The sequence below is a fragment of the Ammodytes marinus genome (genome assembly GCF_949987685.1).
Source record: "Ammodytes marinus genome assembly, chromosome: 6".
Lineage (NCBI taxonomy): Eukaryota > Metazoa > Chordata > Actinopteri > Uranoscopiformes > Ammodytidae > Ammodytes > Ammodytes marinus.
The window spans coordinates 12,142,775-12,719,490 of record NC_137235.1 but is presented as its reverse complement, the minus strand read 5'-3'; the positions used below and the strand labels follow the sequence as shown (position 1 = coordinate 12,719,490).

The window sequence follows — 576,716 nt, the reverse complement described above, 5'->3', positions numbered from 1 at the left end:
TTATTCCTGCAGAACCTCCTTACTACAACTTTGGACTGAGGGACAATGCACTAACACACAAACCAGCCATGCCAGAAACACCTTAGCAGCCTGTAAAATATGTTTTAACCCTTGTCACACCAACTGCATTTTCATATACAGTATTAGGCTTTGCTTTTGAATGCCAGGACAGAGATTGCCTGAAACCCCATGTAAGCTGTTAAGTCTGTCATTTGATTCTTCAAGCCTTGACAAAGAGAGGTGTCTGACACCTGAAAATGAAGTTACATGCAGGAAAAGAGCTACTTAAAGTCATATATTTGCAGCGATTGGTATGGAGGTAGAGTGATGAGTGCTGCAGATATTGGAAAGCCAAGAGTGGACATCTATTTTTTTAAATTTACTCTGAATGGGGCCAATTCTGAATGGCGTGCCATGATGTTTCATCTCTTAGTTTTTGCAGTTTCATCCCTCTCAAGGAGAAAAACCCTTGCAATTGTGATCTTTTGTGAACAAGTACTGAAGAAGTTTGCGAGAGGCTTTGTGAGGCTTAACTAAAGTTTCATTGAAAATGCATTTACCTGGCTGCTGGCAGTGGGTGCCAGGGGCTGAATACCTTTTTGGATACACCTAAATTAAACAAAAAAAAAGTCACTGCACAACTTCAAATTAAAAGAAGTTGTGCATGTAAACATGACATTATTTCACTGAATGCAATATGTAACTAACTTGGCCTCATATACCCTTTCCCACCAAGGCAGTTCAAAATCACAAACCAGTTCTTTGCATTTTGTCTGCAAAAGAACTGGTTCTCGAAAAGAAAAACTTTTGTTTGCTCTTAGCTGACCAAGAACTGCTTACGACAGGGGCTGGGGGCAGGATCATTCTGACTGCCATTTTTACAGCGCTAAAATTTAATCGTCAATCGCCTTCCGTAGAACATGCAACGCACAGCACAGTTATGCTACATTGGACTGCATTGCAAACATACGATATGGTTGGTAATTTTAGTTGTTTTGGTTTAAGTTAGCGCTTGTGTTAGGTGGGAGAGCAGAGAGCCACTTTAACAGTGATGTAATGACGTGGCTTTCTAGCCTGTGGAAAATGAAAATTGGTTCTAGAAGGTTGTTAAAGCGGCAACGAGTAACTTTTAAATATCTTTTAAACAGCCTCATGTTTCCTCTCATAATCATAAATTACCTTTAACAGCAAACGAGACCATCAGTGCAAAGAAAGACGTTTTTATATAGTTTTTATTACTGCATTTGATCTGGTCGTACACCCAGTCCGATTTTCGGTTCACGCGTGCATGCTCTATGGTCACATATCCGTATTGGTCACAGATTTCAGTGAGGCGCAGGAACGCGATTTGAGAAGCCTATCCCTCCAGGTGAGGGAAGGGGAGCGGGAGCCTTGTTTGAGACAGTTGTTTGTCGTCATAATGACTGATAACGGGGCTGAACCATAAAAGAAGAAAAAAAGAAAATGCAATGAAGAAAAGCTAAAAGGGAGAGTGATAGTCGGGCGGGAGGGCGTTGCCAAGCAACGTATACACAATTTCACGCAGCGAAACTAGACTGCAGTGTTTACTCCTAAATGAATGAGCGGTAGCCTACTAAAACAAAGTTTACTTTGCCTCACCAGCATCATCAGATGACCATTATTCATCGGAAATAGTCATTATTTACAACATACACACATTACCTCATCGTGATCCATACTAACTAACTGCCATCTCTCGTTCATTCGCTTTGTGTGAGGACACGGGGACTCGTTCAGCTCCGTGAGAGGTGACAATGCATTAACTCATTGCAATCAGGTGTGTTTAGCACTTACTTGCATTAGTTGATGCTGTGTCACCCATAGACTCACGGAGCCGAAAAGAGTCCGGTGCCCTCACACTTTCAACACACGGACACGCACCATATTGCTTCCTGATTATTTGAATCTTGCACGCCTGCACGAGCTACAAAACAGCTTCACGACAGCTGGCGTCGTAATAATACTACCGCTTTTGTTCAAAGGTGTCGCCAACGTGCCGACTTACTCGTAGTAGCTTTAAGTGGAACCAACTTCAAATTGACACTAGTACGTATTTCTACCAGGAGAGACTTCATGAACAAACGGTTTTAGAAAAAACAATTGTAAGTGAAGAGCTGAAGGTCTGGATGATGCTGCTGCTGATGTGATGATGACTGGAGGTGAATGGGGTAGAGGAGGGTTCCAACCACCATTGAAATTGCATCAATCACTGAAATGACAACTGACAGCAAGTTGAGGACGGTTTTAAATGTTTGACGGGAACAAGGTTATTGGCTCACAGATGTTAAGTTGAATATGATAGGTTTAAGCTAATCGAGGGAACATAGTCAGCTGATTTAGGTGAAGCAGCACTAGGCGAGAGGGTGAATGAAACTGAGGGATGAATCTGAAATAAGAACACGTTGCAGATAGTCAGTCTTCCTGTCTTAAATTTAGCTAAACTTCATTAGTCCAGAACTAGAAGTAGGTTCACATTGGTGGAACAGGGGTAGTAGAGATAGTCCAGGCATTATATAACCTGACCTTAACAAAATTGCAACAGAAACCATTCCAACTGTTTTTGACTCATGAATATGTAATAAATAACATACTAAAAGTCTTAAGGAATCCATGTGGTGGAAAGTTATTTTCTAAGGGTTTTCTTAATCATGCCAATTTTAGGCTTCCTAAAGTACTGTTTTATGGTAGAGGGGATATGTGCCAAATTGTTAACCTTTTCAGAAAAGCATGGAACTTGGTACACTTATACAGTTCGGGGCCCTGAACATTTTCTGATATTTAGCTATTGCAAAATCGAATCATGGTTGCCGTGGCGACCATTTTACTTTCCGCCATAGCTTAATTATGCATTTTTTTATGCATCATAACTCCTGGACCAAACATAATAACACATAACTAGTGATGTCTGCCCCTATGTTTTCATGGTCAGGGATTACTATGATACCACATACAACATCAGAAAAAGTGAAGGTCAGTAGTTAAGGGTGAATCTAATGTGTTTCCGAAAATGAAAGCCCAATATCTGAAAACCTTGCTGTGACTTTAAAATTTGGGTTTATGTTGCATAAACATTGTGTAGCATTTTATGAGTTTTAATTGTGTTCTCTAACGAAGACATAGGCTTAAATGTTTGTAAAATACTATAACAATATAAGAAAACACTAATATTTATGAATGCTAAACTGGCACAAATTGATAAATTGTTAAACTGATGATAATTTTAATATGAAAATAGTTTGGGTCACAGACGTACTACTAATTCAAAGTGCAGCCAGAGCAGCACTAATGCAATGTAAAAGGGGTACATCAATGCATACCATGAGTATGCATTACCCTCTGACCCGCTCTGGGGGTGTGGTAACTTGAGAGGGGAGATGAGAAAAGACAAATTTCAATGTAGCCTTGTGTAATTGACTAATAAAAAAAAACTCAACTTAGTATTCACATTGACTTCTCGTTTATTTAATAGTTGTATAAAGCCTCAGAGCGAGTTTTCTTAAACATAGTGTGGTTTTTCTCATAGTCTTCCTCATCATCACCCCCAACCTGAGATGATTTTGCACCCCCAGATTATTTGCAGGTACCACATGCAACAGAGCACTCAATGCCATGCTTCTTGCATGTGCACTTTCAGTTGTTACAGTCCGTCTTGCATGTGCACCAGAGACCCATAAGAGTATCTGTGGAGCTGTTGGTAAGGCAGTTTTGATATGGACAAGCACCCCACCATCACTCTTTCAATCCCCATTTGTGAGGCGGCATGGTACGTCCGACAGTTCCTTTTCTGTTGGTGACCACTGAGCATGTTGATGCTGCTTGTTTATTTTGTTAGAAAGGAACTTGTTTTTCAACCAGCATGTCCTCACCTATGATGACGGCTGCTTTGGTCCTCCCAGCTGCTCACATACAGTTTGCCATGTCTTTGGAGGATCTGCCCGGTTGAACATGAAAACTTCCTCTCCATACCTTTTGACATATTCGCATTCGCATATTCGTACTGTTTACTAATGTCTTTGTATGTATATCCACGTGTCCACTGGACACGTGGATATACATACAAAGACATCAGTGTTTCCCCCAGGAAATGTCTTAGTCAAGGTGGTCACTGTCTAGCCGTACAGGAGGCGCGGCGCAAAGCGCCGCGGCGAAAATTTTGGGGGTATTTTGCTCAAAGATGCCAATGCGCCCTAAAGAAATAGTTCTGTTTATTTGAATGACACTGACCTTACAGTTGTGCAATTTTGTTTGCTATGTGCACATTTTGTGCAAACATGCAGACGGTACAAAATACAATTAAAGAAAAGTTCTACTGTTTTGGTGCAATACCATGCAGACACACTAAATACAAATAATGGACCATACACTTAACATGTGTATCAAAGTGCTTTTTAAAGTTCCTTTTTGGATGGGGGGCTGTTGTGAGATTATTGTGGAATAGGCATACTGTGATGCGATTAATTCATATATGGTTATTATTAGCCTACTTGCTTGATTTCTTTTTAAATACAGAGGTTATTGGTTGTTTTGGAACATGTATTTCCAAATTTAAAACATAAAAATAAAGCAGCATTTAAAATTCAGAAAAATAAATCTTGTATGGCTACACTAGCATGCTGTTTGAAAAATAATTCAATAATTGAAATAATACAATGTGTTTTCCCCTTAAAATTACTAAATGCATTTCAAAGACAGTTACAGTGTGCACTTCTGTAAACTTACTGAAAGGTGCCTGGGCCATCACTCTCATGCATGTATCAGACTTTTCTCTGCGCTGTATGAGCCGATAAGTTGTGTTGCCACGGTGATGTGGAGTGTTAAACTAGTCTAGCTTTGCAGAGCACTTCTTTCTGTTCAGCTAAATATCCCCATAGAACCGCACTGCGTTTATTATCGCCACAGGTTAAATGTCGGTTTGCTGCTGCTCGTTTCCCGCGTACATGCCGTAGTCGCGCGCAGCGCGGGACGGTCGCGCGCGCAGAGCCCCCGACACAGAGCAGCTGATAGTCTGAGCAGAGAGAAACGCTTGGAGACATATGTGCACATTTATTTACCGCAAATCACGGCCTTTCGCGCATTTCTGACCATGAAAAATCAGACATCGCGCTTGCTAGTACATTAATTGTGCAGCACTAAAAATAAAAAAAATAAAGATTTAATTTTTTTTTTTTTTTTGGTCGGTCAGTAGTCAAGGCGGGGGGCTGGTTTTGCTAAGGCGGCCGCCTTAACTATAAAGCGCTGGGGGAAACACTGGACATTGTCCAGGCGAAGCACTGAACAAGTGCTCCACCATCCAGCACATACTAAATATGACCTGTGCCTCCTGGAAGGTGAGGTGTGTGGAGCGCCAAAATGGCATCTGTTAATACTTGCCTCTGTGGCTGTCAAAGCAGCAAGAAGGTCTCAAACAGAGCTGGAGAAGGACTGCACAGTTCACATGGATCCCAGTTCTTGTGAACCTTTTGCAGCAATTATGTGTCGCTTGAAAAGTAGGTGAGGTTCACCTGCACTGCTTCACAATCGATCTTCACTGAGTATCTTTGTACTGATGGTGATCACTCGATCCCTCTTCTTGAATGTGTTCTCAGCAGTAATTTGTCCATCCATGCTAACCACAATGGTGTTTACGATGGCCTTTGACCTAGCAACATTCAAAGATAGGTGTGAGACACTGCACAAGCTTGGATCCAAGCAGTAATTGTGTCTTTCTAAGATTTTTTTCAATTAGATTTGGAGAGACAGAATAGAAATGGGGCAAAGAGGGGAATGAAATGCAGAGAACTGAACCAGGCCGGATTCTAACCTGGGTCCTCTGTGGGCCCCCTAGAGGCCTAGCGGCCTGGGCCTCTAGGGCAGGGGTTCTCAACCTTCTGCAAGCTGGGCCCCCCCAAAGCTGGGTCATTGCAGTTGGGCCCCCCCACCGACCCTGACAACCCCCCCCCCCCCCCCCCCCCACACACACACACACACCACCCTACACAGATAGATAGATAGATAGATAGATAGATAGATAGATAGATAGATAGATAGATAGATAGATAGATAGATAGATAGATAGATAGATAGATAGATAGATAGATAGATAGATAGATAGATAGATAGATAGATAGATAATCTATCAATTATTGTTATTATCACAAGGGCTAGGCCAGTGGCGCACCTTTGAGTTGAACATTGGGTTTAGGGTTGGGGTCCGGAAATTTCTTATATTTTAACGTTAAATTCTGGTGCACTTTAAAAGCTAATTATGAGATTGTATCAATGTTTTTTTTAATCTCCTTAGAAGAGAAGAAAATAGTAGCCTAAATAGAACATACACAGAATAAATTCTACAATAGGTATACCTGTTATGAAAAAGCTTCACAAAACAAAGTCTATGATCAATGGGAAACACTGCTGTCTGACAACCCAGTTCAGAGAATGTTTCAACTATTGAGTCTTGGATTTGGAAAGTGGCCAGATTTAGCTCAAAATGCTACCTGCGATTAATGTGCTGTGCAGCCTGAACGCGGAGTTGTGTGTGTCTCAGTGGCGATTCCAGGAAATTTTGACTGGGGGTGGCCAAGGTGGGCCACAGAGCTAGAGTGGGGTGGCCATCGCACCCCTGAATGAATAGCATGTGATATGCTGTACAACCAATTCAAAGATGATTTATAATCCCAAATGCCCAAATCATGTTAGTATCCATTGTAATGTTTGTCAGAAAACTAAACCCCTGAAGGGGGGTCTGGGGGCATCCCCCCCAGAAGATTTTTTGTGTTTTTAACATGTAATCTAAGCATTCTGGTGCATTCTGGCGAAGATAATAAAGGAAAAAGTCAATATTTATTTCAGTCCAGATGAATAGTAAAATTAGCAAGACAACATAACTTGCTAGCAGCCAGATGCCTAACAACTGGACAGAGGGACGGACGACAACTGGCTTTTGACAAAATATCTTGCTAAAAAAATAAACCTTTATTTATGAAATTCTGCCCTAAGAACATGTTACACTTGCTAACTACAAACTTAAATTTTTTTATTCAGATTTCAAAAATCTGCTGGGACACGTGCCCATACACGTGCATGGGTGGCACGCATGTCACAAGCACACTTATGCTGTTTTCAAGACCTTTGCTGACCAGAGACCAGTTCTAGTGGCCACAGTCCTACCATTAATTCAGTACTTGAAAATTGCAAACTGATCTCATATCAGTGGATTGGAGTGTTTGTGTGATGAACTTGGCAAATACCTATCAAAAAAAGTTAAGAAAGAAAAAAAAAATACATATCATCTCTGAACTAGGCTACATATCAGGAAAAAAATTGAAATTACAAAAAAAAAAAAAAAAAAAAATAAAAAAAAAAAATTTCATCCCCCTCGCGCCCCCCCGGCAGAGTGTCCGCGCCCCCCCGGGGGGCCATGTCATATGTTGCAGCTATGTCATCCCTTGCACTCTTGTGAGGCCAGCACTGGTTTTCTTACTGTCATTAGAACCTGCTCAAGATCTATAGACATGCCAGCCCATAGGCGATCACTCTGTCTGACCACATGGAATCCCTCTACAAATCTCTGGTTCAAATCTGGATGTTCCAAATGGACCTTGCACATCCACTGCACATACTGTAGATGTGGGCTGATTGTGTGTAGAGATTATGCCCTGATACTGCCATGAAAGGAAGCATTTCTGATATTGTTTCATAGTGAAGTTCCCAATTCTCAGTACGTTCAGCTCTCAGAAACTTGCAGAATATGTTTACCAATGGATTTTAAGGATTCAGTTTAGCCTTTGAGAAGTCATCTTATTCTGAGATTCACATCAGAAAGGCAAGACTTCTCTGCAGACATCAGCTTTGCATAGATTGCCAGAGTCTTTTAATATATCTCCAGCAGGTATCATCCGCTGATGACATCTCTGCATAACAATATTTTGTATCTCCTTGCAGCTGAAGGGGAGTCACAGCAAGTGCATCAGACAGAATCAGGCCATTGAGGACTCCATCAATGCAAAGTCAATCTTATCCTCTTCCCTGTCATAATTTGCACAACGGCATTGGCTGCATAGAAAGTCTCCATCACTTCCTCTTCCCAGCACCAGCCATAACATGCCCAATGGACCCCAAAAAACAAATATCGGTGTGGAAGCCGCCAAGTCAATAACCTCTGGCTCAGTTTCTTTCATAAGAAAGGCCTTCCACCAGTGGTTGATTGAATGTGATGATTGGGGTGGAATTGTGGCAGTGGGCATGTTCACATAGGCACTTACATGTGGAGTAGATGCACTTGGTGTCACTATGTCTCATATCGACCGATGGGGTAAACACAAAGGATGTTTTCCCCGAGTGATTGCCATGCTGTGCATCATACTAGACCATGCTGGCCTTTGTGAGACAAAAGAGGGAGTCTGTTTCAAATATATACATCAATCAAAGAAGAATAAATTATATAAAGAAAGCTGAGCTGTGCAGAGCTGTCGCAACTGCAGCCTTAAAAAAAATGAATTCCACGGTGTTAATGTCCACACCAAGCAGTAAGAAAATACTATCACACTGTCACCTGTATTTTTTCATGAAATATGTAAGGGCACACAGAACTCCATCAAAAAATGTATTTGCTTTGGAGTCCAATCTTGGTCATCCCTCTACCAAATAATGTAAAGAGAATGACATGACTGAGTGCTGCTATCGAAAGGACGTGCAGTAGCAACTCAATGAGATTTTTCTTTTCAATCTTAGAATGAATAAAGTCAGCTTAATCTAAAACACAAATCAATTATTTTCTCAGAGCACCATATCCGTGTTGACTTGAATCAGTATGCTAAAAAGTCATTATCCCAGAAGAGCTAGCAAATACATTAACATGTTATTGTGGCACAGATCTTTGAACCATTGCATTGTTTCTTTCACAATCAAACAATGTGAAACTTTTTATTTTCAAATCACAACCATGTAGAGTTTTATTTGTCAGATAAACAGACTGACAGACAGGCAGGTAGAATTGAGACATACTCTGTTTTCCTTACAAGGATCTTGTATTACAATTATCATTAATGACTCTTTAAGGCTATATTATCAACTGTGCGTCACTGATTTTTTTTTTAATTAAGTCTTCCAACCATGCTACAAAGGTTTTCTCCATGGCTCCATGCACCCAAGCCCAATGTCACATTCAAGTTGGGATCCATTGAGCTTCTCAAAGTGTATATGTGTTGGCTTTCATCTTCAGCAGGGTGGCAGCATGAAGCCCTGGAACAAGATATTTCTATAGCAAGGACAATAATTCAAGTGATGAATACTTCAAAGCAATACTATGTGGAGCAGAAGAGCCTTTCATAAATACAATCCCAGCGCATACAATATGTGTGAAGGAACCAATGTGACCTTCTGAATCAATTGTTAAGTTTGTGGACTTTCCTATTATATGAAGGTAATACAACTAGGTCAGTTCAATTATTGAGTTGGTGAGAGGATTCCATCTAGCGGCAATTTTTTATCCTCGCTCAGCGTGACGGTGCATTCCCGGCGTCAGCCTAAAGCCAATATGAATGCTCTTGGACTCCACTTATATAATGCTTTTCCCTAACTATCTGAGGCAATTTGGGGTTCAGTGTCTTTCCCAGGGACACTTCGAGATGTGGCGGGGATTCCTCTGCAATCCAGTGGACAACCTTCCTACCCGCTTTGCCACAGTCTAGTGGTCTGTCTAGATCAATTCCAAAGTGTTCAGTGGACTGTTACCTGAACCGGACCACATGTAGGACAGAACATTCACCCCAAACACTTCGCTTTCATTTTTGTGTAGTACAAAAAACATTACACTTTGGACTGGCAAATGACTCCACGGAGCAAAATGCATTCAGCAATATACTGTAACATAAATTTTTAAGAGAAAGGGTTGACAACACCCATCTGCTGCCAGACATAGACATACAGAGTCAGCACCCTCATACATATTCTATGCAGCATCAGCAGCACCAGATAGACAAAACAACACAGCCTCGGTCTATTAACCAGTTCAGTCATCCAACTATCTTTCTACTACTTCACCCTTGAGGGAATGGAAGAATTGGCATTAAATTAACCACCAACCCAATTCATTTTAAACACTCCCTGTGCCTCACTCAGGCCAAAACTTCATCTGACATCTTACCATTTCTCATTGCCTCCTAGTCTTCCCCCGAGAACAGCTCTCTAATGTCCAGAAAGGCGAAACCGATGAGGTCAACATGAGCCCGGCAACACTGTGGACGATACCACATTTAAACTTACTCTTAAAGTGTCACTTGGTTTGAGGAATACAATAGCAGAGCAACTGAGTCCTATACCTAAAATCAGCTCAGACTCCATTCATAAAACTGTTAAAGGGAATGAGATAAAACGTGAAGGAGTCACTCTTGCTCTTTTTATTGAAAGACTGACAAAGGCTTGGTTGCCTACAAACTCTTCTCTGCTGAGGCATGTAATGGCATTTGCTCAACAAGATTTTTCAATGCTCTCTGGGATTGTACAATGTTAAATTCCAGTTGTCGACCCATCCATCCTGCACAACCATCTTTCAGCATCAACTCGTCACTCTAGAATAACATCCCCCCACCATACTCCGTTGTTCATAATTGTTTCAGCTCCTATAGGGCTTTGTGGAATGTAAACATAAACTAGAAAATCCCGGAGATTTTAAAAGTTCGGCCCGCCCGGCACCACCCGGCAGCCCCGTCGGCCCGGCTCAAACGCTTCTCCAAACCGCCGCTGCGCTTTTTCCAAACTCGACTCCCTAGTTGGGGCAGATTGAAGGTTGCAGTCGTGGCAAATCAGCAGAAACGGCGGCCATGTTTTTTTTAGCTATCTCGCTAAAACTGTATACACGTGTGTATGTCAGTCCCCTAAGGCTGTGTATATAATTTGGTGATGATAGTAGATGTCACTTGACTGTATTTCCGGTCATGCTAATAAGAGAAGGAAAAAAAATCATGGCTGACCCCTATGGTCCAAGATGCTTTATTGTGGAGCACATTCTGTGAACATTTTGAATGTCTGAGTGCAATGCGTGGGAGGAGATAGAGCTAGAAAATGTGGCGGAAGAAATTATAAGAAGAAGAAGAAGAAGAAGAAGGAAAAGTATGGTGGATAACAATAAGTTACGGGCCCTCAATACTCGAGGGCTCGTACTTAGTAATTGTGGAGCCCCTTCCCAAAGCATCTTTTGGTGTCTGACATAAAGGTAGTTGATTATATTTAACATGACACACTTTGATTCAATGGAAATTTCTTGTACAAAAGGCTCTCTCCTCCAACACAGAGTGCAAGTCAACCTGGCCCTTCACTGTTGTCTGTAGGACTGCTGTCACCCTGCAGCTATTCGTTGTGTCAATGCTTGGTCATTATCTTCTTCACACGCAATCACAATTTTCTTAGGACTGCGAGTGTCCCTAGAGACCAGTCTTCTCACCACAATGTTCGCTGTGTTAGATAAGCATTCTCCCTCTGGGCTTTCCTACTGAATTAAGACAAAATAAATGTAAGAATGTTACACAACGCAATAGCTCTGAGTTAGAAGTTAAGTTAAGTTACTTTATTAGTCAATGGTGACATTAAGATGTGTCTTTCCGCATATCCCCTGTCAAGCTACCACAATCATTTCTGCTATAGAGTCCCCTCTGCTCTTAGGGCCCACTCACACTAGTGCCGTTTGCCTGTTCCGTGCTGCAGGAAGATTCAGCACGATTCCCCCCTCCCCAATCCCCCCGCTGGCCCGTGGTCACACTGCTCGTAGCCTGGGCACGATTGCACCTTGCCTACATCACCGTGCGCGTTTAGGATATGGAGCGTAGTCTACTTGTAGGCTACACGACTGTTTGTGAATATTTTCATCCGGCCAAATTTGCATCATATATTCCACTTCCACATTTTTTTTAAATGTAGCCTTGACGTAATAGATCGCAGTGGACAGTCTCATATTTGTGCAGCACGCTGTTTATTATTACTATAACGGCCCGTCATCAGACCATACGTACCGGATGCTTTTATATACATCGATCGCTCCATCAAGTAATCCAAGTCAGAACTTTTTGTATGGGCAGAGATCGTTTTTTTAAGTGTCTTTATAAAGTTTCTTGTTAAACCTTAGTGTAGGCTACTGTTTCCTTATCACCGGGCCGCGGAGTCCCGCTGTGGGTTCGTCTCCACCGCCATGCGTAAAGGCAGTAGCCTATTATGACAGCTGACGGGAGGAAAAAGAAAAAAAATAATCATCTGACGAACGTGAGTAATCACGAAAACCTTTTTGCTTTGCTTTCTGCGCTCACCTATTTAGCTCTCCCCCTCTTTTATTAGCCCACACCTAGGCCTACACACACGTTAATTCTCACACATTTTATGTAGCTACCGTACTTTCCGCACTATAAGCCGCACTGGACTATAAGCCGCAGGTGTTATAATGTTTAATTACCATATGTAAGAATTCGTGCACAGAGAGGATTGTCGGAAAAGAGATGGCTGCTTGAGGAAGCTCCCATTTATTAACATTTCAACAAACAAGTTGCATATTTGCATAACGTATTCAAGTGTTACCATTTAGTGCAATAGCTACTAGGGATGGACACGAGTGTTTTCACTACTCGTGTGATCGCTTGCATTCCTCGAGGATCAATCGATTCCTCGTTAAACTTTTTTCAATTTTTAGAACGCAGCGCATCTGTCTGCAGAATAACGGTGCATCGCAATAAAGCCAATAACCTGCACTTAATGCTTCTTGTCAAACAGTCACAGTTACCATATGATTGTAAGGATTTATTTTCCACAAGTTTAAAACACATTTTCCTAACTGAAAGTAATTAAATAAGCGGGCCACAATTTAAACCGATCAAGTAGGTCTGCGGTGGAGAGAAAAAAAAGAGAGAGAAAAAAAGCATGGGCTGTAGTTGGCTAACAATCAAAATAGACACCATTTAAAATAAGAAGGGTAGCAAATACAATAAAATTATTGTCCTACAATTTAAACACATAGATAGGCTAAATAACTCACCAAAGCAGTAGAAGTAGCCTAGTAGTTGTTGTATATCCAACCGCGTAATGCTCACTCCGTGTCCGTGACTAATTACCGCGACTAATTCCTTGATAACGGAACGTTACACCGGTTGGCTTTTGAATCTCAATCCTATATTCCATAATAAGGGCTTCTTAACTGTCGTTTGCTTGAATGTGCCTGAAGTCAGCCTGGCTTCTTTACGTGACTTTCCAAGTTTTCCAGCACCGCATTCAGCTCCGCGGTGCTGTGGAGACCACACACAGGCTGCGCTGCACGGAGGTGGCAGTTATTTGCGGTTGCTGTTTGACACAACGCTTAGTTTATTTAACTTGGATCAAAATATTTAATTTTGTTAAACTTTATTATATTCGTTTTGTGCCGTTTTGTACACGTATATAACATTTTAAAATAGGGGCGGCCCGCCGGCCGGCCTAAGGGCTACAAACACTAAAAAAAACAAAAAACGATTTTCCTCATCCACCAATCGAGATCATTTGAAACGAGGAGTACTCAAGTACTCGATTACTAACGCCCATCCCTAGTAGCTACAGAACATATACTGTGCTGTGTAATAACAGGGTCGAAAAACGGGGAAAAAGTCGCGGCTTGTAGTCCGAAAAGTACGGTACAAGTCCAAGTGGTGGGCAATTCTGGTGCCGACTAGTAAGGCAGCGGACGTTAATGGACTATGCATCCTTAATAAATTCACGAACGCCGCCCGTCTGCTTGCTTGTGCGCGTGTCATCTCATTAGCATCTGTACTTTGGCCACGGTGCCGTGGCCAAGGGGCTGTTCCGTGCTGGAATACGGATGCCGTGGTCACACTAGCCAAACGTTCTAGACTTTAGTATGCAAATGAGCTCGGGCACGGGGCCGCGGCCCTAGTGTGAGTGGCCCCTTATTTAAAGCTGCTGTAAGCGGAATGGTTCTTTTAGCTAACTTCCTGTCAGTTACTGCAGTTAGCAGTCCCCTCGCTTGACCCTACGTTACCACATTAATGCACTGCGGTCTTCAAGCAGCGAGTTATCTAGCATCATCTCGGATCCATAAGTGTGATAAAACATGATAAAAACCATCAAAACAGACATTGGCTCTGCCATTGTAGGCGCATAAACATTCACGCATCTGTTGCTCTGGCGTGCACCGGCACTGAGACCATGAGTGAGACGGGTGTCGGTTTGTAGCATTCTCTCTTGTGATTGGATAACAATTTCGAGATCCTCCAATAAGTTTATTTGCCGATTACATGCAGAGCAGCTGACTGAGAGATCGGCGTTATGAAACGTGCACATGATGTAAGTGATCACTGTATGAATAAAGAGCGATTTAACACTTATATTAACATAAATAAACCGCTTACTTCACCTTTAACTAATAACTCTCTAAACTGCCCATCGGAGCAATCAATCATAACCGTTGACAACAATGGACCCACATTGTCTATACATATTTCTCTATTTCCTTTATGTCATTATGACCTCCAGTATCTAGTATTCCGTATCACATTAGCCTATGCATTCAAAAAACATTCTGAGCCGTCATTACCAGATTATATCAAATCATTAAAAATGCACACCCTTCACGTTCCCTTGGATGGTAAGTTTCAGTCCACCCATATTTAACACCATTAGCTCATAACCCATAAGAACCCGCACCCAGTTCTACTTATAGGAAAAATATGAGGGATGGAACACATTTCTGATGTTTTTTTATTATTATTATTATTTTTTTAATCCAAAATATTATCCAAACTTTTTTTTTAACCCTAATATTAGAATGTGTTGTCATTCATTTGTTTAAATTTGTTCAAATGTACTTTGAATTTAGCAAAAGAACATATATTAATTCAAAATAAATGAAACACTAAAATTAATTGATTAGCTTATTACCATTTTTGTTATTGTGACAAATAAGTCACTCCAAATGTTTTTGACTATTTTGAGGCTCACGGCCCGATGTGACGTATACGTCACAGCGATATTTACCTAACTTGTTCTATATAAAGTTAATTAAATATGGTCAGACTAGGATAAATGTAATACAGGACAACCTATTAAAGCATTAGAAGTGTTAAATGGGTTTTAACTCACCTTTAGTAACAAAAAGCAAGCTTTTGAAATTTGCTAATTTCTCCAATTGTGTGCAGCTGTCACAATGCAATGTTTGGGAAGTCACTTCCTGACACAGTCACATGGCTGTCACATGACAACCACACCAGGATGTTGAGTATATGTCACTAAGGGACTTAATGAGTAAAAATTTAGTATAAACCTGTATGAGGAAAATTTTGGGACATTCAAAGTGTGTGTGACCTGGATGTCACCGTGGGTCCTTATAGCTTTGATATTATTTAGCTGGGTTACCCATGTCAGATTTCTAATGCCTAATGTATTGTGGTACTCACAGCATTGTGATGTTGTAATGTTTGTCATTTTGATAAACAGAACCCCTTAAGGCGAGTCTTTCCATCATTGAGCTCATCTGTTAAAAAGAAAATCGATATTGGCACTGCTTTGCATGTGAGCTTGACACAGGAAAGACGGGCAATATTTAAATGATTCTTTAGTTCAGCAATCATTCTCTTAATAAGAAAGGGCTGACCCCATTTCCTATACAACATGATCACCGGATCCGATGGGAAAGCAGTTGTGGTCTCATGGAGCTGTCACAAACCTAATCACTGAAACACAAATGAGCCACTTTTCTCAAACAAGTGCACCTAGTGCCTAATGAACAGGAATGTTGTGCCATAGAGGTTGATTGCTTTGACATTAGGAGTAACATATCCATAGAAATAGCATTTATCTCCACTGATCCATCCACAAGATCCTAACATTATACGTCCAACTTTCATGGACTGATACCACCTAAATTGTAATAGGAACATAAACATATACTGTATAATCTATTTGGTTGTTAAAATGTGTAATGCTAATTTTGAAGTTTAAATTGTAATTTGGGTTTCTACTAGAAACTGTTTTCATGGTGTAGTGTCCAAAACATTGTTTTTAAATGTCATTTTCTTAATGCTAGCAGCATTCATTTCATTCATCATCATATCACAGTGCCATTTCTAAATCTCCTCTTTTCGGACTCTGAAATGCTCCATTTTAGAGCATGTTCTAAGCCCGGCCTTCCTAAAAGGCCCTGGCTGCTCTGGTTGGCCCTGAATCTAACTGTAACTGCAGGTTTGAATCTAACTGCAAGTTGTCATGTCTGAGCCCCACCTGTTTTTACATCTAGTAACGCCACTGCAAGTTTGTATGTGACATCCACACCTCTGTGCGTGTTGTTTGCACCAAGGTGTGGATACAAGCAGGAGCCTGGCTGACCAGTGAGGTGATGGATCACCAGATTGTGCCAGGCAATGTGGCAATGTATATGCGATTCTAAGATGACATTTTTGGTTCTTACCCCAATCTTGTGTTTGTGTCATGCCCTTGCTCATATGTACACTCAGAATACACTGGAGATTACAGTAGGGTGAAATTTTTTCAAGATTAAACAGGATTGTACCTGTTTTTGCTTCACAGTATAATGAATGTTGTCTGATGAATGATGAATACTGTAGCCCACACTGAAAGTGGAAAACCCACAGAGGACTCATTTTAACAGTGTCAACCACAAATCATTTCAGTCTGTTAAATATGTATTTTTTTTACATAATTTCTCATTGTTAAACCGGCTGATTATTATAATGGCGCTAACAATTGTTAAACTGTTGACCTGTTTAAAAAAAAATCACACCAGAATGTTTTCATATGGAAAATGTAATTATGTTTTAACAGTTTTCAACGCGGTCCAAATTTCTTCATATTTTGTTAAAATATGTATTTATTTATAAATATGTTTTCAGTAAGTAAACAGTGTTTGCAACAACATCGTTTCTGACTAGAACATGTTTGTAATTCGTTGCAACAGTAATTCTTTTGTTGGATGGTGCAGAAATACTCCCCGTTTTTATCAAAATCAAATCAAGTTTATTTGTATAGCTTTTCTTCCACAGCAAATGCAACACAAACTGCTTCACAGAACAAAATGAAATCAAAAAGAAAAGAAAAGGAAAAAGAGCAAGTGAGGGAACACTATCCCAGAGACATTGAGGAAACATCAGAGGAAGAACACAGAGCGGTTGTATTAAAATAAATGTTAAAGGAGTAAACTAAATCATGCTGAGTGTAAAATAAATATTCATCCCATCAAAGGTCAAATAAATAAATAACAATGCTTGATAAATATAGACGAGTAAGTTAAAAAAGTAGCTCAATACTGTAGTAAAGTAAATATCAACGCCTAAGTTAATAATAAAGAAATATGTACATAAAAAAATAAAGTTAAATATATAGAATTAAATAAAATTATTGTAAAACAACTTAAAGGTCAATACATAGGATTCAATTAAAGGCCAAACAAAGTATTGAGTCTTCTCTTTGAAATTAGGTCTTCCTCACTGAAATGTGCTGCAGTTATCTGTAGCTCCATTATTTACTCAAACTGTCTGGTATCACAACGGTTGGAGGCTCCTGATACGTCATCCTAGATTCAACCCATGGCTGGAGTCTTTACTTTACATTCCTACAGTCAAGAGGATGCAGCTGGGGTGAAACATGCTTTTCAGGACTATAACTCATGAAAATCTGCTTGAGTACATGAGACACAGTTGAAATGTATAGCTTTTAGAGCTCGAACTACACATATACACACTTAAAATTCCCTGCCTTTCCTGCAGTCTTGTTGTAGCAGGAAATACTGTAAGTAACTAATAACACTGAGCATGGCTCTGCTCATATTAGTCGATGGCTATGGCTATGGCTCCGGAACTGGAATATATAAATGGAACAGAGCCATTATTTATGTATATACACCTGTGTTTGACAAGTTAAAATGTTCTGTTATGATAAACATCTATTTTTTCTGCACTTACATCTCTGCCTGCATTGTCTTATCCACACAGTTCCGTCTTTGTCGGAAAAGTCCAGAAACTGTAAACATCTCAGGCGCGACCACAGGAGAACACACACAGATTTATCAAGATAACCTTTTCACTCATAAACACAAAGGAAAATGCTAGACCCACCTGCTGGTAACATTCCTTCAAAACAACACTTTATCAGGCCCGTCAAACGCTTCTATCAGTACGGCTCTACTCAAGACATGCTCCCGTGAATGTTTTTTTTGGGCATTTTTATGCTTTATTTGATAGTGCAGAGAGACAGAGGTGAAATGGGGCAGAGAGAGGAGTGACATGCAGAGAACGACTGCGGGCGGGAATCGAACCCGGGTCTGCTGCTGGGCCCGGCCCGGGGGGGACGCCCTACCAACTGAGCTAAGGGCGCCCCACTCCTGTGAATGTTTGCCAGTATCAGTCTGGTTCAGCTTTGCAGACTTCAATGGACCAACACAAGTCTATGTGTGTAGAATGGTAAATGGACAAAGTGTGCCAGCTGAGCTGAAGCAGATAAATGGAATCTATCAATCTAAACATCTGTGTGTTAGCTACTGTGACATGTCAAAATGTCTTACATATAAAAGATCTAACTGTATGTGGCAACCCCATAAAAGAACCTGTCACGATGACGTCCTTCTTCACTTTCAAGTGATTGTCACTGTTTATGGGACTGAGGCAGATGTTATATGACATCTGCTTTGCATGTGCGTCAGCTCTTCAGATTTATTTTTTCAAAACCAGTTATTATCAAAGGTACTCATGAAGCTTAGCGAAAGTTCGGACAGGAATACAGACTATCTACACCAGGGGTGTCCAAACTACGGCCCGCGGGCCAACTGCGGCCCGCGGCCCGCTTTTTATTGGCCCGCGGCCGATTTTAAAGATATAATGTAATATGGCCCTTTGAAAAAAAAAAAAAAAAAAAAAACATTTTTTTTTTTTTTTTTTTTTGCATTTCTTAGTTAACCCACTAGTGCAGGGTTGTCAAAACTGATTGATTGGCCCGTGGCACATTTTAAAAATATAATGTAATATGGCCCTTTTAATTTTTAAATAATTTAAATGCACTCATTATATTACAGAGAAATATGTCCCAAAAAAGAAAAATAGCTCCAAGTCCATCCCAGAGGACCCTGCATAACATTTTATTTTAAATTAATATTATTATGGAAAATCCATGTGTCCTTCTCCAATAGCTTCTAATTCATCTGACACAGTGTCTCCATTTTTTTTCATACAAAATTCTTCAGCTTTAGCCTCTTAATTTCCCTCTCAAAGTGCACCAGATTCATGCATTTCACTTTAAAAACTTAAAAAAATTCTCCCGGGGGGGCATACCCCCGGACCCCCCTAGGAGGGTCGGGATCTCAGCTGGCTACTATTTTCACCCAGCTGGACATTGGACGCAAAAGCAGAAAACACTGGGTGTATCAATGGCATTTAGCAAGAGGGGAAATGTATCTGTTTAATGTGCAAGTAAAATGTTGCCGTGAAGAAGGATTACAATTTATGAAAACACTATGAAACATCAGAGCAGCTACATGTCCTGATAAATGTGTTATTTTTGCAAAGTGGCCCGGCCCTTCGTAGATTTTTCTGTATGTGGCCCTCAGTGAAAAAAGTTTGGACACCCCTGATCTACACCGTGTTCTTTATTTCAGATTCATCCCTCATTTTCATTCAAGCTCTTGCCTAGTGCTGCTTCAACTAAATCAGCTCATTATGGGAGGTTCCCTCTAGTAGCACAAACCTATCATATTCCCCTTAACATCTGAGACAATCACCTTGTTTCCGTCAATGTTTAAACCCGTCCTCAGCTTGTTGTCAGTTGTCAATGATGGATGCAACCCTCCTCCACCCCATTCACCTCCAGTCCTCATCACATCATCATCAGCATCATCCAGACCTTCAGCTCTTCACCAACACCGGTGTCTAGGCTCCATCAGGGGGGTATATTCTGCTCAGCCCAGGATTTCGCTGCCCTGTCTACTCGCCAAAGACTCTTCTAATATCGTCAGTATATTTTAATAAATTAATTGTTCATTCTTAAACATTAAGTCTCTCATGATTGAACTTGGATTGGCATCCTGGCTTCCGTACCTTTGCAGCTATCTGAATGATGCATTCAGTGTGTGTGATGCACCAATTGAACCCAGATGACACATTGTTCCATGATGGTGCTGATATGTGCTGCCCTCGAGGCTCCAGCTGACAGGCCACTTTAAAGCCACATTTTTAGAAATTGGATCTGCTGCATTGCGTAGCGGCTTAGTGCAGGATTCACACAAGGTTTTTGATATGAACATGTGCAAAAGAGTTGTAACCAAGCTTTGGCATGTGTCAGGCATATGCAGAAGTTAACAAATTAACTGTAGACTATGTATTATGGCAACATGTATAACATAATTTGCACTCTGTGTTATTGCGAATTAAACCCTGGCTGTAAAATCACAAAACGTTAAAATGAGGAGAAAGAAAATATGAAAGAGATCTTGGAGGAGTGGTGGGACTGTCGCATGGATTGACAGAAACAGAACTCACCAACAATGTCACAACTATCTGCCAGTCAGTGGGAAAAGTCACACGTTGGATTTCATGTCACTGATGAGCAGTGGTGGGCGAAAAAATTAAAAGGGCACATTCTGGACAGCACAGGCCCCACCAGCGCACACAGTGGCTTTTCTAACTGATGGGGTTTTAGCAAGTGCTGCCGTGAAGGCCCCATTCAGGGCACTTGTTACATCTCCATGTAGCACTTACATGTGTCACTTTGTAGTTTGGTTTATTTGAAGCTATAGTACTTACGTGATTCTTGTTGTTCTGAGTTTTGGCACTTTCTCTCGTTTTCACCACCATAAAGGGCACTTTAGCAACACTTTTTCAACTATGGGGGCACCAGACGGGCAGAAGGGCACTAGAAGGGCACTCATGAAGGCATGTCATCGAATGTTCTTGTTCTAGAGGGCACATCATCATAACTTAATGTATGAAGGGGTACCCTAGATGGTCACCCGATCATGTTTTGCACGTGAAAAGGGCAGTCAATAAGGCATTTCCTCTCATTTTCACCACTCTTGAGGGCACTTTAGCACACTTTTTCAACCATTGAGGCACGAGGGGGGGGGGGGGGGGGGTGGCCCCCCTGAGTCCGCCACTGCTGATGAGAGCGTGTGCCATAAATCAGACCATATTTCAGGCCACATTGTGGTTTAAATCACAAGGTAACATGTCAAAATTCAGATCAAACATCTTCAATCATTCATCTTGATGCCGTTCAGCAGTTGACAGGTACCTATTTCCTACACACAATTCCACAGGCATCCAATTAACTTGTCACTTTTCCTAAATGACAAGCGGTTTTCAATGAAGCTCAGTGAAGAGTTGAAGAACTCAAATACATGTTTTATTGGATCACAAAGCTACAAAGCCTGAAAAAAAAATACGAACAGAAAGTTCAGACAAACCATCCACTCTATTCAAATATTCATGGAATGAATCCTTTGAATCAGTTATTGAATACCTCTTTTACATAATGTGCAAAATAGCAACAAAAAAATAGAATGTTTAAACTAGCATGGAGTTCACAGTTAATTTGGTCTACAATGTATATTAAGCATTATGGTCTGATCTCATAGTGTGATTGAATCATTGCAAATCTGGAGTATAAGCAACATGTTTTGAATTATGGACTTTTGTGCTGGTGTGGGGGAAGGGTTGAAGAAACCATAATGTACTTTCATCAGCGAGGCAATGAATTCTTCAACAGTGGCAGATATCAAGATATGTAAATGGTTATGATTGGATCAGAGGAGAAGTGAAGGTCTGCAGTTTTACCACAGCCACTGGAAGCAATCTATATGCAGACTGTGCGAGGCTAAAGGAGCAAAAGGTTTCAAATATTCTTCTCTGAATTTAGATGGATTTTCAAAGATTACGTGCAATGGCTGAAACAAATCAATGCAGTTTTCTCCTAATGTTTAAATCAGTGGCAATGACAATGAAAAGTGTTTACCCTCGAGAGGGGCTGGAGCCGTAGATCATTTTAACCACCATGACAAGAAGTTTGTACTTTGGAAGCGGGGCGAATTGACAGTTTTATGCATCTTTCCCGCTCGGCCACTGTGGTGGATAAGAGGCTGTTCTAAAAATGGCTGAGCTGCCAAGTGGCCTGACACAGACCAGTAGACCGGCACTTCTCAGCCATAAAGACGTGGTCTGCTGTGTAACAATTGCCTTATTTAGTGGTGCAGATCCATGCTTCCTTCAAGAGTAAAATAGCACATCTTCCCTAGAAACACTGCTATTTTGCAGGATATGTTGTCAAAGACTGTTTTCACCTAATTTTTAGGTACATTCAGTAATTATTTGGCCTTTTAACACGGATGCGATCATTCAAAATAATAACAATGAGTGCAACTAAGTCACTTCTCTAACAATGTATTTTGTTATTTTAGTTCTTGATACACACATTCATATACTGATATAATTAAATAAAACATATTTAACATATAAAAACATTCATGACCAATGCATTTTAACAGTCCATTAGATTGTACCATAAAGCAATGTGAAGCAGAGACAAATGGCTGCACGCATATTGCCCTTTTTAACTGCGCTCACTGTAGAGTAAAATAATAGTTTTATACCATTATGAATAATTGACGCGTATAATTGGGTTATACGCGTTGAGAAATTGATGTTCCAGCCCAATATGCTAAAATCTGCTATTAGTTTCACAAGTATGATCTGAGAGGGTGAGGTCTAAACATCCCCGCTTTTTCTGTTATTTTACAATTTAAAAACTAATTGTGTGTGGTTTCAGATAAGGAATGTTAGTTTTGAATTTCAGAATATCAATAGACTTCAAAAGCAACAACATTTTCAGGACATCTTCCGGCAGATCTTTCTTGTCAAGTTATTCTCAAATAATAGAACAATACCCCCACAGATATTTACATGCTGTGCTATTTTCAGTCATTAGTGGTATACGCATTCCACTGAATGCTGATGGTAATTAATGTTTTGATCTTTTGTTGCATCCTCTCTCTCTCTCTCTCTCTCTCTCTCTCTATCATCCTTTGTCATCTACATCAGCTTTTGATTTTCCTTGCATTTCCCATTAAGCTTAGTCTATCTAATTTTGAGTTGTTTTACTGTATAAGAACATGGACAGATCAGTGTGACACTATTGCAACTGTTTGCTGCCAAACAAAACATCTTATAGATGAGTACAATGGAACAAGTTACCAAGTACTCTCAAAGGCTGGGTTTTGACAAATGTCAACTGTTAGATGCATCTATTTATAACTCTGAGGACATAGAGCATCTGGAAGCTCAAGTCTCCTTCTAAGCACAAAACAATGCAACTCTTCCATTCGGTAAGCAATGTCGAATCAAAGAGTTACACCAGAGAGGGGCAAACGTGACAGAAGGTCGGTGATTCAGATAGAACAGCAACAAAAGGAGGGTAGCCTCACTGTGAAATTCAGCGTCCTCGATAAATAAGCCATTTTGACTTTTTGTGCTGTAAGTCAAGTGAAATTGCTTCCCGATACTTATATTGTTTCCCCTTCGTTCATGCTCATATGACTTTTGGCTGCACTGTCCACACATTGAATCAAATATAATCAAGACATTTTTATTTGTCCTTAAAAAAACAAAAAGAAAACAGCTTGTTCATCTTGCACTTCTGCTGCCATGAGTGGGGGAGGACAAGATATTTATTTTGGTTTCATGTAGCAGTAATAGGTCAGATGTTGGACTTCCGGGTTAGACGATGTAGTGAACAGACGCGCGAGAAGAGGCTCCCGACTAATTTGCATTATTTACCTTCAACACAGTCCTGTTGTTACACTTTTTGCCTCACAACGAGCCGCCGAATGCGCATTGGAAATGGAATAAATAAGATATGCCATCAAAACGCCGCAAACAACAAGGAATTCAAGCTTACATAACTCGTGCTAATTCGCAACCTGAACAGCTAGCCAACATGGCGACGAGCGCAGGGTCCGCTAAAGACAACACTCAACCTGCTACCGAGGTTAACGAGCCCGCTACGGTTCAACAACTCTCAGCCATGCTTGAAAACCAACGAGCCAGTATGAAGGAGGATATGGCGAAGCTAATACAAACCACGCAGGGCCGCCGCTCCCTATACGCAGAGTACGCAGACTGCGTAGGGCACCAAGTTCCTGGGGGGGCACCCCAAAAAATAATTTTTTTTTTTATTTATTTTTATTAAAAAGGAAAAAGAGATGGTCCGGGGGCCCCCCAAAATAGTTTTTTTTTTAAAAGTTCATGATAATCATTACATTACAAAAAATATATAAATTAGTTATGAACAGGCCCATCGTTGTTTTTTCTTAATTGTGTAACCTATCCAGGGGTGGATTACTGCACAGGCACACCGGGCACAGGCCCAGGGGCCCAAGGGCTCAGGGGGGCCCTCAGCCAGAGATACTGATAGTAACTTTTCATGTTCCATAGTCAAAGAGCTCAGACAATGATGTCAATAACAGGGTCCAAAAAGGAATAGCCTAAATATAAGTACTCATTAAAATGTAACAAGATAGAAATCATCATGGGCCCCTCAACTAGTAGGGGAGAAATACAAAAGCAAGTTAAAAACAACAGCATTAGTAGCTCTGTCTAAGGGGGTTGAAGCCCCCCTCACACATACACAAATAAGCTTTATATGTGTGAATTCTAAATTGTTCATATCCACCCTTTATCTGTTGAAATGGGCCCCTCCATCATAGAACATGGGTCTGCAGACCAATCTACTGTTTTTACAGTTGCAGAGTAAAGAGTGCTGTTTAAGAAAAATCTGAAAAATAATGTTCCTTCTGCATCTCAGGATTTGATATCTCTCTAGCCTCTAAAATGTCCTCTCAAAGTGCACCAGATTGATGCATTTTACTTTAAAAAGGTAAAAAAAATTCTGGGGGGGCATACCCCCGGACCACCCAACATAGTACAGGGTCCCTCCAACAATATCCCAAAATCCTGTGGGAAACACTGACTTCCTTAATATGTTTTTGCCATTAATTGTATGTATCCGTGTAGAAAATTCAGTGTACCTGACTGGATAGGGGCAAGTGGGGGGCCCTTTAAGAGTGTGTGCCCAGGGGCCCATTATCTCATAATCACTCAATTCCTTTGCAAAGGCAGTTAGTAGGATACTAGGCAACTTTTTTCTTTTTTCACAAGTTAAGCTGTTCTTTCTGTTAGTAAATGCTGTTCGCAAAAACTCATCACTACAGCAAATGTGCCAAAAAGCAGTCGCAGAGATCTTGCAAGGGCAAAAAAAATTCGCTCACACCCTACGGACGCAAGCTTCTTGGTGTTTATTTATTTTTTTTGGGGGGGGGGGGGGCATCACTGACAATTTCAGCTTAGGGCACCCAAAAGCTTAGCAGCGGCCCTGAAACCACGTCACAGTCATTGAAAGCCTCTGTTGACGCGCTGCGAGGGGATGTGAACTCATTTAATAAACTTCTCACCGAAATCGAAACGAGAGTGGGAGAAAACTTTGAAAGGATCTCTTCGACCGAAGCAACGGTAAAATCCCTGGAGTCCCATCCGTTATGTTAGAAACCACACCCCAAGCCAGAAATCTTGGTGTTGTCGTAGACTCCGACTTGAATTTCAGGAAACACATTAAATCAATTAATAAATCAGCCTACTACCACCTAAAAAACATATCAAGAATTAAAGGGCTTATGTCACAGCAAGATTTAGAAAAACTTGTCCATGCATTTATCTTTAGTAGACTTGACTACTGCAGGCCTTCCAAAAAAATCTATCAGGCAGCTTCAGCTAATTCAGAACGCTGCTGCTCCAGTCCTCACTAGGACCAAAAAAGTGGATCACATTACCCCAGTTCTGAGGTCTTTACACTGGCTTCCAGTCACCAAAGAATTGATTTCAAAATACTGATGTTGGTTTATAAAGCACTAAATGGTTTAGGGCCAAAATACATTACTGATCTGCTGATACGTTATGAACCGTCCAGAGCCCTTATGTCGTCTGGGACAGGTCTACTTACAGTCCCTAGAGTTAGGACTAAACAAGGAGAAGCAGCTTTTAGTTATTATGCACCAAAAATCTGGAACAAACTCCCAGAGAACTTGAAGTCTGCTGCAACTCTCAGTTCTTTTAAATCGAGTCTGAAGACTTTTTTGTTTCCATTTTAACCTGCAATTTTTATTTTATTTGCTTCTTTTATTCGCTTTTAAATGTTTTATAATATGTTTTATGTATTCTAATCTTGCCCCTGTAAAGCACTTTGAGTGGCCTTGTGTCTGAATTGTGCTATATAAATAAACTTGCCTTGCCTTGCCAAAACAAACACCTCCTAGACCGAGTAGAAGACCTGGAAAATAGATCGCGCCGATCCAATCTCCGCATTGTGAATATACCGGAGGGCAGCGAGACTGGCAAGGAGCCGAAGCAGTTCATAGCCGACTTTCTGATGGAGGCTCTCGGGGAGATATTCACGTCACCCCCGACCATCGACCGTGCGCACCGCACCGGCCCGCTACCAGATCGAGAATCCCCAAAGCCGAGGCCTTTCATTGTGTGCTTCCATAACTTCTCTGACAAGGAAAAAACATTAAGGTGGGCAATGAAACACGAACTGAAACACCACAATGTGACTTTGAGAGTGTACCAAGACATGAGCAATACAGATAATTTGTTTTCTTTTATTTTGAATTTTTTGTGAAAACATAATTTTTGTTTATTGTATTTCCATGCTTTTCATTTTGTTTTGTATGTTGATATGTCTGAAATAAATTGAATCAAATCAAAAATCAAATCAAATGAGTGCTAACCTGGCCAAAAAGAGAGCTACTTTTAATGGCATCAAGCTGGAGCTGTACAAAAAAGGCATCCGCTTCGGACTGTTACACCCGGCACGTCTGCGTGTCACCTTTGATGGAGAATCGTTCTACTTCGACACCCCTGAAGAAGCGAGGGCCTTCTATGAGCGGCGCGTTGCAGGCTAATTTGGATAAGGCAATGTAAGAGCTGAACTGTGTGAGCAGGTGCACACACTTCTCATGTCCCGAGGCAGATATTGGTAACTGCTATTCACACTAATTGTTAATGAGGCGACTACTCATCTTTACTCATTTTTGGCTCAGATGTAAGCTTTTATGCAGTTGGTTTGTACTTGTTGTGGGAAATTATACACTAAATTTAATATAGGATTTGAATAAGTTGGGTTTTCTCTCTCAAAGTAGGAGAAATATAGGACATGTCTCTCGGGGGACAAGATAAGGGAATCCTGCGGCTAGCCCCTGTTAGGGAGACCAGCATAGGAATGGAACGTGTTAAAGTTGTTCCTTTTTGTTTTGTTTTTGTTCTCTTTTGTTTTTTTTGTTTTTTTCTCAGGGTGTTCAGAGTTTTTCGGGTTACACACTACCTCTACCTTTCACAAATGGAATATAATAATAAACCCAGAGTAAAGTAATGTTAAGTGGAGTAATAACAGGAGGAGACACTGCCAGATTTGTCAGTTGGAATGTTAAGGGGTTAAATGGCCCTGTTAAAAGAGCTCAAATTTTTGCTCACCTTAAAAAACTCAAATCTGAAATAATTTTTTTACAGGAGACACATTTAATAATAGAGGATCATGGGTCGGTCAAATATTCCACTACAATTTCAATAGCAAATCAAGGGGAGTGGCAATTATTTTCCATAAAAAGGTTCAGTTTACCGCAGCAGATGTTATTTCTGATCTGAATACCGCTATTATAATCTCTGGATCACTTTTTCATACACCAGTGATACTTGTTAATGTATACGCACCCAATTGGGATGATGAAGATTTTATAAAGAAAATTATATCCAATATTCCTTCTCTAAATTCTTATTACTTGGAGGTGATTTAAAGTGTCTAATAAACCCCAATCTAGATAGATCCAACCCTGCTTTAATACCTCCGTTAAAAATGGCTAGGGCCTTATCAGCCTTTATGGATCAGGTTGGATGCATTGATCCCTGGAGGTTCCAGAACCCCAACAAGAAAACGTTTTCTTTCTATTCACATGTACACCATTCATACTCCCGTATAGATTTTTTTATATATATATATATAAAACTCTTCTCCCATCAGTGGCCAATACCTAATATTCTGCAATTGTGGAATCAGACCATGCGCCATTAATCCTAGATCTGTCATTTAATCTCTTGCAGAAACCCCGCCCTCTGTGGAGGCTCAACTCTCTCCTGCTAGGTGATAAAAGCTTTTGTGATTTGATAAATAAGGTTATCGATGAGTTTCTCATAAACAACCAGTAAGACAATGTAAGTCCTACTCTTCTTTGGGAGACTCTCAAAGCTGTCATCAGGGGAGAAATTATAGCTTTTTCTTCCTTACAAAATAAGGTACGCAGAGAGAAACAAGACACACTTTTAAAATCAATAAGAGAGTTAGACTCACAAAATTCAATGACACCATCACCAGACCTTTCCAAGCAGAGATTGAATTTACTGAAGGAATATGACTTATTGTCAACCGGTAAAGTAGAGAGGCATCTTCTGCGGGCACGTGGACTCAATTATGAAAGTGGTGAGAAGGCGGGAAGATTACTGGCACACCATTTTAAAATGAAGGCCAATTCACAGCATATATCCCAAATTAAAAAATATCTTAAATCAATTAACAATAATCCCATCTGAAATTAATAATGTTTTTAAAGAATTCTACTCTACTTTATATCAATCTGAAAGCCCACCTAATGATACAGACATGGAAATGTTCTTTGAGGGTATCATTTTTCCTAAAATTGGAAACGATCAAGCCGGGAATCTAGAACAGCCATGGAACATAAGTGAAATAACAAAATCAATCAAAGCCATGCAAAGTGGGAAGACACCTGGGCCAGATGGTTTTCCAATTGAATTCTTTAAGAAATGTTCAGACAAACTATCACCACTTTTGCTTAACATGTTTAATGAGTCATTGGCCCAAGGAACCCTACCTCAAACCCTTACAATGGCATCAGTTACTCTGCTGTTAAAACCTGGGAAGGACGCAGATGCATGTGGATCTTATCGACCAATATCTCTTCTAAATGCAGATTATAAAATATTGGCGAAGGCCTTGGCTATGCGACTGGAAACAGTTATACACCAGATCATCTCCGATGATCAAACTGGTTTTATTAGCAATCGCCACTCATTCAGTAATATCCACCGCCTGCTAAATGTTATTTATTCACCTGCATCTGAAGAGGTTCCAGGGATGGTTATCTCCTTAGATGCAGAGAAAGCATTCGATAGGGTGGAATGGCCATATTTGTTTAGGGTCTTGGAAAACTTTGGTTTTGGTCACCAATTTGTGTCATGGGTTAAACTTTTGTATTCTTCTCCCAAAGCTTCAGTCATTACAAATAGATTCAATTCAGAATATTTTAATTTACATAGAGGTACCCGCCAAGGCTGCCCTTTAAGCCCGTTACTTTTTGCTTTGGCGATTGAACCGTTGTCAATTGCTCTTAAAACCTCACCAAACATTAGTGGTATTCTTAGATGGGGCACTGAGCATAAAGCTTCTATTTATGCTGATGATTTATTGGTTTATATTTCTGACCCAGCTAAGTCTGCCCCGGCATTAATAGAAATTCTTAGACAATTTGGGCCATTTTCAGTATATAAATAGAATTTTGCCCTTTAAACAATTTGGCTACTGAAACCCCAGAAATGCAACTGCCATTTCATAAATGTAATTCTGAATTTAAATACCTGGGTATTTATATCACTCGGAAATATGAACATTTGTATGATAGGAACTTTTCTCCATAATTGATTAAGATTAAGGAAGACTTTGACAAATGGAAAACTATATATTTCTCACTAGCAGGCAGGGTTAACGCTATTAAGATGAACATTCTACCACGCTTTTTGTATTTGTTCCAATGTCTGCCACTCTTCTTGCCTAAACCCTTTTTTACTACTTTAGATAAGCTCATTACAGGCTTTTTGTGGGGCAATAAACTACAGAGGATAAATAAAGTGATGTTGCAAAGACATCACACTCAAGGAGGTCTCTCTCTTCCCAATTTAGATTTTACTACTGGGCTGCAAATATACAGAAAATAATGTACTGGATTAAATTCCCTCAAATTAAATGGTGTCTAATTGAAGCTAATTCGTGCCCCTCTTGCTCCCTTGTATCGTTGGTGACCTCTAGTCTCCCCCTTTCCCCAAGACAATACTCATCCAGCCCTATAGTAATTACAACACTGAAAATCTTATCCCAGTTCCGCAAAAGATTTAACCTCTCAGCTGCGTCTAGTCTAACTCCTGTTCATAATAGTCACCTCTTTCTTCCCTTTAGACTGGATCATGCATTCAATTTATGGCTTAAAAACGGCATTATTAACATTGGTCAATTATATATAGGTGGGGTTTTTGGAAGCTCCGGAGATGTATTTGTGAAATATAATATCCCTCGAAACCACCTGTTCCGTTATTTCCAGGTACGGCAAATTCTCTAAACCCTAGTTTTCCTAACTTACCCCAGGAATCATTATATGAAACAATCTTGGATTCACCACCAAAGCTTAAAGGTTGTATATCCAGAATATATCAAATTATTAACTCAGCTGCTGAGACTAATATTGTCAAGATTAAGGGAGATTGGGAAAAAGAGTTGGGAGTGAGTTTATCAGAATCATTTTGGAATCAAGCTTTAATCAGAGTGAATAAGAGTTCATCATGCTCACGCTTAAAGAGGACCTATGATACTTTTCGACTTTTATGACCTATAAACGTTGTTATAATGATTTATAGTCATGTTTAACCATACTAGAGTATCAAATAATTACGTACATGCATTTCGACGTATTCCCTGCTGACCGTCTGGGGTGGCTATGCAGAGCACTAAACACTATGGCAGCCGGTCGAGCCGAACTCGTTCAAATTTCCGGATAGTTTCTGTCACGCTCGGGTCGTTTCTGTCATGTTTCCATGTATGGTAATGCTGCCGCTCAGGCAAGCTCCGGCTGCATGCCCCCACCTTCCTGAAAATTTCCCGCTGCTGGACGGAAGGTAACCAATCACAACGGAGTGGGGTTTGCAGCAGGGGGGAAGGGGCGGAGAAGCTCAAAGCAGTGTGTAGAGAGAGACTGCTGTGCTCGCTAGGGTAAGAGGAAGAGTGTCCCGAAAATCTACATAGTTTTTTGTGATGTGATTCGTGTCAGGTTGCTCTATAGCAGTTTTTAACAAGAAATGAAGACCAGAAAAGTAGTATAATAGGATCTCTTTAAGCATAATACAGTTTAAGGTACTGCATCGCTTACACAACTGTAATTCCAAACTCTCAAAGATTTACCCAAATGTACCCCAAATGTACCCCAATGTATTTGTCAACCTGACAAATGTGGTTCTACTTGGGGCCCAATAATACAACACTTCGACAAATTGAAAAATCTCTCGGCACACTTGTAGCTCAGGACCTTTCCCATCCAGCCTTCTTCCCTTCACTGTTATTATTATTTTTTATTTATTTTATTTTGACTTTATTCTTAAATTATCTTTTATTATTATTTATTAACTGACATGTCCTCCTGTACTCTATTGCTTTTTTATTTTTTGCTTTGTTTGTGCTCTGTACTTGGGTCACTGTCTGTCATCTGGGGTAGTGTGTATGTCCACCAGTGGGGGGTTGGGGGGGGGGGGGGGTTGGGGTGTAAAAAACAAAAATGTAATTCATTTGTACTCTGCAGGTGTTACATGCACATCGTGTGATATACATTGTATTGTATATGCTCCCTTTGGCCCCAATGTTCATACTTGGTATCACAGTATGAATGGTTTATTTTCCTGTTCCGTTTAGCAAATCAACGTAATGTTATAATCTTTAACATTTCTGTTTATCTCAATGTTGGTGTGTGGGTGGTCATTGTACTGCATTTCAATGGTCAGCTTGTTAAATCAATATGGAAGTAGGCTACATGACAATAACAAGGTAATGATTTCGTAATATGAGAAAATTATGATACAATGATAGGCCTACAAAAAACAAAATGTTCCGATGTATTTATTAGATGTGGTGGTTAAAAAATGCTCGAAAACATACATTTTTCATTAATGTAGTTTACTTCAATGTGGTCGAATATATGCTAAACATTTGAGACTTACAATAAAAATGTATACATTTTAAAAGTTGCAGATAATCACGATAGCCTGTATTTACAGAAGCCATAAACGGACATGTTTTCATTTATTTTATTTCCTATTTGTTTTCCCACGTTAAAGGCTTATTTGGATTTTTATCTCGAGATCACTATATTGTTAACTCGTTATTATGAGATAACCAAGGCTGGTTTACTGTAATCACTTATAATATTATATGCTGTTGTCTCGTAATAATGAGATAATCCCCCTATTACAACCAAAATGTTGTATTCTCTTGTTCATTATCTTGTGATTTCGAGAAAACAAAGCTTGTTTTCTCACAATAACGACTTAAATTAACTTGTGATATTGAGATCACGGGAAATAAGTAAATAACATGTCCGTTTAGGGCTTCCTTATTTATTATATTATATTTATTGTTCATCCCAATGTTCCCAGGGCTCAATGTTCTCACAAAATAGGATGTTCCTGAAATTGGCTATTATCAGGCATCACAGCTGGGTGGTTAGGGTTAGGGTAAGGGGACAGGGAGAGGTGGAGTGAGACCGACACACAAACATACAGACATACCCTAACATTTTCCCCCATTGAGTCTTGGAAAATTGAGACATGGGACTATTGAACCCAGAGAACATTGATACGCTCCTGTTTCAGACACCCAACATCAAACAAAACTATTTTTTTTCCTCATTAAAATTTGACCGAGTCACAGCTACATTTCATCATAAGCATGTCACGTCACCTGTAAACCAGGGCTGGACTGGCCATCGGGCGTACCGGGCAAATGCCCGGTGGGCCGGCAGGCATTTTGGGCCGGGCCGGGTCCATTTATAAAATTAAAATTAAAATTAAAAATCTTTTTTTTTTAAATTTTTTTATGGACCTTCGGCTGTGTGACTCGGCCCGGCCCGGCCAAGTCACACAGCCGAGGGCCCTTCCCTCTTGGGAGTGCCATGGACATATATTTGTGCGTGCAGGCTGTCAACTTCACCTGAAAGTTAAATAAAACTTTGTCCCAGGCCATTATTCATTATGATTGGTTCTAGGCTGGGCCTGGCCCAATCACACACACAGCAGAGGGCCGCCCATTCAGAGGCTGCATTGAATTGTATTATCATGCATTCAACTTTTACTCGGTAATTATGAGCATCTGACGATGGTCAGGGCCGTCGGACTGCGGACAGGCTTGGGGGGCCCAAGGCAGAGGGGGGCTGCACCCAAAAAAATATATATATATATTTTTTTTTTACTGGCCAAATATAGGCCCCTGATCTTTGAAGGCCCAGAAAAACGTTATTTAGGGAAAAAATAGATTTCATGGGCCTTTCATTCGTCAGTACATTTTTGTTATTTTTTAAATAACATTGTTCGTGGCTACGAAGATCAGGGGCCTATATTGGGCCATTAAAAAATACAAACGAAGGGAAAAAAATCCCGAAGCTGACTGGATTTTTTAAACATGTACATTTCTTCTTTCTGCTTTTTGGTCATTCTGTGTCTATAAATTATTCCAGCAAATAGTACTAAATAGCTTACATAGGAAACAGTTGATTTAGCCTTAGTTTTCTCCTGAAAGTGCACCAGATTGATGCATTTTACTTTAACATTTGAAAAAAAATCTTCCGGGGGAGACCCCCGGACCCCCCTAGAAGGTCGAGGGTCCACGACACAGTCTCCCAAATTCCTGTGAGAAACACTGTGTGTGTGCATGGTTATTAAGAGTCATTAGACCAGGGGTTGTGTTCAAGTACGCGTAATGATTTGGTCATTCATCAATAGAAACATTGTGTTGTTATCTGGCTCAGAGAGGGACCAGTCACTCATACGTTTTGGACTATAGACAAACATAGCTTTTACATGTTTGTATTGTAAGACTGCCTCTCAGAGGGCCCATCAGGACTTCCTGTATAGGGGCCCAGAATTTGGAGCAACGCCCCTGCCTCCACATATCGTATAAATAATCATGGTGGGCTGCCATGGCCAAAAATGCCAGGGCCGATTTTTTGTTCCAGTCCAGCCCTGCTGTAAACACTCATAAGCCTGTTAGGAAGACTCTTGCAGTGAAACTACTTTATGCAACCACATCAGTAACAACCAATGCAGAGCAATTAAACACCGTTCGAAGGTATGGTTAAGTCACTAAGTTGAGTCAATAACAGAGACAATTCAAATAACTTATATAATTTGTCAGCAATAATACAATTATAATCATTTGTTTAAAGGATAATACGAACGTCATTTTCAACCTGAGACCTTTTTTTAGTAAGAGTGGAGAAAAGCAGAGTCTACTACAAAGGTTAGGTGGACACAATATGTAGTGAATTAACCAGAATTGAATATATGGTGATCAGAACAACCAAACAGGACTCAGGATGAAATTAACTATACATTATGCTTGAAAGACACAACAACTAATATTGTCACAACTTGATAGAGATATAGGCACACATTGTACTGTACATTAATACAAAACATACATTTATACAAAAAAACTTTACAAAATAAAACTTGATTAAAATACAAATATCTAGCCAAAATTCTATATAATAATTAGACAGCAGCTTGAAATTACTTGACACTGAAACAAACAACACTTTTTTTCACATTCTTATGAGTGAATACTTTCATGAAGTCTAAACATTCAGAACTGTTGGTAGAGAATAAGGGACAATTACATGTATATCTATATTCTATTGTTACAATTTCTGGTCAATGTATACAATATCTAAACCTATTTTTTGAATGAATGTCTTTATTTTATTTTCAAATTCAGCTTTGACTTCAAAACCATTTTTTTATTTTTGTTTCATAATTATAAAGAAAACTTTACTGATGAGAATACAAAACTAATCATACTTAAAGCTTAAAGGTGTGTTATTATACCAAGTACAGTAACAGATTCTCGCCCTTAGCAGGGGTCATGTCTGTGTGTACAGAGTACAGAGGGGACATACTGTTTTCCTATAGTTTATATAATCCTACTTGTCACGGTATGTTTCACTCTGTCATATTGTAAACAAATCATAGCATAGGATAGCCAGCATGTTAGTGCTTTTTCCACACTCACAAGCAGTGAGTGACAATAAATCAGGATGCAACACAGGATAACAGCATGATGAGAGAGAAACCACTGGAACAAACACAAACAAACCAGGCAAACACTGTCATGCTTTCTGGTGACACATTGTACGAAGGCATTATAGAAAAAATAAAACAAAGGTTAGCTGCACTGCGACATGCAGCTGCCTTTATTTTTTCTTCACTTCTGTTGAACAATGATATACAGTGAAACACTAGCCCCCTAGTAAGTTAGTTAGTTAGTTTGCATCTCTCTGCTCATTCTACAGCTGACCGTTTATTGACGTGCTACAAATTGGATTTCGCCTCTGGTCCATTTACCAGGAAACATTTTCCTAACAGTTACATAACATAGGTTGTTTCAGAGCCAAACTCATAGCTACATATAGAGCTAAACAGAGTTCAATCAACACCACTGGCTAGTACTATCTGTAACCCCTTATTTGTGACTTTATGTCACATATAGTTCACATGTAACACTTACAAATGGAAATTAAAAGTGTGACATACTGTAATAAGATTTAAGTTTGTAGATGATCTCCAAAGGGAGAAGGTCTCACCATCATCCTAGCATATTTTTATAGTTTGCATGCTATCCTGTCTCCCTCTCCCTTTGTGTGTGTGTGTGTGTGTGTGTGTGTGTGTGTGTGTGTGTGTGTGTGTGTTGGATTGTCTCTCTATCTGTATGAATGTTGTGCTTGTCTAAGTGGTTGTCTGTCTGTCCTCTAACCAAGGTCGTGTTCACACTAGCTTTGTTTAGTGCAGTTGAAACCAACCCTAGAGCGTAAAAGCCCTTGGTGCGGTTCATTTGGGTTGGTTTGAACGCAGTCCGAGACTCTGCTCCGCTTGAATAGGTGGTCTCTCGGGCCGTTTGCAAGTATACTCTGGAGCGAATCATCTCTGGTGTGAACCCCTTCCGCACTAATCACAGGAAGCAGAGTATTATGCATTATTTCCCCATATTTTGCATTATGTCTTTCATTAAATGCATGTTATTTAGCGCACATTGTCAGAGCATACGCCCATATACTCCGCCTACTCCAGTTTGCTGCTATTGTAACGGTGGCTGACAAAAAGAAAAGTAGCACTACATTTAATAGATTCTGGCTGTTACAATATGCGCTCCACATTAAGCATGAAAATAACTGGCTGATGCTCTGTGATGTAGGCAATGGTAGAAATTGCAAGCGATTTAAATTTTTACACGCCGGACTGTCCGACAGCATTTCCGTGCACGTGAACGTGCCTTTGTGAACGCAAAACGAAAATCTAAAGTATTAAACAATGTAGGCTATCTGCTCTCGACTGGTGCGCAGCAAGGAAGCGAACTACTGGTGTGAACACGACCAAAGTCTCCATGGCGGAGAGGAGGTCATGTGGCTCAGGTGCTACCTATTTGGCATCACCTAACCTATTATTTACATGTGTTTAACAATCTAACTTTGTCATGAAAACCAGTTATGTGATTTTTTGTTGGTCCATTCTGCACACACAACATGTGCATTGCATGCCAATCTGTCCTGGGAGGGCGACCCCTTGTTCTTCTCCAAATTGATGGCCTAAGGACACTGGATGTAAGCTGACGCACAAGCCTCCTGAGGCAATTTTTGTTTTGTTTTGTTGGGCTGCATAATTACAATTGACTTAAAAAAATTACTTGAATCTCAGTCAGAACTGATTGATTTCATCATCATTCATGTGCATTGTGTGGACAACGAAACAACAGTGCGCTGACTGTGTTTAAAAGTGAATCTCAATCAAAGCTGGCTGTTTGGCTGAAGAAGAAAGAACAGCTATTTAAGGTTTTTCATTAATGCAGATTGACCCTGATAGGATTGGGGGCAACCTGAATGCCGAGCCTATTAATGCTGTTGGACACATTAATCGATTGCAACTGATGTTAGTAGGATAAAATAGCTTAGGTGTCTGGAAAACACCTACTTGCAAACTTGAAAATTGTGTCGACAGGTATTTAATTGCCAACTCTCATTTACACTCGAATTTGGTGAAAGAGACTTCAGTCCGAACAGACACGGATGTGATCAGCCAACATGATGTCTTATGTAGGTTAATCTTTAATCTTGATGTATTTTCTTTGTTTTTACTATTTCTTAAATGCAATTTCTAATGTTTTTCATGCCCCTGCACTTTGAATGGCCTTTATAAATAAACTTGCCTAAATCGTCAATAGTAAATTAACTATTTACATATAGCACATAGCGCTTTTCCCTGTTTTTTTCACATATCCTAAGTGCTTTACATTGTTTTGTACACATTCACCCATTCACACACACATTTAAACACCGACAACAGCAGCTATCACGCAGGGTGCAAGCTAACTATCGGGAGCAATTTAGGGTTTCGTGGCTTGCCCAAGGGCACTTCAACATGTGGCGGGGAGGTGGTGGGCAAGTCACACATTTGGGTGGGATGAGCTGACTCCTCTGGCTGCCGCCGGCCTTGGGCAGAACCCTTCAGGAGAACTCCTCGGGTTCAGCGTTTGGAGCAGATCCATTCTGTGCTTTTGGGCTGCCACCGTTGCATCCAGTGATCTCAACGTGGCGAGCTGGGATGTAGCTCCTCTTCCTTGTCGACAGGGAGCCCTTCCTTCCAGAGCCGCCACCACCCTCCACAGTGTCACAAACCACCACCATGCTGGTGTCCATTCGTGACAGTGTGTACATGCTGCTCTGGCGTGTTTGTTGCCGCTGCGTAGAGCGCAGTTCCAGCTCGTCGTAGCTGGACACCTTGATGAACGGGCACCAACGAAATGCCCGCTTGAAGCCGGCTCGAAACCTGGTGCCACATCAAGAAAGGAGAGGGTAAGATTTGGCCAACACGTGGTAGGGAGTTGTTTAGAAAGTTGAAAGAGTATATCAAATGGGAAATTAATACATTTAAATCTGCCTTTTGTGTATTTTTTAATTGACAGTCCTTTGATAACCGGAAGGGGCATAATACTGTACACCAGGGGTTTTCAAAGTGTGAGAGAGTGAGCCCCCCCTCAGAGAACAAATTTCAGCGGAGCCCCCCCCCCTCCCAATTTTTTTTTTCTAAATCCCTGTGTTTTGAAAAATATTTTAATTATTTTACAAATTTAAACATATTTTTGAAACATTCTAAACATTTTTGTATACATTTTAACATCTAAATCCAGTGTTTTAATCCTGCTTCCTTTAAGCATGGATAGTAGTAACTGAGTGTGCAGTGGAGTGAGAAAGATAGACAGACAGACTTGCCCAAATTATTGACTAGTAAAATGTCATTCACACATCCAGTGTTTTTTCGCTAGTGCCTCCAATGTCCTGCTGGAGGAAAATAGTAGCCAGTGGAGAACCAGACCCTCCTAGCGGGGTCCGGGGGTATGCCCCCCCGGGAGATTTTTTTTCACCTTTTTAAAGTGAAATGCATGAACCTGGTGCATTTTGAGAGGAAAATTAAGAGGCTAAATATGAGGAATTTTGTGTGAACAAATAATTTGGAGACACTGGGTCTGATGAATTAGAAGCTATTGAAGAAGGACACATGGATTTTCCATAAAAATATTAATTTAAAATTAAAAAAATTGTGCAGGGTCCTCTGGGTTGGGCTTGGCGGTCTTTTTCTTTAACAAGACCTATTTCTCTGTAATATAATGAATGCATTTAAATGCAGTAAGAGGAACGAAGCAGAAGAACTCTTGTCCAGCTATGCCATGATCTTAATATAAAAACACAAACTCAAAAAAAAAATGTTTGATTTTTTTTTTTTTCACATATTCATCCGCGCCCCCCCCTGCCATAACCCCGCGACCCCCAAGGGGGGCGCGCCCCACAGTTTGAAAACCACTGCTGTACACGATGCTGTTCCAAAGGTTGGCCCTTTGGCTGAGGAAGAATTGTATCCAGGTGTCCCTGAAGCTTATAAAAAGGCTTAGTGATGCTCATCTAAATGTGTGTGCACTGATGACAATAGGGGGATGGATGATTTTTTTGTAAGGTTAGAGTACTCAGTAGAAAGAAGACAGCATGGCTATGGCTCCTTTTCTGAATTGAGGCTTCAAAAGAGCTTAAGGGAATAAATATGTTTTAACCATGTAGTGGATTCCCTATTCACTACAAAAGACTAATTTTCCACCATAACGTTCTCAAAAATGGTAATTTATAAAAACATATTTTTAACTGTCATATCAACGAATGATTAAAAAAGCATCTCATCACGTGATAGACATAATGATAGATTTTGGTTCTAACAGACGAAACGACGTGACGAAACATGCATTTGGTATTGATAAATTGATCTGTTTTCCATTGCCATCTCATAACATTTGATCTTTAAATTGTTTATTTCTACTGGGATTAAACACAGACCAGATAATTTAAGATGACATAATAAACTCATCTTGTTCTCGTTCTCTTGTCATTAGGAGATAATAATAAAAGCATTCTTTCTCCAGAGACCAATGAATCCATGCCTAACTTTTATCTCCTAGTTCATAATATGGTACTTGATTACAGTCAGCGATGCCGATGGGATCTTACAACACAATCAACTCCACTTTTGTTGTCTCATTTGCTAGTAGTTTAAAGTAGTAACATTGAGTCTTTAAGATCGTCAACACTACTGTGCTATTACCCACCTGCTGTTGAGGCAGCAGTAGATGATGGGGTTGTACATGGTGGAGCTCATCGCCAGCCACAGCACCGACAGGTAAACTTGCTGGATGTACTTCCACTTGCTCAGACGCTTGTTGAGACCCGTCACAATGAAGTAGACGTGATAAGGCAGCCAGCAGAGGGCAAAGGTCACCACCACAATAATCATCATTTTCACCACCTGCAAGAGAACAGAGAGAGAGTTAACAAGATGAGCAACATCCGCAAGCTGTCACCGTTCCGGGACTAATAAACTGTGGTAGCACAGAGAGAGACAGAGTGAAAGACAGCAGTTTGAACATCGGAGGAAATTAGATAGGAATAAAATTCACAGCCATCCCACTGTCCCTCTCTGTTAAAGAGATGAATATTTAGTCTTTTCAGTGCATTCCTGAATTACAGACATTTTGTAGCACCTGGTAGGCAACAGACAGACAATGCAGACAGCTGTGAGATGGTAAAGGAAACCTGGACAAGATACTCGCTCCTCTGATCTTATAGCAAGCCCACATCTCATTTAGTACAATTCCAGGGCTTTGACGCATGGACATGTATGCCATGAAACTTCACAGCACCACTGTATGACAATAAAGTCCACACTCAAATTGAATGAAACGCATTTGGTCTTGTTTTCAAGTAGCTCAAATACAACAAAACAACTACACAAAGCATAAGGCACAATACATAGCACAACAACAATATAAAGGAAAAAACAAGACAATTTACTCAATATAATAAGGACGGAAAACAGTAACAACCCTAGGATAGAAACTATCATAAGAAAAATAATAGTATTACTAGAAACGGATGTTATTTTATTGTACTATATTATAAGACAATTTAACAATGAGTCAAACAAAGACAGAGAACAAATATACCGTATGCAGGTTAATTATTCCGATCGGAAGGAGCCCCAATCATAAAATATTTTTTCTATATAATAGAGACAAATGGGAGTAAAGTGGGGTGGATTAAACAGTGATTTTGAAGATAATGACTTTATACCAATGCACTTGTCATCTTGTTTCATGAGAGGGCCATCCGAGTGCACCAAGTATTGTCTGTTAGTGCATTAAAATAATAAATAAAGAACATCCCAAAAGCAAGCTGCACAGCCAATTATGTGTGACATTGAGTGGAAGAAGATTGGTTTTAGAGGCATTTTGATAGTGTCAGTACAGTCCACTACAGCCTGGTCTGGAGCGATGAAACAAGCCAGTACCCAGTGCTTCTTTTGTGATGTCCTCGATGTGCGGTTTAAGATTAAATTCAATCCACAAAACTAAATACAACATTTCTATCAACCTTCTAAAACCAGAGAGTTCGATTTAGTGTTTCCGTCTTTTACCGAACACCACTTTTTTGATTTTTGGTTAATTGATGGTAAATTGTGTGACAACAGGGCCCCAAGAACAGACAATCTAATACTAATCTGCAATGATATGATTGATTGATCCACCGTTCTGGCTCTATACTCATTCCATTAATAATGAGTGTTGTATGCCATGAACAAAGTTAGAATTGCCAGAAGGTTTCTATTAATGAAAATGATTTGAGAACACGTCCTTGTGTGCCTAATGGGTTTAGAATATTTTGATCCTCACTTTCTCTCTCTAGGTCGTCCTCGGACGAGTCCTCCAGCGGTGCTTCCAATCCTCACGATCCTCCATGCATCTGGCTAGTTCGCCAGTGTTTTCTGTTCCCACATCTTTCCGAAGTATGTCCACGTACGTTGGCGTGGGACGTCCTCTGGATCGATGCCCGTGTGTAGGTTCCCAGAGCACCAGCCTGCTGGCTGGGAGCTTGCGGTGTCTCTGGCAATGACCGGCTAGCCTCATTCTCCTGGCTGCTACCTTCTCGCTCAGCCCCGGCAGCCCACCATACAAATGCTTGTTGGTAACATGCTCATTCTTGTCGATGTTAAGGACTGCACGGAGCATCCTGGTGTAGCACCCATCCAGAGACTTCGGTAGGGTGGGTTTCAGGGTCCAGGTTTCACAGCCATATAGAAGCACAGACTCCACGGTCGCGTAAATGAAGCTGAGCTTGACGCTTCTGGGGAGGTTGGATTTCCATACACAGGCCATGCCATTCAGGGCCCTCCAAGCGAGTGCCTTCCTCACTTTCAGGTCTTGTTCCGATGAGTTTACCCATGAGCCCAGGTACTTGAAGTCATTTACTTCCTTCAGAGCACTGCCCGCTGCTGTCATTAGGGGTGGATGGTCCGGGAGGATGTTGTAGGTGATTACCTCGGTTTTCTTGGCATTCAGCCTAAGACCAACCTTGGAAAATTCCATCTCCACTCTGGTCAAGAGCTCCTGTGCCTGCTCTACACTGTCCGATATCAGGCTGATGTCATCTGCATAGCCCAGGTCTGTTAGGACTACGGCAGGGAATCTCCTGGTGTGATGGTGAACCCGAGTTCCAGTTCTCGACCTCTGATGGCTTGCCTGAGTGCGTAGTCCAGCACTATAATGAAGAGGAAGGGGGCGAGGGTGTCTCCTTGTAACACCCCTGCTAGGATGTCAAACTCCTCACTGTCTCCATCTGGGGTTACCACCCTTGCTCTTGTGCCCTCATACATGGCACCTATTGCCCGGAGTAGGTTAGGTGGGACACCGTAAGCCTTAAGAATGGTCATCATCACTCCTCGGTGTATTGAGTCAAAAGCTTTTTTGAAATCAATAAAACACAGCACTGCTGTCAGGTTGTTCTTTTTTACCTCTTCAATGATTCTCCTTAAGGCTAGGATCTGGGATACGGTGGCTCTTCCCTCTCTAAAGCCATTTTGGTTCTCCCTCAGGTGAGGGTCGATGGCACCCCGTATCCGGTTCAGTATCATACGGTTGTACATCTTTGCAATGATACATGTCAGACTGATGCCGGTCACTTTGAAGGTAACAATTCCACCATTAACTCTAATGTAATGCCATTTAAACCAAAATATTATTAGAGAAATTAAAGTGATGACCCTAATATTCAAATTTCAAGAGCCCTACACCCTTACTTTTCACCTGGCAGTATTAGAACACTCTACAACCTGTGTTGATATTGGATGTAAATTGTAGGATTTGTACTTGTCCAATATGGTTCTAATTCCTAGAATACTGACTGCATTTTACTGAAAATATGAGGCAAATTAGAGAGAACAGTCAAAATGGAAATTTGCTTATTACTCTGGTATGATAATAACTAAAAGGCTGACTGTGAATGAAACTTAGAAATACAGAATGCAGTGAAAAATACAACCTAGTGTTACGATCCTGACTGGGCCTCAAGCCCTTTGTGGTTTTGTTCTCCCCTTTCCCTTGTCTGATTGCAGGGTTGGAATCTGGTGTGCAGGAGCCAGGCACCAGCATCCACAGCTGCCACCAATCTTCTAATCTACTGCTCTATTTATTCCCGGTTCAACCTTCCAGACACTGCCAGATTGTAAACTCTGTTACCCAGTCAGTAACTCTCCAGCCACCTAGACTCTTTGTAGTTCTGCCTGCATTTAGCTTGTTGCTAATACTGTTCTTTTTTTGCCACAGTCCTCCAGCCTGACTCCTGCCACCAGCTCCAGCCCTCGTCAGCCAGCTCTCCCTCCCTGGACCACCCTGCCTGCCTGCTCTTGCCTGCCTCAGCTCGTCTCCCCGGATTCTCCCCTTGGCACTTCTCCCTGGACCCCCATGCCTGCCAGCCCCCCAAAACCCCAGATTCCTTCTAAATAAACCCTCTTAAACTGGTACTGTCTCTGCGCCTGTGTCCTCCCTGTCCAGCCGTTACACCTAGTCATTTATCCTTGAATGTATACTAGCTCAGGCTGGTTTTTGTATCTTATTCCTTAGCAGCTTCAGCGTCACCCAGATTCCTCTGGGTGCAGGCAAACTATAAAATCAATGTGCAACAATTTACTCTTGGTCAGTCATGTACAGGCTTTGCTCTCTGTGATTGAACCCCTTTGCCAAGGTTTATAAAAAAACTCTCAAATAACAGTGATGTTTCTTTCCACAATCTTTATTTCATATTTTCACCACCGGTATTGGTGTTTACAGTATTATCAATACTGGCATTAATGGCATTGTATGATTTACCAGTAAGCCAAAGTCTAGCCATTCAGCTTTCTTACAAAGTCTAGTAAGTGAACTGAATCCACTGCTGTGGTTGATACACAATCTATAGTACTGTGTGTCTCCCCAGAGGGAGGCTGGAGAAACAAGCTACCAGAGACAAAACAGACATCGAGTGCCTCCTGAAATCCAAACAGAAGTCCTGGCACCCCTTGTATTGACTGAATGTTTCAAAGAAATGTACAACAACACGCTGTAAACTCTCTAGGTGGCTACTAAACAGTGGTGAAGCAGGCAGGCATCAGTATTATGACAGTCGGGTCGTTGAATTGAGGCTCTAGTTCGCCCAAGAAGATACAATTTGGGCTTGAAGTAGATGTGAGAAGACTAATGATGTAAAGCCCAAAGTAGTTGTCGCTGGTGCAGTGTAAATGTTTGACAGCCTATTGTGTTGAGGAAAGCTCCCACAGTGCGTTGCAGCAATAGGGGGGAAGAAGAGGGGGGAGGTGAAGAGTCCAGTGTTGAGTTTACTTTAAAGTACATACTGCTTCAGTAATCTATCTACGCTTCTGTAACAGTGAAAGGGAATTAATATTATACTTTTTTTTTATCATAATTTCTTTAAACTGTATTTTTAGCAGATGTTACTCAAGCAGGAGAAAACAATAGCTTTTGGGGGGACTACTTTCAGCAGTTACATGTTTGTGGTAATAAAAAAACATGCTATTTTTGGAAAACAATGGAATTCAGAAATATAATATACGACGCACACACACTCAACACATTTATGTTAGTGTTATCAATTCATGTAAATTGGGCCAGGTTTAGGTAATCTTGCTCTGTGGTCTCTAATCTCTTCCATCTTTATGAAAGACGTCTAGGGTAAATAAACTTGAGGCAGAGAAACACATTTGGTAAGTGTTCTTGGCTCTTGTTTAAACAGTCCATATTTGGTTTGAACTCAATAGCATTCATACAATTTATTATGTGTATACACACTCGTTTACATTGACAAAAACCAGTGCAAAGAAACATTGGGATATAATGATAACTCTAAATTCTTGTTTACAAGCCTTGTAACAAGTGCACCTTCTTTTCAGGTAAATGAGGAAATTAAGGATTGTATATAAACTCCTTTTTATAGACAAAGCTCTGAATGTTCTGGAACAATACACAAAGTTTTGGACATAGTCATTGGTTATATGATTCTGATAAGTTGGTGCTGGCTTGTCAAAATGTTATAGACAGTATGAGTCAGCTATTATTATTCAGCGCTTTCAATTTGCCCTTCAAGTCTTGTACAGCTGCCAACTATTGATAAAAGACCAAAAGCATAATTGGTTTATGAAGCACTTTTCAAAAATAGGGGGAACCCCAAAATGCTTTATATAAAAGTTAAAGAAGAAAGAAAATGAATTAATGCTGCATCAGCCATAATTTTGATTAAAACATTGTCGTTAAAAAAAGGCATAACAGAACGAGGCCCACAATTTAATCAAGTTTTATGAAAATTTGTCACAGTACATTTTTGTGTGAGACCCTGTTAAGAGTCCCTTTGATGGTTTCATTCTTGGATTAAACTTGTAAAAATCCAACACAAAATTGTCTCAGAAAGAGCAAAGAGAAAAAGAGATGAGTGAAGATCAAATAAAGCACATTTACATACAATACAGCGGAGCAGACCTCAAAGGCAGGTTGTCTTACCCCTTTTTTCCCTTTTTACCACTTTGATGTTTCATGATTGCTGTACTACAAAACCAGACGGGACAAAAACATACAAAGCAAATAATAATAATAATGGTAATTACACTGAAGAGTTCTGATGAGCAGGATATCTGGCGCTGTTGTGCTAAAATACAGGCTGTTTATAACAGAACATGTAATGTATCCCGTGACATTTATGAGGAGAATATCGCACTGTACGGTTCTAACTAGCTAACAAGCTAACCTCAAACTTAGATCAGATTAGCTTTATCAGGAAGACAGGAAGTGAATTGTGTTACCTTTGGACAGAGCCAAGCTACCTGTCTCTGCATTTCCACTCTTTGTGCTTAGCTACACCAACTGGCAGCTTGAGTGGCTTCATTCTAAGCTATTGTACATGATATTCATTTTGATAGCCTAATTTGAATATTGTCAAGAAAACGTATTTTCAAAATTGGGGAATAATTTATTTACACCGGCAGAACATTTAGCTAATTTTGCAAATAATCAAGCAGTGGCGTACCTTTTAGAAACACGACATTACAAAGTCTATGCTATATTCTTATTCATACGCTTTCTTATAAACAGAACGAAAGGGGGAAAATAGTCTGTTAGTTGTTAGTCTGGAGTAATGTGGTTAAAACTAACATTACTATGAGAAAAAACTATAGTCTAAGAATAATTTAAGAAAATGAGTGGCGAAATGAAGCGACATCCTTGTACCTTTGTGAGTAACAAGCCACAAATGTAACCTAGCCACTGGGAGATGACAATGCAGAAAGGCACCCTCTGTCTCTGTATTTCGAAGAACTGGCTGATGCTGACATTATTCAGTTTGGATTTAGTTTACGCACTCGCAGGAAAAAAAAAATCAAAGTTGAATTCTTCTTGAATAGGCAGAGTAACTGACGGCATTGGCATTCATGCAAGTGGTTCAAGGCAAAATCCACTCAATGCTAAAAGAAGAAAAAGAGAACCTCTCAATAACTGTAGGGCAATTTTCTTACAACACTATGAGATTTTCCCAGGGTAGAATATCTCTGGAAAAAGGTATCCAATCTATATGTCTCATGATTGGACATGGCAAATGTTCACGGGTCTTTTTTCTTGTGAGAAGATACCGACATTAAACCAGGAGTGCAAGTGCAAGCAATTGGCTGAGGTCCTGCATCTGCTATTGCCTAAGACCTTCCATGAGGTTTTAGAAACGCATTTCAAGAGTCTTTCCAATTCTTTCCAATTACAGATCTGTCAATAGCGTCTGTGCAATCCAAAATATATTTCGTATCTATTCCCAACCATGGAAGAGACCTGGAAAGGGGCATTTTTTCTCACAAAATGTCACAATGAAAATGCTTCACTGACTCATGTGGAGGGTCTACCTGCAAGCAGAATGTCACACCATGAAGAATTCATAGCCGGAGTCAGATAAGGCACCATACATACAGTGTCCTCATGTTCATCTGTAACCCAGTCTATGTTTATACTTTTTCCTAGAAAATTACATTGAGAAACTACTATCTTGTTACGAGGGAAATGTTATTTCTGTCTGCAATATATTCCATTATGTGTGTTTCTATCTGTCTGTTGTACAGATGCAGGATTTTATTTTTTTTTATATTTGTTTGGCATTTTCTTTTAATGCTTTATTGATAGTGTAGAGACAGAGTTGAAATGGGGCAGAGAGGGGAGTGACATGCAGAGAACGACCGCGGGCTGGAATCGAACCCGGGTCCGCTGCTGGCCGAGGCCCATGGGGGGGACGCCCTACCAACTGAGCTAAGGGCGCCCCAGATGCAGGATTTTGACACCAGATATTTCAGGTTTGCATCCTGTGTCCTGCTTGTTATTATTGTTTAGGAAACACAATCACTGTAGTGTTCTCGTGCAGTGTGTTGTAACTCTGATTAAACACCGAGTTAAACCAGTTAGCCAATGAAGACAGAGTCGTAGTAAGGTTGACCATTTACTGTCACACTTCCTCATTAACAGATGCGGTGAAAACTTTAAATAAAAGAATACAAAAATATTGTGTGTCCATATTTGACCAAACATCACGTTTTACATAGTTGAAAATATTCATACAAACTGTCTAACACTGTATGTAGACATGCTAGCAGACTGCATTCAGATGCACATGGCTGCCATTCCTTCTACACAGGTAGGTCTAGCAGGAAGTGTCATCACCGAAAGTGACTACATCACAAAACTAAAATGGTAAAATAATATGAATATATACATTAGCTACTTTGAACTGTAAGTAATTATCCACATCCCGTTTTTACATATACCTATTTAAGAAATAAATGCAAGAAAATTAAATGAATTCAGGCAACACAATCACTTTTGACAAAGTTAGGGAAACATTAAGGTTTTGTCAACTATTAAGGCTGCACAGGAGGATATTCAGTTGTCTTTTAAAAATAATAAATAATAAAAATAAATGTCTCTTTTCATCAATACTGTCTACACATGCCATTTAAAGTCTTGTGTTTCACTTTCTCTTCATTAGCTGTACCCAAACTGATTAATTTAATTGTATTGTTTCATTGTGGTTGTGTGTTGAGCTCTAGATGAAAACCATGGGAACTGAAGCTGCTGCTGCTATCTTACACCTAACCTAATGAGAAAAAAAACATTTGATTTGATTTGATTCAATTTATTTCAGACATATCAAACATACAAAACAAAATGAAAAGCATGGAAATACAATAAACAAATTATGTTTTCACAAAAAAAAATAAAAACAATTATCTGTATTTCTGAGATATGCCTGAAAAGGAGCAGGAAGAAGTATACACTTATTTAATCCTACCCCTTTTCCATAGTAAAAAAAATAAAAAATAAAAATATTTATTAAATTAAAAAAATTAAAATATTTATTATATTCGCTTCTCTTAATCCATATACTCTCTGTACAATTGGCGATACTATATTATATTTGCCATTTACGAACTATACATACATACTACTTAATATACTATGAATTTTTTATATTTTATATATTTATATCATGATCTATATTTATATTTATAAACAATCAATATACCCATATCTACATACATATCTATACAATCAGTAAATATATCCATATAATTATAATTTCCTTCTTACTTCACACCCTCATCCCTCAATTCATGTCAGACTTTCTCTATATAAAACAAAGACCACATTCTCAGCCAATTTTCAGTGCCTAAACATAACAAAAAAAATTGTTTGATTACTATAAGATGACTATTGTCTTGTAATATCAGGTATTATAGGGTACAACTTAAATAAGTTGTTTTGCAATATGTCCTACATGAACAATGCGACTTGCCAGAAGTATTACTGTATGGGAGATTGGTTGTTTAGTTTACAGTGGACTATTTATTGCATTGCTACGAAAGGAACCAAATATTGCCAGCAAATAGTTATTTTACTTCTAACAGCAACAGTAGAGGGAGATCTCTGTACACATCCAGAAAGCCTGAGAAGAAGTGTAGGCTTATCAGCCAAAATAAGTGTCAAATCCTTTAGCTATACTAGATACGCGAGGGACCTTTAATGTGAAAATAGTGTCTCTGTTAGCTAATTAGCTAATTCCTCATGCAGGTCCTGCAGTGGATATTAGTAATGACTTGTGTTCAAGTCAAAGCACAAGTGATGCATTAGAAGCTGTCAAACTGTTTTTAAGGTCAAACTTTTATAACATGCTATCAATGATGCTACAAAGGAACACAATTACAAAGGCAAATTGGCTGGTACAACCTAAGAACCTCCAGTTAATACTTTCTAAACAAATGATCACATTTGCACTCAGAATCTCCATTACCACAGTATTTCACAAATACAATTAAAATGAGCTGTGGAAAATGGGAGTAGATGAGGAAAACAGATTTGTTTGATTCTGAATTGCTTCTGAAAAAAATAATGAAACTCACATACTAATGAACTTTTTAATACATAAAATGGATATTGAGTTAGTTTTAAGCGACAAGAACAGTCTTGGAGCTAAAGCATTGGATTTGCGTTTCTTCATTAATTCATTAAATGACTACCTAGAACTAAAATCCCAGCAACAATTGTACATGTGCTACGATAAGGCCACACCTTGGCAAGCTAAGGGCCGACTGTCACTAAGTTATTAATAATCAGAGAAACAGTAAAATAATGAAAAGTCAAGAAGAACAAAAGCAATGGAAAAATGCTTCACAAACTGTTTTTTACTAATCTCTCAATATGTCCTCTGATAATTACATTTATAAACTACTAATTTGCAACAGAAACATTTTCATTTTGAATATATATTAAAAAAGATTCACTGCTATATCTTATTTGTTTAATTTTTTGTCCCTACAATAGCCACTAGTGTGTAATACAGAATATCTTATTCCTGCTTGGCATGTCTGCCTGCCGCACCTCCTCCGGCGCCCTTCTGGTCAGCTGCAGGGTCGTCAGCTGGAGCCACCGTTCACTGATGTTTCGCCCCCTAGCCAGTACATCTCCCGGTGGGGGGGCAGTGGCCAGATGGGGACGTCTCCCCGCCACTCCCTGCAGCTGACCTTACTGGGGTGTTTTCCCCCACGCACAATCCCTCCTCCGTAGCCACAACAAGTAGCTTGACTTCTCAGCTTCCTCTGCCAGCTCTTTGACTGCCCTCTGTAGCTTTGCTCCAGTCATCCCAACTGCTCACAGAATTTGCACTGTTGATTTCCCTACGAAAACCCAGCATCCAACTTCAACTGGGTGGATGGTTGAAGCCCAGCCAGCCTCCGTGCATTCGGCTGCCAACTCCGAATATTTGAGCCGCTTGCCGGGATCCCTTGCTCCCAAGGAACGGTGAGCTCAATGACAAAGACCTTCTTTACGGCTGCGCTAAGAATACTAAGCGCTTCCCCAGGTCAACCCTCATTTCCCACATATTTCCAGGGGTGAGCAGAGAGGTCTTTCTCTTGGCTGACTTCTGGCATTTCTCCCCTGGCTTGACGAAGGGGATACTGTGTTGATGGTGCCTTGAGGAGTTGTTAGCTGCCACTCTGCTGATCTCCAGCAGCTCTGCAAGCTTCCGTAGCACCTGATTATGCCGCCACGTGTAGCGCCCCTGGGTCAGCGCAACCTTGCACCCTGACAAGATGTGTTGGAGGCCTGCGCTTGTGTTGCTGCACAAAGGGCAATTGTCCTCACTCCCATACCACTGGGAGAGGTTGCGTGGACAAGGGAGTGTGTCGTACGCTGCCCACATCAGGAAGCTCAGCCGTGCCTGAGCGGTCCGCCAGATGTCTGCCCAGCTGATGTTTCTGGTTGTGGTAGCCTCCCACTGTGTCCATGCTGCTTGTTTGCCCTGTGACACTGCCTTGATGTAGCATTGCTCCTTTTCCGTCTGCGTGATCTCCTCAACTACCATGGTCTTCATCTGCTCCTTTGTGGCTTGAGACCAGAACTGCACATGTTCTCCCCAGCCCAATCCTGCCCGGTTGTTTTGCACCTTTCCCAGGACCTCTCTGTGATGCAACCTGCTGATGGCTTGGTCAACCTCTGTGTGTGCCCGCCACTTTCGCCCTGTGCGGACATTCACCTCTGCACTTCTAATCAGCTGGTCCCTGGATTCCTTCAGCTCAAGTACCAAACGGGTTTTCTCCTGCTTGTATCCGAGACTGATAGACTTGAAAGGAAGTTCCAACGCATTCCTGCCAAACATATCTGCGTCAGAGAAGCAGCGAGGGAGGCCAAGCCATTTCCTGATGTAGCTGTTGGAGACGCCATCCATCAATTTTGCAGAGTTTCAGTGGCCACATTAAGCGATGGTAGAGTGTGTGTTGGTAGCACCACACTTTATATAGTGCTACCAACACAACTGCTGAACTAAAGCATGATTAATATTGTATATTGAATGAGGGTGCTGTGCCGTAAGCCCACCATCAACAGTGACTGCATGCCTCAAACTTCTGTGCAAAACAACAATGTAACAATTCTAAAACAAATTACCTGGCAGCATATTAAATTTGTTTTCCTACCATAATATCAATAGTGTTATGGTTTATGTTTAGGCCCCTTAAGCACACGATTGATGATTTTGGTAGAATATTGAAAAAGTCGACTGGAATCAATAATCCAAAGGCAAGATCAGACACTGACTATAATCATGCATTTTCACAAAAGTGTTCATTAATTTGCACTGTCTCTACTTTCAAATAAATAAATCTGAATCTGAATCTCAACCAAAATGTTTTTAGTTCAAAACATCTAACATCAAGTGAACATTCCAAAACCCAATTACATGAAGCTATTGTTTGGCCTATCCCTAGGTATTTCAGCAGGATCCTTTGTAGCAAAAAGGCAGATGTTCAATTTTATTTTTTCAGACAGACACTGGTGTAGAATAAAGAGCACAGGAGGGTATGCGACTTTCGCCACAATAGATATAGTTGTTTTAAAAAGAAAACAGGCCTTTAAAATTTTTGTTGAAAGCACTTGGCAGTGCACACCTACGATTGTGTTCCTCAGGGCAGAGGGAATTATTGACACCTGTCCAGCAGGGATTACAGCAGTTCCATTACAGCTGGATGATAGCATGGACATCTTCACATCCACATACTCACACACACACATGCACACAGCATACTTTGTCTTCAGGCAAAAAGGAAGATAAACATTCAATAGTGCTTGCAGCACAAGTCGAAGACAGGCCGTCATGAGTGTTGCACTTCAGATTGACATTTTGAACGCACAGCCCCAGGCAGTTTAAACTAGAATACCAGTGGCATAGTGATTGAAGCCGAATGGATTAACACAAAACAATTGACTGGACAATGGAATATGTCTTTCAATAAAGAGGAAATCATTAAAAGATTGAGCTTATTCATTGCTTCCTATCACATCACAGACCTTTGATAGCTGTCATCACATACACATCATAGGTTATTTTGTATGAAAAACACTTTCTACTTCATTCTTTCAGTTCATCCATTCATTTAATTTACACACAATACAAATCCAGTCACCAATAGGTTACTGACGTGCCATATCAGGCCAAACAAGGGGAAGTCTGACTACCAACACAGCTCAGTTTGTTATGTAGGTTATGATACTTGCAGAAAAGATCCAATTTGGTGAAAGGGATAAAGGTGAATTGGAAGTTTTGCTATTCTAGCAGCATTTTTCTGCAGTATTGTTCTAGGGATGGCAATGCCGGTTGTCCTGTACACTTCGTATACTGTATATATTTAAAAAAATATATATGATGGATTTTTTTAAATCAGATGTTTTTTGTGTGAGATATGGTGCAAGTATTTAGGGGTCCTAGAATATGCACTGCAATGACTTTGGTGATCCCTTGATATTTACAGTAGCAGCAACACTTTGACAATTCCCTAGATTTGGTTTGCATTCTGACATATGAACTGTGTGTGTTAGAGATGTAGGAAGGGTTAGTAGAAATGTAATTTCGATTACCGTGTGTGACTTACCTTGTGTGACTATGCATGTGTTAATTGACAAATAAAGACTTAACTTAATATTTGAATACACTTAATTTGATCAAATCTCCTGTAGGAAGAAATAATATATTATTAATTTAGTTATTTCTATCAGGGAATACGATCAAAAAATTGCTTTTTTTTAAGATTTTTTTTTTGGCATTTTCAAGCTTTATTGGATAGTACAGAGTTGAAATGGGGAGACAGACAGATGGGGGATGACATGCAGACGCAGTGAAGGTCCACAGGTCGGATTTGAACCCACGACCACTGCAACGAAGGCCGGAGCGAGTATGATACGCGCTCTATCAACTACGCAACAGGAGCGCCCCAAAACATTAGCTTTTGAGCAAGTTAGATTTGTGATGCTTGATAATGTGGCCCTGGGCTGTTTTCTCCTTACTGTAACCTTTTCAGACGAGACCACACAAGCACAAAACTCTCAACCTTCAGAAATTCATCCCCAAGAAACACTGTACCATTTAAAATAGTTATGAAGATAGGATAGAAGGTTGAAAGATAAACATGCTAAACAATTAAGATCTGGTGGTGGTCTGGGATTTCCCCCAGACACAGCAATTAAATTAACAGATACACAGGATTAAATCATAATAAAAAGGGTTGATTTTCAATGCCTACTAATTTTACAAAAATGACTCCCAAATTTATCTTTTACTGAACGGTCAATTTTCAAAAAATATTCTCTTCACAATGTGAAACAGGAACTAGACAATAATTACCTGGGGCCACAGGATTCTCTTTGGCAGACAATTACAAATGAATCTTGGTTCTCTGATTCCTAGCCTTATAGCATTATGTGCATAGTTACTAATTAGGCTGCCTTGGGGCATGCCTGAATTAATGAATGTTGCAATATCTCCCCTCAAGCACGCTTACCTTCCGTTTAGCCCTGAGCTGTCCGTGATAGTTATCAGAGGAGTCTCCTGGGATCTCCCCTCCCCACAGAGTCACTCCTACGATGGTGTAAGCAATGCCCATGACCACCAAGGGCAGCGCGTAGACTAGAAATGTCACTATGATATGATACCTGAAAAGACAAAGGAAAGCATGCTCAAGGGTGTTCACATTTATGAATGTCATATTTACTGTAGTATAATTTAAAGCAGTAGATTTTCAACACTGAGTCACACTAACTACCATATTAAAGCTATCAACAACAACAGCAACAATGTTCATATATCACTGTATCATCTGCTTATGTTTGTGCATCAGATGATACAGTTCCATGTTGAAGGCAGATCATTTGTGAATCATTTGCAAAAGGAGTGGACCTAGAATAGAGCCCTGGGGCAGTCTTCATATACAGTACATGCAAGGGTAAAGCCCTGTACCTTTGGCCCACTGATATCTGTTATCAAGGTAAGAATGTGCATTAATGTGTAATAAGTAGCATTAAGCAACAGAGGAAAAATACATATTCCTTTCCATTGGTGTTAAGAGAATGTTGAGAGGGACTTTAAGCTCTACAGACGAACTGAATGCGGTGTAGAGTGAGAGGACTGTTTTCAAGATGACTGATCAGTCGTTCTGCAAAAATGTTTTCGTCCTTTGACAGAACAGGAAGAATACTTTTAGGCCTGTTATTATTCATGTAGACTGTATAACTTCCTGTTTAAAAATAGGTGTGCCTTAACGATGTAATAATAACTTTACAGGCAGGATAAGAAAAAGAGTCTTTAGGAGACTGGTGTTCAGTCCAAACACATCTGAGGAGTTTCTTACGGATGCTATTGTTTGCTGTCTGACTGCTTCAATGATATTTGTTAAATAAACTGTGTCATTAACCGATGAAAGTAACCTTAGTTGGATAATTGTGAATAACAGATTGTTCTGAATCAACAAAACAGGCACTGAAGGCTTGTTCACTCAAGTTGCCATGCAACTGACTGTAATCTTGACCTCTAAGTCTCCTTTCTAGTCGTGTTGGCAGTTTCCAGATTACTGAAGTATAATATTTTGCTCCACTTACATCAATAAGGATGGTAAGAAGGCCTAGAGGAAAGAGATCAGTAACCATGAGGTCACTGCTTCGATCGCTGGCACCGGACAGGAGGGTGTTATTTGTAAAACTAGAGGTATTACATCTACGGTGCCTACCAAACCATCTTGCGCTCACTATTTATGGAGTTGGCTACAAGACTAAAAAGTTACTTCTTGTAATGGACATGAGGTTGTAACCATCAAGGACTCAGTAGAATTACAGACAATGGTGCAAGAAAAACACTGATTGAACTAACAAGCTATATAATGTGTTAACAAATGAACATAACAGGTGCTGTATTTTTTATATGTTTGCCTATGGACGGAGTCTGTCTAGAGGTTTCCCCATTTCAAGTTTCAGCGCTATAAACGCTACAGAACAAATTAGTAAAATTCCAAAATGTCAAAATCATCCTGTGTCTAATATTATCTTACTAATAATTATCCTAAAATAATTGTTCATGCATTTTCATGCATGTCATTTTTCCTAAAGTTATTATGGCAGTTATACACATTATATGGTCAGACATTTGTAAAAGTAGGCCTATATAGAATTGTAAGTTAAAAGTTATATAATAACATGAATTATATTAATTACCTTTAAATGAACTTGTGAGGAGAAATCGTTAAAATAAGCTACATTTGAACTCAGAAGAGTTAACTGAAGGGGAACGGACTGAACAAAACTGCCTGGTATCAAATTACAGTTTTGTAAAAGGAAGTCAATTAATATTTTTCTCACATGAAGGGGTCATCGGCCATGCGGGGCCAGGCCACGTAACAGAGGGTCCTGCGTGGCAGAGTTCGGATGGTGGAGAAGTAGCAGAGAGGGAAGGCCAGAACCACGGCCAGACTCCAGATACACACGATGACTCCCACAGTGGCCTTCGCCGACAGGCGAGGCTTCAGGGGATGGATGATGGCCATGTACCTGCAGGTCAGAGGTCAATAATTTCAGAAGAAATAATTGTGCTTAAACTTCCTCCTACCTACCAACGTATTTTTACATCCATGGACTACTGACAGGATCACTAGAGACCTCAAGAGATCCCATTTGTATTTATTTTTTAAAGCGAGAATCAGAAAAAAATCATGTTTAGTCATAAACAACAAATTGATTGACAAAGTCATGAAAATTGGAATAATAGAGTAAAACAGTTAGCACAAATTTCCACTCTGACGCAAGGATGTACTGAGTTGATTTTAGAGCATATACTGTAGGTAAAAGTCACTGAAACCTCAAATCATGTCGGCACAATATTTTAAGAAAGCATTTAGGGATTTTTGTCAACTCCTTGCAGAGGCAAATCTGCCAACTCGTAGTTGTAGTTTACTGTACACTTTATGTTAGTTTTAAGTGTTTGACTCTTTAACATTAGGACAACTTGAAGGGATTTGGCTTCACAGTGAATATGACTTGACAGCCATGTCACCTTCTTGGTTTGAACACTATCAACGGAAGGGCTGCTGTATCTAACCTTAAATTCCATGGATGAGTCAGACATACAGAAATAGTACACACTATTTTGTGCAAGACAGCCTGCAGAAGTCCAATTATTGTGTGGTGTTTATGTCTCAGGGACACTGAAGGAAGATTCATTCTAAGACTGAAACACTCAGGCGTGGCAGGAGACCTGCTGTACGTGAACCCAGCTCTGGATGCAAAATTATTTTCATTTGCTGGTGACAAAGGCTCAGAGCAAGATGGTAATGAATGGGCCTTGTCTTGTCATCTCAGTAACGACAACTCTCTGAGGAACAGAAAGACAGTTGCCCCCTATGTTCACCCATAATTGCTTGGCATTTATTGTGCCTCCTTTGGATGGCAGTGTGAGAATAGCTGTCCAATCAATGCAATTTTTGTTTTGTTCAACCTGGGAGTCATGCCGTAAGCTGCACCAATCTTTCGGGAAAGGTATTGTTTTGACAACACCAACTAAACACTCACTGTATCACCGCCTGGTGTTTAGTTTGTAGAAATTACTTGGATGAGACTTCCAATGCAAGTACACAAACACTAAGCTCAAGGCAGAGTGGCAATGTGTAGGCTTAAATGTCTTCAGAGAAGAGTATGTTTAATGTTTCAGCCACACTCACTTCACAGTATCATACAATGAAAACTTCTTAAAAGGATCAGTTCCCCCAAATTACACTTACAATACTACTGATGTTATCCAGCCATGCAGATACATTTGGTTTTATTTTTTTAGATATCCATCTCTGACATTTCTGATTCAGCAGTGAAATATTATTATTCAAATATACAGTGACAACATCTCTTTCCAAGAACAATATTCTGCACACATCCCTGTCAGCAGGGGCAACTCAGTGATTGTCTAGCCTGGTCCGACTCCTACCAGACCATCGTACTTAATTTTATTTGTCTGGAATCGCTCAATTGACAAACGTTAACTCACATGAAGGTGGGTGTCTGTTGAAGTTTAAAACTATTGGATCTGCTTCTGAGCCACTCCCTCTGTGTGCTGATTGGAATGGCAAAAATCTGTCCAAAAAGAGAAAACTTAAGAATATACCGCAGGTCCAGACTGACTACTGAAGGGAAAAAAAATTGTGTGGAAGTACGTAGGCAGGCAGTGCCAGGCTAGTAGTTGTCCACAGTAACAGGAAGACTAGTTATCACGCTTTAAGGCTTTGCCAGTTAGGCCTACCTCACACAGCATCCAATGTTTTGCTGCAGTGCCTAAGGAAACACACTTGGCAACACAGAGGGTCAGCAGGAGGGACAAATTCACAGATGATCACGAACTGTGGCCTCATGCCATTTCAAGATATCAGAGCGAAGACAGCCTCATACTGGGGCTACGAGAAGCATGACCGGAGGTTACATCTACATCATGTAGGTCAAGCCGATGTTCTCTTTCTGAGTACATAGTTGACAGAATCGAACGGACACCGCAGACCAAAAATACAAACCGGTGGAAGTTGCTGTAGAGCAGCCAAAATGAACACACCCTCAGGAAAGAACAAGGCGCTGTCCCCTTTGTGTCAATGAGAAGTACTGGAGGAGGAAAACACCTCACACAATATCATAGTACACTGTGACCCTTCTACACTAGCTGTGAACACACGCAGAATGAAGCTTTTTTCTCATTATGTTCGGCCTGTGGCTGCTTCCTTCATCTGTCAAATCCCTTTATTCAGACATTATGACGTACAAAGGCCCAGTGATTAGTAGCAAAGCCTGGATGTAAATGATAACCCCATCACCTCAATACTGGAAGGAAGCCACCAGGAAAAAGACTAGAGATAAAGGAACAAAGAAAGAGAGAGGTGTGAAAAAGCAAAGGAAACAAATAATGAGTGCATGTGACAGAAAACAAGAGTCAGAGCGCATATAGCATGAAGTAAAGGGGGATCTTTCCTAGTGTGTTGGCACATGAAGAGTCATTCACTGCAGTGCAGACTCTTTGCAAAACAACAGCTTAATTTTATGCTTAAATTGCAGTTTAGTAATAGAAATACAGTACATGTGAGTGGAATGTTCCCATGCTGTGAAAGAAGACTGTCAACCTCCTGGGCAACCGCCTTTCTGAACGCAAATCACAATCAAGTTAATACCTCTACTGGAATGTGAACTAGGCTATAGGGAGCATAAAGTATTCAGATGAAGTGATGTGAGCTCGAAGCCTACACAAGATGCCATCAGTGGAATTTTAATAAAATTGATGAGGACACCAAGTGCCAAGTGCAGTGCGGGTTGTACTACTCATGCAAGAGAAAAAAAAACGCAATTTGAGATTTGTAGGCAACATAATAAATGTTCCCCCAGTTTTTTTTTGATAACCAGATATATATTTTGTATTTGATGTGCTGTGTTGTAAATATGTTTGTTCCCCGGATACAAGGGCGTTATTTTCAAATTCGTTTAATAACATAAAAGCCGCCATCAGCGGAGGAGCAGGACACTGACAGCCTGCTGACTGTGTAGACGGTGCACAGGCAGTACAAACGGCTCACTGAATGATAGCAGCTTCTAACCGTGCACAGGTATCGTGGTTGCAGCAATAAGTGAACATAAAAATGAAACCGCAGCAGCAGATGACATAAATGTTTTGGATTAAAAGAAAGAATGGAGATGTGATTTGGTTGGTTGAATTAGCTCAGGTTAGAATATGTTCACCTGTTGATGATAGGCTAACTAACGTTGACTGAGCTAAAAATACATGTTGCTTATATCCTTTACTCTCTTCTCGGAGTGCACCAGAATTGTATGACTACATGTTAACATCTCAAAATATTTAACCGCAGTTAAATATTGTTCGTGCAGCAATTCATTAGCCCACCTGTCCACGGCGATCGCAGTCATGGAGTAGATGCTTGCAAACACGGATGTAACAGGGAAGAAGTTGTGGAATTTGCAGTACGCTTCCCCGAAGTACCACTCTCCATGGGCAGCGTAGATGAAGTTGATCAAAGTATTAAACGCCGCCATTGACGCGTCCGAAAACGCCAAGTTAAGGAGAAAGTAGTTCGTCACCGTCCTCATCCGCTTGTGGGCTAGGATGATCCAGATCACGATGAGGTTTCCAAAAACAGCCACCGCCAGCACAAAGCTGTAGGCTATGGACCACAGAGCGACGCGCCACGGTGGCTGCACAAACTGGTTGGTGAAGTTCGACGTTATGTTGGATCCGTTATGTGGTGATGCCATCCTCTTCTCCGTTTTCCCATACAGTGAATTATTGGCTGTTTGAAGAGTGTGATCTACCTACTGAGGTGCAAATCTAGACTGCTAGGATTGGATTTGGGTATATGTAGCAACTTAAACCCTTCACATCCCTAAAAAATACACATCCCCTTCCCAGATCTCTACAAACTCCACTTTTCGATCTAAATTGACAAGAAGAAAAACACGGCGAACACTGTAAATGTAACAAGTATCCTACTGTGCCTGTTGAATGTGGTCGTAAGCGCACACTCCGCACAGCATCTCATCCAGCAGCAGCAACAGGCAGGGCGCCGTGCGCACACAGTGACGCGCGAGTTGCACACATGCAGAAGGAGATTGATTGATACTTGTGGCTGCTGTTTTAAACTTCATGAATAACAGATGGGCCAGGCTGCCTCCCTAATCAGTCAGCGCACATTGTGTTCTGTGAACCTTCAGTTGATTATAAAGAAAGAGAGCTGAAAGTGAAAGAAAGAGAGAGAGTGAGAGGGACAAAAACAGGATATTAAAATGTTGCATGCAGTGTGTGTACAATGACACCTTTCCTGTAATGTCAAAATACCTATACAGCACAGTCTCATCTCCTTCAGTCAAGCTTTCCACTGCTGTCAAATTGTATGTGTGTGTGTGTGTGTGTGTGTGTGTGTGTGTGTGTGTGTGTGTGTGTGTGTGTGTGTGTGTGTGTGTGTGTGTGTGTGTGTGTGTGTGAGTGAGTGTGTGAGAGAGAGAGAGAGATGGTCCGTTATACCCTAATGCTTCTCTTATTAGGGTCTTAAATCATCCTCACAGTGCACTGGAGAGTGGAAATGTTCAATGCTGTATCGCAGCGTTGAATGGCGGTGACTCTCCACTTTCTGTCACACCAACATTCAAGACTAACAGGCTGAGGTCCCCTCCAGATATCCAACTGTTCACATCGGATAAACCTCCTTCATCTGCTTCCATAGCCTTTAGTGCCGTGGCAGCCTCCGCTCGGGTGCATTTACTTGTCTTCCATGGCTGAATAAATCCAGCAAATCCCATGAAGCTGTGCCAAGAGTCCTTTAGTTATTTGAATCATCACATTCCTTTAGTCCTAATATCAAGTAAGTATATGGGAAGACTCCAGCTCTCAGTCAATGAGATGTTTTATTCTTCTAAAACCTTATATTTTAATTTAGATTTATTTCAGCCCTCTAAGATAATTTTTTTTAAAGATAAAAAAAGGTAGCCAAATTTAGTTGAATACTGAATCAGCAGAATATGTTGTGAGAGAGCAGTCACATGTCGTTTTCACTTTACTGGTGCAGACCACAATGCAGAAGAATGCAGTGACTGCAGTTTATCTAACTCGTGGTGTCATGTGTAGTGTAGCAGAATGCAGCCTGGCCACTGTATTATTCTGTTTCTCATTTCCTTAAATTAATCTCAAGTCATATTGTTTACAGTGTCCCAGAAATATACTTATCCATAAAACGCTGCAAAAAAATAAGCAGATACATGGAGTATGCAGCCTATTATTACCATACCATTGCCACATAGTCTGATTCACACTGTTTACAAGATGCTCTATGATGCATGATACAGTTAAGATATGGTTATGTAATCGAGAGGGTGTGTGGTGCAGGAACAGAACCTGAGTTACCCCGAAATAGAAAATCACCCAATTCCTACAAGATGTTGTTAAAATGATTGATTCTGGAGTTATTTTCTAATGTATTCAATGTTGCATATTAATGCTGATGGCAATTCATCTGAGACACAGTCAAAAGTATCATGGTAGAGGTTCAGGCAGCAGTATAAGAAAACAGCCTACATATTGAATTAGTATGCATTTATGGATATCTGTGGTATCATAGAGGTCATGTTAGGATTTTAAGTCAGCTTCATTATGAAGTCTTGTGTGGCATTTGGCATGTATAAATATTACATAAACAAAAGGTCCCAGGTTTGAAATAACAAGGCATGACTTGCATGTGCTGCATATTTTCACACTCTTGACCCCTGTCTGTTCTGACTCTCTGTCTGTCTAATGAGCTGGCGTTGGCTTATTCTCGGGCCGGGGCTTTATTTGTGTGTTGCGTAGCACAGACCTCATTTTCCTTAGGTAATACATTTTTTTAACATGAAATGTCATTTTTCCCTTTGTTGCATATTTCTTGTGAAAATATCAGGGCAGCAGTGACTGAGCTTCTGCTGCAGCATTGTCATCAGCTCTTCACAGCTGCCTCTGTGACTAGTGTCAGGACTCAGGGCGATTGGCTTTGATCAATTAAACATGTACCCAGGAACAGCAATTTATCTCCTTGTGAAAGAGCAATGCCCCTGAAAAATAATTAGTCCTTACCTCAGACATTAACAGCTGAAAAAAGTATGTTCCCTAAGAAGAATATAATTTGGAACCTTTCATTTGTTTTGCTTATTGTGCTTTAGTTATTGTTTGCAAAGACCCATTGCGATTGTGTGTTGATCACAAAAAGACTATCACATGCTAATCAATCACAGGTTATCAGAGTAGTCTGTGCTACTAAACATTTTGACACATATTCAGAGTCAGGACAGCTTTTTCAATGTAACTTTGCCTCATATGGGCAGTGTTTGAGGTATTTCACATGCAGATTGACATGTCGATCTAAAAATACACTTTGTGCATGCAAGCAGGGCAGGTATGGAGATTAACTATCATGTAGGGCACAGTATTCATTTATGATGATCAACTACAACTCAGATAAGGATAAAGCACCTTTGCTCCCGAGGATGCCCTAAAGATAATGAAAAGGTGATTTCATACATAAATGATTGCATGTCGGCTGCATATGCAGAACGTAATGTGGTTCTCCTTCCTTCCATCAACGCAGGCATTTTGTAAGACAGTGTCCCTGCTGTTCTCAACATACTTTACTTTCAAACTAACACCAATTAATGGACCTCATTTTCACCACACCATTCTGATACATTAATTTTCAATTGCAACATTAGTGTGTTTTGTGAACTGAGACCTGGGGCAGAGTGCTTAGCAGAGTATTGGCAGTTTATTTCAATAAAAAGCCATTTCATGCATGACAGGAGTGATGCTTGCATGCATTCATTGTTGCTCTGGGTTTTAGGGAACATATGCTTCTAATAAGTAAATCAACGTCCTCAGAGGTAGATAGCCGTGGAAGAAGTATTCAGATAAATCCTTTACTCAAGTTAAAGTGGATATACCAGGAGGCAGGGACCATGCCTATGTTCCAAGGATCCTATGTTCTCCAGCTCTCTATTTTAATATACATAAAAAATATGCTGTGTGGGGATTGTGCGTTGTCTCCTCACTTCTTCCATCTCTGCTTGGTGAAATCGAGCCATGCTCACTATTTTGAACAGTTTAGTCGCTTTACTGTGAGGACCATAGCAATATTCAAGTTTCATCAGTCAATAATTGAGTTTCCCAGCAACTGAGACATAACAACTTGGTCTCAAAGATCAATGTTTGTAGTAGAAAATTAAAAGAGTTTGTAAAAGCATATGTGTGAACATAGAAGTTGAAGAGTTCAGTCACTATCATTAGCATTTCAGGTTTCATGTCAGAGGGCCAGAGTTCACTCCCAGAGGTTATCTGAATCATGAGGAAGAATAGGGGAGAATGGGGTTATATGTCACACGGGTTGGTTGTCACATTCGTTAAATCTTGACACCAGAAGGCGCTGTCTGAAATTTTGGTATGGAAATATCCAGAATTGGAATAAGAGGTTACCTACATAGTACTCCTTGGAGTTAGGGAGCTGAATTTGAGGTGAGAGGACGTTTTGTGTTTTTCATGTCAAATTGAAAATATTTAGCTCCTCAGTATTTTTCTTCTAGGCTTTTACACAATGGGTTTATAACAACACACTTGTTACCCTTAAGTAAGTGTGAAGGGAAAGCTATAGTTTAGATTGTTGTTAGCTAGCTAGTTGTTAGCTGATTGTAAGTCTTGATGCTAGCAAGAAATTCAAGTTGGGGTTGGTCGTCACATTTTTTGGGGGGTTGGTTGTCATGTTATCCAAAGGCTACAGCCAGAAAAGGAACCCGATAACGAAATAAATTGACAAACTGTATCCTCCCTGACACCCCAGACAAGGAAATACAGTAATAGAGCAGGAAAAGGCAGCTATCATGCAAAAGAAAAAAGGGCTACAAAATCAAAACAACCCAGTGCATCCCAAACTAGACCAACTGCCAAGTTGCACTCCACCCTAGCTGGAGAAGAAGAAACAGTAAGTTATGCAGGTCTATTTGTCAACTTGACAATGCAATTAATTAGTTAGTTCTGCTTTCTTGCCTTCTTTTTAAGATTAATCCCATTAAGATAACATTGTGACAAACAACCCCATAGTGTGTGACAACGGACCCCTTGATGGGGTTGGTTGTCACAATGTGTAAGGGTGTCTTTGATGATTAATTTATTCTTTCTTACAATAACTTGGAAACCGAGAGGGACACACATTCCAAGCCAACACATTAAGCTTCAATGCAATGTAGGAATGACTATTGAAATACTTTTTGGTGATGAGCAATTCACACTAGAGTAAAAAGTGTGCCTACCAACCTGGTTCTCTCCTACTGTGTAGGCACACAGTGCCACAAGTTACATTCCTGGCACATGAAATATATTGAACTTAGGGCTCTGAGAAAAGGAGTCCCAATATAAAACTTTTTTAAATGTTAAACTAATATGTTAACAGAATATTGAACTGGGGATCATAGAGCCCTGGGAACATGATAGATAAAAACTAAAATATAAGACAACATGCTATATGTGTTATATGATGTAGTTCCTTTATAAATCATGCAAAATACAGTACAAATACAATATGAATAGCAACCATTCCATAAATGATACTTATCAAGCATAGCGAAATACTGTAGACCACAAAATAAATCTTAACTCTAAAATAAATCCCATACGTCTTGTATGTGAAATCCACGCTAATCGCATGACATGAGCATCTACATTGGAATATTCTGGAAAATGAAAAGATGATGCTTCACAAGTTATTTTAACTATGTTCAAAAAATGAATTTGATGTATGGTATGTTCAGGGAAAGATCAAGGTAAGGGTAAATTAAGTATGGTTAGTAAGAAATGTCCAGGGTAACCTGAGGGATAGGGCAGCAGCCTTGAATCCCAATGTCTGCGGCGGGTGTGCATTTTTATTCCACATTTCTCTCTCTTGCCTTCAAATCCAGAACAAGTTTACGCAAACTTGAATAAATGCATTGAACCAAGACAGGTAAAGACATCTTTATGTAAAATGGTGCCATGGATTGAATAAAACATACTAAACTGTCACTTTCAATTAAGTAGGTTTCAGATGGCAAAATGTAATTGGTTGCCATGGTACCATCTATACTAGTAAGCCCTCCCAGCTAGAATGTGAACATCTCAAATCTGCTTTACTACTTAATGCTATGAAGTTTGCACCTTGAAAATGATTATTAAGCTGCCATTGTCTTTTATGATGGGACTGTGTACCTAGTTTGCTTCTTAATTAAGGGTAACTGTCTGTTTTTTTTGGTTTCTAGTTTGTTTTTCTATATTTCTTTGGCCATGGAAATCACCTTTTAATTTTGACAAATGGTTGGTGGACGATAAAAACACCAAAGACTGCAATGAAAAAAAGTACAGGGATCTGTTGTTCTCTCTCTGATACTGTCTGATATGTTGTATTATTTTAATTATCCTTTGGTTTTCACTAAACCAAATCATGTGCTAAAGAAATTACTTCATCAAATAAATGAAATTGACTTAACTTTTCCCCTGATGAAGTGCAGTAGAGGAATAAGCTGATAATGAAAATAGTCAAGTACAATTCCCTCAAATTGGTACTTGAAAGGAAGGTGGCTTTTGTGTCAATCCCACAGACACAGTCCTTCTATTGTAAATGCTAGAGAAACAAATGTGTAATCAGCAGATGAAAATAGTCCTTGAATCCAAAAATGGTATTAACTTGGGTGTGTTCAAAAAGGACAGTGCCCAGCTGTTTAAGAAAATGTGTCATTCTTAAAGAAGTGCATGCTTATGACATTTTTTTAAAGCTTTACGTCTTTAGGATTGAGGCTGACAACCAAAGAAAATTGGAAAGTTGTCAAAGATTGAAAATGTGTTTTATAATTTTGGAATTTTCATTGGATTTGTTGACGATAACAATATATAGAATAATGGCTGGCTTTAAAACACATACAATAACAATTACGATGCGGTACCAGCTGGGAACGTTTGTCACATCAGCCTGTCTTTCCCCATGTTTCTCTCAGTTTGCTGTATGTTTTCTTTAATGCAGTACTTGTGTAAATTAACTTGTTTTTGTCCTGGAGATAGATGTTCTCAGACAGCTGAAATAATTAATTTATTCCACTTAATGCACTAGAGCAGATTTGTAATTATTTGCATAATGACTTTTACTGAAAGAGAAACCATTGCTTACACAAAAACAGCTTCCGTGCTAGGCTACATGAATTTTCCTCGAGCTAATGCTAATATAACCCTTTTACTCTTCTTTTGATGATTGCCGTGCTGATGCTATTCAATACAGTGAAGACCCTCTGGCTTTGAATCTGGCAGATGAATATCTCCTCTGGGAAATCAGCCTTATTAACAACAATATCCTTAGGGTAAAAGACATGCGCTCCATCACTTCGGTCTGACAAGACATTTTCATTGGCTGTTGTTGAGTTCAGTGTAACAGCGTATGTGACATTAATAATATATATATATATATATATATATATATATATATATATATATATATATATATATATATATATATATATATATATATATACACACAGTCATATGAAAAAGTTTGGGAACCCCTCTCAGCCGGCATTATAATTGACTCTGCTTTCACACAAAAAAAGATAAAAGTGGTATGTCTTTCATTTACCAGGAACAGCTAAGTACTGGGATGTTTTCCAAACAAAGATTTTTTGAAAAGCAGTATTTAGTTTTATGAAATTAAATAAAATGTGAAAAACTAGCTGTGCAAAAATATGGGAACCCTTGTGGTTTTGCTGATTTTAATGCATGTAACAGCATGTAAAACTGAGGACTTTAAACACAACATTGGTTGGATTATGTTGTTAAGCCTTGAACCTCATATAAAGGTCTGTTTAATCATGAGAAAAGGTTATTTAGGTGCCTAAATGCAAGTTGCACTTCTCTTTGACTCTCTGCAGAAGTGAGACAGAATGGGATCATCAAAACAGCTCCCAAAAGATCTTAAAAACAAAGATTATTCATTGTCATGGTTTAGGGGAAGGCTACAAGAAGCTTTCCCAAAGGTTTCAATTGTCAATTTCTACTGTAAGGAATGTTGTCAGGGAATGGAAGGACACAGGCACAGTTGCAGTTAAACCCAGGTCTAGCAGACCAAGAAAAGTACAAGAGCGGCATATGCGGCGGATTGTGAGAATGGTTGCACACAACCCACAGATCACCTCCAAAGACCTGCAAGAACATCTGGCTGCAGATGGTGTATCTGTACATGGTTCAACAATTCAGTGCAATTTGCACCAAAACATCTGTATGGCCGGGTGATGAGAAGGAAGCCCTTTCTGCGCCCACGCTCATTTAGACAAGCCAGATTCATATTGGAAGAAAATGCTTTGGACTGATGAGACAAAAAATAAGTTATTTGGTCATTATAAAAAGTGAAAGGAGAAAACTGCATTCCAAGTAAAACACCTGCTACCTACTTTCAAATTTGGTGGAGGTTCAATCATGCTGTGGCCACTTCAGGGACTGGGGCCCTGGTTAAAGTGGATAGTCGGATGAATTCAACCCAGTTTCAACAGATTATTCAGGATAATGTTCAAGCATCAGTCACAAAGCTGAAGTTGCGCAGGGGTTGGATATTCCAACAAGACAATGACCCTTAACACAGTTCAAATTCCTGCAGAGGGAAAAGTACAATGTTCTGATATGGCCGTCGCAGTCCAATGACTTGAATATCATCGACAATCTATGGGATGATTTGAAGCAGGCTTTCCATGCTCGGCAGCCATCACATTTAACTGAACTGGATCGCTTTAGTATGTAAGAATGTTAAAAATACCTACATCCAGGATCCAGACACTCATCACAGGCTATCAGAGGCGTCTAGAGGCTGTTATTTTTGCAAAAGGAGGCTCAACTAAGTACTGATGACATTTTTCTTTTGGGGTGCCCAAATGTATGCACCAGTCAAATATTGTTATGATGCTTATTGCATATTTTCTATTATTCCAATAAACAAAATGACACTGCTGAATTGCTTCTGTTTACCTAAGGTATGTCATATATGTAAAGGAATTTGCTTCTTTGAAATCCCAGCTAATGATTAACAAAAATCCCCAAAATTAGAAGGGGGTCCCAAACTTTTTCATATGATTGTATATATGTATATATATATATATATATATATATATATATATATATATATATATATATATATATATATATATATATATACATACAGTATATACAGTATACAGTATATATACATATACAGTATATATACATATGTATACAGTATATATATATATATATATATATAGATATATATATATATATACAGACCAGCACAGTCTCACTCCTAGAACGTCAAAGTGCAACTGTGGGCCGGGGCCTCTTACCGTCCGCCACTGAAATCAGACTTTGCCGCCGTCTGAAGATGGATTGGGGGTTCTGTCACTACACGATCTGAGGAGCCTGCACGATATGAGGTGCGCGTGTGCAAAATGGCCGCCATCTTTGACAGCCCGCTTAGCCCAAAGGGTTTTGGAGAGCCACAGACTGCACTAAAACAGACTGTATCTCGCTCAATTTTGAACCGATTTTCATGAAATTTAGTTTGTTATGAAGATTAGTTAATCATGCTACTGATGACCTGTTGGAATTAAATTCAGTTACGGGGCGGCTGACCCACGGACTTTGTGTGTGTGTGTGCTCATGGGGAACTTTAGGAGGGGGCGGGGCGGGGGTGAGGACGCTGACGTGCGTTGCCTAGGCGACTGCAGGCTTTCTAAGATGGCGGCCGTTCTGCGCATGCGGTCCTCATATCGTGCAGGCTCCTCAGATTGTGTAGTGACAGGTTCAATTCACTACAATGTAATGCCACCCCGGGCGCTATTCATTTCTATTGGACAGCGCACATGTCACGTGACTTTCAAGTTTCTCCCGGCGAAAATAAAATCCAAGCTGTGGCCGCCAGTGTCACAGTTTTTATTCAGATTTTTAAAAGATTTACAAGTTATTAAATGGGTTTTTGATAACATTGTTGGCGAGAAATGTGTGTCATACTTTCACAATCTTCACTCAGTGAATGTGTACGATTTAGTTTGATGGTTATCACGAATATTATTCTGGACATCGCAAGGTTTGTTTATCTTTGATCAGCTGCTTGAACAACGTGCATTTGTTGATAGCTGAGATTGCACTCAAAGATGTTATACACACACACAGCTGAGAAGAGCGCTCACTCCAACCATTTTTCCAAAAAACAACTCGCCAGTAAACTTGAGAAAAGGACGAATGGAGTAATATGAAACTATATGAATAGGTTATAGAACCAACAGCGTTTCACAGTTAAAACATGGAAATGGCCTTGTTAACTCAATATTAAGATGGGTTAACCTTTGGACAATCAGTTTTTTACGATTCTGGGAGAGTTTTTTTTCCCAGAGCAAATTTTTGTTGTCAAGGGTTGCAATGGTGACACAAAGACTTCACAAATTTGCTAGTAAGGGCATAAAAATATGTCTTGACAACTTTTCTAGCGAGAAATACATCAGCATATCATAATATTCGTTTATTGGAAGTATCAGATCTCTATTTTGTTTGTTATAAGGATGGTTTGCCGGCGTAAGCCTATTTAGCCCTGTTGCTATGTAATACTCATTACTCATCATCCTTTAGGGCAGGGGTCTCCAAACTTTTTTCACTGAGGGCCACATACAGAAAAATCTACGAAGGGCCGGGCCACTTTGCAAAAATAACACATTTATCAGGACATGTAGCTGCTCTGATGTTTAGTTTCATAGTGTCTTCGTAAATTGTAATCCTTCTTCACGGCAACACTTTCCTTGCACATTAAACAGACACATCCCCCCTCTTGTTTATATGCCAATGATACACCCAGTGTTTTCTGCCTTTGCGTCCAATGTCCAGCAGGGTGAAAATAGTATCCAGCCGAGGTCCCGACCCTCCTAGGGGGGTCCGGGGGTATGCCCCCCCGGGAGATTTTTTAAAGTTTTTAAAGCGAAATGCATGAATCTGGTGCACTTTGAGAGGGAAATTAAGAGGCTAAATCTGAAGAATGTTGTATGAAAAAAATGGAGACACTGTGTCAGATGAATTAGAAGCTATTGGAGAAGGACGCATAGATTTTCCATAATAATATTAAATTAAAATAAAATATTATGCAGGGTCCTCTGGGATGGGCTTGTTGCTCATTTTCTTTTATGGGACATATTTCTCTGTAATATAATGAGTGCATTTAAATTATTTAAAAATTAAAAGCGCCATATTACATTATATTTTTTAAATGTGCCACGGGCCAATCAATCAGTGTTTGACACCCCTGCACTAGTGGGTTAACTAAGAAATGCTAGTTGGTTAACTAAGAAATGCAAATGCGGCCCGCGGGCCGTAGTTTGGGCACCCCTGCTTTAGGGCTAGGTTGCCGCGTTCGACTCCTATCAGACCGACTGTCTGCCGTGAATTCTGGGCGCATTCCATTGCGAATCCAGGTCCTCCGCCTGAAAACCAACAAGTCAGACACATTCACACGGCTGACACCGTTCTGACCCTTCATAATAAAAGCACTTAACAGGAAATAGGTTATACCTCCCCTCCTTCAAAACAAAACGTCCCTGTTTCCACACAGAAACATCATGGGCACTTAAGAATAATGGAACCACTTACAGAAACATGCTGCATAACCAAAAAATAAATAAAATAACTTAAATTGCCCACAATCTTTACACCCTGGCCTAAACCATAAAGCATGGATCATTGTACCCACTATTCTAGGGCCACTATTTCTAGGGCCACTACTAAAGGGTGTTTCATAGTGTGATTGTACATTTTAACATTCTAATCAAATATGTGGCTGACTATCTATGAAATCATAATTAATTGTAGCTTAAAATGTCACTTATAAGCTTTTTAAACTACAATGTGTGTGTTTGTGTGTGTGTGTGTGTGTGTGTGTGTGTGTGTGTGTGTGTGTGTCACATCTTCTACCCTGACATACAGTAGCCTAGGATAGATTTGGTTGTTTTCTTTTAGTTAATGATATGAAATGTTGTTGAAGAAGTAGGCCAGTAATTCAAATGGGAGTAGTTTGAAGATTGCTTAATTCATGCACATGTTAAGAGATGAAGGGCTAATCAGCGTTTATTATTTTCTGCATACGTAGTTGACTCTTTACATTGTCCCCCGTCTTAATATTTAAGTGGTTTTGACGGCGGTTTGTCCACCACACACTTGGCATGATAAGACAAGAGATTTATTCTTGTTCTTTTCATACTGGGAGAGACATTACGCCTGTGTATCGCGCTGGACCTGTGGTGTGGCATTGGGAGAGGAAGCCTTTACAGCGCCCTGATTTAATCTGCATGATAAGGTTAAGATCTCTCTATAACAGTTGGTCCCATGATTCTAGCCTGTTTTGTTCAAAATGCCTTTGTATTTCACATCCCTCAATTAACACCTGTCATTTTCACATGGGCCTATTTTAATAAAATATTCAGATGATCCAGCAGATGTAGGATGTTTCAGTTCTGTAGGCAGCTCAAGGGACAGTGTACAAGGACAGGGAACTGGTGGACAGTTGTGTTAGCTGAATTTCAGGAGGACTAAGCTGAATCTCCATTCTGGGAGAAGAGGTCGAGTTGATGGAAGGCTACAAACACCTGGACCTTCACCTGGACAACAGATTAAAGCAAATGTAACATGCAGACTGTTTACATTATTACTGCTGAGGGGACACTTACATTTCCCTTTGAGGATGAATAAAGTATAGGCCTGTAGGCCATTTAGGCCTACAGTAAATCTATCCATCGTATAGCCTATCCAATTTGGATTTGGATTGTCGATTGCATTATGTTTTATAATCTCTAAAGTTAGCTCATTTTGGTTCCTACTTCAACAAAAACAAAGAAAGAACGAAAGAGAAAAGCTTCATGGGGCCTTCATATAGTGGTATCTGAAAATAGGCTTGAGAAAATAGGCTACATATCCATGACAAAATTATAACTTTGTTGACCAAACAAATACATTGCTGGAAATCTTTTGACATTTAAAGATTCTCATGGTTCCGCCACATGCTTTGAAATAGGCTACTGAAGTAATATAGAATTCTGCTTTGGAAATCTATAGGGTGAGTTGCCCTAATGTGGGACACCTAAGGTCCAGAACATTTATCTCTCATTTCTGACTGACAGGGGTTCCCTGTGATTGAAGTCATAGGCTATGAATTCTCAGTTTTGATTATAAAGAGAATGGAGGGGAAACAGTCAAAAAGGAAGTAAACCATGTGAAGTCCAGAAAAAGGACAGTGAAATAGGTTTTAGAGGAAATCAATGCCAAGGCTTTACATTTGTCATTATTAAAACAATGTTAATTTTTTTAATCAAATTGTTATGATACAATTACGAATCAAATTATGCAATACTATTTGGAAAATGTATTTAGGTTTTTTATCTAGCAGGAAGCAAGAACATATTGTTCACATTTAAACCATGAAACCTGAGTAATGCATCTTAGACCATGACTGTTTTTGACTTGCATTTATTAAGGGGATATTGTTTTTTTATGCATAATACAGACTGTCCCAGATTAGAGCAAACATATTTTCGTGAGCTATTTTGCACATGGACCACTAATATATGTGCCATTTCTTTTCTGAGTATGATAGGCCTATCTGAATCATTAATTGTAAAAATGTGAAACGCTGTTGTTTCTATAACCTATTCATATGGTTTCATATTACTTTGTTCGTCTTTCTCTTAAACCTACTGGCGAGTTGGTTTTTATGAAAAACGATTGGAGTGAGCACTCTTCTCAGTTGCTTGTGTAAAACATCTTTCAGTGCAGTTAGAATAGCTATCGAAAATTCCGTGACAACTATCAGGCTTCAGACAGATCATATGAATTTCCTGTATCAAGATTATGAAAGTAAAGGACAAAGTTCTAGCTAGAAATCTTATAAAAACAACACCACACAAGGATTTATGCTCTTTTTAGCTCACAATTCGCACTGAAAAAGGCATTGGTGGCAGCCATTACAAGTCCACAAGGGCTGCCGTTATAGGCTCATCTACTGTCACGTGATATACGCTCAATCTCCGCTGTCAACAAATGCACGTTGTTGAGGCAGCGTCATAAGCGTCATAGCAAGCAGCTGATCAAAGATAAACAAACCCAATCAAAAACCCAATTAATAACTTATAAATCTTTTAAAAATCAGAATAAAAACTGTAGCAATGGCAGCCACAGCTTGGATTTCATTTTCGCCGGGAGAAACTGAGAGGCACCTATTTGCAGACCCATGGGGAAGCGGAGCTCCACCGGAAGCACAAAATGTCTTCTTATTTTTGTTTTACTGCCGGCGTTCACCTAGCGGTGAATAATAACAAGACACAGTTTCCACCAGTTATGGTGCTAGTAGACAGTAAAATAAGTCAGTTTGTTACCGGTCCCAAGTGGCAAGGACGGTGGTAAAAAGTAGATGTTGAGGTAGAAGATGAATGAAGCAACAAAGGTTTGTCTACATCTTCCGAAATCCGTCTCTTTAATTCACAATTATCACAAGTAGGTCAATCACATACAAATATAAACTCTTATTAATAAAACACAAAGTGCCACCACATTTAAATAAACAGCTCATTTTAAAAAGTGGGGTGAAAGACATTAACGTCTGACACATAAGGTGACAGTTTCCATTCTAGATCCTGATTGATTTATTATCAGATCCCTTGTCCTCTAGTGATCACAGTTTTAATTATTATATAATTTCTATATTCCATACTATTGAACGATCGATGTTCGTCTGTGACTTTGTGATCACGCAAGTGAACAGTAATGATCGCGTGCAGCCGCAGAATTACATTTCAACCAGACATAAATAGCCTATGTTCAGACGTTAAAAAACTCCAGTTAATAAATAAATAAATAATGAGATACATACAATACAATAGGTTTATTAATCTGAATGTAGAGCATGTTCACGATGTGTAAGGTGGCCGCATATGAACGCCACTAGGGCTGAGAACTACGCTACTGATCAGATAAATGATCGATCAAACGTAAAATCATCAGGAAATGATAAAAACATCCCAATGGAGATTTCTATGGAGTGATTTTGCTTTAAACTGTACAGGGTCGCGTTGTGGCAGTGACACTCTTTCTTCAGTCAGAGCCCTTTTTATGGTGCTCAGGGGCAGACGTAACCGGATGACGACAGTGACGTGCATGCAGCGTCAAAGCCGTGATAGTAAACATCAAAGATGGCTGCGGATATGTTGTTTGAGTTTGAGACGGCTTTGGCCTCAACCCTTTACGATTTGGAAGACAGCACTCAAATCTTTTATTAGCAAGTAAGTGGAATGTTCTGTTTTGCCGACCGACCACGGCAAAAGATTAATTTAACAGTTAATCCCGCTGTTCGCTAAACGAACTGGGTTTATACGCCACCTTGTTCATTGCTCTGATTGGTTGAAGTCCAATTGCGTACAGTGGCATTTGAAATGCACGCGTAGGAGCCGCCCCTTGATTTGGGAATTACTATTGATCGTGGCCAGACCGTCTATCGTTTAGATATGGCTCTGGATTTCAAGGCTAGGCAGTCACACAAATGTTCGGAATATTCTCTCACTCTTACTGCTGCTGTAGTAGCCGAATGTTCCCCATGGCTTGACAAAGACAGAGGCATCAGACTGGACTCTTTAAATCAGTGTTCCAAGTTTATTGCAGGAGTTTCCAGAAGACATACAGAGGATTTCATGGTAGCATGATAGTAGCAGGCTGAGAGCCGCATGGCACCTCTCGAATAAATTACAGAACTGTGTCTTATATCTCATGTGTGGGGGGGTATCAAGTGTATAATTATCTGCAAATAGACAGATGGTCTCATCACAACAAGTCAAACACATGTCCTTACATAGATTGTTTTCGTCTCTCACCCAGTGACCCCAACCTTGAAGACATACACGCTCAGCAAACTCTGGTGTATCCAGGCCATTTAAATCCACTTCACTGCCTCAGGTTCTTATGCATGGTCTCTGTCCAGGAACCTTTTTTTTTGCCAACCGTGTAACATCACCGTTGCTGTGGGCTATAATACTTTTCTCTGTGTATTATCTGTGGGATGCGTGTCAAATCCCCTTGACAGCCTCTCATTTGAGGGATTGCCGGCTCTGCTTTAGACATTTTTAGCGTCTAACTTCATGTCAGACTTTCCCTTCTAATGTCACATTTCAGTGCTGCTCTGATTAAATTCTGTTGGCAGTTCTCTTTCAAATGTTTAGTGATTCAGGTATTCTGCTTCTCACATAAGCTCTGCAGAGTGAAAGCCTTTCTTTTGAATTTGGTGACATTTTTGTGGATAAAATGTTAGGGACGTTAATTATGCAAATAATGAAATCTAAATACGCTCTCCTCCTCATGAACAGATGGCGTTCATTAGGCTGAAACAAGGCATTTATGACAGGTTTGTCCAATGAATGATGATTCTAATTTGAAGGTACGATCATAATTGATGAAAAGAAAGTAAATTAATACAGAAGTCCAAAGTTGCTTAAAGGAGAAGTAAGTGATTGTCCTTTTAGCTAACTTCCTGTCAGTGACTGCAATAAGCAGTCCCCTCCCTCGTCCCTACGTCACCACCACATGAACACACAGCCGTCTTTGTCAGATAGTGCTGCGATGGAGAGCAGCGAGTCATTGTTCATGAGCACAGAGACCCGCCTCTTTATAGCACTCTGTCTCCTGATTGGATGAACAGAGCGGGATACTCGAAATTTTATCTGGCAATTACTGCAAAGCTGAATGACTGGGATACCTGTGTTATGAACTGTGCATATACTGCTGTATAAATATAGAGTGATTTAACACTTATATTAACAAAAAACAAAACAATTACTTCTCCTATAAATACTTAATTTGCGTCCATCTGCAGGAGTGTAAAAGAACAACAACAATTAAAAAGCATTTGTTAACCCTAACACAAAGACTTTGTTCTATTCTCAGAACATACCACATTGAAAATTATAAAGCCACAGAAAATTATTAAAGAAAACAGACAAGGTGCCGAATGCAGCTCCACTAAGGCTGGCAACCAATCACAGATATCTGTCTTACTTCATTCATGTGTGCCTGTAATCTGAAATTGGTTTATTTTCTCCCTAGTTCGGGGTTATCAATGAATTGATTGATGCATTAAGCTTTGGAAAGTGACTCTGTGCTGGTGCCACCAAGTTATCAGGGCTGAGAGACCAAAAGAAGATCAATAGTCACATGCTTTGCCACTCTTGCATTGTTATTGAGAGGAGTTAGTGCTCTGAGCGTAGTGAAGTGATACACAGCAATGTGTCATAGGTACACAATTAACAAGTAGCACACATATTTTAATGGGAAATGTCCAGTAGTTTCATTCTCTTCACTGCATCAAAGCCTCTGCCTCCAAGAATAAATGATTTTCAATTTAACAAATGTTGCTCAAAACAAGAAATCCAGACGAGCATGCAATCTACCAACAACTATTTTCCCTTTTCTGCTAATGAATAAACATTGATTTTTTTTGTTTCAGTTGGTAGGAGACATTTTCTCCCTTCTAGGTTCCCCGGAAGAGAAAACAATCCCACTAAGAAAGCCACTCGAGCTGCAGTAATAGCCTCAATATCCCCTGCATCTGTAATCTAGTTTAGTGAGAATAGACTGAAACAGGGAATGAGATCATTGCCCCGAAAGTACTGTTTGCCTTCCTTAGCTAACCTTCCTAAGGTAAAAAATGAATTTGTGATAAAGATTATATTGTAGCCATAAGAAGGGGCTGGTTTTTTAGAAACTTTTGATTTATTTTTCCTCCACAGTTTTATCATCTTCTAAACCTTTTCTTTTGTCTCTTCATCCATTGCATCTTTATCTTTTTTCTCCTCTCCTTGTTCCTCATCTTGTTCCATTCTCTCCCCATCTCCTTCCCTCTCTTCACATTTTTCATCTTTCTTTTTCTCCCCTTCCAGATCTTTCTCTTCCGTTTTAACCTCTTTTTCCTCCTCATCCCCGTCCTCTACATCCTCTCCAGTTAGATGTTCCAGATCTACGATGCGATGTCTGAGAGTCTCGTCTCTTTTCTTGTGATTTCCCAGAATCTTCTTCAGCTTGGTCTGCATCAGCTCCATCGTATTGTACAAATTGTTGACCTTCTCCTCCAGCTCCTTGGCCTCAGGCATGATGTTAGCTGGGTCTAAGTCTATCAGACCATCTTTCATCAGGATCTGCCGTCCTTTCTCCTCTAGCATGCCTTTGGCATCGGGATACTCTGTCAGTGACTCCATCAGGTCATCCTTGGACAGGCAGAAGAGGTCTGAGTATCCAATGCTGCGGATGTTGGCTGTTCGCCGGTTGCCTGCTTTGCTGCCTTTGATGTTGAGGATACTGATCTCACCAAAATAGCTGCCGCTTCCTAGCACAACAAACTGTTTGACACCATCATCGGCAACAACTGCAAGTTTTCCATCTTTGATGATGTACATCTCACGGCCAATGTCGCCCTTTTTGCAAATATAGTCTCCTGGGCTGAAAACCTGTGGCCGGAGCTTTAACACCAGCTCAATAAGCAGGCCTGCCTCGCAGTCTGCAAAAATACGAACTTTCTTCAGTGTTTCCATGTGGACTTGGATGGCAATTTCAGCCTTTAATTTGTCTGGAAGATACCTCAGCACCTCTCTTTCATTCTGTGCCTTGCCATTATTCCACAGATAATCAAACCACTTGATGACTCGCAACTCGAGTTCCTTGCTGACCTTTCGGGCCTATGAATGAAAGTAAAACACAAACATTAAAAATATGAACAAAGAAACGATTACTGCATTAATTATTGTTGCATATACCTGCATGTAATGCTTGATGTTGTCAATCTGGGACTGAAACTGAGCTTGGGTGGCATTCATATTGGAGATCATGGTGGCGATGTTTCCTACAATGGTGGCAAAGATCAAGACCCCAACTAAAAAGTCCACCACATGAAAAACAAATTCTGAGTCGAGGGCTGGTGGTGGAGTTTCTCCAATGGTAGTCAGGGTCAGTGTGGACCAGTAGAGGCTGAAGGCATACTTCCTCATGGGCTGCCCAAATGCAGGCTGCTCAGGATCATCCAGAGCCGGGTAAACCCAGTCGTCAGCACCAAAACCAATGGATTTGGAGAAAGAGAAATAGAAACAAGCGTTCCAGTGGATGATAATTAGAATATACAGGATCAAGTTTCCAATGCGGAAGATGTTGGGGTAGTTGGTTTTAGTCTCCGTCTTTGTGAAGAACTCCATCAAGCGGCCAATTCTCAGCAGCTTGTTAAGGCGGATCTCTGGGTAATCGAGACCGAGGTATAAATAGAGGACGTCAGTGGGCAGCATGGAGAGAAAATCAAGACGAAACTGGAAGCTGGAGATGTAGCGATCCCTCAGCAACTTCTCATCTTTCACCATCAGGCCTTGCTCAAGGTAACCTGTATTCAAACCGTTTGAAAGTTCATAGACATTTATTGTTCAAAGTTTTATCTTCTGAAAAGTTGGCATGACTATTAAGAGTATTCCCTTTATTGCAAAAATAACCAATCGATTACACACACGGATGAATGCCATACTCATTGGTAATGATTTAGGCATCACATGGTAAAGGAGAGCCAATCTCGTGCAATTTAGGTCTTTATATGTGTTAACAACAAGCCCCAACCTCAGCGATTTTTACCAGCATCCAATAAGGAAGTGACCACAACTGTAGTAACCCGGAAGTGCCACGGTGACGTGGTACCAAGACTGAGCAATTTTTCTTTGACTCACTTGTTAGACAGGCCGTTTTCAAAGTCTTATTAAACCTATTTACAGCCTGGTCCACAAAACCATTTTAGTCTGTATGTTTAGGTCATATCTCCATGACAACACTGAGGGGTGAATTTTTTTGGACCACGCTATTTTTTATGCTTTTGGAGGTAAAAATGTATTGGCGCGATCTCTTGAGTGACAGCTCTCCGCTCTCCAAAAGTCCTATTCCTAAAAATAAGTCCGAGATGGCAACACACATTTTTGCACTGTAACAAGATGTTTGAAATGGATGCTTAACTATATGAAGTCCCCCTTTATACACCATTCCTTTTCCCACATGTTGATAAAAACAGTTCTTGGTCGCTGTTATTTTTTTGTGTTAATAGTGACTATCGTAATTTCGGTGTTAGTGAAATGCATTTTCAAATTTGATGGAATCTAATGTAAGGTTTCAGTAGTCCTATTTATTTATCTTTTAAGCATTTATAAGTATAGTATTAAAATGTCCTCTTTCTGTTTCCCCAGACATGCTTTCCTTATAAAGTTGCAGGGGAAGGAATGGAACACAAAGGAGGGTTTTGTTTAAAACACATTGGAAAGACCACTTACAATTTTTATCTTAGACTGCTGAAGCCTAATATTAACTTCAGTTTAGCTTTACAAAGCATTTTGGAAAGCAACAAGACCCATTTACTTTGATCCCCATCATTTGAAATTCAAATCATAAGGAAGGGACGTATGAACAAGAATGGAAAAGGCAGCTGCACATGATTTCATTACTCTACATGTGGGTATGCGGAATGTGAATTTTTAAAAAGCCTTTCTGCTGATTTGGAGTCTCAGGTCAGTTATTCACCTGTTCTGATCCTGAAAAGCATATCAACCAGGTAGATTAAGTCTGAGGTGTAGTCCAAAATAATCCAGTACATGATGAAGTTATGCTGCAGCTCCTCGAAGCAAGCCCTGTTTGCAAGAGGAGAGATTGTGTAAATAAATTGTTGATCACTTTCACCACTATGTCCTTTTCTGTTAGTGCAGCCAATGTGGTGCCAGTTCCCTTCTATTAACTTACTATATAAAATGTAGCATTCATCGTTGAAGTATTTTTCGAATTCAATCAAATAACTTTTCACCACTTTTTGAAGGAAAAAATATGGCTATTTCTGATATTTGGCTATTTGAAGGTCAGACTGCTACTAAAATGACAATGGTTTGTGAAAGGTCCTGAAAGGACTGTGATATGAAAACATTTATTGGAGCTGAATGGAATCATATAGACAAGTCACCTGGCTATAATCAGAGTCCAGTTGTACATGACTGGCAGGGTGATGATGAACAGCCAGTTGTAATACAACGCCCCAGCAGGATTTATGACAAATAATTCTTTGGGTCTGTGAAAGCAGAGAAAGAAAGAAAAATTAAATACCTGGAAGTTTTTTTTTTGTAAACATGCTTTGATGATGTCCCTCTGAATGATACACTTACTTATATCCATCCTTTTCTCTTTTTTTCTCTTTTTCTTTCTCTCTTTCCTTTGCCTCCCTTTCTTCTCTTTCCTTCTTTTCATTCTCCTTCTTCCTGTATAAATATGCAGCAATACATTGCAGAGTTCTGGACATCAAATATTTTTGTGAAGCAACATTTACTAATGTGCCTTGTACTGTAACATAATTATTACTCTTTCTTCTCTTTCCCACTTTTCCTTTGTTTCTTCCCCTCCCCTAGAATAGGATTAATTGACACATTTAATAGGTGTAACTTAAATGAGTTTTACAATACATCAAAAGGAAACTGTGTTTAACAAAGACTTCACTTATCTCCTAATGACCCCTTTTTCATACTCACTCTTCACTATTATTGCTGTTATTCATATTAAGCAGACAATGAAGATTGGATTGAGGTGCATTCCTGGGACAAAGAGAGAATGTCACATACGAGTGAATGAAGTCTTACTTATTATTTCTTCTTAATACATTGTTAGCACTCTGTTTGAATTTGTTTCACTTACTGCTCATCCTCGCTGTGCTCTCCACTGTCTCTACCAAGTTGTGATGCAGTGTGCGCTGGCACAGTGAGATGGGAAAGGGTGGTTGAAGTGGTCATAGCAGCAGATCTGCGAAAATAAGGGTGACAGCTTTGGATGTGACTAGAGATGAAATACTCTTGCATACTTAATCGGTCTATTCCAGTTGTATAGGAATATGATTATAATATGATTGGTTGCCTGACAGAAACATCCAGTTTAAAGCAAAACATCTCAAATGTGAACATTTCTATTCTACTGAGTGAACCTTGCTGTCACTTAAGTCTCTGGGAACTTGTGAGGGACCGTTTTTACAATTTTCTGACATTTAAAAGAGGAAACTTGTTTTTTTTTTTAAAGAAAGAATTAAAGATATACAGGAGACCCATAATGAAATTAAATCATTAGTTGCAGCCACAGATACATGTCTTTTTGTTATTTTTAGTGTTTTGATGCCCTTTTTTCAGAGACGATGGCAAGCATCAAGAGGTATTATGTTCTCAAAATTCAAACAATTGTACCGTGCTATCTTCAATAAATATCCTTATTGAAGATAGCAAGAAGAGAGAAAAAAATACCTTTTTTATCACACCAACTGTATTATATCTCAAAGAGAGCAGAAACCGGAAAGCATTATAAGGGAATCAATCTAAACTCAATCATTTGTAGTCAGAACCCACAGGTAGCAAAATTAAATCAAATTCAATGAGAAAAATTGTATAATGTAAGATGTTAGATCGCACCAAAAGTGATGCTTCAAAGAGAGTTTCCAAAGGGTAGTCATGATCCATTCGGTTTAAGGGAACTTACCTTTTCCACCTATTATTTAAATGTAAAGTCCATTTGCTTTTGGTCCTTTCGTACTTCTTTAAGTTCTAGAAGCCACTCCCAGAAGCAACAGCAGTAAGTCTATTGCTTCAAACATTAGATGATACCATTATATTAGAATGTAGCTAGACAAGTATTACCTAGATTGCATTGAGTCTAACTAACTGTGTCATAGAGTCCCAGTGACCCTGATAAGGATTTGTGGATTAGAGATAACTGAGAAGAGGGGGGCCATTGTCACTCATACACCTTACTTGTCTACTCTGGTGGGAGATGAGATATTATAAAGTGAAGTTTGGAAAACCTCGAGTTATACTGTTGGCGAGAAATCATAACACTGAAAACCATTTGGTGTTACTGTATCTTTTCTTCTGTGACAGGCTATCATTTTCCTAACCAGCAGAGCATTGAGTCTGCTTGCATGCACGTACGTACACACACACACTCGTACACACACACACACACACACACACACACACACACACACACACACTGACATTGCCTGCACAGTCAGCACCTTGGGTCACATCCAGCACTGATCCTATTAAATCGAGGCGGGTATTACAGATCTCAGATCAGTCAGTTCATCTTCCAGTTTACTATCATGTGGTTCAGTGGCACTCCCTGTTGGTGGATGTGGTGTTTGCATTTTTATGACAAAACAATTCACAGAATGACCTGAGGAGTATCTCTGGCTGGCAGCACGATGCATTTTATTTTGTGTTGACTCAATTTGGAAGAAATATACATTTTATTTGTGTTTATGGTTAGCAGATGGCAAAATAGTGGACTACTGTATACATTAGGTACAGAGTCCTTCATTTGATAATATAGGCCTACGCGTTTTTCAATGTCACAGTAGGAAAAAGCGCAGAAGTAAAGAAAAAAAAAGAAAGATTGAAGGCTTACATTTTTTAATTTATATTTTTATGGTAGAACAATATATTGATCTTATGTGTACAATGACAAGCTCATTTCAGCTGCAATGAACCATTTAAAATAAGGACTTAAAGAGACACAATAAACATTTTATTTGTCTGAATCTGAAATCTGAATTGAGAACACACTTGTTTACTTGTTTTGCTTAAGATAAAAATATTTTTGGTTCAGTCTCACAGCTTTCAATCAAACATCACTGTTGCCAGCGAATTTCCCAAACTGAGAACAACAGATGAGCACTTGTGGGCCAGTGATAAGAGGAAAATAACTACAGTGCAGCGGGATCTGCCGCCACTCCAGTTGTGTCAATCTCGGCAGGGACGTCGGCTGCGGCAGGGGCGGCCACATCCACGGCAGCGACCTCAGGGGCTGCCGGGGCAACGTCAACAGGAACAACATCAACAGCAGGAGACACATCCGCAGCTGCAGCATCAACTGGTGCGGCGTCTACGGGGACATCAACCACAGCGGGCTCAGCAGCGGCTGCAGGGTCCGCTGCCGGCTCTGCTTCAACCACAGCTGGTTCTGGTTCCGCTGCTGCCTCCACCTCCTCCACTTCTTCCTCCTCCTCATCAGAGTTTAGAGGGGCACCGGGGGCTGCAGCTTTCGAGGCAGGACCGCCATCCTGTGTCAAAGAGATTGAAAAAAGAAAATTACTTGCATGTGGATATACATTGTAGGAAAAAAATGTTCATTTTACTTTTGGAAAGAGTAATACACAGCCTGATAGCAGATGTTTTTATGTGTGTTTTGATAATGTGTGAGAAAGTGTCTTAAATTACACACATTATTCTAGGCTTGTGTGTTGCCAGTGTAGCTACAAACTGGTGCCATGGAGTTTGTAGGACATGGACATTCACCAGGAAATTAGGCCGGTTTCATGAAATAAAATTGCTTTATATATAAATATATAAAGTTTGCTTTATGTGAAATGTGTAGCAGCCAATGTTTTATCCATTCAACTCACTACAGGTCAGAATATCTTCATCTCTGCTGTTTCAATTTGTCTCTAACTTGTCTTCCAATTGAAGTACGATACTTCCCTAACTTAGCATACATATTATCTCTTTGGAGTGCCCCTTTAAAATCAAAAAGAATATGTGAATGTGATAAGTTCCCCTTTTTAAAGGACACATTGTGCAAACAACGTGAATACAAGCACAGGTGTATATCCGCTTCGGTTTCAGGCTCCTGTACATGGCAGGACCATTATCTCAGTAACCTTTTTTTTACTACGATAATAAAATTCAACACACAAATTGTAATGTTGTGCTTTCTTTGCCACTGGAGTGAGGCTTCCCCCCTGAATTCGTTTTGAATTCAGCTTTTTTATTGGAGGGAGAACTGAACTCCAAACTGAAAGTTCAGAAGAAGGGCACAAGTTTCCTTTTATGAATATGTCAGTGCTACATTGTTGTTTATGAACTGTTTAATTGATGTCTACAGGTATCCTCCAAGCGTGTGTTCTCAACTCAGGGCAAATCGAATGGGGATATTCAAAATATCTCTGTTACACTCTTCTCACCTCTGACTCCTCCTCTGATGCTTCCTCTTCCACAGCAACAGGAGCTGGAGGGGGAACATCAGCCGGCTGGGCTGGTGCAGCATCCACCTGCATAGAAACAAACAAACTTATTTAGTTTTAACAGCATGTTGAATTTGTAAAAGCTTTTAAGGTTCCAGTGCTGCTGTATGTGCACTTACCACTGCTGCAGCAGCTGGATCGGCCTGAGCAAAAAAGAATATTTGTGAATAAGTAAAACAAAAACTGCGGTGATTAGGCCAGCCTTTAGTTTATGTTAAAAGTTTTTATTTGAAGCTTGAACTAAAGTCATGTCATCTAACAATATATTAACTTACAGGAGTATCAGCAGCAGGAAGGAAGGGGTTCCCAACTATTCCCTGAAAAAATACATATTAATGATTATAATTAAGGATTGGTGCCAATCTTTAGTTTAAACTACAATTTCCCCTCGCTACCTGCTGCTGGTACAGCCTGTGCAACTCCATCCACCTCAGGGCCTCATTAGCATGTGCCGCGACCTGGTGAAAAAATACTAGACATCTTCAGACATGCGCTGCAATTAAGCCCCTCTCCTTGTCACACATCCATCATACTATGTATTTGATGAAATGACAAAAAAAACATGCTAAAGCAGATGGACACAAAAATTAAGCCAATTATCCCTTCTCCATGTACAATCTCATAGAAAGCAAAGGTCTTACTCTTACCTCAGTCTCTTTGACCTGCAAACCAAGCAAGACAAATGAGGTTTCAACAGTGGCTCTATCCTTTCAATTTTGATTACATTTTTTAAATAGATCAGTAGTAGTTTAAAAACTTACTGGAGCAGCCAAGGTAGTGGCCACGAGGCACATCATGAACACCAATATCTTCATCATGGTTGCTCCTAGAGATAAACATTTAGCATTAAAGAAAGATGTTTTTCTTAATTTCCTTTACTGAATAAGATCAAGCTTCTTTTTTTTATTAAATCGTAGAGAAGATAAGTGGAAACAATTCTGTAATATCAGCAGGACTATCTCCCTGAAACAGTGTGAAATTGTTTCCATATGAAAAATCCCTCTCACCTTTTTTTTTCTTGGTGCCGAGCGGAAATGAAGACGTTTTCACCTCAGGGATAGAACGTAATCTAGTTCATCTCTAACATGGATTCCATTTATATGCTGAAACATCCTGTGACAGCCAATCACATCCAGTGAAACACACACAGATATGTGTTTGAAGAAAATCTCCTTACAGGGGGAAAAATAGAAGGCATGTAGGGTGAAGGCCCCTCTTATATACTTAATTATATGCTATGCAAGTTTGCTTAGTACACATTACCTTCTCTTTATAGCCCTAAAAGTAAACTTAAGACGAAGAAGAAAAACAGACAGCATGAATCTGGAAGGATAATGACTGAAAGACACTATTCAGTTTGACTTGAACTTTTCATGGGTAAAAATAAAGGAATTAAGGAAGAGTCAACATTGTAATGCAAGTAGTATTTAGTCTTCAAATGAAACAACATCCAGTCGCCTATACTACAATGTATTTCCACTACTACAGACACACCCATGCATACCACATTGGTTGAAAGTACATTTATAGTTCAAGTTGTGTTTTTAGGGTACTTTCCCTTTATGAGTATTTTCATTTTGAAGCTTTTTCTACTTTTACTCCATTTCCTTTCTGAGGGAACTACTGTACTTTGTAAAAATAAAAATCATGGTTTGACATGGTTTAAGATTAAATGCTGGTTTACTTTTGGCAGATATTTTCCCTTGTGACTTGTATACTCGGCTGTTTCAGATACTAAGCCGATTTGACCTCCAACTTCTTTATTTAACTGTTTCATGACAGATTTCAAATGATCCATAATGTAATTGAACAGAAAAGAGACGAGAAAGAGCCAAACAACGAATATTGACTTGAGTAGCAGATTATTGTTTTTCTCCTTTCTCGCCCCATTAATCATCTCACAAGCCTACAGTTTAATCTTTTGACCCGTGGAAAGGGAACCACTAGACTGTATAGTAAATCAATTAGATTAAACTAACTCAACCTCAAAATGCTTCAACAATAAAATACTGCTTACATTTTATTGCATCACTATTAATGATCTAATAATGCCACATATAATATTAGGCCAGGGCTTCTCAAATGGTGGGGCGCCGTGAGTTGTCAGGGGGGGGGGTGCGGGTGGCCTTGATTTCCAACTTTGTGTTAGCGAGCGCGATAAGTCCTTGTGTATGGTCATAACCGCGCGAAAGGCCGCGATTTGCAGTAAATATATGTCCACATGTGTCTCCAAGTGTCTCTGTAGGCTATATTTAAAAAGAAATCAAGCAAGTAGACTAATAATAACATTAATGAATTATAGGTTATCGCATCACAGAAGGCATATTGGCCTATAATAATAAAAAAACACCACCTTAACTATGTTTACAGTTTAAAAATGTTTTGAATGAAATGCAAACCTCGGTTAATCATTTGCTCTTGTTTCTCTGTCCTGAGATTCACACAGACTGAGCAGTCTTGTTTAAATGTTACAAATTGAGCTAATAAACTGAACTTACATTTTTTTTAAGTTGCTGCAGAAGTTATCTCAGCTAATTGTATAATCTAACATCTAATTTGATAATAAGGTGATTGTATGCAGTTTGCTCGTGCCAGAAACGCATACAGTGGTTTTGTACAGATACATAAATAAATATTAGCAGGTTCTCAACAGTATTTCAATTTAGAGGGGGCGCGAAAACATTTCTGTCCCCTAGGGGGGGCATGACAGAAAATAATTGAGAACCACTGTATTAGGCTATATCACTTACGAGGCCCGGATATAGAGTTAATACTTCTACTTTGGATACATGAAGTTAATTTAGCTGATCTTCTTTACTTTTACATTAGTGAGATCGTATATTTCTAATGTTGTCCCTTTATTGCATCAAAAGCTGAATCTAGTTTTATTTCTAAGTATGAGTTTAGCCGCTCTGAGCCGCTCCTATTTTCAGTACTCCTCCATTGGGGTACCGTCTGAAAGGGTGCCAAAAAGGTGGAGCTACACACTGCTTATGACACACATCATTGTGATTTGTATAGAAATGTTGGGTGTTTTTATTTATAAAGCCCTGACCGGGAAGCTCCCCCATTATTTGACTACCATGATGCAAATTTCAGATGGGCCTCATCAGACCCGCTCCACTGACATGCTCATGTTATATGTTCCTTACGCCAGGTCTGAGCTTGGTAAAACAGTTTTTAGCTTAAGTGCCCCCGACTCCTGGAACAATTTACAACTTAAAATTAAAATGAATGCATTAATATCTTAAGTTTAGACATATTATTTTTAATCTGCCCCACATACACTGTAACTGTTTTGGCTAAGCAATGTTCTTCTTCCCCATTTTCGGAATGTTTTAATTGAAAAAAAAAAAGAGACACGGTTGGCTTGACCGCAGTCGCCAGACGGCACACGGCATCCAGCCTAAATCCCGCCTACCTTAAGGATAGGGTCAGTGGTGGAAACACTTGCCAGATCCAGCGTAAGCGAGCTGTCCCGCTCTGAGGCACACTGACCCGAGCCGCTCTGGTTGATGGAAATGAGGCATAACTTCAAACAGTGTTCCAGGGATCCAATTTTACTTCGAGCAAAGTTTGTTCATTTCTCTGACACACCCAAAGTTACATAGGGTCACCTTTAAATTGAAAATAGAAGAAGCACAGCACAGTTTGTGAACTAAAATATATGAATATTTTTATTTTCATGTTTCTAATACACACGTTTTCCAGACACCTACTTAAACACTGGCATCAACAGTGTGTCCACATTGCCGAGGGGTGGTTATTATTCTGTGGTGTCTGTTTAAGCTGGTGTGGTTGAACATCACACCAATTTCGAACATTGTAGGTTTCTTGTGTTTATTTTTCTGTGGTTTCTAATCAGATAATGAAGGACTTACTCATCTGCAAAACTGAGTTCTAGACATTCCTGCCTCTAACCTGCTGAGCTAATGTGTTTCCCTATAATACCACATTATGACATTTGCACAGAAATGAAGATTGACTGAAGATTCATATAAATCCATAGGAAGCCAGCAGTAGAAGTGAATGAAACAAATAAAACAGTAGTGTCTGCCACAGTGTCTTACTCACTTCAACTGTGAATTATTAGTTTTACTATTCATTCGTCAAACGGCCTGGGGGCACTGCTTATCATCTCACTGTCAGATCAAGTGATTCTTTATTACAGACTCGCTCACTGTGTGTTTGTGTATTTAAGCATGGCTTCATTCCTTCACAGAAGAACTCCACAGTGTTGTAGAGGCCATCGTACTGTAGTCGTCACATGTCAAATTAAGGCTATTCATTCTGCTGTCAACATCTCCTCTGTCGTGGCTGATAGAAGTTGTGATCAAAAGTTCGAGGAAAGAGAGTTTTTTCGGGGGGAAGAGACAGTAATAGCGTGAGAGGATGGCGCCAGTATTTTTTTTAAGTGTCTTTGAAGATTAAGGTGTTAAGTCATGTTGTGACTGGATTTTGTCCCCAGGGGTAGCGATGAGCAGAAACATCTTTCCCTTACCCTTTCACTATGGGAAAATGTGTGCCCTGTGTAATAGTAAGATACATAAATTGTAACTTCAACTTTTAACTTATGTTATAGGTGCAGTGATCAGTTTTATTTCACTGAACAGAGATGTGTGTGGACTTGACACTCAGACTTCCAAAACTCATTCATAAGAATGAACCTGTTGCCCTCTCCACCACTTCAAGTCATTTTTGATTTAGGAAGCTACCTTTCTTCCCTTGCCCTTGAAGGTGTCAACTTGGGCAATTGATCAAATAATCAGCTGGTACATCGCTACTGAAAATTATCATTCATACTTTGCAGCCCCATGAATATGTGTTTTTTTTTATAATAGGTCATATTCTGAAACTCTGAACAAAAACTGAAAAACAATAGTTGCTTGAAAACTTAGACTTTAATTTTTAGGAAACATTGAATTCAAGGAACTTATGCAGCATATGTGTTACATACTAGGGACTTTTAAAGTGCTCAATAAAGACAATAATTGTGCAATACATATTGACAATCTATGAAGACTAAAAAGCATAGCAGGAAATTCTTCAGAATTTTTTCTATTCAATGCAGATGACTTTCTCATAAATTAGTTTACTACAGCAACATTGTTCTTGGCAAAAAAGATAATTATTATTATTATATTAATTATCATCATATCATTTTGTTTTAAATTTAGTTAACACATCTATAAGTTGCAAAAACAATCCAAATTACAGGAGCAAAAAGACTTGTGTTTCCTTGTCATTCACTTCTCTTCACATTTTTGCGGGAATCTGAAATAAGAAAAGATATTCAAAACAATTATTTTTCATTTCACACACACTCTCCCTGTAGATCACAGCTGCATTTCAAAATGTGAATGAATATGTACAGCTTTTATCAAACTTCTATACATTCAAAGTAATACATAGACTGGTAAGTACCTGGCTTGTCTGAATGGGCTGATCCTGCTGCATAGGTTGCAAGGGATCCTGGGATGGAAGAGTATTGGCATCAAATGGGGAAATCTGAAAGATGAAACGTAGTACACCATGAGAGAGAAGTCAGGAGAAACACTCTGAATCAATCAAATAAATGTACTCATGACACACAAAGATGATAGAAACACAAACATATATATGTATATATTTCTCACATTTTGGGGTTGCTGGGGAATATTTTGAGGGGGAAATTCAAATGGGAGCATCTGTGAGGAGACAAATGCAAGTGGTGAGTGAAGATGAAAGTAAACAGAAAAAGGCATAATTCAGAATAAATAATGTCTCACATTTGGCATCTGGTGGACGTTTGTCATGGGAGGGAAGTTTGTCATTATCTGGAACAAAAAGCAAATACTCAAATGTAGTACTGTACCATATATATGTATGATATTCAATTGATTTCATATTTACATAATGCATTATAAGATAGCTCAAAGTTGAAAAAGTTTACCATTTGCTTGGAAAAGTCATAGGGGTAGTACTGAAAAAAAATAAAAAATAAAAGCACATAAACATCATCACATTACATCTTGATCCAGAACATTGTACGGTAACATGCTTTTATAGGCATTTATATTGTTCAGTCCCAATACTGTATGTTATCGGAAAAGGGAAAAAACAGCAACACTTACGACTTCCACACTCTGTCTGCCCGGTGGCTGAGGAATGGAGTATTTGATGAGACCATGAGTAGGAAAGGACTGCAGAAAGAGAGAGAAGATTCATCAGTTAGGTGATGTTTTAAACACTTTTTGTTAAGAGAAGATGCCTCTGTAAAATGTGCATGTGCTAACCTGTGCAGGGTTTGTCCCACCTGCACCACCAGCAAATCTGTGCGGATAAATCTGGAAAGGAAGAGAAGGAAAACATAAGTGTAATGCAAGCATATCACATAATCGCAGCAAGAACAATATTTCATATACAAAAAATGGCAGTGAAATGAAAGAGTCTGACATACCAGTTCCACGCTGTAAGCGCCCGCTACTCCAGGTTGTGGTGGAGACAGACCAGCTGCGAAGGAATTTTTCACCTGAATGTAAAGTCGACAGAATTGTCAGAAAGTGAATTCCGCATTGCAATATTATTGCTGTGCTACAAATATGTATCTCATGGAGCTTTTTCATCGTAGTGTACTAACTGTATATCATTCGTTTTTGCAAAGTAAATTCAACAAACTTTTTCGGGGTTGTATTTGGTCAGGTTGTTACAGGTTGCTGTAAATACAAGTTTCCTTGAGGGAGAACAAAGAACTGAACTGAACTGAACTGAACAATCATTGAACAGCACACAGAATTCATTTTTACCTGTGGGGGCAGAGCCTGTTGTCTGGAACTTCCATAGTGAGGCAGGTAATGAAAGAAGGACTTAAAATAAAGACAAAGACAGAACAGCATACACAGTTACATCCAAGAAACAACAGAACTTTGCCTGGAGTGAGAAAATAGTCATTATACCAACATTTGTCCATCTTTTTTTTAAACTCACAGGTGCAGCGGAGGCTGTGCTAGCCAGACAGAGGCAGAGAATGGCAAATTTCATTTTTGCAGATGATCCAAGTCCTACAGACACAATCATACATCATTACATTAACAAAAAAATCCAGTCAGAGTCATACTGGGTGGCAGTGGCCTCATTAGAAGAGAATGCATGAAATGTATGTTGAAGTTCTTCATAACTCACCTTCAGTGATATGGGGAGAATGATGAATGTTGATGTTGGAGATGATGCCAGTCGATGGTACCTTCCACGGGCTAACTAAGTCTTTTATAGGGTGCCAGTTCACCTGAGAGCCTATCACAGTCTATTGTAGTGATGAGTGGGTACAGCATAGGCGTCTAGCCCAAGCTTTACTAAATGACCAGTGGTCAAATCCACTTTCTGCATAATAGCAGACTGTTGGATTAGACTGTCTAGAGCAGTGCACACCTTCACTCCTCACTCTGCATTTATGACAGTTTAATTGTGTTGTGCATCTGCAGCAGTGTGTCATTAATATCTGGAACTGTATTATTCATTATTCATTAACTTGTTAAGTAATACAATTGTTATATGTTGTTTGTTTTTGTTGAACACTTAGGTCTTTGCAGAGACAAGTATGTCTAGGGAACTAAAGGGGGATTAAAGCCCTGAATGTGTACACAGAAAATAGAGTAAAACTTTCATCAGGTTTTAACTTAAATTATCGTATTGTGCTTTTATCTGCCTTTGTTTAAAATCTAAACTATTCAACTTGTAGATAATTAGTCAAGAATCTTAATTACAGAATAGCATTAGGAACTTATAATAATCTTTTTACATTAAACCTAATGTGATTGACTTTACTTTCCTTTACTGGTTTACTTCTGATGGCACTGGATTTTTAAAGTGAGTTGAGCATAAATGTATGGTTTTATAAATCCCAATATTCAATATGTGTAATTATTTGAAGAATAGAACGGGAGAGTAATGGAGGATTTATTATGAAGTATCATACTGTATATAGATCATTTGATTGAGTACATCAACGTTTCGTTCCCTTAAAATTGAAAAAAATAACAAAACTTTTCATTGCATAGCACCATTTTTTATTTCAAGACACAAGACTTTTTCACATTTTTTTAATAGAAAAGCATAACACTACTTATAGAACACAATTTTCCCCCAAAAGATACATAGCACCCTTAATTTTTATTTTGTTTTTATTTATTTTTCAAAAGCATGGCAATATATTGAGGTCATCTTTCACCGGGGAAGGCTGCTTGTGCATTGTCACCTAAAGTGGAAAGGGAAATGAACACATCTTAACCATGAAAGTTTTGTGATGGCAAAACTCTCATGTGTTCAAAGAACATCAGTCACCCTGAAATAAAAAACATGGTCATCAGATTCATCATAAATAACTTCTAAACTGAAGTCTTCATTTTGTAGTAGAACAATTCCCTCTTTGTGTGTATAAGTACCTGTCTTTTCAAAAACATGAGCATATCCTGCTGGCTGGGTTTTTTTTAGTCGTCCTCTTCCTCATCTTCACTATCTTCTCCCTTTTTACGTTTGGCAGCCTGAAATGACAGATATATCTTATGAGCCAATCAGGAGTGAGGATTCTCAACACCTCAGCAGAAATAGTTCTCTGACAAAACGCTCATTTATCAGAGTGAACCTGTTGCCCTCGCTGCAACTGCAATTCAGTCTGCTTTATGCAGCACTCATTTAAGGCTGTAAGTGTAAATAAACATCTTTAAATATCTATCAAAACATCCACTTGTCCGACAGGGAAGTCGGCCAAGTGGATGGTGAGAAGGACCATGACAACATTCAGGACTTTAATATTTCGTTCCCTAGATACACTTTGGTTGTGTCAGAGAAGGGAACATGTTCTAGAGTATATTCTCATTACTGAAAAAAAAATACTTTCCTCACAGGGAAATGTGATCCCTGGAACACTGTTTAAGTTAGAAAGCTTCCTGAAAAGATACTGTTTCACTTTGGTTGTTGTTTACAGCAGCAGGGCCTACAGTTTGGTTTACAAACATATTCTAGTCTTACGTTTGGTTCCATGTTCCTCAAAAATAATTTAGTCTTGAATGTAAGCAAATTCCCCTCCTCTGAAACTGCATAGTGCACCTTTAAACAAGCTCAAAATCGTTTCCATATAATGTATTCTTACTGGGGCCTTGGCAGGTACGGCAGGGGCCGCGGGAGCAGCTGGGGCGACTGGGGCTGCTGGCACAACGGGAGCAACAGGGGCAGGAGCTGGTGGTGCAGGGGGAGCAGGGGGAGCAGGGGGGGCTGGCACGCACAAACCGAAAGGGTAGTACTGGAGCACAAAAGCAAGATACCATTAGATCAATAAATTCTCCCATACCTTGTGCCAGAGAAAATGAACATCTTTGGGCACCTACCACATCCTTTGTCCCTCCATTTGGTTTGACGATTTCCTGCTTGATGAGGCCACGGATCTATAAAAACACACACAGGCATGCACAATATAAAACAAAAAAATACAACACAGAGTATAATGGAAATCTATGTGGGGTCTGAAAGTGCAAATTGGACTGGACTGTACATGCCATTGATTATCTATCAATCAGCCTGTTGCGTATAGGCTTTCCAACAATCTTACATTATTTAAATTAAGAGCCTACAAAGTATTACATGCCCACATGAATCAAATTGTGTCACTCACAGGCCCTCCAGCAGGCAGACCCATCTCGTTAACAGGCAGCAGCTGGAAATGAGAACAGTCAATAATATGAGCCAAAAGAATGATAACTAGATAATATTAATAAAAAGGGAGGTTTGAAAAAAATATCAGCTCTTACAACTTCCAGTTTTCCAGCAGCGGCTCCACCAGGAATAGCCTTGAGTGCCTATAATTATCATATAATTTAAACCTTTCAATCAGTGTACAGTTTTTAGAGAAAAGCAGCAATCTATAAGTAAAAGAGCCACAAACAGGCTCAGCTATACATGGAGACATAAGCATCAGTGGTGAAACCATAATAGCAGACCTCAGTGCGGAGCACATTCAGAAATGGCTAAACATACGTATTCAACAGTGGTTTTTTGTGTGTATGTTATGATGTGCGCCAGTTGACATGAGCTGTGTCTAATTGTACCTCGGGTGGAGCGAAAAGGATGTCAAACTCCATGAACATCTGCTTCTTTAACTGTTGATGGAGAGAAAATACTGCAGAAGGGATGGAATGCGGGCCAGCGTAAAATCAATCATTCAGACAGTAAATATTACTCACTGATTGATTCACTGATCATTAACTAACATGCATGAGAACAGCTTAAGGTGTTTCAATTAAATTCTTAGGACAATTGAGCAGATATAAACTATGCTATTTGACTGACAGAGCCAAAACAGGACCATGGACATTGACATAATACTTATTTTATCAAATATTTAAAGTATGAAGTAGTAATATATATATATAAACTGCATATAAGAAAACAATTGAAGAGGATCAATATTTTAGAGGGTGCTCTCCTTACAGGGGCACAGACAGCCATCCCAAGGAGGCAGGCAGCCAGCACGATGAATTTCATTTTGATTGATGCTGTAAAAAACATATATGTTTTAGTTATATTCATGCATCCTGCAAAACAACTGTTATATAGATTATTGTTTTAAAGGGTCCTTCACCATGTCATGCAATAAGAGTTGTCTACATTACCTTTCCTTTCTGGCAGCAAACGAGCAGTGAGGGATTTTTGAGGACTAGTGGGATTGCTGGGGAGAGATTTGCCCCTATATATATATATCCTAAAGGGGCGAGCAAACATTATGACATGGTTTTGGGAACATGCCAAGAATTTCCTTTTTTTTATGATTTCTAACTTGGCAGCTATGTCTCCAGGAAAGAATCTCCTTATACATACAGTATTTTGGCTTGAAATTCACATCATCAGTTATCATTAATCACTGATCTGGTTCATCAAGTGAGTCCCCCATGCAACTTTGTCTTCACCCTTAAACTAGGGGTTAGCACAGGAATGTATGCAGAAGTTGTAAAGTGAAGCTATTCAAACCATCATCATAGTATAATAGCTATAAACTATATTTTAGTTTTTATTTAGGCGACCATCGCATCTTATCACAGACCTCTTGTATACCTGCTATAATACAGTGGTACAATTCAGTTTTGGAGCTGATTATGATTTGATGATGAATACTAGGAATATAATTACAGCTGTACCATTTCTGCACTCCTTCATTACAATCAAAACATGTTTGAGAAGCTCTCCAGACTTTTTCGATTGGACTCCAACTCACTCACCTCTTGTCATAGGCTGATTTATCGGCTTTTGGTGCAGCAAATTGGTGACAGCTTGAGAAATACAGAACTCAACAGTCACCTGCATGTGAGCCTGTGGGGATGCCTAAGTGCTGCACTTGGACCAAATCCATAAGCTGTCAAGGCAAGGCAAGGCAAGGCAAGGCAAGTTTATTTATATAGCACAATTCAGACACAAGGCCACTCAAAGTGCTTTACAGGGGCAAGATTAGAATACATAAAACACATTATAAAACATTTAAAAGCGAATAAAAGAAGCAAATAAAAAAAAATAATAATTAAAACTCGATTTAAAAACATAATAAAAGAAGCAAATAAAATGAAAATTGCAATAAAATGAAAATTTTATTTTTTTTAAGAAAAAGGTCTCAGCATGATCATTAGACAAACTCTTACACAATGGTGTTACTGGGCAGAAAATCACTTCACCATTCAATGCATTTGAATGGAGCACAAATGTAATTCCTTAACTGGAGAAGTCACAACAGGTCCGTACATTCAGTATTCAAGATGTACACTATTAAAATGTAAAGACCAATAAAGGACAGTGTGTGCTTCCTTTCATGTTCATAGCAAAAACAGCTGTAAGGCATATTTGAACATGCCCCCAGTATATGAACATCATGAGCTTGTTTCTGAGAAATCCAGTGCAAAACAATGCCAATTCAATTTGCATTAAAGTGAGTATTTAAGCTGCTACATATTTGATTATTATTGTTTTATTAACTATGGACCATGATGTTGCTTGTAGTGACTAACCCACAGACATGTATCCTCTAATTTAACCATTCCTCTCACCTCAACAGAGAGTTTTTAGCATTTTTTTTCTTTTGGTTCTACAGCCCACAAGTTCACAGTTTTGGTCCAGTCTTACCAGCCACAAACAGCAGGCTGACAGAGTTAGCACCTAGATGGTAGACATAGTGGTTAGCAGCTGAAGAGACAGATACTTCCATTTCGTAGTTGGAAGTATCTATAAGTTAAATCTGTAAGTGAAAGAGCCACAAACAGGCTCAGCTATACATAGAGACATAAACATCAGTGGTGAAACCATAATAGCAGACCTCAGTGCAGAGCATATTCAGAGATGGCTAAACATCTAAGCAAAACACTCAACTAAAAGAGAGTGGATATTAGAATTGTATTGAGGCAAAAATGAGTCTATAAATGAAAGCTAACACATTATCTTAAATGGTGATTATATATCAGTGTGATCACAGATTGTTTTCGGTGCTCTCAAGTTGCCAAAAAATAATAATTTAATGTTGGGTTCAAAGATAAGAATATACAGTATTTAATTCTTGAAAACAAGAAATGGATACACATTTTTTGAGGGACACATTTCAGCTTAATCAGATTGTTGCTAACTTTAATCGGGTTTAAAATAAAAAAGGGTTTGTTTTACAATCAATAACATATTTACAGTTACTTAATTGCTATGGTAAACAAAATGCAAACTTCATTGACTAATTGTTAGTCTACAGATTTCAGCAATAATGTCTTTTAATTGTTTCATCATTGTGTTATTAGTACTCTCTGATGCCGGCTCAAGTCTCAGACAAGGTTTCCTGGTGTGGGTTGGACTTCCGTTTGGACAGGTGTTGGGACAGTGGTCGCCTCCTTCACTGATCTCTCCAAACCTACAGGGGCCGCGATGGTGTTCGGCTGTGGCCCAGAGTCTTTTAGCCCGTGTGTCTGAGGGACCCCAGTGGACAAGGCCCCCGCAGTTGGCACAATGTCTTGCTGTTCTGGGTTTGTGAGGCCAGCAGCCTGGTTCACATGCTGGATGGCTCCTGAAGGTGGGTGTGTGAGTAGAGTGGGCAGGTACACACCCAACTGGCCCATTGTAGCTGCCAACTGCAACAGAGAAGAGAGGAAAGATAGTGGTGAGGGAAAGCCAACAATTGGTTAATGTAGAAAGAATCACTGAGTAGATTGTTTGAACAAGCTGAGAGACGGATTAATATCCTGGCTGTGTTACCTCCAGTTCTTCTGAGCTAAGACTGCCAACTGGTAGAGAGTTCTAGTGAAGAATGACAGCACATGTTCAATTAAACATAATCACAAAGAAAATCAGGAAACCAAACCGAACATTAATCATGATTGTATCTCAGTTTCCAGAGCGTAGAATGCAATTACCATGGGTTGCTGGAGCATGTATACAATTTGGGGATTCTGTTGATGAAAATAAGACATGAGTGTGAGTGTACTGCAACTTTTGCTTTGCCCCAAGTTTTGACACATTTTGAAGTAGAATATTTGTTTTTCTTTGGATTGTATACTGTAAGGACTGCTGTCGGATATGTGTTTATAATGGGAGGGACACCTGTTGTTGCATTGGCTGAGGTGCATTTCCTAAAGGAGCAACTCCAGAAAGTGTTTCTGACGGTGACACTGGACTGTTGAGAGGTTGATCTGCCAAGGTTTGCGGAAGAGGAGATTCAGGAATCATCTGGAATCCATTTTGGGAAAGCTGCAGGAGAGGAAAGATGGACAAATTACCTACTGCAAACATCAGAAAATTACATTGTAAAATGATAATATCACTTGTGACAGAAAAACATGTCCAAGGCAAAACAGTGTTTCCATCTCAGAGTCATAAATCATGTCAATTGACAGCTCTGCTTGTCATGGCAGTTTCAGTTATTTAATACAGTACAGTACATGTTGACAGCACGTGTATGGAAAAGAAAACATGCTCTGCTGAAGTATGTTAAATACCCCTCATCCCCATCCCCACCCCCAGGTGAAAACGCCCAAGTGTTCAGTGTACACTACAGCACAGAACTGTACATGCAGTACTGTTTGCAAAGGTGTGTCCCTGAAAAGAGAGTGTTCTTATTATTAATTTCTTACCAGCTGATTCATGTAAGGTGATGAGAAAAGAGGAACGTATCTGTAAGAAGGGAACATCTGAAAAGTACAGTAACAAAACAAACTTAAAAAATGTGTATTCTTTATTCAAGTCAGAAAATAACAGAAAGTAAAAGCTTCAAGAGTAAAATTATTAATTATAAAAGATTGTTTTTTTTCTGCACATTTATCTACAGATGTTTTTGTCTCTTTCTGTCCTACCAGAGGATTCTGTGGGAATGTGGGCTGATTAGCAGGCTGAGACCCGTGTGCACTGGGCTGCAGAGGGATGGTCATAGGACTGCCACCCAGTGGATACCAGGCGTAGTGTTGAGTGGGAGGCAGGAACTGGAGATCTGGCTGCTGGGGGACCTCAGGCTGTGGTTGCTCCAGCTCAGGGGAAAGAGGGGCTGGCGTCTGGCTGTCAGGTGAAAGGAGCAGAGGCAGGACATTGGGACAGACCTGAAAATATAAAAGAAAGCAAATTTAAAACTGATCATTGCTACATCAAAGGGTGAAATACAGGTATTTTAAAATAACATTTTTGGATTTTATATTTAACATAGTGAATAAATGAGTGTACTTACTGGTACTGCAGCCACCATAATGGTAAAACATGACACTAGGATTGCAATAATCATTTCCCAAAAATAAAAATAAAATGTCTATATGGTCTTGAATTTAGTTTCCACAGGATCAATAACAGCTGAGAGGAATGTCCGCTCAGAGTGATTTCAATGAAAAACTGTGAGCGAGGGGCCTTGACTTATGCGCTGCTGAAAGAGGGAAACAACCAATGAAAGAACAGACATTACAGACACAACAGAAGAAAAAACAAAACAAAGTCAACCTAATCTTCTGGTGTGAATGAGGAAAATCCGCAGAATGACATAAACTGCCTGTTTACATTCAATTATAATGCCGTAATGTCTGCAGAAATGAATGAACAAGCACATGTTAACCCAAGACTTGTGGGTTTCCTGTTTCCCAGAGCACCCATGGGTGCGGCTGATGTGTCAGTGTCTCTCTGTTGTAATTATGGTCAAATCAAATAGGTGAAATAGGAAATGGTATAAAGGTGGGTTGTCTCTCCCACCAGGAAGTTTGACAGGGATCATATTACACAAACGCCGCAAACAATGCTCTTTAAATGGTGGGAAATTTAGAAAACATAAATGACAGTTGAGCATGGGCCTTGACCTTAAGGTGCTAAAGTAATATAAAAGGTAAATAGATGAATGTAACACATTTTATCATCAAAAGAGTGTTTGCGTTTGAACATTTACTGTATGTCTGTAGCTGGATTTAGTCAGAGATGATAGACACAAGTGCAACTGTTATGTTCTTGTTTTGATGTATTTATTATTTTAAGACCATATTCAGAATGTAACTCTGAATTTTAATCTAAAAAATGTATATATGAAATTATTTAATCTTCAATTTATTATTTGTGATCACCAAATTTACAATCAATTAAGTGACACCACATAAAAATAGGCTTATTTGATTATTACTATAAATGGAATGTTTTAGTTGCATTAGGTTCACTCGTAAAAAAGTAAAAAAAATCAGCAGACCAGCTGACGGCAGAAGATGCCACTATAGACCAAAATAAATGCTACCACGACATCTTTGTCTTTCCAAACTTTATTTTTCAAAACCATCATCAAATACAAACAATAAAAAAAGGAAACGGCATTACTCATTGCAAAGTTCAAAAGATTCTTATCAGCCTGTTGTTCGAGTTTACATTATTTAAAAAAGTTAAAAAAGTCACCTCACAACAAACTGGGAAATACAGTAAGTTACATTCATAATAGGTATCTGTGCAAAATCCACAGTTTTGACACAAACATTCAGAAATCTCTGATCAAGATTTACATTAAGACAGAGTTGTACATTTGTGATAACTTTAATAACGTTGTACATCTCTTTGTCAAAAGTTTCCATGGAAAAATGCAGCAAAGAGTTGGCAGTCAATACGCTGAGTCATGATAAAAAAGCGCTATGTGACAGACTTATAAAGCTGATGAAGCACAGAGCTGGGGTATTACAGGCTCAACACTCATCCCTTTCTTAAGCTGTGTTGATCCAGAGATGGTGGTGTGTGATGGGTGTCTCCACCGCCAACCCAGAGACCAGCCACCAACAGAACCCATAATTACCACCTAACAAAGTGCTTTTCTAAGTTGGACGTGTGCCAAATCACGATAAATCACTACTTTCTATAGGTTGTTAGATGGAGTGTGGCATAGAAAAATACATAAGAAGCTGTAAAGTTTGCGGAACCAATACTGAAAAGTGACACGAACGAAAACAATTTATTCTTTTGTACAAGTCCATAATATCTTGGCCCCAACATGATCAAATACGACCAACATACTGTATATACAGAAAAATTCCAACAAACAAAAAAACACTATCATTTACCAAATCATTGAATACCGTTTCTGTTGTGGGAGAATGAAAGAAAAGTCTTCCAATCTTCTATTCTTGCTCAGTGCATTTCATCCACTGTCACCTCGGCCTGTAGTTGTTGTTGGGGTTGTGGTTGGGTTTGTTCTCTGTGTAGTAGCTGAAGATGGGGGTGGGGTGGTAGTAGTGGGTGGTGGCGGCGGCCAAAGACCAGGAAATAGAGGCCAGAGAGGGAAGGAAGGCCATGGGAAACGAATGCCTCTCTGCAGAAAGACAAAACAATTACAATGAAATATTACCAAATCAAAGCGTTTTTGCTGTAGTCTCACTGTTATTGATCAATGATAGGATTAATTCATTACTCACCTCATTACTGTCAGACTCACTGCTAGAGTGACGAGAATGCATTCTAACCTCATCACTATCTGAATCACTACCATGATAGCGATGACAATTCTGCAACAACATGAACAAAAATATTAAAGAAATACTGGTTTCTTTCTCATATCAGCTGAAAATAATTTAGGCCTATAGGTGAAGTCATGCAAGCACCAAAGCAAAAACAAATGTTTTGTTCTGTACTTACAGCAATGGGGGAACTGATCAGGTAGAATATCATCAGGAGAAAAAACTTCATCTTGCTCGTCAAACTGTAATTCAAATCCCTTCGGGTAGTTGTAGCAGCTTATCAATGTATCAAATTAAATAGCTGTGTTTGCAACCTTCCAGCTGTGCCCTGCAGGAGACTCCATTAGCTTTTAAACAGGCTTCGTGTGCCCACATCCCTCTCAGAAACTTAAAGGTGTGTTACTTCATGTCAGATGTGGTCGGTCTCCGGAGACAAAGCCCAAAATAGGCGTGAACGCAATTTTGTTAGCCGACCAGACTTAAGTGTTTTTGTAACATTAAAGGACCACATCCCGTTTGTAATCCTAGAAAGACTTAAAGTATTATCTGACACATGCTGAGCTGAATTAACCACTAAAGCCCAATTTGTACAGCTGATGACTCAAACACACACATCCACACACACACACACACACACACACACACACACACACACACACACACACACACACACACACACACACACACACACACACACACACACACAATTCCTGTTGTTTACAATAAAAGAAGAATATAAATTCTGAGTAAAATGCAGAATGTTACAAGACCCTTTGACACATTAAAGTCATATTTGGAAAATAATTTAAAATGTTTGCGAAGTCTAAGAAGATCGTTAGGTTGTTGAACTGCTCCATACTGTACTTGTGAAATATTAATACCTGTTGCCTAGAGCTGTGTTTCCACCTGCAATACCATACTTGCTCAATCCTTTCCAAATACTATAATCATGTTGTCTACCCATGGCGAAACTTTTATTTCCTTTATAGCAACCATTCCATTTTACGACATGTTGCGAACGTCATCCAGACGTTGTATCCCTCATTATCTAGAGATTCAAAATGTGTTTATATCCCAATGATGTGCAGGAGTGTGATGACTAGAAACCGATACAACAGTAAAGCTCGGATAAACACAGATAAGCATAATGGTTTAAACGGGATAAATTTGCGAGAATTAGAGATCAACATTTCCAGTATTTGTTGATATGTAAATTTCGGAATCAGAACCAGAACAGAAAACTGGTTCTACCATCATGCTCTGATTTCGTTTTTGCAACAAACTAAACATTAGTTCCTAACTATTTGCAAGTTTTATAAACTCTTATCCTCAGTATTTAAAAGGTTCAAATCTGAAAATGTTTAACATTTATCAGATTACTATTCAAAATCTTTCAGTGCTTCTGCAAATCTGGAGGAGGCATTTTCTATATATGATCTCGATTTGATATTGCGTCGATACATTCAGAAACACTCATTTATCCTCCTTGTTCAGTCTTACAAGCCTAAGGTCAAAGTTCACCAAATTGGAACTTTTGGGACACCAAAATCTTCATAGCATACAACATACGGTACACAATAATGGCTCAGGCACATGCAAAAAGCTGTTACTTTACAATATATATGCGGCCTAACAGCATCTCAAGGATTTTGTTTAATAGATGAAGCAGGAGAAGATAATATAACGAAAAATGGAAAATGCATGATAACATTTTTGTTTTATGATTTAACATTGGAAAAAGATTACAACAAAATCGTAGCCTCTGACAACTAACAAGAGGTAGTTCAGAATAAATGTCGTAATTCAGAGAAGTTTGCCTTTGGGGCCAAAGCAAAATTAATCAGGGGAAATATGATTACTTTAACACACCATTAACAAGCAGCTCATAAAAACATCATCATTGCAACATTTTTAATAGCTTCCTGGCACGCTACATGTTGAGCATTGCAGGGGACCAACGATCATAAAACTAGGAATTTCTCTTTATCATCATAATGCACAGCCAAGCTTTGCACAAGCTAACTGGGAAATCCCAAATATTTCAAAGATCTAATATAGATATAATGATAATGATTTTTCCATTATGTGTGACTGCGCGGTAATGTGCGCATTACATGTTTATATTTGTTGCGGTAAAAGTTTTATCAACAGTAATATATAGAAAATGAATTGTGGGGGAAATAAGATACTTTATATATATATATATATATATATATATATATATATATATATATATATATATATATATATATATATATATATTAGGGCTGTCAAAATTAACGCGTTATATATATAGGGGAGAACGGGGTAATCTGAGCCACTTTTTACATTTGCTCCCCTCTAAGCAAGCTAAAATTATTTATCACTCAAATTTACACATTTTCCATTAATTCAGGATGTTTCCTAGAAATGGGCATTAGCAAAAATGTTTCAAGACAAAGGGCAGTGAAAATATGATTGTTTTAAAAAAAGTTGTCATGTGGCTCACTTTACCCCAGCTGTGGGGTAAACTGATCCACTTACTTTTTCCACTCTGAAACTACCATAACAACACATATTGTAACAGTAAGAATCCTGAAAGCTAACCACACATTCCAGAACTAATGTCAGACTAGTAAAAGAATGATGGGGTTTGGTCAATTAAGCAAAGCAAATTTTCTAAACACTTGAAAGTAACTCTGAACAAAATCAAATACAACATATTATAATTCAAAGGGTTTTAATAAGATTCAAATGAAAGATAGAACCAGTTAGATTAGAACACAGTCTGGGGGTCAGAACACAGGACCCTTAGAGCCAGCTAGTGTCTGGGGGTCAAAGCATAGGAAAATCAGAACCAGCGAGAACAGCCTGGGACTCAGAACACAGGAGAAGACCCAACTGGATTATAACATCAGCCTGTCATACTCTACAACTAGGCCTACTCTACATTCTAGCCCTGAAGGTTACAGGGAAAGATGAGAAGGTGCTCTTTTCGTTGTGGTTGCCCTGGGTCGTCTTCCTGGTGTATTTCCTTGGCATGATGGCTTTTCTACAATGTGTATGACAAAACATAAAACATATGTCATGTAATATTACATTAAAATGTGTTTAAGACTAAACTTAACTTGTGCCTCATGGTGGGGGAAAGTGAGACAGTGGCTCACTTTCCCCCACAGCATTTGGCTCACTTTCCCCCACCACCACAATTTGAGAAAATACTACCTCTCTTAGCATTTCAGGCTAATCTTCAGTTATCAGCATCACATGGTTTCATATGTTGGTAGTTCATCAACACGTATGATAGAAGTTTTTCTACGTGAATACATTTGCTTTGGCACAACAGATGATTAAGATAAGATTAATTAAAATTTACTTTTACATGCAAACTACCTATTTTGGTGAAAAAAACATGCACCATGAGGTCCTCTCTTTCAGGGCCATGGGGAAATGAGAGGGTCTTGAAAACATATATCTCACATGACCACAAATGTTTTCCGTTGCCTAGATACAGGGGGTGGCTCATATTACCCGATGCCTCAGATTCCCCCGTTCTCCCCTATATATATATACATCTTGATCAAAATAATTTTCAGGGAAAATCTGGGTTCAGAGGTTTTAATCTATGCTGGAGGATTTTAACAATGACAATTAAAAGTTGTGCTCCTGGTAATATAAAATATAAGGAAATTACTTCTCTCATGAAATAGGCCTACTGGTACAGTGTGCAGCTTCACATTGCCTGTAAAGCCATTTTGAGATCAAATTATATTAAAATAATCACCCTTTATTTTCTTTGGAAGACAAAGTGAGATTTTTAGAAGAGTAAACATCATGAAGTGGGAGACAAGGCAGTCACAACAGCAAACCTGAGTTATTGTGGCTTAACACATTGGTGAATTTTCCCGCAGTAGAGTTAAAATGGCAATTCTTGGCTGGGCTTGAACCATGGTGTAGTAGCAGCTGCTTGGTGGCAGTATTAAGTCCCTTGTGCAGATACTACCGTGCATGGTGATCAGACCAACATACACAGATAGAATACCAAAACATTACATCCATGGTTTGTAAAATAACAATTTCTTTTTTTCTGGTATAACAGCTGTAGCTACAAGAAAGTTTGACACATTTAACTGCAACAACACTGTGCTAATCTTGACTTAATGGTTAATGTATAGTGCCACACTGTGGGACAGTCAGGTGTTTGGAAATGTTGAATCTAGATTAAACAGAGGGGAGTCTCCTCATGGGTGTCAGAATGTAGCTGTCAAAATGGTTTCCTGAGCTTGTCTCTTGATATATAAATGAAGCTAACATATTTCAAAGAACGATGATGATGTTTATTCAGAGATGCATAATAGCCATAGAAGACAATCTTACTATACATTTCTTAAGTGGTGGTGGAAAGCTTTGGAATGATTCCTTTAACCTGCACAATCTCCATTAAACAGCTATCAAAATGGTTGAAATCTTTGTATTTATATTAATGGTGTAAAAATGTGATTAAACTATGTATGTGTGCTTTCTTTAATGTTTCTGCAACAAATGGATACAAAAAACAATCCACCTTTTCCATTCAAGAAGTTTATTCAGCAGATATACAGAAAACAGTTTTGATGACAAACACTAAATCAAAGCTTGCCAAAAAACAATGTCATCATTGCTGGTTTTCATTCACTTATCCAGCAGTAAGTTGTGCGCGAAGTAAGGCAATTAAGGCTTGCAAGAAATCTGGTGTAGCAGCCACGGTGGTGGTAGTAGTAGTCTGGGTGGTGGTAGCCTTCAGGGAGATCAGAAATATTCATAGTCAAACATACAGCAGAGGAGTTTCAAAAAAGTTGATTAATTGTAGAGGAGAGAGAAGGCACTCACCTCATTGGAATTTGAACCGGAGTTAGAGCCAGAACTTGACCGAACAAGTCGTTTCTGTGCTGTGTCCATCTGTGGAAAATCCACAAGTTTCATGTTTGATATTGCCTGCATTATACTATGACAATAATACTAATGGTACCAACACCCATGGCCATAACAACATATAAGAACACTGGAACTGATATTGAATAGTATATAATTAAATAATTTGACTCGACGTCAATGATCTGTCGAGTATAAATAAAGGTTAAATGAAAACAAAAAATAATATGACACTGTTACACTTACAGGTTGAGCCAGAACCAGGCTCAGGAGGAGTCCAAGCACAAATGCTACCTTCAGCATGGTTACAGTGATACAAACTGTAAAGAAGAAAATAATAAAGACTTTTTTGGATGAAACATTTCTCTAAAATATCAACAGAAAATACAGAAACTAAATATCCATATAAATACCTTCAAGATTTCACAACTTCAGCAGACTGTCTCACAGATGGTCAAGCGTGTTGTTTTGATGTTGCTCTGAATGTTGAGCTCTTCTTATATACAGTTACAGGAGCAGATGTCATTTCATCAACGTACACCGTTGTTGGGAAATGGCCATTATTAGGAAATCTTCTACTTCCTCATTTCAAGGTGGAGGAAAAAGTAGGTTGGCAAATGAACAAACTGACACACCTGGACAGTATGAAGCTTACAATGTATTGAATAATTCATGGCAGAATGAATGTATTATATTCAATTTTAGTCTTGGCTTTTAATCTCAGCTGTCAAAGCATTATCTATTTTGTCCTAATATTTAAATGATTCATTTAGAGCAGGGGTGTCCAAACTTTTTTCACTGAGGGCCACATACAGAAAAATCTACGAAGGGCCGGGCCACTTTGCAAAAATAACACATTTATCAGGACATGTAGCTGCTCTGATGTTTAGTTTCATAGTGTCTTCGTAAATTGTAATCCTTCTTCACGGCAACACTTTACTTGCACATTAAAAATATACATCCCCCCTCTTGTTAAATGCCATTGATACACCCAGTGTTTTCTGCTTTTACGTCTAATGTCCAGCTTGGTGAAAATAGTAGCCAGCTGAGATACCGCCCCTCCAAGGGGGGTCCGGGGGCATGCCCCCCCGGGAGATTTTTTAAAGTTTTTAAAGTGAAATGCATGAATCTGGTGCACTTTGAGAGGGAAATTAAGAGGCTAAAGCTGAAGAATTTTGTATGAAAAAAAATGTAAACACTGTGTCAGATGATTTAGAAGCTATTGGAGAAGGACACAGATTTTCCATAATAATATTAATTTAAATTTAAATATTATGCAGGGTCCTCTGGGATGGCCTTGATGCTCTTTTTCTTTTATGGGACATATTTCTCTGCAATATAATGAGTGCATTTAGATTATTTAAAAATTAAAAGGGCCATATTACATTATATTTTTAAAATGTGCCAAGGGCAAATCAATCAGTTTTGACACCCCTGCACTAGTGGGTTAACTAAGAAATGCAAAAAAAAATAATAATAATATATATATTTTTTTTAAAGGGCCATATTGCATTATATTTTTAAAATCGGCCGCGGGCCAATAAAAAGCGGGCCGCGGGCCGTAGTTTGGACACCCCTGATTTAGAGGGATAATCATTAAATGGTATGTTCTCCTGTCAATGCAAGACAACAACTAATTGCATAGCTGTTGAGAAACAGCGATGTGGGATTCACTAGGCATGATTCTTGATGTTGTTTGTGCACGCAACTGCAAAAATAGAACATTCTACATTTTAAAAAAAACAGTATACCATCTTTAAGAAAATTGTTCCAACTCAAGTCCTTTGTCTGTCTTTTGATGTTGTCGATCAAATAAACAGAGTATTTTATTTCAATATTTTTTTGTAAAATGTTCTAAGATTTAAATTTTAGTAATAAATGAAAACTGGCATGCTGGATTACGACAATAACTTCCTGTAAGTGATCAGAAATGACCTGATCTCCACAGTGTCCAAGAAAACAAATGGGAATGAAACCCAAATATAACACAAAGTACAAAACACCTCAGTTGCTTTGGATGTCATTGTAGTCTGCAAGAACTCCAGATTGGGCCCAACCTGTTGTGGGGCTGTATAATAATCTGATTATACTCAACATTGTAAAGCTGTACTTTTTTAGTACAGTATGCTTCAGAAACATACAATAAAATAGAGAGAAATAGAAAAGGCAATAGCACTGAAATAAAAGCCACAGGGAATTAGTAATTAAAGCTTTAGGATACACTCCCTGATTTTGTTTTAAGCCTCTAAATCCCAACATTTCAGACAGTGACTTGCAGAAATACGACAACTCCCTTTGAATGCTATTGTACAAAAATGACACAACCATCAGCTGTGAGCGAACACGTGAGTTTATCTTAGTGATTCCCTGTGAGACAATAGTGGTGCAGAGTGACCCCTTGAACTTGGCCAATGATCGGAGATGGTGGTGGGCTGGTGGCATACAGTGGATAAACCAGAACTTTGTTAGGTGTGGAATGTCAGCAGAGCGTTTATGCATTGACATTAAATTTGATTTATAAGCTTTTCAAAGCAAAATGTATGTACATTTTTTATTTCTAATTTAGAAAAAGGGAGGACACATTATCATCTCTATAATGTCATTACATTGTTTTCCAGAAAGTTATACTACATTTAATGATGGAAATATTCTTAGAAAAGCATTAATGCCCGTATGCAGATGTCTTCTCTGTCTGCGGCTGCAGGAACATCCTTGATACTTTTTAAATGGTAAAGCTGTCTAGACACTTGGACAGCTTAGTTTGGGTAATCATTGCTCATGTGATGTAGAAAGATCCTTTGATTGTTTTATCATGTCTGCATCCCCATCAGATATGGAGTAAAACTAGTAAAGCAGAGTCCTCAGAAGCTTTTCAAGAATAAAAGGGGACAAGGGGCGGCAGTGGCGAAGTGGGTAGGGAGTCTGCCTCTGGAGTGCAGGGTCGGAGGTTCGATTCCCCGCCTACCCACATGTCGAAGTGTCCCTGGGCAAGACACTGAACCCCAAATTGCTCCCGATGGTTCAGACAGCGCCTTGCTTGGCAGCTACTGCCATCGGTGTTTGAGTGTATGTATAAAAAATGTGTATTGTGAAGCGCCTTGTGACCCTGGTCTGTGAAGGGCGCTATATAAATAAAGCTTACTTACTTACAAATTAGAAATGTTGTACATCTTGATACTTTCCATATTGAAATTTTAGTAACTGAAGGAGAAATGCTGCATGGAAATCATGGATCAAGAATTAATCTTTTCTCTTTTTGCCAGTTTGTTTCCCTTGCAATAGCAAGACTCACCAAAATAAGATAAAAATATATAACTTTAGTAACATTATGATCTTCTGAACTCAATACTGACCCTTTGTTTATTCTAGGAAATACGCCCTACCAACTGAGGTAAGGGCGCCCCCATACTTTCAAAACAGAATTAAGAAACTGAAAATAAATAAATGTATTTAACAGATAATTCACCCAGTTATTAGAAGAAATTACATAAAATTTGCTTCTGCCACTCTCAGTAATACAGCAGAATCCCCATATTCCATTTGTATACAGGAGGTCAATGAGGCAAAAATTGCAGATGTTATCACAAAATTATCAAATATTGAAGACAATAGACATTTATTAGGATGCTAGTTTCATTGAAAAATAGAGTTCCATTTTGATATGACCTACGAGTAATCTCTTCAATCTATCAATGAATATCTGAAAAGGACAGATAGCTGGTAAAGGGCAGGTCAATACGCCAGTCTTCAAAGCAGGAGATGGTTAATTTTATTTTATTTTATTTTATTTTATTTTATTTTATTTTATTTTATTTTATTTTATTTTATTTTATTTTATTTTATTTTATTTTATTTTATTTTATTTTATTTTATTTTATTTTAGTTTAGTTTAGTTTAGTTTAGTTTAGTTTAGTTTAGTTGAAACACAAAATACACAACATGACATATACAGTATAGGGGAGGACGGGGTAATGTGAGACACTTTTTACATTTGCTTCCCTCTAAGGGAGCTAAAATGATTCACACATTTCCCATTAATTCAGGATGTTTCCTAGAAAAGGGCATCAGCAGAATTTTTTCATGACAAAGGACAGTGAAAATAGGATTGTTTTAAAATAAGTTGTCTTGTGTCTCACTTTACCCCAGCTAACTGAGACAGACCAGTTAAATCAAGGGGGTAAACTGATCCACTTACTTTTTCAACTCTGAAACTAGAATAATAACAAATGTTGTAACAGTTAGGGGAGAGTGGCCTAAGTTGTGCCACTTTTTACTCAAAGTGATTTTAAAGTGAGGCCTTGAAAGTTATGTCTCCAACTCAAATATGTACGTGTATTTCAGGATGTTGTGCATCCCTGTCAATAAAAACTTTGGATCTGGAATAAACTGTTTAAGAAATATAGCTTTCGGAAAAAAAGTTGTCTTGTGGCACAACTTGCCCCCGGTGTGGTGTAAGTTGTGCCACAAGAGAGAATACCATGAGGTAAATTGTGCCATTGATATATATCTCATAAACTGTAATGCAAGACAAATCCATAAGACAATTACTTATTTAAGGTTTATTTAAAGTAAATAAAGTAATTTTTTTACAAAGATTGAAAGTACATTTTCTTAAACAAGGCCTAGCAGATCTAGGTGGTTTTGCCTGCAAAGCTCACAATGACAAAGTCACCATTATCATCTTTCTGGCCATCTAAACTCTCATCACTGGTGTCGTTAAGTGGAATGGAGATGTCAGTCTCTTCTGAGCTACTGTAGACAATCACTTTCTTTTTGGTGACCAGCGTATACAGCCATGCCACTGGCACAACTCTCAGAAATGTACTTCACACTAGTTGCGCCGTGCTTATGACTGCCACCTGATAAATGTGATTCCCCCTCCATTTCTGCCTTTAAATCAAGGCTCAAAACCCATCTGTACACCCTGGTTTTTCCTCCCCATTAACTATCTTACCTCTGCACTACTATCTTTGTTTATATTTGTGGATGTATGGGCTTTATGTCTTTTATTTTTGTTATTGTTATTTTACCTTCATTGTTTACCTACTGAATGCACTATGTACAGCACTTTGGACAATGCAAACTGTCATAAATGTACTTTACTTACTTACTTACTTATAACTCACCTAGGCCCTTTTCCACAAATCACCCCAACCCCAGAATTTTGGATAATAGGCATGATGCAGAAGTTTAGGGCTGACATCGTGCTAACTGTATAGACTCAAAGTGTAGCATACTAAAGCACTAAAACATGTGTCAAACTTGTCTATAATTGTTCGGACACAATAATCAAAAAACCTTGATCATGGAAATTTTACTTTGAAAGGCAAAAAAATATTTTTTTAGCTTAAATGTGCTTTAATCTTATTCATTGTGTCTCCCTTCTTAACAGGATGAGTCAAATGGATGGCTCTTCTTAAATATGTGGCACAACTTCCCCACCGGCACAACTTAGACAACTCTCCCCTACAATCCTGACAGCTAGCTTGAAAACCAAATATTCCAAAACTAATGTCGGACAAGTAACAGAATCATGGGGTTTGGTCAATTAAGAAAAACATTTTCTAAACACTTGAAAGTAACTCTGATAAAATACACCATATAATTCATATTCAATAATTAACATTCAAATGACAGATAGGACCAGTTAGATTAAAACACAGTCTGGGGGTCAAAACACAGGACCCTTAAAGCCAGTTAGTGTCTGGGGGTCAGGGCAAAGGACAATCAGAACCAGCTAGAACAGCCTGGGACTCAGAACACAGGACTAGACCCAGCTGTCATTTTCCATCTTTTGAGTCTTTGATTAATATTTTTCTGCATTTGTTTTATTGGGATCATTCATTGAATAAAGACATATTACTTATTGGTATTAAAGGTCACTCTCCTGTCCCCCACATATGTGCCAAACCATGCCCTTGCTGACACCCCTTCAACCATCAACCCCCACCTCCAGCCCACATTTTCTTTTGTCTTATTCAAACTAGTCTCCTTGCTACCTCAAATATAATGGATTCATTAAAAGAGGGCACAGACACTGTCTCACTTTACCCCACAGCATTTGTCTCACTTTACCCCACTGCCACAATTTGAGAAAAAACTACCTCTCTCAGCAAATCAGGCTAATCTTCAGTTATCATCATCACATGGTTTCATATGTTGGTAGTTCATCAACATGTATGATAGAAGTTTTCTACCTGAATCAATTTGCTTTGGCACAACAATCGATTAAGTTGACAGCAAGAAAATGTACTTTTACATGCAAAAAATTAATTTTTGTGAAAAAAACATGCTTACAACATCACTATGAGGTCCTCTCTTTCATGGCCAAGCGAAAATGAGAGGGGCTTGAAAACATATATCTCACATGACAAAAATGTGATCCATTGCCTAGATACAGGGGGTGTCTCACATTACCCGATGGCTCACATTCCCCCGTTCTCCCCTACCATAAGTTAAAAACACAAATAAACAAAAAATAAAAACAAATTTGTCATCTTAATTTATACACACACATCATTTATACTCAATAGTACTGATCGAAAAGGTGAAGGTTGAAGCACTTGATTATTTGACCTACCCTTTTTACATTATATTTTTTTTTAAATTCCGTAGGTCCGTCAGTATCTTATTCAAATTTTAAATTTTATTTTTGTAAGTATTATTGTGATCCTACAGGCAACCGTTGAATGATGTCTATCTATTTCATGTTAAAGGTACCTGAAAGTGTTGTCACAGCTAGTCAAGCATCCAGAGACCAATCAACTCCTTCACCTGCAACAATTTTGTTTTAGACCATCCTATTCCACAATCTGCTTTCCCCATAGACACCTGTCTACTCTGGAACACATTACCAAACAAAATCAAGTTAAGTCCAAATATAAATAATTTATAACAAAGATTACTTGCTGGCCTTGTAAAAAAAACAGAAGCTTTAATACGGTGGGCATGGCACTTTCAGGAAAGGTTTAAATTAAGGCTTTGAAGCACAGAACAAGGGCCGTCAATTTTCCCAGCTGGAAAACACAACAGCCCTTAGTCGAACCAAAACAGAAGGGTCAAAACTAAATTGTAAATTCAGCTGTAGGAGCTGCAGGGTGCACTGGCAATTTATGTCCACATTGATGAAAGTCTTTCCTTCAAAGTCAAGGGTGATGTTAACAGCAAAGGCCAACTTCAAAGTCCAACTGTGAATTTGCGTCTGGCCTACTTTTAGGTCCTTGTTTGCTTTTTAAAGGGTTAGGGGTTCAAATTAGCCTCCACTCAGACTATCTGCTGTCAAAAATGATTGATTAAATTGTGATGAAATTATATGTTTGGATGGCATAATCTTATGACCTTGTGTTATACTGTCCATGCAAGATTTACAACCAATCTCATCCAAACTGTATATACTGAAACATCCTATACCAAAAGATGGGGAATGAGTTTTTTTCTGCCATGCATTCAGGACTATTGCATTGCCTCCCAACCAAGACTGCTGGTATCTAAGTGGAAATATTTTCTATGATACACACCTTTCTACAAAGTGTCAGTATTGTGGCCCCAACAAATGGATAAAAAAAGAAAAACACAAGTCCAAGTTTCAATTCAAGAAGTTTATTAAGCAGATATACTGTAGTGATGAAATGATTTTGATCCGCATTTTAATTCAACTCCAATGAGACATAATTTACAGTTGCGACAAGAAAATCAGTTCTCATGACAAACTGTTACAAAGCAAAGCTTATGTCATAAAACAATGTCATCATTGCTGGTTTTCATTCACTTATCCAGCAGTAAGTTGTGCGCGAAGTAAGGCGATTAAGGTCTGCAAGAAATCTGGTGTAACAGCTGCTGTGGTGGTAGTAGTAGTCTGGGTGGTGGTAGCCTTCAGGGAGATCAGAAATAATCTTGGTCAAACATACAGCAGAGGAGTTTCAAAAAGCTTCCATTGTCATTGACTTTCAAGTGTATTGAATTTTGAATTGTAGAGGAGACAGAAGGCACTCACCTCATTGGAATTCGAATTGGAGTTAGAGTCTGAGCTTGACCGGACAAGTCGTTTTTGCGCCGTGTCCATCTGTAGAAAAACCGCAAGTTGTATGTTTGATGTGAATCGAACATTATACTATGCACTTAATAACAATAATATAAACAGATACGAACAATGGTACTGATATTGAATATGAGAGTGATATACTTACAGGTTGAGCCAGAGCCAGGCTCAGGAGGAGTCCGAGCACAAATGCTACCTTCAGCATGGTTACAGTGATCACAACTGTTGAGAAGCAAATGGAAAAGACTTGCTCACATTGACAGCTCTTTCAAAATATCACCAATCCACCAACCTCAAATAAATACAGAAACCAGAGATCCATTTTATTACCTTCAAGGCCTCACAACTTCAGCTGACTGTCTCGCAGATGATCAGGTAGGTTGTTTTGGTGTTGCTCTGAATATGGAGCTTTACTTATATACAGTTACAGGAGCAGATCTAATCAGCATACAGCATTGTTGGGAAATGGTAATTATTAGGAAATCTTTCACCCCCACACAAAGTGAGGAAATACTTAGGTCAGGAAATGATCAGAGACACACCTGGACAGTATGATAGGTAAAGTGTATTTAATGATTACTTTCAGAAATGATGTACTTGTATTGGAATTGTGTCAAATTATTATCAGTTTATGAAGTATTTTGTTTAGCACCTTCTAAACTGTCCTCACCCTACTTACCCCAAGAAAAAGTCTGCAATACGTCCCCCAATCAGATGTTTCAAGCTGTTTTATTTTTTGTATTTGTTAAATAGTTCCAACTTAAATCCTTCATTGGTCTTTGACTTTGATGGTTGAGTCATCTTTGTAGAGTCAAAGGGAGGTGTCGTATTTCTGCAAGTCAGTGTCTTACATTTGGGGATTTAGAGGCTCTATAACGAAATCAGGGAGTGTATCGTAAGCTTTAATTTCTAATTCCCTGACGATTGTAATAATTGTTATTGCTATTTCTATTCCTGCTTGTATTTCATTGTATATTTCTGAATAATACTGTAATAACTATTGTCAGATTGGTAACACTTTACAATAAGGTACACACCATTGTAGTTAGTTACTGAGGAACGAATGAAAAATTAATCAGTTACTAATAAATAGTTATTGAAAAGCACCTGAGTGACTGGGATTCAGTCACTATTGATACTGATACACAGACTGTTACCGTTTTGGTGAATTATTAGATAATGGTAGTTACTGAGGAGAGAATGAGTAACTACTAGTTATTGAGTAACTACTTGAAAGTTATTGAGTTACTATATAGTTGTTGAGTTTCGCACCACATACAGAACGTTATTGTTGTATTCGAGTAGATTAGCTGTCATTTATCATATCACTGAAATGTGTGGTATGCTGATGAAAAGCTGTAACAAAGCGAAAATACATTTGCATCTGTAAAAAGTTATTGTATTGTTTTCAAAATAGTTATCCTGTTTCCTGTCTGCGGCTGCAGGAAAATCCTTGATTATTTTTCAAATGTAAACCAGTCTAGACAATGTTTGCTGAGTGCTAGGTGGACAGCTTTGTTGGGTAATCAAATGCTCATGTGGGACGGCGAGAGATCCCTTGATTGTTGTATAATCTCAGCATCCCTGTCAGAATAAATCTGTATCGTAGAGTTAAATACAGTATGATACAGATTCTATCCAAATTACTTTAAAAGTGGATTGTTTGGTGTAAGATGTGAGCAGGGACAAGTAGAAACCGTAAACTCCCATTCTTAGAGGGTGGACAGGAGGACCTGGTGGTTCACCATGATTATTGAGGACAGGGCAAATCTGATGGTCTTTAGTCCCTTAATAGGAGAGTGCATAGGTGTATATACTGTACATTGTTCAATAAGGAGGGGCTTAATTGCAAAATTGGTTGAAGTTGAAGACAAATAAAGAGTCTTTGGCGGTTAGACCTGTAATGTTATAGCCTACTCTGAGGAGGTAGTGACACCTTGAAATGCACAATATCCCAAACAATGGTGTCTAGATGCACGTGATGGTGAAGGTGGGAAAAAATGTTTTGAAGATCTGATGAGCTCACTTGGAGGACCAACTGGGAACACTGGTTGTGAGTGAGAATGGAGGTGGATGGGTAAACTTTAATGGCAACAAAACGATGGGTTTACAGACACATGTCATAATCCAACCCGACAGCAACAGAGAGAAGTAATAAATAGAAGAAGCATGAATATTGTCAGTCTTTCTGACTGAACTAGTACTACAATTTTAGTAGATGGCAAGAAAGATACTGTTTTATATACTGCATATGTTGCTGTTCTATCTATCTATCTATCTATCTATCTATCTATCTATCTATCTATCTATCTATCTATCTGTCTTATATATATATATATATATATATATATATATATATATATATATATATATATATATATATATATTTATATATATATATTTTTTTTTACATAAAATAGATTTTACTTGAAATAGTTAAAGAACATAAATATCTGGATAGACATAGACATCTAGATAACATAAAAAATCGTGAATGTCTACTGCGACAAAAAAAAGATGTAGGTATAGGAATAAAACCACCTTCCCTTTAATTAGTAGGAAAAGGATTATTGAGGCAGTTCTCATGCCTGTCATTGATGACGGTGATGTGATTTACCGGAATGCATCACATTCCTGTCTTTCACTCTTGTACCCTGTTTTTCACTCTGCTTTAAGGTTCATCACAGGAGATGCTTATGACACACACCATTTTGTTCTAAATGGAAAAGGTGGGGGGTTGCTCTCAAGATGTGACTCACATTTGCATACATTTTCCCTTATCGGGAAGCTACCACATTATTTGACTGCAATGCTGCAAATTTCAGATGGGCTTTATCAGACCTGCTCTACTGACATGCTCATGTTATAGGTTCCACAAGCCCGGTCTGAGCTTGGAAAGACAGCTTTAAGCTTCAGTGCACCTGACTCCTGGAAAAATGTACGGCAACAAATTTAAATAAATACCTTCATATCCTTTAACATGTGTAGACATATTTTCTTAAAACTGCCCAACTCTACCTGTCTTAATTAGGCTACATTGTACTTTGAACCATTTAATTTTAATTGTAGCCATTCTACATTGCTGTCTAAATGTTTCAATTGTTTTGTCTCTTCATCAGCTTGTTGTGTATTTGATGTATTTCCATTGTGTATGTATTGTTGTTTTTTGCTTTGCATTTGTTTGACTCGTCATCATTGCAAATGAGGGTCACCCCTCAATGGATCTCTCAAGTATAAATAAAGGTTAAATGAAATGAAATGGAAAAAATATATCTATCTTTTAAGAAACACAAACATATTTGGGCCAAGTTTTTATTTAGGAGATAATACAAAGATTTATTTTCCATATGTTGGAATAGCATGGGAGTCGGGACACACCTGAAAAAACAAACTGACACAAAACTCATGTTGATCAGTGCTAGTTTTCATTCATTTATTCATCTGTTTACATTTCAGATTTTATTATCCAGCAGCCGCAACTGTAGTAGTTGTTGTAGCTGCAGTCGTGGTAGTAGCTGCAGTCGTTGTAGTTGTCAATTGTTGGAACAATTGAAAAAGCTGGAACAGCTGCAACAACTGTTGGGTGTTGATTCCAGACTGAACCTGAAAGAAAAAATGAATAATTCAATGCCCGACATACAGCAGAAAGGTCAGAGGAGACATTTTACAGTAATTTACAGTGTGTTGAATGTTGAATAGTAGAGGAGAGTAAAGGCACCCACCTCATTGGAATTGGAATTTGAGTTAGAGCTTGACCGAGCAAGTCTTTCAAGCACCTTGTCCATCTGTAGAAAATCAACAAGTCGCATGTTTGATATAGCATAATTGCCTACTATGAGAATAATGATAATGGTATTAACATATAAGAACAATGGTACTAATATTGAGTATTCAAATTAAGCACTTACAGGTTGAGCCAGAGCCAGGCTCAGGAGGAGTCCAAGCACAAATGCTACCTTCAGCATGGTTAAAGATTACAACTGTTGAGAAGAAAAAAAAAAGACTTGCTCAGCTTTTCCAAAATATCAGCAACATAATCATTCCACCAACCTCAAACGTAAAAAATACAGAAACAAAAATTGAATTCATATAATTACCGGTAACTCTTCACAAATTCAGCAAACTGTCTCACAGATGGTGCAGGAAGTTGTTGTAGTTCTGAATGTTGAGCTCTTCTTATATACAGTTACAGGAGCCAGACAGGATGTCATCATATCAGCATACAGCGTTGTTGGGAAATTAAAAATATTAGGACATTGTCCACCTCCACATTTCATGGTGAGGAAATAGGTAGGTTAGACAATTATCAGAGCCACACCTTGATAACATGCACTAAACTTGCTACAACGTATATCAGTGATTCTTGAGAAGTGGGACAAAACAGGGTGCAATGTTGAAAAAATACAAACCCTATGTTTAGGCAAATTAAATTACATGTATGTATCCAACATATACTAAGCTACTGAGCTAAGGTTTTACACAACCTCCCAGCTTTAGTCCTTTTTATCAAAATGGGCTTTTTACTTTGCCATTCCTTATCAAAATGGGCTTTTTAGCTTGCCATTCCTTATTTTGTGTCAACACCGTCAGACACCAAAAAAAAAACAAATAAATGTTCCCTCATTTTATGCTAGACCCATGAGATGTATAGTGATCACAAATATTCACCAAAACTGATAGAGGCCACAAAGAATATTTTCAAAATGTATATGAATATACATGTTTTTGATATCTGACGGTGTTGACATATTTAACGTTTCTTAAACAGAACAAATAGAGTTTTTCTAGTAGCAGTTTGGTTTTTCTGTTGATGATAGGTGCTAGTATGAACTACTTCAGGAAAATAAAATGATCAAAACAGTTCAAATTACTACTTCAGAAATTGTAAGTCGGTGTTGACGTATCATGGCATGACTTTCAAGATTTGGAATGTAAAATATTCTAAAACTACAACACTAATCAGAGCCTGTCTTGACTCTAATGTACTCTGCAGAGGTAGAATGTGACAAGAGGTCCTTCATGGTGACAGCAGCCCCTTATTTTGGCTGATTTTATTACATTTTAATGGATTGTCTGACGGTGGTGACCAAAAGTGTCCCACCACTTTGAAACCATATAAAACATGAATGTGTTGAAGAAAAGTTTTTATTGTTATGAGAGATTATTTAGTGTTGCTTTTGATGAAAAAATAACTTTTTAATTATTAAAGTAAATTTTTAATAGGTTTTATTGCATATGAAAGATTGAAACCCTCTCTGTGGACACACTGTTTTGGACGTCGTGAGCAGATAACAAGTGTCATATATTTGACATAAACATGATTGAATTTAATTTAAGGGGATAATTGTGCTCCAGACATTATATTCTTAATCCCTAATAACATCTACAATTTTAAATATTTTTATTTTTGGAGATAACAGCAGTTACATAATGGAAGACGGCCTTTTGTCCCGGTTCTCAAGAATCACTGATATATTTGTTTATTAATATCAGAAATAATGTATTATACCCTCGTAGATGTTTCTCAAATTCTAATACTTTTATTCTTTTTTATCTTTGTTTTTAAACTGTCCTCTCCACTAACCCTAACCTATCCTAAGTGGAAATGTGTCCGAGTAACCCAAACCACCGTCAAAGCTGTTTTGTTTTTTATAAAATGTGATGAAATCATGTATTGGGATGGATAATCCTAAACACTTGTTGTACACTGTCCCAATCTTAAAACTAATCTAGCTGTTGAGAAACAGTGAAGTGTTGTTCACCCAAGATGATTCATGTACAAAGCTACACGTTGTTTTTTCATGCGTCCTAAAAATAATTGACTGCATATTTACAATAATTCCATGCCTTATCAACATTAAGTGTATATTATTTTTTAAACTGTTTTAAATAATACCTCATATACCCAGCAGTGCTGTTTAAATCACACTCTGTTTAAATTGGAGTGCTCCTGACAATGACAGTGTTGATTACAAAACAACAGGCTGATCCTTTGCTGGGCACATGAAAGGTAAATGCTCTAATCAAGCTGCTTATTTGACACATAATTTTAAAAGATCCACAATTCAGAAAATAATTGTACTTTAAGTCACCATGCAGTGGATCTAATGGCAATTTATCAATTTCTAGTAATGGTGTGAACTGTGTGAAAAATCTATTTATCCTTCTGTCTATCTATCGATCTATCTATCTATCTATCTATCTATCTATCTATCTATCTATCTATCTATCTATCTATCTATCTATCTATCTAGATAGAGATAGATAGATAGATAGATAGATAGATAGATAGATAGATAGATAGATAGATAGATAGATAGATAGATAGATAGATAGATAGATATATATATATATATATATATATATATTACAAAAATATATATTTTACTTGAAATAGTTAGAGAATATAAATATCTGGATAGACATAGACATCTAGATAACGTAAAAAATTGTGAATGTCTACTGCGACAAAAAAAAGATTTATAGGAATAAAACCACCTTACCTTTAATTAGTAGGAAAAGGATTATTGAGGCAGTTCTCATGTCTGTCCTTGATGACGGTGATGTGGTTTACCGGAATGCATCACATTCCTGTCTTTCACTCTTGTACCCTGTTTTTTACTCTGCTTTAAGGTTCATCACAGGAGATGCTTATGACTAGGGCTGTCAAATTAACGCGTTCATTTCGATTAATTAATCACAGAAAAATAACGCGATTAAAAAAATTAATGCAGATTAATCGCACTTCTATATTGCCCTTTGACCCGGTGCAAAAGAGGTGAGGCGATAGCGGAGCTGCAATGTAGCTTGCGGACACGGCCCGCACGGGATTAAAGAGTAAAGAAAGAAGCAGGGGAAAGGGGCCGAGGGCTCTATGGATGTGTTATGGGCTGCTCCGGGCAAATAAGCATGAAGGTAGGAATACGTCTTATGTTATTCTCCGCACTGTCTGTGCATTATTGATTTAGTGGGTGCCTAATTAACAATGTAGGTTCAAAACAGTATCTCTCAATCTTCCTCCGTGTCTCACTTTTGTTTGCTAGCTGCAAACGGACACCCGCCCCCTCTCACTCTTCCTAGCATATGCCTGTCTTTTTTCCTCCTTTGTGTGTGTGTGTGTGTGTGTGTGTGTGTGTGTGTGTGTGTGTGTGTGTGTGTGTGTGTGTGTGTGTGTGTCTGTCAATATCTTTGGCTATGAGTAGGACGGTGAATGAGTCGGCATAGTAGGCTATGCGCACCGCACCTGTGGCAGCGCAGCGCTGTCTGTTGTGGGAGATAGACAGTCGTCATTTAGCCTGCTTATTTTTTTGTGGGGTTTTTTCTGCGCTAGTAGTTCCTAAATTTATTTCATGTAGAAACCTGGCTGAGAGGAGGAGACAGAGGTTACGAGAGACGGGGGAGAGAGAGATAGAGAGAGAGAGAGAGAGAGACGAACGGTAGCCTATAGGCCTACAGTTGTCTATAAACAGGCATAAAAGTGTCATATAAGTATGCGATTCATTTAGATTAATTAATCACAGAGACTGTAATTAATTAGATTAATTTTTGTAATCGCTTGACAGCCCTACTTATGACACACACCATTTTGTTCTAAATGGAAAAGGTGGGGGGTTCCTCTCAAGATGTGACTCACATTTGCATACATTTTCCCTTATCGGGAAGCTACCACATTATTTGACTGCAATGCTGCAAATTTCAGATGGGCTTTATCAGACCTGCTCTACTGACATGCTCATGTTATAAGTTCCACAAGCCCGGTCTGAGCTTGGAAAGACAGCTTTAAGCTTCAGTGCACCTGACTCCTGGAAAAATGCACAGCAACAAATTTAAATAAATACCTTCATATCCTTTAACATGTGTAGACATATTTTCTTAAATCTGCCCAACTCTACCTGTAACTGTCTTAATTATGCTACATTGTACTTTCACCCATTTCATTTTAATGGTAGCCATTCTACATTGCTGTCTAAATGTTTCAATTGTTTTGTCTCTTCATCAGCTTGTTGTGTATTTGATGTATTTCCATTGTGTATGTATTGTTGTTTTTTGCTTTGCATTTGTTTGACTCGTCATCATTGCAAATGAGGGTCACCCCTCAATGGATCTCTCAAGTATAAATAAAGGTTAAATGAAATGAAATGGAAAAAATATATCTATCTTTTAAGAAACACAAACATATTTGGGCCAAGTTTTTATTTAGGAGATAATACAAAGATTTATTTTCCATATGTTGGAATAGCATGGGAGTCGGGACACACCTGAAAAAACAAACTGACACAAAACTCATGTTGATCAGTGCTAGTTTTCATTCATTTATTCATCTGTTTACATTTCAGATTTTATTATCCAGCAGCCGCAACTGTAGTAGTTGTTGTAGCTGCAGTCGTGGTAGTAGCTGCAGTCGTTGTAGTTGTCAATTGTTGGAACAATTGAAAAAGCTGGAACAGCTGCAACAACTGTTGGGTGTTGATTCCAGACTGAACCTGAAAGAAAAAATGAATAATTCAATGCCCGACATACAGCAGAAAGGTCAGAGGAGACATTTTACAGTAATTTACAGTGTGTTGAATGTTGAATAGTAGAGGAGAGTAAAGGCACCCACCTCATTGGAATTGGAATTTGAGTTAGAGCTTGACCGAGCAAGTCTTTCAAGCACCTTGTCCATCTGTAGAAAATCAACAAGTCGCATGTTTGATATAGCATAATTGCCTACTATGAGAATAATGATAATGGTATTAACATATAAGAACAATGGTACTAATATTGAGTATTCAAATTAAGCACTTACAGGTTGAGCCAGAGCCAGGCTCAGGAGGAGTCCAAGCACAAATGCTACCTTCAGCATGGTTAAAGATTACAACTGTTGAGAAGAAAAAAAAAAGACTTGCTCAGCTTTTCCAAAATATCAGCAACATAATCATTCCACCAACCTCAAACGTAAAAAATACAGAAACAAAAATTGAATTCATATAATTACCGGTAACTCTTCACAAATTCAGCAAACTGTCTCACAGATGGTGCAGGAAGTTGTTGTAGTTCTGAATGTTGAGCTCTTCTTATATACAGTTACAGGAGCCAGACAGGATGTCATCATATCAGCATACAGCGTTGTTGGGAAATTAAAAATATTAGGACATTGTCCACCTCCACATTTCATGGTGAGGAAATAGGTAGGTTAGACAATTATCAGAGCCACACCTTGATAACATGCACTAAACTTGCTACAACGTATATCAGTGATTCTTGAGAAGTGGGACAAAACAGGGTGCAATGTTGAAAAAATACAAACCCTATGTTTAGGCAAATTAAATTACATGTATGTATCCAACATATACTAAGCTACTGAGCTAAGGTTTTACACAACCTCCCAGCTTTAGTCCTTTTTATCAAAATGGGCTTTTTACTTTGCCATTCCTTATCAAAATGGGCTTTTTAGCTTGCCATTCCTTATTTTGTGTCAACACCGTCAGACACCAAAAAAAAAACAAATAAATGTTCCCTCATTTTATGCTAGACCCATGAGATGTATAGTGATCACAAATATTCACCAAAACTGATAGAGGCCACAAAGAATATTTTCAAAATGTATATGAATATACATGTTTTTGATATCTGACGGTGTTGACATATTTAACGTTTCTTAAACAGAACAAATAGAGTTTTTCTAGTAGCAGTTTGGTTTTTCTGTTGATGCATAGGTGCTAGTATGAACTACTTCAGGAAAATAAAATGATCAAAACAGTTCAAATTACTACTTCAGAAATTGTAAGTCGGTGTTGACGTATCATGGCATGACTTTCAAGATTTGGAATGTAAAATATTCTAAAACTACAACACTAATCAGAGCCTGTCTTGACTCTAATGTACTCTGCAGAGGTAGAATGTGACAAGAGGTCCTTCATGGTGACAGCAGCCCCTTATTTTGGCTGATTTTATTACATTTTAATGGATTGTCTGACGGTGGTGACCAAAAGTGTCCCACCACTTTGAAACCATATAAAACATGAATGTGTTGAAGAAAAGTTTTTATTGTTATGAGAGATTATTTAGTGTTGCTTTTGATGAAAAAATAACTTTTTAATTATTAAAGTAAATTTTTAATAGGTTTTATTGCATATGAAAGATTGAAACCCTCTCTGTGGACACACTGTTTTGGACGTCGTGAGCAGATAACAAGTGTCATATATTTGACATAAACATGATTGAATTTAATTTAAGGGGATAATTGTGCTCCAGACATTATATTCTTAATCCCTAATAACATCTACAATTTTAAATATTTTTATTTTTGGAGATAACAGCAGTTACATAATGGAAGACGGCCTTTTGTCCCGGTTCTCAAGAATCACTGATATATTTGTTTATTAATATCAGAAATAATGTATTATACCCTCGTAGATGTTTCTCAAATTCTAATACTTTTATTCTTTTTTATCTTTGTTTTTAAACTGTCCTCTCCACTAACCCTAACCTATCCTAAGTGGAAATGTGTCCGAGTAACCCAAACCACCGTCAAAGCTGTTTTGTTTTTTATAAAATGTGATGAAATCATGTATTGGGATGGATAATCCTAATTACTTGTTGTACACTGTCCCAATCTTAAAACTAATCTAGCTGTTGAGAAACAGTGAAGTGGTGTTCACCCAAGATGATTCATGTACAAAGCTACACGTTGTTTTTTCATGCGTCCTAAAAATAATTGACTGCATATTTACAATAATTCCATGCCTTATCAACATTAAGTGTATATTATTTTTTAAACTGTTTTAAATAATACCTCATATACCCAGCAGTGCTGTTTAAATCACACTCTGTTTAAATTGGAGTGCTCCTGACAATGACAGTGTTGATTACAAAACAACAGGCTGATCCTTTGCTGGGCACATGAAAGGTAAATGCTCTAATCAAGCTGCTTATTTGACACATAATTTTAAAAGATCCACAATTCAGAAAATAATTGTACTTTAAGTCACCATGCAGTGGATCTAATGGCAATTTATCAATTTCTAGTAATGGTGTGAACTGTGTGAAAAATCTATTTATCCTTCTGTCTATCTATCTATCGATCGATCGATCGATCTATCTATCTATCTATCTATCTATCTATCTATCTATCTATCTATCTATCTATCTATCTATCTATCTATCTATCTATCTATCTATCTATCTATCTATCTATCTATCTATCTATCTATCTATCTATCTATCTATCTATCTATCTATCTATCTATCTATCTATCTATCTATCTATCTATCTATCTATCTATCTATCTATCTATCTATCTAGATAGATAGATAGATAGATAGATAGATAGATAGATAGATAGATAGATAGATAGATAGATATATTACAAAAATATATATTTTACTTGAAATAGTTAGAGAATATAAATATCTGGATAGACATAGACATCTAGATAACGTAAAAAATTGTGAATGTCTACTGCGACAAAAAAAAGATTTATAGGAATAAAACCACCTTACCTTTAATTAGTAGGAAAAGGATTATTGAGGCAGTTCTCATGTCTGTCCTTGATGACGGTGATGTGGTTTACCGGAATGCATCACATTCCTGTCTTTCACTCTTGTACCCTGTTTTTTACTCTGCTTTAAGGTTCATCACAGGAGATGCTTATGACTAGGGCTGTCAAATTAACGCGTTCATTTCGATTAATTAATCACAGAAAAATAACGCGATTAAAAAAATTAATGCAGATTAATCGCACTTCTATATTGCCCTTTGACCCGGTGCAAAAGAGGTGAGGCGATAGCGGAGCTGCAATGTAGCTTGCGGACACGGCCCGCACGGGATTAAAGAGTAAAGAAAGAAGCAGGGGAAAGGGGCCGAGGGCTCTATGGATGTGTTATGGGCTGCTCCGGGCAAATAAGCATGAAGGTAGGAATACGTCTTATGTTATTCTCCGCACTGTCTGTGCATTATTGATTTAGTGGGTGCCTAATTAACAATGTAGGTTCAAAACAGTATCTCTCAATCTTCCTCCGTGTCTCACTTTTGTTTGCTAGCTGCAAACGGACACCCGCCCCCTCTCACTCTTCCTAGCATATGCCTGTCTTTTTTCCTCCTTTGTGTGTGTGTGTGTGTGTGTGTGTGTGTGTGTGTGTGTGTGTGTGTGTGTGTGTGTGTGTGTGTGTCTGTCAATATGTTTGGCTATGAGTAGGACGGTGAATGAGTCGGCATAGTAGGCTATGCGCACCGCACCTGTGGCAGCGCAGCGCTGTCTGTTGTGGGAGATAGACAGTCGTCATTTAGCCTGCTTATTTTTTTGTGGGGTTTTTTCTGCGCTAGTAGTTCCTAAATTTATTTCATGTAGAAACCTGGCTGAGAGGAGGAGACAGAGGTTACGAGAGACGGGGGAGAGAGAGATAGAGAGAGAGAGAGAGAGACGAACGGTAGCCTATAGGCCTACAGTTGTCTATAAACAGGCATAAAAGTGTCATATAAGTATGCGATTCATTTAGATTAATTAATCACAGAGACTGTAATTAATTAGATTAATTTTTGTAATCGCTTGACAGCCCTACTTATGACACACACCATTTTGTTCTAAATGGAAAAGGTGGGGGGTTCCTCTCAAGATGTGACTCACATTTGCATACATTTTCCCTTATTGGGAAGCTACCACATTATTTGACTGCAATGCTGCAAATTTCAGATGGGCTTTATCAGACCTGCTCTACTGACATGCTCATGTTATAAGTTCCACAAGCCCGGTCTGAGCTTGGAAAGACAGCTTTAAGCTTCAGTGCACCTGACTCCTGGAAAAATGCACAGCAACAAATTTAAATAAATACCTTCATATCCTTTAACATGTGTAGACATATTTTCTTAAATCTGCCCAACTCTACCTGTAACTGTCTTAATTATGCTACATTGTACTTTCACCCATTTCATTTTAATGGTAGCCATTCTACATTGCTGTCTAAATGTTTCAATTGTTTTGTCTCTTCATCAGCTTGTTGTGTATTTGATGTATTTCCATTGTGTATGTATTGTTGTTTTTTGCTTTGCATTTGTTTGACTCGTCATCATTGCAAATGAGGGTCACCCCTCAATGGATCTCTCAAGTATAAATAAAGGTTAAATGAAATGAAATGGAAAAAATATATCTATCTTTTAAGAAACACAAACATATTTGGGCCAAGTTTTTATTTAGGAGATAATACAGAGAATTAAGTGATTTATTTTCCATATGTTGAAATAGCATAGAGGACACACGTGAAAAAACTAACTGACACAAAGCCATTGTTGATCAGTGCTAGTTTTCATTCATTTATTCATCTGTTTACATTTCAGATTTTATTATCCAGCAGCCGCAACTGTAGTAGTTGTTGTAGCTGCAGTCGTGGTAGTAGCTGCAGTCGTTGTAGTTGTCAATTGTTGGAACAATTGAAAAAGCTGGAACAGCTGCAACAACTGTTGGGTGTTGATTCCAGACTGAACCTGAAAGAAAAAATGAATAATTCAATGCCCGACATACAGCAGAGAGGTCAGAGGAGACATTTTACAGTAATTTACAGTGTGTTGAATGTTGAATAGTAGAGGAGAGTAAAGGCACCCACCTCATTGGAATTGGAATTTGAGTTAGAGCTTGACCGAGCAAGTCTTTCAAGCACCTTGTCCATCTGTAGAAAATCAACAAGTCGCATGTTTGATATAGCATAATTGCCTACTATGAGAATAATGATAATGGTATTAACATATAAGAACAATGGTACTAATATTGAGTATTCAAATTAAGCACTTACAGGTTGAGCCAGAGCCAGGCTCAGGAGGAGTCCAAGCACAAATGCTACCTTCAGCATGGTTAAAGATTACAACTGTTGAGAAGAAAAAAAAAAGACTTGCTCAGCTTTTCCAAAATATCAGCAACATAATCATTCCACCAACCTCAAACGTAAAAAATACAGAAACAAAAATTGAATTCATATAATTACCGGTAACTCTTCACAAATTCAGCAAACTGTCTCACAGATGGTGCAGGAAGTTGTTGTAGTTCTGAATGTTGAGCTCCTCTTATATACAGTTACAGGAGCCAGACAGGATGTCATCATATCAGCATACAGCGTTGTTGGGAAATTAAAAATATTAGGACATTGTCCACCTCCACATTTCATGGTGAGGAAATAGGTAGGTTAGACAATTATCAGAGCCACACCTTGATAACATGCACTAAACTTGCTACAACGTATATCAGTGATTCTTGAGAAGTGGGACAAAACAGGGTGCAATGTTGAAAAAATACAAACCCTATGTTTAGGCAAATTAAATTACATGTATGTATCCAACATATACTAAGCTACTGAGCTAAGGTTTTACACAACCTCCCAGCTTAAGTCCTTTTTATCAAAATGGGCTTTTTACCTTGCCATTCCTTATCAAAATGGGCTTTTTAGCTTGCTATTCCTTATTTTGTGTCAACACCGTCAGACACAAAAAAAAACAAATAAATGTTGCCTCATTTTATGCTAGACCCATGAGATGTATAGTGATCACAAATATTCACCAAAACTGATAGAGGCCACAAAGAATATTTTCAAAATGTATATGAATATACATGTTTTTGATATCTGACGGTGTTGACATATTTAACGTTTCTTAAACAGAACAAATAGAGTTTTTCTAGTAGCAGTTTGGTTTTTCTGTTGATGATAGGTGCTAGTATGAACTACTTCAGGAAAGTAAAATGATCAAAACATTTCAAATAACTTCTTCAGAAATTATAAGTCGGTGTTGATGTATCATGGTTGTGACGCATGACTTTCAAGATTTGGAATGTAAAATATTCTAAAACTACAACACTAATCAGAGCCTGTCTGACTCGAATGTACTCTGCAGAGGTAGAATGTGACAAGAGGTCCTTCATGGTGACAGCTGCCCCTTATTTTGGCTGATTTTATTACATTTTAATGGATTGTCTGACGGTGGTGACAAAAAGTGTCCCACCACTTTGAAACCATATAAAACATGAATGTGTTGAAGAAAAACAGTTTTTATCGATATGAGAGATTATTTAGTGTTGCTTTTGATGAAAAAACAACTTTTTAATTATTAAAGCATTTTTAATAGATTTTATTGCATATGAAAGATTGAAACCCTCTCTGTGGACACACTGTTTTGGACATCGTGAGCAGATAACAAGTGTCATATATTTGACATAAAAATTATTAAATTAAATTTAAGGGGATAATTGTGCTCTATTCTTAATCTTAACATCTACAATTTTAAATATTTTTATTTTTGGAGATAACAGCAGTTACATAATGGAAGACGGCCTATTGTCCCTGTTCTCAAGAATCACTGATATATTTGTTTATTAATATCAGAAATAATGTATTATACCCTCGTAGATGTTTCTCAAATTCTAATACTTTTATTCTTTTTTATCTTTGTTTTTAAACTGTCCTCTCCACTAACCCTAACCTATCCTAAGTGGAAATGTGTCCGAGTAACCCAAACCACCGTCAAAGCTGTTTTGTTTTTTATAAAATGTGATGAAATCATGTATTGGGATGGATAATCCTAAACACTTGTTGTACACTGTCCCAATCTTAAAACTAATCTAGCTGTTGAGAAACAGTGAAGTGGTGTTCACCCAAGATGATTCATGTACAAAGCTACACGTTGTTTTTTCATGCGTCCTGAAAATAATTGACTGCATATTTACAATAATTCCATGCCAACATTAAGTGTATTTTATTTTTTTAAATATTTTAAATAATACCTCATATACCCAGCAGTGCTGTTTAAATCACACTCTGTTTAAATTGGAGTGCTCCTGACAATGACAGTGTTGATTACAAAACAACAGGCTGATCCTTTGCTGGGCACATGAAAGGTAAATGCTCTAATCAAGCTGCTTATTTGACACATCATTTTAAAAGATCCACAATCCAGAAAATGCATTTATATTAATGGTGTGAACTGTGTGAAAAATCTATCTATCTATCTATCTATCTATCTATCTATCTATCTATCTATCTATCTATCTATCTATCTATCTATCTATCTATCTATCTATCTATCTATCTATCTTTCTATCTATCTATCTATCTATCCATCTATCGATCTATCTATCTATCTATCTATCTATCTGTCTGTCTGTCTGTCTGTCTGTCTGTCTGTCTGTCTGTCTGTCTGTCTGTCTGTCTGTCTGTCTGTCTGTCTGTCTGTCTGTCTGTCTGTCTGTCTGTCTGTCTGTCTGTCTGTCTGTCTGTCTATCTATCTATCTATCTATCTATCTATCTATCTATCTATTTAACTATCAATCTATCTAAATAAATAAATGGATGAGCATTCATTTCTTGAAGTTAAAAAACTGAAATCCTACTCGACAGCCCTAAAACAAAAAACAGAAATGCTTTTTAGTTGTCTGGCGAAAATAAATCCCTGTATTAAATGTATTAAGTGTTGGCGTTATCATCACATATTGATATCTAAGATTCAAGTCTCACATTACGTAACAACATTACAAAGACATCATTTTTCCACCTCAGAAATATAGCTAATGAATCAGGGAGATGCTATAAAACCTGTCAATGCCTTCATTTGAGGTCCAATTGATTATTGTAATGCACTGGGGGGGGGGGGGGACTGAGAGACTTCAGCTCATTTAAGACTCTCCAGCTCAGAGGAGGTTATTTATATCTTTTGTTGAGCATTTTATCTCAGTAAAAAGACCCTCCTGGGCAGCTCTGAGTTGTTCTGGCATTGTCCGAAAGGGGCTTATCTTGTTAAATCAAGCCCGGTGGTGAATCTGTGTCCACTGGGAAAATGAGTTATGCTATTACGGTTATGCTGATAACTTCAGAGGCCAAGGCGCGTATTTTAGATTGTACACTAGGCAAAGATCGTTCTGAGTTTTCGCTTATTTATTTGTAAATTGCCATCACTGAAGTTAAACGAAAAACAAAAGTGTCGAGACTTTTTTACTTTATTTGATCCTACTCTGACTGTCTGTATCAATGGGGTTTTCTTACTTTATTTTGTCTTATTTTTGCTTCCTTTGTCAAGTGTATTCCTTTTTCCTTATTTATTTATTTTATGGCATTCCAGCCCTGTTTTTTACGTTTGTTCTGTTTCTACTTATATATAGCATTGATGTAATGCATGCATGTAATTCCTCTATTGTAAAGCACTTTGAGCTGCAATTCTTAAATCTGTTTCTTCACCTTATACATAGCATTATTAATGTTTCTAAGACATACAGATTCTTAGAAACACAAACATATTCGGGACACCTTTATAAGGTTTATTTAACAGATACTAAAGAGAATTAAATGATTTTCAACCACATGTTTAATTGAACTTGAAATGGGACACTGTTAAAGATAAAAACTGAGAAAAAAAACATTGCCATGACAAACTGAGACAAAAAAAAGCTCATGTTTTAAAATAGTTTTTATTCACTTAGTGATCAGTGGTTACAATTCAGATGTTATTATCCAGCAGGGGCAGGGGTAGCGGCAACGGTAGTAGTTGTAGCTGCAGTCGTAGTAGCTGCAGTTGTAGTCGTCAATTGTTGCAATAATTGAAAAAGTTGGAACAGCTGGAGCACTTGTTGGGTAGTGAGTGCAGACTGGGAGGTAACCTACGAGAAGGGTAGAAACAGTCATTGTCAAACATACAGTAGCGTAGTACAGTTTCCAAGGAAATGTAATGGTTATTGAACGTCAGGTGTGTTTAACGTTGAATAGTAGAGGGACAATGCATTCACCTCATTGGAATTAGAGTCAGAGCTTGACCGAGCAAGTCTTTTGAGCATCAGGTCCAACTGCAAAAATAAATGTATGTAAAAGTTGTATGTTTGATTTTGACTGCATTACACTATGACAATAATAATGGTATCAACAAATAAGAACACTTGTACTGATGTTGAATATGAGAGTGTTATACTTACAGGTTGAGCCAGAGCCAGGCTCAGGAGGAGTCCGAGCACAAATGCTACCTTCAGCATGGTTACAGTGATCGCAACTGTTGGGAAGAAAATAATTAAGACTTGCTCAGATGTTCTAAAATATCATGATTCCACCAACCTCACACAGATAATACAGACACAGAAGATCCGTATAAATACCTTCAAGTCTTCACAGCTGTGTGTCTAAAAGATGGCCGAGAAGGTAGTTGTTGTGTAGCTCTGAATGTTGAGCTCTTCTTATACAGTAACAGGAGGGGATGTCATCTCATGAGCACATAATATTGTTGGGAAATTTCAATTATTAGGAAATCTCCCTCCTCCACATTTCAAGTTGTTGCTAAGCTCTTTCGAAATAATAAATTTGTCTGAAAATCAAAGTTAATTATTAGTTTTAGTATGGTTAGGCAACATTTTATATTACCACTGATGTGGATTTAGTTTGTTTGTTCTCTACCTTGAGTATTGGCAAATTAGAAAAGAGGTGCCAAACACGGGAAACAATTGTCTTATGATTACAAATCCAGTGACTTAGTGGCTTATGCAGGTAACAGGCAACACCCAATGAGGTGTGCATTTTTCTTTGTAACTCCTCTTGTTTGAGGAAACTACTTCCTATTACCTCCACAACCCAAAAACCTATGTATAATACAATCATGTAAAATTATATAAAAGTTGTACTTACAATGTTTTAATATTATTAATCATTGATACCAGTCATGATTATTGTCGTCATGTCCTGTTGCTAGGAACAGGCCTCAAAGCCCAATTAGGTCATTAAAAAACAGTGTGAAGTAATTGCTGTTTCGCAATTTAATTAAGTGTGACTAATGTGTTGTTTTTTAAACTTTTGTGGTGTGTCTCAATGTCTGATGTCTGATATAAGTATCCATGCACGACAGGCCACATACATACTTGCTCAGCACAGTTGAATGTTACATTCGATTCAGTGTTTGCTTTACAGTAAGTGACTTGTTATGTGAAATGTTTGTCATCTATTTTCAGGTATTTTCAGAGTTCAATATAATTATCATGATGTCGTCTTGCAGGTTCATCAGACACCATGCATCTCTGGTGTATTGCAGCTTTAATTTTGTCGGCAGTTGCTGCTCGAGTGAGTATCACTTTTTTAAAATGAAACAAGAAAACCTCTGCTCGATGTTTTGAACTGATAATTTCTAATTATTTTGTTGATTCTCTTTTCAGCCCGATTCTCGGAGGCCATGGCAGAAACTGCCTGCACATGGACCCAAATTGGAAGAAGAGTTTAAGGTAACTGTGAACAAATATGAATGGTCACACAGGTCCAGTGTTAATTCTGAATAACCTATTTGTAACATGTGGTGATGATTTTTCTTTTTCAAACGTTTGTTTTGACAATTTGCAAATTAAGCTAGTAACATTTAACGTAACAATTTCAAGAGCCAGTTAGCTGGAAACTGCAGACAGATATTGTGATAGACTACTGGGAGAACATAAAAATATATAACCTACTTTAGATTGTGATTAAAAATAATTAGACAAAAAAGGAAATAGCTGCCACTGAGGGAGAACTTTTGACTAGGCTGCATTTTGACTGACTTTGTGAAATTATTTGAAGAAGGGGTTTTTGACCAAGTTACCCTATGCTATATGTCCTATAGGCTATAGCATTGTGTATCTACTAAATTTCCATTCTAATTTTAACATTTGCATTATAGTAGGCTATAATATTGGCTAATGATTATCAAGACCTGCTGCAACATAGTCTAGTCTACTGAATCATCACTCGACAGAACCTTATCTGTGCTTCAAACAGGGTCCTGGTTTCATGACTAATGAGCCTGGAGTCACTAGTCCTGGACTCTCAAGGCATTCTGGGAGACCCGGAGGACCTCCAAGAGGCAGGTTGCCTGACAGGAGGAACCCTGGTGCACTGGTAAGCTCCCAAACAGTGCAATACTGTAGGCCTACTGAAACCTACTGAAAACACAAAAGTCCTTCATCGAACTGTTCACACTGTGGGACACAGGAATGGGATTCGAGTATAGTGTTCTCAAACTATGCCCTACTCATTATATTACATCAAGAAAAAACAATGAAAATGTTGCACAAAATTTTTTTTTCTTCTCATTAGTCTGGATAACTATAGCTATTTTTTATGTACATCTTTTAAGGAATATTAATACATGTTTATATATTTCACATAGGCCTATCTCCAAATGTGATTTTTAGAAAGTATAGAAGCTCTATTTGGTGGAATTTCATTTCCATGTACTCCTAAACACACATTTTGAAAAGCAAATTTTGACCAATATTTCATGTATGTTGTACTACTTGATGCTGCTTTCAAAATGTGCGATTAAATTGGCTAACTTACCTACTTTTCTTTAGGTGTTTACCCCTTCTTTCAAGGTAGGCCTAACTGTCATCTCACAATATAACCAAACTTAATAATACCCAGAACAATTTGCAAAAAGTTGTTTTTCCTTGTGTTTATAATTTATTTTTAGGTTGACAACGTGACATTTCAGGTAAGATTATAAGTGAGAATATGTTAAATCCAGTATACTGTTTGTTATGACACTCTTCACTGATTTTTACAAATGTTCACTTAAATGTCTGGCTTTCACCCATAGAACGTCAGTGGTGTAACCCTGAAGGAGGTAAAAAAAAAGATTTAACTTTTATTAAGGAAATAAAATAATCAAGTTGTGTTGTAAATTACACCATCTTGTGTATTTATTCCACTGACCCTTGTTGCAAAAATCTTGCAGGGGGAGAACATATTTCTGACCCCGAGGGTAGGATTTTTCACAATTAAAGAATCATAAGAAATACTATAAATAGTATTTTCATTATCAATAATTACTTATGACTGATCCATCCAGGGAGGAAGAGGAAGAGGACATCACCATCACCGACACCATCACAAGGTATAATAAGTTATATAACTTTGTGTAGAAATGATCACAGTATCATTGAACAAGTTGGATTTAAACTTTACCTCAACTTTACTTGTTTTACAGGGAGGACAACAAGGGCCTCCGATGATTGGGGTATACTGGCTGTCTGTCAAATTTAAATTTTCCAGTCAAATGTATAAACTTAAAAAAAATCTGCCTTCATTCAAATGGTAACACTGCATTGTGATATTTGTTTCTGTTCATCTCAATTTCAGCAATACGTGAAGATCATCTACAATGCCACAGAACCGGTAAACTGCTTGCCCACTACATAATGAAGATGATGTCTCTATTTACTGTACACTATATGGGATGCTTATATATATCATTAATAACTATTTCTTGTTTTCCATTTGTAGAATAAAGTCTCCATCGAGTATGGGGTTTTGAAATATGTAAGTACAGAGAGTTTATAAGCATATGGCACCAGTATACTGTATGTCTGAATATGTTTTCTATATAATAGTTCTCAGTACAATGGGAAATCCTCACTGACATGCAACCTTTACTTAAGCATTTTGTTGGTATGTGGCACATTCACTGGTGGAACAGCAGAAGCCACAGAGCTTCTGTTTTCTTTTTATCTTAACTGGGATATTATGCACATTGTTTGAAATTAGCCTAATATCAATAAGGGATTTTCAGTAATCTGTACACATCTGTAATTTGAGATTGGGCTTGTATGGTCAATTTGAACAACATGCTTACTTTTAAGATGGACCTCGGTAAACTTGTTGGAGGGGAATACAACTCAGTGGATGAGTACTGGTAACTCTAAAAGGTGAGGGTGCTGTTGGATTGATACCTTGATTAATTTAAGTTTCCTTATCATGTATTTGCTAACCATTCTTCTTTTATATCTATCACTTTTCTTAGAAAGAAACAGCTTCCAGCTTGATTCAACTCTGAAGAAAATTATGTATATCTTTCCTGTGATATATTTTGGGAAATCAATCATGTAATTTGACCATTTATTGTAAAAGCATAACTTCTGTACACCACAATAAAATTCTTACGCAAATTGCCTTGGCAAAGTTATTTATTTGACATGTTTTGAAAGCAAGCATTTTTAGTGCAATATAAAAAGAATTGAGTAGATATACATTGCAGTTGAAAGAATGGCTCACTGCAGTACATTTGGCAGAAGGAAGAGTGACTGTAGCCAAACACATGGAAGTAAATATGAGTTCATTCTCAGGTGATCGTTAAGGCTCAAACAGGAAGGGGAAGTTGGAGTGACCCTGTAGAAACATCAAGCAAAAAAAATAACACTCAGAATCAAAATGCACAATTAAAAGACACATGAAAAGAGTAACCAAGGTTTTATGTATGTGCATGTGCATGTTTATTTGAAAGCTTTGTGACATTGTACAATACCATACCTCGTCAATTCCAGGGCCAGTTGTGTCGCCACGAGGATCAGGAGGATTTGTAGTAGACTCTTTCTGTGTCCCGGTCAGTGGCCATGTCTGATAAAGTTACAAAAACACAGCAGTTAGATTTAACGGGTGCATACGTGTGTCTTTTCTTGTCATATTGGTGAAATTAAAGAAATACTTACTTTGTCTGTTTGCACCTTAGTCTGAGAGCCCTGCTAAAATAGAAACAAATGCAGGAAAAATATATTAGACAAATGTGAAAAGGAACAAGTATATTTATTAAGTTATCATGTTTCCTTCTGTTTATTTTAAACTTTAGGAAGAATCCCTTTAGATGCCAAATCTTGTGTTAATGGTATCCTTGAACAAAGAAAATCTAATAAATAAAAACTAAAAGCTGCTAAAGATATCATTAAGCAGGGCGGATGTTTTATTGTAAATATTTGTTCAACACTAAAATGGGACTTCATAAGTCCACTGCTAAGACAGAAAGACAATATGCCAGACAAAATACATTGCCTCACAGCAGCTGTGCATGACTCAATATCTGCAGCCATGTTATTATAATTGGGTCCCCTCTATGGTCATAATAGTCTGCTGCTCTGGTTTTTGACTTTAGTTAAAAGTGGCAAAGGAAGGTTGCCGCTTTTTTAAATGGATATTGATTTTATTCTATTATTATCCTCATTCTCCATATATAAATATACTGTATATATATATATATATATATATATAAAATATATATATATATATATATATATATATATATATATATATAAATATAGGATAACACTATAACACATTGAGTTTGTTTTTGGTTAAAAAGCACAGAGAAACCGGTACCCCCTTTTCTTTCCTTAGTGTCATGTTTCACCTGCAGAGGGAGCTGTGGTCTCTGTGTGGATCTCTCCAGGGTTTGCTGACCATTGTTGGGCTGCACCAAAGTGTTCCTCTGCTGGGGATAGCCGTATGGAGACATGAAATACGGGTAGCCCTTGGGATGATAGGATACATTTCAAATATGCAATGATCACCCCAAATAAAGATGTGCAGGTTTGCATACAAGTCAATATGTTTAACTTAATACCTGTTGTCTGGGAAGCTGGGGAAATCCATAAAATGGGTACTGGAATTGTGGAAACATCTGAAGGAAGTTTTAAAAATTATTAATTTCTCCCTTCGAACACAAAGTATTAAGATGATACTATCACTGTCTAACTCACTGCTTTATTGTACCTGAACAGGGTTTTGGGGCTGATGTGGGACAACAGGAGTGTTGGGGTCCTGTGGAGGCCCAAGCTGATCTTGCTGCCCATTGGGTACAATCACAGGAGTGAGCTGGTTGCCCTGGGAGGGCAGAAACATCTGGGGCCCCTGGGGACCGAAGGGACTGGCAAATTGAGGGTTGAAGTTCACAAACTGTGGCGTGAGCAGCACCTCAGGCTGCTGTAGCTGCTGCTGCTGCTGCAGCACATACTGGGGGAATATTGAAGATGCCTGGAGAAGGAGGGGTTTGCTTCAGTTTCCAAGATGTTTTATTTCATTTTATTTTATTTCACAATGTTATTTTTTTGGTCCGCTCATGTAAAGATTTTTAAGTCTGACAAAGGAATGCATGCACATAATGTTAGTGTTAAATAACTTCCACTACCTGTGTTTGTCCAAGAGTTGCAAGAGTTAGTCCATTCAGTCTAAGAATCTGAACAAGAAAGGAGTTGTATCAAATTTGGTTATATTGTTCCTGAATGACAATATAGCCATAAACATTATGAAAGCTATAGTTACCTCATTGCTGTTGCTTGCAAGAATTCCAATCTGCAACTGTAAAAAAAAATAGCATTAAAAATTAGACTTCATCTTTGCCATTTTAGAGGATAAGATAAATATACACTTTAGCAGGACTTAGATTTCACTCACTGGAAGACCAAAGCTCGTCCTGAAAAGACAGACCAAAAGAAAGGTAGTCTGAAGCTTCATGATATCCTAGAGTCTGTAAAAACACAAGGCATGTTTGAAAAAGAAAATTCGATAAATAAATACTCATAATCAAGAATCATAATTCCTGTGATTTTTTTCAAGCTTTGTAAAATGAAACCATACATTTCATCATGACAGAAATACAACTTTAAAGAAACATCATATGTCTTACCGTTTATCTGGTTTGCCTTCGGTTTCTGTGCTTCTGCCTTCTCGTAGTCTCCTTATCCCTTTTAAACTGTGCTCATGGGAGGCGTTATAGTCTACCTACCGCCAGACCATCCAGACAATGTGTGGTCAGTGTGACAGACATTTGTCATGGCATCAAACTCAGACACTTGCAACACAAGACAGGTAAGTATGTTATTAGGCCTAAGTCACATCTCTAAACGCCATGACTCAGTCTACATCAAGTTTTTAACAGGCCTCATAATACTTTGAAACTGTAGATGTTTTCCACAGACATTTTAATCACTGTTTGGTTTTTTCAGGCCAGAACTCAATGACTTTGAGTTTAGCTAACCTGTGTACTGTAGTACTACATCATGCACTTCTTACATGTTCTCTTACCTCAAGTTCATGTTTGTTAAATGTTAAATTGTGGACATTTCAGGGTGCAATTATAGATGTTAAGAAAGACGTGCTGTTTGGCTTGTCATGAGAAAACAAATGGAAAACAGCAGCTGGGAGCTTATAATGAGACATTTGTCACAAGTTGTTTATCTGGACTGACTGATGTCGGCATCTATTGGCAAATCACTTGAAAGGCTGGAATTCATGTTGAGGATTGGCAGCAAAAAACTGGGAAAGCTGTGTGTTTCTATGATTTGTCTTGAGAATTTTGACTGCCTGCCAAAGCTAGAGCATTTTATTTGAATGCCATGCCCTGCACTTTTGATTTTTTTCGTGTGTTATGTTCTTGTTAGTGCTCCTTTTTGTGTGTGTGTGTGTGTGTGTGTGTGTGTGTGTGTGTGTGTGTGTGTGTGTGTGTGTGTGTGTGTGTGTGTGTGTGTGTGTGTGTGTGTGTGTGTGTGTGTGTGTGTGTGTGTGTGTGTGTGTGTGTCAACATTAGAACCTTTTTCACTGCATATATGTTGGCTTGTTGTAGCAGGAAAAGCACAACCGTTACTTGTAACATTAACAACAGTTCCATAATGTTCAAGTGTCCCAGTCATGACATTTATTTACAGATTTACACAGTTGACATTTTTATTAGCTACTGTGAGTCCTAGTCCTGGTGAATGAATCCGGATTACTTATGAATATACTTCCTCACAGCAAAGCTCTATTTAGTAATTGTTTGTTTTTGTTTTTGTATAATTATTCAGCAGACCCTCCTTCATTCTATTCTTAATGAGACAGTGTGCTTTCAAGCTGTCTTTATTATCTGTGTTTTTATACTCCTTACCCTTTAGATGGCAGCAGAGATCCATCATGAAATGATGACAGCAATCAAATTATACTTTAGTGTCAAATCAGAGGGTTCCACAAAACACTTTGATTTGTAAATTATTTTTATTGGAAAGTTAGCATGTGCAGTTAAAAACAAGTACAGTTTCCATGATGATCAGTGATAGACACAATCATAATTCTGGTTTTATTATTAAAGGTTTGCTGATTCTTGCATTATTGAGTAAAAATTAATTGTTAACATTGTTATCTTAATAATCTTCATGATGACCTTCTTTGTCACAGGGAGTTGTTGTCATGGTTTCAGTAGGAGCTGGAATCTGAGGGGGGAGAGAGAATAGTAGCTGACAGTGTTGATAATATTGGCAACCCTATCCAATTTACCGATAGTCTGTTTCTTTACTTGTGATCACACAATCGTACCTGAGTGTCGGCAGTGGTCTTCAAGGTGTTGTCCTGTTTCACAATCTGACGCTGGAGAGAGTCAACAACAATAAGTACAGTACAGCTTCCATTAGTAGTTCCATATTTAAATAAAGTGTACTTGGTTCCTACCCTGAATCTTCTGAGGGGAGCGGGTTGAAAAGGAAGCTGCTGTTGCATGACACCACCCGGGATACCCTAAACAAAGACAGCATTACTGACTCAAGTGTTTCAAACCATTGTGTAACTTGTAGCAACAGTTGCTGACTGAAAATCAGTGATTTGGGATGTTACCATCAGAGGCTGCTGAGGAGGGTTCATCTGTGCCATTTGAGGGACTCCCATGAAAGGAACCTGCCAATAGACATGAAAGACATAAATCAGTGCTTTTTATGTGGATCTCTAAAGTATGATTTGTGTTATGTGACTTGACACACAACTACAGTATGCGCAGTGCGCACCACTAACCGAATTGACTGCAGGGCCAGTGTATACATTGGGAACAGGGGCCGGAACAGCAAAAGCAGGAACTCTGGGAAAAAACTTTGAGAGAAAGGGTGCACATGTGTGTTAATCTCAAGGTTATTGTGGTTTGATATTACTGTCAAAATGAATATATGAAAGATCATATCATATATTGAGTGCACATTGTTGTATAACTGCCAGGACTATATCATATTGCGTATGACCTAAACAGAAAATACATTTCTAAGATTAATGAGATTGTTATCTGCTGATATATCAGGAACCGACAACTCAGAAAACAGGACAGTAAGGTCTTATGGTGCAGAGCAAGAACAATCTTCACCAAAGTCAAGCATAAATTCCATATTGTGTGGATTATTACTTTTTTTTCACAATGTGATAATGTTTTTGGTTTTGTTTACCGCACACACATTTTTAATCTTAGTTCACTACTCTAACCTTCAATTAATGCATATACATGTCAAGAAGTTTACCTAGAATGTAAGACTCCAACTCCCCTCAGTTCATTTTAAACACTTTTTTGAATATTGTGTAAGAGAGACTGACCTGAGCAAACTGCGGCTGCCCGACAAAACCAGCCCCACCTCCAGCTCCCATCATGGGTGGATTCAGGCCTCCACCAGCTATCATCCCTGGGATCGCTCCATTTGCCAATCCTCCGTTCATAGCCAGAGCTGCCAACAGCCTCTGTGTCTGAATGAATGGGGAGAAAGAGCATTCGTTACCAACCATGATCTAGATTATTGAACTACTGGCACACTGTTAAATTTCATTATTGGTATACATGTTTCTTACCTTGCCTGCATTGACAACTGACGTATATTTATAATGATGACATTTTAAAGTCTCAATTGCACAATACAGAGCTTGTATTTTTTGTTCTTCCTTCAAATGTTATGTGCCAAAAAGGACTGTAGTTGCTCTCTGAATTTAGAGCACCTTTTATCAGTCCCAGAGATTATTATGAGCCAATTAGAGAGAAGAATGTTGACTTGATCATAAACTATATTTGTCACGTGTGTCATGAAATAGTGATTTTCTTTTTATGTTGTACACATTTTAAAGAAATGTAAACCTGTGTCACAATGTCAAAACGTTTTTGGTTTTGTTTACCACACACACTTTTTTAATCTTAGTTCACTACTCCAACCTCCAATTAAAGCATACATATGTCAAGAAGTTTACCTAGAATGTAAGACTCCAACTCCCCTTGGTTCATTTTACTGTAAACACTTTTTTGAATATTGTGTAAGAGAGACTGACCTGAGCAAACTGCGGCTGCCTGACGAAACCAGTCCCACCTACAGCTCCCATCATGGGTGGATTCAGGCCTCCACCAGCTATCATCCCTGGGATCGCTCCATTTGCCAATCCTCCGTTCATAGCCAGAGCTGCCAACAGCCTCTGTGTCTGAATGAATGGGGAGAAAGAGCATTCGTTACCAACCATGATCTAGATTATTGAACTACTGGCACACTGTTAAATTGAATTATTGGTATACATGTTTCTTACCTTGCCTGCATTGACCTGCAATAAGTAAAGAGACCGGAAGTTACATGCTCTGCTGTCTATGATAGATAGATAGATAGATAGATAGATAGATAGATAGATAGATAGATAGATAGATAGATAGATAGATAGATAGATAGATAGATAGATAGATAGATAGATAGATAGATAGATAGATAGATAGATAGATAGATAGATAGATAGATAGATAGATAGATAGATAGATAGATAGATAGATAGATAGATAGATAGATAGATAGATAGATAGATAGATAGATAGATAGATAGATAAACTGTACTCACATAGCAGACTGTTGCTATAAATGTTGTGAGGAGGAGAAGCTTCATTTTGCAAAGTGATATCTGTAAAAATTAAAAATTAAAAAAGATAAAAAGAAGAGAGACCAGAATAAATGCATTTCACTCAACTCAGTCCGTGAAACTGACATATATTTATAATGATGACATTTTAAAGTCTCAATTGCACAATACAGACCTTGTATTTTTTGTTCTTCCTTCAAATGGTATGTGCCAAAAAGGACTGTAGTTGCTCTCTGAATTTAGAGCACCTTTTATCAGTCCCAGAGATTATTATGAGCCAATTAGAGAGAAGAACGTTGACTTGATCATAAACTATATTTGTCACATGTGTGTCATGGGAAATACTGATCTTCTTTTTACGTTGTACACGTTTTAAAGAAATGTAAACCCGTGAGCTGCAGTTTTCAAAGACACTTCACCCCATTTAACCATCGAATATTGTTGTCAATACAGCTTAGTGACCACGAACAATAACAGTGAGTGATTCAGGGTCTTGGAAAGGGTTTCTGGAGGTTTCTGGAAGCTACGGTCTAAAAACCATCATGAAACACCTTAATGTTGAGGGTTGTGGTCACAGGAGGCAAACAACTGACATCATCATCAAGTGCTTAAATGGAGAAGCCAAAAACACCTGTTTGCCCTTAAAATGTATTAAACATTCACCAAGCGAGCAGCAAACTGTTTATGATCATTTGTATTATATTTCTATTTAACCTTTATTTCAACAAGCCAGTCATTAAGAACAACTTATTATTTACCATGGCGGGGCTGACCAGTGACAAGAGCTACTTTAGGGAAGCAAGAGATAACTTACAATTGACATGAATTTAATTAATCAATTAATTCAAATGACATAAAACACAATTGAGAAGTTGGCTGTGGCTTCAAGAAAAACCGCATAGTAAACACATCTTCTGAACTGTTTCACGCTTATAATTGAAAATGTCATGTTTCCTGCTGCTAATGCAAAGTTTAAAAACGTGTCACGTCTAGAGGCCTGACAGAACTTTGTGATGAGTTTATATTTGTCTCAAGCTGATTTTTCCCCCTGACCAGCCTTATAATAACAACTCATATTACACATAAACAAAATGTTTAAACTCTTATGTGACTAGCAGGAACAGACATTTGTATCATCCCTATGTTCCAATACCAATACTTTCTACTATTTAGTATGGCAGAAAAAAGATTTAGGATGTCCCAATTCTTTTGGTCAGATTTAGTATGCTTAAAAATACCTACATCCGGCCAAGATTTTTTGTGTTGTAAGCTATTTAGCCAATTCCTTTTTTTTTTAAAGATATTTTTGGGGCATTTTTATGCTTTATTGATTGTCAGTGGTGAAATGGGGCAGAGAGGGGAGTGACATGCAGAGAACGAGGAATTGAACCCGGGTCTGCTGCTGGACCTGGCCCGGGGGTGGGGGGGCGCCCTACCAACTGAGCTAAGGGCACCCCTATTTGGCCAATTCTGACCCAAAATCCAGTGCTCAGCTGAAATGATGTCACATCGACGGAGCCTCCATATGAAATACAACGGATATAAAAGCAAGAGGCAAGATCAAAGGTTGCAAGATCAAAGGTGCAATGGTATGATGAAATAAATATGTAAAAGTGTGTCCCAATTGTATGCCTACTGCATGCTTACTAGATTCTATTTATGGTCAGATGTAGTATGGAGAATAGAAAAAAGAAAGGGTATGCGATTTGGAATGCAGCCCACGTTTCATCAGCACATTTTCTCAAGATTGTTTGGAGCCATTACATTCATCCCAAGTGGCTGGCTTGGTATGCTGTCTCATACTGAGACTGTCTGGCACTCCTAATGGAGCAGACCACAGCAGACCAGGTAAACACCCTTTGTGAAAGTCTGGTCGGGAGCTTTATACTGATTACACACTGTCATTCAGTTCAGATTAGGTAACGTTTTTTCTTGCTGTTTGCAGTTAAATCTTGTGGCAAATATTGTTGGTCGTTCCACCTGATTCTGCTACTCCAGGAATGCCAGTAATGTGGTTCAGTATGTAGGACATATTTTGAGACCTACATCACCATGTTGCAAGGAGTAGCAAGCAGTGTACTACTTTAAGTGGACATTTGTACATTTTTGTCCTGTCTCTTACACAAAAATTAGTACCATAGGAGGAGCCATACCCAGGATGCGGGTTTGTCTTCAAGTCAAGTCAATTCGACTTTATTTATAAAGTGCTTTTATAAGACCAAGAACGTGTTGCGGTCAGACTAAAGTTCTGACACACTTTGACATATTTTGAGCTCCAGATGATGTCAAATCTTGCATGCACTGTGTTGATATATTGTAATTAAGACTCAACAAAGATTGACATTTGACTTCCATCATTTATTGATCATAAAGCTTTATTATAGTGATTTACAATGGGTAACATTGGAACATGAACAGCTAGTTGTAGATAGGATCAGGACGTAAGAACATTCAGGAGATATCTGTGATGACTGACAGTTGTGTTCTCTCATTTCGCTTTCTTCTCTTCCGACTCCATCCCGGAGCATTCTTCCTCATCTTCGGTTGCCATCACCTCCATCACTGGAGACTGTGTCCTCCTGAGGCGAGCTGCCACTGAGCGCTGAAATCTCACTCTGCCGGATGCATGTCCACCAATGCCTGGCTGTTGCTGGTTGTTCAGCCCAGCCACTGGGATCAGCTGCACTTGGCTGGGGGTCAACAGGGCTCTCTGTGGGTCTCCTCCAGCAAATAGTATGACCGGCCCACCCCTGGCACCCTGAGTCCCCTGCCCCTGTGGATTCACATTGACTCCGCCTGCCTGCCCCACAAGAAATAGCCCACCTTGTTGAGGAGTTCCAATGGGAAGAAGTTGCTGCAAGGGAGCCTGCTGCTGACCCACTTGGTTGCTGACTGGCTGCATAAAGAAAGAGCCACCGAGTTGGACTATGCGTGCCACAAAGGGTTCACCGTTGAGTGGGACCCCATTTTGAGCCCCAGCATTGGCATTGTTGCCAGCTGCTGCTCCATTATTATTATTATTATTCACTCCCACGTTAGCAAGAGCCTCAGCACTTCCTGAGGACACACCCCCCTCTACTACAAGCGCCAAGGTCTGAAAGATGACCCACAGTATACAGAACATGTTTTTTTTATCTCAGTCACAGCAGACCGTCGACAGGTGAAGAGCTGCTTCTGTCTTTGTTTTTATAGAGAAGGAAAGAGTCGGTGATCACAGGGAGAGGTCCAATCAGTGTACAGCGGTTTATCTCAAAACAACTGGTCACTGTTATCATCATGACCATGCTACTGGCTATTTTTAGTTTTGTTACCTGACAGAGCAGCCATTATTTAGGATTATGTGGCAAACCTAAACCAGGTATCAGTGACTTGCATTCTCAAAATCATTGTTGCATTGTCTTATTTTTACATCATGGCATCAGGATAACTCACAAACAAATAAAAAACAATATTTAAGCAGGAACCGATCCTTGTGGGGTTGACAGAAATCCACCAAAATTATGCAATTACTTTATTTTAGGACTGTAAAGAAACTGTATAATCAGTATTAACAACAGGGAGCACAGAGGTCATAATATTGTGAAGTCCATTGCTGTCCACAAAGCTTTAATAAGAGATACAATGAAACAAACAAAGACCAACATTTACAGCATTTTCAAGCAAAGTAATAAGCAAAGTAATTGTTTTACATTTCCTACGAGGTCTGAAATCATCTATCTAACCTTTATTTAAAGAGTAATTGTGCCCTAAATCACTCTAACATACAAACTTTTGAAGCCTGGTACTATATACAACACCATTTCCTCTCATGAGCTGATGTAAACTTTTCCCCAACTTGGAATGCATTAGAAAACAGTTACTGGATAAACACAGCTTAATAAAATCCTTCTTATATTCTACTATGAACCCTTCTATCAGCTTAGTCTAAATTACAAACAAAGAAAAAAGATCAAAATGTCCAAGCTTTAGCCTGACACAAAATAACAGCAAATGACAACCCAACACTTGCCCTCTATAGCAGGAGGTAACATGCGTATCTTTCATCTGTATGTGTTCCTTATATTGCAGAGGTTCATGAAGGCTTCTGTCTCAAGCTGAGCTGTTGCAGCAGCTTCAGCAAGCTTGTGTAGTAGATGAAGTAAAATAAAAAATGTAAAAGCTCAGAATAACTGGTTGACATCCATATCCTCTGTGGAGATAGAAATAGAAATAGATAGGAGGCATTAATAGTAAGAAAAATACAGTTCGGGTTAAAAAATCCACATTAAATTAAATGATCCACATTATCATTTTGGTATTTGGTCAAAATAATCACATTGAAAAATAACTTGCTGTTGCTCTTACCATTCTTGATACCAAAACAGGATGTCCACTCTTTAAGGGACACCTGCTTGTCCTTGTCTGCATCACACTCTCGGAAGAAGCGGGAGGTGCAGTGCTCCATTGGCACCAGAGGGACTCGAAGTGGGGCAAGCTCTGAGTGGGACAAGACTCTGTACAGGACGGATGAACATCACATTTTAATTCATATACAGTACAGCATGTTTTCATTATAAATAGACTCATGAATTAATTTTTATGATATACATGCTGCCAGTACAAGCTGGGGCTTTGATACATATTCAACATTATAAACCGGTGTGATGCCAACAATATGATGGAGTTTTTTTTTCCAGGATCACAGCATTTAAAAAACAGTGATAAATTCACTTTCTGTGCACAGATAAGGATTCAGCATGACTTTGAGGAAAATTATGGATATTTAACATTTTGACATGTAATTTGTTTAAAAAAACAAGATAAGTAAAAAAACATTTGCAATCAGTGACTTTACTCTATAGCATAGAGTAGTAAGTAATGGCATCCAAACCCATACTGTAGTGAAACCCTGGCCTGCAGCATGAATTCTAAGAGCACTGTTGATTGTAATCTTAATGTTGGGGATGATAAAAGTATAATATAAGCACAGAAGAATAACATTTACCTGTCAGAAGGGTGTTGGTCCAGTTGAGCAAACTGCCAGTGCACTGGGTAGATGTACATGTTGTAGTTCTTCTCAAAGTCCTGCGCGAGCAGCTCGACTGAGTGATCACCAGCATGAAGACGCCTCTCACTCTCAAAGATTTTCTTCACCTACAGATCACAACATACCAATTGGATTGATAACCTAAAACCTGGACTGTTAACAACATACATTTTGTGTTCCTTTTGTTTAGACTGATTGGCTAATACATTGGTCACAAAAAAACTCACATTCCTAATAATCAACATGTACAAAGTAGTTGTATTTTTGAAGTTAGGATGTTGTGCATTTGAGCAGGGCTTATTACTCTAAAACGCTGTTTAGGAGTGAGGAAGCCAGGAGACATCGAGTCATGTTCATAGAGCTGCAGAAGCACATTTTTCAGCCAATCCCTCATTCGTAGAGGAAACTGGATCAACTCAGTGTCCACACATGAAGGGATCACTGAAAAAGAAACAGTGAGAAAGACCAGGATCAAATAAATGTTTGTTTGAACCATACTTGTGTTGTTGTTTTTGTTGTTGTTGTTTTTAACACTGTACTCGCACATTTGCATTGCCCAGTGTAGTCCATATGAAGTCTGTGTCCTTTCTTAGTGCCCTCTAGGTTGCATTTAGTAGCAAAGAGTTCACATGAGGTGTCATACGTTTTGTTATCTGTTCCACAAACCTACAGAAATTGAACAACAGCAAACAGTGCATCAATCAAATGCAACTCAACAGCTATTAACAAGACATTCTTGTTTAGCTTTCAGCAGATCATTTATACTTACATGATCAAACTCATTCACACTGGGAGAACATTCTGAGGGCTCTTGACACACACAACCTGGCTTATTGTCCGCATCAAGTTTACATGTCTTGCCACGCTTGCAGGGATAGTTGTCACATGGATCTAGGAGAATAAAACAAGCACTATAGAACTTAAACTTATACTTAAAACCAAGGAATGAAAGTCATTTTCAGGTCTGGTTTTGGTTTTATTTCATGTGCAATAACTGGAGACCAAAGGGCTGTAACAACTAGACACCATCCCCCTACATTCCTCTGCCATTTGAGTTGGCACAGTGATTAACTTCAACTTGATCTCTATCATTCACTGCTTAAGCCCACAGAGCTGTGTTTTGGTAGGGCCCGTCAAGCACAGTGACACTATTCATGCGGAAGTTTTAACAAAATGATCCAGTCAGCAGATTCCCCTGTGAGGCTGTTTGGATAGTGCATTAGTCAGTGATGTGACCAACCCGCAGGGACATCTGGGTGATGTACGTCTCGTCCAAGAGAGGGCCTGGAACCGGGATAGAGATCCACTGTGGCTCTTATCTGCACTGGATTCATTCCTACTAAAGGGCCCTGGAAAAGTACACAGGAAAAATTAAAACACATTGTCTTGTTTTACTTATGCATGGCCACATCAGATTGCAGCTTCACAGCAAAAGTTAATGTCATGTTTCTCGACTTAAAACTTGCAATAACAGATGTTTTGGCCACTTGGGGGCAGTGAAAACATGCTATTTTACATGGAAATAGTATAACCTTGTCCTTTAGTTGATATGGCAAATGGGTTAGCAACAGATGCCTAGTTACACATACAAGAGGAGCAACATTGTAGTTTTGCTCCTGGCCAATATTCCCACCTGCGCCTTTTTTAGCTCTGTTTTTGGTCTCCACCACTTCCTGAGAACATTGGATCTGCTTCTTGAGTTGCTAAATATTCACTTGTCAATCTTTTAAGAGTTTTTTCAATCTGAAAACAATTATATGAGGGTGAAGCAACATTTAAGTTGTAGGCAGTAAAACCAAAAACGGGAACTGAAAGACACTAAAATACTCCACAAAGGTGAACCATGAGCTACCTGTTTTCGGGCAAATAGTCATGTGATACATTGTTAAGTTACAGATATTGTGTGTAGGATGTAAAGTAAATATACAGTTTATGTACACATTACCCATTTCCCTGCCCTTCTTCTCTTTCCCTTGTTGACTGTGTTGTCGATGCTGCCGCCCTCGGACTCCTGAGGACCCTGCTGGCTCTGTTCCGGTCCAGACTGTGTTTCCTCACTCTGCGGGGAGTGCTTCCTTGCCCTCTGGTTCTTCCTCTGCTTCCTTGTCTTTCCCTTGGTGTTACTCCCGCTGTCATTCTTTCCTTTCTCTTCCTCCTTTCCAGCCATTAGGGACCCTGGTCCAAACTCTGCACTGCTCTTTGGTTCTTGAGGATCCACATTTGCTGGGGGTTCTTTCTTATCGACACTTGTGTCTTTAGATTTGGCCTGTGAATCTTTGTCCTGTTCCGACCCTTTGTCACTGTCCACTGGCTCAGTGTTCTGTACGTCATGTTCATAATCATCTGCAATTGTGGGCAGTTCTTCCTCGCTGCTGGTTTCTTTTTCTTTAACATCTATTTTTGAAGGTGGCTGGGTGTCGTCAGTGTGGGGTTTCATTTTAGCTGATAGAACCTGTAGAGGTTGTAACATGCCACTATCAGCAGCATAGTCAAGATCAACTGGTATCTCGGCCTCTGTGCTACCATCTATTTCCTCCAGCATTGGCTCTAGGTCCTTTTCCTTTGGAGACATCTTTTTCACCTGCTCCTCTTCTTCTTCTTCTTCTTCTTCTTCTTCTTCTTCTTCTTCTTCTTCTTCTTGATCTTCTTCTTCTTTCTCCAGCATTTGCTCCTCTTCCACACTCTCCTCTACTTCTTCTCCCTCATCTGCCACCTCTGTAGAGTCTTCCTCCATTTCTAGTTTGTCGTACGACTCTGTTTCCTCAGCTTCACTCTTCTCCATGGCCTCGTCAGACTCAACATTGCTTACGTCTGTCTCCACTCGGTCTTCTTCCTCCTCCAGCACTCTTTCTTCTGCTTCCTGCTCTTCCTCTGCTTCTTTCTTCAGGAGGTCAACCAGTTCCTCCTCACTCAACAGGACTGCAGTGCTTTTGTCACTCCTTTCAGTCACCTCAAGCTCTCCCTCTCCCTTGTTAGCATTAGCGTTGTCTTCAGAGCTCAATTCTTCATCTTCCTGCTCCTGGCTGTCAGCCTCAAACGTGACCAGAGTGGGTAAGATCTGCGGCTTGTTGGCCTCCTCTGTGATCATGTCCTAATTTGAGAGAAAGGAAATAGATTTTTTCTCCAACGTGTTATCATCTTAAGTTTAAAATACAATAGGCTGAGAGAGTCCTGCTTCTCGTCATACCTTTTCTTTGGATGTATGTGAAGTCTTATGCAATCCATGATGTTTTCCATGAGGTTTACCTTTTACCTATGATATATAAGGGGGATAATTAACAATGAACATCCATTCAGGTAATGCCAAAACTGCATACATCTATCTATCTATCTATCTATCTATCTATCTATCTATCTATCTATCTATCTATCTATCTATCTATCTATCTATCTATCTATCTATCTATCTATCTATCTATCTATCTATCTATCTATCTATCTATCTATCTATCTATCTATCTATATCTATCTATATCTATCTATCTATCTATCTATCTATCTATCTATCTATCTATCTATCTATCTATCTATCTATCTATCTATCTATCTATCTATCTATCTATCTATCTATCTATCTATCTATCTATCTATCTATCTATCTATCTATCTATCTATCTATCATTTTACACTGGCTTCCAGTCACTCAAAGAATTGATTTCAAAATACTGATGTTGGTTTATAAAGCACTAAATGGTTTAGGGCCAAAATACATTACTGATATGCTGATAAGTTATGAACCGTCCAGAGCCCTTAGGTCGTCTGGGACAGGTCTACTTACAGTCCCTAGAGTTAGGACTAAACGAGGAGAAGCAGCTTTTAGTTTTTATGCACCAACAATCTGGAACAAACTCCCAGAGAACTTGAGGTGTGCTGCAACTCTCAGTTCTTTTAAATCGAGTCTGAAGACTTTTTTGTTTCCATTTTAACCTGCAATTTTCATTCTATTTGCTTCTTTTATTAAATCCAGTTTTCATGTTTTTATTTTTTATTTTTATTTTTATTTGCTTCTTTTAATCGCTTTTAAAGGTTTTATAATGTGTTTTATGTATTCTAATCTTGCCCCTGTAAAGCACTTTGAGTGGCCTTGTGTCTGAATTGTGCTATATAAATAAACTTGCCTTGCCTTGCCTTGCCTTGCCTATCTATATCTATCTATCTATCTATCTATCTATCTATCTATCTATCTATCTATCTATCTATCTATCTATCTATCTATCTATCTATCTATCTATCTATCTATCTATCTATCTATATATACAGTATATATATATATATCTATCTATATATCTATCTATTTTTTGGATGTTCTGTCAATATAACGTTTATTCGAACTGAAAAATATATGAATATCTACTCACAGACAAGGCAAATGTTGCTGCCAGTAAGCAAAGGAATGCTAAGCAGGCCCTCATACCTGAAACATTGAAGTGAAAAGTTTAAACATCAAATTCCAAAACAAAGACTGATATCGTGGTGATAACGGAAACCCGATTAACTTATTTATCAAAAGGATACAACTCATTCTAAAAACAATCAATACATTATAATCTGAGAACAGAGACATAGGCCTATACTTGGCAAAAAAAAAGAAGAGTGCTTCTGTCTGCTGCCAACACTTTCATGACCAGCAGAGCTGCAGGATTGGCCTCCGCTGTTGCCAAGGTTACAGGCCTCTGAGATGTGCCGCTCTCTAAAAAGTCACATTCAGAGCTAAAGTAAACATCAGAAGCTACCAGACTGGAAAAAGTTGACAAAGTCCACAAACTTTTTGTTCCTCTGGACGGAAACAAAACAGACACTACTGGGCCTGTCCAGTGGAACAATAGCTTGCTGGTTCAGTCCAGTAAACCTTAAATAGGTGGAGACAGCCGGGGGGGGGGGTAATGAAATTTCACTAAATTCACCTCAATAAATCACACCATTTAATTTGATCTTCCCAATATTGAGACAATGTTACAAAGGACACTTATAAACATTTCATATTTGATGAAACACCCATTTTACACAATAGTAGATATTGTATCGTTCACACATTTCATTTGAATTATTTGACCTCTTTGAAATTTTAGAATAAAGTTTATTTGGATATATACAACAGACTATGTACAGCCTTTAGTAAGCAACATTTAAACATCTATTATTGACAGTATATTGGTAATCATAGTATAGCCAGTATACTAATAGTGACTATCTCCTGATATGTACAAAAATAATTAAGGCATTAAAATCGAACATTGAGCATTCAAGTTGCAACAATAGTCTCTAGGCAATCTGAAAAGGAGCTACAGCATAAGTAGGTCCAAACCAGTAGTCGATGAATAAACCAAAAACATTCAATTGCCAACTATTGTTAAAAAGATGTCACATACATCTCTTCTTGATCATTTACAAATTACCTTGCGAATAAATGGTAAAGTCTGAATAGTTAGGATTTTACCTGAGGATGGCTGTTGCAAGAAATATGAGAAATCCCACACAAATACCAGTTCGTGCCTGTTTTGGACCTGTGAAGATGTCCTTTTTGTATTCGAGGCAGCACACACTGTCCACACATTCTGGCATGCAGCACAAACACACACACGCACGCTCGCGCACACACATACTTTTTTTCTTTTCTGGGTCCATGGTGTTAACGCCTTTTCTGACTTTGGACGGTCTTTAGGCTACAGAGATAAAAAGATAGATCATGCACTGAACTTCAGTTGGGTGCTTTGCCTCAATTACAGTTTTTCTCAGTCGCTTTGGTGCTTTTCTCACATCACTATTAACATTTGCACAGCAGTTAGTGCATTTCTCAAAACAATTAGTGCAAACTGCAAAACCTAGTAGATAACCTGCAAAAGTATGTCACTTGCTCAAAATGGATAGTCTATTCCTCAAAAGCAAGTATTCATGTCAATGAAACTGCCAGTGTCATCAAAATGAGAAGTCTTGACACCATCGTTTGTGAACAAGATAGTCAAATGGCTTTGTCATCTTTTCATTATGACAGTTTATTCTCTCAGTGTTTTCCAATGCAAAAAAAGGTCAGTGAAAAATGCTCAAGACAGCACTATACACTACTTGTACAGCCATTTGAAAACTACAGTAAAGTTACACATTGCTGTAGTTAGGGGAGTAAGTGAGTACAAGACACTGAATACGTATGTTTCACATTTTTACTGTATATGCTCTATGCAATTCTACAGCATTGTGCAAAAGAAAAATACACTTCAGTCACTTATTTAGAACAAACATAAATAAACACCCTTTTCGTAGAGCTGTGCACAAATGTGAACAATGTAACAGGACATATTGTAACTGAACATTATATGCTTAAATCATTCTGGCACATCCAGACGTTCCTGTCTGTCTGGCCACATATTTTCATCTACATCACAACAGATATTATCCCTTGCAATGCAGCGAGGAAAGTCATTGGTTACAACTAATACTTCACACACCTCCTCTTGAGTGAAAGCTGAAGTCCATCTGAGAGCAATTGTTCAATTTAGGAGAAATTTCCAGGAAAAAATTATAAAGAAAGGTATAAAATTTGCTTGACAGAATTTGATAACTAGTTCAACAATTTTGTATGTAATGACTCAAGCAATGAAATGAAGACTATTAGTTTTATTGGGAACGACTATTCAGCATCCATAAGTATAGTTCATTTTGACTGACATGACATAAGCAAATGACAATGTTATAAGAATTGTATGAAAGCAACTGATACATGTCCAAAAGCATTTGCAATTTGTTCAGAGGAAGGAGAAATTGCTACTATGATGTGCTCAAATGACTACATGTTGTGGAGGTTGAACTAATAGTTATGAGAATTTTCATTCTGATCTGAGAAAAGCACCAAAGCAACAGAGAAAAACTGTAATATCCAATTTCCCTATTTCCCCCAAAACAAAATAAATGTACTCTTCAGAGGACAAGAGTCACCTAATGCTTTGATCTTATGTAGTTACATTTTATACACTTATTTTATCATGTTATTTCTGTTTTTTGACAAACTCATGCTGAAAGAGAGAAAGAGAATTGCAACAAGTGTGAACAAATAAACAAACAAAAAACTATTTCAAGTATGGAAATATCAAGCTTTATTGCTGTCTACCTTCTCTTTGAACAAGTGCATTATGTGTAGGGCGTTTATGACCCAACCATAAACACCTTGTCGAACTTGTCAGGACATACTGCATATTTTAGGACAGAAATCATGCATTATTTTAACCACTAGATGTCGCTCTGATACAAGCCTGTGTTCAATGCCACTAATGGTAGGTGTTAATATCTTCGGTGGGAAACATGATGAGTAGGCTAATTAACACTTGAATGATAGGCCTACATACAGCTGGTAATTATATCTAGCTGTGTAACAATCTGTAGGCCTAATAATACATCAGAATGTATTTTGTAGGCTATGTAAATCTGCAAAGTAATATTAGCGTGCGCTGTCAGTGTAAAGTACAATATTTTCCTCAGAAGTGGAGTAGAAATATAAAGTAGCATAAAAGAGAAATAGTAAGTAAATTAGGCCTACCTTTAAAATTATACTTAAGTGCAGAAGGCTACTTCAGTTAATGTGCTTAGCCTGCAGCTGAGACACTAGGCCTATCTTGAAGTGCCAGTGTTCCACAGGTCTCTGTTCCTCCTTGATTAACAAATTGTCATCAAACGCAATGGAGCAAAAAAAATAAAAAATCTGCATCACACTGGCCTTTGAGGATCCGTCCTTGGGAATAAAGAACATTGATTATATGGCCCGTTTCAATCATTGATCCAGCACGCATTTCAATTTAGATAAACGATTGGGTAGATGAACTTGCATCGAAGAAAATATGTCATTTTTCTGAGGGCTGTAAATAGGCCAATATGTGTGGCTAAATAACATCATATTGATGATTGATTGCGTCAAGTGTCTATAAGGATGAATGCTTAGGCTACATTAGGCTATCTGGTTTCTAACTTTTGCCTTAAATTAGGCCTACAATTTAGCTAACAAACGTTAGCTGCTACCGTTGCTACTGTATTCATTTCTAATGGTGGCTTGGTATTTCATTACCAATGTAAAGTGTCATAAATAGTTAACAGTAGTGCTGTGTCATGATTCCTAAAGGAAAAACAAAACATGTGATGTGTTTTGAATGTGTAGAACATTTTAAACAATCCATGAGAATAAATATTGTGGCTCAATAGGCCTACAGAATGCCTGGGAGCCTTACTGTATAGGCTATTATATTCCATTATATTTGTATCACCAGGAATCTGAATGTTGTCTTTCCCTTTACTGAAATAAAGACATTTCCACCATAAATTGATGCAGAAAATACGGAATGCAGGAAATGAAGTGCTTACGCTCCAAATGTCCCACCTATAATTTGTCCCCCCAAATGTTGAAACGAAACCTAGGTTATGCCACTGTATGTAGCCTACGCAAGAGAGATATAAACTATGTCTGGCCCTTAGTGCGATTCTCATTTCCTAGAGTGGCCCTTTGTGAAAATTAGTTTGACATGCCTGACCTACATGCATCAGCTGCATGGCTGATAGGGACAATACATCATAAAAACTGAAGTAACCTCAAGGCAGACATTGCTGACTGTCGGTATGTGTGGCAACCCGAGCATCAATCTTCCCCTCCTCACTCCTACCTCTTTCCTAAAGCAGGACCTTACAACAAGTGGTAGCTGTGGTTCTGGCAGACAACTCCAGACTGAACATCGAGTCTATAATTATATGTGTTTTTTTGCAAGGTTGAAATCCAAAGGGAGGTTAAACAAGGCATTCTGTATTCTTATTTTAGGGCCGGACCATACATGGATATCCAGGAAGCAATTATGAGCCTCAGGGAGGAAATATAAAAGTCTTTAATTAGGCTTTCTACTGTACATGCCCCATTTCCAAGAACAAGCGCAATTGCCAAGGACGTCATGCAACACAGAGGTAAACAGGTTACAAAACATGCTTATGGTTCTTTAAATATAGCAAATCATTATCGTATTTATCCTTAATTGTGTGTATGAGTCAGGTTAAGTTTTCACACAAGTAAGCCTTATTAGTAGTTAATTAAAGTTAATTTTAAGTTGAAGTCAATTTTCTCCATTTGTTTTTGTTTTTTGGATACGTGTTCTTAATCTACCCCTTGAGCAAGGCAACTTCTCTCATCTGCCTGTTGTAATTAATTATAACACAATAAAACTCCAAATATTGGAAGGATAGATAGTGAAGAAAACACCCATTTCACCGGAAACAAGCCTGACCCCATCTGGCCCTCCTCTCCAATGTGGGTGGGTGAGTTTGTTTTTTCTACAGGCCACAAACCCTATGGTTAAGTATGCTAAAGTATATTTCACTGAGGACGTGAGAGGGGGTGGAGGATATTTAGTGACTGAATAAAACAACTGTGTGTGTGTGTGTGTGTGTGTGTGTGTGTGTGTGTGTGTGTGTGTGTGTGTGTGTGTGCGTGTGCGTGTGTGTGTGCGTGTGCGTGTGCGTGTGAGTTTGTGCAATAATTTTTGTTTTTGAGCTTGCTTTCCGGATGAAAAAAAATACACCTTGGCTTGCCGACAGTCGGAGACAGCCGGAAGGAAGTGATGCAATCATTTAATTTAAGATGACTTATATACAGTCGTTCTTCAGCATATCCACACGCTACACTTTCACTGCCTTAACTGCCACCTCAGGATAGACTTTGGGATCTCCTGTTTGCTGCAACATACACTGAACAAGGACCACAGACAACATTTCTGACACTAGCTCTGAATCTATCGGACAAAAAAAGGTAATTGATCTTATTTTGACTATGCATTTTGTTCTTTTGTCTTTTGTTATACTTTTTCGTGACAAGCAGAGTTTATTGATGTGCAATCTTAGACAGCAAGTGTGGGTAAAAAAATGCCATTTTTTGTAATTTGAGAGTATATGGTACATTTTCAAACCAGTGCACCTCAAATTACACTTGAGGGTGAAAGTATTTTAAATTTAATTCATTTTAAAAGTATACTGTACTCTCTGTTGCAGGATGAAGGTTTTTATAACAATTTGCCTTGGTGCTATGATTGGAGCTGTTTTTGCCAACCCAGTAAGTATATGAAAAACAGCATGTAAAACTCTTGTTAAATGTAGACGTCGTGCAGTTTTTTATGCTTAATTTTAGAGATACATAATGTCAAATTTACTGGAAAGCTGAGCCTCCGACCTACTCGGAACCAGGTTTTATGTTTACTTAAATTTAATAAATAGAATACTGTAATTGACTTTTAGTGTAAACAACCATCTTCTGCAGTGTTTCTCTTTGTGATACATTTTTGCATGTGATATATATATGATATAAGAATATCACTTGTAAGTTAATCACCTATATTTGAAAAAAAACAGGAAGGCTCAGTATAGGTTAATATCACTAAATATGGATCCGTGTTGATTCGGTGAACATCAAGAAACCACCATAATATTACAATCTAAATTATTCTAGTTTTTTCCTTGTCATAATACTGACCTGTGATTTCTCTCTGACAGATTTCCTACAGCGGCGTCTCTGTATCAAGTGAGCTTGACTCAAACACAGTGAGTGCTACCTGAAATTAGACTATATCACATTTGACGTTTAGTTTTCACAGTGCAGGAATTCACTGCTGTTTACACATAAATCATTTGACTACGGTCAGATTGCGCTCTTTTGTCACAGACAACAGAAAACCCAAACAGTTTAAAGGTGTGGTTGCTCCTACATTATCTAAACCTTAAAACAATTCCCAATTGTTTACTGTACTGTATTTCTACATATATATATACAGTCTGTGGTCTACACACATTTATGCAGCATTATCATGTCTGCCTTGGCAATGGTTGACACGAATGGATCTTAAATGAATGTGATAATTGTTGGTGTTGAACTTCCACTGTGTAATTAAATATACTGTGGTTTGTGCTTGCATTGTTTTTCTCTTCCAGACTGAAAGCGTGTCTGTTTCACAATCATCTGAAAATGACACATCAGAGCTGCAGGTAATGTATCCATTTATCCAGTTAAGACTAAATAAATATTTTCTGATGCAGATGGATTTCTGATTGCTGATTTTCACGTTATCCGTCTGTACTGTTGTTTCTGTTGCAGAGCTCTGAAGAAAATTCCTCCAGTCAAGTTAGTCATTTTTGATTTGTCAATGTTCTGCATCACCCAAGAAGAATCATTTTCATCATTTTCAACTAATGACGTGCTTTGTGTCTGATATCAAATGTATATGTTTTCTTTTCAGAGTCAGAGTTCAGAGTCTGAGTCTGAGTCATTAGAATCCACATCGGAGGACAAGGTGAGATCTATCACCACTCTTTCTTTGACTTTTATTGTTATCATTAAAATTACATTAAGCATGCTCAAAAGTATATTATTTAAGAGCGGTGGATATTATAGCGCATACTGTAATAGTCAAAAATAGTTGCAATGACATATAATTCTTGAATTAGAAATAAAGGAAATAATGAAAACATTTGTGTTCTTAGAGCAGAGGAGCCAAGTAAATACTGTATGTGAACTAAAATGCTTACAACTTTCTTCCTTATGTTTCTTTTTCACAGACTTCAGAGGAGGGTAACAGTCTATCAAATGAGGATGATGAGGTAAGGCCAGTTAAATCAAATAGCTCGTCAAACCTTGTTATTTTTGCCATCTGTTGAACTATACAGGTATGGCACAGCATTCCACCAGTCTCTATTTGGCTCATATTATTCCCCGTATTTCCCACAGACTATGGCTGAAACCAGCGATAACAGCATGGGCAGTGAGGAGAACGTTCGAAAGGTGAGCTAATCTTTTTTTTGCACACTTAACATAAATTGTATATCCTTCTGCTGTTTCCGAGACGAAAGTTGATTAACAACAACACGCACTGCTTTTTCTATCTGCATCAGAATTGGTTTCAAGTGTTTTCAAGTGTTATCAAAGACCTGAGCGCAGAGGACAACAGCAGTGCAGAGGTCAAGGATCAATCGGATCACCTGACTGAGAAACAGCCCATTCATACCTCCAGCACCGGCACCACTATCAGACGGAGGATCAACACCGCTAAGGGTCACATAAACCTGCCACTGGTGAAGAATCCCACAGACAGTAGTGACACTGCCAGCGACAGCGCAGACACAAGCAACTCTGCTGCTCCAGTTGCAACGCCTGTCACCAGTGACAGCAGTGAGAGCTCCAGCAGCGAAAGCAACGAGACCAGCAACAGTAGTGACAGCAGTGAGGTCAGCAAGAGCTCGGAGGAGAGTAATGCCAGTGACAGCACAGAGCTGGAACAGATCAAAACCCAGGACTGTGTGAATGGGACCCAGAGCTGTGAAAGCGAAGAGTATTTCTTCCAGGATATAGGAGACGATGCTCATTACTCAGTAGACAATCTGATGGTGCCGGATGAGGATGAGAGGGAGTTAAGTCTAAGAAGATGATGACATGCAGTGCACTTGTGCAGCTCTTTCCCCCCTCACACACTATGAACAAGACGCCCATTCAATTACCTGCCTGAAGACTTCAAGATGACATGTCTGCTCTTGCCCATCGCTTCTGAATGTTGCCATTTTGTTTGGCCTTATATTTTATATTTTATATTGTATCTTATGTGATAATAATAAACAAATTGTTTGGTAACCTATTGGGTGCTCATGTTTTTTATAAACCTACAATCATTCAGATCTGGAAAGTAGTGGAGTATTCTACTGATATTTTGTGAGCACAATTCTGAAGTTCTTGTAGGCCCTATGCCTATATTAAAAAAAAATCCATTTCAAAGGGAAATATTTTTCTTCATTGCATTTATTTAATACAAAGTTAGCCTTCTACAAGTCATAAACAGTGCCCAGCAAAAGTAACGTAAAGTTATTCTAATAAGCTCTGTGTCGACATATGTAACTAAACAATCTAGTTATTTAGCCTAACAAAAAGAAGGCCTATACCCAGATAGCAGAGGAACATTGATTCAACATTGAATCAAGGTTGATGCGCTGACTATATTGACATTGAAACCTTTATTCTTATCCCACATTTTTGTTTGAAAGCCTACCTGTAATTTTGCAACAACAAATAAAATGTCTTTAACGTGTGCTAGTATTTCAACTTTTACTTACACATGTAGCCGACAATCGAAAGAATAAAAACACTAGTACCCAGGGGGCAAAACCCTCTTTGTTTGGAAAACAGACATGGGCTGTTGTAAAAGGTTGTTCACCAGAAATGATATCCAGGACCTTCAAGGATCACAACCTGGGTGGACAACCTGCTCAACTACCTGCTGGAAAGCTACAGGGGGCCGAAATAGAAAATCGGAACCATGGTTTAATGCGAGGGTAAAACTTTTTTTTTAACTTATAGATATCATCATGAAACTTTGCCAGTTGATTACTGGCATTAAAACAATGATTTTTTGTGTTAAAGTTTTTCTCAAAAATGTTTGAATATATATGCAAATTTGGCATATTTCACAAATTATGCACACATTTGCACATCTTTAAAAACCAAAAATCTAGATATTATAGAGATATATATAGAGTTAAAAAATGTATTGCATTTTAACATTATATAAGTGTGTTAAGTTTCTACATAACAAACTTCCTCTGTGAGAAATGGTGTGACAACTGGTTTGATAGTGGTTAGATTGACATGATTTGATAGTTTTTGTTTATTACTCTGACCCAAAAATCTCAACTTCTAAATCACTTGCATCAACTAAACTTTCCATAATCATTCTTAGCACTATTCTGAATGTTATTAAAGAAGGATTTTTTACACAGCCTTTTTTAATTTTATAAATCAAAAAATACTATGTACGTCTTAAAAATGCATTACGGCATGTTTTGAAGAAGAAAATGTCTCGTAAATCAGACTATGAACAACATACGTATGGAAAAATCCTTCTTCAATAACCTACAGAATAGTGCTAAGAATGATTATGGAATGTTTAGTTGAAGTGATTTAGAAGTTGAGATTTGTTGAGTAATGAAAAAAACTATCAAATCACATTTATTTATACACTATCAAACCAGAATTGTCACACAATTTCTCACAGAGGAAGTTTGTTGTGTAGAAACTTAACACACGTATAAAGTCAAAATGCAATAAAGATTTCAACTCTTGCTTTAGCCAATATCTCAATTTTAGTTTTTTAAAGATATGCAAATTTGTGCATCATTTGTGAAATGTGCAAATTTTGCATATATATTCAACTATTTTAGAAAAAAAACTTCAATACAAAAAAACATTTTTTTAATGCCAGTAATCAACTGGCAATGTTTCATGATGATATCTATACGTTAAAAAAAATCTATTTTACCCACACATTAAACCATGTTTCTGATTTTCTATTTCGGCCCCCTGTACTACTGTAGCTTTCCAGCAGGTGGTTGAGCAGGTTGTCCACCCAGGTTGTGATCCTTGAGGTCCTAGATATAATTTCTGGTGAACAGCTTTTTACAACAAAAAATCACTTTGCCCCCTAGGTAGCCTATAGCGTGTATTTCGGTACACAAGCTAAAGCTAAAGTTGTGCTTGTTCATCCTAAAGCTTCGGCTTAAGTACTAGCACAGGGGTGTCAAACTCTGGCCCGCGGGCCAAATCTGTCCCGTTTCAATATCAAACTGGCCCGCGAACCAATTCGGCAATTCCATTAAATTCGGCAGCAAAAATAAATAAAAATAAAAATCTTCTCGTGCGGAGCCTGTGCCATATCCGCACGTTGCACACGCTCCCAACCGTTAGGACACTTGCATAGCTTAGGCTACCACTAGGAATGTCTGCTGAAAGTTCCACAGCTCAGGATTTTAAGCCATGAATTGATGAACTTGCATTGAAGAAAATATGTCAGTTTTCTAATGGCTGTAAATAGGCCAATGCTAATATTGATGATTGATTGTGTCAAGTGTCTAAGGATGAATGCTAACATTATCTGGTTTCTAACTTTTGCCTCAAGTTACAATATAGCTCACTAGCTAACGTTAGATAGCCGCTGATAGCCCACCCCCTTCGTTTCCAATGGTGGCTTTGCATTTCATTACCAATATAAAGTGCCATAAATAGTTAACACTGGTGCTGGGTCATGATTCCTATAAAAAATAAAATAAAAAAACATGATATATTTTGAATGTGCAGAAAGTTTTGAAAAATCCAAGAGAAAACATAGTGTGGCTCAATCCAGGATGTCTGAGAGCCTTACTGCATTATAGTCCTTTATAATTGTTTCACCAGGAACCTGAATGTTGTCTTTTCCTTTACAAAAATAAAAACATTTCCACAATAAATTGATGCAGAAAAGGCACAGAAAACCGAAACAGAAAAATCCACCAGAATACAGGAAATTAAGTGTTTGACGCACAAAAACGTAAACAAAACCTAGCCTATGCCCCTGTATGCAGGTTATATACCTAGATATGTTGTTTAATTTTTGGAATAAAAAGAAGGCATGTCAGTAAGCGACATGTCTGGCCCTTAGTGTGATTATCATGCCGTAATTCGCCCCTTTGTGAAAATGAGTTTGACACCCCTAGCCTAATATTATCTAGCCTGGCGCTACCAGACCATCGTACTTAATTTCATTTGTACAGAAGGTCTGGAAGTGCTGTAATTGGCAAACGTTCACTCACTTGGAGGCGGGTGTCTGTTGAAGTTTAAAACTATTGGATCTGCGCAGTGCCACTCTGGATTATCCAACCAATCGCATAACGTTTGGTCGTGAGCCGGCTGTTGACGGTGCGTTCAGGGAACTCGGAAATTTCCGACTTCACTACATATTGTAGTCTATGGATCTACCGGTACCTGGCAACGGTAACTTGCTAGAGCCTAACGTTTAGTTATTTGGATGAGAAAGGTTGTAGGCGTCCATACTTTCCCGAGCAGATGCACTGAAACACAGACAGGTCGGAACTCAGAACTAACAAGTCGGAAGTTTCCGAGTTCCGAGCGTAAGGGAACGCAGCAGTCAACTGAAACTGGAGCGTGACTTCGACCCATGGACATATAAAGAAATGGACACCGTATTGAAACATGGCGCCCATTCATTCCTATGAAAGCTGCTCATAGGCGCAGAGAAGCAACAAGGAAGTATAATCCGGAAATTCCATACGGCCCAAAGCATGACGTAGCATCGACGTAGCTGCATTATGGACCTATCAAGAAAGAGGGCGGCAAGCGTAGCGGACTGGAGGCGGGAGTAGAATCATTCTCGTTCTGTAGCATCTAGCCTGGCGAAAACAAACTGAAAGCCGTTAAAAGCCGTTGGGCTAATAAAACGCTTGAGGTGGCGTTTTGAAATGAGAAAACTTCAGTTTTAATAGTATATGGTCTAAAGATAAGTATGAGCCTATGATTGATATCCAGAACATTTTTGCAGAGACACAATCTTGTTCGCCGCTTGTACTGTGTGGACAGGGAAATCTGCCTACGGGCCGTATGAAAATAAGCTCCACCCCTTACCATGCAATACTAATGGGTTGGCCACATGTCCATGCTGGTTGCTCGGAGAAGGCACAGTCCTGGGGGCCTGCTTCGACCCTCATCGTTCTCAGCCACTTCCTCTGTTCGCTGATTGGATACTCAGAAATCTGTTCGGAAAAATCTCACTAATACGCCCCACCACCAGACTGACTACTGAAGGGAAAATGAAATTTTGGCGGAAGTAGGTAGGCGGGCGGAGCCAGGCTAAATATTATCTAAACAAGGCTTTTAAAATGGGGCCTAAATGTTGAAACATTTCAGTCAATGTTAATTAGTATGTAAACGTTAAATAAGAAAAGGATAATGGTATTATGACAAAATTATACGGGTAGTTTTTTTTCTATGTATTATTTTTCATATCACCAACATGGCCGGTTAGCTCAGCTGGTTAGAGCGTCGTGCTAATAACGCGAAGGTCGCGGGTTCGAGACCCGTACTGGCCAGTACATTTTCTTGGTTGTTTGAGAAGTATCGTTACGTGTCCCCCAATGGTAGAAGATGGACCACACTTCATAACATATCATCATACTCTTTATGAAGGAGCTTAATGTTAAAGCCCAAATTCCGGAGCTTTATTTATGTAGCATTTGCAAGTATTAAAACTTTCACTAGATGGCGACAAAGTGGCCAGTTCTTGATGTGGCGTGTTACTGCCCACTGATTAAATGTAGTTTGCCTGCACTGCAAAGAGGAAGATAAAATATATTCACAAAGTTTGTGATGGATGTATCTTTAACTAAGGTAGATTTTGTGGCTTTTCATAATCCTCTCATTGTAAGTGTACAGGTGTTCTTGAAGCTTAATTTAAAACAAACTGTGATTCCCAGTTATATACAGCCATGAAAAAATAAAAATGCAGTCACTACATTATGAAATTATCCATTATCTTTCCATAAAAAGTTCTTAATGATCTTTATAATTTAAAAAATACTATAACTATTGGGTGAAAGGTAGGCCTACTGTACATAGGGACGATGTAAATAACTTGATGTAAAAAAATATGTTATGTCCTGCACTGATTTTCATTGTTGCGCGGTCTCTCATTTTTGGCACTGTTTCTTGTCTATAACTCTGTTTACTTTTTTCTTGTATTTGTTTGCACCTCAAAATTAAGTGGTTTTCAACCGTAAACTCAGTTCATAGGGAAAGACAATAAAGTTGAAGGTGAAATAAAATTGAGCAAATTCAATTGTTGTACAATCAGAGGGTAAAACAAATCAGTAATTTGTTCTTAGAAAATATTTAATGCAACATATTTAAACAATATTAAAACGTGGGAACAAAAAATGCAATATTTCAATTTGGCAAAAAACAGATGAAATCCAACATAATTGACATGCATCTTCACAGTGCCTCTTGACTTAAACCGTCTGACAAATAACAAAAGTTGAAAATGCAACTAAAGATATAAATGTCCCGGTCACATAATTATATTTTTTATTGGAACAAGTTTAACTAAGTTTTATAAAACCATAAATCAACAGGCAAAAATAATGCCCAACACACTACAGTCCTATGTTGAACCCATAAACATCTAACAGCCTCCACACACATCCTACCTCTACTGCGCGTCTGCGTCTGACTTTTTTTCACCGACCTTGTAATCAACCTAGAGCGGCCACACATCCAACCTCAGACGCACTGCTGATGCCCGTCGGAGGCACGTCTGCAGTGACGCTCCCCTTTACCTCAGGAGGCTCGCCTATTTTTTTCTGTCTCTCTGCTGTAACTGATAGAGAAATATTCTGCTGAGAGTCATATTGACATCATACCAGCAGCTTTTGCTGTAGTTTCACCATTTCCTGGTGTGTCCCTTTCAAAATAAAACTTCCAACAAGCGAAAATGTGTCAAAAAAATTAAAAAAGGCAATGGGACGCACGGATTACTGTCCAGACTCAATATTAGACTCAATATAAATCATATGCATCATAAATTACATGAAAGAACTTAATTTTTAAATGGGAATTATCTATGAATGTGTAGAAAAGATAGGGCTTTTAGAAGCAGCGCTGCAGCAGCAGCAGCTGCTGAGACGTTCCATGTGTGGCCGAGAAAAGTCCGAGAGAGGCAGCAGTAACAGAGCGCAACGCGCTCCAGAGGTAGACGCAGGATGTGTGTGGAGGCCGTAAGGCTTTGCCCCCTCTTTGAGCTCACTGCTCAGCTGGAAAAGTGAGACTTTAGGTGTTCCTTCAGAGCTGGTATAGTGGAGAGCTCTTTGCGACACAGGTGACAGCGGAGAGGTAGTTTCAACAACTCAATGGCTCCTTCTTTGACGGTGACCCTTCCATCAGTTTCCAGCATCCCAATGACATCTGCAGATAATAAAAAAGGAAAGGGAGGAATAATTGTACATATACAAATGTGCAGTCATAGACAAAACATTGTACTGTAGAACTTCAATTTAAAAAAAATTATTTGTTCTCACCTTGAGAATCAATAAAATAGTCAGTTGTGAATGAGTTCCAGTGCTTTTTGTTCTTTAAACAAGGAGAGTCGAAGTCTTGGCTGATCACATGGAGGTGTACGTGACTGCGAAAGAGAATATTATAGTATATTATGAAATATTGGCTTTGGATTTCTCTCCAAAAGGAATCATTGATATTTCGCACAGTAGGGGAGAACGGGGTAAGTAGGCACACTTTTTACTCTAGTGAGAATTGTTCATCACCTAAACATCTTTCAATTCCTACATAAAATTGAAGCTTAAGGTGTTGGCTTGAAATGTGTACCCCTCACTTTGTATATCTTATTGTAATAAAGAATAAATTAATTATCAAAGACACCCTTACACATTGTGACAAACAACCCCATCATGGGGTCGGTTGTCACACACTATGGGGTTGTTTGTCACAATGTTATCTTAATGGGAATAATCTTAAAAAGAAGGCAAGAAAGCAGAACTAAATTTGAAAGTTTAATTGCATTGTCAAGTTGACAAATAGGCCTACATAACTTAATGTAGCCTTGGCAGCTGGTCTAGTTTGGGATGCACTGGGTTGTTTTGATCTTGTTGCCCTTTTTTCTTTTGCATGCTAGCTGCCTTTTCCTGCTCTATTCTCTCCTTCGTTGGGGTGTCAGTGAGGATACAGCTTGACAATTTATTTCGTTATTGGGTTCCTTTTATGGCTGCAGCCTTTGGATAACATGTGACAACCAACCCCAACTTGAATTTCTTGCTAGCATCAAGGCCAACAACCATCTGACAACTAATTAGCTTGCTAACCACAATCTAAACTATAGTTTACCCTTCACACTTTTTATGGGTAACAAGTGTTTTGTTATAAACCCATTGTGTAAAAGCCTAGAAGAAGAAAAAACTGAGGAGCTAGATATTTTCAATTTGACATGAAAAAGACAAACAGTCCTCTCACCTCAAATTAAGCAGTCTAACTCCAAGGAAGACTATGTAGGTGACCTCTGATCCCAATTCTGGATATTTACATACCAACATTTCACAGACAGCGCCTTCTGGTTCCCGAGATATAACGATTGTGACAACCAACCCGTGTGACATTTTACCCCGTTCTCCCCTACCTTCTGCACTTTGAGATATATATTGCAAAAAAGGTTACCACTCAACAAAGAAAAAGTATTCATGGATGATGCCTTCCAATGCTTTATTAAGCGTGTACCTCTTACTACGTGGTAGTTAAGTGTAACAAAGAAGTGCTTTCAATCACTGTTTACCCACCTCATACTGGGGATCGCATGGTACCCTGTGCGGAAGCGTAGTGAGCCAGCGTCTGGGCACTGCCGAACCATCTGGTCAGCAACTCGCTGCATGTGTTTCACCAGGTCGCAGTGCTCATCGCGCAAGGCCTTCAGGCTGGAAACGGACTGCCACGGAAGGACCAACCAGTGGTAGCGAGCTTTGGGGTATTTATCTTTAATAACCACAACTTTGTCATCTTTGTACACCTGGATAATTGAAAGCATTAAGACTTACCGATAAAGGATCCGGATCAGACAGCAACACACCAGCCATATTTATTTTTTAACAATATCTACCTGCATCTTTGGGTCTTGCATTGAAGTCTTCAGACCTTGGCTCCAGTGTCCAACACTTTCCTGCAACAAATTAAAAGTAACTGTTTGTATTTGAAATTCTCATACCAGCACTATATAATAACAAATAATATTCCAAATTTATACACACACATATTGCTTTCTTTTCTTACACTGATTTTAGTGGCCTCTCTGTGGCTGACTGGCACAAGGACCTTTTCTGTCTGTTTGGCTGCTTTCATAGTCGGAGCCTCTCTGTGTCCCTCTGAAGCCGACTCTAGTGGTCTCTTGGTGCCACCGGTGGTATCCTCCTTGAACTGAAAAGTGTACGGGTAGAGCTGATTGACGATATGAAGCTGCTGCCCGAGCTTCATTTTGACTTTATTGTCCTTGCCCACCACCACAGAGTCTACGGAGGTGGGGTTCAAGCCCAGCTTTGGAATAAAGATGAGAGATGAGAAACAGAGAGGTAAATAACAGGTGGTGGAACCTTTCATTACTGCAGTCAGACTTTTCAATAGCAGATAATGCTTATCATAGAGTATGTACATTCTTTCTAATTCTTACCTGTTTAACAATGACATAACCTTTGTTGCAGTCTGCTTTCAATTCAACTGGATGAAAAAGATAACATGATAAAAGTCTGTATTTAATACAGTAACATTACACAGCAAACTACAAGGGTATTTAGTAATAAGATCAATTGGCATCATACGCACCGACAGATTGAGTAATGTATTAAGGCATGTTAAAAGATTTGATGGCTCTAATATTATATAAAAATAGAAAATTTGTATCTATGTAAAGAAACCAATATTCAAATTAAAGGAACAATGTAGCCTACATTAAATTGAAGTCCTCACCTGTTCACACAATTGTGTGAATATAAATTACATTGATGGTTTTATTTTTAGCAACAAGCGTGTGTCGAGTCTCTTCTTTTTTCTTCTTGTTTTGAATGTGTGCTACTTGCTAAGGCAGCCAGTGTATCAGAAACCTGTTGGTATTTACCTTGCTCCCGAGAGCACTTTTTGTCTTTAATAGTCGTTTCTGGACCTCGACCCAGGACAACTCTCTGTAGGTGGGGCAGTCGAATGGGTTTATGATTGCCCTCCTCGCTGATAAGCCAGCAAATTGGCATTTTATCATTTTATGTGGCTATTTATATTAGAGCAAACAGGACCATGAACAGGACTGCAGCCACCCACGTTTAGTTTGCTAACTCGTCTCGTCGCGTGAAGTTGACGTCAGACGTTGCCAATGGCAGAGGCGGTTCAGAACATTCTGGAAAGAGTCTCGTGAGCCGAGGTGCGCTCTCAACTTATTAGAATTTAAAATATTGTCTCCATACAAGGTGGGAAACTTATCAGTTAACTGTACGTAATGTGTTTAAAACCGGTGTCAGATTTAATGTGTTACCTTAAATGTTAGAGGCAGTCTAGCTAGGGTGTTAGCATTAGCCAGATTAGCATTCCTTGTGCTAAGTGACGTGAGGCCTGATGGCATTACTACGTAGCCACTACTAGTAGAAAGAAACATAATGTAACCACTGGTTATTTTACAGTGAAAAGGTGATAAGGTATTTGCTTATTTAGTAGCTTTAAATATGCCTTTAAACCTACAATTAACATGTGGTGCTTATTGGTTCGTAGTTAATAGTCCTGAATTTAAGGGGAAGTGAATACAGGTAACCAAAACACGCATGACGATGAAAGTACGACCAATTATATGATGTCGACCACCATTAGGATAATACTACATGCTTCGCATTTACACGATACAACACAAAGTACTCTCACAGTACAGCCACACGATGGCACGCTTTTATTTATCACAATGTTGTCTTGCATTGTTTTGTTTAGAGACTAGAAATTGCTAATTTTTCCTGATAAGACTTTGTTTGTTTTGTTGATAAACTGGAATTGGATATTTATTAAAAAACGTAATGTCTTTTAACTTTCTTTTACCTTACCAGGGTTATCCAATAAAGACAAACATGGTCAAGGAAACGGGCTTCTATGACACGTTGGGTGTGAAACCTAATTCTACTCCTGACGAACTGAAAAAGGCCTATCGCAAACTGGCCTTAAAATATCACCCTGACAAAAATCCGACAGAGGGAGAGAAAGTAAGTTCACATTCAAATGACCAGGTGTTTTGCTTTTTTTAAATTGTTTTATAATGGCTCACAAGATGGGGTGAGTAGTATTTGTTAAATCTATTTGTTTTGCTTGTTGGTAGATTTTTATATGTTGCATTTGTAATTCCATATGAAAGTAGTATTTGAACAGATTGGTTATTCATTTGCACACATCAAATTGCTTAATAGCTTTTGAGCAGCTCTTTATTACAACGTTTTTTTTTTTGTTTTTTTTTACCAATTTCAGAGAAGTATTTATTGTCTTTTATTTGTAGTTCAAACAGATCTCCCAAGCATATGAGGTTTTGTCAGATGCCAAGAAGAGAGACCTTTATGACCGTGGAGGTGAAAAGGCCATAAAGGAAGGAGGGACTGGTGGTGGAGGTGGTGGGAATTTTGCATCGCCCATGGACATCTTTGACTTGTTTTTTGGTGGAGGTAGTAGAATGCACAGAGAGCGAAAAGGTACGGAAATATGAGAGGAACTATTACTGAGCAGAAATGATTAAGGTTTAAGGGTGTAAAAGTGTCTGTATTTATTTTTTGAAAGTTTTAATCTGAATCCATCTCAGCTGTGTTTGTTGCTTTTCAAAGAAAGATCAATTACAAAATACCATTTACATTTGTTTTTTTCATTCCGACATTACCTGTACCAACTTACACAATATAACTGAAAATAAATGAATAAGTAAAATTACTAGTTTTGTCGGCCAGCTATTTTGCTAGCTTGTCTTCTGCTATGCATTTGGGTCATTCACAGGGATTTGGAAATGTACCTCACTAAAACGTGGGCTCACAGCAGAGTCTTTCTCTAATTGTTCAGTATAAAATATTCTGCCTTTTCACTTATTCGGACGAAAAAAATAAGCAATTTTTAGGGAACCTTATCTAAAAGGTTTTTGTTGGGCTGTGGAAAGAAAATGTAATATTGGCTGATATATCGTTATTAGATTACACTATGCGGTTTGGCTTTAAAGGAATAGTATCCTAAGCCTCAAATAAAGCAGCAAACACTTAGGGGCTTTCCCAATCCATAGCCTTGTGTCGTCTTCATCACAGTTTAATTATTTCACATTCACTCAACCTGTGAAATGTTTTGAATATTTTCAAAATGTATTTCTTATTTAAGATTCTAAGCAGATATCCTTGCTCGTTTTTTTAAACAGGTAGATTGTGATATGCAAATAAACTGATATTAAGGAATCAAACATGTGTATTGAATAAAACCTTAATTGCCAACTTTTTCTAATGAAACAGTTTTGCTAATTATATATGTGACTTGTCTTGTCCCAGGCAAGAACATTGTTCATCAGATCACAGTGACGCTGGAAGATCTTTATAATGGAGCTACAAGAAAACTTGCTCTCCAGAAGAATACTATTTGTGAGAGATGTGAAGGTACGTCTATTGCTTTAAGTTATTTCTTGTTAGATTATGTCACTGTATGTGTTAAGTAATCTGAGCAGGCATTACAGAACACACATAAACACCCCATGAGAAGGTGCTTTGTCCAATAACAAACACACAAGTCTAAGAAATATAATCTGGTCTTTTCTTACCGGGTCACAACAGTTTAAACAATAAGCCAAACATACAAAAAAAATGGCTTTCATCTTTGAAATCCAGTGTACTGACGGTTTATTTTTTCTTGGCAGGTCGTGGGAGCCGGAAAGGAGCTGCACAGATGTGCATGTCTTGCCATGGGACAGGCATGCAGGTCCGCATGCACCAACTCATTCCAGGAATGGTCCAGCAGGTGTCCACAGTGTGCCACAACTGTCAGGGCCAAGGACAGAGAATCAGCCACAAGGACCGCTGCAAAGCATGTGGGGGGCGAAAGATCCTGCGCCAGAAGAAGGTTTTGGACATCCACATCGACAAAGGTGAGAGTCAAGAGAGTGTTTACCATAATGCATCTGTAACAGTTTGAAGAGTGAACTACAAAAACACATATTGTACCTGCATCAACGGGTCCCTCCACTGCCACAGGAATGAGAGATGGCCAGAAGATAGTTTTCCATGGGGAAGGAGACCAGGAGCCGGGAATTGAGCCTGGTGACATCGTCATCGTGCTAGACCAGCGAGAACATTCACTTTTCACCAGGTAATACATTCTGTAATATATATAATATTCTGTATTAATATATTCTCTAATATATATAGAGTAACCAACTCCGGTCCCTAGAGGTCGGTAAAAAATATTATTATTATAGCAAATTATTTCTCAAAGTCCCATTTGACTTTGCACACACCTAGTACTACATAGCAGCACACTTTACTTTTTTTGAGAGACAATTTTAATTTTGTTGCTGTTGTCATCAGGAAAGGAGAGGACCTTGTCATGTCGATGGAGTTACAGCTGGTTGAGGCTTTGTGCGGTTTCAAGAAGCCTGTGCAGACACTGGACAACAGAACTCTCCTCATCACCTCACATCCAGGTATTTATTCATTTTAAGGTGCTCAGCTTTAGAGTTAAAACTATTCCTGTTCACCTTGTCAGTTTTATTTCCCGTTTGTTTAACATTATGCCGCTTATTACATGGCTTTGTTTAAATTGGTTTGAATTTATCTAGAAATGCTTTTGTTGCTTACGGTACATCAAATTAGGCTACTCCGGTCTTGACTGAAGTCCTTTCAGACATTAACCTTGACTGCTAAGTTCCCTGACCTCCACATACATCCAAAGTGATGTAGAAAAAGTACTCCATTGTTTTTTGAAGGAGTAGTAGGGTATATAACTGTTTGAAGATGTCTGTCAGTGGATTGATATGACAGGAAGTTTTTTACATGTTATTATTATTATTATTATTATTACACAGCAACAGTCTGTTACCCATAACAAGCGGCGTAGAATGTCGTGATTGACAAATCACGAACACCGCATTTATCAGTGCACTGTAATATATCAATGTCATCACAAGAATCTCAGCTTTCCAAAGATACGTGGTATTATAATCCACTTAAACATAGCAGTCGTGTATACAGCAAAGTTTGTGTTTAACTGCCTGCGGGCGTCTTATCAGATTACTCGATCGAATATTCAATAGAATACTTGACTACTAAAATAATCAATAGCTGCAGCCCTACTCAGCTTCTCAATCAGTTTTGGCCGCTGTCATCATTGCATATATCAGGCATTGTCAAGGGTTTTTTAAATTATAAGAGGATCTTGAATATAATGATCAGTTTTTATGCTTTTGATTTTTCATGACTGACATGATCCATGTTTTTGTTGTGTTTTTTTCACAGGGGAATTGATCAAACCTGGGGACACAAAGTGCATCTTGAATGAAGGGATGCCGATGCATCGCAGACCGTTTGAGAAGGGACGGCTTATAATCAACTTCTCGGTGAGAAATGTTTATATATCCTCTTAAAAATCAGTTTTCTTCTTCTACCTTTTAACTTTTATGTATGTAACTATTTGTATGTATTTTTTACACACAAGCTCTACACCGATATGTTAATGTCTACACCATAGCATTCCTCACTTTGCACTTAAACACTATATATTTTTCTAATATCCCCTGTTATGTGTTGTCTTGTCATCAATAAAATAACATCAATATTAAGCTAACATGACATAGTGCTTAAGAGTTACATGGTTGATGGGATCAAATAGTTTGTGTTTGTTTACATCAGGTGGTATTCCCAAAAGCCAACTTCCTCCCCAAGGACAAGCTGAAGCAGCTGGAGCATTACCTGCCAGAGAAGCTGGACGCGGAGCAGCCGGAGAGTATGGACGACGACCTCTACATCTACGCAGACCTGGAGGACTGTGACCTTGAGAAGAGAAAAAGACACAATCAACAGTACTACTACATGGAAGAAGATGAATACGCCAACACTGGAGGTGTGCAATGCCAGACGTCTTAAATAACAACAGGCTGCTCTTGTTCCAAAAGCCCATTCCCTCATCTCTAAAGCAAAGCACCTTTTTTTGGAAGTTTGTGCACTTTTTATTTAATTATTTCTTTAACCATACCTTTTTTTCACAACTGCTTTCCTGCTGAAGTTTACCTTCAAGAGAATCATAGAACTGTGTCTCAACACCCTCCTGATTTATTTTAATACTTTTTGGATTGAGTAGAGTATTTTAAAGTTCCAGGACTGAACATGGATGTGGGTGAATGAGATTCCTTCTCATCTCTGGGACCTTATTTTCATTGTTTGTTTTTCTTTTTTAAATCACACTGTGATTAGAGACGAGGGCTGTTAGACAGGGGCTTTAGAAGGAAGAAAACGTTCTTTGTCTAAACAAAGACTGCCTGCTTTTTACGCAGTTACACTAAAACTGATGCCAATATTAATATGAAAATTACTGTTTTTATAGTGTTACTAAATCAATTGTTGTGAACCACTTGTTAATGACTTGTTCAATCTTTTGTGTGTGAAGACCCATTTTGTGAGGATTGCCGGAGGGGGATGTGCATTTAGACTTGATTAAAACATTAATAATATTTTACCCTTTTTAAAGGGCTATTTTCTATACATTTCCAAACAATCTTGAAAATGTGACTAGAAGACATGACTAAAAGGGTAAAGTTAATAATGGTTCAGGCGTGGCAGTATGTACATACAAGCCACTAAACTGTAAATTATTCAATATAATATTGTTTTGTTTTTTTTTACTTTTGAGCTTCCTGTGTTCAAATTTTTTTTTTTTTTTTTTTTTTTGGGAACACTGTGTGATAAGAGGATCATCCCGTGTGTAAATACAACACAGTTAGTTACGAGCCAAATATGCCTGCAGTTAATGACTGAGTAAATATCCAGAAAGAAAAGGTCAAAAGACAACTTAAGTCACTTTATCAAATTAATAGATCAGGGGCGTTTCCAAGAATTTAGCTCAAGCTCAGAAAACTCAGAAAGCATTTTAAACATTTGCCTTTTTTTCTAACTCTTTTTTTGGTTCTTGGTTTTACTTAGCAGAAAGTTATCCAGATAACCTGCTTCTTATAAAAGGCATCTAATAACATGATGGCACATTTTTCACAAGATGCTCTCAAGTTCTACATAAGAACAGTCGCTCTGGGCGGTTGTTTTAAATGTTGAATGTTACTTAAATTATTTCAAGTATGTGATTGTAAGATCAGTAAAATATTAAGAACTCAGTTATTTCTCTAGTCTGTCTGAAAACCTAAATCTGGAATTGAGATCACAACATTTTATTAAACTAGCAAGGTAAACGTGTTGATGGCTTTTTGCTGATGTTTGCCAACAAGCTATTAAGTGCGTTTTATTTCATATTTCTAATTCTTATTGTTAATGCCAAATGGGCCAGGGGGATATTTTGGAGGGACTTAAAATTGTCACACCTGATACCTCATTAAAAGTGTCTGCCTGTTTCAAAGCCTTATCATAACTTATTTTGAAGCTACTTGATAATGCAGTTTTTCTTTTCAGTGATGACTTTGCCTTGGATATTGTAAAAACAAAATTAGGCTCAGCAGAGGGGAGACTTCTTTTAATTGTCTCCCAATTCTGAAGCAGATGCAAATTTATGAGTACTCATAATGTCCGAGAAGCTCAAATAAGTGTTGTCAAATTCTTAATGAGACTGTATGCATGTTCAGACCAATGATCACCTTTTTATGTTCATGTTTTCTAATTAAACTGCAGTTTGATGGTCTCTCTAAATGGTGGTATCACTTTGTGTGAGTGAGATTTCATTTTTGTAACGAGGAGATCAACTGATATTGAAAGCTTTTAACACAAGAAAGGCATTTGGGCAGTTCTGAGCTTTTGGTTTTACCTGATCCTGATGATGGGTTCCAAAGGATACACAAAAGCTTGAAACGGCAACAATGCCTTAAGTTATATGGACACAAGCTTATATTGTATTGATTAGTACAACATGTATTGCGAACTACTTTGATTATGTGTTAATCATAAGAGTCATGTTTAATATCCCTGGTTCTTGTCTCTTAATGTGAATATTCACTGGTTTACTTAGTCTTTTGTGACAGTAAAATAAATATCTCTTTGGACTAGCCTTGTTCTACCAGACCATAGTACTTCATTTCATTTGTACAGAAGGGAATATGAAATTTGAGCGGAAGTAGGTAGGTGGGCGGAGCCAGGCTATCTTTGGACTGTTGGTTTGACAAAAATATTTTTAAAATGTCCCTTTGGCTCTGGGGAAATTGTTCAATTAATTTCTGACTCATTATAGACCAAATTGTTAGTTGTTCATTTGAGATGAATCAACAAAATAATTGTAAGTTACAGACGTAGTTTAATAAAGAAAACACAATGCAAAAATATAGAGGGAAAAAAGAAAAGTAAAAACTTCAGAAGATCAATGGTTGTGAACTTCTGACATAGATATCTAAAAAAAATCTTGCCCCAAGTGAAAATATTAATTTGCAATGTAGAGATAAAAATATATATTTTTGTGTTTCAAACTGAGTGTGCTTTTTAAAATGAGTCTTTTTAACAAAAACATGTATTTTGTCCAAAATATGTCCCACAAACACTGAAAAGGTTTTTGAGTTTTATTAATAATTCTTGACATATCTGGCAAAATTATATACAACATAATGAATATAGAAAATACAGTGTAATGACCAAACATTATTTTACAACAGTGATTTATGGATGATGGTACAGACACAGATGATAGATAGTACCAGGACCAATAATAAATACTGGTCAGTGCCGTAGCTCTGTTTCTTGCAGGCATTTGGTCATACCAATGCAGGGGAACACAAGTTTACAATGCAACACTAACAATAATATGACTTCAGATATATACACAGCATACATAATTTGTCACTGGAAATCCACAGAAGTTCATCATAGTCATGCAGATTTTTCAGGAGTCATAAAGTTATTGTAGAGCCACATTTAGACCGAGTACTGAGGTACCATGCAGGGAACACAGAAGACAAAACAAGTAATTTATTCAAAGATATAAAAGTATTATAAACCAAAACTGGCTAATCATATACCTGATATTGTTTGCTTATGCCCAAACAAGAGGCCTTTTTTATTATAAATATTTTCATGACAGTTCACCATCATGCATTTTCATGTCTAATAAAGACAGAAGATGCAAATTGGGATTCAAACTGCAATGTGAAGTGTGCGTGTGTACATTTATGGAGGACCCAGACAGTGCTGCAAAAGTGTATGCGCAAATCCATATTTGTAAGAGCTTCAAAGTATGTTCTTGACCTTGGAAACTGCAGTTCAGGAAATAGTTTAGTAGTTGTTCTGGTGCTTTCAGTCATATCAAATGAGTAACAGGAGTTTGCTCATGTTCCTGAACAGCTACTTGGTGTATCTTGTGATACGATTGTTCTCTAAATCAACAAACTGGTTTATAATTTACCAATGCGTTTATGTATCCATTTGTAGTATTTGCATCCAAGTCTTCCATTAATTCATCTTTAGTTTTACGTATAAATGAATGATTTGCTTTATAACCACATGTAGTATGGCTCTCTGGGTCCTCCATATGACAATGCAGGTCACAGTTTAAGCCTTCCATAGCCTTAGGAGGCCATCCTCGCTGTATGTGGCAATAAGGTTCTCATACGGGTGTTGAGTGATGCCAATTACTTCTTTCTCATGAACCTGTGGATGCAGAGGAACCAAGATCAGCACACATTCTCCATTCCCCACCAGCCTTACTGCTCCTTGTTAGCCCCCAGTAGGATTGCTAACACAGCATCAGTGACATAGTCAGAGTTTAGATTAAGACAAAAACAACTTAAGAAATACTGACAGTCCTTTTTATATATATAAATCACACACCGCATGAGTGTGGATGGACTGCCTCCTCTCACAGACTTTGATAATAAATGAATGCCAGTGGCAGAGCTTACGGTCAGCGTTTTCTGCAGCCTGCCTGTCGTATAGTTGAAGCAGTACAGCACTAAGTCGTCTCCCACACAGTAAATCCACTCCCCACGAGGTGACAGGGTGCAGCACACAAAGTCGCCTCCTTCTTTTATATCTGAGCTGAAGGTCTTCACAGTCTGAGGAGGAACAGAGCAAGAACAGTTTCAGCAAAGATGTGGGTGTTACCTAAATCAAATGCTTATACCTGCAGAATAAAGACAAAAAAGCATTATAGTATTGTAAATACAGTCAATCTTGTCAGAGAGCTCTCACCTGACCGTTCATGTTAATGACAACCACTGTGTTGGAGTGGTCACAGATCACAAAGTGGTCTGGGCTTTGTGGTAGAGGAATCACATTGTTGATGGGGACTACTGATGTTGGAGATTTATAGGTGTGGATGCATTCGCAGGATTTTATGTTCCAAATCTAAAAATATTCACATAATAATAATTAAACAAAGTGAAAAAATTCCACTAGATAACAACACATAATACTGATGCTGCACACACATAAGTCACAAGATGTGCTCAATGTACCTTAACGGTGCAATCAGATGAGGCACTGATGATGTGAAATCCATCCTCAGTGAAAGATGCATCATTCACAAACGATGAATGGCCGTTAAACTCTTTTAGTGTCTTGCCTGACCTCAGCTCATGGATTCTGAAAATTACATTGAAAAATTTACAGAAAGCTGATTAAAAACAAAAAAACAACAACAACTCTGATTCATTAAAAAAATCTATGTTTGTTCAACTCATGACGGGATTTTTCTCGAGAGCAGACAAAACGTGTTGCTGAGCTGCCAATGTTTATTTTTAGCTCCTGTGTGGTGACTGGGTACGGGTCAGCTAAACCATGAAAAGAAAGCCTGATGCTCACTGATTCGCGAAGATTGTGCGTATGTAAACAATTCAGACTCCAAGCTTGTGGAAATGCATGAGGAGAAACACGTTGCAGCTTTCTGCCGAGCACATGGTCTCTCAGTTACACCCACACAGCACATGTGTGTTCCCAGCACAGCAGCAAGGCTCAGCCCACAACCCCCAGGAGTCAGAAATAGATGTTTATCTCCTCAACTATAAAGGGGAAGGGATTAATTGTGTGTGTGTGTGTGTGTGTGTGTGTGTGTGTGTGTGTGTGTGTGTGTGTGTGTGTGTGTGTGTGTGTGTGTGTGTGTGTGTGTGTGTGTGTGTGTGTGTGTCTGTGTCTGTGTGTGTGTCTCAGAGAGAGACAGGAAGTGAAAGACAGACATTCTCTCCTCAGCACATTTACATTCAGGTGCAGGCAACATGTGATATCAGGCATCAGCTGCTGATGTCTGCTATCTGCATGAATAACAGAGCTTTTTGGTTTGAATAAAATATTCAGTTCAAGTCCATTAAAGACATATATGCAGGAATATATTAACCTTTGATTGAATAACTTGCAGGATTTTTAAATAAATGTGCCTTCGACCAAATGGTTGATATGAAGATTTACAGCAAAGACATCACTAGATTATCCTAATAAATCACTGGATGTTAATTTCCCAAATGTATTTAATGTGTCATATTTATATTATAACATTGTATTGCATGGCAATATTTAGTTTTAGTTCAACATTTTTTTTTAAAGATAGATAATTAAAGTCCATCTTACGTATATGAGTTACATTACAAGAGTGATGTTAATATCATGAATATAAAGTCAGTGTGTCGGCCATGATAAACAGGACTTTCTGAATATGCTCTGGTGCATTTCTGGGTAAAACAGCTGCAGCAGTTTGCAGTGTGACATCCCACCTGATGCTGTGGTTAACGGAGGCACTGAGGATCTGGTTGCTGTCCTTGGAGAAGCTCAGACAGGTCACGCCTTTGTTGTGGGCGTGCTCAAACCTGCGCAGGCAAAGGCCACTCTGGATCTTCCACACCTTCCCCAACAAAAACAAGGGAAAGGAGATAATGAGAATACACATTTTTATCTCAGCTGATAAAAACAACATATGTTTTCATTCGATATAATAATTTTTATTTCAAAACAATTATTACAATTATTCTATTCATAAGATCCAACCTTTATTTTGCCGTTCTGAGCTCCAGTTGCCAGTAGATCTGTATCCTGACTGAAGCACATACACAGCACAGCATCATCCATCATCATGAAGCTGTCTTGGGCCTGATACTTTAATTCCTATTGTTAAAACAAAAAATACAAACAACGTCAACATACTGAGACCCCACAGAAAAAAGTAGTTATGTATTTTTAGTTTCCCGAAAAAAACTAAAATACTAACTAAAAAAAGAAGAAGGTTGAAGAGCAATATGAAATTATACTTACTTTACTAATTTTTCCAGTGTTAAAGTTCCAGATCTCAATGAACCCGTCCACCGATCCTGTGAATAAGTACTTTCCGTCGGGAGAGAAACGGGCACACTCCACATGTGACCGTCGTCCAAACTGTAAACAAACAAGTTCAAATCACACACCCAGTAACAATGTTTTCCACTATGCTGCAGTTTGAACTTAACACCTTGGGCAGAGAAAAACTCTGGCTGCTCCATCTGGATGCAAGTGATGAAAGCACAGCCGGAGACCGAGACAAGTGCCTTCGGGTGAGCAAGGCAATTAGTTGTGTGTGGTTGTGTGTGTGTGTGTGTGTGTGTCTACCTTGATGTGGCGGTACAGCTGGGTTGGAAAGCTCTCTTTTCTCTCCTTGCTGCTGGACATTTCGAGGGTTGAGTCGGGGGAGGATTCATTCGAATGTGATCTCAAAGTCTGCGTTGAACAGGCATTACAGAAAACATAAAGTAGTTGTGAATTGTATTCAAATTGATTGTTTTTTTAAACAGTGTTTTTTTCCCCATGATACAATGTTTGATAGGAATGAAGGAATGAATAGCAGCTTAAAATCTATAAAAACAAACTGTGTGTGGGGGTGCAAAAACGTGTTTCCTTTGCACTTTGCCTGTTATCATCTTTCAGCTAAACGTGACTCTTTTTTATTTTTTTTTTATTCTTGATTTCCACTCAGGGCTCTGGCAACATAGGCAAACAATCCTACAAGTGCCATCATTTTTTTTGATTACTATCCATACATGTGTGACATTACCTTTTCCCAGTAGTGAGTAGTGATATAATGATTTATAATGATGTTTTCAGGGCCTTTAACAAGTCAAGGTGTTTTTTATATTGATTCTCAATCAAAGAGAACAGCATGTATGAGATATAGCTTCTCTTGTCATACAGTATAGTGGGAGTGAGCATTGAGAGGGGTAACTGATCAGTAAACTCACACCAACTTCTTCCAGGAGCCCCACGAGGCGAGAAGGTGGCACCACGCTGACCTCGCCCACCATTGTATCTGCTATCGCCCTGCGCCGCTTCTCCTTGCTGCTGCCTTTTGGGTACGCCTGCCCGTGAGACGAAAAAAAGGACGTTACTTTGTGAAGCAGGTAGCAATCCAGATGTTTTAAAAAAAAGTGTTGATTGTCTCACCTCACGAGGGTCAAAGTAGGAACACGTCAGCAGCTTCTCCAAATGCATGTACCTCTCTGGCTGCGTCTGCTTCAGCATGATCATAGGGTCGGTTTGTCTGAGGAGGGAGCGAGCTGCCCCCACCTCCCTCATTTCAATCAGCTCCATCACCACCTGTTGAAAAGAGTGTCCCAGGAAAGTTAATTGAAAACTTTAAAAAAGCCAAGAAAAGTTATTAGCTGATCAGTAGCCTACACAGCTGGGCTTACCTGTTCATACAGGTCAATGAGCGTGCTGTCGGGCAGCTTGAGGGACTCGATAGCCATCAGCACCGAGTCCCAATGGCCGCTCTTGATGTCTGCAATGAAGCTGTCGATGCTCTCCACTGTGTTGAGGGAAACGGTGGTTTCCTCCTGCAGGGTGGTCAGTGTTCGGTAGAGGTTGTTCTCCTTCAGGTACTGCATGATCAGGCGGATCACGCTAGACAAGAAAGGTCAAATGTTACAACCACATGCTGAACGATAAACCAACCTACAATGCCTTTAGTAGTCCTGTGGTGGGGTGCTGGGGGAAATCCTGGTATTGGAATTCTTGCCAGGAGATTTAAATTCCAAAGGTAAAGTGTGTGTTTGCTATGTTCTCTGCGGAAGTCTAAATCTTGAAATGTCAGTGTTTAACTTTCCTGCTAAGTAGACAACTATTTTATTTCCAGCTAGAGAAATTGTCTGTTGTTCCTATCAAAACAATAAGAGAGCTGGGATCCTGCTTCACGTCGACTTTTGTCCCTGCACTCCAGAGCCATCTGCTGCATTTGGCTTTTTTATTCTTTTATTTTTTGTTTGTTTCAACTCTCTGTTGCATCCCATCTTCCCTGAGTCCCTCTCCCCTTTCCCCCAGGAGGTCATTCACCTCCTACCAGGCCATAAGACATTGTTTCTTAGCAATTTTTGCCTGTTTAAATAAAGGTTGATGATGATGATGATTCCCTGCAGTCATCAGTCAATCAGCATCACCCTGCAGATAGTTGAATTACATATAGTTGAATTACTCACATGCACTGTTGTTGTGCTGGGACATGAATGTGTGGCTCTGCCTGGTGATTGATTAACAATAACCTGCTGATGCTTTGCTAAATGTTCTCTTATTTAATCTCCCCACATTAAGAAACCAACAATATCATGAGTTTCAGTTTGGCATCAATGTGTCGGCTACTTTATCCTCAGGTCTCACCAGATGGAGACTAAATAACTAACCAATAAAAACAACACACCCACATCTTTGCCAGGGGGTGGAGAGCATATTAGATCAGCAGGCACATGTGGATGAAACACACACTATATTATAGTGGCTACAAAACAGTCTGGACCCTCCTCCTCCCTCAGAATAAGCGTCAGCAAGAATGATCATATTAACTGGCTCAAAGCGACCATTTGAGCAGCCATAAATGAAGAATACTGACCACATCGTATCAATGATTCTATTAAGAGGCTCCCCAACCGATAAACAAACGCCGCATAGGTGCATAACATGCAGACCAAAAATAAACAGCGTCACAGGAAAAGACAGAAGGCAACGTGTCTGTTTCTTTATAGGCCTAAATGTTTTTATTCAGCGTATTTAAATAAAACATGTAGGCACACGTGCCATGTCCGAAGAAAAACATATTATTAAAGGAATAACCTTTTTAGGACATTCCATTTGTATCAACAATACCATAGGCTACACACGACATTCAAGCTTCATGCGTAATTTAGAATCTAGTATCCATACAGACCCACTCAAGATTTTCTTTTGTACTGTTGGTCACACAGGTGGTCTCAATAATCGTTGCTTTTTTGTTATCATCATCAGAAGAAGAAAAAACTGTCACTAAAACTGGTTATCCGACAATAAAGCACAATAAAATGAAAGTTAAAGCTCACTTACTCTGCGCGCTCCATCTCCGCAGTCATGCTGATGTTTTCTTCTGCTGCTGCCGCACTGGACTAACGGTGTGGCGGATCTGGGATGGGGCTCGGTGCTCGCTAGAGCCACGTGAAAGTCGTCTTCTGAGGACCACCCACTACACGTGCTTCTCTCGCTTCTCTCCATTCTTGCGGAGGTGGGCAGCAGTCCCAAACCTTGTGACTGCCGCTGCAATACAATGTCTTGGAGTTACACTCCCCTCCCCTCCTCCCTGACGCATGCCGATAGATAGAAGGAACACATTGTGGGCACGCTGTGTGCAGGAGACGCTCGGCAGTCAGCAGCATCAGCACCATGGACAGAACCTCGTGGCTCAGAGCGTGCTCGCCTTTAGGAACCATTGTGCTCGACCCAAAAAAAAAAAAAAAAAAAAACGTCTCGTAAACGTCCTCATACGGAAAATGACCTCCGTATAGGCCTATACAATCTATGCTCCGCACTCATCAATATGTAGATCGAGAGCTGGCTGCGTATGTGCCTTAGCATTAGTTGCCCATTATTAGGCCAACTTAATCCTAGTCATTCCTAGCCACTGCTGTCCTTATGTATTTACACATTGCAGGTATAGTCTAATGGTGAGTGAGTGTCAGTCATATACGATGTTTGCCACTTCAGTGAGAGTGTGTATGACTAGCCTACCTGTTGGCCCACACCAGCAAATCCAAACAGAGTTTGATAGCTATGATGTGCTGCTTTCGATCCTGCAGAGCATCAGGTAAACAATATAACATTGCAGAGGCATCATTGTCAATCCAACGTGGTTGCCAAATCCCATGTGGGCCTACAATCATGTACAGGCTACTCTTGAGGCAATCAAAAGACAATTTACTCTTAACCAGACTTAAAATTAAGCATGATAATAGTTTTAATAGGCTACATAGGGCTACCAAAATCTGTCAGTTTCAGTCAGGAGATTGTTAGCTTCCCCTTTTGAGTTTGGTACTGTTGCATTAGTTGTTGTGTTCAAAGCCTTTTGGTTACTGACACTTGAGACATGATTTATCATCGACCAGTCACAGCTGCGTTGACATATCGCGAGAACAGCCGCAGAGCCTATTGAGGTGAGCTCACAGCTGTACGCTAATTGACTACAGGCGCGCCATGAGAGCGGTAGTTTTCCCCTGAAACAAGACTTTGCAAGGTGCGTTTTGTGTTTTCCTTAACTTCATTTTCAGTAGCTATTTAAAGTATTCCAAGAAAATGTCTAAATTTCAGATGTTTCCTCTTCCCATTATTGCTTTTCCCCCTCCATCAAAGTGTAGGCAAGGAGACATGCCGGGAAACAACAACCAGGTGAGTAGCCTAGGCTACCTGTAGACCAACATGTTATAATTAGGTGTAGTATTTCTATTTTGTTTTAACAGTTAGATCCTAAAATGTATTTAGCCAGTTTCGTCGAAAAAAAGGTTTATTAGATGTTCTTCTAAATTGTGTATAGGCTTCCATTTCCAGATTATATTTCAACAACTTTTTATTAACTCGATTTAGTTTTTTTAAAAGAAATGAACAGAAATCACAAACAAATCAAACACCTCGAGTATTGTACTCAGGCTGGAGCGTTTTGTCCCTGCTCTTGTCTTGCAGAAGGTACAGGGTGCAGCTGCCAGACTGGCCAACCTGCCCGTGGTTCAGTCAGCCTGCATCGGACTGTCACTGTTGTACACTGACACTAAATACAGCCATCCCAACCTGAGGGCGGTGTGTGAGGTGCTGGAGAGCAGTGTGACAGCTATTAGCACTTCGGCCTGTGACAGATTTTCTCCTGTCACAGTGAAACTGGAGCCCCAGAGTAAGTATTGTCAGGGCCATAATACATGTTAGGGCTGTAGCTCTAAATATATAGGCCTACACTGTGGATGTGACCCAGAGATTTAAATGGGACTGCCATTGTTTTTAAATAAGTGTTGCAAATTGATGACTATTAACTTTATCAGTTAATTTACTATTTTTGGATGATTTTTATTTCTTTATAAAATGTCAGTCACTAAGTATATTAAACTGCTTGTTTTGTCCAAGCAACCACCAGTTAAAAATATTCAACTTATAATGATTCAAGAGAAAATTTCAGCAAATTATCACTTGACCTTTGAACCAGCATTTATTTGATATGTTTCCAATTCAGAATTACTTGAATCCATTTTTCTCCAATTATCTAGAAGTCAATAAATCAATTTAATTGTTTTAGCTCTGATTTGCATAAAGATGTTTTTGGGACTTTGTCACAAGGCAACCCTTTTCAAAAATCTTTGAGCCATCTGTTAACATAACTTTATTGAATGCAAACTATCATTTTAAAAATGGGCTGTAGATATCTATTCCAGGTATCAGCTAGCCTGGCACCGGCGGGCTAACTACTTCCACTCAATTTTCATTTCACTTCATTAGTCAGTCTGGGGCTGCGCTGCGGCGTATTCATGGGTTCCTGCTCAGGTAGATTTCTGCCGGTCCAATCAGCGAACAGAGCGAGTGGCTGAGAACGGTGACGTCGAAGTCGTGCTCCAGTTTCAGTTGAAGTCAGAAGCCGGCTCATGACATACGTCCCGACCAAACGTTATGCGATTGGTTGGCCGATCCAGAGTTGCACTGGGCAGATCCAATAGTTTTAAACTTCAACAAACACCCGCCTCAAAGTGAGTGAACGTTTGTCAATAGAGCAGTTCCAGACCTTCTGTACAAATGAAATGAAGTACAATGGTCTGGTTAGGACCAGGCTAGGTATCAGCCCCATCACTGACAAAAATAATTTAATCCTTTTAAACAACAAAATAACTAACAGGATATTTACAAAAATAAATGGTTTATATTTACATAAATTGAAGCATTAATGGGTAAGATATTTTTAAACTGGTGATTGGAATGATAGGGGATTTAGATCATACTTAAATAAGCCTTTAGGTCAACATATCTGCTAAATGAAGACTGCAGGTGCCATTGATTGTAGAAAAGAGAGAACTTTTTTAGTTATGGCTTCATTGTCTTTATTATTTCCACCAGTTTCCCTTGCAATGGACATTGCATGTAAAAGTCTTGACTGGCTGGAGACGAAGTTCCCAGTGATTCACGCTCCCACAGAGCAGGTAACCTTTTCCTCATTCAGATCTTAATCATCCACACATGTTCTTAAGAGGCTGAGACAATCTCCCCTGCTATTTGTCTGACCCAGATTGTTGCCACTGCCAAAAACAAGATTCATGACATCCAGAGTGTGGTGAGCATTGCAGCCAACGGAACTGTGGAGCGTGTGCAGTACACAGCCGATTGGCTGCTGGGCAGGAGGCAGCAGGTAGATGACCAGGCTGCTCTGTCAATCATGGAGAGAGCCATCGGCTTGGTCAGCGTGGGACTGGACTCAGCTCTGATCATGTCAGAAGCTCTGATGGACCGAGTGCTTCCTCCCACTGAAGATGATAGAGGTGCGTATAGCGTTATGTGAAAGTTACTGATGTGAAACGGCTAGAAATGTCCTTCAAAACTTAGAATTGCCTCTGGTCTGTCACTCAAAATGTCTTCTTGCTGACTCTTTAGAAGAAGGGGGTCACTTGTTGGAGGGTTTCGAGGTGGCGGCACTCAGGAGGAGTTACCCTGCGAGGCTGGTTTCACTCGTTGCCAAGCTAGGCCACAGGACCTACCAACTAGTTTGGTTCAAGATGCATTCTATTCAGGTGTGCTGTGAGTACCGTTTAAAAGGGATTGTTCAACATAATAGGAAAATTTGCTTTCTTGCTGAAATGAGATTAGGATGGCTACCTCTCTAATTCTGCTTATTGAATATAAAGTTTTAGCCAGTAAGCATAGTTGAGTATAAAGACTGGAAACGGCTAGCATGCCTATGTGCAAAGGCAACAAGATATCTGCTCACCAGGTTCACTATTTAACATATCATATTAATACGTTCAGAAACCAAAGGGTAAAAACAAAGTGTGGTTTTAGGAGGTTATGTTCTATTTCTTGTTTTGACTTGAGTGAGTTTGATGGGAAATAAATGTTTCTTGTGCCTGCCTGGCAAACTCATAGTAAATTGTCAGTACTCATAGTATGTGAATAAGTGCATTTTCCAAAATGTTGAAATGTTCCTTTTAACAAGTGGTTGAGTCTCAAGTGTCAGGGGTTGTAGCAAAAAGACTACATAATGGAGTTGTATCCATATAAATAACATTGTGGTTACGTTAGAGTAAATGTGAGAATGAAATCACAAGAATATTAAGTGTAAGTCACAATTTGTTGTAAGTGCAGTTCTTATGAACTGTATAAAATGTTTACTTTTTTAATAATACCAGGATTGAGACTGAATGTATCATTAATTTGTTACATCTGTTGCTCCTACTGTAATGTGTCAAATTGTCTTTTGTGAAAAGTCCCTTTGCAGCTCGTATAGCTGTTAAAACTTTCTTAAACAAAACCATTTGTTCTTTACTCAACAGTTCATGGAGAATTGGTCCAGGTCTTCAGATCTGGCTCAGGACTTTCAGACCTGCTGGCTGGCCTTGGCCTGCAGCACCCAGGAGCTTCCTCAGTATCTTCAGAATCGGTTCATATCCATGTTCTTCTTTATCTCTCAGATGTACAACTTGAGCTTCCCCACATCCCAACACGGTTCAAATGGATATAGTTGTCTTAATGCTGATACAGCAACTCACAAGAACGCAGTCGAGGTTCACTTAAAAGCTACACCCGGAATCCGAAGAAGGCAGACAAAGATGTCTGTGTTTGACGTGGATGCCCGTCATTGATAAATGTAATGCATACCTGTTTAGATGCTGCATTTGTTAGACAGCACGGAGATGCATCTGAATGTTGACCAACAATAAAAGTTAAGATTCATGATCTTTGTTTCCTTTTGTCCTTTGAACCTGGCAGCTGTTCTGTGCTTACATATTTCCAAAACAAGTGAAATGCAGAGCTTGTGGCATTTAATGTTATAAAATAGCAACACACCCAATAGTTAAAAATAAAGACTTTACCATTATGCTAGGGTTGGGCGGTATGACGGCAAGCTATAGGATATACGTAACTTTAGAAAAAAACTGTTTTTTTTAACATTTTGTTGAAGCAAATTTATTTTTAGTTTTTTGAAAATGAAAGAATATTGCAGGAAATGTCCAAGTCTCTCTCATATACAATATGACAATTATACAAATGAATTTATATTGCACTTGTTTCTCATTCATGGAGACATGAAAATCAAGTTTTGAAAGTACAGGGGTGGTTTTCTTGCGGATACAAAGCTATATAGTCCATATCCCTTATGTTCTCTTTGCATTGTGCTTGTGGAAATGTTTGTATTTTCACAAACAGGGAGTTCTATTGATGACATTTTGATTCTAAATATTTTCAATGATTTCCCATCAGTCAAGTTGTCTTCCTCCAAGATGAAGGTTCACCACTATCCTTCCAGGTTTTAATAATGCGTTGGACAAGTTAATTTTAGCAGTTTTCTTTGTTCGATGCAGGCCAATTATTTCTCCCTTCTGATAGTTAAATCTTCTGACATGGTTGTTAAATAAGCTATACATACTTGTTGCCAAATGAAACCACTGCAGTTTTTGACCAATGGAGGTGAAGTAAGTGATTTATTTATGTTAATATAAGTGTTTATTAGTCTTTATTCATAGTCTTTATTCATACAGTGATCACTTACATAATGTGCACGTTTCATAAAGCCGATCTCTCAGTCAGCTGCTCTGTATGTAATCGGCAAATAAACTTATTGGAGGATCCTAAAATTTTATCACACTTATGGATCTGAGATGCTAGATAACTTGCTGCTTGAAGACCGCAGTGCATTAATGTGGAGACGTAAGGACGAGCGAGGGGACTGCTAACTGCAGTAACTGACAGGAAGTTAGCTAAAAGAACAATTCCGCTTACATCACCTTTAAATATTTGCCTAGTAAAATCCAGGAGGCGACTTTATGTTTGGCCGGGCTGTGTATATCATTACACTGGATTTTGAACATACCGACAAACCGTGCATCAGACCAAATTTTTGTAGGCGACATACCTTTGCAAAGTGATATTTGAGAGTCCTATAATGCAAATACCCTTGAAACAGCATTTGTCAACCCGTTATGCAGAAAGTTTAACTGTATAGTTTGTCTGATTTATTGATCGGAAGGTGCTTTTTTTGGTTCTGGGATAGAACTAATCTGCTGCAGTAGATCTAGGCGTAAGCAGCCAACAGTGATGGCAAATGTGCATGCAAACATTTAAAATATTCATAGTCTTGGGTCTGTAATTAAGGTATTGAAAAATGAGAAGTACATGACAAGCAGTTTTTCTTTCTTTCAGCAAAACATTTTATTTTGGATTTTGATTTCACTTCTGGCTGGACTCTGACTTGGATGTGGAAGCCCTCAGAGAAGAAAGGCGGCGCCTCTTGGCGATCTGTTCCTGTTTCTTCTCCTTTGCCTCCTGTTAGCAAGAATAGATGTGTCGGTAAAATGATTCAACACAAGAATCAGCCAGTTCACTCCCCATATACCATACAGTAACATCACACTGGATTTGTTAACTTACACCATTAGCTCTATATCCAATAACTCATGCTTGCAGAGTTAATTAGTTTGAGAATGCAAGAGAATTGAAAATGAGGTTTCAATCCGTTTTTTTACAGACCCAATAACGGTCATAAAAAAAAACAAGGCTACAGCTATAGTGTCACAACAATACTAAATAAAGCACACAAGAAGCAATGAGGGAGCAATGCAGTACAACCAGCCACTGATTCAGTCTGGTCGTATCTGGTAGATCGCTCCACAGTTACTCTGGCAACACACTGTCCCCCCTTAATGACTACAGATCAGTCAAGAACGGTCTACTGGTGTGCCACATTTGGAAAATACTACATACAGTAACATCACACTGGATTTGTCAACTTGAACCTTTTCACAATTCCACTCATTCCCCTCCATTTATCATTGAGGTAGAAGGGGCTCAGCATGCAATATGAGGCCAGTGAATGGCAGATTATGTAGCGATTCTTCAAAAAAGCATGACCCTATGATTCAGGTTAAACGTTGCATTTGTGTTTTGCCCAAAAAATTGTTGGCAACATGCCAAACTTATGTGACCAATAAATTATTTAACTGTTGGAGGTCAAGTGCAAATGTAACAAAAACCCAAATAATGCTTAGAACCTAAAGGAATAGTTCAACATTTTAAATTGTTTGCATCAATCTCCGGCTCATGAAACTGTTCCTGTAACTGCGTGCATGTTTGATATAGAAATGGGAAAAGGACGCTCATCCAGGTGAGCTTAGCTCAAACACTGGTAGACAAGGGGAGCAGGTCAAAGAATAAACTTATCACTAAATGCCTGTGTGCTTGTTGGGACTTGTTTATTTACCACGTTATGTTTTTAAACGGTATGTCATTTTAAGAATCAAATACATACATGACCGTCAAGGGCGCTTCCTGGTTTCCTTTCAGGTGAAAATGTGCACAAGAACCATTTCATTTTCTCGGGATTAAGATGATAAATTAAGGAAATATTACCTTCATCCTCTTGGCCAGCAGCTTGGCGTACTCGGACGCCTCCTCCTTGTTCTTCTGGGTGCGCTGTCTCTTGAGGGCAATGCGGCGACGCTTGTGCTGCAGCACACGAGGAGTTACCAGTCTCTGGATCCTGGGAGCCTTAGTTCTGGGCTTCTTGCCTACCAGAGAGAAGGGATGCAGTTTATACCCATAACACAAATAAATGCAAGTGTGGTCAAGAGGGTTGGGTGATAGTGTTATTGGTAAAGTGGTGTTATAGATGCAGGTATGGTTCCAACACTAGGCATCATCAACTTTGATGTGGGAAACTCAATGAGAACCAAAGTAAAAAACAAAAGTAAGGAGTCACAGTAAAAACCATTAGCTCTATAGCCAATAACTCATACTTGCAGAGTTAATTAGTTTGAGAATGCAAGAGAATTGAGAATGAGGTTTTAATAATTTTTTTTTACAGACCTAACAATGGTCATAAAAAAACAAGGCAACATCTATAGTGTCCCAACAATACAAGCACACAAGAACTAATGAGGGAGCAATGCAGTACAACCAGCCACTGAGTCAGTCTGGTCGTATCTGGTAGATCGCTCCACAGTTACTCTGGCAACACACTGTCCCCCCTTAATGACTACAGATCAGTCAAGAACGGTCTACTGGTGTGCCACATTTGGAAAATACTACATACAGCTAGGGCTGCTCGATTATGGCAAAAATGATAATCACGATTATTTTGATTGATATTGTAATCACGGTTATTAAAGACGATTATTCATTGTAGGGATGCACCAAAATGAAAATTCAGCCAAATCTTTCAACATGACATAAACAAAACTCCCAATTGTGCTCCTCAAACATAGCCTACATCTAAAAAGCCACACAAAATAAATAATCAGCAAAACCTTTGAATCTAAGAGTAAAAGTCCATACTTGGGTGCTGGTTGTAACTTTTCGTCTGTAGACTGAAACTAACGGAGGGGGTGCGTCTCACTGTATATTTGCTCTTGTCGCGCAGATAGTTTGCCGACATGGCACAATATATTCAGGCTCGAGAAATGCAATCAGAAAGCGGAAGCCTTTCCCCTCAACAATGTTAACGTGCAGGAATCCCCGACTATCATTTTACCCGTAAAGCCACAGAGCTTTTCTGCGCGGTGGCTCACACCGGCAAGTTCTCACAGTGAATGACACCGTTACCCACCGCCATCACAGTGTCTCACTCACACCATGTTTCACCGAGTGAAACGCTGCTTCAAATCGCGCAAGGCTTTTGTGTTTCGGTGTAACATCCTGGACGAGCGTTTTAACTTTATGCTGAATAAACAATTGCACTGGAATCGCTGAAAGTGACAGTGTTCGGGCGGGGGCGGGGCGCAGGTGGAGACAGAAGGGTGCGCTGCATTTACTACACATGACCCGGCGTGCCGCACAATAACCGTTTTATTACGATTATCTTGTTTTCATGATCGAGGGAAGCCAAAATTGTAACTGAAATCGAAATTCAATTAATCGCCCAGCCCTACATACAGCCACATGGCTCTAAGCTTCAGTGGAAGCCAATAATAAAAAGATAAAAAAAATGTAAAGAGAAACTTAATACAGAGATCAAGAACTCTTGCAGACTGAGGAGAAAGCGGTTCTAGTCTTACCTTCTTTAGTCACGGGTCTCCTCACAACATACTGCCTAACATCATCCTCCTTAGCAAGGTTGAAGAGCTTGCGGATCTTGCTGGCCCTCTTGGGACCAAGACGGCGAGGGACAGTGCTGTCGGTCAGGCCGGGAATTTCCTTCTCACCTTAAAATGACCAGAGCAGGAGAAGATGTCAATGTCAAATTCAAATAAAAATACCAAAATATGGCCACACTTTAGCGTTTCCCATGAGTGCATTGCTCACATTCAACAGGTTAGTGAATCAATGCCAGTGTCACCAATGCATTGATAGTGAAAAAAGCCAACAATGTAGTGTCCTATAGTGCAGAGACTCAATGAGGGAGCAATGCAGTACAACCAGCCACTGATTCAGTCTGGTCGTATCTGGTAAGCCGCTCCACAGTTACCCTGGCAACACACTGTCCCCCCTTAAAGACTACAGATCAGCCAAGAACGGTCTACTGGTGTGCCATTAACATAATATTCAGGTAATATTCAGTCATTTCTAAATATTAGTTTCAGTAATAAAACCACATAACTAACTATCTGTATCTGTTTGTTGGCAGGGTTATAATTTGTTTCAATAGCCAATTTTCTATTTCCACAAGAACAGCCTCATAAGAAAGGCTGAACAGTACCTTTCTTCACAATGACCAAGCTGAGTACGCTGAGATTGGCATCAACGATGCAACCACGGACAGACTTGCGCTTGCGCTCGCCAGTCCTGCGGGGACGGTAGCAGGAGTGGCCCTTGCTGAGCAGAAGACGCACACGTCCCTGGGTCAGCACACCCTGCTTCATGGGGAAGCCCTGCTTGTCATTGCCTCCGCTGATGCGAACCACGTAACCCTAAAGAGGAGAAGACTGGTTAACTTCACTGCTTTTCCATTTGGTGTACCTGGTACGCAGTGTGTAAAAGAAAGTTGTCTGCGACATACAAAATCAGACTCTTGCTAAAATATGTTTTTACTATATAGAATAATTTTCTCACAGATGGGGCATTTAAGTTTCTGGTGTGTGACAGTGTGGTTGGAAACAGTTGACTTTATTAATGATGTGGCCATAATACAGATGGAGGAAACCGTTAATAAAAATGTATAATAGCCCACAAATTGTTGGCAGAATTGGCTATTTAATTCCCAGCACTTCTGTCCACTTAAGTGTCCGTGAGCAAACACTGAATCCCCAATCACTGTTCCAAATGGCCTGTCCTGCACATTTGAATCCTGAACAAAATTCAGGGTTTGCATATGCACCATTGCCAATTTGGGTTTTATAACTTAATTTTACAACATCTTGAACAACTTTATTTCACACATTTAGACTCATACTTGCCGAGTTCAGTTGTTGCGAATTGAAAGAGATGCTGTTTCAGTTTCTTAACAGACCTCATAACCATGGACGGTCATACAATAAGGCAACAGATAGTGTCACTCCAACACACAAGAACTAATGAGGGAGCAATGCAGTACAACCAGCCACTGAGTCAGTCTGGTCGTATCTGGTAGATCGCTCCACAGTTACTCTGGCAACACACTGTCCCCCCTTAATGACTACAGATCAGTCAAGAACGGTCTACTGGTGTGCCACATTTGGCAAATAGTACATACAGCTAGGGCTGCTCGATTATGGCAAAAATGATAATCACGATTATTTTGATTGATATTGTAATCACGGTTATTAAAGACGATTATTCATTGTAGGGATGCACCAAAATGAAAATTCAGCCAAATCTTTCAACATTACATAAACAAAACTCCCAATTGTGCTCCTCAAACATAGCCTACAACTAAAAAGCCACACAAAATAAATAATCAGTAAAACCTTCGAATATAAGAGTAAAATTAATATTTTAGCATATATTATGACAACTTTACACATCACACTCTGCATCTGATTTACTGATAAGGCGACATGAGGTCGAGAGAGAGGGTAAACTTCACAACATTACCTTCCACTCATCTCCCAGAGGGTCAGCAGGCACCTCAGTGGCCATACGCTTCTCATAGAAAGTACGAAGCTTGCGTTCATCATCAACTTCGATCAGCTTCTGGCAGCCAGTAGCGGGGAATGAGATGTTCAGCTGAAAGAAAAAGATACGTAGGAATGCAATCGTTACAGCAGGTACTTCATTATGTCGGGTGGCACACACGTCACCAAATAGATACAGCACAATTGTAAGTTACTAGTTCACGTCTGAGATCGGACATTTAAGTAATAATGATCCGTTAACATAACTGATACAAATGAGAGTAGCTCATGGGCCTGTTAGCTTCTCTACCGGCTAACATTAGCCCTGTGTACTCAACTACAAGCAATAACACGAGTACATGTACCTCTATTATAAACATTAAAACGTGTACGACGGCAAAGTAAATGCACCACTAACTGCACAAGCTTTAAAACTGACAGTCATCTTAGACTCGTGCACATTTCCCTCAGTACCCCGCCATATTGCTACAGCTCACTTGCCGACAAGATCGTCAGCGCTGGTTTATTTATAAGAATCAACGCTCATCCTGAGTTTCAGAGCTACAACTGGGACAGCAAACTAGACCGCTTTAAAGTTCAGAAACAGCGCATCAACCATACAGGAATATTTAAAAGAAACTGGCTTTCCACATAGATTTATATTTAGGGAAACATTGTACCTTCATTTTGCTAAACCGGCCCAACGATGGTCCGCCACGGAAAAGAGACCGGATATCCTCTCCGAGGTCTCACATAGGCCTGAAATATTATCGCGAGAACTGGCTTTACGTAGCCTAGTTTTCTAATTAGACTCAAGCTGAAGATTATAAAACAATTGTTGAAAAAGTAACGCAAACTAACGAAACTGCATCAAACCAATTTACAGAATAGGACATCTATATGGTATAAGTGTAGCCTATATATAGGCCTATATGTATCGTTTATGTAAGACGAATCAAACAACTATATTTGTGTACAAATATAGGTCAAAATAATACGAAAGCCTAGCCTATATTTTAAATGTTATACTTTTTCAACTTAAAATAATAAATGTTTACTTAAATTAATCTAATAGGCTAATCCTACTATAATTATGATAGGTTATCCCTGCACAAGAAATGGAAAGCTGGTGACTTTGCCTATGCAAAGTAGCCTATTTGCCAAAAACTAAAAGCAAGAAAAATTAATATCTCTTCTTAATTTCTTAATAAAACAGTTTACATAAACATCAACACAATAACGGCACTATTGAGTCACGGAGCATGCGTTGGCCAGAGGGTGCCAAAGAGTAGGCTATAAGGAGCAGTGATGTATAAAGATGTTTTCATCCCACTCCAGACAGAAAAAGAATCATATTTGTACGCAAGGAATGTCAACTTGAATGTACTCTTCACCTTGAATATTTAAAAAAGGCACCAGGAAGAGCAAATCAAATGCAAAAAGGTGCAGATGTAGGTAATAAAATGGATAAATACATAAAAATCAAAGCTGAAACAAACAAAAAAAAGAGAAAAGATGATGGGTTTTCAGATAACTTACAGATTCCACAGTAGGCATATTTTCTTTATAAAATGAAATGTAGACCTTTGCTGTGAATAAGGTCTAATTCATGAAAAGTGAGGAGAGAAGTTCCTCCAACTAAAAGTAGATAACCACAATGTAAAAATACTGTCACTTGTAAAACTTGTACACATTTTGACTTATATGGGGTAAAAACATAGACGGATATTCATTTTCACATGCAATATATTTTTGTTTGGAGGCCCATTTCCACCAGAAAAAGATAAAAATAAGATGAAAATGAGCCTTGATCAGAAAGGATTCCCATACCAAGTACTATTAATGATAGGCCTATAAAATGTCATAATTATGAAATAAGTAAAACATATTTGCTGATCTCATAGTTTTGAATTTGATCGGCAATATAAAATTGTTATCTATTTATTTTTAACCCTGTGTTTTAAATTCAGTATCCGTTTCACATTAGAAAATAAAATAAGTTGGGGCTTCCGGACTCAAGGTCACGTTTCACCAAAAGAAGGAAGCAGACGGGGGTGAGTCCTCTTGCAGCGCTGCAACACTCTTTGGCTACAGAGAGAACAGCTGTCAATGCACAGCAGCAACGAGCGTCACGGTCACGACAAGCAGGAGGCTTTGTGGAAGGACAGAGGCTTTAAAATGCTGCTCGGCGGCGACTTCGGTACCATATCACACTATCGCATGTGCAGTAGGAGTCGGGAGTCAAACGTTAAAATCTAGAGCGTGAATAACGAGCCCGGAGGCAGTGACTTTCCTCCTTTTTTTCTCTTTTTTCTCTCTCCAATCTCCGGATTGTTTGTCTGCTGTACAGTGCACTGTCCATCCGACAGAACTAGTCCAGACATGAGCAACGTTAATCTGATTTTTTGGGACCAGTTGCAGGCGGGCAGCTCCGAGGTGGACTGGTGTGAAGGCAATTACATGATTTACCCCAGCATCGCTGAGTTTTACAACACGGTCGGTTTGGACTTGTTTCGGAACGATGTGCTTTTTATTTTTTGCATTATACGGTTTTGTTTACAGTCGCTGCTAGACTGCAGCTATTTCTGCCTTTGTTTTTTACTTTTGTATTGCACTGCTTTCCTATAGCTTTGTATTGTTATCCTCCGGTTAGCTTAAGCTAGCTGTAAGTACAACTGACTTTAAACATTTGGCTGCTCTTCAGCTTCAGCATCATGATGTTTACTGTTAGCATCGGGTTACAAATGTTCCCTTTCTTAATTCCCACTGCCTGACAGGCCCGATCAACCTTTGACAAGCATGTTATCGAGCTACGCGATTAGTTCAACTGTAATGTTTTCTTTTGTCTTGTTTTGCTCATAGCTTTCCTTTTGTTTATCATTTCAGATCAGCAACATTTTGTTTTTTGTTTTGCCGCCCATATTAATGTGCTTGTTCCGCCAATATGCAACACATTTCAACAGTGGGATTTACCTCATATGGAGTCTACTAGTTGTAGTTGGTAAGTTGGCTGGTTGACATTTATGTCTGTACTGTGTGTGATGACCCCTTGACCTATGGGGTTTCTGCTCAGCTGTCCTTAAGTTGGCCTCAAATTCACTAAGTTCATTATAGTAGCCTAATACCAAATGATACATAGGCCTATCTAAAAATCACAAGTGTGAGGCTAGTTTTTCACAAGACAGCGTGTAGTAGCCTATATATCATGTAAAAACATGCAATTTGCATGATTCAACAGTGCTTAACAATCCAAATCTGTTATATGAGAAAATGCACTCATTTAGACAGGAAATTAATTGCCAGCAATTGTTCAATAATCAAATCGTTTGTTTAAGCCATTTTATAATCAAGAAGTCACTGGTTCAAGCTTCTCAAAAGTGAGTATTTGGGTTTTTCTATGATGGTATATTGAATATTTGGGGATTTTGGATGTTGGTCAAACAAGCATTTAAAGTAGATACACTTGGGTTATTTTTATACTAGTGTCCTTCATTATTAATTATCATTGACTGAAAACTGAAAATGTGGGGGGTTTCGAATTGTTAGTTGGACAAATCATCTTACATTAATTTTTCTTTTTTACATCGTTTTCCAACATTTTAAACCAAAAGATTGACCAACTTTTATTGAGAAAATAACTTGCAGGTTAATCAATAGCGAAATAATTTGTAATCGCAGCCCTGAACACCACATATAATATGAGTTATTTGTATCCTTAGGTTATCCTGAATCATGTCTCCCTCTTTATTGTGAATGGGTTTATTCATTGGTTATGATATAAGCCCACTGCCCTCAGACTTTCTCAATTTGACACAGTGTTTAAAGTCTTAAATGGTGCTCCTGTATGTAAATGACTGCAGCATCCTGAAGAGATTACAGTTCCTTGTTCCCATGAAAACACTGTGTCTGCAGTGTCAGCAAAGATAACCCGACAGGCCTTGCTCTGTTTCTGACAGGTGACCTTACTGGATGATAGAAAACAGCTGGAGCTGCTTGAGAAGAGATTTACATAACTGACTTGGACACAAGAACTTGGGACATTAGGTCAGATATAAAAGAGGTCATTTGTTCCCATTATGGACTGTGTGACTTTGTATTTTCATGTCAAAGTAGTCCAATGTCTCCAATTATCAAACATATTATAAATAACTTGCATTCATACTTTCGCTGGATGCTTATGTACTGTATGCGGCGCAAGAGCTGTGACTGTGTCCATTGCTCTGAATCTTTAAGGCAGTTAAAAGTTTACAGAGATAGCTGATGAGGAGGTTACATGGGTTCATCCGTCTTCCACTGTCTCTGTTGGAGGGATGACCTTTGACCCAGCAGAAAGACAACCCTATGGGTTTTAGTACAAAAACAACATTCAGCTGCTTTTCTTTTGCCTTTGCCTTGAGCTGTCTATAACCTGCCAAAACCACTAAGTACACTGTGATTCAGGGCGCAGTTAAACATTCTCTAATGTGTCATCTTCAAATGTCTTGTTTTGTTGATAACAGTCATAAACCCCAACATATTTAGCTTAGCCTAATACTTAAGCAGAAGGGAGAAAATGGCTAATATTTAACACTTGAAAAGCTGGAACCAATAAATGTTTGGCATTTTTAGTAAAAAATAAAAATTACTTAAGTTACTAAATTATTTAAATAGTTGCAGTTTAATTTTCTGTAAATCTGATCCACTAAAGGATTGATACAATAAGTGTTTCCGTTGAGGAAGTGAAGGCGTCGTCTCTTTGTGTATTTTTGTGTGACTTATAGTGGGCACACACACCATCAGGTTGCCACGATTAGTAAAATATGACCCTGAGCATCAAGTCTACCCCCCCCCCCCCCCGCCCTCTTTTTTTGCATAAGAAATTGGTTGAGATGTAGGAATCTCCTAGCCTGCAAATCCAGACCCTGATATCTTGAACGATAGAGGGTCTGGCCACGATCAATAGTAATTTCCAACTCAAGGGGCGGCTCCTACTCGTGCATTTCAAATGCCACTGCACGCAGTTGGATAGCACTACAACCAATCGGAGCGATGCACAAGGCGACGTAAGCCCCTTTCGTTTAGCGAACAGCTGTTAAACTGTTAAATTAAACGTTTGCCGTTGTCGGTCGGCAAAATAGAACATTCCACTTACTTGCTAATGAAAGATTTGAGTGCCGTCTTCCAAATCGTTAAGGGTCGAGGCCAAAGCAGTCTCAAACTCACACAACATATCCGCAGCCATCTTTGATGTTTACTATCACGGCTTCGACGTCGCATGCACGTCACTGTCGTCATCCGGTTACGTCCTCCCCAGAGCACCATGTAAAGGGCTCTGGCGCGCCCATATTAGATAGAACCAATTGAAACCACCAGCCAGATTTCTGGCTTTCTTGATAAAGCTTCAACGGAGCGTGTCCAGACCAACACGCGCAGCAAATTTAATTTGCCAGCGCCTAGTGGCAGGTCTGGGAATGCCAGGCTAGGAATGTCCTGCAGCGCCTGCTAATATAAAATATGGTACTGCTGATAATAGCAGGTCTGTAGGAGCGTGATAACAAACAGGCACAGACTGATCCGTCCACAGCATATTAAAAACTCCCATTAACGGCAACACTGATCTCTAAATAATCAACTTGTTAATTCCATTGTGGTTCTCTGCCTAACGCAGCAAACATTTGGTGTTTACTCGCTGTGCTGCTGTTGCTTTTTGGCACAAAGGGAGTCACAATTTAGATGATTGATGGCCAGTCCTGTCCTCCACATCCCTGACGTCTGTGATCAATTTGATATTCTCTTTAACACATGTAATCTGTTTGAAATAATTTGTCTCATTAAGTGGGGACATTTGCAACTTTCCATTAGCCTTTTCACATTTAGGTTACTTTTCCCATTTGATGGATGGGAATAGGAACATGTCGGACCTCTCAGTCCTGACTCCTTACATTATATCATTTTAAGACATATTTTGAATATGTCTTTTTGACTTTAATTTTTCTTTAAAACGGGAACACTTTCGGATGCCATCTCTCAATTGAAAATCACTTGTGTTCGCCTGCGTCTCTTTCTTCCAGGTATCGGGTCAACGTATTTCCATGCCACCCTCAGCTTCCTGGGCCAGATGCTGGATGAGTTGGCCATCTTGTGGGTGCTTATGTGTGCCATTGCCATGTGGTTTCCCAAGAGATACCTACCCAGGATGTTCAGAAAGGACCGGTACGTTTGAGCAGTGTCAACGCTGCATCAGAATGACTGACTTTAGAAGCTTTAGTGTGGCTGCATTGTGTGTCCTCTGAGCTGTATGATAGCAAGGTTTTCATCCCAGCAGCTAATGGGCAATGCCTTTTGACTGACCGGCTAATTCAGAGGAGGAACTTTCCATGCATTTAGCTTAGTGTTTGGAAGAACTGGAACACAGCTAGAGGTGTGTGATCTGTTTAACAAACTAACAAACAAAAGATACTTTCCTTCTACCAGTTTCACAACAAGGTCAAACGTCACCTTTATCCAGCATTTCAGGTAGACCCACAATGTTAGTGTGGAGCAGGCTTCTGTGTTCAACTCGCTCTTTTGTCATGTGATGTGCCCACTGCTATGCCTCCCCGTTTAATAATAGGCCTGTCCAAGATAGCTGACACCAGAAAAAGCTGCATCACATGTCTTTACTTCTCTTAGTTTCCAATCCACTGTCACCGAGGGGAGACTTGTAGCTGTTACACTTCAGACTGTCACTCAAAAGGGTTTTCTTGTAGCCATGTGACTTTTTGTTGTCTTATTGTCAGTGTGTTATTGCATTCTGCTTCTCTCCCTGTGGTCCTTCTGAATTTCACAATCCTGTTCACTGAGTACAAAACATGCTGCAAATTCTGCCCCTCTGACTTGTTTTGCTCTTCCGATCTAGGTCAAGGTTCAAAGTGGTCATTGGTATCTTGTCAGGGATTACCACCGGACTAGCCTTTGTCAAACCTGTCGTCAACTCGTTGTCACTGATGACCCTGGGCATCCCCTGCACTGCGCTGCTCATTACTGAGCTTAAAAGGTGAGTGGACAGACGTGACTGTGGGCAGGTGTTACCCCTTTCCAGGACCATCATACCCTGGATACAAAGTCATACTCCTGGTGTTTCAGTTGCTATTAATATTTGTAATTATGACAATAGTTTATTAAAATATATTTTCAGTATTTGAACAGTTGTAAAACTAAGCTGCAGACATGAAACAAGTAAAAAGAGATGGGGGAATGACCAGAAAGATCACGGGTTGGAACTGATGTTGCGTTTATGTAGCATAGGCAGTAACCCCTCGGTCAACAAGGTAACAGGGTTGACAATATGGACTCACCTGATGGCAGATAGCCTGGCACCGCCCGCCTACGTACTTCCGCTCAATTTTCATTTCCCTTGAGTATCAGTCTGGGTCTGCGGTATATTCATGGGTTTTCTCTGCCGTATTTTTTGGCGGTCCAATCAGCGAACAGAGGGAGTGGCTGAGGACAATGACGTTGAGTTTCAGTTGTAGTCAGAAGCCGGCGCATGACATACGTCACGACCAAATATTATGCGACGGTAGATCCAGAGTGGCACTGGGTAGATCCAATAGTTTTAAACTTCAACAGACACCCGCCTTCAAATGAGTTAACGTTTGTCAATTGAGCGATTCCAGACCCTGTGTACAACTGAAATGAAGTACGATGGTCTGGTAGGACCAAGCTGGATGGCAGACACACTGTAAGGGTAAATTGATATGTCAGACGGTCGCAAAGTAAGAAGAAATCATGGACCTCCTCCAACAAAGAAAGTTCTCTTACATTAAAAGTCTTGGTTTTCCTTTTTCTTAGAAATGTAATTTAAAATCATAGCAGCTACACCTGGCAGTCAGTAGGTGTAAATATTTATTAACAACTAAACTCTACTTAAGAATGCAACTCGTGTTATTTTAGCGATGTGTACATCTCCACCTTGTTATAATTTTTCCTAGGATAGGAGTAGGAAGTTTGAAACTTGTCTCTGGTTCAGTTGTTTGCTCAGTTATATCAGTTACTGTTCTGTACAGGACATAAGAAAGAACAGTGTGGAGATGAAATTTTTGTAGTCTGCCTAAGTCGTCTAATGACATGTTGTCTGGTCCGGGCTAATTATAGGACGGAATGATGTGAAAGAATGTTCCTGAAAACGCTCAACAAGCCATGCATTCTCATTTGTTTCCGTCCTTAAAGCTTTCCTCTGTCACACTAATGTGTTGTTTCCGTTTCCCCACATCCCTTACTCACCACCATCAGTCTTCCTAAACTTCAGTCATCCATTGTTCAACCTGTTAGTGATTCTTGACATTACTGCGAGTGCCAGTCATTTACTTAGGCAGCTTGTTTTTGTTCTGCTAAGTGGGAGAGAGTGTCCCGTTGCTCTGGCTGAACAACTTTAAGATACTGTATCACAGATATAACTCAATTGATAGTGTTGAGGCATACCAGTCATAGTTATGCGGTGATAGCTGAGTAATTCATAAAAGACGAATATGCTAGAACAATAGGAAGTGATTATGTCAGAAAAATTAGTTTGTGAATGTGAGAGCAAAGTTAAATTATGGATGGATCCCACCCCTTGACTGTATTATACTAGTTATTTATTATTTAGAACTTTGTTTGAAACAGCACATAGTCCCTGACTTGAAAACTCAGTTATTTTTAAGCGGCTTCTTCATAAAGAAAGCAAAAAATAACATTCAGGAGAAAAAAAAACATGCATACCCTAACCCATATTCATATACACACAACTTCATACCTATAGAAAATATATAATGTGAATGTAAAATATCAGTCCAAGTCTCATGTTTTTTTTTCAGTATACAGTTTATTACAACTTATTTTTCTAAAACTTCTTAATTTGTAAATTGTCTTACCTACTCTGAGGTTCGCCACTGTCTGTTCAATTCTGCCAAAGATAAATGGCAAAATTATTACCCAAACCGACTGTTGTAAACATGCCTCGTAGTTCAACACTGACCCCCTGGACTTAATCTACCATACAGATGTTTCATGTGCTGGAGGGATTATTACCAAAGCAGCTGGACCGCTCACTTTCAGTTTTACCTCATTCATAAAGTGGTTTAGAAAATCTGCTTTGTTTATAAGCAGGCTGACAACTTGTTTCCTGTCTGCCAGACTTATGTAAGTCGCCCTCTTCCCAGATATGTGTGAAACCAGGAAAACAGAATTCAAATGGGTATACACTTAATTAAAAGTAAAGTCTCTTTCAGCTTATTAGCTTTGTATATCCTCACCAAAAGTAGCTTAGTCAAGATCATTCCAATTATAATATCCACCGTGTGGTGTGTTTTTATGTATTAATCCTGTTTGATAATGAGTAGAGTATTCAAATTTAGCATACAAGGTATGTCTTTATATCAATAAAATGAATGCATGAAGACATGTCTCCAGTGTCAAAGTGACAGGCTTTCTTTTACTGATCCTACAGAGCCTCTTCCTTTCTGTTCCCTATAGTTAGAGAAGCCTCTCATCAGCACTTCACACAGATAGACAGATCGGCCTTTTTCTTCACTTATCTCCAACAGTCCAACCAACCAGGAGAATTCCTGGTTTCATGTCATGTTTGTTATCTAACATGCTTCTGTTTGAGCTGATACGCACAGTATCGCAGATATCCGGCTGTGCCATGATGGTTTTGTTAGTGTATGTTTGTCAGCAGGAAGGGGTGTTTGCTGGCATATGGCAGTTTTACTTTATGTGTATGTATGCATGTAAAGACAGTTACTGAGCCAGTAGCTGGCTTAGTACTGAACCTGATGCACGGTCAGGATTTGTTCCCAGGTGAATACAATCGATTGAAACACTTTACAGTACAATACAATATTTATGACAACTGAATGGCCTATTTCCCTGTGGGAATAGCTATCATTGGCCATCTATTCTTGTACTTCCTGTTTCTGATGAGCAGCCATAACACAATTATTTTCTTCTCCGTCTCTTGACCATCTGTATAAGAAATTGATATTGGCCAGTTCAGTTCATTACTTGCCTTACCACTTTTAAATCCAAAAAGTTTAATCCATAGCATAGCATTCAAACGCACCCTTTCTCAATGTATTAGAGTTTTTGCTGCTATGACATCGCTTAGTCCTGGATGAGTAAGTGATGTTAATGTAAGTTACACATTTAAATCTAATTTACATTTCCTCACACATTGAGACATTTCACTGACTCAAATATTTTGCTCTATCTGTACTCCTGTTCATCTACATTGTTTTAAGTTGAACCATTATCCTGCAATTTCTCCAGGTGGCCACAGTGTGCACTGTTAAGCACGACTTACATTAGCTAACTTTAAAATCACAAAATGTCTTCCCTTCTCTTTACGTTGTCACAGAGCCAATTGTTGTTTATCTAAAATCTTATCGTGTTGTTGTGCTTTCTGGAGAGTTTCATCCAACATTCCCGTATCCTCGAAACAATGGACGACCAAAGAACAGCTTGTACAATTGTTTAACGTGCTTATCAGGGGAAGGTGACCAACTGTGTCAAAGTTACTAAATGGTTGCTTCATCAACACAGTTTAGTCAGGCTCCCTGGTCCCTGTCTTAGTTTTGGCACCCAGCACTGGCCTCTGCCAGCAGCTGGGCAGTGTCTGGAGCGTTGACAAGACTAAGAATAGTTTATCAGCAACAATCTGGATTAGCACATGTCTCTGTAGGTCATAGGTGTGTCCACTAGGACATATTTGTGCAGAGCAGAATACTTGGTACTTGGGTGTCGACTCATTAAAAAAAAATAGGAAATAATCCCCTTATTTGAAAATACATGTGCAAACATACAATTTAACATCCTTGTAGGAACATCATAGTTGTAAATAGAAAAGCGCCCTTGTTGTAGTCAGAAACGCAGAAGTCGGATGTAAAATCATTATAAAACTTCAAAATTAGTTGGGGTTGGTTGTACGCCACCAGAACTAAACTTGTTCTGATTTTGATCATTAGAAAACACAAAATTTTAATGAATCACGATTTCTCTGTCTTTATTTTCTAATTCTAAACTAAAATTTGAAATGTGGAATTTTAGTTTTGTTTCTACTCATTTAAAAAAATAATTATTTCCTTCAACTGATCCTATTGTTGGAAGGCAATCATATGGTTATTGGTCTTGTATGTACTCAAATGTTTATTTCATGTCTTAATTTTATATTCTGCTGGTTTCTGGTTGAGTGTTTATAACAATCATCACCTGGCACATTCATGATACATTTACAAAATATCATAGTCCTCAAGCTACTATTTCAACAGTCAGGGATTAAATTACTGTGTGCATGTGAAAGGACTCTGAAAGTCTGACATCTTTCAGCTCACTGTCCGGCCCATAATTTAAATGTTTTCGAGTAATTATTAGCTGTAGCAGGGTGCTGTTTTCAACATCAAACTCTAAAAACCTACTTTATACGACCTGAACAGGAGGGGAAAAATTACAAACGCCAAAAGCTAAATGTTAGTTTACAGGGTATTTGGGGAGAAAACACTTAAAGTGTCAAGGAGAGTGACTGCTAGTGTTTGTAAAGAGGCATCTGATTTTGTGTTAACAAGTTTGTGGGTCAGTGTTTACTTCTTGTTTGCATCGTGGCCACAAAATGAATACATTATTATTTACAGATGCATTAACAGGTAATGAATGATATAAATAAAATTAGTCTTCCCCCCCTCCCAAAAAAGAAATTGATATCAAAAAGTCTAAAACAAACCTTTGTTAAAGCAGATGTAATTTACAATGTGTTTTAGCATATTTGATTATTGGAAGTATTTTACTTTTCAAGTCACATATCTTTGTCTCCATAAATGGCTTTGCGTTTTTGCACAGATACACGCTGACACTAGGCAACATTCAATGAAATCAGACATTCGGATATTAAGTTTAAGTTTGCTTTTGGTAATATTTGAGCTGCCCAAGCGTTGTAGTTGTGTGAATTTTCACAGTTGCACCCATTTTCTCAGTGCTCTGTTTGGTCACTGCAGGTGTGAAAACCCACGCGTGTTCAAGCTGGGCCTGATCTCAGGGATGTGGTGGGCACTGGCTCTGACCTGCTGGATCAGTGACAGGATATTCTGTGAAATGTGGTCATCTGTCAACTTCCCCTACTTACACTGTGCATGGTAAGTGAATATTGCATGGACTGTTATTAAATGTATAATTTATTAAATAAATTATAAATAAATTCCAAAATGATGTCACATTACAAAAAACAAAAAACAAAATCAAGTCCTAAAAATCATACTTCAACTTGTTTCCCATAGAAATCAACTGGTTTTAAAAGGATAAACCAGAAATTGGAGTTTGGTTCTTGAAACATGAGATCAAGGAACATTTAAAATGATCAGTATACCATAAATAAGGTGATTTGCGTTGAAACAAGTAGAAATACTGGGAGGCTGTTTTATACTTGCTTTACGAAAATACAATTTTAAATAATTGAATTTACAGAATAAATGTCTTGAGAAAGCCCTGTAGTCGTAGACTTTCACCTCTCACTGCTTGATGATCTTATTGTTACTACCCTGCTCCTGCAAACACCTTACATATGTATATTAAGCGAGCCATTTCTCAGGCAGCTGCTCTCTCTCTCTCTCTTACAGGCACATCCTCATTTGTCTGGCTTCCTACCTGGGTTGCGTTTGCTTTGCCTACTTTGACGTAGCGACAGAGGCCCCAGAGCGTGGACCCGTCATCATGTTCTGGCCCAGCGAGAAATGGGCCTTCATCGGTGTGCCCTACGTGTCCTTCCTCTGTGTCCACAAGAAACCTGCCATCAAGGTAACATAAGGTTGACCTGGGCCTGCTGCTCTGCTAGTCGTGCCTCAACAGATTCTCACCTGGATGTATTCAAACGACAAGGCAATGAGATACACCACTGCTGCATTTGTGAGTGGGGACGTGTCCGCTGGTGCTCTCTTGTGGCCGGGTGACGTAGGTTTGACGCACATTTTTGCAGTGTTTTATGCAACTGTTAAAGAACAGACAGGGTCAAAAAGTAGTCCGACCTGACACTGGGTGACATTTCCAAACACAGCCTCAGGCATTTGCATAGGTTGATCATGTCATTAAAAGTCAAATAATCAGTATTATCCATTTCAGGCTTTTTTTTTTTAAGAGAAATTGCCGTATATTTTACAGTAACTCAGAAAACCTCCTTCCTAAAGCGTTGTGTTGCCTTTATAAACATGAATATAGCATCTCATAGGCGCAGTGTGGCCATTAAGAAACCATGAAGCACTGGATTCATTAACTGTGAATAATGTATTAAGTATTAAGCCTTCATATTAAATTGTATAGCTAATCTTACCCAGCTCGACAAATCAACAAGCTGGTCCAGAAGATGTTACAGAAGTGTTATGAGAAGATATTTCACACAAAGCCTGTGTTTGAAATACATAATGGATTCAGGCTGTTTCATCTGTTGTTGTTGTCAACAAGCCATTTTACTTTAAAATGTCAGAAACGCTATATGCTTCTTTCTCCTATGGTGTGCTATTTTAAACTCCCCGCATGCAATTGTGATTGTTCAAGATAGTTTTTTTGTTTTTTTTGTATGTGATTTCATACAAACCTGTATCAATTTTGTTAACTTACAAAATGCAGTAATTTTTTCGCATCATTCTTATATTACTGAATGAAAAAGGTACCCGTTGTTATTGGTCAAAACCCAAAGGATAAAAAGGAGAAGAAAACGAATGTGGAATTAAAATGTATTGAACTTGACTGTGATTGACTATTCATGGAAATGATTACATATTTTGCACAAAATAAAGAATGGTTCTCAAAGCCTTTGGCTAGATACATACTTGGTAGCATTTCAGCATGATAATGATAATAACAATTATTTACTCAAAGCTTTCTTGCTAAATGTACAGCTTCTAATGCAGAAGTTTTCTCCGCAGATCTCCAACTTTTAAACTTATCTTCAGGGTTATTTATTCCAGAATCAGTATTTTTGACTTTGTGCTAATATGAAATTGCAAAAAAAAAGCCACAATCAAACAGGATAATGGACTGCAAAAGCAAAATTAAGTGAATTAAGTCCTTGTATGATGTATGTTCTAAAAGGGAAAATGCAGTGTAACAATTGCATTGAATAACAAGAGTAAATGAGGTTAAGGTTTCATTTATTGGACAGATTAGATTTTATTTGTGTAATTCATCAGTGTGGAATTTCAAAGGGAAGCATGTTGGGTGTTGCAAAGCTACAAAGATCACCAAAGTTGTTGTTTTTTTCACCACCGCAAAACCATTGTTTCAGATGTTGTTCTTGAAAACTGCCTCAAGCTGTTCAACTCATATTATTTTACACCCGTCGTCCTACAGAGGCTTCTGGGAACTCAAACAGCTAAACTAATGTGCACACATTAAGGATTGCTATTTACACAGAAAAAAAAGAAACAAAACATTTGCTAGAATTTTGAAGTGATGTTTTTTAACATGAAGTATTTTGTTAAATCCAAAACAATTTATATTTTATAGTAAAGTGCAGCCAAAATTGTAGGTTGAATGATTTTTGCTGTTGCATGATTACTACCTTTTGTATTGCCAAACATTATTTACAACTTATTTTTTTAATGTTGTCTTCAGGAGAAACAGTATCGATAATGTGAACAAAGCTGTCGTAGTGCCCAGGAAATATTATATTACCACAGTGTAGAAAATAACATTGAGTCATTTGTTCTTTGATGGTGGATTGTTTGTAAGTTAGTGACTCAGCCTCAGAAAAAGGAGTTTGTGTGAACAGGACAACCGGTAAAATGCTGCCCTCTGCATCGTGATATTTGTCTTGGCAAGAAAAGTTATGACCTCATAACAATGTATTTTTTATTTGTGTAAAAGACTTTCACGTGTTTATACATTTGTTTTTGTTTTCTGCCTGCAATGACAATACAGACTAACTGCACATAAATATTTATTTTCATAATTTATCCTGTTTTTGTATAAAAAAAACTATTTGTATTAGATTAGAACATTAGTACTTCCTTTTATTTTATGCAATAAACCAAGCCAATATTCAAAATGATTACCGGTGTTTTTATTTTACAAATCATTTTGCAAATATACATGCAACAAAAATGTTAACATATACAAAAATTATAACATATATTTTATTTTAGCTCTTTATGTGTCTCTTACATTTATCCAGTGCTCTAAGACTGAGACTCGTATTGAAGCAGATTACACTTTTTGCCACCAGGGGGCGACGTTTTCCCCATTTAAAAACATGACCTACATTGTTGCTGTTCGAAACTAATTGTTTTTACATGTTATTTTGGTTATTTTATTTTACTTATTTATTACAATTCATTATTGCAACAAAAAAATTAGTATCTACATTTTTTCTTTGCAAGTCTTTGTCAATAATCTCAAATAGTTGAAAAGGACTGCAATGAAAAGTGGCACAATAAAAAAAAAAAAAAAATGTAAATTAATAACATTTTGAGACAAAAACAAATGTGTCTTGCATTTATTGGCAAGATTATTCATTCTACAAAGTCTAATTTATTAATTATTATTATATATATTTTTGTATTTAATATTTAACTTTGTATGTCTCCGTGGCCCAGACTGTCAAATAAGGTTTAATGTTATAGTCGTATTTTGCTAATACAAAACACATTGATTTCATTTATGATTAATGAATAAATTACACTCGAGGCAATTAAACATCATTGTATTTCATCCATCATGGTCATACAGTCAAACTCCCTCTGCTGCAGGAAGTCCCGCCTCCTGTGGCCACTAAAAGCCCTCATTGGCTTTCCACTTATGTCTATCAAAACAACAGTCATGTCTACATAATGGGGCAGATAGAAAACCATCGGCTTAAAATCTGGTCGATTTTCTGTGGATGTATTTCACCGTTACAGCTCTCAGGAAATCCTTATCATCTTCACAGGCAGTGACGGACTGAACGCGCCGCTGCGGCTTAAACAGCGTAAATAACACGATGATGTTTATAATCAGACGCTGAAAAAACTAAGGTCGCCTTTGTCGAGCTGTGGACAAAAAAAGAATATCAATAAAAGGTGTTTCCACAATCCGGGCTGTCAAACATATGAGCACCGCAGATGTGATTCCTTTTCTCGCTACGGGCGACGTTTAAGAATATAAATCCATCCAGATGATGTCAGGAAAGCATTTCAAGGCTCATGAAGTGAGCTGCTGCATCAAGTATTTCATCTTCGGATTCAACATAATATTCTGGGTAAGTCCCCTGTTTGCATTCTATGGACTTCAGGCCTTGTGTATTCTCTAGTCTAATGCCCTGACATGACATTTGTTTGTTTGTTCTCCGTCAACACCAGCTTTGCTTTTATAGTTCTGAGAGAGCTGTGGTGATTCCTATTTTTATTATTTTATTAGTTTCTTTCTCTCCGTTGGTTTTCACTGGAGATATGGGTGATTTCATCCCTATGAGGATCAGGCTCTGTGCACTTGTTCCCCACTGTCACCTTATTAGCAGGCTTTTGTTTTTGTGAAGACAGTATCAATGTGCGGGAGCTCGCGGTGCAGGGCTTTAATGCCTAGATGTGAACACAGGGATGGCAGGCTATTTAATGCCATTGTATTGTCTGTATCATTTTGGGCATTTTTGTACATTTTGGGCATTTTTGCTTCAAACTGTACAGGGACGCGTGTGACAGTGACACTATTGTAATCAGAGTAGTTATCTTTAGACCGGATTCTCCTATAGTTGAGTGAAATCACAGGGGAAACAAACACAATATTCCAGCAAAGGACCCAATGTGGTGTGGATCATCCCCCCCTCCCCACCCAGTGACCAGTTTAAAACAATGCCAGGTTGTTTCATTGTGGAGAAGAAAAAAGGTAAGGTAGGATTTATGACAGAGTTTTAAAGGGATAACACATAGCCTAGTTTCAGTTATGTCATTCAATAGGTCTTATTTAAAAGGAGGGGTAGGTGAGTATTAGTGCTGAAATGATTAGTTGACTCACTGTTTAGTTGACAGAAACTTAAATCAATTAGTTGTTTGAGCCATTTTTAAAGGGAAACAAGAAAATATTTGAAAATTCCAGGTCCTTAAAGGTTATGGTAAAGGTAACAAGGTCTGTCATCCTTGTAAATGGAACATTTGGGTTTTTTGTTTAAAAATACACACTTAATTGACTTAATTGACCCTGATTAATCGACAGGGGAAATAATAGTGTAATTCACCCTAATATGGATAAGGAAGCAGCCGGTCTTTTTTTTTTTTCGTCAAAGTGCTTTTTGTCTATTAAGAGGGGGGAATTCTAAACAGGGTTCAGCCTGTAATAAAAAGTCATGATTTGACAGCAGTTATTTAAAGAGCATAATTATTTCACCAAGCATTCATAGTTGTTAAGGTGGGCAACTGGATTTTTATTCTTGTTATTAAGCTTATTTGGAATGACAAGTTACAAGTTTGACAGAATTCTATTGGCACAAGGTCGATTTATGAGCTAATCCTGGAGCTTTTAACCACACCCTGTGATGTTCCTCTGCTGATAAATCTTGCTCAGATGTTACGGAGAGTTTTAAATGTCTAAATATGTTAGAGAAGAATCTCCCGCACACTGTCTTGTCTTCTTGCGTGTATTATTTATTCCTTGAGAAGCAACGTTTTGGTCATTAGACCTTCATCAGGCACGTCTGTTATGTCGCACCCTTCTCAGACGCACCTGTCAAGTACTCAGGTGTGCAGGGATCATTTTCAACATTTCTAAATATTTATTTTCATCATCCTACAGTTTTGGATCAAGAATAAAGCACCATTTCAACTGCAGTAGGCTAATACATTTCTCAATAACCCCCAAGTGATACAAACTGACAGTAAAAGTTGAAGGTTTTTGAAAAAGCCTCTGCTTTTTTCATCAAATCTTGATCGACCGACGTTCACAACTCATTCACTGCCCGAAATAAAAAATGTTCATCACAAGTATCCACAGCCCAAAGTTAAGTCTTAAAGTTGCTGCTTTAGTCTGACAAGGGGTCCAAAAATAATAAAATAAGCTACAATAATTTCAAATATACTGTAACAAAAATCTTGTGAACGTGAACCATCAAATCCGTGTATAGTAGCTGACTTAAATGACTATGAAGATAAGGTCTAATGTTTGTGCTTTATATCAAAATTCAAGGCATAACAAGTTGCGAAATTCCGTCAATGCCTTGATTCCTTACTTGTTTTGAATGCCTGAAACGTGGCCTTGAACCTTTACACTCGTGGAAACTTCGTCGTAATGCTTTCAAGCTGTTAAAATATGCTTTCTTATGTGGGAGGCTTCTGCTGATACTGAAGACTGCAATGAGAAGTATTTAGTTATGAACCACTGCCAGGAAAATCTCTCTGTGGTTTCTCTACGTGCTCCTGTGTGATGACTATACGTAGTCACAGTAACATAATCCTCTGTCTTCTTCCTCCGTCTGTTAGTTCCTTGGAGTGGCCTTCCTCGCCATTGGGTTGTGGGCATGGAGCGAAAAGGTGAGTTCACTGCTTTCCTCTCTGTTTGTTGTGTGAATCTTTTCACTTATGGACACCTGCAAAAAACATCCATAAAACTAAACACATTGTTTACATTCAGCTCCTGTCACCAGTTCACACTCGTCTGTCTGAACCAAATGCTGTCAGCGGCTTTACTGAGTCAGATAGGAATGTCAGGATTTCCGGTGGGACACCGTTCGGAAACAATGGACAGAAGAAAAAGATCTGATTCCATTCACAGATTCACTCTTTGTGTAATCTTAGTACTCTAGGATGTACAAGGGGGACATAGACTCTAGTGAGTTGACTTTCCCTGGAGAACCTTTTAAAGATGAAAACTATTTTTTAGATTAATGATTCATCCTAGAGCACATGTGGTAGGTCTTCTAGATTAATCTGAAATCCCTTAATTCAATAAAATGTCAGATGATAGCAATAGATGTGCATCAACATTTTCCAAAAGCCATTTAAATGTCTGTATTCTTATAGATCAAGCAAGAAAGATGTAACATGTTAATCAGTGAGCCTAAAATGTACTGGTAGCCAGATTTTGGACTCTTTGGAATCTTTCCCCGACACTGTAGCCCTCATCTGACTCTCGACAAGTATCTCGAGGAACTCATTTCCCAAAATGTGATACTACTTCTTTAAGTGATTATCAGACTAGATGGAAAGTAACCTGCCGTCAGTGGATATAGCAACTAATTATTTCAGTTATCACTACACTAGAGTGGGGTGGGCGTAGGCTACATTAGCTTAGAATCTTGCTAAAAGTATTACCTAAAATAATATTTAGTAGTTTTACCTGCCATGGTGGAGCTCAGTGGAGACAGTGGACTTCAATCAGTTTTTGATGGATTTTAAGCCTCTGACCCCCTCACTTTGTTTTTTTCCAGGGCGTTCTCTCCAACATCTCGTCCATCACAGACCTGGGGGGTTTTGACCCAGTCTGGCTCTTCATTGTGGTTGGTGGTGTGATGTTCATCCTGGGTTTTGCCGGTTGCATCGGAGCGCTGCGAGAAAACTCTTTCCTGCTCAAATTTGTACGCTCCTCCATCAAACATTAAATATAAAAAGGCTTTTTTTCCTCTAGATTTTTTCAACTATATTTTGATCTCAAAACTGTGTCTGTTATTCTATATTTCAGTTCTCTGTGTTCCTGGGCATCATCTTCTTCCTGGAGCTCACTGCAGGAGTCCTGGCCTTTGTCTTCAAAGATTGGATCAAGGACCAGCTCAACTTCTTCATTAACAACAACATTCGGGCCTACAGAGACGACATTGATCTGCAGAACCTGATCGACTTCACCCAGGAATATGTGAGCGCCATGTTTCTTTATCCACCGTGCAGATTTCACTCCAGTGTTGTTTGTACCTCGGGTGAATCATGGTTGTTCATTTATGTGGGACATTGCTGACATACGTATATATGTTATTTTGTGTGTGTGTGTGTGTGTGCGCGTCTGATCTGATCTGGTAGTGGGAGTGTTGTGGAGCATTCGGTGCTGACGACTGGAATTTGAATATCTACTTCAACTGCACTGATTCCAACCCAAGTCGTGAGAAATGTGGAGTGCCCTTTTCCTGCTGCACCAAAGATCCAGCGGTAGGTCATCACAAAAATAACATTAAAACTCACCACACTTGGGTCTTTCTAATTCACAGCCAATTCATTCCCATTAAGGGTAAAAACATGACAAGGCTAGTGGGTGTTTTTGTGTTTTTAAAGTTGGAGTAGAGCTTGAGTAGGTCACTTTCTGTCCAGTTAGAAACCGTTTGTGGTGCCTGCAGTTGGAGGGGAAATCGTAAAGGTCCTCCCTTTGACAGATAGCTTGGTTATCTGTGTCCTCCAGAAGCCTTGGTGAGCGAATCTGCTATCATGGCGGGCTCCCAACAGGACGTTTGGGCCTCAGCATTTAGTCTTCTCAGTGCTCTGCCAGGAGCACAAAGACTGAAATCGGCTGGGAGGAGCCCTTTTCTTTCTTTTTCTTTTTGCAGAAAAATGCTGCTCTCTGTGCAAAGCCGTGACAGTACTCTGCTTCAGCAAAACAGTCTTGATTCACTGTGATGAAGGTTGCACAAGGCTCTTTTTATTAGCTGACCCAAGGACATGCCGTTCCATCAAGGTCATACTCTTTGAGAGCAATACTTCATGACTATTCGAACAAGTGTAAAATGGAGGTTGAATAACACAACAATAACAATGTTCTCAGAGGTTTCTCCTGCACTGAAGGCTGGATTATTTGCCTCTGAAAACATCAAACGTTTCTGTGTGTAACAAAATGCACACCGACTACACAAAAACATGTTCAGCATGAGCCTTCCAACTTGAAAGCATTTTAGAGTTATATTTATGGAAGGGTTTTTAAATCCTGCTGTGGCACCTGAGCCCATTGATTTGAATCAAAGATGAAAATGTAAAAAAAAAACAGTCACAAAGACTGTTTAATTTGCAATGACCTCTTAGCCAACATTTGATGCTGGCGTGTTTCGAATTTTTTTTGGGAAAACTCTGGGGATCAGGCTTAGGCCATACAAAAATACTTGTTAGAAGGCCAAATGCATTGTCAGTTCTGGTCTTTTCATTGGATTTGAAGAAAAAAACATAGCATATCACCAGTCTTGTCCTTTAAACACCATCCTTTTAAGGTTCATTTAGTAGTTTTTTTTTCAGACATAAGATTAGTCATTGAATATCCAGCCTGCGTGGGAATGAAGTGCCTTTTCTGTGGCTATTTGTTTTTAAATGTCTCACAGAGGTCAAGTTCATGTCATGTATATTCTAAAGCCCCAATTGTTGTGACCAAAATCTGATTCAAGTCTTGGGGGTCTAGTCCAGTTCAGTTAACTGCGAGCACTGCAAGCTAAGGCCGAACACACTCCATTCATAGGCTGGACAGCTGTTTCCCTGGGGATATAAGGGTACAGTATGTTCAAGGCATACTCAGTCATTGCAATCCATCAAAACTCTACTCTTCATAATACATCTCTGTGTTGTGCACTCTGATAAAAAGTCCTGTGTTCAAACACAGCCGAGGCTCTTAAAATGGCTATGTTTACAAAGTGGCTCGTGTGAGTCGTACAGTCTCACCCCCAGCGTGACGGGGGCCGCTGGCGCACGTGCTCTGAGCATCAAATAACTCAGTGGTTAGTTCAAAAAAGTTTAAAAGCCTTGCAAAAAAATATATATATAATAAAGAAAAGAAAACAACAATCTTTCTATATGTGACAATTGTTTTATCTGCTTGACTTTACTGTTGGAAAATTGTAAAAGCATGAACCATCTGCCCTTCACAGGAGGATGTCATCAACACTCAGTGTGGCTACGACATTCGAGCAAAAGCGGTGAGTGGCTCTCAGAAACAAGCATGCACTACAGGATTTAGACCCTCATCCAAAGGTAAAACCAATGCTATAAAGAGAGTAGAAGTTTATTTGGCTGCATGAGGTCATCAGGTACTCCACCCTAGGTAAAATATTCCTCTTTCAGTATATTTCCCAACTCTGCAGTCTTCAAAACACAGCATCTGGCTCCCCATCAGCACTTTGGGCCGTGTGGTATTACTCATGCTGCAGCAATGAAACCCCTCCCCCATGACTTGCCTTGGCCTTACTCCACAGAAGCATAATGTAAGGAAAAGGCCTGTTTGTTTTCTGGACATAAAATGTGAGGAAAAAGCCAGAGGGAGCAACTTTAATAGGGAGTCTGAGCAGAAAAAACATTGGGCTGAGTGTGTGTTTATAGCCTGGGTATATTAGTTCAGAGGGATTTTATTTGGAGGGCTTTTGACAAGACCATTAGACGAAAAGTAGTTTCATGTGCTGCCATCCCAACATGAGTGCCTATAGTAACTCTAAAATGTTCAACTTTTTAAAGCATAATCAAAGTCAAAGCCAACACAAGTGAACTTCCACTTGATGGTAAGGTTATAATACTGTTTTTTCTTAAAATATTTTTTGTCAGGATTCTGAGCAGCGGACCTTCATTTATATCAAAGGGTGCGTTCCACAGTTTGAGAAGTGGCTTCAAGACAACCTGACAGTGGTGGCAGGCATCTTTATTGGGATTGCGTTACTACAGGTGAGGAAGCAACGTGAAACGTTTAGTTTAGTATCATTTGACCTACAGTGTATCAACCTTTAATTATCATAATGTAAAAATATTTGTCTCTTGTTTTAGATTTTCGGCATCTGTTTAGCACAGAATCTTGTGAGCGACATTGAAGCCGTAAGAGAGAGTTGGTAGGTGGCAACCGTTCGTTCAATCAAGCTAAACTGTGCTGTGGCTGGGAACAATGAATTATCAGGGATTAATGTTGTGAAATTTGGAAAATAAAATTACTCAAATATTTTTTCAGAGTGGATAGATGATCTGGCACGGAACTTTTATGAAAGGATTTCTTGTGCCAGATAATCCACCTAAACACAGCCTAATAGAGCCGCCGTTTTATGGTATTGCAATTGTGTTGAATTTATTCCAAATGTTCTTAAATCGTACTCTCTTTTGTGTGCAGTTTGTTTACCTAAGACCCCCGCAATCTCCAAAGGCAAGAAGGATGTACCAGGTATAAGCACTATTAGATTTTGTCATTAACGTGATAGTATATGAATATTTATATTTATATCCATATTGATGGATTCTATTGATTACCTCCATGGATTGTGTTTGCACTGACATGTTTTTTTTTAAATATTGATTTTTTTTGTCTACAGGACTCTTGCAGTTTGGACACCAACAATGAAGGGAATATAAATGAATTAGCTAATGTGTCCAGAGCAACAAATCTCATTCACATGTAAATAATACATTTAGAGTTATTTTTTTCGAGTTATCTGTGGCCCTGTTTTTGAATGAAGCACAACCTCTAGAACATATTGTCACACTCTTACAGTACAAATCAAACAAATAACAAATGCAATGCACAATCTTTACAGTGTGAGCAGCTATAAGGTGCAGTGGCTGAAAGGATAAAATGACTGTTAGTCTGAAGATGGGGACCTGAGGGTGTTGTAGCTGGTAAACAGGAAACAGGGGAGGTAGATTTGATGTTTTGTATCAGAGGTAGTGCTTCAGTCAGAAATGGGCCTTGGTTTTATATGTCTCACAGCTGCAGGTTTTAGCACTGCATGTAAGAGTTGTGTACAAAGACGAAAGTGATTCTGGAAATGCACTGCATGCCTATTGTCTACTGGAAGGACATTGGCTCTCCTAAATGTATTTCATCAATGTTAAGGATTTAAAAATATTTGTAAAATAGTCTTGATTTTAAGAATGAAATGGCTGGTTAGCACTTTGTTGAATGTTTTTAATGGAATCTACTTGGAGAATTAACTTGAGATTTATTTCCATGGTCTGAGACATCATGCTTGCGTAAGCAGCAACTTGTAGGAGGTGGATTTATAGTGACCTGTGGTGTCGCAAAGTCACATAATGGATGTTGTAGGCTTTACAAAGATGCAGTTTGTTCACAGTTTTGGCAGTGACATTAAAGAAATGTGTTTATATATACTTAAAGAAACCAGAAGATCAAAACTCAGCCTTAAGCACTTTAACCTTCATATAAGAGTCATGAAGATCATTGCAGCCATTCTGTCACGACCAGATAGTAAATTTAGTCAAGTAGCAGCCACTGGAGGGGGCACTTTCCTCAACAAAAAAACTTGCAAACTGCATCTGCTCCTTTATGTCTGATCATTTGTCCAAAAGCATCCTGACATTCTAAGTGTCGTGCCGTTCCTTATCTTACTGTCTGTGTTTATTAATTTTTCCCTATTTAAAAAAAAATCGGTTGCCTATATGTTTTATTTGATGAAATCTGCCCAATTGACAAGATTTATTTTCTGGTTGTGTTTAATTTTGTTTCTGTAAGTTTATACTGGGAATTTAGGATACAGGCTATATACAAGGCTCATGATGACTGGCATGCTGGTACTTCTTGGTGGCACTTGACTGAAAGTAGAAATGATTTATAGCCTGAATAATTACATTACTTGAAAGTGGAGCACACGTGCTCTTTCACCAGCATTATTTTTTAATGCAAACTGAGATCCACACATATTCTTCGTATCACACTTTTAATAAGACTTCATAGCACAAAAGAGAGGAGCGTTTTCTTTTAAAGGCACTGCGAACCTGCAGCAGGTTCCACATCTTTGCATTCAAATCTTCCACAGCCTTGACAAACTGAACATCTTGAAATGGTATAAATGATATACAGCAGTGAGGAGGTCAAATATCCTTTTTTTCCACTTAAAGCTTCATATGATTGTTGTTGACTGATCACACTTTTTCTTACCACTCAGTGCCATATTTGTGATTTCTAAATATTCCTTATTATATTGTTGCTTTTGTTTCACGTGTACTCCTGATTCATAATTGGATTGTAAGAAGTTGTAAATATATATATCTAAATAAATGTGATTCTTTGTAAACGTGTGTTTGTGAAGACTTACTGTATACAGATCCGTATCAATACTCTTAAACATTGGAGTATTAATATAATTCACATGTTCTTGTACAGCAAGTTATTATTTGAATTTAACATGTGTCGGTTATTGGAAACAAAAATAGAAAAAATGGCAATAATGAATAGTATTTATAAAGTGTTTTATTGGAGGTCACTCAAAGACACTTATAAGGTCCCTACTGTTTTTTCCTACTGTGTCCATGTATTATAAATTAATCTGTAAATGAGAAGTTAAAGCTGTGACGTCAGTGCAGATGAAATGTGTCACACTGCCACTCAATACCACCATCTAGTGGTAAGTGGTTGTCAGTGTTGAGCACCTATACAAACGGGGGAGTGGGAGGATTATATTAAATTCTATTTGTCCATCCTGTCCAACAGGTGTTAAACTATATGAGAAATTAAATTCTCAAATTCCTAAATCTTATTTAATTCCATTATTTAGCTATTATGAAAGGAGATTCCCAAACGTATAACCTTTAAAAAACTGCCACTATAAAATCCCCACACAGAATGGAATGTGCTGTCCATGTGTAATCTCCGACTCTTTTCAGTTCCCTGATTGTGATTTGTTGATGGTACTTTGGTTGAGTCATTGGAGAGGAAAATTAAGTGAACCTCATTCATAAAGAGAGCATAAAAGATTAGGTTACACACACATACACACACACACACACACACACACACACACACACACACACACACACACACACACACACACACACACACACACACACATACACACACACACACACACATTTCAACGCAACATGGATTATTTGTAATTTAGATAGGCAGCTTTGATAAACTGGATATTGCTGTGTTATCGGAGATTAATTGCTAACCTATGATCTGACCTTTGACCAGATGCCTCTACGTTTCTTGAGGCGCTTTGCCAGGCTGAGAACAACCGGAAAGTTGTTTCTGATGATGTAATCAACCTTCCTCTAAAACGCTGAGTCCGAATGTTTTGACTGTCATTGCTAAATAAGATTTTTTTCCCTTTTCGAATAGAAAATGTGACAGGAATTTGTCAGTGTGTTTCATTCATTTATCTGTGTGAAACTTCTGATCCTTTTTTAAATAATAGGACAGCATTTGTGATTTGTTTGTCCGTTAATGATACTTAAGTTTTCCTTCTAACTAAACACTACAGAATATTATTTCACTGATAAGCACACAGCCTAGGATAATAAGTACCTTGAACTCTGGCCCTCCTGAAGGTCCCTTTAACAGACCCACAGTCATAGACGGATTATGAGATAATGAGCCCCTGGGCACAAACTCTTAGAGGGCCCCCCACTGGTCCCTATCCATTCACGTACACTGACTTTTCCACACAGATACATACAATTGATGGAAAACACATATTAGGGAAGTCAGTTTTTCCCACAGGATTTTGGGATATTGTTGGAGGGACCCTGTACCTTGTTGGGGGGTCCTTTTTAAAGTAAATGCATCAATCTGGTGCACTTTGAGAGGACATTTTCGAGGCTATATCAAATCCTGAGATGCAGAAGGAACATTATTTTTCAGATTTTTCTTAAAGCAGCTACGAGTAACATTTGAATATCTTTAAAACAGCCTTATGTTTCCTCTGATAATCATAAATTACCTTTAACAGCAAACGAGACCATCAGTGCAAAGAAAGACGTTTTTATATAGTTTTTATTACTGCGTTTGGTCTGGTCGCACACCCAGTCCGATTTTCGGTTCGCGCATGCAGGCTCTATGGTCACATATTCGTATTGGTCGCAGATTTCAGTGTAACGCTGCAACGCGATTTGAGAAGCCTAGCCCACCAGGTGAGGGAAGGGGAGCGGGAGCCTTGTTTGAGACAGTTATTTGTCGTCATAATGACTGATAACGGGGCTGAACCATCAAAGAAAAAAAAGAAAATGCAATGAAGAAAAGCTAAAAGGGAGAGTGATAGGCGGGCGGGAGGAGGCGAGGGCATTGCCAAGCAACGTGCATACCATTACACGGGAGTGAACTAGACTGCAGTGTTTACTCCTAAATGAATGAGCGGTACTAACACAAAGTTTACTTTGCTTCACCATCATCAGATGACCATTATTCATCTGAAATAGTCATTATTTACAACAACATAAACACATTACCTCATCGTGATCCATACTAACTGCTGTCTCTCGCTTTCTGTGAGGACACGTAATCTTTCAGCTCCGTGAGAGTAGCCTAGTTATAATACCTTACAAAAGTATTCATACCCCTTGATATTTTCGACATTTAGTCACGTTATAAGCACACACGTACATTTATTTTTATTGGGATTGTATGTGATAGACCAACACAAAGTGGCACATAATTGTGAAGTGGAATGAAAATGAAACATGGTTTTAAATTTTTTTTATAAATAAAAAACTGAAAAGTGTGGCGTGCAAAAGTATTCAGCCCCCTGAGTCAATGCTTTGTAGAACCACCTATTGCTGCAATTTCAGCTGCAAATCTATTTGGGGTATGTCTCCACCAGCTTTGCCCATCTACAGACTGACATTTATTCTTCTTTAAAAAATAGATTGAGCTTCAGATTTAGCATCAGATTGGATGGAGAGCGTCTGTGAACAGCAATTTTCAAGTCTTTCCAGATATTCTCAATTGTATTAAGGTCTGGACTTTGACTGGACCATTTTACACATGACTATGCTTTGATTTAAACCATTCCATAGTAGATCTGGCTGTATTTTTAGTCTAGTTGTCCCTCTGGAAGGTGAACCTTCACCCCAGTCTCAAGTCTTTTGTAGACTGTAACAGGTTTTCTGTCCTGTATTTTGCTCCATCCATCTTCCCATCAACTCTAAACAGCTTCCGTGTCCCTGCTGAAGAAAAACATCCCCATAGCCTGATGCTGCCACCACCATGTTTCACGGTGGGGATGGTGTGTATAGGGTGATGTGCAGTGTTAGTTTCCGCCACACATTGCATTTTGCATTCAGGCCAAAAACTTCAAGTTTGGTCTCATATGAATATGCTTTGTCCCCCGCATGGCTTGTGGCAAGTGTTGGAGGAAGGTGCTCTGGTCAGATGAGACCAAAATTGAAGTTTTTGGCCTTAACGCAAAGTGCAATGTGTGGCAGAAAACTAATACTGCACATCACCCTGAACACACCATCCCCACCGTGAAACATGGTGGTGGCAGCATCAGGCTGTTGGGGTCCTGTTCTTCAGCAGGGACCGGGAAGCTGGTCAGAGTTGATGGGAAGAAGGATCGAGCCAAATACAGGGCAGAAAAACCTGTTAGAGTCTGCAAAAGACTTGAGACTAGGGTGGAGGTTCACCTTCCAGAAGGTTAAATACCCTAAACATACAGCCAGATCTACTATGGAATGGTTCAAATCAAAGCATAGTCATGTGTTAGAATGGCCCAGTCAAAGTCCAGAACTCAATACAATTGAGAATATCTGGAAATACTTGAAAATTACTGTTGACAGATGCTCTCCATCCAATCTGATGCTAAATCTGAAGCTTGAGCTATTTTGCAAAGAAGAATGGGCAAAAATATCAGTCTCTAGATGGGCAAAGCTGGCGGAGACATACCCCAATAGACTTGCAGCTGTTATTGCAGCGATAGGTGGTTCTACAACGTATTGACTCAGGGGGGCTGAATACTTATGCACGCCACGCTTTTCAGTTTTTTATTTAAAAAAAAAATACAAAATGTGCAAAATTCCAAGGGGTATGAATACTTTTGCATGCCACTGTAGGTGACACTGCATCAACTCATTGCAATCAGGTGTGTGTGGCACTGACTGGCATTAGTTGATGCAGAGACCGGACCACTCTCACGGAGCCGAAAAGAGTCCGTGCCCTCACGGCTTTCAACACATGGACATGCACTATATTGCGTCCTAATCAATTGAGACTGGCACGACCGGCATGCGCTAGAAAACAGCTTTCCGACAGCTGGTGTCGTAAAAATGCTACCGCTTTTGTCCAAAGGGGCCGCCAACGGACAAAGTTACTTCTAGTGGCTTTAAACAGGCAGCACTCTTTACTCTGCAACTGTAAAAATAGTACAGTAGATTGGTCTGCAGACCCATGTTCTGTGATAGAGGTGGATAGCTACTTTTTATGAATAATTTAGAATTCACACATAGAAAGCTTATTCCTGTATTTGTGAGGGGGCCTTCAAGGCCCCTCATGAAGCCCCTACTAATGCTGTTGTTTTTAACTTGCTTTTGTATTTCTCCCCTACTAGTTGAGGGGCCCATGATGATTTCTATATTGTTAAATTTTAATGAGTATCCTTATATTTAGGCTATTCCTTTTTGGACCCTGTTATTGACATCAGTGACCGAGCTCTTTGACTATGCAACATGAAAAGTTATTATCAGTATCTCTGGCTAAGGGCCCCCCTGAGCCCTTGGGCTCCTGGGCCTGTGCCCGGTCTGCCTGTGCAGTAATCCACCCCTGCCCACAGTGTAATCATTATGAATGGTGAACATATTCCATAGCTTAGCTTTATTTTGATCCCACTTACTTTACCTGACATAATATTTTATGTTCAAGAGTTCAGTGATGGAGAGTAACAAAGTGCTATTGAAGTTGTGTAGGCCTACTGCAGTACAATTTGGAGATAGTTTACACTACTTTAGTTTTTCCATTTTGTACAACAACTTATTGTACTTCTTTTTTTAAAAGCTTTATTTGATAGTGCAAAGTTGAAATGGGTAGAAAGAGAGAGAGGGGGGATGACATGCAGTAAAGGTCCGCAGGTCAGGCTTTTCTAATATTGAAACTCTATAAACTACACTTGTTATGTAAAGTAGGCTAAATCATGTATTAATGAAGGAGTCTGGACTTCAATAATTGGAAAAAAAAATCAGCAGTGGAGTTTATCTTAAACGTGACACAGAAGCTTAACAGTCCTTGATTTAGGCTACTCAAAACACAGCACTTACATATCAGCTGATTTCTCTCGTAACAAAAAATATCCCCTGTTCAGTTTAACACAGAATGACTGACGGACACAATTTGACACACTTTTGGGTTCCCCTGAGACGCAGTAATATGAGCCTGTGGGCTGTTTCCCTGACCAAGACGCACTGACAAAGCATCGAGTGTCCCCCATCCAAGAAGTGAAGAAATGGAGTGAAAGGGGTCTAACACGAGGACGTCTCTCTCCCACATCTCGGTAATGGTTGTGAATTTGTTTCGTTTTGCTCTAATTTGATGAATGATTCTTTTATAAATAACTTAACCCTACTCAGCCAGGACATGCAGCCATTCAGGAAAGCTAAAGTCTCGCCTTGTACATTGATCAAGTGAATGAATCAGACAATCCAATCTCGCTTGATTAATCGATCACATGGCCGCGCGTAGAGGCAGATACCGCCCCGCTGACCGCGTTATTAAAAAGCGACGCCGGGCTGCATCTGTCCATAGCAGAAGTACCTGTCAAATCTGTGCTCCTCAGGTTAATGATTTGCCGGTTATCTCGTACTTAGTACTAAAGCCTGGAGTTTGGAGTCTGCCCTCCCCTCAGATAAAACATAATAGGAGAAGCTTGGACTTGCTTTGCCTTTCTTTTTGGCCGTTTAGTGCCACTTCATCCACAGCCACTCTCTTTTCCTTCTTTTTTTTGAGTCGTTTCCCTTTTGGCTGCAGAGAGGATACACGATGTTAACTCTGGTTGTGTTCTTGCTTTGTGCGGCCTCCTCTGCCTCAGCTTCTGTCAAAGGTGAGTTGATGGGGTTGTTGTCACTCTTATTTCTAAAGTCATTCATTTGTTTTTGGAAATAATATATCATCGTACTTGATTAGTAGAAATGTGGCTTTATATGAAGCTCAAAATGACACTTTGTTCAGCTCTGGAAGCTTCTTCATACTGGTAAAGTTGGGAAAGTAGGGTGTCATGCTTGATTTTAATGTGCCAATGAAACTCAACAATCCTCAAATGAATGAAACCTGTGAGGAAATCACTGTGGGGGAAGTCACAGATCCCACAAGTCAGTCTCCCATTTGTCAATGGTGTATAGCTTCATATAGTGACAGGCAGCACTTATTGAAAGGAGTGCAGTCAAGAAAGGTTTAAACAATTGAATATATTATTTCAGCTCATGCTATCCTTCTGATGTTCCTAAAATAAATCTTGGCCCATTGTTGACCCAGAAATGGTTGTATTTGTTAAATTCAGCTCACCGCTCCTAAGTGACCGGTGATGAAATCAAAAAGTGACACGTCAGTCTGACCTTCCTCGTGGCCTAATGTCATATCGAACGGTCTAAAGCTTGTCACTAATAGAGCAGAGGAGAGATTTTTATCTCTGTCAAACACACCTTGTTGAGCGGACACTGATTGAATCACCTAAACTATAACCACAGACATTATTCCTGAAAAGGAAATCAAATATAAGAAAAGAAAAGTAGGTAGCAGCATTATCAGTTGAACATTTGTTTTGTGTCAAAACCTGAAATGTATCTGGGAAGCTATAAACACAGTAAAAAAGTGACCAGGAATTACACATCCCCATTTGACACCAAAGAAATCTCAACCTCAGACTGCATTTGTCCATTTGATACAATACTATTTGTGTGACTGTAAGTCCATCTTGTCTTAACATAATCAACACACTTTTAATGTGTTTTTTAATTGTCCTGCCTTATTTAACAGTGGATTTCAATTCACCAGTTTCAGCGTGAGGCTTAATTAAAAATGGCCCAGATTTCCGACATAGACTAAAGCTTTCAAGTCTTCTAGTTTGATGTAATTTGTCACAGTCAACACCAACCAAGTCCTCTTAACTTGTAAAAGTTGTATTATCATTGACGGCAAGACAGTTTAAAAAGTGTGGATTACTATGAAAAGTATCCTGTGGAGTGAACCTAAGTGAGATCTTGAAAAGTGCTGACGTTTGAGATTTGAGAGTGTGCTCCCAGGCAGCAACTTTTTAAATTGTAAGATTCCAAAATCCCCATTGTTTTTCCCAGGATATTCATGTTTGTTTGTTTGTTGTTTGTTTCCCAGGATAACACATCCATTGGTCAAATCTCAAATCTCAAAAGACAGTTTCTAAACCGTTTCTCACAACATGACGATAAAGTGTTGAAGATGATTTCAAAACAGTTGAAGAATATTGAATTTTTAATGCAAATTATTAAGTTTTAATTGTAATTCCAGTTGTTTGTTATAAAAAATGTACACAATGTAAAAATACCGTGTACAGTACAGTATAGTCCCTCTACAATATTACAATAGCCTTCTTTAGAAATCACTCACACTTTCTCCAATCACTCTTTGTTGACCAGCCGTGCTTCCTGTGTTTCTTCAGGTGGTGCTGCTGCTGGGCTTCGGCTCAACAACGACCAGCTGTACAAATTCAGCTACAGCACGGAGGTGCATGTGGACAGGGCCAGGGGGTCAAAAGAGGGCAGTGCTGGCTACAGGATCTCCAGTGATGTGGACATCCACCTAGTTTGGAGAGATCCCAGCAGCAAGGACGATCAGCTGATTCAACTGGCGGTATGTCAGTCAAGTCAAATGTTTAGACATGATATGATGTCATTTCGTATTACATTTATAAAACATTATAATCGGACGGTTGGAACAAGCTCTATACTATTTCTAAAACTGGTAGTAAAAGCCTGCATGCTTTTTCTTCAGAGTCCCTGCTGGTGTGTGACAGTGCACACAAAATGATTTTCCAGAAGGTGTCCAGGCTTTATGCTGACATGAATTAATCTCTCGTTGAGTATAGATCTCAAATGTGAAGATCGACCCCGTGTCTCCTCGATCGGCGAAGAAGAACGTCCTACATGGGTCCACAGCAGAAAGCGTTTTGGGGAAGACCAAACTAGCCGCTCTGACGAAACCTTTCTTGGTGCATCTGAAAAATGGAAAGGTAACAGCATAAGCATTGACAAGGTCTGGACCGGTTTAATAATGTTGCTATTAAACCGTACAATACATTTTTTAAATCCATAACTTGGCATACGTAAGCCAATATATGAACTTTTACGTGTGAGAGGCATTTTGCATCAGTAATGTATGGAAGTCAATGACGTACTTCCAGCACTCCACTGTTGTTGTCGTCACATAAATGAATGAACTTACTTTCGTTGTGCTGTAGGGATGATGCTGGCAGGGGAAATCCCAGACTGATGTGTGTGCGAGCAAAGTTCAGCATGTTCAAAGGGTCAACCAATGAATGAACCAGGCCTAACGCAAAGAATTGGCTGAGGGCTGGTGGATAAGGCTCATGCTGTCTTCTTACTGGCCAGGAGATGTTTGGGTTCAAGCCAAACTCATTCACCGTTATCACATCACTATCTTCTATAGTCCTGTCTAATAATGCATTATTGCCACAAAAATAATAGTAGCAGGCTGATTGCGAGATATCATATTAAGGTACAAGCAGTAAGAGAAAAGGTCATTTACACAATTTTTTTAATGTTTTCGCTTAAAACTTGTTAGACCAGACATACATTAAAGGCTTCGTTATCACTTTATAAAAAAGTCTATATGTTGTAACTTACAAGTCTATTGGAGGTAATTTTTTTTTTTACCAATGCCAATTTTAAATATTATTAATAGGACATCTGATTACTTATTGGACTCTCTGACTGTTTAACATAAAAATAGGGCTGCAGGAGATCTGAAACTCTCAAAATCAATGTATTTACAAGCTATTCAGCATTGATTGATGGATTTCAACTTTTAGAATTTAATCATTTCCAAACTGAATCCTTTCTATTTGAATCCTTTCACAGTTAATTCTACCATTCGAAATAGTCCTGAAAAACTCCCATTTTCTCTGTATATTGTTGTAGGAACGGAAAGATAAATGACAGAAGGAGGATATATACATTTAAATTTTGCTTTTTTATTCATTGAGAATCCAAATGATGTTGTAAATACTGAAAAAATATATTATAATCAACTAAAACATATGCTACCACACCGGGATAGTTCAATTTGGCTGTCTCTTTGCTGTCTTTGAGAAAATATAGGATAAAGACTATATAGAATGACATTTATTTGGTGAATCCATAGGTTTTGCATTCCTGAATACAACTTTATTGCAGTCCGCGGGGTGTGTGTGTGTGTGTGTGTGTGTGTGTGTTTGCACGTGCGCCCACGTTCTAGGCGACTGTTAATTTGTGCCAGAAACCCAACGTTATGTTGATGTTCCGTATTAATCACACCTCTGAAAACTGCAGACGTTTGTGTCCTCCCTTCCTAAAGTTTACCTCAGGACTGATGCTGGTGGAATCAACAATTTGGCAAATTGGTCGTGTAAAACAGGAAATATGAGTGTCTCCAATGGTGTTGATGTAGGTTATTTATACATATGGCAGGCTGTGGAAGGAAAATACACTGACTTGCAGTGAATGATCTATTTATGGTAATCCTAGCTGATATTGTGGCTTAGCACCACAAATAAATGACATACTGTAGGAGAAACTGTAGGATGATGTAACAAGCTGCTTGATTTGGTTGAGCTTTGGTGTCATTATTTCAATATCATAACCTTAATATAGGTAAACATAGGACTGACTCATCGGTCATGCTGATCAGTGCTGTGTGCTGATGTGTATTGAGGATATAGTTAGAAGCGTTACCCAGTATGCCAGGTTGAGATCCAGTCTTTTTTAAATGTTAAATATCTCTTACCCTCCCAAAGTATTCTGGTTTTGTTTATGATCTACCCATCAGAGCATATCTTTTATTTCTGCGTATTATATAAATAGCTGCTGATGTCATGAGCATAGACATGTGTCTGAACACAAGTGTGATAAGGACAACTGACACCCTGAAAGGGTTTGTGAGCTGCAGCACATACAGTATTGTGGGGTCAGTAACTGCTAACCCTAACCGTTTGCAATCCATTGTTCGAAAGCTCTAAGTTCTGTTCAACCTCTTTTTACACTTCTGCTGTAGACAAAAGCCTTTTATTCCTACTGGGCTGAACCTGGAACCATCAGGAACCTAAAAAGGGGTCTGGCAAGCTTACTGCAAGTACAGCACACCACTGGAAAGGTTGTAGAGGTAAATGGTATCATGATACTCCCATCACATTTATTGCTATTTTTCATATTTTATTACGTGTAGCTAACGTGAACAAACTAAATGTCTGGGTACAGAATGACGTGTCTGGAAGGTGCACAGTGGAGTACAGGGCAGTCAAGGATCAAGTGACGAGAACCAAGATCCTGGAGACGTGTAAGACTGCAGAGACCGGATTCACCACACATATTGAGGTATGTCAGCAGCACCCAACTCACCGTGCAAAGATATGAACGTTATTCAATCCCTAATCAATCACGTCTTGTTGTCTCCTCCCCCTTCAGGCTTTGGGCGTGACCAGGAAGTCCACATCCGTTACAACATTCACACTCGAAGATGGTTTAATCCGCTCGGCCGAGGCTGAAGAAACACACAGACTTGTTGTTAACGCGCGCAGAACTGCTGCAGCTAAAGTCGTGTCTAGGTAATAACTTAACAAAGAACATGAATGTGAGCTGACATTTCTAATATGGACACACTTTAAATAGAAAATAATTTCTTGTTTCTCAGGCAAAGCCTCACATTTGTCGGAACAGAGGCTGGACCCTGGGAGGTTGCTGGGAAAGATGTGGGTGGGGTTGTCAAGTCAGTCGATGCCAAACTGGCCGCTGTTGGTATCATCGCAGACAAGGTCAAGTCCCAGTGCAAGGGATGTCCATCAGTGAGTACATGTTCACTTACACACACACACACACACCAATGTTCAATCTTCATACACAAACATATATTAGCCCTTTCTCAACAAGTATTGAATAGATTTCCATAATATTTAATACAGCCGTTCCCAACTGACATTTCCTAAAGACTTTGGTGATCCCATGACTCTCCACTGAAATCACATTGGTGATTAGTCATCATGTCCTCTATTGCCAGCATCAGGTCATTTTTCCCCCTATACTTTAATGGTATGACCAAATAACAAATTAAGAGATATTATTGATCTTTTATGGCACTTCCGAAAGCAATGTTATGAAGTCAATGATATACTGTACTTCCAGCACTCCACTGTTGTTGTCGTCACAGAATGAATTAACTTACTTTCATTGTGCTGGAGGGATGATGCTGGCAGGGGAAATCCCAGACAGATGTGTGTGCGAGCAAAGGTCAGCATGTTCAAAGGGTCAGCCAATAAATGATCAGGCCCGACGCAAAGAATTGGTGGATAAGGGTCAGGCTTTCTCCTTACTGGTCATGTTTGGGTTCAAGCCAAACTCATTCACAGTTATGACATCATTATCGGAGAGTACTATACAGTATACAGTATACTATAAATGTGCTTCGGCTGACTTCCTAGGTCTCTTGCCCTGTCTGAGTTTCTTTAAAGGGATACCGTTGCATCAGATAGTTAGTCAGCATTGTTGAGATTAATAATAGAAAAACTTCACAAAACTACAAAAAAATAAAACGGAATTTGCAACAAACTTGAAGTTTAATTTTGAGTTTAATTTACGTATTCTGGACCATCTGTAACTGCAAATAATCCTGACATTCCATAGAACCATAATTGCATAAAATACATCATTGTATTTGTAATGGGACAACTCCAGGTCCACTTCTTCATACGTGAATGGCAATTTTTTTTAAAGTATACTATAATGTCTTGTTTATGTTTTGGATACATACATTTTCATACAAGATTATGTTTGGCAGGTTAGCAAAAACACTCAAAGATCATCAAGTATTTCTTATGCAAGTGCAGAAATATCCCCACACATAGCTCACATTGTTGCCTTATTTAGTCATTATTACAAAATGACTCATAAATAACCCTATAAGTAAATAATACTGTTTATTTTTGTACCTTTAATTATTGACTGAAGATGATCTGTCTATTAATCCCCTCTGCCGTGTGTGTTCTCCCTCTTAGCTTTTTGAACATTGGCAGACTGAGCAGAAGCAGCTGGAGCCAGCCAGCCTGTCCAAAGCCGCAGCTCCTCGCAGCTTCCTGGCCCTCATCCAGAGCATTAGGAAGTCGTCCAAGGATGAGATTCTCAAAGTGCTGAAGAGTGCCAGCAAGACATCTCTGTAAACAGCCCCCCTGCTTATTTCCTACATCTTAACTTAACTCACTGAATCCATCACTCTGCCATTTCTTTGAATTAGTCTGACTTTGTAAGATGGTGATCTAACCAGATGAACTCACCATTGCTTTACCTTCTTCCTGCTGGTATCAGACCTCAGATGGTGGATGCCGTGACCTCCTCCCAGACCCCTGCATCTCTTGATGCCATGCTTGAATTCCTGAACTTCACTGATACCAAAGGTTTCGTTCTGCAGGAGAGGTTTCTCTACGCATGTGGCTTTGCTTCACATCCCAATGAGAAGATGCTCCAGGCTCTGCTGGTGAGTGTCACGTTGCTTATGAAAGAGTTCCCACTTTTTTGTTTTGATTATCAAAGGAAATAATAAGATTGGTGTTCCTCTATATTAAACACCCTAGTGCTTTATGACAGAAAAAAGGGTGCTTCCCCTGCACCTAATTTCGGTTTGGTGCTCTGCATAAAACAATTTTTTTTTAAAATAAGTAATTTTCTGAGACTTATTAAACAATACATATAAATGATCTCCTCATAAACTTTTTTTTAATATTTCTATGAATAGTGAGGTCAGTAGACAGTATATAACCAAGATACATTTTACTCAAATCATATGCCATCATTGAAAAGAGTTTTCCGTTACAGGAAATTTCAAAGGGAAAAATCGGCAGCACAGACATCAAAGAGTCAGTGGTGATCATAATGGGAGCCCTGGTCCAAAAGCTGTGTGAGAAAGGAGGGTGCAACATACCGGTGAGCAAACAACAATCTAATAACTGACAAGTTATACCAAAAAGTAGTTCTCATTTTAAAGTAAAACTTGTGAGTTGTCAGAAAATGTTTCCTTGGTGGAATAACTCTTGAAACTAAGTCAAACTGGGAAAAATCCATAACTGACTTATGATCTTCTGCTGTACATTTACTTCTCAGGCAGTGGTAGAGGTGAAGAAGCAGATTTTGGAAGGACCTTACAGCACTGTGGTAGATTCCGAGATCCAGATGTATCTCCTGGCTCTAAAGAACTCCATGCTTCCCGAAGCTATTCCCATCTTTACTAAATACGCTGAGTCAGAGGTGGGAGCCTACAGCACCATTTCCCTTACTGCCCTGCAGAGGTACGACTTCAGCCTGATGACAGACGAGGTGAGCCATAGTGTACATAACAACTAATTTTAACTGATGTTTACTTTAACTGCTATCTGGTAATAATACGCTCATAAAAGATATAGAAACCAAATATGTATCCCATTTGTAGGTTAAGAAGACAGTGAACAGAGTTTACCACCAGAATCGACGGATCTATGAGAAAAATGTGAGAGCTGCCGCTGCTGACGTCATCCTAAGTAGCAACCCCTCGTACACAGAGGTGCAGAATCTGCTTCTGTCTATTGGAAACCTGCCTCATGAAATGAACAAGTACATGCTGTCCAAGATCCAGGACATCCTCCGCTTCCAATTGCCTGCCAGGTTTGTTATGGGACACCCAATGGAACAACATAAATGAGAACAATTTGTTCATCTCTAAAGTTGGACACTCACAAAACGTAACGGAAAATAAATAGCAATATTTTACGAAGACATTGGAGTAATTTATTGTATAATATGATAATTTTTTTAATTTTTCAGCAAAGTTATAAGAGAAGCTATGAAGGACATGAATTCCCATAACTACAACCGTTTCGCAAAGGTTGGGTCATCTTCTGCATATTCTGGTTTCATGGCACGTGAGTAATTAAACCACATCTTTAAGCCAAAGACAAATTACACAATTAATGGTTCAAGATTTAAAATTGGAGAAAAAGAATAATATTGTTCAAACATTCAACCAAGTCAACATTAACATTGACCTATACCGTGTCCCTATTTTGTAGCTTTTTAGCAATAAGAGAAATAACATCACAAAAGTTACATGCATGATGAGTGAGCACTTTAAAACTCTCTTCTTACAGGATCTGCCGATGTGACGTCCACGTACAGTTTGGACATCCTGTATTCAGGCTCTGGGGTCCTAAGGAGAAGCAACATGAATATGTACAGTACTTGTAAAGGAGATATGCTACATGGACTGCAGGTAAGGAGTCCCCTTTTTAAAATAATTATGTCAGTGATTCTTGAGAAGTGGGACAAAACAGGGTGCAATGTTGAAAAAATACAAACCCTATGTTTAGGCAAATTAAATGACATGTATGTATCCAACATATACTAAGCTACTGAGCTAAGCTTTGACACAACCTCCCAGCTTTTGTCCTTTTTATCAAAATGGACTTTTTACCTTGCTTCTCCTTTTTAACATGGGCTTTTTAGCTTGCCATTCCTTATTTTGTGTCAACTCCGTCAGACACCAAAAAACACAAATAAATGTTCCCTCATTTTATACTAGACTCATGAGATGTATAGTGATCACAAATATTCACCAAAACTGATAGAGGCCACAAAAAAATATTTTCAAAATGTATATGAATATACATGTTTTTGATATCTGACGGTGTTGACATATTTAACATTTCTTAAACATAACAAATAGAGTTTTTCTAGTAGCAGTTTGTTTTTTCTGTTGATGATAGGTGCTAGTATGAACTACTTCAGGAAAATAAAATTATCGAAACATTTCATATAACTTCTTCAGAAATTGTAAGTCGGTGTTGACGCATCATGGTTGTGACGCAGGACTTTCAATATTTGTAATGTAAAATATTCTAAAACTACAACACTAATCAGAGCCTGTCTGACTCTAATGTACTCTGCACAGATAGATTGTGTCAATAGGTCCTTCACGGAGACAGCTGCCCCTCATATTGCCTGATTTTATTACATTTTAATGAAATGTCTGACGGTGGTGACAAAAAGTGTCCCCCCACAGACACCTTATAATACATGAATGTTTTGTAGAAATTTTTATTTTATTTTGATCTTTTTAATCATTAAAGTACATTTTTAATAGGTTTTATTATGATAGATTGAAACCTTCTCTGTGGACACACTGTTTTTGACGTCATGAGAAGATAACAAGTGTCATAAATATGACATAATAATAATACAATTACATTTAAGGGGATAATTGTGCTCCAGAAATTCTATTCTTAATCCCTAATAACATCTACAATTTTAAATATTTTCATTTTTAAAGATAACAGCAGTTACATTTTGTCCCAGCCTTTTGTCCCGGTTCTCAAGAATCACTCATGTATATATGTATATGTCATATTTTAAGTCTATTTCCTTTGCCTTACTTGAATTATTTGGATTTTCGTCCTGTCCAGGTTGCAATTGAGGCTCAGGGTCTGGAGTCACTGATTGCTGCCACGCCCGACGAGGGAGAGGCAGACCTGGAGTCGTTTGCTGGGATGTCTGCTCTGCTGTTCGGCGTCCAGCTGCGGCCTGTCACTTTCTTTAAGGGTTACAGTGACCTCATGTCCAAAATGTTCTCAATGTCCGGGGAGCCTATGAATGTGGTGAAGGGTCTCATCCTGCTGACAGATCATTCTGAGGTAAATGGTTACTACTGTGCAACCTATCAGTGCCCACAACAACTTAACATAGTGAAACGTTATCTTATTGTTCAAAGTTTACACTTGCTGTGGGAGTGAACGAGAGGGACAACAAGTAGTAACGGGTCATGCTTGCAACATGTAGTGGCAGGTAGGTCGTTGACTCTAGGTCAATGGTAAATGACCCAGTTGTATGAAGTGTTTTGAAGAGAAACAGGACACAACAACATATTTGATACCATGTGATTAGCTTCTTATTTGTAAAACCTGCTTGTAAGGAGCTAGTTTTACCTTCAGCTGTAAACAGAAATAGTGTGTTGCCACATTTTATTACCACAAAAAGAACACCTGATTGATTTGACGTACAACGCATAGACTTTGACACTGGAGGTTGAGGTTTAGACATGAAGCGCTGGTTACTTTCAGTAATCCTTTTAGTCTTTTTAGTTTCCTAAACTAAAAGCAAGACAGTAGCTACTTTGAAGGTGCTTTTTACATAAATATATGCTTGTTGCTAAAAGAAGGCTTTACTTATAATTTCGTCTTGGGATCTCTTTTATTTCCTCCAGGTGATCCAGCTGCAGTCTGGTCTGAAGGCGAGCGCAGAGTTCCAGGGAGGATTAGCCATTGACATCTCTGGAGGCATGGAGATCAGTCTGTGGTACAGGGAGTCCAAGACTAGCGTCAATAACAAGTAAATACAACAGCTGTTGCAGTTGCTTTTGTCCTGTGGCTGAATTGGGGCATCAGAGAAGCTTTTAAATAATGCTATCTGCAATGTATCTATATACATAAGTCACGTCCTCAAGCGCAACCATGGAATGATACATTATCTCTCTGAGTTTGTTTGTGAAGTACTATATGTTCGGTATGATGTAATAAACTTGCAGGGCAAAGGTCTTTTTGACAGACAGGCAATTCTTAGAACAGAACCTTTGTGACCGAAATGAAGGTTGCTTTAGATGTTTGGGCCATTTCTAGTGCTCTGCAAATAGATTTCTGTTGATGTTGGATTCATGTGAACTTGAGATGGTCTATAAGTGTTGTCTGATTCATTTGTTCCACCGGCACATTGGACAGGCTCCAGTATTGTGCTTCACACCTGTCTCATTTCTAGGTTTATGTGGATATGACGTCAGTTCTGTCTGGATCCCTATTTTAAAAACATTACAGTCGGCAGACACAGTAGCTGCTCAAAATGGAGCATATCATCATGCTGGTATAGGTTGGTTCACGGCATCTGGTGATGAAACAGGGCTTAAAGAGCAATGCCACTGAATTTTAGATGTTCCTTTGCAAGACAGGGCTGCATGTGCACCATGAAAGTGACAACCACAAGTGTTGGTTCGATTTTAATCCTGTTCACTTTTTTGAATGCATTTGATGATTCATTTGAGAAATTACAATTATTTTGCATTGGTTTGTTACTGGTACTGCATCAAAACTTTGAACAATACCCTGCCTTTTGCCTTATGATTACCAAACGTTTTCAAAAGTGACCAATTTAATGCAAAGCTCTTTAATGTAAATTTCCACTAAGAAGGCCATACAGAAGGTGGGAAAGAAAAGGCGATTTTAATGAGGGTTCTATGATGATGCTGTGGTATTAATATCTTTATGGAGCAGGAGGAACGAGTCACAACAAAACAGTATTATAAAAAGAGAGCCTGTTACATCTCTGTTTTGGGATTATTTTACTGCTTTTTGGACTACTGTTAAGGGTCACATCTTGGATTTTAACTACAGGATGATGTGGCCCATGTGTATTGGGGAATGGCAGAGGCAGGTGAACGGATCAGCATAGTTGTACCTCTTCCACTCTGATAATAGACTGGCAGGCTATCTATAGAAGCAGAACAAACCACACTGGCATCTTTGCCAAGGCATGTCTCCGCGGGCAAAGTTACAGAGGTTGGATTTTCAACTGGTTGGCACACACTTTTATTTGAAACCTAAGGGGAAGTTGTAACATGGGCTTGTTAAACTCAACTTGTTAGTGTCTGAGCTACACTGTTTTTGTGAGCCACATGGTACAAACTGTCTGATACAAATACAAAAAAGGAACCACAGTGTTAATGACATAATGTTAATGAAATATAATATTCATTTGGGAAAACATAAGTTTCACATACTGTTCATTGTGTATTGTGACACCTTTTCACCTGCTTATTGTTTCAGGGGGGCGTTGGTGCTCACTGGCAACGTTACAGTGGACATGGACTTCATGAGAGCTGGTGTGGAGGTCAGCTTTGAAACAGAGGCTTCCCTGGACTTCATCACCACTGTCCAGTTTTCTGAATACCCCTTCCTGGTTTGCATGCAGATGGACAAAACTACCTTCCCCTTCAGGTATTGTGAGACCTTCCCAGTAAAGAAAATGTTTAAATAATATTGGATTGTGTTTTATTGTTGATCATTCAAATCTTATTGTATATTGTTGGTGATTTCAGTGAATACGCCACCAAGTATGAGAGCGTGTCAACAGGGAAGAGCGTTGTGTCACGCAAGGGCAAGAAGCAGCTGGTCCCTGGCTCTGAATTCCCCCTTCACCAGGAGAACTCAAACATGTGCAAGAAGGTTTTTGACTCCGACTGGTAGAAGAGACTCCATGAACTCTCCCAGGAGCGAGTTTACACTCAAAGAGGGTTTGTTGCATTCAGGGACAGCTATCACACCTCCGCCTCATGCCGTGAAAAAAACGTAAGAGGGAAAAGTGGTTAATGTTTTGTTTTTGTTTTTTAACAACACATGCAATGTTTACATTCCTGTGATTATTTAAGTCATTTTTAATTTGACATTTGGTTTGAAATCGGGAATTCTTGCATTGTCTTTTTATGGATTTCATTGAAAATGTATTTATGATAGGCGCACACACACAAACACACACACACACACAGGGTGTATGTTTTATTTCAATGGACAATACTCAGCATGAATAGTTCTACTGTAATTTTTGTATATACATATAAATATCACACTTGAGACAGTGGATTCACTTTCCCCATTGATAGAAATGCTCCTTTTTCTCAACATTCCTTTGTTTTTTAATCAAATGTTTTCACTAAGGAGGAGCGCTTTATTGTTTTATGTCACTGTATCACTGTTCAAACACTTCAGATAACTTATTTACCAAAGTGATATCAATTAATTCAATTGTTTTTATAATCATATTGATGATTTTTAAATGTTTCTACAGAGACGATGAGTGAGCGTTGTCTTTACTTTATACTTTAAAAACTGAATATCTGGAGCACATTGGTTGCCGAGTAGTTACCGCTCATGCCATAGATCTGCAACTGATTCCAGCCAACCACCATCTCTTTCTCCATCTCCATATTTCCTGTCTGCCTCTTAAGGCTGACCTATCCAATTAAACTCCAAAAATGCCCAAAACAAGAAACAAAACTGAATCTACAAAAAGGGAAAACATCAACACTTGAATATATTTCTTTTTTTTGTACGTGGCTGTAATTGCACTGCTTGTCTGAAAACTTTTTGGTAGATTTAAGACTTTTGGGCTACTCTGAATGCGTGATTCCTTATTGAGGGATCAGTTTGTTGGATCTGTAACTGGCTGACAATAAACATACACTCGAAACACATTGGACTTGTGGCTGGTTGATTTCTATTGAACAAAACAATGTGTATTAACAATTATACAATGTGTTCAACATAGCTTGAGGAAACCTCGTTTAAGCTCCATTGGCAAAATAAAGCAGTTTGTTTCGCCTGTAATGGGGCACCCCACCAATTGTACACGTTCAAGTCAGTTTATCAATCATGAAGTCTCTTAAAGAGTTGTATAACATCTTAACCTTTGTGAAGTCTAAGAAAGACACATATCTTTAAAAATGTATATCAAAGTATGTGCAACGAAGTTGGATCATCAAGTTTAATCATACATCAGCATAATAACCCAAGACATGGCCTCAACATAACGTAAGGTGAAAGTAAAGGAGCAACCTAAGACGAAAGTATTAACCAAATTTTGTCATCCAGTTTTTTATGTACACTGAAAGTCACAGGATATTGCTGAATTTCAGATGAATTGCAATATGACCGATAAAGAGCCTGGATTGGTGATTGGAAATCTCTTTCTCTTTTTGTGAACATTTGAAACAACAGGATGAACCTGTATGATTTTGGCATTAGATTGACATTGCTTCATTTTAAGTAGGAATCTCTTAACGAATGTTTGGTGAACCACAGTGACATTTTCTACGGACATTCATGTCCCTATAAGGATGAGTTATAATAACTTTGGTAATCCCCTGACTATTCATTTAGTGCCATCATCAGGGTTTGGGAAACATTATATCTGCTGATCATCAGTATGATAGATTGCCCTTTTGTCAACATGCTGACATTACATTGATCTAAAAGCATCGCTGAGCCTAAGTAAAGCCTCAGAGAACCAGTAGTGTAGCCATGGATCCTTAGTATCCAAGTTCTTGCCTACGTGATGTTTCAAGTAAGGATCATATCAGATCATTTCAAGATGCCAAACACATAAACTAAACCAGACAGAAGATTTAATAAGATAAGGTTTTCTTTCTAATCAATAGCATGCATTCTTGAAGTAAACAAACAACCCTAATTTTAATTGATTTTGAAGGAAACTGAATGTACCTTAGATGCTTAAATGTAACACACACTTGTAGATGCAGGTGAGGCAATAAATCTTGACTTTTCTTGTGTAACTGCTGTGACATCAGAGCCCCTGCTGGCATCTAAATACAACAACTGGGCCTTAATGTAGATTCTTTAGAAACCACGACGAGAGCAGCTGGGGGCAAACCAGTGTCTGCCAGTCTCTGCGTCCACGGCAACCAAGTAAACACAGCCACAAACTGTCAGGTTAAACTTAAGCCTCTGCCCGGGTGATGTTTCAGTGTCACCAGTAAGCTAACCTTGCACGCAGGCAGATGCCAAATGTGTTCTGTTGGCATAAATCTGTTTGATTCCTTTTTGACCCTTGTCATTTATTTTTTTGTATGTTTTAAAGCTGAAACTTTATCAGCCTTATTGAACAGCAAACAGCCACAGTAATCAGTTAAGGAAGAAAGAAGTAAATCAAATATGTTAGAATATGTAGGCCTACTATCTATCAAAAAGTCACCGTGGTTCATTGCAGCCATACTTTTAGGTTTACTGAGAAGCAGAACAACTTAATGTGTCATTTTCCATTTTCAAATTCAATCATTTTATTAACAATAATTTGGTACCGCTTTGTAATATATCACCATTTATAAATAAATAACAACTTTAGCCTTGTCTTGACCACTAGAGGTGTTTTTAACAGCATGGCTTCCCAAAATTATTCTCATCTGTGCCTTTTAACTAATCCTTGAGGGATTGATGATATTCTTAAATAAATTAAACCATTAGTTACTGCTTAAAACCATTTACAAAGAGTGTCAAACTGGAAAGTATACCTCATTGTACTATTTGACTATTCTGTGTGACACCCCCGTATGTTGATGAAAGTGCTAACACACACACACACACCCACACACACACACACACACACACACACACACACACACACACACACACACACACACACACACACACACACACACACACACACACACACACACACACACACACACACACACACACACACAAATCTCTAACAAAGTATTAATCTGCGTATTTTGAGTGTAGTGACAACAGATACATACAGCATAAATCCATGAGGGGATTCAGATTAAAGGACACACATATGTTCAGCAGCTTAAACTTTGGATTTATTGCATACCTATGTAGGCTTGTCAGTCTATATTACACTCATTCATCATATGCATTTCTTTCAAGCATGTATGTGCAAACACAGCACTCACTTCACATTTGAAGGTATCTCTCTGCTGTCATCCTGACCTCTGTCTTTTTCTGGGGCAGTCACCAAACACAGTTGATATCAGGCATAATGCCACTATATGACAGTACTGCCATTCAGGCATTGAATAAAAAAATGCGCCCTTTTATCTTAGACCTTCATAAATGCACTTATCTCAGACCATCTCACCTTCGGTTATCCGTCTTTCTTTACACAAAAGCAAGCTTCGATGCAGTCAGCTTCTCATTTTTACCTCAAAATCAGCAGGTGTGTTGGAGGACATCTGGACGAATGTTTTAAAAAAAGGATACTATCTATGTTACAGTGCATCTTTGGGCAAATTTCATTTAAACAAATTAGCAAATGTTTAATTTTACACTTAACCATATAGTGTCACTATTATCACCAATGTTTCAGCTATTGTTGAAAGTGTTGGTGATTAAATAGTGACAATCCAAGTGCATTAAGTAGGCTACATTGTTATCACAGATAGAGGTCATACAAGAGACTAAATTGTTTGTGGGAGAAAAGGTTTTTAGGCGTTTTAAGTTTCTTACAACATTAGAATAGCTGGTTTACTGGAGCTTACACATTTGATATGTTCATAATGCGGTCTTCACAGGGTTTCAAAAAGATATGTAAATGTGCTTTTAATACCTAAATTGGTGACATATTTGTATTTACTGTATCTATATTATCTTCCATCTTAGGACCACTTGCTGATCAACACTTATTTAAAACTATCTAGCGGGAGGTAGTATATTATATATTTTGAGATGGACTAACATTTCTAAAAAAATGTGTATGCTTTTTTTCTTCTTTTGATTCTTCAGAACATAATGGCAGAACTTCCTTAAACTGACTTTTTAAGTCATTTCTACGCAACAGTTGTATAATTTCTAAATAAATTACAGTTTATCATGCAAGGCTCTCAACTTCATGGGTGGGACATTCATTTAAAAATATAATTAAAATACCATCATACAACGTGTTATGAAATTCACTGACAAATTTGAGTTACATTTCACCTCAAAATGCATTAAATGTTGCTCTCAAGAGCAAACCATGTCCAATCTACTGTACATTCAACAACAAGTCTTTCAAATCACTGCATGAATTCCTATCAATTATAATGAAATCAACTCATAGGGCAATTTATATAAAGTCTGTTGTCACAGAGGCATAAAAACAAATATTTTACAGAATCAAGGTACATAGACTGTCCAGCAGCTCCAAATACCTTTAATATGTATTTAGATTTGAAACGTGCTAAAAATAGCAATCTACAGTTTGTATCAATTCTACATGGGATGCTGGTTTATCTAAGTCAAGTATAGCATAATGACCTATGAAGCCACATTCATATTCAAAAGGAAACAGGACAGAAAACAGGAAATAACCTCAGAACTTCACTGTACATAAAGCAGTTATGAAAATATGTTTTAATTCTAGTGTGGATATCATCAATTACTTTGTCATTTTAATGAAAACCTTAATTCATGCACATTTAAACTAAAGAGGTCAAGGCGTTTAAACAAAAGAAACAGACATTCCTGTGTCTAAAATGTAAAGATACACCCAACACATGTACAGTATGTACACTCTATCTACAGTGAAGTAACATGACTCCTTGTTGTACACTCACAGAATGCTGAAATGCCATACATAACTCACAGCTACACAGGCACATTCAGATGCACACACACTAACTCCCATCTCATAATACAAAAGTGTAAAATAAACCAACAGCAATAAAGGAAGTTGTCACCTGAATGTCTCACCTGACCTAATTACACTGCAGAGCAACACACTTTGTGGGTTTCTCTTTACTTCTCACTTTAACATGCGAGGAGCAGACTTTAAAATATAAATAAACATCACCTCATACAGCATATCAGTTGTGCATGTATTAGCAGCATTTTGTGAGTCATGGCATAGAGATAACACATACTTCAAGTATAGCAAGAGCCATTGACTCCTAAAAAACATGGAAATGTTAGTGTGAATGTGGAAAATTTGTGTTGGAGACCTATAATTTGAAACATAACAATATAAATACTATTAATTTTCCATCTATAAAATATATTATTATGAAGTAAAATAATTATATTTCCTCCTCTAACTGAACCAAATGGGGCGATTCAACATTACCTCTTAATATGTGTAGTTTATTTTATTCAGCGCAGGCAAATGGTCCCTGTCCTCAGGAAACTTTGTAAAATACACATTCAAAGTGTTGTTCACCATAAGAAATTATTTTACTTTGGAACTGACAGTGTGACTGCATAACATTGCAGCCACTGTGGCCACCAGCAGCAGTTACAGGATTTAGACATATTGCCCATTCATTTCCCAAAATGTGAGAGATGATATTATATGTTTTACAAATAGCCATCCATCCATCCAAACATTTACATCACTGATCTCGGTCTGAGTCAGGCAAGGAAACCTTTATGTCCCTCTTTGCCACATCCTCCATCTTTTGATGGTGACATGCCTGATGCACACCAAGGCCAGAGGGGTTGTACAATCCCTTCAACTTTCATGGATCTCACTTGTGGTGTCCTCCCTGTTCGATGTGTTTGAAATACCTTCACAGGTAGAAACCCAGGAGTGATCTGATGTATGAGATTGTCACCCTCTCTATGGTTGCACTCAGACACCCTGCAAGGAAACTAATGTTTGCCACTTGTGGCCACAATCTAATTCTTTCAGTCATTGCCCATAGATAGTGACAGAAGTTGACGGTTGTATCTTAGATCAACTGGTAAATCAAGTATGATGTCTTCAGGCTCACATATCTCTTCGTTACAGCAGTCCGGTACAGTTTCTGCATTACTGCTGACCGGGCACCAATCTGTCTGTCAATCTCTAACTCTATTTAGCCCAAGATACTCAAAGTCCTTCTCTACAGACAATGACTCACTGAAAACTTGAAAGGAACAATTCACCATTTCCTGCATATTACTGTTACCTCTGCCTCAGCTATGCCTAGAAATTCTCTCCATGGAAATCTCAAACTCAATGGGTGACATAGCACAAATCTGGCAGAGCCCAATGACCACTAAGAAGGTGATTGACTTACTGCTGGGAATGTGGACACAGCTCTCACTCCTGTTATACAAGGAGTGCATGGCTCGTAAAAAAGACTGTGTGACCCCATGCTCCCAAAGTACCCAACACAAGATACAGTACCCCGGCCACAAAGCAGCCTCCTTCTTGCAAGGATAAAAGGCTGGTACACTCTTCCACAACCAGAAAAGTTAGAATCTGCATTACTCCTCATCGACCTAGGATCTGACAATCTCTCTGAGCTTCCATTCATGTATCCTGGTACAAGCTTTCCCAGGGAGGCTAGGCAATGTGGTACCCTCATAGTTTGAGCACACCCTCCAATGTCCTTTAAAAGAAAATTGGAACCACGGTCTGCCAGTTACGCATCCGTGACCAAAGAAGTAACACTCCTTTTGGCCTCCTGATACCTTTCTGCTGCTTTGTGGAATGTTTACCATGGATCTCCACCATTAGGGTGGGCTTCTGCCACAACAATCATGTTACCTTCTTGCCAAAACTCCAAGTAGTGGCTTTTGAAATGAAGGTGTGATTTACCAATGTCTGTTTAATAATAATAATCTATGGGGAACATTATTTTGGGGGTGCAATTGATTCTTTATTTTGCAGTACCATGTTTGCAGCAAGGCTGACTTGCAGTTAACGCACATCCAGCTCTCTTGAAACATCCATACTCAACAAGTGTAATGGGACCACAAACAAGCATGTTTCCTAGTTAGGTATGGTGGGTTTACTTATTGTTTTATATGTGACCTCCTAAAACCAAGTGTAAGTGTTTATCGCTTAAGAGTTAAACGTTTCTTTGTAAAAGATAATGTTTTCCCTTTCAAAATGTACAGTATAGTCTCAAGTTCAAGACATGGTCAATTCATAATAATTGAAAAGTGGCTTGGCTAATGGTGTGACTAACTGTAAACTAAGATCTGCCTTGTTTCCTTTTGAATAGACACGTTGCAGGGCCCAAATAGCATTTTTAAGAGTTCTAGACAGCAGCTACATGGAAAGAATTACAAAGCAGATTCATATAGCAATATGGCAGAGCATCCGCAAGAGGACCTGGCCGCATGTGTTTACCCTACAAAGTGCTGCAATGCATAGAGATTACAGTATCGTCTGCTGAAATGATAAAACAACACAACAAAGTGGGGACAGAAATTGTTGGTGGAAGTTGGAAGTAGACCACAGAAAGGGTTGACAAGGAGGGAACACTGCACTTCTGTTGAATGAAGGCAGATTCTTCAGTGGAGATGTCTAGGGGTGATAGAGAAGACAAAACATGGGTGTTAGGCTCACATAGATGTAAAATATGATTTAGATTTTGTCCAGTTTATAAAAGCTAGAGGTTGGCAGTACTGTCCACCTCCGTTCCCCATTTAGGAAAAAGCAGAGGGGGAGGGGGCTATAAAAAGTTGACCCTATCTCAGCCCAGCCGACTGGCTTTCAAGCTTGAGATGTAGCAGCATCTGATTTCTCTGAGCAGCTGTCCTCTCCCTGCATCAGCACAACAAATACTTTACATTGCATGACCTTTTCCTCCTGCATCACTATCCCAGCCATGCCCACACGCCACAAACACTCCCACCACCACCAGATACACACACACACACACACACACACACACACACACACACACACACACACACACACACACACACACACACACACACACACACACACACACACACACACACACACACACACACACACACACACACACACACACATACACACGCACACACCCCCTGTGTTCCTTTTCACACGACTACTATACCCATGCTAGGCCCCTTCCTGCCACGCACCCAGCTGACATGTATCCCTCATGCTCTTGCAGTTGTGTTATTTCTCTGACACATTAGCTGAGATTGAACTGTGACTAGGTGTAAGTGTGTGTATATGAGTGAAGTTTTTCTTTTTTTAAAGAGTGGGTAAGAGTAGAGAGAGAGAGAGGGGGAATTACTCCATGCATCCATCATTTTGTATTTTTTTCATTCTCCATTTTGCTTGTCCATTTAGAAAAACTCATTCTTGTCTTCACAAAAATGTACACTGAAAATCAAATTAGGAATCAGGGGAACTGAGCACCAAATTCATATCCTTACATGTTTACACTTCCTTGCAATCTCTAAATAAAATATTTTCTTTGAGATGTATTCTTGTCGATTTTGCGGATTTATTTTCTCCACGGCGCTTTCATTTTAATCAATCTTATTTCCCTTGTCATTGTCTTTAAAATGTTTTCATAATGTGTCCTTATTGTTTATGTTAAGGTACATGCATTTCATAACGGATCAGTTACTCATACAATAGCGGGAAAAGCACAAGTGTATAATGTCCCTGGGTCCTTTCACTTTGCCTGCAGTAACTGGGTTACTGCGACACTTACAGTATCTCACAAAAGTGAGTACACCCCTCACATTTCTTCAAATATTTCATAATATCTTTTCATGGGACAACACTGAAGAAATTACACTTTGATACAATGTAAAGTAGTCAGTGTACAGCTTGTATAACTGTGTAAATTTACTTTTGCCAAAAAATGTCAAAATAACTCGACAGGCAGCCATTAATGTCTTAAGTGCTGGCAAATGCAACTTATTCAGACTTATTCAGACACAATAGGAAACTAGCTTGGTAAATGTGATCAATGCAAATGCATTATGCAAATGCCTAATTTCCACCATAAGTATGCTAACGGTAAGCAAAGCATACTAACAAGCTAAAGTTAAGCCCAAATCACTGCGTACGTAGGTCATTATTTTCCATGAGAATTCAAAGCACTGTGAGTTTCATGGGATTGCCTCTATCTTATTAACCTATAAACTACTGGCTAGGCATGTATTTAGTTTAAAAGGCCGATGATACCGCTGTTATTTGTTAGAAATGACCAAAAATAGTACAGTAGCTATACTGTATCCATTTCCATGTAATAATTATCATGTCCTTCAGCTGTAGACCAATCGTACAGGGAAAAGGAATGAACACATTAATGAAGTGTAATGTAATCCCAGTAATTAAAGCATTTATAACACTGATTGAAAATTACTCAATGTAAGGTGTCAGTGGCTGGAATAGTTTCCTGTGACACCTTCTAACCCTGAGAATAAACCATGTAAACAAACTTGTCTCACACTATCAAAATAGCCCGACGATGTGTAATGCAGAGAAAAAGGAACTCGCTGCGGGCCGCGGCTGAAAATCCAATCTCCCAGCATGCCCAGCCGCAGTTTGGTGGAGTCAGGTTACCTGTCATGAAGCTGCTTGCATGTCTATTAACACTGACATGCCACGGCTGCGGGTCAGGACTGCTGCATTACCAACATTTACAACTAAAAAACAATGCAAGGACCCATTGGGTACTTTGAGTTGTACGATGATATAACATGGTTCAGTATCAAGCACTCTTTAAATCTCGCTGTCAATTGAAGGTATGGATTATTATTAGGAGTGAGAACTGACTAATTACAATGATGAAATAAAAAGAAGCCGCCTTGTTTTAGCCATCTAATGAATTGTTGAGAAAATCTTGTTCAAGGTTCATTCACCGTAGCACCATGCCCTGATGAAGATCAATGTATCACCACTAAAAGCTATGGGAAAAGCCAATAGGTGGATCTTAAGTTGTGATTGTTTTGTCAAACTACACTTTCCAACTGTCATTATATATTTTATTTTTTCAATTAATCTCAAAATTTCAAATGACAATTTTTAGAGCTATTTTTACTTTTTAAATAGAGTAAAATATCAATTTCAATAATACTATTTATCATTTTTAAACCACTCTACGCTTTCTGAATCTTGACTAAACTACACTGAACTGCAAACATTACTGGATTCTTTTTTTGACAAAACCCAATTACATTCACTATCAGACACACATAAAACGAGTCGCAGGAGTCAACATCAGGTCTTCAGTTTGGCTGGGAATTGGTCCCGTGTCCATCATTCACACAGAAACAGCCGCTATATCATAACTTACATGTATGATGTGTTGTTTCCTTGGTCACCGATGCTCCACGACAAAGCTCATTGTTGTTCCATCAAAGGAGGGTGGGGCGATGATTCTTGGACCTTGTTGCGTTGTGATGCTGATAACCGGCTTCCTGTCCGAGCCTGTTGCAGCACCTCCTCTGGCGGTCACATGTCCCAAGCTCAGTGGAGCCTCGCCTGTGGCACTGTAGTATGCGCTCTCTGCGCCTGCTGCATTAGTTTCCAGTCTGGGACTTCTGGCGCTTTTCACCTTTTCTCCACCTGCATCCTCCGATTGAAACTGTGACTGTAGTGGCATCAGGGCCTGGGCTGGCAGAGTGGGTGAGGGGATGAAACCTGGGTAGATCATGTAGGTGGGTGCATACGCTCCTGGGCTCAATGCCATCGGGGACAAAGAGAGAGGCACAGGGCTAACAGGGGTGATAGGTGCCGCAGTAGAATGGGGCATTGGTACATCCACATACTGGCCTGTCTCGGGGTCAAACAGTCTCTTTGTTGTTGGCTGTATGGGAGTATCCACCAGGTAATAGTGTCCTGTGGTGGGGTCCAGAAGCATTTTGCGTTGGGTTTGTGGGGCTGCCTCTCCGGCTGGAGGTGTGGGCGATACAGTCGGGATAGGAGAGAAACACAACACCTGCTGCTGTTGTGCTGGGGGCCCTGGGTGATGGTAGATGCTCGAAGCTGGGTACTCCATGATTAACGGAGACCTTGCCTGCTCAGATGTCTTGCCGTAACCTGTTTTGATCTGGCAAATGTTTGAACTAACCTCGGGTTCTCGTTGCAGCAGTTTGATTTCATTTGCATACCCCAGCCCTGGTATGGTTAGATAGTTCTCAGAGTCTGGGCAGGCCTGCGTGACAGTGGGGTTGTTAGTGGGAATGATTTTGACCTTTCCCTGCTCCACCTGGCTGTGTTTGGGGGCCTCTATTTTCACCGACAGTGGAGCCAGCCCTGTGGTGGAGCTTTTCATAGTCAATGGTGTCTGCAGCACAGAGCTTTGTGGAATAGGGTTACTAACTGAACTTATGCTGACACCTGCCTTATTGCCAAAATGCAGGACACTTTTGTTACTGAATGTTTTACCTTGCTGTGGTTGTGTTTGAAACGTGTCATTGTTAAATGGAACATGTATGATATTCGGAGCTCCTTTGTCGTCCTGTAGTTTGCCTGTCTCTGTGGGATTAATAGAAGACTGAGGGATGCCGTCTGTGTTAGCTGTATCAAGTTCTTCTTCCCCCTGCTCCTCTCTAGCAATAAGTGACAAAACATGGCTGCCTGTGATTGGTTGTGGAGCCTGTGTTTTACGCTTCCATTCATTTCTATCGAAAACATAAAGCTGCTCCATTGTTTTGACTGCCGCTTTAAGCTTCTCTAACGCAGCCTGTTTTGGAATTGCAGGCTCATTTCTCCTTTCAGCCGTCTCACCTGCAAACTTTTCCTGCCTCTGTTTTGTCAGTTTGTTTTCATTATTTGGCTGAATATCTGACTGGTCAGGCTGTAGCTGCTTGGACACAACGAATGGCACCCTGCTGATTGCACAATGTGATGGTGTATTGTCACTTTGAGATATTTCACATGGGATGCCTGCCTCTGACTGTCTCTGTGACCCCTCAGCTGTCTGTTGTCTAACATTAGTTTTTACAGAGTGGCATTTAATCACGATAGGAGATGGTGATACATGCTTAATTGGCTCCTTTGTGGTCTTTACCTCAACTTTATCAGCAACTGTGGAACATTTACTGTCAGTATTATCCAAAGAAACGAAGCGATATGAACTCTTGACCAATTTACGGACATCTCTGACATGATATATTGGTGTTTGAAACTTGCATTTTGTGTCTCTAATGTCTCTTACAGTGAAATTTGGGATTTTATCTGAAGCAGAAAAAACTTGGCATTTGGCATCTCCTGCTGCCCTGAAAGTGTTAACATTGTTGATATTAATTTTAGGGGTTAACAAGTTGGCAATGTTCAGTGTACAGTCTTTATTTTCCTTCACGCTCCTGAGGCATATTTTTATCTCAGGGGTTTTAGCCCCCTTCTCACTTTCTTCTTTGGCAACTATGTTTCCATTGTTGCTAGTTTTGAACTCCTTTTCACATTTATGTGGGCCAGCAGGTGTATGTGTGACATGTGCACGACTTGGTAAGTCTTTTGTAAAATGCTTCTCTTTTGAAAGGAGCTGGAAGCTGGGAACAAAAAGCAGTTTGGTCAGCCTGCTGCTGGTGTCTATTCCTTCTTTTGCTGTGGTCTGTGTGTTGCTTGCAGATGTGGCTTCAACGTCCTTAACAGGTTTTGGCTCATCCTCTTTCAATGAATTAAATGCACTACTTTGACTGTGGTTAAGCCGTGCGTTTGGAGGCTTATTTTGTACCTTCTCTGAATCATTTAGTTCTTTGTTGGGTATCTGCTCCTCTGCAGGGTCACAGGAATTAGGCCTGCTGCCCTCCAGGTGTTGATCATCAAGAGAATTCACAGTGTATCCTGAGCCTGATTCTGACGTCTGTCTTTGTAAGCCCCATCCTTGACTCCTGTCTTTCATCCCATCTTGATCTTTGAAATGCACACAGGGTGAATGTGCCTGGTTTGTGCCATAAGTTGCACCCCTCTCCATTTTGCACTCTTGTTCAAACTGCATCTTTTTGGAAATCACATTTTGCAATAGACTTGATGCAAAAACTGCTCTTTTGTGTGTGCCCTCTGTGTTATCTGTGTGGTGATATTGCATCTCACACCCTGACCTTTCCACCAACGTTCCAGTAATCTCATTGGATCGGGCTACCTTGGAGCATTTTGGACGTCTTGCGCCTTTGGGCGCTTCAACATTACAGTGGAAGTTCAGCGTAACTCCACGTTGCTTTGGCTGACAAGGATCTGTCAGTTCGATATTGTTGCTAGAAGATGATGCATGTTGGGGAATTGTTTTCTTATTCAGCGCGTACATTTTGGTTTGTGTAGCTGTCATGCCGGTAAAAGACTTACCATGCGTTTTACTGTCCACGGTTTGATTCATTTCCAAAGTTGCGCTGGAAGTCTTGTGCCCAATTACGCCCCGCTCTTTCCCCCGTGATATGTTTCCATAATTCCAGTCCACATAAGCTGACCAATTATTTATCCCATATTCCGACACAGAGGACTCACTAGAGGCGCTAAGATTAATGGCATCGAAGTATGGACATGCCAAGCTCCGGAAAGACTTGGCTGTCAAATTGCGCACCTCTTTATCAGCGTCGTCCAGCTCGCTGATTGAGCTGGACGCGCCGCTGGAATACTCATTAATATCCTTTCGTCTTAGTTTGCTTGCAAGGTGCTGACGGCCCGGGGCAGGGATGAAATATTGGGCTCTGTCGCACAATGGCCCCGGTCTGGCGCCAGAGCTCACAGACAAGTGGCTTCTGTCTCCGAAGTGTCTAGTGTACCCACAGGTGTTGTTGTCAAAGATGTTGACAGGTTCATTCACGGCCCTGGAGGATGTTTTAATTGATAAACGAATTTTAGCGTCTCTGCTTTGGTTTTTGCACACGCTTTCATCTGAGCTGGCGCATTTGTCCGAGTCACAATTATCACTATCGTCCTGCTCCGTGCTAACAAGTGATCCACCAAGATTAGAACGCACATTCCCCAGGCTCTTACCCTCCAGGATCAAAGTCCCCTCCTGCGTGTCATCACTTTCGAAAGAAGCGTAATCCACAAAGGAATAAACCAAGTTGTTGTCTTCAAAATCCCAGGTGCCTCGCCCTAGGTCGTAATCTACGTCGTGGTCGAGCTCGGTCAGCTGGATCTCATGCGTGGTGATATAGTGAGACTCGTCCTCATAGGTGTCGGAGCCGCAGTGGTCGGACAGCACCGCGCTGGCGCCATCATCAGACTCCGTCTTGCTGTTCAGATACATGTCCGTGTATTGGAGCTCATCGCTCTCACTTCGCCCATGTTCGATACAATCAACCGGGTCCAGCTCATTCTGCTTCTCATTCCCCAAGTCCTGATCGGCGATGGGAAGTTTGGTCAGAGTTTCCAACGAAGGCTCCACCGAGTCAGGCACGAGCGCGGCGGTGCGCTCGTCCTCAAGCTGGTCTTCGACAAAGTCCTCTGAAATGACTTTACCCTCCTTGTCATGCTGCTTTGAACCGTCGCATTTCATAATAGACAGCTGGTTTCCCTCGCCAGTGAAAGTCACTTTGACTGTTTTTGCGCCGTCCGGTTTCATGTCCAGATCCACATAATTGGACTCGGGGCTGTTCGTGTCGATTTCGTGGCCCGGTTTACAGTCCTTATGCTTGTCACCTGGGAGCAGCTTCCTGTGAAGTCCGGTGTCATCTCGGTAAATGAGAGTTTCCTCCGCTGCTTCCATTTAGTCCGGTCTCACCGTCAGGTGGTCCTCGTTTACGATGTTATCACGACACAGGACGGAAAACTCTGCAGGCTGGACACACTGAGAGGACGCAGAGCGAGGAGGTGAGAGAGAGCGAGAGAGAGAGAGAGAGAGAGAGAGAGAGAGAGAGAGTCTCGAGGAAAATCCCATGATGGTTTATATCTGACGTGAGTGTCAGTGTGGAGAGGCAGTGGAGCATATTCAAAAGGTTTACAATCTAACTTTGTACAAGAAGCACGTGGCCTAAAAAGTGCCAGCTTTCAGCACCTTTCAAGAAAGAACAGCTCCCCAAATAGGGTTCTCCCACAATAGTTTAAACACATTGTTGTAGACATTGTGAGAATATTACATTGAGACATTGTGACACTTTTACAGAGCATGTTTATGTGATGTAGCACACCACTTTCTTTAATCCTATAACTTTGTATAATTTTAATATATAAATATAGAGAAATTTGTGAATAATCACTTAAATCTGGTGTAAGTTTTCTTTCAGCTGGCTGTATAAAGAACATTTGACTTGCCATGGGTGACTGTGTAGGACTACTCTAAGTTGCAATGTGTTGTCTTACTGTTATGAGAACTGCAACAGGGTTTCAGAAAATGTGCTTACGATGAGGGGGAATTATTGAAAAATTGCCAAATAATGTTATTTTTGGCTAATATTCTAATCTCAACTAAATATAATTTTAATTGGTCAAATATTTTAAACATAAAGCATATGACTCCTGTTCTTAGTAGCCTTAACTCTGCCAAAGATATATGTGTAGAAATAAACAATTAACATAAAGGTACACAAGGACAACACCAAATCCAAATATAAAGATATAAAATGGACAAACAATGTATATAGATCAAATTGTTACGGCACTAGTGTGTTGGTGTAAGCTCTCAGTTCTTTTAAATCGAGTCTGAAGACTTTTTTGTTTCCATTTTAACCTGCAATTTTTATTTTATTTGCTTCTTTTATTCGCTTTTAAATGTTTTATAATGTGTTTTATGTATTCTAATCTTGCCCCTGTAAAGCACTTTGAGTGGCCTTGTGTCTGAATTGTGCTATATACATAAACTTGCCTTGCCTTGCCTTAAGTGCAGCAAAGAATGCTGGAATAAATATTGTAAATTAAAATGTAAATAACTCAATATTATTTACATTTTCATACTGATGATATTTGTGGACCAGAGAGTGTCATCAGTGCTCGGCCCCCTCACTGAAACAGCTGCCTTTCTTTGATGGAGAAAAATGTTCACCACCAGCAGCTGGTGTCAGTCAGCTCAAAGAATGTACTATAAATTAAATCCATTCATCTGTAGACATAGTTTGTGATTCATGTCTACTCCACTCCCAACACTGGGCCATGCTAGACCTGTGGGAGATTGGACAAAAGTAAAGGAACAAGTTGGCGATTGATAATGTTTGCTCTTAGAGTCTTAGGGCTGAAAAATACTGTCCCGAGTAGTAATAATCCTGTTTTTAGAGCTCTGTCTAACTGTTGAAGACACAAGTGTTGTTTCTGGACAGGGCCCCAGATTGGTGGTATGCAGCAGGGAGGGGTTGGGCCAACAGTTGCTCCATGTGGAGGGCACACTGACAGCAATATCAAGGACAGAGGCCACCAGTATCACCCCTAAATCCCTCTTTCAACCTCAGTGTTATTATTGTGGTGGAGCCTCTCAGACATAATCAGTTTCTGAGCAGCGGTGGAAAGAAAGAGTACATTCACTGACGTACTGTACTCAAGTACTATTCTGAGGCACTTGTTCTTTACATTAGTATTTGCTCTTTTGCTTTTCAGAGGTAATTATAGTAATTCTTACTATTATATTACTATTCATTTGACAGATGTGGTTATGAATTACTTTACTGATTAAGATTTATCATGAAAAATGTGATAAGCTTATCATAGGCTATAAAAAAACAAAACAAATGCCAAGATTAAATTTGTGTTTTTCCTAGCCTTTTTGGCTTGTGGGCCCATAGAAAAAACAAGTGCCTATTGGACGCCTTGTCCAAGTTTCAAATGACTATAAGTTTTGTTTGCAAAGACTTCTCCTCTACATTTCTTAATTGGTATTATTTATGTAATTACTCCAGGTCTGGAATTATCTAATATTTAAATAAAAAAACAAAGACGAGTCCTAAAACAACACATATGTGTCCCTTTAAGGATCAGCTTTTTAAGAACTGATTTTGTCTTTCCTTGCCAAAACATGAACACACACGCAGGTTGAACTGACCTCCACAAAGCTGATAAATTTAGGCAGCTATTTAAAATAGGGACCGCGCTCACGCAAGCATGCTGAGATCAGTTTCTTACAGTGGCTACATTAAAACAGCAGGTGTTAAATCATGAGCTCCATTAATCAATGCCACGAACAGTCTATGTGAGGACCTTCTCAACCCTAGTTCTCTCCCAAACACATCAGATGTTGACTTAGGGCAGAGAATTGATACGCAGCAACATGCACGTACGTTGAACATTGACACAGCAAATCTTACAGTGATAACAAGTGTTGACTTTACAGTGACAGATTTTTTGACAAGTGTTAGTCTGACAGTTTTATCCACACGCAAAGCTGACATGGGCGGCTTGACAGCCCATGTAGTTTTGGTTAACTACCAATGTGCATTTATGGAGCCTGGAGTTTGCCACTTGAACAAATATGTTTGTTTGTTTTTATAATGATTGTAACTGCAGGTTCACACTCGATATGGTCACTAATACAGACAGCAGCACAATAATTTAAAATGCATACAGATGAGCATGATATGATAGTCTATTAGAATTACATTATTTAATCAATTAAACATTTTTATGTTCCCATTATTGATTAATGGGATGGAATTATTATAATCAATTAAATGTTTTATGTTATAAGTTGACTAGGCACAGTAGCTCACTTAGTAATGTAGCTGAGTAAAACAGTGCAATATTGTATTCTTACATGTAGTGTAGTGAAGTATAAGTGACCTGAAATGGAGTTCCTCTAAATTGTAAATACGACATTGTACATAAAGTACCTCAGTAATTCCATCACGTCATTGCAAACTGCACACATTGTTCAAACAAACAAATGTGTGAATAAAAGGTTATTTTCTGGGGGAAAGGTGATAATACACAATCATCTTTTTTATAAGAATGATAACAAAACAGGTTTTGTTTAATATGACAGATGGTTGTGGATTTTGTAATATCCTGTTGAATGTATGCATAATTACCAGTATGATATGTTTGTGCTTCCTGTTGTATCGTTCCATCAAGCGGCGCCAGTGAATTTCTCAGACCGACTTCTGAGTCTTCTGCACCTCTTGAGTTGGAACTGGAGAAGTGTGAGGGTTCGAACACCTGCTGTGAAGCAGTCACTAGCAACCAGTCACCACACTTTTCCAGGTTACCCCCCCCCCCCCAAACCCTTGAGGGGATTTGCGGTTCAAAGGGTAAAAGGGTAAAAGGTCATCTTGGATTTGAAAGTGTCAAATGTGAGCTAGTTTAATGGATGTAGGAAGGATTAGAGCGTTACCTTAAACCACTGATAATGACAAACCACTTAAGGAGGATAAATGATCACTGTGCGTTTTTTGTCTCTTTTAATGTGGTGAAAAGGGGGCAGTAGGTTTACACATTTATAAATATCACTAAAGATGCAACACATTCATATCATAATGTAGCCTCAAGAGTATATTATTAGAAAATGCTGCCATATTATTTCCTTTAAAGTTAGTCCATTTTATTTCAATAACCGTTTCCGTCAGATTATTGGAGCAAATTGGCACTATTAATCATTTATAGATTATTAATTAATACGTGTATCTCCTGTTATTACCAAATGGAAAAGGTTACACAAACTGGCGTAGGGGATCCTTATTAAAGATGTGTAAACTTTTAATTTGTAAGGGTTAAATGTGCAGCATTATTGATACTAACAAATGTCAAATTTAAAATAAATCGTACACAATTAAGAAAATATCTGCACAGTTACTGCATGTTAGCTACATATAAACATTACAATGCCATATACTGTAATAATATATTGAGTTGCTATCACTGAGCCATTAGGTCTAATTATTGGTTTCGTACTATTAGACTTCATATTAAAGTAAAGTAAAACTACTTTTTGGACAGCACAATCAGCTGTAACCAAGTCTTGAAACCAACATTATAGTACTTATTGTTGTGTTTTATCCAGATACTCTTAGGAGTCAATTCAGTTCGTTTTATAACTGTACAGGTAAAAAATATAGTCATCACAGTCAGAGCAGTTACCAAATTAATTTATGCTATTTTCTTCATCACATGGAGTTCTGTTTCATTTGACACAAAGCCAAACACTTGACTGTGAAAACACAAACAAAAGAAGCTACTTTCCAACCTATTCTCTCTGGAATAAGTGTCTCCTATTTTTGCTTGAGCTGTTTTCCCTTTGTGATTATTTTGGACAAGCCTTTTCAAAGTGCCAAAACGCCACCGCTGATAGATGTCACTGTTTGATTTGTGAGTAACCAAAAGAAAACAAAGAAACAAAAAACATCCCAAACATGATTAATATGTTTTAAAAAATGTGGTGTCAAAGGTCATGAGTCATCATGTTCCTGAAAGATGAATGCCTTTGCTTAAAATGAGTCTATTGTATTTAAAGAAACAAAATACTTTAGTACGGATGCGTTTCCAGTTCGGTAATCACATCTTGATGGTTGTCTAGATAGTATGGCACAGAGATGTTTGCTGTGGCGTCATTTGGTTTAGTCTTGCACGTGTCCTAAGTGTTTCAGGGATACTCTAGCCTAAAAACAGCAGTGCTAGATGCAGAGCTGTCATGTATTATGCCAGCAATGGCAGACACGTACGTTTGCTCCCTTCTGGCAATAGGTATTTGGTTTCACTCATGCTCATGAACTTCTGGTCTTCCAGCAAAGGTCAGCACCTTGTTAGGACCTAGAGGGACAACTAACAACCCTATTGTTCAGTGCATACTTCTTTCTAAGAATTATATGGCCTTTAAAGCAACGCTAATGTGGTGGAAATGTTCATTTTAAAACTTTAGGGCAAGATTGACACTGGAGAGTTGTGAACTACACAGGAACACTGAATGTGAGACCATTTTAATGTGAAGAAAAAAATACTAATCACACAAACCAGTAATGTTTGAATTTAAAATTAGATTGCCAGATTACTATCATGTATATGGGGGAAAGAAAGTAAGTATGTGGACAAATCAAAGTATGTCTATTATAAACATAACATGTACCAATGACTACAACACCACCTACTGTTGGCTCAGAGTAATTCCATATTCTCTTCATCATTTGTTTTTACACCAGTTTACACAAAATATTGCAAAATATTGTATTGTAATTTTTTTACTTTACTGACATCAATTTTCTACAATAAGCACTTAATTGCTTGGTTCATAAGTGTGTCACTTATTTACAATTGTACATATATATATATATATATATATATATATATATATATATATATATATATATATAGAAGATGAACAATTAAAAGTCGGTGCTCAGCTTAAATCTGTTATTGAATTTCAAAAAACATATTAAATCAATTACTAAGTCAGCCTAATACCACCTTAAAAACATATCAAGAATTAAAGGGCTGATGTCTCAGCAAGATTTAGAAAAACTTGTCCATGCATTTATTAGTAGACTTGACTACTGTAACAGTGTCCTTGCAGGCCTTCCAAAAAAATCTATTAGACAGCTTCAGCTAATTCAGAACGCTGCTGCTCGAGTCCTCACTAGGACCAAAAAAGTGGATCACATCACCCCAGTTCTGAGGTCTTTACACTGGCTTCCTGTCACTCAAATAATTGATTTCAAAATATTTATATTGCTTTATAAAGCTCTAAATGGTTTAGGGCCAACATACATTACTGATCTGCTGATACGTTATGAACCGTCCAGAGCCCTTAGGTCGTCTGGGACAGGTCTACTTACAGTGCCTAGAGTTAGGACTAAACAAGGAGAAGCAGCTTTTAGTTATTATGCTCCAAATATCTGAAACAAACTCCCAGAAAATCTGAGGTCTGCTGCAACTCTTAGCTCTTTTAAATTAAGTCTGAATCCTTTTCTGTTTCCCCTTTAACCTGTAAATGTTTTATTTTTATTCATTTGCTTTTAAATGTTTTATCATATTTTACATTCGCTTTTCTTTGAAACGTTTTATTTCTATTCATTCGCTTTTCTAATGTGTATTATGTATTTTAATCTTGCCCCTGTAAAGAACTTTGAATGGCCTTCTTGTGTCTGAATTGTGCTATATAAATAAACTTGCCTTGCCTTGTCTTTCGTTGTCAGCAGCTTCCCTCTAGTGTTATATGCATGTAACAGCATTGGTCCAGAGAACAACGATGGCCTACTGTGTGACTATGTAGTTACTGTGTAACCTGTTAATCAATGCATTTTCTGGGACTTTCTTAACTAACTGAATCAAAATGAAGAAACGTGATAAATCGTGAAGCTCTCCATGGTGCTGAAATCATTTTGTTTGTCATTCTGTTGTTGCTTTGATTCGACTCTAAAAATGAGGTTACTTTGGTAATAATCCAAGGAAATTTTAAATATATATTCACACACTAGATTGTAAGTGTTTCTTTTCAATAAACTGCGATTGTGATTTCTGAAGGGTCGAAATGTGTTTCTTTTCTTTTTTCTTTTCGTCCACCATTAAAGCTGAATTAGCCTTCCGGGACGCAGCAGCTGCAGCCGTATCAGCTTGTGTCAGGGCTTTCCTCTGTACTGCTGCATTTTGATGTGTCCCAGGCGGGTGAAAGCCGCTGCCTGCACCGACCACATTCTCTTTTGTCTGATATTAATGATCAAGGAGCAACATGACACTTACTAAGCTTTGGCTACGGGTCGGTGTGGCGCTTCTGTTGTTCTATGGGGCAGTTGAATCTAAAAGGAATTTCAAATGTCCTTCAGGATGCTCCTGCTCCAAGGAGACGATCGTCTGCGTCGGTACTTCACAGATGCCGCGGACAATACCGAATGAGATCAACTCACTGTGAGTAATAACTAACTGTAACCAGCGGACTTGTATTATCGCTTCGTTACAGTAAAGCACTTTAGGCGATCAATCAAGGAGACATTGTGCTTGCTGCACTGTGCTCCCTTGCATAGTTGGTGTGTTTACTGTAAAAATCCGAGTTCGACTTCGATTTGTTTTGCGTTTCTCTCAACAGAAGCATGGTAAATGGATCTATTTCTGAAATTACAGAGGGAATGTTTTCACTCATGCCCTCTCTTCAACTGTTGTAAGTGCAATTTTCAACACACACTACAAAGAGTTGTATTATAAAAAATGCAAACATGTCCCTTCCATATATCATTGAAATGTGTTAGAGTTAGAAAAGAAGCAAAAGTGCCAAAAAGGAGAAGTTTTTAATGATCAATTTACACAGGTTGTTTTTCCTTGACAGACTTCTCAATGCAAATTCTTTGACCACGATCAAAGATGATGCTTTCTCTGGCCTTCCACATCTAGAATATTTGTGAGTATTCTTTGACAAACATGCCTCTTTCTGTATGTAACATGTCAAGTTATAATGTTGGATTCGTAACAATTACCTTGAAAATGCTACATAATAATTAATGACTATGTTAGGGGACTGCATGCTGTAAATACAACTGCAGATCATTTGTCCTATATCTCCATCCTCACCCAATAATCTGTCCATCCCAAACCCTACAGTTTACCCCCCAACATCTACAGAACACAAGATATTATATATCACACTATATTGCACTACATCATTTCATTTAGTGACATTTTGCAATTTTATGACTCATTGAACAGATTCATTGAAGGGAACCAGATTGAAACAATCACCAAAAATGTCTTTCGTGGTCTGCGTGATCTGACTCATCTGTAAGTCTGATGTCATTCCCTGTATACAATGCATTCAGTAAATATTTAACACAACCACATTACTGTTACGAAAAAAACCCTACCAATGTTAAGATTTAAAAAAGACGTAGAAATGACAATGATGTGCATTACTTTGGTCTGTGTTCTGGGTTTAGATCTCTTGCTAATAACAAGATGAGGTTTCTGCCAAGAGATCTCTTCTTTGACTTGGATTCATTACTGGAACTGTGAGTAAGCAGTTGTGGAGTCAGCAGTGTGTGTGTGTGTGTGTGTGTGTGTGTGTGTGTGCCTGTCGTCTCTTTCCACACTGCGTTCCAAAGTGATGCTGACTGTGTGTTTTCTGTTTGGTAGCATAAGGCCCCAAAATAATGATATTGATTGCACAAATCTTAAGCTTATGTCTCTGTCTTGCTTTATAGTGCATCAGGGGCGATTTTTATTCCATGTTAAATAAAATCAATTATAAAATACTGTAGTACATTTTCTTAACACATTGTCCTTACATTAATGCAGTAGGACAAGATGGTCAAATTGTTGTGGTAAACGATGCTGGGCCCAAGAGCAGACAGAGACGGTGTTGAATTGATGAAAAAAGGTTTATTTAAATGAGATGGGGAAGCAGGTAGTGGATGAGGAACCCGGGGGGAGACCAAAGCAGGGAGCTGGAGAGGGAGATCCGGATAACACAGTAACGCATGGGACGATCTGACGCCGACAACAGGGAATCCAAGGGTTATGAAGGGGAGTTGATTGGAGGTGAAGACCAGGTGAGCGTGATTGCAGATGAGGGCCAGGTGTGAAGTGAGACAGACAGGGGGAGTGGCAGACACAGAAGGAGGAAACACAGTGGGCTGCTGTGACCACAACACAAATATAGTTAGGGAACAATCCTAAGAATAATCTCTTTGTATAATATAATAAAATGATTCACCCATCAACCACCCAGTGAAATTCTGCAAGCCTTAGTCATAAAACTAACTAAATGCTTTTTATCATTGTTGTTGTTGTTCTTCTTCTAGAAGAAGCAAGACTTTTATACTGCAACATGCAGTCTTATTATTCAGATTATGATACTGGTAATGTCTTGAATATCATGGAGTATATATGAATTTTACTTTATTTTTATATTTTACTGTAATTTCTATTTTTATAAAATAAACTATTACATTTGTTCAGTAAATGTGTCCTTGCTGATTTTGCAGCTGTTGATGATTCCTTCTGTCACACATTAGGGATCTGCGAGGCAACTCTTTCCAGTGCAATTGTGAGAACAAGTGGCTGATGACGTGGCTGAAAAACACCAATGCCACAGTGTCAGATGTCTTCTGCGCAGGCCCCAGTGATATGAAGGGCAAGCGGCTCAATGACCTCCCTATTCCACCGGGCGAGTGCATCTCCACAGGTCAAATGACAAGTACACTACCAATGTTACAGTTATGTATAGTGGGCGTCAGGCACAGCTAAGGCAAAAAAGACAGAAAGAACGAAATAAGGAAATCAATAAGACTGTCAAATAATTAAACAGGAAACTAACATGCACTATTCTGCCCTCAAAAACAGACTCCGGGTCTGCCTTTATGTGTTCCTCTGAAAACACCTATGTTCACACACACTGTCTGACATATGGACATCCTCAAACAACAAGACAAGGGAACAAGGAGCGTCTACAGCTAGAATGTCAATGCATGTACATACCTAATTTTATTATTTTGTAAAAGTCTGGAAAGATCAAAGGTAGTTCTGTATTTAAAATATGAAAGAGAGAGAATATACATTTACAAGAATAATATTTGAAAGTATGCTGTTACATCACATATTGAATCCAACCTATGGTCACTATCACTGTACTCAGTGTCATCCAGAAGCTTTTCACATCATGAAAAATGTAATTTAAGCAGTCGGGTTCTATGTGTTGACTCTCAGCAGTCTGTTCTTGTCGGAATCTCACAGACTTTCTGCGTCATCAGTCGATTCCCATTCAGTCCATGTCAGCGGACATCTTCTCCTTCAAAGAGGACATCTACGTAGCGATGGCTGCCCCAAGCTCCAACAGCTGTGTGGTCATGGAGTGGGACCACATCGAAATGAATTTCAGAAAGTTGGACAATATAACAGGTTTGACAGCACCCATCCAAAGGCATGAAAAACTCAACAATACATTGTTTATTATAATTCAGCGTTTTCACATACGGGCTGGGGAAGTTGAACATTTTGAGTAATGTACTAAATCATTATGGGTTTTAGCCTTTAATTTCACTTTTTGACAAGAACAAAAAGTTAAACAATTGTGTCAACCTGATATTTTAAGGTTAATTTAAAAGTAACTCCTTGATTTAATATCAGTTAATATTCTACTGTTTGTTTTGTCTTATCATTGATAACTTTTTTTAATCCTTACAGGGAAGTCTGTTGTTGGATGCAAGTCGATTCAAATCGACAACCATGTCTTGATAATTGTTACCCAGCTCTTTGGTGGCTCCCATATTTACAAGTTTGACGATAAGCAAAACAAGTTCACAAAGTTTCAAACAATTGAGGTCTTCAACATCTCAAAGCCAAATGACATTGAGGTCTTCCAAATGGACGGTCACTGGTACTTTGTGATTGTGGACAGCTCCAAGGCAGGTTTGTCTACACTGTACAAGTGGACCGACGAACCAGACCGCAATGAAACTGGTTTCTACTCCTACCAGTTTCTCCATGAGTGGTTTCGTGATACAGATGCTGAGTTTGTCGAGGTGGACGGGAAGTCCTACCTCATCTTAGCCAGTCGCTCTCAGCCTCCTGTCATGTACCTGTGGAACAAAAGCACCTTGAAGTTCATACTTCACGGTGACATCCCGTATGTTGACGATGTGGTGGCGGTCAAAGCTTTCCGGTTGCAGTCTGAGTTGTATTTGGCCTTGGCTTGCTACATCGGTGACTCCAAACTCCTCAAGTGGTCCAGTAAGCAGTTCACTGAGGTGCAGGCTCTGCCTTCTCGAGGAGCAATGATCCTCCAACCGTTCTCCTTCACAGACAGGCACTACCTGGCTCTTGGCAGTGATTATTCCTTCACGCAAATCTACCTCTGGGACGTGGAGACCAAAACGTTTCACAAGTTCAAGGACATTTATGTGCAGTCGCCCCGTTCATTTATAGCAGTGAACACTGACCGCAGGAATTTCATCTTCTCCTCTAGCCTCAAGGGCAAATCGATGGTTTTTGAGCATGTTATTGTAGATTTAAGCTTATAAGGCCTATTAAACAATGATTATTCATAATGTGAGGCGGCCACTCAGATCAGTATTGCTTGTGTGCTACAAAAAAGTTTTAAATAGCTGTGTTATCTTCCTCATGCAACTCGATATATCTTTCTTGGTTTGATACAAACAACTTTGGCAATTTTCAGCAGCTCGTATTCACCTCTAGCAATTATGGAGGTTTATTAATGATATAACCCATGGAGTTAACTTTAAACTGACGGCTGATTTAAATATAAAACAATGGCAACCTTTCAATTGTAAACAGCATGAAGATAATTTTATGGCATATTAGATCTTAAAAAGTGTTGACTTGTGACCCTGTCAAGCATACAATGGCTGAGCCAAAGGGTGTCTAATCTCACCCTTTTGGCAAGCCCACAAAATATGTTAAGGGTCACAAAAATGTAAAGACTATTATATATGATTCTTAACGGTGCACCATTTAGCTGTCACTAAGGTAAAGGTAAGGTAAAATGTCTCACTTCTGTGACAACTTAAAGTGAAAAATCAAGGTGCCAATTCTAAAGGCAAATGTTAATAGCTCCTCAGAACAGCCACACTCGAGGGCAAGTTGAAAGATCAGCTGTCAATGAGAGGGATACAATAATCATTAAGTGGTGTACACTTTCAAACAGTCCTTCCTTCCAACTAAACTTTATCTTTCTGAGTAGCCAGTAGACATTTATGAATCCTGCTCTTCCCAGTATCTGTCACATCAAGACTGTTGACTAAAATGTTCATGAAACAGAGGTGTCTTCAAAATATTTTCACCAAGAATGCAGCTGAATGTACTAACTAAATATTAGAGCTTAAGCCTAACTGCACAACATTTATAACTAGCTATTATGCAAACAGTGTGCCTGGAAAGTGGCAAAGCAAAATGTAACTTACTCCTGATTCCTATGCAAAATGTACTGTATAATACTGAATGTTGCTCTGAAATACAATCGCTAAATGAATTTAAATGACATTCACATGGTCTTAAGACAAGAAATATGTAAAATTTTTCTTTTTTGATATTTTGATAATTTTCTTGTCTTGTACAGATTGAAATACCGTTTGGCTTTGAATATAAATCTTTTTCACATACATATCAATGGCATGGTGTGAAAATAAGGCCACCGTCTTTATGGACTTATAAACTGCTAAAAGTCACAAAATGCAATTGCAATATGTTTTTGTTTGCATTTTAAGACAAATAACTTATTTCCCTTCTATCTATCAACATGTGAGATGTATACATATATATATATATATATGTATACATATTTACCATTACCCTTAAATCTTACCCTGGTCCTACCATTCCATCGTACTTCATTTCATTTGCTCAAAAATCGAGCGGAAGTAGGTATAGGCGGGTGGTGCCAGGCTACTTAAATCTATGATTGAGAACTAAATGCTATGTAGCCTTCAGTCTGATGTAAGAATGAGTTAATGTAAAATGCATTAAAACACATTTAACCACATGTATTGTTTCCCTCTTTTTTGCCCTCTGTCCCCCGTCCTTGGCAGATGCCCAGACTGTGTAATGTGGCCACAGAGCAAAGACAAAGAGCCTCAGACTTCATGTTTGTAATTGATAGTGCTTTCAGAATCTGAGACAGCATTCTCTTTACAGAGAACAAAATCAAATGGTTCATTTAAGAGAAAGAGTCACAATGGTTGGTTTCAGTTTTCCAATGTATTTGTTATTTAGTCGACCAGACAAGATGTTCTTATGTTATTATCTCATCTTGTTTAACTTAACTTAACAAATTTAACTTAATCCACAAAATATGGAGACCCATGTTTTAAATATTAAATCAATATTTAAGCTATCATAAATTGAATAATCATCCTATTAATACAACATGTACGGATATTTGAGAGCTTAGAATAGTCGTAGTTGAAAATATTTTTTTATTGCAGTCAACTCATTGTAACGCTTTCATTAACCTGTTATTATGTTAAACAAAAGGATGCACCAAGGGAGCAAAGTGGTTTTACAGGCATGGAATGTTGCAAAAGGTTGTTCACCAGAAATAATATCTAGGACCTTCAAGGATCACAACCTGGGTATAACCTGGATATACAGTGATGTGTGAAAGTTTGTGAACCCCTTGAACCTTTTGGAACTTTATTTATTTTTACCATTATTTATTCATTTTTATCAATACCAGTATTTTTTATATGAAATAACAGATGTTTGTTTATCAATTCAACATTTTTCTTTTCCAGAAATCAATTGTTAAAAGACATAAAACAAATTATTTGCCAACTGTTGTATGTGCAAAATTTTGTGAACCCTGAGCTGTATTGCTTAAATCGAGCAGGTTAGCACAATCAGGTGGGCCAAATTGATTGATGAAATAGACCAATGTAATGAGAGATCTTTAGGGAGGAAATTGGGTGGCACTAGATAAAACAGAGATAAAACCAGGTCAGTTTAGGCTCACCAAAGTGAACCCATACAGGTCAGACATGCTAAAAGGGAAAAAAATCTCAGAGGATCTCAGGAATTGAGTTTTGATGTTGCACATTTGTCTGGGGACAGCTATACATTCATATACATTTTTTTTAGCTCCATCGGTCCACCATGAGGCAAATCATCTACAAATGGAGAGCTTTAAGAGTGACTTAACATCTGCCTAGAAGTGGACTTCCTTCAAAAACATCCACAAGTGCCACACTAAAAGGGATTTTTCAGGTAAAAGCCAACCCAAACATTACCTCTGGAGATTTGCAGACCATTTGCCACCACCATTCTTCACTTGGGAGAAGGTTCTCTTGGTGGTAGGCAGAGTTGTGTTTTTGCCCAAACATGGTGGCTTTGGTTATGACCAAACAGTTACATTTTGGACTAATCTATCCACAGAATAATTCTTCAGGTATCTCCAGGTGCTCTCTGGCAAAGTTTTGACAAGCAGTTTTGTTCTTTTTTGAGAGCAGAGGCTACTTCAACCCTCCCTTGTAGCCATGTTGACTGAGTTTTCTTCTTATTGTGGAACCATGCACATCTGTCCCAGATGCTGCAAGAGAGGTCTTTTATTGCCACTTTTATTGTGGCGATTGTGGATATTTTTGAAGGAAGTCCACTTCTAGGCAGATGTTCAGTCACTCTTAAAGCTCTCCATTTGTAGATGATTTGCCTCACGGTGGACCGATGGAGCTCAAACTTTTTTTTAAATAATTTATAGCTGTCCCCAGACAAATGTGCAGCATCACAACTCTATTCCTGAGATCCTCAGAGATTTGTTTCCCTTTAAGCATGTCTGACCTGTATGGGTTCACTTTGGTGAGCCTAAAAACCTGTCGCCCAATATCTTCCCAAAAGATCTCTCACTACATTGGTCCATTTCATGACTCAATTTGGCCCATCTGATTGTGTTTACTTGCTCGATTTAAGCAATGCAGCTTAGGGTTCACAAACTTTTGCACATACAACAGTTGTCAAATAATTTGTTGTATCTGTTTTAACAATTGATTTATGGAAAAGAAAAATGTTGAATTGATAAACAAACATCTGTTATTTCATATAAAAATACTGGTATTGATAAAAATGAATTAATAATGGTAAAAATAAATAAAATTCCAAAAGGTTCAAGGGGTTCACAAACTTTCACACAGCACTGTATATCATCATGCAACTTCACTGCCAGTTGATTACTGACATTAAAACAATTGTGTAGGCCTTTGTAAGTTTTTTCAGAAATGTTTGAAAATGTAGCAAATGTGCCATATCTAACTAATTATGCAAAAATCTAGATGTTGTTAAAATTTGTATTTAATTTTGACAACATTTAAGTGTCCAAAGTTATACGCACAAAGTTTATTGCAGTTCGTTTCTGAAATAGCCTAGATGTTTTATTCTGAAAGGTTGATTCAAGTAGGTAACATTGTAAATATTCGTATATTCATTCATACGATACATTTTTTATTTTTTATTCTGTATTCAGTGATGTATTGCATTCAGTGCAAGTTGAACGCCGGGGCTTCACTGTTTTTCGAGGGTTTCCAAATGTGTCGTGACGCTTCTCTGACGTCGTGACGACCGGAAGTGATGCGGAAGGCGTTCCTCGGCCAGTTTATTATCCGTTTGGATGATGTGAAATGTCAGTACACCCGACCAGCAGGAGAAACATGGGGATGCTTGTTTGAAAAACTCACCTTGCGAATTTATTTAATTTTCTTCCGCCGGACAAAGCGAGATGGATCCGTCCCGGAGGAGCGAGAGTGACTGGCAAGGGCTGGTCAACGAGGTGAGACTGGAAAGACGCAGAGAGAAGTCGGAGCATTAACAAATCTACTCAGCAAACTATCACATAAGCAGGACATTTGCTTCATTTTCTACTATTTTAAATCGTCCGTGTCGCCTCCGGTTTGTTGCCGCAGTCAATTTTTATATTAAACGGAGCAAACGGGATTATAGCTGCTTTGGTTTCCCTCGGCCTGTGACTAAAGGAAGTAGATGATTTTCTCTTTCTTTCCTTGTAGCCTACCTGCAGAGCAACCATACTAAGGTGTCTCCGTGTAATGCAACATGCACAACACTGCAGGGGCATTGACCTTTCACTAGTTCTGATAGACAATCAATACATTTTGATGACAGCTCTTGCTGAGTTTATCTTCACCTCTACATGTCCTGAATAATGCTGTATCACTATTGCTATTCTGTTTTGGGATTTTATGGTTAACATATTGCAAAGCATAATCCAAAATGGTTTTGTCTAAATTTAGACAGATTAATTAGTGAAAAATAACAACTAGGCATACTTGCACTCTAAAAAGGATTATGATAAATATCGACACCAGAAACAGGTCTCATTTGGTTTTGGTGATATATTAATTGTTTTCCATATTGGCTGCCAGAATACTTAATTATCTTCATTTAATTAGCAGTTAAAATAACACAAAGTTCTCAGTCTTTATAGGATGAAGCTGCCTGCTATGTATCATTTAATATTTTTCACAACAATCCATCTTACTTCACTTCTAACGTTGGTGTAAAACATTTGTCTTTGTGTGCAGTTCCTCATTTGTAAGCAAAAGCTTGAGAGCAAGACAGAAGCTCTTCTGATTCTGTCTAAAGAGCTGGACTCCTGCCAGCAGGAGAGGGATCAGTACAAGCTGATGGCCAACCAGCTGCGTGAGCGACACCAAGGACTCAAGAAGAAGTACAGAGAGCTCATTGTAAGCCTTCTCTGTGTCAGCCCTCTCTGTGTAATATTGGTCACGGTCAGCGATTCATCTTTCCCCTTTTGTTTTTATCACTAGGATGGCGATATGTCTCTGCCTCCAGAGAAAAGAAATCAGGTGAGTGATTTTAACAAGGGCTGTTTCTGACAGACATTCTGATTTGATTTTTTATATAATTCTCTCAAGTCAAGCTTTCACTCAATATTCACCATGTCACGCTGTTAATAGACACCACGTATTTAGCGAGCCAGTGTGTTATGGCGTTCGTTACCTCATGATGCCTTACAACTGTCATTTGGCTTAACAGTTGTAAGGCCTAACCCTAACCCTTCTGATTTGAGAGCAAGACTCTCATACAAAGAAGACGACATACATTTGTAAAATCATTGACACAGCAGTTTAAATCATGGGTCAAACAAGCTGCATCATTTATATTCTAAATCAAAGCATTTGTGATTCACTATTACCTAATAGGGGATAACAATAGCAGCATACAACTAAAGTGCAGAGAGCAGCTCGGGTCTGCACACAGTTTAGTGACACTAAACTGCTTTTTATTGATCACTGCCCGTGGGTTGCCAGTGTTCACAACAACCCTGTAATCTTATTTGGGGAGAATTGGAGACATACTAAGGGCTAACAGAATCCTCTTCTTCATCGTTTCAGGCTTAACAATTATTTACATAAAACCCTTGTCCTTTGCAGCTTTAAATGTCAACCTGGATATTTTCATTTAACAGCTGGATAAGGTATGACCTAGCTTATGGGACCTCACGCTTGTGTCTCATTCAGGTGAATTTAGCCCAGCTACTGAGAGACTCCAGAGAAAAGAGCAATCAATTTTCTGATGAGGTGAAGGAGCTGAAACAACGGCTGATGGAAGCTCAAGGTGACAACAAGGTACCATGTCATACTAGACGCTTACTGCAATTAAGTCTAATTAGTTTATAATGTATGTCTTTGTTTCCATGCATGCATCTTTTTTCTTTTCTTATTTTAGATAATTTTTTGTTGTAATTTTTTAAGATTTTATTGACAATGTGTTGAGATAAAGACATGCAGATGAGCGACCCGGGCGGGATCCGAACCCGGGTCTGAGCCTCTATGGGGGTGCATTTCTAACCACTACACCATGAGCGAAGGAAGAAAAACATATTGTAAAACTGTGCAGAAAAACTGAACTGGGTGTCTCCATCCCAACAGCTTCTACGAATGACCATAACCAAACAGCGGCTCGGAGACGAGGAGGTTGGCACTCGACACTTCCCTGCACACGAACGAGAGGATCTGGTCAAACAGTTGGAAAGAGCTCGAGAGCAGGTGAGAATGCAAGCTTACTGCCAGCTGCTTGGTTACTGTCTTTTTTAGATTTTAAATGCAATCATTCAGTTAGTTCCAGGTGAGGTCAGCGCAAACCTCTGGAAGACGGTAACATTACATATCAATGAAGCCTAATAAAATAATATAAACAGTCGAATGCACCAAATTTTTCATGATTTCAAATTCAGTTGCATTCAGTTTTATTTTTTTAAACCGTCTTGAAGGAGGATACTCTGCCAGCTTTCAATTAGTTCATTATGCCTCCTGTACAGGCACTTGGCATGTACAGGAGGCTCAAGGGCACAATCTAATGCCCTGCATTATTATTTATGGCAGCGATAAAGAGAAGATTGAAATAGAATGCAATTAGTGTAACAGTTTCCTTGGAATATTCAGAAAAGACATTTTCCACCTATAAGCAAGAAAAAAACTTGAGCTTTAATGGAGGACATTTCAGTGCATGTGTGTACACGTTGTGTCTTTGTGTTGCTGCAGAACGAGGTTCTAGAGAACAGCGTGAAGTCCCTCACAGACGAGCTGCAGGATGTCCGTGCTGAGCGGGACGTGTTCCAGCAGAAAGCTCATCGTCTCAACCTGGAGATGAACCACATAGTGGGCAACAACGAGATACGCATTATAGACATAGATGCTCTCTGCATGGAGAACAGGTTTGTCAAGCAGGCTGACAACCATATTTTGTATATTTACATCAGATAGTATACTATTATTATGGCTGTTGATTTAGCCGTAATTACGAAATTAGTCACAACCTCACTATATAATATGTATGTGAAGGCTTGGCTTGTTAACTGAGAAGGTTCAATAATCTTTCAGGTATTTGCATGAACGGTTCGGTCAACTTCAAGAAGAAATCAATTTGCTTAAATCAAACCTGATGAAGTACAAGGTAGATACATTGCTTTTGGTCATTTTTATTCCTTCAATGTTTTTCTCCTGTTTCTCCATTTAAAATTTCAATATATAAATATTTGTATGTAGTTTTTCGAATTCCGTGAAATCAGAGCCACTTGACACATGTTTAAGAATGTGGATTTATTAAAAATAGGATTTTACGATTCCCTGTTCCTTAAATAATGCTTTTCACTGATTTCAGGGAGCCCTGGAGTGTAGGAAAAACTCTAAAGTGTTTGGGAAAGCCAACAGTAGTGCACTGACTGGAGTGCTCTCTGCTAAAAAAGGTCAGGATGATGTTTATAAAAAAACATAGAAATAAATAGCTCATGCTACAGTATGAACAGTGTCACAAAATGCCATAGACACATTTACATAAGCGGTGAAGAAAACAAATAAGAAACAGCTGATGGTGTTCATACGATTACCGTGGCTTACGATGTACGTGTATGTGTGTGTTTGTTCGTTTGTGCGTGTGTGTGTGCAGTGAAAGAACTTCTGCTATCGGAAGAAAACGGTTGCAGTTTGCCCGTGACTTCTCAGTCCATCTCAGACCTCAAGTCTCTCGCTACAGCTCTACTGGAAACTATTCACGAGAAGAACATGGTGATTCAGCACCAGCGCCAAATCAACAAGTACTTCATCTCAAAGCTCACAATCATAACACATAAAGAGCTCCTAAGCAAAAAAAATGTGTTTGTCATGGCCTTTGTGTCTTTTTTGTTGTTTAGGATTCTTGGAAATCGAGTAGCGGAGCTGGAGAAGAAATTAAAAACATTAGAAATGTCGGGACTATGGAGCCTGCCAGGTGAACGTCTTCACCCACTGTGACTATTGCCTTTGATTGAAGCCTGTATTCTGCATACAATAATTTACATCCCTTATCCTGTCTTCTGTCCTTTTTCTTCTTGCCACCTGGAGGCCTGACTTATAATGTGTCTCTGGGAATATATGGAAGTATGTTACTCTCTAACTATTACATCCACTTTGTCTTCTACAATCACTTGTCGTATCTAATCCAGATTACATTTACTCATTTTCTTTCAATCCAATCCAATTGTTTTCAGCAGTGCCATTCAAGCAAGTACCACATCTTTTATATAGTCTCACTTTGAAAAATGTTTTGTCATTACAGGAGGAAAAGACACCATCATCCTGCATACTCAGCAGGCTGAGTCAACAGAGTCTCCTAGACAGGAAGGTAAATGTGACTATACTTCCTTAACCTATTACTCAAAATTCACTTTTTCACAGTTTTTCAACATTGATATGGGTCCCCAATGTAATAAGAGACTCCAGTCAGACAGAAACCCCAGTCAGATGTCTCTCCCCCTTATGATATCATTAGCAACCTAACTTTCGTAGGACAAATTTGCAGCAAACATTCCACTTCCACATCAGACCAATGTGAATCCTTCGGCAGCATGTTTTTAAATGTCTGTGGTATTGGATTGCCCTAACATGTAGCGTTTCAGACAGATGGTGAAAAGTAGAAATGGCACTGTTTGAAATATACAGTTTTTTGCACCATGAAAACAGTTTCCAGGTGAAACCCAAATTACAATTTGAACTTGAAAATAAGCGTTGTATGTGACCTTTAAATGTGTATTTTTATAGGTGATGAAGGGTCAGAAAAAGTCGCTATCGGTCAGCAGAGCTCCACAGAAGTCCCACACCAAGAGAGTGGACCACCTGCTGTGTATTATGGTCAGGAGGAGCCGTCACCATCCAGCCAGAAAACATGGAGGCAGAATCCCTCATTCGAATCATCTGAGGGAGAGCCGGTCAGCCCTCAAATGGACAAGCCAGCCAGTGAAGAAAGTGTAGATGATGGACAGTCACAGATCGCAGTCGCTCCAACGGCTTTAACGATTCACCAGTCAGAGGAAGACGATTTTCCGAATGGCCCCCCTCTCCTCACGCTGGTGACGGATGCAAACGAACAACGTCTGTCAGACCTTTCCCCCTCACCGCATACTTTACAGAGCCCGGGAGGAACCGAGGATGAGTCAGATGAAGATTCTGCAGGTGTGGAAACTGTCGAAACAGAGGGAATTCTAATAGAGGAAAACATCTGCGATTTAACTACCGCTGTTGCTGCAGGTTCTGCCGAAGAGCAGGAGGACATCATGACAACCCGGGAGATGGAGCCTTCAGATGAGACGTTGTGTTAGTCAGGACATGAAAAAGGCAAGATGAAGGATGCGCTTACATGATGCTGCTTTGTTCATTAGTAGAACAATGAAAAAAATCAATCAATCAGGAGACAGTGACATTATTGAGCTGTAAGGATTGACAGATTGCGTGTTGTACTGACGACAAGGTTACAAACTTATTCCACATCTTCAACATTATTGTTGTATTTGATCACGGATACAGACATCAAAGTTGTAAGAATTTACTGATTAAAAAAAAACCTTGGTGTCTCCTGTCAGTAACTGATTCTTACTTTAAATTGATCTATTTTTGAGAGTTTAAACTGATAAATAGCATAACATGGCCCAAAGTATGTGAAACCAAAGCATACTACACACATGTGATTGTAGAACATCAGTAAGCTGCCAGAGAGTAATAGTGAGGTTAGGCAATGTGGCCCGGTTCGCAGTCGCTGTTCCATTTAATCCGGAAGCTGTTGGATTCGGCTTGGAGTCGTAGGTCTGTGCAGGTTAATCAGCTTCCACTCCAACAATGGGAAAATAAATTCTTTATGAAGCTAACTTTACACGCTGGGCATTGTCGGGTAGAAACAGTAAAGGGTTATTCCCCAAATTGTTGCCACAAAGTGAGAAGTTGTACATTGGGTATGTATCAAAGGTGGAGAAACTGATTCATGTTGAAAGAAGGAAAAAGAGCTCTTGAATGCGTCTGATATGGCGTTACACTAGTGTGAAGAGTTTTAATTTGATCTTTTATTTTATCAGAGGGGATTTCTGTTCTGTTTGAGCGATTGGAATTGAACCCAAAAGAGAAGGAGAATGTAACATGCTATAATGTTTCTGCTGTTAACTCTGGAGTACAACACAGATTCAGGTTGTTTCACATAGAAATTAGTTCAATATGAAGAGGGACAAAGTGCAGTGGCTGCGGACAGTTGACTGAACAAAGATGTGGCGTTACTTACATATGCATATTTTGTCAGAAACATTCCCATTAAAGGAAACCTGTTATTTTATTCATTTAATGTCTTACCCTTCTTTTAGGATTTATATTGTGGGACATTTACTCACGCATTCTGATGCCTTACACCATTTTTTATTTTTAAATCATGAAAACACAATATTATCAAAGCTATATAAAATGAGGCATGACAATATACTATTGATTATTTATTCAAGATTCATAAAAAAAAGTCCATGCTATAATTTCATTCTTTGACAGATGTCTTTAATTTGTCAGTTGACATGAAAAACATCTTAGTGAAGAAGATTTACAGAAAAGTATTAACTGTTACACTTGAGAGCCACAACAAAATGACCAGACAATGGTGTTTTTGTGATGTAAAATATAATTAGCTCACCAGATAGAAATTACATAGAGCCATACGTGTATATGTGTTGTATGTATACAAAATTGATTTATTTCTGCAAAATAAATTATTTTCAATTGGTATTGTTGTGAAAGAAGCTTTTGATTATCGCTGCCCTTAAGGAAAAGCTTTAAACAGCATCTAAAGCAGGTTTTTGAGGCTAAATGCTGAAAACGTCATACAAATGAATGCAAGTTTGATGTTGACTCTGTTCACCATTTAGGTTTTGAATTTCAGCAAGTAAACCGTTGCTAATTATCACTGAATACACAGTGTACAGCTAAGGCTGATGGAAATGTCATTTCTGCAATTATTTGGTCATAATACAAAGTATTGGACAAATGGAATTTTGACTAGATCGTGGCACAAGAGGAACAAATATTAGGATTTATCCTCGTGGAACCATGCATTTCATACATGGACATTTCTACCAAACTGTCCAGTAGCCACCGAGGTATTAAGTCTGGCCTAAATATGCGGACCAACAAACTGCACCCCAAAAAATTGTAATATCTACATTTGTACTGTTTATTTGTAATATTTTGACAACTCTTAAGTTGCTCCAGGTATATTTTTAAAGGCAAGGAATGGATGAATACATGGCCCACATCTGATAAGCCTGCAGTATATGCCACCACTGCAAGATCAATTTCATTTCATTTTGGCATACTGAACATGGTGCTTTTTCCAAAGGTTGGGTGAAGAAATGCCGATAATGCAGCAGCCGATTCTCCGGCCTGCATTTCCATGCAACAGGCTCCCTGCGTCTCCACCGCGCCCCAAATCATCTATCTTCTCATGGACCACCACTGCTCTTCCGATCACAGACAGACCTCCAAACATTGTTGCCTCTGATTCAATCATCGCACTGATCTTTCCTTGCTGGGGCTCAAAGTTTCCAAAGTCGCCGGGGTGGTCGGGGTGATGTGCACCATGTGGGTTGTAGTGGCCTAGGGTGGACTCACAGCCCTGGCTCAGGTCTCCGTACTGATGGATGTGCACCGCTCTGGGCTGGGGATCAGTCTCTGTGGGGAAGCCAGTGACCCGAAGAAGCACTTTGAGTTTTCCCTGAGGATAATCCTGCTTAAACAGCACCTGACCGTATACTTTGGGCAGGCCGTCTGCTAGTGAGGTGCTGGGTCTCATCTTACAGGTTGCATACAGAGTGCCATTGTACAGCATGGCCTCCGGTGGAGCCAAAGTGTCATTGTCGGCTGAGACACATTGTTGAAAGTCTGCCAGCAGAACCATCAGCGCTGCTCCCAATATGCTCATTGGCCTAAAACATATTAAAATCATTTGGAAAGTGCGTTATGTCAAGAAGATCATCTTGCGGTTTTAATGAAAACACTAAGTAACTGTACAGTAGTGAAGGCAGTATTTTGATCCTTTACTTATGTAAAGGTAGCAATAGCACACTACAAAAATGTGTGTTACAGGTTAACATCCTGAAAATGTATCAAATGAACTCAATATGCAGAATAACTTATTTCAGGGTGTTATATTATTAATAAACACATCAAGTGATTATAATAACAAAATGCTAATAAAGGAAAGTATTTTAAAATTGCGTGCATGATCATCCTCTGTACAGTTGATTAATCTAGTATCTGTATGTGCAAAGTGCCTATTGTGAACAAACCTTAGGCTATATAGCCTATAGTAGGCCTTTATGGAATAAACATACACAAAATGTTATGAACGGAACAATACAGCCACATACAATGTAATGAAGAAGTATAGCCTAGAAGTGTGATGCCACATAATAACTATTCAAGTGAAGTACTAGTGACTAGTACGCTAAAATGTAGACTACATCCTTTCCAACATGTTGTTTAGTGAACAAAAGTAGGCAATATTTCCCCAAAGTAAAAGAAAGTGGGCTAGCACATATTATGTAGGCCTACTGTGTTTTTCAAACTCTAATTACCATCTTCTTGTCACATAGGCCTATCTACTCCTTTGTCTGTCTTCTTGTGAAAATGAGAAACATTTATAAATTCTAAATGAACGCAAACACAATAGGCATACGGTGTGTTAGCCCTGAAAGAAAAGAATAATGGGTCTAATAAAAGCGCCCTTAAATGTTCCCATTACTACCACCATAAAACTTGATGTCGCAGTATTTTTCCTGCAAACAAAGTTAATTACACACAGAGGCTGGATAAGCAAACTCTACTTACCCGTGTGGAGGCATGGTCATTACGCACAAACTAAAACTCCACCGTCCGTTTTCACCGCGTTGTTGAAGTAGCTCGAAAAAAGTTTGGTTCAGCAGCTCAGAAGCTCAGATTTTATAGGTGGGTTTCAGATAAGTCATAATGATGACGCGCGAATTTCAAGTGGAGGGCAGGAAGTGAAAAATGTTTTACGCGCAGAGCCAAAGGCCTTAACGGCTGGATATTTTATATATATATTGTATTGTGTTGCATAATCCTATGTTGTACATCAATAGTAGGCCTATCACAAACCATTCTGCACCAAGTCTGCAGTTCCAGCCTTGGCTGTGGCTGATGTAAATGTCAGTCCACATTCCGGACCAGCAGGTGGCAGTAATGTCACGTACAGAGCCGCTGTAAAGTGTAAAACACATTGGAGGAAAACAGAATCACAGGAACCTGGAAACCAACTTGTGTCCGGGTCGATTGCCCGGTAGAATTGTGTTCGCGTTAACAGATCAAAACAAGCCATTTTGTATACTAAATATGTCTAAAAGACATCGCCTTGATTTGGGTGATGACTACTCCAATAAGAAGCGGCCTGAAGGGTAGGTGAAGCTCTGGAGTCAACCTTTCTGCTTTAACCGGTGATGCACGAGCTAACTGTTAGCTGATGCTAGTTAATATGGCTAATATCACCTCAGATGTTTAACAAGAACCGGACAGTTTAACTTAAACTGTCAATGCTGTGGTTTAGGTCTTAGCCACTGCTTCTAGCCTGTTTGTTCCTCGGTAAAAGGTTTATTCACGTACTTTGTTTAGCTGCATCGTGCCAATACGTTATTGTATGAACTGAGGACAGCTAAGCTAACACATGCAGCTAAGATACCTTCACAATCGAGGCACGTGTGTGTGTGGCTATTTCGGTAACTTAGCGGGTTGCGAACAACCTTTGCTAGATAGCGTTCGTTCGCTTAGTTGGGCAACATTGTCTTTAAAACATGAGGAGAGATTTGGCTCTTACAGTTGTAAATAGGAGATATTGTCACGTTAGGACCAATGAATCACATTCGCACAACTGCGCTAGCTTCCATGCTAACCGGAACTTTTATAGGACCGAGCTAAACACAGTTCAATTAAATCACTTTAGCACTCACCTCTGTAATCAGAAAACTTTATACGTAGGTGAACGTATGCTGTCTAAAACATCAGTCCTGCAATAACTCCCACTTCCATGAAGGTTATAACGCATAGCTTTAGTGAAAACTGTTACATTATCTTTTTTTGTTATTTTGTAGTGGTTATGCAGTTTAAATTGTATTTCGTTTTATTGAGATGCATGTCTAATATTTGTTTAACCGTTACTTTCTACAATCACCAAAGGTTGAACAAAAAGTAAAACAGAACAAGCTAATGTCATGCTAAACTTTATAATCTTACAGGATTTGCCGTAATGAACCATTTTTGTTTCGAAAACAATCACAAATCCCATCCAAGTTGTAATTTTTCTGAGTTCATATATTTTTAGTGCTGCTCAATAATGAAACAAAACACAGCCAAAGTCTGTAATTTAAGGTATTTGAAGCCACATTGAGTGGCTATTTTGCTTTGCTTCCAATGCCAAGTATTTTTAACCTGCACATGACCTCCTCTTCAATCATACACCCATTTTTGAGGTATCAGATGTCAAATCATAAACACTTAACGTATCTATCTTACCTATCTCTGCTACTCATCCAACATGATGTGGATGTGGCTAAACTGCTTGTTTTACTCTGCGGTTTTGACAATAGTCAAGGCAGAAAATCACAAAGTAGCTTCATATCTTTTTCTTCTACCTCGGAAATATAATAATGACGCCCTGCACTGATGTTGACAGGAGAGACAGGGAGCGGGACAGAGACCGCGAGGATCGCTCCAGGGACCGAGACAGAGATCGGGACAGGGACAGAGACCGCGACAGAGCGGTGAACTTCGTGAAGTCCTCTATTGCCCCGTCCAACAGCGTGCCCATCCTTCCAAGCTGTATACCCAACAAGGCCACAGCCATGCAACAGAAGATCAACCCATTCACCAACCTGCCACACACGCCGCGCTTCTACGAGATCCTGAAGAAGAGGTTACAACTTCCTGTGTGGGAATACAAGGAAAGATTCAGCGATATCATCACACGTCATCAGAGCTTTGTCCTTGTTGGAGAGACGGGCTCTGGGAAAACAACACAGGTATCAAATACAATAAACCATCAATCTCCCAACTCTCAAAGCTTGTGTAATGCTCATTGAAATTAATTAATGATGCAATGTAACCCTTGCTTTTATCTCCAGATCCCACAGTGGTGTTTGGACATGGTGAGAGGTTTGCCTGGACCTAAGCGGGCGGTGGCCTGTACTCAGCCAAGGAGAGTGGCGGCTATGAGCGTGGCTCAAAGAGTGGCAGACGAAATGGACATCATGCTTGGACAGGAAGTCGGCTACTCCATCCGATTTGAGGACTGTAGCTCTGCCAAGACTATACTCAAGTAAGTGATACAGGCCTGCTAATGCACAGTTACTGCTATTTATAGGCACAGAGCAATCAGTCCTAATCAACAATGTCTCAATCAAACTATTTATGTCTGTAATTTCATTAGGTACATGACAGATGGTATGTTACTAAGAGAGGCTATGAATGACCCGCTGCTGGAGCGTTATGGTGTTATCATTCTGGACGAGGCCCACGAGCGAACTCTGGCCACAGATATCCTGATGGGAGTACTAAAGGAGGTGGTGCGTCAGAGAGCGGATCTAAAGGTATTAGTTCACTTAAAGCAGTTCGGATGGATGTGAGTTTGAGCATTTCAGCACAATCATAATATCCCGCCTTCCTCCAATGCAGCCCCACCCCCTCATTCCTATCCCCGTTTTTTTTGTTTTGTTTTTGAAGAAACTTAATTTAGGCTACACAAGCAGACTTACTTGCTTAATACTGTCTCCGTGCACAAAGTGAGTTATATTGTGGCTGAAGAAACTGGTGGCTGTAGTAGGCTACCGGTACCGCGCTGATCTGCTTGTATCACTGGTTTCACTTCAGATATGTCGGCCAGAACACCACTTATGCTTATAATGACACTAGGAGAGGAGGAGTAGGGTTTTATCTGCTCTTTATTTTCCTTCTTTCACAGGCACAGCCGCATATAGATCGCGGAAAAAGAACAAAGGCTTAAACTCCGCTCGTGAGGAGACGTTTGAACAGCTGTTGCGACTCGCGAATCGCAGCCGCTAATAACATGCACAAACTATAACTTATAACAGCGATCGGGACTACATGTACATACTCGCACACGGGTGATTCACATTTACACTCAGATAAACACGAATGATGGCTTACTGTGGCAACTTGCTCACACACATCTCACCGAGGGAGAAGCGAAAGGAAACTTACTGAACTGGCTCTCTGGCCGACTGACGTCACGGCCCAACACTAAACAAAACACAGCTTAACACACTGTAAGAAATAACAAGAAATAACAACACTGTAACCTTTTCTACAATGGTCGCTACTCGCTAGGCTACTGTCTGCCGTGGAATCAAAACAAACCCTTTCGTTGAGGACGCGCGTGCACGAATGCGCGGTACACAAGCAGACGGCAAACAGACAGGTCTGTCGGCCAATTAAATCGTTCGGTCCGAACGATTTGATTGGTTGTAGTTTTCACCTAATATTATGAGACTGAAATAATTGTTTCTTTTTATTCCTGGTGGGTCTACCATGCATTTTAGAGTGTAAAAACCTTATTTATACCATTTTAAAGTCATTTAAAATAAGTGTAAAAACTCTACAAAGGTAAGAATAGCTTTAATAACCACAATGTATTATTTTCTTGCCTTTAGCATGAAATATGTTGTGTTTTGCTTCAACCACTTGCTTAACTACGTAGGCTAATAAGAAAATGAGTGATAGCGCATGACACACAGGTTTCCAAAAAAGTGATTTGTGCATCCCAAGACTTACCCCGGAATTCCACTGGCTGCGCGTGCGGTGTCCAACGGTTTTGCTCCGTGCGCCCAAGTCCGTCAATACCCACCGGCTCCGTTTTCAAAGCAGGCACGGCCAGCTCCGCTGAACAGCTGGAGTCGCGAGAACGAGGAGTTCCCGCGGTAATAAAAGTGATGGGCGATCGCTCTTGATAATATGATTCTCCTATATGGTATTTACACAACAACGAACGCACGGAAGGTTATTGTTCCCATCCGAACGAGTAAAAGAACAGTGGACATGCTTGCATGTGTCTCTGTTTTGAGAATGTCACCTGCAGTGAACACCGAGTGTCTTATTTTGAAAATTAACCGGAGGTTTTATTGTTTTGTCGGCGCCTGTGTTCCTGTCTATCTCGATGTGTTCTGTGCTAAATTGATGCGGTGAGCTCCGGCATCCGGCAGAAATAGAAGCAGTGCGTATTTCACCGGAGAGCTGGAGCAGCAGCGGAGCAGAGAGACTGTGCAGCGGACGTGGTGGAAACTCACCCACTGACTGCTCTTAATTGTATTACTGTTTCTGCCGTGCTGGAGCGGAGAAGGACCGGAGATGCAGCCGGTGGAATTCGGCCTTTAGTAACGCTCTTCCCCTTAAACTAAAAAACAGGAAGAGATAGTCCATGAGCCAGGGGGGTTGATCGGTATCATTTTGGGGACAATTGCTATCATGGTTTTTTGGCAAGGTATAAACCCCTAGTACTAGAAAAATCACGATAGCAGTGACGGGTTGGTAGCGAAATCACTTTTTTCAGCGTATGAAGTTACTAACCCCCTAAGATAAATTGCGTTTTTGGAATCCAGTGTATATCTGGTTTAGTCTCATGGTAGGGATATTGTTGATATTTCATAATATGATGCTTGGTATCACTGGAAAGGGGACCTTTAAGGCTTTCATTTAAGCCCAGTACTGGGTCTGTCTGACAAACACAGTGGTCACATGACTTCTTTAAACCAGAAATATAACACGTTTTTTCACAAGTTCCGCCGAAACTGTATGCCTTCTTTTATTCCTGTGGCATGAAACAACACCAGGGACACAAAACTCAACAACTTCAGTACTCAAGGCACTCTGATGATTCAGAAAATGTATTATATACCCATACTATTTATTTGTGAGAGGTGATTATGAGCCTTAAATTAGACGTCTTCAAAATAGAATGGAGTGGATAGAATGGACAAATAGGGAGCCCTATTAGTCCAGCAGATATCTGAATGCATTTTGCTTTTTTTGATACAAACATGAGCTCTGGCACACTGTTAGAGCATGCCCTAAGGAAGATTTTTGGCTATAGGGCCATCACCAATTTCTCCTATGGTTGCTATGGCAATCATTTTAAAAAATGGCCGCCATTTGCTGTTATAGTATCAGTAGCTTGGGTTGTAGAGCACCTAGGATCTTGATTATGGTGTCTAATCCTACATTTTCAAGGATGAAAAAGGCAGTGGTGCTATTTCAAACATGCTAGAAAGTACCCAACTTCATATATCTGGCATTCAGGGAACAACATTATGGTAAAACCTTCAAATAGTAGCGGAGTTATGCGTATTTTCATGAAATTCCGAATCAGTTCATGAGTTGTGTGCTGACCTTATATGCTTACAAGTAAATATCTATTTCAAAGATCGTGCCTTGGTTATTTGCTTTGGCATTCAAAGATCCCATCAAAAGGAACAGCCTCCCTTTATTCAGCCGGCCTCCAGTCCGAGAGAAGTCCAGGTCCCAACAGCTCTCATCCCTGAAGAGTGACTGCTCCCAGTTCTCTCAGCTTTATATTGTATCCCAGATGTGTGATGGAAGTCTGGTTGAGTTTGTTTTGCAAGAAAACCAGGCATGTCCGCCGGCATTGTCACAAATGGGCAAGCTAAGAACTGGAACCAAGACTTGGTGGGCTGTTTGGAGAACCTGATTCGATCACAACAGAACAAATCCAACCCCATAGTACAGGTCAACATACTTGATGGGGCTGCTCTCGTGAACATGCTACGACCTGGTGCTGCTGAGAATTTTCTGAATATGCACAGAAGGTGTTCTCACCATGCATCCTGTCTAAGCTGGAGCATATCAACAGAGTGGATGTTGTGTGGGATCAATAGTTCCCTGACAGTCTACAGGCCTAAAACATGCAGCAAGAGAGGAAGGGGAGTTCGTATAAGAGTTGAGCCGTCGAGTGCCATTCCTGGAAACTGGCCAGAGTTTTTTCGCATTGATGACAACAAGGCTGAACTGTTCTCCTTCCTTGCTACCCTGACAGACGTCAACACTGAAAAACAAGTGATTAACACCCATCATGCTGAAGTCCTCTGCACTCAGCCTCGAGATGTAGAAGGTCTTGCACCATTCACACATGAGAAGGCTGATACCCGCATCCTACTGCACCTTGGAGATGCTGTGAAGGAAGGGTATAACAGTGTATCAATACGCACAGTTGACAAAGATGTGTTAGTGCTGGCAGGAACTGCAGCCCACTCTCTCAACATCAATGAGCTGTGGGTTGCCTTTGGAGCTGGATAGAGTTTTCGGCATTTAGCAGCTCACGAGATGGCAACGGCACTAGGTCCAGAACGATGTATAGCCTTGCCGGTGTTCCATGCCTTTACAAGATGTTACACAAGATGTGTCATCTTTTGGGGGCAGGGGTAAGAAAACTGCATAGGCTACATGGAGGAGCTTTGAAGATGTCACTATAACTTTCTGTGCCTTTGCTGCCACACCTGACTCCATAGACAACTGGATGGAGCCTCTGGAGCGATTTGTTGTATTGCTATATGACCGCAGCAGCAGCCAGGGATCTGTCAATCAGGCACGAAGCAGCTCTTCACCCAGAAAGGAACATCAATTGAGGGACTCCCCCCAACACTAGCAGCACTGATTCAGCACACAAAGACGTCTGCCTATCAAGCTGGTCACTGTTAAGGACAGATGATGGTTGTACAACACTTCCAGAAGGGACCCAGGCCTGTCGCGAACTCCTCTGCTGTGGATGTAAAAAGTGGTGCAGTGGACATTGCTAATGTGGCTCTGTCCTTGGCCCCATCCTATTCATCATCTATCTCCTCCCACTTGGTCAAATATTCCGTAAACATCACATTAATTTTCACTGCTACGCGGACGACACCCAGCTCTATGTCTCCTCCAAACCTTCATCCACCCTCCCACCCCCCTCCCTCTGTGCCTGCCTACAGGAAATCAAATCCTGGTTCTCCTCCCATTTTCTCAAACTTAACAGCAACAAAACAGAGATAGCCCTCATTGGCTCCAAATCTACACTCACCAAGCAACCCAGTTTCACCCTCTCCATTGACAACTCCTCAGTTTCCCCCTCCCCTCAGGTTAAGAGTCTGGGTGTCGTCCTCGACAGCACCCTATCATTCCATACCCATATCAACAACTCCATCCGGTCCGCCTACTTTCACATCCGAAATATCAACCGCCTCCGCCCGTCACTCACTCCCAACAGCGCCGCTATCTTGGTCCACTCTCTAGTCACCTCACGCCTGGATTACTGCAACTCCCTTCTGTTTGGTCTCCCCCACAAACTCCTCCATAAACTCCAGCTGGTCCAAAACGCTGCTGCACGTATTATCACCAAAACCCCTGCCATCTGTCACATCACCCCCATCCTGCACCAACTTCACTGGCTCCCTATCAAACACCGTATCGAATATAAGATCCTCCTCAATACATTCAATGCCATACATAACCTCGCCCCCCCATATCTGTCTGACCTCATCCAAATCAATACTCCCACCCGGTCACTTAGATCCGCCTCCTCCATCAACCTACACGTCCCCCCAGCTCGTCTGTCCACCATGGGGGCTCGAGCTTTCAGCCGCTCCGCCCCACGCCTCTGGAACAGCCTTCCCCCGGACATCAGAAATATGGACTCACCTCTCACCTTCAAATCCCACCTCAAAACACATTTATTTAGGCAGGCATACTCACCCATGGACTGAAAATCTGCTGCAAGCTCTGTGCTTTTTAAACTTGTTTTAATTGTGTTTTTGCCTCAATTGTTTTATGCATGTTAGGCGACCTTGAGTGCCTTGAAAGGCGCCATATAAAATGAATGTATTATTATTATTATTAATGTGTCAAGGCAGCACGTCTAGTTCCCTTTGCCACTCTGGTGGACTGTGTTTTCAGAAACAATTATAAATGTGATGATGGTTTTATTGTGATTTAATTCCCTGAATGCCAGATATGTTCGTATGTAGTTTAGCATTCCTCATTCTTGTACAAGTAGAATTAGGCCAATTTTGTATTTTCAAATGATGAATATGCATATGTGTTTTGGGTGTTACCTACAACTTTATGAGTAAAAGTTACTGCTTGCAACTTACCTTGCCTGGTACTTTCATTGTGGTAATTTTTTATTAATTAATTAATTTTTTTCTTCTTCGGAACCTAGAGCAATGTTGAATTACTCAGAGTAGGTTACATGGATAAAATAGCAATTACACCACTCAAACAGGCTAAACCGATGTATTGGTCAGGCTTTGAAATATATATTTACTTGTAAGTATATACAGTCGTGGAAAAAATTAAGAGACCAGTCTGGATTTTTCTTAAATCTTTATCTCTATATCACTTATTGTAAATGCTCTAAATGACAATATTTTTATTTTGAATTTGGTAGAAATGTTGTCAGTACCGGTAGTTTATATTATAAAATCAAAATGTTCACTTTACTCAAACATATGCCTTTAAAGAGTAAAACAAGAGACACTGAACTTTTGGAGTGGTCTCTCAATTTTTTCCGGACCTGTAAGGTCAGCACACAACTCATGAACTGATTCTGTATTTCATGAAAATACGCATAATCCGCTACTATTTGAAGGTTTTACCATAATTTTGTTCCCTGAATGCCAGATATATGAAGTTGGGTACTTTCTAGCATGTTTGAAATAGCACCACTGCCTTTTTCATCCTTGAAAATGTAGGATTAGACACCATAATCAAGATCCTAGGTGCTCTACAACCCAAGCTACTGATACTATAACAGCAAATGGCGGCCATTTTTTAAAATGATTGCCATAGCAACCATAGGAGAAATTGGTGATGGCCCTATAGCCAAAAATCTTCCTTAGGGCATGCTCTAACAGTGTGCCAGAGCTCATGTTTGTATCAAAAAAAGCAAAATGCATTCAGATATCTGCTGGACTAATAGGGCTCCCTATTTGTCCATTCTATCCACTCCATTCTATTTTGAAGACGTCTAATTTAAGGCTCATAATCACCTCTCACAAATAAATAGTATGGGTATATAATACATTTTCTGAATCATCAGAGTGCCTTGAGTACTGAAGTTGTTGAGTTTTGTGTCCCTGGTGTTGTTTCATGCCACAGGAATAAAAGAAGGCATACAGTTTAGGCGGAACTTGTGAAAAAACGTGTTATATTTCTGGTTTAAAGAAGTCATGTGACCACTGTGTTTGTCAGACAGACCCAGCACTGGGCTTAAATGAAAGCCTTAAAGGTCCCCTTTCCAGTGATACCAAGCATCATATTATGAAATATCAACAATATCCCTATACCATGAGACTAAACCAGATACACACTGTATTCCAAAAACGCAATTTATCTTAGGGGGTTAGTAACTTCATACGCTGAAAAAAGTGATTTCGCTACCAACCCGTCACTGCTATCGTGATTTTTCTAGTACTAGGGGTTTATACCTTCACAAAAATCAGTATGAGCCTTTGTCCCCAAAATGATACCGATGGCCCAAATTTGGGGCCCTGGCTCATGGACTAAGAGGTTGTATTTCTGTCCCTACTTTCTAAGGAATCATACCAGAAGAAAAAAACAAGTTTTGTCCAATCATTTTTTCTAATGTAATGATAACATACATTTCAAAGGGTATGTGTAACAATGTGCGAGACCTTGGGAGGAAAAATCAAATAAACCTATATTAACTTAGTTACAGTTATTGTTAAGTCAACAAAAAAAAGTCAGTCGCTTTATTTTGTGCCAGACATGTAAAAGCCCTCTGCAGTGGGCACTGATCTCGACATACAGATACAGAAGTATTGGTGTTTAAATAGAATAGAATAATCTTTATTGTCATTGCACAAGACAACAACATTTTGTTGGACAGTCCTCCAGCTGCACAGTTACAGTCAAAACCGAAATTATTCATACCCCTGGCAAATTTTTACTTAAAATTACTTTTATGAAACTAGTAAGCTTTTTCTTTTTTTTAGATTATTTTTTGGCATTTTCAAGCTGTATTTGATAGTACAGAGTTGAAATGGGGAGACAGAGAGAGGGGGGGATGACCTGCAGTAAAGTTCCACGGGTCGGATTCGAACCAGCGACCACTGCAACGAAGGCCGGAGCCAATATGGTACGCGCTCTATCCACTACGCCACCGGAGCGCCCCAGTAAGCTTTTTCTTGATTGGAAATGACACAGGCTTCTCCCAAAAGATAATAAGACGATGTACAAGAGGCATCATTGTGAATAAAATAAATCAGCTTTTATTAACATTTGAACATAAATTGGCATGTCAAATTATTCATACCCTTCTCAAGCAATCAAACGCTTCCTATAATCATACCTGCAAACTCGTCGCTTTTCGGCGAAAATCGCCGTTTAGAATCAAAATATATGACCCACGTGAATCGTATAGATCCGAAGAGTTTTTGTTTTTGGGAGGGGGGGGGGTAGCGGCAGCTGCCAGAGAAGTCAGCCAGCGCTTCCCAGACTGGACTGTGTGGGCGAGTTACCGTAGTGTGAGACAAGGGAATATCGTTATCTTGGCAATAAAACATCTTTGGTAGACGTCATGAGTATTGTCCAATCAGCGTTAAGATTGGGCACAGTAAAGCATCACTGCTGCCGCTGTGTGTTCAGACTTTAGAATTGGCTAAAAGTCTCAATCAAAGCCCTTTTGATAATAAAAAATTAGAGGCTTTGATTAAACACTGTCAATGCTTCAGAGGTTAATGTAACAGCCTACTGAAACAGAAACTATACGGAGGGACGCAGCTCACTGTACAGTCCCTTTATTTAGTCGCGCTGTCAGTTTGCCGACATGGCTCTCTGTTAAACTCGAGACATAGAAAAAGATCGCGGAAGCCGTTCCCGTAGACAAAGTTAACGGGCAGGATATCCCCGACTGATTTCATCCATCAAACCACAGAGTTTTTTCTGAGCGGCGTCTCACTCGCTCACTGGGTCTCCCGGGTCCCGGTGATTTTCACCGTCACAGCGATCGACTCGCTGCTTTGCTGGGGCGGAGACTTTGTGTGAAGGTGATTTAACATCACGGTCGTAGACGAATGTTATAACTTTATTCTGCATAGTTTGCACTGCACTGTTGACCCACACAGGACTCTTAAGTGAAGCTGACAGTTTAATGAGCGCACATTGCAGAAATTAAGTGTCTGCAGTGCGCTCACAATCAGAGCCGACCGACAGCCCCCCCCCCCCCCCCCCCACATTTATTTATATTTTTATTTTTTAGTTTGTGTGTTTGATATTAACATCATATTATTATATCATACAAAAAAATGAATACAACGTTTTGATCTAGATAGCCTAGTTCAGGGGTCTCCAACCTTTTTTCAACTGAGAGCTACTTTGAAAAAATTAAAGTGACCAAGAGCTACTTGTATCAAATCGCTTATATTTATTTACATAGCACACATCAAATGAATTAAGCTTCTGTTTGTACACGTGTGAAATTGCAATACCCAATGCTTATCATAAATAATTTCCCATCAAAGGTCCAAGAACACATTACTTTACACTTTTTGTGGGCCACATATCACTGAAAATTGACATCAATGTCTATACTACACTTCTTATTGTGACGCAACAGTGTTTCCCCCAGGAAATGTCTTAGTCAACGTGGTCACCACCCAGGTGTGGAGGAGGCGCGGCGCAACGCGGCGCGCCGAAAATTTTGGGGGTATTTTGCTCAAAGATGCCAATACGCACTACAGAAATAAACAACTGCTTATTTGAATAAAACAGACAACTGACCTTACAGTTGTACATTTTTAAAGTTCCTTTTTAGATAGGGGCTGTTGTGAGATTATTGTGGACAATTAGGCCTACTGTGATGCGATAGCTTATAATTCATTAATGGTTATTATTAGCCTACTTGCTTGATTTCTTTTTAAATACAGAGGTTATTGGTCGTTTTGGAACATGTATTTCCCAATTTAAAACATAAAAATAAAGCAGCATTGAACATTCAGAAAATAAATCTTGTATGGCTGCTAGGGCTGGCCCGAATTATTCGAATATTCGAATACTCGTTCGGAAAATTAGTATTCGGAGCTTAAATTAGTATTCGGAGCTTCGTTTTTTTTTTTTTTTTTTTTTTTAATAATTTTTTTTTTTTTTTTCAATATTTTTTTTTTTTTTTTTCAATATTTTTTTTTTGCAAGAAGCTAGTACTGCAATATAATGTCATCAAATAATTTTATATTTGGATATAAAAGTTAGTAATATTGTAGTAGCAGTAGTAGTATTGCTCATTTAGGAGGATATTACATCACTAAGTGTCATAGCGCATCCATTACTTCACCTCCGAGCGCGTAAATCTTCAACAAAATATGCAGATACTGTCAAAATCGGTTCCAGGGAGTATATAGGGATTATTAACGTTTAAAAAAAAAATAAAAAAAAAAATTTAAATTTTTTTTTTTTTTTTTTTAATGTTGTTTTTGATGGTGTGTTTTTCTGGAACGAATATTCGAATATTCGCTCGGAAAAACCAACGAATATTCGAAGCCTGAAAAATGGTATTCGGGCCAGCCCTAATGGCTGCACTAGCAGGCTGTTTTACAAATAACTCAATAGTTGAAATAATAAATACATTGTCTTTTCCCCTTAACATGATTAAATACATTTATGCAAAGGCCAAAGACCGCATGCAGAGCCGCAGAGCAGCACACATACCAGCTGATAGAGAAACGCTTTGAGACCCATGAACATTTATTTACCGCAAATCGCAAGTTTTGACCATGGGAAGAGGTGCATTTACCTTCATCAGATTTTTAACTTGTAAAAAAAAAAAAAAAACATTTTTTTTTTTTTTTTTTTTTTTTTACAAGTCAACCTATCAGGCGAGCTACTGAAAGCCCGCCCGCGAGCTACCGGTAGCTCGCGATCGACCTGTTGGAGACCCCTGGCCTAGTTAATAGCCCAATAATTTAATCAGTTCATCTGGGAGGTAATCCAAGTTTAACTGATCACGTCACGTTCACGTCCAGTGTGTATTGAGTTTATTTAAAAACATTTGGAAATGGGGCTCAGATGCCCATGCACTGTATAACCTATTTCAGCCTCGTCTGTGGAAAAAAAAGATAGCTGGACAACAGAGTTCTTCTGCTTCATTTAAATGTATTCATTATATTACAGAGAAATATGTCCCATAAAAGAAAAAGAGCACCAAGCCCAACCCAGAGGACCCTGCATAATATTTTATTTTAAATGAACATTTTAATGGAAAATCCAAGAAGCTTCTAATTCATCCGACCCAGTGTCTCCAAATTATTTGTTCACACAAAATTCCTCAGATTTAGCCTCTTAATTTCCCTCTCAAAGTGCTTCATGCATTTCACTTTAAAAAGTTTAAAAAAAATCTCCCGGGGGGGCATACCCCCGGACCCCCCTAGGAGGGTCAGGATCTCAGCTGGCTATTATTTTCACCCAGCTGGACATTGGAGGCGATAGTGGAGAACTCTGGTTGTGTGAATGATATTTAACAATAGTCAATCATTTGGACAGCGAAAAACACCCCGACCCCCCTAGAAGGGACGGGTGTTTGTCACCTTTTTCACCTCCTATGAGTTTGCAGGTCTGATAATTGCTGGCCAGCTTTTTGCATCTCTCCACTGGTATTTTTGCCAATGAGCTTCTACTCTTTCAGGTTGGAGGGTCATCTTGCCATCACCCTGATCTTTAGCTCCCTCCACAGATTCTCAATTGGATTCAAGTCAGGACTCTGGCTTGGCCACTTTAAAACGTTAATGTGTTTGTCTGCTAACCATTTCTTCACAATTTTTGCTGTGTGTTTTGGTTCTTTGTCCTGCTGAAATGTCCAATGGTGCCCAAGGCCAAGTTTCTCTGCAGACTGCCTGATGTTGTTGTTGAGAATCTCGATGTATTGCTCTTCTTTCATGGTGCCGTTTACTTTGATTAGGTTCCCTGGTCCAAGCATTATGTTCCCACCACCACGTTTGACAGTGGGGATGGTCGTTTTAGGGTTGAAGGCTTCTCCTTTTTTACGCCAAATGAAGGATACATCATTGTGGCCAAATTAAATTTTTGATTCATCTGACCATAAAACAGAATACCATCCTGGGATTCTTTTTCACCTCTCTCACTATCCTCCTGGCCAGTACAGGTGTCACTTTTAGGTTCCGACCACGTCCTCTGAGGTTTTTCTTCCCACAGTCTTCCCTTGGCCCAGCTGTCCTGTTAATCCTAACTCTACATTTTCCCATACCCACATTTTTGCAGATTTATACTACATAGGATCTCAGAGTTCAATACACCTTCATATTTCCACCGGTGAAGTAGATCTTTAAGTGTCGATCATGCAATCATGTGTGTATGAGATGGGGAGTATCAGTGTGGCAGTAGAAGAGCGGGAGTATAGAGCATATAAGAGTTGTAAACACAATTTGTTCAGCAAAATGTTTTTATTGTGCACAGGTGATCGTCATGAGTGCCACGCTAGATGCCGGGAAGTTCCAGGTGTACTTCGACAACGCTCCTCTCTTGACGATTCCTGGGCGTACTCATCCCGTAGAGATTTTCTACACTCCTGAACCAGAGCGAGACTACCTAGAGGCAGCGATCCGCACCGTCATCCAGATTCATATGTGTGAGGAAGAGGAGGGCGACTGCCTTCTCTTCCTTACTGGTCAAGAGGTAAGACTTGTAGTGCTCGTGTCCTGTGGGATTCTGATTATTGCAGCATTGTGCTGTTTTCCTCAATTTACAAAATTTCATTGAATTTTACTTTCAGGAAATTGATGAGGCCTGCAAACGAATCAAGCGCGAGGTAGATGACCTTGGACCTGACGTTGGAGACATCAAAATCATTCCACTGTATTCCACATTGCCACCACAGCAGCAGCAAAGGATATTTGAGCCGCCTCCCCCAAGAAAGCCCAACGGTGCAATAGGAAGAAAGGTACATCTTATACATTTTACGGAAAGATCTTAGCAACAACTCTGAAAAGAGTATCACAGCGTCCTGCACCTACGTCTTAGATTTTGATATTAGATAATCTGACATCTGCTTCATCCTCAGATTGTGGTTTCGACAAACATTGCCGAAACCTCTCTGACAATTGATGGAGTTGTGTTTGTCATTGATCCTGGATTTGCCAAGCAAAAGGTCAGTAAAGTTTAACTAACCTTACTGGAATTATATTGTCCTACATCAAATTTGGATGAGCTGTTGAATTCATTGGTTTGAATTTAGACACCATCTCATGGTCAGTTAGTTAACCCTATATTACTCACCCATGATTTCAAATGTGTTTCCAGGTTTACAATCCCCGTATCAGAGTGGAGTCTTTGCTCGTCACGGCCATCAGTAAGGCTTCTGCCCAGCAGAGGGCAGGACGAGCTGGCAGAACACGTCCAGGGAAATGTTTTCGCCTCTACACTGAGAAGGCCTACAAAACAGAGATGCAGGCAAGTGACAACAGTGACACAAACCTGTTGTCTTCTATTTGGAGGTGGACTAAAAACACACCTCAATTAGCTAAGCCTGTTCTCTGAATTAATACATTAACATGTCAATTCCCCCTCTGCAGGATAACACATACCCTGAAATCCTTCGATCCAACTTGGGATCTGTTGTACTGCAGCTGAAAAAGCTTGGTATCGATGACCTTGTGCACTTTGACTTCATGGATCCACCAGGTTTGTTTGTCTGCATTAGTTTGAATGAATGACAAAGCGTGTATTAATATCTACCTGTGCATGCCTCTCTGATCGCTCTATCTTTCTCCTCCCTCTGCAGCTCCAGAGACACTGATGCGGGCCCTGGAACTGCTGAATTACCTGGCAGCTCTTAATGATGATGGCGACCTGACAGAGCTGGGCTCCATGATGGCCGAGTTTCCTCTGGACCCCCAGCTGGCTAAGATGGTCATTGCCAGCTGCGAGTTTAACTGCTCTAACGAGATCCTTTCCATTACTGCCATGCTGTCAGGTACTTCCCAGGACTGGGCTGACATCTTCCTTGCCTTCTTGCCCCAAGTCTCTTGGGGTTAAAAGCACGACTACTCACGTGTGGTAGTGGAGCAAATAGTGAAAAGGGAGGAAAAACTTGTGAATGAAGTCAAGACAAATATCAATGCACCACTTGAATTGTAGATGTAAGAAAGTAGCAAACATCTTAGTTATTTAACGATACACAGTGAGGTGCAGACCACAATGAGCTTTAAATGAAGTTTAACTAGTTGCAAAACTATTCCAGTTTCATTTCCCAAATATTTTATGATATTTTTTGGTTCATGACATGGTATCTTAAGGTTGTATTGGAATCAAATGCAACATATTTTATTCTTATGTAAATTATTAGATTTGTTATAAGACCATGTTTTAAAACAAATGTTGATGATGTAGGGAATATTGTAGATACAGTAATACTTTTTTAATCATATTAGTTAATAACATGCAATTCCTTAACCCCAAGGTGAACACTCAATTGTGAAAACTCCCAAATTTTAGTATTAAATTTAAACCCATAATATGACCAATATTTTTAATGATAATTGAGTGAGCAAGTGTTTCATCTGTCATAGAAAGTGGATAGGGCCGGCACCACATACATCTTGGCATATTAATTGCATTTATCAAATGTTCTTTTCATTTAAATAATCCATCGTGATTTATAACTATTACTGTTGTGTATAAATAGCATGTGTAGCCTTGAAATATTCAAATGATCTGCTCTCGTAAAGGCCTAATCATTATGTGTTAAAAGGTAGAACATTGCTGGTGTCCCTAACACTTTGTAGTTGTGTGAAAACTCTTGTTTTACAGATGTGGTTAAATGAGCCTCTCTCTGCGAGCTAATAGCCATAACAGTTGGGAAAGACCATGAGAAAAGACTGCAGCCCCCTTTGATAGAGCTTGTGGTCCTGCCCTGTCCCAACGCAGTGTCGAGTGCCCTAGCATCATAGGCTTTGCTCCCTTTATCTGTGAATGTTTGACTCATCTCAATGGGCGGCTTTGTTGGGGCCCAAACCAACCTTGTTTAGTCCCACAGTGTTTTGTCCGCCCTACGGAGGCTAAGAAGGCAGCAGACGAGTCCAAGATGAGGTTTGCTCACATTGACGGAGACCACATGACGCTGCTCAACGTCTACCATGCCTTCAAACAAAGTGAGCATCGGTCTTAAAGATCCCCTTACATTTAAATGAAAATGTATATAATAATTTTATTTTTAACCTTATTTGACTTATGTCACACAATCTTGCTCCTAACTACATGTCTTAAACTGAGATTGGTGAGCACAGAAACTTTCCTCCTTCATCAGATAAACGCGAAAACACCCTTCTAGTGCCGAACTCTGCACATACACAATTCTGCACAGTGAGGCTCAAACATATTATATTTACATTGCGCACATTATTTGAGAAAATATTGATAAAAATAAATAAAAATTATTGTAAGAATGAATTGTAAAAAAAAAAAAAAAAAAAAAGTACATTGTGTGCCCTGTTTTTGAAAGTCACATTTCTGAAATCCTGTTGTACTCATTCCTAGACCATGAGTCTAACCAGTGGTGCTATGACAACTTCGTCAACTACCGTTCACTGATGTCATCTGACAACGTGCGGCAGCAGCTGTCCAGGATTATGGACCGTTTCAACCTGCCCCGCCGCAGCACGGAGTTCACCAGCAGAGATTACTACATCAACATCCGTCGAGCGCTCTGTACCGGCTTCTTCATGCAGGTGAACACATTTTGAAATGTTTAAATGATAATATTATGACAGCTTTCATGGTGTTTGTGGATATGATTAAAGTCTGTACCAGAGATGTTTTTGTTCTTACGTCCCTCTATCCCTAGTAGAGGTCTACATTTATGTGTTATTTCATTTTTAATCCTCTAGGTGGCTCATTTGGAGCGCACAGGTCATTACCTCACAGTCAAAGACAACCAAGTTGTCCAACTTCACCCATCTACAGTCCTGGACCACAAGCCCGAGTGGGTGCTCTACAATGAATTTGTTCTCACCACCAAAAACTACATCCGGACTTGCTCAGACATCAAACCAGAGTGGTATGTGTGCAGGGATTTTAAGTGTTCATAAAAGATAAATTAATATGATTGTACATGATCTCCTGACTAGACTTATTAATGGTCTTCTTTTGTCTTCTTTCCACAGGCTGGTGAAGATTGCACCCCAGTACTATGAAATGGGTAATTTCCCTCAATGTGAAGCTAAAAGACAGCTGGAGCGAATCGTTGCCAAACTAGATAGCAAGGAGTATTCACAGTACTGAACATTAGCCAATAAGTGTCCTGGAAAACGGCTGCGTACTATAGTTTTAGATCTTTCTGTACCATTGTATCTTAATGTTTCAAATTTGGCATTTTGATTTGTATATCTTTTTTTCATCAAAGTTAATTCTGTAACTTAGTGTGATGTCAGATCAGCAGCAGATCAGCAGTAAATATTACTCCTGGCCATAAAGATTTTCAAAGGGAATATCATAGACATGTCATTTTAGATGTGGTTGACTTTCTTTTAGGGGATTGCTGAATCAAAACAAAACATTTGCTTGCTCTGTTTCTTTAATAAAGGAGCTTTGACTTAATTTTGTGTACATATTGTTGGTGTAACCTGTTTTTGCAAAAGTCATATGGTCCCCTAGTGGAGTTGTTTTACCATTTGTTTAAGATACTTATTTAGTTGTTTAATGTTCAGCATAATTAACACATTCTCAAGAGCTGTTTTATGAAACTCCATGGAGCAAAAACAAACTTGGTAGCAAATACACAATAGCACTTATTCAGTGTGCTTAATTTATTTTTAATATTGGTGCTCTGATGAGGTGTTTGTTGTTGTAAACAAACACTTTTTCACAGTTCAACTCATCTTTTCCATGTAACCTAACATGGAGCATCGTTCAAAAGAGCTGCACAGAAAAATTCTTATGACATGCTCTGTTTTTTTATTCAGAAAAATGAATTGGGTCCATAGCAGAAGCCAACCTTTATTCACTGTCAATAGCAGAACCACTTTGTGTTTATTGCCTCAGTAACACCCAAAGACCATATTTACTATGATGAAGAAAACTAGCACATTTGTTCTTATTAGTCAAAAGTCTTTGTATTTTCAATATGAGTCTTTTTTCAATATTGTATTTCCTAACTGAACACTAATGAAAATTTGGTCTTTGAAAAATCACAATTTGATCAAAATTCAGGATTCTGAAAAAAAAATGCTAAAATATGTTTCATGCTCATTTTCATACTTTTTCTACTCTGCACATTTTATGTTACCACTTTCATTTCGTAAAGATACAGCCATTTTCTTATCACTATATTTAGTCTCCTGGCTCAAGGGACTACTGTGTTTCCAAAATGTGTTGAAATGCCTTGTCTGCTGTACACGCTGTTATTGAAACCATTCATTTCTCCATATCTTCCCTAACCCCAGCAGTCATCCCCAAGTTGGTCAAAAGGTTAAAATGAACAATTGACTTCCATCATATAACCAAGTCAAACATAAGTGCTACTTCAAAGGTATGCATTATTAGATATGTTTTTACTGCCCAAATGTGTTTATGCAAATTTCTTCTCATCTTGAATGTATGTATGAGAGAGAGAAGGAAATAGGTACCTTAACCCTCGTAATGTACTCCCAACTGACTTACACCCATGGTCCTCTGGGGTCATTTTGACCCCAAACGGTTTGGTGTTTTTTGTAAGCCTAAAGTGTAAATTGTCAATAAATGTTGTGTTACACCTTTAGTCTGACTTGAGTCCAACCCATTACCACAAATATTTCCCTTGGTTTTGGAATTTTTGGCCAACAGACCTTGTTTACATAAAAATATACAATTTTTTTCGATTTAAAATTATATAAAAAAACATGATTTTGACTATATGACTCATTAGAGAGTGGCTTATGTCAAAGGTTAGTGAAAAAAATGTTTTTGAATCACTTATATTTTTTTGATAGGAGCAAATACAAACACCCTTGGTCCTCTGGGGTCAAAATGACCCCACCCGGTTCGGCTGTTTTTTAAAGCCTATAAAGTATAAATTATCAATTATTTTTGTGTTACACTTTTAGTCTGACTTGAGTCCTACCCATTACCACAAATATTTCCCTTAGTTTTTAATTTAGAGCCAACAGACCTTGTTTATATAAAAGTATGCATTTTTTGATTTAGACAGTCAAACCAGGCGGGGTCAGTTCTCGCCTGGTTTGACTGTTTCTAAGGCAAAAAGCATAAATAATCACTAACCTCAATTTTTCAGCTTTTGACTCAACTTTATCCTAACTCATTACCTGACATAATTAACAACACAACAAGTAAAACTTTTCAAAAATGAACTTTTTAGAAATGAGTCACCCTCGATTTGTCCCTCAGTTGCATGCGAGGCAGGTAGTTATGGAGTGATCTTTGCTGATTCACTTCATTGCATTTTGTTGAACTTGGTTCAAAATGAGCTCACAAGCCTTAAGGTAAAGCCTGCTGCCTACTGATCATGCTGCGTGTCTCAGACTAAGGTTTGAAATGCTGCAGAGTCTGCGAGAAACAATCGTTTTGTTTTCTAAACCATTGCTTGACCCCACACATCAAAGGCACAGGTGTTGGGTGTGTGTCTGTGTGTGTTTTTTTGGGGGGGAGTGCTCATGTGTGCGTGTGTGTGTGTGTGCTCATGAACAGGTATGTGCGTGTGTGTGTGTGTGTGTGCTGGTGAAGTGTGGGTGGGTGTGTGTGTGGATACTGTCAGAAGAAGGGGGGGTGGGTATTTCATCTGTTAAAGGCAGTATAGTGTGACATTTTGCCCCATTGTGTGCTGCGGGGTAATTTTGACCCCAGAGGACAACAGGTGTTATTAAATTAAATAAAACATAGTATTGAACAACCCCTATAATTTTCAGACCATTTGGTGAATGAAAAACATATTTTCACGCAAAAAGAAATGTCTTGTGGGGTCAAATTGACCCCAGTAAAATAGGAGGGTTAATGTACAGGATGTGTCAGTAGTTACTGAAAACAATAAAAATCTACACCTTTGTGTTGCATATTCAAGGATATTCTCTACATGTTTTGGACAGTTGCTTCTTGCGCCAAACCCTAAACTATAGTATGATGAGAAAAACACAGTTTTCTACCAAACAGTTGGATTTCATAAAATTATCAGATTTTTTCTTAAGCAGGCCTAGATGAAAACATTACCCAAAGAAATCAAGATTTTTTATTTTTTATTTTTTATTGCGGTGTTAATGCGTTACAAAGCAGAAGAGCACCTATGAATATGCACTGATGCCAGTCATCGTGTGAACTACCATTGCTCTTCTATATCCTCTATGGTCTCTGGCAGGCACCTGTTACGTGTCTCTGACAGAGTGCTTGCCACTATCCCTCCGAGTGCAGCTATTAAGCACAGGACGACCTGGGGGAGGTCCTTCCACACCTCGTCCAGTAAGAGGATCAAAGGGGCCACAGCTACACCAAGTCGAGCCATGAAGGAGTTGAAGCCCATACCATTCTGCCTAAAAAACAATTTAAAGACATTGCTCACAACCACACAGGAAAGGAAAGTTTCCAACATCAGTTCTTGTCCTGCAGAGTTATATTTCCCTGTATATACTATATGTTGTAAGCCTGAAAATGGGACAGGTTTTGTTCAGATTGATAAGACCGATAAAAAGGTAGGCGTGGATAGTTACCTTACTACAGTAGGATAGAGCTCCGAGCTGTAGAGCACAACAGTTCCAAAAGCGGCTGAAGCAAAGCCTTTTCCAATGACTGCTACCACTGTTCTGACAACAGACATATCTGGAGAAAAAAACAGTAACTGAGGGATGCCTTTTTTGCTGTTGTATCTGTTGGTTTTATATCATATAATACTGTGTGCGATACATGTAATTGCTGTCATGGAAAAAGTTAAATTTTTTATCATAAAGTGTATTACCTGAAGCTTTAATCAGTATTTGTTGTAATAAATGCCTACCTTTAGGCACTACAATGTTGATTCCAAGACAGACAGCGGTCATCAGCAGAGCTCCCACCTCAGTGGGACGCCTGCCTATCCTATCCAGTAAGTAATATACGGATACTTTGGCTGGCACCTCAATTAAAGCATAGGTGAAATGAGTGAGATAGATATTGAGCCCAAAGCCTGTGATGTTGAAGGAGATTCCATAAAATGAAGTTGCCACACAAAACCTAGAGGTCAAGAAAGTGAAAACTCGTTCAATCAAATAGTTTGTTAAGATACAATCAGAACGATAATCTGGATCTTTTTCAAATGTAAAACTGACTGAAAGTGACAGAAAGATAAAACAGATATTTTACAACCTTAAGTCATTATTTAGCACAATAACGTTAAGAATACTGACCACAATGTACCAGTACTTAGGGCCAGTCTCCTCATTTTGGGGGTATTTATCAGATCAATGTAGGAATAGGCCCGATCTCTTTTCTCAGTCATAACAATAGTGGCTAGTGTCTGGAAGAACGCAAAGCAAATAACTCTTTATACAATGGAATGCACATGTAAAGGATAACTAACTTTAGTTTATTAGACAACACAAACTAATATTTTTCTTGATGATTTCAGGCACAAGACTGTTGCTGATCTGGGATAGTTCTCTTGATTTAACAACCATCCGAAATATGCTGACCTCTGTTTTAATTGTTTTAATTGACTCGTCTGTTCGGTTCATCTTGGCACATTTTTTCAAATATATGTGAGCTTGCTCCAGCTTTCCATTGGCAATGAGCCACCTTGCTGACTCTGGCATCCACCTAATGTTGAAGGCACAAACATTTCTTAATAAGAATATGTACCTAAGCTATGTATTTAACAGCAGTTGAGTACAGGGGAAACACAAAAAAGTGGTATACAAAGGCAAAAGCATAGTAGTCCTGACACTGAATATTGCAAGCTCCCAAAAGTTTAAAACATTACCCCGCTGATTAAACATGGTCATGTTCAAGATGAAAATCAATTAATGATAACCAGTAAAATCGTATGTCCACTGCCAGTTCAGTTGGAGATTCAGTGTGTTATGCTAGTTGAGGCTAAATAGAGACACAACCAGAGATGAGGAGCAGGCTATAGAGGTCTGGTAAACTCTCTTTTCTCTCAAGTGACATCGCTCTAGATCACATATCACCATTTGTGCTGCTTCCCCTGGATCATCCAGAGCCCCTTAAGTCTTCTAGATCATTTTCTTGTGGAAATTGTGTGCATAGGATGAGCCCAGCCACCATGGAAAGCAATCAGCTAATCAGGTTTAAATCACCTTTGAATGTCATAGAATGAAATTCTTGCACAGAGACATGAGATTGTCATAAGCAGGAATCCCACAAGACAATAAATTGTTTCCACGAGATAATTGAATTTGAACTACAAATGTTTCCCCCCAATGTTTATATTCAAACCCTTAAATGGGTCCATGTTGGACTAACATTTCTTAGCGTTTGAGTCGTACCTCCAAGTGACAATGGCCAAGGTCAGAGGTGAGGTGACGCTAACAATTAGCCACCGCCAGTCAGTCACAAAGTAAGCAATAGCTGCAAATAGTGTGTTCCCAAATGTCCAGGATAAGCTGTCGATTACTCCCGCCAATTTCCGGTGCTTAATGTCCACCCACTCCACACCTGCAAAGAACAAACACCTCATCACTTTTCACTTGAAAATACACTTGAAATCTTTTTTCGCCGGAGTGGACATTTTCTTTTATAGGGTATGCTTTACAGTTTATAACAGAAAATATGATTATTACCGAGGACTGTTGAGACAATTACGATGCCTGTGATGCAAAACCCAGTTAAGAACCTCAGCGATGCAAACATCACATAGGATGTAGAAAAAGCACTTGCAACAGCAAAGATCATTCCAGACACGTACGACACCAGCAGCATGATCCTTCGACCAAACCTGTGGGAAACATATCATTTTTAACTTTTAGGCCTACTAGTTGTTTTGAAACCCTTTAACGTTGTGAGCTGAATGTTTTGTGGCCAAGCTGCGATACCTGTCACTGAGACTCCCAAAAGACAAGGCTCCAAGCATCACTCCGATGAAGAAGATTGTAGCAGTTGCTTTGTTTTTCCCTCTACTATCACACACCAGGTCCCACTTGTACAAACAAATACAGAAAGGGGACAAATTCACACATTTCTTTGATGACACAAGGGATATCTCCCTGGAAGAAGTTCATGGTGATCAACAAGTATATTAGTTTGTTTTATGTTTTAAAAATGAAAAAGACATGTACCTCTGAGGTCACAGTAGACTTGAAGGTGGTGTTATCGTAGACCCATCCGTTCTGGCAAGGCACTGTGGGCAGTTCAGTGATGTTTGAAGCGTTGAGCAGCAGATGATACTGAGGCTCTGCAAACATCCGACAGGAGTTTGGAGTCCCATCCTGCTGTACTGGAAGACTAACAAGAAGTTTCTCTGCCTGGGATAAATTCCTAAATTCAACTCCCTCATCCAGAAAACTGATGTCACAGTGGTGATCGGGTACAGCCACTACAAAGTTGTTCAGCATGAAGTGGCATGGCAGTGTGAAGCGGCCAATGAAGTTAATTGCAATGATCATTATCTGAAATCTTCCAAATCCATTAATATCGTCTAGAATGTTCTCAAACTTCATTGTGGCCTCCGATGGTGTGCAAAATGTCTTCCTTTGAAATTGAAAAATGAAACTGTTCTCATTTGCTCATGCCTTTATACTAAAAGGAAGCAGTGTGCAAACCTGACTCTCTGGACAGAACAACCTTTGGCATTTCACAGCTGCTGGATTGCAGTTGAAACTGGTGAATGTTTTACCTAATTTAACCACTAAAATAACATTTGTCTAAGTCAGTGTGAACTGTGAATTTGTGACAATCGTTAAAGCAGGATCCTCAGTATGTAAGACAAGGTTTCATAATTTGATCATTTATTTAATTTGAGTAAGGGTGTATGATGTTGAGAGACCCGAAACACCCAATGACCCCAGGTTCCATCACTGATGATGTGTCTATGTGCATCAATAGATGTATAATAAACTAGCTGTTGTAAGAAATACTTTAGTATTACATTTTTATTTATTTAAACATGTTTTTATTAATTGCCATGAAGAAAACAGTTAACTAAGAGATGTCTCTCATCTTCTGAAACACAAAAAAAGTAGAATCTTAAGCATGCTATGTTAAAGTTTTGAAAACTTCCAAATTCAGTTAAGAAAGTTTATGTATTTACATTATGCAAACAAGCCTCCAGTCCAGCAGAAAAGTCAGCAGGGAGAAAACAGCACTCATAATACTCATAATCAGAGGGGAAACAGACACTCCTTTAAGAGGCCATGAGTGAGCTTTAAGGCATAAATTAGGAATTACTAATTGAAAACAATGTAATTCTTGTGAATGTTGTTTTTCCAAGCAAAAACAGCAATTTGTTAGTATTGCTTTCACTCTGGGGGAATTTGGGAGTTCATAATTATATACAACTGTTATTTTTAGATTAATCAATTTTTGGTGTTGAAGTTATTAGTAGCAACACCACAACCATATTCTTATTTTTAATTTTTTATATATATATTGATCATGTATCTTGAGCAATACACATTTGGCAAAATCAAAATATTTGTTAAAATTGAGAAAATGGAGGCTTTTAAATGGTCTTGACTTATATAGCGCTCTTTAGACGATTTTCTCAGCCCCAAAGTGCTTTACATTTCACCCATTTACACTCATACACCAATGGCAGTAGCTGCCATGCAAGGCGCTTTCTGAACCATCAAGAGCAATTTATTGACCGCCCTACCCACTTTGCCATTTCCGCCCAGGTTTGAGCAATAATTTTAATCGCACACGCAAATGTTCATACAAAATTCGGCAACATTTGAGAGGTTTCTTGTAATAGGCTCAGGACGCCCTTAACCCGGCCTTTACCCATGGAGAACAAACTAAATTATTACTTTACTTTACTTTATTTTACTTTAATGTTAACGGTGTTAAAATGTACACAATGGCGATACATTTTTTTTTAAACACTAGCTTCATTCAGACAATGGGTGTCGCAGTTGGGAAAGGGAATGACTGCAGTGAAATTATTCAGCATCAAGTGGAAAGGCAAAGTCACAGTAGGAATTATCATCAAGAGATTTGTAATTGACGGAATCTTCATAAGCCATCCACCATTGCAAAAATGTAATATTCAAAATAAGATAGTGAAGAAAAAATACTAATTAGAAATATTTTTGAAACTTATCAGAAACACAAAGCACACAAGATGTTAGTTTGAAACTGAGCCAATATCCTTTGGTATATTGTCAAGAGCTTTGGTTCATGGTTAGCTGTGAAAATGTGTGAATGTTTAGTAGAGACTGCAAACAGACAATGCATGCTCTGTCAAACTTGTAGAACTATGGCAAGTGTAGAGCTTTTCTCTAAATACATAATGTTTTTTTGACGAAAGAACACCAGCAATGGAATACATTCAGTGCAACAATGCATTGCACTCAGTTGAAAATGACAAGTATTTTAGTTATTAAGCATATATACTGTAAACATGCAACTCACATTGGTAATTATAGAGATGAAGAAGGTAGTCAGTAGACTGTTTGAACCCCTGAAAGTAATGCTGATCCTCAGATACTGTCACTGAGCAAGACACTTGACTCTGTATAGTTTAAAATAGTTTTTTTTTGCAGATTAAGATTTTTATTACAAAACATATGATGCATACAATATATTGCAAATGTTATACACAGTTAGTGACATTGGTTCTCAGCAAGTACAATGGTATTGTGCAAAACATGGAATATTAACGCAGTTGAAGACGTTAAGATAAAAACATGCAAAAAATGTTCCCACTACTGAATGAAACAATTGCTCTAATTCCTGAAATATATATTGTTTATAGTGTGTTGCGCCAGACTCAGGTCAAAGATGGTACAGGAATTAAGTGGCTAAGGAATGTTTTCAAGATTCAAGATTCAAGATTTTTATTAGTGTCCCAAGAGGGCAAAATGTTTGTATTTGTTTAGACATTAGGTTAGGTCCAAGGATCAAGACTAAAAAATTGTGGGACACCCATTATTTTATTCATCATCTGAGAAGAAAAGGTGGCTTGCAATGGACATCGGGTTTTAACAAAATATATAATTGTTTGTCATTGTGGTGATGAAGAAGTCCCAATGGATACAGGAATGAAGGAAACCAAGGATCCAAAATGGAACCTTGCGTTACTCCACATTTAATAAAAGCAGTCCTTGAGGTGCAGCAACAAAAACATTTCTTGATTGGCAAGTCAGAGGAGAACCAGACCGTAACTGCTCTAGAGCTAGGGCAGTTTTATGTTAAAACAGAAAGGCAGGAAATTTCCCTGAACCAAGACAACAGCCTATAATAAGACTTGAACACGCATATCATTACAAAAATATCTAATTCAATCAAAACCAGTAGTCATGTTTTCTTTTAGTACAACTTTATTGCTAACTACAAGAAAATATACAGTTACACTACTGTTTGCATCTATTTTCCGACTTCCTTCTGTGCGGTATATAAATCAAACAGTCTTCCTTTTGATATGTGAAATGTTGGTCCAACTATTTATTGGGATTTTAATAGTTTTAAAATGTTCATCTTCAATTATTAAAATGTAATAAATTGTGTAACAAATACGCTGAATAAGCCTATCACTATCTCACTCTACATCTCTTCTCAATAGTTGTGATTATTATTGAATCTCCTTCGTATTTGTTGAGCGTACCCTGCAATATAGAAGAAACCTTAAGTTAGTCATTATATAATTCATGGAATACTGTTTTCAGGAAAGGACATGAACAAACATTTATTTTTGGACAAATGATTAAATGTACTGAAATGATGGTTACCCACTTGCCTCAGGACTGCATTTAAGTTCACTGAGTTTGCTTATCGTTAACTGTAGCTTGAACATTGAATTACATGTACTCCTCCTTTCACACGTTTCCTCTGTACCTTGGTTTCTCAAGATCCTCAATGAGCTCTGGCAGATGGGTGTCTAATGTTTCAGCCAGGAGTGAAGCCACTAAACCAGACCCGACTGCCACCCCACAGTAAACGACTGTAGGGAGGAGATGCCACACGTCCTCCAATAGCGCGATGAGGGGAGATATGGAGACGCCTAGCCGTGCCATGAACGAGGTGTAGCCTAAACCATTTTGTCTGAAAAATCAAAGTCCGGAGGTTAATGTAAACCTGCAGTACATGTGGTCACAGCAGAAAATAAATTATTTGTCTGTGATCAAACTGGCTTCACTGGTTTGTTGTAGACTTACCTTACGACTGTGGGATAGAGTTCAACTGTGTAGAGGAATACGGTCGTGAATGAAGCTTCTGACATGGCTTTTCCAAGGACTGCCACCACAGTACGAATCACCTGCTTATCTGAGGGGACAACGTTTAGATATTTGATCAAGATAATTCCAAAGACTTAAAACAAAATGATACGATTTAAAGATAACAATAATAATAAAAAAATAACCTTGTGCAACAAATAAGTTGATGAAGAGACAGAGACCAGTTACCAGCAGGAATCCAACCTGACCAGGCCTTCTGCCAACTTTCTTCAGCAAGTAATACACACCAACTTTCATTGGCATTTCGATGAATGCAAATACAAATTGCGTGAGGTATGGGTTTAATCCAAACCCAGTGATATTCAGAGATATCCCATAATATGTAAATGCAACTCCATACCTAGAAAATGAAACAATGAAATGAGCTGTTATATACTGACATGACAGTAATAACCTTAGGGGAATAAGTACGGTACCTTGACTCTCAAAAACATGGCTGACATTTTCAGTACAACTGATAGAAGACAGCCACGACAATGCATTATACGCCATTACCATTAAAATAATCAATCATCTTTCAATTATTTATCATATTGCATATTATGATAAAAATATTACAGTAGCATGTACAATATGTAATATGAAAGATGATATTTTGTCAATAGTTTATATTTGCATGTTGAACAAATAGTTAAATATTTTTGGAAATACGCTTATTCCCTTTAGTTCTAAAGGTTGCATAAAAAGATTGCTACCAAGATATCTAACGGTATCACTTAAAAACAAGGGGACACAGCTACAATGTAGCTATCTCCCTCAAGATCAGAAACCACCCAGCGGATTGTGTCTGGCTTGTGTAATCCATACAGAATCAGAAATATAAACAAACACACATTTGTGGGTTTTAAGTAAAGGGAGGTGAAATGGTGCTGACAGACAGATCGTCTCCTGGCTCCAGCTCTCTACGAAATGCGCAAACATGAGATTGGCATATTTTTCTTATTTAACTCTCAGAAAGAAACCAAACGACTACTCATTTAACACATTTCATGAATTTTTCACTTACCATACTATCCCTGAATATATTGAGATTTTCCTCATATTTGGGGTCTTAAAAAGATCTAAAAGAGTGTAATTCTTATTTACAGTTTCATTTTCTGCAGATTCCAGCAATGCCTGTCGAGAAACAGTAAACACAAATTTAAAATCATTCACAACACTTCTGCACTCGAAGGTATTTTTTCTTAATCAAATCACTGTGTGTTTGTCAGATAACCAATGTTTTAAATGTACTTTTGGTGTGACATTGGCTATACACTTGGCCCTGTTGTTCATCTCGGCACATCTCATTATGTATTGATGAGCAGCATCGGCCTTCCCGTTGGCCAAGAGCCACCTAGCAGACTCTGGAAGCCACCTGAAGGGACAAACATGGCAGAGTTCTGTGTCTCATCTGATAGGATTTCACTTTTTATGCCGCAAAATGTAAAATATAAGACTTGTATACCTCCAAGTAATGACAGACAGTATCAGGGGCGAAGTCACTGCCACAATTAGCATCCTCCACTCATTTACAAAGTATGCAGCTCCAAGCAGTAACATGTTTCCAAATGACCAATCCAGGCTTATGATTACACCCGAAAAGGTCCTGTTTTCAATGCCGACCCATTCAATATCTGGAGAAACGTAATGTTAAAACTAAATGTGGAGAAAGATGAAACATATAATATTTTCCTCATCTCAGAGGTTAGTGTAGTGATAGCATTAGCATACTTACTTAGAACAATAGAAATGATACTTATCCCTGCCAGTGCCATCCCCGTGAAAAATCTCATGATGACAAACATTACATACGATGTGGAGAATGCACTTAGGACTGCAAATACCATGGACGACAAATAAGACACCAACAGCATCGGGCGTCGGCCATACCTGTTAATACAAAGAAAAGGTTAAAAAAAATAAAGAGCTTAAAACTATTGAGAAACTGTAAATCTTGCACATATGCTCAATTTACAAATTCTTCTCATTTGTCTTTAATTGCATTAGTTCAGGTTTATTTTATTAAAGGGGTTCCATAAGGGATACACTATTTCACAACTTAACAATCTCTATCCCTGTGAATCCCTATTGCACACCTTTTTTCCTATATTTGTCAAAACCCAATACTCCAATTTTAACACTGGTCAGCAATTTTTCAAAATCTCAGACATACATTTTTGAGTCTCTGAAAAAGCTCTTCCAGAGCCACAGGATTCCCACAAGATTTGACTTGTTGAGAAGTGCTCTTCGTGACATCGAACTGAACTTCAAGTGTGAAATTGGTGGACTGCCCCTTTAATCTTGTCTTACTTTTTGCAGAGAGTGAGTGACACTTTGGAGGACATATTGTGAGTTTTTCTTTTTTTACACTCTACCTGTCACTGAGGAACCCCAACAATGGGGCTCCAACCATAACACCAATGAAGAAAATGGTGGCTGTTGCCTTGTTCATCCCTTTTCTGCTGCACACAAGATTCCACTGCAAAGAAACAATGGAAAGTATTATGATAATTCAACTCGCAGCTGTCACTCATGTAGGTTGAACTCTTCGGTCAAAACCACAATTTTTTATGTTAGCATTCAATCTACAATCAGAAATGATAAAAACAATTGTTTGATTAACAAAAACAAAATATCTTTAATGTATCTGAAGAACACAACATTCCATTTATACATACAAAAAAATGAAATAATACTTTCTTATGTACTGAAGACGCTTACCTCTGTCACCAAAGTAGATGTAAATGTGCTGTTGTCATACACCCATCCATTCTGACACAGGACAGCATGTGTATCCTTACTGCTGTTCAAGCCTGATAGAAGTTGATATTGTGGCTCTAAAAACATCTGACAGGAGCTCCGAGTCCCATCCTGCTCTACTGGTATACCAACAGCCAGCTTCTGTTCCTGAGTTAAATTTCCGAAGACTTCCTCATGCAGAGCATCGATGTTACAGTGGTGAGAGGGAACAGCTGCCATGAAGTTGTTCAGCAGGAAGTGGCATGGCAGAGTCATACGAGAACTCAGCTGAATCAACATCAGCACAATTTGGAATTTTCCAAATCCATTAATTTCTGAAAGTAGGCTGTCAAATTTCATTTTGCTGCACACCCAGGTTGACAGGAAGCCGTACTATATGTTGTAACGGTGAAGTAGAAATACAGTAGGTGTGAAGTAGAGAAGTGACAGGGATTGAACAAGACACATTTACCAGCGGAATGTGTTAATCATTACAATTATCCACAAAAAATTATGTATCAGCATTTCACTCTACCCAGCTACTGCATTTACTGGCAGTCAAAAATGTATTCTCTATTGTGATGGTGGGACTCTCATTACTCACAACCACACTTACTCACTGTTATTGAGTAGCAAAGTGAAAAAGTTTATGACATTTGCAGGTTGTCTACTTTCTTTCTATCTAACTTTGTTTTGGCCATTGTTGATACAACTGTGTTGAATGTTCTGTTTAGACACTGGCAATGAATAAGGAGACCTAAAATTGGAATGCATCTTCTTAAAAAAAAAAAAAAAAAAAAAAACGGTTTTATCTGTATCAGTAGCTGTGTATCTGTGTATCTGAATCTTATGGCAGTGGGGGCGGGACCTGATAAGCCTTTGGCTTCTCCTGCCACCCTTCGGACGATAACACAAAGTAATATGTATGAATATGCAAAGAGAAAATTGTGTATTGTGTGTAATTGTCCAGAATAATAATAATAGATAAATAAATAAATAACCGTCCAGAGACAATGGTATGTTATAGCAGGAGTTTATACACAACTTCAATTGACATTACCACAGAAAATCAATCATTGCCTTTTAATACTTCTATTTGCAATACTTAATTTCTGAATGTATCATCAGCATTTCCCACTATTTTCTAACATTTCATTAAGAAATACTACCAATGGATCAGGAAAATGCATTCATCTTCATGGGAAGATTAATCAGTAAGGAAGTCAACAAGCACCAAAATAATATTTTGGACTTTTGTTCTCAGCCTTTTATATATCTTCCCTTCATAAACCTTCTGCAAAACAAAAATAAAATAACCAAACAACTATTGAATGAATATACAAGCACACTTTGAATGTATGCATCTAACTGGAAATAATTATTGCACATGAATATCAGTGCCTTAAATGTAGCTATAGTAGAATAGATTCCGTTTTTAAACTGAGAGTTAGTTCCATGTATGGGCATCCTGTCAAAGAAGACAGCAGTCTAACCTCGTCTGTTTACTGTACAGCAGCTTTATAATATGTAATTTTGCCCTGGATTTTATCAACCTTATTTCATGGCCCAATTTTACAGCATTGTGCAAATGACTATCATGCATCTTATAACTGTAGTGGTTGAAAAACGAAATGCAGTGAATCTGTGTTGATATCATATAAGGTCTATTTGTATTTACCTCTGCAGTTATTCAGTGGAATTATTATCAGAAGCATAACACCTGCATTGATACCAAGCTAAAGGTGCATTTCACATCACTGAAAAGTATCTTCAAAGTTTTACAAGGACTTGGTTTATTATGTCAACATGCTGCAGCTGTGTGATGCTAACTGAGCTGTGTCGAAAGGGGGATTTGGGGGCAGGAATACCCTTTCTTCTCTCTCGCTTCAAAAACAGCTTCATACATGAATAAGCGAGGCACTTGCAAGTTGGTGGGTAACCTGAACCTCCCCACCACAATGAGAGAGCTTTTCGATAGTCACTGAAACAAGCAGGATTCGAAGTCCAAAATGCAGGATAGCGATTGATGAGGCAACTTTTTGGGACATATTTTTACAGTCGCTTCAGAGGTGAATACTGTAAGTACTAAATTATGATTTGCAAGTAATTTCAACCTCTGAATAGTCACACTTTTTTTGGTTCTATTTTATATATATTTTTCATCCACCAAAAAGTTGTGAATATTCCTGCTATTGGCTTTGATGGACACATTAATTTATATAACTAAAGGAATGTACTTATTTCAGTATCATATCAGGAACACACACTTTTGATTCCTTTTGAGATTCTAGAAGATCTCAGACCGTAGGTGCTACCTCTCTAATTGCCTAAACATAGCAAATGTAATTTAGTAAAAATTATATCTACCAATACATTAAATAATAATTGCAACATGTATATGTGATAATTAATAATGGTCTGTGCTATATTTAGTTATTGTTTGTTATGTTGTAAGGCTTGTTTCGAACATCTGTGTGTTTCTTATTAGTAAGTTTATCATAAGACAATATTAACATGGAAACATCTAATCCGCCACAGTTCAATCCTCATGGTGGTTATCCCCCAGACCAAGAGTTCACTCGTCTGTCAAGGATCCTGATTTCCTCTTTCCATGGCAATGATTCAACACACTGAACATACTGCCATACTAGGAAACAGAAACTCCTAAAGCACCAAAGTAAGGCTTGATGATGGTTGACTGGTAAAATGAAGTGGAACCATGTGTGAAGAGAAGTGTGGGCATGGGCCAAAGTGTCCAAGAGTTTTTGTAATCTTGGAGCTGCATATGTCAAAGGACATTTGTATAGTTTGTCAAATAGGTGGACAAAAGAAATCATGTAGTCTAATAAGGCTACAACAACCTCCCTAAAATCAATTTAGTAATATACCTGCCCTATACAAATGTTTTCCATAAACTGTATATGTGTGACAGAGAGTATATCACTTGTTGTTATTGGTGAATATATCCTACTGTCCGGTTCAAATGGATACAATCTGAAAAATATGACACCCAAATGTAACCCTACCAGCTCAATCTGTAGTTAAAATGATCATATACTGTAAAAACATGAAAGGAGGGCCCGTTACAGTTTTTGCCTAATGCTTAAACACTAATAGTGGTTGCTATGCCCAAAGGATCACAACCTCTAAGGGTGTATTCACACTGGGAAAGTCCGCTAGTTCACTTGCTTTGGTCCAGACCAAATAGAGTTTTGATTTTTTTTGTTTGGTGTGGTCCACTTTCATATTGCCCCTTTTGCAAGTGAACCAGCATTACGAAGCAAAACCACACGTGAGCTGAGGTCATTCATTCATTGGACAGACATTCTGGGGTGGAGAGAAACAGGAAGCACGAAGTTAAAACTGTGAAATATACCATTGATATAATATGGGGTTAAAAATAATAAAAATGCCTACATCTAACCTATAAATAAAGAGGAAAAACATCAAATGATTGTTGTTTCATATGGTTATAATATGTAGCCTTATGTCAATGCCACGTTATGTGGCTTGTAGCCTACGATATGAAACATCATTTTTACTGTATTTTTGGTGCTGGACGCGCGGCTCGCAAGAAGAATATAGGCTCAAGCTGACACTCAGCTGATTAAGCTGTGTATCAGCTGGGTCGGCGCAGTTCAGCTCCAGACTGACACAGGGATAGTATTGACGGTCCCGTACATGGGAAGCAAAATAAAAACACACACAAAAAAAATCAAAACTCTATTTGGTCTGGACCAAAGCAAGTGAACTAGCGGACTTTCCCAGTGTGAATACACCCTAACTGTTGTGACCATGCCCTAAACACAAGCACCAACCCCACAAACACAAAATAGGCTTTGCACTGTGTTTGAAATTCTGCAACACACTTCTTGCAAAACACTACACATTGTTTTTCACACAAGACACATTGTTCAAAAAGGAAATCTCCTGCAATCCTTGGGAAAACACATCTATTTAAAATTCAAAACACAACTAAAATTGGAAAAGCACACAGACTCACACACATAAAAACAAAATTAAGCTAATTAAATACCAATCAGTGTGAGCCTTAGCATTACAAATACTGTAGACCTCAGGTGAGCTCAGCTCCTTTGTGAGACAGTAAGAGTCAGGGGAAGAGGACAAGAGAAAGCGGCAGGAGGACGATAACAGACGGAGACACATACAACAGGGTCACTATAGTGGACCATGTTATGGATCATGGCCTAACGATATAGGAGCCTGGGCAGAGAGTCCAGCCCAACTACACAGTAGCTCCATAATTAGGACATTTAGACTGGATATCAGGAATATTTTCGCTCTTGGTTCTCAAAGGATGACATTGCATGTGATGTTGATGAGGCGATGTGGCCAGACGCAAATGGGAGGCCATATCCAAAGGATTCATATTCCACCCACCCCATTCGTTACAACACTGATTTTATTTTATTTTACTGTAATTATTTCAGAGTTTATATTGACAAACTGAACTACTTGTTGAACTGCAATACCTATTTGTTTTTTTATTGGCCAAAACAATGACATTGCAAAATACACTTATTTTTCAGAAGCTTTTTTATTTTTATTTTCATATGTCTAGATGAACTGTAGTGAATCAATCTTTCACAAAAAAAATCTGTTTGAAACTTGTAAAGTCAAAACCCATTCAAAGTACTGAATACAGCTGTGTTTTGCATAAAGCACATCTGTGTGTTGTTAGGAACAACTAACAACACACAGCTAGGAAAGAGTAATTCAAAAGTGCATGTGTGTATTGTTTTGATGCTAAAAACAGTTTTGAAATGTGATTGTTGGGTTTTGTTTCAAGAGTTTCATTTTGCCTTATAAGTTAGAAGTTTATCTCCATGTGCTTTGTCCTATTCGGCCTGTGTGTTAAGTTTTGACACAGTGGGCCAAAGTCTGCAAGATGTGTGTAAGCAATTGGCAAAAACTGTAATTGCAGAAAAAAATCGTTGTTGCCCAATATTTAATCTGGGAGATATGTATGTAATAAGTATGCATTATTCTAAATTGGTTGTTAACTAAATCTGTACACGTAAGGTTACATGTCCTAAGTGGCAAATGACAATGACGCTTTATATACTGTAGTCATGTTTTATATCAGTGATCTTATAGTCTGGCATTGAACTCGGTATTTCTCTTAATGTGTAAACCCCAAAAAACAGCAGACAGGACTCGATTAAACTTGTCTAATGTGTACAATACAGGTATGCTCAGGAGTGAAATAATGTCAATGAATTACTCTGCAAGTAGTTATGGTTGCTCCAACTATTCCAATGCTTTTTTCCAAAAAACAATTATCCACCAGAAACATTCAAATCATAAGTGGCAGATTAACATGACATTTAAAGCATTTATTATGGAAAATAATTTGCTGTCGACATTCATGCATCCATTGAGAACAACATCTGCTTGAATGAATAAATTGCATCATCCTCAGGACAAACCTAAACCCGTTAAACCTATTTTTGAAGGATCTAATAATAGCTAGATATTTTTGGCTCTCTTATTCTTTGTTTTGTGACTTTTCAACAAGTCAATGCCACTTGCAAGTCTTTTGACTTTTGAGTATTGTTGATTAAGTCCAGTTTTTTCTCTGCTTTGAACTAATGCATTTATATTTTTAGTGCTTTCAGTTGAACTAAGTTTTCAATAAAGACACTGGTTGTTGGCATGAGCCACTTTTAAAAGCAGTTTTTGATTGTTTATTTCCTGACCCAATCAGCTCATTGAATCATTTAGCTTTGTGTGCAGTGTGAGTCTTGACAAAAAGTGATGTCCTGTGGACTTCATGGAGTCTTTAGCTGCTTAGTGTTCTAAACTGTTGACCAAATCTGTTGAAGGAAGGAAGTCTGTGTCATTAAGGTGATATACTGACCCCTAGTTTGTAACTATGATCTGGCTGCCATGTGCAGAAGTAATGCACTTGTGCACTATGGCATCTAAACTTTTTTTCTTACACATATCTGTTAAACATGGCTGGAATCAAGGTGTATGTTTTCTATGCTGAATAGACAAGTTATGAGTAAAATTACAAAATATGAAGTGTTTATGGCTTGGATGTCCCAAGGTGTACAGCCTGACATGTTTCTTTTTATGGAGGCAAATGTATGCGTGCACATGTTGGTCTACAGTTTTGTGGCACCACCTTCTGGTCCTTCTGGTGGATGTTGGAAAATGTTGACTTTGAATAAAAAGGTTTATGTTTGCAGTAAAATTTAGATTTTTTGGAATCCCCAAGTAGAAGACAGCTGGAATGTCCTTTGTCCAAAATCCTGGTCTATTGGTCTATGAATCAATATTGTAAAGGCACCAACATGAACAATTTCTTAATACTAAATTTATTTTATTTTTAGTTACATGGATACTTTTTTAGCAGTGATTTTGATATAATATTTGAGTCCAAAAATAATTTGAGATAATAATTGGGTAGCCTGTACAATACCTAACTGTCTATATATAAAACAAACACTGGCTTTTAGTGAGGGAGTAGGAGGCCTAGTATTTCTACTATGTGTAAAACAAATAGTCTCTCAGATTTAGTTCTTAAATGGAAATGCTGACAGCAATTGCATTGCTGATATTTGTTGCAGTGATAGATGAGAATAGTGGAGCGAAAGAAACCTTGCTGTATAAACAGGGGTTCGGAAAACGGCAACCAATTGTTTTGCTTATGCTCTTGGATGTGAATGCTGTTTCCCCCTTGATATTGCATACCATTCCATGTAGAGCGATGGCAGCCCTGATGCAACTGCCAAAGAGAAGCTGCAGTTCCTATTGGGGATAGGAAGAACTTTTACACAATACATATGTACTAACGCAAACATCTCTTGATCTGAACAGTAAATACTTAAATTCAACATATATATATAACAATTATATATATTATATAATTGTTAGAATATTTCTACAAGAACATTTAATTGTTTTTGCTATTGCTATTTTCAGTGTATTTCCTAAAGTTTCTGATCATTACATAATACATAATTACTTGGCCTGAAGTGTTTATTTTTTTGTTTGTTTATTTCTTCAGGTCATTGTGAAACAGCATCAGAGATGGAACCAGAAGCTGAAGACCCAGACAACACTGATAACTTGGTCCCTTGGTCAGGTTCAGATGGTTCCCAGGAACTGTGTGTCTCTGAGTCCTATTTTGAAGATGATGCCAGCGATGCAGAGTACCCTCCAGATTCTCGACCTGCTCATCTCCCCAAGTCTGACCTTCGGTCCCAAAAAAGCCTTCAATCACAAGACTCGGAATCTGCAGGTGAACAACAGTCCCTGCCTGAACTTAGTGGATGTGAAGAGGATGTCTCATACAAAGAAGAGGATGACATCTACCTAAGTGAATCAAGAGAGTCCATTACAGAATGTCATCATATCCAAACCTCAACAATGCCACGATCCACACACCAAGAGTGCCCCAATTCTGAGCCTCACGCTAGCCAGATATCACTTCCTCATTCCCAGTCATCCTCCTCCTCTCTTGGCTGTGCTGCTGATGTGACCCTGGCCTTGACCCTGACTGCAGGGCAGTCCCTGGGAGCCAGTAACAGGCAGGGTCCAAGGACTGGGAACAGGAGGGTAGGATCCTCAGAGGAAGGAGGGAGTAGTGAAGCACCTCCTGCTTCTGTCTTCTTTGGAATTTCAGACGAGGGTGCTGAGCAGGCAGAGAAGTGGAACTCAGAGTCTGACACAGATCTGTGCAGACCGGAGAGGCACAGGGCAAGGTACACACGTAAGTATCTATCTCCTACCCTCGCTTGTTATATTCCTGTGGTCATATCAAGCTAGTAGTGCAAAGTTTACAGCATAGATTAAATGTTTTCTAACTTTAAATTATGTATTATTTATTGCTGAGATATAATGTTATGTTTACTTTAGTGCAGCTCTGGACACAAAGCTTGGATAATAAGATTAAATTACATTTTATTCCCGTAATCATTATTGGTGTTATGTGAAGCAAGATACTTAATATAACCGATAGATTAGAAGTTGTGCAAAACACCATGGGTGCAGGTTATTTCCATGCTGTAATGTGGGGTCTATTTAAGGCGGACTTACAGGGAGAATTCCCATGGCTTTAATAGTCAGAGCAGGATAAGAATAAATATGACCATATGATGAGGCTGGCAGAAACAAATTTGACAGACACCAACATGTGTCACCCTGGCCTGTTACCCGATCCCTTTTCCAATCGTAAGACTTGACTGCAATGGAAAGTGAGCTGATAAGTTTCCTTGCCACATGGACCCCCCAAAGTTAGCTGTAAGTGAATATGTTGCTTTTATTAGTGTGCTGGCTTCTGCAGGGGCAACTTCAACATATCTCTTACTTATTCTTACTTTGCTTCTGTCAAAAAAATTATAATAATTGCGGGTTTCATCAGCAAGCTGAGAATACCAAAGCTCCGTATGAAACAAACCCCCACATTTTAAGTTAATGTCATTCAACCAAGGGTTAGCTGACCCTATTTTAGCATTAATTATTTAAATAGGATAGTTTGTTAATTTTACAATGACAAAATATCATATTAAAATAATGTCTATATACTGTCTAATTACAAAATTGTTTGTTTTTATCCTACTCTCTTCCCTCCCTCCCTCCTCTCTTTCTCGCTGTCTTCCTTTGTCTCAGGGCTCAGTCACAACGAGAGCCACTCAGAAAGACAGGTCAAGGACACCAAATCTAAATGTAAGCGAATTGCTCGGCTTCTAACAGATGCACCCAACCCTCAAAATAAGGGAGCCTTGCTGTTTAATAAACGCCGCCAGAGGGTCAAGAAGTATACACTTGTGAGTTACGGGACTGGTGATTACAAGTTTGACCGTGGAAACCAAATAAAGAAGAAAACTGAAAAAGTCAGATCAGCTGATTATAACCCTGTGGCAACAAGTGAATCTGAGTTAGAGGAGGAGTGTTCTGTTACTCACCTGAAGCACAATTTAAGTCTGAATTGGGGAAGTGTTCGAGAAATGGAAGCACTACCTCAAACAAAAGGAAGGGGTGTTACGATGTTTGTCCAACGCCGCAAACGGATGGATGAAATCCTGACAGAGCGTGAACAACTGCGGAGTAAAGGAATATCTGTGGAGACTGTAGGAGAACCTGAATATACAGAAGCACAGAATATTTATGACGATAAGGAAATGTACATGCATACTAATCAGGCCAACTACATGGATGAAAATCTCAAACAGCATGTAGAATACCAAGAAAATATTGACCACATGAATGACCAATCCAATGTGTCAAGACCCTTGGTGCCGAACAGAACTGCGAAGCCTTTCCTAGGTTTTCAAGACAGCACAACTGCTTCTGCAATGCCTGGTGTTCCAATGACAAAGAAGCAAGAATCAAGATTCCGAGTACCGGTGCCTATAAATAGTAACCCACAGGTTTGGTCCCCAACTGGAGACATCATAGCTTCAAGAGATGAGCGAATATCTGTACCAGCCATCAAGACCGGTATCCTGCCAGAGTCAAAACGGAAAACCACTAATAAAAAGCCATCGATGCTAGCACAAGACTCTGGTAGTCAAAACAAAGGGGAAAGGAGGTCTTATTTTGAGGCAGAGGAAGACTTTTTTAGTCTAGGTGCTGAAGCTTGCAACTTCATGCAACCTAGGACAATAAAACTCAAGAATCCCCCTCCAGTTGCCCCAAAACCTACCATGAACCCAACCTGCCATCCTTGGATGAGGAGGAGTCCTTCCTGTGAGCCATTTATTCCACCAAGAAGTCCGATTTCACAACCTTCTAACAGTCTGGTGGGGCCTCATACTCAGCATTACTCACCGCAGCAAGATTGGGCTCCTCCTCAACAGATGGCCATCCAATGGGCACCAGATCTGACTCAGGCAAGTCTTCAAACACATGCCAAAGCCGATGCTCCAGAAAACAACTCCTCTTCTCAACTTAATCTTCAGCCAACCACAAATACCTGGAGTATACCGTCACCACGATCCCCTGTGAGTATGCAAGCCCCCAGTCCTACCCACAGCCCACATCATCCAACTTCACCTTCAAGGAATAAGCCAGACAGTACTCCACACTCAGTTGCCTCTTGCCCACCACAGCTAGGGAAGCCATACGTCCACGCATCAAAAGCTCCACAGGCCTATCCAAAAGGTCGAGTCTCAGACAGAGGTGTTAATCAGGCTGTTGATGGTCCAACTATGTCAGGAAAAGGTGCAGAGTTGTTTGCCAAAAGACAGTCCCGTATGGAGAAGTTTGTTGTTGATGCTGAAACAGTGCAAGCTCACAAAACAAGATCCCCCTCCCCAACTTCGTCCCTCCCTAACGTCTGGCGGTATTCTTCCAATATACGTGCCCCTCCTCCTTTATCATACAATCCTCTTCTTGCTCCTTTCAACCCTACATTAGCAGCCAAGCAACCCCCTTCCACAAGCCCCCAAACCAAACCTAAGACCAAAGAGAAACCTAAAGCAGCCCCAAAGCACCTTGATGCCTTAGATATTATGAAACATCAGCCTTATCAGTTGGACTCATCACTGTTCAAGTATGGTGCAGTCCCCGAGGGCACAGGCCCTAGCCCCAAACCGACTCCCGAGGCCAAAGGACCTACACCCAAACCAACTCAAACATCAAAATTTGAGGTTATCAAAAGCCTCAAACATAGATCTGACCCTTATCATTATCCTAAAAATGCCCCTGAGCTTCCTGTTCAAAGTGAGGCAGAAGTCCCTGCTAAGTCTCCTGTACCGGTAAGATTTGAAAATTATTCTGCCAGTCGAAACACAAGATCAGCTAAGCCTCTTGCCATTGACAAGCGCTTGGATGAAAATCACACTGCCACAACTGCAACACATCACATTACCAACAAGCAAGCACCAAGCGCCCGACCTGCAAGCACGTGCTCCCAGCATTCATCTATTGGTGACAGCATAGCTGCCGCTTTTTCTCCTGCATCTCTTATTGCTAGAGGTGCACTTCAAATGGCACCTCGGCCAAAATTTTCTGCTAAGAAGCCAGTGGCCACAGGCACACAATGGAGACCTGTTGCCATGCTTCATTAGTTCTGTACTGTATATGGTCATGCTTAGGTGTAGTCAACACTGAGACGATAGAACCCAATTACAACTGCAACTTGGATCTAAAATGTCTCACAAGTGGAAATGTATAGACTTTTGCACTAACTGTGGGCCGCATCAAAAATCATTTACAGTTTGCAGCTGTAAGAATATTTAGCTGGCAATAAATGGAAAGTATGAGAAGGACGTTGATTGTAGAGCAAAGTTAGCCTCAAATTGTAAATTGATGGATAATAAACTAGAATAAATAAAAACGTACCACATTAAATCATCTTCCTCAAACGTGGGAGGTGCACGTTTGCTTGAAAAAGGAAATGATGACTAAAAATGTTAAGTGATTCTCAGGAAGTGCTATGTATGTGCAATATTGTTGTTCAACAAAGGTCTATTTTTAAAGATGTTTTTCCTTTATAAGAAATACGATTAAATGCATGATATGCCTTTTTATTTAGTAGTAGTCACACTTACCCCCAAGATCTACACACAACATTAATATTTATTAAAACAATTATTTATTAAATTCAAATTTAGGCTCAAAATTTAACAATTATATTAACAAATAATTTTAATAATCGATTGTGTCTTTGGATAAACTGCCTATGCACTTCTTGTTTGGATAAATAATATTTGCAATTCCTTCAGTTTCATTCCAAACTTTTATTGCATCACAACAGCTAAAATCATTAATCTTAGTTGTGATCATTAACCCTGATGACTCAAAATGTTTTTTAAGTTGATATATGTTCTGCAATGGTCAGTTAGGCCAGTCATTCAACTGTCAGTAAAGTCATGAGCCATTCTGTATCTTCATCCTTGATGTAAAACATAAGAAAGTTATCACAAAGATTGGACTATTCAGCCATTGTGTCATATTACCATAGCACCTCAAAATGAAAATAGGAAACGTTTGTGTTGCTTGTCTCTATGTTTCTGTCTTTCACAAATATCACTGTTTATTGCACTTCTTGTACTCAGCACAATCATGCTATTAAATGTCTCTTTCCTTCTGCTTGTGTATTTCTTCTGTGTGTCATAGGTGTCTATTCTCTTCTCCTAAACTTCTGCATTACTACTTTTTCTGGGTCACCCATATTTCCTCCTTTATCTTATTCACTGCTTCACATTTTCACATAAAATGTACTTATATTTGTGTAACCTTCAGCAATGAGCATTTTCTAAAGGGCGCCACATTATTTGTAATTTTGATTAAATTATTTCTGATATTTATAGAAAATTGTAAATTGCTGAAGGTTGACACTGATTCCCTTCCTGTTTAAACTTTGGCTGGACTGATGTGTTTGTTTGTATGTTTGTTTTCACAGCATTAGAGGTCTGAAAGTGAGAAGTTTGGAACTATGATCTAGGCCAGGGGTCACCAACACAGTGCCCGCGGGCACCAGGTAGCCCGCAAGGACCATATGACGCGCCCTCAGGCCTGTTCTAAAAAAATCGCATAATAATCTGTTTCCAACCTTTTTTAAGTCATTGTTGATCATTATTGTGAGAAATCTTTAACATGATCAGTGTCTTCACATAGATGAATATCATTAATCATTAATGATAATATATAACTAAAGGCAAACTGAGCAAATTTGTTATTTCAGAAGAGTGTATCAAACTGGGTGCCCTTCGTATGACTCAGTACCCATGAAGTAGCCCTCAGGTTCAAAAAGGTTGGTGACCCCTGATCTAGGCCCTCAGGTGATGCTGATAGTCAATGGAAGGGAAATCCACGGAAAGAAGAATTTACATTTTGTTAATTTAATGATCATTTTCAGTATCATTTAAAGACAGGTCAAATTTGGAATTAACTTTCAATAACTAGATTTCTGTAATTAGTTCCTAATAAGCAGACCCATTACACACACAAAAAAACACTATGTTAGATTGCAAAAAGATTTACTGAGTGGTCAACTGTCCTTGTGTGCCATTGGGAATTTGTTTATCTTTGTTTAAGCTTTAAAGCTATTTCCAAGGGGGCTGTTGTCAAACATTGTCACAATTCCTTGGAATATCTTCCTTTACCTAGTTTAAACCAAAGCAGACAACCAAGCCTGACAGGACTGCAGCAATTTGCTGTTTGTATCATACCTAAGGTAGGATGAGCTAACAACGAGTCGGTCATAGAAAACCTTTACATAGTTGTCAAGTTTACTGAGTCTTGGTAATTCAAACAGTGGTGCACAAGATTTCAGAAGGTTGCAGTATAGGTCTAAGGCAGATACTTAAAAGGCAACAGCTTTGGGTATACAGGAGTTCTGTGACATCGCCTAGTTTTGAGCATTGCTCTTCCGACCTTCAACCTGAGCAGAGGTCTAATTAGGCATTACATTACATTGCATTTAGCTGATCCTTTAAAAGAAAATCTATTTACGGGTGGATTTCCCCTTTTAGCAGATGAAAAAAGCAAGTTGGAACTGATATAGTTCGAAGCAAAGTTTCCTAATCTTAAACATTTCTTTAATGTAGTAAGATTTCCGCTGTCTTTATTTTAAATGTCCTGAACCAACACCAGGTAAGTTTTTGAAACTTTTAAAATTCATTTTCAACATGTGTTAATGTTTCAAATGCTGCTTCAAGACCCTTAGACAAGATCCTACCCACATATTGACATCACTCTAACTTAATCCTGTAGTTTGTCTTCACATGTTGACAGTTAATTTAGATGAAGAATTGTTTTTTTAAGAGTTTGTGTGTTTTTGTCTTTGCAAATCCTAAAATGTAGTGATAAATGTTGAAAGAAAACAGTCAATTTTCATAGAAAAATTGCCCACACACTGACAAAAAAACAGGTTATTTTTTTGTCAGTGTGTGGGCAGTGTCAGCAAATTATCCCTAATTCGTTTGCACCTAGCGTACACTAAAACTTTGCATTTCATTCCTAATAAAATATCGATAAACCAGGACATTTATTAGCTGTCTAAGCTTCCATGAAGCCAGGTGGTGGCAGCAAAGTCTGTAACATTTATGTCACACCAGTCAACTAATATGAGCTTTTGTTTCAGGGATATGGTAGAAATCGCTCTCTGAGCCTGCCCAAGCGACAGTATTCAGTGCCTTCTCTTGGACTGCCTGGAATTCAGTCGTCTTTTCTACCCACCCGGAGGCAAACATCCTTTCAAGAAAAAGTCTACAAGCCACTGTCACCATGGCAGGCAGCGTCCAGAAGCCCCATTGGTTCAGTGGATGATGCCTTTTTGTTTCAGAGCCTCCCGTCATCTATTGCCTCTAACGTCAGAGCTGCAGGACATCACAAATCTCTGCCAGAGCCTCCCGAAGAATGGAAGCGAAGGGTGTCTCTTGATCCCCCAGCTGTCAGTAAGAGTCATTATTATGCAGTCCCAGCTTTTCAGGCACTGTCCATGAGCAGGACATTTTCACCTGAGAGACCAGCCTTCTATGGGCCTCCATTCAGACCTGCCCAGCCTCTAAGGCCTGCCAGTAGGGCCAGTATTGGATATGTGGGATAAGTTTCCAATCCAAACAAAGTACTCTGTCTTATAGTGCAGCCCAGAGGAGTTAATACAACTGTGATGAGGTCCAATAAAGAGAAACACAGTACATTTTCATATTCACGTAAATTATATATGGAGTGTGCAAAGTACTGTATATTGACAATCAGAGAACATCATCATCATCTTCAACCTCTTATTTGGAGTCAGGTCGCGGGGGCAGCAGCTTGAACAGGGGATCCCAAACTTAACATTAGAGAACATTAGAGACAAAAACGTTGTTGTTGACACGTGTTTGTTCAAATGCTTCCAATAGGTTTGAAACGTAGGAATATTTTAGACAATGTATGAAGTGTGTTTTAAAATGTTAATGGCGGCGATGGGTCATCATGGCACGAGTGGTCACTTGGTTTGAAAGGCACAACAATGTACTAGGAAGGTGTGGTGTGTTGCTGATGAGATATTACCCAGTATAGTATAGTATGCACTGATGGCAGATTTTGTGACCTTTTCAGAATCATTATATCCCAGCAGTTTTTAGTGACTGGTTAAGGACAGGAGTGGACCTCAGGAAAAGGGTTATGTTTTGTGAAAGCTATAGAGGATGTGTAGAGAAATGTTTAAAGTGTTTTATTTTGTTTATTTGTTTTTTTAGTAGAGTGGTGTTGCTCACTGAAAATTGATGAGAAATCAAGCATGTTAAGAAATCTTTACTGTAGCTCATCTTGTTTTAATCTGTTTTATCTCTCACTATTTTCGAGTGGTGATGGCATGTATATTCAAAGGGTGAACATTTCAAAATGCTTTTCTCTCTGTACTTGATGTGCATTTTTAGGAAAGTAGCAGAATTGAAACAATCTGAACAATGACCTTATTTGAACTAACAACCTTCCAATGTGAGATTTCATGGTGGATTTAAGCCTGTTTGCTACTATTTTATGTACTTTTAGGTCAAGAGGAATACATGTTGCATGTGTTGGTTGTACACTGTGTGGCGTTAAAATGTAAACAGAACCACAGATTCTGCCATTGAGTGTCAGAGTTTCAATGTCTGATGTATTGTCTTTGCCTATTGGGCTTTTACCCTGTGTTTAAGAGTTTTCTTGGGTACGATGTCATTTTGTGCACCTATTAATCACAAACTGAAAAATAAAAGACATGGAACTGATTTAAGTCTTAAATCAAAAGTGTTTCTTTGATTTTGTTCTATTTTTGAGGTTCAATGACATAATGCTAAAATTAAAAAAGGAAGTCGGTGCAGGAAAAGCATATATGTTTTAATTAATTATGATTATGTGTAAGATGTCTTTGTTTATTAAGCTACAATGTATATAACAGCAATATAAAAGTAATAAAACAGGCATTCAATTGTGGTTGAAGCATTCACAGTAAGTGTTAGGATTACATCAGGAACTTCTCTCATGTATGAACAGTATATTTTTTCGTAAAAGATTAAAGTTTAGTATGTCTGAAGTGTGACAGCAGGTTTGGCTGCCAGGGTAATGACCTTGATGCTGCTTTATTAAAATCGCTTTGGTTGGCCAACATCTCAGAGATGTGACCACACTACTCCGCAACCCCCCTCCCCCCACATTTGTCTGTATATGATTATCCAAAGTCAGTAATTACACATTAACAGTTACAGCTCAGTTTGGAAAGAGTAGTACACAAGGAACAGCTGTGCCCAGTGTTAACCATCTCCCTAACTTGAGGGCACAGCGACTCAGAGGTTACGTCAACGCACATACTTTAGAGACTCAACACAAGGAAAGGAAGAACATCTCTGGAGAGGAAAAGAAGAACATTAGTGGGCATGTGTATTGTCGATCCTCTCTCTCTCTCTCTCACTTTCTCTCTCACTTTCTCTCTCTGTCTGTCTCACTTCCTCTCTCTCTCTCTCTCTCTCTCTCTCTCTCTCTCTCTCTCTCCCTGGTAGCTATCCTTGCCCCATGGTGTTTGAGAGTGGGTTTTGAGTGTTTGGCAGGTTAAATTTAGCCTATTGATGTAAGCTGCATTCCATTCACAACAGACACAGAGACACACTCACAGTTTGGTTTTAGTGTCCAGGAGTGTGAAGATCAGGGAAGATCAAACTACCTACTGTAGGTTGACCCCTGAGCCTCTGTGTCTCCCTTTCAAGGATACAGGTTGCACACTATAGGGACACCATCACAGGTAGGGACAAGCCTCCTCAGGGTGTATTTTGTGTGTGGTATATTTACATTATATTGAAGTTACATTTGAACCTTGGAGAAAGTCGCTGTGTTGGGATCAAATAAATGTAATAAAATTGGATGCATCGAACTAACATCTGTTAAATATAGGAGTGACCTTAAGGAAATGCAACATTTGGCAGATTATCAGTTAATCAGACACTATATCTACTCTCTTTGATATAATGCTTTCTATATATCTTTCTATATATATATATATATATATATATATATTATATGAAATAATTATGAAATTGTGATAAAATATCATAGTCATAAGTCAGCCGATTGGCGAAATGGTGTTATTGAACATTTGCGATTTTTTTAAAGCATCATGTTCTACATTTGAAAAAAAAGAAGCAAAAGCTAAATTAGGCAATTGCACCGACCACTGCAAACGTAAAATTATTATGGATATTGTATTTTTTATAATGTTTTTTTTCTCTTTCTTTTATTTTGAATGTTGTACCTTTGTTGTGCCATGCTATGCAAATAAACTTAGGTACAGACTATTCACCCTTGACATTTGCACGTTATGTATCCTGTGGCAACATTAATGGGAGCAACTAACAGAAGTTCACATACTAAGAAATTGATCCAGTCAGGACAGGGATACGATTTAAAAATGTGGGCTTTGGGATTATGCTATACATTGTAATCTCTGAACTATTGTAACATGACAAACGTTGACATGGCAGATGACTAAAAAAAACATCTAAATTGTAAAATACTATGTAAAAGAAAATAATGGGGCATTTAATATGATACTATCGAGTGTCCTTCCGTCACCTTTCAACATTCAGGGTTTTCTTCGATGACTGATAAAATGATCGTACATTTGCACAGGAAACACCGTGTGTATCTGTAACCTGTCAACATTATGTGCTAGCACCCATGTTCTATGAGGTCACAGTGTTAGGAATGAAATACTTTCCTCATGACTTGGACAGAACAACTACATCCTGTGTCCTGTATGTGTTTCCAGTACTCCTGAGTTCTGCCAACCTTGCCAAAGCCACAATGTCACAATTCTGTACAATGCCAGCTGGAGAGAGGAAGAAGTGTGCAGCAGCTATTTACCAAGAGGTCCATGGTATCAATGGTATGATGCTAGAGCCAAGGCTATGTGGACAAACACACTGCTGCAAAATAATATCAATTCTGATCGGGGTTCAAAATGTCAGGGTTACACTCCAGCACTTGCCATAAATAAGATAATGAGATGATTTACTACCTATGGTGGCTAATCCTTTGTCGTTGTCCTTTTCAAAAGTCTATTTCTGGAGAGGGGAGGGAAGTTGTGAGAGCCAACTGTGTAGAAGTTTTTCATGTGAGTGAAGGTCCGTGACAGCTGGGGTACATTCCGTGTGTAGCGGTGGACGAGGAACCATCATGTGCATCCAAACAAATGTTCAAGTACAATGATAACTTATTGTCTATGACAGTCCTTGGAAAATAGAAAATATGAATTTTCTGACACCTTTGATGTAATTTATTGACCCTGGCTTAAACCTAGTCAGCTGTCAAAAATGATATCAAGGGACATTTCTGCGTGTATTTTTATATTGTCCATCCATGATCCAGCTCTAAAAGCAGGATTAACCCAGTAGACGGCCCGGGGGTAAAAACAAACTGTCTGCCATGGCCTCCCCTTAAGACTTAGACACAGGGCCAATATCCTATTGATGAGTTTTAAAAGCCACTTTAAAGCCAAACAAAATGTGCAATTAGTCTAATTTCCATGGTCACCAACTCGTAAACATGGTGGCGTTTCTGACACCCTAGTTGCCTACTTTTGCTTGCTGATCCTTTTTAGAAAATGTACCTTGACTGGATGATACATGTTGGCAAAAATGTGTTTTTCAGTTTTTGAAAAGATTGCTAGAACACAATTAGAGCTGCTTGTATGCAACAATTAATATACTGATACTATTGAGTGTCTACTTAACCTGCATCTTGTACAGATTTTTGTCTTTCTCTACACACTGATACATTTTTTTTCTACTTTGTTGTTCGACAGGGGACGTAATGGATTTGGGAAAGAAGCTCTGCACTCCTAAAGACATCATGTTGGAGGAGTTATCATTGCTTTCCAACAGAGGTTCCCGGCTCTTCAAAATGCGCCAGAGGAGATCTGAGAAATATACATTTGAAAGTATTCAAAATGAGGCAAATGCACAGCTAAATGTGAGTGTTTGTTACTCAGTGAGTTCATATGTTTGAATCCCTGTATGTATAGTAAACTATCTTCTAGTATATTCCTGACTCTTCTGGAGTTCTGGCATTAGTACTGTCTGCAAATATTTAAAATGTTTTACTCATCAAGCAAATATATCAGGAAATATGCTCTTGAAAAAAAAACGTGTTACAACTGTGATAACACAGACATGTGCCTCGTGCCTATTGCATCCTCCAGCCAAATCTTCTGAGAGGCTGCTCAGGCACTTTGCTGAGGGGCTGCTCCCCTGTTTATCAGTGCCTGTTGCTATGTTTCTGTATGTGTGTGTGTGTGTGTGTGTGTGTGTGTGTGTGTGTGTGTGTGTGTGTGTGTGTGTGAGCGCATGGAAGAAAAGAGCGGTTTTGGTTGTGGTTACTTTACGTTTTGTGGGTCTATTGATAATCAGAACCCAATACATGTTATGTCTGTTCTGTTTTTCAGAGTGATATTTTAACTGGGGATCCAAACATTGTGGAAATTAAAGTGGATGCACCAGATGATAGAAATACTGCTAATCCAGAAAGCACAGGTAATGATGCACAGACTGGAGTGAAACATTGGAAAATAAAGCTATTACCTATTATCAAAAATAAGTGTAAACACTAACTCTGTGGATATTTAATATTTAAAATAATTTCATTATCTTCTATTTCTTCATCTTCTAAGTTAACCCGTTATACTGCACAGTAAAATAACAGCGACTGATTATGTAATGCTATCATAATGATAACTGGTATTATAATAATAAATAATAATTCATTTAATTTATGGGCGCCTTTCATGAAACTCCAGGACACCTTACAGGGGAAACAAAAAAACATATAAAAACAAACAAAGTGAGGCAAAAACTACATATCCATGATATGTGAGAAAGGTCATAACATCTTGTCTTGTCTTACTTATGGCAACTCATTTGAATATGTGCACCTTGACTCCATGTATGCAACTATGATAAATCATTGAACCTGATCGGTTTGAAATGCTTTCGTTTGGTTTAGTTAATTATATTTTATTATATTTTAATAGCCAACAGAGTACTGTGCTTATTCTGAAATGCTCCGATAGGGTGTCATCCTGTGTCGACACATTATATGATGAGTGCACACTTCAGTTATGTGCTATTTTAAACCCCCAGAGCGCAATGATGGACAATTCAGTCTGCCTGTGTAAGTGTTCTCTAAGCACAGTCTCTATTTATAATCCTTTCCACTCTAAAACTATACTCTCCTACACTATACCGTATATAAAAAAAGGTTTAAAAAAGCAGCTCAGCATTATCCCGTATGGGCAAACATGACTCAAATAATTTTGTTTCAGTATGATCACATGCTAATATTTGTCCTCCTGTATGTCATGTTTGCATTCGCTTGGCCCATGGCAAGACACAACCACAGAGAAGTTAAATCCTACAGGTATGCCCAAGTCCTACCACTCCCCGTGGGATCAGGCAATCCTCAGTGACCCCGACCTCGCTGAAACTCTCAAACTAAGCATGCCAACACCAGACCCACGAGCAGAGCTTCCTGACTACAAATGCTTCAACCGGTGAGAAACCCAAACGTTAGTGATTTTACTATAGGGAAACAAAAACAAAATTTACATTTGATGTCAATTTCAGGGTAGCAACTCCTTATGGTGGCTTTGACAAGACTCCCAGAGGCATCACATTCAAGCTCCCTGAGTTGGATCTGAACCCGCCCAACTATCCAGAGCTGCAAGACCCAGGGATCAAGCGGCCCACTTTCAACAGGACAGCCCAGGGATGGATATCTGAAGGCACCCATCTGATCCTACCCACTGTTACCCTGGAGCCCATCAATGTCCCAGAGTCTGATGACCTGTAGATGGTATTTTACTAATCTGTAATCTGGCAACATGATTTTGTTATGTTGGCAATTGCACCGTCTTTGAAGACAGCAAAAAAGGAAAAAGAAATGAAGTGCAGACACGATTCATACCAAAACTTTTCCCCATGCAATGGATATAAAATGTTTCATGCAATTTTGGACTGATGTGTTTGGTGAACAAATTGTATAGAAGGAAAATCATGTAAATAGCCAAAGAAATGTGCTATACATAGTCAAAGAGGTCCAAGAATAGAGTCCACTGATACTGAAAGCAAAACTGTAAATGTTATAAATGTGCAAATGAAGAATCAATGAAGATGTAATGTAAATAAAGAATGACACTTATTTATTGATGGCACACAACTGGTACATGCAGAAAGTTATATCTTGTTTATATTGATAAGCGATATTTCAATTATAACTACTTTTTTTTTAGAATGACAGAAAAATATAAATAAACTGATCATGTTCATTGTAATTTATTGATCACAATATATAAAGATCTAAATAAAAACTAAAGGTGAGAGCGAGAAGAACTGAATATACAAATAAGGATTTATCAAACTATTAATTCAGTTGATCTGAAATGAATGCTAAAAATAGCCTCAAAATGATAATTTTGATGCTATCATTTGAAATAATTTGACATATCAATTTAGAAACAATTTCAAAGAAATAAAAAAGGTCACATCAATCTGGACTTTGAACTGCGCTGTCATGAAACTGTGCCATTCACACTGAACAGGCTATTCAAATAAAACACAGTTAATCCATAAACTCAGAAACTTTGACTTTATGCTATACTACCAAGTATCATCCCAACCTAGCAGCAACACAGTGTATGAGTGTAAAATACACTAAATGTCTGTCAGTGACATTTGGTGTGTATCCTGCGGATCTTTCTGAGGAGAAACATTCAAGCTGCATGAGTTCTAAGTGTACTGCCTTCTTATACACACTCGCACATATCGTACGTTAATTACTCACTCAGTGCACACGATGTTTATGTTTCTGAATTTAACAAGACACATATGTCCTGGATGAGGGAGACATTTACAAACTCTGCCTTTCAGACAGCTGGAAGATGTAACTGAAAAACTATGGCAGGATTGAGTTCAAGGCCATTGCGAAGTGAACCCATGAGCAAACTAAATACATCAGTATTATTTCTCCAGAACCACAGTGATCCAAAGAATGTGCATACCATTCCCATGAAAAGATCAACGCAAAATGGTATCTATTGAGATGTGCAAAATATTTAGCTTTTTCAGCTGTTCCATTACGTCATGGGATACATGGGACAGTATCACTGACCTCAACATGTTAATTTAGTTTTAAACACAGGGCGACTGTAGACTGGGTGCATTTTTCATCTAAACATCTGACAATAATAAAACTTACTGAGCTCAAACTACTGTAAGTGAAATGGTAACACGTATAGAGATGTGTTGTTGCTAGGTGTCAGTGTTAGGCTGAACTACTACAAACTGGAAACTGAAAAAGAAGAACAAAGCAGATACCCAAAAAACAACTATAAAAATAAACCTAGAGAATGGTTGAGTCTGACAGCTCGTTTGAACAGAACTCAGCTGTGCAACATTTGGAAGGAGAAACATGAAGCCTTATTGTTTTATAAATACCAAAAACTCTTTTTGTCTCCAGGGAGAGGTATCAATGCTATTGCTGGGGCCAAGACAAGAGACATGCTATATTGTTCTACTGTATTACTGTAACACTCATAGAAGGCACATGGTCAAAAAGTTATACAACGTTTATCATATCAGGACATGTAAAAATAACATTGATGCCTCATTTGAACCTCACAAATTGTGATAGAAGATACTCCTGCTTGATATTCACAATCAGATGTATTTGCTACGTTGAGGAATTATACCGTATTTCCACATTTTATGCTGTGAACACACACACACACACACACACACACACACACACACACACACACACACACACACACACACACACACACACACACACACACACACGCTAATCATCTATTAGGATCCATTGTACAATCTATATCTGAAAGTATGAAAACTTAGCATGGAGGTGTAAGGGTGCTAAACATTGTGTTCAATACATCATAAAATCACTCACTGGATTTGTAAATGAATCAACAAAAAATAAACACTCAAATATTTTTATGTCGGCAAACATCACAATAAAACTTTGTTCTATTTTTGGACGGATCCACTTAAAATAGATGTGAAAAGACACACAAATAACCAAGGATTGATTTTTGCTGACTCTTGCTTGTCTTTCTTTTAGTCCTCCCGTCTGTTTTGCTCCGCAGGCTTTTCGCCTTCCGGACCCCTCTGCCCAATATTTGTGATACACAGATTCAAAGAGACAGAAACGGTAGATGTTGAACATCTGTACTGCTACTTGATAAAAAAAATAATAATAACAATAAAGGAATTTTAAATGAATGACTGTTATTAAGCGTTATTTGCACTAATGTAACAAATAATAAGGATCAGGATGAGAGCATGACAATGTCTTTGTCCAGTGTGGCTTGTTGTGGCCACTGTGTCATGTTTACACATTTGGTAAATCACTTGGCATCAACATATAAAACACTCTCCTGTTCTATTGTTTGACATTTAGGTGAAAAAACAAAAGAAAAGCAGGCAGGGTTTAGTCCCCACAGTGCTGCATGATTATGAAACCAATGCAGTCATGTGATGTCTTCTCTCATCATCATCATGACAAGTTGGAAGTCTGACCTTCCGCCAGCACACAGTTTGCCATGCAGGGATTGAATATTGCAATACAGCAGCAGTGCATTTGAGGCTACACTAGGGGCGGAGTTTGACCTCTCAAGTCTCAAAACATCACTAATCCGCGTCGGACATTCTGGCACAGCCATCAGTTGCTCCGTTTGCACAGAAAGGGTGAATTTCCACCGATATTACAGTCCCAACCGGATTTGCATGGCGTCAAACAGCGGCTCCGGCTGCCGCCTGGTCCATTGTCGGAGGGATTTGTCATCGCTGCTCTATGACAGATAGTGCGTTACATGCGTCTGGCCCATAGACTGTATATCTGCAGTCGCTAATAGCCAGTTCATGTTTGTCGGAGCAGCGGAGAAGTCTTTGGATTTGCGCATTGACAACTGAACCGCTCTGCGCCTTCGTTGGGGGCGAGTAATCAACTGTCCGCTTCCCTTTAAGGTGAGTCGGCAGAGCGCTTGTTTTCTCCTTGCCTCAATGCAAGTTGCGGCATATTTCTGCTACTGTAGCTGACCGGGCGCTGTTCCCGTACATACACAGTTCACGGTGAGGCTGCAGCAACAACAGCATGTCTAGGCTACTGCTGCTATGAGAGCGCGCTAGAACCACTGTGTTTTTGTTTATGTTTGTTAACCAAGAAAAACACGGGATGGTTATCAAATCCAGTTTAGTAAAGGGTGTATTTACCCTTTATGAATCCTACCGCAAAGATGGGCGCTTATGTCAGACCGTACAGGCCTATACAGGCATCACATGGTGACAGAGTGGTTGGTGCAGAAACATGTGGGCACCAAATGTATGATTTAAATGTGAAATTACATTTAGAAACGTTAGGATATTAATAAAGGTAGCCCATATAAATTGCGGCCAAAAATGAACGTGCGATTAAATTAAATAGCTGCAATCAGTAATATTGTGAACATAGCCTACACATTACAGGGGCAATTACAAATAAGCCCTAAATGCTACATGCCTGTAAAATTATTGTTTTTTCTTCATCATCTAATCATAAATTAGAAATGTGATTTTCTCCATCTGTGTATAAACATTACAAATGTAAACAAACCGTTGCAGCATAAAAATCTAGATGAAAATGTTTAATTAAGCTGATATGTGTGGGACCTTATGCCACATGTCAGAATGTGTGACAGGTTTCCACTATGTATTTCGACTTTGTAGTGGTGGGACGAGCCCTTAAATATTGTGTTGTGTTCACTCAAGTTTTAATGTAATTAAGTTTCAAATAGAAAACGTGCCTGTTTATATTAAGCATTAGCCCTCTAATGTAGCCTTTTATTATGGTGGCATTATTTTCAGTTATTTTTTATTTATTTTTAAACAGTCTAACAAGGATGAAGCAATGCATGATCAAGTACAAAACAGAAAACAGAATTCAAAGGCATTTGAACATATGTAAGTTTAATGAGTTGAATTAGAATATAAATGTATTTCTCGACCAAAATGGAACCAGGTTGTCTTTTCTTTACAAGCAGGTGTGAAGTATGTACAAGTATTAAAAACATGTTGTTGCATCAACCAGTGTGGGCTCACAGGTTGTGAAGGCTGCAGAAGTAAAGAGATACAACAGTATTTACAATATACGGCCTGAGAATTAACTTCAGTCTTGTCTTTACTTGCTGCATTCAGCAGTTCTTTTTATAGGTGCTTCATTTAATAAGAGGAAAAGATTTGCACTGGACTCGAGTTTGTTTTGTCTTTTTTCTACGATGCAGGCTACTTCTTAAAGCATGGAGTTTCTGCCTTTCAGCCTTGCTAGCTGCACTGTGTGGACTTGTTAGTATGTTTTTGGTTTGCTTCTTACCTTCCATCTGTCCTCAGTTATTGTCTAGTTGCCATTCAATGTCCAGTAGCGCTTGGCCGAGGATGCCCCGTGGCTGATCCAGACAATGCTTTCAACTAACCGCTACCGAAGTGCGTGGGGATGATATGGATGGAGCCCATGGCCAGACCAGCGCACCAGCTCCCACTTCCCAGCATGTCCAGCCGCAGCAAGTCTCCCCCAAACTCTGCAGAAGGTAGATGACAGGATTCAACTGGCATTCAACCAAATCAGTCATTTGGATTACTGATGTAATGAAAACAGTATCCGAGATGAGCTGAATTTTTCATCCAGGGTTGCTTATTATGCTTTCACAGTGACATGCAATAATAATAATCATATTTTGAATTATTAGTATATAGTCTACTTTAGCCATTTTCGAATGGCTAGTTACAGCTATATTTAAACGGTTTAAAACGCTGAAGATTTATATTAAAGAGTTTGCTTGGGACTTAAAAACATCCAGAAATATTTTAAAATATATATATTGTTAAGGTTACACATGTGATGTACTTTCTTGTAAAAAGACAAGCTCTCTCTCAATGAAATACAGTGCATGTCAAAACCCAAGGATTTCATAGTTGCAGGCTCTAACTCCATGGCATGGGTGAAGATGTTCAAAAAACCTGGAGGAGGCCTAAATAAATCCTACCAACCTGGGAGCATGCTGTCTCTCGCGCTAACCAAAGGCCTGCTGAATGAGCCAGGGCAAAATAGCTGCTTCCTAAACAGCGCCGTTCAGGTGAGAACCATTTTAACCAGATCAAAAATCTGAAACTGTCTCTATGCTCAAACAAAAACAGCAACAATACATTCTCCTTCAACAGTATTTTAAACTTTTTTTTGGGTGCCAGAGAACAGAACACTCTTAAATAAACTAAGCAAGATGTAAAACTTCAGTGACCTATCTTTTTATTTTGGCAAATATTTAAGGAAACTTTATCCTACCATTAGTGAGTCAGAAACAGCAGTATTGGTGGAATCTCTTTATTTGAGTTGGCTGCTGAACTGTACCTTTTTTACTGGCAATGTCTCAAAGATGTGTGAGCTCTGCATGAGGATTCGGTGTGGGTTATTGAAGGATGCTGGTACCACATGGACCTTTAAAGCAAAATAATGAGCTGGAAATTACTAAAAAGTTTAGAAAAGCTGAAAAGTCAAGAGTTCATGTTCAGTGGATTTGGCAGTACTAGTAGTCCTTTTATCACACAAAGGTTTTAATTAAATTGTTATTAAAACTATTTTCGATGAGATCTTCTTCAATTAGAGCTCCTGAAATCCTTGAATGAAAATTAATTCAATTTCAGTGAGTGTCCTTGTTTCTAAACCTCCGCAGGTGCTCTGGCAGCTGGACATTTTCAGAAGAAGTTTGAGGCAACTCTCTGGTCACTTCTGTCTCGGTGATGCCTGCATTTTCTGTGCTTTAAAGGTTTGTACTTTTCTGCACTTTGAGCTAAAGCTGCCATTATTCAATAAAAACATATTATTTATCCACATTTGATACATTTTGATGCTATATAAATTGGTCATGAATTATAATTTGCTGAGGAACAATGGTCATTTTTAAGTGACGTTAATTTTTTAAGGACACTTATTGTGTTTTCCGTTTCAGAGTATATTCAGCCAGTTTCAACAGAGTAGAGAGCGTGTGCTCCCCTCCGACAGCCTGCGCAACGCATTAGCTGAAACCTTTAAGGATGAACAACGTTTCCAACTTGGCTTGATGGATGACGCTGCTGAGTGCTTTGTACGTTGACATTGTCCCTTTGGCTTCCAATCAAAGTTATATTTCAGTGGAAGACCTTTCCAAAGTAACTGTGTATTAAATGATGTTATGATGCTTCCTCCTCTGTGACACTAAAGGTAAAAAGAAACCGAGGGCACTGACAAAATGACTTAACTCTGTGTAATCACCAGTTTTATCCACTGTATGTTAAGTTTGTATTTTGGCCTCTTTCTTCTTCGAAAGTGTAAGCCCCGTTAGGATTGTTTGAGATGTTTGTCATTTGGCTGAGTTTTGTGTGTTTGATCTTTGTCTGTGCCTGTCATCTAAAATTCTCTTATACTGTATGTAGTTTATTTTGTATGTATTGAGCTTATGGGGTAAAGAGACCTCAGTCTGACTTCACATCATAAGCTATGAAATAGAAAAAGGGACACTATTTTATATTCTCTAAACATATCAAAACTAAATACAGTACTGCTAGTTGTTTTAAAGCAGTGTAAAGTGTTAGACAGTGACAGCTTTGTTGTTCTTAAATCAGACAAAGATGTAGATATTTCAAGTGTTTCATATAAAAGCTTGAGTAGACATGATTAATACATTTGCATTGTTTAGTAAACTTTAATCTTATTTAGTTAGACTTACAAAACATTTGATATAAAATGTTTGTGTTTCTGACCATGCAATAGTGCTTTTAAGCATGTCTGTTTGCATGCATTCAGTGTTGACACTGTATATTCTCTCATTTGTTTATAGGAGAACATCCTTGAGCGAATTCATTTGCACATAGTATCAGACACTGCGACTGATGCTTGTTCATCCAAATCCTGCATCACCCATCAGAAGTTTGCAATGATGCTGTACGAGCAGGTAACTAAGTTTTTCTTTAAACACCTTTGGTCATTTTATCTACTTAATGCTGAAGAACAATGCATACTGTTTTAAGCCATGTGTTAATGTAAAGCACATTGAGACAGTAATATATTCTGTACAGTATATTCTGTTTTTTGAGAGGAAGATTTTTTTTTATCAGAGGAAGGTTTTTCTTTTTGGAGGAAGAATAAGAATAAAAAGATAAATCATTGAATAAAACATAATAATACTTTATACTCCATATAATATAATTTAATTTATATAATAACATAAAATGTTTTCTGCAAATAACATGGAGCCTTTTGTTCGCAGTTTGTGTGCCGCTGTTGTGGGGCCTCTTCCGACCCACACCCATTCACCGAATTTGTACATTATGTCTCAACCACTGCTTTATGGTAAGTACTTGATTAACTGCCATGGCTTTAAAAATGGAATCCAAAAATCAGGCCAGAGTGTTAATCCTGATTTAAATGTCTAAGTATGAAAAAAATATTAATTATTTGATTTCTTTTGAATTTTAAGCATCTTAAATACATCCAAGACCTGGGTTTAACTGCAACTGTGCCTGTGTCCTTCCATTCCCTGACAACGTTCCTTACAGTAGAAATTGACAATTGAAACCTTTGGGAAAGCTTCTTGTAGCCTTCCCCTAAACCAAGATAATGAATAATCTTTGTTTTTAAGATCTTTTGGGAGCTGTTTTGATGATCCCATTCTGTCTCACTTCAGCAGAGAGTCAAAGAGAAGTGCAACTTGCATTTAGGCACCTAAAATACATTTTCTCATGATTAAACAGACATTTCTATGAGGTTCAAGGCTTAACAACATAATCCAACCAACTTTGTGTTTAAATTCCTCAGTTTTACATGCTGTTACAGGCATTAAAATCAACAAAACCACAAGGGTACCCATATTTTTGCACAGCCAGTTTTTCACATTTTATTTTATTTCATACAACCAAATACTGCTTTTCAAAAAATCTTTGTTTGGAAAACATCCCAGTACTTAGCTGTTCCTGGTAAATTAAAGACATACCACTTTTATATTTTTTTTGTGAAAGCAGAGTCAATTATAATGCCGGCTGAGAGGGGTTCCCAAACTTTTTCATATGATTGTATAATTGAATTAACACTTCTCTGACAGTGTTAACAAAAACTGAACATTATAATATTCCAAACTGTAGAATTTGAAGCAGATCTATTGTATTGTATTGCATTGAATAAAATATAAGTACTAGAACACAGTGTGTTTTTTTGTTTCTTCACTTACATAAAAAACTCAAAGGTTGAGGTGATGGAACATATCCACTGAGTGAAAAAAATATAATATTTGGGGAAAATCCAACTATCTAGTGTTGTCACAGTCTCTGTTCTTATTCACAGCCAACAGGTTGATCGCATGTCAGGGAAGAATGAGCGGCTGAGGTCGGACATGTTTGGAGAATTGCTGCAGGCGGCAAACAACACGGGTGACCTCCGAAGCTGCCCAGTATGTGATATATCATCACTGTTCATTTAGATGTTAAGTTATTCTTAACAAGAGACACCTTTACAAAGTGGCGGCCTAATACCGTTCCCTGTTCTGCTGTTTTGTGCAATCACCTGTTTGAATTCAACCATTTGTAAATACAGATGTGTTCCTGACAGCTAATAATAAATCATTTAGCTTTTCAGTTGAACAGTAGGAATGAAGACAAGCTCTGATCTTTCTGCTGTGTCACTTCATTTGAAGCGGCCGGAAGGAGATGTGTCAGATAGTGTTAGGATATAAATAGCAGTAAGGGCAAACTTTTTTTCCACTTTTTTCCTCTCATCTGTATTAGCTACCGTTGTCTTCCTCTTCAGCATGCATCAGTTTAGAGAAGCTAAGTGCTCTGTTCCATTAACCCATTATTCTTCCGGAAACTGCAAGCTCCATAATGTCTGAATGACACTAATGTGCAGATAATAACATGCTCTCTGGCTCTTTTCTATCTCTGCAGTCATCCTTATTATGACATTTTGAAGTGATAATTTCCATGCGTTTATATCAGTTTTCGCTTAGTGTGTGTGTGTGTGTAAAAGAGAGAGAGACGACAAAGAAAAGATTTTACCTCAGTGTGCTCAATAGTTTTGTTTCCCAAAAAGTACATACAGTCCCTTTTGCTCAGAGAGTTTCCGTTAATATTAAACTGCAAAGTGTGATTATAGAGAACTTTATGAGTAAATGTTATGTCTTGTGCATCGATATTATTATGGACCTTCATACGTTTTTCTTAAAATTTTGCAGAGTGACTGTGGTCAGAGCATCAAGATCCGCCGTGTGCTCATGAACTGTCCGGAGATTGTCACCATTGGATTTGTATGGGATGCTGAGCAGTCTGATCTTACGGACGATGTCATTCGGTCACTTGGTCCACGGTTGAACCTGTGTGGGGTGAGAGCTGAAGCAAACCTCAGCACTATATTCAATATAAAGGCAAGTTTATTCTCATAGGATTTACCATCTGCCAAAGTGTCTCAATTTGCTCTCTTTCAGCTTTTCAACCGTGTCACTGATGATAATGCCAAACGCAGTGAGCTACATCTGGTGGGGATGATCTGTTTTTCGAGTAAACATTACTCAGCCTTCGCCTTTCACACGAAATCTTCAAAATGGATGTTTTTTGATGATGCTAATGTAAAGGAGGTTAGGAACTCTGCTGTTAATGTTCTCGGTCCCAGTTCAAAGGTCTAGTACCTGCTGCTCTGTGTTACAGGCCCTTGTATAACACCTTCCTTTTCCCCAGATTGGATCCAAATGGAAAGATGTTGCCTCCAAATGTATAAGGGGACATTTCCAGCCCCTTCTTTTATTTTACACCAACCCTGAGGGATCTCATGTGTCCAATGAAGATGCACCAAGACAAACCACTATGTGTCCTCGGTACAAAGCCCAAGTAAATGGCGATGCGACTGGTAAGACAATCCTCGAGTTATCAGCACACCTAACTCTAACATTGAAGAGACAATCATGATGTTTTTAGACTTGTGAAATACGAGATGTGAAAAATGCTGAATGTAAGCCATGAAAATCGGAAGGTAAACAAAAGTCTCCCTTTTACATTTGAAAAGTAGCAATGGTAAAAGTGCACACATTTCTGTTCCCAGTAGCAATGTATAAGCATTTTTCACATGAACTACCAATTAGAAAACACTGACATTACATAATTATATGGCTTGGTCCAGATCACCCAATTATTTTCATTTTAACTGCTGGAAAAATGTACTTTTATTTCCACTTAATAATCATAGTATTTTAAATGTTTTAACCTTAACCATTTCAATGCATAATATTAGGCAATTTATATCCTAGAAAGTCTTTATCAAAGGTGCACATAATCCCCATATTAATTTGTTATAACGTTGACTTTGCTATGTTCTTTTATGTGCACACATGTTATATATGTTATCTAACAAAACTTTCCACTAATGTATTTTTTCTTTTAATAGATGTTAAGTGCTGACAGGCAATCACATAAATAAAATGTATTCTTTGTAATGTGTCAGGGAACCTGATATGAATGAATCTGTAATGAAGTGTCTTAAGTATTAATGAGAGGGATAAGATGATCAATTCTAATGTTTTTTTTAAATTGTATTTCAATGTATCCCAATATATTATAGAATATTATATGTGAACAATTTTTTCACCAACCGATTTAACTCCATAACCAGTTGGATTTGACAGAGTGCCGTTAAACCCCAGGGAGAAAGATTGCCCTACCCTCTGTGCTGGCTTGAACTTGACATGAGGATGATGCCTCTGTTGCACGCAGATTACCACCCACGCTCCCTCCCTAATCCCTGCTCCTGTGGACGAGCGCACTCATGCTCCTGCTCCACAGTTCACACTCCTCCCTTACACATTTCCGATGTTGGCCTCCATTTATTTTGCTGCTTTTTCTTTTTTTTGGGGGGGGGGGGGCAATGGCGCCTCTAAAGTACTGATAAATTGTTGCTGTCGTACATGGTGATGGGTGTGAATGACGGTGCAGCTGTTAGGAGAATGTGGATGCAGTTCACAGGATCTCTGTTTCTCACAGTGACTCGCTTGCTACATTGGCAAGAAACACACCACATAGTTGGCAAATATGGCAGCAATAGTCTAGAACAACATTGCTAATGATGCACAGGCATCTGTTCTTTGATACAAATTTCTTTTGTTGTGTCTTTGACCCAAGCACCTCCGACTTTTTATGTACTACTCCTGCATATAAATACCTCCAGTGCACAACACAGAAGGAGTTAGTTTGAGCTAAGCACAAGTTGGCAGGGCTATCACATTTGCTCTAACACCTCTGGTAAACCTAATTTGTGGTAGAATAGCATGCTGTACCTGTCATAATTTACTTTCATAATCATGGCACAACCTTTTCATCATTCCTACCCTTTGATGCTTAACGGGAATTAAGTGCCAAATAACAATTATTATTAGTTCTACTTGTTGCATCACTGATGTCAGCAGTCAGAAAAGTTACAATGTAAAAAATACAATCTCAATGGTAATTTCTGTTGAACTGCTTATCTGTCTTTTCACTATTTTTCCCCTTCAGTGAAACATCCCGTTTGCAGTCCTAAACTCCAGGAAACATTCATGGAGAATGTGCAGAGGCCAGGTGAAACATCTAAAAAGGATAGAGGGCATCGGAAAACTGATCTATCACAACAAAAAGGTAGAGAAATGTGTCTACATCATTGGTATAATGGATAATTAATATCAGAAATACAAAAACAAAGTGAACTGGTGCATGCCAGGGTAAATAACCAGTGTACGTCACAGCATGTTTGAAATGGTTGTTTGACAAATTATCCATTTCGACTCTTTCCAGAGATGACACATGCAAGATCTTCATCTCCTGGGAATGGGCCGAGGCCTCCTGTTGACCAAAAATCCAAAAGCTATCCACGCACCGAGAAGTCATCAAACCATTCAAGCAGATATCAGGAGCCACGTGGACAGTCCTTCGGTACACAGGGTGGTGGGCCCAGCAGAAGAAACAACACTTCCACAAGTCACTATGAACAGGATTGCTGCCAGGAGCAATGGGAAAAAGATGGAAGTGAAGGAAACAGCAATAAATCAAAGTCCACTTGGAGACCTGTCCGGGAGGTGTTAAATGTGGACACTGTTCTGAACGAGCTGGAGCAGCGCCGTCAACAGCAACACGACAGCCCCAGGCACAGTAAACCCCCATCCCAAGAAAGAGTGCACCCTGAGCAAAGCAGAGACCGTGAGCGGGAATACTTACGAACAAGAGAAGATCGGAAACAGAAGTGTTTAATGACGATTTATGAGGATGAGCAGCGGCATGAGACCGAGAGCCACAGCTCTGTAGAGTCAGAGAGCAGGGCCAACCAGCAGAGGGGCAGCAGACTTAAAGGTGGCCCCAAGACGCTGCTGCGTAGTGATACCTGGACCATCCAAAGGACAGAGTCTGGCTATGAGAGCAGTGATAGACTCAGCAGTGGCTCCACCAACCCGGACTCACCTGGCTTAGATGGCTTTGGTGTTAAAGACCAGAGGTCAACACCAGAGGAACAATTGCAAAGGTAAGAAACAACTGTGTATTGTTAATAGTAAGTTGTGTATCTAGGAACACATTAAGGTTGCACATTCAAGAAGTGGGAACATCACAAGGAAAATATACCACCAAATATAGACAATGAGACAATAGAGACAATGGCCCTTATTAACTAACATAGCATACTCACAAATGTGTGCTTAAATCTATTTACTTCGTACCTGAATTTCTTTGTGCTCTAAACAAATGTAGAACTTCCTCAGACCATCCGTATGCACAAATGACAAAGGTTTGACTAAATACATACCATATCAAAACCACAATAATTAAAAAAGTAAGACTATTTCCACGCACTTATTAGTAAATTAGGTCCATTTATGTTTAAATTAATTTAAATTAGGAGTGCGCCCTTAGCTCAGTTGGTAGGGCGTCCCACCCGACCGGGTTCGATTCCCGCCTGCGGTCGTTCTCTGCATGTCACTCCCCTCTCTGCCCCATTTCACCTCTGTCTCTTATCAACAAAGCATGAAAAATGCCAAAAAATATCTTAAAAAAAAGAAATTAACTTAAATTAAGAAATATCCAAATGCATTAAACCATTCAATTAATGATTGTGTTATTGATAATTCAATTGGGATTAATATTTTACCATACATTTATCTGGGGAAAATGCAGATGGATGGAGTACCTGACTACTTGTTTGTGATTCTCAGCTTATTTACATTCTTGTCTCATTAACACATAATTAGAAGTTCATGTTCAAATTCAATGAAAGTGTTAGACATTGTCAACATTTTAAAGGCTTACTATCATGGGCCTGTACATAAAACATATTAGAATTACAAAAACACAAATAAGATTACATTACAGTGTTTTATTTTCAGTCAGCTGCACCAAAAAGGGGGAGAAGCCAAAACAAGTACGTCCTCACCTTCACACAATGGTAAGTTCCAAGAGTTTAAGTGATACCTTATGTTTACCAGGAACAGGACATAGTTTTTGTTTGTAACAACTTCATTGTGTGTGAAATGACCACAATCAATTGGCTAGATGTATCTTGCTTTCTGTAATGTTTAATTTTGGAGTGTTTACTTTTATAAGTTTAGTTACTACAACTGTATACTGTTAATATAGAGAAACCCAACATCAGGTCATCTTTACAAGTAAAGGATAGAATTTGACACCATCAACAAACGTAATATGACATTAAAATAAACAAATGATTACAAGTAAAATAAGAGTAACATCTCACACATCTAATCTGCAATACGTCCAGGAAAAGATTTACAATAAAAAATTAAAAATGGAATCTTACAGTCAGACGTTTTACCAGTTTTTGGTCAGTGTGTATGCACAGGATAGCAGAACTGCCTGGGAGGTGTCATTTCCCTTGTTTTTCTCTATATTTCTATAAATTTAACAGATGAGGCATGTGCTGTCTCTGATACTGATAATGTGAGAGTAATTGAAGATTCATTAATGTCTAGGTTGATTTCTGATATTGGACTGGCTGCTTTAACCTCTCCACCCTGTCAACCCTGCACAGGCATTAATCTGATGATAATCCCATAAAACTCATTCGGTTAGCACAGCTGGACATGGCTGCTGGCATTGTCATAAATATATTTCTCTTTGATGCAGTACTTAGAGTGTTCTGCTGCCATTGATACTTTATCCAGACTACGTGCATATCGAGCCAGTGTTTCCAACCAACAGCTAAAGCTTTTATCCTTGCATGGACCTCTCCTGGACAACAGCAAAGAAAAAAAATGACACATCTATTTTTATACAGAAGGAATTCAGCGCCACACTTGCCTCTCGCTGCGCTGGTGCACAGCTTGAGCATGCAAACTGGTTCATCCAGCTGTGAGAAAGTCAAGTGAGATTAAACACACAGCTACTGCCACCTTGTGTCCTGAGAAATAAATTTTTTGTTTGCTTGATTGTGGGCTCATGGTCAGTATGCCTAGTGCATAATTAGGGGAGACGATTAGGGGCAATAATCTCTATATTCAGAGAAAAATGCATCAGAATTATGAGATTAAACTCTGTGATTCAGCCAAATTAGGATTCTGAATTAAGTCTAAAAATTCTCGGAAAACAAGTCATTAATACTGTCACTCAAATGTTTTTTTCCCACAATGTTCCTGCTATCTTCCGAATCTTCCTATATCCCCCATATAAATTCTATTTAAATATCAAACGTCTTGTAATTTTTTGTATTCTTAGTTATATCTTCTGAAATTGTTAAGATTTCTATGTTCCAATTTTACCTTTCTAGTGCAACATTTTCCAAAGCAGGAATGTTATAGGGCTTTGGATTTTGATTTTGTTATATTGTCATTTTCCACTTAGTTTTGATCACCTTTATTTTATAGGTATGTATCAACCCAAACCTCAGGAAAAGAACCACGACCAAGTTTCACATTCACATCTTAAGTGCAGTCCAAGTTCAAGGTGGTGCACTTTATTTTAAATGATTTCAAACTTCCTCTACTATGTGCATATAATTACTTTTGAAGAACAGTCCCATGCTATTTAATGACCCTTTCCATCATTCCCTACAACGCTTTTCTCTTTTAGAAGAAAATCAAAGTACACTTCTAGTACCTCCAGAAAAGTAGTGACTTCAGAGAGGGACTCCACTGGTTCAGATAACATGCAAAGTGAGCAGCAAGAGCTGGCAAACTGTAGAGGCCTCCCTGGAGAAAATACAGCCCTGAGACACATTACTAAAACCAGCAGCTCAGAATGGAACAGCTCTGATGATCTTGCTCTCTCTGAGCCAGAAGACAGAGAAAGCTCTTATCGCTCCAGCAACAGCGAGACTGTCACATCCGAATCCCAGTGTCCTCATGTAACCCTGTCATACCACCCTTCGACAATTGTGAACGCAGAACCTCTCCAACTGAACCATCAGCGTCAACCCGGCACGCCTGGGTCACCCCACAGTCGACCAACCCAAAGGATTCCTTCTCAGCAGGGCGAAACAATCCACACAGTGTTTCGTCCGAGGATGCTTCAAGAACCCTTCCCACCAATTCCTCGTATTTCATCCACATCTTATGTCAGTCCTCACAGGAACCCTAACATGTCAGGCCTCAGAACCTTCTCAGATGCAAGCTCCAAGTCGGGCTCTGACCCAGAAAGGAGCACCCCATCGTCATGTGATAGTGAGGAAAGACTAACTGGATGCAGAATGGAACAGGCAGCACCAGCTCAAGAGGTTTCTCTGACAACCTACTTCAATGTGGATAACTGTATGACGGAAACATACCGTCTTAAGTACCACAACCAGAGGCCTCTTGTCGTCTCTGCCACGATGCCACGGACAGTGGTTGTGTCTGAGTGCAGAGATACCAGCCACACACACCCCCCTGACACAAACTCACAAGATGTGCCAAAAGCCAGACCCGAAACAAGTAAGCCTCCCTCAATGCGCTCGCAAACCTTAATGTAGGGCTAACCATTATGGCAATACACTGTAGTGAGATGACATAAAGTCAAGGTCATAGCTATTTAGCAGCTATTCCTTAAATGTCTGGTTGTCTTAGGCCATTGAGGACAATCGTTACAAATCAATCAGTTGGACTGTTGTATGGTATCAATGTAATGAAGTACCTTGATTTGTCAACAGTTATTTTGAATTAATTAACTGTTTCTCAGTTTCTTTTTTAGGCCAATTTACGAATTTACCATATCAATATAAAACCACTTATTGGAAAAGACTACAAGATAGTATTACATTTTTTTTTACTTTGTTGTGGTTTAAATGTAAAAACAAGATTGTTGTTTCTTTACAGGCCATAATAGCAATAAACCCACTGCAAAATGGAACCCAGTGACAGCCAAAGGACTGGATGAACGTGGTTTTTTATGAGTGTTACTTGGTAAGGTTTGTTTACATGGATGGACAGTGGTCAGTAGAGTACTCACTGGATGCCAAAGAGTTTACAGAATGGGAATGTGTCCTGAAGCCCGACACCTTGAAATTAAGTGGAATTTATTTATGCAAGCTTGTGACATAAGTAAAAGCTATTTCTAAATGCTGACTTTCAACTATCATGTATACCGTACCGTCTTCCATTGTCCCACAGTAATGCTGCAAGAAGATTTTGTTTAAACCAAAATTTGAACTGTTTTCAGTTTGCACAAAGGGTTTTTGAGTCTTTATTATTCTTTTGTATCACCTTTTGTCAAGAATAAAATATTTATTTTTTTATTTGTGTGTTGCAGAAATGAAGCATAATATAATTAAATATATTGCGAGCAAGGCATGAGAGATTATGGTGAGCCATGATGAGATTGCAGTACATTAATTATGTGAATATGAAAGAAGGAAATGTGACGACAAATCACAGCATGTTGGCATGAAAAGATATGTTAAACTATACTCAGAATATGTTGTCATTCTACAAAATAAATGAAGGTTTGCATCATCTGAAGCAGGTTTAAGTTAATTCATTATGTTACATGTCAAAGGAGTAATATCTGGGCACTTTACCGACTTTATGCTTATTGAGGGATTTAGGCAATAGGTTCATAGATTAAGGTCACCAGAGAACAAACATTGCAACATGTATGTGTAAGTTACTGATTTGTTTCCCCTGTTATCATTTATTATCAGTTATTTTACAACATGTGTTAATGAATAACTGAGGGCTGCCCTCACCAGTCAACCTCAATGTTCAGAAAAAATCTGATGACACTGATTCTTTTTAATTCATTTAAATAGTTGTTATTTTATTGTACTGTATATTGACCATGATGTGCTGTAGTTGGGGCAGCCCTCAGGATATTTTATAGGGCACTATATACTGTACAACCATCATGTCACCTTCGGTACTCTACCTTCGGCTGTGCTGGTTCTAGTAATCCTGTTTTGTAACTCAGTGATGTCAAATTGTATTTTTCCAGTCTTCCTTTAATAGTAAACAGATTTAAACCGGTCTGTATTTGCAGGAATTTTCATAATGATGCCAATTTAATTAGTATGCCTATCTGATATTGACCATGCAACACATTCATTATTCTTGTTCATAAGACTTATGTTCTGAAACCTGCATGTGGCCTTTTACAAAGTACTTACTAGCTGTGTACAGCCTAAGCATGAGCATGATAATACTGGACTGGGAGTCCAAAAAACTAAAATTCTATTTATTACGTCATTGTAATAAAAATCCATTAATTAAATAGCAATTTGTAACGACAGTTGATTTTGGAACCTTTTAACACTTGAATGATGTTATCTTCTTAAGATCAGGCAAGGACACATCATTTTGATTATGCATCCATTGTAAATAGAAACAATATGCAAATGATACGCCAAGACATACTATGCATTCACTAACATTTTCTTTATGGTCACTTTTAAATCAGATTTTGGTATTTTCAAGGCTTTGTATTCGGAACATTCAACATTCCTCAGCTGACATGCAAAGTGCTGTTAAATTTTCAAATATTGTGATCAACTTTCTTTGTGCACATACATAGATTGCACAGTATTTCCCTAAACAGTATTTTCCATGTATTCTCAACCTATTTTAACCACATTTAGTCACTGAATTTGTTGGGTTTGTGTTATCTGACACCAAAGTCACAACTGAATTTATAATTGGAGCATCTACTTACATTTGTCATACAATTCATACAATGTATTTTATCTATAAATAATTTCTTTTTTTGAGCACTCATGCCTTTACACATGTTGATCGTGTTGTAGTAATTGTGAAATAATTCATTTAACCATTATTTATATCTAATATATTCACAGGATAAATAAATCAAATTATTATATTACTAAATTATTATATACGATTAAGCTTAGTCTTAGTATATTTAACCACATTATCTTAATATTTTCCCTCAGTGTTTTAAAAAAAATATGACATAACATTTGTTCAGAGTATCAGTCTGTATTTAATTATTTGATTCAATGTATGTAAGGAATCCTATTGTTTTAACCCAAGTTGTATTTTTAAATGCTCAACTTTGTCTTGTCTTCAGTTTTATCAAGAGTGCCTTGACATTTTCAGCGCGGGACATGTTTTTTTTTCCATGAAGGCAATGGATTAAATTGATTTGAGAATGTTGTGTTAACTTTTAAATATGCAATGCAAATAGTGACATATCTGATGATGACATATCTGATGATACGCCTCCGTGTGCACCATTGTACTGTATGGTGGGAGAGTAGACAGGGTGGAGGAATTTGTGCCAGGTCCAGAATTCCTAAAAGCCCTTTCAGACTTGGAAGCTACGACCACAGTGGCAAGCAAAAATCTCACGGTTCACTCTGCATCCAGTTGTAACTGGAAATTATTTTGACAAGCTCGAATGCCAGCGGCAGAAAATGGGAAAATGTTGGTTTGTACGTGACAAGTGCATCTCACCTTCCTGGGCGGCAAAGCTTCCCAGTTTGAAAGAGCCTTAATGTATGTTATAACTGAAGGATTTTTTCAGTGCTAATCTTCCTTATTATAATATTAATTAAATTTGCATGCAGAAAAAGAAGCTGATGAATGGTTTTCCTCTCGTACACATGATCTTTAGTCTTCATTAACAGCGAGGCTTTATACACTCGATACAGGTTTGACAAAATTGATTTAACTCCTGTATCACACAACATCACAGTTGGCATTGCATCCAATCATGTATTTTATCGTGTGTTGACTATACAAACAAAGCTTCAAACAAAAGAGACCTTTCCGACATTACCGTAGGTCAGTGATTTTATCTGACAAGTTACTGGCTGATATGTCCTGATGTAAAGGAACTGTATGCCTCACTGAATCCTTTATGTTAAACGGCAGTGTGTGATAAGGATTTCGCCTGAAATTACTGTTGAATTGAGTTTTTGGTTCTTCAGTTAATGCTTCATGACAACGGATCAATTAAAACAAAACAAAAAACATCTGTCTACACTTTATATTTTTGTAGATAATATATATTTATTTTTATCCTTTGTTGAATAAAGTTTAACCTATTGTATCACTGTTGCATAAGTAACTCCACTGTGTATGCTTTTTCTTTTTTACATTACACAAACCTCCACGGTTTCTCACTGAAAATATAAAGGACCAAAAAAAAACACAGCAAACTTCATAGACATTATGGCTTTATGACTGCAAGTATCAAAATCCTGTGCAATTTAAAGCAGTACAAGTAGTGCACATTTTAAAGGTTATATTGGTTTAAGTTTATACAGTAATCCAACAAAATACTGTATGCATGTCAAACATCTCAGGTTCTGGTGATTAGTTCAGATCGGTTTGGTCTAACCCCTCTTGAAAATCCTCTTTGCATCCACACCTTCATAGTTGTAGCTCTGTTGACAAAATATATCAGTTGCAGTTATTATATACAGTAGCTTCATTGTTTATGCATCCTTTTGAATAACCAAGAGGGTTCACTCCAACACATCATGAAATACTACATTTGAGGTCCTCCTTATCAAGTATCCTTATCAGACTAGGGTTTGTTCAAGCAATAGCTCAAAACATGCTTTGTTGTATTCATTGTATTACAGAAAAGAGGCGTTGTTCGGCCCAACGAGAAGCCATTTGTAACACCTACCTGTACGAGTTCATCTCCTTGGATAATTCTGGTTGTTGTCAGGCACTTGCCGTTGTCCTTTCTGTTGAAAATGCCCTTCATCATGTCTCCCTCCATGTTCCATGCGCCCTGCAGTTACACATGAATCGTATGTGACGCCTTGATGTAGGAATTGTTTTCTAAGTTAAAAATAAGCACTTTTTTGCATATCAAAGGGTCAAAGTCTAAAGTGACCAACCTTGTCCACATGTTATTAAAACCAAAATAATGAGTTTACAATATGACTAAAAATGTTGATAATTGAGAAAATGTGAGTCTTTTCTTGTGAAGGTCAAAATGTGCCCCAATTAATGCCACCTTTCCTTACCGATAGTAGTGTTCCATCTGCAAGGCTGTACTCAAAGTTGACCCCCAGGGTGAAGTCTATTTCCACAGAGCGGAAAGTACTGGTCTCCTGGACATGAAACTTTTCACCTGTTTGTTCAATTGTTATCTTGAGGTTGTCGTGAGCAGCCAGCTTCCGCTTCACCAAATTAACTCCTATCAAGGGACACATTAATAAATATGTTAAACGGTGCGTGAACAATCAGAGGAAGTTTGTCAGGATTTAATCGCTTTTTAATGCACCAACAGTTCCTCCATTTGTGTATTTGTAGAGAGAAAGTAGGCACACAAGTCAATTCACAACTTCTTTATAGGTCAAGGGTTTCAAGAAAGACCTTAGCTCCAGCATTGGGTTCAGTCTTATATTTTTGTATTTAAAGACTGTTATAAGATGTATAGCTTGATTATGATGACACACATTTGTATACAACAGGAATAAACAAAAGGTTATACATTTGATCAAATGAAACATTTGCATGATTAAAGATTTCCTACATACCATTTTGACTAACACACAATATCTAACTTACAACTGAAAAACCAAAAACTAGCTAATTGCACCTTATCAGTACTTTATCAATTGCCTTATCTGATCTTGATTATAATTTTGTCATTTTATTTAAAATAAATGATTCATGGTAAAAATACATTTCAGGGTGATGCATCAAATCCTACATATTTAAAAAATATAACAGACAGATACAGCACTTTTTTCACTTACCCATTTGATCCATGAATTTCTCGTAGTTGTCATTGCGATCAACTTTCCAGGGGCCGTTGAATGTCATGGTGGCTGTGAGTGTGAACCTGACGACTCTGAATGAAGGAGTGCCTTACTCAAAATCTGCTGCTCCTTTTAAAGCCCACACCCTCTTATCTTCTCATCTATCTTAGTGCTGATGTGGCCGTTTAAAGCTCACATTTTCAAGGCAATACAAACAGCTGCATCTGATTGGCCAATGCAGTGGTTCTAGATAGACCTGTGCCATTCTCTTTTCAGTGGTTGAGATCATGTTACACCTGTTCTGTTTACAAAGGGTGTTAGTCTTATAATACCTACAGTAAGTTAAATCAAAACTACAAGCAATAAAAAAACTACAATAGGAAAAACTATAGTCAAGTCACATGCCAGAATTTTTTTTGCACTACTTCAAATGTGACTATTTGTGTTTGCATAACCTTTTATCAATCAGCCATTAAATTACTACACTAGATATATAGTGCTTTGCCCAATCAAAGCAGCGATGAGTCTGCATGTGATACCTTTGACCTTAATATGGCAATTGTTGACAAACCAGACCTTTGATATTTGAAGTTAATATTATATAGTGACATTATAACCCAGTTATTGGGTGCCCTTAAAGAGACAATAATCTGATTATGTGTTTTATAGTCAAACTCATTAAACACAAATCTTGTGTCATTTTGTGTACGCCTTTTTGAGATAGGGTGTTAGGGAAAGAACATTCTGTATAATATATTAAACGTTTATAAGGGATAACATAATGATGTGGATCATTTGCAAACTACCAACTAACTGGAGTGTAAATAACCTCAATAGAAAATGGTTTATCTTAAACAAGCAGCTAGAGAAAGCATCAAAAACGCAAATAAAGGTTTTTCTTAAATGTCTTTGTCAATCTCACAAAGGGATGAATGAACCATGCACGTCAACTGTCTTTCTTATCTGAGTTTCTTCTCATCTTGCGATTTGGAGAGACCTTTGCCTGACCTTCTCTTCCCCCTCAATGAATCTGTCTCTTATCACGTGAAGAAGACCTTTCTACTATGTCTGCAGTGATGAAATAGACAAGTGGGCTGGGGACATACTTGATTAAGCCCAGTTGAGGCTAATATTTAACACAATTATATCCTGAATTGTTACATACGCAAAATAATAAAATGTTGTATTAAAAGATTAGAGGAAGTTGCCGATGTGACTAGTCCCAGGGGACTAGTTTTCCGGACTTCTGGAAAGATGCCAGATCGCACTACTGAAGTGACTCTTGGGCGAGGCACTGAAGCAATAGGCTTGGTGTGCCTCTCTATGAGAGAGGTAGTCCGCTCCGACATTTCTCCAGACATAAATGTATGTGTATAGGTCCTGTTTCTGCAAGTGTATATTGTGTTATTCTTTGTATCAAATTATTACAACAGAGAGACAAATTAATGAATCCCCCTAGACAGGGCTGTACAGTGCGACAGTTTTGATCGCATTTGCTACTGAAATTGATCACGTGCGATGATGAATACGAATCCTATCGCACTCGTGCGACAGGTTGATAATGAGGAGAGGCTGTCTTTGAAACACAGAGGAGAGATGCACAACACTGCTTAGAGGGCTCTACATTAACACTGCGGGTAAATGAGTCTTAGGCAAGTAAGTTATTAAGTCCACCCTCCACTTTGGCTGGTGAAAGATGTGTGCTCGGGATCTGTGCTCGTGCAGCGATTCTAGGTATAAAAACTTCACGGCTGCATCTAGACCATATAGGCTTCAACGGCAATTGCCGGAAGGAGACGGCACATTACCGCAGTTACGTTAGCGTGTGTACAAACAGAACATTTCCTGTGCGCCTTCACATTAAAAGCCTGTTACTAGCCAAACGTTAGTTGACTTTTATTTTGAAGCCGGTAAGAACAGGAAGTTAGCGCTTTTTTCTAGCTTGAAAGTCAACTCCTTCAGCTGCAGAGAACAGTCAACAGTAGCCTAGTTAAACAAAGTTTTAAATAAGCCACTGAAAAGCTACTCCCAACACATTCACAACAACCTATTTAATTTATCCTAAATTGTACCAATGTGTATACTTATTTATTTAATAGGCTATGTTTAATGTTTTAAAGTTTGGTTTTAATTAACAGAAGGACATTATAATAATAATACTGAATCAGCAAAAAATTGCAATTGGCAGGTTAGATTCTTTTTTCTAAATCAGTGCACCCCTATTCATTTTTCTACAATTATTACTGCACACACTAGGATATCATATTAATTGTGAATCTCAAATGAGACCAGGATGACATGCTCAAAGGTAATTAGAGCAAAATGCAAGGGTTAAGGTTATGCAAGTTTTCAATCATAGCCTACTTTGTGTGCTACCAAATTTATTTTTGTGCTACTGAATTTTTTTGCTTGCTAGCACCAGTGCTACCACCTACAAAAATAAGCGTACAGCCCTGGCCCCTAGAGCTGTACAGTTTTTTTTTTTTTTTTTGCTTCTGTGCATTGGTCAAAACTGAAGCCACATGTTCAATTGTCTTCACACAGTCTGAAAATCATCTGTGCGAGGCAGTTCATCTCACCACCACCAAAACTCACATACACAAACAAAACTCTACACATCTCACAACAAGCCCCTTGGGGCAAGCGACAACATTTTCAATTGAGAAAAACACACATTGACAGACACAACAAACAGACAGAAAATGCACATTGTTTTTTAGGTTGTTATGAATGGCAAAAGAGTTCTTGAATTTTGGAAAATGTGGTCATTGAATGCATTTAGTGTGAAAGGAATACAAAAATTAACCACAGTTCACATCCACTTCTATATCGCTGACTGTGAAGAGTTTTGATAATATGCCTTACGTTTAGATGCCACCATCATAGACTGTAGGGCAGGCCTAAAATAGGTCACCCGACCCAACACAAATTGTGAACTGAAATTTGTGTATCGTACTCTACCTAAATGTACTGCAGCCACCAATGACATCTGTGGTTTCCCCAATTAATCACTTAAGTACATTTCTGCTTTGGAAAGTTATCACTGAAGTGGTTTTGATGAACTTTTTAGCAAACAATTGTCAAACTAATTTACCCATCCAGCGTGGGCCACACAAGAGAAAAAAATAGCATTCATTTAGAACCCATCAGTCAAATTATCTCTCAATCACGTCTGACATATTTGGGCCTAGTTGAAATTCCCCCTATAAGTCAACCCTAAACCTGGGCTATTTACATTGACCTCCACTCATTTCCTGAAGTGCTAGGGTTAGGCTAGGGTCTTATAGTCCAGGCAAAATAGCGTTTTAGTAGAATAAATTGTAAAATATTTTTTTTCAGCTGAGATCATTTCTATGAGTTGTCCAGAACAACTTACTAAAAGTCCTAAGAAATCCTAGTTGAGGAAACATGTTTATATCTCATCAATCCGAGATGTGTGCAAATAAGGCGAGACAACAATACACCCCAATGGGGCTATTTTTCTCCTTTACTCCTATCAAAATGAAACTTTACACAATGAAAGTATCCATGAATATTAAAATTTTTTGTAATACAAGTTTCTTTGAAAATGTATTTTAATATGCAAATGAGCTAAACACTAATCGTAGCCTGGTCCAACCAGACCATCGTACTTCATTTCATTTGTACAGAAGGTCTGGAAGTGCTGTAATTGGCAAACGTTCACTCACTTGGAGGCAGGTGTCTGTCGAAGTTTAAAACTATTGGATCTGCCCAGTGCCACTCTGGATTAGCCAACCAATCGCATCACGTTTGGTCGTCACGTGTGTCATGAGCCGGCTTTTGACGGTGCGTTCCAGTTGGACAGGGAACTCGGAAATTTACGACTTCACTACATATTGTAGTCTATGAATCTACCGGTACCTGGCAACAGTAACTTGTTAGAGCCTAACGTTTAGTTATTTGGACGAGAAAGGTTTTAGGCGCCCATACTTTCGCGAGCAGATGCACTGGAACACAGACAGGTCGGAAATCTCCTTCTTCCGAGTATAAAGGAACGCATCATTCAACTGAAACTGAAGCGCGACTTCGACGTCATCGTTCTCAGCCACTCGCTCTGTTGGTCGCTCTGTTGGCTGATTGGACGACTGTAGATTCTCCGGCGAAAGCTGGGAAATGCACTGTACACCCAGACTGACTACTGAAGGGAAAATGAAATTTGGCCGGAAGTAGGCGGGCGGGCGCAGCCAGGCTACACTAATCGTACATGCCCCAAATAAACCCAAATAGGCTTAATTTTTTCCTTTACTCCTACCACAACAAAACTTTACATAGTAAAAGTATACTTGGAAAGTAACTTTTTTTGTATTACAAGTTTCTTTTTAAATTAATTTGAATGTACATGAGCTCCCCACTTATTGAATATGCAATCATCCTACTGCCAAGGGGTGATGGCAATGCTGCTTTTGGACTGGCCTCAAACCTGAAAAACTGCCTGGCTTGCCTGCCAGGGGTATAACATGTGCCTTAGATTAATTCATTTATTTGGTTCTTGTGCCATAAACACCTTGTGTGCATTCAGATCAGCATGATGCAACAAGAATACTAACAAGTCTGTGTCACCACCTACTGAGAATGTGTCTTTTGTTCTGGCAGAGGCAATGGCAGTTTGGACAATGAGCACATCTGCATTGTGCTTTACATGGTCTGTGATACACAGTTTTTTGTATCACAAGTTTCTTTGAAAATGAATTGTAATATGCAAATGAGCTATACACTAATCAAATATAGGCTACCCAAAATATATCCGCATAGGCTTATTTTTTTTCCTTTGTGACCAATACAGGTCAGACATGTCAAAATGGAAAGAAAATCTCAGAGGGTCTCAGGAAGAGACTTGTGATGTTGCACATTTGTTTTGGGACAGACAGAGCTTTAAGAGTGACTGAATATCTGCCTAGAAGTGGACTTCCTTCAAAAATATCCACAAGTGCTACAAGAAAAGTGATTTTTCTGTTAAAGGCCACCCAAACATTACATCTTGAGATTTGCAGACCATTTACCAACACCATTCTTCACTTGGGAGAAGGTTCTTTTGGTGGTAGGCAGAGTTGCATTTTTGCCCAAACATAGCGGTTTTGGTAATGACCAAGCAGTTCAATTTTGGACTAATCTGTCCACAGAATAGACTTCCAGAAGACTTCAGGTATCTCCAGGTGCTCTCTGGAGAAGTTGTGAAAAGCGGTTTTGGCCATCCTTCCATGAAAGCTATGTTGACTGAGTTTTCTTCTTATTGTGGAACCATGCACATCTGTCCCAGATGCTGCAAGGGAAGTCTGCAAATAACTAGATGTAATGTTTGGGTTTGCTTTTAACTGAAAAAGCACTTTTCTTGTGGTGCTTGTGGATATTTTTTAAGGAAGTCCAATTATAGGCAGATGTTCAGTCACTCTTAAAGCTCTCCATTTGTAGATGATTTGCCTCACGGTGGACGGATGGAGCTGAAACTTTTTTAAATTAATTGATAGCTGTCCCAGACAAATGTGCAACATCACAACTTTTTCCTTATTTTTCCATTATTCCTTAGATCCTCTGAGATTGTCTTTCCTATTTGGCAAGTCTGACCTGTATGGGTCACTTTGGTGAGCCTAAACTGACCAGGTTGTATCTCTGTTTTATCTAGTGCCGCCCAAATTCTTCCCTAAAGATCTCTCATTACATTGGTCCATTTCATCACTCAATTTGGCCCACCTGATTGTGTTTACCTGCTCTATTTAACCAATGCAGCTCAGGATTCACACACGTTTGCAAATAGCCTACAAAAGTTGCAAATACATTTTTTTATCTGTTTTAACAATTGATTTCCGGAAAATAAATGTTTTGAATTGATAAACAAACATCTGTTATTTCATATAAAAATACTGGTATTGATAAAAATGTATTAAAGGGACTCACACCCATCGTGCAATTGAGAATTACAGCACTATCATACCATCCCGCCTCCCTCCAATGCCCCCACACCCTCGTTCCATGCTTGTATCACTGGTTTCACTTCAGAGGTGTCGGCCAGAATACCACTTATGGCCAAAGGCGTCAGACTATAAGCATGAGACTAGAGGGCACTTTACACGACAACACGAAACGGTGCAAACGCGGAAAAATTCCCGCGGTTGCACTATATCATTTACAGGAAAACAGCAAACGCAGGCATGAAACCGCAGGTTTTTGAGATCACCTCCCAGGGAGGATTTTTTGGAAAACTTAACGGTTTTGGTTTCCTGTAAACACCGAAACCATTTCCCCTGATAACGCTGACGTACGGCTCCACCCTCACACATGCGTAGTCTATAACATTTGCTGTCAAAATACCCACAACACAAGCGAGTTATAAAGTTAGAAGACAACATGAACGGTGTCTCCACGGCACCATCACTGTGATCAGCGGAGAGTGACGTGCAGGGCTAAAATATAGGCTAACACTCGCCAATTTAGTCCAAGCGATTACCGCAGTAAGTTATTGAGACCACACGCCACTTTGGCTGGGGAAAGATTTGTGCTCTGCCTGTTTTTCTAGCTAAATAAACGTGTGTAGCTTCTATGCCAGGGTAGGGACACGGCTCTCTACATTAAAAACACTATCAGCGTGCAGCGGTTAAGCTAGCGGCTACTGTTCAACACAAGGAGCATTAAGGCTACGGCTTCAAAGTAAAAGCATTTCACTGGCTAAACATTAATAGCATTTCACTGGACACACGTGAGTTGACTTTTATTTTGAAGTACGCCTAACAGGAAGGTATCCGCTCACGAAGTCCCTTCACTATCAGCATGTCTTCTGTTTTTACGAGTTCAATGCGGTGAAATAAGAGGACAGAAAGCTTGTCTTTTACAATATTTGTAACCCCAAGCTTACACCAACCGCTTTATGAACGTTAGTGGCATTAATTTTCGGTTACAGTAAGGTTTTATGCATCAAATTGTACCGGAAGAGCTATCTACTAGGCTGTGTCACCGCTGACTATTGGCTTGGCACTGCTGCTACAGCGATTTCGGCCCGTTTCCTCTGAAAACTTGTGTACAGGTGAAGATGTCAGATAAATTGTGTCTGAACGGGGGTTTTTTTTTAAACCAAAAACTGGAAAACTGTCACGTTTTCACCGTGTAAAGTGCCCCTAGGAGAGGAGGAGTAGGGTTTTATCCGCTCTTTATTTTCTTTCTTTCACAGGCACAGTCGCATATAGATCGCAGGAAAAGAACAAAGGTTTAAACTCCGCTCGTGAGGAGATGTTACAACAGCTGTTGAGAATCGCATGCAAACTATATTATATCAGCGATCGGGACTGCATGTATACTCACACACGGGTGATTCACATTTGAACTCAGACAAACACGTTTCCATGTGGAATGATCGCTTACTGCGGCAACGCTCACACATCTGACCGAGGGAGAAGAGAACGGAAACTAAACAGGCTCTCTGTCCGACTGACGTCACGGCCCTAACTGACTGCTATCCACACTGAACAAAACACATTTTAACACACTGTAAGAACTAACGACACTGTAACTTATGAACGTTGGGGCCTTTTCTACAATGGTCGCTACTCGCTACTGTCTGCCGTGGAATCAAAACAAACCCTCTAGATGAGAATGCGCAATACAGAAGCAGACCGCAAACAGACATGTCTGTCGGCCAATCAAATCGTTCGGTCCGAACGATTTGATTGGTTGAATTTTATATATATTTTTCATAATATTATGAGATTGAAATCATTGTTTGTTTTTACTCCTGGTGGGTCTGTCTTATATTTTAGAGTGTAATTACCTTATTAATACCATTTTAACCTAATCCAAAAAAAGTGTAAAAATGCACCAAAGGTAAGAGTCGCTTTAATAATGGTTAAAATAAATAAAATTCATAAAGGCTCAAGGGGTTCACATAGGCTACTTTCAATCTGTTATAACCCTGGCAGGTAAGCCATGGCAGTTTTTCAGGTTAGAGGCCAGTCTAAAAGCAGCATTGCTGTAGAAAAGACCCCAAAGTTATAGGTTACAGTGTGGTTATTTCTTACAGTGTGTTAAGTTGAATTTTGTTTAGTGTGGGCAGCTGTCAGTAGGGCCGTAACGTCAGTCGGCCGCTGAGTCTTTTTAGTAAATTTATTTTCTCCTCTCGCTCGGTCAGATGTGCGAGCGTGCATGTAGCGATCATTCTACAGTTTGAACATGTTTCTTTGAGTTGTGGAATCACCCATGTGTGAGTAAGATTGCTGTTCTAAGTTATAGTTTTATGCATGTTTTAACGGCTGAATCGCGGGTCGCAATAACAGCTGTTCCAACGTCTCATCAGGAGCTGAGTTAAAACCTTTGTTCTTTTCCCGCGATCTGTGTGCTGTGTCTGTGAAAGAGAAGAAAATAAAGAGCGGATAAACTATACTCCTCCTCTCCTAGTCTCATGCTAAAAATTCGATGCTTTTGGCCATAAGTGGTGTTCTGGCCGACACCTCTGAAGTGAAACCAGTGATACAAGCAAATCAGCGCGGTAATAAGCTAGCCTACATTCACCAGTTTCCTCCGCTACAATTGCCATCACCCATTGGCAGTAGGAAGATTGAATAAGTGTGGAGCTCATGTGCATATTCAAATTAATTTAAAGAAACTTGTAATACAAAAAAAGTTACTTTTCAAGTATAATTTTACTATGTAAAGTGTTATTGTGGTAGGAGTAAAGGAAAAAATTAAGCCTATTTGGGTTTATTTTGGGCATGTAGGCTATGTGTATAGCCTAGCTCATTTGCATATTAAAATTCATTTTCAAAGAAACTTGTAATACAAAAAAAGTTAATATTCATGGATACTTTCAATGTGTAAAGTTTCATTTTGATAGGAGTAAAGGAAAAAAATTGTCCCATTGGGGTTGTTGTCTCGCCTTATTTGGCACACATCTCGGATTGATGAGAATTAAACATATTTCCTCAACTACGGTTTCTTGGGACTTTTAGTATGTTGTTCTGGACACCTCATAGAAATTATCTGAGCTGAAAAAAATTATTTTACAATTAATTTTATGTTTGGCCCCAAAATGCCTTAGGCTACTTTGCCTGGCCTACTAGCCGTAATGTGCTAAGCAGTCTCATCCTTGGTTTGATCTGAAAACAGAGGGAAACTTGAAAAACAGTTTAAAACGCCTTTACAACTTAAGCAAACAAAAACATTTATTATTATTTATTATATTATTTATTCAGATAGACAGAACAGCAGCCTATTTGGGTAGGCTAATATAGCCTTATGAACGATGTGTTTAAAACGACCGTCTGGGTTTTATCTAACCACGTTATTTTAACCTTGCCTTGCTGAAAGCTAAGTTGGGCTAAGTCAGGCTAAAGGTTAAAAATAAAAGTTGTAATATAGGACCTACTACTAGTCTACTATTCTATTAAAACAGTATTCGAACACAGTAAAGACGGTGTTCGAATACCATGGGCTACACAGTAAGCATGACAAATATTAGCTTACCGCTATCTTGTCCCTGAAACATTTACCAACGCCGGTTGATGCGAGCAGCTCGGCCATTAGACCATGAGTTGAGCCTCATTTCCAATAATTCCCACACACAAAAAAATAAAATAAAAGGGAAACAAATGGAAATAGTCCATTGAGTGTGCATACATGAAAAAAACAAACAATGTTAGGCCTATGTAGGCTAATATTTCACACATGGTCTTAAATATCTGAATAATAATTTAAAAAGAAAAACAAACAGCAAAACAGGTACATGTGTATGCCTGTCATCTCACATAGGCTAATAGGCCTACAATCGTGCACCCACTTTATGTTAACCCCACCTGAATAGGCTATGGTAAAAGTGAAAACTTCTGCATTAAGTGATAGCCTAAGAGGCATTGTTATGTTGAATACTTACAAATGTGCATGTTTTGTCCTCCACATTGCAATCTACTGTCTAGCCACTAGAGAGGCCTCTTTGCAAAATAATCTAGGCCTAGGCCTACTGCATATTGTCATAAACTCAGCTCTCGACAAAAAAACTAAAAATAACCCAAAGTATCAATAAATTAAGGTAATTATTACCAAACATTATATAGGTTGCAAACTAAATGCAAAAAAAATAGGTGTGGCAATCAGTATAGCCTATAATCAGTACTGTTCATGTGGATGTGTGTAAAATGTAGGCTATGTGAGGTGTTGTGATGCAAAAGAAAGGTCCAACCAAAACAACGTGGTATTCGACAGGGATGCTTGGCAAGTAGTGGAGAGCCAGAGATTTCTAAGTTAAATGTATGTCCCTGATGCATAGGCTACTTCAACTCTGCATCCAGTGAAAGTACAGACCACGAAGCACGTGTTTTGTTCATCTGTAGAGTTAGTTTTGTTAAGAGCCACAATGAGCAGGTTGATAGCAAAGCTTTTAATAGAACGGAAATATCAAATGACCAACACTTCTCAAGACTAGTTTATTAGTAATCTCTCAACAGAAACATTGTCAATATAAAACAATCATGTCTTACAAGCACAGAAATGCACAAGAGGCACCTGTTTGTTTTTTTCACAGGAAGTTACACAAGTGGAGATGATTGTGATACGTTATGCAAGGTTTAAGAGTGACGACTTTAGAAAAATAGGGTACAGGGTGGTACATTTACTTATGTGAAATGAATCCAACAAATACAGCACATAGTTTAATTTATAGATTAATTGATTTTTTTGTCATTATTAAATGTTATCATGACTGTATTCTGTGTTTTAAAGTCATGATAACATTTAATAATGAAAAAGAATAAATACCAAATAATGTTAATAAATATGTTGATCATTAAGAATATCTCAACAACTTTTAGAAGAACTGAAAATAGTAGTTTTCATCGAAGCAGACAAAATGTAAATCTGTGTAGACAGACATGTGCAATAAATATGTTAAATAAAGAAGTGTAGACTATTGTGCTCCTTTTTAATTATTTGTCTATTCTAATAATTCAGTGATAAATACATGACGATGAGGTATACTAAAAATTCAACATGTATCATTTGTGACTTAAAAAACTAGACATTATATTTGAATCGTAATATGTGAATCTAGTAAGCACAGTAGCATTTTGGCCAAAGAGCTGGTGAACATGGTGATATAAACATACAAATACAAAAGCTATAATGTCTAGATTTTAATTTATTTCTATGGTCTTGGTGCAAATGTAACATATGCAGGGTCAAACACTAGATACACCATCTTACGTATAAGTCAAATCTTTCACTTTAAATCATGTAAAGATTATCACATTTAAAAGTGATAATGACAATGGCAATGGTTGTATTCATCTAACATAAAATGAGTCATTTTGCTGACAGTTAAGACTACAAACTGTATTTTTGGCAGCCTTTTAGAACAAATACAGCATATTACAAAACAGCTAAAGACATTTAAGATGGATGTTAGATGTTATACGTAGCTACAATGTCAAATTAAATTACGAATACTTTGTCCAAAATATTATCAGACTTGCATGTAAAATATACTGTGTGACTAATTCTTCATTATTCATCTTTCATGTCCAAACCAGGTCATGACAGATCAAGCAACAGCAAACGTCCAAATTCACTTGGAAACAGCTGTGGTTTATTATAATAAAAATATCAGCTTTTTGTCTGTGGATAGATAATCATGTTTAATTTACCATACACTCATGTTTCGAGTTTGAATTGTTAGGCTGTAACCTTGGTGGACTGTGTGTCAGTGGGGTTTCTAGAAAGAAACCACACCTTCATAGGATCCTTCTTTCCTTTCATGGTGATGGGGCCCCTATGCTCCAAATTAAACTGAGGGTCGGCGTTCTCAGCAGACTGTAAACACCTGGAAAACAACACCATCAAAAATCACTTGCACTTTATGGTCCTGATGATCTTATTATCACCAACCATCTCCATGATGACATCAAATCTAGTTAGTGAGTACTAACTAAAACAACACACTTGTGATTCATGTCTAATACAGGAATTTTCTTAAATAATTATAATTTAATATTGATGATTTGGTTGCTTAGGGTGACTTGATGGCATTTCTCACTAATCTTTTACCAATTTTCTATTTTATTTTTACATCCCCTTTCATACTGTCTAAACCAGTTGCAAAGCCCCTTCAACCCCAACTTATTTCTCTACATACAGTGATAAAATCCAAACAGGTGACAACAGGCCACTTATAAAAATATGCAGGTACTTCTACTCACCGGTAGGTATATTCTGAGACGTTTATTTTTCCATTTTCACCAGTAGTTTCTGTACGACTTGTGAGGTTGACCGTATTTCCAAAAAGGCAATATCTGGGCATCCTCTGGCCAATCACACCGGTCACCACCTCTCCTGTGTGGATCCCAATAGTGATCTGAAAAGAAGGGAGAATGAGACACTTCATGCAATCCCCTGTGATTCCACCGTATGTCAGTTATAATTTAACCAAAGTTAACAAATATGCCAGATCTCGCTATTCCTAAAACCAAGCTTAAATATGTATTACAAGATATCCACAGTACTTATCATTATTTATCTACGGTACATTATCTAAAGCAGGACTTGATACACCTGATTTATGTACTTCAAAACTATAGCAACAAAAAAAGCAGTTTGAATCATTCCTAGCATTCCAATAAGCCTTTTTAAGTGTTAAATAGGAATAGGTATGTGATGTGTGCTCCACAGAGATGTATAGCCTACATATAAAAACCGACTGTATGTTAATGCAATGCAAACTATCAAGCCAACTGCTTGTGTGCGACATTTGGTCGGTGAATATGAGCTTAATTTGTGCCAGAAATTATTCCAAGCATCTTATTTTATTTAGGTTTGCAATAAACCAATAGTTCCAAAATTAGCTCAAGGCAATCCACAGACTAATATTTACACTTGAACTTGTAGGCTCTTCAGTGCTTGTTGTCTTCAGAGTACGAACATGCTGTGAGTGTCTGGGATAAATGAGTATCTATTTTTAGACACAGGGTCGTGAGATGATTTGAGTCTGTTTCTGCTACCAAGCGGGACTCCTCTCAGTCGCTGCCGTGTGGACAAAATAAACTGCCTTTCGTTTACCAGACATAATTTTCCAAAGTCAAGTCTTAACAGTCATCTTAACAGTCATTGATACAATAACAATCTTCAACAGTTAGTTAAACAAAAGTCTGCTGTTTTTTATCCAACTTTTCACTGCTGATTTACATCAGCCTGGACATGTGTCCAGATGCACGTACACAATTATTCTAGAAATCAATCAGCTGAAAATCCTTCAAGGAAATGTTTAGCTAATATTGGGTTTAGTGCCAGTTAGTAGTATTTGTCAGTTGCATCTCTGACATTTAATGTATTTGTATTAGAATCAAGGCAATTTTAGAAAACTAATTGAGCTCCAGCTTTTCTTAAATATCCGTGCCACGATAACAGATGCATTGTAAAAAATAATTAAATATGTAAAATAAAAAAGTCTGAAAACCACAAAGGAGAAGATATACTGCACACTTAAAAATATTGCTAATGGGCATTCATGTTCACAAACACAAACCATCTGGCAATATATAAAAAAAATATTGTGAGCAGAAATTATATAAGTTTAGAATATTACTTAATTACTCAAATTTAAAAAATATGTTAATGCTTAAACATGTAAGGAGCATGACGAGAAACGTATGGATGATGACTTGTAGTCCTTGTCACTGTGCTACTATCAGGCTTTCCCTGCCTATTCCACCCAATCACCAAACTCATTTGGTGTCTTATACAGTATTAATTAAACTGTATCAGTAAAAAGTGTTGACTCATCACACCTGTACTGGTTCATCATCCACTTCCACTTGTCCAGCTATCTCCAACATATCAAGAGCGAGGTGGCAGATGGACTTGGCGTGGTGTGTGCATGGCTCTGGTAGGCCGCTCACTGTCATGTACTTGTCACCCACTGTTTCCACCTGTATAAAAGAAAAAAAAAATTATTCATGTGAATTGCATCAATATACATTTTGCTTTGCTTTACTTTTTGGTCAACATTAAAATTATCGCATCACACTGTGCTACAAAGGTTGTGAAGCTATAAATAATCGGAAACACCCTAAAATAAACACTTAAACACTTACATCAGCTTTAAGACATTCAGGGCCCCTTTGAGTCCTGCTAAAGAACCCAGGACCACCTAGCCATTCAGCTTGTAGAGTAAATATTACTTATTTTGGTGACCCAGTGCCTGAAGCGGATCCCCTGGAAGTGCTGTGGTCTGTTTGAATTCTTAAAGTGCATTCTTGTCTGAAAGCCTGGAGTGTAAATCTGCTGCACAAGGGCTATAAAGTGGTGCAGCTCCTCAGAAAAACACTACACCAAGAAAATCTGTGTGCTTCACGGGTGCATTTAAGCTGAAGAACCATGCAAGGACGTAGCAGTTTAAAGCATGCAAATTCTTAATTTTAGATAGTAATTGTTTTGTTTACACTTTGATCATTGCCACCTTGCCGCACAGAACATTGTCTTTTTTTTCTTCACTGAGAGAATTGTACACAAATGCATGATAAACTGTCATGGTAAGATTATGGCTTCCAACCTTGTATACATAAGGGTTATTCCGAGAGTCTGTCAAGATGTCAAAACGTGTGTAAACATCATTGAGCAGGTTGACTATCTTGATGGCTCCCTCGGCCGAGGCGTGCTTGCTGCAGAAGGCATTGAATCCTACAATGCCACTAAAGAGGATGGACACATTGTCGTAGCGTTTCGCCGGGACGGGCCGTTTGTGTCGCAGCTCGTTGGCAACAGATGGCGGCAGAACGGAATAGAGCAATCTAAAAGGAGGGGGAGAAATAAACATTTTGAGCAAAAGGGTAGTTATGGTGCACTCGGGCAGCAGAGTAATGGGCTGTGGCTGCAGACTGAAGACCATCCTTTTGGAACAGCATTTTATTTGCTCACCCACCACCTTTTGGTCATTTCGCTATGCAAGCTGCTGTCAGATGGGAGGGTGGCGTTTCTATGGTAACTGGTTTAGATCATGGCTGCCTGTTAAAAGAAAAATACCTTCCATGATGCATCATAATTTGAGGTCACATGATCCATACAGAACAGAAAAGATACCGGTCACCACAAAAGCATCTACTAACAACATAGTTATTCCCAAGACGAGACTAAACATATTTATCTTTAACAATCCACATATAAGGGCATGAATGGTGTTCTTCTCATGTGAGGTTCACGCCTGAATGGCCGCAAAAACAACAGTATGTTTTCATTACCAGAAAACAGTTTTGTAAAGCTCTTTAAAAAGCAACAACAGTGGAGCAGCAGTTCTCTTAAATATGTAGAGGAGCCATGAATTCTAATCAACATTTGGAGCTTGAGGCACTTTGAGACCGGAGAATGGCGAAAATAATAGTGATCCACCCAGGGGCGTAGCACCAAATTCTGGGCCCCTATACAAAAAGTCCTGATGGGCCCCCTGAAAAGCGGTCTTACAATACACATGTCTCTCTGAGCCAGACAACTCCACAATATTTCATCTGATGAATGACCAAATCATTACTTTTACCGGTGTTTCCCCCATAATATGTCTTAGTCAAGGTGGTCACTGGGCAGGGTCACAGGAGGCGAAAATTTTGGGGGTATTTTGCTCAAAGATGCCAATGCGCACTATAGAAAAAAACAACTGTTTATTTGAATACAGATGTGCAATTTTGTTTGCTATGTGCAAGTATAATTTTACAGACAGTACAAAACACAATTAAAGAAAACTTCTACTGTTTTTGTGCAATACTATGCAGACACACTAAATACAAATAATAGACCATACACTTGTGTAGGCACATCAAGTGCAAATTAAACTGTGATTATTGTGGACAATAGGCCTACTGTGATGCGATAGCCTATACTTCATTAATGGTTATTATTAGCCTACTTGCTTGATTTCTTTTTAAATACAGGTTGTTTTGGAACATGTCTTTCCCAATTTAAAACATAAAAATAAAGCAGCATTGAAAATTCAGAAAATCAATCTTGTTGGCCTACGCTAGCATGCTGTTCTACAAATAACTCAATAGTTGAAATAATAAATACAATGTGTTTTCCCCTTAAAATGTCGAAATGCATTTCAAAGGCAGTAACAGTGTGGCACTTCTTTAAACTTACTGAAACTTGCAGGGGCCATCACTCTCATGTATTCATCAGACTTTTCTTTGCGCTGTCTGAGCTGATAGATAGGTTGTGTTGCCACAGTGATGTGGAGTCTTAAACTGTCCTAGCTTTGCCAGCACTTATTTCTGTACAGCTATATATCCCCATAGAAACATCGCTGCGTTTATTTTCGCCACCAGTTCAATTCAATGTTGGCTTGCTCCTGCTTACTCTCCCGCATACATGGCTTAGTCATGCGCAGGCCCCTGATCTCCTTGCAAGGGTAAGGGGCCTATCACGAGCCAGTCAATTATTTCTTTTTTTGGAATGGCATTGTTCAGGGCCTTCAAAACATTTTTTTTATTGGCCCCCCTCTGCCTTGGGCCCCCCCACGACTGTATCACTTTTCTACCCAGTCCGTCGGCCCTGGATCCACCGGCAGAGGAAAAGTATTTTCCTACGAGAAGATGGGGCTGCTACAGCCGTTTTAATAAGACCACGTTCCATCTCCATGCTACCCTCCAGCTGTCACCAACTGCTGTGCCAAATTACTATGACAGGCCCTTTCCTGAAAGCCAGAGTCAAAACCAACTGAGTGTCTTTCTTCACCATAACAGGGACTGAAGTGTAGCCTATGCAAATATCAGCTTGGGTATAACAATAAATTCTGACCCTAGGTGGTCCTGCTGTCACGTAGCCTCAACAAAACTGCATGGGTCTGAGACCTGTTAGCGTCCTGCTGTATCTTCAGTGTATTCTTGCCTCATGTCCGTCCTTAAAAGGGAATACTTGAAGACACTATCTCCCTAAAAAAACTAACAATCTTTACCCCTTATTATACATCAAGGGAAAATAAAACAAAGTAATGGCAGTTTTGTGTTACATGTATTGTAGTAAGTAGAGGTTGACTCGCAACCTACAGATAATGTCTCACGGTAGGGCTGGGCGGTAAATACGGTAATAGTGTATCCCTTGGTATTTAAAAATAAATGTATTCCTTTGATTACCAACATGAAAAAATCTGCTGTGTAATGTGCGCATGTTTATAATAAAAGCCTTTAGAGTGTGTGTCCGTGTCCAACAGCAATACCAATGCCAGTGTTTGAAGATGCTATAAAAAGATATGACAGAACTCCTGTAAATGAGGTAAGCCTAATATGTCATATCAAGAACCCCTCAAAAAAGGACTATGTGGTGACTTTGTTTCTTTCTTTTGTTGCAATGTAGGTTGGATAGAGTTACAGTGTGAGGTGTTCAAGCACTGTTCAGTAAAAATGTGTATTTGGCGAATGTAACTTTATCTTGATAAGTTCAATGCGATCTTGTAAAATGTAGTGTTAGGCGAGAAACTAAAAACAAATAGGCTACAGTTAAGGTAGAAATGGGTATTAACAAACGGTAATACTGTGTACCAGGGTTTAATTTGGGGAAGGTTTAAAGGTATCAATAATTGGATACCGCCAAACCCCAACATGCAGTTTTAGCCTGTATAAAACATAACTATGGCTGTAGTACACACATTCTTACTTTTGACATACCCTACATATAAGCTATTGTATAAATTCAAAGTATGCATTGTATATATTTCTAAAAGTGTATTTGTTATTGTTACAAGGAAAGTTTAGTGTAAGCTCAATTACAAAAAACTGAAGCTACAGTTAAACCAGAATGTAGGCTAAATTACAACAGCGACTATAAAAAATCTAGAGGAAATAGTCAAACCTGTCTGTCTTTTTCTTCTCATCCTCCAGGGCCCGGAGCGTGTGCTGCAGACGATCCGTCAGAATTTCCAGCTCTTGGGTCAGCTTGTACTCCTCGCGAAACTGCTCTCCCAGCAGCACCAGGTCACGTGTTGCGTCGTGTAGTGGGATGTCGCTCAGGTATAGCCCCCTTCGTGTGAGATCATCCAGGTTCATAACACTAGAAAAACAAGACAGACAAAAACCTTATTTTTTTTAAACAAAAGCAAATGCCCAAACATTTCTGATTTGTGTCTGTGGGTAGACATTCACTTGCTCATTTCAGAAATCTAAATATATTAATCAGAACATAAAGGTCACCACAGAAGAACCAATGTAATTACCCATGTACTCTTTTTCTGTGCTTCTTTCTCTCTGTCCTAGCACCTAATGTATATTTTTTATTATGAAAGCGGAACAGCAAAACAAAAAAAGTTACAGCATTAAATACTCAATCTTGTTGCCTTCAATGGGATTATAAACGTATTTGAATTACAAGCAAAAAAGATGAAAACTGTTTCTGTTGACAATTTGCTTGTTCATCGATAATGTTCTTGCATTCATTAACTGTACTTACAACATTTACAAAAAAATGTAATTACTAAAAATTATACTGCTAAAGAATCAGCTGGCATTACATATTTCAAAAAAAATATTAATTGTTGTTTGAGTAAGGTTTGTTTAAAAATACAGTGGACAGATGTGTTAGGTAATTAGGCCTAATTAGCCTTTTTATTTCATCACAAACAGGGTAGGGAATGAATAGTCTTGAGAAAAGACCAATCCTCTTCAGGGAAAATGTGGGCTGGTAACCTACTTGCAAACTAATATAATCAAACAGAGGAAACAGAAAAGAATACGAAAAAATATGTTTAGGTGTTGTGAATAAAGTAAAGCAATGGATTTCAGTGAAAAAGTGGAACTCCTTGGAATTTTGAATTCCAAGAGTGAGTGTGTGTGTGTGTGTGTGTGTGTGTGTGTGTGTGTGTGTGTGTGTGTGTGTGTGTGTGTGTGTGTGTGTGTGTGTGTGTGTTTGTGTGTGTGTGTGTGTGTGTGTGTGTGTGTGTGTGTGTGTGTGTGTGTGTGTGTGTGTGTGTGTGTGTGTGTGTGTGTGTGTGTGTGTGTGTGTGTGTGTGTTCCGCCTGTGCTTTTTAATCAGGACAGACTGTGGGTGTACCTGGGTGAGCAAAGAAAGAGGATGTTCTCCGCCTCTGGCAAGTAAATCATCTGTCCTTTCAATCTCAGACAGCTGATCTCCACCCCCGTCAGCTCGTCCTCGTTCTCCACAGTCTCCACATTCAGCAGGCCCTCCTGTCAGGATAGCACCCATCTTATGAATATTTCATTACATGTTCATCTCTAAATCTGCCCCAAACTGTGCACCAGTTCATTCGAGTCTTTATTTTTCTGTGTTTTTGTTGTTGTTGTTTTTCTTACTTTACTTTCCTAAAGTTTCACATGCATCATACACCTTTCGAAAGGATAGGTTCAGATTGTAAAGAAAATGTATCAAATTCTTTACTCTTTGTCATGACATTTTTATATATCTCAGTAGTGGCAGCGCTTTGAGACGAGTTTCTTTGCAATGAATGAAATCGACTTTTATGCATTTTCAAGGCACTGCAGCTATTACTTTCGCACCTTAAAATGTACTGTCTGAAGTATGCAAATTAAACAGTTTTCTATTGTTACTGTACTTTTCCTTCTGAGTTTCCATTTGATTTATGTTTCTAAACAGATCTTACACACTGATGAAAAAGATTAATTCTTTTTCTGAGGACATTCAGACCCTTGCACTCTTTGCTCTGTGTATGCTACATATTACTAGCAGTAATCTCTGCAAGTAAACAGTTGCACCCTAATAACAATGTTGATGAAAACTACAGACTCAAAATCTAAAAATATCAGTGATCTCATGAATATTAATATAGCAGACTATAAACACATTCTGTCACAAACAATCAAAGCCTTTTTTGATAATTTTGACAGACAGCTCTGGTAAAAATTAAGAGACCACTCCAAATATTCAGTGTCTCTCGTTTGACTATTTATAGGCATATGTTTGAGCAAAATTAACATTTTGGTTTTATTCTACAATCTACTGACAACATTTCTACCAAATTTGGGGCGCTCCAGTGGCTGAGTGGATAGAGCGCGTACCATATTGGCTCCGGCCTTCGTTGCAGTGATCACGGGTTCGAATCCGACCTGTGGACCTTTACTGCAGGTCTTTCCCCCCTCTCTCTGTTTCCCCATTTCAACTCTGTACTATCTAATAAAAGCTTGAAATAAAAAAAACTTTTCTACCAAATTCCCCACAAAAATATTGTCATTTAGAGCATTTCCATTAAGTAATGTAGAGATAAAGATTGAAGAAAAATCCAGACTGGTCTCATAATTTTTCCAGAGCTGTAGGTGTGTTTCACAGCTTCAGTCCCTCCTGGTAAAGTATTCTAATATAAGAAAGAATAATGTGATAAGCCAATATGGCTGGGAAAAGAAACAAAATGATGTGTCATATTTACCTTGCTTCGCAGAACGAAGACAGTGTTGATGTGGGAGAGGATGCCATGAAAACTGAAGTCAATGTGAGGACGGACCAAGGAAAACACTGAAGGAAGGATGCAGGTACCTGGCTGGAGCTAATGAAGGAACATGTGCATTTTTCAGTTACATGATGTCAAGATTAAGTAATGTGTTTATCTATATAATGAATAACTGCTGCTTTCTGCACGTCCAATGTTACAAGTCCAAGACTTTTGCACACAAAATCCCCACCTGAGGCAGGACTCGATAAATGGCGTTTCCACATTGTGTGAGCATCAGGTCTTTGTCAAACATGAGGTGGAAGGGGAAGGCCTTGCAAAACGTGTACGGGCTGATCCGAGTCTCTTGTGTGCCATTCTCCTCGTAGCCATCCAGGTCCTCATAGAGCGCCTCTTCCTCTGAGTCTTTTTCCTCAATCAGAAACTTGATGTGGTCGCACTCCTCGCTTTTCGGTTGGATCATCTGCGTCACATGAAGTTAAAATAATTGATCAAATATTGATTGATGTTATTGTTGAAAACTTGCATAAATCAGTTAAACTTTCCGATATTGTCGTACATGGTCACTGTAATAATATTTTAAATATTTCACCTACCTATTATTAGTGTCTAATAATATCTCAGCCCATATTATTGACCTCAAGTCTATTATTATATGGAACGTAGACAGTTTAAAATGACATTCAGTGGGTTTATTGGCATAAGGCATGCTGACGTCAAGCTGCTGTCTCTGCACCCTGTTGCCACAGCAACAGGGGCTATTATTTCCAGAAATTGGGTGTCACATTTGGAGCGTCTGCCATTTTCTGTTCTTTCATAATCACAATTGCTAAAAATTCTTATCCTGTCTGCACGATATGATTAGGTTTGTGAGAAAATGTTGCTCGCTTGTGAAACGAAAAGGAAACTCCAGCCAAAAGGAGTATAACATTACTGGTACATAATACAGACCGTGATTCATGGGCGGCACATTTACGTAGAAATAAAATTACCAATGACTGTTTATGATAGCAAGTTATTCATACTAGTTAAGACAAAATATGATTAGCGTGGTCTGGTAAAGAACTGAGGTACAACATATGGATCTCTCCTCTGGATGAATAATCCATTAAACTTGCAGTCCATGGCCAATTTAAATAATACGAATTTAGACTGAGTTAAAATAAAACTGTGGGAGAGTATAAGTCTCCCAACTAGACACCCAAAAATGTGTGTCTAAAAATATCCTCTGACTCACAGACATTAGCCAAAAACCCTCTGTTCAACTGCACTTGTCACAGGGAAGCATTACATGGGCTAAAATAAATTAAATTTTGGCTAGGACAAATTAGAAAGGAACAGGGGAAAAACATAAAGTAATCTTCATTCATCACCAGTAGCAGAATGAGCCATTAGAGCAGTGGGCTTCAGTGTGCACAAAAAAAAAGGGGGGGGGGGGGGGGGGCGTAGCAGACCTTCATCTCTATCTCAGTGCCATGGATTTGTTGGGCGACAGTTTTAATGATGCCAATCACAATGTCTTGCAGGCCTTCTCTCTCGGAGTAGTAGTGAAGAATAAGATTGTTCCCCTTCTCCGCATCGGTGCAGCGGAACGAGGGAGCTCTCATCCCAGGATAAATGGTACCAAGGTGGTCATGTAGAGCATCCAAATTCTGAAAGTTTAGGTTAAAGATTAAATTATGAAACATTCAATCACAGCACAGTATATTAAAACCTGGACGAGGTACAACGAGTTGGACGATGATGCTGTACATTATACATGAAAAATGTAATAGGTACTCTGGTTCTTTAATATTGCACTTCCATAATAATAGGAGACTTGAAAAATAAATGAAGAAACCTATATTAATCAGCCTTCAAAAATTCTGGATCTTACAATTCCCACAATGCAACACAAGAAGATCACCTTTTCATTAGATCCTTACTGCTTGTTAAATACTCACATCTTTCAAACTCTACAACCCCCCAGTTATTATTAAAAGTTGGTTCGTATTACCACCTGGCTCTCCTACAGGCAAAGAGAAGAGATCTTACCTGCAGGAATTCACGAACATTTGATCCTAAGACTCGCAAGATGGTGTCATATCCCGATTCTTGGCAAAATTCAAAAAACATCTTCCCAAACATCTGCAAGATTTCTCCAGCGTCGATCTCTGAAATACAAAAAAAGATCTCATCATTATCTCCGCTTGTGATACAAGTTATGTTTATAAAGCTCCATTTGTATCACACAATACATTTTTTAATTTTAATACAATTTTAGAAGGTCACTTACTGAGAACTTTACTAGCAGCAGCAACAAGATCATATGTTTTGCCATCTTCATATATGATTCTAACAAGGAACTGACCCTCGATATCAAGCTGAGCCTCCCTCCTGAAAACAAAGTGAAGCCATCAAAACAAAAGCCACAGTATTGTGGACAACCTGTTCAGTAAACCAACGGCTTTGTCTTTTTGGAATTGCTTTTCTAATATTGCTGCAATCACAATGGGACTTGTGTTTACAAAAATAATTAAGTAACAACTGTGGTTTTGAGTGTGAAACATCATGATATGTTACAGTAACATAAAAAAGGTTTCCATGTCACTTTGAAGTGGTTTTACAGATACGCTGTTAAACAAGTAAAGATAATCAGGTTTAGATTTACTGCAGGTCCATTGGTTAAGAAGAAAAGTCCAAGCTCAGGGGACAGTTTGCTATTTATAGATCTGACAATCCAATTTTTACAAAATGGTCAGAAAACCTAATGAGGTTCTGATTACGACTTTTTACTGAGAAAACAGAAATGATTTACAGACCTTACCAGCAGCCGACATTTTATTAGAACATGTAACAGCTGAAAAAACATACCAAGCCTTGAAGGATTTTGTTAAGAAAATAAGAATTAATTTTTTAATGATTCGGCTCATCAAAGTCTGAACAACAGACCAAACATGATTAATTGTGCAACTGATAACAATGAGTTCGACGTGCAGGGATAACGAAAGCTGCTACAGAGAACTCCAGCTGAAGAATGACCACTTTAAGATAATTTACACAAAGGCAGCTGCTGTTATTATAAAAAAAAAATGTTCTTTTTTAGGCAGGGTCAAGTCCAGGGCCGTTAACCCTACAGAGGAAAAATAAACTGATTGAGCCAAACATTTCAACATGCCGAAAAAATTTGGATGGATTGTACGCACCACATCATCCTTCTGTATTATACAAAACTGCATTTGTTTGCAGTCAAATACAGTCAGATGATGGTGACATGTAGGTCAATTTGCACATCTACTCAAGTAGTGTACATGAGTTCAATTTTGAGGCGAGGCAATGTTGAGGCAGGGCCGTAGCTATTGAGGACATTTGAGACTATGTCCTCTGTGGGGAGTTTACAATGCGCATTCCAAAAATTTAAGAATGTAGCCAATAAAAGATGTATTATTATATTTTTGGTAGCCTGCAGTCCCTGTTGTGTACAAACCATCTCCTAATCCAGGGGGTTTACATTTCTCAGATCATTTTACATTAACATTGTTAAATGTACAGGTTAAATGTTACTAAATGGGTTGATACAATCTTCCCAGATCTTATATTAAATATACCTATTTAAAACCCATCATTTTAATGGGGTCATTTAAAAACCGCAGTGCTACAGAACTGACAATAGGGCTGTTTATCTTAACTGTTGAAAGATTTGGGAGATTTACATAGCCTAGGCATGTAGTATGTCGAGATGGAATGTTTGAAAAAAACAAGTAATTTACATTATTTAAAGTGTCTGGGGGATTGAGGGACTTGGACTTATAACATTAGTATTTGTAAAAGCAAAAGCCTTGATTATGTGTTATTTTAGGCTACTTCACTTTTATAATACATTGTAGGCTTATTTCTGGTATACTGCTAACTAAGTTACTTTGGAATAATGTTTTACATACAAAACATATTGCTGTTCTGTTAGAATAAGATACATTTAACTACCTACAAGTAACATGTGTGAAGCCAGATATTAGTAACAACTAGATCAGCTACAACATTAAAATGATACTTAGGTCTACAGGGATAATAATCAAGTTATATAGCCATTTGAGGGAGACTTTTTCCCTATTTTTAATAAAGTAATATTGTGATTGACTGAGTATGTTTTTAACAATACGTTTTCCTCTGTTGCAGCCAGTGTCCTGGCCTTTTATTCAATCATCAAATTATTGCATATTTGGAGTTGAGGTTTTCCGTGGAACTGAACTAAAAATGTGATGTGGTTTAATTGTATTAGAATTTCAGTGTGAACCTGCAGAGGATGAAAGTTGATCATTACACTAAAAACTAACTTGTGTCCCCTTTGGCAACCGATGTGTGACCTGATAGTGAGCTGTAGCCCTGTAGCCTATCCTTGTTGTGGTCTTGTTGGCCACAGTGTAACCTATGATACCAACAGGGCCCAATAGTAAACACATGATCCTGAAACTCACTTGATGTCTTCCCACACTTCCGGACCGTAATTCCTTAAAACGAGGAGCTCCAAGGCGTGATTCACAAAACCATACTGTAAATGTATGGGGGAGAAAAACACGAGCACTGTACATGTTATTTGCATAACATTTTCCTGAGACATGGGCTATTATATGCATGTTTTTTACGACATACGATAATCTCAAAACACACAGTAAATGCTTGTAGCCTATATATTCTCTTCAACTAGGAACTAGGAAAATTATTGAATAACAGCTACGGATTCCTAACAGGAAAAGTCAGACGCAAATTTGCGTATTTATACACCACGTCACGCAACAAACAGCTTATTCTCCCAGCATTGAAGCGCAATACAAAATCCTTAAATACACACCATGATGTCAGCTGCTCTTCTTTTTCCTTATTTTTAAGCAAAAACCGTGGAATCTGACACAGCCTTCATCGTTTGGTACAGATGCTGAATGTCTCCGCGTCCATGCCCCTTTTTGCTTTGGCTCGTGATTGACAGCGAGTCTGGCCAATAGCAGATCTCAAAGGGCTTTACGTAATCTAGCCCTGTCCAATGAGCAGCAAGCTGCGTTGTCAAACTGATGCTGGTGAACATGATATTACCGCAGGCATCTACATAGTTTTTGACATGTTTTACGCAATTGACTTTACAATTAATTGTATCTGATGAGTGTAACATAAAAGTAATCAAGTGATAGGTTGTATTAAAAAAACTTAGTCAAAACTGTCATTTTCCTGAAAAGTTAGGCTGTTTGTAGCCTACATTATAGGCCTATTTATCCTATAAAGATTGCCTTGTGTAGCATTAGTGTGGCCTTTTCTGGTTCTTTACTTTAGGAAAAGCAGTTAAGCTACTCTTACTCTTGCATTTTATAAAGTTTTATTTGGAAATGTACTTTAGGTATTTATATAAAAAGGCTATACAAAAGTAAATATGCAAAATATTATACGATAATATATGCAAAATATTATACGATAATATTAATACTATTTATCATTTATGTATGTTGCACTAAATATGTATTTTGCCTGTGCATGAAAAATGAAAAATAAAAGGAAGTAATTTAAAAAAAAATTACTTCTTTCAGAAAGGAATACAGTGCATACGGAAAGTATTCACAGTGCTTCTCTTTTTCCACATTTCGTTATGTTGCAGCCTGGAATAACCCTGGATTTAATTCATTTTTTCCCTCAAAATTCTACAGATAATATCCCATAATGACAACTTAAAAAAAAGTTTGCCGGAGATTTTTGCAAATGTATGAAAAATAAAAAGCAAAGAAATCACTTGTACAAACGTATTCACAGCCTTTGAGCTCAGGTCAATTCTGTTTACACTGATCATCCTTGAGATGTTTCTAGTTGAATTGGAGTCCACCTGTGGTAAATTCAGTTGTTTGGACATGATTTGGGAAGGCACACACCTTTCTATATAAGGTCACAGTTAAGAGTGCATGTCAGACACCAAAACAAGCATGAAGTCGAAGGAATTGTCTATAGACCTCCGAGACAGGATTGTCTCAAGGCACAGATCTGGGGAAGGGTACAGAAACATTTCTGCTGCACAGTGGCCTCCATCATCCGTAAATGGAAGACGCTTGGAACCACCAGGACTGATTCAGGGGCTGGCCGTCCCTCTAAACTGAGTTAACAGGGGTGAAGGGCGTTAGTTAGGGAGGTGGCAATAACACAATGGTCACTCTGACAGTGCTCCAGGGTTCCTCTGTGGAGAGAGGAGAACCTTCCAGAAGGACGACCATTGCTGCAGCACTCCACCAATCAGGCCTGTATGGTAGAGTGGCCAAACGGAAGCCACATCCTGCCTGGAGTTTGCCAAACGGCACCTGAAAGACTCTCAGACCATAGGAAACAAAAAGTTCTGGTCTGATGAGACAAAGATCGAACTATTTGGCATGATGGCAGAGCGTTATGTTTGGAGTAAACCAGGCACAGCTCAACACCTGGCCAATACCATCCCTACAGTGAAGCATGGTGGTGGCAGCATCATGCTGTGGGGATGTTTTTCAGCGGCAGGGACTGGGAGACTAGGGATGAGGGAAAGATGAATGCAGCAATGTACAGAGACATCCTGATAGAAAACTTGCTCCAGAGTGCTCTTGACCTCAGACTGGGGAGACAGTCAGTGCGTTTACATGCAGACTCATAATGGGGTAACTAAACGAATAAGACTTCAACAGGACTTTTAAACTGCATGTAAACACCTTTATCCGATCTACTTCGGACAAGAGAAGTCGGATAAGAACACCTAGCATAGTGGAGACAGCCATTTATCAGATTTCCGAAAGGCCATGTATACTCAGACAAGTGACATGGTCCGTTCGAGTGTCTAGTCTTAATCCAATCTAGTTGTGCCATGTAGCTGCACTGAGTGTTTCTTTCAACAGTAAAACGACCCTAAGCCTGTGCTTAGGGTCGTTTTACTTAGGGACGCTCCCCATCCAACCTGATAGAGCTCGATAGGTTCTGGAATGGGCGAAACTGGACAAAGATAGGTGTGCCAAGATTGTGGCTATTCCAAAAGACTTGAGGCTGTAATTGCTATCAAAGGTGCCACAACAAAGTATTGAGCAAAGGATGTGAATACTTATGTACACATTATATTTTTGTTCTTTATTTTAAATACATTTGCAAAAATCTCAAACTAACTTTTTTGAAGTTTTCATTATGGGATATAATGTTTAGAATTTTGAGGAAAGAATAATAATTTATTTAAGCGTTATTCCAGGCTGTAACATAACGAAATGTGTAAAAAGTGAAGACGTGAATACTTTCCATATGCACTGTATTAACTGGGTTGTTAAATAGGTAACAATACATCATAGCCTATAATGTTTTTTTCCAGATAACTGTATGTAGTGGAACAAAAGGTCAAATATTTACCTTTAGTGTGCTACTTCTCAGTGAAGTAGACGTATAAAGTAACATAAGTAACTCTAACTTAGTAGTAGTTAATGTGCTTAGCGACTTTTCACTACTGCATATCATATCATGGTTTGGGTTAATGACATTTTGCTAATCTGTTATATTACAAACCACTATATTATAAACACTGGAGAGTCAGTCACTTGAGTCTGTTTATGTCAATATTTATTGCGCGTTGATTACATTACAATAATTATTAAAGCACATCATTATGAGTGATTGAAGAACATTCATTGTATTCTTGTTGTGTCGTTCCCACTTCATAGGAAAGGAGTGCAATGAAACCAATGTAATAAATATAGTATAAACATGTGTACAGTGGAAAAAAGTTTAAAATACATATACATTACTTATATTAAGAAAATGCATCTGGGAATGCCTAATGTCTAATAAATGGCCGTCTAATACACCACAAACCTCTGGAAGAAAGGATTGACATGTAATTCCATATAGAACCATATCAAAAGGAAAAAAGCAGGTAAAAATAACTAGACATAATTAGTTTGAAACTCTAACATCCTGCCTGTATAGTTCCAATAAGGCACCTGAATCTGCTCTGCATCACTTCATTGATTAAATAAGTAAGTGCATCTTAGTTATTATTATTTTATTAAGTTGCTCCATCTTTTCCCAATTAAAAAGTTTCTCGACTGAAACACACAAAGCCGATTCAGTTTTAATCTTGATTTCCTCTCCGTAACCGACCAAGGTGCCCTAGCTGATATACCTAATCTAGAGAAATGTGAATATACCTTTACATATTTACAGAAAACAACCTTGATTAAAGGAATCACTCTGTTTAGCAACATCACATTGAGGCTCAACTGCCTAAATGTATTTCTATATCTGATGAGAGTCAGGAAATTAAAACACTTTTTGTATTATTTGAATTTGAAGAGTTGAGTAATTCTGGAAGGAAAGACATTAAGTTAGTGAGTATTTCTCTCTGCTACAACTGTACGAATGGGAGACCAGACTCATGTTTGACAGCTACGTGACATCTTTGTTATTAAGCAGCTGCAAGAGATTGACTGACAATATCATCAATATCTATAAACAACCCAAACCAAAATACACAAGGTGTTTGCACTTTGTTTACTGGATACATTTATGTTTCATCATATGCAGCTTGACTTCATTTCAGAGTCAATTTTGAAGTGTTGAAGGACCCCTCTAAAAAGTAACAAACACCAGGGATGTCCTCTGGGAAGTTGGCCGGAAGCTCCTGTCTGCTCCTGGGAACGAAGACAAACTCTGGGCGATCCTTCAGCAATCTGGGACAAAGAGCACGCAAATAAAACATGAATCTAAAAACAATGTGGAAAATTATTTGACACAAGAGGAAACACAGTGCTCTTCTAAAGGTTATGTTTCCTGTCGAGAGCACTTTTGTTTTGTTTTTCTCTCCAAAAACCTCTGGGAACAAATGATACAATATACACAGTATTGGCATCTGACAACAGTACATTTAAGGTGGTTGACCTTTACTTGTTTTTGCATAATAATAATAGCTTTAGAGGCAAATTAAAGGTTAATATTGCAATTGTAATGGAAAATGCCAGCGTTCTTTGCAACCTGGATGGGCTGTGTTACTTCACCTGTGGGTTGTAGGGCTAATGTTGATTTTTCTAGGTTGGCTGCCGGATTCAAACTTGTTAGCCAAAGTGACATTGTTCCCAAAGAGGCAGTAGCGTGGCATTTTCACCCCAACTACACCAGCCAGCACCGAACCAGTGTGGAGGCCGATACGCATCTGGGGAAAAATGCATTATTCAAGATTAGTCAGGCAGGTATATATTGGGGAGAACGGGGGAATCTGAGGCATCGGGTAATGTGAGCCACCCCCTGTATCTAGGCAATGGAAAAATGTTTTGGTCATGTGAGATATATGTTTTCAAGCCCCTCTCATTTCCCCATGGCCCTGAAAGAGAAGACCTCATGGTGCTGTGGTAGGCTTGTTTTTTTCACCAAAATAGGTATTTTGCATGTAAAAGTACATTTTCTTGCTGTCAACTTAATCAACTGTTGTGCCAAAGCAAATGTATTCACGAAGAAAAACTTGTATCATACGTGTTGATGAACTACCAACATATAAAAACCATGTGATGATATTAGCTAAAGATTAGCCTGAAATGCTAAGAGAGGTAGTTTTTTCTCAAATTGTGGTGGTGGGGGAAAGTGAGCCAAATGCTGTGGGGGAAAGTGAGGCACTGTCTCCCTTACCCCACCCATGAGGCACAAGTTAAGTTTAGTCTTAAACATATTTTAATGTAATATTACATAACATGTGTTTTATTTTAATGTCATACACATTGTAGAAAAGCCATCATGCCAAGGAAATACACCAGGAAGACGACCTGGGGCAACCACACGGAAAGAGCACCTTCTCATCTTTCCCTGTAACCTTCAGGGCTGGAATGTAGAGTAGGCCTAGTTGTAGAGTATGACAGGCTGATGTTATAATCCAGTTGGGTCTTCTCCTGTGTTCTGAGTCCCAGGCTGTTCTCGCTGGTTCTGATTTTCCTATGCTTTGACCCCCAGACACAAGCTGGCTCTAAGGGTCCTGTGTTCTGACCCCCAGACTGTGTTCTAATCTAACTGGTTCTATCTTTCATTTGAATCTTGTTAAAACCTTTTGAATTATAATAGGTTGTATTTGATTTTGTTCAGAGTTACTTTCAAGTGTTTAGAAAATTTGCTTAGCTTAATTGACCAAACCCCATCATTCTTTTACGAGTCCAACATTAGTTCTGGAATGTGTGGCTAGCTTTCAGGATTCTAACTGTTACAATATATGTTGTTATGGTAGTTTCAGAGTGGAAAAAATAAGTGGATCAGTTTACCCCCTTGATTTTTCTGGTCTGTCTCAGTTTACCCCACAGCTGGGGTAAAGTGAGCCACATGACAACTTTTTTTAAAACAATCATATTTTCACTGCCCTTTGTCTTGAAAAAATTCTGCTAATGCCCATTTCTAGGAAAAATCATTTTAGCTTGCTTAGAGGGGAGCAAATGTAAAAAGTGGCTCAGATTACCCCGTTCTCCCCTATATGGTATATATACACTCACCGGCCACTTTATTAGGTACACCTGTTCAATGGCTTATAAAAACAAAAAGCTAATCAGCCAATCACATGGCAGCAATTTAATGCATTTAGGCATTTAGACGTGGTCAAGACAATGTACTGAAGTCAAACCGAGCATCAGAATAGGGAAGAAAGGGGGTTTAGGTGACTTTGAACATGGCATGGTTGATGGTGCACGGCAGGATGGATCCATACTTTCATGTTGTTTACGCCAAATTCTGAACCTGCTATCTGAATGTTGCAACTGAAATCGAGACTCACCAGACCAGGCATGATTTTTCAATCTTTTATTGTACTATATTGGTGATCCTGTGAGAATTGTAGCCTAATTTTCCTGTTTTTAGTGGCACACGGTGGATCTTCTGTTGATGTAGCCCATCTGCTTCAAGGTTGGTCGTGTTTTGCGTTCAGAGATGGTATTCTGTATACCCTGGTTGTAATGAGTGGTTATTTGAGTTACTGCTGCCTTTCTATCATCTCGAACCAGTATGCCCATCCTCCACTGACCTCTGACTTCAACAAGGCATTTTACGTCCACACAAATGCCACTCACTGGATATTTTTTCTTTTTCGGACCATTCTCTGTCAACCCTAGAGATGGTTTGGAGTGAGAATCCCAGTGGATCAGCAGTTTCTGAAATACTCATACCAGCCCTCCTGGCACCCTCAACATTGCCATCTTCAAAGTCACTTAAAACCCCTTTCTTTCCCATTCTGTTGCTCGGTTTCAACCTCAATAAGTTGTCCCGTACAGGTCTACATGCCTAAATGCATTGAGTTGCTGACATGTGATTGGCTGATTAGTAATATGTGTTAACAAGAAAATTAACCGCTGTACCTAATAAAGTGGCCGGTGAGTGTGTATATATATATATATATATATATATATATACTGTATATATGAGCTGGTACCCATTATATTTAGTGTCAAGTTCCCACATTAAGACACACAAATATGCAGCAACTCCTGTCTTCCTTTTCATGCTATCATGTTCAACAGTTGATGGGGCTAAATATGTATTGTTTTTAGGCAAACAAAATACTTACTTATGATCTTAAATGTGTTATTATGATATTGAGTCATGTCATTCAAAACATCATCCTTTTTCATAGGGCACATTTTCATTGAAAATTCTAGATCCCTGACATCACTTGTAAACTGTTCCCTGTACATTGCCAATTTTGGATTGGTTCTGAGAATATGGCATTGATGCAGCTCATGGTGCAAGATACACAGTATTTGTAATTGTACAGCAACAACCTAACGCATAATGTAGATAGCACATTCTATTTAATAAATCACTGTTTAATTCTATGCCAAGTTATCTACATATAAAGTAGATGATAATCTCTAGAGTTAAAAAGAATATTGGCTAGAAATTAATAAATAATTTAGAATAAGGAATCAAACTATCAACTAAAACATAACCGCTTTATAGGAAAATTCCTTTTGTTTCTTATAACTTTGATAGAAGCTAGAACTGAACTTCACTTGAGTGACATCCATTATTCTATTAGATTAGGGATACTTTATTTTCAAATGGGAGACGACAAGTGAGTCTTGATATGGAAAATCTCCGGCGTTGTTGGAAGTTACATCATCGAGTGCATAATGAGCATTACACTAAGCAGTACTTGACCCTCACCTGTATTCGTTCTCCAGTTGGCGTCATTACATCGTCTGACAGCTCCATCATCTTTAAGGCCATGAGTGCAATTTGGACGGCGTGAGTTTCGCTCTCCTTGTGTAAGCCACCAGCTACACAATATGCATCACCAATGGTCTCCACCTACCAAGTGGGACAGAAAAAGGGATTTCAAAAGCTGTTTGTGCACCCTCCTTCCCAAAGTCAAAACATGATCTATTAGTATATCCATGCAGTCCTCTTGTTATTTAACCTTAAAATGTTAACATAATGAAATATTTCAAGACTACAGACCTTGAGAAAAATAGAAATGTGGAGTATACTGTATATTTATCAAAAATAGCTTTACAGTTTAATGTGCTCTTCATCTTTCAACAGAAGACAAAGGGCAAAAAGCTGAGGCGTAATAAAACTTCAACTGTGATCCCAGGTCATATTAAAAAGTCTGCAAGTGGTTTTCTTCTTCTTTGTACATTTAAATCTGGACCGGAGAGCACTCAACAGCATTGTGGCAGGGACAGAGTGAAACTATTTTTAGGCTCATACATGTGGAGTGGAAACAGGGTCCTGAAGGAACCTCGGACTTCCTAGCGTTTTACGAGGTATTTGTCAAACATGCAGCTCTTTCTGTTATGCTTCCATGACAGTTTGATTACATTACCTAACCTCCCTGTAGATTAGCAGGCTTTGGAAGACACTGGGGTAGTTGGTTCAGCTATAGTCTAAATCTGTCTTTGAAACTTGTTGAGGAATAGGATTAAATAAAAGCTAGAAGGTTTATTGTTAGGGTTCTTAAAGAATCTTATTTGAAAACTATTTTCACTTTCTCTTATTGTTTTGAATGATAAAACAAGGAGATACTAGGATGTTAATTCTGACTTGTATTGCACAATGTCATTCACACTTTGCCATAGAAAAATAATAATAATAGCTAATAGTTTCTTGACATTCGATACCGAAACTTGTTTATGTGTATTTATATGTTTACATTGTGTGACAATACTATCTGAGTTCCACTAATGTCAGCTACTTCTGAACTGTCTCAGGAATTCTCAACTCAGCAGTAGCTACAGATTAAAATAACAAATCTAATTTAAGCATAGGCTGAAGTGCCACCAGCTCTACCTAATGTAAAACAGTAGTATGCTCTTATATTCCATGAACTTACCTTATAAACATCAAGTTCTCCACAGTAGTGGTCAAACCTGGTGTACAGTTCGTTGAGCATGGTTATCACTTGCATCGGGGTACAGCGTGAGCAAACAGCTGTGAAGCCCACAATGTCAGAGAAGAGCATTGTAACTCTGTGAAACTGCTTGGCCTGGACCATTTGGCCCTGCCACAGCTGCTGAGCCACAGTACCGGGGAAGATGGTGAAGAGGAGATCCACTGTTCTCTTCTTTTCCTCCTCTAGTGCTTGGTGAGCATGCTCCAAGGCTGCCTTGGCTTTCCCCAGCCGCTTCTTCAAACCATCCTGGGCCTTAGCCTGTTCACCCACTAGCACCACGTCACGCAGTGCGTTATGGATAGGGATGTCTGACAGGTAGAGGCCGCGGCCTGTTAGCTCCTCCAGCTTGTCCACACATGGTGAGCCCAAGAACAAGATGGCGTTGGACTCTGAAACGTAGATCATCTGACCTTTAAGGTCCATGAGCTGAAAGGAAAAATCAATCAGATGATGAAAGTAAATTTTTCTAGGATTTGGTAAACTCATTCATAAAAGTGTAACTGAAAAGCCAAACTGTCCTTTTAGCTCAAATGCCTCATTAAAGGAATAGTTAGACATTTTAAATGTTTAGCTTTTTGCCTCACTCTCTGGCTCAAGAAAAGGCAGTTCCTAACTGTGCGTGTTTTTTTTTCAGAATCAAATACATACGTGACTGTCACAGGCATTTCCTGGTTTCCTTCCGGTATGTATTTCTTTATTTAAATTACATAAGATGTAAAAAATATAGAGCGCAACAAAACGTGGTAAATAAACAAACTAAACATGTAACATATTTAACTATTCCTTTAAGATTGCTTTAGATACATTCTCAAGTCAAACAAGATTATATACAGTATATATAATATTTTTTCTCTGTCAGTGGCATCTGTGCCTTTTGTAAATGTTTTTGTAAGATAATCCTTGAGCAATGGAAAATATGCTAATGTATCATGTAATAACGGTCTGGAAGTAAGGATTTAGTTTAAAACATCATTTTAAATATGTGACATATCTAATTTTGAACGTGTCATTTCTTTTGACATTTCAGTCCTCTCTGGACAGTGGACTTGTCAGCAGTATTACATCATCAACCTCAGAGGGAAGAGACTGAGACAGTTGCTTTATGCTCACCCGCTGATTTTCACCTGGGCTGCTAACGGTGAAACTACCTTGGAAGATTAGTATTTCAGGACATGGAACCATCTTAAACTTAATGTTGTTTGGCATTACACCACTGTCATGTTCACTCACTAATACTTCTTGTCCTGGTGACCAAATGCTGCGCATATTCCCTTAAAAAGCAAGGGGATGGCTGTGCCTTTGATGGAAAAAAATGGTTTGACATTTGCTTCTGATCTCCACTGGGGGTGTAATGTTGATCTCTACCTCAGACCAAGTATACCACTAATAATATAGACCGCTTAGAAACTGCCAGATTGTCCCCCTCTCTATCTTGCTTTTGACCGGGAGACCTTTTCCGCCTCATTTGTCAATGACGTCACCTTTTTCGACATTATACAGTGTCTCTTATATATGTCGACGTACCTTCCCTGTGTTATCAGTGGTGCAGACTCCATGCTTGATCTGGATGATGAACTGTGTGTTCAGCATGGTCAGAATACTTTGAAAGGTACATTTGATCTGGGGCGAGACAATAGAGAAGTGTTCTTGGAAGGTAACGGACCGCCTCAGGTAATCCTTTCTGGGCAGTCTCTTCCTGAGCCCGTGTCCTATTTGTACGAGAACCAAGTCCTGGTCCAATATCATATGGAAAGGGAAGATAGTGGAGAACAGAGAGGTAGGAAGGGTCCCCGCTGAGGTGGCCCGCAATGGACTGGGGCTCAGATTTTTAGCATCCTTGACTATAACTGTGTACAGAAGACTGGACTGCGGGCTGGACTGCAAGATGCTGTCTTTAGTACTGGGGGGGTCCATCAACACATCCACAGTGGTGTGATACAGAAGGCGGGCTGCAGCTATGATGACTCCAGGGAAGAAGAGCTCAGTGGTTAGGCGGGGGTTGAAGAAATAGACAGTTAGCAGACCCAGATCCTTGTCTAAGCACAGCACCGACGGTTCGTTTACACAATCCCCTTTGTCCGTGTTGGGCAGCGAGCTGCTCTGTTTCAACAAGACATTGAAGCTGTTGAGGAAGTCATGGAGAGCTCCCCCCACCACCCTCAAAATGTGTCCGTCTTCCTCATAACACATGTTGAAGAGCTCCTTGCCAAGAGCGACTTTCACAGCTTCCATTGGGATTGCTATAGTAAGGGCAAAGGGTGAAAATGTTAAGCTCACAATGCCCAGAATTATTTTAAAATAGAAATGACACGTCTTATAATTTGAGCCTCAGAGGAGACATTACCTGTTTTGGTTGAGTAATTGTTCATCATTTCCACTAAATGCTCTGGGTCTTCATTGCAACTCGGAAAGTCTACACAGCAAATTATTGGGCTGGAAAGACAAAACATATCAAAGTCAACCACATGAACCAGGGATCAATGGATCTTATTGTGTGATCAGTCACTTAAATACATCCGAGTTGCAACAACCTATTATTTTCATCATCAGTGAATCTGCAAAAAAAAGATTTTAAATAAAGGATTCATTGTTTTACCTAGAGAGAAAAACAATCCCAATTGTTATAATTTCCCAAAGCTTCCAATGTCTTGAAAGACCGACAGTCCAAAACCCAAATACATTGAGTTTGATAATCTGTTATCATATTTACTCTGATCAGCTAATCGATAAACCAACAAATTGCTGTACGCGAGACAGTGAATAAGCCAGTGAGAATTTTTCATGAAGATTCGTGTGGGGATTTCTCTCTCCTCCTGCGGGTATCCATAGCAGCCTGAATCTCCAACACACCTTATTGCTGTCATTATAATTGGTGCCATTCCCAGTACTGAGGGTAGAAATAGACATGTATAAGGTCTGACATCTTCAGCATCCTTATTGTCATGAGGAATACAGTACATGCTTTGGTGGTACAGGCCTACAGCAGCAGCAGCCCTGGCAGTAGTAATTTTAGCAATCATGGGAAGAGAAGTGTAGTTGTTATTGGTGTATCAGAGACAGCTGTATTTTAAAAAGCACACAAGTGTTACCTCTCAGAGTCCCTGCTGTGATCTGACAGTCTCATCATTCGTTGGAGGGCAGTATGCAGCCTTTGAAACTGTATGACAAAGTGTTTCAGCGAGTTAAAGGTCATCGTCTGGCAAGACTAAAGCATCTTAATTACATGAGCAAAACAAATAATTTTGAATTAGTAGGAAAACCATGTAGGCTAAAAATCAAGAAGATATTAACAGGAGTGATGATCGTGCGTTTAAGCAGAAATGAGGCTTATCCAAGTGCAGTCTTTTTTTATTTGCCTAATTTAGGCTACGTGAAACATAATAAAATAGCTGCACATATATTGTTTTACTAACCTCGGGACATGCTAATTTTCGGATGCTTTCCCCAAGTGTGTGCAGGTTAACTTTGGCTCTGGTGGTCCTCTGTTGCGGTAGATTCTCTCCTGTTTTGCCATGCACGTCCTTAGAAATAGGCAATACATCCGCGGCGTCAGTTGAGCGCTCCTCAAAGTCTCCGAGCTCATTATTTCTGGCGCTGCTGGAAAACGGGCACTCTCCTGATATCTTCAGTTCATTCAGCTTTGCGCAGAACATCTTCTCTGCTGCTGCAAAAAAAATCACCTGGCTCTTCTCTCTTATCTAATTTCGGAAGGGTGAGACGGTCCTGGTCGAGCAGCTGCTGTCTGTGAGAGAAATTCCATCATCCGCCGAATGCCCCATCCAGGATGCCTCTCCTCCTCGCGACGCGCTGATTCTTCAAATGATCCGCACCAAAGCTGAGGAGACCACATACAATATTCATTGAAAACTGCACGGGCAAATGATGGCAGGGAACTATCGTTGCCAAAAGCCAATGAGAAACATGGAGAAAGGAGAGCAGAGGCCAATCCATGCGCAAGTTGGGCTGGTGTAGCAGAACAACCTATCAGCAATGAGACATTATTTCCAGACGACTTCTCGCATGCGATGGACTTTGTTTATTTAAATCAGCCTATAGATGGGTCCCATGGTCTCCTGATAAATAATTGTAGCCTATTTCAATTATACTCACATAGCACTTAAAGTGTGCGTGCCTATGGTGCTCAATTGTTTGCCTTTTCCCAACTATATATATATATATATATATATTTGTACTATGCTTATATTTTATACCTAATATTTAATATAGGCTACCTTGTCGTCTCTCGTAACATACACACATTTCCTTGCATTAAAAATTCCCAGCTTCACAGTAAGCCTATATAGGCATACCTTATGAAGTAAATGGATGATTGTCTGTTGTTTTAATATAAACTGTATGATGACAGGGTTAGGGTAAGGGTTAGGGTGTCATAAATATGCAAAAAATGCCTATTGCAAATTCTACATCCAAAGATAACGTTCACTCGGCAAAGAAAAAGAAACGGCATCACATCTTAATGTTTCGGAACCAGCTATTTTGGTAGCATTTTTAGTTTAAAAACAACTCAAACTCCACCAATGTTATACATCGTTGTCCGTTTACAGGTCCTTACTAGGCCTAAACTGGCTCAACTGATGTTACTTGAATCAGCATAAGTTGAAACTAAAAGCAAGTTTGAAAGGGTAAAAAAAATCCTGGGGTGTGGATTTATAAAGAAGATAGCTTCCCAGACCTCTGTTGCCTGCTCCTCGCCTCTGCATTTAAAACAGGTTTCATTTACCATAACCAGCCTGAATCTTTGACCTAACTGTTTGAGGTCGAGTTGCATTGCATGTCTTGTATGCACCATATGTATAATGACGCTATTATTTTAACTATTGTATTGGCATTTTATTTAGATTAATATTGTAATTGTCAACATTGCAATTCATCATCAACATTTATCATCTGTGCTTTAATTTACCTCTGGGAAGTTTGGGGTCCCCTGCTAGAGCGTATGCCGTCATGATCTGACCCCAGATAAGCGTATAAAGATGGATGGATGTCTTCAATTCATGTCGCTTTGCATGTCATATATACTGGAAAATGAATGTTATTGTTATAGATGTATTGTTGTTTCCTGACTGTTGTTGCTGTTTCCATCTTAAGAAATGCCAGACTGTTGGCTATGTTTGTATTTTTCAACCTGCCACTTAATTTGTTTTAGAATAAATGGCCAGCAAGCTTACCCTGGAATATAAACAGAAACACTGCGCAATGTGTTTATCTTTATAGATAAATGAATTCTTCAATCTGAACATTTTCACTATTTTTTTGTAGAATTTTTTTTTCAAAGAAAACACTCCAATGTGTGAGTTTAACAAGAAGTGAATCAGATCTGTTTTTGTAACTGTCTGGGAAATGGTTATACTGTATATGTCGGTTGATCATTTATCAAATTAAATTCAAAAGTAGAGTATATTGGCCATGAAGCGGCCACAGCACTGCTGGTTGGCCTTGTTTGGTCAGAAAACAGCATTTGTCGTTGTCTAACATAATAATTCCATTTCAAGGCCTGAATAATGAACAGCTTTGATATTTGTGAGTTTTTCTCATCTCTGGCAGGAAAACTACAAGCGAGCATGCTGCTTATATTGGCTATCTTTCAAAAACAAGACCAAGGATGTTGCTACCACATGAAAACAAAAGGTTTAGAGGTTAGAGATGAAAGGGGAACTAATTTCATTAGGCCCCAGGGTGGCCACCATCAATACAATTCAGTTTTGTTTTGTCTGTAAACTGAAAAATGTGTTTACGTTTTATTTATTTTAATCTGTGACATTTTAACATGAACTGCTGTAGCTGTACTAGCATACAACTCAATAATGGAGAAAATGGCATTCAGACACATTCCTAAAAAAAAGTTTAATAAATCAAGTACTCAATAACAAATTACAACAAATAAACATTTAGAAACCATACTGGCATCTCCACCAGGTCTGTCAAACGTAATGCCCCCTGCTTTTACTTATTAAATGTGAAAAATTAAAACTTTTATTCTAGTGCGAGCTCATATCCTTGTATATGAGGAAAACACTCAAGAGTTCCCCTTTCAGTGCTTTTTCCTTTCAGGAGGCAAATGCCTGTGAACCACAGTGACATGTTGAAGCAGATCTTGTAGGCCAACCCCAGGTCTTAGTGACCCATCTGCCACAAACAGAGGGGACAGCTGTTGTTAGCGCCTCTCACCAGGACCCAGAGGACCAACCGAGTACCGCCCGCCTCCTCATCTATCTATCTATCTATCTATCTATCTATCTATCTATCTATCTATCTATCTATCTATCTATCTATCTATCTATCTATCTATCTATCTATCTATCTATCTATCTATCTATCTATCTATCTATCTATCTATCTATCTATCTATCTATCTATCTATCTATCTATCTATCTATCTATCTATCTATCTATCTTCAGGATGTAGTTGAAGAAGTATAAGACATGTAGATCCTTTAAATTGAAGGTAGCAATACTGCAACCAAAAAATACTTTACCAACTAAAAGTCATGCATTCCATATCTAAAACAAGTAAGTATCATCAAGCCTTGAGAGTAAAATTACTCATTATGCATGAAAGGTGGAATCAAAGGTGGATAGTGTGTTATTGTTATTATTTTGTAGAATTTTCTTCTTGTAGCTGGTGGAATGGCACTAGTGGAATTGAGCATATCCTTGCGCAGTTTTCTGCTCTCAAGCTTTAATCAAGTCTCACTCACATGCTGTATACTGGATTAAACATGTTAGAGATTGGGAACGACAGAGGACTATACCATCCAGAGCACATGCTTCAGTAGGAGAGCAATGGTATGAAGATAAGGTCATCTCATATCCAGAGGCAAAAAATAAATATGTACCGTATATTACATCAAGACATTTCCATAGGCTGCCCTACTTTTTACAGTTAATTACCCTGCAAGTTCACTGTCATTTGTGGAGAAAAAGACAAGAACAGTTTTTAGTCAAAGCTGAGGTGAGTGGTCGGTGAAATTCACATGCAAACCCACTTCCACTAATATTATTTGTATAAATTCAAAGTACTATCCCCTTTGCCTCGGGTAACAACCAATTGAATCAATGTGTAACAATGCTCAGGTCCTTTTGATGAATGTGCACTTGTAATGTGAGTTGCCGTGGTAAGTGCCATATAGTCAGTCCCTGCACGCACTTCACCAAAAATCCTAATACTCTGTTTATGATACGCAGAGAGATAGCTAATCACATCATAAATCTAGCCGAGGACACTAAGTCCACAGGAACATGACGTCAGACAGTTACAATGTATACTCCAGCTGCTCTCAGTTTAACAAGGAGAAACTTTTCTTGCAGGCAGATTGCAACATTCAAGCACAAAATGACCTTTAGAAGATACTTACTGTAAATCTTCTTTGGTGAAGTTGCTTTGATGCATTCTTGTGGATTTAACAGTGGGTCTTTTGAACGCTGTTGGTCAAAACTGCTCTGCAGAACTAATTAAGACACCAGACAAACTCGTGTTTTTTTCACATTTTACACAATTATTATTCAAGTCAATGAACAATAGAATGCAGCCATTTCATCCCTATGTTCATGGGTGCTGACGCTACAAGCCAGCCATGTACCAATGGGCCTGTTAAGTGTTTTTATTAAAATTTTAACTGACAACCTGATACACTCGGATGATTGATTTTGAATGTGTGTATGAGACGGACCATTTCAGTTCCTTTTCCCAGTAATCCAAACCCTTGATGATTTTAACCAGAAGGATTGTAAGAACAAAACTGTCCCAAAACTGACCTCATTTTCATCTCTGCCTCTGGGTATGCACTTAAGCCTGTTTTTTTCTATTTTACATTTTGGTGGAGATGTTTGCTACAAGTCAGGACAGTTGGAAAGCTCCTACTTCTAAATGCAGAACAACAGTATCTGACTGTGTGTCCACTCACCCTGCCTGGCCCAGCACGCATGGCTGCCATGTTATAGCCTAAGGCAAACAGGCAATGCACCAAGAAACTGTTTCCTTGTTTTGCTATGGTTTAACTGTGACTCCTCGCATTCTTTATCCTTGTAAAAAAAGAAAAATATGAAATCCATATAAATAGCTGAACAAAACATTAAATAAAAAATAAAGTAGCATTGATACATGTTTTCAAGTGTTGCATAAGACGGGAGACATGGGCACTGATGCTGGAATAATTAGATATAGTATGCATCACTCGATCCTAGTAAAGCAGAACCATGCATCAGAGACGCACTGAATACTGTCCAAACAGCACCACTACAGGATTGTATGAGTAGTGACTATACATGAAAGGTTAACTGGAGTAATTTTTCTTCTATTATTCTTATTTTGCTTCAAATAGACTGAACCTGTTCCCACTTTCAAGTGCTAAACATTCTGGCATTATTTCCTTCTTCCCCTAGCCTGGCATTCCCAGACCTGCCACTAGGCGCTGGCAAATTAAATTTGCTGCGCGTGTTGGTCTGGAGACGCTCCGTTGAAGCTTATCAAGACTACCAGAAATCTGGTATAACGTTTCAATTGGTTCTATCTAATATGGGCGCGCCAGAGCCCTTTATATGGTGCTCTGGGGAGGACGTAACCGGATGACGACAGTGACGTGCATGCGACGTCGAAGCTGTGATAGTAAACATCAAAGATGGCTGCGGATATGTTGTGTGAGTTTGAGACTGCTTTGGCCTCGACCCTTAACGAATTGGAAGACGGGACTCATAGCTTTCACTAGCAAGTAAGTGGAATGTTCTGTTTTGCCGACCGACAACGGCAAACGTTTAATTGAACAGTTTAACAGCTGTTCGCTAAACGAACGGGGCTTACGTCACTTGTGCATCGCTCTGATTGGTTGTAGTGCTATCCAACTGCGTGCAGTGGCATTTGAAATGCACGAGTAGGAGCCGCCCCTAGAGTTGGAAATTACTATTGATCGTCGCCAGACCCTCTATCGTTCAAGATATCAGGGTCAGGATTTCCAGGCTATTCTTCCCCCCTTATCCCTTAGAAATCATATTTTGGTATTAAACTATCATGGAAGAAGAGCAACAGAAGACAAAAAAGAATGGTCTCTGTTGTTTGCTTGTACTGTAGCCTACGTTATTCAGTATACTGCTGTACGCATCTTATAATAACTACAATCTATGTACATATTTGGTGTTCATTCCCAACTGCCCCATGGGTATTTGTTTTCAGAATCCAGTGATTGAAGAAGCAACCTGAAGTAAAACTAGCAATACCATTTTGTAAATACACTGTGTACAAGAATACAAGTTTTAACAGAAACATTTTTAAAGTAGGGAAATAAACGTACTCTATATGCAGAGGGCCCATTTTTGAATACATGATATCAGTGGATTATTATTAGTTATGCTATAAAGTGTGTGGAGGGTGTTTTTCATTGTTAAATATTGTATGATTTTCATTGCTTGTGTTTTTATTATATTCTGTATTATTATTTTTCAAATCGTTTTTTATATATTCAATCTAAATTGACACAAAAGCCAAAAACGGTTTGGATCATGGTTTGGATCCAGTGTTTTTGTCACATTTTAACAGCAGAGTTTTAAAATGTACGAGTTACCATGAATGCACCATCAGTGGGCGGAGTCAGTGCAGTCCAATGGAAAGCTTCAGCCAGAGACACGTTGAATAGTTCCTACAACAGACATGTCAGCCCCCAGTACGTAGAAGAAAGCAACCGATATATATCAGTGTTTTCAGTTTACCGGACTGCACGATGGTGAGTTTGTTGAGGAGACGACTGGACGAATTGTAACTGCTCAGCTTTATATTTTACTGAGCTTGTTGTTGGCCTGTAAATACCTGCCAGCTGACTGCGGCTATTCGGTTCCTGTTTGCAGTCAATATTATGAATGCACTTTAACGTTATAAACTCTGTCAGCTGGGTTCTCTTTCAGACTACTAACCTATCCTGTGTTATCTTAGGTTGTCGCTGATTCACAGCCCCTACACTCGGGGACCATCCTTCGGGTCACTGGGCCCCTGGAGCTCAGATGTCACTTGGAAAGCACAGACGGTGTGTTCAGGGACGATGTTACTCCTCTCCAATAGCCTATCTCTCTCCCATCTGCTGGAGGAGAAAGTATTCAGATCATTAAGGCTACTTTAGTAAAAGGAGTAATACCACTTTAAGTCCTGCATTCAAAATGTTAATAAAAGTATCTAAGCATGATCAGGGACACATTTTAGGGTATATAATATAATATGATGTCACGACTGTGTGGTATTGGTTTAAGGGAAAGTCTCATAGGCTATTGTCTGTCTGTCCGTCTTTTTCCAGCACTGCTCATGCAGAAAGTCATCACAGAAACATTCAAGATGCTTCAATCTATGGTGAAATCTGAGTCCTGTGTTCTCTCAGTCTGTGACAGTCCGGTTATTATTTGGCCAAACCGAGGTGTGTATGCAACACCTGAAGAAATAACTACAGACACACTATGTGATGATTTACATCAATGGATACAGTAAGTTCACTTTTTAAATTCTTTAATCTCATATAGAGGCATCCGCAATTGTATCTGTTTATTTTAGGTTTTTTGTCTGAAGTGTTTTTAATGTATTTTTGTGTTTTTGTATCTATTTTCAGGACAGATGAACAAGATGGCACAGGCAAGAGATCTGCAAAAAAGAAGAGCAAAAAAAATCTGGCAGCGGTATGTTCACGTGCAGGAAAACTGATTAGTTTCATTATCAATTCATACTTGGATTACATTATCAACTATTTACTTGATTTACAAAATGCCAAAAACAGAGGACAAGAAGATGCCTTCACATGCTTTGTTGTATCTGACTAACAGTTAAGAAGGTAGTTTTGTTTGTATATATGCTTTTGTAGCAGTGGATAATTTGCAACCTCCAACCCCTAGATCATGTAGCCTGGCACCGCCCGCCTACGTACTGCCGCTCAATTTTCATTTCCCTTCAGTAGCTTTCTGTACAAATTAAATGAAGTACGATGGTCTGGTAGGACCAGGCTACAGAGAATGTGACTCCAACCCACAATCCCTGAATTAGGAGGCAGTTGCCTTATCAAACCAGCAGCCATTGCAGCTGTTACCAATCCTTTTTAACTTCATTCTTTAAGAGCGGCGATAGCAGCCTTTGTAAGAAGTAACATCACAAGTGTTCAGTGCCTTCCTGATGTTGTTCATTGATGCCTCCAGTGCAGAGTGTAATTTCAGAAAAATAGTTTTAAATAATGGCAGATGATATCTTTAACTTATTTTTAAACACGTCACAATGGAATTAAACTAAGGATATTTGCCTATGCCTTATTGCTTCTATGGATTTTCCGCTTGAATGCATTCCCACCTTGTCATCTAGAGTGTCATTAACCTTCGCCTGATGATGGAGCTGACAAAAACGGGCCCTCTTTCAGCCCCGACCCTCAGCAGAACAGTCCAGAAATCCCACTTCCTGTCTACAACGCTTCCCATGGACTGTGTCATCCATACCAGCTGCGATGACACAATCAAAGAGTATGACTCGCCTCTGACAACATTTGATTTTATATTACTGACCAAACTTTGAAACCTCACTGTAAACTTATCATGGAACGATGTTTCATTGCTGCAGTGCCTTTGGACGCCTGTTGGAGGCGCTGACTCATCAGCTGTGTAAGATGGAAAAAGCGATGCTTCAGCACATGAAGGGGACCACACTGCTCGTACCTGAACCGCTTCACTTCCTCCTCCCCAAACCAAACGGACTAGTGACTGTGGTTTACCCAGCGGGAGTGCCTGACAGCCAGCTAGAGACACAGCGCAAGGTTGGAACCGCGGCCAGAGGTTTCTAACAATCCCAAACAAATAGGGATGCAACATGTAGTTCCCCTGATATTAAAATTCTTACTTTGATATGATCTTAATCATTTAAACTAAATATAGCAGAAATACTAAACTATTTATACTTTAGGCACAGTATGTCTGTTTAACTGTTTTTCCAACGGGCAGTGGATCCTGCTCGTTAGAATTGCATGAAACACTAGTTTAAAAAATAGCAGTAGCCTTGCTTGACAATTGATTTGCGTTTTATTGAACGTGTTTTCCTGTTTTTTGTACTAAAAATTCTGTCTAAGTAGGAATTGCATCAACAGTTTGAGTTACCAGATGACTGGCCCTATTTCAGAAGAGCCAATGCTTACCACTTTCCCAATGAGCCCTACAAGGACGGATACCTCAGAAACCCTCACCTGGTGCTCACACATCCGAGCCTGGAAAACGGAAAGGTATGGCTAATCACCAAACTTACTTTCACACTTTACCCCCTTTTAAATGGATACCGAAAGTTACTTTGAAGGAAATAATAACCTTGATTTGTCTTTTTGTGTGTTCACAAGGTATACTTGGTCCAGGGGATCTACAGCTATCACCACTATATGCAGGACCACATGGATGACAACGGCTGGGGCTGTGCTTATCGCTCACTGCAGACCATCTGCTCCTGGTTCCAGCAGCAAGGCTACGTAGAGCGGCCTGTGCCCACCCACAAGGAGATCCAAAAGGTACAGAAGTGTCTCTGTTTATATGACACACTGCATTACTATCTCTGTAAAGTAGAAATGTCCAATCGGCTACTTTTTTTTAACTGGCTCTCGCTCGCTCTCTCTCTCCTTTCCAGGCTTTAGTGGACGTTGGGGACAAACAGGCGTCCTTCGTTGGATCCCGCCAGTGGATCGGATCCATAGAGGTCTCGGCTGTTCTGAACCAGCTGCTTGAGGTCACGTCAAAGATCATGTTTGTGAGGTGAGTGTTGTTAGTGATCGGATGCGTATGGATAGCACCTTGTGTCATGTGATGTAGACTCATCTGCTGATAAACGTTTGTACTCTCCAGTCAAGGTTCTGAGTTGGCATCCAAAGGCAGAGAACTGGCTAACCACTTCCGTACTGAAGGGACTCCTATCATGATTGGTAAGCTGGATTTCCGAATTCCTAAGCTATGTTACATGCATTTTAAGCAATCTTATTTAAACTTGAAAGCCACCACAACGTTTGTGTTTATTACTACAAAAAAAATCAACTAAAACGATAATAGCACCTCCACTGTAGCAAGCATGAAATACATGGTGTTTTCTGATTGGTTTATTTCTTCCACATCTGTAAGCGTAACAGCAAATTAGACGAAAATGTTTTTCTTAAGATGAATGCAAAACTTTCCTCAATGTTACGTTGTCCGGTGTTGCAGGAGGGGGAGTTTTAGCTCACACTATTCTCGGCGTGGCGTGGAGTGAGACCAGCGGGCAGATCCGCTATCTCATCCTAGATCCACATTTCACAGGAGCAGAGGACTTACAGGTTATCACTGACAAGGTAACTGTCACAAGCATCTACTGTAAGCTGGCTGCATTTCTGTCTGTTAAGTTAACATTTTCAGATACTGTGCAATGTTGAATGGGGTTACTGTAAGTATGTCTTTTCTTTTTCAGGGCTGGTGTGGCTGGAAAGGACCAGATTTTTGGGATCAAACTGCATATTATAATCTGTGCCTTCCTCAGAGGCCGAAGATCATGTGAGCAGCCTTTCAGACAGACCTGTTAGGCATCTGCAAAACTTTGGAATATCCAGATGTTTAATGATGATAAATTCCCTGTAATTTATCTTTACGCTTTTTACCTTTGGTCAAGTTGTATTATGAATTATTGTGTTAGCAACAAAGACACAATATGTACTGTAACTTACTTTTATTCAATAAAATAATAAAAATAAAACAAAGTACTTAACAGGCTTAATTAAGTTGTGCCATTGTTGTATTTGCTGGTTGATAAATTAACCCACAATGAGTAAAATTGTCTGCTGATTTTTTTAAATTATTAAAAATACACTGTATATTGTTACATGTCTTTGATTTTTTTCTTCTCATTAATTTGTTTTAAAGTTTAAGACTAAAGTGGATTTGTTAATTAATAGATGAGAATATTGTAACTATGTAACTATCTTTTATTTCTTTGAACATTTTTTCATGCAAAAAAAAAGGGGTTACCCTCTGATTTAAGCTGAGGTTATACTTTTCTTTGTATTAATGTATTAGGTGTTAAATCTAATTTCTTTTAAATTTGGACTGTTTTGGTCGGATAAAGAAAGAAATTAAAAACATCTTCTTGGGTTTTGGGAGATTATAATGTGGCTTTTTCACTATTTTCTGCCTTTTTATTAACACTTTTCTAACAGACCCCAAACAACCCCTGAACAAGTGTCTGTGTTTTTCTGTGACACGTACTCTGAAGTCTTATTTGGATAAATTTATAGCATGATATTATAATACCAAAGAGAGTTGTCTATACTCTTTCCTATTCTGTAAAATGTGCATGTGCTATTGAATAAATTTCCATTACACTAATCCTTATTTAGCTGTGGAAGGACCCCCAGATGTCCTATTACTGGGAAATACTTGTGTAGAGAAGAAGCTGCTCCTGAATGCAGAACGATCTGTACTGATCCCACTGACTGAGCCCATTATTGGAAAACAATTACTCCCTGTAATTGAGTTTTCATAACCAGTCAGTTGTCACAGTCAAATGGCTGCTTTTCTCTTCTCACCGCTGGACATAATTAAATACGAATCTTCTTCAAAATCTTTTTAGAGCTTAGACTGACGGGTCATTCTGCAGAAACCTATTGCTACTCTTTGTGATTTATTATCCCTAGGCTGTTTGTTGTAAGCGTTGCTTTCTACAGAAATACCCCCATTCAATCCCCATCCTGCATTGGCATGTAAATGCTATGACAGTGACCAGACACAGGTTTATATGATAGATTCAACCAAGTCCTATTGTCCTAGGACATTGGTATTTCACGAGTGTGTGTCACATCTAGCTCTAACAATGTTATTAAGAGAAAAACCATGACAAATTGGAATTTCAGGGGACGCGCCTTCAGATAATCCCCCTTTCTTGTCAATGGATGTGCACTAGGGGAGCTGTTACTTTGGCATAATAGATCCCCAAGGAAAAAAAACTAAGTGACCTCTCATCTATGATGCAGACAATCTGATTTGTAGATTATATTAATATGTTGATGCATGTCACCTTATAGCACTAGGACACATTTAAAAACCTAAACAGACAAACACTTTAATTGTTGACTAACCAAACTCATTCATTAGGTTAAAAACTATGTCCTATTTTTTTCTTTGTCAGATATTAAATACAATCAAAAAGCCATTTGAAAATTGCATTACGTTACACCAAACACCATTAGTTGTGTAGGCTATACATTTAAAATGTGCCTAGGCTACTTGAAATAGGCCTATTCAACTACCTTAACCCTTCTGTTCAAATAGCCTATAGGCTAGGCTCTGCATTTATTTGGAAGATGAATGCTAGTAGCCTACGTGTATTTTATTTTAAAATATAGGCCTATATATTTTTTCAAATGGTTTTTAATACATTAATCTTTTTGTTGTTCAATTAGCCTATGAAACTGGCCTGATATTGTTAATTATATTAAACGGCCTCTATTAGTATGAACGTTTTCCAAATAAATCTGTTTCCAAAGCATCAACATTTGATAGTTCATAATAATCAATCAGTTATCCTATACAAATATAGAATAACTGCAGTTATCTCTTGACGCACAAACCACTGCAGAGCTCCGCAACAGAGCAACCGTTGCCAGGAAGTGACGTTGCGTAGTTACCAGGCTCCATGTCAAGCTCACAGCAACCAGCTGAGCTGTAGCCAGCTAGCGGGGATTTCACATTTTCAAAGGCAGGTTTGTGTTTAATTTATTGGTCTTCTTAACGGAATAAACCCTCTCTAAATAAGTATAAGCAACTTTTAGTCCTGCTACCCTTCTCCAGGTTAGATATGGTTGTCATGCAGCTACAGCTAGCTAACCTAAACGTTTAGTTGTTTTGTTAGCTACTTGAGTTTAATACGCTAACGTATGTGAACGTAACGTGTTGTAAACAAGCTTTGCCTCCATGGTGTGTGAAATGTTTATGTATTATGACAAGTGTCTTTCATGACAGCACCGTTACCATGGCTGGGTAAATGTTACATTTAGATATATTTAATTAATATTTATATTTTTTTGTTGAATAATATTTTCTTAATAAAAAGGACCACGATTGTTTGCTTTTCTTAGCTCCTTAACCGTATACTTTAAATGATTGCTAATCATATCCAGATGCATCTATTACAGTTTTACATTTCCTATAACAGCTAGTTTCCGTTTATCAGTGTTTCTGCAGATTTTTTTTTATTAAAATAATAATAATCAGACATTAATTTAAAAAAAAAGTCTTAAAACTAAGTTGCCTCATGCTGTAGGTACCCTCGGGTATGTCTTCTTGTTTTGTTAATCAGTAAGGTAATTCTTAAAACCTGTATGAGATATGTAATTTACAGAGAACATCTGCATCAAAACTGAATCCATTTTTGTCAGCAGCAGAAAATGCATTCAATGTCTGCAACACAGCAGCATGGTTTGGAGAAAAAAAATTACCGGTGATGTCAAGTGTATGTAATCTTAGGAAAAGGGCTTATTGTAACATGGAAAACCAACACCATAACTACCGCAATAATTCCTTTTGAATTATGTCTCCCTTACATGACATCACAGGTCCAGTGCGTTGGAGCAGACCGCCATGTCCAACGCCACTGAACTAGAAGGGGACGTGGACCATTCATTTTTTGACAGTGACTGTGACAAAGATGGAGGGAAGACGACCAGTGCATCATCTGTTGCCAGTACACCAGATAAATCCATCAATAATATTACTGATGGTGAAGAAGACTCTAATCTGCATTCTAAAACGCCAAAGGGAACCTTTATGTCTTTGTTGGCTGAGGACAGTGAGGTAGATGATAAGGATGTTTACAACCAGAGTCCAAATAACCCTCCAGAAGAAAAAGCATATCCACCTAGTGCCAAACACTCTGGCTCTAAAGGGAGAAATAAACAACCTCCTAAAAAGCAGATAAAAAATTGCCGCATCCGAACTCCATCCCCTGCTTTAACCGACGGCAGTGTGGACGCAGACTCTGAGAGCTCCCGTAGTAGTAGAATTGAGAAGAGCAAATTAAAGTCCCCTGTCCTTCCAAACAAGTCTTCTTCATCCCCTGGAGTGAGAAGGACCCGAGTGGGCTCAGCAGGGTCCCGGGGTGTGTCTGTCCGCCATGCAGAGGAAACCGAGGGTTCAGTGACTGATGTGAGCTCCCTCTCCTCTGCTAACTGCAGCCCTTTCCGCTCGTTAGACCTGAACCACACAGAGGCTGAAGAAGGAAGCCTCATAGAGCAGCAGCATCGCGAGGGGAGTGTGCCCTCCAGTGGCCTTAGCAACAAACTTCCATATGAGGAGTCTGATCAGTGTGAGTAAAGTGCTATTCTTGCTTGTGTGTCAAAAAGCCATACTAACGTCCGCCCTCCTACATACTCAACATGTATACTCCATACTGTCTACTTAACGATCGATTGTGTATGTGCGGTTCGTCGGACCGTTTTCACTAAAGTATACAGAAGCAATAAAGAATTAAAAAAAAACTTCCATGCCGTTAGAAAAGACGCAATGCATTGTGAGGCGGTTGAGTAGGAAAAGTATCCTATCGATCCATACACAAAATCTTCCCGGAAGTTAGTACTCATCCAGGCATTTCTTGCCTACACAAACTCGCCTACACAACCAACCGTCACATACTCAAATTGACGTCAAAATGAGTACGAGTACGATGAGTAGTACGGCTTCTTGAACACAGCCTTAGATTTGATTTTGGATTCCAAAGGTCAAAGGTTACTGCAACTTTACACATCGTCACGTCACAAGTCTTAAAATTAAGCAATACTCCCTAACACCTGACCTCAAGTCAGGGCCTCAGTGTGGACATGCAGTTTACAGAAAAAAACTAAAAATCCCTCTAAAATAGTTTTATTTTAATGTTTATTTAAGAAGACTAAGGAGGACTTCCATGGCCTTAGAAGACAACATACTGTAACACGTGTCCTTTTCATGAATCAGACCCTCTCAGATCAGAGCTCGAAAAAGTCATCCACTGTCCTGGATGGAGAAACAGGAAGAACTTCTCATTTACCAATGATGAGGTCAAAATCATAGATCGCGAGAACCAGCGACTTCTGCGGGAGCTTTCACGTGTGACACCGGGGCCAGGGCCAGGTCCAGAAAGTGCAGCCGGGAAGAAAACCCAAAAGGCCTGTATCTCACCTTGTACTCGCCTCTCTCACAGCGGACTCAATAGGCAGCGCGAACAGCAACGCATCGAGAAGGATAATCTGGTGAGTTTTGTCAAGTAGCAGCTAAATAGCATGAGAATCTTTAAAACTGATTTTTGCTGTATACATTGAGACTGTAAGAGTGGTGTCAATATTTTGGCCAGTATGAAGAAAAGTGTGCCTTAAATTTGCAGTGTTTGATATCTGAATATGTTTTCACTTTAGTGGCATCTAGTGGTGAGTTCTATAATGCACTGTTGGTAACCTCTCACTTTTGAATAATTACAGAAGCTACAGTGGCCAACAACAAGAAGCTAATTACTAAAGATGACATTATTCACCACTGCCTCAAGTATTTCCACAATATCAAGAGATGAGGTTAAGATGTAGGCTATTTACACTGTTACACTTTTTAATCATTTATTATTATCATTATTCGACACGCACGTCTTCGTATAATAACAGGTGCATTTCCCCAAGACACCCACTAGAAAAATGTGCATTAAATTAGTCCATTCTGTGCTGCTAAATAATGAATTGGATTGGATTTATATAGCGCTATTCTAGGTACTCAAGTGCTTTACAGGGTTCCAGGTTCCATTCATTCACACAAAGTCATACCGGTGGTGGTAAACTACGATAGTAGCCACAGCTGCCCTGGGGCAGACTGATGGAAGCGTGGCTGTGCATACGGCCCCTCCGACCACCACCTCAAACATACAGCAGTCATACACATTCACAGGAGGCAAGGTGGGTGAAGTGTTTTGCCCAAGGACACAACAACCATGACACAAGTGGCACGGCGGGGATAGAACCGCCAACCGTTGGATCACTGGCCAACCCGCTCTACCACCTGAGCCACAGCCTTAGGGCCAGTATCCACCAAATGCACTTTTAAAAGGCGGAGCGCTCCGTGCGCTCTTTTTGCTGTGCCCTGTGTGTGCACCAACGGCTGGTCGTTCGAAAAAAAGAGACGTTGATGAGCAGCGCTTTCTTCAAAAGTTCAACTTTTTTAGCTTTAACCGTTTAATAGGCCCGCTGCAAGTGCGTCCTACCATAGAGAATGCATAGCAGAGAGGCGCACCGCCTTAAAAAAGCGCATTCGCTGGACACGGCCCCTTAGATTTAAAAACTATAACTTCTAAAACTATAAAAAAGAAAATATATAAAAATATTTTTTTAAAACTGCTATTTTACTCACTAGGCCATTTGGCAGGACTGTGTGGGTGTTGCTGCATCAAACGTTCTCCATGGAAACAGTCATTGTTTTTTTATAATGTTAGGGCAGAGAACTGAGGGATTGGTTCAAAATACCTATTGTGTAATCATAGATATAAATATGTATTTATATCTATGTTGTGTAATAAGAAGAGTATAACCCGCCTCATCTTTAAAGCCCAGTTCAGACCAAAGATTCGCCTTGCAACTGCTTGCAACTCGCAACTCCTTGCGACGAGACGTTTGAGACGTTCTAAAACTGGACCTTGCGATTTGACATGTTGAATCTTCTGCGACGCCTTGCAACAAGCAGTTCACACCGCTGCGATTTCTCCCCCTCGACGTTCTAAAACCGTCTCGTTGCAAGCAGTTGCAAGGCGAATCTTTGGTCTGAACTGGGCTTACGGGGCACTGTGTAATATGACATCATCAAGAAAGTTCTAGGATGCAATGCTCCCTGGGTAACCCCACCCCTTTTGAATAATAACAGAAGCTACAGTGGCCTTCAAGGACAAGAACAATTCTAAATTCTAAACAATGCACCTGATGACATTCCAACCATGACGCTTCCAACACGGATTCCTCCATAAGACCTGCCTGCTCAATGTACAAAATGTAATATTAATATTTGTAATTCTCCGCTCAGGAGGATAATTCAGATTATTGGCAGAGGTGATTTCACACCAGTGGATATTGATTTTAGCTTATAAATTACTTAAAATGTTACACAGTGCCCCTTTAACTGAATTTCAATCAAACTTAAAGGTGCAGGGTGTAGAATGTAGTGGCTTTTTCAGAACAGACTTGGTAGAAAGGAAATATTGATAAGTATATTTTTATTGATGTATAATCGCTTGAAAATAAATGTTGTTTGTTTTATTTCCTTTAGAATAAGCGACAAAGAAGTACTAGAATGAATGACTACCAATATTTCCTCATCACTTGTTCTAGTCACAGTGGGAACATTTTAAGTCATTACCAACAGGTAATGTGGAAAGACTTGAGGCAGTGGTGGATGATGCCATTCTTAGTAACTAGCTTCTTGTCCTTGAAGGCCACTGTAGTTTCTGTAATTTTTCAAAAGTGAGGAGTTACCAAGGGAGCGTTGCAATCTAGACCTTTCACCACTTAATGCCACTAAATATTCTGACATTACACACTGAACCTTTTAAACCTGCAGTGTGTAGAATTTTGGGTTTTATTTCCTAGCAGATTTTGTAGAAAGTAATTATAATATCCATAAGTACATTTAATTTAGTGCATAATAGCTGAAAAAAATTTTTAATTATTTTTTTTCCCTTAGAAAGGGTCTCATATATGTCCATATTTCTGCATATTTTGGACCAAGGCCTAGTGCCGCCATCTTGAAAGTGTCATAGTTGGAATGTCATCAGGTGCATTGTTTAAAATGTAGAATTGTTCTTGTCCTTGAAGGCCACTGTAGCTTCTGTTATTATTCGAAAGGGTTGGGGTTACCCAGGGAGCATTGCATTCTAGAACTTTGGAGAACTTTCTTGATGCTGTCATATTACACACTGCACCTTTAAATGACAATCTTTCATTTGGATTCATAAATATGCCTTACTATTTCAGATGCTTGCTATCATGCTACTTCACAAATTACATATTTAGATTGGATTTTGTGCATTTTGGTTTACAGGGGTTTGAGAGGTACTAGTTATTTGGGTTGAGTAGCCTAAGTGTCAGAGTTAGAGTGCCGCCCCTGAAAGCAGACCCAGATGGCCTTGGACACATGGCAGCAGGTGGCAGGCAGCGCCAGAGAGTGACAGCGAGTTCAGCCTCTGCAGCTTTAACCTCTCACCCCATATATTAAGTCTGCTTGACCACATTGTGATAGACACACAGGGTGAAACAAGAGGCAGGGTTTGAAAATGCTTCATGAAATTATAAATGGTAGAGTTTTTTTGTCACCTCTGATTGGTGTTTTAATTGTAAACTAAAAACTTGCTTCCTTTTTGTTTATCACTGATATGGTCACGTATATTTCTCTTTATTGCTGATTAAAGATCTTACTTTGTCACCGACTTGTTTTCATAAGAGAATGTGTTCCAGGTGTTTTCAGGACGGACTGTTCTCTTCTTGAGGCCATATCTCTATGTTGTCGGGACTGCTTTTCTGCGCCTTTACTATTCTTAGAGTGAAGTAACTAAATCTGCCGTGTGATCAGTGTCCACCCAACTCATCACACATTTGAGACACCTCATTTGCCCTGCACACTTATTTGACAAGATTGGTCAATTACACTGCACATGTTATTTTTCTTTGGAAGTGATATATATATAGAAGGCTAGATTCATGGGATTTTTTACCAAATTTCACTTTATTCATACCTTGGAAATGACATAGGAGACCTGATAGACTGCCATTTTATGACCTTTAGAGGACTTATGAACTTTAATAGAACAGTCTTCTGACTCTGGATACGTTTTGCTTGTAACTTTGCTTCATGTGGAGCTTTTGCTTACTGAGGGATTTCTGCACAGCATGCCTGTGAGAGTGTGACTGAATGTGTGACATTCAGACACTTGCCTACACTTTTCTGCCTGATGCAGTGCAAAGGTTGTGTTTACTATGAAGTAATTTTATTTTTTATTTTTTTCATATCTGATTGGGAGTTTTTCAGAATGACAGTGTGTACTTCATTTCTGAGACAGATACCTGTTTATTATATTAAATATGTATAAACTTCCTAAATAGTGTGGTAAATAGCGTTTTAAATTTTCTGGGTCAAATATCCAGAACAAATTTGATCTACTAACAGTAAAACGCTCAACAAATCAAATGCTTGAAAAAACTCTATTATTAAAATAAAACCCCTGCTACTGAGCCTTGCTGAATTTTTAGGTTTTATGGCATAACACAACTTTAGGCTTGGCTTGAAGAGCACATTTTTGAAGCACTTTTGGTATTTCTTTCAGGCTTTCCTGAAAAGGCTGGAGTCCGTCAAGCCTACACCTGGCCTAAAGCGCTCACAACAACTGGCAGATTATCGGCGACAAGTTGGATATGCAGCACCTCCGTTTAGTCCCATCTGTATGTCCACAACAAAGAAAGAGAGGGCTACCAGCAAGACATCATCAGGTACATCACTGTAGTTGTTTGCCTGTGACTTGCCTGTGATGACTTCACTGAATAAACAAAGAGGATGCGTATGTGGCGCTGCCATGCTCCTCTCAAATTAAAGGATGAAGTTCTATCATACGTCTGACATGCTGCCGTCAGATAGCTGCAGAGATTTAATTAACAAAAGAAGACTTTCAGACAGTAAAAAAGCAGCTGCGGATGACTGATAATGGTAAGTATCACCTGTTCATGTATGGGTGTTTGTCTGGTTATACTGCATTAAACCCTTTTTTACCAAACTGGGTGCTTTTCAGCATTATTTTGTCTTTGCTGCCGGGTCCAAGAGTCAAACTTAAAACAGTAGAAATAGTTGTGCTTGTGTGTGTGTTTTTACCTGTTCTGTACCTGATAGTTATGGCTTTGTGTGTGCTGATATGACATTGGAAGTTATATGTTCTTCTCGATCTTAATTTCAGATACAAATTCAAAGGGTATGTCAGGTGTCAGATCTTATAATGAAAAGCTACAGTTGTAATCAGACCATCTTTCTTTCTGTTATCCACACCAGCAAGTCACACGCCAGTCAGTTCTGTCCAGCAGCGCAGCTTCAGAGCAGCTTCCACAACCACTGCCTCTGGCCGCACATCCGTCGTACCTAGGCCAAAGAAACTGAGTGCAGCCCGACCGGCCTGGTGCTGAGAGCGTTGCAGATGTCTGATCCAAAAAGAAACACACTGCTGGTTGTCTTCAGTGGTATCTTTTGGTATCTATTCATCAGAAACGGTGCAAAGGGTGTGTTCACAGTACCTTTAGTGTTATTCAACTATTCAAGATGTTCGTTGTTGTTCTTATTGATTATAAATAAGATCTTTTTGATGCTGAAATAAAGCAGCTGATGTCCAGCACTATTGTAATGAATTTGAATAGTTCAATTGTGTCTTCTATACTGCAGTAACTCTTAACAGTTAGCTTGCTTTATTTTTGTAGGAGATATTGCCTTTACTTCAAAAGCCATGAAATAAAGAACTATTGTTTACTATCCCAGTTAGTGATGTTTACTTTAAATCTGCAATTCTTTTGTTTGGCACTTTTTCCACATTTGTACAATTTATGATGACCCAGATAATTATGTTTTTATACAATAATATTACATTTGAACTATTTTTTTGGTGTTTGTATTCGTATTTCTTGTTTACTATAAAATAAAGCTGCTTGTTCTACCATTCAGCAGTTTGCTGTTTTGAAACTTTAAATGGAACAATGGTGGAATGAATAAACTCTTGGTTAGGGGAGTGGTTGTATATAGAACTACTCAATATACTTCATGGATATTTTGCACATTTTCAGAAGGTTATTTCATGTATTACAACACTATGGCACATGCCTTTCGACTACTAGTGTGTACAGGTGCAGGTATGTATGAAATTTTCCAAAAAAGAGATTTTGGACATTTTAATCAAACCCAAATGATTTTATTTTGACTGCATTGTGTCCTCGATTTAGATTTGTATGTCACAGTCAAAATGTCTGCAGTGTAAAAAAAGTTGTATACCTGCATGCATCAAAAAGACGTTTAGACTCATACATCTTTATTTTTTAATAAATAAATAATTGAACTGTGAGGTTGCGATACATGAGTCAGAGTGGTCACAACATAACACATGGGCCTCAGAAACTGCTTCATAAACTGACTCTAAAATGAGAATCGGTATGACGGATGGTGAAGACATCCTTTTCATTATCACTGCGTGTCCATTGAAACACGGTTTAACTTTGTCAACTGAAAGACTGTTTGGCCCTGTAGACACGTCGTATATGAGTTACATACAGATTTCTGAGGAGGCATGTTAACCCAGGTCACATGCACCTACCTCTCCCGGTCTGTCGCTGAGGAGTGCATGCCCACATTGTAAGTTTACCACATGCTGTTATTACTCTATGACAATAATTAAGACTTAGACAAAGTATGGGGTTTCCTTGGGGACACGGAGATTAGACAGTTTTATTATGTGTACTTCTTGATCTCGTCGTACAGCACCAACACAAAGGCGCCACCCGCGCCTCTGATCACGTTGGACCAGGCACCCTTGAAGAAGGCTTTTCCTCCCTCGTCCTTTGCGATCTTCTTCCAGCAGTCGATTGTGCCCGTGTACATGATGTCAGCTGTTGAAATGGAGACATGGATAGTGATGCGCAATGCCCAAGAATGCATGTTCAAAATGCGTAAATAGGCCAAACACTCAAATACATCACTATACGGACTTTAGTCCACGCGCTCGACTGAAGCTCACCTCCTTTGCGTCCAGACTGCATCATCATACGACGTCTGACGGTGTCGAATGGGTATGAGATAATGCCAGCTGCAGCGGTGACAGTCTGGGCGATCATCCAGGTTATGAAGATGTGCGTGTTCTTAGGATCCGGCAGCATACCTGTAGGAAAATGGACTTTAGTCACACGCTTGCACATCATCAAACAGGTTAAAAACATGAGACAAGTGGGATCGACCAGATGTGCGCACCTTTAGCTGTGTCAAAGCATCCGAAGTATGCCGCTCTGTAGATGATGATACCCTGCACGGACACGTTGAATCCTTGGTAGAGACCTCTAAGGCCATCGCTCTTGTAGATACTGGAGAGGCAGTTTCCCAGACCGGAGAACTCTCTCTGCGCGTTGCCCTTGCCGATGTCGGCAGCGAGCCTCGTTCTGGCGAAGTCGAGAGGATAGACGAAGCAGAGCGAAGTGGCACCAGCGGCACCACCGGATGCTAGGTTACCAGCGAAGTGACGCCAGAACTGTGTTTTTGGATCCACACCACCGAGGAAGACCTTCTTGTACTTGTCTTTGAAGGCGAAGTTGAGGGCTTGGGTGGGAAAGTAACGGATCACGTTGGCCAGGTTGCCCCTCCAGAAGGAAATAAAGCCCTGTTCCGCTGGGATTCTCCTCACACAGTCCATGATTCCCTTGTACTGCATATCTGCAGTAATCTGTTTGCTGGCATGTTGGACCTTCAAAGACAATCAAAAATCAAAAATTTAAAACATATATGTTCACCCTAAATGTGGTTAATTTTCAGTTCACAACAGAATTATATTAATTATATTATAAACATGATATTATATTATTTGTTATTTTCTGTTTAAAACTTCTTGTATTTACATGATCTTAGCCGGTGTTTAATATTCTCCGGCCAAGCATTAATGCGTAGTAGTTGTAGGCCTAGCAGTCTCCATGCACATGCCCTGTCACTTGAGAATCAGCAGTGTATTAGATTACATTCCTCAAGTTAAATTTAGCAGTTCAATTTTACTAAATATTACTGCGGTCATCTGTGACATTTGATGATTAACGTAAATACGCGCAAATAGCTCATAACTAGTATTGTTTCCATTTCATTGACATACTATGAGTCATCCACATAATCGCCATCCTAGCAGCAACGTAGCAAAGTCTAGTGCGTAAAACCATGTCCCCGTTGGCGCAGGACCCCTCACGTGCCCCTTGGCATTACGCACCACATCATACGAACTTACACAGTGCACACTTAGACTTTGCTCTATGAAAACCCATTCCCGATTTAAATTTGAGTGTGTGGTTTACCAGTAACTCAACATTTACGCACGTTTTACGCATATAACAGTTAACATGAGGCCACGCTTTGGGCATCAATTGGTTCGATTATTTTACCTGCAGCAACAACTTCACTCTCTCAATGGGAGCGACAGCTGTTTTGGAGATGGCAGCGGCAACGCCACCGGCCAAGAAGTCCTTCATGAAACTAATCACCGCGTCCGACATGGCTGCAGATTTGAGATCCCTCTACTGTAACAGAAAAACTCTCCAAGGTCCTCAAAGAAACCCAACGCCCCTCCAAGTGGACGAAGCCTCCCGGTGTGTCCTAATATATTGGCGCCAATTATCGCGAGAATTTTGAGTGATTGATTTGCATTCTGACAAACAGATGAACGAGGTTGAATAAATATCCGAGGTTAAAGTTCAAGATGTCAATGTGCGCCATGTTCTTTAAGTCATGTGTATAAAGGCCAAACCGGGGACGTTTAAAGGACACAATATGTGTCCTTTGATTATGATTAAAACATAGATGTATTTGTAATATAATCCAACTCCAATTATGGTAAAGTATTTAACCTTAACTCCTGGTGTTATACAGCCTAATTAGACCTGAATCAAACATACACTTGTAGGTCAATTGAGTTTCCAGAAGTCATAGAATGACGAAATGGGGTTATGTGTAGTGTATCTTAAATGGGATCAAGATTGGTGAACTTCTTCTAATAGTCATCCTACAGAGTACAGAGGATTTATAAGTCTTCATAGTGCAGGTGTTGTGTGACCCTGAAAGAGACTAATGCAGAGTGAGTCAGATCAGAGGTCAGATGGATGGGCCACTTTGTATATTATATTATTATATATTATATTATTATGTATATTATTTTTACATCTTGTTGTTTTTACTGTGTAATCTAAGCTGGAGCCGTCGGCAGAAATTTCGTTGTGTGCAAAACACACATTTGACAATAAAGAATTCTTCTCTCTTTGTTATGAATGAGGAAAGAAAGCATTCAGTTAAATCACCACCCACAATTTGCTCTTATCTTATTTAATTTTAGTCTGGCCTTCTTTTCCTCTAAGCTCATTGACAGTGTTGCTGCACTTTAATTTTTGGCACCTGTTGAAACTCTGCGTCAAGTAAGCAACAAGTGAGACGGAGAGTATGAAATGAAAATACTTCCTTTCAAAATAATTTACCACGAGTAACCTAAAATGCAACAAGATAGCTTTAGTCTATTTATTTTTTTAAATCTCATACCGGAAATGTAACTCTGTCGGACTTGACAGGTGGACAAGTGCCCAGTGCGCGCAGATCTGACAGAAAGCTATAGGGCCTACAGTATAACCTTAAACGATGCTATCGCTCTGATCCACTGAGGAAAGGTTTGACACAACGTACAAGCTCACAGTAGCCTATAGCAGTGTGGGTGTACACTACTCGTGTCTCGTTTCTCGCTGATAATAATTTATTATAAATAAGGCAACGTTTTGCTCAACAGACATTCATCAGGCATGATTGCATCTTAAAACATAACAGGGCTGACCCAATGTTCAAGGCCCAATAAGAGCATTTTGAAAAAGTATGTTATTTTATAAACAAATTCGTCACTAAAAGGAAGCAGTTCAGGAGTGGTATTACCACAGCATGCCCACCTGGTGGCGCTGTTGATTCAAGATTGTTTTATTGTCATATGCACAACAATTACAGAGCAGTCGCTGGCAATGAAATTATTTGGTCTTGGGCTCCTCCAACAGTGCAATAAAGAAAGCGTATAAGTATAAAACAAACACAAGTGAAAGCAGAGACTTAAATGATAAAAACACAATAATAATAAGAAGAAGAAGAAGAAGAAGAAGAAGAAGAAGAAGAAGAAGAAGAAGAATTAAGTGTATAAGAGGAACACAAGGAAAGCAGAGACCTAAATACAAAACTAAATAAATGTAAAATGTAAACAGAAGTGTTTATCCAGATGTCGACTGGTATAAAGTGGCAAGTTAGTGAACTGTGTTTAAGCAGAAACATAAGATTTGAAAGTTCGTAGATGTTTCCAAATCAGGTCTAATTCCATGTATGCTTTCACATAAAAGAGATCTGACTTGGTATGTTGGTGCTAAAAAGTAAGACAGAAAGAAAACCATGAAACCTTAAAAAAAATCTAAATCTACTGATACACCTCAATTATAATGGCATAGTTTGGCATTTAGACTAATAGACTAATACCAATTATAATATTGAACAAATAATAGGCCTACTTAAAAGCTAGTTTACTTTGTTTTTATCATTTCCCACAACTGTTAATGAAATATATGAGGGAGATGTAACTGGGATGGTAGAAGACCTTTTCGCAAACGGGATGAATCTTTTTTTCAGACTTAATTCCAGAAAGTTTTATCTACAGTGTTGTTGCACAGTGATGTAATCTTACAGAGATTTACAAACTGTCGACATTGTGTATCTGAAGTTGACTGTAGCCGCTATACTTTCCCATCTCTGTGCTGCCTTGAACAGTCAGTGGGTGGCACTAGAGAGCTGGGTGACAATAAAGGGTATTCCTAACATCCCCACAGTGCAACTGTGGTACCCAGTGAAACAGGTGCCTTTTCTCATTTACTTCACACTCCACTTACAACAATACAAATAATGCACCACTTTACTTGTTCTCCACAGGGAAATATTTTTAAGAAGCCCAGGTCAGAGGTCAGCCTCAGCTGCAAGGCTGAACCCTCAGAGCCGGTTAGGGATTCAGCAACGAGTTCACTTCACCACTTCAGTTAGGCAGATGCTTGCTCTGACACAGGGGCTTGCACCTGCTTCTTGGCAAGCAAACGTTGTAGTTTCATCACAAATGGACTTAATCAACACTTGGCATAGTCAGTATTTCAAATTCTTATGTAATTGCTTTTCTAAAGCATCATCATTCTGCGTTGTCAGGGACTGCCTGATTTTATGACATTGTTGTAGTTTACAGTTATTATTCATACCTTTAACAATCTCATTTTGTCAAACTGAAATTGTCCGGGTTTGTCTTTACAGTTTTCATGGTTTAAATAATTATGTAGAATAACCAATCTTAAGATATCAGGCAGACTGACTGAGTTTTATGTCAGACAAATTGTCCCTTTTATTATCTTTGTTGGCTTGGAACATTATCTGAATGAGATAAATTTGCTTCTTGCAGTATTTCCATAAAAAGCTTTAATTCCTTGGTGTTCGTTTGGTGCTGTTAAAACTCTTTTTGTGCTTTTATTTAAATCTGGTCTAGATTTACGAAAGTCGTTGCTCAGTAACCTTGGATTGAGGGAGGGGTCGTGTGTCTGTGTTGGGGGGGGCTTGGATTTGCATTTTTAGTATGAAGAGCTGCAGGTGTCAGACAGTTAGACCCCCCGCGACACACATAAACATGCACACACACACACACACACACACACACACACACACACACACACACACACATACACAAAGCCATTACGCACAGCTCCAACACCCATACAGTCACTGGTTTTATATGTTGAGAAGCAACTGTGACGAGCATCTTATTATTCCACTGGTCCCCTACTGTCTCAGACCTTAGATCTTCGACCACTAGAGACTCCAAGATAATAGAGATTATGAATGTCAGACGGGGTTAAAACCACATATATTAGTGTCAAAACTTAACCGCGTGGGACCACTGGTCGCCACTGACTCCAGCCAGCTTGAGATTCATTCTGAATTTATCGTTAGGATTCCATTCTTCTTCAAACTAATTCAAGAGATGAATTAGAACAAATGAAAATCTACCTCTTATAAATCTCAGAAATGATATTCTAAATGATAACAGCGTTAATCCTCTTTTATATACAGTCTTTGGTTACAACACAGATTAATACATTTGAGTTGGTTTTCACAGCTGCATCAGGGGTTTGTAAAAACATCCCATCTAGGTGTAATGCCTTACAACGAAAGTTTGCACCTTTAGTCCAAGCATGTTTATAGTTACTGTTATTATTTTACTGAAGAAGCACATTTTTAAAGACACATTTATAGTTTAACTTTTTGAAAAAACTTATTAACTTCCTGAAGCAGCTGGGCACTATAGTTTTCAGCAAATGTTACTCACACAGGTGTATATATAGAGGGTTTTGTGTGTGTGTTTTGTGGACTATTTTCCTCTGCGTATTAATACAAGCTCAGTGTTCTAGTGAGTATATATGTTGCAGGATGGTGAATGTGGGACTGACTCATAAAAACTATATTGCATTTGTTTATTGTGATGAAGAAACGTGTTTGTAATAGTTTTTAGACAATGTCGGAGCTCTGTAGTATAGAGACAAATGAACTTGTTAGTAGTTAAATTCATTTTTGGTCCTTTCACTGGATGAATTGACAAACAATGCAAAACTAAAAACACATCACTTTATGTGTTTCTGATATGTGCAATAATACCACCAGCTTTACCAACAAGCTTTTACATAGAACAACAGACAAGCTATGCGTCAACAAAAGCTCAGATCCCTCCTTAAAGAAGACTGTAATGGCTGTTTATTCCCTCACAATGCTCGAGACCATGAGACTCCTGTTTAAAAGTCACAATGTCAATACAATCCTCTTCCCTCAAATCCAGCAGGCCGGGATGCACACTGAGTTATCCTGAGCGGACTTAGAGACCGAGCTCTCCAGGGCTCAGGGGGAAGAAAGAGATTATTTGAGTGTTTCCCCTCTTCTCTTTGGGGCCGGTATTTGGCTGTTGGCCTGTATTTTATTAAGGTTAAAGAGGCTGACTGGGGACAATGTAAGCGAAAAGCGCATGTGCATGTGAGTCTGTGTAGAAAAAACATGGAGAGAGGGTCAGCATCAAGAGTATCCCAGTGGACAAACACACCCATAAACACACTGCTGTGGAGAACGAGGAGAAATCCCCATGACCAATCAGGAAGACCCGGAGACACATAGTCAGTGGGGGATGAAGAGATGGACATGTTGGGGGAGTGGGGGGTGAAGGGTGAGAGACACAGAGGCAGACAGAAGATGGGTGGAGTGAAAATTTTTCTTTTTTTATAGGCTACTTGTGTTTTCCCTTATTCAACCTTTATACATGTTGACTTATTCATTACATAGTCGACAACCCACTAGCTATGACTTAAGACATGTTACTAATGTCTATAACATACAATGGCATAGACTCAAAGTGTTGTAGTTGTTACTTTTGTTGTTACGGTTTGGGAGTTTCCGAGGTTCCAAAGAAGTCCGCTGTTTATTCTTCAGCTGTGAGGTTTGGACTGAGAAGCAGCCGTGCAGGCAGCCCCATTCACAGATTTAAGTTCCCTAAATTGGATAAATTGGACAAAGTAAACTTTACTCACAGTCCATTTTCAGGATTTAGGAAGCCCGTAGGATGAGAATACTTAAGGATTAGTGCAAATAAAGGAGAATGAGATTGTGTGTGTGTGTGTGTGTGTGTGTGTGTGTGTGTGTGTGTGTGTGTGTGTGTGTGTGTGTGTGTGTGTGTGTGTGTGTGACATGGTATCTCCATTAAATAGTTTGTGTATGGTGCTAGCTCACCCCTTCTGTCCACACAATTAGTTGTAGTTTAGCTTTTGATCTTCTCTGTTACAGTTTTTTTCGCCAAACCACAGTGGGCACAACTGGAGCAACATGTGCAAAACTCTAACAACACTTAGCACAGCAGCAGTTAATTTTGACCAAACTCTAGCTTGTTTTTTATTACACAATTTTCTAAACTCTACACACTTATCTCATGGTTCAACCACAGCCTGCACAACACTGTGGATTTCCAGCACTTTGTTCAAATGCTAACACACTACTGCCACAACTGTAAACCACACGTTCAAAACAGAATGGGTTTTAGCCTAGTGCATTTCAAACACTGCGGATTGCAATTTCAGCTGAAACACTAAGAAGGTGTCTTGTTTTAGACTTGTTAGTGAACATATATACAGTATATAGGGAAAGCTCAGAAATACTTTATTTTGGAAATAGACCAAGGGAGGAGACTGGCAGTGAGAGTGTGGATGCTTGGCAGAAGACCTAGAAGATATAGAGCTGTATGTCTGATGAAATACAGTAATGGCTACACTGATAGACCCTATTGTGAATCAAGAGCGCAACCCAATCGGCAAAGATCTAAAGTTGCTTCTGTAATACAAATTTCCAAGCAAACAAAAATGTAAGAGTTGCATCCTTAAAATAAATGACAACATTAAAGGAATTGATTTCTGTATTACAATTATAGAATATTTACACAGATAAATATTAGATTTGGAAATGTTATCAATAAAATATAAAATAAAAAGATGTCTATTGAAGCAAACTTCTGATTTAATTTATTTTTGTTTACCTAAAACAACTGGTATGTTATAAAATAAATTTCACTCTTTCCTCAGAGAAAATAGTACGTGTTTTGTGTGAAGTAACTCAAATTATTCAAAGATTAAAAGTTTGTAATTTGTGTATTGGGGTTTGATGCTGGTGTTTATACTCTGAGTGTTTCCTGTTTTGGATATGACAGTGTTTTAAGAAGTTATGAGGCAAAATGTGTTCAATAATTAATAATTTCTCATATTATTTTCTTGGTGTTGTTAAGTTTCTTTCTCTATCCCTCCTTCAAAAGCCTCAATGATTTGCAGGTGTTATCATTCAGTCTGGGTAATTTGCGTTATCCAGAAATATTATATCTATAAATATTAGGGTTTTAGCAAGCATAATAGTGTCAGATAATTATTCACTTCCACCAATTCAATGAGGTAAGTCTTGTATATCTTAATATTAACACCAGGTGCACAAATGTAAACACGATCATTAGGATTTTGTAACAACCCCCACAACACAACGTGAAGCACAGAACAAAAACCCTCATGTCTTTGCTGTCCCCTTTTACCTTCCACCACCTTGTTTTTTTCTTTACACCAACGTTTAGAAGATTGTAAGTAGCAGCACTCGTCTCTCACACTCTTCAGAAAAGAATTCCATTCGGAACGGCGGCCGCTCAAGACAAACTAATCATTTCAGAGGAGCAGTATATTGTGTTGCACCCTCAAGATGATGGTCCCCCTCACGCAAGGGTGTGAACTTCATTCATCCATTCTTCATTTTACTCAGAAAGACAACAACCTCTTCAAACCACAAGGCCATTTAAAATGGATTTGGAACTCTCTCAACAGCCCTCAGCCTCAAATTAGTGAGGTCATTTTAGCTGTGAAATAATCTCATCTGGAATAAGAGTGTGTAATGAGGAAGGACTTCGTCACGCGGCTTGTCAAGAGTTTGACCTGTAGAGTCTCTTTTGTTTAACAGTGCCGGTATGTATGTAAATGTATTGGTTTTATCATGAACATTTTGTCGTGGAGAGGATCCTTGAGAGAACATCTTTTATGTTCATATTGTATTCAGTTTGTAAAAAGTTTCAAACAAGAGGATAAGGAGTTACTTCACCCAATTTTATACAATGAGGTAATGGTAAAGTCTCCTCTTTACATCACATATTAGTCAGAAAATACCATCCATGTCAGATATCATTCAGGTGTAAATCATATCAAATCAGTTTTATTTGTATAGCCCAATATCACAAATAGACATTTGCCTCAGTGGGCTTTACATTCCATACAGTATGACACCCTGCCCTTACACCCTTAGCTCGGCTGAGAAAAAACTCCCATTAAAAAACCCTTTATCGGGATTTAAAAAAAAAGAGAAATCTCAGGGAGAGTCGACAAAGTAAATGTTTTGAATACAAATAAACAGAAACCACTATGCAACAACAAATACAGAAGAAACAAAATGATAAGACCACGTTACAATTACTACAGCCTCAACAATTATTGCACAGCTGCATCAATACCTCTCGGATATTTTGTCAACAAACACTGATCATTGTCAGCATAAATTATATTTGTTAGTGCGCTCGTTTTTGCTTGCAGTGTTGCAAGGTCCCAATTTAGTAGATGATGCTTTGACAATACTCTCATTACATGTATGAAACTGCAGCCCTCCTGAAGGATATAGTTTTATGTCATAAACTTCATATTTATATTCATGAATTTAGAGGAGATGCTTCAAGGGATGTGGACTGCCTATAAAACACAAAGGGAAACCCTGAAACTAACATCAATTTTGAATCGTCCAAGCATAAAGTGAATATAATATACATTTATTCTGGTTCTAGACTATCAACTGTGAGCATTTTCTGTTTAATATTATTAAGAATTGTACGATTAGACAAAACAAGCAATTTAAAAAAGTCCCCTTTTGGTTTGGGAAGATGTGAAGGCCATTATGTTAATATATTAATTAAATACATTTAAAAAATGACAGACTTATTTATCGATAATACAAATAATTAGTTACAAAAAATATTTTTAATATACAGTTTCTATGATAAAATACTTGTTTTTACACAAAGGTGAGCGAAAATGTTGGTATTACATTTCTATTCTATCCTTACAATCTATCCTTCTGATCATTACAATGCTGAGACACCTTGTAAATTTCACACACGTTAAGCTGAAGGTCTTAATGCTCCACTTGTCTCAGTGGAAACACGATTATCTGAAAGATTAAGATTATCTTTAAAAAGTAGATTAGTCAAAAAAAAAGCCCTAACACCTTTGATAAATCAATTTGTTTTGATGCGTGTTTCTGTGTCAGTCTGTGTGTGTGTGTGTGTGTGTGTGTGTGTGTGTGTGCACGCTCGTGTGTGTGTATGTTGTGCTTGTGCGTGTTAGAGTGACCTGACAATGCATCATTGACCCTTTGATTGGGAGGGATAAGTCGCTGCTTGTGCGTCCATCTTGGTTTGATGGCCAGTGAGAGGGCTGATTGACCCCGTGACCTTTCTGTGTGTGGCGACGCTCCTCGCTGTCCGCAGCTCCTGTCAGCGGGTTAATGAGCGACGTCTGCTCAGGGCACGCTGGGCCTTGGTTAAGTGACCGGGCCGGATGACCACCCTCTGCTCTGACCCTCTATAGCCTCTCTACGGCCATGAGTTTAAACACCACCAACTTCACCACACAGCAGCCGTCTTCCCCCCCACCCCTCCCCCCCCCCCCCCTTCCCGAAGCTGGGACTCAGGACTTAAGCTGCTGGTTTGTACAGCTGCAGCACATGTTTGGGATGCAACAATGCTCGTCCCAACACAGGCATGCACACACACAAATGTCAAATTGTTTTGTTGGAGTATAAAAGCAGACATTTTGAATTTAATCACTGCAAACAAACTCTACTAATAAACATAACCTTTAATACAAAATCAACATCAGTATCTCTGTTTTTGTAGTAAAGAAAGGTAAGTATCACATTTTGGGGTTACCCCTTGATTTTAATCTCTTCATTTACATTCACAGGCTCACCGGCAGAGTGCGTTCTTTTAAGGCTAAGTCCTTGTTGTAGTGTCCCCGGGTTCGACTCCAGCCCGGGCCGTTCACCGTATGTCTTCCCACTCTTCTTCCCTATTTCAAATCTGTGCTTAAAAAGAACTGTCCAATAAATGCGAGAACACCCCCCAAAAACTAATTATGGTTTATAACACTCTTTACAATTAACCTATAGGCAGATAATAATAATAATAAGAAGAAACATTAATGAAATAAAAGTTTTTTAAACAATAATAACTGATGAAAAAACCTATGAGTTGTGTGTACATACAGTTAATGAATAGTTGATTACACAGTGTAGAATAGTTGTAATTACTGTATATATAAGAACATTAAATTACACCTAACCAAACCTTTACAATTTTATAAAGCATTAATATATTAGCATTGGTATTTATTTAATATTTAAGTGTTTTTACACATGCAAAACCCTTTCAAAGTTGGTTTAAAACTGTTACAATGTGCTCAGACAAATTGTGACTTGACATTATAACTTACTCAGACATTTGTTATCTGCTTATACACCTGTAACTGATACTTCATCTGCACTTAAAATGACCTTAAATCAGCTCACAACTCCATTATAGTATGTTATAAACCAAATATGAATTGTTCTTATGCTGCTTATGAATGCTTAATAGGTTGGCAGTTAGACATTTTGTGCTGACACTTTTCGTAACCACTTTCTGACATGGCATATTTAATCAAAAGGATTTATAAGTTATACCTTATTGGTATACAATATTAATGGTTGTTTGATACTTTTTTTAAATGTATAGATCCGTAAGAATCATTTAAAAAGAACATCCTTTGAGTTGACGTTGTACTTGTATTGTTATATTGTGTTCTTGATACAAAGTATAAGGGCTGTTCAGAAAGTTTACAGGAGTTTGTTATTCAAACCTGCTTCATCTCTTAATGTCTTGCCTTTATTTCACTTTACCTGCATATGTCCTGTTCCTGATCAGCAGATTTGGCTCACGATGCAACAGGCTCATTTTCACGTGAAGTCTGGGGCCAAAGCTGAAAGCAGCCCATCCCAGTGTGGTCGTCTGTAAAAGTGAACAGGGTAATGAATTATAAACTGCTATAGTAACAGCCTTCAGACATGTGGTTTTAGTGTGTGAGCATGGGGCGAGTGGGTGGGCGTGTGTGTGTGTGTGTGTGTGTGTGTGTGTGCCGTTGGGATTTGCGGCTGTGTCTGTGTCTATGTATTTTCTATGAACGTAGGGGACATGTGCATAAATGGGGGGTGGGGGGTTGGGGGCTGGGAGTCAGCCTCTGTGTACGTGTGAGTGTATGTGCTGAGGATAAAGACCTAGCAAACCAGCCTGGCTTAGTTGACAGGTGACAAGGGTTGTTTTGAATAGGGATTTTGTAATACCAACATTGAGGAAAAAGCTGGGGTACCAAGGGACTTCTGAAAAGAGAGAAAGAGGACTTTTCTTCTAGCAGTGACGGAGGAGAGAAAGGGCTATGAAGGCTTCCAGGGACTTAGGGATCCCACTAACCAAACTGCTCCACCGTCTAGCGCACTCATTTTTATTCAAAACGTAGAAATGCTAAATCTTTCCAATCGGATTGATCCCTGTGTCAGTGCCTGTGTGGTATTTTCATTCTCTTCTTTTCTGACTGCGTCCTCAACTTTGACATATCAGTCAAGCAAGGACAGAGCTGTTACAAAGCGTACTGATCCAGAGGCAACCTAATGGTTAAAAAGTGGTATTTTAAATGTTGTTTGTAAATTTGCATAAATTAAAAAAGGCCCTCTTGAAACTAAATCGCCTCAAATCGCTTCGTTTACGGGGCATTTTTGGGAAAGTCTGTGAGCCTGGCCTGAATATCATGTTTCTGTGTCTAATGTTTCTCAAACAGTGTTTTGCATTGTGTAGCATTAAATCTTAACATTCTGCATACAAAAGTAACATTATATTATAAGCTGCTTAATGAGCTCACGTTTTTCAAATAGTTCCACTGTTTACACACCAACCGATGCTTCAACTGCTCACAGTGCATAAACTGCACACATCTCTGGTGCTTTGACAAACAATTAGAATGTCTTTCATCGCTTCTGTTCAGCTAAGCACTTTAATCTACTTACTCTCAAACTGATAGTTTTACTCATCAGTTCAGTTGTCACTTAAACATATTGCAATGGCCGTCACTCACACACACAAACTGACCCTTCAACTGTCTCTGATATTTTCATTTATAATATTTTCAATTCATTGTAGAATTCAGCCGCGATCAATGCTAAACTTTCACTGAGAACTGAATTGCTTTCCACAGAAACGTATTGCTTTAACTTCAGCTGACACCTCAACCTCTCAAAGTGTTTCAGTTTGAACCCCAACTCTCACACTTCACAAGCACCAAACAATTAACGTTTTGGGATGTTTTCAACTTGTTTGCAGCGTTAACAGGTGCAATGTTCAGCATAGGCAAGTCACATTTTCCAGTTTAACATTTTAATGTTGAGGGCATAATAAATGTCTACTTACATACTAGTCTACTAGGCACATTTGCAAACTCACTCTAAAAGTTATGCCAGTGGTCAATCAGTTCAGTCTTAGTTTAAAAAAATAATAATAAAAAAAATACAAAATAAATGTATTGCAAAATGCATGTGTCATAAAAAGCCTGAAAAATGGTACTTTGAAATGAAACATTTTGCAGTTCAGGAGAAATGTGGTTCCGATTTTGAGAATATCTTATCTTATTTCTTTTATCTTGTCATGTCTAATTTGTCTGTGTGGGGTTTTCTGTTTGTGTAAGGAGCCATAATATCGTCAGGATAAATCTCAGAGGGCGGCTCTCACATGGTGATTTATATTACTTGTTTGGTACAACATGACCATACACTCTCATGTGTCAGGTCTGCAATCAACTTACACATCTTGTGTAATTGAAATTGATTCTTTTGCTCCTCATGTTTCTGTCTGTAAGCGAGTATTACACAGTTTGTAGGGATCTTATAAAAGGTTCATTCTGACACAGATGGGTAGGCGACTTTAGAGAGTTAAGTACCAGTTGTGCTGGCTTGGGCGGGGAGACGACCCAACCCTGCATAACCCAGGGCCATGGATAAATACATTTGAAAAAGGAAAGGTTACTTTGAAGGGAGGATCTTACAAAAATATGCTATTGGTTGCAATTTTGGACCTTGATCAATACGTTAAAAGTAATCTTCTATTGTATCTGTTTGTTTGTTTGTTTATTATTTTGTCCCTTGTCAGTTCCCCACACCTGATCTATCCTTAAATCCACAGTTAATGAGCACTTACCCCATATCTACAATGTGGCCAAACATATTAAAATGTTGTCCTATTTTATACTTAATAGTTTTTTAATTACTGAACATGACAATGTGTAGTCCGGTTAAAAATCAACACTTATCACACAAATAATATAAAGATCATTTGTATTCAACCATGTTTTACAGCTGAGGTCTTTAAACAACAAACGTAAGTATTGCATTATTTTCCGTATTAGACTTCTGAAACATGTCATCAAACTCATAATAATAATCAAATATAAAAAGAACATTTTGAAAAGTTCATAAATGTATCAGCTGATGAATCTCTAGTACGTTAAATAAGATCAAGGTCTGCAGGAAAACATAGGCCTGATTTGTGTAATTATTGTATAAGTATCTGCACTCTAATCTGTTGGTTTTGACCAAAATTCATGTTACTGGTGTAATTATCCAACGGATCCACTTCATCTCTTGTCATTACATTCATACACACTTGCAACCTCATACACAGATGTTATGCACTCTAAGCTCCCCTGAGTGTGTTCACCTCACTAACTGGACCAACATCAGAGTGGATTAGTGGCTGCAGTCAACAGAGAAATTGGTTAATTGTATTTTAAAAGAGACAAGTTTTGAGGGTTAAACACCCCTGCTGTGACACAGCCTGTCCAACCAAGGACATTTACCCAGGCAAACAGTGGCCTCTCCCTCACCCCCCACCTCCCAGCACACCCACCACAGCGGAGCACTGACTCAACTCTCCACCACCGTCCCCAGATTAAATCATGAGATGGTTCAGTGTTTGTGTGGTCTTCCCTGGATGGACACTGAGGCTGGAGACAGAGAGGAGGGATCCAGCTCCAGTCAGTGTGTGGGAACCACATAGGGAGAAATCCCCGGCTGATCCAGACCAAGACACTTTGTTTTTCGCCCCTCCGATCCCACCCTCTCCCTCCCTCTTTTTCTCTACATCCATTTTCGGGTTTTCATTTTTATTCATAGGGTGATCGGGGAGGAGGGAAGGGTGTCAGGAAAGCAGGGGGCAGTGTGTGTGTGTGTGCAGCAAGGAGGAAGGGACTGTTTATTCGGCCGATGCCAGTGGATGTAGGTGCAGGCCTCAGACCAGGCCTGGCAACAATAGCCATAGTGTTGTTTGGGTAGTTACGTCCAGGACTCTTGGACATTCTTCCCATGTCAGTATAATCACTACTGGGAGGTAGCTCCATTACGGATTACCATATCATTAATAGTATCCATGACTTTTGTTCAAAGGCTACTTGTGTAATGTTGCCTTGTGGATGACGGCTAATCCGCTGAGCTGCAGCTGTAGGAAAGAAGAGGGGTAGATCCCACCATCGCTCTCTCTTGCTCTCTCCCTCTCTCTCTCTCTCACTCTCTCTCTCTCTCTCTCTACCTCACACACACACACACACACACACACACACACACACACACACACACACACACACACATATAGACACACTCACTACTCCGCACATGCAAACACATATAGAGGCATCACTCTGTCCAGGCCCACGGGGATCAGGCCCCCTGAAAGACAGATACAAACAACAGTCAAATACAAAGTTCCCCCCATAGAGAAAGAGAAACATCCATTCTACACTTCCCAACTGATCCGCTCCTTAAAGCCAAAGACCAACCCCCTTTCTCTCCCCTTTCCTACCCCTGTCCCTGAGTTGGCTCTGGTCCTCCCCTTAGAGCCCCCGCTCTTTAGCGCAGCCCTCCTCTCAGATGGTGGGCCAGATTAGGAAGGGGAACAATAACAGTTTTCAATGTAAAATGTGCATCTTGTTAGTCCTTTTTCTCCCCTCTCCTGTCCTATGATGGGGAGAGAAAGGGAGGAAGCGTAAGCGGCCATTCAGAAAGTTATCTGTGGGTGTCTTCTCTCCACAAACGATGGCTTGTTCCGTGGCCGTTTTTTAATCCTCCTCTATTCCTAAATCTACCGCTGGATTTCAGCAGAGAATACGCCTATAACCGAAACTTATAGATCAGGGTTTCCATTGGCATTTCAGCTCAGTGTTTGGCAGATATACCATTTACCATATACCACAACAAAAAAACTTGTTGTCTACTTAAACGTTTTGAATTTTGTCTAACTTCAATTTGATTTATGAGTAAAAAAGTTGAAATAAACACATTTTATTCAAACGTTTTAGAGATTTTCGAGCAACTCCTTATAATACACATTTCTTGAAAAATATAGCTGTAATAATGTTTGGAAAATCAAGCATGTGTCGTCATCTCTGTGAGACTTTTCAAATAATCTTCAGAGTTTATAATAAAAAAATCACACAAAGCGAATATTAACACAGTAATGTATCTATTTATAAACATTATTTTACTCAGAACTTTGCTATTTTGTCTTAACTAAACAAATGAACATGAATCATGCTATTTTATTTTATTCCGAATAGACTTTATATGGATTAATGTCTGACACCAAACAAGTTCAAATTGATCTTTCTGTTCAGAGAATCCCAGCAGCAGTTTGTCCTGGGAGTCACCCCCGATGTTGGCATGTCGGCAGCGAGAGTTGCCAACTCTGAGTGCAGCAGATATATCTGAATGATGCACTCTCAAGCCCTGTTTTGTTTTCCTAATGCGTTTTGATGTTGGGTACAAAACAACCCTCCTTTGTGTGTATGTTGGCTCCGTGCTGATTGCAACAATAGGACTGATATTCTTAAAAAAGTCATATAAACACTTCAAGGTAATCCTCACTCAAGATTCCCTTAATTATTTTGACCAGGGCTTTTAATTGCAATTCATGGTCTCAGTGAATGAAGTTTTTAAATTCTAATATCTAACATGCTCATGAAGGATGAGATTGGGCTCCAAAATAGACTTTGAATTGAGATTAATTTATAATAATACTGTTCACAAGCTCCTGAATGAATTCAAATACATTTGAATCCAGACTATATACTCATTTATATAGCCCCATTTCACAAATCAAAGAGTTGCTTCCAGGGGCTTTACTTTTGCATTAAAAGAATAAACAATTCAATCACCAGCTATAAAATAGTCAATCATTTCAAATCTATGACAACTAAATCCAGAGAATAAATGCATCTAATGTGCAGTATTTTCTGCTTTCGAATAATTAGCTCTAAATATCAATGTGTCAATACTATCATTAAAGCATTTTAACATCAGCTGTTGGTAAAATTATGTTTTATTTGGGGACTAGTTGGAAAAAGTGGGGGTCAAAATCAGTGCTGTGTTGTTGAAGAAAAAAAAAAGTTTAAACTCACCGCTCAGTCTGTCCTGAAAATTGCTCTGACATATGGATCCAGTAGGTTGGGAAATAAATTAAATATATTTTCTTTATTATAAAATTTCAGAATAAAGAGTGAAGCCTGGTGGCAGGGGATTCGGTAGTCACCTTGTCATCAAAGTGTTCATAGTCGGAGTCTAAATGGTGGGAACAATTGTCGTTTGGAATTCTCCCTCTCTCTATACATAAAGACAGAAAATGCCAAACGTGTACTAAAAAGAACAATTACTAAACATGGAGAATTGTTTCCATAAATTTAAACTATCACATGCAGAAACAGTTTTTTTTCCTGATTATTGAAAACTTTAAAAAAAAAATTTAAGTTGGTTTTTGGGAAGCCTGCCTGTTCCATTCGCTGAATGACTTGAAGGGTTTCCAAACTGATGTGCTTGTTTTTTCACAGTCTGTGTTGTGCTGCATCATGTTCTTGGTGTCGGACATGGGTGCCCTGCTGTGAAGGTCATGGTGAGGTCACTGAGGGTATGACCGCTTCGCCCGCAGCACGATGACCACTGTCCTACCACCACCCTCACTGTTAAAACTCTGTAAAACCCAAGAAATACTCTTTGAATTTAAGATATTGTGACTTTTTCATTATCTCACAGTTCCCTCCTTGTGTCTGTAGTGTGTGAATGTCTTTCTTTGGCTCTGCTTCTCTTCATGTGTTATAAAGCTGCCTTCAACACACACAATAAAAGCTCTTTCAGTTAAATACCAACCATTCAATCACACTATCAACATCCACACGAGAAAATGTATCTGCCGAATGCCACACCCTTAAGCTGAAGTCTTGGAGTACCTAAACTGGCTGCCAATCTTTAATTCTTCCTCTGGATTGGTTACTGACATGGTGACCTCAGAGGGTGACCTGTGGAGCACTGGGGTCCCCCTCTGCCCCTACGCTGGCCCCCGGACCCAGCCAAATACAGAGGAGCGGTCCGTCATCTCGCCGGACAAAAGGGGTGAACATACCATGCTCGCCCCTCATGAGTCCAGCCAAGCGCACAGGGAGCACATTAGGACCCCTAGGTTTTATTTACCCTTTCTTTTTCGCTCCTGCAAAGAGTCGACTGGGGCGTCAAGTTTGTCAGGTGCCATGCCTCAGCTGTGACCGTCTGACCACATCACACACACATACACACACACACACACACACACACACACACACACACACACACACACACACACACACACACACACACACACACACACACACACACACACCCACACACACACACAGCCTTTCAGGTCCCCAAAGAGCTTCATGATGCATTCTCCCGATTCACGTTGTCGGTTTTCATATTCTCCGTGTTCCACTCAAGCGTTCTGGCAGGAATAAACCAGCCTGAGATCAACCTATAAAGGCTTTCTCAAAGAAACCTTCACACGTGAATGCAGCCGCACAGGCACGAGAGTGATTGAAGCTGAAAGGACGGCTCTCCTCAATGAGTCTTAAGATGGGAATTCCAGTGCTGCTGGAGATTTTGCTCTACTTGCAAAAAAAAGGAAAGGGACAACTAGAATGAGAGCTGTTCACAACTTAAAAGGATAATTGAATTGGTTGTTTCCATTTCGAAGTAAATATGACGGTCCTGCTTTGAGTGAAGTCCTGCAAAATGTCACAAGAAAAACACTCGACCAGGAACATGGCCTCTGCTGTATGATAACACATAATATAGAAAAGATTAGAGTTGACTTTTTTGCTTTGTACTGAACAATTGGAAATTATGTCAGCCATCATCCCGATAAAGGCTTTATAATGGAGAAGAGTTGTGTGACCAGTTTTGCACTTTACTGTGTGTGTGTGTGTGTGTGTGTGTGTGTGTGTGTGTGTGTGCGCGTGTGTGTGTGCGTGTGTGTGCGCGTGTGTGTGTGCATGTGTGCTTGTGAGTAGTAAGCAACAACTAAGAGCAAACCAACATCAAAGTTGAGTAAGAAATAAAAAGTCAGAACGTTAGATTCCTAACAAAAACAAAATGTAACCTTTCTGCTGTCAATGTTCAATGAAAAATGTGGTATATAGCTTTATTAAGGCTTCTTTAAATTAACATATTCTTCAAAATCTGAATAATTTATTGATGTTGTCAAACTTAATGCCTTAACAAAAAGGCCTAAATGATGCATTATGCCACTCTATTGGAAACGTCTTGTGAATTTTACTCACACGGTGTTGTTATTGGCCTCCTCTTAACACATACTCCCTTTATAGACACACACACAGGAACTGCAGTGTATGGTGCTCTTTGTCTTACTACCATGCAAAATCACCTGATTTATCTTGAGCACTTTCCGATGTCACACTGTCTGTGCTCGTGACAAAAGTGCCCCTTGTTGTGGCACACCAGATAACCAAAACCCACCCTCGTGAAGCTCACAGCACCGATCCAAAACACGCTCTCTCAACCTTTTGTCCCCCAAAAACAAAGAACTGCACTTTCTCTTGGCAAATGATGCCTTAATTGTGCAAGTTAACAAGCTTGCTCTTTTTTTCCCATGAATAACAAAGAGTTTGGTCCCAGTTCGTTTCTTTTTGTTTGTTGTGGTTTTTGTGTGTGTGTGTGTGTGTGTGTGTGTGTGTGTGTGTGTGTGTGTTTCTTCAACTTGGAGCTCTCTTCTTTAGTGTGTTGTTGCACGCTTGTTGGACTGTTCCCATGCTGCTCTCTGCCTCCATATTTCTCAGATTGTCTGCGGCTGTGGCGACGACCGTGCTTGCACACGATAAAATACTTGACAAAACAACAGCGTAAGACATCTAACAAGAAAGGCGAGGGTGCGACCGAAACAATGGTCCACAGTGGGATATTTCTGTACAGTATTCATCATGTTTTCATTTATATCAAAGATGTCTTTGACCCATCCATGCTCTCACTCCTTTTAAAACACTGCGCCCTTTATCACTCTATTCATTTTTGGCTCAGATATCTCTAGTCCTTAATGGAGGTAGTGTTGAATAGGACATCTCCATGGATTTGCATAATCTGATGGCATTGCTGGTGAGCACATAGAGGGTTGTGCCAAGTGCAGAAAGGTGAAGCCCTCATCCCTTGGCAGGGGGGCGGAGGAGATTGTGAAACAGCCTCGTACAGCAACTTTCATAGCTGATACGCTTGGCTTAAAGTTTCATTTTATTTTAAACTAAACGTTTGTCGAGAAACTTACGATAAACACATTTCTTTTGAGTGTTTATTTCCCTGAAAACCCACATTTCTCTATTACAAACGCACATCAACAGGTCAAGATCTTGTGACTTTTCTCACTCTATTCCGCTCTTTTTCATGGGCCCTCACCAGAATCACTCCCAGACAATCCAGAGGCATTGATATGTGCAGACTCCATCCATTCATGTCTGCGCTCTTCTTACAGTGCCCGCCATTCTTCAGACGTGGCCGGTGCCAAGGCAGTAGGATGGCTGCCTCTCTCTCTCTCTGATGGGAAACTGTTGCTCATGTGCTGAGTTGGCTGCCAAGTTTTGGCATTATTGGTAAGAGGAAGGGGGGAGGGGGAAAAGGAGGGGGTGAGGGGGAGGGGAGGTGTACAGAAAGGGGGCCCTTTTCAACCCTGTGAGATAGTGGTATCTGCTGTGGGAATGATCTTCATCCCCTCTCACCCCCCCCCCCCTTTTCTTAACACTTAACACTCCCTCTATCTCTCCCTCTCTTCTTCTGTCTCCCTCCCTGCTCACTGTCTCTGTCTTTTCATGCTGGAGATCAGACAACCGTCCTGAGGTGAGCCGGCGGAGATCCGATGCCACTGGAGGACTTTGATTACCAACCAGCACCGACAGTTTGATTTCTCACAGCTTGTGTACTGCTTTGGCTTTGCTCCAGAACGCTAAACTGTAACCCCTTCCCCCCCCCCCCCCCCAACACACAAAGATGCACGAACACACACACACACATACACAGAGGCAACACAAACACACTACACCATGCATCGTAAAGGAAAGGAGATTTGCTGTTGTCCTCTCAGAAGCTTAGCTAACCGTCTAAGCCTGACTTGGGTGCTCGTGTGGGAGCAAAGATCAAAAAAGGAGCTTGCAGTCCCACTTTGGGCTATGGCAGTGTTTCCCAACCTTTTGACTTCTTACCCCATAAAGGAATAGTCTGACATTTTGGGAGATACACTTAATTAATTTTCTTGCTGAGAGACATGAGGGGATTGATGCTATTCTCAAATAGGGGTAATAGCTAGCGGTAGCCTGGCTCTTTCCGTAAAGTTTGGTAATCTGCCTTCCAACACCGCACATCCAACAATGCTCACCGAATGTTATATATTGTTTCTTTTAATTCTAGAGAAACCAAAGTGTGAATATCATGCGTTACTGTCTTGTTTTTTTGTGACTATTTCCTATGTAGTAAATGTTGCCAGCCAAGAAATAGCCAGACACATAATCCAACCAATTGTTGCTTTCACACTGTGTTTTTATTTTAAATTTTTTTTACTCTGTGTTGCGGTTCTTTTTTTTTTCTTTATTCTTTATTTGGATCCCCATTAGCTTCTACAAAGTGGTCGCTAGTCTTCCCGGGGTCCACACAGAAAGCGACAGCATATAAAACAAACAATCATATAAAGTCACCCTATATCAATAAACAAAAACAAAACAAACAATGAAAAAAAAACAGAACAAACAACAATACACGATCAGCCAAATAAAATAACAGTGAATAAATGAAACCACGTCAAACAAACAATATGAACCGATAGTATTCCAAAAGCACACTAACTGAAATGGGGTTTATCGATTGTTTTTTAAGCACATTTTAAAGGGACACTGTGTAATGTGCATTCCTCCATACGACTTGCCCGCTCAATGGACAAAATGTAACATTAATATTTGTAATTCTCCGCTCAGGAGGATAATTCAGATTATTTTTACACCAATGAGGACATATTTATGAATGAAGATATGGATTTTAGCTAATAAATTACTTAAAATGTTACACAGTGTCCCTTTAAGAAGAAAGTCTGCTTTTGGTGTGTCTGATGCTAATGAAGAGATTATTCCAAGCAGAAGAAGCCCTATAAAGAACATTTCTCATCATTAAATTTGTTTGTGGTCTTGACAGAACCAGATGACCAGTGCTCACTTGACGTGTGATATGACCATGACAGAAACCAGACAAGGTTTTCACAAAGGAAGTATTGTTCCATATAACATAATGCATGCATAGCAGAAGACAACTTTTTAATTTAACCTCCACAGCCATGATAACCGTTTATGCATCACATACACATTAGCCCGGAAAGAACAACGCAGAATTAATCTTGCTGCTCTGTTCTTTGCAATTCAGCTGTGCAATGTGAACACACTGAAGGCTGGTTTTGCATTTTGCAACTGGAAAACATAATTGGAACATATCAAACGGAAACTGTCTAATGTACAGAAACGCTAAGGTTTTCCTCAAATTTTCAGTTAAAATTAAACTATGGACTGCACTGCAGTGCCGCGTAAAACTATACTTTGAAAGTATTTTTTTTAATACTTTGGTTTTCCTGTGTTCCACATTTCAGAAAATACCACGGAAATATGAATAACAAACAAGTATAGCAAAAGCCATCTTGTTCCCAGTTAAAGGTTCAGTAAGCGGAATGGTCAGTTTAGCTAATTTCCTGTCAGTGACTGCAGTTAGCAGTCCCCTCCCTCGTCCCCACGTCACCACATTAATGCACTGCGGTCTTCAAGAAGCGAGTTATCTAGCATCATCTCAGATCCAAAAGTGTGATAAAAGTTTTGATAACATGATTCCCCATGGAAGCAGAAGAAAGAAATGCTTGATCCCCACACTTCTCCACTTCTCAAAAAAAAAGAAAAAAGAAATATCCGCTCCTCCCACCACAGTAAGAGATATTAACGAATGAGGTATGGAGAAGAATTAAAGGGGGATATTATCTCATAACTCTGATCTAATCACCTCGGCCATTCATAAAAACAACGAGGGGAAAATGTTTTGTCAATAGAATCATTACGCTTCCGTATGAGATTCTTTTTTAAGAATTAAGTTACCCATATCAGCAGCAGCAAACGTGTTAAACTGGCGCCGCACAGCATTGCTGACAGTGTTTTATATTCGCTGTATTATGTAGGCAAGCTATAATAGCCTACAGTGCAGTAAACAGACTGTCGCTTCTTTTACATGAGGAGTGAAATACATTAACGTCAGATAAGACTTTAGATGACAGTTTCCATTGTAGAGCCTGATTGATGTATTACCAGATTCCTTGTCCTCTAGTGAACACAGTTTATATTATTATATTATGTCTATATTCATATACGGCTATTTAACGATGCTCGTCTGTGACTTTGGGATGACACAAGTGAATAGTAACGATTGCGTGCAGCCCCAGCCGCAGAATTACATTTCAACCTGACATAAATCTGTTCAGTGGCACAGACGTTAAAAAATCCCTATTAATAAAAAGAAGAATGATATAGGCCTACATACAATACAAACGATGTATAAGGTGGCCGCCATATGAACGAACGAGGGCTGAGAACAAGGCTACTGATCAGATAAACCAGGGGTTTTCAAAGTGTGAGAGAGTGAGCCCCCCCTCAGAGAACAAATTTCAGTGGGGCCCCCCCCAAAACATTTTTTTTTCAAAATCCCTGTGTGTTTTGAAATATCTTTTCATTATTTTACACATTTTAAACAACTCTGTTCCTATTTTACACATTTTAAACATTTCTTTAAACATTTTAACATCTTTATCAAAGTATGTTTTTGTTTTGCTTTTTTTAAATACATTTGAACATCTTTATCCAGTGGTTTAATCCTGCTTTTAATCCTCCTTTGAGCATGGATAGTAGTGACTGAGTGTGCAATGGAGTGAGAGAGATAGGCAGAAAGACTTGCCCAAATGATTGACTATTGTTAAATGTCATTCACCCACCCAGTGTTTTTTCGCTAGTGCCTCCAATGTCCTGCTGGGTGAAATTAGTAGCCAGTAGAGATCCTGAACGTCCTAGGGGGCTCCGGGGGTATGCCCCCCCGGGAGTTTTTTTTTACCTTTTAAAGTGAAATGCATGAATCTGGTGCACTTTGAGAGGAAAATTAAGAGGCTAAATCTGAGGAATTTTGTGTGAACAAATAATTTGGAGACAGTGGGTCGAATGAATTAGAAGCTATTGAAGAAAGACACATGAATTTTCCATAAAAATATTTATTTAAAATAACATATTATGCAGGGTCCTCTGGGTTGGGCTTGGAGCTCTTTTTCTTTAACGAGACATATTTCTCTGTAATATAGTGAACGCATTTAAATGCAGTGAGAGGAACGAAGCAGAAGAACTCTTGTCCAACTATCTTTATTTCCACAGACAAGGCTGAAATAGGCTATAGACTATACACAGTGCATGGGAAACTGAGGGCAGCCCCATTTCCAAATGTTTTTAAATAAACTCAATACACACTGTGCATGGACGTGAATGTGACGTGATCCGTTAACCTCGGATTATCTCCCAGATGATCTGATTCAATTATTAGGCTATTAACTATCTAGACCAAAACATTGTATTCCTTTTTATGTAAGATAACTTACATTTGCTTAATATGATGTTAATATCAAAAACACAAACATATTCACATATTCATCCGCGCCCCCCCTGCCACAACTCCCCACAGTTTGAAAACCACTGAGATAAATGATCAATCAAACGTAAAATCATCAGTACATGATAAAAACATCACAATGGATATTTCTATGGATTGTTTTTGCTTAAAACTGTACAGGGAAGCGTTGTAACAGTGACTCTTTCTTCAGTCGGAGCTGCAGCGTAACAAACTCAGGGTAGGTCTAACCACCTCCCGAGCAGGTTAGACCCACGGCGTATGTTGCCGCAGTAACTGACTCTCAGTTGCGCTGAACCTGCTACCTGAAACAGAAAACCGAGAGTTTCCACTAACTCAGAGCGAACAAACTCTGGGTTGCCTCAAAACCAGCTACCTGAAACAGGGCTCTGAACTCCAGAGGAAATGTTTAATGTGAACATAAAGAGGACCAATGCCCCAACTGAGCTGAAGTGGACCAGCAAGAGAACTGAGTCCTCTTCAAATGAACTGACAGTGCGAACTGAACGGAACGCTGTACACTTTTATGACAGAGTTTGTTTGTTTTTAAAGAGAACTTTATGTGAATACACCTTTAGAATTGTTTACTTTGAACAGAGCCAGATGAGCCGTCTCCCCTCATTCAGTCGGTGCTAATCTACTCAGCTGCTCGCTGTAGCTTCATGTGTAGGCTTAGGGGCACTTTACACGGTGAAAACGTGACAGTTTTCCAGTTTTTGGTTTAAAAAAAAAACCCCGTTCAGACACAATTTATCTGACATCTTCACCCGTACACATGTTTTCAGAGGAAACGGGACGAAATCGCTGTAGTAGCAGTGTAGCAGCCATGCCAAGCCAATAGTCAGCGGTGACACAGCCTAGTAGATAGCTCTTCCGGTACAATTTGATGCATAAAACCTTACTGTAACCGAAAATTAATGCCACTAACGTTCATAAAGCAGTTGGTGTAAGCTTGGGGTTACAAATATTGTAAAAGACAAGCTTTCTGTCCTCTTATTTCACCGCATTGAACTCGTAAAAACAGAAGACTTGCTGATAGTGAAGGGGCTTCGTGAACGGATACCTTCCTGTTAGGCGTACTTCAAAATAAAAGTCAACTCACGTGTGTCCAGTGAAATGCTATTAATGTTTAGCCAGTGAAATGCTTTTACTGTGAAGCCGTAGCCTTAATGCTCCTTTTTATGAACAATAGCCTAACTTAACCGCTGCACGCTGATAGTGTTTTTAATGTAGAGAGGGCCGTTTCCCCGGCATATAGAAGTGACACACGAAAAACAGGCAGAGCACAAATCTTTCCCCAGCCAAAGTGGCGGGTGGTCTCAATAACTTACTGCGGTAATCGCTTGGACTAAATTGGCGAGTGTTAGCCTATATTTTAGCCCTGCACGTCACTCTCCGCTGATCACAGTGATGGTGCCGTGGAGACACCGTTCATGTTGTCTTCTAACTTTATAACTCGCTTGTGTTGTGGGTATTTTGACAGCAAATGTTATAGACTACGCATGTGTGAGGGTGGAGCCGTGACGTCAGCGTTATCAGGGGAAATGGTTTCGGTGTTTACAGGAAACCAAAACCGTTAAGTTTTCCAAAAAATCCTCCCTGGGAGGTGATCTCAAAAACCTGCGGTTTCATGCCTGCGTTTGCTGTTTTCCTGTAAATGATATAGTGCAACCGCGGGAATGTTTCTGCGTTTGCACCGTTTCGTGTTGTCGTGTAAAGTGCCCCTTAATGGACAGAAAAGGAATAGGGGAGAACGGGGGAATGTGAGGCATCGGGTAATGTGAGACACCCCGTGTATCTAGGCAATGGAACACATTTTTGGTCATGTGAGATATATGTTTTCAAGCCCCTCTCATTTCCACTCGGCCATGAAAGAGAGGACCTCATGGTGATGTTGTAAGCAAGTTTTTTTCACAAAAAAGTATTTTTTGCATGTAAAAGTAAATTTTCTTGTTGTCAACTTAATCGATTATTGTGCCAAAGCAAATTGATTCAGGTAGAGAAACATCTATCATACATGTTGATGAACTACCAACATATGAAACCATGTGACGATGATAACTGAAGATTAGCCTGAATTGCTGAGAGAGGTAGTTTTTTCTAAAATTGTGGCAGTGGGGTAAAGTGAGACAAATGCTGTGGGGTAAAGTGAGACAGTAGCCCCTTTTACACAGCCAGTGAAAGCCGGGAATATGCCGGAATTTCGGCCCTCCGCCCTGCTGTTTAAATGCGACCATTGCGGAACGAGGGAAGAAAGATGCGAGAGATTGTTCCGGGAATTTTACTACCTCGGGGGTAGTAAGATTCCCGACACAATCAGTTCCGCCTCTCTGTTGAAATGCTCCAGCTTGTTGTTGCGGAACAGGGGGGCGTTTGACGTTCCATAGCCTACGTTCTAAACATGCGACCATGTTAGCAGTTGAAGGACGTGTGTTTAACATTAATCACGGCGGCCTGATGTCCCGTAAAAATCACCAAATAAAAGGAACTGCGTATAATCTATCTGATCATAAGGTCCGTTGCTCAATCCAAACCCCCGCAGCAGTATTTGTATTGACCATATACTGTTTCATTTTGCAGAGTGTATGAGTCTATTTCTGCCCAGGAAAAGTTGTACAATGGGAAAGCTAGGCTAGGCTAAGCTAGGCTAAGCTAGGCTGTGATCGGATCGCCGCCGCTATTATTATCCTAAGTCTGAGCGTATATCCACACTTTATTTCTGCCTACAGTAACGTGACTTCACACACTGTGTGTATGTGTATGTTTATGTCTGATTGGCAGATCTCTGCCCTCACAAAGAGACTCGCTTACAACCAACCTGTCACACAAACACACACACACACACACACACACACACACACACACACACACACACACACAGACACAGAGGTGAAGCGGATTGATTTTGTCAGTTTGGTTAACAGTCCCAGTGATGTTGGACTCAGCGCGTAGCGAGATCAACTGGCACATCGTGGGGACAGTAAAATACGGCCCTCTTACTGCAAGCTCCAGCACTTCTGCTCTCAATTCACCGGCCAGTGTTGTTGTAAAGCAGCTGACCGGCGCAGCGCTAAATGTTTACGTCACACCTGACGCTGTTTACAAGCACCTCTTTCATTCCGGAACGCTGTGTAAAAGGAGCTACTGATGCGCCAGCAGGCCGGCGTTGCTTGGTTCTGTGTAAATAACACAGAAGCAAGCAAAGCCGGCATTTTGGAGTGATGTTGTTCCGTCAATATGCCGCAATCTCTGTGTAAAAGGGGCTAGTGTCTGTGCCCTCTTTTAATGACTCCATTATATTTGAGGTAGCAAGGAGACTAGTTTGAATAAGACAAAAGACAATGTGGGCTGGAGGTGGGGGTTGATGGTTGAAGGGGTGTCAGCAAGGGCATGGTTTGGCATATGTATGTGGGGGACAGGAGAGTGACCTTTAACATCAATAGACTCTAAGTAATATGTCTTTATTCAATGAATGATCCCAATAAAACAAATGCAGAAAAATATTGATCAAAGACTGAAAAGATGGAAAATGACAGCTGGGTCTAGTCCTGTGTTCTGAGTCGCAGGCTGTTCTAGCTGGTTCTGATTCTTTGCTCTGACCTCCAGACACTAGCTGGCTTTAAGGGTCCTGTGTTCTGACCCTCAGGCTGTGTTTTAATCTTACTGGTTCTATCTGTCATTTGAATGTTGATTATTGAATATGAGTTGTATTTGATCAGAGTTACTTTCAAGTGTTTAGAAAATTGTTTTGCTTAATTGACCAAACCCCATGATTCTGTTACTAGTCCGACATTAGTTTTGGAATATTTGGTTTTCAAGCTAGCTGTCAGGATTCTAACTGTTACAACATGAGTTGTTATGGTAGTTTCCGATTGGAAAAAGTAAGTGGATCAGTTTACCCCCTTGATTTCTCTGGTCTGTCTCAGTTTACCCCACAGCTGGGGTAAAGTGAGACACAGGACAACTTTTTTTTAAAACAATCATATTTTCACTGCCCTTTGTCTTGAATAAATTCTGCTTATGCCCATTTCTAGAAAACATCCTGAATTAATGGAAAATTTGTAAATTTGACTGATAAATCATTTTAGCTCGCTTAGAGGGGAACAAATGTAAAAAGTGTCTCACATTACCCTGTTCTCCCCTAAGTGCATTTCACAACAAAAAAAATATTTTAAAAATTCACATTAGTAAAAAAAAGAAAACATTTTCCTTCTCAGATTGTGTTTTTAAAGGATTTTTAAAGACCCAAAGAGGATCCAGTGTATAACAAAAACAAGCTGGATGTAGTAAAAAAGTAACCAAACAAAAGAACATAGTGTTTTTTTGTTTTATATCTTCTCATTTAAAAAACAAATCTCCATCTCATCAATTTATTTCAGAAAAAAGAAAGAAAAAAGATTTCAGTAAAATAACAAAGGTATCTGAGAAAATCAAAAAAATTAAATAGTTTTAGAAACATAAAAAAATACTTTTACCAGGATGGAACGTCCTAACTACAATCAATGATATGATTTACATACTTTTAGTATTGTTATAAAGGTGATTTGCAGGAACTCATACTTGGATTTGATCTGCCAGATTTGGAAGAAGTTCTTTGAACTTGATAATATCAAATACCACAATGTTAAATACGGCACGTTGGCACCACATGCAAAAGTTTTCCATTCAAGTAAAATAATCATCAGCAAACTATATTGTACACATCAAATATAAAACACATGATGATCCTGTTCAGTGTCACATTGTTATATTGTAATATTCAATCATTAGTACCTCAAAGTTATTAAATATACTAATGCTACTTTCATATGTGTGTGAATGGTACATATGACACTTGGTTAACAATGGAGTCCTGAAGGGGCTCTCTTGGTGTTGTGGTTAGAGCATTCCCGCCATAAAGGCTCAGTCCTCTTTGAATCCTCTCTACCCCATTGTATCCCTGTCTCTCAAAAAATGCCTAATAAAAAAAATCCTGAAAAGCACCCCCATTTGTATTCTGTTCAACATTGAACGTCGTATTGAACTTGACCAACAATAAATTAAAGCAATATTTTATATAGGACAAAATGACTATTATGTAATGTCTTTAATTTTTACTCCCTCAATAATGCAGGTGTCAATGCAGCAGAAGTACCAGAACAGATATTTCACAAGTAATTTTAAGTATTTTTTATAGAAAAGCTTTTTAAAACCAGAACACCAAATACATTATGAACTAATATAAGGTAGTGAATAAGAGATGTTGAATACTATAAACACCCACAAAATAAGCAATATAAAGTGTGATGACACACACATTATAAGTAATGCAAGTTGCTATACACAATTAAACCCAAATTACTCTATTAAGGAGATTAACCTGGGCTTTGGTTATATAGAGTGTTGTGTGCCTGCAGATGGAAGAGCATCATGAAATTCTGTAACTGTAGTTTTAGCAGCAAAAGCATAGCCAGTGTATAAAGTCTTATTATTAATAATATAAATCATAAATTGTCTTGGCTTTGAATGCTTTTATAAAATAAAAAAACATCAAACAGCCAAAATGGCAGTGACTTGTTGTCAGTCTTTGATGGAACTTCCCATAAACTTTTGCGACTTCATGCTGACCAAAGCCAGAGCGTGAATTGAGTTTTCCTTTGACAGTCCAGTGATGAATATTATTAATATTATTTTCAAAAGGATGGATTGTTAATGTTCAGCAAGTGATATTAATGTGAAAGACAAACATTCTCAAACTAAAGCCTTGCCACCACAGCTCAGTTTACATGACAATGAATGATTTGGAGTTCTTTCTTTATGTTTTTTCTTTTTTTAAATCTGTGTTCAATTTATTATTATTCATGTGACTAAATCTTTCTCATCTGGCTGAACATGAGACCCCCCCCCCCCATGTTTAGAGTCAGGATTTAAACCAATATGGGAGCTGTAGGGATCCAAGTATTCCTTCAAAGCTTTTCCTCTTTTATGGTATTGTCACTTTTTTCCATCTGCATGGACACTTGTCTTTCACTTCTTTCATTGGTTCTCTTGTTGCTTGTCTTTTGGGCCAGGGGCTGGTTAATGTGGGTTTATCCAACCATCCAGGCGATTAATGTGGGTTTATCCCTGTGTCTGTCATCCTACCCATCCACCCAGAAACTGCTCCTGATCCTTACATACATCATATCAGTCCATACATGTCAGCCCACATGTGAGAAACACCAACAACACACCTTTGCTTGTTGTCTTTGAATAATATGCCCAGGTATGAGCCTTCTGTTGTCACAGGAGTATGTTTATGTGTATGCATTTGTGTTGTTTTCAGCTTTGCTCCTTCAAGGAAAAAAAACGTGGAAGAAAAAGGTGCTTCGTTGAACTCCTCTCAGAGAGAAACTTTGATTTCATGGTGTTGATTATTTTTCTTCGGAATCACTCAAGGATAAAGCGCAAAGACGCAGAGATTGTTCCCCATTCAGATACACCACAATGAGGCTCCTTGGTTAAGAAAACAAGTCCCCCCAAGCCTCCCTAACTTCTCTCTTATTTAACTTTTTTTCTTCTTTTTTAAACAATCCAACACCATACAACTTACTTAAAGGAAGACAGAAGGAGCCTGGAAGCTGTTTAATGCATGTATTGAGACTCTGTGGTCACATACAACACACCAGCTTGGCAAAAACGAATCTCTTTTCATCAGAGTAATTCCTCTTTCTGTATATCATTAGCCTTTCGCAATATGTCTTTCCTCTAGAAAGTGAGATGAGAGAAAAGTTGAAAAAGGCTTGGGAGCTCACAAATGTAATGTAATGCTACTCTGTAGGTTCTGCTAATGAAATTAAAATGGAAAAAAACACAGTTTAGGCATAAATCAGCACCAACTTTTACTTCCCTCTCTGTCTTCCCTGCATAACATCCCACTCTACTCCCGATGAATACTCAACCTCATTTCCCTACACATATGGAAAGAGTCGAACTCGGTGAGAGTTCAGAAGAAAGAAAACTTTGATCTTGTTTTGCAACATTCTTCCTTTGACACATTACAAATACTCAAGTTTCCTCCATTACAAATTAAAAACATTCAATAAATTACATCACATTAAGTAAAGTCTTGTATGACATGTTTTACTTACTTAATTTCCTCCCTTAAATATGGTTTTGTATTCAGTAAGAGATTTGAATTTTAAAGAAGGGGGAGTGTTGGGTGAATCAATGGTTTTGTTAACTGGAGGTTTGTTTAAGTCAGGAGTGGGGTGGCCCAGTGTGAACCAGGCTCATGTCTGCCCCCTAGACACCACTGTGACGCCCTTCCATTACACCCACTGATCAGTTCATAAACAGTTATGAGGACAGGACTGGAGAAATATAAAGGTGGTTCTTCACAAATAATGAGCTTTTAGGAGCATTTGATACTGTTTCAGTCCAGTCAGTCTGCATTTTTCCAAATCATTTTTTAAGATGATTGAAATGTGTGGAAATGTTCTGGTATAAGAGGTAAAATCCTTTATGACAGGCTCAACCACTGAATAACAACAAAATCAATGACTAATATACAACTTTGAAGAAAAGAAACTTTACAATGAACATTTACTTCAAATTTAACCATCATTAACTAGGATACTTTTGTTCATTTTATGTCATATGCGCTTGTTTTTCTGTGTTTTTCTACACAGCAAATGTGCAGTGCAAACTCACATAATCACACATTATTCTCTGAAGTATGAACATTGTAAAACACATTTTTCTTAAAAAGGCTAAACCGTTTCTCTCTCTACTCAACTCTTTTTTATTGCTCTTTCCAACACTTCATTCTCACAGGAAGGCAAATGGATTGAAATCCTTTGTTTGTGAAAAATGAGTGCAAATGATAACAAAACGAGCTTTAGTCGGGTTTCAGTCAGAAATATTTATTTACAAAATGTACATGATTCATAGTTTCCATAATTCACAAATATATAAATAAAAACAACAACAAAACTATTTACATGGCGTGTTGCGCACTGTGCAAGCTAAACGTGTTTGCGTGTGTGTGACCGATGAAGTTGAAATAGTGGTGATCGAGTCCCTGCACCGGTGACAAGTATCCACCGTGCTGCTGCGTGTGTGCAGAGAGCGGCACCGTTGGGTAGGAGATGCCCGGGCTGCGGGCCGCGCTGTGCCAGGAGAAGTGTGCCGGTGGACTCTGCTGGAACCCGGAGTCAGCCGGACTGAGGCTTTGGTCCGGGGAGGAGTGCAGCTGGCTGAGGTAGTCTGACGGTTCAGGCATTGAACCAATGGAGCCAAATACAGGCTCGGTGACCGCACGGGACTTGGACTGTAAGAAGGCGAGGATTCGTGCGTACTTGATGTCTTTGGTTTCTGCCCTGTCCTCTGTTGTCAGGTAGTGCACCAGGTTCTTCATACACTCGTGGTATCCGTAGTGGAAGTAGTTTGCAAACTCAGCAAGCAGTTCACCTGGAATGAATTAGAGATAGCAGCACCGATTACAAACCCGTCGACGTGAAATGACAAACAAGCCTGACGCTGCATAGTTTTTGCGCAGATTCCGGTGCGTAAAGCTGATCTTGAAACAAAATGTATGAATATAAACGAGTTTAAACTAAAAATGTCAAAAACACACCATAATTCGTGTTTATACCGAACCAGTGCTGTAAATATTTACAAGTTCATTATTCACAGAACTGTAGGATTGGGATGCGTAAAGTGTCAAAGCTCCGTGAAAATGTTTACTCACCCTTTTCTCTCCCACGGGGGAAATCTGCTGCGTGAAGCGCACGTAGGTATTGAACTGTCATTTCCAAGATTTCAGCCTTCTCCAGTTTTCCAGTGTTCTGAAAAAATATTTGAAACAATCCAACATTAGAGAACGTCTGACTTGCGAACATTGACCTACATGACGAGATTATTCGATAAAGATGTTTCTTGCTAAATTATCAATATTGTATCATAATAGATAAGATATATGTAACACTAAATATATATATATATAACAAATGTACAATACCTGTTTTGCCAGTGCCATTGGTACTGTTTTTCCTAATTCGTTAAGGCAACGATTAATGCGGTCCCGTCTTCGTTTCTCGATGACTTTGTGGGAGATTGGAGTTCTCTGTGAAAAGAGGGAGGGAGGCAAAATGAGAACAGAGGAACAACATTGTACAGACATATTAATACGAAAATAAAACAGTCAGTAAGGTATAAATACAAATAAATAATTTGTATGCAGCGGCGAAATATTTAGAAAACTTGATCACGAGATCTCTAACGCCCGGAGAGTTTTTGCGCACTGCGCGCTCGAAATGCTCCAGAGAGCGCGACGCACAGCTGCGTTCCCGAGCAGGTTCTATAACTCTCAGGTCCTACTGGAAATGACGGAAATCTGTTTTTGTAAATGTAACAGAAGATACGTGTTTTTAACCTAAGTAAATACATTATATTTGTCAAAAAAAACTCCATTAGTATCAGACAATATTGAATCACTAGTGCGTCGTAGCTGTCCTCTAAGGCGTGCCACAGACAGAGGCGTTAGGCAATGGATTCCCTCTCCACGGGCAGGAAATTAGTCCAATTTGATAGTTAAACAATAATCGATGTAAATACGGAAATAAAAAGTCCCTTAAATTAACTCAAAAGTGTTGAAAGTGCCGCGTTTCCAAAATAGTTCAATCCTAATAATGCAGAGCGCACATGGAGCGCGTACCTTTCTGTCTTTCATTTTGGATGCCATCGACGAATTCCTGTCAAACTTGTAAAAAAAAACTGTTCAGCTTGACGTTGGAGAGATGTGTCGCTCTGGCAGGAGATGAAGCAGACTGAGGTTTGAAGGGAAAGCTGGTCCTTATAAAGGGATCCTCCAAGGGACTCCGGCATTCATGGTGTAAATTATTCCATGGGATTAGAGCCATGCATTGGGTAAATGTGTGCATTTAGGATCAGTTAAAGAAATAGTTAAAATCTAAAGCCATGGGCTAGCAGGGGGGCAAACCTGCTTTGTTAATCCACGTGGCTGTTCAAAAGACACGTGATTACTTTTGGAATATTATTTGCATAGTAACAACCCAGGCGGGAAATAAGAAGTGAGCGTTGGGATCGCCTGATCCGGCGGGGCGCACAGTGCGCACTGAAAACAAAGCCGGCGAAAAAAGAAACCCTCTTTCTTCCAACTCACACGATCGCCTGTTTACAAATCCCAGCAAGCGATCTTAACTCTCATCGAAGCCCGGTCCGAGTTTTAAGGCCTGTCCAGTGTCATTAGAGTAATTAAGTAAGCCTTTAATAGGCTGTTCCGCCAAGTTCAGGGGAGATCTTTTGGAGACGGAGTCCCCCCGTTTGTTCTCGGCGTTTCTCACACGACTTGCTGACACGTCCATCTTTTATGAGAGATGGCAAGCTTTTTGTTTACATTCTTTATTTTGTTGGACTCCTCGGCAGGTGTGTGATTAGCCCTGGCACACGAGCGTCGTCTGCGTCAGGGCCAGCGTCTCCTGCAGCCTCTGGCACACGAGGGTTACCCACCACTGGAGACTCTTTGGAGAGGCTCAATTTGTATCCTATTATCCTATAAGAAAATGTCTATTCAGTCGAATGAATAGTTTCATTGGCCTAAATTTTAATAATGCTGTGAAAGAAAGGGAGAAATAAAGAAGAATGCAGCTGGTGTGAACGCGTATTATTCCCCGTCACCTGCAAGATGGGTAGCCTGGAGACCCCTATTCATTTGCCTAATTTCGGTCAACTTAACAAACTTTGGGAGAAATTATACTGCCATTGTTATGAAGGGTGAAGCTTTCTGATCGAATTAACAGCATGTTTTGATCCGGTAAATGTCATTAGAAAGAAAGAAACAATCGCGTTTAAAGAGGCCTGGGTAATGCGCCAAGTGGAGACGCCAAAGCGCAAACTGCACAAAGGGGCCAGTAAATGCCACAGGGGACTTTTGTACCCTCACATTGCTCAAGTTTTTCCCCCCAAACAAAGGGCATTATTTTATACTTGAATACATTTCATACAACAATTGCCTGTTTTCTTCAAACATATTTTCACAGCAAGGTTAACAACGGATTTATTGTGTGCGCTCCACACAGACTCAAACTGCTCTCATGCGCCAAATCAGTTTGCTCGAATTCTTTTTTTCTTTCTCTTTGTCACCGAGAACGTTTTAATCTCAAAACTTTCGCCGTGCTTGGATATATTTGATCCTGTGAAAGATGTTAAAGAATAAAAAGCAGCTGAGATCCAGACAGAAAGGCTCACACGACATCTGAGGCGTTTGGAGAGTTTTGAGAGCACCATGGAGAGAAAGGCGCGAGCGAGCGGGACGGGGGCATAAAATCCAATTACTTGACTGTGCAGTTTTTAACACTTTTTTTAAATGTGATTGTCCATTGAAATATGGTGAAACTTGTGCAATGTTGCTTTTTCAAAAACTAAATTAAGTAATGGAAGTTTTTGCTGACAGACTTTGTAACGCCAAGTGTCGCGTCAGTGCGAGACCAAATGATGCGTCAGGATTGATTGTACAGTGAGGTGAAAATCTCCAAGTTACAATATTTAGTTGAATGGTCTGACAACTATCTGATTTATCAAATTGAAGTAAGACACATTTATAATTACATTTTTTTTTTTATTAAAAAATGTGTCAAGTTTTTTTTGGAAACACTATGAACTGATTTCATTATTGCTATGATTTAAATACTATTTTGTTGCGGGTTGTTGTTATATGAGCAATAGTCTTCCTGTAATATACATTTATTTAAAATATATAGGCCTGTAACCTATTAGGCTACCATGTTTCCACTCATTGAGCATGTATTGAACTAATTAATATTTGGATTTAATGACCGATTTTTGACGTATAGGCTATGTTTTGATTGTATTAATCCAACTGGCCATTAGGCACTAATCTGCAGAATGGTGCAACAGAATATTTAAGTGTACATAACAAATGTAGAGAGTCAAAGAAAAGTGCAGTATACAGGACATGGAACACCATTTTTAACGATTAGACTTCACAGATACCAAAAATATTTACAGTGCCCACAGTTGTTATTTTTTGTGTGAGTTGCACCTGATTGAATGACATTGGGATATGAATGCCTTATACTTTAAAATGTGTCATTTTTGATGCGCTTTAGACTTTCTATGTTGCTGCACATTCCGCCATACTGGCATAAGTTTATGATAAATATTTTTGTTATCAAACCAAATCACAGCAGCCAGTTTAACCCAAAAAAATAAATAAGAAATAAATGGAAGTAAGCCTTAAAGGTTAACCTAATGTTTGGCTATTCTCCACGCAGCACAGATCAAGAGAAACACTCATGAAAATTAGATCAGTTAAAGGTGCAAAATAGTTGAAGTCAATCATGTACAATGTGTGAACATGAACAAATACTATTATTATATTGTATTATATTTTTTGCACTCATTCTGTAATACTCAACATGCGACTTATTATCACATATTGTCAAATAGTGTAGCCTACATATTCATATAATTACAGTCAAATCCTGGGTCATTGCGTGGTTACAGGACGTTGGATAAACAAAACAAAATACACATCTCTCTGACTGACACACACACACACACACACACACACACACACACACACACACACACACACACACACACACACACACACACACACACTATAACGTCTGCTGTACACAAAAACATAAACAAGCCTCTAGTTAAGCCTAATTTGTGACAGTAGCTCAGTGTGCCGTGTGTGTGTGTGTGTGTGTGTGTGTGTGTGTGTGTGTGTGTGTGTGTGTGTGTGTGTGTGTGTGTGTGTGTGTGTGTGTGTGTGTGTGTGTGTGTGTGTGTGTGTGTGTGTGTGTGTGTGTGTGTGTGTGTGTGTGTGTGTGTGTGTGTGTGTGTGTGTGTGTGTTGTCGGTGTTGTCAGGCGCTGCGCTCTGACCCGTGGTGACCTCTGAGGGTCCCGGACACAATCCCCTGGCTTGGTGCGCCACCCTCAGCCTGAACTGCAGCGGTTCACACGGTCCCCATTCAGCCGGGGGAAATGATCCAAGCAGCGTTAGCCCCCTTTGATTTGAAACAAACAGGGCTACATCAGCTACAGAGGCCCACGTTTTACACATTAAAGCTCTTTATCATGAGCAAAAGTATAATGCATTGCTCCCACGAAACTTGAAGTTTAAGTTCTAGACAATCACTGTGATAAAAGTCTACCGTATGGTTTTATCACAATGTCTAAACAAAACTAGGCCTATTTTAAATCTCTTTGAACTCCCTAAATACGTGCATAAATATCACAGATATTTTGTCTCAAGACGAAAAACAATTTAAAACACTATTTTTTTCACCCAAACCTGCATTCAATATTTATAAATTGAAATACCAAAACTTTTATCAAAATCCAATATTTCAACACTGATTCTTGATAAGCTGATATTAAGCGCGACTATTTACAATATTGCAATGTGTCTTGTCAGTATTCTCATTATTTCAAACGCGCCTTTATAAATTGAAACCATGCTCTAATAGGTCTTATTAAGAGTGTGAAACTGCTCCCTCTCCTGGTGCATTTAGGAAACTTCACTCTTTCTACTATATTTCACAGTTGAGAACCTCCATGGCAGGGGTCTCCAACCTTTTTTCAACTGAGAGCTACTTTGAAAAAATTAAAGTGGCCAAGAGCTACTTGTATCAAATCGCTTATATTTATTTACATAGCACACATCAAATGAATTAAGCTTCTGTTTGTACATGTGTGAAATTGCAATACCCAATGCTTATCATAAATAATTTCCCATCAAAGGTCCAAGAACACATTACTTTACACTTTTTGTGGGCCACATATCAGTGAAAATTGACATCAATGTCTGTTTTACACTTCTTCTTGTGACGCAACAGTGTTTCCCCCAGGAAATGTCTTAGTCAAGGAGGTCACCACCCAGGGGTGGAGGAGGCGCGGCGCAACGCAGCGCGCCGAAAATTTTGGGGGTATTTTGCTCAAAGATGCCAATACGCACTACAGAAATAAACAACTGCTTATTTGAATAAAACAGACAACTGACCTTACAGTTGTACATTTTTAAAGTTCCTTTTTAGATATGGGCTGTTGTGAGATTATTGTGGACAATTAGGCCTACTGTGATGCGATAGGCTATAATTCATTAATGGTTATTATTAGCCTACTTGCTTGATTTCTTTTTAAATACAGAGGTTATTGGTCGTTTTGGAACATGTATTTCCCAATTTAAAACGTAAAAATAAAGCAGCATTGAAATTCAGAAAATAAATCTTGTATGGCTACTATAGCAGGCTGTTTTACAAATAACTAAATACAATGTGTTTTCCCCTTAAAATGATTAAATACATTTATGCAAAGGTCAAAGACAGTGCATGCCGTAGTTATGCATGGCCGCATGCAGAGCCGCAGAGCAGCACACACACCAGCTGATAGAGAAACGCTTTGAGACACGTGAACATTTATTTACCGCAAATCGCAAAGTTTTTACCATGGGAAGAGGTGCATTTACCTTCATCAGATTTTTAACTTGTGTAAAAAAAAAAAAAAAAAAAAAATTTTTTTTTTTTTTTTTTTTTTTTTTTAGAAGTCGGTCAACCTATCAGGCGAGCTACTGAAAACCCGCCCGCGAGCTACCGGTAGCTCGCGATCGACCTGTTGGAGACCCCTGCTCCATGGTGACTAGTTATATGACCTTGATCTGAACAGATTTCAGCAAACTGTTCTCTCTCTCTTAATAATTCTAAACAACAATTAATCTAATATGAATGTTAAATTAGTGTTTATGCATAGTATCTGAGTTGCTCGAAAACCAACAGTATCAGGAAACATCTGTGAAATGATATCATGGATAAAATAAATCATATGGTTCTGTTTTGTTTTTTGTCATTAACAAGTTATTTATGAAATATTTTGAAATGTGTTGTTGTTGGTCTGTAGCCTGTAAGGTAAAAGCTCACAATAAAAAGTGAAACGGGTGATGGGTGAAGTTTGACAACCAAGCTTGCGGCTTAATGATGGAGTCAGCAATTCCAGAGAATGCATGTTATAAAAAAATCAGTGAATATCTCCTTATGATCCACTATCTGTCTGGACTGTGTGTGCACAGTATCATTCATAAACAAAACATCCAGCACCATTGTATTTTTGTTCATCAAAAAAGTGCAGGACATTAAAGGGCAGCCAGGAATACAATTCTGACACATACTGACTCTTTTATTATGTTTTGTTGACCCTAAAATGGACGAATAAAAATCCTATTTGAAATTGCCATATTGAGTGTTGTTGCTATAAAGCCCTGGTTTGTTTTCTGCATAGACTTTGACCTGGCTTAATCATTCAACTAATCAAGTCCAAATCTGTTAAACAAAGAACAAGTTGACCTGTCTTTATTGATTATATGTCATTCTGGTGCTGTGACACTTTAATCTGAGCCAATAGCCAAGGATATATGTAGGTGACCTACAGTTGTGACCTTACTACTTCCTCTCTATTGATATTCTTTAACAGTCACAGCTAGGTGTATTAATAGTTAATTTTGGTCTTTATTAATATGTGTCTCTGCTAACTTTCACTTTGTCTGACTCCACTTTACAATACAATGTTGTGGCATGTGACATTTTACTCCGTATGCCTGTGATGATATTCATTTAACCAGGCAGGTCATTCAAAAAAAGAAGACAGACAGAAGGGAAGGGAATGGGGGCTGTAAGGTCTAATTACATGTTAAAAGGACAAACAGGGACACACCCAGGACAAACAGGGACACACCCAACTCATCCAAACACTTAGAACACAGTATGTGAACAGTGGCAAACAAATACCCCGTTTCCATTTGTCTTTAACATGTGGTTTTTGTGATCTGATCACATGAATACAGCTCTAACTACTGGTGAAAACACTCAAGACGCATTGAGATCGGATCACAAAAACCACATTCGGAGCAGGTTTACGTCGCTTGTGTCCGATGTGTCCGCATTCATTTGGTAGTGGAAACACCAATGTGACTTTTGTCCACATTAGGGACCTCCTACTCAACTGCCGCCCCCTGCCTGAGCGGAAATACGTTGAAAATGCATCACTGGCGTTCATGCAGCTTTTATAGAAGCCTCATGAACGTTAGTTGCATCCGCCAGTATTGCAAATGACAAGCTTTCTGTCCTCTGTTTTTATTTCACTGACTACCTGTTCTTATCTGCTTAAGAATACAAGTAAACTCGTGTTTTGTGAAGGCGCACAGGAAATATTCTGTTCGCACATGCAGTAACTTAACTGTATATAGAAAGCCATGTAGCCTACTGGTGGTGGTGACAAGAGGCAGACGTTAGAAAAGCCGCCTGGCGAGTAGGCTACACATCTTTCACCAGCCAAAGTGGCGTAATAACTTATTCGCCTAAGAGTTTTTACTTGTACTATCTATAATATTTACCAGCATTTGACAAGTGTTAATGTAGAGCCCTCCAAGCAGTGGTGTGCATCGCTCCTCCTTGTCTAAATGAGACAGTAGCCTATCTCGTCAACTTAGACTTGTAATTATCTTCGCACGTAATGCATGTTAATAGCAAATGCGATTAAAACTGTGGCACTGTACAGTCCTGTATGTTTACTTGTTTGAACCCCACCGGTCAAAACACCAATGCAAACGGAAATTATGTAGGGCCTACGTGTTGATTTACATACAGAGCGGGTAAATGAAATCCGATCGCAAGTAGACAAAGAAGTCACATGTGAAGAGACAAGTGTGAACACACGTACTGAGAGCTGGCCACTTGTGATCACATTTACCAAAATCACATCATAATCCCAGGTGGAAACAGGGCCAAACACACATTCTCAGTGCAGTGAAAAAGACAGAAGCATACAACATTTCCAACCTCCATCTGCTAGCAAACAGTCTCAGACACAATAAAAATTAAAGGACCGCAGCACATAATATCCAAACATACTAGCCACAGGGAGGGCAGCACACAAGTAAATGTAAAACACAACAATGTAAAAATACTCCATTACAAATTCAGATTGAATTAAAAATCTAACAGAAAGTATCAAAAGTGCAGGCAAAAAAAAATAAAATCTCCTGTGACTTATGTGTTTTCATACTGATGCATCAGCGTGTTATGCATTTGACTGTTAGTTGGGCACGGTTAGTCCGTTTTACCTGTTGTTTATACAGCTGGTTAGTTGTGGTGGAAGGTTATAAGTACATTTACCCAAGTACTGTACATAAAATTAGATGCTTTTACTTTACTTGAGTTATTCAATTTTCTGCTACTTTATACTGACCACTCCATCACAATTATTTTCATATTCAGAAAGTATGAATGAACATATTTTCAACAAATCTGAATGTCTGCTATATTTTCTTATTTTGTTGAATAATCAATCATTTTAAGATTTTGGGCCTTCAATGATTGAATAAATGAAAAAATACTTTCACAAATTAATATAACAAGTAAAAGTCTTGCATTAGAAATAAATTAAAAGTAGAGAAGTATTTGAGTCAAAATATAGGCCTACTTAAATTGTCAAAAGGGAAATTACTGTTGAATTGCCCATTTAATTGTGCTTTATGTAGATTATGTACACTCACCGGCCACTTTATTAGGTACAGCAGTTCAATTTCTTCTTAACACATAAAGCTTATCAGCCAATCACATGGCAGCAACTCAATGCATTTAGGCAGACCTGGACAGGACAACTTTATTGAAGTTAAAACCGAGCAACAGAATGGGGAAGAAAGGGGGTTTAAGTTACTTTGATCATGGCAATGTTGAGGGTGCCAGAAGGGCTGGTCTGAGTATTTCAGAAACTGCTGATCTACTGGGATTTTCACGCACAACCAGCTCTAGGGTTTACAGAGAATGGTCCGAAAAAGGAAAAATATCCAGTGAGCGGCAGTTGTTTTGACCAAAATGCCTTGTTGAAGTCAGAGGTCAGTGGAGGATGGGCAGACTGGTTTGAGATAATAGAAAGGCAACAGTAACTCAAATAACCACTCTTTACAACCAAGGTATGCCGAAATACCATCTCTGAACGCACAACACGTCCAACTTTGAAGCAGATGGGCTACAGCAGCAGAAGACCCCACCGGTTGCCACCATAGACATCATGTCTATGGGTGTCACTCCTGTCAGCTAAGAACAGGAAACTGAGGCTACAAATCACCAACATTGGACAATAGAAAATTGGAAAAATCATGCCCGGTCTGATAAGTCTCGATTTCAGTTGCGACATTCAGATGGCAGGTTCAGAATTTGGCGTAAACAACATGGAAGTATGGATTCATCCTGCCATGCACCATCAACCATGCCACGTTCAAAGTCACTTAAATCCCCTTTCTTCCCCATTCTGATGCTCAGTTTGACTTCAGCACGTTGTCTTGACCACATCTACATGCCTAAATGCATTGATTTTCTGCCATGTGATTGGCTGATTAACTTTTTGTTTTTAAAAGCCATTGATCAGTCGTACCTATAAAGTGGCCGGTGTGTCTGATTGAATCATTGTTACTGATTAAAGTGACTTAGTAGCTGGGGTGCACCTAGTGTAAACTAAACTCTAGTTGGGCAGTACAATCACTTACAGTGTAAATGCTCCAATCTTTCAAAAATAATCCATGCAATAAAATTATGAATATTTTTTATTTGTAAAGTAGTTCTAGCTATTAACACAATTAGAAATGTAGAGATGAAGGTACATTTCCTTCATTCATAATTTCCTTTATCTTATCTATTCTTGACCCCTCACATTTAACTTGTGACCGTTTGGAGAGGCCCGACTTCTAGTCTGGAAACCACTGGACTAAACTACCTAACAGTGGAAGAAGAAGTAGAAGTAGCAACACCACAATGTAGAAATACCCTGTTGCATGTAAAAGACTTGCATAACAAACTGACTGTTCCAAAAATAAAAACAATCAATATGCAGAATGGCCTATTTCAGAATAATTCATATGCTATTTTTGCGTTTAACTACCCTTTTGATGCATTCATCTGTGCATCACTTTTATATTGCACCTAGCAAAGGCTGAGTTAATTTTGACGATTTACTACAGCTAAGTATGGCTAGCTCGTAAAACATGTAACCTAGATTACAACAAAATTGTTCATTAGGCTTAGGCCCTATAGATTTCTATTTATTTAATGTAAGTCTGCAAAGTAACTATAAACATTTGCTAACAGATGAATATTGCAGTGGATGTATACATTTGCATATAATGGAACTAAAAGTAGGCTACAAGTGTATTGGTATTTGTAAACCGAAAATGATGAAAAATGCTGTATTCAGACTGTATTGTATGAACGTCCATAATTGTCGCGACGCATTGACCAATCACAGCACGTCTCTCAAACGCTCGGCGAAGCTACAGGTGTGGCCTCTCCCGATTGGCTGAAAGCACAGCCGCTGAACACAGTGAACGATGCAGCCGCCGCCTCTCTGTTGCTCCAAGACTTAGGATAAGTCTCCGGATCTCTTGTTACACGCAGGTCAGTGGAAAAATGCCAGTATTAAATACCACCTCAAGTGTTCACTAGACTAGCGTAGACTTACTTTTTATGTTGTGCAATTGCCTTTATTGAAGGTCTGTGCATGACTTTAACGAGTCATCGCCGGGCAAAACAAGCTGCTCTTTGCTCATTGTTGCCTCTTAATCAAAGAGTCGAGACACGTTTTTTTGTTGTGTCTTTTCTCCACATTATGTCCTCATACCCGTGTATCCTATAATGTTTACATCCACAGAAGGCCTATGAACTAATTGAACAAAGATGTCTTTAAAGTAGCGCACTCAACTCTCTTATCTGCTGAGAAATGGATGCATGTGCGTGTGTGAGGCTGAGCTTGTGAATATGGACACGTAGCATCAGGACAAATTAGACATCGTGTGTGATTGGGTAGCCTACTTTGTTTTGAAACTTTTTGCTCGAACATCCGCCTCACCAAGGCTATAGGCTACGTTCAGTTGTAGTCTTTAGTTTAACTCTATTTTTAGTTTGTAAAACTGAGGTTATATTCGAGAAACAATGTGGTAATTGTCAAAGGGCAAGTCGTGGCAACCCCGCCATGTCAACTTCTCCTATCACAAGGAGTTTCTGACTTTTGGTAACCTCAAACCAATTCTCCTTAGCACACATAGATGGAGTTGTTTTTCAGGTTTTAGCCCTGTGCATTCAAATAATGTTTCATTCATTTTCATACGGTATAAAGTTATGTTAACAAACTCTTGAAACCTGTTGGAGTTGGCGGCTATATTAATCCATCACAATGCAATGAATATGAAGTTAGGAATGATTTCTTTAGGCAAGGTTACACCATATCATTATGGGGTAGTGTTTCAAATGAATTTGCATAATGATGGCCTGACCAGAACTGTTTTTTTTTTAAGTTGATAGACAGTTTGAAAAATCCGACAACAATTTTGCTTTTACATAGATAGGCCCACATAACAGAAAGGAAGGAATTGTAAACAAGATATGCAATGATATATGTTGTGTTAAATGCTGGGACAGGAGTCCTGGTTCATAAACACATCATTCAGATTCACAAATGTCCTATTTTCTTAAAGTTACCACATCTTTTCTGTTAGAAATGATATGCCAGAAGTCCCAGATTTTTCTCCAGTTTAAGGAAAACATGTCCACAGTCATTGGTTTTCTTCAAAATACTTTTTCACAAGATATCTTATCTTACCTTCATTTGATAAACACGTTACACAAGTCTTTCAATTGTGTTTTTATCCATTTAAGAGCATCTAAAAAAATCAGGTCCTTTCTTTCCGGACCTTATCTTGAGAAGCTTATTCATTCATTTATATTATCTCTCTGACGCTTCTAAAATTGTAATCTTATATTATTGTTGGGTATTTCATTTGTTTCAAATGGCACCCATTCACATGGTTTCAGTTTGATAATGAAAACAATGTCTATTGTCGTCTCTTCATCAGTGGGCTGTTCTGACTTGCTCATATACAATGTTAGACACTCCTACTACTGATAAGATGATATGACGGTTGTGCCACAACATGCGCTTGACGATGATCACATTTAAATCAGGAATTGAAACAAAGATATGTGCAGTGATATGTAGTGTCTCAAAATGAAAGGCTCTTGTTTTATGGTGGGGTTATGTGTTATGAGACGACAATAACACATTTTTTTCAACATTCTGTATTCCCATTTCAATTGTTCTTTCAAACAGTATCAAGAACATAGAAACATAGGGGGCGCCCTTAGCTCAGTTGGTAGGGCGTCCCCCCCCCTCGGGCCGGGCCCAGCAGCAGACCCGGGTTCGATTCCCGCCCGCGGTCGTTCTCTGCATGTCATTCCCCTCTCTGCCCCATTTCACCTCTGTCTCTTCACACTATCAAAATAAAGCAGGAAAAATGCCAAAAAATATATAAAAAAACATAGAAACATGGGGACTCTCCCGGACGATGGGCATCACTTTTAACGTACGTACAGACATGTCATAAGCTACCCTTATATTGATTTTAGACGAACTATAAAGGAGACATTTTCCCTGAAGTAGAATGAGGAAGATGTAAGTTGTAGTTCACTTGCAAACACGCTGGCATGCTTCTTTTTTAAACTTCACTGCATACGACAGCTATTCTTCAGACCAAAGCTTGAACTGTCTGTTATTTCCTCTTTAGAGCTGAGCCAGACTACAGCAACTCACAGACAGGAAGTGACATTCAGGCGGTGGTCAGTCAGACACGTTTTTTATGACACTTTTATTTTAAAACAATTTGAGGGACTCAAACCTGCTCTAACATGAATTAAAATATGTTGAAGCAGATCATAACTGGAAGCTCTTGACTTGGTTTTCCTTGTTGACACCGGTCTATCCATGAATGTAAAAAGAGGTGTGTGTTGGTGCTGAGTAATGGCACACTACTTAGGGGGCGGGGAGTGAAGATCAGGGGCGTACTTGGTACTGAAGTTTTATAGCAAACTAACTTTTACAGGAATCTGTGGAATGTAGCTTGTTAGAGGTTTTTGTCTTTTACCTCCCTGTTAAAACAGCGTTTTTCAAACAACAGGCGGTGCTCTTTAGGCCATGCTGCGCAGTCACATGAGCTGTTAGTTACACTACAAACAAGGGAAGACAGTGACTGTTGATTCAATCATGGGTCTGTGTGTTTGAATACAGGAGTGGCTTTCATCAGAACAAGCTGAGGGACACTGTGGTTTTTGTCACACCCTTTCGTCACTTTGCTACAGTCATTTGAGAAATACCAGCATGCGGCATTCTGTCTGTTGTGGGGGTTAAAAAACAACTGAGCTAGCTGATGTATTCACAACAATCAAGAGCTACTCTTTTGAAAGAAATACATTTCAGTCTACTATGTTAAAAAGAAATCATCCCACCCGCTCCTCCTTATGTCAGTGACTTACCTAATGCAAAATCATCATGTGAGAGCAGAGCAGCAAACTAAACATCTGGCTTGACAAACCAGCCTCAAATGGCTATGCTTCTGCAAGGAGCGTTAAGTGAAAAAATGAATTACTGTAACTGCTGTTTCTACCAAATGATTTTCCAGAGGAACTTCTTGGAAAATATCAGTTACAAGAAAATCATCACATTGTGGGGAAATAATCTGCAGTTTAAAAAAAGCCATTCACCCCAGCATGATGATGGAAGGCTTCATATTTCAAACCATTGTCATACTGAATATTCTTATTGCCGATAGTTGACTGACTTTTCTAGTGTGGCTACCAACAAGCTGTTTCCTCTCTTCTAGTGTGGCTACCAACAAGCTGTTTCCTCTCACATCTGTGAAAGGTGTGTTTTAGAGTAAAACGATATGTTGATTAATAGATTAATTTATCAGAATAATGATCAGCAAACCTTTTGCTTCTTTGCTTTCAAGCTAAAATGCCAACATTCCATATTTCCAGCTGACCTTCAATTACAAAGAATGCCTGGCCAATAGACAAAAGGCTTTTGAAGGGGAGGGGGGTGGGGGCTGAAAAGACAAATTAAATGTTAAAAGGACACACAGTGAGTGACACAACCAACTCATCCAAACACTTCGAACACAGTAAGAACCATACAGTGGCACACAAACACATATTTTCAACACAGTAAAAAGACAGCAGTGTGCAACATTTTCAACACCCATCTGCTTGGTCACAGCCACAATGAAAAGTTAAAAGGACAGTGACGCATATCAAAACATGCCAGTCACAGGGATGGCAATAAACAGTCACATTTCCTGTACAACCTCTACTTCCATACACTCAGACCAGAATGAGCATGTGACTATTTTTTCTTTGTACCACCTACCTATACCTTGTTTAGTTTTTGACGCCTAGAAGCAACACATTTGACACATTCCTGATGATGGTTTCAGGCTACTCTTTGCTTATTCACAAATGGTGTGGACAAAGAAGTGCAATGCACTGCCACAAATGCACAATTTAAAATCAGCATACTCAAACACTACATGTTACACTGTATATACACAGTGTGTTTTAGTGACAAACAGTGAATTTTAAATGAATTTGATTTAACTAACAAAACCAAAGGGCACCTTCAAGTCACCTGCTGCTCAGAATCAGAGTGACTATAAATGACAGTATGTTTCCTTTGACCTGCAGTGTAGAGGTGAGGTGTCCTGATGCTGTATTGGTAGCTGCTGACGGGTACATGACCTTTGTTCTACTTAACAGATCCCATCCTCCACCCTCCCTTTACCCATGTGTATTCCTCCACACTGGGTCACCATGTGACTGGGTGTATGCAATTTCAGTGGGGTGGTATGGACCTGCAGTCTTGAGCGAGGTTGTCTTGTGCAAGGTCAGCCTTTGGAAGGAAGGGCGTGAGTCAGGCAGAGGGTTGTAGCATGAAATATGTCAAACTACGGTAACTGAAGCTTCTCACCACATCTCTCAGTGACTGGCCACTTCCTGTGCACGTGCATTGAGAGGGTTTAGGTTGCCTCTTCCTGTTAACAACTTGCCTTAATAGTTTTTACCACCATTATAATAAAGTGAGTCATTTTCTTTGGATCATCCTCGTGCTAAAGCCTAGTAAACCAACTTAGAAGTGGTGTTACATAACAATACATTGACTCATCCTTCTTGTAGGTCAACAGCCCTCTGGGCCTATTTTTAAAAAAAAAGATCGAATAAGTTACTAAAACATAGATTTCAGGCGTCAATTAGCATTTTTAGAACAGGATCAATAGTGATCCACTGTATGTGCGTCTGCTTGTCGATAAGTCAGTATATTGTTACAAGTTTGAAGTAATTTGACTGTTATTACTGCAACACTTTTTCATGTTATAATGTGTCTATAGGCTAGCCTGTTCCTACCAGTCCGTCTTACTTCATTTCATTTGTACAGAAGGTCTGGAATCGCTCAATTGAAAAACGTAATCTCCCTTGAAGGCGGGTGTCTGTTGAAGTTTAAAACTATTGGATCTGCTCAGTGCCACTCTGGATATGCCAACCAATCGCATAACGTTCGGTCGTGACGTATGTCATGCGCCATAAAAGCCCATACCGCACACCCAGACTGACTACTGAAGGGAAATGAAAATTGAACGGAAGTTTGCAGGCGGGCGCTGCCAGGCTATGTCTAGGCCCTCTATAAAAGAGTTTCATAATCATGAGAGACATTGTCTGAACACGTCTGGTTTCAGGCTTGAATTAATGCTTATCTGGTCTTTTTAGTGAGCTATGTAAGGCGGGAAATATGGCAGTTGTTGACATACAACAAGGGTGTGGAGCAGCCTGGGGCTGCAACCCGCTTCTGTGTATCTTTCAATAATCTTTATTATAAAACTTTTAATTATTATTTAACAGTTTTTAATTTTGATATGATGCCTTTAAATTATAACGACCATACATTTATGATAAGGGACTTTTCTTGTCACTACATACAAAATTGATCTAACAATATATTTTATTTGTACAACTAAAATTTCCCTTATACAGAATCTCATTCGACGAGATGTAAAACGTTTCTTGTTGCTGCTAACAATTGCATCCAACATTAGTGCAGCCAAATACACTGTTTAACAAATGTTTTCCTATTTCTGTGCTTGTGTTCTTGGTTTTAAGCCGTTCATAATCTTCAAATGTCGATAATCTCTTTTACTTCAGCACAATGTATCGATTTAAAGTGTTTCAGCTGTGCATGACAGTTTAAGCAGATTTGGGTGGCAGCTGAGAGAAAGCTGCTTTGGAAGCGACTGTCTTGTCAAAATGGGATTACCTATACTTTGTTTAAAGGCTCCATGTGTTAATCTTCCAGTGATAAGGTTGTTATAATTGGCTTAAATCAGTTGACCTGACGCCCAACACCCAAGCCGACTAGCTGCTCATTGTCACTTGTGCTTTTTGGCTTTAAAATATATTTTCTTTTTGTATTTTTTTCTTACTTTTTTTGCATTTCCATCCAACAATGAGGAAATCAACTGTGACTGAGCAACCATGCATTTGTTTTTTGTAACTTCCCGTCTGTGTTTGGGAGTGACTCTTTTAAAAACTACAGCTGTAGTCTGCTCTGGAGCGGCAGGCTGCTGCCAGACAGACTTGATGTTCTGTTATACGTGTCAAATGACCCTACTGCCCTCTCTCCCCTCTCCCCCGCTTGTTTCCAATGTCTTGCGTGTGCGAGCTTGGGAGTGGGGTGACTGGCGAGCTGGCTCTACTATTGGCTTATCATCTTCCCAGGCCAAGTATGGAGAGCAGAGGTGGGTGGGGGGTTTGTTGGAGTACCTTTTACCATTGGCATTTTGTCTGGCCAACTGACAAGAAAGACACATATGCTTGTTTGTTTCGTCAATGTTAGAGCTTACATACTGAGATATCAGTGTGAAAAGAGGGAAGCATGTCAACATGCCTATCGTGTACAATACACACCCCTTCTTGAAGTCGTCGTGCAATGTTTTGTCCGACTAGTTTTGCCAGTTTGGGGGCACATGGAGTAGAGCTGGAAGTAAACCATATTTTCATTATTGCTTTATCGATGAATTACTTTGTACAAATACAACAAAACATTTTTTTTCCAGAGTACACGCAATGTCTTGAAATGACAAATGTTGTACTGCTAAATTAGTTGATCAACAAAACAATGAGCAGCAGATAATCGATTAATCGTGCCATGAAGTAGTATTTGTAATTCTAAAAAGCAGAAGTGGTGAACATGTCTTAACAGGTTCTCAAGACTCAAGCTTCTCAAACTTGTCATATTAAAACATTGGGGGGTTGGACCTTGTTGTGATTAGTATTATTTCCACATTTTGTTTGATAATTCATTGACAAAAGGAGTCATTGGCTTTTTAGATATAGTTTGAATTGATATAAAAAAGAATTACAAGCGAATGCTGTATTTCTAAAGCAGTAATTTGCTAAATTACCCATATGATTAATTTAACAGATCATCGGTTATATTTTTGCGGATTTGAATGGTTGTGGGGGCGATATAACAATTCATATTTTCCAATGGTCAGAGATAACATACCACGGTACCTATCCCCTTAATATCTAGATATATTTGGCCAAAGCAGTGAGCATGACTAGTGTTGTCAATGTGGATATTTGCACCAATGCAATGAAATACTTTGATTAGGAAGGTTTTCTGAATATTATCTAGATTTTATGTATACAGTAACCAGAAAGTAATCTCTATCACTAAAAATATTTGGTATAGATATGATACCATCATGAAAGGATTTAGGACAATGTTCTGTCCTTACCCCCCACCATCACTACGTTTCAGCATTGTAATACTATAACTTAGACTCCATGGAATCTGCACATATGCGTGTTTGTTTCGTCCATGTTAAAGCTTACATACTGTGATATCAGTATGAAAATAGGGGAGCATGTCAACATACCTATCACGTACAATACACACCCCTTCTTGAAATCGTCGCGCAATGTTTTGTTCAACTCGTTCTGCCAGTTTGGGCACTCGGCAACATTAGAATTGCACACTCTAACTGCATGATGATTGATAAGATATTGGTCAATTTGGTCTTGAATCAACATTTCTGAAAAATGCTTTAGTCAGATTAGATAAGACTAACACTCAATTCATTCTGAATCTATCTGATTGAAGTTCTGATTGTGTGGACACCGTTAACTAAAGCCTTAACACACAGATACTCATAATCATACATAGAGACAAGAGACAGACAAAATGCTCACTAAAGAAGATGTGTTTGGGGGAAAATACAACTTCAATGGGTTCAAATCCACCTGCTAATTTGAACTGCGCTCCACTGAGTGGCTGGCAGAGGCTCACGCGTCACGCTCCTGCTTGAATAAGGGGCGTGTTTCTACTATTCATAGTTGTGAGAACCACAGAGGTCTATTAGAGGTCAGTGTGAGTCCTTCTAATAGCAACTGCTGCAGCAAAGGGCCTTTCACATAACTATACCTCTCAGCCTTTAGGACACCTCTCTTCATATACACACTGTGAGTATAGGGATTTATTATATCTTAATTTGGCAATAATTTATATATCATAAGTTTTGTCCCAGCGCTGACCTAGAAGTGGTCTGACCATTGCTTGATGACCATTGTTTGGGTTTCATAGTGGTTGATATAGTAACACCTGTAAGACTCTTGAGCATGTGTGAGGTTAAATGTGCAGTTGATTATTGTCTTATTTTAATTCAATAAGGGCAAATAGAACTGAATCGCTTTAATGTACAGTGTCTTGTCAGCACTCTTTGTTTTGATATTTGAACATGAAAATGTAGATCTTCATTGATCTCAATTGAGCTTTTATCGACTAACTCTACTTGAGTTGTCATTAAAAGTTTGTTAAAGATAATAAGCTTGGTTGGCATCTTCATTGCTAAACTTTCACCTACTGGGCGCCGGTCCGATGTCATGGGCATGATGTTAATTATAGAAGTAGGTGAGAAGTCAATTGTTACCTCTGTGATGGTTGTTCACTGGTTCGTTTACCCACAAACATGCCTGTGACAATCTCATCTAAAGGTCAAATGAGTTGAACACAATGCACATAGAGCTGCCCATTCTCCTTACACATTCAAATTTAAAATGAAATAAAAAAATATAGCCTATTATATTAATAACAAAGTTTCCATTTTTTGGATGTGATGTTTTAAAAGGAATTTGATATATTAGCTGGTAGTTAAAAATGGTCTTTCCTGCCACATGCTCGTCTATATAACTATTTACATCAACATGTTAACTAGAAGTCACTGGCAGCTTTGTCCATCCTTGCACTGAGGAACTGCCATAAATCAGGGAATTCATGTAGGAAGAATCCAGACCAGGAAGCCTCACTTCCCTTCGGAAATAAAAAGTGCAATGTGTCTAGCCGTATCCTTATATCTCCATGGAGACTTGTGATCTGAAAATGTTTGTGGAGTCATATTTCCTTCCTGTATCTTTGTTTCCAAGTGCACAGCTGTTCAAAAGGAAAGCACATCTTCCTTTTGTATACAACGTTTGTGGAGGAACCAAAACAATGGCAAACATACAAGTACTTGTGTTAGAGGCGCATGTATCTCCCATCCATTAGAGTTTACATTAGAGGTCTCTGTGTTTGAAAATGACGCTTCTTTTCGTTTTGTGGATTATAAACATAAGGACAGCTCAAAGACAGCTAAATGGAGGTTTTGTAAAACAGAGGATGGAGTTGATGAAAAGGTTCCTCTTCCTATGGCCTGTGGAATGAAACTCCTCCTCATCCTCTCTGTGTTGGCCCTCAGCAGACGCGTCTCCCTGAAGGCAGCAGGGTAAACAGACTGTTGTTGGAGTGGCTGACATCACTGGTGATCTTTTTGGCTCTATTACGGCTAGTATTTAATTATGTGCCCTGCTCATTTTATTCATCATATTTTATACAGTATATATCACTTATTTGAAGGCCTATAATTAGTAATTTATTACGGATCCTAGCAGCACAAGCAGAGCGCTTATCTTCCTTGGGTCAGAATAAGCAAATAATACATACAACAGAAAATCAAGCTTGTGAGATTTTGTAGCAAGAGATGAAGTCAAACAAAACCGATTTTAAATAATTTGGTTCCTAAAATATTTGAATGGATGACATTGAACAAGAATAGCTGAATGTTGAAGAAAATAAACACGATTTCCCTGAGTAGAGGAAAATAAATTAATGGTGTGTGTATTGAAATTCTGGTGTGTATAAGAGTCTGTGCAAGATCAAAAGCAATCAATCAACTCTTAAATTGTTTCAGGAGGCGATAACATATTTTTTTATGTTAACATTTTCAAACAGAGGTTTCTGTAGTAAGGGGGTCCTAATGAAACTGTCAGATATGCCACAAAGTGAAATGCAGTAACGCCGACGTGGTGGACCAACACACTGCAACACAGGGCTACATGATTCACTGTGGGTGTATATTTTAAGCATTATTGAGGTTACATGCTGTACATGTCTGTTGTAATCACATCATTGTGCCAGAAATAGGCATGGAAGTAAAACGTAGGGTCCTGGTGGCTTAATGTTTAAGACACATACTGTACACACTGAACATAACTTCAACGTCCCCCTTTGATTCAGGCCAAGCACCTTTTGTTGAATGTCCGAGCTGCAACTAGCGATTGTTTTCATTATTGATTAAAGGCTCATTTATTCTATCGATCAATTGATTAATCCTTTGATCTGTGTAACATCAGAATACAGTTGAAAAAGCCCATCCAAATGTCCTAGATCCCAATTGTTGTTTTTGTTGTGTGTGATTAGCAGTCCAAAACCTAAATCTTCAATTTACTATTATGTTAAACTGAGGAAAACAGGAACTGGAAATGGGCTCTTATGTTGTTGTTTTCATGATCTAAAACAAGGCACTCATTGATAAATAAAAAATAAAATGACATTACTACATCCGGTTGGATCATAACATGCTCAAGGAACTTTGTAGGAAACTATTTATTTCTGAAGATGTCATGACACATGCAGCATGAAGTGCAGGATAAACACAGAGAGTTTCCAGATGTAATGTTTACTTTGCGTGTCCCTACAGGCTCAGTGCAGAACAGTCATGCAAGCTCAGGAAGTCCTGAGACAGCTGCGGATTCCCGAGCTGGAAGATCTTCGTCAGTATGTGCGTAGCCTGCCCACCAATGCTCTCATGGGAGCAGGAGCCTTCGCTGCCTTCACTACCTACTGGTTTGCATCTCGTCCGAAAGCCATCAAACCGCCTTGTGATCTCAAGATGCAGTCAGTGGAAATGCCGGTAGGTGATATCTCTTTTCTTTTCTTAACTATATCAAATCCTGAATGTCCTACATGAATTTACACAGAATTCCTTTTGTGTAAATTCATATGAGGATATCTCTGGCAGATACATTGTTTCTTTGATATACCTGAGCATATGTAAAGATAGTATCTTTCTCCTCAAACATTTTAAAGAAATAATCACCCCCCATTTCTTGTAATTCTCTTTTGTTGGAGGAATTAACTGAAGCGCTACGGTACCGCTGGAATGTAAGAGAAAACTAAACAGCATACCTCATTCTGCAGGAATGTCAATGGGCTCCTCTCCAGAAACTTTAGTAACGGCTGAAGTTGGTTCAGATCTCTTAATGTTTTACGAAAAGTAAAGATGTCAAGGTGTGTAGTTTAAAATGCCAAAAACTTTACATCAGATAGGTTAATGGTGGCTGTGCTGTTACAGTCAGCATTACAGATGTTTATTTTTCTTAAATACTTCCAGTACCACTTTCTTAGAAGTCCTAATTATTAGTTGTATATTATGATTTCATTTATGGTCAACAAGTTATTCACAAAAGTTTAAATTAAGCCACTAATAACAACATCTTTTGGGTTGCCAGGTTGTAAAAACCAGTTTTGGTTGCTGTTTGTCATCCGCCAATCTTATCAGCTAGCTCTTTATTTCATAGACAGTTGGTCACTGATTATCCTATTATAGTCTTATAAATGAATTATTGATATACACAGCACACTTTATGGCTTACCGGTATTAGAAAGTGGGAAACTCAAAAGTATTTTGTATACACTAAATGGGTAGAAAGGATGAAGAGGAGGTATCCATTATTTACAGTGGTAACTGTCTGTGTATGTGAACAAAATACGCAAATATTTCAGTACAATACAAATTTAAAACATCAAGATTAGATGAGAGTTGGCAATTAAATACCAGATGACACAATGTTCAAGTACAAAATAAAAATATCTGTAATTGTTTGCAAACATCTACGTTCTCAAAGAGAGCAGAAAAGTGACTGAAGAGCTAAAGTGTATTCATAATCATACAGACATCATTCTCTGGTGCCATCTAAGTCAAAACATGCATACTTTTACGCAGTTTTAGTATCTCAAAACATAACAACCTTCACCATGACATAGGTCAGAACTCTTTGTTAATTAGATTACTTGTTACTTACTTAGTACTTTAGATTCGCAATGGCATCTGGCTACATAAACAAATAAACCTGATTATTATATTATGACTATAATATTAATTTCCATAACACAACTTTAAAATAAAGACCCTTGATTTTAGTTTTCTGCTGTTACATTTTTAGTGACATATACAACTAACGACACAGAACTAAGCTCCACTGGGAACCAGTTGAGTCTTGTAAAGAGAAATACAATTATTATTTAATGAATTAAACATTTCAGCTCAAACTACAACCGCTGCACCCCGCACTATACAGAATCCTTTGTGTGTGTGGTTATCACAATATCGGACAGGACCACTTATACCTGAGTGCGGGTTTCTTCACAGGTTCAGTGCCGGTCATAACTTTGTGAATTGTTTCTTGCAGGGTGATGAACTCGCAAGGAGGTCAGTGTTGAACGATAGCGATGAGCACATGACTCACTTTTACGACGATGCACGCACGATATACGAGGTGTTCCAACGAGGCCTCAGAGTATCAAGTGAGTATTTCTCTTGTGTCAGTTAAGAATGACACTCCATTGCAATTCTTCCAGATAGCATTGATTGAAGGTGAGCTTTATTTTTATTCCCAGATGATGGGCCATGTCTAGGAGCGAGGAAACCAAACCAGCCATACACGTGGCTGTCTTATAAACAGGTGAGACCTGGAGCTCAGGCAAAGGCAATATAACAGTCAATGAACCAGGTTTAAAAGTAGCAAGCCGAGTCACATAATACTAATAGATTTTCTTTTGGTATTCCACAGGTGATAGACAAGGCCGAGAACATCGGCTCTGCTCTCCTTCACAGAGGTCACTCTCATACAGGAGACAAGCACATCGGCATTTTTTCCCAGAACAGGCCAGAGGTACAACAAATGTCATCATTCTTTGAGCTGCTTTTGTACTACTACTGTTTTTGTGCACTTGTAAATGTAAAAGACTGCAAAGAAAGGAAAAGGTTAGATTCAGAATATTGTCGATTTGATGAGAGTAACGACCTGCATTGTGTTCACATTTTCTTCACTATGTAGCCCTCAATAAAAATGTCTCAATCCGTATAGCACATTTCAGACACGGCCATAGTCTCTCATCCTTATCCTCCTACTTTCAACGTACAATAGCTTTTTCCTGACTTTCATCTGATCTGAGCCAAGTCTGTTCACTGAGGGAGACCATGATATGTGGTTTAAACCTCAAGAAAGCTGGGAAGTGCAGCATGAGTGTTTTGGTCAACCCTATTAGAGGTATTCCCAGCAATTGACTTTTATACCAAGCATGTTGGCTTTGATGCCTACCATATTAGCAGCATATTTATTAGAAGTAAATTAATAGTCAGCTGTTCAGTGTAATTTTTTATGACTAAATGCTTGGTAACCTGTGTTTTTCTTAGGTAATGTGAAGTAACTGATTTATTTTTTGTTTTTGCATAATGTTAATGCGTTTTGTTTTTGTCTCTCAGTGGACCATATCAGAGCTGGCCTGTTACACATACTCATTGGTGGCAGTTCCACTGTACGACACTCTCGGCACAGAAGCCATCGCCTACATTATTGACAAAGGTACACAAAAAGGGATCCTTCAAGCGCCAACCACACACCATCTGCAGTGCTCCAGATCAAGGACAATGATTCAAACTAAGCGGCTAAATTGGTGGCGTCTGTTTTTCAGCTACAATTTCAACTGTGATCTGCGATGTACCCGAAAAGGCCCAGATGATGCTGGACTCTGTCCATGGAAAAGCGCGAACTGTGAAGACGATTGTGCTCATGGAGGCATTTGAGGACGAACTGGTGACCCGTGGAAAGGAGTGTGGTGTTGAAATATTGAGTTTGAAGGAGTTTGAGGTAAGAATAACAACTGTATCTTTTAATGTTTGATTGATGTTTAAAACAGGTTTATCAATCCTGCTACATTTGAATAATTTCAGTACATTACAATCCACTGAGCATAGTTTCCACCATCAACAGAAGTTTATGGAAATTAGCTGTGCCTCCCACTGTTATTCAGTCATGTTCTGGTTAGAACAAAATAAAAGTATAACACCAAGTATGTTCAAAGCAAGACCACTATCAGCACTTCCTGCAGAAACTCTATTTCTCAGGTTATTTTGCATTTCTTTTTTTCCAGGCCTTGGGTGAAGCCAACCACCAGAAACCAACGGTGAGTAGGTACAGCACGCCTGTTGATTACGTGACAAAAAGGTTCTCAAGAGGAAAATTAGGTTTTGCACTGTCCTAAAAATAGAATCTTGCACATTACTAACGCAATAGCAATGCAGGCTTCATTTTCATGAGTATAGATCTGTGATTACAGCCACCTACACCGGAGGACCTCGCAATTATCTGCTTTACATCTGGCACCACAGGTAATTACATGAATTGATAACATTTTTATTTTTTTTATTAAACATTTTTTTACCCCATGTATAATCATTATCATCATTTTCCTTTCAGGGGACCCAAAAGGTGCAATGCTTACTCACCTAAATGTAATCTCCAACACAGCAGCTTTCATAAGAATAACACAGGTAAACACACACACCAGCCATACTTTTGTAAAATTGTTCAATTGAATTTAGGATCAAATACATCTAATCATTTATGTGGTATGCTGGTCCCTTTGTTTTAAGGTAGATGCCTCTTCTTTGATTTACACTAACATCTCTATAAACAGTGTCCAGCTGCTAAAAATCCAATATCAGAGGGTTGATAAAAATGTACACTTCATCTGATACACCTTTTTAATTATTACCTTGCAGTTCTCATGAAACAAAATGTGAATTTGAGTAGGATTATTGCATAATGCAGCGATCTTTGAAACTACAATTATTATGGAAAGCACCAGAAACAATTTAATCACAAGTTATTTGCTAGATAAATGTTTTTTTTTAAAGATGTTTAAAAAAAAGTAACCTTCATTGGACAGTTGAAGATAAGAGGAAATGGGGTGATAGAAGGGGATGACTGCAGTCGGATTTGAACCCCAACTGAGCCTATGTGGTACGCGCTCTACCCACTACGCCACGGAGCGCCCCATTTGCTGGATAAATGTTTTTTTCGAAAGGAGGAAATAAGGAAATAGCATCTTCTTTCTTTTTGTAACATCTTTGCTGCTACAACTTCTTAAACCTATGCTCTTGCTTTGACCCTCTTTGACCTCTTTTCTTTTAATAGTTTCCTGTCTTTCTTGCCTCTGTTTCTCTGTCTTCCTTTTCCTACCCTGTGTATGTTGTCGTCTAGGAAATACTGAAGCCCAGCACTAAAGATGTGCTCATCTCCTTCCTTCCTTTGGCCCACATGTTTGAGAGGGTGGTGGAGGTATAGTAAGCCATGCTTGACCAGCGTACGTGCACGCGTTTTGTTTTGTGTGTGTCCCGCAGGTACACTGCATGCTGGGCCTCCTTGACATTCATATATCCTATCTCCCCCTAGCTCACATGTTTGAGAGGGTTGTGCAGGTATGTGTCGGACTTAAGATGTATTGCATAATGATTCTATGATTGGAGTTCAAAGAGTTGTTAAACTGTCAGAATGAATGTGAATTATTACAAAAGTGAGCTTTTAGTCTTTAAGAAATCTTATTGTGACGTATTTAGAAAATAAATCAGAACTATTTTTTTTTTTGTACATTTTCAAAGAAATTCGGGAATGGAACCAGTTTGATTTTCTTGTCAGGACAATATTTAAGCTTATTGGCATGTTTCCTTGATTTCCTTCTAACTCGGCTAATTTAGCTTTAAGGCTGGGTATCAAATACTTTTTTGAGTACCAACTGATATTTCTGTATTTATGTTATAACTTTGTTCATTTCTGACTCTATTATAGCATTTTGTTTAGACAAAATTAAATGCTGCTGATGCTTTTCACAAATTGTTTATTTTCTAATCTTTTAAAAGGGATTCATCGAAAGATAAATATTTATTATTCTCATAATAAGGCAACAAGAATCTTGTTCTGGTATCAGGACTAAAACTATATACCATATTGGCACAGGTACCAAAATATTATTTCAAACGATAACCAGCCCTCTGCAGCTTTAAACAAAGTGAGAAACTGTGTGTGCTTTTATGAATTGAAGTTAACACATTTCATGTCCATCTTAGCTGGTTTGATGAATTAGTACATAAATGTCCAAGGAGCCTTTGACTTTCAAAGTAACTTTCATTAAGTAACACCTTCTGAATCAGAAAAAGACAGCAAACATTGGACATGTGGTGAAATGTTTAACAACAGTGCACTCTTGTGGATATAATGCAACACTGATTTAACTAGCAAAAGTAAGAATAACATGGCTCTCATTTCATCAGGGCGTGGTCCTCATCCACGGGGCTCGAATCGGCTATTTCCAAGGGGACATTCGACTTTTGATGGACGATTTGAAAGAACTGCAGCCAACAGTCTTTCCTGTGGTCCCACGTCTCCTCAACCGCATGTTTGATAAGGTCAGAAGTGTTTGTAGTTTATTTAAAGCTACTTATGTTTAAGTCTACACAAGTCATTGTTAAGAGAAGAGCCAGCTTATTTCACTATTTGCTAAAAAAAATTAGGAACTTTCTTGTATAACTTAAATCTATTAAATCAATTCTTCCAGGCTTTAGTTCCATTTCTCTGGTCAGCAGCCTTATTTAATGGATAATATATCAAATGTGGGTATTCATCTGTGGCAAACTAATACCAGTGCTCTAGAAATAAAACGTGTCTGAAATCTTCACAGGTATTCAGTCAGGCCAACTCACCGCTGAAGAGGTGGCTGCTTGATTTTGCCTTCAGTAGGAAGGAGTCAGAGCTTAAAAGTGGTGTGATGAGAAGAGACAGCATATGGGACAAACTCATCTTCAAGAAAGTACAGGTAAAACATTGCAAGAGCCTTGTGTGTTTTTGTTCAACAATTTGGTCTAAATTTATGCATCACATAACTTAACTTTCATAATGAATGATAAATATCTATTTTATTACATTCTATATTTTTATATTGCATATTATAACATATTCTTTGACATTCGTAAAGGCACAATATTTATTTCTTTTTATAAAGGTCAGATTAACCTCTAGTCACAGATGACAAGTTCCTCACAGGGATTGAAATATTGAATCTCTGTTGGGTTTGGTGATGTACAGTAATATCTTCCCTTTGTTTCTCACTTTGCAGGCGAGCCTGGGCGGTCGTGTAAGACTCATGATTACAGGAGCAGCACCGGTGTCTCCAACCATTCTGACATTTCTACGAGCTGCACTGGGCTGTCAGGTGAGCAACAACACCACACCCATCTCATTGATTGTTCTGCAATCTTTTTTTTTTTATCCCTTATTGTTTTGTTTTCATAATTGTTATTAAAAACATGCCCTGCACTCCACAGTTTTATGAAGGCTACGGCCAGACTGAATGTACAGCTGGGTGCTCCATGTCAATGCCCGGGGACTGGTCAGCAGGTAAAACTTAAGAAGTCCATTCTCATGTATTATGGCCTACGTGTAAAATGCTTCTCTATTTCTTAAACCGTGAAACTATTCTGGGACTATTTTGTATCTGCAGGTCATGTGGGACCTCCTCTGCCCTGCAATGCTATCAAACTGGTTGACGTGACAGAAATGAACTACCTGGCCGCCAATGGGGAGGGAGAGGTGAGCAGTGCTGCTTCAGAAACAAATGCATTCAGTGAAAACTATTTATTTGCTTTACATTCTACAAAAAGTATTTTGTAGATGTACTAAATAGAAACTGAAGTATTATTTCACTTCATTGTCAGTTTTATAAACAAGACACCTAAATAAATCAATAGCAGCAGTGAATTATAGTCACTGTTGAATTTGGGGGTGACATACAGTATCTTCACTACAATGAACTTGGCTGTTGTAGCGTATTATAAATAAATGTTCAATAACTCTCTTATTACAGTGTAATGAGGTTTAGAAAAAAACACACTTGACTGCCTCAGAAAATAACAAATGCAAATGAAACGTATGTAAAAGGTTCATTTTCAAGTAAGTTAGTGAATAAGAGTTTACAGCTGTCTGTTGTTGAGAAACGTTGGGCTGGAGTGACGAACGGACCAGCTTTGCCTTACCTTAAGCCATGCCACTAGTGTGGATAAAAATGTAATAAGTTGCCTGTGAAAAAGGTGTATGTGCCAGGGAAATGTTTCACCTATGTTATCATCTCTCTGTCTAGATATGCATCAAAGGACCAAATGTTTTCAAGGGATACCTGAAGGATCCTGAGAAAACAGCAGAGACCTTCGATGAGGATGGATGGCTGCACACAGGGGACATTGGGAAATGGCTTCCTGTAAGCACAGCAGGCCATTTGCCACTATTTATCTTTGATTATAGCTGTAGGTTGATGTGTTAAGTTAAATGGAATGGCAATAGTTGCAATCCTATTATCAATTTTATTTCTCTCCTGGTTTGTTTCAGAGTGGCACTCTGAAGATCACTGACCGAAAGAAGCACATCTTCAAACTGGCTCAAGGAGAATACATTGCCCCCGAGAAAATAGAAATGGTCTATAATCTCAGTGATCCAGTGGCCCAGATATTTGTTCATGGGGAGAGCTTACAGGTAAGTAATTAATTTGAACCTGATGTAGCTCTTAATATCAGATATTCTCATCATAATTTGCAGTACAGTTTATTGTGTGGTACTGATCATCTTGTTATCTGCATTGTTTTTTCAGGCATGCCTAGTGGGGATAGTGATACCTGATCCAGACTTTTTACCTATTTGGATCAAGAGAAAAGGCATTGAAGGATCCTACTCTGAACTGTGCAATAACAAGGTGAGGTTTATAACCATCACTGGTGGTTTGATCCCGTCTCCCGCCACATGTTGAAATTTCCCTTGGTAGGACATTGAACCCTAAATTGCTCCCGATAGTTAGCTTGGTAGCTGCTGCTATCGGTGTATGAATGTGTGTGTGTGTGTGATTGGGTGAATGTGAAAAAATAACAGGGAAAAGCGCTATATGAGTGGAGTCCATTTACCATTCATCAGCAGCCCAAACATACAATCCTGCTTACTAAACATTCCAAAATTTTTTCGAACTTTTGCTTTCAGGATGTGAAGAATGCCATTCTGGAGGACCTCCTGAGGTTGGGCAAAGACGCAGGACTCAAGTCTTTTGAGCAGGTGACTGTTGCCATGTTTGACTTCATTGAAATACCTTCAAGTTCTGCATTTTTTTCTGCTTAAAGCCGTACTTCAAAATGTCCTATTTAATTCATACATCTTTTTTCTCTGCAGGTGAGAGATATCGCATTACATACCGAGCTGTTCTCCATCCAGAACGGGCTGCTGACACCCACCCTGAAGGCCAAGAGGGCTGAGCTTCGGAACCGCTTCCAACAGCAAATTGCTGAACTCTACTCCAAAATAAAGATGTAAACTAGGATCAGGTTTTATTATAGGAAACGTGACAATCATTTAGAGCACATTTTCAGAGCCAGATAGTTTATTATAAATGGATTTCCCTCAACATTTCTGCCAGTGTCAATATTGTGGAGATCGTTTTGAAAACCATTATGTCATCCTGTTACTGGTATAATTTATTCAAAGGTCAAAAAACACAAAGGGTAAATGTTACTTGCTCATGCCTTAACTGCCATTACATTTGACTACTTCATGGTCAGAAGTCCTTTGAAAACATGTCTAAGTTTTTTATTCTTGGGAGCTGCAGAAAAATAAAATCTTAGAAAAATGCTTTTAACAACAATGAAAAATATTGGTATTTATGTACTGGACTATTTAATGTGTTGGTTTTCTATTTAAGGTGATATTTAATGCCATCAATAAAACTGTAAATAGTGTATCTGCAGAAACATTGATTTGTACGCAGTGCATCTTGCTGGATACTCTGTAATTCCCTTCATTCCCATGTTTCTCAATGCTGTAGGCTAAAGGACTGATGAAACTGTTTAAGTGCACATTTTAGTTAATAGCCTATTGGGAATCTTGTTGATTGACAGCCTTGTTGTGCCTTTTTGGTTGTTTTTGTTTTGTTTTAACACTGCATGGAAAACATTGAATGTTACTGTACTCTACATGCATTTCCTCCTGTTTATAGATTTTCACATTTGAGTGCCAGACGTTGAATACCGTCATTTGTATAGAATCTTTAGGGTAAAAGTTTGGATCACAGAACTTTCTTTAAAAACTTTCAAAATGAATTCCATGTCCTTGTCAGCATTTCACACCAGCTCTTCACTGATGGTCCGTGAAATCGCAGGTCTTGTGTGAAACAGAGAAGCATTTCAGCGTTTAGACTTGTGATCATTACATACATTTGATTCATGTCGAGGCCTCTTGAAAGTTAAGCCATATATTTGTTTTTTGAGATATGGAAAAAGTGCAAAGCTGCAGTTATAAGTACAGTATCCTTGTCAGCTGTACCCAATAAATACTTTCTTCCAAAACTGCTGTATTTGGCATCATTTTCTATGATCGGGAAACACATTTTGATTGTCTCAATGTTTTGGTCATGAGACCCCCCCATTTGTTTTGTTTTCTTTGGTCCATGTATGTTAGCAACACTTGAATGTCCCCTATTTATAATGTATTAGAACTATTTAAAACAAACTTAATCATTAGCAACTAGGAAGGCATTTTAAGTGTTTATTAATACAATGTATTTGTGAACGATTATGACTTCTTATTACAACACAGTGTGTGTGTGTCTTTATTATATTGACATTAATTATCCCTATATGCACCAGCCTCCACTTATGGCTGCCAACAGGAGGAATGGGTGCTAGCAAATACATTCATAAGATCTCCTTTTATCTACATTATAGTTAAACTACGACTCAAAGAACAGGTTTACCAGAATGTTTCATGCTGTACAGCCAGTGCAATACAACACAAATCTCCCCCTCTACTGGGAATCAAAATCTGACACACATTTGAGCAGAAGCTGGTCAGAGATATCCCCACTTGTTTGTTCAAATGTGTCAAGGCTCTCCAAATAGTCCAGATCCTCCTGTCCGTCTCCCCACACATCGGCAGATTCCTTCTCTTGATGCTCTGTGGGCTGTTTTGATGCCTGGCTGGGTTCAATGTTACCAGCTTCATCCATTAGGTAAGCTTGGTCTTCCTCATCCTGTCAATGAACAGAGAACATGATCATATGATGCTGCATGCTGTGGAGAACACCATGTCCTTGAGCTTTAACTGGGGACAAGCGTAGCTAGTCAGGGTGCTAGTTTAGGTAAAAGCAAACTAACCAGTGTCAAGATGTAGCTGACACAGATCTCCTGGGGCATCGGGTAACCTGGAACATAACAAGTATGTACTTCAGACAGGAAGCATCAACACCATTGGGCAATTTATTACCCCACAGACACTAATATCATCTATCCTTTAGTTGTTTTGAATTTAAAAAAGTATGGCAGCGCTTAAAGTATCAACATACTTGAGGACCTGTAGTTCTTGCATTCAGGATCGTGACACTTCTGGTACCATACTTCCTCTTTGAGGTCCACAACAATCCTGCAAAACGGGAGGATGAGACCAATCAGAAGGGTGGAACTCACACACACACACACAAACACAGAGAGAAAAGAAAACACAAAAAATACTGACATGATGTTGTTGCTTTTATGAAACCTTTCCACATTTCCACACCAGCGATATTTTGCGATGTCGTACACAAGCAGTTGTTCAGCAGCAAAGTAGTTCCACCGTCTGATACCTGTTCATGTAAACATAACACACAATCGTGATATTGCTGATATACAGTGTTACAATAAGTCAATCTAAAGTCAATCTGACTAAGGATGGGTTTAACACACGCTCACACACACAACTGAAAAAGAACTGGGACATTTAAATTAATCATTTAGCAACATGTGATTTAACAATTGATAATTTATTTATTTTGTCCACCAAAAATGCCTCATATTTGTACCACTTTATCAAATATGAAGGTTATCTTTGGTGCTTTGGACTCATGGTTGTGAAAGGCATTTTCTAGGCCAAGCTATTTTTGTAAAATAATTGCTACAACCCTAGCTCCCAAACTAGACAATATTGAAATGTTTTTGAAGTGACACCGTCAGCCCAACACTTACATCCATGTATGTCATCCTTTTTAACCACAGTTAAGACAAAGCTGTCTACTTCGTGATGAGGGGACGACAGGCAGCCAGAAAGGGAGTCTGCCAATGATGGAAGGGAAAAAGTTTCATAATTTAAAAAAGTTTATGATGTTGAGTATGGATCACTGAGTGATTATATAATACACATAGAGCGAGACGCATCTGTTGTCTGTTCAGTGTTACCCGCGTTTGTAGGTGATCCCTGTGGGCAATGAGGCCTCTGGGTTTTAGCTTTCTTAGTTTCTGGAAGATCCCAAGTAAGAATTCTCTGACCTGTGAAACTAATGATATAAAAAAAATAATAAGCTCAGATGCTGTGACTTGATGAAGGTAATATTTTCAGCCTACAGAAAGCAGAGTTAAAAGGTGCTCAATGTACCTCACATTACACACTAATGAAGCCAAGAATACGCTTTCCTCCACAGAAATTCCCTTCTCAGGTTTGGTGAAAAACTTGTTGTCCTCTGCGACAGAGAATGCAGCGTTCTTTCCCACCTTCGATGACTTGTAAAGGCGGAAATTTCTGTTCTTGGTGTAGACACCTGTTCTTGTAAATTATGACCGTAATTATTTATCGAGGGTTTACAAAGGGCATATAGGAAAAGCATTTTAGTGCATGTGTAAGATGATATGGAGGTAAAAATACAAATAAAAGGCTGTGGTTACTGGTTTCTCTCACCAAGATCAACAAATAGACAGTCTTGACCCTCCTTGTTTTTCACCTGGAGGAACCCGAGGTCTGTCTGTTCCTGCTTGCGCCTCTTGGTTTGTTGACTCTCAGTCATTTCACCAGCCTTTGCCGGCTTCCCCTCGGAAACAGCATTTGTTCTGCCATCAGCGCATCATGGAGAAAAAATGTGACACAAGTTATGATAACTGAGAAGAGAAAGCAGATCATTCTAAGTACAGATCTGAAAAACAAACCGTTGTTCACTGTTTTCTGCCTCTGAATTCATCCCAACACTCGGGCAACTTCCACTTTTGGGTGTGCTCAGGACGGGTTGGAGAATTTCATGGATAAACCTACCTAGAAAAAAAACAACAGAAATTGTAAACTGAAGTTACAAATTAAAACTAGAACTGCAAGCAGTTGTGAACGGGGGCCAAGCCTCCCACGCGACTCGGGATCGGGCGTCGTCGTCCGCTGCGCCGGCTCCTCGCTTCACGGAATCCGGGGATGTAAAGTTTTTGAATGTGGGATGTTCGGTGTGGGAGTTATAGCCCCAAACGCGTTTTCTTTGCTTTTTGTGGTTTTGGTTCCCCCTATGGATGACATTCGCAAAACTGTTATATAGAAAGATGCAGCGCAATGTACCGAACAAGTGGATGTCAAGTTTTTGAATGTGTGATGTTTGGTGTGGGAGTTATAGCCCCACACGCGTTTTCTTTGCTTTTTGTGGTTTTGGCGCCCCCTATGGATGACATCCGCAAAACTATGTTAGATGGAAAGATGCAGCTCAATGTACCGAACAAGTGGATGTCAAGTTTTTGAATGTGGGATGTTCGGTTTGGGAGTTAGAGACCAAAAGGCAAAGAAATTGCAGAGAAAGATGCTCAAGTGGATAAGGAGATGTATACTTTTTGTGTTTTTGGCGCCCCCTTTTGGCGAAATTTTCCATTTTTTTTTTAGTATGTTCATTAGGACAGTACGACCATATTTCTAAAATATTGTCTTGATACGATGTATGGTTTTGTATTTATGATCACTTACACACAAGGTATTACAAGGAAGCTAATCGGCGAATCTTTAAAGCGCTACCGTTTGGTCGTCCGATGGTTGTAGAAAAATGATTTGACCAACTTTTGCTCGTGGGAGTCGGTGGAGCATAATGCTTTTGGTTTCGTCCAAATCGGGCAAAAACTGTAGGAGGAGTATGTTTTGGTGACTGACACAGTTTTTGCGATGTAGCGAAAAATCTATAATACGCAAATGGGCGTGGCCTATCTCAAAAGATGCAACTGACTTGTGTGCATCTGTGGATATAAAGTGTTTGACTGTCGGACTTTCGGTGCGGAAGTTATAGCCCCAAACGCGTTTTCCTTTGTTGTAGCGCCACCTAGTGGCCGGGATCTCTGAATGTTTTCGTCTGTGTACCAGGCACGGACCTGGATCTAGTCATGCAAGTGGCATGTCCCAGCCCTTTACGGTTTTGGCTGCAGCACCATTTTAAATAAAAAGAAGGAGAAATGTTCAATATCGAAAAATTGAATCTTTAAAGCGCTAGCATTTGGTCTTCCGATGGTCGTAGAAAAATTATTTGACCAACTTTTGCTCGTGGGAGTCGGTAGAGCATAATGCTTTTGGTTTGGTCCAAATCGGGCAAAAACTGTAGGAGGAGTGTGTTTTGGTGACTGACACAGTTTTTGCGATGTAGCGAAAAATGTATATATACGCAAATGGGCGTGGCCTATCTCAAAAGATGCAACTGACTTGTGGGCATCTGTGGATATAAAGTTTTTGACTGTCGGACTTTCGGTGTGGAAGTTATACACGTTTTCCTTTTTTTGTAGCGCCACCTAGTGGCCGGCATGTCTGAATTTTTTTGTCTGCGTACCAGGCACGGACCTGGATCTAGTCATGCAAATGGCATGTCCCAACCCTTTACGGCTTGGGCTGCAGCACCACTTTTAGGTAAGGAAAAATAATAATCCCTACAAGAACAATAGGGTTCCCTGCCCCGCAGGGCTTGGGAACCGCGTTGCTTTGCAAAACGCGGTCCCACTGCCCCGCAGGGCTTGGGAACCGCGTTGCTTTGCAAAACGCGGTCCCAGCCCTACTCGGGCTTGGCCCCCTAATAAATAAATAACAAAAAACAGTTATGTCTGCTCCATGCAGCACTGAACATACCCATATGTAAGTTGTCTTTGAAAGCTGCATTTTGGAGATTAAAGATGAGATGACGACTGAATTTCTCTTCTGTGCTGGAGTCAAGATTAAGGACATTTTTTGCAGAGCATTCGATCCCATAAACGTCCATTAGCTTGTCACAAACATACTGTCAACACACAAAACAGACAGTTATATATAATGTATACGTCCTTTATATCTTTGAAGTACTAAAGTAATCAGATAACAAACATGTGGTTTACGTGTATCCATCCGCTTTCTTTCTTATCTGTATGTGAAACAATTTATTGGATAAAAATATGTTTGAACAAAACAAGACACATTGTCAATGAAGATGGGAAAACTAATTTACCTGGATAAGTGAAGACACCATAGTTTTCCCATCAGCTGCTTTGTTTGAGGGCTTGTGGAACTCTAAATCAAAGTAAAGCTTACAAACAGCGCCCTCTGGTATCACCTCATAGCAGTGCATCAAGGACTGGGTGTAAATCCTGAAAACAATTGGTGCACATCATCAAATTTATTCCAAGCACATAGAAAAAGATGCACCTCACTTTGAGTGATACTGATATGGTACCTGTAGTAATGCCACAGCTCACTGTAGCTGGTTACCAGGAAGATCCTTTGACCCAGGTGTGTTGTTTCTTTCTCAAGAGCAAACACATGTACAGCCTAGGGAATGCAAGGCACAGATGAGACAGCATGTAAAATAAAATAAAATAAAATGAACTGAAATGAAATGAAATGAAATAAAATAAAATAAAATAAAATGTACACACTGGCGTAATAGTCCAGTAACAGAAACGTCCTACCTCTTTGCAGCTCTGAGCGAAGCCGACAGCCATACTCTGACGAGGGAAGAGCTTCCAGACGGAGGAAGGCTGACACGGCCATAGCCGAGGTTTGTAGGGAGAGGCCAGAGGGTTCAGCTGGAAAGACTGAGCAAGCTGCTCAACCTTTTTCATTCGGTCTCCCCACGTCTTACTCATCCTCAAGTGCTTATCAACCACTTATATGAGACCCTGTTTAGCATACCCACACAGTTCATCATTTGTCCCACTCCAAAACGAGGTCACCAACAGTGCAGCACCCTGGAGATGGCAGAAATGCTTGAACATAGGACCTCCTGTCTTCCTTCAACCTGAACTACTATGTCACATAGAGAGTGTTGAATGTTGTTTCTGTTATTTAGCACACCTTCGTAAACACAAATGGGGTGGACAGAAAAGCACCTGTTTGCATAATATAGTACAATTTAATAGCACAGACTAAACCGTCCAAAATGGCCACACAGTTGAATCGACAACTCTGTCAAACTGTAAACAGTTTAAATATTTAAACCTGCAGTGTGTAGAATCTTGGGTTTTATTTCCTAGAAGATTTTGTAGAAAATAATTATAATATCCATAAGTACGTTTAATTTAGTGCATAATAGCTGAATTTTTTTTTTAGAATTATTATTTTTTTCCTTATAAAGGGTCTCATATATGTCCATATTTCTCCATACTTTGGACCAAGGCCTTGTCACCGCCATTTTGGAAGTGTCATAGTTGGAATGTCATCAAGTGCATTGTTTAAAATTTAGAATTGTTCTTGTCATTGAAGGCCACTGTAGCTTCTGTTATTATTCGAAAGGGGTGGGGTTACCCAGGGAGCGTTGCATTCTAGAACTTACTTGATGATGTCATATTACACACTGCACCTTTAAAATGAACATTATAAAATCAGGAAGGTAGGTTTATTTACAATCAAACTGCATTCGTTTTAGCTAGGTGTGCCAAATAAACTGGCAACTGAGTGAGCGTTTAGCTAACATTATTTTAAATATTACAGAACATCACAAAAATGTTTGATGACTTCTCAACTGAGTTTGTAATATTTTGTTCTCGACCTGCTAAAACATTTGAAATGTACTTTATATCAGTAAATAATATATCAAACACTGCAAAAGGAGCCAAACTTAATATGAGCACTTTTACTTTGTGTGCTTCAATTCGTTTTACAAAGCTGCCAAATAACTGTAGTAAACATAGGCTACCATTTCCCACTGAAGAGGAGTGGGGCAGAAATAGAAGAATGACACGACAAGAAAAGACTCAAGTATAGTAAGTAGCCTACCTAAAATATTGAGTGGCCTACAGTAGCCTACAGACTAACCAATGGAAATTAACACGCATTAACAGGACGATTATAACTTCTGTGTCAGAGTAGTTGACTTTGCATAACAACGTTGACATTTGCAGCGTGTTTTGGAGTAATTTGGCCATAACTCACCAGTGTAGTTATTGTCCACTGGTACAACAGTGAGTCCAGTTACAGTTGTGTGAATTAAACACTCAATCACTTTTCACTCGGTGAATACGGCTCGATGCTCGATACAGAATATAAAAACAAAAGTCTTTCTATTTGGCGCGTCCGGAACAGGAAGTAACGCAATTTCCTGTCAGAAAACCATGGAAATCCTGGCCATCCATGCCATAGACATAATAATGTCTATGATCCATGCAGTCAAAAAGTATCGCCTGCCCCATGGACTGCCCCAGCTTGTACGATATTTTTCTATTGATTGCATAAAGCAGCGTAGGCTACGGATACTTTTTTTAATATATATAAATAAAAGGCTTTAGGCCAATTGCCTAATGATCTAAAAGAGTGCAGTTAACACACGAAAGTGACTGGTTTATTAAATATTTTTACATTTATATTAAATAACATGTTATACACATAATGCACCCAAGAATATTCAAGAATTAAACCTCAATTTAAATCAAGCACATTTTCACTGTCAGCTAAACTGAAAATGTTTGGGAGCCATTGAAGCAGTTTAAACAGTTTGTTAACGGAGCCCTGTATGAAGTGATGCTGAAAATGAAATGGAAAAAAAACTGACAATCAAGCTTTGATCCAAATCTTTTATTTACATTGTCTATGCAGTTCCAGAGAGCAAGCCAGGCAGACCAACCACTCTAAACACGGTCATGAAAATGTGTCACTTGCAGTATAATCGATCCAGTGACAAATGAGGCCAATTCAAGAAGATGAGTTCTGATTTGGCCAAAGCAAGAGAGGCAACGGTGGCAAGGAACAACTTCCTGTCAAAAGGAAGACTCTTCTGGAGGAATCTCGCTCTAAGGGGGTGACAGCCTCTCTCCTGAGGGCCGGGAGACCTTCTGCTGCCCTGGGGAACACAGGACTAACTGCTGGTCTGTCCTGAACCTCCAGCTTCTCCTTCACCTGCAGCACAACTACAGGAAGGGAATGTACAGCCTGAGGCCCCCACCATGGCAGCTCACCTTGACTGGATCCTCTTCCTGAACCTGGCAGATGGAGTACAGGCTCCTTGTGCCGTCCTCGTTGCTGTGGGTCCAGGGGATCCCCCCAGGGGTAAGTCCCGCCATTTTGAGTGAACTTTGAGTGGGACTTGATTTTTTCTACAACTAAAAACAGACACAAGAAATGTTAGCGGGTTCAGTGTGTGTGTGTGTGTGTGTTTGTGTGTTTGTGTGTGTGTAAATTCAAATAGTGTATGTACAATGTTTTTGTTTTCCTCTGACCCGTCTTTGGTAGAAAAGGATGTATGCTGTACGCTGGCGACCCTCACTAATGTCAGTTCCAGTTGTTTCCTTGACCCTGGCATCATTGTAGTGGAGCCATTTGTCACCTGGGGCATCTAGCTCCTCATCCGGGTGCAGTCCGTCACTGATGTAGTGTCCTAATAGGAGAGGAATCACTGTCACATCAGATCCGTTTATATTGCACTTGGTTGCATTTAGCTTTTATCCATACACACCGTGACTTCTGCCAAGTGTTACTTTAAAGTGGTGGTTCACTTAGTTATTCAGAGGAAATATCAATTCATGAAAGTTAAAAAAAAAATCCAAACTCGATGTAATGTGGTTACTAATTACAATATTTTTGAAAAGTGATTCTGTAAAGGCAAAGAATGTCGCAGACAGAAATATACAAACAATTAGTTCTCACCACAATGAAAACTTTAGTTCATTCAATATATTATTAAATATTAGATGTCAGAGAAACCAATACTGCGAAGGGGACAGAGAGACCTTCAGTGGGTGAATATCTTACCTCTGCTCCCACCGCAGCCTATATGGCTGATGACACTAACCAGGCTGTACCAGCCATCAGCCTGAAAGGATACACACACAATAACAGTTAGCTTCACACACATATTCCACGTGTTGACTCCTTTGCTGCGTTCCAATACCCATACTTCCCTGCTATTTAGTATGGTAGAAACAGTTTTAGGATCTCCCAATTCTTGTGGTCAGATTTAGCATGCTTAAAAATACCCGTATGCCCTACTACACCCAGGAGAGATCTGTGTGTTGAAATCAGCTTGCTATTTGGGCGATTCTGACCCACAATCCAGTGTGCAACGGAAGTTTCTTCACATCGATGGAGCCTCCGTATGAAAACAACCAGGGTGCGAAGGATATCAAAGCAATGTTATGGCGCAATGTTATGATGAAAAAAAATAAGTAAAAGTATGTCCCAATTGTATGCCTACTGCATGCTAACTAGATTATATTTATGATCAGCTTTAGTATGTAGAATAGAAAAAAGAGAGAGCACTATGCGATTTGAAACGCAGCCTACGTTTGTTCTCGGGCTTGTGATTGTTTTACCTGGCTAGAGGTCACCATCAGCTCCCTGAAGAGGATGACAGGGTCATGCAGCTTCACAATCTGCAGGGACGGAGTGAACCTGAACCGCTTCAGGTGCAAGATCAGGATTCTGTAGAAAGGACAGAGAACAGCGGTGAGAGACAATGAATGACTTAAAGAACTTAAGCAATGCTCCAGATACATGAACAGAAACCACTCACTGCCTGAATCGGCAGGAAAGGAAATATCAGACTGTAAAATGGTTGGTTATGTAAACATGTGTTAGTAAAAGGGTCCCTTTTAGTTAGTGTGATGTCACATACCTTGGTAGCGTCAGAAAAGTGGAGCGCTGGCCTGAAGTTTTTCCGCCACATTCACAGTTATAGTCCAGCTGTGTCTCCTGCAGGGAAAACATGCTGTCAATTCTGCACCGAGTGACAAACCAATGTTTGAATAACTCTATGTTCTGAGGCTCCATATCAGTCAGTGTTGATATGAGTGAATGGGAAGGTTCTTACCGACTGGTATTCCTGGAGCATCTGCTCGACTGAACCTCCAGGAACCAGGTCCAGAGAGAGGCTGGTGAACTCCTCTATTCTGATGGATTTAGCTCTACAACTGCACATTAAAGGGACAATACATCGATGATGGCACACTTTTCACTTGAGAAAATCTCAACATCTGTTCACATACAATTTGCACAGCTCCAATACCTGCAGGGATAAAAGACAAAATTAGTTTTTTAAAGTTTTTTCTGATTGAGCTGAAAAGACCCTTTAACGTTTGGTGTAATATTCATTATAAGATCAAAAATCAAATCAAATCTGTTTTTTTTGTATAGTCCAATATCACAAGCCTCAGTGGGCTTCACATTCCATACACAGTATGACACCCTGCCCTTATACCCTTAGCTTGGCAGAGAAAAAACTCCCAGTAAAAACCCTTTATCAGGATAAAAATGTTTTTTTGTGAAATCTCAGGGAGAGTTGATCCCTCTCCCAGGACGGACATCCTGCAATAGATGTCATAAGTAAAGAAATATAAGACAGATGTGTGGCCTGCCACCACAGGGCTCTGTCTTTTCCTGTGTGTTGTACCTGTTGCATGTCCTGGTGTTCTGCATCTTGAAGACCAGGTTATTCTCCACGGGGCAGATGTAGTGTTTCCTCATCTGGGCTGCAGCGTCCTGTAGTGGTGCAGTCAGACTCCTCATTTGACCCAGAATGGTTGTTAAGAATTCATGGGCGTCCTGAACATACAGATGTAAAGATTTGATTGGATGCACACAGGCAGTGAAACATAAAGCCTTACTAAAACAGCCTACTCACTTTCTGGAGGTTGTCCACAAATTCAGGAGCCTGAACAGAGAAGACCCTCTTGAACATGATGAATGCCTGGAGTTTTTGTCTGGGATCTGCAGAGCTGCGACATCTAACAATGTTCATAAAACGGCTGGAGGGGGTGAAGGAGAATGGTGATTGTTATTTTATTTTTGTCTTCAGGTTTGTGTAGAAACTTAAGGAGAACGGGTTTCGGTTAGGAAGCAATGTGTGTGTGTGTGTGTGTGTGTGTGTGTGTGTAGTTGCACCTCATTAACTCAGCCTCAGGAACTAGACTCCACACGTCCTCCTGGCAGTTCACATCTCTGACGAACTCTGCCAGTGTGAAAATGCTCTGGAAGCTGGAGGTGGCATAGCAGATCTGTGCTGGGTTTGGAAACCTGAAACACAACAAGTAACATCAACATCATCAAATCATAAACTGGGGCTCAGTTCACTAAAAATTAAAGAAGCTGTGTTGGAATATTAGCTGATGAATGTGTGGCCTGCATGGTGGAAATAATAATTCCATTTAAAGCATGCAACATGTTAAATCACTAACAAAATCAGTTTTCTTGAGGTATCAGCGGGTTAGTATCTTGTGTCTCTGTGTTAGTGTGCGCGTGTGCAGATCTACTCACCCAAGCCAGCAGACCTGTTGACCCCGCAAGCTCTGTGGGATGAAAATCTGTGTGGCATCTCCGTAGCGGATGCGACTCTTGCCGGTACTAGAGAGAGACACACATAAACAGTCACCAGACGAGTGTGTGGACACCTTGTCGTGACATTGTGTTCACACTGTCACATTCAGTCAGACTCAAGTTCCTTTGGTTGACAAAATCCAGGTCCCCACAACTTAAATAATTACTTGGGTAAGTTAGGTTAAGTATGAAACATCAAAATGTGAGAAAAGTAGACTGACCTCTTTGAGGACGAGTCCTGCTTGGCCTGTCTCTGGCACAAGGCCTTGACGACTGCGTCTCGAATTAAGGCAGAAGAAACAAGCAGACACGGCTCTGGGGCAGCTGCTTGCTTGACATCTTTGTTGGTCTCATCCTCATCTTCACTAGGTGGGTGAAACTCCACCACTGGGTCGACTTGGATGGAGCTGTCGGGCTGTCGGGTCCTATTTTTACTTTTAACAGGACTGCAATATGAAGAGAAAATGCCTGTCATCAACAATCAGATTTGTCTTCAATCGGTATGTCAATACTGTGAAAGGAATCTTGTTACCTGCTGTGAGGATTTTGAGGGACTTTCTTCTGAGCTTTAATGTCAGAAACTGGAGCCACGATATTTCTTCTTCTCTGTTGGAGGAAAAAAAATACAAACTGTAAAAGTTAAATAATACAGAATCACCATCAAGAGGAAGGAGAATCAACACTTTATAAGACAACGTTTAAGTCCAGACCAGAAAACGTGAAGTACTGACACTTTGTGTTAAAACATACCCTGCAGCAGTTGAACAGTCTCCAGCACTTTTTCTTCTTTGCTTGAGGGTTTTTCTCCTCAGGTGGGGGCGCTGTGGTGGCGGCTCTGAAGTCAAGCACACACAGCCAGTTATTATACTGCTGAATGGTTTCAACAGAGTCTGCAGTGTTTTACCAATAACCACTAAAGACACTGACACGGCCGGCCCTCCTGCTATTAGGATGGATTTCCTTACCTCTGCTGCCGGCTGCAGCATCCTTTCACTGTCTCTGATGGACTTCTATCTTTCCTCTGCAGAGTAAAAACAATAATGATCATAAACTGTATCAAGCTTGTTTTTTTTCCAAATAAAAATTTTCAAACTTCTGAAATGAGCATATGATGCGCAGTTGGCACTTCTTGTGAAACATACCAGGGGTCGACCGAATAGTCTGTACCACCATGGAGTACATGGAGTACTCCTGGTGTGATTCTTCACAGAGGTCTTTGCAGCTTTTGGGACAGAAACTCTGGTGATAACAGGGTAAACACAAGTTGGTTATTCTATTATGACCTTGTGTTTGATACAAGTCAATTCAGGGGAGTTGTTTAAAGGCATTAATAACTATGTGACACTGTGTAAAGTCTACATACATTTACCCAATAACTTTGAACAATTCGCCTGAAAGCTTTATTTATTTCACTTTGTGTTAAACCATGTAGGCCTATCTACAAATTGGGTGATTTGTTCTTTCTTACACACTGACGGAGGAAGAACTGTTGTTTAAAATACATAATATATTAAAAAAAAACTCCTTAGATTAGTTGGAAAAAGCATCATTACAAAACAGAAAACCTTTCCTCATAAGAGGTGGACTTTTTGGAGAAATGTGGTTCTCGCAGGACAGCAACACTACAAACTAATAAACATCAATAATTTGATGTAATATGATGCATTGCTGTATATTAAACTACCCAATATTATTTTGCAGAAATTCAGTAAATTTTCTGACTGACTGTAGTACAATCATTACATTAAAAGTCAGTGAGTTAAATTCAAGACCAAGTTTTCAAAAGTGAATGACTAGCCTTGGTGCAGGTCTCTTAGGTCAAGGTAATACACTGTCATACCTCCCAATGAAGCTGGAGTGCCTTGTGCTCTGATCTCCCTTAACTTTGTCTGGAGTGATTTGATTTTTCTGTTCAGAATAAGGAAAAAAGAAGAAACACATTATAAATTGACAGAAAAAATTGGGTGACACTTTACATTAAGGGTGCATTAATCAACAGTTAATTAATGCTTAGTAAATGCATACTCAACATTAACTCATCATTAACTTACTGCTTATAAATGCTTATACCTAGGGGGCAAAGTGATTTTATGGACATGGAGCGTTGTAAAAGGTTGTTCACCAAAAGTGACATCTAGGACCTTCCACGATCACAACCTGCAGAACCACAGTTTAAGTGAATGGGGATGGGCTAATGGGGAATTTTTTAAACTTATAGATATCATTATGAGACTTTGCCAGTTGATTACTGACATTAAAACAAAAACCTTTTGTATTACAGTATTTTCCAAAATGTTTAAATAAATATGAAAAATCATCAATATCTTACTAATAATGCGTAAATTTGCATATCTGCAAAGCCCCAAAATCTAGATGTTGGAAGAAAACCAAGTCAATTTGTTTTTAAATTTTGAATACAAAACAAGTGTCCAACTGCCTGAAGCCTTTCCTAATCACAGTTCAAATTTGATCAATAACCGATAGAAAATAAAAATTTTACACAGTTACATTTCATGTGCCATGGACCAAAAGTGTCCTTTTGGAGTCTCCAGCTGGTATTTTAGGAAACGGCTAGACATTCCCTTGGAAACATTTTTTAAACTTATATATATATAAGTTTAAAAAATTCCCTATTAGCCCACCCCCATTCACTTAAACAGTGGTTCTGATTTTCTCTATGTCGGCCCGCTGTAGCTTTCCAGCAGCTTGTTGACAAGGTTGTCCACCCAGGTTGTGATCGTGGAAGGTCCTGGATATCATTTCTGGTGAACAACCTTTTACATCGCTCCATGTCTGTTTTTCAAAAAAAAAGGGGTTTTGCCCCCTAGGTATTAGGTAAAGCTTAATAAGCGTTACTAACTAAGCTTCAATTAACTAAGCATAGATAATGCCTCACCAAACATGTATTAACCATAAATAACTAATTAACAGTTAATTAATGTACCCTTATTGTAAAGTGTTACCAAAAATGGATAGTCTTTGCTTAGGCCTATATAAGACAGCTCCACAGTCAGTGAAGTCAGAGAGATGCCAGAACTTTGCATTAACAAGGTCTAAAATACAAAACATAAAAACTACACAGACTGTATTCATCTGTGACACAAACCTTTGGTCCACGGTTTAACATGGCTGTAGATCTTTTAGAGAGTAAAATATGACTGAACTGACAAAACTGTAGAACTTGTTTAGTGAATGACTGAGAGAAACCTCAAGCAGTTCTATCACAACAGAAAAGTTCTAGAATGTGATGCTCTATGACAGTCACTGAGTGCCCTCAAGTGTCTTATAGAACACAAACCAAACATAAACATGTTTAAAAATAAATAGATTGCTACTAATGGTTAACTGCCATTTTAAAAGTGTCTTAAACTGGAAAACAAGCTTTATGAAGATTTGTTTTTATTGTCGAAGGGCATTTGAAGCCTTGGTTAATTTTTTGCTGACTTTTTTTTAATGCGTTTATCTTTGTTATAAAGAGTCCTTACCCCAAATGCATTCTATTGTTTTCTCAGCACAAACTCAGTCAGAGGCCAGATGGATCATATTGTCAACTGAACACAGTATAAAGCTGCCAGGAAGAAAAAAATACAATATTAATTAATCATATCAAACACAATAAAAAATATTACTTACTTACTCCAATAAATAAAACATTCTCAATGTGGTATTTACAGACTAGTGGAAAGACTCCATATGGTTAATATTCATATTTGTTCATATAATATTAAAAAAAGTATTTACTTTGTTATAAATGTAATAATTATTTTATGTTTCCTTAGTAACTATGTGATTTAGAATGATTAAATAAAAAACGTTAACACTGCCCACCCCTGTACTGACGATGAAGAGAATTTAGAGCTGATTGTGTGCTCTTGGATGTTTGTGTGTGAGGTTCAATTTAATGTTCAAACATAGTGAGCCTGAGGACATTTTAGCAAGTCATGGTTAGTTAGGTTCAGGTGAAATTATTATTTTTTTCTTGGATTGGCATGAAGTGGAATAATTTGATGTTATATTTTTTTATTAACCACTATCTATTCATCCATATAATGTTGTGCATCTCTGTACAGGGATGATGTAACCAAAGCTGTTTACCACTCAAATAGTTTTAGCATGAACTCCCCATAAAACCAAAACAATAGAACATTTCTACTGTTGAAGTTTCTTGTGGTTGTTGCTGTTCATTGCTGGTTGATGACGAAGGCTTAAACTGTGGTTATGATGGGAGGATCTGAGGTGACACTGAGCAGTGGAGGAGCCGTTGAAGAAAGACAACAGTGATCATCAGGGAGGAGTAATGCCTAAATTTGCCTCACCATGAGTGATTAGATCAGATGAGAGTAGCCAATCAAGACCTCACACAGGAAGGTGTTTACAATTTGTAATAATCAGTAAATACCTAGGGGGCAAAACCCCTTTTTTTGGAAAAACAGACATGGAGCGTTGTAAAAGGTTGTTCACCAGAAATGATATCTTCCAGGATCCCAACCTGGGTGGACAACCTGGTCAACTAGCTGCTGGAAAGCTACAGGGGGCCGACATAGAGCAAATCAGAACCACTGTTTAAGTGAATGGGGATGGGCTAATAGGGAATTTTTTAAACTTATAGATATCATTATGAAACTTTGCAAGTTGATTACTGACTTTAAAACAACAACTTTTTGTATTACAGTATTTTCCAAAAAGTTTGAATAAATATGAAAAATCATCAATATCTTACTAATGATGCGTACATACAGTTGGACACTTGTTTTGTTTTCAAAATTTAAAAACAAATTGACTCTGTTTTCTTCCAGCATCTAGATTTTGGGGCTTTGCAGATATGCAAATTTACGCATCATTAGTAAGATATTGATGATTTTTCATATTTATTTAAACATTTTCGAAAATACTGTAGTACAAAAAGTTTTTGTTTTAATGTCAGTAATCAACTGGCAAAGTTTCATAATGATATCTATAAGTTCAAAAAAATCCCCATTAGCCCATCCCCATTCACCCCCATTCACTTAAACAGTGGTTCTGATTTGCTATATCGGCCCGCTGTAGCTTTCCAGCAGCTTGTTGACAAGGTTGTCAACGCTCCATGTCCATAAAATCACTTTGCCCCCTGGGTAAAAGGGGAGTTTTCCCCCTTTACTGATTACATAGAATTTTAGGCTATTCTATTGGATTGAAAATGCTGTTGATGTGCCAAAAAACACAACCTTAATAATTACATATATGCCCATCTGATTTGTATCCTGTTTTATTTCCATTCAAAACCCATACGCATATAAATTGCCTTCTTAAGAATTGTACTGCAATTTTTTTAAGTTGAACTATAGGCTGATGGCTTAGTGTGTTTAGTTTGTGCCTTTGCATGCACTGTTTGGATCTAGGGAGGATCAGTGTTCTCGCACTCAAGAGTTAAGAAGTGTTGTTATGATGGAGTAGGCTAACTGCTCTGCAAATCTGAGCTTTTGCAGGCTACCGTTAAGGAAGGAAGGAAGTGAGTGGAGGTCAGGAGGTGGAACAAAGCCTTGCAGAATAGGAATGAGTTGCTCAAACGCCCTATATATCTCTAGAGGATAGTATACAGTCATCAGGTAAGTATACTTGTTCTTTAATAAGTGTAATTTTAATTAAACAAAGGTAGATCATGGAATGACTATAAAAGTCAAATCAAGTCACTTTATTTATGTAGCCATAGCAAAACCTAATTTGGGACAGGAGACTATTTCAGAGCCTGGGAGCAGCAACTGAAAAAGCTCTGTCATATGGTTTTGAGACATGAGAGCAGGACTGAGAGGAGTTGCTTAGAAGACCTGAGTGACACAGAAAATGGGATTAGCAGATCAGTGATGTATTATGGCGCCAATCCACTGAGCTCTTTAAAAAACAATAATAACATTTTGAAATGTCTGTATTTTACAGGCAGCCAATGCGTGGATAGAACTCGAGTGCTATGTTGTCTTTTCTTCATAACAGTTAGGGGTCTAGAAGCTGCATTTGGAACCAATTGGAAGGATTTTTTCATTCTTTTTATTTACTACTTTTGAAAGATTTTGTACAACTCTATAACATTAGCTAACTTCCTAAATGAACAAATGTGACTTATTTATGAAGTATATTATAGGTGCAATTAGCAATAGAGTGACTGTCAAGTATTTAGTTGGCCAAAAAAGGAAATCAAATGTGTTGATGAAACATTTCTCACTATCAAGTTCAACCATTTCCAGCTTAATGTGTCTCATAAACATTTCTACTCCATTTGACTCAATGTGTATCTGATTTCATTTGTAATCCTTAGTGTTTATTCATATTGAATTTAAATTAGGCAGCATGATCAAACTGCTGCAGGTTGTGGGGCCCTCAGGATGTAGTGGTTAGAGAACACCCCCCCCCCCCCCCACACACACACACACACACACACACACACACACACACACACACACACACACACACAAGTCCCTGCAGCAGACCATTTTGGTGTTTTTGGTTTATCAAAACATCTACAACAAATCAGTAGCTCTAGCAGAACAAATAACTCAGCATCATCGGATTCCCAGTGGCATGTTATTTCCTTCCCCAGGAAAGAAAAAGGAGTTGCATATTGAGATAAGGTTTTTCCACTTCCAATAGACAGTGCCCTGCAGAGAATGATCACACCCATGCAGTTTTGGTACATGGACTTGATTTGTGCTTCAAGATTCTTTTTCCTTGCTTAAGGTGCGTTCCTTTCAATGTTTTTCTTGTCTTTTTCTTGTTTGTCTTTTAATGTTCAATTATTTATGTTCATCTTTCCAATGAGAGAAAACTGATCACTTTATCACGGAGGCTTGTCTAAACAAAGCTATTGAGCAACTCAGGCAGATCCTCCCATTTCTGGGCTATGTATAGTGTCATTGAACTCTTTATTCAAGATTGGTCCTGCAGTGCTTATTTTTTATTTATGTTTCAGCCACTTGTGCAGAGAGGAGAATAGTATAGCCCTTTAAAATGGGGGACAGAAGAAAACTCCTTCTTGCTGCAATCGCACTGACAGCTCTCTACTACAAAGTAAGTTTTGTTTCTCTTACAAACAGCCATTGAAATATTGTTGTGATTTTGTATTAGAAAACATAAATATTCTCCTCTTTTGAAGCTATATTTTAAATTCCACATCCGATTATAGGTGACTGCAGAGAGCGTGACCGTACTGGACATGGCCCCCGACGCTGTAGACGACCGGTACGAAGGATGCCGTAAAGAAGCCTTGGATACATTTGTTCTGTCAGACCTGTTACAACAAGAGCTGAACCACAGTGATGGATTCCTGAAAGCATGGAATGCAAAACAGTGTTCAAAGCTGATCCCTGGAGGAACTAAAGAACATACCGCAGCACTCTTGGCTTATGCCAATGGGGATGAAGCTTTTAAAAAGAACTTTAACGAGGCCGTCAAAACACTGGGCACAAACGTCAGCACCTATGAAAACCACTTCCATTTCAAGTCTCTTCACTTCCTGCTCATGGATTCCATGACACTGCTGAATCCAACGTGCAGAACTCTGTATGTCGTCCCAGAAGAAAAATACACTGCAAACAAAGGCTCAGAGGTGAGATTTGGAAGGTTCACTCAAGTTTACACGGACTATCTTTCAACAAAGACATTGCAGGATATGGATGACTTAGTCATTTTGAATATCACTTCTTGCTTCTTCACCAACCTGGGATCCTCCATTTGCAGTGAAGAGGAGGGCACTGCACTCTTATCTCCAGCTGAGGTGTTCACTGTGGAACAAGTAAACAGCGTTGAAATGGATGATACTTCATACACTGAGATCGCTTTGACACACTCAAAGTGGAACAGCTCACACAACTGTTACATTTTTTCAAGGTAAGACTGACATTTTCTGGATAACAGTGACATACTGTATTTTGCTCTTTTATTAACAAATGGAGAGGACAATGCAGAGGAGTTGGGGAACTTATTTTTCGGCCCTGAGTCGTGTCTGCGTTCCAAACAACCTTCATCAGGAAGGATAGGCAGTGTTCGTGAAGGTCATGCTGTTAGTTCACTGTAATAATTGAAGGAAACCCAGAACTTTCAACATCTGGATTTTGGTTATTTGACAGAAAGAGGAAATGGTTTAGTCGTGATCATGCATGAGGGCGGTAGGATTTCCAAGAGGAAAGAAGGGTGGACCAGTAACCACAAGGGGACTGGTTCGATCTCCGGCACCGGACAGGTGGCTGTTAGTGGTAAAACAAGTGGTGACTGGTAATACAGCCAATGGTATATAGTCCCATTCACTTCATTAATAGTAAGAGGGGGAAAAAAGAAGCAAAATAACCAAAATGGCTCTACTTTTCACTGAAAAGTACCACCTTGCTCGTGGGAAGAGGCTGATTGAGAAAAGAAGGTTTGCAAGGTATTTGTGATATTTTTATATTTCAACATTACCTGAGAAATTAATCTTTCTCTCTCTCTCTCTCTCTCTCTCTCTCTCTCTCTCTCTCTCTCTCTCTCTCTCTCTCTCTCTCTCTCTCTCTCTCTCTAGGTCCCCAGCAGATGTCTCCACCCAGTGGCTTGTGCTGGCACTTGTGGCTTTATCTTTTTTTTCCTTTAGCTGTTGACCAAACACAATAAGCATCTTAAAATGCTCAGTTACAGTATAACGACACAAACGTGTTTGTCTTTTTCTTCTTTTTTGAGCTCAGTTGAACAATGAAATTAAAACAATCTGTTTTGTTGTAATGTTAACCAATCGAGGTGCCGCAAGCTTTTGTTTTCCTCTGCGAACACATAGCCATAACGCTGTCTTTGAAATGACTTGTAAGGCTTTTTTTGAAATATAGGCGGAAATCTTCCTTTATGTACGCATATCATCAAAAATATATGCTTACAACAACATTTCTGATATAAAGCAATTTTTTTAAATATTGTTTTTGTGTGTGGCATTTCATGCCTTTATTTTTTTAGTGTAAAGTAAAGAGACAAAACTCTGTGGGGTGAGATGGAGATAGGGGAAACGGCATGCAACAAAAGACCCCAGCTGGACAAGAAACCAGCACGTTCACAATAGGATAATTTTAGCTGCCAATATCGACCTTTATATACTGTCGAAATACATACTGTAAACCAATAAACTGCTTAAACCTTGCTTTGCCTCTACTTTTTACACATTGCAGGGCTGACCTTTGGATGGGACAATGACAGCTTGTGCAAGAAGTGAAGTTATCAATAGCAGGATGGACCTCACTTTATGACAGATTTCTAATTTTTTTAGTTAAACACGACTGCAGTCCAGAGAAGTACCTGTGGAGGACACAGGTCCAAATATTCTTATAAACCCTGTTGGGTATAACCGAATGAATCGTTAATTTTTAGCATTACCAACTCAATGTGATTAACAGTGGTCACATGTCGTAAGTTTTTTAGTTTGAGTTCTTACATAGGGTAAACCTGGCATCCTCACTACCAGATCATGAGTTTTGAGATGCCAACATTCAATGGTTTTTAGTCAAATACGATACGTATGTAATGCTTCCAAAACAATGATATGAATAAAGTGTTTTTGGTGATTTTCGACATATCTTTATACTTGTACAGCAATAAGAAGAACTAAAACTCAACCAAGTTTTAATAATTTAATTAATAGCACAAAAAAGACAACACACAGAGGCACAAAGCACATATTTGACTGATGTAAGATTCAGTGAATAAAGGAAAAGTAGATAGTTATACATTTGCCATCACATTAACTACATGCAAACAAATGTTCTGATGGAACACCACTATCAGTACACACAATTCAAATGAATGTGCCATTTTATTCTATTTTTACACCTTTAGTACAACAATAAAACAAACATTCACAGTAAAGGCTATATACTGTACAATTTGAGTCAAATGTGTGGTTGAATCTGCAGAAAATATCAGAATATTATAACACACACTGTACGATTACTTGATACAGCATATACAAACAAATCATACTTTTTTCAAAAAAGGGTCCATTTTAAAATGGCACATGCTTTCTCCAACCAACAAAAATGAAAGTAGCAAGCACTTGTGAATTTACATTGTGTTATGATATGCTGGGGAAAATATCTATCCAGTATCCCTACAAATCAGTGTTGATGTTATAGATTTTGGGTAATTAACGCTGGTAATGTAACATTAGTAATGTTGCTCCAATTATTGTTGATGAAATCCTCTGAGTAATGGCCCCTCCACCACATAAACAAATAGAAGCAACTGCACTTACCATCCCCCAACCTCTTATTTAATTTTGATTAGACTTTTTTACTAACTGTTATCATTAGAAAATGATGGGAAGTAAGGTACTGGTAGTTCCTGTGTGCAATGTACCTGTACACACAACTCTACCTGGACTCCTTTGAAACTTAAGAAATCTGAAAAAATATGATATTTCTCAGGAAATGTTCCGCAGTTATGAGGAGATAATAACATCCTCAGAAAGTGTAAATGACAATGCATCTAAAAATATGCCTCGTATATGTGTTCAAGAAGCTTAATTGACTCCATGAGTGGTTTTTAACAGCATTCCCTCATTTATTTCATCAACAAAAATACAATTTACCACTGACTAATAAAGTAACTTTACTTTACTTTACTTTACTTTACTTTACTTTACTTTACTTTACTTTACTTTACTTTACTTTACTTTACTTTACTTTACAAAAATACAATTTAAGTCCAATCAGCACTTGTCAGCTCAAAATAATATGTCAATAAAACCTATTTAGGGTTCAGCTGGAGTGTGTCCAGTGAAGACAACCTTACTCTTGGGCTGAGAGTTGAGTCTTGACCTTGTTTCCACGGGAACAAGTGCTCTTGTCTTTGCTGAGGAGGCTGGTGTCGAACCGAGAGAGGGTGCACATGCTGCTCTGGTGACCCGGTCGTAGTCTTGTGCTTCGGAGCTGCAGCTCATCGTAGCTTGAGACCCGGACAAAGGGACACCAACGGAAAACCTTCTTGAAACCGGCGCGGAACCTGCGCCCAAATCAACATCTCTCACATGTGGACATATACAGAAGCTTACAAGTGTGTCGGTTGGGTTATTATTACGTATGTGTACCCACCTGCTGTTGAGGCAGCAGTAGATGATGGGGTTGTACATGGTGGAGCTCATCGCCAGCCACAGCACCGACAGGTAAACTTGCTGGATGTACTTCCACTTGCTCAGACGCTTGTTGAGACCCGTCACAATGAAGTAGACGTGATAAGGCAGCCAGCAGAGGGCAAAGGTCACCACCACAATGATCATCATTTTCACCGCCTGCAAGAGAACAGATAGAAATACTACAACTATTAGCAGGACAGTGGAAGTGTAACAAAGTTGACCAATAGTGGGTGTCATACTCAAAAAAGAAATAAAAGTATACATATTTGTTGTTGCTCTTGCTGCCTGCTCCTTATAATGATATAACTGCATCTCATGAATACAACCTGCTGACCAGTGGTCATGCCGCTGTGATGAAATAATCCTTTGCATATATCTGTTGCTTTGAATCGTGTGCATGTAATCTGAACTATGACAGGAAAGGAACACGTAGTTTTTTATATGTAACATAAAAGTTTTGATTGACATCCCATCCCTGTACCGTGTCCATCCACTTCAACTGGAGGAACCATTCAATTGCTGAAGCAAAACACTCTAAGATGGCATTTCAATGTGATTTTGATTGTTTGAAGCCACGGCAGCTCTATATATGCACATTGTCTCTAAAGTGGCAAGTGTGTTGCAAGTGCCTTTTCCATCATTCTGATCACAATGGCGCTCCCATTCAGAGAGTCCAGAATGGCTGCTGGTGTGAAGAGAAGAGAGGGGAAAGGTTAGTGGTGACGCACCGGCCCCAGCAGGTTTCATGTAGGACGGATATATGAGCAGCGCAGACCTCATCAGTGGGTTGCGGCAGAGCTGTGGGGGGTTAGAAGGAGCAGGCAGGAGAGGAGAGAGACTTCCTCTTATCTCCAGCCTGGTGGCATTTTGTCAGCGTGGGCCTTTTGAATCAAGCCTGACAATTGTCTTGTGCCTTTTGTTTCCTGACATTTATAAAAATAAATCTCTTTTATCTCTTGCAGCAATTTTAATCAGCAATCTGAGCCTTTGATGAGTTTCTCCCCCTTTCTAATGAGGCCAATAAAAGATTGATTGCAAAGGCAACCCTGCACCTGTGCATCCGTCTCTGCCTCTGTGCACTGAATGTGTGTTTGCGGTGCCCAAAAAACATTCCAATATTTAGTGTAAGGCACAGGAAGAAAATCCATTTTATAGTTAGTATTAGTTTTTAGTTGTTTTATACTCTACGTTGTTTCTTACTTTACATCACCCATTTTCAGGGCGGGAAATAGTTTGATTTACATTGTATTACGTCCGTCAAAAAAAATTAAAGTTGGTGATCGACAGTTTGCATAATACATTTTCATTTCATCTCATTTCATTTTATCTGGCATGTTATCCTGCAGTATCTGTGATGATTATCAATAAATTGTATTCTTCAGCTTTTATCCCAGGGCTTTCGTGATATATGTCTGTCATGACAGCTGTGATGACCGTAATCCCTGTTCAACTCGACCCTCACACTGTACAGTACACTATGTAGTCTGTCTGATGATGTCTAACTTAAGTGGAACAAGTGCCTCTTCATCCAGGCTGCAGTTAAATACCTACTTCATCGGTAGGAAAATGAAGGTGTATTGAACTCTGAGATCGTATGTAGTATAAATGTGCAAACATTTTTAAAAACGGTTCATCCTAGCTTGAGAAATGGCAGAAAGAGTGTTTTATGGTCTCACTGTCTAACCGTACATTTGTGGTTTTCGACCAGCGACTGAGAAAAACTGTAATAGTGATGTGAGAAAAGCACCAAAGCGACTGAGAAAAACTGTAACGTGCAAATCATTAATTTCCGGGTAGGTTCCTGCTTCCGGGAGATAACAATGCACTAATTAAGTACACATTTTATTCTTGTGTTGTGATAGATGGATGGATGGACGGACACACGGACAACGTTTACCTTCCGTTTAGCCCTGAGCTGTCCGTGATAGTTATCAGAGGAGTCTCCTGGTATCACCCCTCCCCACAGAGTCACTCCTACGATGCTGTAAGTGATGCACATCACCGCTAAGGGCAGCGCGTAGACCAGAACTGTCACTATGATGTGATACCTGCAAAAGTGAAGAAACACAAGAGGTCATGACACAAAGCTATTCATATAGTGAGCCAGAAAAAGTGTATCTGTGTTCTCACATGAAGGCGTCATCGGCCATGCGGGGCCAGGCCACGTAACAGAGGGTCCTGCGTGGCAGAGTTCGGATGGTGGAGAAGTAGCAGAGAGGGAAGGCCAGAACCATGGCCAGACTCCAGATACACACGATGACTCCCACAGTGGCCTTCGCCGACAGGCGAGGCTTCAGGGGATGGATGATGGCCATGTACCTGCAGGTCAGAGGTTATAGCAATGCAGGCCTAAGCTATGACTCCATGTCAGATACATAAAATCAGGGGGTTGGGCCATTATCACAGCTGAATATCTGAGAATCAATCTGAGAGTTCAGTTCAATGCTGTTAAATCACACTAAATCAAAGCCCTGAAAAAGACTTGTGAATGAAAAATCATTGTGATGATTCTTCAAGGCTATTGGTCGTCACAGATTTTCCACAAAGGTATGTTTGTATTTTTTATGTATGTACGGAGATGCACTAGTTGTTTAATTTTCATTAAAGTTGTAGTTAAAATCAAATCAATGGTTTCCATTTTTTAAAAAGGGTGCATTCAATTCAAACGTCGGATACCAGATTCACAGTAAAAACACAGAAAACCAAATGTAAGTATTGAAACTTTCTTTGAATATGAAATAACATGAGCTCCATTAGGCTACATGTATCCTACTGTATCTATGCAGTTGATCCTCTGTATCCTGAGGTAAAACATCCTGCTATAGGCTTTCTATTATTATTCTTTTTTTAGATAAATTGACCCAAAGTTACTCTATTACTCAAAAATGTATTGTGAAATAAACGATTGTTGTAAAATTATCTGGAGACCTTCATTCACTTTTAGGAGTGCAGAAAAAACACAACTTGGGCCATTACTATTATCGTCACTAATAACACTTCCATGCCTACTAATTAGGACTATAACATTTTCTTCAGCAGTAAGTCTCTATAACCTACCTGTCGATGGCTATCGCGGTCATAGAGTAGATGCTGGAGAACACCGCAGTGACAGGGAAGAAGTTGTGAAACCGGCAGTACACTTCTCCAAAGTACCAGTCTCCGTGAGCCGCGTAGATGAAGTTGATGAGCGTGTTGAATGCAGCCATCGAAACATCGGAGAAAGCCAAGTTCAGCAGGAAATAGTTGGTGACAGTTCTCATCCGCTTGTGCGCCAGAATAATCCAAATCACGATCAGGTTCCCGAACACTGCCACAGCCAGCACGGTGCTGTACGCCGCAGACCACAGCGCGATGCGCCACACCGGCTGCACGAACTGGTTGGTCAGATTTCGGGTTACATTGGATCCATCCCGTTCAGAGGCCATTCCTCTAGTGTCCTCAGTCGGGTCTGCTTCAGTCCTCTGCATACACGCGACACAAATCAACACAAGCGCGAGAGTGTTGTGAGCAGCGAGACAGACAGAGTGGTCCTGATGCTGCCGCTCCCTGTCATCACATCACACTCCGATGCCGGGGAGCTTGACAACTTAACTCAGTGATTCAGGTTTCAGGGTGGCACAATCCATGATCGAAATAAATCTATCACAAGCTGCTGTTATGAGGCAATACTGTTTTTAAACAACTTTAATTATATGATTATAATGTGAGGTAGGCTACAGGAGAATGAATGCACACTACTTAAAGTATTAAAAGTTTTTTTTATTGGTAAAAGATTAGTGACTAAGCCTATGCAACCACATCATCAATATTAAATTGGAATGATTTAAAGGAAAAGCCAGAAATCCTCAGATTTTAGAAGCTGAAGACCACAGCATGTTTGTCTTTTTTGCATGAAAAATACTTATGATCATCAACCCAACAGCTGTACCTGTTAACTGTTGGGTTGTATGATAAAAAAGCATTATATTTTATAAGATCTTCAGATGTTTTGCAGGCAAACATTTAATCTTGATAATTAGAAACTAAAGCTTCAATCGAATAAAGTACAATATTTCTCTCTCAAATTTACCAGAGTAGAAGTAGTGAAAATAAAAACTTGAGTAAAATACAAGTATCTTTAATGTGTATGCTAGTACAGTGCTTCAGTAAAAGGAATTCAAGTACATTTGAGATGATATTACATTTCACTAGATCCATTTGGCACACACTGTAATTTAGTTTAAAGTAGTGGTGGGCCGATAACGGCGTTAACGTGCTGCGTTAACGCTAGACTCTTATCGGCGATAAAAAAAAATATCGCCGTTAATCTCTTGTTCCTCTTATTTTAGCGCGGATATATACCTGGCCGAATTGCACTGTAGTGCACGAGTCAGAACGAGTCCGACTTCGCACCTGTGTAGCCTACCACATCAAACGTAACGTGCTGACATGGATGCAGCTAGGAAGCCGCCGGGTTTGCTTCAGGGAAAATGTATTTTTAAGAAGCTTCCCAATGGAAACCTCGACAAGACCAAGGTTGTTTGTACCTTGTGCAATGCGGAATTGGTTTACTGTAGGAGTTCTAACAGTCTGTGCTCTCGGAAGCGGCCGGGGCATGCGTGTGTGCAATGGGAGAGCTTTGTGTGGAGAGAAAAAAAAGAGGCAAGGGAAATCGCCAAAGCCAATGCATAGCCTCGACTCATTAAAGGTTGAAAATCACTGAATTACACAACATGTAGGCTAGCCTATGGCTTAAGGCTATGGAAATCATTATGGAAACAATATTTTTTTTTATCAGTGATAGCTCAGCTGATCTCGTTGCTATAGAGACCACGTCCGTCCGCTTTGTTTGACAACTGACAGAGCTGCCAAGTCTCACCCTTTTGGCCGTGAGACACACTCATATCAACCAGCTCACACTCTCACACGCTAGCCTACAACTCAAATTTCTCACGCGGAGAAGTTAATCCCCAAAATAACGATTGTTTTGCGGGACTTTTATTTTGACAGTCTTATATTGAAAAGCTAACGGACATGAGTTCCGTGACATCCTCTTTCTGCACGCAAGTTAACTTGATGCATTAGGTGTGCACCTGCACAGGAGATGAGCCCCTGGGCTGATGCGCCACCTGGCTTGAGAAACACGTTCTCAAAGACTTACTTTGAGTCATTATTTAGGGAGCACACACATATTATGATTGAATTCAAATGAGCCATTTTAATCTAGATTAATCTAGATTAATTCCAAAATTAATCTAGATTAATCTAGATTAAAAAAATTAATCTATGCCCACCTCTAGTTTAAAGCAAGTTATGATAAAAACATTCAACCCCCTGTGGTCTGCAGCCGTGGATGAGTCTGACTGATACAGTTAATCCTTAGTAGCTGTGCTATGAAAACAACATTGATAGCTTCAGAATTTGATGTAGGTTGGTCTGTATCATATCAAAACAAGGCAATAGTTCAGGCCATTACGTATTTTAGCAAATTGTTATGTTACCCCAGCATGTTTACTCTTTTCTGGGCTCAACAATTCTTGCCTAACACCATGTTCATGGCAGCAGTGTTTTAAGTTAAACTGAGGTAAGTGAAGGCATCGGTCTCACTGGGAAATACCCAATTAGTATCTTTTCACTCCTGCTGGGTAATACTGCCAACTAGCTTTAAGTGTACCTGCTGTGATTGTTTTTTAGGAACTGCATTGTGTGTGCAGTGTGCTGTTTCATGTCCACACTCATACTTTCAGGTCTGGTCTTTCGATGCATCCTCTATAGCAATCATACATTTTCTGAGCATTTGGAGGACACAGGCGCGGAGACAGTACCGGTTTAAGAAGGTTTATTTAGAAGGAATCTGCTGGGGGTTAGGGCCGTGATCCGGGGGGAATCCTACTGTCATGGGGCTCCAGGGGGAGAGCAACGGGGAATGTCCAGGGGGCTGAGCGAGAGCAGGCCAGAGCAGGCAGGCAGATGGGTCCGGGAGAAAGTGCTGGCTGGTGCAGGCTGGAGCCGGTGGCTGGAGTCAGGCCGGGAGAGCTGTGGCAGAGAGAACAGGAATTAGGACGAGGCAAAATGCAAAATGCAAACGGAGCTGCAAACAGGTAGGTAAACTAGAGAGAGCGACTGACTGTGAGAAACTGAGTCTACAATCTGGCAGTGTCTGGAAGGTCGGGCCGGGAATATGAAGAGCGGTTGATTAGTGATTGATGGCAGCTGTGAATGCTGGTACCTGACTCCAACACACCTGACACCTTGCCAAAGGGCAAAAACAACACAGAGGCAAAGAGGCCCAGGCAGGACCGTGACACCATCCTTTTTTGGGGGCCACTCCCTGTGTCAAATGTCACCGTGAATTCACTTTGCATAAGTGCATGTCCCTAATAAAGTCACTGTCAATGTGGATGACACTTGACCGGTCCTGCCGATGCTTCTTTGTCAATAAGTGGTGTGGCACTGACTTCAGGGGAGCGGCTGCTTTTTCACGATTGTTCCCTTAAATGACTCACTCGTTACCCAGATGCCACCCTTTTTTCGGGGCCACTCCCTGTCTCAAATGTCACCGTTAACATGCATTATTTATACACGATTGTAAGGATTTTAATTTCTAATTTTAATGATGCATATACCCCCCTCATTAATTTGCATTTACCCATTGTATAATCATTTAAACAATTTATATATTCTTCACATTTGACTTTAATAAATGTTCTCACTTCATTCTTGGTGCTTTGGAGACGAGGAGGTAGAACAGCAATAAAACTGAAGCTGATTTTCCCATAAGATAAGCTACATTCCGAAGCCAGAGTATCTGCTAAAACAAAGGCCTTTCTGGCCAAGCAAGTTTTAGAAACTCTCTCAAGGCTGGGAAGCTTAACCTAATCAGTAAAGTTCAGCAGAGGACGTCCGGAAAGAAGAGAACACACATGGCAACAATAAATTGCCACCCTGTTTAGAGATAATATAATGCCTCTGTTGTCGAGAGAGGGCTCTCTTTCTTTTTGACTTTTGCTGTGCCTGCATCAGCTGTCCTGTGATATCACTTCATTAAACATCCTCTGAGAACTTGGAAACTTTTCTCCAGTCATTCTTTATTTTTGCCTTCCATATTTCCGAATAAACAAACACGTATTTTTATTGTTATTACGATACTAAAAAAAAGTCACATGTTATTAAGTATACATAATATTATAAGCTGCAATGGAATTTTGTTTTTATCTTGAATGAATATAATGTAAGCATAATTGAATAACAAGGGAGACAACAGCAAGGGAGATGAGCATTTCATTCATTTCATTTTCATTTATTTATTACGGCTCACGGCCATAGCACATGGCATGGAGCACACAATTCAACTGAAATCATTACAAAACAAAACAATGGTGCACGGCAAGGAAAAACAAAACAAAAACAAAACAAAAACATCACTTAAACAATGGCAAAACATTTCTCAAAAAGGCACCTGTTTTCTCTTTGTCTGATCTGTGTGTGATAGGATAGCATGCAAAATCAACATTCAACTCTGATACAGAAGTGCAGTCCCGTTAATAGCCGTACACTTGTGAAAAAAGTTTTGCTCAAGTGCATGTCCTGAAGTCACTGTCAATGTGGATGACACTTGATCGGTCCTGCCGATGCTTCTGTGGCAATAAGTAAGGGAGCGGCTGCTTTTTCACGATTGTTCCCTTAAATGGCTCACTAGTTAGATTTTGTCCACTTTCTGTACTGGGAGCAGATAGCATTGATTCTGTCCATTGGTAATGTAGCTGTGGAGCAGTTTCATTGCATGTACATGTCATTGCATTTACATGTCAACAGCAACTGGTACAATAAGTACTTAAAGCCTTCTCATAAGTTAAAGTACCTGTACAACGATGTAAAATTAATCTATTACAAGAAAATGTCCAATTTACTTAGGTAAAATTAGAAAAGTGCAATTATCTAATTTAGTTCAGGCTTTTTGGGTTTAACTGAACTGGACTCAAATTGAAATTGAGAGGAAACTCACTAGTTATGATTGAACCGTCAGAGTGAACGAAAAGAAGAGAGACAGAGTGAAGGAGTGAGAGGAAGCCGCTTATGATCCGATGGGATTACATGTCTAAATGGAGCTTAGGGCTTCCCTTGAGCGAGAGAGAGAGAGAGAGAGAGAGAGAGAGAGAGAGAGAGAGAGAGAGAGAGATGAATGGAAAAGACTGGAATGGTAACATGGAGTGCAAAGATGTGAGTTAATCAGCATTTTAACATATACTAGATTAGTCATGCAACCTAAAGTTCACCCAATGGGTTCCAAGATGCATCTGAGCCGTCGCAAGATGATTAACAGGACAGGAAAGCAGGAGAAATAGTGTGCAAATGTAAAGTTATTCTTTTGACTGTTCTTTAATCTTTACTTTCATGTTGAGTTTTGAATAGATTTGCCTATTACAAATGATAAAATTCATTATGATATCTGAAATGTTTTGACTCATATCCTCAGGAACCCTGTGATTATGGGGTCACGTGTAAACACTGCTTTCATTTGAAGGGTCGCAAGCAATAAAGGTTGGGAAGCACAGAACCAGTAAAAGATGAGTAAAAGAAAATATTTTCATGTAAAGAAAAAAAAGTGTTGAGTGCAAACTACATTGTGCATCAGCTGAAATGTAAATGATAAATTCAGTATATATAGAGAATGCTGTCGTGTCACCAACCAACATAATCAGAATGATTGAGATATTGTCTATAATAATGTGTTTTGATCTTCCTGACCTACAATATGTCGCCAAAAGCGCTCTTTTGCTTTTTTGACCACAGTGTTTTTAGTTTTGTTTTATATTTACTCCATCTATTTGTCAAAAAAAAGACTGTTAGATTGGTGATGTCCTTTCTTACTTATTCCTCTGTCTGACCTCTTCTTCATCAGGGAAACAAGATTAGATGTTCAGGTAAACATTCACAGAGTCTGACACAATCTCTTTAAAATGTTAACGTGTGAGACATAAACCAGTGGAGAGGAATCTGTGATGGGTGGTGAAATCAGATTATGTCTCAGGGCAGACATTTTCCAAAAGTGTTGCAAGATTATGGTCAGTGAGTCTTCTTTCTCTCAACAAGGGACTGACCATGTTATTGGTCACTTTTAAGGAGATCCCAATAGATCTGTTATCTCAAAAAACGTTACATCAATACAAGTTTAGAATTTAGGCACTGTTGACACAGTGTTTAAGTCTGAGAATGATTGCACGTCAACCTCCTAAACACAACAATCTGAGGTTGTCCATTTACTAAACTATCCTTCCTTTTGTTAATAAGAAATATGGTTCAGTTAATGGGGAATAGTCTGTTGACTTTGTGCATCTTTGTAGCTTTAGGTCATGCAACTCTGGGAGACACACAGATAACAGCTTACCTGACTTTTATGTTTGTTTTGCCTTTGGTAGAAATGTTTCTTAGGGTTTTATAACTCACATGGCAATCAGTGACACTAATGTACTTGTACTGAGACTAATATAGCTGTGCAACTGCTGAAATGTAAATGATAAATTCAGTATATATAGAGAATGCTGTCGTGTCACCAACCAACATAATCAGAATGATTGAGATCTTGTGTATAATAATGTGTTTTGATCTTCCTGACCTACAATATGTCGCCAAAGCGCTCTTTTGCTTTTTTGACCATAAGTTATATTTACTCTCATTTATCTTCACTGTTTTCCTCCTATTTGATGTGATCAGGACTTGATGCCTCAGGTTGGTTCCAGAGACAATAAACCAGACTTGAATTAAATGCAACTCCAAACTAGCTTCATAAAAACAGTTTAAATGGATAGTTCAGTATTTTTGAAGTGGGGTTGTTTGGGGTACTTAGGCATAGGTAGTCTGTTACCTTGTATAAAGATGGCGATCAGTGCAGCCACTATAAGGACTCTAAGTTTGGGGGAGACATCGCTGTAACAGTGGTCAGCTTTGCACTGTTGCAGACAGGGTTAGAAGAAAATGTTTCTTCTTCACATATATAAATGTTTACCTTAAACCTACTGTAAATATCCGTTCAATTGTATGCTAAATTGAGATTTTTTCCACAGCTTTAGTTTGCCGTCAGACAGCCTTTTGTTTTGTTTTCAAGGCGGATTTCTGCTACACAGCAATATCTCCCTAAACTACTTATAGTCACTGCGCTGACCACCATCTCTATAAGGTAACACACTGACTATGCCTAAGTACCCCATACAACCCCACTTCAAGAACATTGAACTAGCCCTTTAACCCTTAGTTATATAAGGTTAATTCAAGACAGGCCTTCCACAATAAACCCCGACACAGCATGCATAGTCTTGTTGTTGTTCTGGTTGAAGCAGCCCTGTAGGGCGACTGGTTCACCTCGGAGCAAGTTCCTGTTCCAAAATCAAATGTCAAACTCTTTGAAATTTGAGCTGAGAAAACAAAGAGGAGTGGCAGGGGAGTAACTAAACATAAGAAAGTAGGAGGACCAACTGTATACAAACAGTCTGTAGCTGTGCTGACTAGTTTGTGCTGCGACTCAGCATTCATTCTTGCATGTGCATGATTCAACACACTGAGTTCAAAGGTTGCTGAAGCTCAGTGAGTGCCGAGCATAGCTGCATTTTAAAACAAAGGTAAGACATGACGCATGAAAATACGTAATACTCTATAAATACTCTGCTTTAGTATTCACTTTCTTTATGGGTGCTTCTGTTTTGGTAAGACTTTGCATGTGTTATCAACTCTGTTGACTCTGTTGTATCTGACTTACTTTCTCACAGTGGGCCACTAATACATTTCTCTGTGTTTTACGTAAAGGTGTTTTCCTTTACTAATCTCTTTGTTACGGCTGGTGTTGTACTGAGTGTTTTCCAATGCATAAAGAGGTGCAAAGAAATCCCAAAACTGAAAATTATTATAACATTTTGTCAGCACTAAGTTTAATAGAAATGCTTAGTTCCCAGAGTACATTGGTAGTTGGTAACACTTTACTTGAATCCCCTGTTTAGTGTTCATGTGGTATGTACATATATAATAAATGAATTATAACCCACTATAATGTATTTGTAGCAGTTGAGGTGTTTATTATCGTACGGTTTAGTCAACAAGTATGACTTCTGTTACTGTATGAAGATGTATTTTATGTTATTTAAATATGTATAACTCCTGTATATTGTCTTTTTTTATCTGCCTGCTATGAAAGGACATGTAGGATTTGTATATTAGTCTCAGTACATGTGTGTATTAGTGTCACTGATTGCCATGTGAGTTATAAAACCCTAAGAAACATTTCTACCAAAGGCAAAACAAACATAAAAGTCAGGTAAGCTGTTATCTGTGTGTCTCCCAGAGTTGCATGACCTAAAGCTACAAAGATGCACAAAGTCAACAGACTATTCCCCATTAACTGAGCCATATTTCTTATTAACAAAAGGAAGGATAGTTGACAACCTCAGATTGTTGTGTTTAGGAAGTTGACGTGCAATCATTCTCAGACTTAAACACTGTGTCAACAGTGCCTAAATTCTAAGCTTGTATTGATGTAACGTTTTTTGAGATAACAGATCTATTGGGATCTCCTTAATATTGACTAAAAACATGGTCAGTCACTTGTTGAGAGAAAGAAGACTCACTGACCATAATCCTGCAACACTTTTGGAAAATGTCTGCCCTGAGACATAATCTGATTTCATCACCCATCACAGATTCCTCTCCACTGGTTTATGTCTCACACGTTAACATTTTAAAGAGATTGTGTCAGACTCTGTGGATGTTTACCTGAACATCTAATCTTGTTTCCCTGATGAAGAAGAGGTCAGACAGAGGAATAAGTAAGAAAATACATCACCAATCTAACAAAGTCTTTTTTTGACAAACAGATGGAGCAGGTCTCTCTTCCGCCACTTTCCCGTGTTACCATTTCTGGTGGCACCCATGGAAATGAGATGACAGGGGTGTACATGGTGAGAGAAATGCAGAAACAGAAGGCAGATCAAGCTGGATCTCTTTCCATAACCACCGTCTTATCTAATCCACGGGCTGTGGATGCTTGCAGAAGATACATAGCAACAGACCTCAATCGCTGTTTCACAAATACCTTGCTGAGGTAAATATATAAAGGGAATATTGTACCAGAACTTTGTTTGGCTTTGGCCAATCAATACATCTTCTTCCTCTGGCTTCCAGTACCCCTCTAACAGATTCTACACCCTATGAGTTGAGGCGAGCTCAAGAACTGAATGCTCAGCTCGGGCCTAAAGGAAGTCCAGAGGCGGTGGATCTGCTCTGTGATCTCCACAACACCACGTCCAACATGGGCCTATGCCTCATCTTTTACAATTTGGACTGGATCACACTGCACATTTTCAAATACATACAGGTAAGAGCCTCATGGAGACTTCATCCAGAATGATACTTTCAGGGATGCAATTTTCGGCTCCGTGACATGCAGATTTCTGACCTTATGAAGTACTTATATTTGATGTTACCGCAAAACCAAGTACAGTTTGCGTTGCAGGCATTTAGCCAGATACCAAAGTATTGGACACAAATGGAATTGTTTTCCTGACAGTAGCTAGTGCTAGCAAAGGCAAAAGATTGCCAACATGATTACAATTCATCCTCTGGGCACCACAGACAATGCAAAAATACACTCAACAAAAATATAAACGCAACACTTTTGTTTTTGCTCCCATTTTTCATGAGATGGACTTAAAGATCTAAAATTCATTCCAGATACACAATTGTACCATTTCTCTCAAACATTGTTCACAAATCTGTCTAAATGTGTGATAGTGAGCACTTCTGCTTTGCTGAGATAATCCATCCCACCTCACAGGTGTGCCACATCAAGATGCTGATCTGACATCATGATTAGTGCACAGGTGTGCCTTAGACTGTCCACAATAAAAGGCCACCCTGAAATGTGCAGTTTTGTCTCACAGCAAAATGCCACAGATGCCACAAGCATTGAGGGAGCGTGCAATTGGCATGCTGACAGCAGGAATGTCAACCAGATCTGTTGCTCGTGCATTGAATGTTAATTTCTCCACCATAAAGGCTACTCTATGCTCCAATCCCGTGCGTAAATAGAGACGTACGTTTACAACGTTATATCTGTCACTGCCCTCATACTTCCATGCGTCCTTTATGTTGGAATGGACATTTAACAAATCAACCATTAGTGGGCAGCATCGCCGCTCAGAGTAAAAAGTTACTCAAATAGGAAGAAGAAGAGTCAAACAGTGAATTAACTGGAATACATATTTTATAATAGGTCCATGGAAGAAACAGCTTTAGCGATATACTACCGTAGCAATGGAAGAGGCTAAACTGGAGGCTGTATTATAGACAGGGGGGTCTGAGGACATCAATCACGACATGTCAAACAAACTAGTCTCGCACGGACCTCCGGTACTTCTCTATTGCTGCCGTCAGCCTGCCGTCTAGCTGACATTCTTCCCCGTGCGATCCCCGCTCATGCTGCTCTGTTGTAGTTGTCTGTCCCTGTGCCCCGGCCGTGTAACTTCATAGATATATAAATGTGTATATAATTTCGTACCAACTCACACAAACCTCTCCTCAAAAGTTAAGACCTTTTCTAAAGTATTATGTCTTTCGTTTGTGTTTGTAAACAAATGTACAGTAAGTAAAAGTGAACTGTTGGCTGTGCGCCCCCCATGATCTTCTGTAGTAATGCTCCGTTCTGTCCGTTTGGTACGCATCCGCAAGCTTGCAGGATACGTGCAGAAATACGCACGTAATGTACGCAGAGTACGGACAGAAGGCTCCGTCTGTATCCGTATGCGTATCTAACGTAGAGCATAAATGAGCCTTAAGCCGTCTCCAGCAACTTCGCACAGCCATTGAAGAGGAGTGGACCAACATTCCACAGGCCACAATTGACAATCTGATAAACTCTATGCGAAGAAGATGTGTTGCATGAGGCAAATGGTGGTCACACCAGATACTGACTGGTTCTGAGTCCCCAGACCCCCAATAAAGCAAAAAAATGCACATTTCAGAGTGGCCTTTTATTGTGGACAGTCTAAGGCACACCTGTGCACTAATCATGATGTCAGATCAGCATCTTGATGTGGCACACCTGTGAGGTGGGATGGATTATCTCAGCAAAGCAGAAGTGCTCACTATCACACATTTAGACAGATTTGTGAACAATGTTTGAGAGAAATGGTACAATTGTGTATCTGGAATGAATTTTAGATCTTTAAGTCCATCTCATGAAAAATGGGAGCAAAAACAAAAGTGTTGCGTTTATATTTTTGTTGAGTGTATGTCATGCCAGTCATATTGGACCAAAATGATTTATTTGCTTTAATTTTTTTAATTCACCAGATCCAGTATACCTTTTTTGTCATTATTTCATATATACTGTATATGTTGTTTGTATACCATGTATTGATGGTCTATTTTATGTGAAGTTTAAGGGTTTAATTCAAAAGTCGATTCATTTGTTTTTCAGAGCAAAGTGACCTCTGTGCCTGTCAGAGCAATCCAGGTGAATAGTCCCATTTCTGAATCTTATTCCCTGGAGTCGGTGGGCAAGCACGGCTTGAGTAAGTTTGATTGTGTCTCTACGTAGGTCTGCCTAAAGGTGAACTGTTTTTTTTCTGAATGACTGTAAAATGTTGGAACCTTGTCTGTCTCTCTCTGCAGCGATAGAGGTTGGTCCTCAACCCTGTGGCGTGGTCAGAGCGGATATCTTTAACATCGTAAAAGAAGCAGTGGATCTCACAATTGAATGGCTTAGGGGATTCAATTCTGGTACGAAACTACACCTGGTATTTTCGATCTATGCTGGTCAGACTACAAATGTGGGAGGCATATACTGCAAAACCAAATCCAACCACAAGTTTTATATATTGGCCGAACCCTTTAACTGAATTCAGGAAGTTTGTAACTTTGAGCCTCCTTATCTACCAATTCCTCCCACTGTGATTTTCCAACAGGATTAACCTTTGAAGGAGGTGAAGTTGAAGCATACAATTGGTTTAAGACTGTAGACTACCCAAGGGATCCCACAACCAATGAGATGACTGCTGCCATACACCCCCAGCTGCAGGTATGGGACAAGGACATTTTAGAAAGATGCATGGAGATGATGGAGACCAAAAACAGAGCTAAAAGGAGAGTAAATATAAGGCCGTATGACTCCAAATCTGATTGCTGGTTTTAACTGTTTGCTTAAAAGTTTAACGTATCAATTTAAAAAGGTGATGATGTTTCCATGTTAAACAAAACAACTGGCATCCGGTGCAACAACAAACAAACAAAAAATCAGTTATTGCAGGTTTAGGTCTGAGCAAGAAGAATATTTTGAATAATGTATTCAAACAATGGTAGATATGTTAGTTCCTTTTGCACATTTAAATGTACATGAAAAATCCATTAAGCAGAGAAACCTGATTTGGGACACCTGAACAAACAAAAAAAATGCCATATTTGCATTCAAAAGCTGCAAAATGACTTACGTTTTGGCGTTCCCTGTCTTTCACCAGGACAAGGACTTCGAGCTTCTCAGGCCAGGTGACCCCATGTTCCTGTCATTTTCTGGCGAGACGGTGAAGTACGAGGGAGAAGAACTCTACCCTTTCTTCATAAACGAATGTGCCTACTATGAGAAGAAGATTGCTTTCCATTTGGCAAAGAAAGTCACTGTGACCTTCCCGTCCGTAACTGTAAAGAGTGACTGAGATCACATAAGACAGACCAAATGATACTGTGAGATTATAGATTTTAGAAGTGTACACTACATGAATAATAACAATTTTTTAATCATCTCAAATGAACAAATGTATGTAATGTCTGTATAAAATTCTACAGGTGCCTGACGATATTATGATCGATCCAAAACAGCAGCTGCAACATTATAACCTCTATAAGCTCTAGTACTGTAGGACATTGGATAATACGTTGTAAGCCTCCACTCCCTGTGTATGAACTACACTTGGAGAATGTTCTTTTTTTGCACAGTGGCAATAATATATGTTTGAATTAATGTAAACATGGGGCACTTTGAATCATTAGATGGTGTGTTGTAAATTGACTCCGATTTTAAGAAGGTCATAAAGATTTTACAAAAAAACATTTTCGCAAATGTCAAATTTATTAGTACAGAAACCGGTACAGTGTGCTTCAGAATACATACACACATTTACAAAAGCCAGAATGTATACACATAAGACACGTAACAAAACATTGTGACATGAAAACATCACAATTTGTATTTTTGGTGGTAGGAAATTGGTCATTTGGAAATTTGTTCCAAAAAAGTAGCAAATACATTAACTTCCCTCACAAATGTTTAGTTCAGGTAGATTCATATTTTTTCAATATCTCTATTACTCTGTATCACCGACAAAAACTTAAAAGGCTTTTATTGATGCAAAACCTATATTTTGCTGAGAATCCAGTAAGTTAAGTAATTGATCAAACTGAGCAGTTAGAGCAACAGAAACGTAACTGCTAACAGGAGTTTAAATTTTTTTGAGTATCTTATAACAGTGAAACTTGACAATATCAAATATAAAATGGCAATAGTATAATTTGGGTCTGACACATTAGAATTATAATGTTATAAAGAGGTCACAGGTTTACCCAAGTGGCATCAAATCAATTAAGTTTTTTTTTAACATTCAAACTGTAAATAAATATCAGATCTATAAACACTAGCAACAATGGGAGATGAGTGAGTGGTTACTTTTCTTTTAGTGGGTGACATCAAGTGACATTTTGTCAACACATAACACGGACTGATTTCGACAATTACTACAGAATAGATGGTGGAAATGTCAGCTTAAAAAGGCATGCACAGCAAAGGCTTGATATTTTAATATTATATTAAAAAGAAATAAAAACCAAACAAAAACACCGTCAGATATAACATTTATATTTTTCCATGCACTAGAAGAGAAAGCTACCCTGGCTTTGATTACTGCAAGTGTGAAATGTCTGGATATAGTGCAAGTATATATACAAACAACAACTGATTTAAGGGCAATGTGGTGAGCAGCTTGAGAAGCAATGGCAACCAAAGAGAAGGCATTTAAGTACTGCACAGTTAAGACCAGAAATAACCAATCATACTTATAATATCTGGGTTAAAACAAATTAAAGAACATGGTTTGGGTAAGAAAGATACAAGGTCAGAGACACTTAAAAAAAAAGACACAAAAAGGTGAGAACAACTTAAAAAACAGTATGACACCTCTTATTTATGAGCACTTGTGATGATTAGCTGCAATCTTTAGGTTTGGTTTATTCTCTTGTGTGTGGTATGAGCTGGCTGAAGTGGCCTCTCTCGTTAGGCCACTCGGTAAGCGGTCATGCGGGTGTAGTTTTGGCGGTGACTCCGGGCAGCCCACAGGAACAAAGCGGACGCCATCATCTGCAGAGGGAAGGAGATGAGGGCGAGGTAGAGGGACCAGCCCAGAGAGCCCTCCACCCCTTCAGGCGGTGTGGAATACTGGTGGAGCAAATCCACCCCGGCCAGGAAACAGCACACAGAGCCCAGGGAACACAGACCTGACCAATGAAGGGAGGGACGTAAAAAAAAGATGAACACAAAGCAAAAACGGTACACATCTGTGGTGGGAATAGGAAGAGAGAAACTGTGGAAATGTTTTACATGTTGTGATCCACAAAAAAGTGTAATATTTTTTAGTATTTATGAAGTAAGATTTGATTTATAATTTCCCAAGATAACAATGGTGACTATTACACAAATGGCTTTTTTTTTTTCTTGTTCTCTGTTTCTGCTCCATGGATGGATTGTCTCACCTGCAAGTAGGTGGAGCACTCCCACAACCACAGTGGGGGTGAAGCTGCGGCACAGGCAGGCACAGACCCCAACAAGGCCGCTAAGGAACACCAAAGCCAGAGACACCAGGGGCAGGAGGAACTGGCACCTCCACAGATCTGAAAACAAAGAGGAAATCAAAACATTGACATAAAACATATGTTCCAAAAACATTTCCTAATGTTCAATATACTGTGTATATATATATACAACTAATATATATATATATATATATATATATATATATATATATATATATATACAACTAATATATATATATATATATACAACTAATATATACAGTCATATGAAAAAGTTTGGGAACCCCTCTCAGCCGGCGTTATAATTGACTCTGCTTTCACAAAAAAAATATAAAAGTGGTATGTCTTTAATTTACCAGGAACAGCTAAGTACTGGGATGTTTTCCAAACAAAGATTTTTTGAAAAGCAGTATTTGGTTGTATGAAATAAAATAAAATGTGAAAAACTGGCTGTGCAAAAATATAGGAACCCTTGTGGTTTTGTTGATTTTAATGCCTGTAACAGCATGTAAAACTGATGACTTTAAACACAAAGTTGGTTGGATTATGTTGTTAAGCCTTGAACCTCATATAAATGTCTGTTTAATCATGAGAAAATTTATTTTAGGTGCCTAAATGCAAGTTGCACTTCTCTTTGACTCTCTGCTGAAGTGAGACAGAATGGGATCATCAAAACAGCTCCCAAAAGATCTGAAAAACAAAGATTGTTCATTGTCATGGTTTAGGGGAAGGCTACAAGAAGCTTTCCCGAAGGTTTCAATTGTCAATTTCGACTGTAGGGAACGTTGTCAGGAAATCGAAGGACACAGGCATAGTGGCAGTTAAACCCAGGCATGGCAGACCAAGAGAAAAACAGGAGCGGTATAGGTGGAGGATTGTGAGAATGGTTGCACACAACCCACAGATCACCTCCAAAGACCTGCAAGAACATTTGGCTGCAGATTGTGTATCTGTACATCGTTCAACAATTCAGCGCAATTTGCACCAAAACATATGCTTTTTATAAAGATCAAATAACTTAATTTTTGTCTCATCAGTCCAAAGCATTTTCTTCCAATATGAAGCTGGCTTGTCTAAATGAGCTTTTGCATACTCCATGCAACTGTATCTGTGGCGTGGGCGCAGAAAGGGCTTCCTTCTCATCACCCGGCCATACAGATGTTTTGGTGCAAATTGCACTGATTTGTTGAACCATGTACAGATACACAATCTGCAGCCAGATGTTCTTGCAGGTCTTTGGAGGTGATCTTTGGGTTGTGTGCAACCATTCTCACAATCCGCCGCATATGCCGCTCTTGTACTTTTCTTGGTCTGCTAGACCTGGGTTTAACTGCAACTGTGCCTGTGTCCTTCCATTCCCTGACAACGTTCCTTACAGTAGAAATTGACAATTGAAACCTTTGGGAAAGCTTCTTGTAGCCTTCCGCTAAACCATGACAATGAATAATCTTTGTTTTTAAGATCTTTTGGGAGCTGTTTTGATGATCGCATTCTGTCTCACTTCTGCAGAGAGTCAAAGAGAAGTGGAACCTGTATTTAGGCACCTAAAATACCTTTTATCATGATTAAACAGACCTTTATATGAGGTTCAAGGCTTAACAACATAATCCAACCAATTTTGTGTTTAAAGTCCTCAGTTTTACATGCTGTTACATGCATTAAAATCAGCAAGACCACAAGGGTTCCCATATTTTTGCACAGACAGTTTTTCACATTTTATTTTATTTCATAAAACTAAATGCTGCTTTTCAAAAAATCTTTGTTTGGAAAACATCCCAGTACTTAGCTGTTCCTGGTAAATGAAAGACATAACACTTTTATCTTTTTTGTGTGAAAGCAGAGTCGATTATAATGCCGGCTGAGAGGGGTTCCCAAACTTTTTCATATGACTGTATATATATATATATATACACACACACACACACACACACACTGTCTCTCATATATATTAGTTTGGACACATTTAATGGATTTTAATATACAGTTTATGCCTAACTTGGCATATAATATAATGATCAACAGAGATAGACTCACAAGTTCTCAGCAGGTCTTCTTCGCTGTTCTGGTTTCCGGGGTATTTGTACTTGGATACAAACTGCTGAGAAAGACTGAAGCTCACACACTGCCTCTCCAGCTTTGGATCTTAAGTAAGAATCAGAAAGCCCAAATTCAATGGAAATGTGTCCTCAATTACCAATACACATGATCTAGGGTTGGGCGGGCCGCATGGTAATATACAGTTTTACCCTACAAGGCAATACAATTCAAATTTGACAACAATTTAGAGTACAGCACTGCGGGTATAAGCATATGATTGTCTGTAGAACATTGTGAACGTGGTAATTTGGACCAGAAGTTGGTACCTGGCTCTTTGAACCAGTGCGACTGGCGGGGCACAGGCACCAGGATGCACCTCCACCACAGCCCCAGCGTGCCGTTCAGGCGGAACATGGTGTCGCTGTACGTCTTCTCATCATATTCCCCGTTGATGAACTCTTCCCTCAGCTCGGTGGCATTGTTGCCCCCGTCGCGCTTCACAGACGGACTGCTGTACTGGTACCAGTGCTGCGTTCCCGCGGCGACAGAGAGGTACACGGTGGCCAACAGGCTCAGCACCGTGCCAATGACCAGAGCAGTGGCATAGCGGTTGTCTACCATGGTTTATATAGGAAGACCTGTATTAGCTCTCTTAGTAAAAAATATTAAATTACAAATGCAGCTTGATGAATCTCTCACAGTGTGATGATTTCTGTTGGCTCTTTAGTTAAAAACGATATTTCCTCTTGGTGTGAAGGCACCACGGCATGTCTGTTAACTGTTGCCAGGCGAAATGACAGAGTCAGAGTAACACAACATTGTACTCTATTCATTCATTTTGCCCCTGTGCTGCATCTGGAGCAAAGTGCCGAAAGGAGAGGCGTTCATGACCTGTGGGGAAATCACAGACACAAATGGGTTGAACATAGTAGACAAGTTTTCAAACTTTAAAATCGCCACACAGAATTAAAGACCAACTTAACAATAAAAATTAATAAAAAAAAAATAACATCAATTACTTTACTTGTATATGTTATTACCCAATTTCAGATCATTCAAAGTACCCAACTATGTATAAGACAAAAATTAGGTATTGCCTAAATCAGGCTTAGGTGCTCCCAAATATTTGATTTTAAATTGGTGATCAAATCCTACTCCCCATATCTAAACATTTGTAAGGTCTCTGATCTCTGACTGATTTATAAATCTAAATACCAATGCCTTAAATGACTGAATGCAAAATGCCTTTTAGGACTTTTTAATGATATGAATGTACCCTGTCAATGTTGTATTTCTGTGTTATATCCTCACACACCTGGTTACTTGACGTTGCTGGTAAGCAACACAACAGTGTGGGGTTGTAAAATGGTTTAAATGTTAGATTTAAGGGTTTCACAGTCACACATAAAATAACAACAAAGGCAGTTTCCTCATCTGAGGGAGCACCACCCTATGGACAGACTGACGCTAATCACAGTTAACTGTAAACACATGAAGACAGCTTACTGACCAGTAAACGTTAAGTATTGAATAAAGGGTAGTTGTTTTGTTATCATACCTCATAGATGGACAAATCGTTCAAATATTCTCGTTATTTCTGCTGCTCGTTAAATGTCCAGCAGGCCTTCTTCCTCCTCTCCTCTACTCGCTCTACTCTGTCTTTAGAACAGCGGTTGTCAAACCAGCGTGTCAGGGGGACTACCGCCCCCTTGTGCTTCGGAGTATATCTCAATACCGAACATACACATTTTACGTTCGTTACATAACCTTTCCTGCATAGTGACAGCTGTGACAACAAAGCTTTTCTTTTGGAAAGCATGTGCATGGGTTTTGATGGTATAGTTGCACCCAGCCCCCAGAGTTGATTTTATATTATCATTCAAATATTTGTATAGTGTATTTTATAGTTTTCCCATAATATACTGTATACATTTTATTTATTGGTTTGTTATCAGATGAAAAGCTGTTCCTTTTTTTTCTTTTCAAAAGAATCCTGACCAGTCTGTTATAAGCATAATAATCCTGATCAGCAATATAAGGCAAAGTACTAATACAGGCCCCATATGGCAACATGTCATTTGTTATTCGTGTCACAAAATAATACAAGCAATCCTTGGAGTATTATCAAATCAGATTTTTGCTTTAAAAAGGCACATGCTTTACAAGCATTCAATCATACAGGTTCATTATGTTCACAATTTCAAAAATTAATTTAAGCTACAGATCAGTAGTTCAACAATATATGTTGTATACTGTATAATGTTACATTTAGTAGTTCTTTGAAATACAGGCTGTCATGATGTTTTGGCAGTGCTTTGACGGGCAACAAACCGTTTTGTGACTGAAAAAAAAGGCTGCGAATGAAAACGTCATGAAGAATAGGCGAGGTAGAGTTGATGTGATGATTAAATTCAAAAACATTTCTTCCCTTTTAAAAACGACACATTCGATCATTGACGTCTTGTCCCAGAACACACATCGAGCTCACACAACAAGTGCTGCATTGGGATTGTAGAGCGTATGTATACCCTTCCATTATTATAACAACAAATCCTTTTTAGTAAAGGGTTTAGAGTTGGCTGTTGTTGCATTCAGGATGGGGGTGGCAGTGAACTCCACGCTGCATGAGCCCGGGCCACAGGGAGCCTCTTCCAGTTCCAGCACAGTCACATTGTTGGGAGCAGCTGTGCTCAGGATGTTGCTGGGGACAAACAGTGTCACCTGAGGGCCTCGGCTTGGCCAGTAACGTCCCAAGTTGAAGCCGTTAATCCAAATTTGCCCCTGAAGAAGAAAAAATAATAGCAAGGATTGATCAATTAGTTTACCGAGCTTGCATCGTATTTCAAAACACATGATCAAATTAAAAATCCAAACCAAAGCTTGTCGTCTCTTTGATTGGGCCTATGCTATAGGAATATTTGCATGTATTTTGTTACGAGTAAAGCTGCAGTTCAAGATTGTTTGCACTTATCTGTTGTCCTTTATTATTATTTAAAGAATAATAATAATGATATTTTTAGTTAAATACGAGTTAAGTACACAAAGCCTGTTATTAATCCAGCCAAACTCTTCAACGTGTAAAACTACTCTTTAGGCCTCTACAACTTGACAAATTACATCCGTATATAGGGCTGCAATCTAGGATACATTTCATTATTTGTTGATCTTGTTTTTTAAATAGCTGATTCAATGTTTAGTCTATAAACTAACTTAATGTGTCATGTATGGGTGACATGCCTTCCTCCATTTGGGCAGCTTGATGTAGGTGTCTTGGGGCAGGTCTGGGATGCCGTCAGGAATGATGAAGCTTCCCTGATAGAAGGCAGGGAGAGAGAGGGAGAGCTGAGCAGGCTGAGGCTGCTCTGTTGGTTTGGTTTCACCCAGAATGCCTTGCCTGACTGCTTCATCGATACTGAGACTGAATATGGTCCAGCCCAGGAGCGCGTCCTTCCCCAGAGTCAGGTTGGACACCAATCCCTATGGACAGGAAGGGCAGAGGGAGGGCTAAAATGAATCAAGCAGCAGGTTTGTAACTTACCAATCATTTCACACAAGTACAGCAGGAATTCATACTGACACTCCAGCTTATAGGGAGTTTGAGTTTTTTGCAGTTAAATGTCATCTTACTGTTTTTTTATGCTTGTGCAACCTGTACGCTGAAATCCAGAGAAAGCTCTGAGACCTTTATGCAGATATCTATTTAAAGCGCATGTAGTTCCTTTGAAATGCACATGTACAGTAGCCGGGGGAAAATAAATACCTTGAAGTCGTTGATGCCTCCCCCGTAGTTGATTCGACCCATATTCTCCACCAGTATGTCCACTTGACTGCCAGCTTTCCCCGTCACATTGACGGTTAAGGCTTTGTTCCTTTCAAGAATTCCCACGGCAACCTAGAGAAGAAATCAGTGATGGTGGCCTACTTAATATTCCGAGTTTTCAAAATATTTAACCAGCAGTTGGTATAATTTTTCATTTTCCCATGCTAGTGTGGATATGACACCAGAGCTTGATTAAAAGAAATATTTTTTTCTAGAACTTCAAACGTATTTTTCCACTTCAATGAAATGAAAACTGCTGCTAAGCTAAAATTGGTAAAACTGATGTGTGATCCTGTGTGTAACTTTTGACAAGAAGCCAATCAGACTCACCCCGTCCACCGACACATACGCTCTGTCATGGACGCCATTAAGTGGAGATGACAGTGGAGTCGGCGTGCTGCAGTTCACAGGTAGAGTGGTTCTGTAGAGCACATAACCAAAGACCTACAGGACAAAGAGACACATTACAGTATAACAGTATAATATGACAAAATAGCGGTGATGCACAACAATAGGACAAAAGAAAAAACATTTAAGGATACCTGGTTCAGTTCAGTGAAAGTCTGAGGAAACATGCTCTTCACAGGGCCGGAGAAGGACAGTTTTTCCAGGGCATCTGATACGGTCTGGAGCTGTAGTGGCAGGGGGTTATACTTTTTATTAATTTGTCCTGTTTTAAAATCAGGAAAGGACAAAAAGCTGGACATGGGGTTTAAATAAACAATATGCAATGCATTGATCAGGTTCTAAAAAGTTTAAGTTTTAATAACTTATAAACACAGCAGGGTCAGCCGAGTACTTACCTTTTTCATCCCAACAGTCCCGTATGCAAACTTTGGGGTTGATGGTGGTATCGGTCCCTCTGGTATCTTATTGTACTGTTGAGAAAAGATATATTCGTTCCTCCAGATTAAATACATTCTACACAAAATAGAGCTGAAGGGATATTTTAAAAGGCAAAACCAGGAGGCCTGCACAAGTGTTCTCTTACCATTTTGATCACCTCTCGAAGGGCAAAGTATTTCTCGGTCAGGTCTCCCGCTTCGGTGAGAGGGGCGTCATAGTCGTAGCTGGTGGGCTGCGGGCTGTACGGCTCATTGGCACCTGAGGAATCGACAGGAAATCACAGGGTGAGTGTGTTCTACTGGTGCCAATCATTTTGGCAAAACACAAAAGAAACCACGTGGCTTGGGTGGAGGTGCACTCACCATTCCAGTATCCAAAGTTTGTTCCTCCGATGAACATGTACCTGTCAGGAGATATAGAGATTAATTTATAAGTTGGAGTCAGCGATTCTGGAGAATGCTTGTTGTCAAAATCAGTTTTTGTCAAAAATCAGTGAATATCTCCTCGAGATCCTCTACCTGTCCATGCTGTGTGTGTGCTGAAAAATTAAAACACACAGCCACAGCCTGACAATAATGCACAGCCTGGGCTCTGTAAACTGGTTTGTAAACAAAGAGCATGTAAAACAAAGGGGGCCTAGCAACAACATGCCCGTTTACAGAACCTAGGCTGGATATTAATAATAATTTTTTATCAGTGCACAACAGTATGGAAAGGTAGCGGATAGTGAGGGGATTTTGACAAAAAAAAAAGGTTTTGACAACAGGCCTTCTCCAGAATCGCTGACTGAAGCAGCCATTCTCTCTATTCATTATAATTAGAGTATGTGTTTGCACATGTACATTATGTAACCAGAATCTAGGTTGTCTTATATCTAATCCTGTCACAGAGACTCACAGGTTGACGTTTGCGCCCACAGCCAGGATCTCATTGAGGGACTTGGCCACTCTGGCAGACGGCACAACGGCATGATGTGAGCCCCAGTTGTCTAGCCAGCCGGTGTAGAACTCAGAGTTGACCTGTTAAATACATGCGGGGGCAGCAGGAGGGGGGGACATACCCTATGAGCACCTGAGAAATAATTCAGTGACGTTTTAAAAATCAGACACAGCGTCGAGGGAAATACTTGCCAAAGGTCCGTGAGGTTCTGCGTGTCTCTGTGCTTCAAAGGCGGCGGTTACATTTGAACCTAACGGAGGCAAAACACAAAAAAAAAATGTTTTGTGTTTTTGTGCAACTTCCTCGTGACTTCTGACTGATCTAAAATTTGACAACATTGAATCAACGTGGAGGAAAAGCCCCAAACCGAGCACTTGTGTGTGACACATCTCGTCTCTACAGTTGCTTTTACAACACAACCTTTACATAAGACACTAACTGAATCTTTAACCAGCTCCCGAACAGACACCAAACACCCACCTGGCCCAAAGTCAACAGTGGCGTACAGATCCTGTATGGAGCCACACTTGAGGTAGTTGAGCCCAGCTCCGTCTGTGGTGAAGAGCACAGCCTCTTCGCCCAGGTGAGAGCGGAACAGCTTGGTCAGGTGGCGCAGGTAGTTGAAGTCGCAGGCGAAGTAACTGCCATATTCGTTCTCTACCTGTCCCAACACAGGCACAGGAGGAGGGAAACGTCACTCCCTTATTGAATTAAGTCCAGTAGTGATGAGAAACCTGCAGAAGTCCGTCTACACACTTACCTGCACAGTGATGATTGGTCCACCGTTCTGGTAGAGATAAGGCTTGATCATTGGCAGTAACTTTCCCATCCACTTATCTACTGCTGCGATGTAATCTGAAATTCACAAATGTTAGCGCCGCTACCTGTCTGTGATAATAAACGTGACTATATTACATCAACTCGTCCTGTTTTTTTAAATGTTCTATATTCATTCTCACCAGAATCTGAAGAGCGCAGCACAATGTTTTTCTTTTTGAGCAGCCAGGATGGGAGACCACCCTGGTTGGTAAAAATAACACAAACATAACAAATGATTAAGTTTTACTTGATCTTTTATGTATAAATTCTGTATGAATCTACAGAAAATCTGTAGAGGAATCACTAAGAGGTTTAACTTCAGTAAAAGCAGCAAAACCGCTCTAGAAAAACACTCTTACAAGTTTGGCATTCAAACTTTAAATTAAGTACAGGTAAAACAGTAGAAGAGTTTAATAAGTTTAGTATTTCAACCATTTCCTCTGAATACCACTCAAAAATCTTAATAGGCCTTAGGCCTATGCGAATAATTTACAGCCACACTCACCATGTCCCATTCTCCACATATGTAGGGTCCCGGCCGGAGGATGACCAGCAAGCCGATATCTTGGGCGAGCTTAAGGAAATGTTCTAGGTCCCTGTCCTCGCTAAAATTGTACCGTTCCGGAGACTCCTCGTGGAAGTTCCAGGGAATGTACCTGCAACGTGAATGAACCTCAGTCAGACTAGTATTGTCCAAAGCCACACTCAATCCTCAAACTATTTAGGATGGCTTTGCTGCATTACAGTCACAGTACTGCAACAAAACCATTATTTCCATTATCGATTCAACCTTTTTCGATTATTTATCGATTATCAAGCAAATAACATTTCTGAACCTCAAATGTCTTGTTTAGTTTGACCAACTGTCCAAAACCCATAAATGTTCTAATTACAATCCCAAAGGAGAAAGAAAATATTCACATAAAAGAAGCTGGTTCCAGAACGTACGGCATTGGTTTAGTATATAATTTAAAATATTTTCTCTACTTATGACATCTATTGCAGTATGTCTGTCTTGGGAGAGGGATCCCTTACTCTGTCGACTCTCCCTGAGATTTCTTCAATTTTTTTTTTATTCCCGGTAAAGGGTTTTTACTGGGAGTTTTTTCTCAGCCGAGCTAAGGGCAGGGTGTCATATTGTATCATATTGTATCATATCATATATCATATTGTATGAAATGTAAAGCCCACTGAGACAAATGTATTTGTGATTTTGGGCTATACAAATAAAACTGATTTGATTTGAAAAGTATTATAAAAATGAATTTTCTGTTGTGTGACTATTCATTGGCACCTCTCAATACAATAATTTAGGGTCTGCAGGAGAAGCTTCTTCTCATATGAGCATATATCTCTATCACTACTTTGCAGCACTGATCTGGATTCTTTTGGTAAGAAAAATCTCTAACTTAAGTTTAACCTTTTGGAGTTTTACTATTTCTGTATTCAGTTTTGCCCTGAAGCCAGTGGAAAAGCAGTGCAGCGTTGAACCCACAAACAAAAGTTAAGAGAACAAGACACACAGAGGTAAAACCTACGTCTGGATGGCATTCAGTCCCGCCATGTACATCTTGAGCAGTCGATCCTTCCAGTAGACTCTGGGGATCCTGTTGTAATGGATGCTTCCCGATATGTAGCGAAACTCTCTCCCATCCTTCTGAAAGCAGTCATTCTTGTAGTCCACACTGAATGAACGAGGCGGAGGCGCACCAAACTGCAAGTCAACACATCATGGTTCAACTCAAGGGTATTGCACTGATAATCATTTTTAGACAGCTGAGTCAGTTTTATATTGTTCTCAATTGTGTGGTTAAAGTTTCATGCTTTTATGGCTCAGGGACGTCTCTCAGCTGACTCAGATGCCAGACTGGACTGTCTACTTAAGATTGTGAAGAATACTGTATGATAGGCCTACTCTACCTACAAGAGTACCTGTTTGTGTTAGGTGTTTATAAGGGCTGACAAGTATTGTAGTCTAGACTTGTAATGTAAATGTAAAGTGACAATGTATAAACTAAACAGTAAGCAGAAGATATGAATATGTAAATATACTGTATATGCAGAATAAACAGTGTGAATTTGTGCAACAGTTACAGGAAACTAAATATATAGTGCAGTTATAAGTGCGTAATGGCAAGAGTAAGACATTATTTAGCCTACATAAAGACATGGAGGTATGATAGGCTATGCTATAGTCAGATACTGTATGACCAGGGGTACAGAGTTTGTGAGAACATTCAGGCCAATCAAATCGGACTCCAAGTCCCAATCCCGTTTTTGGAATTTTTGGGTGGCAGCTGGCTTCCATAAACCCAAATAGCCTATATCAAATATAGTTTTAGTCAGTTTAATGAAATTGGGCTTCATGTGCAGGTCTTTAAAGACAAGAACAGAGAGTCAACACCTAAAAACAAGAGATTATACTACTACTCACTGAATGTCCACACTGCAGCAGCAGTAGCAGCAGTAGTCCTCTTCCAGCTCTGAGCGCAGACATGGTGGGTCTTCACACAAGGCCGGTGTCGAGTAGAGTGAACCGCAGGTAGACCTACCCGTTCATGCAGTAGCCTATTTACAGTCTATGGAAAGCTGCCCATTATAGTCAGATGCGGTACTTCCCTGAGTAGCCTATATACTTTATGGTATTTTGAATGAGTAAGGCGTCAGGAGATGCGGAAGTAAAAAATCATGTGACGCTTTGTTGTTGTGTGGTGTAAGGCCGCTGTTTAATCAGTAGGTGGCAGTGTTTCTGTTACAATAATACTATCAAGGCTAAAAATAAATATACAAATTTGGTCTTAATAAAAAAATAACAAACAGAGAAAACGTGTTTAACGTTTCCAAAAAAAGGCAGAGGATATATTCTGATCAGATTATTATGCCATCATTTTGGCTGCTAGATAGGCCTATCTCATTTTCTGATGAACAGATTGGACTGTTGCAAGGCCTATATGATGAAGATTATAGGCTATTAAAATACTAATTGTCCACATTACATAAAGTTGAAGAGATCCTCCTAGCTTATGTATCACTGCAAAAATAATTATGGGCCAAAGTCCTGAACAATATACGGTATTTATATTTTACATTACCATACATGTTGGACTGTAATAATACGATTTTGTAAGGGTTTATTTGGGGACTCTTTTTTTTGGTTAAAAATAAAGTTGAGTAAACAGCCAAAGTTTTAATTATTAAAACAGTATTTTAAAATGTATTTAAAGTTTTGATTTGTTTTGCAGGTCAAACTCCACACCAGTAGAGGGCGGTAATGTACCGCTAGCTTGTTTACCATCCGCTACAGAAGCGGAAATAAAGTAACAAGTCAACGTACACACGTGGGAACGGTGCAGTGGGAACACAAGTTTATCATAGAGATGTGGTGAAGTGAATTTCACTTTAATTACAAAAGAACATGTCGAAGAGGCAGGGAACTATGACAGAAGAGAAGGAAGTATCTGATGTGGGACGCATGGTGGAGGAGGAGGATCAGGAACCACCGCCGGAGACCAGACGGACCAGAAGCGGCCGCAAAGTGCGCACTCCTGCCGCACTGCTGGACTCAGAGACCCCGTCGAGAACCAGGAGACAGACCAGGAGGACCGTGCTCCAGGAGTTGCCGGCGGTGGAAGAGAAAAACACCGAGCAGGCGGCGCGAATCCCCGAGAGTGTGGCTGAGGAGACACCCGTTGTGTGTGAAGACCCTGAACCGTGTCCAGTGCCCGAACCCTTGGTGCCCCACACGGAGGAAGCAGCAGCAGACACACACACAGATACAGCCAGGGTCGACGTTAACGGTGTCACAGACATGAAGCTGTGCGGGCCTGCAGCTGTAGAAACTGGACCCAAAAGTTCCGAAACCATCCCAAAGAAGAAGCCTCGTTTGGCTTCAGGTGGTCCCGGAACGCAAAACCCGGTGATCCCACTAGGAAAACCCAAATCCGGCAGAGTGTGGAAGAACCGCAACAAGCTGAGGTAAACAATAATACTGTAAACATCACTCCTACTCTTTCAGTTTTCCCTTTACAACAAACCTATATAGTAAGATTCCGATGACATCAATGTGACACTAGGCCTATATGCACTGATGGCACTTTTACTCAAATCCATTTTTTACCATTCATATTTTATTGGAGATTTTCCTCCACAGACAAACTTACAAGGAAATGATATTACTGCAGTCCAAAACAACAAAGTAAAAGTAGGATAGTTAAGTACAATTTATATGTACTTTCATTGATCTTACTTAACAATAATAGCCTATTCAGGAGGTCACACACATCTACGGAAGAGTATTAGGGCCACATGGAAGAACAAAAAATTAGGACGTTTTATACACTTTATAGCTTTTTTTATATGCTTCCAGATAAGACGAAAAACAATATTGAGAAGAAAAAAGACAAATAAGTGAGCCGAGGAAGTTTTTTTTATTGTTTTATTGTTGTATACTAGTTGAAATATAAATTAGGGTTGAGAATCAAACCTCACTACAAATCTGAGTTCTGACAGCATTTTGGTCTTAGCAAGTCTTACATCCGTCGGGTGTTGGAAAGAAATAATGATCTATTATGTGATTTGAAATGATATAATTCAACTAACCATTCAGAGGTTTATAAAATAAGAATATTATAAAATAAAGTTGGCCTAAACAAGCATCGTTATTCACAAGCACCTAATTAAATAGACTTGGTTATGACGGAAATGACCAATCTTTATTAAATACTCAGCTTTTAGTGCTACGGCGATATCTGTCCTCACGTAACCTCTTGATACATTTACACACACTACTTGATAAATGAGAGACACTAGCAGAATATGTCTTGCATGACGTATTCATCTGCTACATGTCTTTTTTTTTTAGGTTCTCTGCGGTAGTAAGAGATAAGTCTGTGTGCTCTTCTTGGGAAAAGAAGATGGAGGCCAAGCGGGATAAGGAGCAGGTGAAACTGTACACGCAGCAGCTGAAAGGGGAGAAGGCCAAACAGAAAGAGGTAAGCAAAAGCTGTGTGATTTTTATTTGAACCCTCGCAACAATGATAGTACTCGCATCTTTAAAAAAATACAAAAACAAACATTGATACTGTATTTCCTTTCTTTTGTAGGATAAGAGGAAAAGGAGAGAAGACAACCTGAAACGTCGTGCGGAGAACGAACGCAAATCGGAGATCGTACAAGTGGTACGTCAAGTCGCACACAAAACCTTTTCGGAGGTTTTACACAGTTCAAGCTTACACCCATCAGGATCTATAGAATATAATAGAATTAACTGTTTTATAGACTGGTCACAATGTAGAGGGTCTGAAATGTCGGAACCAAGAAAATGATAATAACAACAGTACACATATATGGAATTAAAACCACGTATGTTTATTCTATATAAGAAAAGTGAAGGTATAATGCAGGGGTGTCCAAACTTTTTTCACTGAGGGCCACATACAGAAAAATCTACGAAGGGCCGGGCCACTTTGCAAAAATAACACATTTATCAGGACATGTAGCTGCTCTGATGTTTAGTTTCATAGTGTCTTCGTAAATTGTAATCCTTCTTCACGGCAACACTTTACTTGCACATTAAAAAGATACATCCCCCCCTCTTGTTAAATGCCATTAATACACCCAGTGTTTTCTGCTTTTACGTCTAATGTCCAGCTTGGTGAAAATAGTAGCCAGCCGAGATCCCGCCCCTCCAAGGAGGGTCCGGGGGTATGCCCCCCCGGGAGATTTTTTTAAGTTTTTAAAGTGAAATACATGAATCTGGTGCACTTTGAGAGGGAAATTAAGAGGCTAAAGCTGAAGAATTTTGTATGAAAAAAAATGTAAACACTGTGTCAGATGAATTAGAAGCTATTGGAGAAGGACACATGGATTTTCCATAATAATATTAATTTAAATTAAAATATTATGCAGGGTCCTCTGGGATGGCCTTGGTGCTCTTTTTCTTTTATGGGACATATTTCTCTGTAATATAATGAGTGCATTTAGATTATTTAAAAATTAAAAGGGCCATATTACATTATATTTTTAAAATGTGCCAAGGGCCAATCAATCAGTTTTGACACCCCTGCACTAGTGGGTTAACTAAGAAATGCAAAAAAAAATAAATAAAAATAAATAAAAATTTCAAAAGGCCATATTGCATTATATTTTTAAAATCAGCCGCGGGCCAATAAAAAGTGGGCCGCAGTTGGCCCGCGGGCCGTAGTTTGGACACCCCTGGTATAACGCTTCACAGTAGCTTTTTGAGAAACTACAAGCTCAGTGGATCAAACAAGGATGTTTAGCAACTGAAAAGCTTATCTCGCAGAGCCCACTGATCCCTTATAGTACCATCTTCCGTTTAATATCTTGTATAGTAAAATAACACGTTGAATGTTCCACCTGGGATTCCAACTGGGATTGAAAATAAAATGACATATTTTATGAATAGAGCAACCGGTTTATTTAGCTTAGATGTTTTTTTGTTTCATAAAAAAATATATGATTATAATGATATTGTCTTCAGCACGCATTGAAGTGTCACATGAAGTTTGAATTGTGCAACAAAAATGTTGAGCTGTTAATAATCTCTTGTCATTTTTTTTTTTCTCTTTTTCAAATCACAGATCAGGAACACGTCAAAGATCAAGAGGATGAAGAAGAAGCAGCTCAGGAAAATTGAGAAGAGAGACACATTGGCTCTGCTACAGAAGTCTCAGAAGCAAGCTGAAAAGGCTGTTAAAGGGCTAAAAAGTACCAAAGTTGAACAGGTTTCAACCTAAAGACTGTGATTGTAAAAATGCGTCCGTTCAGTACTTTGCTTACATGTCTTTATATAAAGATGTTTAAAATAAAACAAAACTCGAGGTCAAGTATTTACATATAAACTTAATAAAAACTTTCTAAAAAGTATATTAATAAAAGGAAAATTTCAATTAAAAAAAAATTGTGTGTGATTTCTGCTGGACTTGTGGGCATTAAGATGATAATCAATAAACCAGTAAGATTCAACCTTGTCTTTTTGGGGGGATTTGAGTTGCCTATTTACCTGTGCCTGAAAAACTATGGCGAACTTTGTTTCAGAAACGGTATTTTACTTTCAATAAAACTGAAATTTTTACTGTTAATCAAATTGTCAAACTAATTGATGGCTGGGAAAGATACACACGGGTTTAAAAATAATGTAAAGGTACAATGGAGGTTTGCTGAATTTTAAGTATGTACCATTAGCACAACAATAAGTGGAATAGTTTTGCATTCTTTTGCTGAGTATAGTCATTTTGACAAAGTGACATGTAACAATTCAAATGCAATATTACTTTAGTGACATTACCATCATCACTCTTAATCACAAGGGTAAACATATTAATTTGTTATACAATTTCATCTTGGAGAACATCCATGTAGTTATACTGTCCAACTCATAAATCATCCAGGGCATTATAAATCAGTATTGATATTTATTTAAAAGTTCCTCGTAGCACCTTTAATGCACCTTCAACAATGATAGAACAGACTTCACCATTGTAGAAGACCAGATGCATTCATTACACCCATACCCTCATGTGATTCTATACCTGCCACAGTGTTTACCATGTATGGTTTGATAAATACTTTTAAAATGACGTCAATGAACTGCTGCTTTTAGTCCCTGGGGTGAGGGCCATCTATTAATCAATTGCATTCTGTCTTAGTCATCTTTTACACTCCCAGAACATATTCCTCATTCCAGACCGTTCCCATTCGCCAATGAACTCTCAATATTCTTTATTCATGAAGGACCATGTATTTCCTTTAGGCCTGTAAAATACTGACAAAACTGACTATAATGTTTGTTTCACCTGACTTAAATAAACAGATGAGTGGGGTTGATGAAGAGTTTTTTGAACAGTAGATCATATACTAATTTAGACTTACCAGTAGAGCCTATCTGAGAAGGCAGGAAGAAGAACTGAGTCACCAAATACCACAATTATATTAGTGGAGGAGTAAAACATTAAGAAGGGGCGTCTGGGGGTCCTTATTGTAGCAGCAAATATTTGCAATAGTTAATATTCTCTCAGTGTTTTGATGTTGCTGGGACATTTTTTTTAAGTAGAGCAGCTGAAACAATTAATTAATCAATAGAAAGGAAATAAATAATCAGCATCTATTTTGAAATATTTATAGGCATCAGCTTCTCAAATGTGAGAATTTTTATGCTTTTCTGTTTCTTTTATGATGGGAAACTTCATATCTTTGGACTGTCGTTGAGACAAAACATGTAATTTTAACTTGGGCTTTTGGAAATTATGTTTGTAATCTTTTTTCAATTTCCAAACAAAACTATGAAGCGAGTTGTCAAGACTGTCATATATCATCATTGTGTATTAGGGTGGCACACTGCTTCTAAAGTCAGACAAACAGCCTACATTTCTTTCCGATGTGTTAAGCAACGGTTTCATGGTACCAGGTGACTGCTCGGGCTATCGGTTCAGTAGGCCAATAACAGAGAGGCATTTTAAAGTAGGCCTAGACAATGGCTATGAGATTCAAGGTCCTGGTACTATAGAAAGAAAATGGCACAATCTTCCTCTTACAACTGACAACTTGAAGTCATGACAGAGCAATCAAACACATCCATGATCACTTTGATGAACTCAGGGGTTGTGTTGCTACAGCTTTCATTGGTCTGGTCAGAGGAAAAGAACATTTGAAAAGAGATCTGAAACATGTTTCATTTACTTCTCCTAGACAACTATGAGATCTGTGTGACACCAACCTAAGACTGGGGTTTATTTCTCCTGTCTCTAATTTTTTCTCTCCAGAGAAATAAGATGTACTAAATCTCAATGTTGTCTTATTTTAAGTTTCAGAAGGGATCTCATCAAACTCTAATATAATTCTCAGAGTTTCTCAACTGTTGGTGTCTCTTTGTGATCTCAGAAAGAGAAATCAGAGAGCTCTCTCTATGAACTCAATCTAGTCTCATCCCAGCTTCAGTTCATGCATCTCATACTTAGCTCAGACAGAGCAAATGAAAAGCTCTCCACAATCACTCAATGAATTCTCAGACTTAGGTAAAAGTTGTGGTTGTTTAAGGTTCCCTGTGCCCCCGCCACATGTCGAGGTGTCCCGGAGCAAGACACTGAACCCTAAATTGCAATGTGTGTGTGAATGATAATGTGTAAATATGAGAAACATTTCAGACCAAATAGAAACTAAAATGAGGCTGAGATGAGAATCTCAAATGTGTCTCCCGAGCTGTAGAAAAGCAAGCTTTGAGCAGTTCATTTTTCCTCTGGGGTATGACCAGTAGCTTATGGTGGCTAATGGTACCTTACATCAACAAACACCTCAGTTGCCAGTTTATATGGGACACTTAGCTAATAATTGGCATTTAATGGTTGAAAATTGTTGTAATAGACTGCATTAGTTTTAGCTAGGTGTAGGCCTACCTAACAAAATGGCAACTGAGTGTACGTTTCTGTGTAACTGACATTACCGAACTACTTTCCTGAATTTATGACTCTTTCGTTCACGTTAATACTATATATTTTAGTTTTCTCAAATTATAAAAATTTAAATGTAAAAACTGTTGCCAAGGTAACAACTGATAATAATTCAAATGACAAAAAAAGACCACTCCAAAGTTAACAACCCATACCTTATCAGAAATACATTTTCAATTCAATATTCCATTATCCTGTAGGCTAACTACCACTTGTTGCCAAAAGGGCGAAAGTCACTTCAAAGATACAGATGCAGATACTTAGATGTTCTTTGAGGGTGTTAAGTTGTGTTGTGTTGGTGGCTTCCAACAACAAGCTGATATTGATTGTGACAAATGTACGGGTGTCTGTGGCTCAGAGAGGTCATCCACTGATCCCAAAGTTGGCGATTCCATACCGACCTCCTGTCCACATGTTGATGTGTCCCTGGAAAAGACTGAACCCCAAACTGCTTTTGGTTGGCTAGTACCCAGACAATTGGTGCTTGAACGGGTAAATTACTGGATGCAAAAATTGTAAAGCGCTTTGACTATGAGGCCTTGGATAAACCGCTACATGCAGTACATGCAGACCATTGATAATTCAGCATCTACGTGAACGAGAGCACCACAAGGCATAGTCTCAGTGAAAAACATTGCATTGTACGTCCCACACAAATAGGTTAGTAAATATGAAGAGCAGGTTGATTTCAATGAACAACAATGAACCTTGTTAGATTTTTGCATGCAACCTTTGCACAAATAATTTATGATTGTCATGTGCACACTGGTGTCTTTGTGTCACACGGCAAGACAACTCCTTCAGTTTGTCACCAACTTGTTTGCTTTTTGAAATCCTTTCAGTGCTTTACTAAGGTGACCAGTGTGAAAGGAATGATCAGCATTCAAACCTTTTTAAAGCTGGGTCTCTTCACTTGTTTTTCAAGTCATTAATGATATAAAAGGCCAACTTAGAGTTTGAGTTACAGAGACGAGAAGAGCAGCACTCACGTCACTCCTCATAGGACGCTAGCTGTATAATCCAAATAGGCCTAAGTTTTGTTAGTACAATCTTTTTCAGTGTTGAGACTTCAGAAAGTGGCAGAAAAAGCTTTTTTTTCTAAAAGTTTTTGTTGGTTTAAGGTAAGTTTTTCTTCTTCTGATAGAAACTGTTTGGTTGGGCATAGGCATTAAACACCATTCTATTGTTTTCTTTCTTTAAGGTGTAAGATTTAAGATGCTTCTGACAATTCTGATACATCTTCTGATCTTTGGTAAGTAAGTTCTCATGTTACAGTGGTTATACGTTTTTTTGGGGGGAAAGGGACAAAATCATCTCTTATAATGATGTTTAAATTAATTGTTTCAAAGCATCGGCAAATGCTCAAACAACCGCAGCTGCAGGAGCCACGTCCGCCGGGGCCACAGTCGCTGGGGCAACGGTCGCAGGGGCCACAGTAGCCGGGGCAACTGGAGCAGGGGCCACAACTGGAGCAGGGGCCACAACTGGAGCGGCTATGACGACCAGCTCGACAAACACCACTACCACCAACACTGCTACAGCTGCAAGTGCTGGGATCCCCTACATGAGCTGTCTGCTTTTGTGTCATTTCAGTGTTGTTTTCTACAAGTTCGTCTTTGCAGTGTAAATTTGTTGCCGGACCCAGAATGTAATTTAGGTTAAACAATATAGCCTATATAACTTTATAATCATGTTGTGAAGCACTCGTGTTGATAGGTTTTGGAAATCTAGGTGATTCAATGAGTTATAAAATGTTCTAATAAAGTTTTGGTACAGCTCATAAATTCTTGGTTGACGTCTTTCTTTTTATTTTCACCTTCATTAAAGTTAGTTTTATAGAGTTTTTGTCAAGTCTTCTCCTTCACGGTTCAGACTTTTTGTTTTCTAAATCAAGTTATAGCCTACGTAACTACCTGTTCACAAACGTTAACTTAGGTTAAACTGTACCAGTTTGATGTTTTAAACCCTGTCTTTCTTAAAAGTAACTACTGATCGTTTACATATATACAACCATTTGTTATTTTTCAATCTAAATGCAATAAGGAGTTGATACCGGCTCTTGGACTTAACTGTAAAAAGATCTTTTGGACTTTTGAATATAAAGCTGCATCATGACTGCAAATGAAGAAGTTATCATCTGATATTTCATTCTCACTCAGTAATTACAAGATCACATTTTCTATGTTTGCTTAGGTCACTCAGGGCAGTGAGAAAGGTCTCTGATTAATTAGCGTAAATGTAACCTGGGTGTGTCAACATACATCAAATTGACTCGTTGAGACAGAGGGTATTTGCCAAAGTGACACCGTCACAAAAAACATGCCTCACCCTCATTACATGAATGGCGTTTGTAAACCTTTGACATGTGCCTCTTTTGTTACAAGGATAAAATGTGGCAATAACGCATTCATGCTTTCTAAAAGGAAATAAAATACAATTTTTGCTGCTGTACGTGCAAAGTACATAAGCTTATGTTTCCTCAAACACGCACTTACAATAGACAGAGCTTGTGGGGAAATGTGTGTGACAGATACTTGGATATAATGTCCATATTACTGTAACCTGTAAAGTCCACCATGGGACCAGTCACTCGGCATGTTGACTGGTGGCTGAAGAGGTGCCAGTCCACCTCTTGGGTACTGCCGAGGTGTTCCTAAGCAAGGAACCAAACCCCTGACTGCTTGGGTCACCATCAGATTGGATGCAGCCCCTTACACTGACATATCTCCATCATTGTATATGTAATAGTAGTGAATATGGCATTTTATGGGGGTCTGTGTGTGTGTGTGTGTGTGTGTGTGTGTGTGTGTAACAACTCCTTGTAAACAAACAAGCTAGTACCGATGATGTATTTGTTAAGGTACATGTGTTGATACATAAATGTCATCCCTAGCCCCTTTTACACAGAGATTGCGGCATATTGACGGAACAACATCACTCCAAAATGCCGGCTTTGCTTGCTTCTGTGTTATTTACACAGAACCAAGCAACGCCGGCCTGCTGGCGCATCAGTAGTCCCTTTTACACAGCGCTCCGGAATGAAAGAGGTGCTTGTAAACAGCGTCAGGTGTGACGTAAACATTTAGCGCCGCGCCGGTCAGCTGCTTTACAACAACAACAATGGCCGGTGAATTGAGAGCATGGACATATAAAGAAAGAGCAGAAGTGCTGGAGCTTGCAGTAAGAGGGCCGTATTTTACTGTCCCCACGATGTGCCAGTTGATCTCGCTACGCGCTGAGTCCAACATCACTGGGACAGTTAACCAAACTGACTAAATCAATCCGACCGCTTCACCTCTGTGTGTGTGTGTGTGTGTGTGTGTGTGTGTGTGTGTGTGTGTGTGTGTGTGTGTGTGTGTGTGTGTGTGTGTGTGTGACAGGTTGGTTGTGAGCGAGTCTCTTTGTGAGGGCAGCGATCTGCCAATCAGACATACACATACACACAGTGTGTGAAGTCACGTTACTGTAGACAGAAATAAAGTGTGGATATACGCTCAGACTTAGGATAATAATAGCGGCGGCGGAATGTGTTAGCAAAACAGTAGCTCTGTGGCTAACAGCTGAGCCGGAGCCTTCAGTCAGCTGAAGCAGACAGTCTAGCGGGGCGAGCAGACTATTCCCCCGTTACTAGGTCGACCTTCAAGCTGAACAAGAGCCCTCCGCTGCGCGTCGGGCTCCTGCTTCAGCTTGTCGGTCTTTATTTCTAGCAAGTGACCCGTTCGCTATACTTTATCCCTTACTTAGCCTAGCCTAGCTTTCCATTGTACAACTTCTCCTGGGCAGAAATAGACTCATACACTCTGCAAAATGAAGCGCGGGGGTTTGGATTGAGCAACGGACCTTATGATCAGCTAGATGTTCCTTTTATTTGGTGATTATTACGGGACATCAGGCCGCCGTGGTTAATGTTAAACACACGTCCTTCAACTGCTAACATGGTCGCATGTTTAGAACGTAGACTATGGAACGTCAAACGCCCCCCTGTTCCGCAACAACAAGCTGGAGCATTTAAACAGAGAGGCGGAACTGATCGTGTCGGGAATCTTACTACCCCCCGAGGTAGTAAAATTCCCGGAACGATCACTCGCACCTTTCTTCCCTCGTTCCGCAACTGTCGCATTTACACAGCTGGGGGGAGGGCCGAAAGGCCGGCATATTCCCGGCTTTCACTGGCTGTGTAAAAGGGGCTCCTGTCTCCATCCAGTTTTACCTTTCCATAGTGTGTATTGTGGTGTAGTGTCATTTAGCTCATATAGTTATTGCACAACCTGTCTACACTAATTTCAATTAATCACTATCTACCAAATTAAACATTTAAAAAATATACATTATCACTATTTTAGGCTATAGTATATTCTATTTTATTCATAGGGGAAGGTGGGGTGATTTGTGCATTTTGGAAGTTGCAAAACCCCTTGTTTCTAGAAAACCGTGGAAGAAATTGGAAATGTGACCACATATTTAAGAAGAGCCGTCCATTTGACTCATCCTGTAAAGAAGGGAGACACAAGGAATAAGATATAAGCACGTTTAAGCTCAAAAAACTGTGTTTTGCCTTTCAAAGTAAAATTTCCATGATCAAGGTTTTTTTTGATTATTGTGTCTGAACAATTATAGACACGTTTGAAAACATTTGACACATGTTTTAGTGCTTTGGTATGCTACACTTTGAGTCTATATAGTTAGCACAATGTCAACCCTAAATTGCTGCATCATGCCTATTATCCAAAATTCTGGGGATGGGGTGATTTGTGCGCAAGGGCCTGGGTGAGTTATAAGTAAGTAAGTAAGTAAAATGTATTTATAAAAGCACATTTATGACAGTTTGCACTGTCCAAAGTGCTGTACATAGTGCATTCAGTAGGTAAACAATGAAGGTACAATAACAATAACCAAAATAAAAGACGTAAAGCCCATACATCCACATAAACACAGATAGTAGTGCAGAGGTAAGATAGTTAATGGGGAGGAAACACCAGGGTGTACATATGGGTTTTGAGCCTTGATTTAAAGGCAGAAATGTAGGGGGAATCACATTTGTCAGGTGGCAGTTGGTTCCACAAGCACGGAGCAACTAGTGCAAAGTACATTTCTGAGAGTTGTGCCAGTGGCATGGCTGTATACGCTGGTCACCAAAAGAAAGTGATTGTCTACAGTAGCTCAGAAGAGAGTGACATCTCAATTCCACTTAACGACACCACTGATGAGAGTTCAGATGGCCAGAAAGATGATGATGGTGACTTTGTCATTGTGACACAATGACGCACAAATCACCCCACTACGTGGGGTGATTTGTGCGACAAGACAACTTTTTTTCCGAAAGCTATATTTCTTAAACAGTTTATTCCAGATCCAAAGTTTTTATTGCCAGGGATGCACAACATCCTGAAATATATGTACATATTTGAGTTGGAGACATAACTGTCAAGGCCTCACTTTAAAATCACTTTGAGTAAAAAGTTGCACAAATCACCCCACCTTCCCCTATATTAAAACTTCGTTTTAATTTTAACATTATTCTTTTAAAACATATTTTCTAGGAGCTTTATTGAAGGGGGGCTGAGAACTAGGAGTTTCATTACCGCCAAACGCTTTGTTGAAAAGGGGAACATCTTTGGGAAGCCCTACAGCCTATCTGGAAAAAGAAAAAGAAATTAAAATCATAACAGTACCATCTTCTGGCCTCTGTCCATGGAAAGCTCAGCTGTGTGACGCTATGTTTTGGTCTGGAGACTATAACTTTGAATATGAAGTAAAACTGTGAGGTTGTGGAGAAAGAAGAGAGCCTACCGAACCCGTTAGCCCGCCCCTTATATCCCCATTAAGGCTTGCGACTCTATAACACACCTGACAAGGCGGTCGAGTTGCATTGCGGATAGTGTAGGCGCCACTATAGGAAAAGATGGAGATCTCTGGTTCTGCTTTATCAATATTGTTCTTTTTTTTATTTAAATCTCCATATTGAGCTCTACGGTATTATGTTTAAATAAAATGTATTCTGTAGGCTACGTTCCATCGGTAATGTAGCATAGGCTATAACTTATACGAGGCTACAGACCAATATTCAGGTTGTAAAATATCCCTAGTGTGAATAATATTATTATTGAGGTATACATCTCGCTCTCAGCAGGTTGATCGAATTACAGCACTTTCAAAGACTCCCTAGACATATTATATCGAGCATGATACATGCCATTATGAAAAATAGTAAGGATATGTGAAAATCATAATAAGATAGAGCGGTAATGCAGATCAGTTGTACTTACGCAATGTCACCACAAGGTGGTGGGATTGCACATTATTTAAAGATTTCCCTGGTCCCCCTGAAAATTTCCAAACCATCAGTTTATATTAATTTACATATTTATTACACGTCTGGGAACACTTGTGATAGGCTAAGTTAATATGCACATCAAAATATTTGTGTATCTTGTATGAGATAGAAATATAATGTACATTTTGTATCAAATGTTGTTTGATGAAATATATTTTTGACTGTATGAAAGAAAGAGAACGTATTTCCAAAACTTGGACATTTTATTTACAGTTCAAGTCAGTCACATGCAACATTTTCTTAAAATGAATAAACAAGAAATTAGCAAAAACAAGAAAAAAATGCATATTATTTTCTCCAAAATAGCAATATACAAAAATAGAGCTTACAAATACTGTACAGCAATCGTCTCCAAAAATATTCTGCTGCAGAATTCTTAGTTGTACAAACAATGTCTGTGAGAGTCCACAAACGTAATCAGTGTTAACAAAAAGGGGTCGTGTGGGGGCCTTAGGTAGACTGGTAAAGGTGTGAGGGTTTGTGATGATGACACAGAAGGGGTGTAAGTGCACTACGAAAGCTACAGGGGAATAAATAACACATCATACAAACAAGAAGATCCCTTCAGGGAGGCAGTGATAGAGATTAAAAAGATAATAGATTATAAAGGTTCTTGGGAATAAAATAAAAAACCCTCATCTATAGGGGATTTGTGTACCAAAATTCCTCCATAAAAATAAAACAGATTTGTCAGTTGTGTCTTATTCTGCCATATCTGTTTGCCATCAAACATAATTCCCTGAAGGGACAATAATATGAATTACTTTCTGATGCCATCATTCATACACTTTCAGCTCTGAGTATCAATAAATGTTTTATGTGAAGCGTTCTCCCGACTCTCGGATCTCCTCCGATTGTGGCATGTCTATTTATAATGGAGTTCTCTCAGGTGTAGCTCTGACGTCAATGGGGATTTTAGTGGCGAGAAGTCGTTTATTACTATATTCATGAGTGGCACAGTTTCTATCCTTTCATGGCCATATTTACAGACACTCTCTCCTCTGTCTTCAAAATAGAGAACCTTCATACATATTGTTTGGGACTGTGATTCATAACCGTTCATTATGGGCTGGCACTTTAGTTATTTTAGCCGGATTAGGACGGCACACAGAAAGGACGCTGGGAAGTTAAGGTGGAAAGGCTGAACATTGTTTAAAGTCACACACAACACTTAAGATGGCCAAATGACAGGAAGTGTTCAGCTGCTATTTAGTGTATGTATGAAGGATCATTTTCATAAGTGCACCTTATGTTCAAATACACTACTACTGATGCTACAGTCTACATACTGTACATTTAACAATTGTGATATCAGTGGCAACTGGACTAAGCAACATCGCATGCTTTCACAATATATCTCCTCATATTCTTTGCTTTCTCTTGTAAACCTTACATTCAGAGACGACACCGTTAGCAGGAACAAAGCTTTTTAAGACTTGTGTTACTAGTGCTGAGCTTTAACATATGCCGTCTTTAAGGGACAGTGGCAGAGATTCTCGCTGATGGATACTTTATATAGTGAAGTTTTGGGGATTTAAAGATGTGAAGGAGAATGTTGGTGCTGATTCTGTCATTTAAAGTTGGATACAAGTTCAATAAAACAGTCGGGGCCTCTTCATAACAAAAGACTAAAAAATTCAAATATACCAAATATGTACATGACAGGCCCTGATGTTGCTTGTTTTTCAACATAAAAACAACATTTTGTAATTGTGGCAGTTTTTGTTCCAATACGGCTAATGTGGAAAATATTTGTCTCTGAATTTGAGTTGATTTAGAATATTAATATTGATTTATGTCAGAGGACTGGACCACTTGAAGCAACCAGCTAATACACTACATACAGGAACAAAGAGATCCTGCGTTTTGCTTTCATCAACAGTCAACAACAGTTTACTTTTTCAGCCTTCCACATGCTCTGACACGGCAACAGGGGTCGCACCTGTGCGGTGTGGAGCAGACATTCAACAGGGATGAAACATTCAAACCACAGAGGTCAAAGTGACAATGGTGTCCTGCCATTGAAGGTGAAATGCATTGTCACTTTTTGTGTAACTATGTACAACAGTGTTTGGTGATAGACAGTAAAAGTCTTATTTGGAATTTGTGTTGTTAAAAGACAAAATTAGTATTTTTGGAAGCATATTCCAAAGGTTATATCAGTTAGACTTTGAGTAAGATGGAAATATGAACTTGATCTTTTAAACCAGAATTTGAATCCAAAATGTAAGTATTTGAACAATATGTAGAGGAAGCTATTTCCAGCACCGTAACACATTGTGAACTAACATTTCAATGGTGTCTAATGTATCTATCTACATTTGGAACACAGATTGTGCCTTTCAAGTTAATGTATCCAGGTAAAAGACAATCTCCAACTTGTCTTATGTCCATCACTCTAAAGCGCTTTTAAGGTCAGCACATTTACCCACAACACATTTCACCAAATGCAGCTAATAAGGGACAAGACAAAAAAAAAAAACATAAAAACAAAAGGCAGCAGGGCTCAGAGTTACTGTATGTGTAGCACAAAACAAAAAGCACCCTGTACCGTACAGAAAGAGAGAGTGAGGCGAAAGCACCAGAATGAAACTACCCTGTGTGTGTGTGCATGTATGTTCGTGTGTCAATAGAAACGCTGCTTCATTACAACCTGCTGACCATCGACTCTCTGGCAGCCCAGGCGGGGGGTAGGGAGGCCCTGCCTGTGCATGTGTGTGTGTGTGTGTGTGTGTGTGTGTGTGTGTGTGTGTGTGTGTGTGTGTGTGTGTGTGTGTGTGTGTGTGTGTGTGTGTGGTGTGTTAAAAACTAGTGTGTATCTTCACTAAAGATATGCTGATGAAATGCTGAGTCCAGTAATTCTGATACAGGTGTCAATCTGCTAAATCATTCACGCAATGCAGTGGTACCATGAGAACTATAATAAATAAAAAAATGAATATATAGAAGCAGCTGGGGTAGAGGCAAACAATAACTGCAGCTGTGTATAAAGCACATTTTAAGTAGGAAGCTGAAAAGCACATAGAGCCAAAGCCTTGTTCATCCTGGTCTCTTCCTAAGTCAAATTATCAGACATTTCCAAGCAGGATTTGTGATGCTAGTTTAAGATAAATCAATACTTATGTTGAGTGTATGTGCCTTAATCTGAAACAGACCACTGTAACATTCACACAGCTCGGCTTCAATGACATAATATAAGTCAGTAGCAGAGCAAAATAGAACAGGAACATTTATGTTAAATTTTTTTGTTTGTTCTGTAAAACGGCTTTATAGTTAGAAAAACAAGGCAATGCACACACTAATACTGCTTTAGATAATCAAAGTAGTTGACGTTATTACTTTCAAACTATCATTTTTGTTGGAGATGTCCAAAAATGTTTTCTAATACAAAAAATACCTGGGGTAACAGTACAGTATATGTAACCTGCACTTACCTAACAGCATTTATACCAATGATGTAACCCAGTAAATTCCTTCGATGGAAGTCTAATTGGTTCACTGTATGATCTTCCTGTATTGACAGAATAATATATATGTAAAAAAAAGGATTACAACAACAGACACATTGTAATGGACAAACAGGTAACAAGGGAACAAATTCTAGTCTTAGTGTGAAAAAATTATGGGTTTCTTTCAACACATTCAAAACCGTTCACATTTATTCAGACATTATGTTTCGAGGTTGCGTTGAGCTTAATTTCCTGTATGTGTGTGTGTGTGCACGCGATTGGAACACAACGTTTTGTTCAAATATCAAGATGTAAGTATTGTTGTCCCTTTGACATATATTTTTTATATACATGTTTTTGTTTAAAAATCAAACTTTAAGTAAATATGAAACCCCATGCGGCTTTGTACTGCACATAAAAATCATAGTTATTGATAAAATATAAAACATGACCTTGCTACAACGATCACAAGCAATTAAGATTGGACTTCTCATAAAGTGCTTGTTTAAAAAAAGAAAAGAAAAAAAAAATCTATTTTTGTGTTTTGTAGTTCTTGGCTTTTGTGGGGGTTTTCATTTCTCCTGGATTTTAACTGTTTGAGAGTGCTTTGGTTGTGAAAAAAAAGTTATCGACCACATCTTGGCCTAGAAGGAAAATTATTGTACATCAACTCTTCTTCATTGCCCGTGAAATGAAAAACATCAGAGCAGTCAATTATCAGTTGGAACTGATATCAGGAAAAATCCTTTTGTGAATGCAAGAATAAGAGCGATGATGATGATGGCTGCAGATTCACAGTTTTTGTGAGCATCTGCGCAGTGTGACTCCAGTTTTTTTTTTCGATCCGTCCACAGACTCTACTTAAGTATACCTGTACAGGTGAGGAGTATGTGTGATGGGATGTGTGACTGTGTGTGTCTGTAGTGTACTGTAGGAGATGGTTTGTGTCAGCTACACCAGGTTCTCGACCCCGGGCAGAGGCTGCTGTATCGCCACTGGAGGGTCGGTGCCTCCGGCCTGCTGGGCCAGTTGCAAGACGGGCATGTTGCACAGCGGGCACACTTTCCTCACCTCCAACCACTTAATGAGGCACCTGGAGGAAAAGGAAATGTAGTGGGCATATGGTTAGGGCAAGGAAGACAGATGTAAGGGAAGGGGTGCAAAAAAGGTAAGACAGGGTCAGATAGACCTGTTTTTAGCCTCCATATGAAGACACAGAATACACCCATTAATGTGTCAACGCTAACAAGCTTGGTCAAGAGTCAAGAGAGGATCATCCTTATTTTTCATCCTCTACTGTATATTGCATTGTTGAGAGGAGCCTGATACTTAATGACAAATTAACCTCTTGAATCTCTTGAATCTTGCCCGACATTAACATATATTGTATTGGCAAATACTTTATGTCAATCTTACAAAAAATTAATAAAATAAAATATATGTTTGTGAACATGTACAACAGTGCAGCAGTCCTTACATAGGAAACTGACAAACGTATCTCTCAAACGCCTTTGCTATTTTTAAAAACAGAATTAAATTAAATCGTTTGTAAGAAAATTATTATATCTCATTATTGTAAATCAGATTTTTCTCCCTGTAGTGATATTGGGAAAATGTGTTGGGGCTCTTCTACAGATATACAGCAGTAAGTGAATTACCCTGCAGCAGTTCTTTGCTTTTTCTTAGGATCTTTCTTCTTTTTTTCTTTCATGAAAACTTGTTTTTATAGGAATCCACTGCTAATGCCAAGAATCCAAGCTGACCACAGCCTCTGTACTCTGTGAAGAGGCAAACTTTTCAAGTTTACAAAAGTATGTCAAAATCAAAGATTGGATTTTTGTGAATGGTCAGTTTTGGTTGTAATTGTTATTTAACGGTAAAAGTTCAATACAAAAAAGATTGAATCAGACACTTCAGGTTTCCAGTGGTAACTTTAGTATTGCCTTTCCAGTCTTAGACCCTGTTTCCACCTGGCATTAACATCTGACTTTTTGAATCTGGTTACAAGTGGACAGCTCTCAGTCCGTGTGTTCCCACTTGTATTTTCAAATGTGACTTCTCTGTCTACTTGTGATCGGATTCCATTTACCCGCGCTGTATTTAAATCAACACGTTCATCATTTCCGTTTGCATTGGTGTTTTTAACCGATGGGGTTCAAACAAGTAAACATACAGGGCTGTACAGTGCCACAGTTTTAATCGCATTTGCTATTAAAATGCATTACATGCGAAGATAATTACCAGTCTAGGTTGACGAGATATGCTACTGTCTCATTTAGACAAGGAGGCGCGATGCACAACACTGCTTAGAGGGCTCTCGCCAAATGCGGGAAATATCATAGATAGTATATAAAAGTAAAAACTCTTAGGCGAGTAAGTTATTACGCCTCTTTGGCTGGTGAAAGATGTGTGTTTGCGGGGCGCCTCACCAGTAGGCTACACGGGCGGCTTTCTGTATGAAGTTAAGATACTGTATGCGAACAGAATATTTCCTGTGCGCCTTCACATTAAAAGCCTGTTATTACCCAAACGCGAGTTGACTTTTATTCTTAAGCAGATAAGAACAGGAAGTCGTTGCCTTGCAGCTCTCCAGTCAATAGCAGCGATTTCCGTGTTTTCAGATTTACGCAGTGAAATGAAAACAGAGGAGTAAGCTTGTGATTTGCAACTCGTTCATGAGGCTTCTATAAAAGCTGCATGAACGCCAGTGATGCATTTTCAACGTATTTCCGCCCAGGCAGGGGGCAGCAGTTGAGTAGGAGGTCCCTAATGTGGACACAAACCACATTCGTGTTTCCACTACCAAATGCAGGGTTCGTACAGATGCTTGAAAGTCTGGAAAATGCTTGATTTTCAATCGAGTGTTTTCAAGGTTTGAAATGTGCTTGAAATCTGAACACTGTGCTGGAAAATGCTGGATTTTCTCTTTATTGACCAGTGTCGTAATTCAACAAATTTTTTTATTATGTAAATTTAAAAAAAAATCTGTCGCAATGTTTTCTTCGCCACCGTCTTGTATGCACGAGTGCAGTTGCTCCCCTTGTTTTCTTTCCTGGCGCACGCGCCACACCTGGCGATCGCTCCAGGAATTATCCAGAACCACGAGTCGCTGCTCATGGACCTATTGCTCCCGATTACCATACCAGATATCCGTTTCCATTTGGTTATGACGAGGCCCTAATAACCGGCAGGCATAGGCTACTGTACGGCTGCAAAAAGTACCTCCAGCTGTAGCAGGCTACACAATGGGGGAATCGGCACTTAGAAGTCATGCCAAAGGTAAATCAGTTTAGAAATTTTTTTCGTTAAAATTTATCGGACAATGTCACTCTGGATGACAGTTCATTCGTGTTCTTTTTTGTAAGTTGCACCAAATCCCGAGTTTGTATGTGTTATTGACTTGTTGATACAATTTTAGCATGCTATTTATTTGTTGATACAAATAAATAGCATGCTAAATTGATGCTCAACACCGTTAAAAATTAGCTGACCAGCTAGTTCTCAATAGTGTATTGCTCCAAATCCATGTTGTTAGCTAGATAACGTAAGCTTGGGGGTTACTTCATTGTGACGTGATGTTACACTCAGCGGGGTTAGCTCGATGCAGCTCCCATAACAAGTTGTAGGCCTATAACCTAATCCATTAGTCACACTGTAGTGAGATTAGTTACAGAACCAAGATCCAACATTTTAATTTTGTGAAGTTGTCGAAGTCGAGAACGGTCTTTGCTGTCAAGTGATTTCAGTCCACAGTCTCAGCATGTTAACGCTATGTCGCCATATTTGTACTGATGCTTTATTGGACCAGAGCCCACTTAGTCCCATTTACGTTCTGAAATCATGGACATATATTGGCTTAAATACGTTTTTTTATTTGACTGAAAGCCCTTTTTGGGAGGATCACTTTTTGGCAACACACCAACATACACAAACTGTAATCTGGAAACCTAGCAATATTGAAAATGTCTGGTCATACACAAGCTCAAGAATGTATTTAAATATATAATATCCAGGCATACATTTATACATATTGTTATAATTCAGCCCGGGGAAAAAAGGGGTGCAAAGGCTGTATTTGCCCTTTGTTATTCTTACATGTAGTGTGTGTGTGTGTGTGTGTGTGTGTGTGTGTGTGTGTGTGTGTGTGTGTGTGTGTGTGTGTGTGTGCAGGGCCGCCCATAAGGGGTAGAAAGTGGGAAAGCTTTCTAGGGCCCAGCCCTTGGGGGGCCCATGGTCTTCAGAGGCCAAGAACCTAACTGAGCCTAACATTATTTTTAACAGAAATATTCACTATAACCATTTAAAACTTGCACAACCATAACGACAAAACAAACATTTTAAATATTGTAACTTGGGTAAAATGCCAATATCTACTCCTCTGCTACCCTCTGCTTCATGTCCGTCCTGTGTGCATGGCACGCTGAAAAGAAGTCGCTAACACCAATTTTAAAAAGCCTGGCTCAGAGCCATTAGCTGTTTATATTTACGATTTTGACATTTCGGGGAACGGGCTAGGCGGGGCACTGGCTCTGAGAGACACATATTAACGTGGTTAGTAAACATAAACAAACATTCGCCAAGTGTTCGCTAGAGATTAGCTTTGCCTTTTAGACATCGTAACATACTCCCCCACCCTTACCCAGGGCAGGTGGACTGGGTACCACAAAACTGAGCTGAGGGGGAATGGAGGCTGGCCAGGTAACTTGTATAACTTATTTGACCCCTTATACAGTATATGCCTTGTTGGCTTCCCACCTAGTTATAGTAATGTGTTAATCAAAAAATAAATATCAATTTGTTCTCCCAGGAATTTTAGAATCTTTCAGCCCAGCCTCCATTTAATTTGAACTCTCAAAAAACAATCTAGTCTTGAAGAGCTTTTTTAAGTTTGAGTTACAGTAAAATTATTTCCTTGATTAATTCAGGTGTCTCCATATCAGATAAATGTAGTTCTTTAATGTATTCATTTCCTTTACTTTTTTGTGCCATATGGTTACAAAATTTGGTTTTGATATATTGTTGTACAGTTTTGGCTGGATTATTTTACCTGAGTCGTCCTGCTACTTGTGTCTGGGTGTTATTCTATGAATTGTGAAAAGTATTTGGACCCCTCAGGTAAAACAGAAAACATTCTTATAAAGTTGACAAGGTAATTACTCTGTTGTTTTCCTGAGTCTACAAACAGGTTTAAATTTCTTAACGTACATTTTTGTGTTAAAGAATTTCCCTTTGGGGACAATGACGTCCAAAGTCTTTGATCTATGTCTTCAGGTTGACGCCAGCAGCCAGGTACAATTTGAAAAATGTTCCATGAGTTTCATGTCACATACTGAACATACTGCATAGACAACCAGACCCAGGTGTCACACCATAAGGATGTCTGACCAGTTCTTTACTGCACCTCAGGGGCGGCCCGCAGCATAGGCAATGTCTGTAATAGTGTCCTTTGTTGTTGCCTGCTCCTGTGATAAACCTAGTGAATACTCAAGAAAACCAATGTTATTTTGTAAAAATCTGTTCAATATTAAGCAATTGCGTGAGTTTTAGGGTATTACAATAAATTGGTAAGTAAGTCAGAAATGTGCTACTATTTTTAAAAACATATACAGTATAATAATCACAAAAGAGTCCTTTTTCTCACTTGAGCTACTGTTCCCCAAACTCTCGCTGCATGTCCCTAGTTGATAAGATAGTTAGTCTCTCTACAAATACATGTATGTGTTTATTTAGGGATGAGCGCACATACACACACACAGATTGATACAAGTGAAGTATGAGTAAGGGGGGCCCATTGACAGGAGGTTTTCAGGGGCCCAGCCATTTGTGTCGGCGGGCCTGTGTGTGTGTGTGTGTGAAATAAGTTATTAATTAGTAACCATTTCCTACATCTAGACCTATTGATTATCATTATGGCATTTTCAACTGAATCACAGCAGCACTGATATAGTGACAATATGCTCCATCTCATGTGATATTGCTCAAGTAGGCCTACAGGTGAAACTCGAAAAATTAGAATATCGTGCAAAAGTTCATTTATTTCAGTAATTCAACTTAAAAGGTGAAACTAAAATATTATATACTCATTACATGTAAAGTGAGATATTTCAAGCCTTCATTTGTTATACTTGTATTTATTATGGTTTACAGCTTATGAAAACCCAAAGTTCAAAATCTCTGAACATTTTAATATTACATAAAAATCAATAAAAAAGGGATTTTAAATACAGAAATGTCGGCCCTATATAAAGTATAATCATCGATATGTACTCAGTACGTGGTTTGGGCCCCTTTTGAATGAATTCTGGCCTCAATTCCAATTCATTTTCCATGATATTCTAATAATATGAGTATCACCTGTATAGTCATGTTGTTATTAACCTGATTGATGGTCATTTTGGGCATATGAACTAAACTGATAAAGGTCTCCTTAGGGCCATACTGCAAATTGGCGATTGTCCATATACATTATATGAACACTCCCATTTTACAGATAAGGCAATGTATGAAATCATAAGCATTTATTTATCTACTGTATATTTACAGCTTCGTCTTCCTTGAAAAAGTTGACATGTTATCTTGATAGTGCTGGAAAAGTGCTTGAATTTTACTCTTAAAAAGCTGTACGAACCCTGCAAATGAATGCGAACACATCAGACACAAGCGACGTAAACCACCTCCGAATGTGGTTTTTGTGATCCGATCTCAATGCGTCTTGAGAGTGTTCTCACCTGTAGTTAGAGCTGTATTCATGTGATCGGATCACAAAAACCACATGTTAATGCCAGATGGAAACAGGGTCTTAGTGTCATGAACTTTAAGTGAACATCACTACAGGCAAATATTGTATATTATTCATTAATGTTATGTTCATTTTGGCAGAGTATTGATTTTAAATGTTTGTGTTTATCTGTGTGAGAAGACAGCATGCTTTTTACCACCACTGTTTTTGTTAATGGTCTACTTGGAATGTCTGTTTGTTCTGGGGGCGTGGGGGGACTAGGCCCAGGTTGAAATGGTCAGTTTGCAGGGGGGAGGTGTGGGGTCAAAGTTGGCTCAAGCAATCCATCATGTCATGTGTAGTTCCTCCCTTAATACACACTTGGCTTTAGTTTTGTCAGCAACCTTTTGTCATGCTGGTCCGAGTCACCAAAACGCACTTCACAATAACTTCACTTTATAAATAAATATAATACTTTTTTAAGGAACTGCACTGATACATTTGTCATTGATCTTTTGTTTGTGTGCATGCATCTGTGTGCGTGTGTGTGTGTGTGTGTGTGTGTGTGTGTGTGTGGGGCTATGAATGTCAACAAAAACTTCCACTTACTTCCTATGAAAGGCATGTTTGCATGGACAAATCCCCAGCTCGTCTTTCTGTTTGAACTCCTCCAAGCACACTGCACAAATCTGAAAGGGGGATGGGAAGTTAGGGAACTGTTTCTTCTGAGGCCATGCAGAAACTTTGAAAGAAACAAACACAGAATAACAACCAATACATTTGCTCTTAATCCGACTGTGGCGTTGGAGGATATTGAAACAAACTATCTAAAAACAGCCAAGGTCAAGAACTCATGGAAAAAAAGTCAACTGTTGCCAACACCTGAAAATAGATTGACACAAACAACAGAGCTGTAACTGACCAACTATTTTCTGTTATACAACTGTGACTTATCTCACACTGGGGGCTCGATTAGTGACAGCACCATAGCAGGCCGAATAATTGGTGCAAATTAAAGCCTCCTTGCTCTACCTGATTCTACAAGGCTATAAACTCAGTGCTGTTAGACTCTGTAATAATAGGTGATAGTGATAACCGTCCTTTTATGGTCACTGAGGCAAGGTTGGATTTGTTTGTATTTTTCACACACACACACACACACACACAAAAGGCATGACCTGCCAGCTATGCTTTGTGTGTACAATTCCTTCAGTACATCCTGGGTACTTCTCCTGGTAGAATATATTGTAAATCCAGATCAATTTGCGAAAACCAGCAAATGATAATCAAACATGAGCTACACTGGCCCCATGATCCATCCATCCATTGTTCCCAGTGTATTTAGCTCTAGGTTGGATTGACAGCAGGCCAAGCATATGCTCTCGCTAATTAATCTTCCAGCTTTTCTTGACGAATCCCAAGGTGTTTCCATGCCAGACGGGATATATAATCCCATAAGCATGTTCTGAGTCAGCCTGGTGTCTCCTCTTATATAGGAGGTAGCTGGTATGTCACTCCACAGACATATGCAATGGACATCCAGGAGGCATCCTAGGAAGATCCACCTCAACTGTCTCAATTTAAAGAACAGCTGTTCTCCCCCAAGCAGTCCACTACTGACTGTAGGAAAGGGCTGGCATAAATTGATGGGATGAATCAAGACACCAGTCTTAAAGCTTCCTCTTCACAAAAGTCCAGTAATGTCACTATGTAGAGATGTTGTGTTTAATCTCCCTGTCAATCACATGCTCCTCTTGACCTTAATTTAACTTCACCACCCAAAGACAACAGAGCTTGTCCTTTGGGAACTAAGGAGGTGCCACATGCCTCGCTGTGCGCCGTGTCAACTGCAGCGTATGAACCACATGCCCACACCAACTGCTATCTGAAAACAGTAGCTACTGGACATTCTGGGTGATTCAAAGCTGTGCTAAGTAGTTACATTGCTGTTGCCATCAAGGCACTGAACTCTGGGTTTCTCTTGCATGGAGAATAAAGGCCAATCTAATTTATCAAACTGCATGTTGTTTCTACCAAAACCGACCATTTCAACAACTATAAAACGTATATGTCAACAGTGGAATCGATCCATAGTGGAGCTAGTTGAAAAGGCAAAGACGATCATTTTTGCATGTGAGAGAAGTACCTGGCAACTGCTGATTCAGGAAGAGATAATGGATAGGAAGAGGGTGTCTTGTAGCATATCTTGACAACAGCAAGTAAGTAAAAGGCATTGGGGCGGCAGACAGGTGTTCAATTCATGGTAGCGGTCCCTTCTGCTCTATCATGTGGCAGTGCATGCCGATTGGAATACGGCAAGGGATCTTGTCCTTGACACTGTGTCCCAGTGAAACTCTCAGCTTACTGATGAAAAGAAGCGACTGGCAACCCCACGTGTGATGTATGTCGCAACATAGCAACAGACTACAATCTCTCCAGACCAACATTAGAGATGCAATGGCAAAGACATCAGTGCAGAGAGAGAGACCATTTCAAAAAGTGTGAAAATGGGCAAGTCCACACAGCACTCCCATCCTAATCCAACCAGTGAATAAAAGATTCAAGGTTTTAATGTAGCACTCTTTTTTTGGCTGGTCTGACCCAGCAACTGTTACTCCCTTAGGCACACAGATTCTCTTTTTCTCAGCTCTACTTTACAAGGGTTGGAGGGACAAGAAAGTATCAAAAGAACAGCAAGGAGGCTTTGAGCTTTCTCTCCTCAGGATTTCTGGACACAGAACAATCCTCTGTTAACTTGTCTGCGTTTCTCTCTTTGTCAATAAATCAATGTGTTTGTTCTTTTCAGAGCCTTGTCTATAGTGTCACACTCACTGTTGAGATCTGATACCCCACGCCAACTTTTTGACAGAACCTCTTTCTCCCCTTGAAGTGAATACGCCCTGGAAGCTTTTAGTTACAAATTCCAGAGAGTCTAGCACAACATGTGTGGTACAAAAGAGTTACCCTATGAATGTTGCGAAGAAAATAAGTAACAAAATATCGTACAACATAAAAAAGCTTGATGCTAACGGAGTAAGATTAAAAGGAGAGTTAGATATAAGAAGAGAAGAACCAAGGCTCAGGAAAACCCTCAAAATGCAGATCAGGTCATCCTGTCCTTGTTGTCTTATCAATGGCACCACTTTATTTTTATTGTACATCGTCGTGTAAATAATATTAACAAGTATAGTATGTGTATAGTCTGTGTCTTACATTGACACAAGGAGAAAATAAACAATGCATTGACTTAAAACCCTTATTAGCGATAGAAAATATCCTAGTAATGATAACTGGCAAAATGGATGTCTTACTGGAGTTCTACTCAATAGATATCATGCATTCTCATAAAATCCATCCATGCAGGAAACACATATTATAGCAGTCACTAATGTCAACATACAGCAGGGAGATATGGGTGGCTGCCATTTCCTGACAATATTATGGCATAATTGTCAAAAGGCCTTCAATGTAATCTTATACCAAAAACAATGTCAACATTATCAAAATGAAAACATAGCGGTTACAATGAATTGTATAATGCCAGATATGATTACTTTAAGATAAAAAAGGTATACGATACAAAATCATTTCCTTAAGCCAATGTAGATTTTTGAACAGGATTAAAAAGAATCTACCCATTACTTTCGCATAAAAACGTGATAACAAAGCAAATCCTGCAGCATGTCCTAGAAGATTTGAGGTCTAATCAGAGAACACTTAACCAAGGCCACTAAAGGACACTAAACTCATAGATGCCATTATCCTTTCATAATCAGTAACACATACACAAGGCCATGGTAAATAATTAAATTTTGTGTGGGAAGTGCAAAAGACTCCAACTTCCAACTAGCAAAGGTTGCTTTAATTTGAGACAGCATTCCAAGCAGCTTTTCAGTATCTTGAAAAACGCTATATAGCTACATAAAATGTATCATTATACATCATAACAACTTCAATGTTGTTACTGACTTGTGTCTTATCAGTTAAGTGCAGTGTTACAAATGGTTCAACAAACAGACAATTGTAACTGTGATAGATACTGAAATGCTCAAATGGAATAATTAAATGTATTTGCCTCATTTATTTTGTCTTCAGATGAAATCACTTCATTGCTGGATATTTCTAATTCAATCACCACTTCTTGATTAGCTTATTTTATACGTTTGCGGATTTTTAAACAAATCCCACAGAGAAACACATGCTTGTTTAAAGCTCTCCTTCATTTTTCTTTCTGCGATAGAAGTCAGCCCATGAATCGGATTACAAAATGATCTATCGCCTTATTAAAACAGACACTTATTAAACACAGATTGTGAGGGCAAAATTGAATAAACAGCACACCACAATCTCACATCACAAACAGGCTTGGTTATTATAGGGCTTGGGGGTTGTTTGCACAGTAATGCAGATTGTACATACTGTATTTAGGTACATTCGTGTGTAACTACAATTGTAAAAGAAGAAGGATGAAAAGGTAAACTTGTTGATGTAATTTAGATTTTCTTCAGAAATTCAGGATCACACAGGATACGATGGCGCAAATTAAACAATACAATACAAAAAAAAATTCAATGCTATAAAGCCACTACTACTTTTTTGAACGGTTGTGACTTCCTCAATCCGTATTATCCAGACCTCCACACTTTTCTCTAGTCAATGGTTTCGCCCGGTATTTTCAGATAGTAGAGGGGGGGGGGGGACGTTACTTCATAAAAATTATTTCTCTCAGATTTTGAAAATATATGGAAACATTCAGGATGTGTTTAAGCCCCTATCTCACTGGGCTGCGACTGTTTGCGACAAGTTGGAGACTGCATTTGCGAGAGAGTCTCTAAACTGTCTCCAAACGTTCGCGGAGGTCTCAATTTCCTCGCATGAGTCGCAGAGCCGCGCAGTCCTGTCGCTTGAATTTTGAACATGTTCAAAAAAAGTGTGCGACAAATCTAGTCTCAAAATAGTCTCAGAGTGGTCGCATGTGTCTCAAACGCGTTGCAAACCCTTCTCAATTTAGTCTCTGCGAGTCAGAAAGTGCGAGCAATGTCAGACAACTTTGGGATTGGCGACATATGAAACTAAATTGTGACTGATTTGAGACAAAAATGAGACTGACATTCCGTTCGTGCGACGCTCGCCAGACGTTCGCGAGACATAAATGCGACCTCCTGGCAAGTGTTGGGCAGGACATTCGCAAACGTGTCGTGAGGAACCAACTCAGTGAGACTGCAAGTGAAAATTGTCGCTAATTCGCATATTTTGTCGCAATTTTGTGTCTCCAACTTGTCGCACACTGTCGCAGCCCAGTGAGATAGGGGCTTTAGTACACCATTGAATATATATATATATATATATTAGGGCTGGGCGATATGGACCAAATCTTATATCACGATATAGATAATTTTATATCACGATATGGATATATATCACAATATAGTATTTTTCCTTAAAATTCAATGGATTACAATAACCGTACTGAACTTTAATCACATTAGATTATTTTCATCTTTTGCTTGGAACTTAAATTTCCATACAAAAGAAAAACTGGTGCAAAATACCACACCAGTCTGGCTTTAGTCAGTCAGTGCAAAATAAAAATGACAGCATCAACCAAAGAGCCTACATTTTCCAATTGATAGTAGCCTATATCAAAATAATGAAAGACTTGAATTTTCCTGCAGTATTTGCTCATCTTCATTTAAAAAAGCTGTCAAAATTAACTAATGAGCTAATGTCTGGTAATACTTTAACTCCAGCTTCAACACAAATAGTATTTTCAAGTTTGACATGTTTTAAAGTTACATAAAACCAGCCTTGCTGGCTGTCTCCAACAATAACAGCACGGGGGTGAAGCCCCGAGTAAGCTAAATATGTCATTATTAGCCAGCTAGCTCACAAGAGCTAACCCATCAGTGTTTCCCCTACCATTATACAGGCCTGGCGGGGGGTCCCGTTGGCCTGGCGGGGCCGCCAACAGCAGCCTGACTTAAAAATAAATAAAAATAAAAAGTGTTTTTTTTTTTTTTTTTTTTTTTTTAATCAATTTTTCATTGATTCCGTAATAATCATTTGCGAGCGTCTGCGCGGCACTGTCGGTCTACCCCTCGTGTGCGCCTGTCTTTACAACCTCTCGTTTGATCATCCCATCAGCTGATCTGTGTGTCTGCAAGTGTGTGTGTGTGTGTGTGTGTGTGTGTGTGTGTGTGTGTGTGTGTGTGTGTTTGCTCACGGCGGGCGCGATGCGCGTGTGCATTCGGTGCGCACTTGTTAAACACGGAAGCCAATGAGCAGGAGCATGACTAGCAAGCAAACGCTGAACTAGTGGCGAAAATAAAACCAGCGCCTGCTCTATGGAGATATTAAGGACTCAGTAACAGGGACGTTGAACAGGAAAAAGTGCTGAGCAAAACTTAGAAAGTTAAAATTGCTACGTCGCCGTGGCAACACACCCAATCTGTATCAACAGCAGAGACAGCGCAGAAAAAACGGCATGCACTCGTTTCAGTAAGTTTACAGAAGTGCCACACTACTGCCTTTGACATTCTCAGAAAAGCATTCATTTATGTTCAAGGGACATATTAATTTACTTATTGTTTTAACTGTTAAGTTATCTTGAAAACAGCTGGCTATTGTAGCCCTATTTCTTTGTATTTTCAATGCTACTTTATTTTTATGTTTTAAATTGAGAAATAGGCTAGATGAAATATAATGGTCGGAATAGGGAATTTGCTTTATGTAGCACACATGTTGATAGGCTAATCATGATGTGTAGCCTATGTTAATTCATTTATTTTCAACAAGGCTATTTGCATAAAAAAAAAAAAAAACATCAATAGGCTAGCTTCAAGGTGAGGTGATTCAGATTATTCCAGAAATGAGTACTAGACAGGACCTGTCTATATTAGATCTTAGTGTTTATTGTTTTTTATTGAAATCCACGTGTTTTTCTTGAATAGTTTACATGGCTTGTGTCTCCAAAATATTACAGAAAATAGTTATAGGCAGGACATATGACAGCTGTTTACAGAGCACAGAATTAATCAGATTTCACCTCTTCACCTTTTCACCAGATTGATGCATTTAACTTTAAAAATTATAAGGTTTTCTTCTGCAGGGGCATGCCCCCACACCCCCTAGAAGGTCCATTCTCACCCAGCAGGATCTAAAAATCCTGTGAGAAACACCACATGTACAAATGTACTGAATGTGAAAGCATAACCCTATGTCCTCATTTTTAACGGGCTGTCAAAAGAGGCTCATCCCAAATGGGGTTCGTTTTGGTCAATTTCTTCTAGAAATTTGGTACGCACGCGGTGCGCATACTCTTTATCAGCTCTTACCACCGGGCCTAAAAAAAATTCTAGGGGAAACACTGCCCATGTAGCCTAGTTTGAGGCTTAAAACAAGCCAACTCTGCGTCACGGCAACAGCACGCTAAAGTAGCAAGCAAGTTTCCTTTGCCCGATGACATTTTTGACCGTTAAAACCATCTGCTCTGCCACCGTGACACGGAGTTGGTTTGTTAACTGTCATGGCGCACCAGAGCTAGAGCTAGAGCAACAGATGAGGCTTCGGCTGTGTTCGGAACGCCATACTAACGTCCTACTCATACTCATTTTGACTTCAATTTGAGTATGTGACGGCTGCAAGGTATGCGAGTTTGGGTATGCGAGAAATTCCCGGATGAGTACTAACTTCCGGGAAGATTTTGGGTATGAATCGATTGTATACTTTTCCTACTCAACCGCCCCACAATGCACTGGGTCAATTCTACCCGACCAGGAAAATGAAATATTTTCGAGCAAGTTGCTAGGCAACGACATTGTTTGGGGTCCGCGATCTGACAACTGTACGTGCAGTCATTCATAAAACTCTTACAATAGATAAGAGATGAAGATAAATACCTAACAACATTAGAGTTACTAAGTGAAATGAGTGATGTGAGTCTGATAGTGGAGAGAGATCAGAACAGATCGCTGTTCCACACACCGCGGCTCGTCCAGCTCAACCGACAGACAGCTGAGTGCTGTCGATGATGAGCCGGACAGAGAGCGTCGGAGGGATCCTCCGCCTCAAAACATAATTATATAACATGAGGTCTAAAACACAGATGATGAACACAGGACTGTAAAAATCTAGTTCAATATCTAACCTGTAGAGGGCGGTTATACGCTAAACAGCGTCTTAACTGCCTGAATCTTATAAGAAGAAGAAGAAATTCTTCATTGCTTGAGTATACTTCAGCTTAAAACGTTTCGGCGCAACTCGCATACACAATCGATCTTTGAGTAGAGAGTATGCAGTATATAGATGGTGAGTATGTAGGATGTAGGACGCTAGTATGGCGTTCCGAACACAGCCTTCTTCTGTTGAGGGTAGAGAAGCTGTATTGCAACCAAGAACTCTGCTGCAGAGCCCCCGTGTGGCGCGGCGGTGTAACTGCAGTGTAACTGTAGGGACTCGGAGGGACAGCTGCCTCCCGCTCCATCTATGCTCCCGCCACATTAACTTTTTTTCTCCGCGATATAAACGGTATGGCCAAATCTCTCCCGGTAGACACTTTCATATCGTCCACGATATGATATCGTCATATCGCCCAGCCCTAATATATATATATATATATATATATATATATATATATATATAAATGTAAAATGCATATGTCACTTTTAAAAAGGGAGGCGAAGTCATACTACAAAATGCAACACAGTGTATAATTGTGTCTCCAGGGTGATTCTTTGGCGTGGGAGCATTTTAAACTGGGTCATCCAGCCAGGCTAGTGTGTGGGATCTTGTGTGTATTATTGTTCTTAGACAAATACAGCTTGGTTATTCAGTCACAGTCTTCACTCACATGACACCTGCTGATGCTTTCTCTCAGTTTCTAATAACATAAACAGTAAAGAGGGGGTCTGATGAAACAGTGGGAAATTCCAACACTGATGACAAGAAACTGTGTTGTGGCCCAGTGTCAAAGCCCACATGAAGATGCTATTGTTAACAATTCATTTGCACTACAGTTTTAAAGAGACAGTGTTCCTGGCTAACCGCCACCGTTTCCACTACAAAGCCAGTGCTGCTTCTATACACAACAACTGATGCTTGTCATTTTCTAAATGAGCTGAGCTGACACACACATAATTACGTAATACTGACAGGGAGGACACTCAGGACTTAACCACAATATGCTAGTTTTCACATTATAGTGTGTCAAGACATATGTACTTCAGTTTAACAAAAAATCGCATTTGGCGTCACTGGTGACAAATAAGAGAAACCCTAGAAATGTCTCAAAACTAGAGGCCCAAATTGATATTGTAAAAAACCCACAGGTGTAATACAACTATGAATATTGCTCAAATATTACGGTGTCCTGACATGTTCAGACATATTCCGCATGTCTGCTCCAGATTTATATTAACAATTAGGATTTTGTACTATTCAAAACTGTTTATTGTCCAACCTCGAAGCTTGGGACATTTACTGTAGGTTTATAATGATATCATGAATTGCCCCTTCAGAGTCCCTTAGCCCTTTTCTTTTAAACCAAGCGCATGAGCACGGTGCATCATGGGTTTCAAGAGGATGGAAGTTAACAAAGGATGACCCAAACAAATGGAATACATTATGGCTGAAGCATTGTTAAAATGAAGTAGCACATGGCTGGCTGGTCTACATTATCTGAAATAACAGTACAGTGTGTGCTTTTCAGGAAACATTACAGAATGATCTGATGAACAAAGACGATGAGTGCTTACCTCATGCAAATTTAACTCTTTGACTTTTTCCTTCTGAATGACCTGTGAGGCATAATAAGAGAAAGATTAGTCCATGGTTGACACTAACAATTTAGCATGGTAAAAGACACCAGTTCCTTTGGAGATAAAAAAAAATACATTATTGCTTGTAATGAGTGAGTGATGGAAATGTAACTAGTCAGGCTAGATAGGGCGATACAAAATAAGAAGCTAGTAGACTAATAGACTATACAATAATATAGTGTTTATAGTAAATTCCTGTATGGAGGTGTATACTGTATGGATGGGTCTGTGCGTGTGTGTCTCATAAATGAGCTTAGCAGGCTTACATCTGCTTAGAAGCTGGACACATTATATAAAAGTCTTAAATAGGGTAGGTGGTAAGATGGGTATGTGTTTAAATGTGACATATTTAGGTGCTTCTGCATGTTGGCATTACATAATTGAAGGACATGAGTCATGTTTCTGCCTTGCGTCATTCCCTCTTACTAGTGATGCAGGCTATACTTTACTGACATGCTCAACCCCCGGCTAACTTTCAACCAGATTTTTCCTTCCCTTCAGCTTAAGTGCAATTATACATTTTTGGATTAAAAACATGTAAATATTTTAAAATGGGCAAGAGCCAATGAGCAGCATGCCCCTTAATACCCGCAGGAGTTCATTAAATCATGCAGCAAAATTAGAGACCAGGTGTCCAAGTACACATACTTGTGACATCTATGAACTGCAGTGTGTGTGTGCATGTGCATGTGCGTACGTGCGTGTGTGTGGGTGTGTGTGTGTGTGTGGGTGTGTGTGTGTGTGTGTGTGTGTGTGTGTGTGACTGGAGTACTTACTTGTTTGTATGCATATAGTTCTTTGTGCGCCTGGTGCCGTAACCTGGGGAGACGTAAAGACAAAACATCTTTTTGATTAGCAAGTGGCCTTCTCCAACCGACAACATAAAAATGAGACAAAATATTGATAAATCCTGGAAAAAGATTGAAAATGACAAACATGGATGCACTTTTCTTATTAAATACTTGCCTTCTGACACCAGTCTATTCTAGTGCACCACTGCGGTAAATCATGGTTAGAATAAAAAAGCTATTTCCAGTCCATGATTCTGGCTATGGTAGTTCAAACAGTCATGAGACTACTGACCGCATGAATATTCAATTGATTAACCAATTGCAGAAAGTAGTGAAAGTAATGACACCTCAATGAACGTTGTTAACATTTGGTTTTCCTTAGTAATGCAATTGTGGGTCAAGTAACATTTTAACAGATATTACAGGTATTATTTTATCATCTTTGCTTAGGCCTTAGTTTTTTGTCAAAACAAAACCGGTAAAATATCAACTAATAACATCACCCAAAAATACACTGGATCATACATTGAAAATATTACTGCAGGTTGTTGAAGCACTTTGAAGGTGTGCAAAACTCCAGGTAAAAAAGCAGTGTACCCACAGATACGACCAATGTTTTAGGTTTATATCCAAGGGTTGCTGTAACTCTTAATAAAAATAGCTTTTATAAATATGGGCAAACACATAATAACTCAGTGACAAAGAAGATAACAGAAAGAACACTGGATAATAAGAGAATGTTAGGCACCAAGAATGACAATATAATGTGTAGAAAACAGTGAAAGAAAAACAGGAACAAGAGAGATAGGAGAATTTCATAGGTTTGTAAGATTTACCTCCATTACAAGTAACCTTAACCTCTCGCAGCAGAGTGAGAGGGATCTGTAAAACAAGCAGCACAGTCTAGGAGAGAAACTGACATTTTGAAAGGGGTCAGCAGGAAAAGGTGCAGAGACTCTGATGGGTAGGGGACAAGTTGGACAACTAGTCATGGGGGACTGATGGGGGTGGCTCAATGTCCCCCTAAAGCACTATGTCAAAGTGGCCAAGAGGAATAATGTGCTGAAAGATTATCAACGGGTTTCCAATTAGACTTTTAAAATATGTGTCAGCCATTATTATGGTCAAGTATTTCCAAATGGGTTGGTCTGCCTTTAGAATGGCACTAAATTAAATGGTAGTGATGACTAACTTGAAGATTGAGTTTGTTTTTCTTTCACTATTCATTAACCTTTAAGCCCTGTTTATGAAGTCAGCATTCAAGGCCTACTATCACTAACTTTCAGAACCACCCCATGCTTACCAAACACTTATCAGTCCTTGCAATGTAAACTGCAATGTAAACCGTGTTGCATATTTCACATATGTGTGTGTGTGGACTGAAGACTCACTGACAGAAGTGGTTGAGTGTTTCTGTGAGAGTCTGCCTTGTGTCAATCTAATGCTGGGCATACACTACACGACTTTTCACGCGATTTGACAATCTTCCAATGTCGGACTGAAATCTCAGAAGTCGTTCTGGAGTTGTGGCGCGCGCCCGTTATCTCAGTCGTTTGGTGTAAGGTAGTCTTCCGACCCGATTTCAGCCAGTATTCTTCCCGTCTTGACGTTCCGACATTATCAAACATGTTTGATATTATTGCTAGTCTTACGGGGTTGGCTCAAGCTAAATGACGTAAACACTGTCACACTCTTACATGAACCAAGCACGACGCAGGAGGAGCGGTATTAGTCGCGACCTGTGTCCGCCTGTACAGGCACTTATTTCGGACACTTTTTCCTTGAAGCCTCGTCGGGAGAACCAGGCTGACAGCCGCGCAACCTTAACACTTTACCGTCAAATACAGGGTTAGGAGTTAAAGTTATTGGGGGACAAGATCAGCAAATAAATATGGTCAAATAACTAAAGGAAGTCCCCCGCTCGGAATATTGAATTAACTTTGTTTTAATTAAATAATCACTATCGCGTTTGCGGAAATAATATTAATCTCAAAAGGAATCTAGTTGTAGTCTTGCAATATGAGACCCCCCTGTCTTTTCAAAATCTCACTCTTAGGCCTTTCACACCGCCGCAAAATCGGAGCTAGTTCTGGGCTTGTTCGGAGTTAGAGCCAGTGTTTTGGTTTCACACCGCCAGAGAGCCTGCTCCGGGCCGTAAAAACCGGGGGAACTCATACCCCAGGATTGAGCAGGGTTTGATAAGAACTGCTTGCGCGAACGGTTGGGGGAGGGATTATCCTGACCAACCAGAGCAACTCAAACCTCATGCCCGCCATATTTAAAAACACCGCTACTACGAGACGTAAACATAACATAATTACCGAACGTAGCGATCAAATTGACCGGCGAGAATACGCTGTATGGGTCCTGTTTGCTTAAGAAAGCAAAGCGAGAGCCAAGAAGTGTAAAAATAAGACGTATTCGCCGCTGTTGTTGTGCTTAAAGCTAGCGGTAGCTTTAGCGTTAGCCACAAGAGCAGCGGCGTCGGGTGACGTACACACACGTTTACAGTGACGTCATGACGTTGCTCTCTTGCCGGCTCCATGGCTGTCTCCAGTCGATGTGAAACCAACCGGTTCATAACTGGGATAAGGCTGTAACCAGTTTTGAACTGACCCCAACACCAGCCTGGAACTGACTCTTGGTTCATTTTGGTGTGAAAGGCCTATCTGTGGGTACGTTCCAATACCCGTTCAACAGGCCCTCGTTCACTTGCCCTCGGGGGAATCCCCGCTGCCATCTTAAGTGTCGTTCCAATAGTCTGGAAACTGAAGTGAACTTCGTGAGATAGACCCTCGGAGGGCTGAGTGATCAAGTCAACATGGATGGTCACTCCGAGGTGGATATCACCCACAGTGCATTGCAGTTCGTCTTCTTCTTCTTCTCCTTTTATTTTCCGGTAGACTGTATGCTTTTAGGGACATCGCGGCCACCCGCAGGACAAATATATATATATAAATATATTCCAAAACGCCTCAATTAGGCTATCCTATTTCCATACGAACAATCCAGTGAATGTATTGCAGTTTACACATTGCTGCTATAACACCGATGGCTGCCAATTAGAGGACTATAAACAAATGTTTTTGGTTGAAAGTATAAATAAGAAAATATGTCGGAGCAAACTATTTACATGTGTAAGTAACAATATCTTGATAATCTGAGTTACCGTGTCGAAATTCAATGTTTGTTATGCTATGGAAATGGCTTTCTGCAACATAGGCTACCTTAGCAGAATGTTATAATTCTGTATTATTTGCATTCAGATTTACCTATGTAACTGACGGTCCATTGCGACTACAAGGGCAAGTGGGTTCCATTTAAATCCTCTGCTCCTCCCCCGCCCAGTCTCCCTCCGCTCTCCAAGTTCCCTCCGTGCAACGTATGCTGTTACGTCATGCCAAGGGCTGAGGGTAAATGAACAAGGGGAAGTGCAACTACTATTGGAATGCAGGGAGTGTCTGAAAACTAATGACTAGTTGTCTTCAGGTGTGAGTTGATTGTCTTTAGATGTAAGAGGGTTTCAGTCTTCAGTCTTTTCAAAGTATTTTAAAAGTCCTCTAGTGTAAACCCAGCATAAGGGTGAATATTTGTCTTGGTTGGAATAATGACCAGTCACACGTGAACTCTAACGTAAATTCCCTGGGCCCTATTCACCTGTCCATGTAAACAAGAGCAATGACTTGCTTACAGCACAGAAACCATACCATTCCCCCTTTGAAGTTTAAGTTAGCTGGGGCCACAGGAATCTTGACACCAAGGTCATATGCATTTTTTTTTAAAGCCAGTGAAATTATTTTAATGTGTGCACAATGCCTGATGGTGCATGGGTGCTAAGTCATGTAGGGCCTGTCATTTGGGAGAGTGCATATTTAAATACCTTGTATAGAGAGCTAAATCGCTCTTTTTCGCCTTAAGTGCCTAAACCTGGCAATCTTGACTTTCAGTATTGAATCATGGTACTGCATCAAAGTTGTAAAGTGTCTCTTTGCAGTTAGAAGAAGAATTCTTAACTTACTTACCATTCCACCTTGCAAGATAGGATTTGACAGGGTGGCGAGGAGTGAATATTGTTGGGAACTGCTACTTCCCACTGTCTTAAATAAAAAATGTTATTTTTGTTCAGTGTATCGCTACCAGGAGAAAACCCCTTGAGCCACAGCAGCCACAACACTCTGAATAGTCCAGTGTGGTTAAAAAGAGGGGCAATGGAATGACATGGAACCACCACTTTTCCTTCATGGGAAATCTTTCTTGGATTATAATCAAGTCTAAATGTTTGACAAGGATGCTTTGACGAGATAAATATTTAAGGTTACAGACAGAAGGTTTTTAACATCAATTAACAAAGGAATATGGTGAGGGCATTAAGGGGGTTAAGTAGCTCTTGAAAAAAATTACAACTATCTTTTTTCTTTGATGAAAAGTGCCATGATCATGCTAATGTAGACAAGCAGCTTTGAATCTCCGCTCACTGTTTACCCATCATTTCAGATTATAAATTCACCAACTGTATTATCATAGCTACGTACCTCCTCCAAACTGTGCTGTTGAAACATTTTGCCCTTTTGCAAATAACAGTTAGTAAGACAAATGCAAATACACATTTTCTGAAACTGAAAAAAAAATTCAGCATCAACTAAAAGCCATAGTGAAGTATCATACAGTTTTTTCAATCGAAACAACATGATTATAAGATAATTTGACCATTTTGCATGGATTGCAAGAACATAACTAAATCAGGATGCAGATATGTTTGTTTCTGACTTCCATAGTGTTTCTTAGATTATAATGTTAATATAAAGTAAAGTTATATACATTTGCTATTAGTATAAAGCCATTACATTAAGAAACATTCCTGTTTTTATCCACTTTTTAACTAATTATTAATGAACCAAAGTGACTTGATATGTACAAGGGTGTGATGTATCAGTTGCATTTTGTGCAATCAAATTTAAAATCTGTTTAAAATGTTGAGTGTAGAAATTATAAGCAACAACGGTCGGTTTTTGCTTTTTAATATTAAAGTCTAAATTAATTTGCGGGAAAAGCAAATCTGGAACACAACAGATCCCTCCATAAAAAAATAAATAAATGAAAACTGTTTAAAAAAGTGTTTTCCATCCTGACTTTTTGGACAGAAGCTATGCATGCGCAGGGTTATGCAGATTAAGCAGTATATTAACATTTTGGGATAATATGTGTTGAACAGTACGACCAGATTAATGATTTGTTGCACGAAACGATGCCTAGCCAAAGAGATCCTTGTATGACACTTATCGCCACAAACTACTACTTCAAACCATACAAATTCTAAGCAGAGCCACATCAAAAGCAAACGGGTGCATGGATCTTACCTTATTAAGTAGCAGCAGAAGAGGAGGCTGAGGATGAAGACAAAGATGGCAGTCCCAAACACCACAATGTAGATATTGAGGGGAAGGTTCTGGAACCCTATATTTGGCATCCTGAAACTGTAGTGCGGGAAATCGGAGCTCATGGATATTCTGGATGGTGAGACACAAATGACACAAACAGTTCATTGATTATTTCCACATATTTCAACACACTGCGACCAAAAAAAGAAGAAGTAAAAGACGCAAAAAAAAAAAGACTTGGTCCAATAACAAAACAGCAATAAATGATGCAAAGGGAAGGTGGAACTGAAATTCTCTTTCAAATTAGTTTCACATATATTTCAAGGTTTGTTTTTATTTTCAGTTTAGTTTTACTGCAGCTTTGAGGCCTTCATCAGTTTTCTCAGTTTTTACAGTTGAAGACTGTAGGTGCCAAAGCAAATAATTTAAAAAAGTTTATTTTTGGATGCCAAAACACAGTTTTCTTCCTTTACTTCTAATACAAGACATACCATACAATGACCCAAATTAATTGTATACAAATTTTGTTTGCCCTGTTAGTGGACCTTCAAGAAGCACCATGCCAGTAAGTGTGTCTACTGAGCAGCTAGCTATTGTATCAGCAATAGTCTAAACCACATATACCCTATCTAAGTAAACCCTCAGGGTATTGGGTTTACTTAAACTGGTCAGATGCCCAAACATCTAAATCTACACTGAAAGCCATGAGCAGGGAAATGGCACACAATAATACAAAGCAACACAGGAAATACAACAACATACTATAGTTGGATACATTCTTCCTTAATTTACATCCTATATGGGTAACAGAAAGCCAAAGCTTTATTCCAACAGTATTCTAATCTACAGCCCTCTGAATAAACAAGATTTTAAAAATACATAGTTAATTAATTAAGTTTGTAACAAAACAGGCAAAGATCAATCTTTATAAATGCTGCATATTAAGCTTTTTTGCTCATTGATGTTATAACTATAACATTCTATATAAAAGCCAGGGCACACTAACAAGGATCTGTTGGTCAAGTGCTCTTTCTCAATATACCAAAAGGGACATGACTGGACATGTCTGCGCCTACTGAGAGATGAGGGGGAGGGAAGGACAGGAATAACTTTACTCCTTTGGGAACCATGTTTTTTTGCCCCTCCCCTTGACTGAACACCAGCTTCATTCCTGTACACTACTATGGAGAGCTGAAAGTCATGTAGATTTGACGGAGGCCATTAACAAATCCTCGCCTGCTCATAATATCACGTGTGACACTTTGAACACATGTGTGTATCAAAGTGAGTCCAAGCTGTCCCGAGTGTACACAGAGACACTCTGGCAGGGTTACACCTGGCTGGTGATATCAGAGAACAGGGTTGACACTGACAGTACGTCTTTTTATATCATAAATACAAGGAGCTCTTTTTGTACGGAGCATATGTAGGAGAGGAACATGGATGATTGCAGCCTATCAAGCTGCTTAGCCATGGGATAGAGCTATTGTGCTACATTCATAACATGGAAGACAAGTGGGCACTAAACCAGCGAGTGAATAGGATTGCCATGAGAATTGGTGACACAGGCCACAGGAATGAAACACTTGTGATTTTAGACACTCGGTTAACACAAAACAACTTGCCTTCAGGACCACTGTGCATGGGGTCTGTGGAGTCCAAACAGTGGCACTAAAATTGTAGGGCTGTTAAACGGTTATCAAATTAAATGTAATTAAATACCCATAATGTGAGGCATTCGGGATGTAGATGTGTAGTGTTGAGGCAGAATGATTCACAATCAAATAGCGACTTAAGCTGGTGCATATTCCAAACAGTATGAGCCATTTTAGCAGTTCATTTGAAAAGGTGGTCTATCTGAAGCTGAAGCCATGTTTCTCTTAGTATTTTCCTACAAACACTGCTCAGACAAACTCCATCAACACAAACATACTGTGGAGCTTAAAGCCTTTCATGCAAACTAAAAAGCACCGGAGATACATGAAGCTAACACACAAACATCCCATTCCAGAGTGAATACTTAATAGTTTCAGCTCCAATAAAATAAAGTTGTAAAAAACTGGATAGTAAAAAAAAAAGACGATTCATGGTGAATTTAAACATACCCGCGCGGCGCCTTCATGCTGAAGAGCAGAAAAGTCTACATGGATATAGCAGGCCCTTGAGAAGTGTCATGACTTGCACTTGAGAGCTGTATCAGTGAGTTGCCTCCTGTTGACTTGTTTGGATCACAGCTCATCTCTGTTCACAATGGCTCCATGCCAAACTCGAGCCCCACTTCAGTCTCAGACTATTTTTTGGTTTCTCTTCCCTTAACTGCTACAACCACCTCCCCCCCCCCCCCCCCGCTTATCTGGACAGACAGACAGACTGTATACTGCGCAGCAATTTGCTTTCCAGACACACACACACACACGCACGCACGCACACACACGCAAACAAACAAATGTGTATGGGGAAATTTGAGACCACTGACAATCCATTCTATGTCAAAACAGAGGGCAGAATCTGACCATTTGACATTGAACCTGATCTTTTCAATTCAGCTTTGGGCTTTGCAGGTCAGTTCAGATTGTTTTGCAATACAACCTCATGTCAGAATTCATGTGATTTTCACGTCACTCTGTATCGACATTTGAAACAATGTTGCACCCCAAGTGTCAGGGTTAGACATATGAAGTTAACAAAAGCCCTTTAAATCAGTGAAACCATTCACGTCAGGATCCCACACCGCTCCTGGCTCAGACTCCACATCCACACACAGCTTCAGACAGAAGTGGTTAATATTACACCACAAAAAAGCCATAGTCTTAAATGTGACTGTCTTTCTCCTGATCCCCACTTCTCAAACATTTGGTAGCTTCAACTGCACATCAACACATAAAGGAAACTGTAAACACTGACCTCAGGCCTCATGTTAACTTTCGTGCGACAGTGCAGTGTGACGTCTATTCTTCTTTGGAGCATGCGGTTCCTTTCAGGACTTTGACCAGTTTAGGGGTGTGAACGTTTACAAAAATGTCTAAATGGTTGCACGATAGCAATTTTTTAATGTACACGTTTAACCGTCTCATATGGGGGAGGGAGGATGCACACACACACTGAGACAGATTCTGCAGACTTACTTTTATCTTCTCCAAATAGATAAAAGTTTATGTTATGAATTAATGCATGTTTTCAGAACACATTGAAGTAATTTTCAAAACATAAACAATTGTTTATTTTGCGTTTATTGATTTTTCCTAAACTGTTATGATTTACGAACCGGTTACACGTGTATCTACCCTGGAATATAATATGCTTTAAATGTATTACCTCAAAGTGCCTTTGTGAGCCATGTTGGTGGGAGCCACCCCCACATTATGACAGTCACTTCAAGTACCGTGAGTCTTCTGCTCCTATGGCTGGCCCTTTTCGCTCTGTGCGACACCCCCTACAGTATCAAGATTCACTGACCAAGAGGATCCTAGGTTCATCAAGCGATCTAGAAATCCAACCCCTTTGCAGTAAACAGTCCCACATACACGAAAAACGCTGTAAAACACATGGTTCACCAAATGAGCTAACATGAACTGCTAAACTGCCACTGCAAAAGGATTACAAAATTCCTGAGAACTGAGAATACATTCAGCAAAACACTAACAGTATAACTTATAGGCCTACTCCTTCTTTTAGTAACTGCTGGAACAAGAAATTGTTGACTCATTAACCACCGGGGAGACAAGTTGCTCCACTTGAAACAACACGTCCAAATGCGTGATTATTTTTTACAAACATCTTAAGATAGTCAGTTAGTTAAAGGTGCCTTAATAGGCGACCCTATCATCTATGGCAAAAACAATCTTTATCCATCCGTTCAATTGCTGATAAACCTAAAAAGGTTTATCAGATCGCTTATTGGAACAAGCTTAATGCCAATGCAGTTTTCTAATAGCCAAATAGGACCATACATAGTCAAATCTATGTATTGAACAGGCAGATCCGATTAGATTAGATAGGTCCAATTGGGGGACAGCCCTAGTCTTTCATGTATAGTTTAACAGACTGTACAGTAGTCTTTTGCCGAGGCCCTATGAAGCTCCTGACATTAATTGTCCAGCATAGAAAATTAATGTTGGCTTAAATGTAATTTGTCACCCATCAGTATCTGATATGAATGTTAATAAATCTCACAGTCAATTGAAAAACAAAGCAAAAATCAGCCTTGACATTGAAAGCCTACAAAGGTAGTTCTCAGCCGATTCAACATGTTCAATCGGCGTCGGGCAGTCTTTCAGTCGGGGCAATTTGATTGGTGGAGGGCTAGCGAATCAGTGAAGCCCAGAAGTGAGGCGGGTAGCACAAGCAGCAGTGACGCGCAGGCAATGTCATAACACTCTCAACACATTGTTTGGCATCATTTCGTTGGCTTGATTTAATACTTGGGATCATGAGGACCGAACAAATCGAGGAACAACTTATCAGCATGGTAGAGGATAGACCGTCGCTGTTTACGGTTGCTTACTCCAACCGGCTGTCCCATCATTTCCGGCTTTCGTATTTTTTTGGGCCACAATACAGATTAGCGCCGCCTGCTGTTATGGAGACATGAGACCTGAATCGGCAGACTACATTTTCGGGCGACGGTCGGTAGTCGGACTGGTGTGTCCTGGCCTTTATGTGCATATAAAATGCCCTACTCTCTTTTTGAAAGTGAAGGGTCCACTCCGTTCTTGCACGCTTCACTGGGTATAAAACTAGTTGTGCAAAAACTGAATGTAGCCTACAGTGAGCCAGTGCTGCCAGACCCAATCTTAAAGACTAGCTGCCTTTTCAAAGTTTCATATACTTTGAAATGGTATACTTTATTGGCATTTGGTCAGTGAGTAGGCAGTTTTAAAACATATGGCTGAATACAATTGATGGACAAGAAACCCTTCTATGAAGTAGCAATATCAATGTTTGGCCTTGGGTGTGGCCTAGAGAGGGTTTTGCGATTTGTGGGTCTGCTCTCCCCATCCCATTCTTTGAGCCACTGTTTGCCACAGACATTTTCACATGGCCTCACCCTATTACATAACCAGAAACAGAGCATGTGCAGCACATTACATTCATAGGATATGAGCGTGGGTGAGCAAATCCCTCTTCACATTCGTTGTACAATTTATACTAACATTAGTGGTGTCTGGCCTACAGCCACAAAATATTTGGTGTTATGGGCCAAGGATCGGTGTTCACATATCACTATAACGAAGCCCATGGATATTAATGCAGAGATAAGATAAGGAGGACATTTTGTGACACTTGTTTTGAATTCACAACAGAGACCGTATATGAGATACGGATGATATAGTAATCTGTTCGAGTGTAGCGAGTCGAGTGTATCACAACAAATGTCTTGTGTACGTATGTATGTTTATGTACATAAACTGGCTTAAAAGAACACTTTTAAAGGACACGCTTTTGCCCAATTAATTCCGCCTGGTTTGATGCAGAAAATGTACATTACCAGGGAACAATAAAAGAAAATGAACCAAAAGATATGGTACTATATTACCATGTAAACATCTGGATAAAATAAAGTAGCCACACTAACATGAATGTACAAAGGGGCAGCGTTTTGGGTATATCCAACAAGTCTGCAAATAACTACCCAGGAAACTTTACACCGGTCATCAAGCAAAAACAATTAATTCAGTATCCCTCCTCGTCTATCAGATATTTACTAAAGACTAATTTGAATTTCTTAAACTTAATATAAGTCATGACCCTCCCTGAGATTGAGAAACAGTGAAAATTAATAGGTTTGCTAGAGACTGTTAAGTGTATGCTTTTCATTTCCAGCGCAACTTCCATAGAATACAACCATTTTATGAGCTGCTGTTCCACATGTGTGCACACTCTTTGGGTCATTTGAGGATAACCGTCAAGCCCAGGCAAATCCTCACTATTACACTTTTCCCTTTGGAGTATTATTAACCCAGACAGACCAAGGATCCTCTGTTCTATACAGTAGGTCAATGAGCCATTGCTTACTTGGGTAAACAAAATGGTTTCATTTTGACCTATTTCTTGTAAAACATTCTCAAAACAATTTGCGAAACACATTCACATGCCTGCTGAACCGTTTGATATGGAATACCGAAGGCACATGATTGATATCAAAATATTAAGATCAAAACCTGATTCAAGACAATAATGACGAGTAGTTAAAAGTAGTTATTTCCAGAGCAAAGGGGAAGTGAAAGGTTTTAAGACCTATTAAACTAAATAAAACTATATATTGGTAAAGTTTATAGACGTCCTATAGCAAACAAAAGCTTGTGTCAAATAGACCAAGCTATGAGGTTTTGTTTTAACCATTTCACAACCGCAAGTTAGCTACTGTAGATTTTTTTTTAACCATGTATCAAGCGTATATTCACGTAGACAACCCAAGAGCCCTTCCTTTCTTGTTGTTCAGTCATTATGGAACAAATTCATCATACAATCACCGTAGAGCCAAATCAAACCTAAAGAACGAAACACTTCCACTCATCTTTCGATACCCTACTCAATCAATAGTGACTGAACCGTTAGTTGACACATCATCACATGGACAAATGATGACCTTTAGACCCCTGACATATAATATATGTGTCATGTGTCTATGTCATCATGAAATCTAAGGCAGCTGCAGAGTAATTCAGACATGTGATGTACAGCCTTGTCCTTTTTATATTTTTTCCAATAAAAGAGTAATGTACTGTATGCATCCGATTCTTTAATGTATTAAAGATCTCATTAAAATTAATTTCCCTAAAAAAAACATCCGTAAAACTTGAATTATGCTCAATGGTTTCTTGTGATCAGCCCACAACAAGCTGTTCCAAATGAGAAGTGGAAATTTCCACTAGCAGCCACGGCAGGCCATGAGATTTGCACATCTGAAACTTAATATGCCAAAGGGCAGCAGTAGCAAACACCGGGCCTCAGAAGCAGAGTGAGGGACTGTGCTGGCGGTGGTAAATGAAATGCCCACATTCATCTGATACGGCGTGAACATACACACAATTTTCTGCAATTTGTGCGGGGGATGTCATTGGACACTGACCATTCACATATCTCACCGAGTCACCGTCCATCAAAACATAATTGCCCCTAGTTAAAATGTTTGATGGCAAGTTGGCTAGTTATATTATCCCTTTAGCCAGAAAGGGGGACAAACAGATCAGTCACAAAGCATACAAAATGCAGTTCTAGGCTACAGCGGTCATTGAGCGATTCAAATAAAAACCTCTCTCTGTTGAAACTTTAAGATAATGAACATTAAAGATAGAATAAGCAATTCTGGAGAACGCTTGTTGTCAAAATCTCTCTGTCAAAGTCAGTGAATATTTCCTAAAATAATAGTAGGCTCTGTAAACTGTTATGTTGCTAGGTGTGGTGGGCCCCCTTTGTTTACATTCTCTTCAGTTTGCTAGTGTATTGTACACCAGATTTGAGGAAATATTCACTGATTTTGACAAAATAAAAGTGATTTTGTCAAAAAGCCTTTTCCAGAATCTCTGCCTCCACCTTTAATGCAGACTATGAATGTTTGCTTCCTCAGAGGAATGAAGATGATGATATAATGATCCCACAACCCCATCACTGAGTACAGTAGCCAAAAGAGTTTCCAACTCAAGCCCTGAAATATGCATTACGAAAAGCTTGTTTTTCCAAAGTTGGGCCAAGTCCTACAGTAAGTAGGTCACTGTAACTAACTCTAGTTTTGGGTTAGTAGGGACTTGATTTGAGCTGACAAGGTCAATATAATGTTGCTGGCTGATAAAATTCCAATTACTGGATTTACATTAAACCTGCAGTGTGTAGAATTTTGGGTTTTATTTCCTATCAGATTTTGTAGAAAGTAATTTTAATATCCATAAGTACATTTAATTTAGTGCATAATAGCTGAACATTTTTTTTTTAATTATTATTTTTTCCCTTAGAAAGGGTCTCATATATGTCCATATTTCTGCATATTTTGGACCAAGGCCTAGTGCCGCCATCTTGAAAGTGTCATAGTTGGAATGTCATCAGGTGCATTGTTTAAAATGTAGAATTATTCTTGTCCTTGAAGGCCACTGTAGCTTCTGTTATTATTCGAAAGGGTTGGGGTTACCCAGGGAGTGTTGCATTCTAGAACTTTCTAGAACTTTCTTGATGATGTCATATTACACACTGCACCTTTAAATGGCACTCCATGAACTGCCGGCACAAGTATGCATCAAACCGTCGCAGGGTTTAATATGTACCATTATAAATGGTACAGATTATAAATGGTACAGATGGTACAGATGCAAAGCACTGGCTATCAAACAGTTGATAACGATACATCGTGCAGAGATTTACAAAGAGTCAAACTATCTTCGAAGTCCCTCTCTAGGCCACACCCAAGGCCAAACATTGATATGGCTACTTCATAGAAGGGTTTCTTGTCCATCAATTGTATTCAGCCATATGTTTTAAAACTGCCTACTCACTGACCAAATGCCAATAAAGTATAACATTTCAAAGTATATGAAACTTTGAAAAGGCAGCTAGTCTTTAATTAGTGAGGCTGTTATGGGAAAAAATAGGAAAGATAATTGGAACGATAAATCAAATAAACAAACCTTTAACACATTTGCATTCAATTTTACAGGGAAAGAAAAGCGGTCTCTCTCTCTCTCTCTCTCCTTACACCCATCATTCCTCGGTGGTGTCTGATAGTAACACAAGCCGACATAAACAAGAGAAACTGACACACACAGCTGTCTTACTGCACTCTTGTTTCTCCAGTGACGCTTTTTTCTGGAGGGGTTTTCTTTCTATTTTCAGTGCCACGTGTAATTAAATTCTGCCATTTGACTTTTATTTTCTCTTTCACCCAATTTCTATCTGGTTGTTTTGTACCATTTGTTGACTTTTTTCCAAGTGTATGAAGTAGCCACACTTTTAATTGAATTTATAAATAACCTTTTAAGAAAAAAGTAACAATATGACATTCCAAATTGTAACAAATTCAATCCTATATCATATATTTTCACAACTACCTGCTTTAGCGAAACAGGACCCTTGGTCTGCATAATGCAGGGTCTATAAATAGTCATGCTGTAGTCACGTGAGGGTGAGAGGGTTTAGGTGAAACATGAAAATAACCTGAACCTAATCCAAGTCATATCAGTTTGTTGTGTTACCACTACTGACCTTAAAACAAATTGTGTAAAAATATACAAAGATGTCAAGTTTACAAACAAATATTGTATTGTACATTTTTTGAATGGAAACCAACTTTGACTGCCTGCTCATTGAACTTTAGGATCAGTGATGCATTACTAGCCAATATAATTGAGAAATCAGTGTTTCAGTTGTTTCAGAAATCAGCCTGTTGCTTGAGTCCCAGAGCAACAATGATTATTTATGAATTAAAAAAAAATATATATAACATAAATAACAAAAAGGTAACTAGCAACCACCTCTTCCAAATCAAGACAGCATGGAATATTGCCACTTATTGATCAACATTCAATGCACATGCAGGATTTATGCACAACTCATTGTTGGCATTTAACACAAACAAAACTGTTATCCACATGGTCATCAACAGTTGCAACCTTTGTGATGTAATGATGATATAATTATGTAGCCCATGGAAAGCAAACTAGTCCTTGGAATGTTTACAAGAACTGGCACTAGCATCGATCCAGAACTGGAACCAGGCTAGTGCTGGTGGAAAGGGGGTAGCCTATATGAGAACACTGCAAGTAGTGAATCCATCTTTGAATACTATACCCGTGACCAGCCATGTCAAAAACGCTGCAGCCTTCAGGCTTTCACCTTTCAGGCTGAAAAACATGTTGGACTGGTTAAACGTGTTTTAAAGGATATGGTAGTCTGTGTTACAAATCATTTTTGTAACATTGTACTGGACTGTTTGACCTTTGCCCTCAAGTAAATTCCCAACACTTATTTTTGCTCTTTGCTGAAAAATTACACAACTGGTATTAGCTGTAATTCCATACTGCCATTTGACTGGAGGATTTGTATAGGGGGGTTCATAAGGTGTTCACCATCAAAGTTGTATATGTAACCCCTTTAATCACATGATTTTGTTTATACTAGTATTGGGTCATTCCAAGAACCTTTAGGAAAAGCATCTAAATACCAAAACCTTACTGTTACAGCAGCCCAGTTTTGCACCAAAATTATCCCTTTGATTAAATAAACAATGTTATCTTACTGTATCTCTAAGGATGTAACATGATCCGTATGCAAATGATGAAAGATTTACTCATATTCATAGATGGTCCGTCACGCGTTATACTGGGCAAATCGACAGCTGTGAAAACAGATCCCTGATGCTTCTTTGGCAGCAGAAAGTAGCCTAATAAAAGCTTTAGATGATGAAGTGCTCTGTATCTTTAAGTATATGTGTCCTCAAATTATTTATCTGAAAACCCAGCTGATATTACTCATCAACTATAATTTGTTCACGTCTGTTAGATAGCTACTTAGTACTTACAAGAAACTGTTTGTTTTTTTGCATTTGATTGAATGCATCAAGAGCAGATATATTTGTGCATATATTTGTGATCCAAAAAAACCATTTTGGATTTGGTTATTCCATCTAAATGTAATCAATGTATGTTCAAAAGTAGTCTCTCTCTGTGCTTTTAAGAGAGTATTTTACTGTCAACTCATGTTTTGAAATAAGTGTAATGAATAGAAAGTTGGCTTGCTTGCTCGGCTTACAGAATCAAGGAATCAAGAAAGCCTTTGGGTCGATTTTTTCTTTTCCTTTTACTACACTGTAGTAGTCATTTTACTTACTCACTCACTTGCTTACTTTCAGGAAGTTCACCAACACTGGCAATCAATTTTGCCTCCTTTCAGGATAAGATGTACGGTCATGTTTACAGAACTGTCAATGGTATCACTCTCAGACATCAGCAAACACAACATTTGACATTTGAACTTTTGTCTCAGGGCCACTATCAACAACAAACCTTAACAAAATCCCAAATCAAACATTTTCCTCAGGCTTTTCAATCTGTACAACATATGACACCCTCTATTATTAGACCATTGGATGGCAGATAAGGGCGAAAAAGTACATTGTTTTGATTTAATATGTTATGTCTACAGAAGCATGATTGATTTGGGGCTTGACAATGGTAACTAGCTAGCCTAAAGGCAATGGCATACAAAATATCTGAACATGATTTCTGCCACCATGATTCAAAAACAGCACTACTTGCATCTCATGCAGGCGCAGCAAGATATACAATTGGAGACCAAAAAGCACTCATTTTCATGCATTAACCCTTTTACGGTCTTGCACATAGGCTGCCAACCATGCACAGTGCGTTTTATAGTCATAGACAGTAGGTTTTAGGTCAGGCGTGAAACAGCCCACACAACGCTGTCACTGTTGACGGAAACACAGAGAAAGCCCTACTGTTGTTTCCCCTACCACTCGTAAGGTTTTCACACGAGTCACTGCGGTCCGGTTAACCAACAGTGCTGTGGGTTTTGTTAACCCATGTGAGGGCTGCTGTATTAGTGCATGAACTTGTAATGCACTGTTATGACTAGAATGAGCGAAAAACGTGCGATTATCACGGCGATAGGACACAATTGAGTTGACTCTTGGACAGTCATTGGGCGCTATGCGAGCTCACTTTAACGCTTTCACACGACGTTTTCAGGGAAAGCTGGCATATTTTTGTTGTGGCCAAGAAGGACGGTAGATGGGCGTAGGCTCATATGGGCTCGCGCGCTAGCTACTTAGCAACGTTAACGGCCAACCTGAGCTACGAATAAACAGTAGCGTTACTTATTTGACATTATCCCAGTAGTTTGCTGTCCTGTAAAATATAACTAAACATATTACTGTATGTTACCGCCAAGTCAATTAAGAAGCTTTCGCACATTCAACCCAAACGTCTGTAGCCTATGACATCATATATTGACACGCTAAATTATGGAATTGAACGTTTGACGGGTATTGTAGGCTATCAGACATGAAGGCATCAGCCAAATTCAGCAAATTCAATATATCAACAACGGTTAGTAGCCAACAACAAGGGGTTAAAGACAACAGGACCCTCCACTCACCAGCGATTCCCTCAGTCCCAGCAGCGGCTATCTGCTTCTTTTGTGTGTATTTCTTCACCCACTCGTGGCGCACGAAGGCTTCCGAAATAGACAAATCGACCCAAACTGAAGGCGGAGACTGTCCTGGTAAGGCAAATCGCGTTATTTTAAGATGAGTAAACCCCTGCTGCAGAGCGACCTCATCACACAACCCCACCGCCTCTGATGTTGTCCGTTAGTGGTCAACTGGGAGCCTCAGGAAACAACAGGCAAAATACTCTTCTTTATAGGTCCATGCAAAATACAGCGATTGATAAGGACGGTATAGCTCACTTAACCGTGGTGGGTGAACGTGTGTCGGTGGCAGGGATGTGGGGATCCCGCGAGGGGTTTTTCCTCGTCGTGATTCCCCCCTCCTTTTTTGAAAGAAAAAATAATAATTAAAGCCCTTCGTTGTTGTTGTTAATGGAAATCGTGGTTGGCAAATCTGCTCGGCTAGCCCACTACCACACTAGTAGCAGCTGTAGATCCCACGTCCTGCCTGTCGGCTTAGCTCGCACAGACCGATGCGGTTAATGCTGCTGGAGGTTTTTGAGGACAGTACAAGGCTACGAGGGGAGTGATGCTGGCATGAGAGGGAGGGAAAGAGAGGGAGGGAGTGGATGCTCCTCTGCTGCACATGGTCACGTAGCTGATTGCAATGCTTAGATCCTCAAAAAATAATGATTAGCCTAAGTTAAAAAACAATACTGGTTATTTTAAGGCTGATTATCTGGAATATATAAGAGGAGATTATTTAGTCAGTTAAAAATTCAAGAGAGCTGTGTTGGCATGTGTGTCAATTCAGATCAATTTAATTCAAGTAGGCTTTATTGGCTTGTCTAATAGACCATACAGTTTTGACTAATACCATAGTACTAAAATCACTTTGCAATACAATTGCAAAGTGATTTTATGGACATGGAGCGTTGTAAAAGGTTGTTCACCAAAAATGACATCTAGGACCATCCACGATCACAACCTGCTGGTAAGCTACAGCGGGCCGACATAACAAATCAGAACCACTGTTTAAGTGAATGGGGATGGGCTAATGGGGAATTTTTTAAACTTATAGATATCATTATGAGACTTTGCCAGTTGATTACTGACATTAAAACAAAAAACTTTTTGTATTACAGTATTTTCCAAAATGT

The 576,716-nt window shown here is 39.1% G+C and overlaps 38 protein-coding genes across 47 annotated transcripts; 18 read left to right on the top strand and 20 right to left on the bottom strand.

Moving 5' to 3' along the window:
- Positions 1–37,669: 37,669 nt before the first annotated feature.
- Positions 37,670–59,715, bottom strand: tacr3a (tachykinin receptor 3a; the record flags this gene model as incomplete). The annotated part of the gene is made up of 5 exons (XM_080029231.1): positions 37,670–37,991; positions 39,814–40,010; positions 53,940–54,090; positions 55,786–55,974; positions 59,348–59,715. 5 exons carry the CDS (start codon positions 59,713–59,715, stop codon positions 37,670–37,672), a joined length of 1,227 nt encoding a protein of 408 aa, XP_079885357.1.
- Positions 59,716–76,821: 17,106 nt separating this feature from the next.
- Positions 76,822–80,859, bottom strand: cnga1a (cyclic nucleotide gated channel subunit alpha 1a; the record flags this gene model as incomplete). Its single annotated transcript, XM_080029937.1, has 5 exons — positions 76,822–77,751; positions 77,830–78,440; positions 79,613–79,719; positions 80,043–80,147; positions 80,765–80,859. The coding sequence occupies 5 exons, from the start codon at positions 80,857–80,859 to the stop codon at positions 76,822–76,824; spliced, it is 1,848 nt and encodes a 615-aa protein (XP_079886063.1).
- An 8,528-nt stretch (positions 80,860–89,387) lies between these two features.
- LOC307252299 (uncharacterized protein) lies at positions 89,388–91,151 on the bottom strand (the record flags this gene model as incomplete). The annotated part of the gene is made up of 8 exons (XM_080029936.1): positions 89,388–89,405; positions 89,556–89,639; positions 90,064–90,093; positions 90,245–90,313; positions 90,407–90,457; positions 90,571–90,642; positions 90,917–90,976; positions 91,098–91,151. 8 exons carry the CDS (start codon positions 91,149–91,151, stop codon positions 89,388–89,390), a joined length of 438 nt encoding a protein of 145 aa, XP_079886062.1.
- A 40,974-nt stretch (positions 91,152–132,125) lies between these two features.
- Positions 132,126–135,293, top strand: LOC307252298 (uncharacterized protein; the record flags this gene model as incomplete). Its single annotated transcript, XM_080029935.1, has 11 exons — positions 132,126–132,137; positions 133,139–133,204; positions 133,731–133,850; positions 134,306–134,326; positions 134,425–134,445; positions 134,551–134,577; positions 134,689–134,715; positions 134,803–134,847; positions 134,941–134,970; positions 135,093–135,128; positions 135,237–135,293. The coding sequence occupies 11 exons, from the start codon at positions 132,126–132,128 to the stop codon at positions 135,291–135,293; spliced, it is 462 nt and encodes a 153-aa protein (XP_079886061.1).
- Positions 135,294–146,542: 11,249 nt separating this feature from the next.
- Positions 146,543–151,820, bottom strand: sparcl1 (SPARC-like 1; the record flags this gene model as incomplete). Its single annotated transcript, XM_080029934.1, has 11 exons — positions 146,543–146,571; positions 146,727–146,875; positions 147,367–147,515; positions 147,713–147,849; positions 147,954–148,074; positions 148,178–148,299; positions 148,649–148,757; positions 149,354–149,968; positions 150,089–150,499; positions 150,596–150,661; positions 151,767–151,820. The coding sequence occupies 11 exons, from the start codon at positions 151,818–151,820 to the stop codon at positions 146,543–146,545; spliced, it is 1,962 nt and encodes a 653-aa protein (XP_079886060.1).
- A 6,405-nt stretch (positions 151,821–158,225) lies between these two features.
- LOC307252296 (uncharacterized protein) lies at positions 158,226–159,893 on the top strand (the record flags this gene model as incomplete). Its single annotated transcript, XM_080029933.1, has 7 exons — positions 158,226–158,243; positions 158,350–158,403; positions 158,513–158,539; positions 158,655–158,708; positions 158,974–159,015; positions 159,143–159,196; positions 159,307–159,893. The coding sequence occupies 7 exons, from the start codon at positions 158,226–158,228 to the stop codon at positions 159,838–159,840; spliced, it is 783 nt and encodes a 260-aa protein (XP_079886059.1). The 3' UTR covers positions 159,841–159,893.
- A 5,237-nt stretch (positions 159,894–165,130) lies between these two features.
- aptx (aprataxin) lies at positions 165,131–169,081 on the bottom strand. 2 transcript variants are annotated; one of them, XM_080029291.1, is made up of 7 exons: positions 168,891–169,081; positions 168,447–168,493; positions 168,053–168,313; positions 167,883–167,942; positions 167,566–167,792; positions 166,300–166,403; positions 165,131–166,186 (listed from the first exon to the last, which is right to left on the bottom strand). In XM_080029291.1, exons 1-7 carry the CDS (start codon positions 169,018–169,020, stop codon positions 166,032–166,034), a joined length of 984 nt encoding a protein of 327 aa, XP_079885417.1. In that variant the 5' UTR covers positions 169,021–169,081; the 3' UTR covers positions 165,131–166,031. The 2 variants fall into 2 exon arrangements, with proteins under 2 accessions (XP_079885417.1, XP_079885418.1); XM_080029292.1 differs by lacking the exon at positions 168,447–168,493.
- A 59-nt stretch (positions 169,082–169,140) lies between these two features.
- On the top strand, positions 169,141–175,651 carry dnaja1 (DnaJ heat shock protein family (Hsp40) member A1). 3 transcript variants are annotated; one of them, XM_080029288.1, is made up of 9 exons: positions 169,141–169,233; positions 169,855–170,007; positions 170,295–170,484; positions 171,313–171,417; positions 171,675–171,902; positions 172,009–172,123; positions 172,342–172,457; positions 173,269–173,369; positions 173,662–175,651. In XM_080029288.1, exons 2-9 carry the CDS (start codon positions 169,876–169,878, stop codon positions 173,893–173,895), a joined length of 1,221 nt encoding a protein of 406 aa, XP_079885414.1. In that variant the 5' UTR covers positions 169,141–169,233; positions 169,855–169,875; the 3' UTR covers positions 173,896–175,651. The 3 variants fall into 3 exon arrangements, with proteins under 3 accessions (XP_079885414.1, XP_079885415.1, XP_079885416.1); XM_080029289.1 differs by having other exon boundaries at positions 169,148–169,187; XM_080029290.1 differs by having other exon boundaries at positions 169,187–169,255.
- Positions 175,652–177,501: 1,850 nt separating this feature from the next.
- On the bottom strand, positions 177,502–183,632 carry LOC307252295 (WD40 repeat-containing protein SMU1-like; the record flags this gene model as incomplete). The annotated part of the gene is made up of 12 exons (XM_080029932.1): positions 177,502–177,600; positions 177,852–178,004; positions 178,141–178,296; positions 178,407–178,533; positions 179,655–179,782; positions 179,926–180,042; positions 180,190–180,309; positions 180,520–180,627; positions 181,146–181,262; positions 181,348–181,500; positions 181,596–181,806; positions 183,544–183,632. The coding sequence occupies 12 exons, from the start codon at positions 183,630–183,632 to the stop codon at positions 177,502–177,504; spliced, it is 1,578 nt and encodes a 525-aa protein (XP_079886058.1).
- Positions 183,633–189,563: 5,931 nt separating this feature from the next.
- Positions 189,564–195,143, bottom strand: rps6 (ribosomal protein S6). Its single transcript, XM_080029296.1, has 6 exons — positions 195,083–195,143; positions 194,383–194,514; positions 193,070–193,280; positions 192,429–192,575; positions 190,786–190,943; positions 189,564–189,702 (listed from the first exon to the last, which is right to left on the bottom strand). The coding sequence occupies exons 1-6, from the start codon at positions 195,086–195,088 to the stop codon at positions 189,607–189,609; spliced, it is 750 nt and encodes a 249-aa protein (XP_079885422.1). The 5' UTR covers positions 195,089–195,143; the 3' UTR covers positions 189,564–189,606.
- Positions 195,144–196,537: 1,394 nt separating this feature from the next.
- Positions 196,538–209,325, top strand: acer2 (alkaline ceramidase 2). Its single transcript, XM_080029293.1, has 6 exons — positions 196,538–196,898; positions 197,289–197,403; positions 200,453–200,594; positions 201,280–201,417; positions 206,390–206,527; positions 207,008–209,325. The coding sequence occupies exons 1-6, from the start codon at positions 196,785–196,787 to the stop codon at positions 207,192–207,194; spliced, it is 834 nt and encodes a 277-aa protein (XP_079885419.1). The 5' UTR covers positions 196,538–196,784; the 3' UTR covers positions 207,195–209,325.
- A 904-nt stretch (positions 209,326–210,229) lies between these two features.
- On the top strand, positions 210,230–219,309 carry LOC307251865 (tetraspanin-5). The gene is made up of 10 exons (XM_080029295.1): positions 210,230–210,618; positions 212,828–212,878; positions 213,775–213,921; positions 214,026–214,196; positions 214,358–214,483; positions 216,175–216,222; positions 216,842–216,958; positions 217,058–217,119; positions 217,392–217,442; positions 217,591–219,309. The coding sequence occupies exons 1-9, from the start codon at positions 210,535–210,537 to the stop codon at positions 217,402–217,404; spliced, it is 819 nt and encodes a 272-aa protein (XP_079885421.1). The 5' UTR covers positions 210,230–210,534; the 3' UTR covers positions 217,405–217,442; positions 217,591–219,309.
- Positions 219,310–224,981: 5,672 nt separating this feature from the next.
- mttp (microsomal triglyceride transfer protein) lies at positions 224,982–237,489 on the top strand (the record flags this gene model as incomplete). The annotated part of the gene is made up of 18 exons (XM_080029287.1): positions 224,982–225,042; positions 226,633–226,823; positions 227,059–227,202; positions 229,242–229,349; positions 229,445–229,561; positions 229,652–229,791; positions 229,878–230,028; positions 231,235–231,392; positions 231,542–231,710; positions 232,049–232,156; positions 232,334–232,546; positions 232,659–232,870; positions 233,030–233,127; positions 233,353–233,474; positions 234,664–234,891; positions 235,461–235,585; positions 237,070–237,240; positions 237,342–237,489. The coding sequence occupies 18 exons, from the start codon at positions 224,982–224,984 to the stop codon at positions 237,487–237,489; spliced, it is 2,664 nt and encodes an 887-aa protein (XP_079885413.1).
- A 7,457-nt stretch (positions 237,490–244,946) lies between these two features.
- On the bottom strand, positions 244,947–252,140 carry LOC307251859 (uncharacterized protein C4orf54 homolog; the record flags this gene model as incomplete). The annotated part of the gene is made up of 2 exons (XM_080029286.1): positions 244,947–245,053; positions 247,779–252,140. The coding sequence occupies one exon, from the start codon at positions 252,138–252,140 to the stop codon at positions 247,803–247,805; it is 4,338 nt and encodes a 1,445-aa protein (XP_079885412.1). The 3' UTR covers positions 244,947–245,053; positions 247,779–247,802.
- Positions 252,141–259,007: 6,867 nt separating this feature from the next.
- LOC307251924 (leucine-rich repeat LGI family member 2-like) lies at positions 259,008–263,283 on the top strand (the record flags this gene model as incomplete). Its single annotated transcript, XM_080029383.1, has 8 exons — positions 259,008–259,183; positions 259,362–259,433; positions 259,599–259,670; positions 259,976–260,047; positions 260,203–260,274; positions 261,280–261,449; positions 261,998–262,162; positions 262,448–263,283. 8 exons carry the CDS (start codon positions 259,008–259,010, stop codon positions 263,281–263,283), a joined length of 1,635 nt encoding a protein of 544 aa, XP_079885509.1.
- Positions 263,284–267,403: 4,120 nt separating this feature from the next.
- LOC307251343 (coiled-coil domain-containing protein 149-like) lies at positions 267,404–273,064 on the top strand. 3 transcript variants are annotated; one of them, XM_080028685.1, is made up of 13 exons: positions 267,404–267,533; positions 268,303–268,464; positions 268,549–268,587; positions 269,263–269,370; positions 269,674–269,790; positions 270,286–270,458; positions 270,625–270,697; positions 270,905–270,989; positions 271,190–271,337; positions 271,434–271,510; positions 271,624–271,659; positions 271,838–271,903; positions 272,320–273,064. In XM_080028685.1, the coding sequence occupies exons 1-13, from the start codon at positions 267,483–267,485 to the stop codon at positions 272,874–272,876; spliced, it is 1,692 nt and encodes a 563-aa protein (XP_079884811.1). In that variant the 5' UTR covers positions 267,404–267,482; the 3' UTR covers positions 272,877–273,064. The 3 variants fall into 3 exon arrangements, with proteins under 3 accessions (XP_079884811.1, XP_079884812.1, XP_079884810.1); XM_080028686.1 differs by lacking the exon at positions 271,624–271,659; XM_080028684.1 differs by having other exon boundaries at positions 271,190–271,510.
- Positions 273,065–273,633: 569 nt separating this feature from the next.
- LOC307251674 (extracellular superoxide dismutase [Cu-Zn]-like) lies at positions 273,634–276,589 on the bottom strand. Its single transcript, XM_080029061.1, has 2 exons — positions 276,412–276,589; positions 273,634–275,507 (listed from the first exon to the last, which is right to left on the bottom strand). The coding sequence occupies exons 1-2, from the start codon at positions 276,429–276,431 to the stop codon at positions 274,880–274,882; spliced, it is 648 nt and encodes a 215-aa protein (XP_079885187.1). The 5' UTR covers positions 276,432–276,589; the 3' UTR covers positions 273,634–274,879.
- Positions 276,590–276,846: 257 nt separating this feature from the next.
- LOC307251375 (ATP-dependent RNA helicase DHX15) lies at positions 276,847–295,224 on the top strand. Its single transcript, XM_080028734.1, has 14 exons — positions 276,847–276,995; positions 278,267–278,612; positions 278,715–278,908; positions 279,020–279,179; positions 291,079–291,297; positions 291,395–291,562; positions 291,683–291,769; positions 291,922–292,071; positions 292,194–292,302; positions 292,403–292,594; positions 293,649–293,771; positions 294,157–294,347; positions 294,507–294,676; positions 294,783–295,224. Exons 1-14 carry the CDS (start codon positions 276,934–276,936, stop codon positions 294,898–294,900), a joined length of 2,289 nt encoding a protein of 762 aa, XP_079884860.1. The 5' UTR covers positions 276,847–276,933; the 3' UTR covers positions 294,901–295,224.
- A 2,698-nt stretch (positions 295,225–297,922) lies between these two features.
- On the bottom strand, positions 297,923–308,066 carry LOC307252294 (solute carrier family 22 member 7-like; the record flags this gene model as incomplete). The annotated part of the gene is made up of 18 exons (XM_080029931.1): positions 297,923–298,133; positions 298,311–298,419; positions 298,595–298,809; positions 298,983–299,092; positions 299,268–299,391; positions 300,081–300,249; positions 300,375–300,529; positions 300,627–300,730; positions 300,870–301,281; positions 304,585–304,791; positions 304,905–305,013; positions 305,111–305,325; positions 305,992–306,101; positions 306,219–306,342; positions 306,433–306,601; positions 306,703–306,857; positions 307,343–307,446; positions 307,689–308,066. 18 exons carry the CDS (start codon positions 308,064–308,066, stop codon positions 297,923–297,925), a joined length of 3,180 nt encoding a protein of 1,059 aa, XP_079886057.1.
- Positions 308,067–314,765: 6,699 nt separating this feature from the next.
- synpo2b (synaptopodin 2b) lies at positions 314,766–322,233 on the top strand (the record flags this gene model as incomplete). Its single annotated transcript, XM_080029930.1, has 3 exons — positions 314,766–315,447; positions 316,347–318,436; positions 321,769–322,233. 3 exons carry the CDS (start codon positions 314,766–314,768, stop codon positions 322,231–322,233), a joined length of 3,237 nt encoding a protein of 1,078 aa, XP_079886056.1.
- Positions 322,234–324,280: 2,047 nt separating this feature from the next.
- Positions 324,281–328,829, top strand: myoz2b (myozenin 2b). The gene is made up of 6 exons (XM_080029974.1): positions 324,281–324,390; positions 325,414–325,530; positions 326,449–326,615; positions 327,088–327,175; positions 328,029–328,191; positions 328,265–328,829. The coding sequence occupies exons 2-6, from the start codon at positions 325,449–325,451 to the stop codon at positions 328,488–328,490; spliced, it is 726 nt and encodes a 241-aa protein (XP_079886100.1). The 5' UTR covers positions 324,281–324,390; positions 325,414–325,448; the 3' UTR covers positions 328,491–328,829.
- A 4,404-nt stretch (positions 328,830–333,233) lies between these two features.
- usp53b (ubiquitin specific peptidase 53b) lies at positions 333,234–345,101 on the top strand (the record flags this gene model as incomplete). Its single annotated transcript, XM_080030111.1, has 16 exons — positions 333,234–333,279; positions 333,665–333,825; positions 334,420–334,512; positions 334,696–334,830; positions 335,563–335,676; positions 335,992–336,074; positions 337,062–337,167; positions 337,948–338,094; positions 338,197–338,346; positions 338,447–338,615; positions 340,253–340,372; positions 340,529–341,249; positions 342,106–342,164; positions 343,600–343,678; positions 343,805–344,643; positions 345,025–345,101. Exons 1-16 carry the CDS (start codon positions 333,240–333,242, stop codon positions 345,099–345,101), a joined length of 3,093 nt encoding a protein of 1,030 aa, XP_079886237.1. The 5' UTR covers positions 333,234–333,239.
- A 3,293-nt stretch (positions 345,102–348,394) lies between these two features.
- On the bottom strand, positions 348,395–349,965 carry fabp2 (fatty acid binding protein 2, intestinal). The gene is made up of 4 exons (XM_080030084.1): positions 349,881–349,965; positions 349,143–349,315; positions 348,797–348,904; positions 348,395–348,548 (listed from the first exon to the last, which is right to left on the bottom strand). Exons 1-4 carry the CDS (start codon positions 349,945–349,947, stop codon positions 348,498–348,500), a joined length of 399 nt encoding a protein of 132 aa, XP_079886210.1. The 5' UTR covers positions 349,948–349,965; the 3' UTR covers positions 348,395–348,497.
- A 10,394-nt stretch (positions 349,966–360,359) lies between these two features.
- Positions 360,360–375,193, bottom strand: gucy1b1 (guanylate cyclase 1 soluble subunit beta 1). The gene is made up of 13 exons (XM_080028993.1): positions 375,092–375,193; positions 374,718–374,791; positions 372,539–372,639; positions 372,298–372,416; positions 371,718–371,915; positions 370,496–370,726; positions 370,243–370,359; positions 368,895–369,028; positions 367,701–367,898; positions 364,420–364,657; positions 363,656–363,796; positions 362,072–362,226; positions 360,360–361,695 (listed from the first exon to the last, which is right to left on the bottom strand). The coding sequence occupies exons 1-13, from the start codon at positions 375,092–375,094 to the stop codon at positions 361,548–361,550; spliced, it is 1,857 nt and encodes a 618-aa protein (XP_079885119.1). The 5' UTR covers positions 375,095–375,193; the 3' UTR covers positions 360,360–361,547.
- Positions 375,194–378,805: 3,612 nt separating this feature from the next.
- Positions 378,806–387,282, bottom strand: gucy1a1 (guanylate cyclase 1 soluble subunit alpha 1; the record flags this gene model as incomplete). Its single annotated transcript, XM_080030244.1, has 8 exons — positions 378,806–378,944; positions 379,269–379,423; positions 382,402–382,545; positions 383,570–384,055; positions 385,154–385,869; positions 385,974–386,062; positions 386,719–386,786; positions 387,043–387,282. 8 exons carry the CDS (start codon positions 387,280–387,282, stop codon positions 378,806–378,808), a joined length of 2,037 nt encoding a protein of 678 aa, XP_079886370.1.
- A 5,005-nt stretch (positions 387,283–392,287) lies between these two features.
- On the top strand, positions 392,288–397,462 carry ufsp2 (ufm1-specific peptidase 2). 2 transcript variants are annotated; one of them, XM_080029399.1, is made up of 12 exons: positions 392,288–392,358; positions 393,570–393,660; positions 393,925–394,108; positions 394,231–394,297; positions 394,968–395,122; positions 395,220–395,412; positions 395,725–395,871; positions 395,983–396,147; positions 396,264–396,388; positions 396,479–396,555; positions 396,830–396,954; positions 397,071–397,462. In XM_080029399.1, exons 3-12 carry the CDS (start codon positions 393,933–393,935, stop codon positions 397,155–397,157), a joined length of 1,317 nt encoding a protein of 438 aa, XP_079885525.1. In that variant the 5' UTR covers positions 392,288–392,358; positions 393,570–393,660; positions 393,925–393,932; the 3' UTR covers positions 397,158–397,462. The 2 variants fall into 2 exon arrangements, with proteins under 2 accessions (XP_079885525.1, XP_079885524.1); XM_080029398.1 differs by lacking the exon at positions 392,288–392,358 and adding an exon at positions 393,281–393,363.
- A 2,900-nt stretch (positions 397,463–400,362) lies between these two features.
- cfap97 (cilia and flagella associated protein 97) lies at positions 400,363–407,016 on the top strand. Its single transcript, XM_080029136.1, has 4 exons — positions 400,363–400,955; positions 401,600–401,874; positions 405,969–406,131; positions 406,682–407,016. Exons 1-4 carry the CDS (start codon positions 400,418–400,420, stop codon positions 406,810–406,812), a joined length of 1,107 nt encoding a protein of 368 aa, XP_079885262.1. The 5' UTR covers positions 400,363–400,417; the 3' UTR covers positions 406,813–407,016.
- A 657-nt stretch (positions 407,017–407,673) lies between these two features.
- Positions 407,674–409,976, bottom strand: slc25a4 (solute carrier family 25 member 4). Its single transcript, XM_080029804.1, has 4 exons — positions 409,801–409,976; positions 408,635–409,121; positions 408,405–408,545; positions 407,674–408,276 (listed from the first exon to the last, which is right to left on the bottom strand). Exons 1-4 carry the CDS (start codon positions 409,909–409,911, stop codon positions 408,119–408,121), a joined length of 897 nt encoding a protein of 298 aa, XP_079885930.1. The 5' UTR covers positions 409,912–409,976; the 3' UTR covers positions 407,674–408,118.
- A 31,120-nt stretch (positions 409,977–441,096) lies between these two features.
- helt (helt bHLH transcription factor) lies at positions 441,097–442,958 on the bottom strand. Its single transcript, XM_080029654.1, has 4 exons — positions 442,857–442,958; positions 442,161–442,265; positions 441,891–441,987; positions 441,097–441,610 (listed from the first exon to the last, which is right to left on the bottom strand). Exons 1-4 carry the CDS (start codon positions 442,881–442,883, stop codon positions 441,138–441,140), a joined length of 702 nt encoding a protein of 233 aa, XP_079885780.1. The 5' UTR covers positions 442,884–442,958; the 3' UTR covers positions 441,097–441,137.
- A 9,592-nt stretch (positions 442,959–452,550) lies between these two features.
- On the top strand, positions 452,551–472,899 carry acsl1a (acyl-CoA synthetase long chain family member 1a). Of its 2 annotated transcripts, none has more exons than XM_080029562.1 (21): positions 452,551–452,635; positions 463,132–463,344; positions 464,903–465,017; positions 465,111–465,175; positions 465,284–465,385; positions 465,979–466,078; positions 466,188–466,363; positions 466,647–466,679; positions 466,833–466,884; positions 466,973–467,046; positions 467,899–467,976; positions 468,826–468,960; positions 469,233–469,367; positions 469,668–469,763; positions 469,876–469,948; positions 470,052–470,140; positions 470,688–470,804; positions 470,933–471,076; positions 471,192–471,293; positions 471,572–471,643; positions 471,758–472,899. In XM_080029562.1, exons 2-21 carry the CDS (start codon positions 463,150–463,152, stop codon positions 471,896–471,898), a joined length of 2,094 nt encoding a protein of 697 aa, XP_079885688.1. In that variant the 5' UTR covers positions 452,551–452,635; positions 463,132–463,149; the 3' UTR covers positions 471,899–472,899. The 2 variants fall into 2 exon arrangements, with proteins under 2 accessions (XP_079885688.1, XP_079885689.1); XM_080029563.1 differs by lacking the exon at positions 452,551–452,635 and adding an exon at positions 460,487–460,579.
- Positions 472,900–473,038: 139 nt separating this feature from the next.
- Positions 473,039–479,924, bottom strand: primpol (primase and polymerase (DNA-directed)). 2 transcript variants are annotated; one of them, XM_080029565.1, is made up of 14 exons: positions 479,729–479,924; positions 478,267–478,545; positions 478,032–478,126; positions 477,807–477,945; positions 477,455–477,602; positions 475,531–475,633; positions 475,286–475,434; positions 474,986–475,148; positions 474,790–474,887; positions 474,580–474,666; positions 474,092–474,200; positions 473,922–473,998; positions 473,734–473,780; positions 473,039–473,609 (listed from the first exon to the last, which is right to left on the bottom strand). In XM_080029565.1, the coding sequence occupies exons 2-14, from the start codon at positions 478,441–478,443 to the stop codon at positions 473,385–473,387; spliced, it is 1,617 nt and encodes a 538-aa protein (XP_079885691.1). In that variant the 5' UTR covers positions 478,444–478,545; positions 479,729–479,924; the 3' UTR covers positions 473,039–473,384. The 2 variants fall into 2 exon arrangements, with proteins under 2 accessions (XP_079885691.1, XP_079885690.1); XM_080029564.1 differs by having other exon boundaries at positions 473,922–474,200.
- A 10,782-nt stretch (positions 479,925–490,706) lies between these two features.
- Positions 490,707–493,222, top strand: LOC307252493 (ecto-ADP-ribosyltransferase 5). Its single transcript, XM_080030168.1, has 4 exons — positions 490,707–490,807; positions 491,040–491,137; positions 491,253–491,956; positions 492,621–493,222. The coding sequence occupies exons 2-4, from the start codon at positions 491,078–491,080 to the stop codon at positions 492,694–492,696; spliced, it is 840 nt and encodes a 279-aa protein (XP_079886294.1). The 5' UTR covers positions 490,707–490,807; positions 491,040–491,077; the 3' UTR covers positions 492,697–493,222.
- Positions 493,223–494,828: 1,606 nt separating this feature from the next.
- On the bottom strand, positions 494,829–498,634 carry LOC307252292 (neuromedin-K receptor-like; the record flags this gene model as incomplete). Its single annotated transcript, XM_080029929.1, is given in 6 exon segments — positions 494,829–494,897; positions 494,899–495,079; positions 495,169–495,365; positions 497,107–497,257; positions 497,340–497,528; positions 498,267–498,634. Coding segments are annotated over 6 exon segments (1,155 nt in total).
- A 7,056-nt stretch (positions 498,635–505,690) lies between these two features.
- Positions 505,691–511,149, top strand: acy3.2 (aspartoacylase (aminocyclase) 3, tandem duplicate 2). Its single transcript, XM_080029098.1, has 7 exons — positions 505,691–505,804; positions 507,050–507,276; positions 507,357–507,549; positions 509,653–509,746; positions 509,847–509,954; positions 510,140–510,252; positions 510,689–511,149. Exons 2-7 carry the CDS (start codon positions 507,050–507,052, stop codon positions 510,881–510,883), a joined length of 930 nt encoding a protein of 309 aa, XP_079885224.1. The 5' UTR covers positions 505,691–505,804; the 3' UTR covers positions 510,884–511,149.
- Positions 511,150–511,309: 160 nt separating this feature from the next.
- On the bottom strand, positions 511,310–516,729 carry cldnd1b (claudin domain containing 1b). Its single transcript, XM_080029099.1, has 5 exons — positions 516,625–516,729; positions 515,393–515,957; positions 515,064–515,171; positions 512,970–513,107; positions 511,310–512,714 (listed from the first exon to the last, which is right to left on the bottom strand). Exons 2-5 carry the CDS (start codon positions 515,685–515,687, stop codon positions 512,494–512,496), a joined length of 762 nt encoding a protein of 253 aa, XP_079885225.1. The 5' UTR covers positions 515,688–515,957; positions 516,625–516,729; the 3' UTR covers positions 511,310–512,493.
- A 402-nt stretch (positions 516,730–517,131) lies between these two features.
- glb1 (galactosidase, beta 1) lies at positions 517,132–524,149 on the bottom strand. Its single transcript, XM_080030112.1, has 16 exons — positions 523,925–524,149; positions 523,029–523,204; positions 521,996–522,146; positions 521,631–521,691; positions 521,432–521,526; positions 521,152–521,332; positions 520,863–520,921; positions 520,630–520,751; positions 520,095–520,135; positions 519,878–519,990; positions 519,690–519,764; positions 519,429–519,518; positions 519,217–519,330; positions 518,827–518,958; positions 518,304–518,543; positions 517,132–517,847 (listed from the first exon to the last, which is right to left on the bottom strand). The coding sequence occupies exons 1-16, from the start codon at positions 523,985–523,987 to the stop codon at positions 517,605–517,607; spliced, it is 1,956 nt and encodes a 651-aa protein (XP_079886238.1). The 5' UTR covers positions 523,988–524,149; the 3' UTR covers positions 517,132–517,604.
- A 658-nt stretch (positions 524,150–524,807) lies between these two features.
- Positions 524,808–528,592, top strand: ccdc86 (coiled-coil domain containing 86). Its single transcript, XM_080028788.1, has 4 exons — positions 524,808–525,465; positions 526,352–526,481; positions 526,593–526,667; positions 528,093–528,592. The coding sequence occupies exons 1-4, from the start codon at positions 524,906–524,908 to the stop codon at positions 528,246–528,248; spliced, it is 921 nt and encodes a 306-aa protein (XP_079884914.1). The 5' UTR covers positions 524,808–524,905; the 3' UTR covers positions 528,249–528,592.
- Positions 528,593–537,505: 8,913 nt separating this feature from the next.
- On the bottom strand, positions 537,506–576,037 carry rnf24 (ring finger protein 24). Of its 2 annotated transcripts, none has more exons than XM_080029762.1 (6): positions 575,545–576,037; positions 563,422–563,571; positions 558,050–558,092; positions 557,211–557,252; positions 548,068–548,147; positions 537,506–541,833 (listed from the first exon to the last, which is right to left on the bottom strand). In XM_080029762.1, exons 2-6 carry the CDS (start codon positions 563,562–563,564, stop codon positions 541,692–541,694), a joined length of 450 nt encoding a protein of 149 aa, XP_079885888.1. In that variant the 5' UTR covers positions 563,565–563,571; positions 575,545–576,037; the 3' UTR covers positions 537,506–541,691. The 2 variants fall into 2 exon arrangements, with proteins under 2 accessions (XP_079885888.1, XP_079885887.1); XM_080029761.1 differs by lacking the exon at positions 575,545–576,037 and adding an exon at positions 566,758–566,870.
- Between the last annotated feature and the right edge of the window lie 679 nt (positions 576,038–576,716).

What these genes read in the sequence shown, in the direction of transcription:
- slc25a4 (XM_080029804.1), bottom strand. Translation starts at nt 409,911, where the DNA reads ATGTCGGACGCGGTGATTAGTTTCATGAAGGACTTCTTGGCCGGTGGC. An exon ending in GAGTGAAGTTGTTGCTGCAG is followed by an intron (nt 409,122 to 409,800) that starts GTAAAATAATCG and finishes TTGTCTTTGAAG; the next exon opens with GTCCAACATGCCAGCAAACA. An exon ending in ATGCTTTGACACAGCTAAAG is followed by an intron (nt 408,546 to 408,634) that starts GTGCGCACATCT and finishes ATTTTCCTACAG; the next exon opens with GTATGCTGCCGGATCCTAAG.
- cfap97 (XM_080029136.1), top strand. Translation starts at nt 400,418, where the DNA reads ATGTCTTTGTTGGCTGAGGACAGTGAGGTAGATGATAAGGATGTTTAC. An exon ending in ATATGAGGAGTCTGATCAGT is followed by an intron (nt 400,956 to 401,599) that starts GTGAGTAAAGTG and finishes TTCATGAATCAG; the next exon opens with ACCCTCTCAGATCAGAGCTC. An exon ending in GCATCGAGAAGGATAATCTG is followed by an intron (nt 401,875 to 405,968) that starts GTGAGTTTTGTC and finishes TATTTCTTTCAG; the next exon opens with GCTTTCCTGAAAAGGCTGGA.
- helt (XM_080029654.1), bottom strand. Translation starts at nt 442,883, where the DNA reads ATGGCATCCAAAATGAAAGACAGAAAG. An exon ending in CCAAAATGAAAGACAGAAAG is followed by an intron (nt 442,266 to 442,856) that starts GTACGCGCTCCA and finishes CTCTTTTCACAG; the next exon opens with AGAACTCCAATCTCCCACAA. An exon ending in CAATGGCACTGGCAAAACAG is followed by an intron (nt 441,988 to 442,160) that starts GTATTGTACATT and finishes ATATTTTTTCAG; the next exon opens with AACACTGGAAAACTGGAGAA.
- acer2 (XM_080029293.1), top strand. Translation starts at nt 196,785, where the DNA reads ATGAGCAACGTTAATCTGATTTTTTGGGACCAGTTGCAGGCGGGCAGC. An exon ending in TCGCTGAGTTTTACAACACG is followed by an intron (nt 196,899 to 197,288) that starts GTCGGTTTGGAC and finishes TTATCATTTCAG; the next exon opens with ATCAGCAACATTTTGTTTTT. An exon ending in AGGATGTTCAGAAAGGACCG is followed by an intron (nt 200,595 to 201,279) that starts GTACGTTTGAGC and finishes CTTCCGATCTAG; the next exon opens with GTCAAGGTTCAAAGTGGTCA.
- LOC307251375 (XM_080028734.1), top strand. Translation starts at nt 276,934, where the DNA reads ATGTCTAAAAGACATCGCCTTGATTTGGGTGATGACTACTCCAATAAG. An exon ending in CTGGATTTGCCAAGCAAAAG is followed by an intron (nt 291,770 to 291,921) that starts GTCAGTAAAGTT and finishes ATGTGTTTCCAG; the next exon opens with GTTTACAATCCCCGTATCAG. An exon ending in TCAGACATCAAACCAGAGTG is followed by an intron (nt 294,677 to 294,782) that starts GTATGTGTGCAG and finishes TTCTTTCCACAG; the next exon opens with GCTGGTGAAGATTGCACCCC.
- cldnd1b (XM_080029099.1), bottom strand. Translation starts at nt 515,687, where the DNA reads ATGGTAGACAACCGCTATGCCACTGCTCTGGTCATTGGCACGGTGCTG. An exon ending in GCACTGGTTCAAAGAGCCAG is followed by an intron (nt 515,172 to 515,392) that starts GTACCAACTTCT and finishes TTCTTACTTAAG; the next exon opens with ATCCAAAGCTGGAGAGGCAG. An exon ending in AGAAGACCTGCTGAGAACTT is followed by an intron (nt 513,108 to 515,063) that starts GTGAGTCTATCT and finishes CTTTGTTTTCAG; the next exon opens with ATCTGTGGAGGTGCCAGTTC.
- LOC307252493 (XM_080030168.1), top strand. Translation starts at nt 491,078, where the DNA reads ATGGGGGACAGAAGAAAACTCCTTCTTGCTGCAATCGCACTGACAGCT. An exon ending in TGACAGCTCTCTACTACAAA is followed by an intron (nt 491,138 to 491,252) that starts GTAAGTTTTGTT and finishes ATCCGATTATAG; the next exon opens with GTGACTGCAGAGAGCGTGAC. An exon ending in AACTGTTACATTTTTTCAAG is followed by an intron (nt 491,957 to 492,620) that starts GTAAGACTGACA and finishes CTCTCTCTCTAG; the next exon opens with GTCCCCAGCAGATGTCTCCA.
- primpol (XM_080029564.1), bottom strand. Translation starts at nt 478,443, where the DNA reads ATGAGTAAGACGTGGGGAGACCGAATGAAAAAGGTTGAGCAGCTTGCT. An exon ending in GCAGAAAACAGTGAACAACG is followed by an intron (nt 475,435 to 475,530) that starts GTTTGTTTTTCA and finishes CGCTGATGGCAG; the next exon opens with AACAAATGCTGTTTCCGAGG. An exon ending in CAAGAACTACAGGTCCTCAA is followed by an intron (nt 473,781 to 473,921) that starts GTATGTTGATAC and finishes GTTATGTTCCAG; the next exon opens with GTTACCCGATGCCCCAGGAG.
- acsl1a (XM_080029562.1), top strand. Translation starts at nt 463,150, where the DNA reads ATGCAAGCTCAGGAAGTCCTGAGACAGCTGCGGATTCCCGAGCTGGAA. An exon ending in CCAACCACCAGAAACCAACG is followed by an intron (nt 466,680 to 466,832) that starts GTGAGTAGGTAC and finishes CTGTGATTACAG; the next exon opens with CCACCTACACCGGAGGACCT. An exon ending in GACTCAAGTCTTTTGAGCAG is followed by an intron (nt 471,644 to 471,757) that starts GTGACTGTTGCC and finishes TTTTCTCTGCAG; the next exon opens with GTGAGAGATATCGCATTACA.
- dnaja1 (XM_080029288.1), top strand. Translation starts at nt 169,876, where the DNA reads ATGGTCAAGGAAACGGGCTTCTATGACACGTTGGGTGTGAAACCTAAT. An exon ending in AATGCACAGAGAGCGAAAAG is followed by an intron (nt 170,485 to 171,312) that starts GTACGGAAATAT and finishes GTCTTGTCCCAG; the next exon opens with GCAAGAACATTGTTCATCAG. An exon ending in GAACATTCACTTTTCACCAG is followed by an intron (nt 172,124 to 172,341) that starts GTAATACATTCT and finishes TGTTGTCATCAG; the next exon opens with GAAAGGAGAGGACCTTGTCA.
- fabp2 (XM_080030084.1), bottom strand. Translation starts at nt 349,947, where the DNA reads ATGACATTCAACGGCCCCTGGAAAGTTGATCGCAATGACAACTACGAG. An exon ending in GAAATTCATGGATCAAATGG is followed by an intron (nt 349,316 to 349,880) that starts GTAAGTGAAAAA and finishes GTCCCTTGATAG; the next exon opens with GAGTTAATTTGGTGAAGCGG. An exon ending in CAGATGGAACACTACTATCG is followed by an intron (nt 348,905 to 349,142) that starts GTAAGGAAAGGT and finishes GTGTAACTGCAG; the next exon opens with GGCGCATGGAACATGGAGGG.
- aptx (XM_080029291.1), bottom strand. Translation starts at nt 169,020, where the DNA reads ATGCCAATTTGCTGGCTTATCAGCGAGGAGGGCAATCATAAACCCATT. An exon ending in CATGCGATCCCCAGTATGAG is followed by an intron (nt 166,404 to 167,565) that starts GTGGGTAAACAG and finishes TCTCTTTCGCAG; the next exon opens with TCACGTACACCTCCATGTGA. An exon ending in CTATTTTATTGATTCTCAAG is followed by an intron (nt 166,187 to 166,299) that starts GTGAGAACAAAT and finishes TATTATCTGCAG; the next exon opens with ATGTCATTGGGATGCTGGAA.
- glb1 (XM_080030112.1), bottom strand. Translation starts at nt 523,987, where the DNA reads ATGTCTGCGCTCAGAGCTGGAAGAGGACTACTGCTGCTACTGCTGCTG. An exon ending in TATGTGGAGAATGGGACATG is followed by an intron (nt 521,692 to 521,995) that starts GTGAGTGTGGCT and finishes TTTACCAACCAG; the next exon opens with GGTGGTCTCCCATCCTGGCT. An exon ending in CTTTCACTGAACTGAACCAG is followed by an intron (nt 519,331 to 519,428) that starts GTATCCTTAAAT and finishes TTTGTCCTGTAG; the next exon opens with GTCTTTGGTTATGTGCTCTA.
- gucy1b1 (XM_080028993.1), bottom strand. An exon ending in GCACTGAGATAGAGATGAAG is followed by an intron (nt 370,727 to 371,717) that starts GTCTGCTACGCC and finishes CATGTGACGCAG; the next exon opens with ATGATCCAACCGAAAAGCGA. An exon ending in TCTTCGTTCTGCGAAGCAAG is followed by an intron (nt 369,029 to 370,242) that starts GTAAATATGACA and finishes CTATCCTGACAG; the next exon opens with GAGGGCCTGCTGAATGTGGA.
- myoz2b (XM_080029974.1), top strand. Translation starts at nt 325,449, where the DNA reads ATGTCACAATTCTGTACAATGCCAGCTGGAGAGAGGAAGAAGTGTGCA. An exon ending in AGGCAAATGCACAGCTAAAT is followed by an intron (nt 326,616 to 327,087) that starts GTGAGTGTTTGT and finishes TCTGTTTTTCAG; the next exon opens with AGTGATATTTTAACTGGGGA. An exon ending in GACTACAAATGCTTCAACCG is followed by an intron (nt 328,192 to 328,264) that starts GTGAGAAACCCA and finishes TGTCAATTTCAG; the next exon opens with GGTAGCAACTCCTTATGGTG.
- LOC307251865 (XM_080029295.1), top strand. Translation starts at nt 210,535, where the DNA reads ATGATGTCAGGAAAGCATTTCAAGGCTCATGAAGTGAGCTGCTGCATC. An exon ending in TGTGGGCATGGAGCGAAAAG is followed by an intron (nt 212,879 to 213,774) that starts GTGAGTTCACTG and finishes GTTTTTTTCCAG; the next exon opens with GGCGTTCTCTCCAACATCTC. An exon ending in ACTCTTTCCTGCTCAAATTT is followed by an intron (nt 213,922 to 214,025) that starts GTACGCTCCTCC and finishes TCTATATTTCAG; the next exon opens with TTCTCTGTGTTCCTGGGCAT.
- LOC307251674 (XM_080029061.1), bottom strand. Translation starts at nt 276,431, where the DNA reads ATGACCATGCCTCCACACGG. An exon ending in ATGACCATGCCTCCACACGG is followed by an intron (nt 275,508 to 276,411) that starts GTAAGTAGAGTT and finishes AATATGTTTTAG; the next exon opens with GCCAATGAGCATATTGGGAG.
- LOC307251343 (XM_080028684.1), top strand. Translation starts at nt 267,483, where the DNA reads ATGGATCCGTCCCGGAGGAGCGAGAGTGACTGGCAAGGGCTGGTCAAC. An exon ending in AGAAGTACAGAGAGCTCATT is followed by an intron (nt 268,465 to 268,548) that starts GTAAGCCTTCTC and finishes TTTTATCACTAG; the next exon opens with GATGGCGATATGTCTCTGCC. An exon ending in CTCCAGAGAAAAGAAATCAG is followed by an intron (nt 268,588 to 269,262) that starts GTGAGTGATTTT and finishes TGTCTCATTCAG; the next exon opens with GTGAATTTAGCCCAGCTACT.
- rnf24 (XM_080029761.1), bottom strand. Translation starts at nt 566,780, where the DNA reads ATGGCTCACAAAGGCACTTTGAG. An exon ending in TTCTGCTGCTACTTAATAAG is followed by an intron (nt 558,093 to 563,421) that starts GTAAGATCCATG and finishes ACGTCTCCCCAG; the next exon opens with GTTACGGCACCAGGCGCACA. An exon ending in AACTATATGCATACAAACAA is followed by an intron (nt 557,253 to 558,049) that starts GTAAGTACTCCA and finishes TATGCCTCACAG; the next exon opens with GTCATTCAGAAGGAAAAAGT.
- ccdc86 (XM_080028788.1), top strand. Translation starts at nt 524,906, where the DNA reads ATGTCGAAGAGGCAGGGAACTATGACAGAAGAGAAGGAAGTATCTGAT. An exon ending in AAGAACCGCAACAAGCTGAG is followed by an intron (nt 525,466 to 526,351) that starts GTAAACAATAAT and finishes TTTTTTTTTTAG; the next exon opens with GTTCTCTGCGGTAGTAAGAG. An exon ending in AGAAGGCCAAACAGAAAGAG is followed by an intron (nt 526,482 to 526,592) that starts GTAAGCAAAAGC and finishes TTTCTTTTGTAG; the next exon opens with GATAAGAGGAAAAGGAGAGA.
- acy3.2 (XM_080029098.1), top strand. Translation starts at nt 507,050, where the DNA reads ATGGAGCAGGTCTCTCTTCCGCCACTTTCCCGTGTTACCATTTCTGGT. An exon ending in TTCACAAATACCTTGCTGAG is followed by an intron (nt 507,277 to 507,356) that starts GTAAATATATAA and finishes TCTGGCTTCCAG; the next exon opens with TACCCCTCTAACAGATTCTA. An exon ending in GGTGGGCAAGCACGGCTTGA is followed by an intron (nt 509,747 to 509,846) that starts GTAAGTTTGATT and finishes CTCTCTCTGCAG; the next exon opens with CGATAGAGGTTGGTCCTCAA.
- ufsp2 (XM_080029398.1), top strand. An exon ending in AGCTAGAGACACAGCGCAAG is followed by an intron (nt 395,413 to 395,724) that starts GTTGGAACCGCG and finishes CTGTCTAAGTAG; the next exon opens with GAATTGCATCAACAGTTTGA. An exon ending in CGAGCCTGGAAAACGGAAAG is followed by an intron (nt 395,872 to 395,982) that starts GTATGGCTAATC and finishes TGTGTTCACAAG; the next exon opens with GTATACTTGGTCCAGGGGAT.
- rps6 (XM_080029296.1), bottom strand. An exon ending in CTCTGGGAGATGAGTGGAAG is followed by an intron (nt 193,281 to 194,382) that starts GTAATGTTGTGA and finishes TCTCCTCTTTAG; the next exon opens with GGTTACGTGGTTCGCATCAG. An exon ending in TGCTGGCCAAGAGGATGAAG is followed by an intron (nt 189,703 to 190,785) that starts GTAATATTTCCT and finishes TCTTGCTAACAG; the next exon opens with GAGGCAAAGGAGAAGAAACA.